Source organism: Coturnix japonica, chromosome 8 (assembly GCF_054131305.1).
Source record: "Coturnix japonica strain WE chromosome 8, WE-NBRP24, whole genome shotgun sequence".
In the NCBI taxonomy this organism is placed as follows: domain Eukaryota; kingdom Metazoa; phylum Chordata; class Aves; order Galliformes; family Phasianidae; genus Coturnix; species Coturnix japonica.
Window position 1 is genome coordinate 14,398,297 of NC_140670.1, and position 576,716 is coordinate 14,975,012.

At 40.3% G+C, this 576,716-nt stretch overlaps 5 protein-coding genes across 66 annotated transcripts; 2 read left to right on the top strand and 3 right to left on the bottom strand.

Moving 5' to 3' along the window:
* Positions 1-22,078: 22,078 nt before the first annotated feature.
* ADK (adenosine kinase) lies at positions 22,079-275,520 on the bottom strand. Of its 8 annotated transcripts, none has more exons than XM_015866530.3 (11): positions 273,703-273,843; positions 259,536-259,610; positions 245,177-245,230; positions 204,880-204,958; positions 161,634-161,806; positions 158,928-159,036; positions 96,170-96,340; positions 65,855-65,890; positions 60,070-60,184; positions 40,474-40,560; positions 22,079-23,202 (listed from the first exon to the last, which is right to left on the bottom strand). In XM_015866530.3, the coding sequence occupies exons 1-11, from the start codon at positions 273,756-273,758 to the stop codon at positions 23,078-23,080; spliced, it is 1,080 nt and encodes a 359-aa protein (XP_015722016.3). In that variant the 5' UTR covers positions 273,759-273,843; the 3' UTR covers positions 22,079-23,077. The 8 variants fall into 8 exon arrangements, 6 of the variants coding, with proteins under 6 accessions (XP_015722016.3, XP_085410412.1, XP_015722017.3 ...); XM_085554286.1 differs by lacking the exon at positions 273,703-273,843 and adding an exon at positions 270,771-270,920; XM_015866531.3 differs by lacking the exon at positions 273,703-273,843 and adding an exon at positions 264,697-265,579.
* Positions 274,113-287,803, top strand: AP3M1 (adaptor related protein complex 3 subunit mu 1). 3 transcript variants are annotated; one of them, XM_085554290.1, is made up of 9 exons: positions 274,113-274,176; positions 280,011-280,286; positions 280,963-281,134; positions 282,182-282,319; positions 283,507-283,592; positions 283,895-284,028; positions 284,700-284,907; positions 285,461-285,605; positions 286,776-287,803. In XM_085554290.1, the coding sequence occupies exons 2-9, from the start codon at positions 280,014-280,016 to the stop codon at positions 286,874-286,876; spliced, it is 1,257 nt and encodes a 418-aa protein (XP_085410416.1). In that variant the 5' UTR covers positions 274,113-274,176; positions 280,011-280,013; the 3' UTR covers positions 286,877-287,803. The 3 variants fall into 3 exon arrangements, with proteins under 3 accessions (XP_085410416.1, XP_085410418.1, XP_085410417.1); XM_085554292.1 differs by lacking the exon at positions 274,113-274,176 and adding an exon at positions 276,975-277,114; XM_085554291.1 differs by lacking the exon at positions 274,113-274,176 and adding an exon at positions 279,189-279,558.
* A 1,202-nt stretch (positions 287,804-289,005) lies between these two features.
* VCL (vinculin) lies at positions 289,006-341,540 on the bottom strand. Of its 4 annotated transcripts, XM_015866529.3 has the most exons (22): positions 341,110-341,540; positions 323,710-323,780; positions 318,318-318,468; positions 317,200-317,308; positions 315,179-315,301; positions 313,678-313,838; positions 307,738-307,828; positions 306,300-306,447; positions 305,644-305,797; positions 304,839-305,014; positions 303,494-303,684; positions 302,255-302,454; positions 301,523-301,651; positions 300,520-300,669; positions 299,814-299,922; positions 298,498-298,800; positions 297,869-297,993; positions 297,363-297,548; positions 295,243-295,449; positions 292,875-293,078; positions 292,145-292,249; positions 289,006-291,511 (listed from the first exon to the last, which is right to left on the bottom strand). In XM_015866529.3, exons 1-22 carry the CDS (start codon positions 341,275-341,277, stop codon positions 291,365-291,367), a joined length of 3,408 nt encoding a protein of 1,135 aa, XP_015722015.1. In that variant the 5' UTR covers positions 341,278-341,540; the 3' UTR covers positions 289,006-291,364. The 4 variants fall into 4 exon arrangements, with proteins under 4 accessions (XP_015722015.1, XP_015722013.1, XP_085410410.1 ...); XM_015866527.3 differs by lacking the exon at positions 295,243-295,449; XM_085554284.1 differs by lacking the exons at positions 289,006-291,511; positions 292,145-292,249; positions 292,875-293,078 and adding an exon at positions 294,423-294,907.
* A 41,289-nt stretch (positions 341,541-382,829) lies between these two features.
* On the bottom strand, positions 382,830-390,684 carry PLAU (plasminogen activator, urokinase). Its single transcript, XM_015866551.3, has 11 exons — positions 390,543-390,684; positions 389,029-389,138; positions 388,390-388,444; positions 388,124-388,228; positions 387,403-387,568; positions 386,928-387,019; positions 386,646-386,835; positions 385,919-386,073; positions 385,194-385,334; positions 384,886-385,034; positions 382,830-384,004 (listed from the first exon to the last, which is right to left on the bottom strand). Exons 2-11 carry the CDS (start codon positions 389,086-389,088, stop codon positions 383,810-383,812), a joined length of 1,308 nt encoding a protein of 435 aa, XP_015722037.2. The 5' UTR covers positions 389,089-389,138; positions 390,543-390,684; the 3' UTR covers positions 382,830-383,809.
* Positions 390,685-444,614: 53,930 nt separating this feature from the next.
* Positions 444,615-565,191, top strand: CAMK2G (calcium/calmodulin dependent protein kinase II gamma). 50 transcript variants are annotated; one of them, XM_085554293.1, is made up of 23 exons: positions 444,615-444,851; positions 458,321-458,415; positions 505,036-505,095; positions 516,866-516,920; positions 517,471-517,536; positions 519,382-519,454; positions 522,702-522,804; positions 523,695-523,778; positions 524,618-524,712; positions 527,245-527,367; positions 529,604-529,687; positions 530,335-530,377; positions 538,909-538,949; positions 546,575-546,607; positions 550,470-550,538; positions 552,123-552,167; positions 552,820-552,868; positions 554,876-554,989; positions 556,509-556,634; positions 559,057-559,132; positions 559,529-559,623; positions 560,698-560,943; positions 562,419-565,191. In XM_085554293.1, exons 1-22 carry the CDS (start codon positions 444,625-444,627, stop codon positions 560,928-560,930), a joined length of 1,989 nt encoding a protein of 662 aa, XP_085410419.1. In that variant the 5' UTR covers positions 444,615-444,624; the 3' UTR covers positions 560,931-560,943; positions 562,419-565,191. The 50 variants fall into 50 exon arrangements, with proteins under 50 accessions (XP_085410419.1, XP_085410420.1, XP_085410427.1 ...); XM_085554294.1 differs by having other exon boundaries at positions 562,774-565,191; XM_032445264.2 differs by lacking the exon at positions 444,615-444,851 and adding an exon at positions 456,242-456,596.
* The last annotated feature ends 11,525 nt before the right edge of the window (positions 565,192-576,716 follow it).

Sequence of the window (576,716 nt, forward strand, 5' to 3'; positions counted from 1 at the left end):
GGATCTTGACATTTACAGGTGCATATAATACCATGTAAAGCACATGAACTGCTTTATGGATTAATCACTCTCCAATGAAGTTAGATCTGCTGTCACTGTCAATTTTACTCTTTCCCAAGAAGCAGCAAATCTATTCCAAAAGAATTGCAACATGTGAATTTAGGGCAGTTCAGTCTGAAAAACAATTGGTGGTCTGAAACAATGTGTGTTGCACAGACAAACCATACGTGCCAGAAACACTTCAGAGCTAACCAAGAATGTCTAGTATGTTGGGCGCCCTTTGCTTTGTGATCTAGATAAGAAATATCTTTCTTTTCTTGTGTGGAAACACAATAATTCCTATTTAACACTGAAGCTGCATTGAAAGTAACCAGTGAAAAGTTATAAGCCCGTCAAGGAAGTCGGGGTAAACAATTCAATTCAAATAAGCAAATGAAGAAAATAAAACTTGAGCATGTCTACTACTGCAAAACTTTGGGGTATCTGCTCTCCCACATACTCCATAGAACTAATCAGGTACAATGACAGTTAGTGCCCCTAGACAGTAACAAGTGTCTGGATGCCTACACATCACATATACTCATCATATCTCCTAAAAAATGTCCCTATCACTAAAAATAAAAATAGATAATACTCTCTAAACTCGAGGACACCCCCATCTGCGTTTAGAAGGAAGTTCTATGGGTCAGTCCACCCTGTTCTGTTAATTTCCTTGCTTTAATTACAGCGTAAAAACCCTTAATTTTTTTTTCCCTCCCCCTTTAGAAAAATCTATTTGGTTGCACATCTGTATTGAAGTACCCACAGTAACCATATCCTTACTTTCAATTGTCCTTAGGATGTTTCCAAAGCCTCACATACAGTGGCTATTTTTGAATCACAGGAAAGCAAGAAGCGAAGGGGAGAGTGCGGTCTGAGTTAAACTCAATTCTCAAAAATCGAAATTTGAAGACTGCTGTACGTATAGCAGTGAGACTATAGTAAGACAGGCTGGAGACTTAAGTGAAGTCTAGTCATATGCAGACCAGACTCATCACTGTACAGAAAAGAAAGTGAAATAGGAGTTGGAACAGTTGTCTGAAATCGGCAAAAATATTTTTGTGCATTCAACAACTGCCATAGATAAGATTTTTTCTTCAAGGTCTTTAACCACTGGTGGAGTTCCATTACAATTGGTGAGGTTGTAGCATAGTTAGGAAAAATTGTATGGTTGTCCATGTTGGTATAGCAACAGATCTCCATGGATCTTTGGAGCTGCTAGAGAGTAAAGTCTTGACCCCCATCAAAGTCACTGGCAAAACTTTCTCTGCCTTTAACAAAGCCAGGTTGGTATTATTATTACCATTATTACCACACATACCCTCATATGTGTACACTCACCTGGAAATTGGCTTCCCTGGCACAAGAGAGAAGTGACCTCGGGGAGAAAATTCACCATAAGAGTACAGTGAGTTTCTTCTCAGCCTCTACAGCCACCCCAAGCATGTCCCTGCTGCCCTGGGTTCAGCACCTTCCATGCATCCCTGACCTTCAACTTCATGTTTGTCCTGGATTTAAACAGCTTTTCTTCTTTTTTATTTTCATTTTATTTTTTCACTTAGGCTTTTCTTTTTACAGCCCTGTGTGCTGCAACTCCATCTGAAAGATTAATCCATGTAACTAAGTCTACTCAGCTAAATACAAACGGCATGTTTCTTGGCTTCTGTATGGGGATATACATTACTGCCCACAACAGAGCACCACTGCGCTATTTAAACACTATTAATTAACCATACTATGTACCATACAAATGTATACATGCATTTAGTTATACACACATGGAGTGAATAACCTATGGGCATAATTACTGATCATTCACTGTCTCATCTATTATATTTAATAAATTTGAATAATAATATGTAATAGTTTCCTGCTGCCAACTTATTGATACGAGGGCATTTTAATTCCTCAAACTAACAGCTTATAAGGTAAATGCTACAGCAGTCTCAACTCAAGAGCTGCAATCGGTATGATACTACAATTCGGAAAGAAATGTTTGTGGTAGATCAGCTGTCATCCCACAGGGACAGAGACAGTGACTTTTTATAATAAATCCCACATGTTCTATTCTACTCTGGCAAATATTCCACGCTGTCAGATCAAAGTACTTCACAATCCTTAATTAATTAGTTCCTATAAGAGCTCTGTTAGATGAATGCATACTATTTTTTTCTGTTCTCCAATCAGGGGTGCAAAGAACAGAACACAGCCATCAAAAGGGGGTGCCAACACAAGGAATACTGTCTGCCTGGGTTCAAAAGGCCTTGTTCTAGCCACAGGAGGTCCGGTCATGGAGATAACTGTGCTAGCCCAGGAGAAGAAACTTGCTCAAAATGCACATTTGAAACTCTGTGTCTTTTTGCTGTATTAACTACTGTACAGGTTTGAAGCAACAGGACAAAGATGTAAGTACACAATGGAACAGGCTAAAAGCAAAGCAGAAAAAACAGGTTGTTCTTATAGATGACAGTATCCTGTGCAGCTATGTCTTTCATATATGCAGTATCTCACAACATATTCTATTTATACAAATAGTAAAGGATTAGTAAGTGACTAATAGCCATTTTAATAAATGGTAATGGGTTCTTATTAGCCCATTGGGTTATCAGGTTTTTCGTAACAATCATTGTCACCTGAAAACACTTCCTATCGATGCATTTAAACTCTGTAGTCTTTACTTGCTACCTCACAAATGGAATCTCAGTGTGACCCAAAACAAATTATCTGAAGAGAAAAGGATTATCACCGAGGCTGCATAGTAAAATGTTGGTTATATTCATATTGGATTTAAATTTCTCCCTTTACCACATAAAATGCACTGATATGACAGGAAGCATTTTGCTGCCATGTGCACGAGTTGTGTTTTGTAGGCTAATTGCAGGAGGAGGGCCTGGGATATTGCAGGCCTCTATTTCACTCAGCATAGCTGAACTTGGAGCAGCTTTGTGTTTTTGTACACATACATGTTAATGCTTTGTGAGGGCAGCTGATGAGATGATGGATGGAACTGAAAATAAATAAGGATCAGTTTGCTCTGAACGAGTGAAAGCTGCTGTAATCAGGGGCCGCTCATGTCCTTCTTGCTACTGTCCTGCTGCGATTAGTTAGACTAGGTGAAAGGGGAGGATGCTGCTGTTTGCAGGAACCATTTTAACACCTCAGCTTGTCTTTGTGAGCTTTAAAGTAATTAACTCTCCAATCATTATCGGTTGACTTTGTCTGCAGGTTTAGGTTTCCCTCCTGCTGTTCCCTTTGGGGATATTGGGTTGTCACTTTATAACACGGGGGGGATTCTTTGTAGAGTTCATACAAAATCCCTTTCACAGCTTTCCAACAGCTTTTTGTACTGTCCAAACTCCTGGAACATTCCCTTTCTTTTTTAATGAACATTACTTTCATAACTTTCTCCAGATCCAACTGGACAAGAAGAGGGAGGGGGGGGATTGAAACCTTTCTAGAAAACCTTGCTGAGCCCTTCAGATGAAAAGAAGGACATCCTCTGTATTTAGAAGCCAATAAAAGAGATTGCAAAGGCAGCTTTGCTAAATAAGGTTACTTTGAGCCACTGAAGGATCCTGACAGTCCTTAATGTGACTGAATGAATCCTCACAGCTTCCAACTGTGATGTGGTGTACTACATTCTAGCTCAGTTTTAGCCAGGGGAAAAATTCCAGACTTGAAGATGCTGGCAGTCCTTTAACATTGCCAAGAAACATGGAGAAAAGGCAGGAGGAGCTTGACCCCTAATCCCATCCTCATTCGGTTTCTGCTGTATTTTTGAAAATCCTAATAACAAGCTGCAGAGATTGCAATGTTACCAGCCACCTAATTTGGAGACTTTTCTGACTCTGCACAGCCCTCGGTGTATAACAGGACTAGACAAGCAGCCAGAGCAATAAGAAGTATGAGCAAAAGGCACACCCACCGCATTTCAGGCTCAAGGGATAGAGAAAGCCCTCACCTACTGCAGAGCTGCTTAGAGCACTTCCCCTTTCGGTTTCTGCTCAGCATCTCCTGGCACACCCACCTTCTCACGAAAGATGGGAGCTGGGGAAATAACCCACACGACAAACCAGCTCTCAATTTGCTGAGTCCAGGTCTAGAAAAACCATAGGTCTGTTCTGTGTCATTCGGAAGCTGAGCAGCCTCATCTGCAGCCTTCTCCTTTTGCAGCTTTTAACCAAGTGGGACCGCGTTGGTCTCAAGGGCACAATCACTGTCTCAGATGGAGTTTTAGCAAAGTCTGCATGACGCTTTCTTTACTTTCTTTGCTGGCAGCATTAGTTGTGAAATTCCCTTGCTAAATAAAGCTCTGGCCACACAAACAATTTATTTCAGTCACTTCCCATAGCTGCCAATGCCAGAGCAGCTCCACCTGTGTTAGCTACACCAGGAGCCCTGTCAGAGTCAGATGGCAAAATACCACATCATTTCAAACACCTTTCAGAAACCTTTAGCTTTGCTCAACACTGCTTTAAAAATAGCCAGTGGCTTGCTAGAGCTCCCATCTTAACTCTGGTTCTTAAATTATTGTCACTCACAGCAGGATTTTGTATTAAAAACCCTTTGGGGTGGAAAAATGAGTGAAAAGGGATTTGGGGGGGCAGGTGGGATTTGGTTTTTTTCTGCATCAGGTAACATGAGAATGCAAACTACTGAAGCATCTAGGAAGAGCTAAGGGCATAATATTTGTGGGTCCAGAGGCAGAGCTGCAAAGATGATCAGAATGCTGGAGCACCTCCCCTGTGAAGACGGGCTGACAGAGCTGGGCTTGTTCAGCCTGGAGAAGGCTGCAGGGTGTCCTCACTGCAGCTTTTCAGTACCTATAGGGAACCTATAAAAAGGAGGGGAGTCAACTCTTCGAAAGAGTAGATGATAAAAGGACACAGGGAAATGTTTTTAAGTTGAAGGAGGGGATATTTAGGTCGGATGTCAGGGTGAAGTTCTTTCCTATGAGTGGTGAGGTGCTGGAACAGCTCTCCAGAGAGGCTGTGGATGCCCCAGCATCCCTGGAGGTGTTCAAAGCCACGTTGGGTTGGGCCCTGGGCAGCCAATCTAGTATTAAATGTGGAGCTTGGTGGCCCTGCCTGTGGTGGGGGGGTCAGAGCTTCATGATTCTTGAGGTCTGTCCCAATCCAGGCCATTCTGTGATAACATATCAGTGCTGGAAACATAAAGCTTCTTCATACGCTTTGAGCTATACAAACTGTCTCCTTAGTGGTACATGGGATAGTTAGCTGGTGATTTATCAAGGTGCCAGGAAAGAAACTGCATTATCCAGCACAATGAAGCCTTTTGTTCATTTCTTGAAAACAAAACAGGAAAACAAACAAACAAAAAGCACCAACTCACAGACAGAAGTTCCACCTCTCCTCTGACGGACAGGGTCAGAATTGCTTCCCTAGCCCTGGCCAGAACCCCCCCTGTCATCCACATCTTATTCGCCTTTGTTATGCGATATCCCACAGTGCCAGCTAAGTCAGGGAGTTGTCACACTCCTGGCTGGTGCAGCAGGATACAAAATAGCTGGGGGTGGGGAGAAAGACTGGAATGGTTGGGAGGTGGAAGGGAAAAGGCCCTTTTTTTTGTGAAAACAGTAGCACCAGCTGCATCCTGCAAGTCGCTAAATTAGCCAGTCAGTTGTTTTTCTTTTAATTTTTGTGTGAATTCGAGAATAGGTTGTGGATGTCTTGGCAACTCATGAATGAGGCTCTTTATGAAAGAATTCACCTTGCAGAGGGGCTGCTGTCAGATGCACAAGCCTCTTTCCATTAATTAAGCTGCAGAACATCCCGTGTTTTTTTTTCCCCCATCCCTCTCAACGCCTGGCTAATCAGGCCCTGTGTCTTTCCATAACACCACCGCTGCCTCCCATACTCCTCACAGCATTTCACCCACTCCGTTAATTCTGGGCTGATTTTTTAATTTATTTATTTATTTTAATGTTAGCTTATTGCTGCTAAACGAGGTATCCTGCCAACTGAGCTAAGAATGTAGATGAATATTCTGCTTCACTGCAACCAGTAGCACTCCCTATGCACTATTTTCAGCTGAAGGGTGGCCTAAGAACAAAGTCGGATATTTTCAAAAGCTCAGCTGGGTGTTAATCAACTCCTATTGTCTTGCAACAGAGCTGGGTGCTTTACTTGCATCTCCAGTGAGGTACCCCCTCTGCCGTTGCTCACACGGAGCTCTGCACAGAAAGCGTGGAGAGCTTCCATATGTACTAGCAGTGATCTGCTGTTAGAAGTGCATCAACTAAACCGGACGGGCTTGGGGTGTGATTACGGGTGTAGTTCAGCCTGAACAGACAGACAGGTGTGGAACAGCAAGAACCCAGGGCAGCGAGCCCTCACCTGGCTGTGCTGCTGTCTGAACAAGGTGTGTGACTGCAGCTGAAGAGCCTTGACATTTTGAGTGGGGATGCTGAGGTGGGTATTTGCGACGTTATTCACTTGCTTCAGGGAATAATCCAACATCCTTTAGAACAAGTGAAAGGTTTCCTCTGGCTTAGGGGAGCTCGCTATTATATTACATGTGTTTACACGTTTGGGCTTATGTTTGTATTCTGAGTGGCTGGGATTTTAAATCAGCCTTACAAAGTTACAGTGTGGGGTATTAATGACAAGCTTTTAAAAACAAATCTGTTCGTTTTCCTTCCTTTTCAGGTAAAGCTGAACATTCATTTCCTGAAAACGAGGCACTAAATAATTAATCTGGACTAAATTAAAATAACTTGAAGTTAAATAAAGAGCTCATCTGTGGCCTCTGCTTTTCCTGGGAAGCAAGAGAAACAGAAAAGAACCAAAAAGAAAGCAAATATCAAATTATCTAACAGGAAAGGAATCTACAAATATGCGTAATACAAACTCCAACATTACATCATAAAAATAACTTTCTCACAAATGCTGTCACTACAAATGCCAAGACACATAGGAGATCACGGAATTAAAAGTAATAGTGAATAAGAAACTAATGAATGCTTTATAGTGGAAATATGCATTTTCTTCTTCCTGGGATTGCTGGGATTTTCTAGAGATCACCAAATTATCTGTTTATAATACAGGTTTTCCTCACAGTAACATTTAAAATATCACTTACACTGCGGAGGTAGAAACTGTCTCTATGAATTCAGGCAACACCTCCAAGAATGAGCATTCACAATAAACTCTGTGTTTTCACTACTGAACTCTGACTTTTTATCCAGTGCCATAATTTGATTAAAATGAAAACACTGAATACTTACAGATAAACAGGGAAAGTTTGGAACCGTAAGAAAAATAATTCTCTTTTCATTAGCTTCAGGGAAAATAAGCCTTACTTCTTTCTGTTGTCATCTCGTCTGAAAATCAGGCCCCAGATTCCTGTGCCTACAAATACCTGTCTCAGAAAAGACAGTAATATTGCTGAAGAGATGAAACACAGCATTAGCCAGGAGCACCTTCCAAGTGGTAAACACAGGGTGCTGTCTCTAGTCTTGCTGGAAGCTCCTTGCTACTGTTTTCCTATTTGTTCTGTAGGAATGACACCATACTGTCTTGGGGCGAAGCAGGCCCAGAGCTCAGAAATGCTCCTGTCTGTGTGAATGCTGGGCATCATCACAGATAACGCATTCAGCTTGGGAGGGTGCTTCTGGATATAGAGATAAACCCATTCAATTTCAATTGCTGCATGTTTTTTCCCCTATTATAACAATTAACCTCTTATTAAAGAATTAGCACTGAGTTTACATGTTGACTCTATAGGCACTGGATAATTGCTTTGAAAGGAAAAAAAAAAAAAAAAGAATCTCTAGAAAATTACATTTCTCCTTTTGCTTCTAAAATTACAAACTTCAGAGTTCCCAGCTGGTAATGTAAGCAATCAAAACTGGGTCTCTTGAGTGCAGTTGCATGACACACATGAACAACAATCTCATTTCATAAAGAATTAACCCACAGCCCACTGTGCTCACTGCTTCCCACTCCTGCCACCAGGGCTGCCTGATTGAAGCACTGTAGCTCCCACTTTGCACAGGCAGCAATGTCTGGGAGGGTCATAGCACCAAAGCCTCGCCATAACAACAGAAGGGCCTATTTCAGTTTGAACCTTCTCAATTTTATCTAGTTAAATTTCGCTATTTTTTATTCTTATTTTTTGTCTCCTTTTTGAGAGAAAATATAAGGACAGAAGTCATTTGTTTTGGGTTGATAGTTCAGTTCTTTAAGTGCTCCAAGCATAGGACACAGACCCACAGATTCAAATAGGGAAAAGCTGGTAAATTTTCTTCCTTCAGCAGGATCCCTCCCTACAAGGCACTCCTTAGAGCTTGGACTTAAGGATGGCCTGCAAATGAAAATCCAGAATGACCAAAGAATTCAGTTGTGAGCCTCCCTCTATGAGTTATCTCAGAGTGATCTGAGTGGAGGTTCCCTCAACACGTCCTCAGCATTTCACAGACTGAAGACCTTGGGCAACCAAGAGATTTTTTCTGAGTTGCAGGTCAGTTTAAATCCCACCTCACCAGGTTTTAAGCTACTGCGACCCCAATAACAGTCTCAAATCAGTTCTTCTCCTTTATCACTCTTTATTGCAAGTGGTTATCTAGAGTAAAGAGTTGCAATATTCCTCACCAGCAATCAATTCAGCAACCTGTAACCACTTGCTTTCTTTATTTCAAGTCTGTTTTGAAGTATTTTTAGCCTGAACATTCAAACAAGCACCACATCATCCAGTTGCGTCAGGCTGCCTTTCAGAGGGCTTTGTGCTACAGACTTCAGTCTGGAGAAAGGTTATTCACACATTCAGAAGACTGACTTTGGTGGCATATGTACATGTTTGTATTTGAAATTTCAGGACTGACAGCCCTTCAAAACCAATTGCCTTCTCTTGGGACAGGAACATGATCCTTTATTTCTCTTTGATCTGAGAACTGACACTACTGTGATCTCCATTGCAAGTCTAACAACATTCAGCATGCTGTGCTTTACAGGCAGGACTGACTGCTCGAGTGGAGGGACTCCATGCTGCCCTTGAGGGAACTGTTGCTTTTTATTCATTATTATTTTTAATATATGATCTGTATATGGACCCGAACAGCTGTTGATTTCAGCAGCATCTGACATTTTTCAAACAGTTTCACCTGTGCAGTTCAGTACAAGGCTTCTTCAGATCAGAAGATTCAACAGGCCACCAAATATACAGTGAAGAAATAAACCTATCCCCCACGTGCACCAAGAAGCACCACTACACACCAGATTCCCCTGACAAATGCATATAGTAAGAGCCCAGTAAATCAGCACTCCACACGGCACGCTTCATTCCAGAGTGGCAGCTGCTGGCCAGTGACAAAAGTCTGGCTTCTTTTCTCATGTTGAATTACAAAGGAGCACAACAGTCATTGCAAATCCAGCAAAAAGGGGGGCTGTATGCAGCGTGCAGCTCAGCTGAGGGGCATCTTTGGGCCTGAGCAAGACACAGCTGGCAGCTTCCCCAGGCTCCTGCCTTGTCCCCTGCTGCAGTGCTGGCCTGCATGTGTCCCACCAGCTGTGCTGGGTGCCAGACTCCTGGCACATGGGAGCCTTATGGCTATGCTTAAGGAGGCAGAATCATCTGTTGCTGTGAAACACATTTAAAAACCAAAAGGACTCAGGTGCTCAGAACCACATGTATAATTTTAAAATCCCAAATAAGGAAGAGCCTGAAACTTCAGAAGACTTGAGTGAAATCCAGATACTGATTCAAGTTCTTTTGACAGAGATAAATGAGTTACATCCATTCATGGAAAGAAAAACAATTTTATGATCATCCAGCAGAATTGTTTCTAATTAATTCACAATCAATATTTCATACTGCTGAAGCAAGGTCTGAGACAAGCGACAAGAAATCCTTCATCTGACACATCCCAGCAGTAGCGTGGGTGCTGAATCACCATTTCAAACCATTACTCACACGTTTTTCTGATAGCTTGTTACTCATCTCCTACATTCTTTCAGCTCCTGGACTTACATGAGATATATATCAGCACCAGGCCAGCAGCCAGTAGAGCACACAGGCTGGCAACAGGGCAGGGCAGACCCCAAAAACACAAGCAGGTTCAATCAAGATTGAAGCTCACCACAGAAGCCTATGGCAAAAAGGCAAGTCCTGAGGCCAGGCTGGGCAGCCTGATGGCTAAGAAAAGGCCTGTGGTGACGAGACAGTACCACAGGAGTGGTAAAGGGAAAAGTCCACGCATGAACTACAGCATGAATAAAACAAACCCACAGGCAGGCATAGACATAGCAGCACAACTAGCAACTAATGCTTATGCTGGATAGCCCAAGGCTGAGCTGAATTAGGGCTTATGGATGGAAGCTGCGGGGGGGAGGGAGAGCCCCAGGTGAGGCTGGCCAGGGTGATCAGTGCTTATACACCCTGACATGTAGGTGTGCTCTGTGTTTTCAAGTGGTCTTAATAAATGCCATGAAGAGTACCGTACATTTACCTAGCGCATAGCACAGAACCTTAATGTTACATAAATAATGACTGATCCTACAAAACCTTCTAAGGTGGAATGGTACAAAGATGGTAACTCATATTCAAAAAGTTATTTATAAGGAAAGACTCACCGATGTGGATGCCTTCACTGGGAAATGCTGAGACAATCTCCACCAAGGAGCAACCTCCAAGAGATGCTGCCTTAGTGGTGGTCAGCCCTTAAATAAAGTCTGGAGGAGGTGGAGTCAAGCTCCACCCCTTTCGGGAGCACAGCTAAATTACTCTCACCTGTGCTCCCACAGCTGACCGGACACTTGCCTCAGCTGATTAATCAGAGGTTCAGGCTGTGATTACCAGTTTCCCATACAATATGTTACTGAGATCTCGCTATACTGTGTGTAAGAGGATGCTGGGTGCTTGCACTGATGAGGCTATTTCACTGCAGTAAGCTGCAATAAGATGCAAACTCTCCTTTGCATCACTCAAGTATGTTTGCATATTGCACTACCAGGGAAAAGAAAACCTTCTGTGTTGCAATAATCTGCCATACACAAAAACCCCACTGCAAACATCTATGTATGCAGCTCCAATGAAGTCAGTACTCAGCAAAAGTGCTGTGTGGATGCTAGCAAAGCCAAATGGAAGGTCTTTGACTTCTGCACTTTGTTGGAGGCTCGCTGGAAAGCTCATCCATATCGTCTCAGGTCTTTCTGTGATATCTGTTGCCTTTTGACTTATAAAATTGCACATGGAAAAAGCATAGAAAATGTTATTGGCTATGAGAACTCAGTCTTTTGGAAGAATCATCATTAGACTCAGACTTAAGTCCAGCCAAATATTCTCAGCCTTTTTCATTTCAGTTCTTGATAGATGCTTTCCTGCTGAAAGGGGAGCTGGAAAAACTGTCCGTATTTCCACTTTATGCAACACTTGTTCTCCAACAGCTGCTGATTTCTGATTCTTTTATCACGTCATGTGTTCCTTAAACTGACAGACAAACCTAAACTGTATCTTATAACTACTGCATAGAACGAGAATGATATCTTAAAACTTCTCTATCAAGTCAATGCAATCTTATTCATAAAGTAAGGCAATTATTTTAGGACGGGATCCCAGAAAGGTGGCAAAAAAAAAATTAACAATCCAAGAAAACAACTTCTACATTAAGAACCAAACAACTTCACAACTGTGTGAAACTATAGGCACAAGCTCATGCATGCATGTATCATACTCTCAGTGCAGTGGCACATTATTATGGGTTTATACTTAGGCTATTAAAATAACGTAAATAAACACCAAAAAAAAAAGCAAATTACCAGAAAACCTGCAGTAACACTGTCCAGACCCAAATGATAAACTCAAACAAGCTGAGAAGAGCCGGAGCATTTATGATTTCATTCTTCTCCTACAACATTTGTTTTCACCATCTTATCTACAAAAGAGATGTGGGGGCGGGGGTGAGGTTCTGAAGTGCCAAGATTGTTTCTCCAACCAAGCTCAGGCTGGGTCTTGTTCGACTGAAGTGGAAATACACCTTTTGCAGCAAGCTCTGAGTCTGAACAAGACTTGCCATGTCCATTCAAACAGCAGCTCTGACAGAAAGACCGATCTGACTTTTGGGAAAGCCCATTAGGAGAATGACTGTAGTGGCCCAGAATTCAAGCAGAACAACCAATGGAAACTGATGGCAGTACAAGTGTTCTTCCCTCTCCTGGCTATTCTTTGAACAGAGTGAGCAGTATGGACCTCATTTGGAGAGCCATGCTGCTGCTGAGCAGGGCAGTGCTGGTGCAGAACAAAGCATTACCTTCAGGCAAGCCAGTGGGAAGGAATTGGTAAACAAAGTTACCCATAAAGTGAGAATGCAGCACTAACATAAATGAAAGTGACTGTAAACTGTGTTAATGCATGGATAATTAATGTGGTAAATACAACAGAAGAGAAGGCACACAAAACACTGCTTTGGTGAATGTTGTAGAAAAACCTGTCAGAAATAGATGTCAAATATACCCTTTGTAGCTTCGCTGAGGTATTTTGCGGTGCAACAATCAAAACAAATATGCAGATCCCAATTATGGGACAAGAATCTTCTTGCAGTCTGTGTTAGGAGTTTCCTGGCAGCTCACTTTGCAACGTGCAGCTCTTGTGATGCACTGAGATGTGCTGAGAGCTCAGGTTCCAGGCAAGACCCCAGTTCTGAGAGTTCATGTCGCTCTGAGAGCAGCAGAGCAGCTTGTGCCCTTGCAACAAAATCACTTTCCTGCTTGAACTGTGTGCATACAGAAGAGTTTTGTTTAATTCTTATTTGATTGTGATGATGTGCTTCATTTCTGGCTGCCCAGCTTCTGCAGTTTAATGTTTATGACTGCATCTTGGGCTTCCCAGGTGGACATCCATCCCACATGGTGCTTACCAGCAGGGTCCTCTCCATCCTATGTTCAGCAGTACGTCCATTAGCATCAGCAGGTGCTGAGCAGCCTCACCATTTCCTCAGACTCCACAGGGTTGGAATAAACATTTGCTGGCCTACAAGCAACAAGCAGCAGTTACACTTGGCAAATCTATATCAAGAAGGGAAGACTACAGATATTAAAGCCAACAGGGACCATTCCACATTGCATAGCAATTCTCCAACCTGCTCCACCATAGTTAAGCAAGAGCAAATGCAAGCAGACAGAGGCTGTCCAAGGGCCCTGAGAATGTCCCTCCCTCCTCCTGGGGCTGGGCTGCCTGGGCTGATGGCCAACCTAGAGGCAGTGCAGCTGGGAGCCACCCAGCTCCTTCTCTGGACACACCGACCCCAGCCGAAGCTACACTGCACCACAGCAAATGTCACAGCACCAGTAAGCATCATAAGACAAAAAAAATAACATTTGGAAAAAGTCAAAGAGTTCAGAGAAACCACCATCGACACGTCGGGATGCCTCAGTCCATTTGGCTGCAGGCTGGGGCCCGGTTCCTGAAGAAGCCTTTTTGTGCCTATGGCTGGACTCCTGCTGCAGCTGCTCAAACCTTTTGCAACCGCAGTGTTGTGACACAGTCATGATTTTAGCACAAAAGTGGCGCTGGCCTGCCGTGAACCCTGAAGAGCTCAGCCCTGGTGAGGAAGGGAGGCTGGCAGCAGCACAACCGACTGAGCCTGGTTTCCTTAGGAACCCAGCCCAGGAGAGCGAGGAAGTAAGAGCATGTGTGTTCTGGTAGGCAGTGAATAATCCATTAAAACTCTTAATTAAAAATTTAAACATGTGTTTGCTAATTACATCACCCTTCTCCTGCCCTCAAAAAGCAGCAAATGAGCATGGTTACACACCTGCCTGTGTGTTTGTTTCCTTGTGATGATGCTCACTTGTTCAGCAACCCAAATAACAGCTCAGGTAGCAGCTGCCTTTGTGAAAACATTCTGGGAAAGAGCGATGACAAATATTTTCTTTTTTCTACTGAATGGCAGGACTGTTCACAGGAATCCCGCTCACTGCTGATGCACGCTCTGAATCTGTGGACATTTTTTGTGCATCTATGCTGATGCTATTAGTTTTCATCTCTCTGATGTGGCTATTTAAAGTCAGCAGTGCACATTGTGCTGGTCAGTCCCCTCAAGATCTGTGGGGAAAAAAAGAGGCTGGCTAAATGGTTTAAAAAGTAGGCTCTAAGGATATGAAAATGAACAAGGCTATTGTCTGTAAGCTCAGAAACAGCAGAGAAAGGTCTTCTGGGGCTCTAGGCCCCTCAGAGAACCTCAGCTTTGCTGGCATAGTGTGGGGCTTGAGGTCTCACTCTCCTCTGAGGTACAGACAAGGTGGCCACCTGCTGCCACTGAGTCTCCTGAGCCACCCACTGGGGTGGGCTGACAGGCACTGAGCACACTGCCATGTTTGTTTGTTTTTTTTTAAAGGGCTGCTTGTTGAAAACAGAGGTGCAGCTAGAGAATAGGATGCCAGATGACAAGTTAGGGCCACCCGAGATCCAAAGCAAGGCCAGGTAAGCTGGCTGTGGTCAGAAACACTGGGCTCAGTGGGTTCCAGTCACTGAGGAGGGAGCTTAGATGCAAAAGTGAACGACTGCCCTGTATCTGTGGGGTGTCAGACTCCAAAACCAGCGTTTGTTCAGTTCCTGAAACCCAGAGCTCATCTCTGCTGCATCTGTCTTTTCCAAACTTGCCGGTGGGTGACACATGGCTGTTTGATCTCTGGCAGAATCCCACTGTCTCATGCTGCCTGGCCACCAGGACCAGTGGTACCAAGAAGAGAGCATCACACCTGCTCTTTGTTATGAGCTCATCTGCTCCTGTAAATGGCCACAGGTCACTTTCCTGTGTACTGTACACCACTCTGACTGAAGGGTGGGCTGAGCTTCAGCTGTTATTTCTGCCACTAGGAAGGCTGCAGTGGCTGAGCAGCTGAGGACAGGCTGGTTGGTGCACGGACCTCCTCCATACGTGCCATTCCATGTTGAGTGGCACAGGCTGAAGCACTGCAGTATGGTAGGCCAGTGCACATTTCCACAGGGTCTGGGTTCCTGTGGGTCACTGCCATCAATCTTTTACACTGAAGTGGTGGAAGAGTGATAGAACTTACAGCAGATCCATTCAGACTGGGAGTGCGAGGATGTGTCCTCAGCTGGGCTTCCCAGACAAAGCTCAATTTCTTCCATTTGTGCGAAGAATGGGTGCATTTAATGCAGAAACAATACCAACCAAAAAGTCATCTCACTAAGCAGCAAGATCATCCACAACTTGGGAGTAGCCAGAACTATTTACAAAATGTTTTCACGCTTCTGTAAGGAAGAGGCTGTGGATTTCTGACTGTGGAGCAGAAGGCAATCCTATAATAATGCCTCATCTTTACCAATCATTCCAAATTATTCACATGAAAGATCCTGTTTTCTCTCTTGGACTTTAATGAAGCTCCTGTTGAACCAATTATTCACCAGCTATTCATGTATTGTCAGAAAGGAAATCGCAGAAGCTTTGTCATTAGGAGCAAGATTTGATTGGCAAGGCACATGGCTCTGGGGTGGGTTTTCTTCTTCCCCTTTTTTGCTCTAGAGTCATAGCTTTTAGCTGGCAATTTCCACTGCTATAATCTGATGGAAAGAGATAAAATGCATCAGACTGCAGTACTCAAATGAGAAAACACTCCAGATTAGTAGGAATATAATTATGTTTTTCATGACATTGATTTTTTATTTTCTAACTGATAAAAGTAAACAACTGGGGGGGGGAGGGGAAGAGTGCTGAAAAACAACATTTAGACTTTAGTGAGATAATTAACTCAGCAATTAAACATATTTTGTATTCAGCATTTGTCCTCCGTAGCACACAGCATATGTGACGTTTGTCCTTTATTCAAATTCTTCTTGCAGTCTTCTTTGTCAGCAGGAGTGGCAGCCGGCAAAAGTCCTGTATGAGGGCCCACTTCCACGGCGCTTTACTTGAAAGATGAATATTCACAGCTATGGCTTGGAAGGGAAGAGGCAGCCAAAAGGAATCATTAAGACGAGCTAAATGAGCAGAACTGAGAGGCAAGGTATCTGTGCAGCACACATTTGTGTCTGTTTTCCTTTTGCCAGTAGTGTTTGGAGAGTAAGTAAACCTTATGATCCTTGCTGCTCTGTAAACTACTAAACTCTATCTGGTGTAATATGGGGCTGTAATGTTACATGCCCCTTGCTCTGATCCCATTCAGTATCAGCATCAGAATGGACCAGCGACAGTACATGGACAGGATCTGTCCAAGGAAAATTAAAGAACAAGGATCAAAGCCAATTAAAAAGGCTAGTCCTCTGGTAGGGCTGCCTGCTGGTTTAGCACTGAGTCAATATCTCACTACAGCATGAAACACGGAAAGAGCCATAGGTAACAACGCATCATTAAAAATCTCACTTGCCTTTTTATGAAGAAATACTTTAATTCCATTGTCAAGTCAGTGTAGAGTGAGAGAGTCCTGGCAGAATGTAAGGACAGGAATAGAGGACAAATGTCCTCCCCATTACTGCCCCATCTTCCTCTGTTTTAGAAACATGAGGTCATTAGGAAAAAGGTGCATGGTTGGGATAAATGAAACATACTACTTGTGACTTTACAGGCAGGATAAAGAGGGAGAAGCAAACACAGTCAAGGTGGAGGTAGGCAGACATATCACACAAGGGATGTTCAGCATGATACTGTACTTTAGCACGTCAACCCAAACTGCAAATCTGCAGCTGATGTTGTACAACTTAATACTCAACTACACTACAATTTATCTTTTTACTTGGAGCCAACAAGTCGTGAGGCTTCTTTTCAGGGAAGAACTCTGAGCCTCAGGGAAACCGGAATACTTTCCACCTCTGCAAGACTCTTTCTGTGGCCCAATTAAAACTGCTGCTGCTGGGGGGTAAAAATGGTAACTTCTGAGCTGGCATAGATTTCTGCAGTAAATGTACTATGACAAGTCATCCCCAATAAGTTTCTTAATTTCCCAGGCTAAATTTGCCAGGTTGTGTGCTAAAAAATCTTGTTTCTTGAGTGTGAACTTGCTTTGTCCTGAAACACTGTGGCGCATAACAAACATCAAGCCTCAAGAGGCTGTTTACTGCTAATTGTAAGCAATGAGATGCGTCACACGCGTATTCATAATACATCCAAGTCACTACGTATCTGGAGCACAACCTCCCCTAAATCCAGGGTGTTCACCCTGTGAAATCTGTGGCCATGTACAGAATGAAAAAGTTGCGCTGATGAACGCTTTTTGCTATCAGATACCAAATGTGTTTGTTTTTGTACTGACCTTGGGACATGAATAGAAAACTGCTTTGTCCTCACCCTGCGGGACAGCCAGAGCAGCTGGCTATGCTTTAGGACAGGTCAGATTAAAATAGGTCTATGCATGTGAGAGAGTCATGGAAGCACCTCAAAAACTGATGAGGCTCCTCTGGGCAATGGTCACAACACAAAGTCTGCTGAAGGTCAAGTAGCATTTGGGCAACACCCTCAGATACTGGGTTTGAATTCTGGGTGGTGCTGTGCAAAGCAACTGGAGGAAGCCTGAGAGCAGGGGCTGATGTGCTGCCAGTTATGTGATGAGAACTGCCAGCAGATACATAGGGGCAGAAGGAAATAGCCTATTCATAAGGCCTATTAACAAAAAAGCAGGTGCATTCAAAACACAGCAATTTTTAAGTACAGTGAATTACTACTTCTAGCATTACTAAGAAAAATACATAAAGAGGGGTGATTTTCAAGCTGAATCCATTCTTTGAAATACTCTTATAGGCTCTTATAATTCCACAGTAATACTTAAAGCTTTAAGTGTAACATCTTACGCCAGTGTTAACATCTCCATATCTACAGCACTGCAGATACAGAGAACATCCAAGCACAGGATTTCTCTCAAACTCAGTTCAGGAGCCCCTCCACTTTTCTATGCATTTATGCTGCATCACTGCCTCAAGATATTTGATACAGAATAGTGATAATGCTTTGCTTTTCTTCATTTCAGGCTGTACTCAATCTCCTTAAAAATACCACTGGGAAGAAACAGGGCCTGGAAAGCAGAAGGTCCAGCCAAAGCTTGCCTGTGAGTACATGGCAAAGCTCAGACTGGAAGACAGATGTACTCGAACCTTCTCTCATTTGAGAAGCAGCAGCTCAGGTCGACGCTGCTCTGAACTCAGGAGATGATCTGCCTGCTAAGCTATAGCACATTCATGATTTGTGGGTTTCTAGTCTGACTTGGCTTCATTTTTTAACTTTTCATTTTCTTTTTAGGCATCCAAACTGCTCACTGGGTTTGGCAACTGATGGCTATTAACTGTTACACTCCAATAACCTGGGGATAGTTAGAAGAGCATTAAATATTTGCACTGTGCAGCAAGGCTATACTTCATCTCAGTACACACGAATCCCATGCTCTTTTCACACTGGAAGAAAACCCACCTTATTGCTATTCAAATCTATCTGTCTGTCTCTTCCTATGCTGTCATTATGCATGCAAGGCCTGTCAGTGCCATTGACACAAAAAAAGCTTTCCCTTTATGCCAACACCAGTGACACCTGAAAAAAAAAACCACCCATAACCAAGACACATGAGAATTACTGCTTTTTACATTTTTGTTTATATGGCCCTCATTTGCTAATAATGTACCTTTTAACATCCCTCTATAAAGGTATTTCTCCCACCCTGCAAGTGTGAGCTCTTCCTGCAGGAACAGGTTATAGATAAATCTATATGAAAGTAGGTTTTGGTAACCGAAGTTTATCTCTGGTTAAACTGTGAAGCTTTGTTCTGAGCAACATTTATTCTCCCCAACATCTTAACTGCCATTTTTAGTCTAATCCTTTAGGAAATATCCTACGTAGGCACTCCTTGTGGTCTGCTTCTAAAAAGCAAAATTTATTTTGGCCTCTGCAGGAAGCATTTAAAGTGCATAATGAATAATGTTTGACACAGGAGTCAGTTAGCAGTCATTTTAGATTAACAACACTGCTCAGAAAAAACCTTGCAGGGGATTAGAGCGAGGGAAAGATGCTTAGGCAATAACCTCGGAGCCAGTTGGTTGCTGAACTATTCACAATAGACATAACTATCTCAGAAGGTCTTAAGTGTGAGAATTATCTGCAGGAAGAGAACAATGAGTTAGTGAGATATAAAACAATAGGCTCGTGCTCTAATACAAGCGGTTAGCATTGCACACGTTCACTTTTCATTTAAGCTGCAAGACTTTCAGACAGTAGCAGCTGGTGCCCAAATTAAGACTTCCTCTCTCCCTTTGATCTTATGCTAAAACTAATGAATTGTATAATCTCCAACACCTCTGAAATCCCGCTGGTTAGAGGGAAACTATCCCTACCTTTCCCATGCCTGTCTTGATTCACTAAATGGGAGCTATATTTAACAACAGGCCAATCACATGATCACTGAAAAGGAACAGCACAAGGATCTGTAATCCTAATGCTCTGGAGCTGTGATTGCTATAAATCCTTTGCAGAATGATTTCCTTTAAGTCCCAAACATGTCATTGCACTTTTAATTAACATTTCTTTATGAAAACTGTGGATAAGAACCTTTAAATTAAAGATTGCTCCTAGACTTGTCATCTTAAAACAGTGCGCATTTCTATTGTCATTTTTATGTAGCACGTTTGACAGCAAAGCTTTTGTCCTTTCCTTTTTCTCCTTTTCCTTCCCTGTCTTAACCCTCAAACAAGCATCAGCAGCCAGCACTATTTTAAGGGTAAACAAACAGACATTTGTTTACAAAAGGGAAAACTAAAAGATCAGCAGTGAGTACAGGCTGAGATGTGGCTCATACTGCCATATTTGAATTCTTGCCACTTTCATCCTGAGTTTGCCATCTTTCTGAGCTCTCCATCTTCTTTGCAGAGAGAGATTCAGAGAGGAAAGAGATCTGCCCAAAATAACAAGCGAGTCACTTGTAGAAATGGAAATATTACCTTTATTTCCTGATTCTCAGCTTTTCTTCCCAGTTCTTCAGCATGTTGCTTTGTTGTTACTAATGCTTTTTAGCATGAATAACTGGCCCACTGACCTCAGCAGCATTGCTGTCCACTTCATGTGGTATGAAAGCAAGCCTGGAACGGTGAGCATAGGAGATGCAGTCTTATTTCCAGCAAAATGGAAGAGTTTTATCTGAGTGAGGGTGATATGCTTCGGTCAGTGCTGGTGGGAAATGGGTTTCCCATCTGAAAGTATCCCAGCTCACTCAGAACTCTGGGTTTGAATGATGGCTCAAGCTCAGTGACAGACTCACTTCAATTCTCCCATCTGGGATTTGAGACGGGGGGATGTTTCAGTTGCAGACATTTCTTTCAATAACATGTTTTTCAGGAGGCCCAGTTTTCTAACATGCCTCTGTGTGGAAGATGTCAGTAGAGGACAAAAGAAAAACTATGTGAAAGAGAAGATTAAAGATGACACTATTATCCATTATATATACACACACACACACACAAAGCCTGCCTCAGTGAGAAGCAGGAGAGAAGTACAAATCCTGAAAAGAATTCTCAATGAAACCACGGGGCAATTTGACAGCACAAGTAGAAGTTATTTAGCACGATTTGGCAATACATTTCTAAATATCCATATATCACCCAAGAATATCCATTGACAGATATTGGAGAAATAATGAATGGCTAAATAGAGCAGGTCAGATTCTGATGCCCTTCCATGAAATGGGTGGTAGTTTATTCCTCAGCTGCTCCCACTAGCTTCAAATTATGCTCTGCAGCTGACACTTGGAGCCAAATGTCAGGAGCCCAGGCTCACCAAGCACGTCAGTGGAAAAGCTCAGAACAGAACCTCTGACTTGGCTCTCTTGCAACCTGAATTGAAAAGAAGAAAAGGCCTAGATAAAGGAAGAAAAAAATCCCCACATTCTACTTGACAATTCTCTTCCTTTACATATCCTCCCTTCCTCTACAGTAGCCATGTTGTTTTTAATTCCTTGGTTATGGCAAAGAACATTTACTTATTTAAATTCTATTTGAAACAAGTCATAACTACCTGGCCAGGACATGGATAAAGGTGTTATAAAGTGAATGGAATGTGTCACTGACACAGAGCAAAGGGAACAGCAGATTTAACCACTAGATTATTGGTCTTTCCTTATTGATCGGCAAATTCATACAGTAAGCATGGTGTGCTCTATGTGACTGCGAAACATCCTTCCTCAGCCCATCAGCTTTTCTTGACTAAAATACATTGCATGGATATATCAATTTAAAGAACTAAAAATCAGCAATGAGAAATTAAAAGCCCAATTCTCCCAAACCTATAAAGCCTGAAGACAACACAAACTGTAGTCTCAGGTTTGTTTGCTGTTCCATCTTCTCAACAGTATGTTAATTCCTCTCCCTCTCTCCTATGCTAGAATGTGAGAAATGTAAAACCCAAAGTTATTTGAGTGCAGTACCATGGAGAAAACAGCGAATTCTCATTTGCACAAAGCTGCTCCTGAGTAGTTCCACAGACGGATAACACCTGTTCATGCAACCTTGATTTTCAGCTGGAAGCTGTGACCCAAGCCCTTGAAGAACAGTCCATACTTTGGACACAGTGATCTGCACTTGCAGTGGTGGAGTTCCATGGACCAGTGAGGACTTTCAGAGGTGGCTGGTTTGAAGCTCCTGATGCACTTGTGGGAACCTCACCAGGTGACCTCTAGGAAGACAGAGCCTATTCTCCAATGTATAAAACCAGAGACTGGGACAAAGAAAAAAGGGAATCAGGACCATAGTCTCAATGTCTCCCCGTGATCTCTGTGGTACATCAACACTGTAACAACAAACAGTTCCTGTGTGTTCCTCGTTCAGTGCTCTGTAGTAAAATGTGAAACCTGACTGCAGTGACTTATCTTTGTACAGCAAATCCCAGCCATCAATTTTTCATCTTCCCTGTGGTATGAACACCACATTGATGTTCTTTCCTTCCTTAGCGCAGAGCTCACTCTTGAACATCCACGTGGATGCAGAAAGCCACGGTTGAAAAGCAGAGATCTAACACACACTGTGGGTTAGGCGTCTGTTTTCTGCTCTTCTTTCAGTAAGAGGAATGACACATACACAACAGTACAAAGCTGAGAGCTACTGTATGACAATTTTTTTTATTTATCAGTATCAAATTACATAGCAAAGTAATGAATGCAGTGTCAGATCACCTCTTTGAATACTGTAAATACAAACAAAATCCACCATATTTGATAATTACCCAAAGTAAATTAAAAGTTTAAAAATGTGCGTTTCAGAGATTCCATTTGGCATGTCCTGTCAATATATCCTGCATAAATATTTCTGTACCTCATTTTCACTATGTGTACCTTAATTAAAAACAGCCCCTAAAAAGCTCACACTGAGGAGATAGGATCTAGCCATATGTTATGTTCATCACCAGCTCATGCCTCTGCCTCGAAATCCCTGAAAGTACCTATCTGCATGCTCACCCGTCAGGCCAGTGTGAGGTCACGGTATAGTGACCACAGAGCACCAGACCCATAGTCACTGACATCAGCATGACCATACCCTTAAGTTCTGACGAGTAGCAATTTGCTTCCATGGTGGCTGGGCTGGATATGATGGCCAGATCTTGTATACTCAAACACTGAAGGAAATTCTTGGGATGCTCACACTGCTCTTAACGCTACTGTGACTCCACTATACAGAAAGAACTATTCCTGGTTTATGTGGTCATGTCACAAATACAGTCAGGTCTGTTTGTTTCAAGTAAGTTGAGTAGAATTCGGACACAGATAAAACTAGATAATTCATTATTTTACTGGTGTTAGTCAGCAGTGTCGTTATACGGAACTTCCTTCTAAACTGTGTCAATAGAACAATTTTTCCAGGCAGATACGAGAATAAGCTTCACTTAGCACAGTTTCCAAAAGTTAAGACTAGTGAGACACAGTAGTGGTATGGAAAGGAAAACATGACAGAAATACATATTTTGTTTAGAATGAAATGAACAGAAGTACAGAAGCGTTGATGCAGGTAATTGGAAAGGTGAGGACAAGGAAGGAGGAAAAAATTTAGGCAGCGATCCCACGGCAATATGAGAGTTACTCTTGATCCCTCCAGTTCACCAGCATCAGTGGAAGTCAGGCTTTTCTGGGAAGGTGCAACCTGAGCGCTTGATGATGACACTGGCTGCGTAGTGTCCAGCTCGGATGCACTCGGTCACCGGCCGCTCATAGACAAGCTGCGAGAGGAAGCCTAGGAATGAAGAGGGATGGAGAAAAAAAGGAGAGAATGGTTAGGTTTTGAAGTGTACCAGATTGTCATGGAGCAGGGCACTCAGATACCGGCCTGACTGTATGTACCTGGATACATATAGCACTGTGCTTATGTGAGCTGCTGAGTTAGGGTGCTGCTGCTGTCATTTCTAACTGAAGTCTCCTGTTGGTAGCTTCAAGTAAATCAGTGATCATCAAGACTGATCTTTTTAGACACCTGAAGAGGATTTACTAGAGTTCTTGCTCTTTTCCAGAGAGAATCCTGATTCCTCAAATATCATTTTAAGACACAGCAGCAGTTTTCCCTGCTGAAGAGAACTCCTTCTCTTCCTGCCAGCTTCAGCTCCAGCCCTACACCACTGTCACTGGTGCAGGCTTTTCTCAAAAGATGGGAAAAGCACATAACAAACATTATTCACAGTTAAAGAAGCTCATAGTGAAGACAGAGAACATTTTACCCATCAAAGAAAGCTAAATGACATCTGTTGCCCTTTGGCACAGGAAATTCAACCCAAGGCTTCCAAAGTAGTGGACACCTCTTGCCATGTTGAGATACCCAAACCAACAGTGACCCATAGAGAGCCAAGCATCTCTCACGATCACAGCTCTTGGTTTAGTGCTTTAGACAACAAAACCTCCAGCACCCACGGTTTTGAAAAATAGAAATCACTTGCGTTTTGAATCTTCAGTTGAATATAAGCAAATAGAGCATTAAAAAGGAGATTATTCATAGATGCTTGGTTAAGTACAAGTGGCACCAGAAGTTTTATGGATTGAGTCCCTTATCTCTGAAACATTTTTTCTTGACCACAACTTTGTTATCAAAAGCATGACTGAACTTATGGCAGAGGTGAAATGTATTTTTTAAATATAGGTTTTCAAGATGTGAATAGTGAATTCAGTTTCTTATAATTTAAAGCTCCACTCTGACATTCTAGAGGTAATATTTTATTCACTTTTATCCTGTTTTTTAATATCTTTCAGATGTGTCTCCCTTCTCCATCCTATCACTGAGGGAAAGTGAGATTTCTATAGGAAAATCTGAGCTGAAACACGTTCCTTTTAAAGCTTTCATCCACCATGTCGAGTTCCTCTGTCAGGCTCTGTCAGGTCCTGGGCTGGCACAACCCACATAGAGCCTTGAAACTAAGTAGCTCAGAAGTACCAACTTTTGACACGATGGATTTTGATTCAAAGCTATATTTTACCAGCTTTCTCTCCATAGAGTCAAGTACACTTCCTCTGCTCACCTTGTTTACTGATGGAATAAAGACTCCACATTAAACTGCGATGTTCCCCTTTAACCCATGCTCCTTTTCTAAATATTTCCTTCAGAGTGGAACATTAGGGCATATTTTTTGAATATGATAAAAATATAATACCCAAATGCAGTAATGTTGGTTCCTTGAAGATTAAAAATCATGCAAATCATGACACATAATGTTATAGATTGATCAGGGCTAAACCTGCTGAGCAACAGGTCATTTTTACAGATTACCAAGTGCTTCCATGGCTGACGTAAAAAGAAGCCAAGCTGATAACATGGTTTTCTCCAAACTGGACTGAAAGAGGGAAGAGGCTGGAGCTTTGCTTAACGCCACTAAACCTATAAATCAAATACTTTTTATCAGAATGGGACAAAGCATAGAAAATAGGTGTTTTAGTTGAAAACTAGGAAAAAAAATCTACTTTTCTGACAGTGATATTTTTTTCTAGAGAAACCTGAACCACATATAAGATGGGATTTCACAGATATTGACCAACATTAACTGGAGAAATATGACTGCTTCGCCAACAAATGTTAAGTCCGTAAACACAAGTGGAGAAGACAGCGTTATTTCAGGTTACAAAGATGAGAATCTGAAATAGGAAGAAATTGTGCTGTGAGTGCTATCACTGGCAGCAGTCAGGGGATGACAGACAACACAACTGTGGCAGGATGGTCCAGCTGTAACAGTTGGGTAACAGTTGAGAAATTCAAACAGCATGCCTGGCAGAAATCAGGACATTTCTGAATAACGAGATGAAAATGGTCTGCTCTCCATTAAATTAACATGCATTCTTAGAGGAAACTTTCTTGGATGCGCAGAGAATGTCAATCATTACATTTAAACTGCCTGGGAGGCAGTAGCTTGCCAGTGTGCTTCTGGGTGGTTAAAACTTCAGAGCAAGTTGTAACCGTATGTAAAATAAGGCTGTTAAGGCAGTCCGTTTCTGACTCAGTAAGTACAGAAGATGCACTGGGCAGGCCTCCAAAGGCAAACACGCAGCTAGGCTTTGTGCAGAGCATGAGTTCAGAGAACGGCTTACACACGACTGTCCTCTGTGCTCATAATCAAGGCATCAAACACACATGAAGATGAGGAAATACCAAGGAGCAAAGGACCGTAAAACATGAATTACTTTTCAATATCAAATAGACTGAGACTGACACCACCTCCCAGGCTCACAGCAGTATCAAGCCAGTACAAAGTTTTTGTCTTCAATGAAGCTACTACTTATTTATTCTGACCTATGAGAAAGAATCAGGTGGAAAAAAATTCTGTTCTAATTGGGGATAGAAATGAGAGATCCCTGTGATTTCAGAGTGGCAGAGAAATGACATTAAGTACGGCTGTCATATACGAGGTATGTAGAAACTGCAGTGGGGAGTTTGCCCTCAAACCATTCTCTTGTCTGTTGAGTTTCTCTTAAAAGGTATGTATTTCACAGATGAAATAGAAATAGCAGTATCTGACATGATATCGCATCAAATGACAATACAAACACACATACCACAAAAACAGTTCTACATCACATACTAAGACTAGGCAGTTGGCAAAGCAGACCCCGAGGGAGCACCCAAAAGCACTGCTGTTTGAGCAGAGAAACAAAGAGCTCTATTGGGTTGGCTGTTTCAGATGAAGAAAGCTCTTTTTAGTTAAAAGCAACATGGTCAGAATGTAATTTAGAGTTCCTCTCTTCCAGAGTATGCAGTATTCTGATGCAAACCCCCTGAATCATAGTCTCAAGGCATGGATTCAGGTCTCCCAGTTCCTGTAGTGCCCCATATGTTTTTCACCACCCTTCTGTGCTGCTAAGTGTATCCTGGCACTCTGTCCAAACGAGCCAGGTCAACTTGAACTGGTTAACAGCAGGTCTCTGCTAACCTGGCTAATTTGAACTGAGGTGGGGTAGGTGACACTCAAACAGATCTAACAGCAAGCACGGAAGTGGAGGGAAGAACAGGTGGCTGAGGGCTGCAATCTCTTCAAGGAGATGTGACCAGAAATGCAAGAAGATAAGGGAACATGGCTACAGACTCATTGCTCTCTCTTACAGGCAGAAAGGGCAGCACTGACCCTGCACCACAGGTCTGGGCTCACAGAACAAACTTCATAGCAGCTCAGCAACTATTTTAATTTATACCATGGCCTGAACTAGTTTACAGCTACCACTAGAATGGAATGCAAGAAGTAGTAATATACTTTGGCTACACAAGACAGTCTCACTTCAAATACTTGACCAAAGCAACTTCAGGAGATACCATCTACCATCTTCCAATTGCAGCTGTATGGCACCAGCATTCCCACACTGCTGGGGTTGTTCACAGTATTTCATGCATTATATACTACACTTTTCACACCTCAACACAAAGGCAAGAACCAAACTCAGGGGTTTCCCATCTTATCTGCTTCTTGCCCAGACAACCAAATTATTAATGGAGATGTAGCAGCTGCAGGATGCATAGCAGACCACTACACTGCAATTAGCCACACTGGTTCAGTTCTTGGGGCAGGCCGAGACGCCTTTTGGCTCTCACAGACAGGGACAGCCAAGTAACCACTTTGTATCTATACCTAATAAGAACTTCTGAGCCAAGTCAGCTTCAAAAGGTGCTGTTAACCCTATGGTGCTACAAAACCTTAAAACGAAATGTATCCATTCTCCCAGATGATACACGTGATTGCAAGACACCAATGGCTATTTTTGGCCCATAGTTATTTCTTTTCAGTAGAAAAGGTTTCCCCAAAATCACTTTCCTTAGAAAAGAGTGCCTGAAATAACTGAGAGTTAATCTTCATTATCTGCAGTGTCTTTGCTACATATGCTCAAAGACAATGTTTATAATTGTTAGGTCTGCAACAGAATGGGGAACAGAGAAGTCAAGTTGTTTTCTTCCTTTCAGTGCTCACCACCGAATTAACAGCTCTGCAAGCCAAGTGCCAGAAGTGGTGCTTGAGCCTCAGAATCCACACCCAAAAGAAGGCCCTTGCAGAGACCAGCTCAAATCTCTTTGGCAACATCAACACAGCTCTGAAAAGACACGGTGAAACAGTTCGCCCACTGACACAAAAGGTGCTGTCCTTACTTTGAACTTTTTAGAGAGGAGTAGCACTTTAAAATCATTAAAGAATAAACAAGTTCGTCTCCTCGCCACCAGCAAAATAGACATTTCAGGGGCAATTTCACTGAAACTTGATTTTACTGCAAGTCTTGTTTCTTGATTATGGGCAGTAACTCTGAACGAACACCCAGCATTAGTGCAGTTGGATAGAAACATAGGAGTCCAGTTTTTTTTTTAAACAGTTCTGGTCTGCTTCAGTAATGGTTTAACAACACTTAAAAACAGATCATATTGAAGCCAAATGTTTCATTTCAAATTGTACACTTGACAATTAATTTTAATGACTGTTAATTACTAATGCTGGCTGGAAATCCGTTTATAGCCTCTGACAGTCAGATTCCTCACTATTAGTCTTTCTGCAGTTTCTTCCCCAATTCCAATCTCCATAAAATGCTCAAGGAAATATTAACGTAATTTTTTAAATGAAAGAGGAAAAAAAGCAGGAAAAACACAATGATCATATGCAAGAATGATAAACAATCACAAGCTGACCCTGTTAGAGCCCATCAAAGAATGTTTGCTATGGAATGTTCCCAGATTATCCTCTCCTTCCAGGTGAAGGACCCAATACACTCCATGTTAGCCCAGCCATTCTCCTGCAGAATTGTCCCAGCCCCAGCTCATGAGCAGTGGAGCCATCTCCTCTTTCTTGTATTTAAAGTTTCTACAGCTTAATCTGCAAACGATCTTTTTAAGATGGTGTTATCCCACTGCAGAGGACAGCTGCAAGCACCTTTTTACACTCTTGTTTGTGAACAGCATTTATCACAGTCACTTGAATGTTCTTCTATTTTTAAGTGATCCCAGCAGCTTTCCAGGCCACCTGAGTGGGAGGATGCAGTTCCCAAGAAACACTGCACTGGTAATTTAAAGTCTTGTAGCTGATACAACTTGGGGCTGGTGTTTTTTGTTGTTGTTGTTTGGTGGGTTGGTTGTTTTTGGTTGGTTTTTTTGTTTTTGTTTTTTTATGTCTTTTACTGCTTTTGGAGTGGATTAATGTTGTGGAGCACCATCAGTCTGGTCAGCTGTAATTAGGTGGTTAGCGATGCTGGTGCCAAGAGCCAACCAGCCAGCCTAGATTCTGTAAAAGATGTTGGCATCAGACAATTCTGCAATGTAGTCACTGAGCGACTGTACGTCAGCACGCTGAGGTTTCTCCCTTTTTAATTTTGTGGCAGATGGTGGATATTACAGCCAAAAACTGTGGTAAGCCAGAGGCACTGCCCATTGCTATCGAACCAAATGCTGGCTAATTTAAACGGAAACGTTTTTGATTAAGGGTGGTATTTGGCTCCTCTTTTTATGTATTTTGGCATCATGGTCTGAACCTTTAGACTTATGGTATAGAAGACAAATGTAAGCATCTTCAAGTACATGATACTTCCTTAGATCTTCACACGCCTTAGTTCTCTCCTGACATAGCAGAAGATGTATCCCACATATGCACATTCATGCTATTAAATTCAAACGTATTTATGAACAAACAAGTGCACAAAGTAAAGCATCTTTCCCTCTCTTTTTAAATGAGATGGCTCTATGCTTCTACAGAGCCGTGTTGCCAGGCTAATTACAGCAGAGTGAAGAAAGGTTACCAACCCTTTCAGAAAAGCAGTCATTTAAGATGTATATCTAACAAGTGGCAACCTTGAAATCTCACTCTCGCTGAAAAGAACATTAGAAAAGCCTTCCTGAGTATACCACGGGAGGAAAGTTTTAATAAAAACTAATTAAACTACAAAAATCCCAAGTGGTTAACTGATTTTAGGGGCTAAATTTCTGGCAATTCTAATTATCCTCTTGTGGCTTCACTTAGTGTTTCACAACCATGACAGATGACAATGAAAAGCTGCAGTTAAATTCATCCTCCCTGACACCATGCTAAGCACTGGCTTCTCCCTCTCCAAGTAAAATCAATACCATGTTTGAGTAAACACGTTTACAGCTTTATTAGGATGTCTCGCTTGTTCTGTAACAGCTACTTGAAGCTGTGGTAACAAATCGACTCAACTCAGTTAAACCTAGAGAGCTGAGTAAGAGGCTCATCGATAAGGCTGTTATAAAAATAAACTACAGGGGATCAGAAAGCTGGAACAAATAGCCTGGTAAATGTCAATATTTTTACTTCCAGAGAATGACAAAACCATGAGATCACAAATGAAATGTTTTGGAAGTCTGTATCTACTCTATTTATAAAATGGTCACATGCCAAATTGGGGACGCACTTCATTGTCCGTGTACTTCACTTACACAAACTTATTTTCTAACCACTAATCACCAACATGAATATCAAAGCAAACATTCAAGAAAAGTAGCCAGTATTGCTGTTGCTGCCTCCATCCTTCTTGTTTTCTTTGTATTTACGGACATATTTTGAGTGCACTCAGTTCCTGACAGGACCACTCAGACGGATCCCTGTTTTCCTTCCTCTGAATTCACACATTCATCTACATCTACATCATCATCACGCATTCATTGGATGGCACAGCCGAAGCAGAACTTATACACAACACAGCATTTCTTCTTTGAATGCAGGTGAATCACCTAATGACCAAAAAAGCCCTGAGGAGGGGTCTGGGAGAAAAGTAGAGAAAAAGCCTGAAGCTTTGAACATCAGAGGTGTTCTTTTGCACAGGCAAACAATGCAACTTCACATTTACTTATTCACATGTGAATAAGGGAAAGCAGTCTTCTCATATCACTTTAGCAGCCATTTCAGGACTGGAGAAGAAGCACTGAGTACACAAAACAAAAAAGATCCCAGATCCTAATGTTTTAAAGCATTACATAAGGGAAAAATCAATGCAAGATTCCTGAGAAGAATGTAACAATCAAAAAATGAAATAAAACTCCACTGTATCCCTGTTACTCAATTAGGAATGAATTACTCAAGGATGAACATTTTTATTGCACTGCATATGATTGCCACTGCTGGACTTTCTGGGCAGGCTCATTGCAGGTTGTATAGTAAGGTGCAATCATCCTTCCAGGGCCTGTAAAGATGCTTGGTCCCACCAGAGACTATCAGAAGAAAAATTATTGTTTCTTTGATGTCTTTGTGCAAATACAAGTGACTGTAGCTCCACAGCAGTTTGGTCCTGAAGCCTGTGCAAAGGATGGAGAAAATTTAGATTCCTCCTTCTGAGACTGATGGAAGTTTTCCCATTGACTTCAATTTCTCAGCATACACTTTGACTGAATAATTCTGTTCTCTGTGGAAGAACAACTCATAGTCAGAGGAGAGGCTGGAGTGTTTGATACTGTGACACCCTTCACATTAACCATCCTCCATGGGCTCCAATTACAATCTGCGTTGCATATAAATTCTATTAAAAGTCCCCAGTGCATCTCATTGTCTGGGAGCAGAATCATTTAATTTTACAATATGCTCCTAGAAAGATGTGATGGTGGAAACTGATATAACAAGGTTATAACTTCTGATGGTCCTATTCTTCATTTTTAAACCCAGAAGATAAACCTTTACAAAATTCTCTTCTGGATCAGAATCTGTTGGCTTTGGGCTTGTCTCCAACAGCCAGGATCAGGGGAAAACACCTGATAAAATACTTGATAAAACAAAAAGAAAACAAAAATTCCCCTGAGCTTGGAAAGAATAATCCAAGACAGGGTGTGTGCCAAATCATAACGCAGGTATTTTCATTGGAAACGTACAATCAATCAATCTGAAGAAAACACCCAGCTTTCTAGGCTGATATTCCTCTTCTTTTCCTTTTTTTTCCTTACTTTTTCTAGAATTTTCTCCTATAAAGTTTCCTGGAAGCGTTCTTCAAAAACTAAAATCCTCCTCAGCCATTTCTGAGACGTAAGAATGAAAAGAACTTATTTTCCCCTTTTCATAAATACCTTAGGACTGATATATTTTCTGAGCTGCAGAGCAGATTCTCAGTATTGACATTGAATGGTGCAGAATACTACACCTACAGCTCAGGATAAAAGAGGAAGTTTCACTATTTCAACATAGGAGTGATGAAGTCCTAAGCATAAAAAAATGGAAATGTTAATCTCTATTTGGTTTTTAACATTGTCTGGGAGCATGGTGCTCCTGTCATGTTCATGTACAGAAATGGCTACGTGAATGTAACCTCATGGCTGAAATTCACACGCACAAAAGCTAGAAATTTTAGGCTGTGTTTGCAGAGCAATGTAAGCCAGTAAGGTTTTACTTGCTGATATACTTCCACACCATCAAACCAAGCAGTGTGAAAGAGCAACAACCAGTGCAGTGGAAATTACTTGGCAGTGAGATTTCTTGACTTTTGTGGGCTGAAAGCCTACCACAGCATCACATTCACATGCCTCCAATTCTACAGAACATCAATTAGTGGCTTCTGTCTATGTAAATATCTGTTGCAGTCCTGAATTGATACTAATAATTCACTGACCACCAATAACAGTAATGTCCTTTTAGGTACAGTGAGAGATCAGTGTTGAACAAGCCTGGATGCACAGCTACTACCATTGCTTTCATGTTTATTAACCTTCTTTTTTAATGCAAACCTGTCACATTCCCACCTCAAGTACGAGCCCATCTCAGTGTGGGGAAAGTGAACAAACTATGGGAGAAGTTACTATGCTATCAAATAATAGAAGAAGACACAGTACAAAGGAAGTGAATGAGCACATCCCTAGTCAACACACCTTGAGAATGCCTTTATGATCATTGTATCAGTCTCTATAGCATCAAACCACTTCACATCAGATGGGAAAAAGACAATGTATTGCAGTATATTTTTATAATTTTCTGTGTGTTGTGTTTCCTACAAATATAGCATCAGCTTAATCTGACACATTGTTTCTTAGGGGACTGCATCCTGTCCTGGCTCCCAGGGGAATGTTCTTGATGATCCAATCTGACTAGTGCCTCTGTCTCTACTCAGAATACATTAAAATAACACAAAAAATATTACCAACAGCCCGAGAGCAGGGCAATAATAACTCATTAAAGTAATTTCTAACCTTGCACATGAACATTTTATTTATTGTTACACGATTCTCTAACACATGACATGTTAACATGAAATTAAATGTTATGTGGATAGGGATAGTGGGCACAACAAAGTATTTTTAAAGGTGATCATTTGCTTTGAGGTGTTAAGTCAATTTGTCAAAAACTGGAACTTTATAGTTGGTTTTGAAAATCTATTTTTAATGTAGTTAACTTGTTTTGAAGATGAACACAGCCTATTCAATACTCTTATCACAAAAGCTAATCACAAAGCCTGTCCAGAACATCTCTGAATTTGTGGTGAGGGAAATTAGGCCTTTTAAAACCCCAACTATTAATTACCTTGCCACATACTGAGAATCCCTTAACACTGGTGTCATCACTGACGGGAAAAGAGACATGGCACCTAGATGGATCAGGACCTCTGCAGTCTTGTGAGAAAGTTCTGAGTGTTTTTATTTCCATTCACCGATCCTTTGAAAGGGATCTTTCCCTTCTACAGTTTACTGAGAATGAATAAATGTCAGCAAATATACTAACATTTTGCCTTACAGTAATTCTGCTACATATTTTTCTGGATTGTCTTACTATTGTATAGATAACAATGGGAATTACCACATGTCGGTTACTATATTTTGATATAAAAAGAAATGTATGTAATAAACTTATTAGGCTGAGCAGTTAGCAATCTGCAGAATGGTAGCAACTGGAGAAACCTTAAATGGATTGGATCAAAACTACACTGGGACAACATTTGTTACCAGTATCACATATAATGCCAACACAGAAGACTGTATTACTTCTGATGAAATAATCCTGAATGGAACTGGTAAAAATTAAGTAGGGAATTGAACAAAAAACAGGAATATTCCTTGTTGTTCCTAAGTGGCATTCATTTTTCTGGTTTTGCTCAAGTAGCTGCAATTCCAATTTGTGCCAGAATAAATGCTGAAAGAACCAGCAACCAGCTACAGTATTGATCAGAATAATGAAGTGCCTCTAGCTGAGACTGAACAAAGTCAGCCAGGAAAATGTAATCTGGTCATCTTCTAGTTTGCAAAGACCAGATACAGAGATAACGTGGCCACATAATAACCTAGGTTTAGATGTGACATTTGTCTGACAGAGCTAAGGATGCCATCAGATCACACAGGAGGTAAGTCATGAACATGTTGTCAAGATTTCCCCTAGCAAGCAGAGATTGATGCCCTATCCGCAGCTCGGCCATTATGCTCATATATGCTGTTTATAAAACAGGAATATTAAAGATGGGCAAAATGGGCTGTCAGTCAAATGCTGCTGACATTAGAAGGTATTTTTATTTCAAAGCTTCATATCTCATCAGCCATGATCTCTGTAACAACAGGATTGCTCAGAGGCAATTAGCCACCCATGTTGTATAAGTGAAGACTAACAGAGTGCTGATTTCTGCTAAAACATTTATCTTTACTTCAAAGAAAAGACAAAACAATTCAGAAGTATCCCCGTGTCTCTTTGCTCTTGAAGATAAATGTTATAGCAGAAATAAACCACAAGCTACATGTACATTCATATTTAATTGCTATCACACACACACACACGCAAAAAAAAAGGCCCCACTTCCAGCTGGCAAATAAAATTGCATCTTGTGGCTCTGGAGTTATCTGAAGACAGTACTTGACAGCACTGACATCCACTGCATTTCTTTCTATCAAATGTGATTAAAAGTGATGACAACTTCCTAAGGTATCTTAAACACGTACAAAAACCCCTATACAAATTAAGACCACTGTAAGTAGATTAAATAGCTTCTCATATCATCCTCCTGCTGTTCATTAAAGAACAACTCCTAGTTCCTTGAGATCCTATTACAGCCAATCTAGAACATTTTGGGAGTGCTGAGTATCAGAGGGAGGGCAGCACTTACAACAGAGATTCATACAGAGATAAAAAGACAACAAGAAAGAGGAGTATTTCATCTGCTGTGTTTCTGGTAAAATCAGATTCTTTCATAGTCTTAGATAGTCCTATAAAATCCATTAAGACCTTGCTTTTTAATACAGTCGCAAGCTTACTCATAATTCAGCATTCTGACACACCACTCCACTCACCTGTCTCTGCTGACTGCATTATCAGATCTTTTTGTCATATTTAGCACTCCTGCTATAGCCGTATAGCATCCGTGAGAATGTTTCCTATTTCTCACACACATGCACATGTCACTATCCGCACAATCCTTTACTTGTAATACATAAGAGACTTATTAAACAAAGCCATGAATGCAGCCCATCTTTGCTCTATATCAGATTTATTGTGAGAAGATGAAATTCCCACTGTATCAGCTTCATTTTTTAATTTAGTCAGCTTCTGTTCTTTAACCAACACAGCCCACAGAGGATGACTGAGGGTGGACCTTCAGAGAAGCAGGAAATGGCATCTGGGTCCTTAATGTCCTGTAGGAACATCTGGAGGTCACTGATTTCAGCCCATGGCTTAAAGTAGAGCCAGTTCAGATCACATTAAATGCTATCATGATTATTATTTTTTTTTTAATATTTTAAAAATATTCTTGGATTCCTTCCATAAATGATGGATTCTGTGGAATTACAATAGTGGATTTAATTCTCTTTCCATTCTTATCAATATTATATTTGTTTAAATGCCCTGGCTTTGGTGAAGATATTCCAAGCACTGGAGTGCTTGGAAAACAGAACCTAAGCTTTTAAAAAAAGGTTTCTTGAATCAAACTTAGAAGGAGAGCAGTAATGATAAGCTATTATTTTGTGCACTGTAGATCCTTTACAAACCTATATTTATGTTTTCTGGTACGGCGTTTTTATAAACATATGTATTTATATATTCAAAGACTGTTTTCCTTTAAGGATAACATTTTAACATTTCAGTGGTATAGAAATACGTCAAATACTACTTAACTCTGAAGTCAAAGCTGGCTGTCATTTTATAGACAATCATCAGCTTTTACCTCACAAAAAGAGACTAAAATTGGAACTATGTAAAGATCTTCAGGCAAACTCAGAGGAGTCCAAGGTCTTTATCTAATTTGTAGAGGCATTTTGATTAAGATGGACAAATATTGTTCAGAATTAACTTCACATTAAAGATGAAGGAATGTCTTTAGCCAGGAGTGATAGAAACATGAACGAAAGGAGAGGAATATCTCCACAAGGACTTCCAAAGAGAAGATGAAGACGCCATGAAGCACACTTACTAAAAAATACACACAGGAGAGAAGTCCGATTCTGTTGCTCTCCCTGCCTAATCTCAGAGTCATTTCCTGACAGCTGAAACAGAAGATGGCCATCTCATCAGAATCACACTAGGTTTCAAAACTGCCACTTCTGCATGTGCAACAGAAAAATTCTCAATGCAGCTTTCAAACCATAGATAACAGCTTTATAACATTCCTCTATACATGAAAGCTGTCAATGGGATTTTTAAATTGACAAGTGGTTTGAGCTGTTGACTCCGTGTTACTACCGACAGAAGCAAATTGTTATTGGCTTGTATTTGGCACCTTATAATGCTTGATGAAGAGCTCCTTACATCTTGGGATTTCTTCTCCTTGAGAATGGTATAGTATCTTCATAGCATGATGATAAGTAATATACACTTATGATCATTCCGTCACTGCTTCATTACACCACTTGACAATGATTTGTGGTTACACTTCATACTCTAGCAATTTTATGCAGTACAGAACTAAATCATAGTAGATTACCAAGTCAATATTTCTATTGGCAGAACCTGAAAAAACATTGATTAAAACCTTCCATTCATTTATTACGAATTCTCTATTCAATTCTTCTTAGTGGCAGAGATTTTGCAGGGAATATTGACAGTAACCATCAGAAAAGATTCTTGCTGCTTTCATTGGTTACAGGGACGATGACAAAGAGAAGACTCAAAAGAAAGCAGACCTTACTATGACTAAAGAGAGCAGGAAGGCATAAGGGAAAGCATAAGATGGTAAGACTGCCTGTATTTCAATCTGTTTGCTGCCATTAAATATGCTTTGATTAACATTGTTGCAGAGGTTCAAAATGGGGCTGACTAGCAATAAATAAATGATAATTTAATGAGTAGCAGAATGTTCCACAAACTCTACAAAATAAGGCTGTAATTCCATTAGGAGGACTCTTGTGTCATAAGCCATGGCAGCAAAGCTCAAGCGATTTGTCAATGTCCTCAGAACCCAGAGGTGGATTTGCAACTTAATTTATGGGTTCCTCAGGGATTTATAACTGAAAAAATCTGTGGCACCCCTGAAATGCACAGGAGGTGCTGAGATGCTACAAAGTAAATCACTATCTCTTAAATTTCTACAGTGTAGCAGTGTTGTTGGAAAGCAATAAAGGTAGCAGCAGTTTTAAAACCCGATTTCTCATGCATGCACTGCATCACCCTGAATGGCAAGTGACTTGACGCCTGTAGTAAAGAGGCAAGGATCTCAGAGACATTCCTGATGCCAACTTCATAAAATCATATTTCAACTGATGAATGTAGTTTGTTTTTTGTTGCTATCAGTTGGAGTGAGATCGCTCTCCTTGGAAGCCAGCAGCTTCGAGTACAAAACTGATAAATCAACTCACGAGTGCCCAGAAACTTTGCAATTTTCATGACTTAAGGTTTAATGACTGTTAGATAGCTTCTAGGGGAAAAAAACATCAAAACACATCAGATTTCTTATTTTTCACTCTCACACAGAGAATATACATGACTTGCCAAGCTGGCATAATTGTTCAGATGGAATTTCCTTATGATCTGTGAGATATGACTCTACAAGAGTGGGCCTCAGTGGAAGACCTTCCACAATACGATAAAGTCTAACAAAACTGACCTCCTAATGTAAAATAAACCCTACTTGATAGAGTTAGTTCTCATGACATTCCACATACCCCTCTCAGCCAAGATATTTTGCCCCAGCAAAACCACGGTTCATTATGTTAACATACCTGTCACATGCCATGAGACTCTTGTTCTGTACTGCTTGAATAAAGAACTAAATATCTGGGAGAGTATGGTGTAACAATCAGTGCATTTTGGAATTAAGAGATGAACTCTGAAACACTTTACTACAAGGATAACAAAATCAAAATATGATACGTACTGTTACCTTGGTAGTAACAGTTTGATAAAAACCTCAATCAAAGACAGAAAGTAGGAAAACACTGAAGAGAATATAAACTTCCCATTATAAAAGTTCTATCAGGACAATAAAATTGCATCTGGCTTGATGCTAGAATCAACAGAAGATACACACGTTAGGTAGTATTGCCCACATTATTGTGCAGGGTTTTCTTTAAAGAGACAGTAAAGAACTTTTCCTGTTGCAAGTACATACTTTGAAAACACATGAAAAGTGTAGTGTGATACAGATAAAATACAGACATTCCCCCCAAATGAAACACAGACCAAATCAAAGCCTACTCAGTTCAGTATCCCATTTCCTACATATGGGAAGGAAAATGAAATGACTCCATGAAGAAGGAGACCACAGTATGTACGACTAGAGTCAGCTGTGTATCCAGACTGTTATGACTCCCAAATCTTCCATCTGGACTAAACTCAGGAAAATCTGTTCTCTGAGGAGAATAAATGACCGATTTATTATTTATGTGGTGGCAGAGGAGAACTCAAAACCTAGTGGAAGAACTGTATTTAACTGGTTTCTGAGTCATAGCAGAATGAAATATGGTGCAAGAAGAACCTAAGCTCACACACCGATGCTCAGGTACAATTCTAACTGCAGTGATGATCCAGACATATTTGCAACTGTTGAAACAACTCCCATTCCAGAGGGAAAACTAGCTGTGGTCTTCCATAACCGGGTGAGATGAGTGGAAGAATGGAACAATGCCATGCTACACTGCGCTACATTGCATACAAAAAGCATCTGAGGCCTCAATGCTATTGTAGAGGAACTAAGGAAAAGAATATGTTCCTATAAATGGGAATAGAGAACCTCTGTCACAGTTCCTCCCTACACTGAAGGTTGCTGCTATATCCAGACACGTTATCTCATTAGACTTAGGATGGTAAAGGGAAGTTGATGTTTTAGAAGAGTTATTCTCTTTCATTTCTTCCCATTCAAATTTAGCATTATCCAAGTTGTTACCCTTCAAACTGCTGAAATCCACTGCTGGACAGCTGGTAAAGGAATCTCACAACTAAGTCAAGCCCTGCCTGACAGGATACGTCTGAACTCTTCATTCTGCTGACAGAAGGCAGCAGTTGGAATAGGTTTGCCTTATATCAGCCAGTCCATCCAGTATATTCTGAACAATTACTGAAACCAGTGTTTATAGCCCTTGTACCAGCCGTGGAAGTACTAAGTAAAAGGATATAATTTAAGGAGGAATGGTTTTGAGAGACCAGGCATTTCTTAAAGCCTAATTAGTTGTAATTCTCTTCCTGCAGCTAAATCAGGAAAGAACAAAGGTAGGCCTATTAAAAAAACATTATAGTTCTGATCTCCATACAATGCCTAAAATGTGAAGAATTGAGAATAAATACAGTCCAAGATAAATGTGGCAGACGTGAGAAGCTGCTTCCTGCTGAGGCAAAGCTTGGCTGATGTCTAGCGTATTGCTCACCTGGGCACTACCCGGCGTTATCTTATTTTCAGGAACTGAAAACAAAATGGGCAAAAGCTTTTCTATTTTTTCATGACAAGTACAGCAGCTCACCAGCACAGCTGATACACAGAGCACATATATATATAGATAAGCACTTGAAGATCTTATTCATGTTAATACTCACTGTTACTGGTTCAAATTTAGTCTTCTTTTTGTCATTTAGGAACAATAGAGAGTGATACATGTGCAATAAAAGGTGCATGAATAACATGATCCAGTGTGTTTTCTCTATTTCTGCCCTTTTTGATTCACGAAAGTACCAGGGCAAATGAGTAACAGAATTCCTATTTTCATCCCAATTTAGGTGTATACTGAAAGCTTATCATAGATAGGCTTTAAGTGATAGATTGCATAGGGATGGAAGTATTCACATGTTTAAGATTCAGCTTATTTTTGAACACTTTATTGAAGTGGGACCCATTTCTGAAGCTTCAGTTTGGGTAACACACTGCTTGTTGTCCCTGTCATAGTTACAAGACTGAGCCCTGCATTTCTGTTTATAAAGAAAAAGTAATGTTTCCAGTAAATTAGTGACTAATGGAGCTCCTTAGAGACACTATGTCCTGGACATAGAGAGCCTTCAGGACGCAATAGTGCATCACAGAACTACATGTATGAAGGGTACAACGAATGACAGAACTTTTGGATTAGATTGGTTTTTGGCTTATATTGAATCGTTTTTAAAAACAGGCATAGACATAACATCCTCTTTTTTCTTTAGAGCTCATGCCAAAAAAAATAGTAAGTTTGCAAATGGATATTAAGCAATGCCAGATATTTTCTGAGTTTGTTTTAACAAATTAACCCTTTGTGTTCTTTCCTGATGTCCAAATAATTGTATTAGAAACAGATGTTCTAACAAAATTGACATGATCAGAAGATACCACACTCATTTATTAACATACTGTTTAATATTCACTACAACCTGTTTTAAAGAACAACAATGTGTTAACATTTAAGCCAGGAGGGATTTCTGTACACTATATAGTACTTGATGCAGCTTGCTTATGCAACAGTCTGACAGATACAATTAATCTCATAAAAAGGACCAGAAAATAGCATAGCAGCATATTATGTTTAAAGAGAAGGAACATGACTTCCCCTTAAAAATCAGAATTTAATTAAATCACTTAACTTGAGGATTCAGAGAAAAGCTTTAAAAGAACAAAGTTCATTCTAAGAGACAGTGAATGTGAATAAATATAGTATTTTTTATGGAGAAAGAGGAATAGGATAATCTCCAAATAGGAGTGAAGTGAGAAATACCTCCAACAAATGCATCTCCAGCCCCATTGGTATCCACGATTTCACTCTGATCACTCACCAACACAGGGAAAGTTGTTACTCCATTTTCTGTAATGGAAAGAGAATAAAACATCAGTTACTTGCAATATGACTTAGAAAAGCAAAACAGTGAAATTAAAACAATTCAAGACTGGTGTTCTTAATGTTAGCACAATAATTTGGATAATATCAGATCTGGTTTATAATAACAATTTGCACTGCAGTATTACCAGCATAGGGGTATGGAAGTAAATTTGATCAAGCTATTTATTGTGGACAGTTTCATTAATTACTTTCAGCTCCATATCTTTTCTTTATCTCCTAATAGCAGGGATGAAAGAAAATAACTAAATCAGGAGGAACAATATAAAACACGTGGGCATATGGAAATGACTAAGAAAAGTCCATCCTGCCAGAACCAGTGCCTCTTATTAGCTGCAGAGAGGTGATGTGGCCTCCAGAATAGCCTGTCCAAGCCTTCAAAATCTCCACAGAAATGGCTGCATTGCAAAAACCAAAATACATGTGAAAGTAAAACAGTAAAATGTAGATCTAGTGTATATCCAGGTGCTCTCAAATTACACCTTTTTAGAAAACACATACATGTAAGAAGCAACTGTCCGTCTGACTGGATTTGGTTTCAAGAATTCAATTCTATTCTTTCTTACCATTTGTTTTTTAAAAAGTATTTCCATCTCTGCAGCTCCCTGCCCTCTACTGGCACCCATTAAACCTATTGCAATAGGTGGATACTCAGCATCCTCACCTCAATTCACTGCCACACCACAGTTCAACATAATTACACCACTTAGGTATGATAACTTTAGAGTTCGAGGGTTATACATTTAATATACGCCACTAATTAATCAGCTATGGCTTTCCAGGTGGTAATGTCATAATGACGTGATAAAAATATAATTACCACCTTGTCACAATACCTTGTTAAAGTGTAAATTACCCCTGTAACAGAGCCAATGGAAGTTCTGCCTCTGGTAGTCAGTATGCATTATACTGTCTCAGAGCAAACAGATTGTCCTTTGGAAGACAGCAGGAATTAAAGAAAGGGGAGGGGGAAGAAAAGCCTGTCAACCAGTGAAGATGAAAACCATCAGAGCTGTCCTCCTCTAATGTTTTGTAAAAAATACAGAAATAAAGCAGGAAATAGATCCTCCAGCAGCTAAAAGCAGGAGATGGGTAGATTCCTCACTGTCCAGCAACACAGCAGAGCGTAAAAATCACTCTCACACCGATGCATACAGTAACAAACAAGGAAACCTAGTTTGGGAAGCACATAAAGAATTCACAGTCTCAAATCAGGCAAGTCTGTGTGTGCTGCAGAGGTACCAGAAGGATCCCGGTTTCTGTGAAATGCAGTGTATCAGCTCTACTGCTCCTCACCATCTGCTACAAGCGAACCAGGCAGATATAATGATGCTGCCTCCAGAGGGAACTGTTGGCTGGCCCACCAGGAGGGGAGGGGAGAGAGCATTAGCAACAGCCATCCATGAGAGGCAAAGGAAAAAGGGTAATGGAAAACATAAACGAAATATTCCAATTAAAGAACGCCCTACTCTCCCTCTAGCCTGTTAAGAAATCTATTTAGAAACCAACTTTGATGCTGTGTTGTACTCCTAAGACAGTCTTCAAGAGTAATGATTTTAAGTAATTTTAACAGCATTCATTTGAATTGGAAATCAAGAAAGTGAGGTCTTACAATAAACTCTGCCAGAGGAGCAGAGTGTATTCATCCACTTCATAAGAAATATATGATATATATGACCTGCTCTAGATAATGCTAAAACAATGAACAAAGTGATAAATCTGTGGAAGACGCATTGTAATAAGGTAAACTGCTTGGGCACACACAGATGTTCTACATTAAATACACAGTAGACACTTGCATATGCATACAAATGTATGTGTTTGGGCACAGAGAGTGAATAATGCACAGGCATTGTATTTGGAATGCTGTAAATGGGGCTTAGCATCAAACAAGACTCTTTATTGAATGTAGCTTCCACAGATGAAAGTTTGCATCATCATTTTTTTCCTTTCTTTTCTTCTCTGTCTTAATTTCTCCCCTCTACTCCTTCTAAGCACATTCAGGTAAGAGTTGCACTGAGCTCTTATTCTGCTGTAGACATAACTGCTAAGAATTGAATTAGTCTGAAAACCCAAAACACATCAATGACTTCTGTTGATGTGAAAACTATCATTTTTTTTTTTTTTTCCTAACCTCTGTTTGCCATCTCCTTTTTCTATAATGTTACACACTTTCAAGAGTGGCAATAAACTCATAATTTGAAATACTGAAATTTCAGAAGTTTCAGAAGCAGCAGAACACAGTGCAATACAAAGACATCTAGAAACCCCGCACACATCCAATAAACTATCTTTCTTTAACCTTATGAGAACTTCTGCTAGCATAGGGTCTACTAAATTCAAAAATAGTTAGCACAGTGAAAGAGAACAAAATGATACTGGGGTTTCTTCTTTGCTTCAGAAAAAACAAAGGTATTGAGAACTAAGGCTGACATTAATTTACCCTGCAGTGTCTGTGTAACAGGACAAAGATACCTGACAGCTCTCACTGATCTGTGTCTTGCAAGTGCTAGGCACAACAGGGTGAATGAAGATGAAGCACAGGTTGCCATCCTGAATATCCTTGCTTTTGTGACTTTAATGTTACTTTAAGTTCATTTTCATATGTGATCTATTATATTGTACAACTCTCAAATCCATCACAGTGAAGACAGAGAGAGACACCTCGGCTGAGTGCACTGGTCATCAGTGGCCTTGCATCTCTAAGTCAGTTCTGATTTCATTTATCATTCTGAGAGCTTACGAAATAAAGAGTAATTACATAAGTGTTTTGAAATCCAAGTGCTGCTCCTCTGGGCATAAAATCCAGTGTTCTATTTTTAAGCAGCAAATATCTTCTGTGGTAAACACACTCAGATACAACACATTCCAGTTTGGCATCATTTGCTGGAATTGAGAATTGAGAGTGCAAACTGAAAAAAAAAGAAAAAGCTGTGTACAAAGAGGGAAGTTTTAGTGACAAGCATTAATGGCATTTTAAACCCTAGATTCAGCCCCCTTAATGGTCACCATGAAGGAGCTCAACTGCCTTAGAATGACACAGAAAGAACTGAACACAAATGTACTGATTTCATAGGCTGAAGACACAACCCACTGATAAGGAATCAGCTCATTGGTAAATGCTGTCATTGGAAATTTGTTGCATTATGTACCTAAAGATGTGAAATCTATTTTCCTCAGGCAAAAATATTCCGTAGTATATCTATCTTTAGCTATTTTTGTAGGTAAAAGTCTGGAGAGGTGACAACTGGGAACAGTATTAACTGAACATATACTGCTCCTCCCATTCTAGTTGAACACAAACCTTGTTTGTGATGTTAACTGCAATAATCGAACTCTGATCATAGCTGCAAATATTCCAGGTCTGTTTTTAAAACAAATCTGAATCACAGATTACACATCTACCCTTAGTACAGTAATAAACACCAGCAAGCAATCATTACATCCAATTAGGCTGAGTACTTTCTTTAACTGGGTCATTTACCAGTCTCTCTTGCTCTTAAAAGTAGATTAAATGTGTAAACTTACATTTAATTACCTGTAACAGAACACTTATGGGCAACATGTTAGAGTGCCCCTAATTCTGTATGAAAATAAAATAAAAGGAAGAAGGGAGTCCTAAAATATATACAAAAATGACTAGCTACTTCCTCAAATAAGCTTTTGATCTGTGGGGCTGACAGCGGTAGTACAGATGCTTACAAGATGGAGACAAATTCATTTTTCTTTTGTAAGCTTCAACTTGTAAAAAAAAAAGGAACAACTGTGAAACAGAATGCTGTCCCATCTCCTTCCCACCCCCATCCTCTCCCATTTTCTTTAGATCAGGGGCCAAAAACAGATAAAAAGAAAGGGGGGTGGGGGTGAGGGAGGGAGGTGAAAAAGACAGGAAGAACTTAACAGAACATAGAAACCTAAGCTCAAAACCTATAAATGTCTCTGGACAGCTATAAGGTAAGAAGTAATGAGAAAAGTATTTGGAACAAACCCATGTTAGTCTGGCTGATTCTGAGCTGTTACCTCTCTGCAGAAGGGGAAATCAGCAGCCTGATGGCTCTAAGCTTCTGTACCTTACTCAGCACATTAATGAATATTTAAAAATCAGCAGTATAATAACATTTCCTCCTGTTTCACCTATAGTAGGAACTACTGCTGTTTCTGTGTTTCACAAAGAGATACCACACCTGATATATATGCTGTAATTTTCCCACCTCTATCAGCACAGCACTGTTCACAGCTGCAAGGCAGCATGGGCTGGGGTGCTGGGGCACTGAGTGCCCAGTTAGAAATCCTTACCATTTCCAGTGGTGATGGATTTCAAATCTGGCAGTGTTGATTCAACCTGTCACTTCAAGGCAACAGACCGAGATCCTGCATTTTCAGGCTGGGACCTTCAGATAGCTGTACGGTATGAGCACTACAGCCCCCCGGCACTCACTGTGTGCATGTTAAGTTTGCCTAGCTTTGCATGCCAGCAGCTCCCTCTTCTCCATCTATTTCTGTGCATTGTTCCACCTCTGAAGGGCTTGTCAGAAAAATAAGGAATTTATTTGTGTAAGTCAATGGAGTTAAATAGTATAACAAGCAAGACGTAAGTCAGCCACATGCTTTCAGATTTTCTAATTAAATATTGTAATAATATACAACAAATGATGCTGTATTCTAACAAATTCAATATATAGCCAAGAAAACTTTATTACAGCGAATAGTGAAGAAGTTAAGCCTTTATACTAGTAATGAACAATGTTAGTCAAAACACGTCATAGAGTAGTCATTGTCTATAATGCATTTATATGGGTATGGTATGATAAAATTAATACAGATATGAATTTATTTCCATAATATAACACCCAAATAGAGCAATTAGGCTATAATTCTTGCAGCACGCTAGGCGAAAGTAAGTATATATAGTTATGTTGGCCAGGATGCAAAGAACTGTCCCTCACAGGCAACTTATTTACAATAGAAACAGAGAAGGAATATGATGCCAAAGGTTCTAGGGGTTCTACAGCTCTACTCGTGATCATATAGGAGTATCCAGATGAAACAACAGTGTGCAGACCCCACTTCCCCTGTCTCAGTGGAGGTAAAGTTAACCCAAGACATTAATTGAGACTTGTCTTGCTTTTACATCCCTGCCCAGACATACGCATTACCTAGCCAACAGTATTTTTATTCAGAAGCTCTATTTGTGGCATTTATGTGTGATTCGTAAAATTAGAGTTAATAAGAGAAATAAGGTTCCTCCAGAAGAACTCATACACATTAGCAATTAGAAATGATATAAAATTAAAGAATATTCTTGCACTCATTGCATAGCCAGTGCACCTAAGTGTGCCTCGGTCTGCCCTCCTGGCAGTTCAAAGCTGCTCCCCTGAAACAACTCCGGTATATGATCCTACCCAGAGTTCTCTGTCTGGTTACAACTGTTAAAGAAGTAATAGCATAACTAATGACTCACCAATAGCTTTTACAGGCCCAAATGTGTTTTGTTTACTTTATGGAAGGTGTGGGAGCCACTCAGCCTTTTTTATTGTCTGTACAATCACTGCCAATGATAGGAGCTCAAGTTCTGCTTTATTTCTCACATGGAATAATTCTGTTTGTGCAAGGAAACAAAACACTATGGCCATGTGCAAAAGATGGGGGAACAAGCGGAGGTCAACAGAAAACACCGCAGTTTTGCTTCACATGGGTGCTAATATTAAATAAATAAACGCACACTTACATATATGGAAAAACTTCCCTAAAGAACAAGCTGCTGAATTTTTCTGGCATGTGTCACAATGTTTAAAGTTTAGAATGGCAATGAACTCTGTTGAGGAAGCCTTTCCGAGCACACATGAGCATTGCCATTTGCCCGCTAGGCACTGATTTCAGAGTGAGCTGAAACTGCGCCCACTGAGCTGCCAGAAAACGCGCTCCTCTGGCTTGGCGGCTGCTGGGGACATAAGGTAGGGCTCAGAGCTGAAGTGCTTCCTGGGAGCTCCACACCAGGAGATGGGCTGAAGACTTAGGAAAGGCAAAGAGAATGAAGATATAGACACCAAAATTAAGAAAAGGTTCGCCATATAAAACACTCAGGTCAAAATATGTCCTGAAGAACGAAGAGATGGGTTACAACAAATGAAACAAGTGATGAGGAGGACTCCCCAGTAAAGTACAGTGTGGCATAAAAACATGGTGGTCTCAGATACCACCAAACATAGAGCTATGTTCCTGTCATGCAAGTCCTACAAGTTTGATCAGTGCACATAATCCTTCATCATTAAAAGTAAGAAAACCAAACCAACCCTAACCCCAAATACTACTTTGTGAGCCACATATGGCAATCAGAACACAAATAAATCTATATTTCTATCCATTAATAGGAAACTCAGGAAATGCAAGTGATGGCTGGAATTGCAATTTTCAGTGTCTAACTCAAAGAATACATCACATATGTACGCCCAAGTTACTCAACCATGTTCTAGCTCATAGGAGCTCTTTAACCTTCTGAAACTTGTCTGCTTGGGCTGTGCAAAACTGGAGTATTCTTTCAGTTAGGAAAGCAGACAGTGATACTGTTTGCCATGACACACACACTAGCAAGAAGGCACAATGACTGTCCTCAGTTCCATGCCATTCTAGAGGTAGATGTGAAACCACTGCACAGCTGGACCATCAAAACATCCCTGTGGGAGAATTTTAATACAAATAATGATCTATTATCTAGTCAAAGCAACCTCAACCCAAAGTTTATCAGGGCATTGGCTAAAACAAAAAAGGAGAAAAAACACATTATAATTTGGTTTTGAGCAAGACAACTGCTGCATTATGCCTTACATTACTTACACATTGAGCATATTGCCCTAATGCGGCAAACACACCTGTCAAAACTTGCAAGCTTTCTTAGCGATACCTCAGTTTCACAGTGGTGAACACAGAAATCACATCATTTAAATAAATGCCATGTTACATGACAGCTTTGTTTATGCTACATGATAATCTGAGAAGCACGGGTCGTCAGTAGAGGCAGAAATGGGCCCAAGGCATTTCTCTTTTACTTGAGCATCAGTAAGACTGAAAAGAGAAGGAGTGAGCATTAGGTCACCACAGAGCAGCTCTGAAGGAGCTTTTTCTTCTGGGTGAATTTATATTTAGTTTCATAAATAGAATCAGTCCATCAAAGTGAAAGAGAGTCTTCCTTAGAAACATTACTATAAATAAGATAATGTATAAACACATTTCTCCATTTTTTCTTAATGAACAAGTTGGCAGCTGGACATTGCTAAGGTAGATATGTCACAGAAATTTTAGAAATTTAAACTGCTATTAAATACTCAAATAACATGTCGGAATTTTAATTTTTCAGCCTTTTAACTCAGAGCCCAGATCTAGAATTTTTTCCAAGTTTTTTTGTTTTTTTTTTTTTTAATTATTTATTTCTCACACTGTATTTCTAAATTCTCTATTGCCTTTAATTAAGATCTCCCTAGGCTACTTATTTATTTTTGAAGAATGGAACTTGCTTACTAAATGAATTTTCTCAGTCTTTGCAGGCTTTACTTCCGTTATGAGATGCCACTGAAGTGTAGGCTGAGATTTGTTCTAATCTCAATGGGAGAACATACTGCTCTGAAAAAACATCACCAAAAAACAGAGCAACACCACTAACTTTAAGGAAGGTCATGCAATTCTAGAAAAGGAATTTTGCCCCTCCCTACAAGAGGAGTCATTTCCCTCTAAATCAGCTGCAGACCACCTCCTCACTAGCTGGATGCCCCTACATTCTGCACGTGCATGCTGCAGCCAGAGGAGTGGCGCTGTACTCTTGCAGCGCCCACCTCCTGCCCTGCCCTGCTCAGCCTCCCTCTCTGTGGCCAGCCCTAACTTGACCCCAAGGAACAGAACCCCATTTGTCTTTACCTTCAAATTGTAACATATTTTAATTTCTGTTCCACAGCTCTCATCTAACTCAGCACAGTGGCTGCCCAGGAGCTGACATGCATTTGCAGTATGAACATCTAACACGCCATGCTTTGTTTCACTAAGCATCTGTTTTGAGTGAGCACACAAAGATCACTTCATAATTTCTGCGTTCCGCCTTTCAAATCAAGCTTGATTTTTTTTTCCAAATGTTTAATCTGTCAAGATGAGCAGGAAAATTCAAACATGATACTTAGGTTTTTCATATTTATTTTTAGTCAAATACAAAAATGACACTGCAAAAGGCAGATACCTATACCCCATCATGTGCCAGAGGTTGAAAGAAAATTGTATTAGTGCTTTACTAACTATGGAGTTAACTGCTGTCATATGAATTCTCATATTTTTGTGCTAATTCACACTGTGCAATAGGCAGTACAATCTAATTCACCACAATTGCACAATTTTGGGCCAACTCGCTATTGATAAATAACGCAAGTATTAGGTTATTACATTTTTTACAATTAAGTGGCTAAGAAAGCTGTTTATTGCCTTCCGTTATGCCCTCTGTTAATAAGATCGTTGTTGCAGATGTTCATGTATGCTGCATTGATGTTTAATGGTGCATGATGCTCTAGGTGGTTCCCATAACCTTGCTTTGTCTACTATGAGCTGACTCAATTGATATGATAATAGAGAAAAGAGGTCTGAAACAAGCTGGGCTGTACTGGCACAATTTGCATAACCTTTAAATTTGCCATCACTTGGTAGCCAACTGCTCCTAAAATTCCAACTCGGTTGTCGGTACCGACAATATACTGTACAAACAGCATTCTGCAATTGGATGGGTGAGGAGGAAAGAGAGGTCACACACACTTTATTGCACTCATATTCTATCAGGAAATGTACTTATTATCAAATTTAGAAAGCCAACAATTTGAAATAGAGTTCTGCAGTTTCATTCATGATCAATTGCTGTTAGCCACAAAGCATGGCCTGGCATCTTTTCAGGTTCCCAGTACAATATCACAGTGTCAGATTACAAGGGATATAAATATTTGGTTCCACGGACTCCTCTTTGATTTAGTTTTGACTGCAGGAATCAGGATGGATTACAAGGGGCCGGGTGGGCCCAGGGTAGCAGAGCACAGCAAATAAAATCACGGGGAGTCACCTTCCAAACTCCAAATCCAGTTTCTGACAAGTGTCTGTATTCTTTTTAATGAAATGTTATTATTAAGTCACCTGGTAGGTAAAGCCAAAACTTAATAACATAAAAATCATTCAAGTTTGCTATATTTACTATATCTGCTGTCTGTATGTACTTTAAATCAGGCCTGCTTATTTTACTGGCTTTCTGTACTCATAATAAACAAAACAAGGTGGAAGTAAGCTTGAGCCTGCTTTGATTCAAACAGGACCAACTACATTACATTTATTTTTGTGGTACTGAAAGCTTATGTCTAAACTGCCACTTCATAACCCGTGTTATGCTCAGCTGTATCAAGGCCAGGTCACTGCCATATGAGTACCATTTTACTTTTCAGATGTGGGATTTAGACCATTCCCATTTCGCTCTACCTGTAAAACTTACTGTGGAAATCATTGAGCCAAACTGATCATGAAACCTCACAATTCCACTTTCACACAATTAACCATTTTAAAGAATTCCAATGTACTCACACTCTTTCTGGCCCCAGTGTAGTTCTCAATGTTTTTTTGCCTTAAACAAATCATATCCTACATCCTCAAAGTCAGGTGAGGCAGGACTCCACGAACCCTCCCCTCTGTCCATTTTTTCCACTAGCCAGTGCTCTCTCTCTCCTGGAGGTAAGAATTTGTCTTCTACTCAGGACCTATTTACCACAACTTCTATTGTCTAAGACTGAATGCTACAGCAGAGAAACTTCTAATTGAAGGGTCAGTTCCTACAGTTAATTTCCTTCCAGGGCCACCATACATACCCATATCTTACTCTCCTCCCACTCTATGCAATTATTTTGTAGTGACTATTTGAGCTGGTGAAGATTAGAGGCTTGAAAACATAAGTTCCATCATTTAAGGCAAAAGCATGCCATGGGTAGCTACAATTTAAACTTTTCTACACTGTTCATTCAACTGTAATCACAAGATGGGAAATAAAATCTCTAAATTAAAGATGATAGGCTATCAGAGTCTGCAGGGCACCTTCTGAGTGGAGATTCTGCTGCTGAAACTCCTCTGTGATGATTTGCTATGAAGTGAACTGCTGCCTAACAAAAAAAATAAAGGCGAAAACCGCCAAAACAAGAGAAAAAATATATTCTATAGAAGATATTCTGTCTAGCTGCCAGCGGTCAAAGGGTCCAGTTTTTATGCACCTCATTTGTAACAGACAGCAAAGAAGACACCTTAAGGTAAAATGTGTTATAAAATCTCTCAGCATACATACAGTTCTTTTTTTGTATAACCTCTAGGTAGACTACAAAAAATTGAATCAAGAGATTGCAGACAAGGTACAAGACACAAAAAGACACATGGATCTGTATAAACCATTTATATTCATGAGCGTTTTAAGTTCTCCATGGCCATAATCAATACCCAATGAAGTTAATGAGATCTTTCCATTGATTTCAGAAGACACCAGGCTGAGCCCCAGAGACAACAGTATCATATTCTCTGCAAGCACACCAGCTGATAGCACCTACTTTGATAAGTTACTACCTTCCCATTTGGATTTTCAGCAAAAGATAGGCTATCTCATGCTAAACTCATGTTGTAAAACGAGCAGTTTAATGTTATTAAACTCAAAATGGAGCATTTAATAACTTTAACTGAGGAGCAGTCAAGGACTTGCTAGTTACCTGTGATGTTATGGCCAATATGCGATACATAAATAAGACAACTGTTATTTGTTTATAAAGGAAATGAAAATAGCCTTAATGTATAGTCCTCCCAAAAGGTTGAGGTTTTGTTTTCTTTAGAATCCCTACAAAACACTGCTTCAAACTCTTATATCTCCTAACACATCTAAGCCCATCCAATAGATTTAATCACTGATAAGTAGAGTTATAAGTTCAAACTGGCCTTGACCTTGGGCAGTATGACATTATCTGAAAACCATTAATGGTCTGAAACCAAAGGAAAGGCTCATTAATAAAAGCAAAACTGTACAAAGGTTAAAAAAAAAAAAAGAAAAAAAAAAAGGAAGAAAAAAAGGAAGTTTTATTAAAAGTATTGATCACGACCTAGGGCATTATAGACATTGATCTTCCCACATTTCCACAGGAAAAAAAAAAAAAGCCAAGCCAACAAATTATTGATCTATTATGAAACCTGCTGAACAAGGTATACACTTAATTTCTTAGCATGAGAAAAATAATCACATCAAATCAGGGTAAAGAGAAAATATATTTCTTAAGAACTACTGACAGTTGAATGCATAGAAAAAAACAAAACCTTTCTTTTTGACTGATTAAATAAAATAGCCACTCTATTAGTATGATTTCAACCCAAGCATCAGGAGGGGAGAAGCTTTTAACTACAACCCTTTAAACCACGGGTTTCAGATTTCAGTTCATGAAACCATATGTTTTAAAGGAGAAATGGGTAGCATACGACACAGGATATTGCAGCAACACGGAATGTGTCTACAGAAAAGGAAAACTTTGAATCTGAAACACAGATGAACTTGAAAAGTTTACAGAATGATTATTCTACATGAAAGGTGATACTATAGTTCTAGGCTTTCTTAATGCTGCAGCTACAAAAACAGTGGCTGAAAAGAAGTCATCAGAGCTTCATACTCGGGGCACAGCGAGGTGCTGTTTTCAGAAAATAGGGGATAACCTCAACAAAATTGTATCCACAACATGTCCACCAAGAAGCATAAACTCTGTTTGGAAGGCTGTCATTAGCTCCAGTGCTTCCTATGTGCTGAATTCTGCAGTCTCGCCGCTCTTTTAGCATAATTCTATGGTATAGCTGCTGGTTTTCAAAATGTAAGATGCCAAAAAAAAGCATTTATTTTTTGATAATATACAGATAGATTTGTCTCTTTATTCTTTGCTTTTTGATTAGCAGACATAATTCTACCATATTACCAGCTGATGCTGAAGTAACTTTCCTTCCAGCCTGAGAACTACAGTCTTTGTTGCCAGATGGAAGTTAAAAATAAAACATGACTTGGAGTGAGGCTCCACAGTAATTGAATCTAGTATGGTTTGCAGGTACCGTAGTGTCCTCCTGCCTTGTTTCCTACCACAGTTCCTGAGCTCTGTGTATCCAAGTTGGCACCTGTATTCACTAGTACCCATGTAAGTCCTGTTTTGACGTTAACTGTACCTGCCTGCTACAGACAGCATCTCCAGGCTATGTGCAGTGCTTCCAAGAAGAGCTCTTCAGTATACTATACATCACCTTCTTGGCATACATTTAAACTCATTTATGGTAGTAAAACCATAGTAAAAAGTTGAGTGTAAATGACTGCAAAAGCATCCCACACTACTGGGCTATAAAATTATCTGTCAGTCTTTACTAAAATGGTGCACCTTTAAATACACAATGATGGGTTCTAAACCACCTATTACCACACTATAAAGAAGAAGTTACAATATGACAGCATCAGCCATAGAAGCAAATAAAATGTGAGTAACTATTATGAGAGGAATAAAGAACAAAGGAGAGAAAAAAAATCACACTACTTTGTAAACTTCTCAGTCATGTTGGACATTCTAGAGGCCCCCTCATAATGGGTATAGCAGAACTGAGAAAAAATGTAGGAAAGGTAGCAAGGGTTTCACAGTTATAGAACAAGCAAACAAAATAGGAGGAGAGCCTGGAAGAAAAGAATGGTGAAGGAGAAACATGCAAGAGTTCTGTGGAGTTTGCTGCATTTGCAATGATTACTGACTGCCCATTGCAATACAAGAAGAGGGAGATAGCCAATAATGCTTTAAGTGGTTGAATCCAAACAGTTTCTACAAGCACTCACTACTACACATGCATACACCAGGTTAGATGGACCTTTGGGCTGACTCAGTCCTGCTCCCCTTTTCTACCCCAGATTGCCCCCACAGCATCACATAAATTCCTGTTACACAACCAGTGAAGCAGTATATTAACAGTTACATCTCCTCAAATTCCTTTTAGACTTATGGCACAAAAATTGACTTTCTTGGTCTACATATCTGTATTTGACAAACAAATACAGAAATTCTTCTGTGTAAGAGACACAGTCAACAAGTCCTAAGGTGTGGGACAGGGACCTGTATTTATTACCAGCAAACAGATATTTTTCATAGCTGAAAGAGGTAACTTTTTGTTGGAATGCCAGAACGTAAATTAACTGTAGCACCTGAAAGTCAGGCTGCACTTAATGAAAGGTAAAGTTTTGCCTTGAAAATTTCTTATTGCTAATGATTATACAAGAAATGGGAACTTCCCGACTTCACTCTTAATTGCCAGGCCAAAGTGACGCGTTATTACGTTAGACTAAAAAAGACACTCTATTCTTTAAATTGATATGAAATTACTGAAAACACACATAGATATTACTTAAATATATAAATATATATTTAGTTATATGCCTATAGGCATACAGCTTTATGCACTCTTTGAGGTGCAATTACCTTTAATTCCAGTTAAGATACAGGTTTCCAGGAACATAGGTTTTAATAATGCGTTTCAGCTGTCTAATAAAATGCTCAGATCTCCTCTCCCACACAGCATGAAATCATGAGTGGTCTCAGTTACAAAAGGTATTATCAGCTTTGCTATTCATTAATCCCCATCAACAAAGGTTCATTATTAATTTAGGTTTTGTACCTGCTAAGTCACAACTAAACTAAAAATGATTCTATTGGGCTTTTTGGCTCCTTAGTTGTGCCACTAGCAGACCAAAACTTCCTTTTTTCCTAAATCCATTTTTAGTATTTAAATTTTACTTCACATTTGTGAAGATGACAGGACAGGGAATAGTGAAGCCATGAAATCATGCAAAAAAGAGAAAGCACTATAACAGAACCCAACTGCATGTCCAAGATGTGATTTTTTGTTTGTGCAAACACACAGGAAGGCTGTCTGATAAAAAGAGCTAGTCAAGATTTTTCCTGTCTGGAAGGCTGAGAATGAAAGCTAGGAGACCTAAGGGAAAAGTACTTTTTCTTGTTTCTTGCAAGCAAAGAAACAATACCAAGTAATTTACAGAAAGAGGAGCTGCAAACAGGCCCACCATAAAATGTCAGCAGTGTCAATAGTAATAAATACTTCTTTGTTTTATCGATAAGCTTACAAGTTAACATGGTGGTCTACTATTGCAGCACAACCTTACAAAGAAAACCTACTGACCTCTGTTTAGGCTGTTATATGCTTAAACATCAGTTTAAAAACTCTGCTTTTAAAATATTTAACATACCCTTGCAACAAGAAGTTTCCACATTCATAAATACAGACCCTCCATTCTTCTGTTGCTGTATTCATTTAGATCAGGTTCTGGTTCTATTCAAATGCATAGAAACTCTTAATTTGTGAATCTATGTGCATATATTACTTTCAGAATGCCTGTACTGTGTTACACCAACATCCATTTAGCTCAATACCCAGCTTCAGATAACAGGTAGAGGCAAATACCTAATATTACTCTAACATCAAAAGCTTGGTAGTAGGCTCTAAAATTTGGTAACATTGCAAGCTTTGTTGCCCTACATTAATTTGGCAATACAGCATGTACTGTGTAACTTACAGAACTGATTAAATAACACACAGTAATAACAAGTAGAAGTTCCCCAAACTACTTCAGGGTATACTTTGTATTAGGTGCATTTCAGGATTACTAAGGGAGACCCTTCTCATTCTACCACACTGTACTTCAAAGCCAGTACTTCTCCTAAAACATTCTCAGGCCATCCATCAACAAACTGAAGAAGATGTAAGCAGTGTCATTAACTCAGTAAACCCTAACTAGGGTGGTTTTAATACTCAAATCCTTAAAATTCACTTATTTACTACTGCCATTTTCTAACTAATGAGCCTATTACAAATGTGCCCTTAACAGAGGTGGTCTTGCAAACACTTGGGGTGGGGGAGGGGGGAAAGAATGGAACATTCCATGTTCAAGCCTAAACATGCCAGATTTCATCATTCATAACTTGAAAAACGCTGAAGTGATTTTCTTTAACATTTGGACTGTTTTTTTTCCCTCTATTAAAGCTATAAAACAAGCTAAGTTTAGAGTTTGTAGCTTTAGCTGTTTTTGAATTATGCAAATATTTCAATATAAAATTGTTTCTCCACTGCCAAACTGATTTTGCTCAGACTTTCCAAAGATTTCCCTTTGGGCCAAGACCAGTCACAAAATATATCTGACTTAAAGTAATTTGTTTAAAAATGTTATGAGCAACTCTGTAAAAAAGGATAGTTTTCAGAGCATTTCATTCTGACAAATGATATAGCACACAAATAGATGTGACATATATGTTGTTGTCAGAGTTTGTGATTTTTACTGTGCCTATGAAAAGCCCCAGCTGCTGAAATCTGGAGGTTGGACACGTTCATCAACCCTTCCCCATTTTCCTTGCCTCTGCATTTTCTGCGGTTACAGAAGAAAGTGTTGAAACGAAATGAACGTATCCCACAAACTCAGGAACCTAGAGTCAAATTCAGAATGGATGAACCCAGGTTATGGTAGTGGGACCAGAGTCTGATAGCCAAGCAATTCCCTTTATGGCCAAAAAGCATCCACACAAGTCATTAACTGATGTTGTTCCTCAAATAAACTTTCCTCAGAATGCAAGTTCATTGATCATATTTTCAGTTACTAGTATCTTTCCCAAACCATAATCTTCTGTATTGCAAGGTTTCATCAGAGATGCACCTCTCAGGTTACTATTTTTTTCAAGAGAGTTTTGTTGAAATTCAGCCATTTTGGGGACTGGTGTTAGAGACAGTTACAGCATTTGTGCCATTTGGTAGTTCTTAGAGTCATTAAGAAGCTTCAATGGCTTCATATTCTTTAGTAAAATAATAAAATTTGACGTCAGAGGAAAACGTACCCAAATAACAGAAACAGGTGAACTTGAGGCAATGATCACACGCTCTGAGAAGCCTGCTGACAGTCAATTTAGTCAACATTTCATCTACCACAGTGTCTGTGTGCCAATCCCAAACACTCCTTTCCTTCCCTATAAAGCACACTGATCACACTCAGCTTGAATATGAGATTGCCTTTTTCTTGCAATTATTCCTACTGACAGAGAACAGGAAGGAAGGGGAGAGGGAAGGAGCCTTGGGGCTGGAGTACTGTGACGGAGGAGATAAGAATAGACAGCAGAAAGATCCAATGTGCTCCACGATAGAGACATTTTTCCTCTGAAAACACGAATACTTCAGACAGATTAGGAATTTGGACTGATAAAGGGGAATGGTTTGCTCTGGGATGGCTGATGCAGTTATTTCCCACCATTTTCAGGTTCTGCTCCAGTTGTGTGGGCCTCTAAAGTTGCTTGTCAATCAATCAGTGCCTGAGTGGCTACAGTCCCTGGTCTTTTATAGGTGAGCCACTAGTGGTTCCAGTGGTTTAGGTGGGCATTAAAACAATGTTAGGTGAACAGCAGCAATCCACAAACTACATCCTTGCTGTAGGGCTGGGACAGATCCTTGAAGGAAGTGGGCTTTTTAGTTGTCTCAATCTATCAGATTCTATTCTCTGAACTTTTTGGCCAGACTTTTTTCTCTTTTGGTAACAAGTCTGCACACTCCTGCTTTATGCTCTACTCCTTTATTACTTACTGATACTTCTGTTCCCTGGGAACCTGCAACAATCCTCTATCTCATTTCCTATCCACCATGGAGATGCATTCCTACTCCTGTAATCCCGTCTTCAGTTTAGCCCCATGGCAGCCTTGTACAGGACAATAGGCAGAGGCTGTACCTAACTGAGGAAACAGATGTCTGGTAGGGATAGTCTTACAGCTACAACACTGTCTTTCTCACTGCATGATGCCTGGGCTGAGATGGGCAAGATGGGCTGTCTGCGTGTCTCTCCATAGAGCAGTCCAGCCTAAGGCACCTTCTTCTATTCCTAGGGCTACAGTGAAGGCAGACTCTCTATGTTGCTGCCAGAGAGCTTTCCACAGGAAAAACAGAAAAGAAATTCACCTTGGAGAATTTTACTCTTACACCTTAAAGCTCCAGCTTCATCCAGATGGCATAAACTGCAAACACTGGAACATGGGATCTACCCAACAGCTGATGAAGGATGGTTAATGGAGACAGTGGAAGGAAAGAAAGAAACAGGAGAGTAGTCCTCTACCTGCATACCAATCCCCCTATGGTTAAATAACTACTGGCGGAAATGTCTTTCAACTAATAAACATCCTGGAATCATATTCTTACTATTACTATTGATTTGGATGCAGTACAAAGCAGAATGTCCAGTAAGTTTAAATGCATAGCTCACTTACTACTTCACAAATACTTGTTCAATCAAGGCACAAGGGCACAAACTCTTTAAGAACACAGATTTTCCTCAGAAAGGCAGGATAAACAACCATACAAAGCTTGCTTTTTCAAAAACGCACTTTTATCCTGTTGTATTAGAAAGGGGAAATGAATTTTATACTGGCAACTACTCTCAAATACAGCAAGTCTTTCGAAGACCACTTAGAAACATTTTATACTTTCCACTGCAGGTTTCAAAGCACATCTAGACCTAATTGATGCTGAAATAAGCATTAACAGTATTCCATGCCATCGTGTGGTATCACCATATGCTAAATTAAGGGACACGTTTTCCTCTTTTCATTATTATTTTAATGTGAAGAGGTGGGAAAAAGATGATCCATACCAAAGGATGGAAAAGGGGGGAAAACAATAACAAATTGGTATCTCTTTTGAGAATTGCCCCACAGGCCAAACATTTTTATGTTCTTAATCATTATTAAATGACTTAACATGACACAGAGAGCCTGGCGAATGATTGCATCCTGACATGAGAACGAATTACAAATGAAATGAAAGATCAAGCTGTATTAGAGGACTGCCTCTGGGAAATGAAAATCTTTAATTCTCTTTTATTATTGACATTTATTTGGCTGCCATGAATAACAACATAGCAAAGGGATTCAGCTATGCTTGTGCACCAAATAGCTTATCCCACGGCTCAAAACTGCCTTAACATTTATCATGTTTGCTTTTGTAGCTGACATCATTGCATACACTCCCTATCCATCTTGCATTTATCATGCACATAAAGTGCATTCTCTAATTTAAGTTCATTTAATAGCAAACAAACAGCTAAGATTAGCAAGTGTCAGTCCTCAACTAAGCCCCCAGTTGTAAAAATATCAAAGAAGGGATTAATGGATTTGTTAACAACTCCAGTTTGAAGAATAAAATAAGTACATAGTGAAAATTAAATAAGAGCACAGGAGGGTTACATATAAGATTTAGGTTTACTACCACTATTACTATCTAATGTATAAAAACATTTTTACACTGCTATTTTTTCAGCCAACTGTACAATACTCCAGTGGAGTGCCTCCATATGGGCCATTCACATAATGCAGTAACATTCTGGAAGCAATGCTTTCATCATTATTCAGTGAGATACACACACACAACTCTCAGTGACTGCTTCTATTTCCTTTAAATCAGTTTGTGGCTAACAAAATACAGGAAGGAGCAAACTATTGGAGAAATCACTCTAACTGCTGCTAAGAATGATCTATACGCCAGCAACATACCTACTTAGTACCTAGCCTTGCAGCCACAGGCTGAAGCAAGTTCTGATTTCGAGGCAAATATTAGGTATGAGTAAGCACTGGTCCCTCAGGTGAAAAGCTTCCTCAACTTCACTTGATTTCCAAAGGAGGAATTCAGCCTTGACTAATGACTTACCTTGTGCAGGAATGAATGACTACAATGGCTCAACACAGCACATGTTTTTAATAGCTTTATTTAGTCTAGAAGCATAGGTGGACAAAATTAAAGAGACTGTCAAAAGGTAGGCAGTCGTGTTTATAATGCTTAAATCTGTGTGTCGTACATCATCAATTTCGACAGCACAAACTACTTGTATTCCTGCTAGAACACCTTTTTCTCACATACTCCTTTGAGAACAGAAGAGCAGACAGCTGAGAAAAGCTTGAAGTGAGCTTTCTGCTCAAAGCAAAAAAGCCTGGAAATTCACTTAGTACTGGATTTCACTTCCTCCTTTCCGCAAATGTTTAAATATACTCTACTGTTGCACAGCTGTTCTCAGCAGGCATAGCGTGTTCTTGTTTGCAGCAAAGATGGCTACACAGATAAAATCTCAAGTCATAAAATCTGAGCAAAACCAACTGGATCAATATTTTAGATCTGTGTTATACAGAAGTGCTTCACATGTTCAGAACTAAATTCTCAGGCATTTCTGTGAAATACTAACTTCTCAAATTCAGAATCTTAAAACAATTAGAAGCATAACAGAGATGAGAAACACTAAGGCAAATGCTCTGCCTGTCATTTAACAATTATAATAGGTAATACCAGAATTCATTGTTTCTTAACTACAATATTTACTGAGTGACAACAAACATATGAAAAATATACCTGTAGCCAGTACAGTGTCGTCTTTCCCCTGGGTAAAGACTACAATTCGTTGCCTTTTAGTGTTCACCTTTGGCAGGGCTTGTGTCTTCCGGGCTATCTCTTTAATGTCTTCAGTCTATTAATAGAAAGAAAAATTCTTGTAACCAGCGTATTAGTGAGAGCAGTTAGAGCAGTGAAAGACTGGAACTTTATTAGCAGATCAAAATATTTATTTTCTTATGGCTAGTATAAAATAGACTTCATTGTCAGTAGAGGAAGATTTTTAAATGAAAGAATACTTCATTCTCCTAAGGGTTTATGTCATACCAGGAGACCATTGTTTCTAATCTTGATAATGATAGTTCAGCTATTCCAATTGCTGCAAAACTGCAAAGCTAACAAAGGAATTACAGAGCATTTCCTAACGAGCAATTAGTGGGTTTGGTGGTTTTTTGTTTTTTTTTTTTTTTTTTTTTTGCTGATGACTGGATTCCAACCTCATCTACCAGAAAATTAAAAATAAAATTTGCAAGAGAATACTTCTTATAAATTCTAAGCCTGATTTTCATTCAATCCAGTCAGGTTTTATAGTACTATAATCCCTCTGATTTCAGAAGGATAACAAACACTGTTTCTTGAACTCCCCTACAGCAATTGATCCCAACATGTAAACCCACCACACCCTGCAGCACCTTCAAAGGTGTGGAGCCCAGGTGGACGTGCTGTGTGCTCACTAGCAATCTGCATCACTGAAATGCAGGGAATGAAAAGGTGGGAGCCACTCAGTGGGGCACAGAACACCCCACAATTTTCTGAAGTGAGGAAAAGCTGTAAAAAGAATCTTTGCTTTAAAGGGACATGGTACACCACAGTGCATCTAGCTAGGGACTGAGAATTTAGCATAATGAACCAAAACAGAGATCCATCCAAAGCCTCTGGCAGCAACAAGTTTAAAATGTTTTACTTGGTGCAATAAACCCAACAGCTCTTCAGCTTGTCACTAGAACATCATCCCTCCTATTCTCATAGTTCAGTTGCCATACAGTTTGAAACACAACCACTGCAACTTCTAAATTATTTAGTTTTCAATCTAATCTAAGTATTCCTGTTATTAGTAGAAGCATTAAATCCTTTTATAATGCTCCATGGAAGATTTTGATCACAAACCTCAAGTCAGTAAATTCCATAGATTAAATTTGGTATATAAAAATCTATTTCTTGCCATCACATATATATATGTATAGATTTAACAGGATGAAAGTAAGGCAGATAATTCTCTGTATTACCTGTTGAGCTGCATTTTATTCCAATGTGTGTTAAACAACACCGCACAATGTGTGCACTTATGTACATGCAACCACAGTGAAACACAGCAGACTTGGCAAGGGCCTAGTGATGAATATAATACGAAAGCATAAGTATACGTTCTGCATTTTTTAGTGATCTGTTCATTATGAAAGCCAACTCATCTTAGCACAATTACATAATTAATAGAGTTCATTTTTAAAGCTGTCCAGAGTGGTATTAAGTCATTTACCAGAGTTACAATTAATTTGTATTAATAAATTGGTTTTATTCATCCAGAATCAGCATCTAGAGTTATTTTTAAAACCAGGTACTGCATGTGCAGTTTTGACTGTGGATGCTGAGTTTCACAAATGCACTTGTTTTTCATCAGCAGCTCAGTTAAGCAGCGTAAGAACTATAATCTACACACTACCCAGTTACTTGCTGCTTTTTAGCAATCTTGTTGATCACACCACTGACAGCACTTCACCTTTACCACAGACAGAGAACAAGCCTGGGCTACGTGCTTACCGGTATCCCTTTAAGTGAAAATTATCCAGCTCTTCTGTAATAGTTCTAGCCTCTCTCTAATTTTTTTTCTCTCTGGTAGTCAGTGAGCCCATACTGATTAATACACCTTTGTTAAATGCTATAATAATTTGCCCTTACTTACTGCTTTCTTTAATTCTTTTTTGAATTCTCTCATACTTTTAATCTCCATGTACATTTAATACACTAACACAATTGTGTTATTTCATCCTTCCTCCTGCTTAGACTCTTATCATGGGCTTTCAAAAGACAAATTCTACTGTTGGAGAAGACCAAGGAACCTTGAACCCCTCAGCAGATGGAGAGCAAACAGAGTCCACCTTACCTCTAATTCTCAGAAGGCAAGAAGCACCTTAAAAATGCCAGTGAAAATAACTGCAACTGCTGTTCTTTTCAAATGTCTTTTTAAGGGGAGATTTGTGAGCAGAGGGTATCAGCTGGTGGCACAAGCTATTGGATAGGGCATGAATGGAGAATTACAGCCCTTCATCTGGTAATTTGTAGGCTTCTGAAGGCTCACCTACATTCTGACCTACTTGAGGTCTTGACAATTAAGTGGTCTGTGAAACAAAACTGCAATCATGGATACCAAGAAAAACAGGAGAGAGGAGGTTAGTTTTTGCTAAGGAGGAAGCAGCTCCTAATGACTTTATTAAGCACATTTACAGTGAAGCAAAGCAGGCAAGGAAATCAAAGAGTTTGAAGACATTTGTGTAATGTATTTACATGTACTTTAAATTTTAAGAGGAAAGTAAGGAAGCAATAATGGGAGAAAATGACAAGATCAAGAGATGATTCCTTCGGTTTAAGGAAGAACAAAGATGAATTTATATGAGGGATAGAGGGCTCTAAGGAAAAATACCAGTAAAGAATGATGGTAGAGGGTGAAACAGAGTAGACTGTAAAAGAAAGTAAAATGCATATGTGCTTTTAGGAAGAATTAAATACATAATAGGCACATAACAGTAGAAGAAAGGTATCTAGCCGAAAGAATTATTTTAAAAGGTAAGAATTTCAAAATAGGCTGGTTTGGAGACTTGTGTCTGCTTACACAGACTTCTAAAATAACTAAATGCCATCTTCTAAGAGAATTAACTTGACATTTTAAGCCAAAATCACCTTTCCATACTGAAATTTTTCAAAGGAAGAGAATAAAATAGTTTTTATAGTGAAAGAGTTGGGACTTCAGCACTCGGGAGGCTTTAACTTTTCCAGTATACATCTTTGCCTTATCACCGCGTTATATTTTGAAGGTACAACTGTTACATTTTAGAGCAGGTGAATATTTACAACTTAGGATGCAGCAGTACTGTGTTCCTCAATTTGCTGTCAGTCAAATGGTAAGAAACCCTGTCATCTCCTATTTCTGCTCAGCGTATACATAATATTGTCAAAGAGCTATAATGAATAATATTTACTTTGTATTGACTCAATACAACCTCCATCTACAGACACAGCTGGACAGTAGGTTTGTGAACTTAATGCCTCTTTAAGGTGCCACGAATTCAACAGGATACTTGTGCACATCTTAAAATACACGAGTCTGATTCTGATGGTTGGGCAGGTCTGATCCTTGTTTCTGAACAGCCATAAAAAAGCTGGGACCATCACAGCCATGAACTGAACAAGCATAAATCCACTGAAAACTGTGGACCTGTGCAGGGGATCTCACTGTTTTTAAGACTGAAATTTGTTCCAGGCTATCAAAACTCTTTGATTTGGTTCCCCAACCAATATGTACTTCATGGAGAAGCATCACCTTTAACAGGAAAAATTATTTCTATAGCAGCTTAGATACATCTGCTCCTTTCATTTCATCTCATTTAATCCACATTTATAAGATGCATTTAGTCAGATAAACTGTGAAATTAACTGCAAGACAGAAATGGAGATAAAACTATGGAAAAAAAACAAGGCTGTTCTTCAATGACAAACATTTCTGAGGAATTGATTGATTTTTTTTCTTTTTTTTTTAAAATAAAATAAAATTATTTTCATCTGTAATTCAGATTCAGGTAACAGCAACTTCTCATTACTTTTACAGTAAATATCCTCTTGGTTCTTGCTTTTGTCACTCCAATTCTTTACTTTACTTTCTCTATATAAACTACAGAATCCATTTTGCAAGATATTGTGATCTGATGGATTTTTTTTTTTTTCCTTTAGCTAAGAAAATTAATTGAAGCTATTTTAGTTTTTCCTAAGATACTTTCTTGGCAATGTGATTTTCATTTATTTATTTACTGCCTCCACGGCACAATGGGAAAACAACTGTGGACACTTACCAAATCTTTGTCAGGAAACTTGACGTGAGAGTTGTTGCCAAGCAAGGGGGTAATAAGAGATAAGATCATAATCATTGTGCACTTTACTGATACGCTGTAATCAAATGTGGCAGATTTAGGATGTTCAGAAGGAGCTGTGCTAGAATCTCTAAGCAAGCACTAATGGAAAGGTTAATATGATGGTAGTTAGCAGACACCAGCAACAGCAGTTTGTCACTAGAACTGAATTTAAACCAGGCATATTCAAAGTCTTTAGCTCAAGGGGGCAATAAAAGTATAGAATGGGTAGACTTAATACACTACTTCCTTTCCTTTTTATTGTCTAGCTACCAGAGGGTACCAATAATTTGTTATGCTTCATAATATATTTGGAGGCAGCTGAGAAATTCATTCATTTGATAGAATAAATTGAAAGTGTATTTTTATGCTAACAATAGAGATTATACAAATGAAAATTGACAGTGATAAAATGTCTGGATTTCTGCAAAGCAGCAGCGAATTTGGGAAACATAAAATGAAATGGGCCAGCCCACAGCTTTAATATCTAAAACACTGATGTACCTGCTGGTGTACGGCACTAAAGAGATCTAAATTGCAGAACAAAAGCTGCCAGTCTTTCCCTCTTTTTTTTCTATGCTGCCATCCACACACAAAGTGGCACGTTCTTAAAGTGCTGCCGTTTGAATCGCGCGGCTTCTATTATTTATGCAGAATGGGTGTTGAGCAGTCAAACTCCTATCTATTCTTCTCCATTGCAAACAAATCAATTAAGGTGGGTCTTATTCCAGTGAAAAAACATGTAACAGGATTTATGTGCATTTGGTTCCACAATTTAGATCTCAGTGAGATCGCTTACTATCTGTGAAATTAGTACAACCGTTGTCACATTAATTATAGTATTTAAAACCTGCCTATTTGAATTCAGCATTAGAGACCAATAGCTGATAGCTCTCCAGATTGAGTTATCTGAATGCAGCCAATGGGAGGGGCGACAAAAAGGCTTAGGCACTCAAATAAATACCTCAGAAAAAGGAAATCAAAAGCTCTGAGAATCGCTGTAAAATCAACAGTGTTTACTTCTAGAAAGTAGGGAATCAAGCATTTTTAGAGCACAGATGGAAAGCACCAGCTCGAATCTGTTTTGAAACAGAAATTCCACACCACCCCTTCGAAAAGCAGCGCGGTTTACATTAATCAGTACCTACCAATTTTATATACAACCTTTCTACAATTCATTTGCATAATGATAATCCGCATATGGCAGGGTTTAAGTTCTTTAAGCGGTGTTATATTTCTCTATTTAGTCTTGCCTCACCACTGCTTTAGCAGTGAATCCTTGTGGAGTGTAATGCAGCTAATGAGGTAGCTTTTTAACTGAACAAACTGACAGGTCCCATATCTGCAGAGGCAGCTTGAAACCGTGCCCAACCTCTCGGCTTCCCAAGAGGCTTTTCAAAATTCAATAAATAACATCTGTAGGCGATGTTGGGTGCAGACCTAGCAGAGTGCGTCATAACACTGAGCTGGCAGAACAAAGAAACCATGACGACTGCCAAGTTTCCATGGCAACCGCTGCGAGGCTTGGAGAGTATAATAGCACATCAATCATTGTCCAAAAGAACTTCATTATCAGCACGAAAAAAGCCTTTAGGATCTGTTTAGTGTGCAATTGTGGGTTAACTCACCTCAAAGCCTTGCTCTCTAGCAAAAGTGGCAGCTTCCTGAAATAATAAAAAAAGAACAGTTAATTATAAAGTGCTAGATAATGAAGAAATAACACATTTTGAAACTCATTCAGCCAGTTTTCCTTTTACACGATTATCTCAATATCCCCACATACAGTTGTTCAATTCTGATAGTTGCACCCAAAGCTTCCCCCTCCTTCCCGCAGCCCAACAGCAGCACAATGTCAGCACAATGCTCAAGTTCAAATAAAGAAGGTACAATATATGGTATTTTCCAGGCGAGGAAAGTTACTTCTGGACATAGGACTTTAAGTAGGAAATCACAATTTCATATCCAGGCTAATATCCTTCAGACATATTTTGAACTGAAATTACAGTGTTATCTCCATTGATGCACTTCATGGGATACGGGTTTTTAAGCCATTTAAAAAAAATCATTTGTCATCTACAGTGCATAAAAGAAAATAGGAGCACGAAATGTGTTCAAACCCTCATGGTGGAATCAGATGAGCATTTTAAAACACTCTGATGTCTTAATCACTGCTTTAGGCAATTTAACTACGTTCTTTTCTTCAAAGAACAGAGGAAACATTAGGGTATCAGAATGTCCTCATTTCTTATTTATATTAATTGGAGCAATTAAAATCTCTTTTGAAATAAAAGCAAGCAGACAGGAGACAACAGCAGTGTTTTTCCCTTATTCACTTTCTACCTCAGCATTGCAAATACTGTTGACAACGCTCAAAGTCTTTACATTTTAACTTGCAATCATCCAGATTATCTTTGCCAAGTGATATTAATAGAAGGATAAGACTTGAGCCTGAATAGAGAGCTGATCCAACCAAACAAAAATAACTACCGTACCGCACCATTTAAGGCCAGCATCCCTATGACAGCTTTAATACTGCAGAAAATACATACTCGTGGATCTGTACGATTTGCCAATTTGGGGGCAATCTAAGAATCCGAAGTGGGTACAATTGATTATAACAACAGTAACTTGAGGTTAATAAAATGCGATCAGCTGAAAAGCACAACTCCTCAGGCTGCTTCTCTGCAGAAACATAAGGCTGACCGGGTTAGCCTTAGCTGATGTTGACAGAAAAACTGAATCATGGTCCTGACAATTGGGTGCGGGCAAGGTTAGCCACTTTGACAATTTACTTACAATTGAATTCCTTCTTGTACATCACACAGTCAATGACATTTGCTAGCCTGGCTGTCAAGAAGGAGTGTAGGGTTCAAAGATATCATGCAGTGTTTTCTTAAAGCAGCATGTGATTAACAAAGCCCATGCTCATATGAAAAAAGGAGCCTGCGAGCTTCCACTATACAGTGATGCACTTACAATGAACCATAGTACAATCAAGAAAGCCTCAAATGGGACTCTGACACAGAAAAAAATCCCACAAAAAAAAAAAAAAAAAAAAAAGGAATAAGAGAGCGATAAGGGGGATAGAGAATAAGAAAATAAACTAATGATCAAGTAAGGCAGCCAAATAATTTCTGTAACCTCAGGTTTTTGGTCATGTGAGTGAAATTGGAAGTTGCACTGATCTGTCCTAAGGGACTTCTTTAATTCCCCAAGGCAGCGGGACATTAACATCTGTGTTAAACTATTGTTTGGGCAGGAAACTGGACACCACTACATTCTTACATCTGTGAAATAAAAGCTATTCCAGTTAAGTAGTACTTCCTTATGTGAGAGACTTTGAGAGAATTCATCTTAATTTTCTGTTCTGGGGCACCCATGCATAGCAGATGTGGTTTGAAAGACCTGGCTCTTCCACAAGAAAGTACAAATGGATTGCACATTTGGCGAAAAGCATCTTATCTTAGGATTTTCCTTCTGGAGCTTTGTCTTTTAGCCTGGTCTGTTGCCCAGCTACATGAGCAATGGTAGCCAGCACACAATCACAGGTTGACCCCTAATGTAAGGGGTCTGTATGTGCCAAAGAACAACAGCAATCTTAATTTTCTTCTCTCCTGTCAACCAAACCTCACAACACCTCCTGAGCAGCTTCCTCCAGGAAGGAGCCTGCAGCTCCCTGAGAATCCGCATGTTCCAGAATTAAAGGCCCTGAGAATTAAGGCCCTTCGAGAAAAAAGGAGAGAAAAGCTCAAAGCACTTCTTTAGAGGCTGTGGTTTGGTGTTTGCAAAATGGTGAGAAATGTTCGGCAGGCCCTGAATGCAGGGCCAGTTCAAAGTAAATTAACCAGATAAAAGCAATGAGGAGCTTTTAGTATCTATTCACAATAACAGTGAGAACAGGAAACAAGCAGACCCCATCTGTGCAGCCTTAGGGCACTTCATACTGAGCCTCACGTACCTAATAGAGTAGTCAGGTTAAAATCGAAGTGGCTGTAACATGTGGAGACTGCTGGGGTTTCAGCGGCCAGCCAGGGCGTTCCCTGATGCAGGTGATAATCAGTATGATAATCACTGTATTTACAGGCTTTCCATTTTATATCTGACATTGGAAATCACGGAGAAGGAGGGATTAAGGAAATAAACAACCTACACAGAAGCTTTACTGCTCCCCGGAGAATGCAGCATTTCCATTCATGCATGACATGCGACAACAGCAAAGCAAAACAGCAACAGAACTGAATTTTCTTAGGAGGCTTTATTTCATGTCAGGAGTTCTTTTGGTTCTGATAAACTTTAGGTCTTATTCATTCATTAATACAAGTCAGCATTTTCAGATCTATTTTCCTTTTGTGTCTACAGTGCATCTCACTTCATAACACTCTATCCCCCACCTCCCTTCTCTTAAAAACTAAATATATTTTAAATGCTCACAAACCTTTTGTATATAGCCTTTTTATCAACCACAAGAGCACATTTGTTTCTGTATCACCTAATGCAGAAATGGGATTTGTTAAGTTATGAAACATCATTTAGCTCCTGCCATTTTGGAAAAGAATAATCCCCAAACCTACAGTCATGCTGAAGTAAACAGCATAAGGTGCCATTTAATGGACTAGCTCAATGTCATCAAAGTCAACACACACCCTCTCTTTGCACAACAATGAGCAGTTCACACAGGAAAGCAAGATAAACAGATAACAATAAAAAAGACAACTTCCCCCAGTACTGGTCTTATTGTTACACTTGACTCTCTTCATAGCTGAAAACTAATCCCTTTTTGCACATATTTGGTTGCTGTTGGAGCCCCAGCATTTAGTAAATTGAGCCATCTATAGCCTACACTCCATCAATTGTAACAGGACTTGTTAGAATTTGGGGCCCTTTTATCATCAGCAATTGAAGCAACTTGTTCACAGGTAAACCAAAATATACCCTCTTAACAAAGGAACCATTAGCTTTGTAGGTACTGATATTTGATGATAAGCTGGCCAAATTATAGCCCAAATGCTAACAACATGCATATTGGGTTAAACTGCAATGAACATCATTGAAATTCACATATTTCTGAAAATAGATGACAGAAGACTGTTTCAAAAGCATCACCAATAGCATTATCTACAATAGCATTTTAACCTTTATAAAGAGGAAAGGAACACTGTAAACTAAATTTGCACTTCATTGCTGAAATCAACATTATCTCATAAAGAAATGATAAAACAGCAGGACAGCAATGATACCTTTGCACACTGGATGCACTTTCCGTAATTACACAAGAACACAAATGCAGGAGATGCCGGAGCTAATCGCATGCCTCCATCCTTCTTGGTAGGGGAGGCATCTTGCAGAATAACCTATAACTCACATGTTAAAGCACTGCCCTGTTCAGCTCCCTCTAATTCTCTCTTGAACTTTCTTTAACAGCCTCTCTTCCTTGCTATTCTCCCACCCTTCCAGATCACACCCCCTGCTAAAAAATATGAGAAAGGAAATGAAAGATAAGAAACAAAAAAACAGGTTCAGATGGAGTTCCCATTCCAGCAACCATTAACCTCTTAATTTACCCAAAATAAGCCCCCCAAAAGCAAGCACTGCTCATATTTCCAGGAATACAATCCCCTTTCTCTGCACAACTAATCTGTGACTCAGAGTCTTCACCCCATCCCATAAATCAACAAAATCTTAGCCACCACACACTTATACAACATGAATAACTGCAGAAGAAGATGTATGCACTAAATTAGAGGCATTAAGAAAAATGAACAAAATAACAATAACAAACAAGCAAATAACAGCAAATAAAAACCAGCAAATGACTATCTGGACGATCCATGGGCTGTTTGCATTTGCTGAAACCACTCCTACTGGTGCCAGCCATGTTTCATTAGAACCTGGATAGTACTAACCTCTATCACTACGCTTCTTTTTCTGCTGCTATCTTCTAAAAATCTATCTTAAACATTTCTTTCTTCAGCTTCAGGGTATTGCTGTTGTAAAACTGCCTTTTGAGAAGTATGAACAGTTAGTTTTCCTCTGTTTACACTGTTTCCTTTAACACATCAAAGGCAATCATATAGCCACTTAGTACTATCAAATCACCGATGAGTTCATCTCTAATCCTGGTATAACTTTTTGTCCTTTGTTTTCTCTCTGGCCTTTCTACAGCCTGTCATGTTTGCTGAAACAAAGTGTTAGCAGTTCTGCAAATCTACTCTAACATCCAGACCCTGTTATCTAAATGAAACGGTTGACAGCAAAGTAAAATAAGCAAATGAGGATCTAGGGAAGATCCATTCAAGTGATGCACACTGATATCCACAACCTAATTCTGCACAAGATTGACTCAAACAATAGAGACAGGTGCTAAAGATTTGTGTTTCCGAAATAGATGTTTTTATGTATGATTTCTTAACATAAAGTAAAGCTTTCTAAAATGACAATTGAAAAAAGAAATAAAAAATGATATTTTTCTCGCCATACTAGAGACATGAAAGTTTTCTGTTTCATTATAATAAAACTACGAACACTTCTAATTCAGCTTTCCTTAGGCAGACACATTTGTCCTACCTATTACTCTGTTACCTTGCCACTTTTACATTGTCATCTCTCTTCGTAACACAGAACTTTCTTATAAAACTCTGCTAGCTGAGCTATACTCTCTGTTTTATGAACTCCATAGGTACTGGTAATCTCTGGTCTCAGCAGTATGCTTTGTTCAGTAATTCTGAATACAGGCCTTTAAAAGTCACTTTCTTTTGTTAAACGCTCCCTCTTATTACATGAGATTAGTCATTCATCAGCCATACAGTCATGAAGAATACTAGTGTTGAGATCACCATAAGTCCTGTTTTTGGTATTTCTTTCACAAAACACTCACTAAAGTGTGGGAGCTAAGCTAGTTTTTAAGGACATGGACTAGTGAGAAGCGCCATGACATGTTTTACACTCCTCCAACTCTAGGCCAGTTTACGCTAAATATGATCCTGGAAATGGCATTTGTCTCAAGGCACAGATATGACAATGGATTTCCATTCGCTGCCTTTGGATTGCAACAAAGATGTCAGACATTCACTCACTAACATTGTGACATCACTCTTTACTGAGTATGCAACAAAAAGCCAAACTTGTGCCATTTCTTGAGACATTCAAGATCAGGCTGGGTGGGGCACCGAGCAACTCCATCTAGCTGTAGGTATCCCTGTTCACTGCAGGGGAGTTGGACTAGGTGACCTTTGAAGGTCCCTTCCAACTCAAATGATTCTATGATTCCATGAAATAAAGGTGCTGTCAAAGGTGGGGTAACAATAGTCATGACATACCTAAGGAATCAGAGGCAGACACTGTTAGACTACTTGATCAGTTGAAAACATGACTTCAACTGTTATAATTCTGTTATCTGAAGATGAACTGATAGAAAATCTATAGAATGTAGTTCCAGCTGGATCTGTAACCTTTAGTGCCAGCAGTTCACCTACTGCAGCTTGTGAGAAGTTACACACATCCCTCTTCAATTCAGTGCTGAATAGGTACCAATAGTTACTCAAAATTCTGAGATTGTCCTATGCAGCCTTGCGTGTCATTGTAATCTGATTTTAAAGTCAGATATCACTACATCTCACTGTATAAAAGCAGTACAAGCTCACATGCCTTTATTAAAAGATGGCCATTTATAAAGGTCAAGAGGTGAATGCAATTTTATTCTTTTTCCCCATCCTCCAGAAATGCCTTCTTCAATATGGGTCCTATGAGAGTTTGAGATATAGAAGTCTAAGGAACCACCCAGCATATTTTCAGAAACAAATGCATGTCTGATGAAATTTTGCCACTGCTGATAAAGTTTGAGCTATACTTGGGGATGTGTTACAGGAATAGAATGTGTGAGTATTATTTTCCTTTGATAAGCACTAATTCTTGATTTGGTCAGTAGGGTACACCTGTTCACATTTGAGAAGATCAATAAAAGCTGGTCACAGAAAGGACAAACCCTGCAGACAGCCTGGGAACCAGCACTGAGAATCAGCAGTATCTGAACGAATATCTACCCCTCACTGGGTATTACCGAAGAAAGCACAGCTGGCATCAGTTGCACGGGCAGATTATTGTAAAGGAACACCAAGTGTTTTTTTTTCCTTTCTTTACTTCCACCATGAGTAGTCCCAGATCTGAAAATTGCTTGTTTTTTTTTTTTTTCCCCCACAAAGGATAGCAAGGATTTCTTGCAAAAATATTTCTAAAAAATTTTTAGTTTGCTCGAATAATATGAAATACACTGGCAAATATAACTATACTACCTTCATGCTGTAAGTGAAAATATAAATTAATAATAGTGAAATGAATAATCAGAACAAGTAGAAATGCCATATGGGATTAAAGTTGTAATGTTCAGAGGGGGTTCTGGCATTCTACCAGAGGGTTTTGTATGAAAAAGCATAGTGTGAAAAGAATGAAGAAAGGAAATGCATTTCTTCTCCTGCTTGGGTTCACGCTGGAGCATCTGTATTACATACAATTTGTTAATATTCAAGTTATTTATTCTCCTACTTATGTTATTACCAGAACCATAGTTCCTGCTAGAATTTTCTATGGAAAAATCATCCTGAGTCGGAGTGTAATGCCATAACAAGGTCTGCCACAGCTGCAGCAGTGATATGCCTCTGAGCCATTTTGAAATTTTATGACGGATAAAAAGCTATTACTTATATCTCTACCCTACATCCTTACCTAAAGAACTGAACTGGTTCTGACTGTACATTTCTCTCTCCTCGTAGATTATAAGCATCAAATTAGTGAACTTCCTTACACCATCTCTTTGTACAAATGTGCCTATCGCTATCTTAAAAAATAAAATGCATCATGATCAGAACAGAGAGACTCCTTCTTTAATCATCACCAAAGGAATAGAACATAATAAAAATGAAAACAAACAATAAAACAAATTTAATAGCTAGAGGATAAGAGTTTTATACACATATAAAAAATAGAAGATATGTGGTATCTTCTGAAGCCCTTAATACTGCACATTACTGCACATTACATACTGCTCTTTGTACTAACCTTCTGGCTGAAGGATGACAAACAGAAATAAAAGATTGCATCATTTCCAACAAGGCCTTCCATGATTGCAACCACTCACAGTAGCCTGAAATCACTGACAAGATATTCTCATCTAGCAATTTCAGTTGAAGAGAATAATCAGATACTGTGCTAAAAGTGCTGGGATACAACAGGGCATGCCTATTCTAGCTAGAAGGTTAACACATTTTTAGCAGTAGAATTTAGCTGTTTTCTCCTCTTTGTTTTGCATGATGTCATGCACAGATATTTAGAATTATAACTAAGACTATGGCATTGGAAACTCTATAAAGAATAATCAACACATAACTCGCTTCATGCGCTAGACTTGCATTGCTTTTTAACCTTAGCAAGAAAAAACAACAACTGCTCACTGCAATCTCCAGCAATAACACTAACTTTTAAACACAATATTATGCATTAATTAAGTTTAACCCAGTTATCTTATAGCTTCTTATTAGAGTCTGTTGTGCTGTTGCACACTAATTCGATCATGCATTTACCTGTGTTCAAGATCCAGATATTCAAGTTTTCTCTTGTATTTCCAGAGGTAGGCACTGAAAAGAAAATCCTTGTTCCCAGTTTGCACTAGCTGCTCTCTCACAGCATGGTCTTTGCATGGAACTGCAACATTGCAATCTGACCACAGACAGGTCACTGTACTTCCAAAAGAACATGAGCTCTAATTCCTGATGTGACTAAGGCACTTTTAGTCAGAACGATTGCTAATTTCTTGAACCATTAAAAAAAAAATTATAATAGTTACAGTCAGTATTAGTATTTGTCTGCTTCTGATCTATAACTGCTTGAGGACAAGTGCCTTTTTGGTATGTTTGTCCCACTTCTTAAAGAAACCAAGCCACAATATTTCGAAGAATTATTACAGAATCCCAAGTTGAGACTGGAAAGGGCCCTTGAAGCTCATTAGTACAACCACTCTCTCACACAAGGTCAGCTAAAGCAGGTTGGCCAGACTGTTCTGAGTATCTCCAAGGACAGACTCTCCAGTGCTCCTCCAAGAAACTTCTTTCAACATCTGACTACCCTCACAGTAGTGACTTTTTCGTCATTCCTAAGGAGAGTTGCCTATACTTCAGTTTATGCTCACTGTCTCTTGTTCTGTCACTGAGTATCCCTGTGAAGAGCCTGGATCCATCTTGATTATCACCTCTCATTAGGTATTTACATGTTAATAAGATTCCTCTGAACCTCTACTTGAGGACCTCCAGCTTCTCCTCACCTACTTGGTCTCCAGCCTTTCTTGATGCATGAGTCTATTTTTTCCCCAGGCAGAGTACTTTCCAATTTCATCTGTTGAACTTTATGAGATTCCTGCCAGACCATTTCTCCATTCTGTCAAAATCTGACATTAAAAACTTGACGTTATATTTTGCTTTAAGATAGCAGCTACTGACTGGAAGTACAGGATAATATCCATGCTGGGTATAGGTAGATGGGGAAGGACTATGTCAAAGACTTTATTGATGAATAAAGGGAAGTTATGAGATTGTTAGGATGGAAAATGATACAACTAAAGAAATCAAGCAACTAACTACAGTCACACAGCAGGACTCTATGAGTGAAACAGAGTAAGCTGCTAAAACAAATAATCAGAATCCGTCAGAGACTACGAAGAACCTTCTTCCCAGCTTCTGCTGTCCAAAGGGCTAATGGCATTCAAAAGGAAACCAAGGCTGAAGAAAACATGCAAGTCTACTAATGTCTGGACTACTGAACTTTGCCTAAATATTTACCTCACATGGATTTTAAGAAACTTGGCTTGATTTGGGCTGCATATATTCAAGTGATCTATAACCAATTTCTTCACACATTCAAATCACTCTTCCTCCACTATAATTGCTTTTTCCTTTAAAAATTAGATCATGGTTGCCCTACTCGTTGGTTTTGTCACCATGTCTTCCAAGATTAAAGTGAAATATTTTCAAGAAGTGAGGTTCAAAGTTCCTCTGCCAGAAAGCAACTATATGTTTTCTTACCATTTCTTTCTACTTTTAAGAAATCACACTCTCATTGAAAATAAGAAAAAATATAAAGAATAAAAAATGATGAATATTTATGATGTGCTATATAAAAAAAATTCAAAATTAAATAATGTGTGAAAAACTGCATTCCTGCATCGTCTTTCAACTATGTGAGAACTTATTCATTAAAAGTGTCATTTTCACAATGCATTATAACACAGATGACTGTATACAAACCTCTCCCTTTCAAAGATCATAGCACTAGATATATAGAAGATATAGTAACAAGAAACTCAATCCACTGCAGTTTTGCCTGTTGGGTATTTGCCTTCCCTGTTAAATTAACTTTATGTGCATATATATATGTGCTTATGTATATACATACACACACACACATATATATATTATAGGAGAAAAAAAAATCCACTATGGAATCACAGCAACTTAACTACCAAAACTTACTGGCTCTTTGAAATCTTCTGAGTGCCTGAAGGTTATGAAGATCCCCAACTATTGTTTCATATATGCTAGTTACATCAGCATTCATGTTTAATAGCACTGATGTGTCTTTTTATTACTATGAAATAATTTCACCTTAGTAATGTGTAGTAGAAATTAATTAGTATCTGTTCTCTCTTAAAGATATCATTTAATACATTAACTAGTTGTAAAACATTTATGTGCAAATAGATTTTTCTTGCAGTGTTATGACTGAGAATATGATCTACCTACTATGAACTATTGATCTCCAGTTTATAGATTCACACAGTTAACTTAAGTGAAAAGTAAAATTTCATCTTGGTTCACATGAAAGGGAAATGTAAGATTTGAACAAGAGAAACCTTTCAGTTTTGACTGTTCTCTTTTCCCATACAGCAGTTCTCTAAATCTCTGCTAAGCAAGGACAATCTCCTGATGGCATCAGCTGTATATTCTATAGGATCATAAAGGTATGTCACAGTTTTCAATCAGTAATGCTTTCAAAGATTTCTACATTCTCTATATAGTTCAAGAGTCAAAGAACATTTTTTAATCCTCACCTTTACTTCAGGACAGTCACTACTTACAACTCCAATTCCATACCTTTAAAACTCTACATTTATTTTAGGATTTGTCTAATGAACATTTTTTAATTACTGAAATAACAGCTTGACATTATATTTTAATATACAGTTATATTTTTACTTAATATATGTCGGTGTATTGTAAATGAACCTGAAATTGTACCGGATCCATTTCTTATTTTATTACATGATAAATCTAAAGACTGCAAGTTATTCTGAAGCTGAAATTAGTGGTGGTAGTAATGGTAGTAGCAGTAATTCAGTTTTGGACAGGTTATTTTTAGCTGCATTCTTGCTCTAGCCCATCACTACAGATTTCTCACACCTCCTGAGTGCTTAAAAGTGTAAATAATCTTTTTCTTTCCTTCTGCCTGTAGCATTATATTTGTGTTTAAATATAACAGAAGCTATCGCAATCTAGTTTGCCTCATACTTTCCAACACAAGAAAAGAAATACTTGCAATTTTTTCCATGATGCTGCATCTCTTTTATTTTATGCAAAACTTGAAAAGAGCTCTGGGGTCAGAGCAGTACTGCTCTTCTACTCAGACTGCATCTCGATTTGGGCGCTTGAAAATTTATTACTTTCGCTAATATGAGTAATAAATACTTGTCTAAATACCATACAACAAATGACTGGGAGCATTTTAAAACACTGCTATTGAGCTGACAGAGCAAAAGTGGCTGAAATAACAGAACAACACACACTAAATTCGAAGCTTTTTTAAAAGACAAATATTTAGGGACTTGAAAATGAAGCCAGGACTTCTGAAAAGTGGCAGCAATTTGTTGAATCTCCTTCTTTTGATATTGTTTTTCCTAAATGAGTTTGGAGCACTCATATAACATAATAAAATGTAATCAAGTTAGAAACAATAAGCTAGAACATATTCAGCACCAGCAGACATACATATCTCCCTAATTTCTTTTCTCCTGTCAGATTTTTGCATCACACTCTCCTCTTTCAGTCCAGTTTATCGTCTCACTCTAAATTATGTTTCAAAAAGTCACATGCTATGTTTTGAAAATTGCCATGCTCTAAAAGGCATTTTGATCTTAGCTTTATACCATGAAAACAAACAATTTATTTAGTGTCTGCCTGGCTCACATGGTGCGCAGTGAACAGTTTGCGGAGGATACTGTGCTAAAAGTGTCACTTTTAAAAAATAATATTGAAGCAGTTCTTTACAAACATGGCAATTGTCCAAAGCACATATGGAACATTAAATATAACCGTAAAATTTTATGCACCAGATTTGACCAAGGTCTTGAGCTCTAATTTATATTTTCTCCATTTTGCTGGAAGACTAGCTGCATTTGATAAAGCTACTTCATAAGGACTCTGTTCTCCTAACATTTACACATCACACATCTGGACTTGGAAAGGGAGTTTGAGTAATAGAGCCAACTAATGCAGATCTTGTTTACGTTATATGCAATTACTCTTGTGTCATGAATCTCCCTGGGATATCAGAATGTGCTGAAGGCACCCAAAGAATATGTACGTCAAATAAGAGTGCATAAACCTGGGCATCTATCCATGAGTTCCTTATACGTGGTCATGTAAGAAAACCAATGGCATTTGTGATTCCTAATAATGTTTCAATTCATTTTCATTAATTATTTGTATGTAATTAGAGCTGCCCTTGGTGCCTGAAGATCTCTGTTTGGATTGCTTTTCTCTCACAACTTGCTCACTGCAGCCAAGGGAACTAAGTGATGGCAGTTGCAACACTCAATTCAGTTACATAAACACATCATCCCTGCCAGATTCCCCTGCGGTGTTCCCATTTCATGAAATAAGTCTCTGGCATTTAGTAACGTACTGTACCAACAAGTTTCTTTTCATGTGACAAAAAATTAGGTCCTCTGCTCCTGGCAGCAGAGAGGCATGTGTGTGAACATGTCCCTGGAATCCACCCCAGCCCATGTGGCTGCACCAGCACAAGGTCAGAAAAAATAACACTTGAGTAGCTGCAGAACAGGAGTTGGTCGCCAGACTTCAAGAGGAAAAAGGCAGCCTTAATCCAGAAGATGAGGAAGGCTTACTCCTATGTGTGTTGCAGAGGCAGCACACGTGAATGCACATTATATCTTCACCATATACAACAGGAATGTTCTTTCCTATTGAGAGTATTGCCAATGATGATTAAAAAGAAAAATCTGGCTGGCTTATTTCTATTGGTGTAAAACATCACAGCTGAAACAAACACTCTTGACTAAGAAAGCAGTTTGTGGTGAAGAGAATTGGACAGAGTGACCAGCCTAATCAACTGCACATCTGATCAGCTTCAATGAGAGGGGGCTTTGTGGATACTTTCCCCCCACATCTGCCTAACAGGATGAAGTTGTGTGGTCATACTGCACTGACATACTGGAGCTTCCCCTTACCACGGCTAGGTTCAAGACTATCTGGTAAATTACACTGGAACTATAGAGGGAGTAGTAGTTGCATGTCTGTCAAAGACAACGCAAATCTTTGGACACATTTATATCAGGCAGTGATATCAAAAACTCCAGACTGCTTCTCTTTGAATATCCATGTTCACAACTGCTACATGCATTCAAGTTTTCCCACACTGTCTACACATGAGAAAACACAACTCAGATATAAGAGGGAGAAGTCTAAATCCCTGGGGAAGAAAGACAAAAATTGGTGGTTAATGGTAATTTCAGAAATCTCATTTTTGGCTTTTCTCTTTTCTGTTGGTGTTAGCAAGCGGCAATCCAAGATATGTAAAAATGCTACCTAAATTCTTTACAATTTTACCATTAAATAAATAACAGACCATTTCTACAACAGAACCCACAGTTCTATATTATGGTATTTTATATGGCACCAACAAGATAATAAATAGCCAAGATTTTGTTTTGTTTCTGAATTTAAACTTAAAATGAAGGCAAATATTTTCTTGAACATCAAATATTATTTTCCTGTAACACTTAAGTAGGTACCAACATCCCAAACAAGATTAAAGGTTAACTGTATACTAGAAGAGTCTTTGCTGATATGAACCAGTAAACTTTTATCTCAGTGGTAAAGGATTTACAATACCAGGGATGTTAGTAACGAGAGATTCACTTGCACCAATTGCTTTTAACCATAAAATGTTTTATAAACCAATGTCTTACTGTTTGTTTAGAAAAGCGTGTAACACTCTCAACATCTACTTTCAGTACTTGTGCAGGAAATAATCATGGTTCAAGTAGTACATGGGCAGTATGTATTCCTAGCGAAGAAATCTGGTGACATTGTCATTGCTATGGTAACTATACTTCTGTAGTGAACATTGAAGTAAACAGGTACATAAAACATGTATAAGTTGTCACTATATAAGTTACTGCTGCCCTGGAGCTGCAGTAATTTGCTTCCTTTAAAATAGTTAAATCTTGCTCTAACTGCCTGTTATCTTGCAGTGTCCTATTATTTCAAGAAGATGACAAGGCTCTTCTTAGATAATACAGTGCAAACATACAAGCAGATTGATTTATCAAGAAAAGAACTTTCTGAAGAAGTAATTCATTGGCCTGTAATCAGCAATGTATGAACAACCTTCTAGCTTGATGAGGGAAACCACTCCCAGGCTCTTATGAACCAAAGCAAAGCTAATCCATTGTGCATACTTTGAAACAGGAAGGATATTTCTCCACTTCTGGCAAATACAGAGCCATTTTTGCATAGAGAGCTCTGTCTCAAGTTCATCTGTTATTCTTTTGTCTCCTCTCCCCACATAACCATAGCTGAGATGTGCAATTAAGAAAAACCCAGGCTGGACACAGTCCCTGTTTAAGTTAACAAAAATAATACGTACAAAAATTTTGCTCTCCTGTCTTTCATCATATGCAATTTTTTGGTGGAGAGAAGTTCTCCTTTTGTCCCCAGCTGAGCAATATAGCACATTTTTTGGACTTTTCATTCACAAACTAATTTTGAAACAGTTAACAGCAAGTTGCCTTCTAATACACTGTGATGTTGAACTGACATTCAGGGAAAAGGAAGTACAGTTGTCTTCCAATTTAGACCACAATTGCAATGTTGACCAATTAAAGCAGTCTATCCATGGCACAAAATAAAGGCAGGCACATACGACATTCTTTGGATCCTTTGGGACTGTTTCCTTGGGTTAGATTACATATATAGCTTCAAAGTCTTATGTTTCTGAAAGAAGATGAATAGTGTTTTGTGACAGCTGAATTATATCATCATATCAAATGGATTAGGATAGTCACAGAGACTTGGAAGACCTAGACAACTCTCACTGATAAAGCAGGTAAAGCTGAATAAGTCTTTCATAGAACATACACCAGTGCACGACCAGTGACAGAACAGACATCTCAGAATCCAGATGATTATCGATCAAATTATCGATGATTACCTAAATCTAGCAGAACTACAGTTGGGCAGTTAACTCTAATATGAGATTACTAAGATGTCAGACAAAATAGTCACCTGCCAGTTTTCACTAAGGGTTTTACAAATCGTAAAAAATTATCAGTGAGAAAGAAAGTCAAGCATCGTGTTTTGGTTTCTTACTCTGTCATTAACTCTCAGAAATAAAATCTCTGTTCTAAAACATATGGTCACACCTCCTTAGGCCTGTTCTGTAAAATGTGCAGAGGGAACTTGAAACTGAAGATACAATTCAGACCAAGCAGTAAGGTTTCCTTCTCTCTGTGGCAGTAAATTCTTAAATCAACTCAGGCTGTAATGTGCAACTTTGAATGAATATAACTCTGCAAATCACTACCATAAGGGTCTGATTTATCAGTAATACTCTCATTTCATTATGTTGCTCTCTTGATAGAAAAGGTACACAAGCATAAGTTAACAAATTGGTGCACTGTGGCTGTTTTTCTAATGCTCTTTTATATCTGTAAATCTGTTCTTAAGAGTCAGCATCAACACAAAATGATTTAAGGTTGATACTACTCAAAAGAGACAGAATTTTTGCATGGCCATGTGCTCCCTAGGTTTTTTGAGTCCATCTACCATACACACAAATTAAAACAAACAAGGGGTCCCTGGGTTTGCACAGCCCAGAGCAGAGGAGCTGAGGGGAGCCCTCATGGCTGCTGCAGCTCCTCACAGGGAGCGTAGGGGCAGTGTTGAGCTCTGCTCTGTGTGACAGCAACAGGACCACAGGGCAGGGGCTGGGACATCCCAGGGCTTGGGACAACACTCTCAGACATAGGGTTTGAATTTTGGATGATCCTGTGTGGAGTCAGGAAGTTTTTTTAATGAGATTTTACTCCTCCTGTACTTCATCCTTGAAAATGGTTGTTCACAAATATACATACTGCCAAAAAGTGATGACATGAATAAGGTGTGATGGTGAATTGAGGGACATTTTTCTCTTGTAAGATAGTTCTTACAGAAGTCTATAAAGAGACATGATCAAATTTTTCTTTGAGTTGAATATCTGATTGCAACTCTATAAATTTCATTTGTAAATTCACAGGTAACTTATTGATGCCCTCCACCTTGGGATATTCAGTGATTCTACAATACCCCAGGTCAACAGAAAGCTAAATTCAGGGTATGACCCCATAATTTCAGCATTAAGAATTGCGAGTATGTTGCAAAAATTCTGAAATCTGTATGTATAAACTCAGCATTAATCTCATACTGAAAAAAAAATCATCTCACTAAGACAAAAAATAGACAAGCAAGTTATTCATACAGTAACTCCAACCAGCTGCAAACTAAAACATACATGAACAAAGTCTGACATGTCCTTCAGGTCAAGTTCTCAACTAATGTAGTACCACAAACTAAAAGAAAAAAAAAATTAAAAAAAAAAATCAAGGTTGTTATGCATTTTTACTGTATACTCCTATTATTACTGCTATTAATAGAAGGAGCATAAGGACACGTACCCAAGACACAGCTTGTTAATGGCTCTTCTGTGCTGATAGAACACCAAGTCAAAATCAACCTACTTCTCACAAATCTTGCAACACAAGTGCTAAAGTGACAGTACAGGCAAGCCAAACCTCCCCTTCCTTTGCTGTTTTGCACAAGACTTAGACAAGACTCATTCTCAACAGTTAAGAATGAGTATGCATTCTTAGCACTATCTTTTACTCTCTTCTACTAGAATTCACATTGTTTTAGAACACAGAGACTACTATTAAAAGTTGCTGAAAGTATTCATGCAGAAAGCTGAAAAGAGATTGACAGTGAATTTTACTTATATAGCAAAGACTAATTTGTATTTTACGCTGTTTCAGCAGTCTTTGACTGTTTTCTTCAAAATCACTGGCTCAGTGGCACCATATGGAGCATGTTGAACTTAAGATACCAAGAATGTGTCCAAGATATATCTCACTCCAGTGTGTTAAAACATTCCACCCTGCAGCTGTCATTATAGGAATATAATTCATACCCTAAAGTTTAAAGAAAAACAGTGTAGCTTACTATGCTTACAAAAACACAAGACTTTTCTGGTTCCAAGTAACAGTCAGTAAATGGAGAGCAGTTAATCTTCCATACTGCTTTCTTAAATATTCAGAATTGTAACTGATCATGTACTACTTTAATTCTGCATGATATTTAAGACTGAAAAACAAAACTAAATGTGCAAAAGAATTACTAAAAAAAACAAAACAATCCATAATAAAGGGAATTGTACATCCAGATTTAGCGCAGCCCATCATTACCTTTTCCTTTTACGTTGATTGCGTTTCTTTTAGAAATGGATGTATGAAACTACAGAGTAAGAACCCCAGTTACTTATTTAGGAAATGGCACTGATGAAGCGTATAATCATTTTTATGACATCTCATCTCTCTAGCCATTTCTTTGATCTTTTCCTCTTTTTACCTCTACTTAAAATGCAAGTTTCTTAGGACAATAGCTACCACTTACTCTGATTTTTACAGTGTGTAGTACTAAAAACACCTTCTAGAAAGTTAACTGTTTTAACAATAAAGGTAAATAATCAAGAAATAAAAATACATGATAGTTTCTTAGAAAAGCTGTCTTGGGATGTACTCATTACTCAAATGGTCACTTTGCTGCCAAGTAATGCAAGATGTCTTAAAAGTGAATCTACAAAATAATCTTACCATGTAAATCTATGACATATTCTGTATATGGCATATTTCAATGGAAAACTACTTTAGAAATATATTGGGGAATTTTTTCACATGCCTTTGTCTGTAAATGCCGGAATTTGTAAAGGACTCAGAGGAAAATATTTTGGAAACCTTCTAAGGTTATCTAATAGTAGCTTATTAATAAATGGTAAGCTCATATGTAAGGTTTAATATTCTGGAGGCCTTCAAGAGCAGGCAGTAAGTTCTCTGTGTCTTGCTGACAAGCTGTGGATCTCCCCTGTCCAATATTGTCTGCCTTCCATTTACAGCCATCCAAGGACCAAAGATGTTGATGTGGGCTTAAACACTGCATGTCTTAAGTCTCTAGTCAGTATAATATTAGGGAAGCATTTCATATTTGCAAGGATATTATAGGGAGCAAGAAAATTGAAAGGCTTTTCGAGAGACTGTTTACAACAGAAAGATGGCTAATTTGGGTAGTTCACAGCACATAAGCTGGATGTGTTGAAACAGAATAGTAACTATGCTCAGAAATAGGTACTACTGAAGACCTTGTTAAACTTTCCTTACAGGTGAGATAAGTGACATAAGATCCAGGGAAGTGCTTGTAAAATGTGGAACTAAAACAGGAAAACACTGCATAGTTATATAAAATTTGCTTCTCAGGTTGTTGTTTGGTTTGAAGTGTTTGACTCCATAAAAACCAAATGCAAGAAATAAATAAAAGCAAAAGATACACAGTTAAGGAAACGTTAGAAAAAGGTGAGCACTGTAACTAATGTAAATCAAGATCATAACATGTTAAGTGGATTGGGCAGATTAGTATAGACAGAATTAGCTACATTTGAAACAGTTTGCAAGGCAAATTGGATATATTACAAATTTACTCTTGGGAATTTTATTTACGTGAAGTATAATTTTTCTTATTCATTATCCTGAAGAATTTATTGCAAGAGGTCTTATTAACAGATGAGGAAAACTGTAGCACTGAAAACAGTTGTTCAATTCTAATTTTAAAAGAAGTCATTAGAAAATTTTCCACATGCAGCATAAATTGTAAAATGACAAGAGTTCTAATTATCTCGCTAATCTTTTCTCAACTGCAGTATCTTTGCTTAAGGACCACTGGAGTGGCCACAAGTAATCACAGCATCTATCTGGGACTGGGACCCTGCCCTTTGAAAAAAATATCAGCTTCTGTTATAAAGAAAGCTGAAAGGAACCCTATAATGAGATGTTTACAGAAAAGTTATTATTATTTTTTTTTAAACTTTCATTAAGAAGTTGGCTTTTACTCAGAAAAGTAAAAGGATATTAAGTGTGAACAGCCATGTTGTCTAATTATCCTACTCTTTGCATTCAACTAACACTGTAAATCATTAATATAGAATGGAATGTATAGAATTAAAACAAGAAAAAATAGGAGGCAAGCTTTGTGTTTCATTGCATAAGATACTATTCTAAAGATCATAACCCCAAATAACAGCCAAAAGAAAAATGTCTCCGTAACTTACTCCTAAATTAAGCATCTTCCTGGTCTGATAACATTACTAGCCTGTTAGATACACTCCAGTCACTTCAGATCTGTCCAAATGCCTTCTGAACTACCACATATTCTGTTAATATATATTGTAGCATTCTACACAATGTATTTTTAAGTTCCAAATGATGAAGCAGATAAACTCATACTTAAGAATAGTAGCATTGATGGTTGATCAGAAAGAGATAACTGATACTTCCTACTAAAAAACCTCCAGTGCAGTAGGTGCAAAATGAACAAGTATGCTTAGAATCAAGCCTGATACAAGAAGGAAAAAAACATACCTTATGCTACTTAATATCATTTCATTAGATCAAAAGATAACTTTGGGATGACTTACCTTGTCACTTCCATGTCATGGTGCACTCTAAATAATAGGCCCACCTCCCACCAGTGCTACCTTTCAGAATACTTATACATCTGTCCACCCACCTCTCAGATAATGCACATTCAGAGACAGGCTACAATTGGCCAGCATGAGGCTATGTCCTTTTTCAGCTCTTTTCACTAAATTAGATTCCAAGAGAAATGAATTTGGTTCCAGACGATGAGTGTTCTTTTTTGAGCTGTTAGATTCAGTACTTTGACTCATTATCGTAATTCATTTATACCAAGAAGCAGCTCTACCCAAATCTGGCAGTTCCTTTGATGTTCAAATCTAATGCATAGTGTTTGGCAACTGTATGTACAGAATTTAACTAGTCTGATCCATTTATCTGAAACTGGTATGAGTCCAAAACTACTCTCAGATGAGTCTACTGGTCCAGTATAAATTGCAGTGGGAGGAAAAAGACATATTAATCACAACTGTCTCAAAATGGCATTTATAATGAATGCTGTGAGTAAGGGCTATCTGACTATCCAGCCACAAAGGTCATACATGATCCCAGAAAATCTAAAGCCTTCAGGTACGCTGATGGTGGAATATGTTTGTGATTCTCCGCAACTTCAGAAATTTCTCTAGTTGCAGAAAGCTCATTTCCTCACTTTTTGGATAACATTTTGAAAAATTAACTAGAAATCAATACAATATTTTTGTAATCTTTACATATATTTATGACTGATTGAATATGCTCCTTTGTATAGTGCACATTCAGCTTTCCTTTTAATCACATAAATCGGATTGACAAATTCGTGTTTCAACTGAAAAATAAGTAAATTTAAATAATAAAATAATGCTCAGTATTAGCAACTCCAGTATCTTCATTCTAAATTCAAAATTAAAACATAGACTTTACTAAATAAAGTTTAGAGGAAGTCAGTTTTAAATACCTTCAATGTACTCATCAACGGATAAAGGAAAATTATGTTTACACTGTTTACTTGCACATAACATCTCCTCAGTAGTCTTAATGAAACATCTATGATTTACATTTCTTCCTATCAAATTCTTAAACAGTTGGAATCTTAGTAACAGAAGATTATACAGCTGGATAGAAATTAGCAAAGGAGGATTTAAGCGCCTAGTTTCACCCTTCTTATGAAGAAAGTCAGAAAAATGTAACTACTGTATAGCTGTGTAATCAGATGAGAAACTGTCTTGACAGAATAAAAACAGTATTTGAGCTATATAAACAACTTGAAGGAAGGTGTTGATAGAGAAAGATAACGTAAGAAAAGAAACAAGGTTTAAACTGTAGTTTTTAAATAAGTTCTGTGTAACAGTATGGAAATATATATTAACGTCATAAAGATATTGCCAGTTCTATTCCTAAACATTCAGAGTATGTTTTCAGTATTATTTCCTAATATAAGTTTTATAAAAAAAATAAAATAATCAAAACTGTTCTAATCCGGTCTGAACACAGTTTTGTACAATGACACCTGCATGTTTTATACCCTTTTTCTAAAGCAGCTTCAGTATTAAAATTATTACATGAAACATTTACTCTCACACAGTCTGGAAAACACAGCTACTTTTATTCTCTGTGTATATAACATTATTGCATATTTTCTTGAAAAATTCAGTAGTGTAAGTACTTGCTCTCTCATCCAGTTATAAAATATCTCTCCCCACAGGACTGTCAAACTAGCTGTGTATACAGTTCCAAAATGCTGGATAGGCAACAGATGTTCAATGATGGCTAATCATGGGAGTAATACTGTGAGTGATATTAAATAGTTCTCCAAGGAACACTTCAGGCAGCAAGAAGGTGCCACAGTGGAGACTCTACCTGTGACACCAGAGGACAGAGAGATGCATAAAAACCATGGGAACAGCAGAGACACAACACAGCTCATGTGAGAAGAATGGGGAAGGCTGCAACATCAAGCACATAAAGCAAGCAAACACCAGAAAAAAAAAAAGCCTGTGCAATGTTAAAGTGATCTCATTTTGAATTTTTTAAGATAAAAGTGTAATTACATGAGTTCATGTTATTTTTATAGGCATCTAACTCCTTGGTTTGTATGCACACTACTGAGATCTGTTGAGCTATATACTGTACTCTAGCCATCCAGCATACTACCATTCACTGAAAATAATATTTTTCAAAGGATCTCATAGATATTTCTGCAATACTCACTGCTCAATTATGATTAACTTTGTAACTCAGTGAGGTATGATGCCGTTCTCACTGTGTTTTGGGGGAAGGGAGGCAAAAGGAGATAAAATTTAAGTAGTTGAAAAGATGAAAACATTTTGAAAACCCGAGGATCAGCTTTTGGGAATACTCAGATAATTTTATATATAATTAGTTAAAGTCTCACTATATTACAATGCTAAAAATTTGGTACAATAAATTTCACTCTGTATATTCTGCAAACAAGAAATATAAGATCATTGGCGATCTTGACTGTTTTGGCTTAAAAAAGTGCTTCAGTCTTCACTAGAAGTTTGTAAAAAAGAAGGATTCAGTTCTATAGAGAATTTCTATCTAAGAGAATTTCTATAACTAGTTTGTAAAACCAAAGTGGTTTTAACTTCTTCAGCTAATGAGACAGAAGCCAATTATGTAAGTATCATTCACAGCAAAATCTCAATAGGAGTCTTGAGAACTGAATGAGACCCATTTCCTACAACTGCATTACCGAATACTCATGCCTCTGGGGTTTCTATGCAATTACTTTCATTGAAGACTAAGTTAAGTCAAAGCATTTTGTATTTGCCAACATAGCCACTTGTTACCTCAGGGCACTTAGTGGTCTGAACTTGCTGTAATGGTTCCTGCAGTCAAACAAACGAACACAAACAGAAAATGGAAAAGACAGGAAAGTGCTGGATTGTCACCGTTATCTTTGAATAGTTCAGAAGTGATAAAGCGAGATTACTTATTAGTTCTCTTCTGAGCCTGAGAGAACTGGCTTAGTTTGATGGGACAGCAAAAACTCAGGTTGTATAGGAAGGGGATGAGCTGTCTTCGGCCTCAAAAATGATCAACCAGTAAAGCAATGAAGCTATGGGATCCCCTTCAGTGATTTCCAAGAACAGTCTGGATAATTATCTGTTGGGACAATCTAAATCTATCTGTGGTAGGTGTTGAAATAGGCCCCAACACTCATTCTTCCTATGTACACTTTATGTTCTTCTTCCTCACCTTCCTTCCATGCAAAAAACCATGGAAACAAACTTACAAAGACCAATATCTCCCTTCCACTCCCCCTTCAAAAACAAACAAACAAAACCACCGAAGTCCTCTGCACTACCAGATATTGCCCTCCCATCTAGTCAGATTTGGTTTGTTAAGGGAGAGAGTAAGAGCAAGTGAGAGAGATCAACCCTTTCTTGTCTACTTACACTGAGATGGGATCAAGAATATATCACAGAATGGCACCTTAAATACAGCGCTATAACCCACAGTAGGGACAGCATCAGGAGAGAATCCTCAAGACATCTGAATGACTCTGACAATGTAAGAGTTTTCAGGTCTGACTGTGTTCTGAATCACAAACTGGATACACCTGCCTCAAAAGGGGCTTGAGATGTCTGGTTGCACAACAGACTTCAAATGGATTGGAAAAGGAAATTCAACATTTTGTATTAAAATTTTTAAAAATCTAAATACTTTTTTTTTTTTTTAACAAAATCCAAAATATTTTACCTGCAAATAACCCCATGAACCTGAACTGTTCTGAATGTAGGCTGATTTAAAAAGTTTATATGGAAGTTTCCATTCTACTTTTTACAAATTATATTCTATTTTTCCTATCCTTATTTATGCAGTTTTTCTACAGCATATTTGCTCTTTGCACTCACATTTTTGTTACTGAAAATGCATGAATTTCACCTTGAAAATTCTTTCTAAGATGTATGTTATTTGCCTGCTGAAAACTGAAAGCCAAACTCTGCAGGCCTTTTCCTCCGGACGGGTGAGTTTTGTCCCAGCCATATTCATCAACTCACAACATTTCAGGACACTATCAGAAGAAAAAAAGCTAGAACTCAGTTGTGCTTGTTCCTGGCTCTGCTGTATGACCTTGGACAAGTAACCTCTCAATTGTCCACCTGTTAAACAGAGACAAGACTACACACCCACCTTCTTGGTTTATTCTGAGCTTTAATGTTTATGAAGTGCTATGAAACACTCTGGGAAGTGCTACAAAGTGAAAAGGGTTATCTGTCATCGTCAGTGAAACACAAGCTGCTGAAATGCAGTGAAATCTGCCTTCTCATGGGACGTGTTCGATCTTGAGCTGCATTCTGTACAGTATTCGTCATCTTAAAAGTATCTCAATGCTGTGTAGCATAAGAAAGGATAAATATCCCTAAGCATTCCAAGACAGTACTGGAAAATATTTCTGGTTTGAAGATGTGAAGCCTGTTGTAAAGTATGTGTTTCTTTTCTAAATACCTAGCTGTCTTCCATAAAAAGAGAAAAGCCATTTCTGAGATAGGATTCCTAAATTACTTAAATAGCTAGACATTAACTGAAAGCAGCACTAAATATCAATTTAAATACTTGGCTCTCAATTTTCATTTCATTCATAATGTACTAGGTAAAATATACTAAAATAATTACTTGGTTATTACTCATGAATTTCAAAGCAGCAGCTGAGACAATGTAGATAAATAAGATGATCAATTGAAACAGAATGAATCACAACAAAATATGTTGTTGTATAAGGTATGATTAACTCCACAGTGATTCATATCATTTCAAGTAACAGGGCTTTTATCAATGACGGCTACAAGGTTGGGAAATGATTTAAAAGCATTTCATCTTAGAGAGCCACTGCAGTTCATAAGGTAGATGGGGAGAGAGGAAAGAGGAAGAAGCAGATTCAGCGTCTGCAGCTGAAATAGCCAAAGGCATCCATCCCACAGCACATCTTTACAGCATGCCACTGACATTATCAACCTCCCTTGTGCCAGAGATCCTCTCATTTTCCACTTGGCCACAATTTATTAGATTTTCAAATACTGCGAAAGTTAATTCTGTGAATTAAGCAGCAATATTTAAATGCCACAGCTTTCCTATAATTGAACATGCATTATTTACACCAGGAAATAAGCGTCAAGATCCTACAAAGACACCAAAGGAAAATAACATTTATTTTTCCTCCACTCAAAATAATAATTCTTAATTCCCAGGCTCCTTCCAAAGCCTTTGCAGCAGTGTTAAATATAAAGACTTATAAGAAGAAATTGCCATCTGTTTACAGCAGTTTAGAAAAGCAAACGCAAGCAGCAGCTGACCTTAAAAACCTCTACCTGCTAAAAAGAAGACAAGCTGTCCCCTAACAATTTTTTTCCCCATGTGTATTTAATAAACTGGGTCAGAATACCTGACTATGGTTTTTAACGTAACTGCAAGCTCCCTGTAAGGGAACACGCAAGTCTCACTTTCACACTCAGCCTACGAAATGAAGATAATCACCCTCACCAGTGGGGAAAGTTTCTGAAAACCTTTGGAAAATGAAAAATACTGACATATAAATCGGAATGTAAAACACTGGCATCCAACTTAATTCATTTAAGACAATATTTCTGAAAATTTAAATCAGAATGAAAAAAAAGATTTAGAAAGTGAATGTAAAGGTGGAATTTCTAAGGAAGTTATCTTCCAAGTAATGAAAATAATCCCTCATTATCCATGAGTTCCTATAAGTTAAAGAGTAAGAATTAATGTATCTTGAAGCACTTTACATGCAAGCAAGTTAACTGTGCAACAAAATGCGCCTCCTCAAGACACTCACTTTCAATCCAAACACAATTTACTGTTTGTCCTCTACTGATAATTTCAAATATTCAGAAGTGATTTTGAATGCTTACCTGAAATTAATTTCATAAACAACTCTGTTAGATTCATGGCATGACCAGCCATCATTTGCTATATCCCTATTCTTCTTGAAGTACAGATTGAAACGTTTGCCTCCCTTTCCTCATTCATCAGAAGTCAAACTTTCTCCACACATCAAATTATACCTGACATCTGATTTTCTCCTGTCTCTTACCTCTTAATCATTTCCTTGGAAACAGACAATTCACCAGTGTGAAAAGGCATGCAGTAAGGGTGGGAAATGATCTGAGAGGTGTATGAACAGAAGCAATTAGGCTGGCGTAAATTCAGATCAATTCAATTACACCATTATGAATGTACATCACTTTACAGAGAATCACCATGTGGCTTGTTCACCTTACAAAGGCTATTAAATCTTGCCCTTGAAAGCTGTGGGCAGATTCCTAAACCAATCTGGTCTTTGGTGATAACCCAGCCAAGTTTCTATGCCCGACTGTGGTTTGTCCAAGTGTCATATCTTAATGTTATATACCCAAGTATGTGCAGTGAAAGGTGTTTGCAAACGTGTTATAGATTACAGGAAAGGAATAGACAAATTTGCTTGGAAACTGTGATTTAGGTGTAAACTCAAGTGCACTGAAGACCATTTTATGCAAGAAAATTGCATTCCCTCCTACAGTTAAGATAAGCACAAAAGTACAGACTGATTGCAAGATCAAAATCAAGAGAGCATTTATCATTGTTACAAGTTTAAAACTTTAAGGAAGCTTATCAGATTTAATGACTATTATCAGCCATTAAAGAGATTCCATGTCACTAAGGAGATGCGTCTTTATAAAGACTCATAAAAGTTCATAAAGACTGTATTTAAATGACATGTATTAGTGGGAATGTTTATATTAGTATTTAATACACCACTTGAAAGCATTTTAAATTGAGACCTAAAAAAAGTACAATTTCACTATAATTGTGAGATGAAATGATGACAAGACCTGCTTGATACCTTATTATATACAAGGCATACACCTTATTAAAGCAGAGGATTCACAACTCCAGAGCCATTACTAAAGCTACTGTCACAGCTTGTCAAAGTATGAAGTCTTGCACCCAACTTCATCTCTTTTCATCACGCTTGCTGTTGCACCAGCATCAATTTCCTGAAAGACCTACCAGAAGCATCTGTCTTGGCAGAACTTCAGTTCAGAGTCTTGAAACTGATTTGTTCAGTGTGTCTTTAGAAGCTGCAGTATATTATACATCAGAAAGGAAGATCTTATTTCCAAGATTTGTTCTATTAGTTTATTATACCACTGCTTAAAGAAAAAGTATATTATTTTTGTCCTACATACCTTCCTTAGCTTTTACTGATTGTTGCACAGTATACAGCGCAAGCTATATTGTCGACTATGGTTTTTACTGTGAACCAATAGATGAGGAGCTCAGCATGTCTATAATTCTGAAGTTTCTAATTTTAAAATTTTCTCAGTGATGTCCTGCGTATGTGAAGGAAGAGAACCCAGAAGAATTTTACCACATCAGTACCTTAATAAAACACTCTTCTCTGAGTCATGAATGACTGTCATATGTAGGGATGAATCATAAAAGCTTTGTAGAATCCCTTGAATTCTGAAGACCTCCCTCCACAGAAAAGATACTGCGATCCAGCTGCGTGTTCTAAAACTTAGGCCTTTCCCCATAGGAGCAGTTTGTTTGCTGAGGAGATGCCATTCTCATCTTTGGGGTAGACAATAAGTTTGGAGTTCACCTTCCCCTTCTTTGGGCTCTCAACTGCAAATAAGGTAGGACAGCAGTGATGCCTCCTGAGCTGACACTGTTGAAAGTGCAACAAAGACAGCAAGTTGTGGCCCAAAGTGGAAAGTGGTCTAAGAAAGAAATAAATGTGAATTTTGGCTCCTTAACTGGTAATTGCTGCATATGAAATATTGCACAGCTTTGTGTATGGATGTAATATTAAAAGCTTTCACTCCTTGGAACATTCTGCTGCAGAAAGTTACCTTCAGTTGTAAAATATGTATTGTAAGGTGAGCCTCTACAGAGGAATTAAGCAGCAACTTGTGACAAAGCAGTTACCATCAGGAGATAATTGACCTTATTCGTGAGTTAAGCATCCTGAGGCAAAGTAGAGTGTGCTTAATCCTGGCAGGTTAATTATCCAGTGATTATGGTAGCTTGGAAGGTATTATTGCTAAGAATCATTTACAAAATGACACTATTAAAAAAACCCTTAATTTAATAAAAGTTAAAAGCAACGACAATAATCAAGTTCTCCAGTCATGTATTGCTAGACTACGACTGCAGAATGGCCTTAATTGGTTAGCAGCAATGAACATGTAATTATTCCTATTCTGAATGTTCTGTACTAAATTTGTTACATGAAGTACAGTTAATAATATAAAAAATCCAAGGCAAGATGTTTGGCCAGCTATAAAAGGGATTTAAAACAGTGATCAAAACACCAGTGGTCACTGAGCTGGTGCTGGAGCTGGGAAATGTACTGAGTTCCTACCACTGCGCTCACTGTCTCGACTGCAGATAAGGGTATGTTGGCATTTACATTGTAAACTAGGACATTTATTTCAAGGGGTTTATATCTTGCCCATTTTAATTACCATCTGGCTGAAACTTGAAATAACCAATCTCCATTCAGATGTAAATTTTTAAGTAGAAGATATAATTTAAAATCACTTTGCCAATTGTTTTTAGTTTAGGAATAGCAGCAATTTGGAATCTTGCTGTTCTCGGATGTTTTTTGTATTACTCTAAGAAAAAAGAAAAGTAAACAGCTCAGTGCTTAACAATCAAATTGCATTGGTCTATAATGTAGTGTGAGGATAAACACAGAGAGGAATAAAAATCATGTCTGGGACTATTGTTGTACTAATCAAATAACAACCACACCACTTAGGTGTATTACTTGTATGTTAACCTACATGCTTCAAGTATTTAACTAAACTAGCATAACTGATGGAAAACTTGGCAAAAAGCAAAAGGAATCATAGTAAATGAGCAAAATCTTGGTGTTGGTTAGCTGAAGAGGCTCTTTGCCCATCAAGGCATACATAAAGACAAAAAAGTTCTGAATGTACTTGCAAATTAAATGAATATAGAAACAATAAACAAAGCAGGAAGCTACCAGAAGGCAGAACATGTCAGAGTTAGCTTTTCTTCAGTTTTGCAACCTCTCTTTACCACAAACCATATGCAAAGAGTAGAAAGAATGACAATTACAAGATACAGCAGCTACTATAAACTGGATGTATACCATGCCAAGGGTGTGGTTTCAAGTTATACAGAAAGACAAGAGAATAAACCACTGTGAATACAATTTCAACAACCCAAAAGCAGCAATGACCGGTTTATATAGTCAAAAGCAGAGTCTAAAAGATGACCAGGATTTTCAAATGATTACAAAGTTCAAGAACACTGTGTGCAAAAAGGAACATAAAAGACTTGTACTCTGACGTATTTACATGTAAGTCTAAAGATGATCACTTCAGTTTAAATTGCATCTTTTATCTGAAAGGCATTAAAATGCTTCAAAAAATGTAAGGAATATTTGATGCTTTAATACACGCAACATTGCTACATAATATTTTTATGACAGAAGGTGAAAAATACCATAGCAAACTGAAATGGCAGGGGAAATTAAGGTAGTCTGAATATAATTTCCAAAATTGGAATGCTGCCATTGTAGGCTATTGCTTATTAAGTATGCAAATATACAAATAGTACCAATCAACATTTTATCTACTGAAAAACAGCACCTTATGAACTCCTGTGATACAAATTTAATGAGGTAATGTTTATACAGAAGACCAAACATATTTAGTCCCAGAAGTTTCTCTGAAGCTCTGCCACCCAAGTATTGACTAAATATGATCTACCTAATTTGTGAAATCTGATTTTTTCTTAAAATTTCTAATATACCATTATTAAATCAGAACGCTCAGTATCGTCCTTGTGAGGATTGTACTGCAAAGAATAGAATAAAGCAAAAATTGGCAACAACAGCAAACTGTCAAGAAAATACTGGTTGTTTTGTTACCTACAGTTTGAGAAAGATTTCCTATTCTACTGCACTTAAAAACACCACAATTTCCTTCATTTTAAAAGTACTTATTTAGGTATTGTATCTGTAACATTGTTAGGCCCTGATCTGTACACAGCAGTAGCAGAAAAACTGATTTGTGTTGGTGTAACTCCCTGAGTCACAAAGAGGAATAATCACTGACTGGGATAAGTCGTTTCTCCATAATTTTCCAGTACTGACATAGTTATCTTTGACAAGCCAACACTTTAATTAGGCATGTCACACCTTCCAAGATACACTTATCTATTAAACCATTTTGTGCCAAGAAAACCAAAATTTAAGAGCACTTTCTGAAACAGAAAAAAAAATCTAAATTGATATCACTACAATGAGTGAAATCTGAATTCAGTTTGCCTATTACCATCGACTTCCAGGCAAGATTTCACGCAAAAGGTTTCCCAAACACTGCATGGCAAAAATAACCCTTCCTTAGACAGACTACCACTCTATTCACCACAAAAATCAGTGAGAGACTTCTAAACCAACTGACTGGCTTTTAGCTTTCTCTTATGACTTCTCCCCAGAGAGTCTATTTCAACACAAAAATATTATCAAGAAAAAGCATGTGAGTATGAAAATGAGTAGCAGCACTTCAATGACAGCCCTTTGTATGGTTTTCCCCACACAAATTTAACTGAAGAGCTGGTGCATCATGCATATGGGTATTTATTAGGAAGCAGCTAACATGCTGGAGATTTCCTCTTTTAATCTGGAGTAATTTCTTCAAGTCTCCAGATTAAAACAAGCAAGTTGCAAATCTGACAGGTCAAGTTACATATTTGGTATCAACTGACATTTCACAATCCTGTGACTATGGATTTCATTCTCCAGTGCTATCTTAGATGGTCACAAACTTTCTGTATAATGGAGGACTGGAAAACAGGCTGACAGACACAAACAAGTATGTGCAAGAGACACAAATACTTTCATAAAACTCACCGTCTCATTTCCAAAAAGGACATCCACGTAAGGCATGACTTTCATCATAGGCTCTTTGTAGAACTGGCTAATAAACGGTGCAGAAAGATTCAAGCTGAAGATCTTGTTGTTTGCAGAAGCCTGAGTAGCCACTTTTAATACTGCTTCTGGTGACACCGTCAGGAAGAATCCCTGCAAGCATCCAAACAGAACAGAGATTTTTATTTCCTTCAAATTAGGAACTGCATCACAATCCCACCTTTCTGCCACACACACAGACTACAAACAAAACCACACAACTGTGGAAAAAACATTGCCTTTACATTAACATATTAGGGAGGTGACAAAGAATCTGCGTATGCTGAGAAAGAAAAACATTCCCAAGATAAATATAACCCACTACTCTATTTTCTATGCAGTACACTTTCTCATGGCAGTCAAGACTAGAATTTGTATTTTAAAAGGTACTACATTATAATTTTAAATGGCCCTCTTTGGAACAAGAGTCAATCAGACTGCACTGCTTAATTCCAGAGTCCAACAAGATGGCTTACTCACAACTAAGAGAGTAATGAAATCCTTTGCCTGAAAGATTACTACCTCGCTTTTAATAAATATGCTGAGTATGGTGTAATTGTTCTACAGGAGAAACCTACAGCTTTTCACATTTCCGCCCAGTATTTTCATTTCTCTACAACCACCATGAAGGGATCCAGGCTTCTGCAGGAAGAGAAGCTGGGATGCTCTCAGCACTGTGCTGACCTGTGCTCCTGCCCCCAGTCCACACAGTCTCACTGGGACATTCAGCTACAACCACAATGCTCAGTCTCTTAAAAATGGCACAATGCAGTTTATAATTCCCAGTAAAAGTACCTACCTTCGTTCTTTAATAGTAATATTTGAAGCCTGTGTTGTTCATATTCCTTTCCCCTACCATTACTTTCCATCCTAAACACTATATCTGTGCTGTAGACACTAGTTAAATTCTTTTTCTTTTTTTTTGTGATTACGCAGCTTTCACATCCATCTGCCTGCAGTATTTATGCTAATAGAAGTAGATGGGAGTATAATACTTAATGTAACTTGATATCTGGGAATAACTTGGCTTAATACGGAAGGAACTGATCCTCTAACCTACTTGTAACCTACAGTGGGGAACCTGCTCTAGCAGGGGGGTTGGAGCAGATCTCCAGAGGTCCCTTCCAACTCCTACGGTTCTGTGATTCTGTGAACTGTTTTCAAAGCTCAGTGAATAATAGTAATTTTCAAGTAAAAGCAGCAATTGTTAAATTTAAGGCCAGAGATAATGTCTGAGGCACAGAAATAAAGGGGGGGAGGTTTTCAGATAAATAAAACCCCATATCAGTTCTATCTTACACTGTGACTGTGAAATGCTAAAAGGTACAACAGTGAAACAATCTTATTTTCCATTTTTTATACATACTATTCTTTCTTTGAATTACAGAATATACATGTTTTTCTCCTATGTACTTCAACTAACAGATCATCTTAAGTATTGTACTTGCTGAGTGAAGAATATAATGAAAAGTCTATAGATTAAAGACTACTTAGAAAGTCTTATATTTCTTTTTCCCCGCTCCATGCTTTCCGGGCTAGGAAATGCACAACTGCTTTCAAAATCTGGGCCTGACTTGCTACATGACAATAGAAGTCCAAAGGGCATAAGAATGCTTTGTTTCTTGTGGAGTTACTCAGTACCTTGAACGACTGGAAGCCTGTAAACATCCAAGCTTCCTTGCTTTTTTTACATTCTGAAGAGTTAAAACGAACAGTTTTTATAACATCTTGTCTCTATAGCAATTTCTACCATCTTTTATTTTTTCATTTAATGAACAGAGTTGGATTTTTAAAAAACTGTTCCAAACACCAAACAAAGCCTTTCAAGGTTCACGTGTTGCCAGCTGTGGATAAATCACAGATTGCTATACAGTGGTCTGTGTAAATAGTAACCTGGTCAAATAATTAGGCTTCTTACCAATTTTCAGATGAAAACTGTGTCTGAACTAAAATACATCTGATTGTAATTTAAGGTACAGAACACTATCCCCGTGAGATCTAACTCAGGCCTGCATCCAACTCCTTTTTCCCTTGGAAAGGCAACATAAAAGTACTGAAATGCAGATAGTAGAGCTTGCTTTTCAGATCCTGCAAAGCAAAGGGATAGAATTCTCTAAAAGCTACAGCTCGGTCATCTGGGTTTCCTAAAGCTCAATTCTGCCATTTAATTTTGTTCTTCCAAGAACTTTTTTCTTTTACATTTTTATTTAAGTATTAACCAATATTAAAATATGTAGAAATTTAGAATTATGTGCATGAGAACTCTTGTTACAACTTTGCCAAGTATAACAGTTCTTTGCAAATAAGAGTTGTAAAAACAAACAAAGTTGCTGCAGAATAATTCACACAGTGGAATTTATAAAGTAGGAAGGAAATGTATAAAATCTGAACTGATCTGGGTTTAAAGAAAGCTAGTAAGATACTCCTCTCATCACCTGTAAGTATTTAAATGGAGCACGACTATTTTCAGGGGAAAGCCAATTACAGCTATGGCCACTACTGTCACTAAACCTCAGCAGGATAAGCCACAGAACACTTGTGCAGCATGCTACAGTTTTGAATAGGAAGGAACTCCTTTGAGATTCACAACAAGCAAACTGCTGGGCAGTACATGTGCTCTCATCTCACAATAACACTTACGGATTCTTTACTGATAGTTCTAAGTCTACCAAAATAAATGATAAAGACCACTAGGGTAGACGACTTAGTATTGCACTAATATGAAGTTCTATTCCCATCAACAAGTAGATTAAGAGGATGCTCAAAAACCACACTGTATCCATCTACACAATCTACTACTTAGAGTTTTGGGAACCTTTTTACCCTCAAAACTGTTTTGAAACAGTTATAACAGAAATGTTTGCAAGCGAAAGATTAGTCACTTAATTAATACACAGAAATTCCAATAGCCATGGTAGCTATGAAGTTCTCGGATTCATGGTAGAAATAAAATTTTTGTGCATGTGTTTATGTTTGCAAAAGAATGCAGTACATACAATGACATATGATAATGAGACAGTGCAATCAAAAGGAAGTAAAAGGGAGCAATATCGGACTACAAAAAACTATTAAACATTAAAGGCTATCAGACATACTTGAAGCATCGCGTTTCTTTGGCAAGCACTGACTGAGGCTGAGTACACCAGATGCTGCTGGTTCATGATGTGCCACTATTTTCTGATTCTCAAAATGCACTGAGCTTTTTTTCTGTGCTTGGAGAAAGGTACCATAGTACCACAAGTCAGAAAGCAATGCCAAACTAATATACATAGCAGGAAAATAAGGTGATATACTGAATTATTTACATGCATGTTTGTATCTATACAAACACAAAACACAAATGTGCTTTTGTCCCCCACTGAAGGCAGAACTTCTGTTTAAATACAGTTCTTCAGTGGAGAAAAATGTTTTCTTTGTGGGAAGAAGACAAACAAAAAGGAAAAAAATAAGAAAAACATCTATGAGCTGCAGACATATGGCCATGAGAGATACAGTAGCTTGTTTATAACTTAAGAGATTTTAAAATGCAGTATTAAGATGTGCATGACAGCAGTAGACAAAGTCAGGAGAGAATATGAAATTATCATGCTTTTGCAATATTCTACAATTCTTTGATGCACCTTTTATAATATGTCCAGATACTTTGTGTATGGGACGGTTCTTCATGATCAAGTGGCGTTTTTCCACAGTTAGAAGTGTATAAAGAATTTGGTGAGTTTGCACACAGGCAACATCCTCGTATCTCTCTCATTTTTATCACACGCAAACCTAACTGTTTCTTCTGACCTACAGTGTGCTCATTTAGCACTAGCAATAGCAGGCACGAGTGCAGCAAATCAGAGCGTTGAAGTATTGCACATGAAGCCAGCACTACCCTGGCTTTGGCAAAAGTATTTCAGAATAATGTGTTCTGTCCAAACAGAGCAGCCTTGCCATCATTTGTTCTTGCACTTGCTCTGAATTCATCTGGATTAGGTACACGTAATATTTGCACAATGAGGATTAATTGTTTCTTTAATCAATGAGTTCTTTCTTTAAGTTTCTGTACGTTTAGACAAATCCAGACTGAGATGCTAACAAAAGTTTTGCATTTCTGGATTTGTTATTAATACCACAGAAACAACATTTGCACAAGTTCAAATAGAGATAATAAAAAACGAGATCGCTCTCAAACCTACCACACACTAAAATGCTTCCATTTGCCCACTGTTCTTCATAGCTCTTACTGTCTCCTTGCCACCCCCATTTTCAGAGCAGTTTATAAGAAATGACTTTATGAGTGACTAGACTTTGAACCATGGTATTCTGAACTGGTATTTTGAAATACCATTTGGTAACAATGTAAAATCAATAAATCCTAAGTGTGAATCAAAATATTTAGGTTTCAGATATATATACAACAGTCTGTTGCCATTAAGGGTGAATTATATTCTGGCAACACGAAAAGAACACATCATTTAATCCAAAATTATTTTAGGACTTACATAAAAATGCAGTTATGATGACATCACATGCTCATCCATTTAAAGGGAGGAATTTTTCAGGCAGTGATATTTTGACAGTTCTGCAGTGACAGTCCTGATAAATACCATGATTCAGTAAAGCCCTGCAGAAGCCATCTAGCTTCAAGCATGCTGGCACTTCCAGGAAAATCAGTGAGACTGCTCATGTGCCAGAAGAGCGTGCTCTGCTAAACTGAAAACATAACCACAGCAGAGCTTTGGACTTGGCTAAGTTTCGCATATTCTGTACACAAGGAGAACTTGAAGGCACACACTTGTGCACAAGAGATTTTTCCTCTGCTCCGCCACCAGTTTGTCTGCTGCAGCCCAGCAGATCCATCAGGGCTTAGAAGGAGCGAAGATCTTGGGACGGGGAATAAACCTTGGGGTAAATGCTCCAGACAGAATGACTTACACAAGGTTTCCATGTGCCCTTGCAACCAGAGGAGACGACAAGATCCATACCTTCTGAGCTGCATGAAGCCCAGATTGGATGCAGTCCACATCCTCCTCATTGTGAGACAAGACAATGAGACTAACCTCCCTTCAGAATAGGAAACTAAAGTCCCAAAACTCTTTATCGTAGTATCTCCATGAGTTTAAATGAGTAGAGAACAATACATACAACTGCATCTAACACTGAACTATTTGGCCACAGCACTCTCAAATCAGCTGGCTTACTGACTCCTTTTTTTCTGACTTTTGAGCATTTATACATGCAACTGCTTGAAATCATTACTTTTCTTCCTGAGATCTGACAGAAGAATATCAAATGATAAAAATACTCAAATATTACTGATGCTAAAAAACTCCAGAAATAGTAATAATAAAACACCCATACAAACCAAACACCACACACTTTCCTTATGGAGGTGTTTGTGCTTTAATTAATTTTTTACTCCCTCTAAGAAAATCAAAGCCACTATATAAGTTGGGTAACGTTCAGTCTGTAAATTAGTTAGATATATAGAAGTTATTTTCATCGATGTAACTCGTCTTCATGTAATAGGCTACTTAGGATCTTAGTAAGTACCTGCATGGTACCAATAACATTTTCAAACTGTATTTTATCTTGGTCAGCAAGTAGTTACTCAGTGAAACAAAATCCACTGCTCTTCATCTAGTTTGTACTGGAGATGGTTCTTGGAAATCAGAAAGCTCGGATGGCAAGAATGCAACAATTTCTCTGAGTAATTGTTTTGCCTCGTTCCTGTATGCATTGTTTATTTTCATTAAAGTATTGCTTTATAACTGGAAAATGACTAAGCTGTAAACTATCATTTTATCATTCTGAGTGGTCAAAGTTTCTGTTTTTGATAAAAGCCAAGTTTCAAACAGTTTCAGTAACAGGAAAAAACCTAACTGTCAGTAAATGTGCTTATATTGACTGTGACATTTTCCTCTATGATGGTGCCAACGTGTCAGAAGGAGAGGATTGCTTTCAGAATTGAACAGCTTCTTTGTTGCTGAAGTGAACTCTGATTGCTGCCATATTAGTATCTATCAGATTACAACAGTAGCAGAAAAACTCCAATATTTGGCAGTGCATATTAAAGAAAATAATTATTTCACATTTACACCAGCGATTTCTTTTACATTTTCAACAATTTGGAAATGTTTTTCCATTCTGATTACTATCAATTAAATCAAGCATTCTCTAGAAAGTTCTTCCAAACCATGCTTAGAATACAATAATTGTGTGACCTTACTATGAGAAAAGTAATTGCAGAACATATGGACGAGAACATAAACATCAAGGTGTTGATACATGCATGCATGAGAGAGCAGTAATATACCTAGCTTTGGTATAGGACAAATATTTATCCCAAATAAAAAATCCTCACATTTCCCTGGAAACTGGAAAGTTACTTAAACTCATTTTAGAAAGATGAATTAAGATCTTACAATGATGGTCCTCAGATATAGCTCCCTGAAATCTGCCTCTCTGTGAGGAAACAAAAAATCTCTATATTCTCCCCACATACCAGCACAGTTTTATGTGAATTTATCAAGCTCAGGGAGTGATGTGCATTGTTATACATGCTTAATTTATGGCATATTTTGGGAGGAAAACTTAATGAAACATCATCTGAGAAACAGGAGTCTGGATTTTTTTTATATTCTCTTCAGTAAGTAACTCAACCTTTTTTGTCTTTGTTTACCCTCTTACAAAATAGTTATAATGATAAATACACCTCCATTGGCAGAACCAGTGGGAGGTTTAATTACTTAACATTACCAAAATGATTGAAATTCTATGTTGAAAGGTATTATAAAGTACAGGGTATTAACATCAATAAAATATAAGCTGCAAATCAAACAAGCTATGATCAAGAATAAGCCACTTTTCTTCTTTTCTTCCAGTATTCTCAAAACACTTTGCTGCACTTTTTCTTCATTGAAAAACAATTGAACCCTCACTGAGAAAACACCGTGTTGCCAAATATTTGGTAATTCTTGGCTAATGAGAGGAATTGTTTCTTTCACCTTCCCTCCTTCTAAAACAACTGTATTAAAACTAGCAACACTTAATTCATCTATAAACAAAATGCTAATGTGTTTAGACTAAAAATTTGGATCAAACATACTAATTATTGTTTAATGAAAAAAATAACAAGTCTTAATGCTGACATTTATATTATTCATAATGTTCGGAAGAAAGAAGTAATTGATTTTTCAATCCCAATTTCCACAATTTTGTGCACAATTCAGAGTCCCCATCCTGACAAACAGACATTTCAGGAAGTAAAGAAAAGGTGTGGCAAATTTCAGCTCTTGGTGACTGTGCATCATGTGCTTCTATGTGTATGGCTTGTCATATTAATGTAATTTGGCATCTCATTAATTATGTAAACATTAACCATATGTTGAATTCATTCAAGTTTGGTGTGTACATAATATTTACAGTATATTAGTAAATTGAGAGAATCTATGTAAGTACAAATGCATAGAGTTTCTAATTCTCTAGACAGTTAATCCTCAGTTTCAGAGCTCTGTAAGCAAACATACAGAGCAACCTATTTCTGGCTTATTCAAATAATCTTGAATGAGAAAACATATGAGTATTTTTTAAATTAAACATGCTTATAGCAGCACAATGGTTTATATAACAACAGGTAAAACCGTCAGACTGGAGCAATGACCAGTCACGACTGCATTAGCAGATAATCGCTATCAGCTGACTGGGTATTTAAGGGACCTGTAAAAATGCAAAAAGTATTGTGGAGAGCATTCCAACGTGGTGCAATAGTACTGCTTCCATCAGAATTTTGTTCATAATGTTCCACGCTCTGAAAACCATGAAAATACTTCTCCTGTGTACGTGCAAGAGATATTTTTGTTCTGTGAGTCTGCACACCAATACTGTGACTCGTGGAGTGGAGGGGGAAACTGATTTGGGCTTGCTCTGCTGTATTTATAAATCCTAGCTCCCCTGCTAACAAGAAGAGGAAAAAACCCCTCAGCCACTTCCTGCTCCACACCAGCACACACTGCTGTATCTGTGCCCTCTGCATTCACATTCCCAGATGATTCAGAGGAATGATGACTGTTATGCAATATAAACAAATACAGCAACGAGTCAAATGCCACGAAAAATAAGCCAATGCCAGCACAACTTCTATACCATATGAATCTCCTTGTCAAGAACACGGCCATGCTATGAAAGGTTTTACCCAAAATCAGGTTAGAAAAAAGATACAAGATGTAAAAAAAACATAGGCGTGTTTTTCCCTAAGCACTCTCATACTGAAACACTTAGGCAGAACCCTTTCTTCCCTCCCCCCAGCTACCTTTGAGATCTTGTAAATTATAAGAACATAGCAGCACAGGGATTAAATATTAATCAAAGTCATTACCATTATCGTTAGAACATATTTCAAGAGCCCCAAAGAAAGAGCATATTATTTCACTAATAAAGATCACACCACCAGACAGACTACACTGATACTGTTGCACGGTCTGTAGGAAGAAGGGAAAAAATAAATGATTAAGAGGTAACTAAAGATTTAGGATGCTTATTGCACTACTGCAAGGCTACATCATCCGCTAACTGAGTCTGTTTAAACAAAGCAGCCTCACAACTGGCAAAGCAGAACTCTATACAGAACCACAGATGTATATAATGCAGTTATAAAACCTAAATTTGCTGGGGAAAACAATGAAAAACAATACAACTGATGTTCCAAACTCCATAAAATCTATCTGTGAAAATAAAGAATGACTCTAATGCTCTGGGGCAGATCTGAATTCATTCTGTGTGTGATGTGTGTACCCCAGCTACCACCACTAGACTTGGAACTACTGTCTCTTGCAGGGAGACTAACTCTCCATGAAAATAATGGTATGCTTTATGGAACAACAGGGCTTTTGCTATTTCCAAATTAAGGTGTAAACGATTAATAAAACTAAAAACCTTTGGTTCCCAAAGGTATTTGCTAGCTGGCTTTAACAGCCTGTGTACCTTCATGACATATTTAATTTGATGTATAAGCAATTGTATGGCAAAAAATTAAGGAAACATATTGTAAAATAAAATGTTCTTAAGAACTGAAAAAACAATTATTCAAGTAATAAAGGATCCCTTAATTTTTTTTACGTAGCAAATTTAAAAACAAGTGCACAAACATTTCTTTTTAACTATCGCTCCTTTCCCAAGTCTTGCCTCAGAATCAGGATTCCAAAAAAGCTACTTTCATTGTAAATATAATATTTACTATGAACACACGATTAGGTCCTAATCACTTGGATTAATTACCACATCAGGGTTTACAATAAAACATTTATTGCTCACACTTCCACACATTAAAATTAATTATTTAAAAGAACATTAATGTTATTACTTGGGCTTTTAATTTTCATTATGAAAAGACTGCCGCATGGCTTTGTTTCTGAACACACAAATAAATGAAGGTCATGAACTAGGTTAATTCAAATAATTATGAAATACGATATAAGGACTGTTGCTAAACCCTAAACAATGGTATTTTCACTTAATTTGGGTAATAACAGTCTACAGAACACTTTGAACATAAAGAGCCACGTAAATGCTTAGCATTAATTATTACAGTCCGAATGAGTACTTCCTTAAAAGGTGGGAGGAATATCCCTAATTATTAGCTTTTCACAGCCTAATAATAACTATATTAAGTTTCTGTTTCTGATGAACCTGTGAGCTCACACCCCAGAAATCAGTGGGACTGGTGGGACCTCTACCACAGCCACAGAAGCAGTGGTAGTCTTCTACTTCCAGGACTTACAGCCTGGGGGGAGGTGGAGGGGGGCGGAACTCTTCAACAAAGCCATGTTTTGCAACACTGTGTTACTGTGGGAGAAGTGTGTTTCAGTAGGGGCTTCAATTTATGCTACTATTCAAAATACTTGAATATTCTAAGTTTTCATTTTCTCTTGAGTGTTTTCTCAACTTCTCTCCTTGAAAATGACTGTGTTCTTGTCACTTTCTTTGGTGTCTTTCATGGAAAATCAGACTACAAATACAGGAAATGTACTGAAGAGTTTTTTTCCCCGACTTAATTTGTATAATTGTTCTAAAAACAATTTTTGATCCACAAAAGATCAAGCTAGGTGGTCAAACGATGGCAGAGAACCAAACTTTCTTGATGCAAAACATCACTGACTTTTCAAGTATAATAATTTTGAGATCAGGAAACCTCAAAAACCCAGTAAGCAAACGCCCATTTGCTCTCTAAGAATATATGTGGCCAATGCCAATATCCCTTTAGCCACCTTAGAAACTAATAAACACATGCAGCTTTACAATCATCATAATTAGGTACAACTAAATGGTTGTATACCATACAGTTTCTGAAAGGAACACTTGCAAGCCATAGATACTCCAATGAAAACACAAATGTGTCTGGCAAAATGGAATTCTTCAAATACTGAACAAGATGTACACATCACACACATACAAATATATATCACAAATGTACATACAGACATCATACTGCAAATTTCTGACAGTAGGAACACATGCTGCTGAGTTTAAAAATACTCTGTATTATATCTTTTTTTCTGCAACCATAGAAACATGTGGGCAGTATTTTCCGCTTAACATATGACAGACAAACGGATTTCATAAACTGTCACACAGATTAGAATATATAGTTCCAAATCAATTCACAGATTAAATACCACACATCGGAATACAAATAACAATTCAGAAAATCTCTGGTTAATCGCTGACTTTTTAAAATTTACTTAAGCTTCCAAAACTGTTATTTTTTGGAAGCAAGGATACATCCAAAGGCAACATGACAGTTCTGGTTTTGGAAGATCATGATAACCCTTTGAACCAATACCTCTTCTCTTTGTGAGTCTTAAAAATAATGTGTCTGTTTTAATTCAGTTTGCTCACTCCTCAAATGCTGAAGTGTGCAGGAAGAAATTAAGAGATTTATAAGAGTTAGCATAGTCTTAAAAATTTGTATTTGAAATTACTTGAATCTAATAGTTTCTAACACTGAGGTGAGCTTTGCAGCATTCAAAGAAGTTTTACACAGGAAAAAGAATTTTCACTGTAGAGAGTAAAACAATAGAATTTCCTTATAAAGGATAAAGGGTTTCCTCTTTATTTTTTTCCATGCAGTGCCTCCCTATCAACATTTACGGCTTGACCCTGTCCGTAACCTAATAATAAACCAAACACTAGGCACAGTGGTACCAAGCACTTCCACAAAGCCAGAAGAGAAAGTAACAGTGGTAGCTTCAACCCAGAGTTCAAAAGCCATAAATAAATAATTCACATTTCTTCAACTTTCTGATACTTTTCACATTTTTTTTCAGAGAGCAGAAGAGAAATGTCAGCTTTTGTCACAAAACTTTGTCTCAGGAGTGACAAAATATAGATATATGATGCTACTTAGAACATCATCTTCAGAGCAGAATTAACCTTAAGAAGCTGCCTTCTGAAATTTCTATCTTAAGAAGCCTAATTTATCCATTGTAATAATTGTTGCTAATCAAAGAGTTAAGCAGTTGGTAACGACATGAACAACAACAAAAAAAATTACTTGACAAGATTCCACCCTCATTCGAATCTCTACCAAAGCGTCAAATGTAATTATAAATTTTCACCAAAGATGTCAGATTCTTATGTTAATCTTTGCACAATGTGACATTGCCATTCTTCAATTTTTACAGATGTGAACAGTTATCACTTTGTTTGTATGTCACCACAGACAACATAATCAATAGTTTTCATATCTCACAGTTCATTCTTTTTGTTCAAAATGAATTTTGTTAGTGCTGCTTACTTTTGTTCCACTGAGAAACTTGTTACTGCTTGAATAGAGAGTACTTAATCTCAACAATAAACATTATAATGTATGACAAAGCAGTCAGGAAAAAAAAAGGTTCAACATTTTTTTCAGTTCCCATTTTAACATAGTCTGTCCTTATCAAATTATATCTAACAACAGTCACACGAAAGCAACACAATGGATGGCTTTGTTCACTTCAGATATATTAATTTAAAGTGCAACTGCCTTTTACTCCTCTTCTAATCTCTATCTTTCTGTAGCAGGGAAATTCTAGATACAATAAATAAATAAATATAGCTGGAAATAACTGTTTTAAAGAACATTGCCTGTCCTAAACAATAGCTTAACCAGGATCCATAAACAAACAGATAATTTCTTTATTGTTTCCATACCCAATAGGCTTCCAGTCAGCCTAAAGATGTGTTCCACCTATCACTCAGGTGAAAATAGCCCTTGTGCACATTCAAATGTGACACATTTGTTGAAAAGGTATTTACTGTAGGACAGTGGCTCTCGTGAAGGCAGCCTTGATCATTAATGTGCCTATCCATACACCTGTTCTCCACTGGTCGATAAATCAGCAACACTTATGACCACTTCTTAAAAATATGATTAGTCACTAGAATGTAGAAATTAATTGTGAAGAGAGTAATAATCTCTTGCTGGCTGAGGCTTTATGTTAGCATTTGCAAATCTGTACCATTGTGCTAGCAGTGAAACAGGTCCTCCTTATTTTCTAATGCTTGCTGAACTTATGTTTAGAACTTGATTTTCTTGACATGCATGCAGGTGGGAAAGCTTCCCATTTTGACTCAAAACTGTTCCAGAAGAAAGGCTTTACTCAGAATAGGATGATTTAAGATAGTTTTTAGGTTCTAGCTTGACCAAGTACTTAAGTAAGCACTTTGGACAAACCCAATGCAGAGTCAGTATTATCTACTGCCAGTAAACAGAGGACTTCTTCCAGTTTTAACTAGAACCAGATGAGAGTCTACTTCAACCAATCTTCCTGGCTGGAAATTGATTTAATAATAAGAGAATAAGGATATGCCACTTAACTGCTTGGATTTAACAATAAGTATTACCAGTTATTAAAAACTATAGACCTGGCCTTGTATGGAAAGGGAGACGTTATGTGACTCCTTGAATGAAGGCCTCAGACCTGTGAAGCCAGTATAGCTTTTACAGATACATGATTTCAGTGAACAGGTTGCAGTATAACGGCATGTCAGCATTCATGGCTGAAGCTAGACTTAGAGGTCTCTTCTGACCCTATTTACTCCTCACAAATTGCATTCAGATGCGTGGGAGACACAGAGTCTCCCCGTTGAAGTTGCTTTTCTGGCAACCACACTCCACAGGAATGATTGCTTATATCTCACGTACCCTACTGCAACCCTGTCCACTTTAATCGCACAGCAAAGGAATTTCAGAATTCTCACTGTGAATAATAGTCCTTGGAAAATATTCCATAACTTCAAGACTTTATGATACATTTTAGAATTTAGATATTTAACAGCACTGATGACTAGCAATTTTCTACAATTACCATCATAATCATCCCATGTTCTGAGAAGAGGATACAGATGACAAGGAGCTGTTTGAAAAATTAAACTTTTATAAAACATCTGAATGTCTGGCATTTTGATATTGTAGCACTTTGCTTTTCCGAATGCCTGTCACCAATTTATATTTGCTTTTGGATATGGATATGGCAAAGGAGTTTGCTTCTAAGCAGTTCTGTACCTTAGATTTACTACAGTTAATTGCATATCTACCCAGAGATCATGCTCTCCCAAATGAACATCCAAGCTTATTAAAATAGCTTGCCAACACACTCTGAAGATCTGGGAAATGGCACACCCTCACAAATGCCAGATGTAATTCTGCCCACAAGAAAAGTCAGATGGATTCCTCCAATAAATTCCTACTTCTTTTGTCTGCCTCTTGGTTGATATATGATACTACCGCAGATGTATCCAATTTTATTAAAATTTGTCCCATCAGCTACATTCTGAAAGGAAAATTTTCAAATTTATCCTGAGTTTGTGCACATTCTATGATAAGTTGTTCTTAAGTGGAAGCCCACGCCTTCAGTTTTGCTTCATTTAGTTCAGCAAGCTATGTATCTGGTCAGACAATCTTCTATGTTTGTGAATATAAGAGAGAGCTGTATTTCAATAAAACTGCTTGCATATCTGGGCTCCCATGTCAGTAATTTTTTTCTGCCAGCTCTGAAGCTGGAATCATTATGTCCAGTTTGGCTGAGTTTGAAAAGCACCATAACCAGCAGTAGAGTTCAAACTCCAACCCTCCCATGGGACCACTACATGCAAGACGCACAGATTTCATAGCAGCTAGCGCTTCAGATCCTGGCAGAAGAGTTGCTGAAGAACTGCACTGCAAGAATAAGATTCTTTAATGCTTATAACTTGATAAGAGATAAATGCTTTCCCTAAGTTAGTTGCTATTAATGGACTTCAAAATGTGCAGATATTGGAAAACCTGTTCTTTCAGATGTCACTTAATTTCTCCACTCAAAGGACAATCTTAAAAAGCATACAGAGAACTCACATAATTGAAAGTCAAACCCCAATTGTCTATGGTCCCTGATAAACTTGATATTAATAACATTCTTAACTATTTTACTGAGAACTTTGTGCCCTAAAAATCATGACATAGCAGAAATGTATCTACTAGAACATTTGAAAAATGGAAGTGCTACTTTTTCAAGTTAGTTTTTAAAGACTAGTTTAGGCATGATAATTTACAGGTACACACACACACAATGAGAGAACAACTGCAATTGCTATACATTAAAGATTTTTCTATGGGGAGGCAAAGTAAATTTTACTGTGGATGCTAAGTAATTTTTTTTTTTAACTGGGAAGTATTAAGACCTGACATTAAGCTGCTACTGAATCATCCTGCACTATAAAAATACTGAATTACTCATACTTCTAGAGGCCGATTAAGTAACATTATATAAATAAAGCTACAAAATGGAATAGAGGTATACAAACATGCTGTTTGTTCTATACTTCATGTTTGTTCTACTGCTTCATGTAAAGAAACCAAGCTTCTAACTCAGCTTGTGTTTGTGTGCTGTCACAATTTGTAGAAAAGAAGGTGCCAGAAATGACATTTCTGCATTTTGCCGGAATTACTTATGATTCTAAAAATATTATTTAACAGCCATCTTCCTAATCATTTATTTCACTTCTAGTATTTGCAAAGACTGATGATGTAGATGTCCTTTGCAGTAAGTTTTTGTATTCCACTTACTTTCTTACCATGTGAGTATACAGTTTGATTCTACTCACACTTCAGAGAGCACAGAGTGCAAAAGTCAGTGCTGCTCACTGAGAGATACTTTTCTTCTTGGAGATACAGAAGGAAAAAAACATTGTGTGAGAAACATGGAGATGAATTCCAACACAAGTGCGAAAACAAAAGGGAGTGACTGTTTTTGCCACTGTGGTGTCACAGCTGGCCCTGCGATAGATGAGTCTAAGTCTGCATGCAAAATGAATATACACTAAAAACTGAATTAATAAGAAATACTAATTACTTCGAGATGATCTAAATCAGATGCTCAAGAACGCACTGGTGGTAGCTAAGTGTTATTATATGACTGTATTTCTCACATGAGAAAAATACAGTAAAAGTTCTACACATTTCAATTCTTGCTCAAAACTATCCAAAATCATATTGGGGCTGTCCATAGAAACAGAAAACCTTTAAAAGGGGCCTTTAGAGTTGGCAAAATCAGCAAATTTAATCTATCCACTTTCTTTTGACCTTTAAACCTGACCTGAAAAAAGTGTTCAGCAACATAAATTTGATCTCTAAAGGCCTGCTGCAGATCTCATTTTCTGCTGTTTTTCCATTAGGCATTTATGGGACTTGCTGGTGTTACAGGGGACTAGTAAAATGTTGAAGTAATCCTGCAGTTCCTGTGTATGAATTCAGCTTTTCCCTGTGAGATGATAACATTTTTTTTTTCTGGCAAGACTTTTTCAGATACTGGAGTATAAGACTAATACCATAGGTGTGATGTTATTTTTTTTTCATTTGGTAACATTAACCAGATCTAGCAGTTCAAGTGTTGAAACAAAAGAATTCTTTTCTGAGCCAATAAGGTGGCTTGGTGCACATCTGCACTAATTGAAATCACAGCATGGCTTTTCAGGATAGGAATTGTATCCAAAGCATACAGAGGATTTGAAGATCTCAGTTGTGTGTTTGTGCATTCTCTTAAGTGCAGAGGAAACCAGCTGCTTCTATTTATGAACTGTGCTGATACATGTGCCTCAATGAACCAGTGACATAATGTACGACTTAGCAAGCTAAAGTTTTACCAACTGTTGTAACAAGGAAAAGGAAAGAATGGGTATAGGAAGAAAGACAACAGAGAAGCATTTGTAGTAATGATTGCTAATTTTTAAGTAGCACATTCTATAATTAGTGCTATAATTCACCAGGATTAGAGACACACAATAAAAACAACAGGTAGTCACATCATCCTGCTCTTTCATCCACTGATAATAGCCCTCTACTCTTTCCAAATTCCCCTCTCCTATCTTTTGCGTATTACCCTGCTTTTTTCCATAAATGGCCACCAAACTTCAACCCAAATTCAATTTATCCTCCTTTTATGCTATACGAAATCTTTGATGAAAACTGCATTATCAGGATTATTCAATCAAAGTCTTTAAAAAAATTTGTCCCAGCTCTGAAAAATCAAGTACCTCACCAAGTTGCTAAATGAAGAGAAAATCTTCATTAATCAACTTCTAGAAGACTTTGCCACGTTCTTATTTCTGAAATCCTCATTTTATCTCAACTTTCATCACTTTTACCTTTTATAATGCTCTTAACCCTCTTATAGCTCCCCAGAACATCTTCTGGAAGATCTTAAACAATGTTACTGATCACAGATCCACAGAGTTGGTTTAAGAAGCCTTCAGAACATCTCAAGCTCCAGCCTACTTGCAGATAATCTTATTACCAAAGGCACACTTAAGCTGTTCAGGGACTCTCCTTCTGTCTCTGTTGAAGTCCTGACTTATTCCGCACAAGATAAGACCCACACTTTCAATCCACATTTTCAATTCAGATCTTGTTTTTTAGGACTTAATTCTCCCAGTAGTTTCTACTCAACATTTTCTTTTAAATTTGTAACATAGCTTAAACTCTGTGGACATCACCTTATTCCAGCTGGCCTTGAAGAAGAAATACAGGATGTATCTAATAAGATCACTTTCCATTCATCTCCTTCCTAACTGCATCGAGAGTAGCTACATGTCTCCTCTTCCAAGGTTTTCATACCCACCTTAAAATAGATTATCTCTGATATTCACCACTTGCTATAACCCTTCTGAGACAAGTACTAATCTGCTCCTATCCCATTCCGTCCCACAAGCAGATGAAGTGCTTTCCACAAGCACACACAAAAGCCTCTTTTTTTCTAGAGCCATAAAACTTCCAGCATTGGAAATTGGACAAATCAGACCAACATCACTGTTTTGATCTTATTTCTCTGTGTGTTCCCTAACGTACTCTTTACAATGGGAAATGTTTCTTTGGGTAGTACCTCAATAGTGTTTGGACTTGTCGTTAAGGCTCCAAGACACTACAATAATAGGAGAAAAATCCAAAAAGCTGAGTTTGCATGATAGGCTATGGAGAAGGCTCCAGGGAGAGAGAGGAAAGAAAGAAGAGCGCTGACCATGATCGTACTTCATATGTGCTCACACAATACTGACCGAAATCAGTTCTGTCCACACTCTTCAATTGCAGAAAAACAAGAAAAGAAATGGAGGATGAGAGGGTATAATTATTTGCATTCTTTTGCAACAAAGTAAAAAATAAGAATAACCATTACTGATTGATAAGTTGATTCTGGGAAATCATAAATGCATTTCCATTCAAGAATTACTATATGGAAAAGGAATGTATAACTTCAAAACAATTAGGACCACATCATTTTCACCAGGTAAGTAAAATTTCTTTCAATCAATAGCTGAATTTTAGAATCAACACAAGAATATTAATACTGAGGTCACATATGACCACAAGCATTCCTTTGAAAATTTTTCATATAATTAAAGGTGAGAGTATTCACATCAAATTCCATTTTGGATGTGGTCAAATTCCAGCTTGGTTAAGTGTTTCCTGTCTATTTAATTTCATCTTGCAGACCCAGCTGCACCTAGTTATTACACACTTCCTGTCCTAAACTAGCACATAGTGCTGTTGTGAGTCATTGAATTGCTTCATTTTTTTAAATTCCTTCTATGATCATCAATTATATCATCTAGAAAGTGCTTCTAGACCCAGAATCACCAAAGAGGCCAGGCTGCATCCCCAACAAATAACAAGTAGTGTAGATTTCAAAACTGACCAAACAATCTTTAACAGTTAGCGTGAATCAACTAAGAATTGGTAGATTTTCACCAATTCTGCAGTGTCCATTAAAAAACAAACAAAGAAAAAAAAATTCAACACAAATGGAATTTAACTCCAGAGCACAGTTTTCTGAAAAGTTACTTCAATTTCCTCATAAATAGGTTGCAGTTTCTATGGCATTGCTAGAAAAATAAAAATACATTACAAGGAGATGTAGAAATAGTCATACAAAACTAACAAGCCTGTACATTTTTCTCTACTTCCTCTCTTTCACTTCCTTGCATTGCATTGAAGATGAGATGACACAATCACAAGCATGTCCTGTCAATCACCCAGTAGTACTCCAGCACTCTGCAAGCTCACAAAGGAACAGAGAAATTGACTCCACAAATAACACCTGGTCTAAAAGCCTTAAAAGCATTTAGAAAACACTGATCAATATATAAAACCGAACAATATATAATCCCAAAAGGGAGCCAAGTCACTTTCATTTTACACTAAGAGGTAGAAATAGAAGTCCTTGACTGTCAAAGGACCTCTTGTCAGCTCTGACAGACCTAGAAAACCCTGACTGTTGCTATTTGAATTTTTAAAGTTAGGATTCCCCAATCACAATTGTTCATATTATTTTCCTATTCTATTTGGAAGTCATGACAAATAAGGCTTCAGCAAACTGAACCAAAGAGCAAGGTTTCTTAGGCAGTTAGTATGGCATAATCCATCCTTTAAAATCCGTTACATGCAAAAAGAAGAAAAAAGAAATCATTCACTGGGCACAAACAGGTAGCGCTTGAGACCGCAACCAGAACTACTGGTATTTCTAGGTATTTTTGCTGGGGGTCCCCAGCAGGCAGTACCTCCCTGTTCATAAGAACCAAGTCTATATACGAAACAAGAAAAACTTTTTTGGAAAAAGAGAACATATCAATGTGGGCAAAGAAAGACATAATATATCTAAGCCAAAGATGAATCAAATGCTCTTTCACAGCCTCTTTGTGAACAGCCCAGTAACTCCTCCATCATCCAAGGTCTGAATAACCAATAGGGAAAGTTACTTGAAGACGGAACCACCTTTTCTTACTTTATGTCTGAACACTAGGCACCTGTTGGGAGCTACTGTTTTCCCATGTAAAGGAACAGATGTGAGAAGTCACCCTCTTCCTCTAATCCCAACCTACAAACCTTACAAAAAGTCCATGTATGCAGCGTAACTGCTATTACAGGAAAACTGATTATAATGATGTTTTCCTTGCTTCCTCATTCTTAAGAAAGCTAGATTTCATTATTCAATTGGTTTTGAAACTAATTTATGCTCTTGAACAAGTGTTCAATGGGTCTCAGAAACAAGACAAACATAGAACATAAATGTTGCCTACACTACCATGTTTCACAAAGCATCAAAGAGACTGACCCATTTTCTATCAATACGAGGAACAAGAAAGCAGTAGCACAGATTACATTTGTGTTATAGAGGATTATAAATCTATGTTGCAGAGGATTATAATTCCTTCACCATGTTTGATACTAAAGTCCTACAATGGCAAAAGAGCTACTCGTTCTACAGTGCAGCTCAGGGCTCAAATACATTGAACAGGTTCCCTCTACTTAGTAAATTACAAGTTACCCTGGGAAAATGGTAACAATAATGTAAGTGAACATCGCTTCTCTTTCATTCACTCTTCTGTAGTTCACAGTACTTTGATACCAAGAATTTTTCTCTGCTCTTGAGTGAGGTGAGAGAACTCAATTGACATCAGAAGTTGCAAACGTAAATACATGCAAATAAATGCACACATTTAAAAACCCTAAAACACAAACCCACAACTGGACACAGACACAGACAGGCAAACACCAAGTTAAGCTATTTTCATATTCAACCTCAAATTACTTATAGTATAACATAAATGTAATCCCTTAGACAGATGTGATTTAAGAAAGATCAGTGTAACTTGAAATATAGTTTACTTTATACTCTCTAAATGTATTTGCTGATGTAGGGAAACACAACCAAAGAATGAGTCTCCATTTAATAGTGGAAACACAAATGATATTTGATTTTTTATTAAAATAACATGTGAGAGATGTATTACAGATTGAACTTCCTTTTGGAAACTTTAGCTGTCCTGGGAGACAACACAGCCTATAATATTTCTTGCTAAGAATATCCATAATAGTTTTGGAAAGGTCTTAAAAATAAAATCTAAAATATGCATGAAATATGTTTTTCATGATTTTTTCCCATCTTTTCCTCATGAGCTATAAAATGCCAATTTTAATGTTTAATATTTAATTCAATTCAGTTAGACTTTTCACCCTTTGCCTTTTAGAACATACTAGAGAAAAGTTGAAAAGTTAAAGAAGGGGGGAATTTATCTAATTAAAATGAAATCTTTTAATGATGTTATGAAACCACTCAAAGCAATGTTTTAGATTTGCTCCTGCTGTTGTTTGAAGCTGTGGTGTTAAAAATGCCCTGGTTAGAGTTACAGACTGTTCTAAAAAACTGTGAGGAATTTATGTAGGATTTAAAACAGACACACGCTTTTAAAGTCGAGAACCTTCAAATACTACAGCTAATCCACACAATAATTCAACAACCAACCCATGCTCAAATTCCTAACAGATGCCATATGCAACCTGTAATAAAAACTGCATCAAGGTATTCCAAGCAATGGGATAATTTCATTCTCCACTTAAGAGCCCTATTTACTTTTAATTAACAAACTATTATAAAGTGCGCGAAAATTATTCCTCCATTTTGCATGCAAAGCTTATACTGAAATGGGTCCTAAAGATATTTTAGTATGAAAAGAATTTGGGCTATCATTTAAAAGCACTATGATAAAATTTATTATTTATCCAAAAAATACTTGATAATCTCACTCCACAATGATACATTCTCTATTTAGCCTTTATCTTTCCTGTAACCACAAAATCAAGAGAGACAGTATAAAATTACTCATCTGGGTCAGAAGTAGCATGGGTGTAACTTAAAAAGAAAGAATAAAAGGAATGTCCAGAGTTCAATGTCGCGGTGCTTTGACATGGAAACAAGACCTAAAGACAAACTGAATTTAGTAATTTAGGCTTCATATTTTTTCATTCCAATTCTCATTCCACTGTCCCCTTTCTCAGTCTCTTTCTCTTCTCTGGAGGATTAGTGTCCTCTGGATTTGGTCTTTTTCACAAAAATAATTGTGGCAATGAAGTTGGACACAAAATCTTGTTGCAGTAAAAAAAAAAAAAAAAAAAAAAAATACTGCACAAATAACAGGATGAAATTCCTCACTTGATAATATCCCTTTGCTTAAACAACATATTTAGTTGCCTAAATAATTAGGCCATTGCTAAATGAGAAGATTTTTCAAATGTAAGTTTCATTAGCCTAGGAAAAGGAGGTATTTCAAGGAATTTATTTATTTATTTTTGCCTTCAAGGATAAGATTCAGTCAAATAGCGTCATCTTATTAACACTGCTTGTCTGGTGTGAGTCCTGAATGTTTTACTCTTGTACTCTGTTCCAAATCATAGGTTCAGTACCTCCTGAATACTAGCAAATTTTACCAAGATTCTCAGGACAGACATTAAAACGCTTTATAGTCAAATAGCTAAGTTCTGATGGTGTTAATAGTAATAAAAAGGATTCTAAATCATCGTATTGTGTCAAATGAAAAACTTCTTCAGACAAACTGTCAAAAACCACAGTGCTCTGGATTCAGCTTCAAATCAAATCAATGTAGTCCTTAAATGGCTGACTGCCAAAAGTTATCAGAAGAAAGACTCTCCCTTCCAATGTTTACTTAAATATTTAATATCTACTATTGTCAGGCATAGATTATTTGGTTAGGTGGATTTTTAGTCCTGAGCTACTAAGAAAAATTTTAGTTTGAAATTATGAACAGTAGGAAACATTTTAACACATCCTTGGGCACAGTAGCCTCTTAGTGAACAACAAATTAATTGTAATACAGTATAGCATACCTAACCAGTGAAGAGAACACACAATAAATGAAGTATCTAAACTCTTCCACAAAACACCAAGCACTTGGTAAATTCTAAGGAGAAGATAACAAGATGACAATACGGCTCCAGGTAACAAAAATTAATGCATGTCCATCTAAGGCAATCCTACTATTTTCCAACAACATACATTCCCACTAATGAGAGCGCAAGGCATAAAAGTAAGGAAATAAATTGAGTATATAAACCATATGAGTGAAAAAAAAAAATTCCAATTAAAATCATTCAATTCCCTGGTATGAATTTTGAGTGTGCGCTACTTCTGACTTTGCTGCATTTAACTTACAAAGCTTTTTGGGACGGCAAAATATTATCTTCCATGTACTAACACTTCCATAAACTTCATGAACTTGTCAGTGCTCACTGAGAGGAAGCATGATCAGTTCACCTTGAAAAGTCTGGTATTCATATCTAGCATGTCTTAAACAATTTAGCACATTTTTATTTTATTTATTTAGCACATAATGCTGTACTTCACCCGTTCCTTCCCTTTCCAATGAGTTTTCTGCTTTCACATTTGCATGAATCCATTCTGCAATGGTGAATGTAATGATCAGCAAGAAAGCATTGTACACTTTCAGAAATGGCTATGAACATACTACAGTTAAATTGATTCATTTAGTCTTTTAGTATTTTCATTAGTCTTTTATAAGCAGATGCAAGTTTATGATTTGGACCAACTGGCAGCAATCACTGTCCAAAATCAAGGGTTGGATAAATTATGCCAGTGCAGTGCTGAGCCTGAGTTAGTAAGTGCATCTGAGCAACAAGGTACATTAGTCAGACTCATCTTGCATATGATATGGCTATATGACCTTTGGACACATTGGAACATGACATAATAAATTTGCATCTACTTGGAGTACAAGACTGAACATGTGTCTGCTTACTCAGGCAGATGCTCCTTTTGTTTACTGCAGATTATGGATACTAAGCAGTAGTTCTATACTGTGCATTTTTCATCCCTCACTATTCTGCACTGAGTCTCCCACCACTTAGCACCCTTGACAATCAAAGAATCCTCCTCAAGTTAAAAAACACTACACTTCAGAGATTAAAAAAACTGCAGTAAAGACCATCTCAAATAAGATTCTCTTTTTTTCATATTCAATATTATTATTATCACCGCCATCAGAGCTTTATCATTTTTTCACACAAAGACATGAAAATTTAGTTCCTAAGATCACTACCTAATTTAGTGCAGAAAATCAAGCACTAAATTCGGTGTGCAGTTTATGTCATGGTTTTTTTGGTTTAAAATTCAAATATTTGTTTTCCCTAATTTCAAACATCATCAACTATAGTTTCTTTATTTTTCAAAATGTCATTGCTCCCCTTTGAAAACACCAGGATCCCTTAGTATTCTATCACCTCTTGGCAAGGTGAAGTTGCCTGAAATCACAGCATATGTGCATCTTTTGGCAACCAAAACTCCACCAGGTTTTGACCCCAGATACCATTAAGGTAGTTGAGGAATTATTTGACATATTTTCACCGCAGAAATCAACCTTTACTTTGCATCTCATAGACAATGTATTTATCTGTGTTCCATTTATAAGAAAATCAAAAGTAAATATCCACAGATGTTTTACTCCAAAATGACAAAGCACATCTCTCCCTGTTTTCCACAAACAAATGTTCAGATTCCATGCATCTGTGACCATTTCTTTCTCCCCACAAATTCCATTTTCTTCCTAAGGAAATTAGAGTTTTTACTTAGACGCCAAAGGACGGTCAATAAACCACACTAACACTGAATTCCCCTGTTATTTTATACGATACAAATGTGCTTAAGAAGTTTTCATAACTTGTTACAGTTCATCAAGTTTCATTATCATTGTATTGAGGGAAAGAGAATTCAAAATTGAATTTTAAAAAAAATCTTACTTTTATAAATGAAACACTCCAATTAAAGTATTTTTAAATTGTTGCTCAATTCTGTGTTTGAAAGCTGTGTTTGTGACTATATAAACTACTCAATAAACTGGTGCTTTGTCTTTCTTCTGGAGTTGTTTTATGAACAAATGAAGCAAAAATGATCATAAAACGATGAAGTAATTTCTAAAAGCAAAATTATTGAACAACCAATAATAACGCCAACTGAAATGGTTTCTAAAGGCTTTTAATTGCCCTAAATTTGTGAAAAACTACCCAGGAGATCAACAAATTCATATCAATGAACTGCATTATACTACTGAGAGAACCCTTGGCCTCAAGCCAGGGAGAACAAATAGAAAGGACCATTTTCACTTGGCTGCAAATTATCAAAAAGCTAAGAGAAAGCTATGGAGTTAAAGTGACATGTTTGTATGGTGGGAAAAAGATCAAATATTGATCGTCCAAGCTGAGGTAATTAGAGCGGTTGTCAAGGAGATGGGATGCATGTCGTTAGCCCTACAGAAATGCATCTTTGTTTTATATGGAGTGAATTAGCTGTTCAGCAGTTGGCAGTGATTTTTTCTTTTCTTTCTTTAAAAGGCTATCTATACGCTATTCAGTAGTAACATATTCCTGTAATTCATTTTATTTTTTTTCAAATAAACAGACACAAATACACTTTAAAAGCCTATTCTAAACACTGAAAGTTTTTCAACATAGAATGCCATAAAAGATGCATCTTCATATGCTTCAAGCTTTACATCAGTGTAAAACGCTAGACTATAAAGAGTGAGAGACACATGGTGTGGAACTGAGAGGCTGCTGTTTTATTAAAACTCTTCAGTCTCACCCTAGGTAGTAAGTCCTTGCAGATTAATGCTAGTCCACTGGGGATTGTAAGCTTGCACCACTGTGGACACCGCAGAAACCCATCTGTTGGAGCTAGTGCCTTTCATTCAGCAGTGAACTGCTGCTGCTCCTTAGAGCGCAGCCTGCACCACTGAGACCTCACAGCCGGCCTGCCTCCCTCCAGGAACCAGAGCTGAGAGAGCCGCAGGCTGACCGCAGCATCTTCTGCTGTGGCTTCTGCTCTGTCAGCAGCCTACCGGGGACACTAAGCAAAAGAACATCAGAAAACAGCACGTTCTAGAAACACGTGGCTAGGCAGTGTTAGCAGATTCCCCAGGAAGACACAAACCCAACTGCTAGCAGTTTCATCCCTGCAAATTGGATATATATTTCAGTCATAAAATCTACATCAACATAGCAAGTAAAATCAGTACTGATCAGGTATGTTATCTTCAAGACAACTAGGAATGCAGGGACTGTGTGTGTCACATCCAGTCTCCTTAATAAACATTTATAGGAAACATAATTTATTTGTATATTTTTACCTGTTAGGCCAGTAGCCAAATAAAATCACACAAAATCCCCAAATCAGTTCCCTAAATGATAAAGGTGAAATGCAAAATACCTTATTCAACAACTGTAACATCTACCCAGGAGAAAAGCGTAGCTACTTTCTGTGTACAGATGCTTGCAACATGGTAAGGAATTCATCAGATGAAATTTCAGCTGTCATTGGAACATCACCACAGCCAAGACAACCAAAGAAGGGAGAAAGATCTTGCTAATCCTTATGATTCTGAACCTTTTAACAAAGAGTTCAGCAATGAGTGGATGAGCAAAATACACTATCAGATCACAAGCTTTTCCACAACTGGGAGAAATGTTGTCACACTCAGCTCTCCATCAGATACGGTCACTGTGACCAATCTCCAGCATTTTAGAGCCAGATGGAAGGAACCACAACAGCTGAGCAAAGGGAAAAGATGCTCCTCTTTGCCCTGCAAGCAACCAGAACAAACAGTCAAACAATAATAATCTAGTCCTTACATCTCCTTTGGTGATAACAAGCCATCTGATACCTCAGGAATTCCCCTTCAGTGTCACAGAAATACTTAATGTTTTCATACTTCCAGATTGTCCTCAGTTGTCCACAACTTTGTCAGACTTTCCATTCAGGCCAAAATGTGTTTGTGCTAAGATAGTAATCTTTCCAGGAAATTTAGAGCAGAGAAAATCTACTTATCTGGAGTACTGTGTCCAAGCCTGGGGCCCCCAGTACAGGAAGGCTGCAGAGCTACTGGACTCAGTCCAAAGGAGGGCCACAAAGACAATCAGTGCTGGAGCATCTCTCCTATGAAGAAAGTTTGAGAGAGCTAGAGAGACCTCACTGTGGCCTTCCAGTACTTGAGTGGATCTTATAAACAGGAGGGAGACTTTTTATACGCTCCGATAGTGATAGGCCAAGGGGGAATGGCTTTAAACTAAGATGGGAGATTTAGGTTAAATGTTAGGTAGAAATTCTTTACTCAGAAAATGGTGAGGAACTGGACCAGGTTGCCTGGAAAGGTTGTGGATGCATGATCCCTGCAGGCATTCAAGGCCAGATTAGATGGGGCCCTGGGCAGCCTAATCTAGTGAGTGGCAAACCTACCCACAGCAGAGGGTTGGAACTCAATGATCTTAAAGGTTTTTTCCAAGCTAAGACATTCTGATTCTATGAAAATGAAAGGAAGATATGCTCTAATTCTAGCTTGAATTCAGTTCTCTATCAGATGACAAACATGGGAGGACTATGCTTTATCCTAATGTGCTGGTAAACAAACACACACAAAAGCCCAACTGATGCAAAAATAAACATCAGCATATTAAAATACGTAATGCAGTAACCTGCCTTTACTGCTGCTTTGTACTGACTTTATTCCAGGTAATTCAACTTGAAGAACTACCTACAAAAGAAGGCAGGCCAGGTATTGGAGTTGATTTTTTTCCACAAGTCTCCATTCCTTTAAGAAAAATTTGGCATCCATGCTGATGCTTTGCTTTCTTTGGAAATTTACTCTTCCCTACACACAAGTTGATTCCTGAAATCCCCATCTGCTGGAATAGGAACTCACTGCAACCACTCTGTTCGAATAGTACCCTTCTTATGAAAGACAATAAAGAAAAATCCTGAGCCAGGTGCAATATTCCATCAATCTAGATGTCAAAGGGATCCACAAATGGCAATGCCCTACAAAGACCTACAAGATCATAAGACGTGAGACTGAGGGAGTAATAGCCATCAGGCTGTGTATTCTCTCTGAAATACTTCAATATCTGTTTCACATTTGCATTCCCATCACATGCAAGCTGAAAAAAATTCTTTCACTTTTTCTGCCACTAAAACTCAGTAAAAAACACAACAATATCCAAGTAAAAAAATAACCTTCAGAACATGAAAATTCCCCAGAAGAATGCGTTCTTGTTCAAATCATTATAGGACATTATTTTCAGGCTTTATTCACTTTCTGCATATAAAAAGATGCATTTGTCATTTGTCATTAGAGTAACATTTCTCTAGTTCCTCTTAACTGAGCCCAAAATTTGATGCACCACTGAAACTGAAAGAAAAACAACCCAAAAGACCAAACTACGAACCATAAAACCACTGAGCACAGCTCTGATATTCCAGCAATATCATGTACTTTGCCAAGAATCATGGCACTCTCAGTCCTCTTCTGCTCAGACATTTTTATGCAACAGAATATAATGCGATAGATACTAAAAGAAAAAGTCAAGAATATCTAGCAGGTTCCAAGCAGCTTTAAAACATATCTCATAGAAGACTCTATGGATATTACCTAAATTTTCAAAAATGTTTAATTTTTAATGAAAGCAACTAGATATTTCATATATTGCAATCTTGATCAGTAATTACACTATAGTTGTCGCAAAGCACTGATAAGATACATGATTTGAAAAATCTTCACTTAGCATGTTTGTTTATTCGCTGAATCCAAAACCTGGTCATATTTACTTATTAGCGCAGCTATGAGTTTCAGTTGCACAGTAAATACCACACGTTGTGCTTGGCATAACCAGGCCCTTTAGATCTGCATAGTGTTTCTGTTTCAGTACCAATACAGAAATTATGATTCCTCTAACAACACAAGCCAATTTTTGGCCAACAAAAAATGTTGTTTCAATAACAAGCAGCTCTTTTACTTACTATGGGCACATGGCAGTTGGCTTCTGAATAGGAACAAGACCAGGATGGTATAAGGATTTCCCCCTTCATATCCTGCTCACAGTAGGAGACCTTCAGTCTTATGCGCTAAAAAATGTATCAAGTTCACACAAATCTCCTCAAAAAGAAAGCTCAACAATAGACTCTGTCTGAATGCACTTAATAGCAAAGAGAGTTCAACAGCTGCAGAAGAAAAATCATAAGATGGCATGCACTGCCCTTTAGTGGTTGTAGAAATCCTCACCTGTGAAGTACACAACTGCTAGTTTATCTCAAACGGGAGTACACCTTACTTTGCTCTTTTGAAAAAATCCCAATGGATTTTCCCCAAAGCTGAAATAACACCAGCCTACATATTTCAACAGCACAAAAACCATTAGTCTCATTTCAACATAACAAGTACTTCAACAGAAAAGGAGTTTTTTTGGGATATGGCGTCTAACTGTGCCATGGTTTCTCACTGATAAGGCTACATAGCATAGTTAGAAAAGAGCAAGCTTAAGAAGGCAACAGAAGAGAAGAACGCATGGCTTGGTTTGTCCCTGGAACACCAGATGTGTCCCTAAGGATTATCAAAATAGAACCTTTGCAGGGCTTGCATGTAGCAAGCAATCCCCTTCTGTTTACAGGCCAATGGTAAAAAATAATAAATAAATGGAATGTATTGAGAAACCAGTTGCAAGTGAAGAAGATGGTAGGTCTGCTATTGCAAAGTCATGTCTTTCCAGAGAAAAACATTTGAGCAGCCACATAATAAAAAAGCCTTTAAGTATGTCTTGCATGCTGTCTATGATGGGAAGATGATGTTTAATTCTTTTTTAATATTTCTTTTTAAATAAATCTGTTCTAAACCCAAGTTGCCACATCACCATTTCAAGGTACCTAAAACATGCTACCAAAATGCAAGGCAGCTTTATGGTATTTTTCTCAAAACATACATCTCTCATATTAAAAAAATATATAGATTTTTAATGAACTCCAATTAACTCTCCTTCCACCCTGTAAAATAAAAAACTTCTGGATATTACAGAGAGGAATTGAGACTTTATTCACAGCGCAACCCTTTTCAAAGATGGAATGGAGTTGGTTGCTTTTTCCACTTCTAACATCTTCAAAAAAGATAATTAGGAGCAGGAGCACAGTGGGAAGTGGAACAATCCTCATGCATTAACAGGCCATTGACCTGAAGATAAGGTAAGGAGATAAAATGGCACGGCTAATTAGTCTTTAAAATGCACATCTTGAAAACCATTATTACTTAAAATAGATGTTTGCACTTTAAAAGGCCGTTACACATTCTGTTATTTTGACTATTATTCAAAGGTGGCATAGCAAGGCTGGACTGATTCTGTTTGAACTATACAAAACCACTCTCTATTCACTACATCCTACTGGATAAGGCACTTATGAAACAGAGGCAGTCAGCTGGGAATACTAGGCAGAAGGTCTTTGGCAGAACTTGGTTAATGAATCTGGGCCATGAAGTCCAGTGGAGAACTTGGAGCATCTAAAGAATACCGAGGAGTTAAAATTTTATAAGCTTTAAGTTACTATGGGCTGCTTTCCAAAGTGAATGATTTCCAATACTTGAGTATGCAAGCCAGATTTCATTTCTGGCTCTATCTCACAATGCTGTAATAGTTTAATTTCATTGAACTAGAGATTCCCATCTGCTATTAAAAACAAGAGCTAGAACAATAGAAGTGTTTTATAAACTGCAGCAAAATTAATTTGCAATTGATGAGAGATAGTAAAATCAATAGTGTCCCACAGAATCTCTTTATCTTTGTTGGCTTCTTTCAAGTTATGTTGGTTGCTGGGAAAGAAAAAAAAAAAAAAAGAACAACAAAAAATCTGCACTGATAAAAGATGTGTGGTTTTGGTTTGTTATTATTCTTTAAATAACACATAGTACATGACTATGATTTTTTATTATCTAAAAAATGAGTTAAGACTAATTGTGCGACCAGGAAATGAAGCTTGCATTGCCTTTTCAAAAAATAGCTTAAAGCCTGGGAATACCAAGTCCAGCTTCCAGAGATAAAAAGGTATATTATTTGCCATACATTAAAAAATAAATAAATAAAAAATAAGATTTTAATGAATGAAGCCCCATTTCTATTGTAACAAATAAACTATTTTTTTTAACCACTGGAAAAAAAATGTTAACTATATAAGATATATAGGCTTATATCACTATATATATATATATACACTATAGTGTGTTATGTATATAACTATATAAGCCTAGCATCTTTTGAAAAAATAGACTTCATAGCATGCCAGCCAAAACACAGAAAAAGATATGTGCATGTGCATGCATATAGTACCACAAAATTCTTGCTTATACAGCTAATGTCACCTGAATAAGACACCTATCATACAATTATTTCTTCTTTAAGCACTGTTCCATGAGCAGTCTTGGTGTTGGGACAACAAAGCAAAGTTTCAATTCTTAATTTCTTTCCACATAATTTGATTAATAGAGAACACATTGTTGGCAGACACTCCTAATTCCTTCAGACATACAATTCATAGTGTCCTTTCTGAGCACATCACAATCATAATAGGGATAGATGGAACCCATGGGTAAATCAGATATATATCACTACTTGCGAATAATAACAGAACTACTTGCTGAAGCAGCTATCCCAGGGGTAAATAATCAAGAACAAGACAAATAATCCTAATACTTTCTGTTTATAATTTTATAATAAGTTCAGAAGATTTCACAACCGCTACTGAATTAAACCGAATAGCAATACTACAAGACAAGTTTCTGCAAAAATTCTAATAGCACAACCAGGAATGCAGGCATTTTTTACACTTCTAGACTCAGCATCTTCATCTTGAATGAACCCTTCCCATTTTTCTCTTCCCTACTCCAAATAGTCATGGATAGAAGAGCTGCATTTTGGAATTAAGAAGAAAATCACATCCTTGGTTTCCAGTTTTGTGACCCTCTTCATCTTTCACACACTCTCCAAAGATTATTTATACTCACTATAATATCACATCAGTCTCTTCTGTGAGAATAGAATTGACATTCATGTGCATTGAGAAATGCAATGGAATAATTCCTTTCGGTACAAGTAGATCCTAAACTTTACTACTAGAACTTGACAGCTGTTCTGAAGAAATGCATTTTATTTACATTTTTAGATCTCTCTTCACAAACATCATAATGGGGTTGTGCAAAATAAATTACATTTTTGTTGTTGTTGTGAGCATTCGGAAGAGGAGAGCTAATAAACTCTTCTGCTTAAATCAACATTATTCTCTCTTGAGAAGTCCAAGAGTTTACTAATAAACTAAGCTTTTCCATAATTTGAAAGAGATACAGTAGAAAAAACTGTTGATGAAAAATCTTTCCATTGTGTTTTCAGTTGTATGTCATTTTTTATGCGTATTTTATAAAATGAGACCAAAGGTATTAAGCAAAAATACCTGAAGAATATGTACTGAAAATGTGATAAACAAGAGTGAGACTGCTTGCTGTTCTTAGAAAACTGAATAGAGAAAAAGTAAAATAGAAATGACCAGTTGTTGTGCTTTTGGCTTTTTTTTAGACTAGCGAGCACTTAAGTCATCAGCCTCTGAAGGATGAAAACTCAAATTTACAGTTCTAAGAAACTGCAGCTTTTTCAATTGTGTTCTAGTAGCTTAAGCCACTAAACCAGTTCCTTATGTGCAGAACAATAATGGTCTGATTCTGCCGAAGTTAAATAAGACTTTGTCCAACTTTCAATGGGGCAGAAATACACTGTAAGGTACACTTTGTACAATCACTTAATACTAAGATAAACTCTTAGATTTTAGCTATTCTTCTAAGGAACTACATGTAAACAGACAACATCTTGCCAAACACATGCCGGGATTACTTTTCTTATTAAAAGTATTCTAAATTGCAGAAATATTATACTAACAGACTTATGTGGAAAAAAAAACAACACTATCAACCACTGCAAAATCTGTTTTACATTATCTTAATCTAAAAATATACAGGAGTATCTCAGGATAGAATTTTCTCATACAAATACATGAATAAGTAGGGAAATCTCACCCATACGTCCTCCCAGTCACAAGTTTAATTCATTCTTAGACTAAGCAAAAGGAGCAGGTCACAACAACACAGCTAACAATTCATTTTACTCAATTTAATGATAATTACTCTGCAATCATCACTTATTTACAAACATGTAAATGCTTGTTTTAGTTACAGAATTAATCACAAAACACATAAGGTATTAAATATTGTAATTAAGTATAGATTTATTAATGACACGTAACACTTGTAACTAATTAATGCACACAGTTAATCATTAAGAATCTTGCTAAGTGCTTATTAGGGTGTCTCTATCTACGGACAGCTGATTTTTTTCCTTTGTCATCTGCCTGATAACTTTACATCTCAAGAACACAAAGAACAGAGAGGAAGTAAGACCCTTGAGTAAATTATCTTCTATCTTAAGTATTCAGCTTTCCTTGTTCTACAGCTTCACAATTAGAAAACAACCCAGTAGCTCCTGTCCTGGAGTGCTTACCATCTAATAATTTAAAGCCTCAAAAGCAGGAAGTTCTGCCAGACCCAGATAACTTGTACTTGGTTCTAGAATATACTTTTTTCTTTTAAGAAGTATTTGCATACTAAAGCATTTCTTAATGAGTGAGCCTTTTATTAAGGAAATTTCCCCTACAGAGGAAATGTGCACAACCTCAAGAAAATCAAACTTTGCAACTCACCTACACTTGACATGTATAGAAGTCAGGGTGGCTGTGCATCCTGTGCAGATAGGCTGCTGTTTCTTATTGATAGAGATGTATTATTTATCCACATTGAGGTGATGTTTAAAGTCTCTGATGTGGATCAAAATAACATAGTACAGGTGAACTACAAAGACTGACTCAACTCCTATTCTAAACCACTAACTTTAGAAAAACTTGCCAGCAAGTAGGCTACAAACTACAAGCAAAGTAAGATCATCACAAACATCCTATGCATTAACTGCTATTTTTATATCCTCCCAAAATCCACTATTGCTTTTTCATTTCTCCCTCAGACACAATAAATACCTGTTAAAAATGATGCCTCTTTTTCATTTCATATTTTAGATACACATACAAGAAATGGTGTGGGGGAAAAAAAGAAACATACCGCACCAAATCAGAAAAACCCTTCAGCAGCTGCCCACAGACAGCTATGTAATTCTCACAGTGACCTTAGTGGCTCCAGCTACCTCCTACTGCTCAAAAGCAGGAGTGATAGCTAGCGTCACATCTGCTGTGCTCTGGGTTTGAAACTATGGAGTTAGCCAGCAATCACTCTATGAATTCTGAGTGCATATGTACATACACAAATACATAGCCCACACTTCTGCCTTGTCCCTGTGGGAGATGGCAATAGGCCTCAGTGCATGCTGTCCTCCTTGTGTATTATATAAAAAGGTTTATAAATCTCAGCTTAGAATATTTCCAGTGTGATTCATATTCCAAGCTTAAAACATATCCTCTTTATTGCTAACTCCTTCATCTTTACTCCTCTCCTGTCTTGTGATCTCTGTCTGCGAGAGCCCTCTTTCTGCTTTTATTAAATAATTGGCCAGTGTTAATAAAACAGCACAAACATCTGGAAGCAGAAACGAAGTTCAATGATTGGGAACAGAAAAGCACCCCAAATTACTGGATATGGATAACACGAATATTTTTTTTAAAAATAAGTGAATTATAGTAGTTATATGAAAGTAGCAAGTGCCTTATAAGCTGATTTCACTAGTTACAGGAGTCTTCATTAGTATTTTGTAAATAATGATATGGAACTGATGGATCACATACACTTTCCAACAACTGTGGCAAAACTCACAACTCTAATCTACTAAAGTGATTTTTTTCTCACGTAGGAAATGCGTACTTCTATATAAAGGTTCTAAATGTTTCAGTCACTCTAGAGAAATGCTTTATCAGAAACGTAAATGAGAAATAGCTATTTAGACAGGTAGGCTTTGTTTTTAGTTCCTAATACAGTACGTACACAGTATTTTTAAAACTTCATTGTGAAGGGGCCTTCCACTAGTGAAAATGCTGGAGTAAATCTTAGTGATATTAATGTGTAATATATATGACAGTAGCTACATGATAGATGTCCAGAGCATCTGAGATCAAAACACTGAATCACCTGTGAGCACATGCATGCCATTATCTTAAGAGAAACAGTATGCTACTTTTCCACTTCTAAAGAAATGATTCCAATTGCAAACCATCAGTGTAAAATTTTACTTGAAAATAATCAGGCTGCTTTCTCAGCGCAAGAGAAACTAACAATATGACTGTCTACCAAGAATTACTTTCTAGGATCTTTTAAAAACAAAATGAAACAAAAGGCATGAAGGCTAACAGATGGCTGAAATGATTGCATTCAAATTGTCCAGAGAAGTCTGCCTTGACCTGAGACCCTGGAGAAATAAACAAATACGTGCTCATCTCCCCCTTAGAAAATAGGACATGAATGGGTCATGAACAGTGTTCTGAACTCACAAGTGCACAAGCACTGTGTACAATAAGAAGAGCACTGTAGATTTAGACAGTTAAGAGTTTCTGACACAAACCAGTGAAGCATTAAAGACAAAAAAAAAGTAAGCTATTTTTAAAGGAAGAAATGTATACTTGTGCAACTGGTACACTGATTGCTGTCTTGCTGTCTGCAATACTGTCCCCCGCCCACATGATAGCATCAAATAGATAACAGACACTCATCCAGTCTCTTTGTCATGCCCACATGATTTGGAATCCCTGAATTGAGATAGAACAACAGATGACAGAGAATTATATGGTTGATGGTCAAAGATACTAGGACTGACAAAGTGGCAATCCCATCAAGTAACAACAGCCTCACACTTACAGAAACTACTACCAATGAAACAAACATGAAAACACATCTCACTTTCTGGGGGATGCTTTCTCACTTTGAGCTATCAGAGTATCTTCCTCTCCAGCCACTACGGGTAGATGTTCAATCGCTCTTTTTAAATTGTATTCTTGCAATTTGTTTTTTTTTTTTTTAGAGTCCAGGGTCCCCCCTAGGTAATTTTCATTCAGTAACAACTGTGGTCCAATGAAAGAAAGATGAAAGTAATTACACAGAAAAAGCAAGGTTGATTTTTAAAATTTTTTGTTAATTTTTTAAATTTTTTTATTTTTTTTTATTTTATTTTTTTGCAAAACCCACTCTAAGCTGAGTAATATGTTGCAGTTAGAATGAAACATCTGAAGTTAATTTCAGATTCCAGCTTTCTTGTGCTAAAGATTTTTCCAATCATCTTTTTTGGCAAGAGCTGATGGGCAATATATATTTTTTGAATTAGTGCTACTAATTGTACTTACTCTGCAAAAATAGATATTCCACTCTTATTGAAGCTCTGCTGCATGAAACAATGAGGCTCATAAAAGGGGCAGTTTGCAGTTCTTCATTTGTTCCTATGTAAGCTATTGGTTTTTATTTTCCCACAGCAGCTGAGCATCAGGTGTTTGTATCTATATTGTTCTGCCAGAACTTCTCCTTTCCACAGCTCTCATAAAGAACTTACAACTTTTACCTGAATCAGTGGTAAAAATGGTGGATGTAATATTAATCTATACTAACCACCAAGCAGACATTTCCATGGAAGTCATGCCCCGTGCCTTTATACAGATACAAGATTTTAGTATTATGTTATCATTACATCTTCTGTGGGAAGCTAGGACTGCTGGTCCCAAGGTGCACCACTTAGTATTTATCTACACTGAATTTAGCCTGCATTTTATTTCCAACTCATTCATTCTCATAGGGTTCTTCATCCTTGATTAACAGTGTAAGTGTCTCACCATTACCAACTAACTTGTCTCCACATTGCTCACCACCTTTTCCAAGATACTAATAAATGTGTTAAAGAGAAGAAGCTTTGCAGCAGTAAATTCCCTTAACTTTGATAAGTGGATACTTTGTCTTTTGTGGCTCCTTTCTTTTACCAATTATTTTTTCATGCCAGGACAATTCCTGGTTCCCCTTATGTCGTTTGGTCAAGGTATCCAAGAAAAACCTCTTCAAAGTTTAAATTATCTACAGGAAAACCTGCCTTCACTTTGTAATATGGATTGGGAGAGAACTCTTGAAGCAAGTTTACCTATCATTCTCATTTACTATGTTTTCCTTTACACTGAAGAACAGCACAGGGCAGGTCAAGTATTCCTCTTAGATGAAACCATACACCAAAGAGCATTCAGTTAATCTAGCCATAAAGTACTACTCCAAATGCCCTCTGCTTCCCCATACCAAGCATAACATGGGTGTCTGGTCCTCAGACTGGTTTTGCTACAGAGATTGCTCCTGTTCTGTGCCATTCCTTGCCAATTTAGATACAGCTATATTACTTGGAGAACCTTTACTCGCATGTTCATTGGATCTTTCTAACTCAACAAGTTCTGAAAGGACTGTCCTTTGCAGAAGCCACACTGACTTCTCCCCAATGCACTGTAGTTGGCCATAAAGTCTACTAAATTTGCCTTGTAAAATCCTCAAGCTTACATGCCTGTAATTCCATGGAAACCTCAGAGATTGCTTAAACAACAAGATTATCTCTAATAATCTAAAAATGAAATAAAATAAATGTTTAAATACTTGCTGGGAAAAATATTAATTTAGAGATTCCTCTGCGTATGACTGGAACGCTCTGACAATTTTAAAAAACTCATTTATTTTTTAAGAGAAACATACGCCTCTCTTCAAGGAAAAGAAATGATAAACATGTTTTTGTCTTAGATAAAGTGGTAATGGATACAGTTGCCAATCACCTTATTTTCCTTTGAAGCTTTCTGCTTCTCAAAAGTACTTTTTTTTTTTTTTTAAATTAACTACGCTTATGACTAAATAAATATAAACATGCACTACAGATGGGAACAGAGTCACATCAGCTTCTTCCATATCAGCATTCAAGAAGGGAACAATTTACTTCTGTTCTTCAGCTACAACGCTACATACTGAGCTTGTGCTTTCTGGCAGGATGAAATACAATTGCATCACCTCTCAGTGCCACAAAGCTGCAGCCTGAAGGCATGTGGTATTTATTAAATGCAGTCAAAACTACTGAGAAAGTCGGAAGCAAATGTACCTGACCAGGATAACATTTATCAATTATCATTACTTAAGGGAACAAAACCTAATGCCTTATTTAACAACAGTTCTGAAAAAATCAGTTCAGTTGATGATAGGCAGCCTTTTTCTTTCAATATTCTCTTCCTCATAAAGATGAAGTATTTGTTGCTTCTGAAATGTTTCTAATAGTTCCATGCCATTCACTATCATCCCCAGTTAAGCAGTCTGTTTAAGCCTGCTTTGGACAAAGAGCTGGCTGCATACAGGAGCCACACAGCTGTGCTAGTTTCTTGCTGCAGTGTAAGCATCTACCTGCTTCCCTATATCTAACTGAATGAGATCTTCTGTATGCAGCAACTGTTATCACAGGCCTTTTATTTCTCTTAAGTTCATGGTGGAGGCTGTCGCGGTCTGATTTTACACATGTTTTGTGTTAGCCACATTTGCAATTACCCAGGTTATCCCTACCTCCTCCTTACATTACTATAATTGAGAGTTGACTAATTGAAACCATAGGTGCAGTTTAGAGCAACACGTATTTTTGCTGTAATAATACTCAACTCCTGCTTCCTTCTTTCCAGGAAACCATAGGAAATTCACATACAGGGCTCTTCAGTAGAAAGCTTTTAAATATTGATCATATGCCACAAATCAGAGCTAGACTTAACAGCCTGATGAAGAATCATCATTTTCACCTCCTCTCTTCACCTCCATATTCCCCAAAATAACAAAAGACAAACTTAGCAACTGGACTCAAGGCACAACCTTGGGGAGGCATAATACAGGAGATACATTGGAGAAGGGACATTTACCTTTGCACCTCACCTAAATTTTCACTCTCCCAGGGGATGAATGAGAGTACTTGAACATATGCCAGAACGCTACTAATTGCTGCTTTAACACATGGCTCTTATACCTTCTTTCAACAGCTGTTCTACAGCACAGAAAATTGAGTTGAAAGTGCTCTGTCCTTCCAGGCCCAGATGCTCCCATCCCCTCCCCCAAGCAGACTTCCAGGCTGTGCTTGGGAAAAGCCATGGGGGAACCTGGCTCAAGGGACGTGTTACATGGCCTTTGAAGCTGAACAGCTACTGCAGAATATCCCACCACAAACCTGCCCTACCATACACTGTATAAATAAAGGCAATTCATGTTTCAAAAGTAATTTTATTTTTTTATCCCATTCTGCCAAACAAAAATAAAAAATAATAGGCCCATTTCTCTAAAATCTTTCAAATTTAATATTTGTGTGTGTGTACAACTTCTTACTTGGCTACTACTACAACACCATCTGCCCACACTTAAATATCAAGACTTTTATTGAAAATAAGCAGCACATTAACGCCTTGGATGTTCAAAAATAGTAACATAAGTATAATTTGGTCAACAGAAGTGGGGTCAATAAATGTGACTCTCACACATCCTTCACATGAAACAAAGAAGCAAACACACATCTTAGACTGAAATGACTCTGCTGTCCCTCTTCCCACCACAACATGACACTCACGACCCCATTCCTTCCATGACACTCCTGCTCACACAACCCGCAGCCCTGTAGGCCCAAAAACAAGGCCAGCCACCCTGGCAGCACCCAGCCCCTCACACCAGGGTAGGTCTCACCCGTGCTGGAAATGAATCCAATTTGGAATAACATTTCCCCACTGGGCTGGTTTCCTATGAGAGATTCCTTTGATCAGGAAGTCATGTGAAGTAACAATCACTAGTATATAAGTATATACAGTGGATGAAGCTTATGCTTACCACCTCTGAAGTGTCAGGAAACAAACAGGGAGATGCACGTTCTCTGGGGAGCTGACAATTAAACACAGACACTGGAACTGGAGTGGCGAAGGAGCGCACCATGAGATTTCTTTCAGTCTGAGAGATTTGTGTGTGCAGTTTGTACAGGTACACACCTGGGACACAGCCAACAGCTTAAGTTGGCAGTGATTTTTAAGAACTCCTTTATCTTCAAAACACCTCTTTTACAACATTGGTACCAACAAAATCTTAAATGCTGTAGCAGGGAGTGTTCCTAATAGACAGCCAGGTATAAAACACTACACTTCTCTACTCAGCTACAGTATCTGAGTGCTACCACATAACTCATTTTGGAATACCCTTACAAAGAGGCAGATCAGATCAACTGCATTCCCAGGCGCAACTGAAACCACATAGAAAACAGCAGCTCTAGCCAGACATCAATAACTGCTGTCTAATTTGGAAATTAGCACTCTCACATACGTATGAAATAGTTGCCTACTGTATTATTATTTTCCAACTACCTCTTCCCATTCCCCCAGGTAATGGTCACTTCCCAGATAAATTAACTCATAATATATTATAGGAACATCATTATTCCAGGTCAAAGTTTTCAATATGAACTCTTTGTCTCCATGAAGCTAAGAAATATTATAATCCATTAATATCTCTTTCAACAAAAAGGATGAAATCTTCCCCTGGTTAGGCTGATAAACACTTCGGTGTCAAAACTAAGCCTCTTTATCATGATAACCCAGAGTAATGGTCGGCTGCTCCAGGCACTTTATCTACTTTACAGATGAAAAATCAGTTCTACTTTCACGGAATTAGATTAATGCCATAACAGGAAATACTTCTGGGGCTGAACTTGCTTCGTGCCTTCAAAGCTGGCTGTAAATTTAAAATACTTCCTGAACTCAAAAGATAAGACAGGAGAGAAGGAAAAAGAAAAACAGTAGAGTGACCCTCTTTCTGGAGAAAAATATTGCTTCCTGAAAAAAAGCTGTCGAAAGCTACTTGCTAAGGGCATTGTGCTCCAGAAAGCCCAGGGCAAGTCTGGTTTATTCGAACATGAGGATTCTGGGTATATATCAGACACTTGCCATAAATCTGTTTCTTCCATAATCCTCTCTGATAAACTTTTCTTTTCTCAGTCATCTTACTTGGCAAAAGCTGAAGTAATAACTTTCTCAGCTTTTAGCAAATACAAAACAGCTTGCGATTTTATGTACAATATTTTTCAAGGATTAGGTTTGCAAACTTTGGAAATGGTGACCCCAGGCCTTAAAATTGAATTTCAATTCTGAAAATGGACAAGTGGCAAATTCACTAATGCCTTTATATATAAACAGCTTTATAACAAAAGATGCGAGGCATTCTCCAGTGCAATTCCACCTTTACAGAAACAAAACCTTCTTGAAGTAAAATACAAAACATTACTGTAAGAGAAGACTTCAGGGAATTCTTTGCAAAGTTTGCCAGAATGAGCAATGCTCTCTGAATTACCTTTTTGTATCATATCAGACGTATTTATTTACTTTTATAACACGGTAGATACTGAAATTCATGGAATGTCATGCCACACAAAAAATCAAGACTGATTATCCCAGTAAGTTGTACAAGTACTGAATATCATTTAAATAACCAGAATCTTCACTCAGAGAACCTGAGGAAGACAATATATGCAATCTCAATTCTTTTGCCTCTGAAGAATGGCTCTGAGTACATCAACGCTTGTGCCTATTTAGGCCAGACCCTCGTACAGCCTGGGTAATCCTTTTTGCCTTTTATTTAGGATGTTCCTGATGTTGGAGGAAAGACAGCACTTCTGTCTTGCTTTCCTGCTCAGACTTCACCTCTGGAACACTGCTAATGTAAAGACACATGGGTTTAAGTGCTCATTCCTGTGCTCAGGCTCTCTTCACTTGATCGTGAACAACACTTATTTTGAAACAGTAAATAGGAAAGAAAATATACTGAACAGCACAACTATAAAACCAGGACAAAGGGATGATCATCTATCTGCTTGTAAGAGTTCTTGTTCTAACTACCATGCTAAGTATCATGAGCTGCAAGATATTTCTGAATGTCAGCTTTACATTTAGGTTTCAAGAGCCTTTTTTTTTTTTTTTTTAGTGGAGTAGAGAGATCAGCTTGAAGCTGAAGCACGCACGCAACTGTTTAACTGCTGAAGGATACTGGAACAAACTAAACTCTTTTTCCTTTGCTGACAGATTTTTAGCTGAGGTTTTCACAAATTACCATGTCATGTATCTACTGGATCTGATGGAAGACTGCATGCTGAAGGGGACCTGTGCCACAGCAGTTATCTGCCACCTGGACAACAATTCCATCTTAGGAATAAGGATACTGAAGACATGGGAGTCTTCAGTCAAGCAGGCTAAACAAGATGCCAGTAAGTTGAAAAAAGATATTCATTCCTATGACTAAAGATTAAAAGTAACTACAGAATTTTTCAAAATACTTCAGACCTCAGTCAAGCTGATACCACAGCAAGTATGTTGTTTAGCCCAGAAGTAATACCTCCTATTTATTTCCATGGAAACTACAACAGATAAAAAAAACCTCAATAAAAATATTTGATAGGGTAAATTCTCAGCTACAAATCTCAGTTTTTCAACACAGTCGACACCATCAGCTATGCATTTGTGACAGCAATGAACAAGAGCCTGCATGTCATGGAAGTCATGCAGATCTTCTACCAGGAGGTAAAGAAACAGTGCTACAAGTTATTCCTTCTCTTGGGTACGGTATCATAACCATGTGTGTATATTTAAGAACAGGATTACTAACTGTCACAACAAGTGTCTATTAAATTAGTTTTCCAACTAGTGAAATAATCACTCTGTCGCTATGCTTCACTTTCTCCGCTATGCTTCACTTTCTCTATAACTGGGCTTGTTGGTTTTTTTTTTTGGGTTTTTTTTTTTTGTTTTTTTTTTGTTTGTTTTTTTACCTCTTCTTTTGTTATTAGATTACTTGGATTAGTTTAAAGTGCTTAAAAGTTTTTGTGCTTAAGAGCTTTTGATTTTCTCAGCATTTTATTTGTTGAAATGTCTCCCCATTTGTTGTTTCTTTTTTCTTCAGTCATTTCTTAGTACCATCTTGAAAGTTACCTTGAAGCATTATTAGGGTTGAGTCTTAATCCATGAAGAATTCACCAAGCTTTATTATAACTGCTTGAGAGCATACTTTAATAAGTGACTCATATACACATGCCTATGGGTGCACACATTCAGTAACACCAGCAATTCCTTGCTTTGTAACATTTACAACATCTTTCCTTCCGGCCATGAGTCTGAAGATGGTTACTTTATAATTTGCAACTTAGTTACTGGGAGAAGCAATTTTAACTTGAGGAAGTTTCTGTTAAAATAACCAAGTGTTACGTGAGCTGTATCTCAACGTGGAATGATATGGGACTTCTGGATATAGAGCAAATAACCAGAATACTACATGATGGCTTTAGGTCTTTCAAATCATTGCAATTCAATGTTTCAGCAGCCCTCTCATAACAAATGTTTTTTTAAACAGGCTATTTTTTAATTATTACTCATTTCTATTTTTTTGGAGGGAAGGATTTGTTTTGTGTTTTAACGTTAGCTTTGATATTGGATTGCAGACAAGCAGGGCTCCTACAGCACACTGTGTCAGGTTTCTACTGAATTCTCTACCAAGTCACAAGTAGCTTTGCACTGTGCTTCAACCTTCTTATATTCCCAGATGTGTGTTAGTTTTCTATTTCTTTCCCCAGCACAGAAATGGATCTTGCCGTGGGCTGAAGACAACATATGACACTACTGAGATCATACATGCCACACGGATGCACTAGAATGAATAACCATTTGGATCTTCTGTATGAAAAAACATGAATGAAAGATGTGTAAGGCTAAAAGGCACATATCAGGAATCCATTAATATGTTTTTATCAGAGTCAAAAGCATCATTAGGGAAGTATTGTGCTCTTTTGTGAAATGGATCTGTCATGCAGAAACTTCAGTGGGAGACTTGAGCCTTATCAATTATCAACATATGAGAGATTTTTTTTAATACAAATTAGCACTGCTCCTGTCAGAACGTTGCTGTACTACTCACATGTGTCTAACACAGTGTTGTCTTCTTCCACCTACACTCACTAGAAGTACAACAAACACGTCAGTCATTTTCATCAAAAAAACAACCAAACAAAAAAACTGCCGGAGAAATAATCACACTCCCTACGCTCCAAATTCTCAATTTAATAAAGAGAGCTTTACCTACTTCTTGAATCTTTCACTGGGAAGTTTATTACTTCAGTTACTGTAATATATCAAGTCTAGAGTAAGACAGGATCCATACGCAGAATGTGATCACGACAGGCACCAGCTGTAACACTCATTCATCTACTGGTGTCTGCATTGGTTACAAAAGAGGTGGAAGACTTCACTTGAGTGAGCTCAAACAATCCTTTTCTGTCCCACATGGATACCACATCGGTATTCACTTTTGTGAGAGACTAGTCTTCCAGAAAATATTTGTTTTAAAAGAAGAGAGCTGGAATACTCAATTTGTTTGGTATATTTAAAGATAAAAATCTTCAGATTATCCTCTGAGAACATATACTCCACATTCATGAAAAGAATCTTTGTACTGGGAATAAGGATTCAAAGGAAAAAAAATAATAATGAGATATCAATAGCATTATTGCTGACCATTGGCTATTTTCATGGATTTTAAAAAATCTTTATTTTATATTACAGGTCCTATTCTGTCATGCTATCAATTGTTTTATTCCTTTTGTCCTTATCCTTTCCAAATCTAGCTTTTTTCACGTCTGTAATTGCTCATTTTCCATTACTAGAAATTTATATAATTCTACCCTAGGTCTTCTATTCCCATTCGGTTGTGTAAAGAAAGTTTTTCTGTTTTAGTATTGGGCTCAAACTAGGAGAAAAGGACACGCTCCCTCATGGTTTACCTACTGACAAAAACCAATAGCTCAGCAGCTACTAAAAAGCAAAGAAAAAGCAAATATCCAGGTTAGGAAATAATTCTGAATAAATTACAAACATAAATCCTCACCTGAAATACAGTAATCAGCTCTTGGGAGCCAGGCAAGTCACCCTGACTGCAGATGGACAGTGAAAAGCAAGAATGAAGGCTGGGACTGCACTATTTAGAGTCAGGATGTCACAGAGGTGTGAAAACCAAGTTATACTGGCAAAATAAAGAACTATGATGTTTAATATACATGTAAAAACAAGGAAGGATAAAGCTACTAACAGAAACCAGAGATCTATGCACACATGCTGTATTTGAGCTTGTCTACACTGGAAGATAAATAACACAGAATGAACTCCCCAGGAATCTCAAGAAAAGCCACACTGGAGGCTTACCCATGTTTTCAGCATGAAGCACATCCTGCAGCACCTTCAGGGAGGTGGGCGTGCAGAGTGCTCATATAACGGTAGGGCAGCTACCATGCTATGAACTCTCAAGTCCCACTTGTACTCTTCCTCACTATTTCCTAGTTTATGCAGTCAAACCTGAAGACATTGTGCACATTAACATACTCCACATAATCCACTTTTAAGGACAGACATGTTTACTTACAACCTACCTGCCTAATGAGACTGACGTTGGGAGCTGCCTGGCATTCTAAATTCACATCACTGCTTATTGCGTGTTGAGCACCTCATCTACACACACCATTTCCAGAGAAAAACCCTAGCTTCTAACACAAGAAAACAGAGAACACTGTGCCTCTCATAACAGGGATCTGTGAGGCATCAACTTCCAGGCAGCAAATGAAAAAATTTATGAACAAATACATTACTTAAGTACACCTTGTTACACCAAGATGTCACAAATGTTCAGTATTTTCATAAGTTCAACAAATGATTATCCATATTTACTTGTTAAAACTAAACAACACACTAAAAAACAACAATAACAACAAATCTCAAGAACTCTCAAACCTTGACCCAAGGAAGATCTTGAGTTACAGATGACTGAAAGCTGAGAGAATGTTTTTTCCCCTCATTGCCCTACATTACAGGCAGGATCTCCAACTCACTCTCAAAATAACTGTAAAAGTTGTTCTTATTTCGTCCAATACTGCTTTATTCCTCCTGTGTATTTTTCTTTTCTCTTGTTGAAAAAAATATTTTTTGAGAAGACAACTGATGCCTAAATCCCATTTTTATGTTTAAATATCTATTCTAATGAGAGTGACACAACAGGCAGAGGTAAAAAGGAGTTTGTTTAATCAACACCATTGATTTAAAGCAAGTAGAGGAGATCAAGTTAATTCTTGGTTTTAGATTAGAAATGAAAATCAATGACAGCATCTTTGTCCAACCCATGCCTGAACGGTTGCATTAAACAGTCTCAATATAACTTTGGAGAGTACATTAAACTACCAAGATCAATCAGAATACCAAGTACTCCTAAACAAATCATTGCTAAAAGGAGCTCAACTCCCTTTCAGTCAGAAACAACTGTCAACACTCCTGCTATGTCACAGCTGGAGCAGCAAGGCCATCCCTGAAAGTAAGCTTACCCAATTGCTTTCAAACCAGTCATAAACATGTCTAAACGCCTGCAATATCAGCTGCAATGATGATAATAAATGTTGTGTATTCCACAGCAAGGTAAGTGGTTTTCTTCGTATTTCTTATGTACACCACTTCTTGGAAGAACTCACTTAAATTCACAGAAATTTCCCTAAAGCTAAGCCCATTTTGACAGAAAAGCAACAAGAAACTGTGCTTAATTTTGCAATTAACTTGCTAGTATCTGAAAACTTGTTTTCTGAAATTAAATTACCTTTTCTGTTGCTTTCTTTTGGATTAGCTTCACCAAGTCAGATGACAAGCCATCATTTTATTAGAAGAATTCAGTGTAACATATTCAAAATTCAAATAATCCTCACGAATGTGGCTGTTCAATAAATTTTAACAAAATTGTAATGACTAAGTTTACAGTATAGGCAAAATTATGCATCAAATATTAAGATCTTAACTTATAGGGTGATCTTACCAGCACAATCTCTTAAAACAACCTGTGAGGTATGTAACAAAAACGTGAGCAAAATTGGAGAAAAATTACATTTAGATTTACTGCTACATTTGAACCACCAGCCATAAGCACTGACATTAGCACAAGGCACATGAATCGCTGCTAGTCTGGGAGTCTTTCAGCCAACAGTCACTGAACTTCAACCACACACGTCTGGAGAAAATGATTTGTTTGCTTTATTGTGCTTAACCAATGCTATCCTTTCAGGAAAACCACACTGTAAACCAAATGGGGTATCCCACATCCTGACAAAGTATCGTAAGTATGTTGAATAAAAACACAAGCAGTATTAACTACAGTGCACTAAGCTCCTTCATAAAATGCTCTTTGCCCCCTCTCTCATTTAATTTCCTTCCATACTGAGAAAAAAAGTCACACCTCCTATGTACGACAACAGTTGCAGATTATACTACTACTGCTTTTTAGATGATCTATGAAGTCCATGACTCGGGTTTTAAAGGCCTAACAGCCACGTGATAGCAAGCCAGAGCCCTGCAGCAGGAGGGGTTCTGAGAGTGATGAGATCATTTTTTTTTCTATTTACATGAACTGTGTATGGCACAAGTAAATGAAACTGTAAAATAAAAAAGTATGGAGAGCATTGTCAGGAAGGTGGCTGAGGGCTACGAATATTTATTAAAAAGGATATCTGTGGACTAAACTAACAGTCTCTGCAGCCAAAGTCTTCTGCTTCCACGCATAGAAACCCAAGATTTTACAGCTAAAATGGTAGCTACTACATTAATATGACAAGTTAAAAGATGAACTCTTTTTTTTTACCCTGTGTCTTATTGCCAAAAACCAGAGTCTGGGGGGAATCTGGGGTCTGTGGTGTTCAATTATTTAAAACTTTATGCCAAACAAAGCTATACCAAACAAAATAAAGACAAATAAATTCATTGTGTGTCCTTTCATAACACATTTCAGACAAAGAAAAAGAAAACCAAATAGTTGATAATAGACATTAAAAGAAAAGGGCTTTTAGAAAATAAACAAATTATGAAATAAAAAACAGCATACTGAGAAATTTCGGAAAACAATCTTCTCATCAGAGGTTTTTATAATGAGCACACTCTGTGGCAATTACAAGGCAAAGTGACTCATTAATAATAATCCTTAACATCTGGGTAGAACTGGGGAGTTCATAATAATATGTTCTCAAACATTGCGGCTCTTCTGGCAACAACTACTGACATGGAAGATGAACACACAATGTTGCAGAGGATTTCTAAAAGCTTTTCATTCTTTTTTATCAAGAGTTTAATTTGAGAACTGCTTTTATGCCCGCTCAAACTTCTTCCTCATTTGTCATACGAGGCAAATATTAACTTCTGATTTGCACAAGGCTTATTTTTGAACCATTATCCATTTCAGGGCAATAATTATTTCTGAGCATTGCTAGGCAAACTTATCAGTGAGGGCAAACAGAACTCCAAAGCAAATACTGCTCTTGTAGAATTTATATCTAACATGCTTTATGCATTTCATGAAACCTTCCCTATTTAGCCAGAGCTCTTCAACTTGAAGGGCCTATAAACAGATTGTAGATTTAGCCCCAAATCTGTGGACAGTGGTACTGAAGATTTTGCTTAATTCATAGCTCAATTTTTAGTTGAGTGATGTCATATTAATTATTCTGTCTTACTCCAATTAAAATAACTAAGGCATACATAAACATAAAGTATTCCTACAGCAGAACTGATTTTTGCTTTTACTTAGCTGTGGGCTAGAGTTGCCCTTCTAGTTTAGATGAGTCAGTCTGCAGCACTGACTTCTTTTGCCAGCAGTTATATCAACCAATCAATGTTCTTATTACCTCAGTCTCATTTCTTGTACCAGAAGCATATTTCCATTGGACAGTTTCAACTGGAGAAAACAAGAATACGCATGCTAACTAAAGGACACACATTCAATGCTAAAAAGAACTTGTTTTTTTTTTCACTTAAGAGTCTTTCAGTTACCAATGGAAGCGCTACCTGAGAGTAGGAAAAATAGCTATGTATTTTCTCTTAAAACTAAAACCTACCATTAAATCCGTAACAACTGAAAATTTAGCTGATTTGTAACAATAGGACAATACAGTGCTCTAAAACTGATTCAGTGTAAAGTAGTATTTATTTCACAATAAAACATGTCTACTTTGTGTTACAACATATATGGTACTAATCAGAATAGAAAACAAGATTATGGCTGAATTTAGATTTTTAGAACAAACTGTTACTGGTTATAGCAATACTGCTCAAATACTGCTAGGAAAAGGAGGAGATGATGTATTGAAGCCCAACAGTTGCATGTGTACAAAGGTATCTATGTAATGAGGAGTAAGCAACAGCAAAATCCAAGGTTTCCTAGTCTCTAGTCTAAACTGACTGAAAAGAGGAAAATGGGAGGAAGTGTGAGATTGTCCTTCCTTCCAAACAATACATCACTCAGCACCAAAATATCCCCAAATGGGGAAGCAAGAATAGGCAAGAAAACTTCAATTTCAGGTTAAATAAATATTGACTGTGATTCAGTTATAACTTTTTAGTAACTATAACCATTCATGACCTTCAAATTAGAAAAATGGAATTCCACGTCCTGGGTGGCACACTGGGTGTTGCCTTCTACAAATGCAATTCTAAATCCACCCGTGAATTTTCCTCTTACACAATATACAGTCAGAATTAAAAGTTTTGCTGTCAAGGCAGGTATTAATTGTAGTGTCTTTCTAGTTAATAAAACATAGTTTAGGCATTTACTAACAAAACTGTTTTCAAATAGAAAACCAGTAGCTTGAACACTGAAAATCACAGTGAATGCTCTGCCGTGGTTCACAAGTGTTTGAGCAGAACTTTACTGTATTTGTACTTACATTATTACAGTTTTTCTGGAAATACGTAATCAAAGTATGTGTATTTTTCTTATGTAAAGCAGCTATAGACACCATGCTATTTTTGTCATGTGTGCCCTTGTTCTCACCTTTCCTTTCTCACTAGGTCAGAATCAAGGATGAGAGGAACAAGGTATGAATCTTTTAAACTTATCAGATGAAACAGTAAATTATAAGATCCAAAATTCTCAAAGTTGAGTATCTCATCCCAAAAGCAGCCACAAGAGGATGGTTAGGTAAAAGTAAAGCAGTAGAAGCAAATACAATACCCTTCCAGCTGCCAGCTCTTTTTTAGTCTAGAGAAAGCTTGTCCAACCTGCAGGCCACATGTGGCCCTGAGCAGCTAGTAATGAGGCCCCACAAGATCGTAAATGCTTAACATTATTTTAACATCATTTTCAGTGGTATTTTTCATGAGCCAATTGCATGTAGCTCTAGCGTGGATTGCATAGGCAACAATGAACACTGTGGAGTAGCGGATGCAGTGCAGTGCTAACTTCACCTCTCAGGCCCACCACATACACTCAGTAAAACCTACTCATATCACATATCACATGCACTTGTGGCACTCGATGAGTAAATCACAGTTACTACTGATAACATTTCAACTTACCTACACATATGTGTCCCTGTGAAGATAAGGTTTTTTGTTATTAACACGCAACTTTTCTTACTTAATTACTAAACTTGGGCTCATGCTATTCTGTAAAACAATATGTTAACAACTTAACTGCAGAAGAAACATCCAGAATACTCATACAGTGCTGACATATTTTCTAATTGATTACTTCTCTGATGTAAGGCGTCTAAGTTAGGAAAGAATGCTATAAAGATCTTATGATCTGTGTAATGACATCAAGTCATTTATGGAATTAAAAAGCAAATTGGGGCCAGAACTTGAAAATGAAAAATGGCTGACAGATGTAGAATTTCTGGTGCATTTGAGCAGCCATTTAAATAAGCTAACTATGTGTCTTTAAGGTGAAAATCAACTTCTCCGTGCAATGTTTAACACCATAACAGTATTAAAATGAAACTTAAACTTGGCAAGTTCAGGTTATGGCAATTAAAAATATGCAACCTCACTTTCTATTTCTATAAGGGAATTTGAGATTAAGTTTCAAGATTGCTGAATTTGTTTTTTTTGTTTTGTTTTTGGTTTTTTTTTTGTATATTTGTGACTCCATTTTCAGTTGACATAAATACGTTACCCTGTAATTTCCAAATGGAAACTATGAAGTTATAATCAGATGTAAGAATCAAAGAAAAAAAAACAAACTGATCATGCCTCTTTACTAGATTTTTATAAGACCTATCTTAACAGAGAAAAAAATTCAGTTACACCTCATTCACATCACTGTTTTTTCAAAGCACATACATTTATAAACAACTGTTTTAAAGGATAAAGTGAAGAAGATTAAAATTAGATCAAGACATCTCACATGAGCACCTTGAAAACTCACGAAGAATTGCACTCTTCCACTGAACCACACAATGATGCATGACATTTACAAGAACAAGGTCAAACATCCCATGTTTGTTTTTGTTGTCCTCTGTTTATATATATACACACATACATGTGTGTGTATATATATATATATATATAATATGTATTTATATATGTTTTAATTATAAACATTTATTGAAAAAGTTTTGTTACATGTAGGCAGTAACTATATGATGTATTTTGTATGCAGTCCATGATTCCTCTCTGCTCAGTGTGGCCCAGTCAAACTTAAAGGTTAGACACCAGCATCCTGGAACATCTCCTACAGACACCTGCAGTTGCAGGAACAATCAACCACTCTTCTCATGCTCTCTTCTCTCGGGCCAGTGCTGAAAGATTACTAGTAATACAAAAATTAGCAGAGGTGATCGGAATATTAATTGACAAACCAACCTCTAGAGTTATATCAGTCTCATGTTCCTTAGCTACATTAATTCTGCATATCATTCTAAAGTGTACCAGTATCTTCCAAACTAGGATAGCTTTTCATCAGCACAGCAGCTAGTCATCACTTATTTCAAAAACAGAACTGAAATTCACTCTTCTTAGAGATGAGATCAGTTCAGCCTAACACTCTGGTAAACAGACATCTCCAAAGACAACAGAGTGCCTGCAATTCTACATTCTACAAAACAGGAAATCAGGTTAAGATCTATGACTGAAACTTAATACAGTAGAACTAGAGAATACAATACACATTAGAGAATGTGCCTCCAATTACAGGTTGCTTTTTCTTTTTTTCCTTAAATGCCCTTTTCTGATACTTATCTAAGTTATAACATTGAATGTTTTCTGTTGTTTGTTTCACCACTCCATGGCACTTGGTAACAACTCTGCAGTCAGCCTACTTATTATATGGATGCTTTTGCACCAATCTCAATTCTTCTGACAGTTTTATGATCATACTGATAAAACTGAGAATGTATTAAATTCATATTCTGAAGGATTGGGATCTTTGTAATACAGCTCAATGCTTTCAAAACAATTAGAAACTGATGTTTTGGTTCAACACATTTACCATCTGAAAAATCAAGTAGTAGATTCTGCTGCAATAACCTCAGAGTGCTCTGCATAGAAGGCTACTCTAAAAACTTATCTTCTGTTAGTCTTCCATGAACTACATTTTACACTCCTGCTGTTACCGAGCAATGCATTAAAGGCAGGTCACATGATTTCCCTCATCATGTCAACAAATGATGGCTCAATTAGGCAGATAAGAATCTACAGCCCTCAGCAGAAACTCTCTTCAGCCCATTCTCAGCAGTATAAAGAAGCACTTAGAGACCGCACTGGGCCTGGGGAATGAATGCTTGCTCTCCTTTATATGCACTCATTGAAAATTTCCCTTTTTTTCTTCAAAGCAAAATGAATCCTTCATATAATCATACACTATTTTCCTATACTCAGCTACAGTTAAAATTCAATTGATGAATAAAATCAATACTATTAAGTCTAAATTGTCTCTCAGAAATAAAGTATCTCACTAAGTAAATGAATAAAACCCCTAACTTTTGGCTCCAGTCCTCGAAGGACAAGGGAATTGATATTTAAGGATTAAATTCAGTCTTACCTTAACATTCTGAAATCAAGTGTCTTAAGAGTTACATACACAAAGACTGCCAATGACAGTAAGCAAGGCTATGAATGTCAATATTCTGGGTGCACTCAGTGGATAATAATATTACTTCTGCATCCCCCCAATTACTCACATCATCTCGCATGGCCATTATCTACACACTATAGTTTTGCTGAATTTCTTGGATTTAACCCTGCTGTAAAACAAAATCTATGAAAAAATACTGTGACGTTTCACTTCAGGTCATGTAGAAAGAACAAGATACACAAACACACAAAAATCACTACATCCCTCCTTCCTCACATTTCCTCTATTTGTCTGTTTATGAGTTTATGACTCTTTATAATGCTTAGCCTCTACTTTTCGCAAAACACCTCATTGTTGTTCAGCACCAATTATACTCCATATGGTCCTAAAAAGACATGTTCAGAGGCATATGCTGAGGCATATTTCATGCTAAATACTGTTAACTGCTGTTCTCCACCATTTTCAAATTTGCAGGGAAGTACTGTTATATTGCATCTGGCAATTCCATAGTTGGCAAAAAATAATAATAAAAAAAAAATTAGGAAAAGAAATAGAACAGTACAACACAGCTTCAGTAACTTTGGTGTAAGAACAGATAATGAGGAAGATCTACAGATCTTCAAGGTCTATTGAAAGACTTGTGATTGACAAAGGACTTAGCAGTATCCATGGACCACAAGGTATATTTATCTTTATGGTAAATATTATAGACTAGTATTCATTAAATGATTACACCAGAATAACTGCATTCAAAAACAATGAAAAAAATTTGTTTTTTGGTGCTGGCACAACTGATCTGAGAAAATGAGAGCATTTCTCCTGCTACAGCAGCTGTTATAAAACATCACTGTATCAGGGTGCTTATGCCAGAGATAAGTCTGTAACTCCTGGATGCTTTTCCACAGCATCTGCATCATCAAAACGCTTCTTTTGTAGACAAAATCTGAATGCCCTAAGCTTTTAGTTAAGTCAGACCTCTTCAAGGATTATCAGGCCTTATCTGTTACCATGATGGTCTGAGTATGCCTTAGAAAACAACAGTATCCACCTCTACTTGCAAAACTGTTTTAGGAAGTTGTTTTGAAACACCACTTATTACTCAATTAGAGAATTTAGTATCTCCTTTATTTAAAGTAAGAAAAGAAAAAAAAGAGGGGAAAAAAAGGATCTTTGTAGCAGCGCAGCCTGAGCCATAGGTGACGCAGTGCACTGCTGACTGAGCACTGCACCAACAACTGAAAGTACTAAAGCCACACCACAAAATGTGACTGGCCCTTTCTTTATGGTTCCATTCTTTTAAAATAAACAGTCAAATGAACAAACAGAAAAACCACAACAACTCAAACACCACAAATATCTCAACAAAAGCAGATCTCCCCTGAGAAACTGGACAGGTCTTTTTCTTCTTTTGTACAAAGGTCATTCCAGGATTTATCTTAGGACCTGGAACTTCTTTCAAATGCTGGAATCAGTCAATTCCTTTTTCAAAGAAACCTGAAAACAAATGAGACTGGCTGGACTCAGCTCTCCTGCCCCTTCAAGAGCAAAAGAACCTACTACAAGGTTGTAGAAAGCCCAGCCTCAAAGTCAAGCTATTACCTTGTGCTTAACATGTAATCACTGAAAACCTGTATACCAGTGTTTTTAGGAAACACTTTTATTTCCCTCGTACACAGCTGACATGCACGATGTGGTACCTTAAAATTTACTTGATACAAATATTTAGCATATGTATAAGCTGTGCTGTAAAAATAATGTTACTTTTTAAGGTAATTGTTATTTGTAGAATCAAAAAGAGAACTTCAGGTTTCCACCCTGCTTGTGACCCTGCTATTTTAAAACCCCTTTGATCCACAATGCAGATGAAAGCCATTCTGTGTGGTTCAGTTTGTGATCTAAAAAGAGGCAATGTACGAATGAAAATATGAGAAGTACATACATATTTCACTTCAAAATGAAGAAAATACATCATGGCTTAAAACTTCAATGTAAATGATAATGGACTACTGAAAATACTGAATATTATAGATAAAATAACTGGAAATATATTGACTCTATTTCCCCCCATTTCCAGGATGTGTTTTGGTTTTCTTTCATCAAAAAACCAATAATCATAACTTCCTGCAGAAAACAGAGGTTTTGTGTTTAAACAACTTCACTATTGCTATTACACATGCAAATGCTAAATGAAACTGCAGTTCCAAGTTCAGATCAAGTAGAAGGCTACCTTGAATAGTTTCAGCTCATCTCTCAAGTTGCACATATACACACATACTGTTTTCACAAACAAGAACCATTCTCATCATCTAAAAGAACACAACTGCTGGTTTATATACAGGTGCTGTTTTTCATGTGGCAGGTGATGGCAGAGACACAAAGAACACACGATCTGGGGTTATGCAGCCTATGATGTGTTCATGTGCTGAAGTAACCAGCTCCTTTGGAAGGAAGGAGGAATCCTAGATTTCAATCAATGGTACACAGGGTGATAACAACCAACTTACTATAAATTTTGGAAGTCAGCAATCAAAGTAAGCAACAGTTGCTTACAGTTTAGTCTTTAGGACAACCTTAAATTGATTATTTTTCTTCAACTTTACCACAGAAATAATGAAAACAAGAATAATTCAAGGCAGAACCAATGCTGCATCGTTCTGGGCATCTGATTCCTAGACCTGCTGGTGCTTTGGTTTTGAGATTTTGCTGTAACAAAGCTGACATGGTAACATGCAACATTCTTGTGCTCTTATAAAGATGGTATCTAATAAAGACTGACATGCAAGAGGACCTCCAGTAAAGATGGCCCCTCAAATTGGCTCAACTCACCCCTTTGAGAATGGAGGCTTCTCTTCTACATTTACATTTAAATAGTGTGTTAAGCCTGCCCAGACTACATACACAGGAGGCTGGGTGTTCCTACAGGCAGTCACCAGGGAGCTGGCAGATCCCTGCCCACAGCAGCAGAGCTGGCACTGCTGCCCACACCACTGCACCACCCCCGCCAGGCACTGCCAACAGCTTGATTCAGTGTTTCAGCAGATTTACAAATTCTGCTAATGGAGTAAAAGCATGCCCTCCCCTTCATTTTTCCCTAAAAAGCAATATACTTTTAAAAGGCTAATGCAATCACAAGCATTATGTCAATGAAAATTACATGCTGAGTTTATCTCTGTAGGTATCTGTCAAATGCAAAGCACACACAACATCTTCAGCGTAATAATGATGTTTTATCATTTTAATTACAAACACTTTGAAAAAAAATCCCTAAAGTGTACCAATTCGGGTGGTCTGAATTAACAGTAGCTTGATAGCCCAAGGGTAGCAAAAATAGATTGAGCTACCAAATTTCATAGTAGTTATAGCAGCTGTCTTCTTGCCTCAGGGAACCTGGGTATTTAACAAAGCAGACAGCTTGGCATTGGCATCTGATTAGTACTGTGTGTATTGTTGGATGGGATACGCACGGCTCTTTTGTTTCACTGTTTGATTAGGAATTTGTAGAGCAGTGGCATTATTTAGCTTTTACAGTTCAGCTTCTGTATGTTCCCTTACAGGTTCTGCAAAAGGATATTTCCTTGTTTATCACTTGCTGCAAGTAGGGAATACTGTCTCAAAAGTGATCGATGAAACATGACAGGATTTAAATGTCAGGGTCAGTCTCCTCCCCATTTCCCTGCCTAAATTTCGTTGAACCAACTGGTTAAATATTTCTAATTGGGGAGAAAACTGAGGAAGGTGAAAAACCTGATCTTCCCTCGCCGTAAAACATATACATTATTAAGAACTAGGAATTATCTTAAAATATCATTTGTTCCACTTAAACTTCAGGTGGGAAAATTTCACAAAAGAAGCCTCACAGGGACAATCCAACCATTAGGGCTTGGGAAGAAAGGAATTGATTTTTATTTTCCTACTCCCCCAAGAGCAAGAGAAGCTCCAGTTCAAAACAGATCTGATTAATAGGAAAAAATCTTAGTTAACACGCTTTATCTAAAAATGGCTTGATCTCAGGGAATAACCTCAGCACAAATGACAATATTACTGCGAGCCTTGCGTTTCAACTTCATACAGCCCAAAAGACCCCCCACGTGGCTCTTCTCTCCTTCGTTCTTTAAGTATACATCACAAATTATTGGGGCTTGTTGGCAGAGTTCAAATCACTGAACTCATTGCAAATAGTCTACTTCAGCTAGAAGTACATTCTTTTACTCTATCAAATCCATCTGAGGTAATAAGACTTGATGTTTTATTCAACAGAGCTAAGGAAAATTGTTGCACAATAGGTTAATTCAAAATGGCAGCATAGAAAATGCATCTGTCAGTGGGGATCAAATTACAGGGCAAGCTCCTCTCAATGCTTAGAAAAACAAGTCTGCAGTTCTACAGATTATGTGCATGTGTGTGTTTAAAGGGGTGGGAAAGGAGCTAAATATCTGAACTAACCTCCAATTAAAGTCAATCATAAAAACAGCCAATTTAATGAGTACGAATTTCTTTGGGTAATTATAACACCAACCACTTTTTTTCTCCCCCTCTTTTAAATCTGTAATTCTGCCTTCTTGTTACTGCTTGCTTTGTCATTAATCGCCTCAGGAACTTGATTTCCTAGCAACAGACTCTGCCACCAAACGTTTGGCTCCTGTTCAACATTTTCTTTGTGAAAAATGGCACTGCTATTGCCGCCTGGCTGTTGCAGCGGGGCTGGCTGTGTAAGTGCTCTAATAATGCATTCTTCTAAAAAATAAAATAAAATCACTTGATAAAAGGAGCAATGACTGAGCGTCACTAATTACTGTGCTGAAGAAGTTTATCTGCAATTTAAAGGCTACTGGGGTAGGAGGAGAATGACAGGAGATGAAACATTTATTCTTCATATAAATAAATGTAATTAGTAACAGAGGTGAATATCCAGAAATAAATATTTTTACTATGTTAAACAGATTCTCATTAATTTTCTATTACACAGAAAGTACAGTCCGTCTTAAGACTTCATGATGCACAATTCTGCATGAAGTACCCGTGTCCATCTTAAAGCAATGGCATTCTGAGGAGCATAGTACGCAAAATATAAAAACCAATTTCTGAATTCAGTTTCCCTTCTAAGTTACTTGAGAAAACACTGACAAAAGCATCCATGCATGAGCAGTCACACCTGAAATAGTAGCATAAAGCACATCGTACTCTAAATACATTACAGAATGACAAACAATCACCAGCAGGGAAACAAAGGTTTTGTTTTGTTTTCATTTAGGTTAGTAACTGAAATCTGAGATTTTCTATATTTATGCAAGAGAAATCACTTTCTTCCCCGTATATGTTTTAGAAGAAAGAAAATTGCAGATTTACTTCCTGCTTACACACAGTGTTATCACTTTCTCTTTCTAAATTTGTCACATTTCATCTGTAACTCCCAGAAAACTCAGTTCCTCACAATGGTGGTTTTCAGGAAGATAATGATATCTGAGAGGCCAGTAAATGATGACCCAACTAATTTGCTAACTGCAGCTTCACCTTTATGGCAAAGCAACACACTCAGAACTGTGTCTTCCTGGCCATAAAACCTACTAATTATTGAGAGAAATAGTTTTGCATCTCAAATGACATTCTGACGTCAGAGAAATACAGCAAAATTTATCAATGGTGGGAAAGAAAAAAAAAAAAAAAAAAAAGACTTTTCAGGGGATATTTTGATTCCTGCCAGTGCCTGTCTCTCCCATTTCCCATGATGCACACACAGACCCAGCACATTTCAAAGAATAAAAACCTATCACAATCCATTGTAAATTATCATACTCATCATAGCAGTAAATTACAATAAAAATGCCTTCATTGAACGTGCCTCTGAAAGGAGGAGACAGCACAAAAGAAATTTCATTTATACTTACATTGTTGTAATAATCAGTATTTTTTCTCAAGTAGAATAGCCAAAACCCATGTAAAATACACTAAAATGTTATTTAAGCTTTGCTACACATTGCTGACATCAAGCTTATGTTTTGACAGACTCGTGTTGAAACCAGATAATTCTGCCATCAAGCCCACTACACCACCACAGTATCTCTCTGCTTAGATAAGCACTTAGGTATTAAAAGGAAATAAATATAAAAATACCACAGCATTTACTGAAACACACCAGAGTGCTTGGAGGTTTAAAAACTTATCCTCCAGCAGTGCTACATTAGTTCATTACCACATGTTGCAATACCTAGTATCCCCTACGAGATACATGGCCTAAGACCAGAATACATGGTCTTGATCAGAACCATCATTAACATCGAGTTAAACTACACTTGCCATCAACTCTGAAAATACAAAAGAGATGCTGATGGTAATTGGATGTAATTTAACTGTAGGCAAACAAATCTAACTGGTATTACAACATTTTATACTCAGTGCAGCACAATTGAAGGACATCACTATTGAGAAATTTCTATTATTTGCTACACAAAAGTAGTAAAAAACAATGGCTTAAACTTTTACGGATTGTGAAATAATAACAGCCCACACAAAGATGACTGAATGAAAGCATTGCCCTCTCTGAGCAAAATATTGCTAGACAATATGGAAAGAGAGCAATGCTAAATTCAGCTTCATAGAAATAAGTCTTAGGACTACTAAATAGTTCAATTGCTTCCCTAGTCACTACCTACAATAGCTAGGCACAGAACCTGAAGTTCTCAGGCACTGTAAATGCAAAAAGCAAAGCGAAGTAAACATAATGCAAACAATAAAGTGCAGGAACAGTCCCAAGTCCCTTTCATGAACTTGGACGAGTGTGAACGTCAGCAATACTGCAGCCATATCGAAGTGTATGTAGATGCTACCAAAAAGCCCTTTGAGACACATCACATATAAGAATATACATGAACACCAACTTTTTAGTATATAAACTATAGCCACAAAATACAAATCCAATGACAGTCTACAACCAAAATCTACTACTTTACTTTGTATTTAAAAAAAAAAAAATCACAAGTCTTTCACCAGCAAACAAACTGTTTGGTTTCCTGCAAAGACCTGACTGACTTGGGGAAGCTCCATTAAATGACCCATTCCAAGATAACACTCAAGTTACTGCATCAATCCATAGACTGGAAACCTAACTGCAGGCAGTGCTGCCACTTCATGTGTTCAGTGAAGCAAAGCATTTGAATGGGTCAGAAATAGTGAAGCAAAGAATGAGCTTTCAAGAACACACTTGTTACTTCAGCACTGTAAATAATACTATAGCAGCCAGTGGGAGTGTTTCACACAGCTAATGCCTCCACATGACACTATTAAACAAATGCAGGTTTGAGCAAAGCTAAATAACTGGGAGAAGTAAGGATGACTAATTGGAACAAGAGCAAAATACATCCGGGAAGTGCTGCATTAAGAGCAATAGGGCTCGCATACAGACGGAAAGTTAAAACTCAGCTGTCTGTATAATAAGGCAGTATCATTTGTTGCTGAGAACGTTTCACAAGGTTAAGTGCAGCTTTTAATAGAGGAAAGCATTTATGAAATGACAAGTGCCAAATTTCTTACTAACACAGAGGTGCTAATTGGAGTCAAAAGACAACAACTAAAATTCTCCTCAGTTTGTCTGCTATAGGTAACCCTAATCGAGAGATTTATTTATTCATACAAAATTCACTCAAAAAACACAACTTGAGATTATTTTTATGTCAGGCTGTGTCCCATTCACAATTTCAGAATCAGAACAATGCTCCGTGCTATCATAACCCTCGGCTTATTCTGAAACAGGGGAAATGTCTAGGATAAGATTTTCTAGGCCCAGTAGGAACTACCTAAAATGCCTAGCAGTGAATTCTAATCAGGCACCAGCAGTACAGCTAGCTGATCCACAACGAAATGAATGTGACAGACCAGAAGATAAAATGTCAATGGCAGAAATTACTGCAAGTAGATGAATAATATCTGGAGAAGGGAAAGAAATCGCATGGAGTTTGACAGTACACATAACGTATCTAAAAAGATACAACACCAAGTAATTTTAAGGGATGAAAAAACACTTTTAAAGTTTACTGTTTTTGCGTAAGCCAGGGCAGCCTTTCTGCATTTTGATTCTATCTGTGATTTACAGGGTTCTATTCTTTGCTGTCTTTCTCCAATTTGTCTGCCGGATCCGATTACCAGATGGCTAAAATAAAGGTATTGTGTTCATTCATGGTAACAGAAGTTGTCTTTAAGGGTTCTGTCATGGGTTCACTATCTTTTCCTTTGTACCTACTCCCTGTGTGAATTGATTACATTTCAGAGCTAAGTTTCATCTGAGGGCCATTCTGCTGAAAGCTGCATTGAAAAGCATATTATCTATCCTAGCAAGCACATACAGATGACCACAGGATATCGCTGACCTGTCCTAAAGCAGCAACTGGCCTACTCTGCCAAGAAAATAGGTTGTTTGATAATCTCAGAACAAGGATTTCCAGAAAAATTATCTGTCACTAAAGCATACAGCAGTGCAATCCAGGAAATAGGTGACGCCTGGATAGAGAGACGGGAATAGAAAGCGACGTAAGCACAGAGCAGAGCCAGAAGAGGTAACAAGACACAAGCGAAGACAGACACAACAGTGAGCAAATTAATGACTGAAAGAGCAGCAGGAGTGCTAATTGTTCACGATGTGGATTTGTTTAATCCCATCGACCACTACAAACCTGTGAATAAAGAAGTTAAAGGATAAAAAAAAAAAGTGCGTTCAGCTCTATGTGTTGTCTCCTTGATTTAAGCTAAGGCACATGTGCCATCTGTAATCTGAAGTGATAACACTGTCCTAGAAATCTCTTAAATGAACCCAGCCTTGAGTGCAATTGCTACTGGTGTGAAACAGGTTCTTCACCCAGCAGATATTTCCTTGCAAGCAGATGTTTTCTTAATATGAAGTCAATTTAGCAAATACTTAATATATTAGCACTTAGGTGTTCTTTACCCACTAATAGATGCACATTCTGGATTTCATCTTCCTCCTAATTCTCCCTCTCTTGGTCAAAAGGCAGGATATCACCCCCCCAAAAAAACTGAAACACTTCTAATGCATATTAAAGTCAGTAGAAAGCATTACTGAGTCAACATTAAAGGGACCAAACGGATAAAATACAGAAGACAGGCTTTGGAACTAAAATAAGATCAAAGTTGTATCTTCAGGGGAAATAAAAACAAACAAAAAAAAACAACCCAGAAACTTATTTTCACTTTCTATAATTTTTCCAACTTTTCCTAAAGCAACTCCACTAGGTTTATAATTACTTTTCTTTTTCCTAAATCATACACTGGGAATTTGAGTAGTAATTATGTAAAAACACAGCAATAAAAAATAGTAAATAAAAGCTTTGGGCAGCGCACTAATGTTTCTTCAGGTAACATTTGCTTTTGTACAATTAGCCATATTTTCAGATTTCCAGTATCTCTTACCCAGTAGCATTAATTCCTAACCACGGCATTTGGAACAGGGTGAGGAATAATTATTGAAAAATAGACATAGAACACTTCAAAACCAGAAATTAAAAATGAGCAGAGCATTAATGCTTTTTTTTTTCCCCCTTAAACTGCAGCACATATGGCAACAGCAGCAGGATGTATTTTCTTTGTATACTGAGAAGGTTATAAGTATTTTTTGACAGTTTATAAAGGGGCAGTCTTGGCCGCACACAAGAATCAATAACAACCATGTAGAGCCTACAGCAGTGCACACTAACAGGCTGTAGGAGACATTAACACTAGCTAAAAGAAATAACTGTATTTTCAATGAACTTGTTCCTCTTGGATAATCAATTTTTTACACTTCTTACCAGCTGTTCCCACATAACTCAGGTAGTGGAATGGAAGCAGCTGTCATACAGAATCCATATATTACATGCACATTATGAGGTTTTAATCTGTCATAGATGTTTTACGTTTGTTAATTTTGGTCAATCATATCAACTTGAGAGCAAAATGAAAACAAATCCACTGCCTCTGTTTATGCAAGATGTAATTTAAACAAATGCAGTAATCTGGCTTGATTCATTTTAGAATGGCAAACAAATAAATATTGTGAATTTACTAATGCCCTGTACTCAAAATCTCTTTATTTCAGGAATAAGATTTCATCATTTAAACCAGTTTACACCACTATCCAAATTCAAGAGGTTTATCACAATCATTGTTTCTGAAATATTGAGTTATAAAGGTGCCATAGTAATTGCTATGGAATAAATAGCAATTAAGATTGTTCACACAAATAAGCTCAAACTGTTTGCAGTGAATAATTATGCTAATAGTGTTTTTCTACATCATTTGTGCATCCTTCACAACAATTTACAAGAAAATGTGAAATGTAAATTTGATGCACAACTACAAAAGCTCTGAAAATATATTTAGTTCTTACAATTTTTCTCACTAATTTAAGAAAGCACATAAGTAAAAGATTCTTAAATGTTTTTACATTAAAATTTAAAGAATTTGTACTATGATGAAATTGGAGCAGACATTTTCTTTCATGTTTATGAGAAATCATCCTAAATCCATGCAATAGGCATGGTCATTGCCTAAATTTCTTAATGCCATAACTCAACTTTCATAAGCTGGAAGAAGCTGAACTTACCGCGATGTAATAAACTTTGGCTTTTTCCACCAACTTCCAGTTCTTCTCCAAATCAAGATGCTTTTCCTTCTTGTAGCAATTAGCAGCAGCAAGGTTAGCTACAAGTGACCTAAAAGAGATTAAAATCAGATCCTCCTTACTATTACTACTGCAAATTTCTCAATGATTATCAAAGATCCTCACGGGAACATAAGAGAACAACAGAAACACAATAAAATGGATATACTTGGCTGTTTCATAATAATTCCTTTAAATAATATTTAAAACATAATTTTATTAAATAATATATATTAAATCCACACACACAGTTCACATCACACTATTACAGATATCTATATTTATACATTATGTATATACACATTTGTTTACAACCAACGTTTTTCCATTTCACGATCAAGTCCTTCTGCACAGTTCAGCATCTGCAAGTTTCTGTTAATTTTTTTCCTGGTTCCTCCTAACACGCAGTTTAGAGCAGCAAACTTCTTTTGTGTTCTATAAACTGTTTTCTGTCATGAGAATTAACAAGGTCTTAAATATGTATATATCTCGCCGTTACCATTTTCCAATGAACAGTTATATTATTTTAAAAGCTGATTTTAAATTTTTCCTTGGAGCTGTGTTTTCCTCCAGCAAATGAGTAAATTACTACTTGAAAAGGAGTCAGGGCTTTAGATGCTCAATTGTAAAAATCGACCAAACAAAAAACAACAACAAAAAACCAACCCAAAGGAATAAACAACAACAACAAAAAAACCCACCTTTGGTTTAGCTGTGCCCTCCTAGAAAATTACTAAAAGCTCTTGTGAACTGAACAGATAAGGCATGTCGAAAGTAAAACAAGGAACCAGACTAAATTTCTGTATATACTAAAATACCCAGCCTAGATCCGTGTTGTTTAATTCTAGGAATATTCTAGAGCCTTCTCCCTTTAATTCTGAAGTCTAAAGCCAAAGAGAACTAATAAGGACTAATGGAAAATAAGACTAAGTATCTGTAGCAGGACAAATAATGTGGTAATAAGTTCTGTTCTTGATGAATGTTATCATCTCAATGACGATAAATCTGCAGAATTCACAGGAGAGAATCAAGCAAGTTCCAGGAAAGCATTTATAATTTTTACAATATTTTGAAAATTAAATTTATAAAGCAAATTAAGTCTCCCAGTTTAATAAAGTCTTAAATATCCAGTAAGGTCCTAGCTAGAAAAATTCTATCTACATGTGTTCCTAAGTGAAAAGAAGGTATGTTCCACAAATCTTAGCAAAGACCCTATGTTTGCTTTCACTTACCACAGGCTCCTGAAGCTGTAAGCCTAACTCTCAGTGGCTACATCTAACAGTAAACGATGCCCTGCATGTGAGGTGGAACAGAAGGTTGCTTCACTGAAGAAGCTCCGAGCTTCTCCAAATTAAAACTAGGTCTAAAAGCACTAGGTTCAACATAAGGAACACAAAGAAGGTAGATGTTTTTCAATTAAATACAGTAATTGGAGGCAGTTGGAGCACTTCAAGTCTATGACTTGGTGGAGACTCCATGCATGTGCTACTTACGAGCAGAACATCCTAACTAAAGCTGCAGATAATAACAGAGCATAGGAATGATTTTAGAGTTTAATCATGTGTTACAATTTACTTTAAAAGCTCTGGGGAAAAAAAAAAAAACAAAAACAAAGTACATAAGTATTGGTAAGCTAAAGGATTTAGAGTTATAATCATGAAATAGCTCAGTACTCTTCTGTAAAAACCTGATGGACTATGCAGAAAAACAAAATATTTGTTATCAGGTCATCTGAAACACACACAGCCACTTACTGGAAAATCCATGAGTGCTATTTACTGATTCTGAGATCTCAGAGAGACAAGAAAGCTGAATTACCTGAAGAAGGAAGTAAGCACATGCCCCATGAGGATGAGATTAACCAATAGAGCTTTCGACTGCAGCCAGTTAAAGAGATTCTTACAAATCAAGAAAAATGGTTTAAATCCAGTATGATCAGAGAGGGGAAAAAAGGCTCAGAATAAACTTGTTCTCATTAACAGAAGGGAGGCTACACAATAAAGACAGTAGTGGCAACAATCAGTCGCTATTTTCCTATTCCCTAAAGGAGAAATAAGTATCTCACTTTCCCTATACACTCTCCAGTGTGTTCTAAAACAGTGACTGAGATAAAGAAGAACCAGTGGTTAAATTTGTGGTATTTGTGAAAAGATTTGGGATCAAAAGTGTGTTATGTTAGCAAAGCAAAAATACTGCTTAGTAAGTTAAAGAATTGCTTGCAGACATATTTATGAATAAATTTACCTAAACTCTGAAATTCCACTGAGATGCACAACAAAATACGTATATATTTTTCCTGAGTTCATGATGTATATATACCTCTTGACAATCTTTACTTCATTTTACCCTTAAGTCATCTAGGAAGTGGCGATTTCTACAATGATGCATGCTTAGACGCTATGTAACTAAACAGAAAATTACAGAGCACCAGCATCTTCTTGTCTTCTCTTTGAAGAACTAAGTATGGAAGATGAAGAGGAAACTCTGCAGATATAATTAATGCCAAAATCCAGATAAACATGACTACAACAGCCCTCTGCTAAATCATGTCCATGAGCACCACATCCGGTTTGTTGTTCAAACCCAAATATTCCTAACAATTTATGCTCAATACATTCATATGTTAGGAAATTATTAATGGCCCCTGACCTGTTATCACTAGTGATGCAGGCTGCGCAGGTTCCTGTCGGTTCTTCACTTTGCTCATAGTAATGGGCATCCACATGAGCTTCCTCAGCCTTCTTCTTTAATATTTCTCCAAATTTATCTTTGCCAATGCACCCAAAGAAAGTTGCAGCTTTGTATGGGTTCTGAATCATCCACTGCAGATTGACAGAAAAAAAATACAGATAGTTAACAAGCGTGATATATCATTAATTGCTACTTTTTTCCTCTCCACTCACCTTATGTAATTCTGTGCCTACCAGAGCACTGTGACACATACCAATCCTACAGAACACTTCTGTGCCAGAAGTAAAAACACATGAAGTACATTGAGGTGGGAAAGAACGGTAACAAATGAAGAACTGACCCTTACAGATTCTGGTGAGTTATTCATAGCTAATAGAAAGTTTACTGAAATGGATGAAGTTTGTTATAAAATTAATTTGAAACACCTTGTAAAAAAACATAGCAGAAAGTTCTCTTGTTCCAAAGAAACATCCCATATTTACATTTAACCTCATAATAAGGTATTTTTAAAAGAAACTTGAAGAAAAATAAAATATCATGACTGGACATAAGGAAAACTTTATGTGATAAACATAAAAAGAAACATTTTACAACATTAAAAACACTTATACAAAAACTAATGGTGCCAAAAGTAAACATGAATCTACTAGTTAACTGTATACACAAAAGGAAATGTTTTCCACTCACATTATTGAGCCACACATGAAATTATCTATCCCTTATTTTACTAAGAGCAATACTATCACTCGAATTGTAAAGACCATAGCATGTCTAGTGTTGCTAAGGTGCTTTGTTATTTTATCAACTTTCTCTTTTATTAACACAAAATATCTTTCAACTGTTCAGTTTGCTACTAAATTAAATGATAACATTTAGAAGCAAAGAAAAAAAATCAAGTGTGAACTAAAAGATAAATGTGAAGAAACAATCACAGGCCCTACCCTGCTGGTGATGAGTCAACCAACTGAAGCCATTAAAATCCACTCTAATTATAGTCAGAAAGCTTATCCACTCAATCTATAGTATGAATTAAAGGCTACATCAATTTACTGCTACACTAAAGCCCTACTTGTAATTGTTTCCTAATCAAGATTTAAATAAACGATAATGTCTCCATTACAAATCAGCATTAGTGGTAGCTGTGGGCTGTAGAAAGGTCAAGCAACTGAGTTACAAATACATGCTTAGTCACATCTTTATTACTTCCAGCTTCCAAGGAAAAAAAGAAATCCTTTAGTCATGCAAAAGTCTTAATTAATAAGGCAAACGGACAAATGTTGCAGAGCCTCCTTCCTGCAACCATTTAAGATAAAACAATTCTGTTGTCGAATGGTGGCTTCACTCCATCTCTCATTCACTGAATGCACACTAGAAATTCTCGGCTCATCTATCTGTACCACTCCTGATTAATACATATTAAGCAAACCCCTAGCAAGGGAATTAGCTACAATATACTCTTATTTTAAATACATTACACAAATTTGCAGACTGTTCATTTAATATGTCTTAGTATGAGTAATATTTTATATTTGGAGATATAGTTAAGTAGAACTGATTATTTAGCAAGTCTAAAGATATCGTGACATACCATAAGGAAAAATGGAATTCCCATATTGATAAGTAGTTGAAGCCCTTTGTGCCATGTGGAAAAGCACACTTTACCCTCACTAACAAGAATTAACAGAGGACACTATGAAGAGCATTAATGAAAGCACCAGCTTTCCACAAACACCAGTATTTATTTAAAAAAAGATTTCTAACTATACCTTAGGCTTGTAACATCTTACCAAGTGACACAACTTTTCCATATTTTATACATAAAGTCTGACAACATTTGGAGCAGTAGCACGTAATACTTCACATACATCTTTGAAAATAAATAAATAAATAAATAAAATCCTGTTAAAATATCACAGTTTTGGCTCCTGGCAGCAGCTTAATTTGAATTTGGATGTGATACATGCAATACACGTAATTGTCACAATCCTTAATTTCAACTCAAGTAAAGCTACCCCTGACAATCAGAGCTGTGATCTGGGGTTTCTCGAGATGCACCCTTGCACATTGCGCAGACTGCAGTGGTTCTGCACATAGCCATGATAATTTGAAATATGGGGATTGTCTGGTGGGGGCATAATCCCTCCATATAGGTATTATTTTCATTTGGACATCTGAGCTAAGTAAGGCAATGCTGAGGAAGATGGAAAAACACTTCAGCAGCATTTCTGGAAAGACTCTCTTCACAGATCTCCAGAAACAACCATTCCTTCTCTACCTCACTTAAAATTCTACATATTAGCAAAGGTAAAACATGGACATGATGCCACAAACTTATCAAAACCGGACTACAGGAATACATCTGTGGCATCCTGCTAGTTGTGCCTAATGGGATGAGCCACAGAGAACACTTTCCATGTGTAACGAAAAGCAACAACATGCGACAAAACAACTTCAAGGCAGACTGTGGAATATTTTCTTTTGCATTTGACATGGGGCCGAACTCTAATTTTAAATATACTTATATGGAAAAAAACAAACTTCTGTGGACTTCTTCACACATCAGTATGATTATTCTTATTGCTCCTAACATTTGGGCTAAACACTGTAAATGGGAACAGCAGCTTAGTTACCAGAAGACAATTACTACCGTGAAATAATCATGCAGTATTACATCCAACATCAAATGAAGGCCAGTAATAAACTGCACACATTGCCAGGTATATGGTTATATAATCTGCAAATTCAATTTAGAGATTTATGTGGATAGAAGATACAATTGAATGAAAAGATTCAAGACAGAAATGGAAAATGACCCAGCTCAGCAGGCGCTAGCATAATGAGTTAATTATCAAGGGTTTGGCTAGGCAGCAAGGCAGCTATTAACTTACTGTATTGACAGTCTGGACAGGAGAGGTTGGCACCTGGCCATACCAAGAATCTTCACCATTACTAATGGGAATTTGTGGCCATTTCAGGCCTGAAGATGGAAGAGTCAAACGTAGGAGCTCATCATGAAGGAGCAAGACAGCCTTAGGTCACAAGAAAGCTAAAAATCTAGAGTGGTTTATGAAATCCAGTGTCTTTCTACATTCTAAAGTTTACTTCTGTCAGTGCAGCTTGGACATCAGGTATACACAGGGGCAAGCCTTGACCCTGTCACTTCAAATAAGCATCCCTGACAGAGGAAGGAGTAGAAGAAATAAAGTACTTTTCAGATGTTCTCTTGGGTCAAACAGATCGCTTTGTCCTTATGTTTTTGCTGTTGTACACTTGCTGGTAAAAAGCAAATAGTAACTTTTTAAAAAACCTTCTTTTTTTTTCTTGACTCCTAAGACATTACTCTGTCTTAAAATTAAGCTGATCTCATCGCCTCAAATTACCCATGCGTACCAGCACTTTATTCCTTATGTTCAAAAACTGAAGCCAACACATCTGAAAGAGCACGGTTCTTAAAGGACTCACTGGACAATGACAGAATACTTCTCTCCTTATTTTTGTGACACTGTCATGGGCGCACAGAAATAGGAGTATCTGCCTGTTCAAGTGTTTTTTCATGGACCAAATTACCAAGTAAACGTCTTGGCATGCTGAAGCTACCAGAGAAGTCTAAGAACCTTTGTGTTCCAGCAAGTGGGAGGCAATTGCATGGAACAGCAACATCTTTTCTTGCAGATGTGGAGATGCGAAGAAATCTTGGTAACAAGCAAAACTGATGAAGACTGAACCGTGACTTTGTAGAGCAGCTTGGAGTTCAGGGTGTCCCACTCCTACATCCTCAGACTCAAAGATGTGGTACATTTACTTCCCACTTTGCTTGAAAAAAATAGCTTTGGAAACAGCTCTTCCTGAGTTACAGACACACTTCTACAAGAACTAGGAGTAACTTGACTTGATCAGCTATTCAGTACTGCCCTTGGAGAACAACATTCAACATGAGCTCACCAGATTACCTGAACTGATGTCTTATATCCACAGAATCAAAAAATGCACTTTCATGGTACTTAGAAAAATATCAGTGGCTACAAAGAATTAAAAAATAGTAATAATAAAATGAAGAAATTAAAAGAAGAAGAAAGAAAACCAAATTCTTTGACTTTCATTTCCCAAGCATTCTATTTAGCTTGAGAACAGCACCTGGCACGATTCGGTATTCCATATCGTAAGAAGATTAGAATTCAAAACTTTTCACCACTGTTACTTGAAAGTTCACTAGAAATGAGGACCTATAACTGAAAGGCAAAAGCAGTAAAACTAAACATTCCACCTAATTTATTTCACCATCTCCAGTCACAAAGAGACTTCGCCTGCAAAAGGGTGCTGCTAGGTTTCAATATAGAACCTGCTAAGTCTTAAATAGAAACATCACACTGAAGAAGCTTAAGACAGCTTTATAACCTTCTGACTAAAACAAAGATCCTTCAAAAAATGATTTCATATTATTCTGCCTTCATGCTTTGCTGTAGGTACCATTGATGACTGGACAACGTCGATAATAGTAATGAGAAAGCTGACAAAACCATTTGCTATCACTCCCATGTTGCCCTCCCTCCCAACTCCTGAGCTCCTTTTTAAAGCTGCAGCCACTAGTGCATTTCCACATCTGTCAGTCATCTTAAACTATCAGTGGCAGAGCATACAAAGCTCTGCTTAGACTGACATACCTTCTGTACACAGGAACTTTCAGCTTTAGATCTGAATCCGGAATACTTAGGAACTGACAACACAACAGGAAGTATTGTGCTCTTCACAGTGAAGGATCTTCAAAACTCATTAACACTATTGAAATACAGAGATCTGAAGTGTGTTATTTGAAGCTGGACTCTTCTCCACATGATCTGTCAAATCTCATCTTGGTTTAAACTGCATAATAGCTATGACTTTACATGCCAGCCAAAATCTCAACTAAGCAATGCTAGCAAGAACTTAAGAAGCATTATTTCTAATCAACAGAAATGGCTTGTTTCCATGCAGCAGTATCTGGAGGATCTGTTTTCCTAAAGTTCAGGCTAAGTCCATTTACCTTCACTAGTCTGTTGTACTCCTAGAACATTTCCCAACATCAGCTACCTGCATAGTTCCTTAAAAAGTTCTTAGGAATACATGAATAGTAAAAGAAAACAAATGACATCTCAGTTTAGAAAAATCACAGGAAGCAAGAAAAACTGAGATCAGAACAAAAAAATCACTACATTAATCCTAAAACTGGGAAAATCTGACAATATGCAAAACAATCCTAAAAAAGACATCAAGGTCGCTGTTCCAAGAGAGTGAGCTCACATTTCTTGTCAGCAATGTGACAGATCTCATGCACAACTGGGATGCAATACTCACTTACTGTTCCACACACTGTATCGTTTCAAATCCCTGCTGTGGTGAGCTAACCCTGGACACCAGCTATACCTTCACCCAGTCACTCACTCACCACTCCCCAGAGGGAAAAAGGAGATAACTGTTAAGGGCAACAGTAAGAAAAATACATGGGTCAAGATAAATACAATTTAATAAGGAAAAGAAGAAAAAAAAAGATTATCTTTTCATTCCAACACCTTTGGAATCTTTTTTTTTTTCTTTTCTTTGATGATAAACATTTAAAGACTGCAATGGTTATTATTGCATAATGGCTATATGAGAAAAAAAATTGAAAAGGAAAAAATAGAGCTTATCTTTATGAAAGCAGACTTGCAAAAAAGAGCCCCATGTCCTGTACAGTAATTTCGCCACGATTAGCTGAAGCTGCCAAACCTTGCACGAGGAAATGATATTGTTAAAATGCATGACAACACCCTCAAGCAACTTCCAGTCAAATGAGATAAAAGCGATAATATTTTGTAAAGGAAAGACTAGCTAAATCCTCGCACTGAGACCAATACCTATACCTTATCAGGGTTTGGTTCAACATTTACTACCCAAATCCCTGCACAGGAATATCAGTTAGTCTTAGTGTTGCGCCTCAAGCTGCATTTCGCTGCAGCTTTTCAAATTAACATGTCTATCAATAGGTTAATCATGCAGGAGGATTCACTTCTACGTTTAAAAACACAAAGCTAACAGACTGCCTCTTTAGAATATCATACAAATAAGGATCTTAGCTTCTGCTGTTGCACTGTACTCCACTTCCTATTCTTCCCCTCTTGCCCTTCATCTACTTCTCCACTGCTTTATTTTTAGTTTAGTTTCTGAGCTTCTCACCATACAAGAAAATACAACCACATAAAACAAGTCAATGCCATATTTCAAATTTTCAGTATGACCAGCCAAAGATAGCTCTTTTATTCCACCCCTTAAATATCTCCAGCCTAGACAGCTATCTCTGATACTCCCTACTCTCTCACTCTCTTATCCTGTGTTTCTAATGCTACAGTTCTGCCTTGAACACCTGAAGTGCTGCAGCCTTTCCTCTGAAGTTTGATATGTGTTATTTGAGATCAAAGGCAAAAAGGTTCCTGTAACATTTTGCAAAGCACATAACAGAGACTGTGGCTGGCCTCGAGTTCTTACCCACTGCAAATCCCAGAACCTGGAGCATCACTCACCTCCTTGTTTGATCCCAGTATGAATGTGACACCTTCTCAAAATCATGTAAAAGATGATATACAAAACAAGCTTGGTTGTGCCCATTCATCACTTGCACATTTAAATGAAGGCTATCACAACAGTAAGAATCCTAGGTTTAGTGGGTCTCTTCCGTAACTGTTACACAGTACATACGACTGCTTACTAGGTCATTTGCTAACATTATAAAGCTGTGTACAAGGTTAGACCATGAGGTAAGTACCTTTATCTGTAAAAGAACTCAAAGATACTAACTTCATCATTTACCACCGAAGGAAACAGACAAGATGAAAACATAAGGATAAAAGAAGCCATTAATCTGCATGGCCAAAAACTGTGGTGTGCTAACGAGACATACTACCATGAGCAACAAAATGCACGGTCAATCTTGGGTACAATAAGACTGACTTACAGTGCAACTGCACACCACTGCTCACTGTGCCTCAGCCTACACTGCCTGGACTGAATTAGCACCCATGGAGACATGGGGAAGACTGAGACGCATTTCAGAAATGCCTTAAAACTTTATACTATAAACTGTATGTTTATTTAAGTACTAACTTGTGAATGATATTGTTGCAAAATGACATTTTAGGATACTTCACATACTATTTTGCATATGTATAAGCTTAAATCATGTCTTCCTTTCTGAAATACATGCATATGTCACTCTCACTTCCTTGCAAGATGATGAGAAGTCTCAGTGAATACACCCACACACTGAATCACAGCAAAAAAATCCACAAATGAAGAGACAACTTCTATTGTCTGGCAGCGCAGAGTTCATAAAACACAAACTGTAAACAGCTGCCTATCAGCTTCTATCAGCAACAGTATCAAAAACAGATGGCAAAGGTCAAGTCAAAGTTTATTGACAATGATGAACTCTGACAGCCTCTATTAAATTACTTCTTCCTTTAAGGTGTATATGATCAAAGCCGCAGAGAGATTTTCACTCAGTCACATAACAAGCTATTTGTTGAGATTGAAACATCTGGTCAATATCTCCTAACACTGCAATTTCATGCACAGTTAGCAATAGGGTACATTCCTTCTCTTCTTTTTTCCAGGGTTCGTAAGGGTGGCACATGTGGCTGATCATTTCATCCAGAAAGGTTTCAATTCCAGGCATTACATACAATTGTCTCTATGCTTCATAGTATTTTAAGTCTACCTACCATCGTTTTCCATCATCGCTGCTGTCTGCTCTGCTCTTCTGCCATAAAAGCCCACAAATATGACAAAGCACTTAAAGCTTAACAGCTTTGACTACTGAAGTTAGAAAGCGTTTAAGGCAAGGGAGTTTTTCAAGTGGCAGGTCTTCATCTGTCTGTTGTCAAGAATTCCCAATACGTTCAACTATTTACCAAAATGCTTGTAACACACTGTAATTTTTGTCACCACGGCAAACCCTTCATTTACGAGGCATTCCTGAGCAATTAGAGATCACCCTTTTTACTAATTTACTACCATGTTTTACAAACATAGTATATAACATACATAATATTTCACATGAATGTGCGGCAATTTTAAGAACCTGATGAATCATAATTCTATATCTTAATGTGTAATAGCAAGGAAGACAACATGTTATCTATACCAAATGCTGGAAATGCTTGCTTTTAAAATGATGTGTCTGTGTTGCCACAGCAACAAGTAGCGGGTAGTGTGAAATGCACTTCTCCCTTCCATTTCTGAATCCTGATCTTTTTTGTCCAAAGAGCTGGGAAAGGCTAATTGTGATATTGTCTACAGAAAGTATATTTCAAAGGATTTTTTGCTTACTATTAAATACCTTTCACTTTTTATTCACTTAATAGTTGGTTTACAGATCTCACTTCCAGAATGGCCAATTCCAATACTATGTGAACCTCAGAAGTTTACCTAATAGTCACAACAGGACACAGATGCCCAAGCATACGGCCTAACAGAGGGATGGGCTGGAAAGGGAGAAAGTGGATCCATTCCAGGCAAAAAGAAAAAGAAAGAAAAAGAAAAAAGCTTTAACAGAGACATCCCTGAGATGTCACTAAGCATGCCTGCACTTATCTGAAAAAAAGATTTTAGCAAAGCTTCAGCAGTGCCTCATTGTTTTGACGAAATGGGATATATAACCTAGATTAAAACAAAATAAATGAATCTGAGTTGTCCACTAGAAATTGTTGTGTCTCGCAGATATGAGCAATAAGGCTCACAGGTAACAGGAGCTTGTTTACAGATGGTAAGTAGAAGCCTAAATAAGAGCCTGTCACACCATGCCACAACAGCAAACAATCAAGTCAGGAAGACAACTAATTGGCTGCCACTTAGAGCTAACAGCACTGGTGGAGGAATTCTCAAATCAGCCAGAACCTGCTTCCTTGATAGGAGTGAGAAAGAGGAAACCTTCCAGGAGCTCTGAACAAGTTTGACTAATGGCATTAGCAATATAAAACAGCAAACTTTTAAGAAAGGAAATCAAACAAAAACCAAACAAATGAAAACTAACAAACAAACAAAAACAAAACCCAGAGGGTACAAAATCAGCTTAAATTCTGTTTCAAATGTACAGCATGGCTTACAGAACGAGTTAAAATACAATTAAAAAATCTATTATTTCCCACACTAAACCAGGGACAATCTGAATAAGGAAAATAAACCTGAGAAAGGTTATATTAGGTTTAGTATACCCACAAAGAATTAACATTTCAGGACTAGCATCCTGGGGACACTGGGCCTGGGTGCCACCATGTCTGATGCTCTTGTTTAACCACTTACGGGAGAGATGGCATATTGTTCCTCCATGGCAGTCAGCATTATCCATTCATGTGAATAAATGGTCTTTATTCTATTAACTAACAACTTAGTGGTGACAATTTCATCTTTTCCTAAGCATATAAATACCGCACTCCAATAAGACTGGTTCACAAGAACCACATCCTTTCCTTGCTGGTTTCACCCACAACACCTTTAGATTTGCTGTGGGACACAAGCAGCATCTTTGTCAAAAATCAATTCTTAAGACTGTTTCTGTTTGTCATAACCTGTAAAGATATTCTGTTCTGATTCCCAACATAACATGCAAAACAGCACAATGCAATTCATCAGTGTAACTCAGGATTATTTTTGAACTGATTTGCTCGTTTTTTTTAATGGTAATTGTTATACCTGTAAGCAACTTTAAAAAAAAAAAAACAAAAACCACAACTTTTTTAAAATGAAATGGACAAAAGAAGTCACAAATAATTACATGCAGCTGAAAGCAGCGATTGGCAATATGTGAATATCTTGGCACAAAGCTCACTGTGCGCTAAGTTCAAGTAATTTTCACAGAACAGATAATTCAGTCGGCAACTCCTGCGTACTCCTGAAAAAGGACTGCAAATTGCTCTTCAATTTGTTTTTCCTCACTTCAGCTGCAACTAAAAGACTTGACACCTGCCACGATCAGCTCAGCAGCAGCACCGGCTCCCAGACCTCATCTGGCACAAGTGGAAGGTAAGGACATTTTACATTTACTAGAAAGCAGGCTTTAATTCACAGGGAAATCGTCTTCTATCTTTGGCTTCACAAATTGCACAACAGACCCCATGAACTTAATCTTGTCATTTACACAATGAGAAATATTTCTTTCAAACTATAAATTCACAATTATCAGATATATACAATGAATACACAAAACAAAAAGGAGAAGAATGCTTTGTTGGTAACTGTACAACACTGATCCACTTAATATTCTTAGAATGTTTGTTTAAAACAGTCAACATTAGTGGGATTTTGAAGTCAAATACTTCCTTTTCCAGTTTCCTCTGAGAAGCTGGAAAGCCAAGCAGACCTGATTGTGATCACAATTAATCCAATTCTGCACTGATTTAAATTTATTCACTTCAATAGTTTCGCATGATTTACGTGGATGCAGATGAGATCAAATTGAGACCAAGTATGACCCTGTATATATTATCTTTTCATTTGGTAATTTATTTTTAATTTTACCTAAAGGAATATCTGCAAGCATGTGTGTACAGCTTCATTACTTCAACGTTAAAAATACCAACAAAGAAAATCCAGCTACCCAGTATAATCTACAGTGCATGTACAGAGTTCCTACCTCATTAAACTAAAACAGGATGAACATCACCTATGTCAAGGATTGGCATCCTGTGCAAGTCACTCCTAAGAAAGAATCACTTGCCCAGTTTAAAAAAAAATAAAGCAGTGACACACCTGCATTAAGGCTTGAGTAATGGTAAATGCTAAAGCTGGACCTGTTTATCAAGAACATGGCATATTGTGTGTTGGTTGGTTTTTTAACTGTGAAGTTAGAAAAAGAAGAATGCACTGTATATCAAATTCCTGTAAGAATAACGAACCAAGTGAAGTAGATAGATGGATAAGAAATATCTCACTATGGTTTGTTATATATACATATGTTGCTCTGAAAGTAAAGCGTCCTATTTATCTCCATGGCAGCAACAACAGATACAAAGAGCACAATAATGCTATTTCATAGAGAAAATTCTCAGCTACAAGACATCATTTTTCAACATAGTCACCAGCATTAGCTGTGCAGTTTCACCAGTGATGAAGAGCCTGCATGCCATACTCAGACATCTGCACCAATGGAGCTGGCCCACTGTTTCACAACTGCTATGATGGCATTGATGCTAGGAAAATGTTGCCCACACAGTCCACCTTTCATCAGCACAAACAGAACACACCAAATCTGGACTATAAGACAGGTGTATTAAGACAGTCCAGCCAAAGCTGGCAACATGCTCCATCATCTTCAAACTGTGAGATCACAGGCCAGCACAACAAAATAGGAGGTATTACTTTTGGAGCAGTCCTCACATATAAATATTAAACATATACAAATAAATACATACATATAATAAATGTCTTGATGAGGAGCTCCCAGATATGGTTTAGTGGTCTGCTGTAGCTACGGTAATGGGAGGACAGTTGGACTAGATGATCTTGTAGGTCCTTTCCAACCTTGTGATTCGATGATTCTATGAAATAGAGCTTCACTTTAAAAGTAGTAAAATTTAAAAAATTTACTACTAAAAGTAGTAAAAATTGCAACTATGAACTCCTGGGATACCTTCCTCGTCAGACAAGTAGAATTACACCCAAATTTTACGGATTCTTTCTGGAGTTTTTTTGTTACTGTCATTATTGCTAGCTGTTCTACTTAAGTTAATTACATCATTACATGATTTCCCATGGATAACAACTTGTAATTTCATCTATTTATTCTCTATAGAGGCAGAGGAACACAGTAGATTAGAAGGCTGCCAAGCTAAAATGACATCCAGGGCAAATTCGTATTTGTAATACAACAAGCAGGATTTGGAAATGCTGCTTAAAACAGAAGCAGGCACTGAATGTATGAAAAAGTCAAAGTTGTTAGAATATCTGAAGCAACATCAAGAAAGATCCTAAACTTCATTAAGAGCAGAATCCATACATAAATCGACTGACAGGCAAGTACAACCATTGATTTCAAAATACCATTTATATTTGGCATAACAACATTTTCCTTGATGTAAAAGCTAACAAATATATTTTAAAAGTTAACTTAACTGTTTTTAATTTTCCAGAACAAATTCTTAAGTGGTTCAGGTCATTTTAATCTAAAAGCCAGTTTTCTGCTCATACACTGGTGCAACCTGACAGATTTCAGTGGGATTATACAAGTATGGATGAAAAGAGAATTTACCACAATTATCTTGATTCTGTAAAATCGTTACACACAGTATGACAATTCTAGTTTTAATCTTCAGAATACAAATATATTGCTCCTCAGTGGGCTGTGAGGACATTCGTTAACAACTGTAGAGCAATTTGAAACTGAACAGATCAGATCATTGCAAATACTGGTATAAAATTACTGCCTGTGCACAGGATTTTAGTGTCAATCTCATTACATTTTAATCTTAAGAAAATGCAACTGCATTTCTTTTTCATCAACTTAGGTACAAAATCTACTTGAATAAAACCAAAATAATTTATATTAAGAGCAGCAAGCTGAAATTAAGTTAAATTGTTCGGGTGTCAGGTAAAATGATTGCTGCAGAAACATTATTTTAACAGTGCAGAAAGCATTTATCCCTTTATTAATGACATCACGCGCTCTTTGGAAATGCTGTCAAGACCCAATATATTTTAGCTAAGTTTTTGTTTTTGTTATTTGTTTTTGCTACAGAAACCAGAGTTTTGTTTCTTGTTTAATATTCTTGTTAATATGGCAGGCAATGTGACCAGTCCTATTTTAAAACAGACTAAAACAGGACTGAGCAACTTGCTTCAGCAGACTAAATGCTGCCCATCCCTGGCAGCTGGACACCTTTGTAGATATTCTAATGCATTTAATCCCATATTCACACATTTCCTTCCCATGTACCAACTTACAGGTGTTGCCCTATGCAAGTCCTATTGAATCATGATACTAGATGGTCAGTATGCATTCTCTCTCTCTCTGAGGTGGGATCGTTCTAAGGGGAATGCATGGACTGCGTATTGCCACCTCATTACACCGTCTGAATGGGGCTAGCTGTCATCACCACCATTGCTTCTGTTTTCATCATTTTATCTATCCACTGTTTTGTTCATTTCTAAAATTGCTATCACGTTCCATAAAATAAATAACCCTATCACAGAAGGATATCCTGATTTCTGTGAGTCTGAAATCTGTTATGTGCTAGGTTTTACACTGAAATCAATTCCACAGGATTAAAACCCTACTCATCAACTTCTCAGTAGATGTGAAAAGCATCAACAAAGGTAAAATTGAGCCTAACAAGGCTAGCATTTCTATTAATGAAATGCTACATGGTAATGAAGATTCTTCATTATGAGGCCTCTCCAGTTGTTTTTTTTTCCATGGAAGCTTTCATCTACTTATGTATCTGCTATACAGAGTCCATACAGCATTCAAGAATTTTCTTGCTACATTTTCTTTTTATGGATGACTTACAAGTCTATAACTTTATATCACTGAACACTCATAGACAAGCACTAAGCAATAGCACCCTTCAAAGGATAAATTAGAAATAAACCTGAATTCAGATACCTCTGAAGGTCAGCCTCTTCAGTAGCTGCTCCAACCCCCAAGAAATAGAATGATATAGAGCCAAACAGCACTACCTCATGTGCAATGAACCTTTCTGAGCAGACCAGTGTCACGCTTTGTGTGTGTACATGCAGATTTATCAGATTTTCAGGTTATCCCTACAAAAAGGAGAACTCACTGTCCACTGTGAGAACTGCTTCTTGATTCAGCAACAGTAAAAGTTCACTTTAGTAGCAATAATTTTGCTGAGTTGCCTCTACAGCACATCCCCAGCACCAGCACCAGCATACCTTCTGGGGCTTTTTGCACATAAGCCATAAAAAACACTTCATTTTCCAAAACACATTTGTTAAAATCCCAGTCTAAATCAGTATTTTAATATTTTGAAAAGTTTATGGCAACAAATGTAAGAAAACAATGTTGTTACAGTCATTCCTGCAATTAAATATGACTCGCATAACTGTTTCAACTTCTTTTAAAAAATAAAATAAAAGTTTTCCTCCACTAAAAGCCAAAAGTAGCATTCCTTAGTCAAGGAAACATATCTAATTTCCTTGTTAATCCATTACGCATCTTTTAACAATTGCTGAAGTCTGAACAAAATACAGCAGTATTAAAAATCAAAAAGAAACCCCTCAAAGGGTTTCAAAATCAAGCTTTAAAAAAGAAAGAAAAACCACACAAAAAAACTGAATACAACGCTTGACACAGAAGTCTAGGCTTACTCCTCAAACACTTCAGACTCCTTTAAAAGACAAACAAAAACCTTCTTGAATTGTTATTAAACTGTCAGTTCACAGCACTGCCAGTTTGTTCATACCAAAGTTAACATCAGCAGATTGTTCCTTCTCTGTGTATAGGAAAGCAAAAACAGAAGAGAAAATTCAAAGAGAACTCCACAGCACAGCAATGATTCCTGACAACTGACAGTGTGCAATGATGAATCCCACTTAGAGTGTCCTAATAACTTCTACCAAATACACAGGAATCAGTGGACTTATGAAATTCACAGTTTGACAGTGCACATGAAATTCCTGGTAACAAAAAATAAAACAAAAACAAAAAGAACCCAGTATTTCAGTAAGAGGTGAACTACTTGAAAATACCAAAGCAATTCTAACTATACTACACACAACTGAGAATTCTACACTTGTTTGATATTTTATTTCACCACTTTAGCGGCTTCAATACACCTGAAGATGTGCCTTCTTTATTGTAATAAACAGCTTTTGTATAATAGACTATATGGCAGGAGAGTGCTATTTGCTCACTTACAAGCATGTCAGCAGTAGAAAACTTAGCTGGTTTCCCCTGCAAAAACTCTGTTTTTCAGTCTGGGAGAGTACACCACCCAACAAGTCCTGTAGCTACTTGGAACGCAATCACAAATTGTTCTTCCTTGAACAGCCCATTACAGCAGGGCAAGGTCTCCTTGAACTATAGTAACTACATGGATGTACCTGGAAGAAGCCCAAGCTATTGTTATTTGTGCATGGGCAAAATTTGTTCAGTCAATCACAATAAATTATTCCAATACACGCATATAAAACCTCACTGCTTCCATCTGAATACATAAAATCATTGTTTTCAGTATATCTCCTAGAAACTGAAATAAAAGGAGGCCAGCATTGATAAAAGATTATGAAATGATTTCCAATTTGTGCATTTGAAACTGAACTCCAATGAAAGCTTAAAGCATGGTTTAACAAAGTAGCAGATAAAGCACACTTTAATATTTATTTCACCATACTATAAACATCACACAAAAAAGGAAAAACCTGCTTATTCAAAATCAGCCTCAATAATAAGCAACTGTAATAATTACTACATACACAGCCAATATTACTATTTATTATCTTCTGAACTCAATGCCTACCACAAGGCTCAGGATGGAATTACACCCATGTGTTTGGAAGATTAAATGACCTTTTCCACAGACTCAGAGTCTGAGATCTGAATCACTCAAAGAACTCATCCACATCAACAGGAGCTTCCTCTGCCTGTAGCCTTGCAAACAGTGGTGTGCTACCCGGTTTAAAACAATAAAAAGAAGCCAGAAGCCAGCCCATTTACAAAGCCAATTTTTTCAGATCATCACAGCTGCACTCATAAAGGTACACAGCATTTCAAGAGAGGGTACAAAGAAAAAAATCACATGATAGGACAAAAGTTCCAGAAGGGCGTAGTGCCGAGGAACAAATCAACAGCTCAATAGCACAGGCAGAATAACAACGTCCAGTCTTTTTGTGAATTTCTTATTTCTTTGTTCAGAGTAACGGAGCAGAGTGAAAACTGTGACATCAGATTTCTTGACTGCATTTCTTAAGTTTCCACAATAAATTAAACCTAATATATTCTTACATACTTCATAAATACTGCGATACCTATGTTCAGTTTTAAGCTACAGTTTGTATAATCTAAACCCAAGTTATTTTTAAAGCACTAAAGAGAAGACTGGATTCTTTCAGCTACAAAAGAAAAGTTTCTTTGAAAGACTGCCAAAAATACGTTTGTAGCTGATATGCAGTTGACACATTAACCTGCTAAATGTTTGTGGAAATACTAATGACTAAGCAAGGGATATCAAAGACAGTGAATAAAAGAACAAACAGCTGCCAGAACTTTGCATTCCATTCTGCTATCATAGCTAATGTGATTGGCAAAGGAAGTTACACCTACTTTATAATAATAATACTACATTTGGCAGAGACTTCTAGATGGAAGAATTCCAGCACTGGATTTTCCAAAAGGTGATTCATGATTCATTAGAAAGATCAAAATAAAATATACCACTACTACTGTAACTGCTATACTGCAAGACAGTTCTAACAATGATGCACCCAGGACTGCAGATGGCCAATAATCAGTATTATTTTCTCACTGATATACTTTTTACTGTCACTGATACTCACCACTGTCATTGAATGATGCAGATGAAAGCTTACGGTTAAGTATATGAACATTTATGACTTAGGGGCAGACATTTTATTGAAGAGTGAGTTTTCGGATTCTAAATAATCCATTCTACATGAGCAGCAATAGCAAACATTCACAATTTCAGCTGACAATTTGCTGAAAAAACAGTTTTTAAGATCCCCTGAAAGATCCCTGGTAACAAAGGTCAATATAACTTGGAACTTCTAACTGACTTTTATTATTTTTCCAGTGATCATTTAACTACATTCAGTCTAAAACTGAACTTTTTTTTTTTTAAACAAGAATATTTATAACTTAGATTTTAAAACAGTACGATAATCTTGACCATATCTTTGCTTGTGCCTTCAATAATTTAAAATATTTCAAGTACTGATTTTAAACTATAACAGTAGAGTTATAGAATAAACAGTTCATTTTATAACAGTGGTTTTGGAATATATAGAATGCTGTCAAACAGTTAATGAAAGCAACATTATTCTGATGGCAACAAGGGTCATTATCAAACTAAACAGTGTGCAAAATTGACCTTAAATCCACTGGAGTTATACAAGAGATTAAATTAATCCAAAATAACTGGTTTAAGGGATAGTGTATATATATGTGATATGAAGCAACTGAAAAATACTATTTATAGCATTCAGTTAACTATTCAAACTAGGGGTTTATTTTCTGCAAATAAAAACATGCACTAAAACCACTTACATTAAAATCCCATTTTAAAAAAAAACATTTTTTATATCTCGGAACTCCAGTTTAACACAGTCACAGCGTTCACAAAACACCAGTTCCTTAAATCTTTGTGAAAGACACAAAACAAGTAAGTATGCAGAAAACCTGTGTGCAGTATTTCTGTCTGATTTACAATATGCATAGAATCACAACATTATAAATAGGGAGATAAATGAAAAAGTAAACTAATAGGGCAAGAAAAAAATTGTTTTCACTTAGTTCACCTAGAATACCTTCCATTTTAGAAGTAGGGGCCGGTGATCCATTACCTACAAAGTACCATCTTCCTAGTGTGCTTAATTATCTCCTGATTAGGACCATGCAGGAGAGTAATAATTTTACTGAAGTGTTTACACCACACATTTTCTAGGGCAAAAAATGACAGAACAATATTTATATTCAAACACAAGTCACCAAAAGATACAGGAGACAGCCTTCCTCCTTGTCAAACCCTGACTGTCCCAAACCCCAGATAGTCAGAGTATTTCTTGAGAAGATTTCTTTGACTTTGATTTTTCTTACCATTTGTCCTAAGTGAGCCAATAGAGATTTTAAACCACACTATTGGGATTTTTTTGTTCATGCTTTGCTATTGCTTTGGAAGTGTTTGCCCCCAAAACAGATAAACAACAAGAATAAAAAGTATGTTTCGGATACAAAATTAGTAAAACAGCAGAATTCTATTAGGGAAAGCAATCATTCTCTCATTTAACGGAAACTAATTTAAGTTTACAGAATTGAAGAATTAAGGACATGGAAAATATTCACAAAAGATCATCAAATAGTACTGGAAAAATGACCACATGCCCAAGCATAATTACTTATGGAAAATGCCTACCTCAGAGACTTTGGCTTTTTGCCTGCATGTATTAATTGGCATCTATAAAAAATAGAATACAACAGACTGACTACTGACATGCCATGTACTGAGAACATGGTAAGAAATCATTCTTACATTTAAGAAAAAGGAAGACATGATACAGATAGCTGAAGATGTGCAATGTGACCACAAAATCATGCAAGATTACAGCCACTGTTCTTGAAAAGTTGTATTAAACATATGGAAATAAAAGGAAAGTGGGAAAAATGCCATGCCAGCTTCCTAAGGGTAGATTATGCCAGACAAATCTGACATTCTTCTTTAATACTTAATAGATTTGGACTTGACTGAACGATCTGATTTAATGCTTTAAAGGAAACTATTAATGAAGCCACAGAATTGGAAACTGGGAGCATGAGAATCCCAAGAAAGTAACAGGCAGTGGTGCCTGGCAAGGAGTTCTGCTGACACAGGGATCATCAGCCTTCAAGCAAGTTAATGCTGGAGCTCCTCCAAGATCAGCCCTGGGACAAATCTAACAAAACACTAATGACAAATGCCACAGAATAGTGCTAATGAGATCTACTTACAAGGAAGCTCAATAAAAAGTAAAAGCAGAAAACCTTACAGATAACTGAATGACTTTGAGAACTGTTCAAGTGTGAAAATAGAAACGGTATGAAATGCCTCAGCATGAAGCGCAAGGTCACACATTCAGAGCCAAGTAAGCGTAAGAGAACATTAAGACCTCTGTAAAAAAATTTTTTTATTACCACAACTAGAATACCTTTTGCAATCTGGTCATCTGTCTGCAGAACAGACAAATGAAAACTGAACAGAACACTGAGGTTATAAAGAGATTCTAAAACAGTTGAGCTTAGCATAGCATAATAAAAGAAAAGCTATCAAAGACTGCTTACCTTAGAAGTATACCACAGAATAGGTACACAACCAAATATTTATTGTTACAGTCTCCACCGACACAGAAAAATCTGCGACAACAGCTGTTACTAGAGAATCCTGTCCCATCTTAAACAAAATATCATCCTCAGGTAATTCAGAGTTCTCATTTAAGTAGCATGCTAAGTTGTATTTCTTTAAGTGAAATTAATCAGAAAATTTTAACTAATGAGTATTTCTAAAACAGAGAGCAAAAACACACAGTCTGTGTTTGATAGGTTGTCTCTGATGTTCACAGCAAACAACAGGATCTCAGTCTGACCCATTACAAAGGACTGGCAAGTACTGAAAACATTCAAAGTTCCAGTGAGTGGACCAAAGAAGTGCCTTAGCCCTTTAATATTTTTAAGGCAAGAAAGATTAGCTAACATACTTCTAGAAGAATTAAAACTGTTCATGATTTCTATTGGCTTAAACTGAAAACAACAAATAACAATCCAAACCCTACAGCCATATACAAACAAATACAGAATATAAAGCAAAAACGCTGCTATCTGAATGTTTTATTAGGATTTTCTAAGTGTTTGCATATGGTAAGGAGTTCTACAATTAGCAGTAAGACCCTGAAAAAAATAAGAAATATCTAAAAAAGATCTATTTCATGTTTGGGGAGTTTAGGTTTGAAGCACTAATAACAAGCTGTGTCTGTCTCTCCTTCTTCATCTCTGCTTCTGAAGATCTTCCTCCAAGAGGTCTATCTGGTATTATATATTTTAGCCCAAATTATCGTCAGCGCCCTACCAACCACAGCAGCTCATACAACTTCTGAGCAGCTGACTTCAAGCAACAGTGCACATCACTAAACAAAAATTTAATAAATACTAAATCAAAATCCAAAAACATTTCCTACTAATTATATTCACACAGTATTCCATGGAGTTACCCTGTCTTTCCCTTTGGCAATTTTAAACTGCTATACACAAGAATTATTTTTTCCCTTGTGTACTATGTGGACAGCTGATGTTTACAAATATGTATTAGTATTTTGAAATGGCAAGATATACTCACACCCGACTTAAGAGTTTCATCTTTGTTATCATACAACATATGCTATTCGCTGGATTATAGAAGTTATCATACTCGAGGCAGTGTAAACGGAACAGGATGAAATAAAGATACTTCATGATTCAAAAAAGTTAGGAAGTTAATACTTTGTTACAGTGCCCTCTCAACAAGCATTTACTATCGCCAGAACTTACACAGTGGAAACACAAAGATCCCCCATTCACAAACCTCAAGACCCTTACAGATTCACTAATAGTTAGTATACATATAGTCAATCCAGATCTGAAATGCCAGCCTATGGCATCTCCACACCTATTGCACCTGATTTGGATACTCTGATCATAGTATCATAGTATCACAGTCTCATGCAGGTTGGAAGGGACCTTAGAGATCATCGAGTCCAAACCCCAGTATTCGAGCCTCTGTGTAGCAGATGAAGCACTTCCAAGTAATGCTTAACAACCACTCATAATGCATGTTTCAAAGAATAAATGGATACTTTATTTATTCATGATGTGTTATTTGCTTCTGCTAAACCCAAGCAGTACTTCTGCCAAATACTTCAACTGATAATAACCTGTGTGGAAATATGACAAAAAAAAAAAGAAAAAAGTATAGTGTAGATATAATACAGAACATGTTAAAAATTGAGAGAAAAAAAATGGAAAAAGGAAAAACAAAACAAAACAAAACAAAAAACCCCCAAAAAACAAAACAAAAAAAAAGACCTTGGGGGGAAAAAAGATTTGCATTTTAACTGCTAGGAAGCCATGGGACAACTGTATTTCACTTTAATTGATAACATCAAAAACACCTTTTTAGACAACTCACATTTAGAAAGCATCCTTTTGCATCTAGACATCTTGCATCTCTGTAACAATTCCTTGTAGCCACATCTTTCATTCTTAAAAGAAGGAAGCAAATTTTTAAGACTGGTTTTTTTTTTGTTTTTTTTTTTAACTGCAAATGATTTCTTCAGTGCTTCAGAATGTTGAAGTCTGTATGCCTAAATTACTGAAGCTAGGCACTAAACATACCAGCTCCCATGTTCAACCCTACTAGACAACTCCAACTTCTACTGAAATTGATGAGAGAAAATATTCAATGTCTTCTGTCACAGTGAGGTACTCAGTGGCTCTGAGTGTTTGTTTCTGTGGGAAACAATCCTGTTTCTACATCTGGTATAATTAACGCTCTTGTCTGACACAGCTGAAGCTATATCAATTTCCTCTTTGTCAGCAGGCTATATGATTTAAAGATCAGGTTTCCACAAAGTTTGGTTCTTGTCTAACTACACTATGGCTCTTCCAGCTTTTCTGCTGAAGAGCTATTCTCTCCAGGCAGGATCTGGAATGAGCAGGAGTTAAGAGCTTCCCCTCACAGCCAGCGATGTACCAACCAGCTGTCAGGTACCTGCTGTGCAAGACTGCATACTGACATGAGTCCAATGGAGAGAGTCTAGAGCAGGGCCACAGAGAAGATGAGGGCCTGGAGCATCTCCCGTATGAGGAAGGGCTGAGAGACCTGGTGAAGAGTAGGTCGAGAAGGGATCTTATGAATGCCTGTAAATAACCCTGCTCGCAGGAGCTGAGAAGATGGGATCAGGTTGTTTTCAACAATGTCCAGCAACAGGACAAGGGGCAACTGGAGCGCAGGAAGTTCCATACACATATGAGAAAAAAAACTTTTTCACTTTGAGGGTGACAGAGCACTGGAACAGGCCGACAGACAGGTCATGCAGTCACCTTCTCTGGCAATATTCAAAACACACCTGAGTATTTTCCTCTACCTCCTACCCTAAGGAACCTGCTTTAGCAGGGATGATCTCTAGATGTCTCATCCAAGCCCAGCATTTCTATGAGTCTTCATACTTCGCTCCTACTCTTGGAAACACAGCAATGAAACCCCAGTGTGCCTTTCAGCAGCACCATGGGCCCTTGAATTTTTACACCTTAGTGTTTAGCACAAGGTTTACAGAGACATATGATCATAGGCTTTCTTCAGTTCCTTCTCACTGCCTATTTGTGAATAAACCACTCCTTACCATTTATTCTTTGCAATTCCATTACGAAAAACAAAAGTACTTAAAAAGACAGAATGAAGATGTTAAATCTAATGCACTCTATTCCTCTGATGTATGATATATGCCTTCACAGACCTCTTAGAAGACGGAAAATTAGACAGCTTCCCTGTACACACACACTGATATACTATTATTTTTTTAATTGAGACTTGAAAAACATTTTTGAAAAACTGAATAAGATTTACCCTGACCTGAAAGCAATACTCTCAAATAATATGCAATTTTATTGCTTTTGAAAATGTTAGTTAAAAAACAAAATTGATAAAAATCAAGTAAAAACTGCACTCCGCTGTCACAGTTTTTACTGAAGTACCAATAAACACACATACTGAGAAAAATTGGTGTTGAAAAATTACTGCCTGCTAAAATGGATTTAGCTCAAACCAGAATGCATAGTATAAAAGAAAATTGATCGCTACTTACAGAGTGCTATAAATGAACACAGTGCTTTACAGATAAACATTAACAGGGTTCCTTCCCCATAAGAGCGTATAATTGAACTCAAATGGGATACTCTGAATGACAATTAAGGTTTGTGAAAATGAGCAGAGGCATTGTTATTGCAAAGATGAATACAGAAAGAAACAACAGAGACTTGCATACTGCCAGCTTGATTTCCTGCAAAAGCTGTAATTCACACACTGCTATTGTTCTGATGGCTGTATGGATTTGTTCAAAGGAGAGATTACATACCTGTAATTTAAAAGGTGGCGATTGGCTATTAGAGCTATCAGATTTGATATTCCTTTTATTAATACAGAACACTTAGAGAAAAGATAAGAATTCTATAATTGATGTGGTTCACTGCTTAGAGTACGAAATTATTTTTCATCTGAGGATAAATGAACGTAGTTACAGTGTGTATTTTGTTCAGTTTCTTCTTGTGGCAGAACAGAACGATAGCAGTTTGATGTAGCCAAGGAAATCAATATGGATGAGATGACAAATGACCACCAACCGTGCAGAGTACAACACAAATGCAATATAGAAAAAGCAGAGGAGAAACAATATGAGATAAATGACATCAAGTAGGAACTATTTAAGTTAGGATGCATATTGTTAACTTTTTATAGTACTTTATAAGACAAATCAACTTTTTCCTCTAATATCCAAAAGGAAAGTATTGATAAATCATTAGCTGAAAACAGAAGATCTACATGTATGAAGAAAAACAACAGAAATTTATCAATGGTTACCATTGAGAGAGACTCAAATCCAAATAGTACTCAATGTTTGGCTTTTTAGATGAAAGTAATGCATGAAAGTGGTGGTGAGGGCCAGGCCAAACTTTAAGATGACAACTCCTGATTTTGCATTGTGCCTTTGTATTGGTTCTGCAAGAACAACTCAGCTCTTTCTCTAAGAGCTTTTGGTTTTGCAGCTAGAATGCAACACCAGGAGATGTTACACTAATATGCAGATGGGAATAAAAACAAACCTGCACGTTGGGACCATAACTGCATTATTGAAACATGAAACTTTTAGAGTACTAACCTTTGCAACATCCTAACGCAGCACAACATCTGAACATCAAATCTCATTGTTGTTGACTTAAGCTAATTCACCTAAAGTAGATCTCGATATAATACATAACTACAGGACAAGTTGAAGTAGTATCTTATTTTAATAGATTTTTCCAATATCTCATATTACAAATAATAGAATTTAGACAATACAAAAAGGCCTGTGAGTCCCATTATACCCTGTCCTACAATGCTTTCACTTGAAAGACAAAGGTATTTTTTGGTGTATGATTCCAGATTGTCCACTTTCACCACAGAGTTTCTAATACAACCTGAAATAATTCTGTCACTGTAATTGAAATGTACTCCTTAAAAAAAATTAAAATGTAGCCCTTATGAACAAATTCTTTTTCTCATAAAATGCAGGAGAAAGATGGGAGAAATTCATCTATTTGGGAACTTAAAATTAGCAAACACAAATGTGTTCCAGAGCTGAAAGCAACGCTGATGTCTGCTATGTTCTTATAGTCTAGCACTGTTCCTTTCTGAAAAGAAAATCTGCAATGTTTCAATGAGTTATCATTGAGTTTTACATAGAATCATTGAACAAAATGCAACACATTCATTAGAAAAAAATCACCGAGATAAAGAAGTGAATTTAAATTAACCATGGGGAATAACATATATATTTAGAGCACCATGCATTGAAAATGTCATTCCCTTACACTATTTAAAAATGTAATAAAGCAGTCTAAACACTTCAGCTTCATTCACAGAATCAGTTTTACAAGTTACACAAAGTGAATCTAAATCTCCCTCTTAATTGTAGCAGATGCGAAATTAGCGAAAGCTCATCCTTTACTTATTACAGGACTGCCCTCGTGTTCATAAATACTGGCGTCAAGTGACAGTTATATTATGCAAAAATCGCAGTTGTTAGAATCCTGATAGAAGCCTCACTGTTTTTATTGGGCAATAAAAGGCAAGTCATTCTAGTGGAACCTTTAGAGGAAATTTCTCTAATATGTCATTAACACCAGCTCATAAACCAAATTGTTGATTTGAAAAGGGTAGGAGGAAAACTCCGTGTATTTCCTGCTGGACAATTTACACCTAAGGCAGAAGAAACAAGGCTGACAGCAATGCGCTCATTGATCTCTGTTTCAGAAAGAAGCCGAATTCAAAGGCAGAATAACAGAAGCAAATATCATTCCATCACAAAAAACTTAGAAGTAATGCTAGCAAACAGATTGTTTCTAGTCCTGTGAACATACATGGGAAAAACTGAAGTATTAATACATTTATATTACAAATGTTTTTTGAGCTTCAAATATCAATTTTACAACTAATAAACAGATTATTCCCTTACTTGCAATTTTCTGCCTAGCGAGTTTTATCTTTTCTAACTCTACATTTTCTTTCCATCTTATTGTTGAATTCAGCTTTACTGTCAATGAACATTCTAGTGCACGCTGTATCTTCATCTTCTGTTTAGCTGTGATGTGTATAGTTTCAACAATGCACTTGTTTCTCCCACTATGTTTTTTTTTCTTTTTCTATTCTGTTCCAAGAACTTTTCATGTTATCTTTGAAACCGTTCACATGTAACTGGAAAGGCAATTTTGTGAAATATTACAAAGAAACTCAATAGCTTTTATATGGAATTTAAAAAAAACCCCGAACCTTCATTAAAGCTATGTAGCATACGGACAACCAGTCCTTGCACCCATCATCTTAAAGATGACCTTAAGTTACATTTAGATTACAATCTTTGTCTACCAACACTTCTCAGGTGATTTAATGAATATAAAAGCATCCACTAAATATATGGGGTTTAATGCATCATCTATTATACATATATATGTAGTGAAACATTAAAGCAGAATCTGTATTTCTGTTAGCATACAATTACTATTTTGTACTGTAGTTACTTTAGTATAACACGTTACAACAAAGAGAGTTTCGTGGCTACATCCTTTTCATAGTTGGACATCACAGACTTTTCACTTTCCTAATATGCAGTGCACTGCATAGACACTTAATTTACACTGTTAAACGTGCACTATCCTTCCCTAGCTGTCAATATTCATACTGAGTTTAATACATAGAAAAACATCCTGTGGGTAATTACTCAATTTCTGAAAACAAGCAAAAAAAAACAAACAAACAAACCACCCCAAAACATGTTCAAGATTATATATTTTGAATGGAACAACATCTCCATCCTTATGTTTCTGTGGCCTAGATTCTACCATCTCAAAATTCTTGCTAGTAATGAATTTGGTTAAAATAATTTATAATATTTCTTCATCTTGCAATTAAGAAATTATTAAGTATCAGGACACATTAATAATTCTCTCATTACCATGTCTGAAGCCATTATTGTAACCAAGCAGTGTAATGTAATGTTGGATTAATATGGTGGAAAATTGCTAATCATACAATAACATTTCCGTGTTTTTACTACATTAGCAAAATTGATTAAGAACAAAATGCAAATAATAAATAAAAGACAAACGAACAAGCAAGGAGAAAATTACGAGCTGCTGTACACAATAATATAAACATCAATTACATTGTGCTTCTGGCTAGAATCTGAAATACTTCAGAGCTGCTGATACACAGTACTTCTGAAAAATCAGACACCACCTTCTACGTCTTAAATAAAACTAAAACTTGTTACGGCCTTTTCTAATTGCAATAGAATTCACATCCAGATGGGAATTACTCGATACACGCTACAATTTAAACTTCCTCGTGGATTTTGCACTACATTTTAGTAAGAAAAGTATCAGGCAACGTGAAGTTTCAGATAGGAAATAACTGCATAATTTTAATAACCCCTCATAGCATATTTAGATATTACACTTTTGACTTGGTACGCATGAAGTGTAAAAAAAAACAACAACACAACAGTGTGTAATTCCTGTGAACATCTAAGCAGTTTTTCTGAGTACTTTCTAGCATCCGCAATGCTAATTTAAGATGTTCCCTTTGCAGGATGGGTGTTCCAAAAAACACAATGAGTGTGAGATAACAACATAGAAAAGCTCATCCCTCTTATCAGTCTTCTTTTTGCAAACTTTTATAAAAATATAAATTAATTACTATATTATCCTTGTTTTTTAAAATGTTCTGAACAGTACCTACAATTTCAAGGAGCAAATGGCATATGCACAAGTACTTCTAATTTCTTCTGATGAAGAATGAAAAACAGGCAACTGAAGGCAACTTCTATTTCTCACAGCAAGTCAACTTTGAGACAAGCAACGTGCGCTTGAACTAATCTCAGTCATAAATAACGAGTTTGATGTAAGTATAAACATGAGTAACAAATAATTATAGGTAATATCATATTAGATCTTTGTTTCATTCAATACATTTTTCAAGTGCTGAAAGGAAATAGACACTTCAAATGCTTCTTTTTCTAACAATCATTCTATGTAAACCAAAGTGAAATTTTTATATTCCTTTGCTAATGAAGTCTCTCTGCTGGATTTATATTAAATTCCAGTATTAATTAGATATGTTTGCAACTGCCATACCATATCTCACCAAGTACCTCACTCTTCAAGCCCACATAAATATTTGGCACCCAATTACTGCTACAAGTTAACTCAAGTTCCACAAAATTCATTGTATGTTGTTCCCCATTATTAAGAAAATATCTCTTTATGTTCAGTTTTAAATGGAAGAAGGAAGTGGGTCATGAATGCAGCAGATTAGGAATTTCATGTAGTTTCCACTGAACATTTCTCATTTTAAAAGTACTGTGTCTCTGAAACCAACACACAGTGCAGGAAAGGATCCCTTTCTGCCAAACTTATACCAGGGAAGATTGTGTGCGATGAAGACATGCTTTCTCATCAGAAAGACTCAAACCCAACAGCTCTGTAGCAGATCTAACAAGACAGTGGACAAATAGCAAAGCACACTCTGAATATATGTTTTCCATACTCCAGGGACTGCATGTACTACTTCAGTATTACTTGTATTGACTATTCCTTAGCCTCATGCAAGTTTCTTTTTTCTCCATGTCATATCTAGCTCTGCTCGTAACCAAAATCTCTTGAAATCTTTCAAAGTTTCATAGGAAAGAAAGAGCATTTGCTGATAAAGACATAGCTGAGAGTAGGAACAGTCACAAGGTACCAGGAAAGTGTCATTTTACAACAGCATAATACAGAAAGCTCCTACTCTGTTATTTTCTTTCACAAATCCATAGAGATAACAGTCATCCTCTAATAAATATCAACACAATGTACTTAAAAGTTGGAATATATTTATGATTCTTACACCCATGTTGGAAAACACAGTATTTTACATTGATGGAAAACTGAGAAATGCCAAGAGAGGGTCAATAGAAGAATCATAGAATCAGAAGGTTGGTAAGGACCTTTAAGATCATCTAGTCCAACCGTCCTCCCTTTATTATACCTACAGGAAACCCCTAAACCAAGAACTGTTATCCCTGATGATCTAAACCCTATACTTGCCAGTTCCCAACTTTGAAATACATTACATGCCTGTAATGTCTAATTAACAAAATAAAAATTACTTTAAATGCTGCCTAAAAATGACTTAAAAGGGCTTCTGAAATAAACTTAACTTCATTTTCCACTGCTGTTAGTAAACAGTACTCTAATTTTTATATTGTAGTCTACTTAAATATTCACCCATCCTGCATTTCAGTTTCCTCACAATGCTAGTTCAAAACTTGGATAAGAAAAAAAAGTTTCCCCATAAAAACGCTGATTGTGTCATATAGAAGACATAGTTTTCAACTTCACACACAGAAAATAAGGTACCAAAAATAACTCAGAATAAGTCTCAGAAGGTCTGAACTTACTAACAAAAGCAAAGCCAGCCAAGCTGGAAGCCTCACTTTAATTGCACAGCATTCAGGTAATGCACCACGTGCCATGGAAAATATCAGTCACGACATTGAAATGCCTAGAACACTGAGCCACAGCACAGCAAACTAAGAGGAACAAGACCACCATGAAAATCTTGTGGTCTCAAGACATTCTATTGTATTTCCAACGTTTTTGAAAAGGCCAATAACAGATTTAAATCTAATTACACAACCATCACACTCACTTACCTAAGCAATCCTATCCCAAGAGTATATGGAAGTTAAGCTACCACATTGATTAATGTTATAGAATTTAAATCAGTCAATGATTGCAGCCTACTTAATTAAGGAAAACGCTAAGCCCAAGAATGTTTTTGAGAAAATGTGCAGTGTCATGGGCCTGTCCCTCTTATGTTGTTCTCATTTCTCACTACGAAGTCACAGAAAGTGATTTTTTTTTTTAAAATATTCCAGCCCAACTGTATAGCTACATACTTGTAAAGTTATACATTATACACATATTCCCCTCAGATGTCTTCCGGTCTTGTCTGAAACTCTTACTGTGTTTATCTTTCTTTACACTTAAATTTACAGTTATTCATCATCATTGTATAATTTTACTCCATAAAAAGCAAGCAATGTAATTGACATTATCATAAATAGGTACTGAAAAGGAATCAGCGTACAAGAAAATAGAAGAGTAAAAAAAAAATCACAGAACTCTGAAATTCAAAATACCATGACAAAAAGAGCTGAATCAAATAAACACAAAAGGTATAATAACAACTGGTTATCATTTTTGCATTCTGTTTTCTCCTATTCTGCCACTATGTGTGAGAGCTAAAGAGCACACAGCTTCTTTCTTTCATTTCAGTGCTTAATAAATATCCTCCCTGCAAATTAAGCCTGAGTTAAACTGCTAGCAGTAATTAGGTAAGTAGTTATATATATTTACATATGTACGTATGTGTGTGTGTGTGTGTGTGTGTGTGTGTATGTGTGCGTACAAAACGAACCTAAGCTAGCTGAAATTCACAATCGGTGAAAGCTTTGCAATAAAAGTCTATAGTGTACACCATCAGGCTCTCTCTTTCTTCTAGATGTACCCAGAATTTCATAGAAATGTATTTCATTGAACTACATTTAAAATATTTGACTTAACAATTAATTTAGTCATTACAAAGCTCTACATAGTACACCTCCACATGAAGGCCAAAAGACAGCACTGACTGATTCAAAACAGAAAGATTACATAACGCGCCTTTGTCAAAGAAGACTGTCCATGGGTGACAGTCTCTGCTCTTAGAACAGTAATTTCTATCAGATGCTGATGCATCCCTAGGGGATTGGAAGGGAGAGGGAATCAGAAGGTATTTGTCTTGTTCTTATTTTTGATTCCATTCTGAACAAAGGCCTTAGGCAAAAGCAAGGCAAGCAACTACTTCAGACCCTGAAGACTTGTGCCAACTTGGGAAAAATCAGAGTTGCCTTCTGGCAGAGTGCTCTACATGGAAATGATTTTTCTTTTCAAGTATTTATGGTCACATGTAACTATGGTGTATCCATACAAAATAAAGCAGTCAGTACAAATCACACATTCTTCCATCCATTCTGGATTTATTGTTAGTGTCAAAAGTTTATGTGTGCTTCAGAAGGCAGAGAGATCTGAGGTCACTCATTCCCTTCAAAGAAAGTTTCCATGCAACTATCATGAAGTAAAATCTAGGCCACAATCAGAAATGATATAAAATGCTCATAAAAAATATTCCTTTTTGCACCAATTTGACTCATTTGTCCCCTGCCAGGATACGTAAGAGTTCATAACTGTAAATTGCTTCTCTATGTAAATTTGACTATTTATTTACAGATTATGCAGCTGTTACTTTTAGTAGCTCTCCTGCTTCTGTAGACAACAGTGGTTGTGAAAGAACTTCACTGCTAAAGGAGAAGCAGTCCCCTAGTTAGTGCAGACAGCAAGTGGAGGGCTTTAAAATTTAGTGCCATGCTCTGAAGCCAGTTTCAGTATGTAATGGTGATCATTTTTAGTTTGGAAATGAAGCTTTTGTGTCAATCTGAAGTTGCCATATTCTGGACAAGACAGCACTATTTCAAGCCCTGGGTATTTTCCTGCCACGTTATTGTTAGCATGCAATCCCAGAATAAAATTTGTATGTGTCAGAATAATTGCACAGACTTCTAGTCAGCAAAATGCCATTTTTGAAAGCTTTTACCTAGACTGAGAAAGATCCTAAGCTGTGCATCATATTTAACAAAGTGCAATATTTTAAGTACTAACTAACTCCTAGCAGAAGTTTCATGTTTCTACTGGTATCATTTCTACATGGAACAAATTCGGCCCCAATATATTCCTTTTGATTTAGGTTCACATTTCTTGGAAACTTTTAGGTGATTCTCTCTGCACTGACTTGAAGGAAATGTACAATTATTTCATGTCTCCATACTGGCAACATTTGATAGTGCCTTGAGGTTTCATGTAAACTCCAGCTACCAGAGAGAGGAAAAAAGAAGTTTGAAATGCCTTGTACAAGACTGACTGTGAAACTAACTTGAATTTCCATAGTATATAATTACCAAAGAAAGTTTGGTGTCACTACTACTGGGAGTAGTAACATTTGACTCTCTGAGCTCTGAGTCTACTATGCAACACAACTATGGAAAGACTCACCCAATCTTTTCTTTCACTACTCCTTCAACTAAACCCCTAATAACAGCAGCATTCAAATGAATGCTCATGAACATCCACCAAATTCATAATAACCTGGAGTAACTCCCCTCTATTTCAGAATGGGGAAAACGGGAAAAGCAACAGGAAAGCTGGATAACAAGACTTTAGATTCACAAGAGTACAGGGAACTTGTTCTAGAGACTAAACACAAAACAACTACTTGTAGAGATCTGGTGATGAAGAATGCATGGAGCTGTCTAACATCAAAATGTTTCCAGACTAGCAAGCACAAGCAATAAAAAAGACCTACAAGTAACTGAAGGGATGGCTTAATATTTTTTCAAGTTCTTTTTAAATCTGCTTCACCTGGATCATTTCAAAAGACAGCTTCAGAAACTGAGAACAGTCTGTATTTTGCATGCTCATAAAAACAAAGAAAGGTTGTGGAAAGGGAAAGAGGTCCTTTTTTGTTATGTCAGATACACTTTAAAGAGAAGTTCACCTTCAGTGGTCACACAGCATTTGAGAGCATGAGTTAGGAATATTTTTTGAATCCAGATTTTTTAGTGAATAGACCACCCATTTTTTGGTAGTCAAAACCCTGCTTTCAGCTGCCCTCAGAATAGCGTACTGAATAGAACTCATGGTGGTGCTGGTAAAATGATAAAAACATGACAGGAACACAGGGTAGATGATGGTCAAATTCCATCCTCCTTGTTCCCCAGTATTTTCTCTAACAACGAAAGAATAATTAAAAATTGCCCTGACAGGAATAACAGAATAATTCATCAATATTTTTCCAAGAAGGGATGAAAAGATTTATGAGAGAAACCAAGAACCCAAAACACCATCTCACTACATCATGTTGCAATTAAAAAAAAATTATCTGTGTTCTTGCTTGCTTGCCTTGGAACACAGTTTCTGTAACTCAATATTTTTAATAAAGCATGCGATGCCATTCGTCATTTAGTAAGTGCAGCTGCTTTGGAACTTAATTATTAATCTTTAAATTGATTCTCAAACCTACCTTGCATGCAATATTTTCCTAAACGAGGCCTGGATGTTGAATCTGTGCTGTCTCATGATTTGCTGCATTAAGCTTTCTTATAATTTTTTCCTTAAAAAAAGATGTGTACGATTGACACAGGGGTCCTTTGAGCAGGTAACTTTTTAAGATCAAGTTCCAGTTGTGTTTTGTTTCTTTTCTTTTTTTATACCTAAGCACCTCCGATCTCAAGATCTTTGCATCTTTGTATGGCATCTGCCAGAGTTAATTTTTTTTTTTTTTAAATCACCCAAAATGTGCCATCATCACAAGCTCACTGTTTTTTATTTGCATATATATTGTGCATACAGTTCATATTTTAAAACAGAAACTTGCTGTATTTTTAGCAGGGCAGCCTTGAGTCATCTCGCCTGAAGCTCTAGCACAGTTAGATTGCCACATACACAAAAAATCACACTTGGTCTACTTCACAGCAGCATCAGAAGCATGAAACTCAAATTTACATTACATATGTAAATTTAAAAACTGTCATTGCGACAGTTTTTTAAATCATGTTGGTGCTTCTGAAAAATTATCTTTGCCATACCTAAAATCCCTATCCATCCATATCAGAAACTGAAAAATCTCCCTTTCATTACTGCCTTCTTGCCCTTATTTTGTTATCTAGCAGTCCTGCATCATGCTATTGCTCTTGAACCTAGTGCACACTTGGTGGAAAAACAAGGCATACAGACTCTGAGAAGTCTATTGCAAAGCTCGATATTAAGCTCTCTCAACAATTTTTCCATCATTACTGATTAAGTTGTTCAGTTCAGAACATCCCAGACTAGCTTGTTAAAAAAAAAAAAAATTCACTGCCAAGTTATAATAACTACAGCATAACTGTATTCTTGTGGCACTAACTTTTTGGTATTTTGAGTATTTCAATTCAATTAAGTTTTTGAATAGTAGCTGAAAAAAAGCCACAATGACTTGAACAGGCAATGCTGAAGTTCTAGATTTCGTTAATCAGATGCATCACCACTTGATCTCATTTATAAAAAAACAGGGACAAGTGGCTGTTATTAGCAGCAGTACTTAGCAATTTTTCACAGCAATTTTAAAACTTAATCCATATAACAATGTTTTTAAAATACCCATATTTCACATCTGACAAATGCGAGTAAAATTAATTTGGAGAGCCACATTTTTCAACTGCTATAATCAGACCCACTGTTGTCTTCACTTGGGCATTCAGTATTTTCAGAACTGGAACAATGAGTAAAAACATTAAGCATTTCTGTCAAGACATTTCCTTCTTTACTTAATAGTAATATACTGTATTAGTTAGATAACCAATCTAGAGTTGCACAGAACCTTCTGTCATGTACAATCCCCTTCCATTCAAAATGAATGAAGATGTCAGAAAAAAAACCCAGCTCATCTCAGACTCAGACTGAACTCCATGAAGCTGTATTCAAAGAAAAAAAAAAAGACAAAAAGAAAACAGGTCAGAGAAACACACTGTCTACTGCACTGACTGGTAAGGCAGTCCTATGTGTTCCTTTGCAAGCATGCTCAAAACAAGCAATGCTACGGCACCTCCTCACAAACTGAAAAAATTAGGAGTCCTTTTCACTTTTAGTGGTCAAAATGATTACATCAACTCCCATATTAAACTTCTATTCTGACAAATCGTTATCTCCATCAAGAACATAAGAGAAATACACTAATTAACTACACGATTACAAAGCAAGGATGCAAAGTTGCATTCAGAACTCTGAAGTGCAAGCATTATTGAAAGAACTGAATGATTTTAGGCAACAAGCCCAAGAAATATCAAATAGATATGCAGGACAGTCGCACTAATAAACTTTTTCAGTAAAGCACAACGTGTCCAGGAATAGTATGCTGAAATACCTGCATAGAGTCCCTAAATAACAATAAGATTTTCAGAGTACTTTTCTGGGAAAAAACTACATTTTCAATAGAAAATATTACAGAGATGTGCAAGAAGCCCCTATAATTTGGCATTTCAAATTTCCAGGGCAATTAACTCCCCACTGTATCACATCACTTAACGTTAATTAATTGCTAAAGATGTAGTTATGTAACTTACAGAGCAGCTAAGGATAAAACAGCTCCCAAGCTTCCAAGACTTGAGTGGCATGCCAAATTAATATCTGCGATGCACAGGGATTTGCCCTCTCCTTGGAGGCTTCCAAATCAAGCAGTAGTTCTCCTTCCATGCCAAGTAATGCGAACATATCAAGTACATGACATTCAACTATTAGTAGAATCAGACTGACATGGCATGTACAGCCTCACCCTGTGAAAGGTTCTGAGGAAGTCTTCTTGTTATTCAGAGTACAAAAAGGTTGAGGGTTCCCAGAACAGCACCTCATAAGCCCAGGTCCCCTAAACATGCTTCACTGTCATGCCCTGCTTTTACTTCTTCAGGATAAATCTCTGCCAGCTGTTATGTTTGAAAACATGCCTGTTGTCAGGATAAGCATCAGTTAGGGAATATAGTAATTTATCTTATTCTCAAATATAGAATGGTTAGAGGTGCTACTGGCTCGGGAAAAAAAAAAAACCCAAAACAATTAATTTTGAGTCTACTCACTAAGCAGGGCATTAGCTTATTCATGAAGCCCAAGTTCCTTCATTCCTTTTTAGAAAAGTGAAGAAAATATACAGCTATGGTGCTACACACAGCTACACAGACACAGAAGCAGAGTAAAGAAACAGCCAACTGAACTTCATTCCCAGGATTCAACCGCAATACACCATATGTATGGCATCATCTCATTCCCATGGATGACTGATGTTTGATGACTGTGGAATATGGAAGCAGTTTTTAATCATTTAGATAATACACAACTTTGGAGGAATGAACAGAGGCCACCTGCACACTCCTAAGTTCACTCAAACACAATGAAAAAGGGAGAGCTTCAATCTCACAATGGACTTAGCAGGTTATGTGACTGTACAACTCTGTTATGACTGAAAGTGTCCTGTTTCTAAGATGTTCTTTCTATAATCCTGTTGATGTTCCTGGTCAGTGAAAAGACCTGAAGAAACGAGGTAAGTCCACATGGCCAGCAACTCAATCCCATGTCAAAATGATACTCACAGAAAATTTATCTTACAATGTTTAGCTGCCTAACAACAAAGTCTGTTGTAGACTGACAGTGGTATCCTAAACTGACTTGTCTTCAATAGCACAAACATAGAGACCTTTCACTAAGGAACATTTAAGAAAGTAAAAAACCCCAGAAAAACTGAAAAACAAACAGCAGGCTCTTAGAAACACAGCTTTCTGACTATTCTATTTGCTGAAATTACGTTCACAGCCCACAGACAAACAGAGCTGATACCTATAAGCAACCAGTATAAAAAAATATAGTTTTTAAAAAAGCCTTGCTATCATTAACGTTGAAAAGCTGGATCTCCTGTATAATCTTGCACCATTTACTCCTAATATCTGATCCAGAACCACTGAACCATTTCCATCCCAAGCCCAAGAAATCCTGAGAAATAACCAGCTTTATAACCCAGGGAAAACTTGCTTGTTACTTTACTGAGTTTGTCATAATGATAACATGGTTTTTTTTTGCTTTTAAGAACTGTTCACTGTAGCACTAAGTAAAGCTTTGAGGAAGTCTGGAGTACAGTGGAGTAAAAGATTTAGCGATTTTTCCTCATGTTTGCAAGGCAGTAGCTCACATAATTATTACAGAACCTCAGATATGTGTGCCAATCAATTGAAGCATTACAACAGAAAGCCCCAAGCCTTCCAGCATTGTAATTCTGAAGAGGACAGGCTGTTCTGTCAGAAGCACAGGCAGCGTTTGACATCAACTAATTTGTAAGTGTACATTAATGACAGAGTGCCCTTGAGAGGAAAAAAAAAAACAATTAGGAAATTGGTGTCACTGGCACAGGACACTGTCCACCATGACACTAACAATGGGACACTGTCTTTATATTAGCAGGAAGAGCCACTGTCAGATGTCCATAGAGACATACCTACCCCAGTGGCTATTTCTGACAGCACTTAGGTTTGTTTTGTTATTCCTTCACTCTTGCACTCACGCCACAGCTCTGGGGATAAATGCTTCAGAGGTTCATTCCACAGGGCACCAGCAACAATTTTAACAAATTGAAGATTTGTTAAATGAAAGGTTTAGCTGTTTTTACCCATTGTGTCAAATAGGTATGAGAAGCTGATATCTGACAGAAGCCACACTGGGTGTGCATGCCCACCACGGGACACAGCAACACCATGCTTGAGCTGGCAGGGAAGGGAATGAATGTCTCAGGGTCGTATTCTGGCTGAGAAGATGAGATATACCCTAAGCATATTAAACTACACCAAACAGAAAATGGTTGAGTGCTTTTCCTTCCTTTTTTTTTTTTTTTTTTTTTTTTTTTAAAGTTGGACTGAGCTATTTAAAATATTGAAAACACATGTTTGCTGGGGCCACCAAGCCCATTAGAGTAGGGGGATGTAATGAAGTTACTTAAGTAATAAAGAGAGTGAAGCTAAAACAAATTCCCTGAGGAATTTTAAGATTCTAACCCAAATGGTTCAGAAAGCACAGAACACACCTCACTATTCCAGAAATTGTTTTTGGAAAAAAGCAGCTGTGATGTGAGTGAATTTCAGCACACAATAAGCAGAACGGAGAATGTTTTAGCTGACAGAGGGATGGGTTCCATAAAATAATGAGGGGTCTCGTACAGTAATTTCAGCCTCAAAATTGGGAAAGAGCTAGGAATGAAGGAGCTTGGGGTGCCTCCCCTGATAACTTTTCTATTACTTCTCTGCCAGTTATGCACATCCAATGCTTCTTGAGCCCTGCTATTGAGTAAAATCTTTCCAACTGATATGCACACCTCAATCTAAAATTTACACAAGCAAGAACAGGTTGAAATTCATTACAATGATATAGAATGACAAGAAAGTTAGGAGAGTCACTAAATAGTGTAACATTGAAGAACTACAGTGCAGTGTACTTTGTAGATTACATACAGTAAGGAATGTTTAGCCAAGGGTACTACCTTGCAAATACAAGCTTCATTTAAGCAGACAAGCAGTTGCAATGAAGCTACTGGCTCTTAAGCAGGGTCTGTTGCTATAGGACAAAGGGAAATTACTTCTAACTAAAAGGGGAGATTTTAGGATGGATAGAAATAGAAAAAGACATTTTAAAACAAGGGCAGTGTAGCACTAGAGCAGGCAGCTCAGAGAAATGGTGACTGCCCTGTCTCAAAAGACATTTGGTGTCAGGCTGGATAAGGCTCCAAACAACCTGGTCAAGCTGTAGGTGCCCCTGTTCATTGAAGGCGAGTTGGGCTAGATGATCTTTAAGGGTCCCTTCCAACTCAAATGATTCTATGATTCTATCATTCACTGATGATGAATATATTTTACAATATATGTATCATTCAAGGTAGTATATATAAGATTGTTTATCTATATATTCAGATAGATAAACGTGTTGTAAAACGAAGTCTGTCTGCAAGTATTCTTCATAGGTAAATTTGTAATTTTACAGACTATTTTTGGATTAAATGTAAGATGAGCCAGAACTAATCTTCATTTACTGTAAAAATGAAGTTCGGGTAATAACTCACAAAACAACTACAAAAATATAATCTACACCTTCAGCACATATCAAGTTTTATAAATGAACTATGATCATGATTTTTCTTAGCATTATCACTTATTTGAGTAGTCATTCCCATATTCACATCATTTGGAGTAAATAAAAATATATTGTAGTTTAGAGCTATATTTATTATTATTTTTTTAAAACCAATGCATCTCTATTATTGAGGCTTTTAGTAAAAAATAAAATAAAATTGCACAACCACAAAAAAAAAAAAAATCAAAAGCTTACAATTAGGCAGTGAGAAGCAGAGAGAAAAAAAACAAAACACCAAAATCTTTATTATTTGCTGTGGTATGTATTATAAAAACATTACTGTGAAGTCCCAATGGGTACCTACATGGAAGCTTCCCCCAAAATTATGTCTTTGCCTTATCAGCCAGGTCTACAAATTTAAATTGAAACGTGTGAAGCTACATTCTTCCAAGCTCACCTGGCTTCTACAGTGATAAAATAATAGCAGCTCTCCCTAATGACTAAGTTAGATCCACAGTAACAGCAGAACCATTAGAATGAACATGAACTATTGAGAAAGTGAGTATAAACTAAGAGCACCAATTCTGAGCATGAACAATGTGACATTCTTTATATGCACTCTCAGAAAAAAAGACTGAAATCGTGCTCTGACTGTTGCCAAAGCTGTGTTGTTTAAAATCCAAGTTATAAAATGGTATCAAATTACACTTGAAATCCAGTACTCAAGCTAGAAGGATTAAAAAAAAAAAACAACTTCAAAGACCACACCATATTGCAGTTCTAACCTCGGCACACTGAAGTTGGAATAAACAATGATGAAAATCACGCAAATATGGTGTGGTCAGCAATACACGTCCTGTCCATACAAGCAAGGTATCTGTTTTAAATGATCTAAAGTAAGAAGCCCTGTGAAAAGATTCAGAGTTTTTCCTTTCCAGATCAGTGTCTGTTGCTAGACAAGCACGCAGTCTCGATTAAAATTACAGAAAGAAGCTGATGAGTAGTAAAATACTGTATTCACAAAGCTGAATTTAGTTTGTTGGCAGAACTCTAAACCAATCCATTATTTATGAACTGCATGCACTTACATGTATGCATATTTTATAGACTTAATATAATGGATCCAATCACTTGGAGGGATTGCAAGAGCTCAGATTAAAGCAAGATGTCAGATATCATATTAGATATAAAGCCAAAATTTAATGAGACAAGTAAAGGTCAGAGTAGCAGCATGTTGCAGTTTCAACTTGATATCCCCATTCCTCCCTGTTCTTAAGTATACAACAGAACTTGAACTTTAAACAGAAAGCAAAACAAAGTATGGGTATGAGAACATAATTCCAATGCAAAGATCACAATAAACAGCAAAGTTAAACATTAGTTTCTATTTCAGAAATTATTGCAATTTATTTTATTATCTGTAGTCTTAATTTCCCAAACCACTATCAAGTGATGTTCAGTGATAAATGCCTGGTTATTTCACTTCTACGACTTGAAAGTTTGAAGTTATTTTGAAGTTACTGACACACCCAAATAGTTGGCCAAGATAGAAGAAATTCCCATTGAACACGCTTAACAGTAAGAGCATCTCACAATGCATTACCTGCATTTTAAGTCCTGATCTGAATTCCTACTGCATTCATTCTGTATTGTACTACACACAGAAAAACCCTCTACCATCATCTCTCTTTCCCTCTCCCTATTCCTTACTGTCTGTCACTATTGGCACACTTTTCTACACAGTACTAAACATCTGAAAGAAAAGATATTTATTTCAATATAAATTTTCCTTAAGGCCTTAAAAGTACCCAATCCGTTCTACTTATCTTTTCCTGATGAAGTCATTTGAAATTAGTTAATTAAATTAGTTAACAGATGAAAATAAACAATAGAAATCAATGGTAAGAAAGAAATGAGGGTGGAACAGTAAACAACACACAATCAGAGCAATATTGAGTTTTTTCATAACTCTTTTCTCCTTCCTAATTGCTTATTTCCTATTCACTCAAACCATTTTGTCTTCTCCCTCACACACCTTCGTTTCCATTTTCCTCAGTTATTTCTGTCAGTATTACCCTCATCATATAAATTAATATTTCCAAGACATAATTTGCTGTTAATTCAAACTCATTAAGGATTGACTGAACTATAATCTCATTTCTTTTATCTTTTCATTTTATGCCTGTTGCTGCCATTTCTGGAACACATCAATCACTTCTTTTTCTCTCGTCCTTCCTAATGTGAGTTAGGTGAAGCCAAAATCATTTTGACTTCCTCACTCTTTACAGGATCAACACATTCAAACAACACTGACATCCCAGAAGAGTTGCACATAAGCGTCCTCTCTCCATGGCTTTATTAGTGAGATATCCAGATTTCTCATCCATTTATTTTCAATTCTCTCAATTTTTAATTTATCTTTGCCATGCGTTCGTTCTTGATTGGCTCCTTTCCTTCTAATGCGTGTTTCTCTCTGCTTCTGCATTACTTTTGCAAATCTCCACAGCACTTTATTAGAGTAGAACATCTTCCAAATCAATTTTGTTTTCCCTACCACATGCAGACCCTTTTCCTCTTTGACCCTGGCAAATTACCCAGTCCACATAATACCCAACTAGGCAGGGAACATGCAATTTTTTGATTCTCAGAGCGTAGATTCTGCAACCGTAGTTCACTCCTGCAGCAGACTACACCTTCAACTTCTGTTCTACTACAAGACAGTATTGAAAGAACATCAAGATTTCCTTTAGTACCTCACACGTCCAATTCATCCTTCAGGGCTGCACTGCAGATCTTTCCTTTCTGTCAAATTGCTAGAAGAACCTAAGTAATTCCACTCTTCACAGCCTGACTGCAATACTGGTTAATCCTTTAGATGCTTCTTCAATCTTAATTTCCACTGTAATTGCCACTTCAAAACTTTAGTTCCCAAAATCAAGTTCCATGATTTAAGTCTAATTTTCTTCCTATTTTTCTTCATAAAACAGAGTTTCTTCCTACTATCTTCTTATTATTCTTATTCCTACCATCTTCTCACCATCTCAGATCTCTTGTACATGATAAATACACTATCTCTAAGACTTCTTAAAGTTGGCCTGTGCATTTCAGGAACAGCCTTCGAGTCATCCTCACTATCCTCATTCTTTACAGACATGACAGAAAAATGTTGACTTTACAAAAATAAATAAATAAATAAAAGAATGTGTAACAGAGGTGGCAACCACCACACAGCATGTAAGCAGGATTATGGACTGTTTCACTGTTCCAATTGCAAAAGATTAAATATTCTAAGTTTGCCATTCTGCCTTTGGTAATTTTGTTTCAACACAGTGCTGCTTTTCTGACCTGAAAGCAGGAGATGACTTGAAATAACTCAGTGACCCCATTTATTACTTGCTTCTTAAATTCTTCTGTTTGTCGTTTCTTTTTAAATTCCAATCCTTTTATTAACTGCTGTCTACTTCTCCTACTACAGTCCTTAATAAAACTCTATTGCCATTCTGAAGTGAACTTTAGAAAATCAAAATAAAAAAATCAGTTGCCAGACCTTCGAGGCTGTTCACTTCCCACTATTCTGTTCAAATTCTATTTCATTGCAGTCACTTTTCCAAAGATGCATTTCTTAAACACGCCTTTAGTCTCATCAACTTATAAACTCTCAAACAAAATTTTGAGTTTGTATCTTAAGGTTCTTTTCAAGCACACTTTTACCATCATATCCCTATAGGGTATAACAAGCTGAGAAGTTAATATGAATTTTATTCTTAGGATATCACCTTGCAGAGAACCTACAATGAACTTTGAGTACAGCTGCCTCAGCATTCTGAACTTAAGATTCATTAACCCTCTGCTTCTCAACCAGCAGTAAGGCTTCTTGAATGAATCTTTGCTTTTTCATGGTACTTTGAATAAATACGTATCTAAATTATAAAGATTTAAGATGATTCACACACTTATCCCCTCTCCAATATTCCAATGAATATTGATGAAAAAATTCGGGTTTCATTTTTGGTTTACATTTCAATGTTTTTTCCTTGTCCTCACATTTCTTTTTCTGCCAGAGCTTACTGGATAACAGCTTCTTTTAAGATTTCCAGAATTCCTTTCTTTCTCTCTCCCTCTCTCTCACCCTTCTATCCATCATTTTAAAGCCTCTTAGTCATGTTATGTTATTCATGCACAACTGTTTGAAGTTTCAATCTTATTTGAAACAAAAACTAGGAGATGACAACCCTTCTGGAGACAAATTCAATTCCAGATGGCAACTGCAGTTGAATGAGGTCCCAACTCAGAGCCAAAGTAGAGAGAAAAGTTCACTGACAAAAACTTATCAGTTTAAAAATGGAGCACTGACTTAGAAGCCCCTATGTTTCACCGCTTGAATTGTCTTTTTTTATTTTTTCCCTTTCCAATTCACACTGTAATTGTTTTGCGCAGTTCATAGTGTAATAATTAAATAACATTTTGACAGCCAGACTAAAAGGCAGTAAGGTATCAAATATAGTTTAGAAATAAATTAGCTGAGGTCAAAGAAGTCACTTCAAGGAGGCATGCAAGAACAAGTCCAAGTTTTGTAATTCTGATTCTACCACGTACATTTGCTTCTAGAGCTCTGCAATCTCTATAGATAAATAGAAACTGAATTTCATGACTCTGAACTAGTTGTTGCACACAACCTAAAAGTAAACACAGAATTATATTCTTAATAGGATTGTGACTAAAGGCATGTTTCAATTATTTAAAAAAAAAAGCTAACAATATCTCAAAATCAATTCATCGTTGTTGTTCATTAGATTCAGACAGAGGAAACACCTTCATATAAAAAAGCCTTGCATTTTTTCTTTGATGGACAGGCTTCCAAGTTCTTAAAGAATAGCTGTGGTTGGCATCACAGAATGATGCAGGCTGAAAGAGACCTTATCAGGTCACAGCCCAACCCATCACTTAAAGAAGGGCCATCTCTGAGTTTAGGTCTGGTTGCTTCAGGACTCATCATGGTCACTTACAGAAATCTGCAAGCAGAGAGATTCAAAAACTTCTCTGGGCAACACATTTAACCATTTTCTTTGTGCCTCATTTTCCAAACGTTGAGATTCCTTGCTACAGTTTAGGGCCTTGTCCTTGCCATTTGCTATTACGCTATTTAATTTGTGAGAAGAACCTGGCTCATTATTTCTTACAACCCTTCCATCTCCCATTTTAGGCACATTATAGCTATTAACTGTAACAGCAAGTGTTTGAAACAAAGAGTAAAACTTCAGGACAGATAAATTCAAAAACATACCAAAAAACACTCTAGGAAACAGATTCACATGGAGACATTAAGTAGCTCTCATTAGAGGCACTGTACACAATACAAAGCATCAAGTTAATTCAAACTCAATATTCCAAACAATCAGTTATTTTTAAGAGAGAACAAACCTGGGCCACTTTGACAGAGTTTTGAGTAGAGCCACCGGCATGATATTCTACTTTGAACTTCTTCACAAGTTCTTCAAATCTGTTAAAAAAAGAAAAAGAAAATTAGGACATGATATCTGAAAATGATAAATTCAGATACTTTATCTGCCACAGAATTTAAGCTGTCTATTTAGGCTTTGTCCAAACTATGAAGAAGCATGTAACACCAAATGGAGTCCTTTACCTTAAAATTCTAACTACAGTAAATACCTGAAACACATTAATTGAAACTCAAGTATGATTGCAGTGAACTTTCAGATTGACAAAATGCATGCTTGGGCACACAAGCATCTTATAAATGAAACCATTCAGATACTCATCCTCACTCATCAACCTAGAAGGTTAGTTAAGAACAAGCACCTGGGATACGATCTATTTTCACGTGAATTACTGCATTTTGACAGGTGAAGGACTTCTGTGAACCAATCTATTACTATGCTTAAAAAAATAATAATCTCATTATGACCTTTCAAATCCTCAAGGCATGCTGCTATGAAAGCACAGAATTTTTTGCATCACCTGGTTTTTTTAGTTTTGAATATTAAAACAAAATGTATCAACTTTCTAGGCAAATATCTACCCTTGTACTTCAGAGCAACTTTAGGATTGAGACCACCCAGATAAAATTACATCAGGGACTCCTCCTTGCCAAGGATACATTTGCATCACAGAACACTGACCACAGAACTAATCTTTTCACTAGTCACGGGCTATGGAAAAGCAAAGTAAAGCAAAACAGGAAAGGAAACTGGAAGGAGAGAGGTGTGGACACTGCAGGGAGAGAAACTCAGCACAAATATCCCACCCTTCAAGTTTTAGGCACGCTTGAAAATGAGTAGATTAAATAGCAAGATTAACATCCTCAGAAGACATTAGACTCAGGAGGAAGTACTCCTCCAGGCAAGCTAAAAGGTTTAATGCAAAAATTTGCATATTTGAGGTTCAAAATGACCTTGAGGACAACCTTAATTAATAGCATGTTTGTCCTGTAAGGTCTACTAGCATTAGATGTTTACCTGTAAAAATGAAGCTTGCCCCCTCTGAAGAACTACTATATTCCAGCATATTATATTGTATTTAATTCTAGCATCTCTTTAAACAGTGACATTTTATCTCAGACACAACAAAAACGAAAACGAATGCTACTGGTCAAACTTAGTTCTCCTCCCCACAGCCCACATCTCCTTATAGCATCTGAACAGTGCCTTTTGGGACAGATTTGTTAAATAACAACTTGTTTATTTAGAAGGCTATACTTTTCAATCTCATGTTACTCATAAGATCATTATTATTTCTACAGTCATTTCCATTTAAAATATTTGAATAATGAGCTACTCACCCTAACAAACTACCAATGGGCAGGCAATTAGAAAGAACGAAGAACTAAATTACTATATATGCTTCTCACAGTTATCCACACTACTAATTATCCATCAATTCTATGTCGAGGAATTGAAACCTCAAATAGCAAGCAGTTGAAAGGGGGAAAAAATAACAAAAACCAACAAATCTCATAACAATTGCTTCTCAAGTAGAGAGACACATAAACTGCCATGAATTAAGTTAGTATCTTGGCAGTATTTTTCCTTCAATTTAACTGACCTTTTCAACCTATTGGAGTGCCTATATCACACAGCTATTTTTGCTTTTTTAATATATCAACAAGCATTCCAATTAGTATTTTAATTCCTTTACCTAACAGCATCTGATGTTTCAGTGACTTGATTACTTTGTGGCATGTTAAACCTTACATAGTATATTGTAATGGATGACATAATAGAAGCTCTAAATTTAAATGACAATGCATTTAAATAATTCGGTTTTTAGTTTGAAAGAATATTGATAGAATAAAATAGGTGGCATTTGATTTTGGAAACAAATGATGGAAAGAAATAGCTTTAAAATACCACCTTATTGTCAAGATTTCAATGCTCTATTTATATAAGAAACAACGTCAAAAAATTATTTTGCAATTATTTAACAGAATAAGACAAGCAAACAAGGACTGCTCTCATTCATTATTTCAGACTCAACATTGAAACACATAACTCCCTTTTCTGTGTATTAATGTAGTAACTCTACTCTTTTCATAGGCCACAATTTAAAAATAGAGCAAGACATCATAAAAATGCAAGGTAGGTACCATGGCTCTGTTTTCCACTGCCTATCAAATTGTGTTGTTTTAATCCACAAGAGGTTGATAAACTTTTACCAAATATGATCCCAAAATTAAGACTGCCAATAGCCTTTTATCCTAAGGAAATCAAAATCTACAAATTTTTCAAGATGTCACAAAAAATGTCATACGAAGCACGTAAAAATTGACTTTTCCATTGTCTGCTGTATGTCTGATCCATGAAGAGAAAGCTTTGTTGTTCCAACATGACTCAGAAACACGTTACCTGTTTTTTATAAAGTTCTGTAGAAACGAAGTTCAACTGTAGAAGCTCCACCAAGGCCCGTGAATACTAAACAAGAGTTTGTGTGTGTGCTTCAGGCTCTGCTGTACCCGTGACCTTTCCCTTGACCTAGCAATATACCATTACCTTAAATAACAGAATAATAAATACCACCATCAGCACCATAGAAAGGGGGCCCTATTTTTGGTACCACTAATGCGTTGACCATATTGCAGCCTGTTCTAACAAAAACAAGTTCACATTTGCAACAGCATGTGTCTTCAGCTGTGATACTCTTGATCAACTCGAGCACTGCCAAGGAGGAGGTGTTAATATTTTGCTCAATTATACTAGAGGCAATAGCACTTCTGTCACTTTTTTTTCCTCCCCTCTGTTTAAAAAGACAATTGGATCCTATTTCTATTTGATACTGAAAGATAAGACTATCCAGTAACCTCACTTTTGAGAGAGCTAGTGTCTATGAAAATAAGTGTAAGAAGGTTAACAGAAGAAACTATTACACAAAAGAAAAAAAAAAAAAAAAAGCCAAACAAGTTACACCTCTTTATGCTCCAGGAGGTGGAAGCATCTTTCTAGGAGGCACAGACTCCAGCAACAGATGCCATACCATAACCTCAGTCAAATCAATGAGCTCTTATGACTTCCCCCAGAAAGTCCTGCTGTTTTTTCACCTCCATTGCTGCCATGCTGGACATTCACCCACTGTGAGCATCACTATCCATCTCTTTGGTTCTCTTACTAAATTCATTATCCTTTCTCATATAGCCTCCTAAAATGCCCTGTTTTATTCCCTGAAGAGAAAAACTCACCTCAGTACCTCAAACTCATCTCTACTTTCAGACAACAGGAAAGACGTGGTATAGCAGCTACCACTTGGCAACACAGCTCTGCCGCTCTCTCCCTTCCCAAACCTTCCAAGCTGGAGATGCTTCTCTTCACTTCCATGGCCCTGTAGAGCATCACAGCATCAAACACACCATCCCTCATTAAGGACATTCAGACTTACAGCAGCCACAGAGCACAAAGCAGTCAACAAAAATACCTTTTCTCTGACTATCCCATGATACCACTCCATGTCCAGTTACCAGCATTTCCTATGAATATTAATAAATCTATTTCAAATCTTTCTTTAGACTATCTTTCACCAAAATGTCTACAGAAATCATCCAGAAGGTTGCATAATTTCCCAAAGCCATTCTCCAGCCTAACAACAGCTCATCTCTTCTAGCTTGCTTCACACAGAGTACAAGGTTTTTTGGAGCTCTAATCTTGTTCTGTGTCACACGGCAAGAAATAATCATGTTGGGCACATCATTACTAAATTGGTAATAAAAACAAGCACATGAAACATTTCCTACAACTGAACGCAGACTACATAAGGAAATGGACTAACAGCAAGGTAAATTAAAGTAATGAAAGTAATGCCATTAAGTTTCTGGACACCAATTATATTGGACTACAAAGGAATGCTTTCCGAAGACTAAAATGGTCATGGAATTACCAAATTTAACTGTCAGAGCTTTGGGAGAAAACTGCCTCTGATACATATGTCAGGAGCTAGTTATCTGCAAGAAGTAGAGAAATGTAACCTCATGTTTTTCACTAGGGTACGCTGCCCTGGATATCTTTTGATATATCTGCTTATTACCTAAAAAGAGCTCAGTGGCATTCATCTGCAAGAAGCTACACTTTGTGGGAAAAAAATACGTATATATCAGCTGCCAAAGCCAGCTAAAAAAGAGAAAAAATAATTCTTGCCCATTTTGCTTCTGTATGCCAGACAACCTGATCAGAAGAAAAAAAGCTGCTTATTTTGAATAATGATAATCCAGTAATTCCATCAGGTTGTACATTTTTGCCTGGTATTATAAATACATTGAAAAATATTAACATGAAAATCTCTTAAGTAATCAAGTAAAGGTTGCAAGTTGCATGTAACTGGAGGTAAGTTGGAACCACAGAGGCAAGCTTTGTTAATACCCTTAGAGAGGAAGGTAGACTAGTAGGTTATGCTTTCAAGCTATTGGATGAATTTTAATTAGATTTTAATTAAAAAATCACAATTAATGGTGATTCTGACACATTTCCCAGATATTTATTTTTAGTTGCAAGAAGAGGTCATATTAAAATATGGCTGCAACTGAAGTGTTCAGCTGTGAGGAGAACCAGACTAATATACCAACAATTAGACGTTTGATCCTTTTAATTGCTTTTTTTTTTTTTTTTAATCTACTTAAATCTTCACATTAAGTAATCTGTGACAGAATGTCGATGAAATCATTTCATAAATAAAAGATGAATTATGTGAGTGAATATCACGTTATACAAGCCTGCTTTTAGAATACCAAAAGATCAGTAAAACTACATCAGAAGTTCCAAGTATTATTGCCATTTTTTAAGGAAGTCTTCAAGGAATTAATCAACAGAAACCTAAACAATGCCAAACCTGCAATCCCACTGCCTTGGAGGGCATGGTAGTTTGCATACATCCGAACAAGCCTGTCATCTGTCACCTTCCACACTGCCTTGCAGCCTGGTCTGAGGTCTGCATTAGCCCACCACAGGCAGCCCCACTGTCAGGCCGATGGGGAAGGCATGGGGGAAAAGCAGCCTGCCCCCACTAAGCTTGCATCCAGAAGCCTTCACCACTAGATCCTAAGTGAAACTTCATTGTGATTTAAGGAAGAGGTACTCATTTATAGAACAGAACTTCGGGGCAAAAACTGTGGGTAAAAAGAAAAGCAATTCGTACTTGAAAGAACATACCTAATTTCTCTAAGTTGTACAACACAACATTCAAAGTTTGAATCCTATAAAAACAATTTTATATATGACTTACTTCATCCCTAGTCTTTTACATAAAGCTGGCTAAGATTGAGATGCAGATATAATTGGTTGTTCTGGCTTAAAATTGGTCCTGAAAGAGCCAAAGTATTGCCTTTGAGAAATGAGGTACAATCACAGAGGTACATGAGAAAACTTTGTAACAGCTGCTTGGCAATGACTGCATTTACCCAGAGCTAGCTCTTCTACTTATTAGCTTGGCACGGAATTAAAGAGTTCAGGAATGGGTAGGGGAATAAAGGGGAAGAATAAAACATGCTAAAAAGGAAGTATTGCAGACAGGTTAGCAACATGGACATATAACGCAACGGAAAGCTAAATGTGTTAGGACGGCTACAATCAAATGTAGCAGATTGTCATAATTTTTTCTTGTATTTATAAAAGTTCAGAAAACAGTGACTCTTCATGGAAGTATTTACTGTTGCAAACTAGAATTTCACATAAAGTATTTTCCGAATCACCTCATCCAAACAAACAGCAAATGAAAATAGCCAGTAATTCCAACCAGGTTAGGATTATGAGTACCAAATGTTAATATATGAAAGAAGAAAAAAATGCATAGGCAAATTGCAAGATTCATAGCTTTGAAATATTTTACCACAAATGTTAGCGAGGTTGAAAAAAATGCACTTAAATGTCAGTTTGATAAAAGCCAAAAGAACATTTTCCACATGTGTTTGCATTTAGGCATATTGAAACAAGATGGAAAAAGTAACAGTCATTCAAACGTAAGGTTAAAACATCAGCTCTTAAGGATCGTGATTTAAAGACATTTCTCAAGGTAATTTTTTTTCCCCGTTTCTCAGCAAAGTCTCAGGCAAATTTATGCAAGTGTTCGTGAAAAGTTCCTCTTATTCCAGATTATCTGGATATCTTCCCCCTCTACAATATCTGAAAAAATGTAGATGACTGCAGTCAGAAGCATCAGCCAACACAAGGCAAGCTGATATTTTGAAGCACTGTAGCAAAACAGAAAGAATAACCATAAATCTAAATTATTAAAAGATTGAATTTCCAACCATTGCTGAATGCCACAAATACATTTACACAGAACACATTCACAAACCTTAAAACATGCCTATTATGTACAATTACTATAAGAGAAGGTCAAGGGGTATTGTCAAAACTTGCTCCCTATTAAAGCTCTAATCAAAGCACTTAACGGAAAGTTTCAACCTGAAGACGGGTAATCAGAAATACTATCAGAGAATTTCCATCAATTCAATAATGATGGAAATACTCAATACAAGTTAATACTTCGCCTCTGTATAGTCTTTTTTGAAATACTTTCTAAGTAATTGGCCAAGACCAAAAGAATCTTGTCAATACACCCATGGATTCACACTGCAGTACTGTGACAGTGTGTCCAGAACCAGAAATAGCTAATTGCCCTTATATCTAAGCAGTGAGGGTCGGAAGACATTGCAGGCTAGGGAAAGCATCTACCTCCTTCATCCTTGGATGCAGTAAGTTACGTTCTGGAGCATTAAGGAACAAGTTCATTTCTCTAGTTATTTCTTGGCTCTATTAAAGAAGCGTTTATGCTTGGCCCTGATGTTCTTTATATATTTTTGAGGGATACTTCATACCTAGAATTTTTTTGTCATTTTCTCTTTGTTCCTAGAAGCGATAAGAGAATACATGCAAGAATACATGCCCTCTGAGACCTACTCTTAAATTCCTTGTGCCCAAATTTTCCTACTAACCAATGGAACAGCAAGTCAATCAAATTAGAAAGTACTATACTTCTTAATTCTTTTAGTATCAATACCTTCATGTATCCCACACAATAAATACTCAGGAAAATGAGTAGAATTGCTTTTTAAAATAAGACTACATTTACAAAATTAAAAGCAAATTAAAGAACATAATCCTAATTATGCAGTAATCACAAGAGACTGCAGTAGATGCTTTCCACTTGGCTCTGCAGAGACCAGGTGTTAACTGTCAATAAATCTTTAGTGAATGCTAATTGAAACTGCTGCTTCACAAGCATCAACTTACTCCAGTTCACATCAAAGCAAAAATTTGTTTAACTTAAAAGAATATTTGCCATGAATATTTTAATATTAAAAGCATTCAGTCATCAAACAAGAGATCTTAAACCTTATCTTTGCTACAATTTAGATTATCTAAAGCTGCTGTGCAAATCATACTAAGCTGCCTATAGAGAGCTGACAAAGAGAGAAACGTGTTCACACATGCACACTTAGCAGAAAGAAATATTTTATTGCAGTATTGCAGCAACTTTGTAATTTGTACTTTTATCTATAAATACATCAAAATGGGAAGAAAGTTAACCAAGTTGCAGGGTCTGATTCTAACTCTGAGTCAATAAAATATCAAAGTTTCGCAGACAGCACTGTTTCAAAAGCTAATTGCTTCCATACATCCATCAGATTAAGTATTTATCTGAGTAATACTGTCTTTCTACTAACACAAAGTTCAAAACAATAGTGAAAGTTGCTAACAACACTCTAAATCAATTTTATGCTTACAACATAAATGGCTCATGCCAATTAAGCTACAGTGCTAAAATATCTTTTTTCTTCACTCTGTGCGCTATTTCAAATTACTTTCAATTAGTTACTCAATCAGTATATTTAAACCAAGTAAACATTAAAAATACATAAGAACATTTCAGTAGTCCAAGACAAAAGTATATGTTCACTATAAGCTATTAGCATGCAGTGAACTATAGTGATTGTCTTCAGGAACAAGCAACACGAGTGCAGAAAACCCTACTTTCAATGCCATCAATAATGAATTCCTGAAAAGACTTCTAGTTCAATTCTCTTTGACCTTCCTGTTTCACAGTACAGCTCTGTCTAGAACACTCCTTATGACAGTCACCAACTGACAGTGAGTAATAACATGAATTTCTTTAACCCAAAACCACAGGCAATGCTTATTATCACAAGTATATACGCTCCCAAACACATTTCCTTTCTGTAAGTTTTTGATAAGCAAATAATCACATGTCCAAACCTTTATTTTCATTAGAAGGCACCAGAGAAGGAATCAGCTGTTTATTGACATCTTAAGCACTCCGCACCAGGGGAGATTTAGAAAGGAACTGAACTGTTGGAGTAGCAGTAAGGAGTAAAGTGGGAACGCGTTGCTTTCACTTTCAGAGAATACAAAAACCTCCTGGCACTCCTATAAGCAAAAAGAACTTATGCTGGTGGGATGACATCTGACAACTGGACATGTAGAACACTCTGCTACCCAGGAACACATATAAATTGCCTGCTGTGAAGGCAATTAAAGGAGCATCAGCATGTGCACTCAAAGCAGCTATAAGCAAACAAGACCAAGGTCTGGAGGCAGTCTAGCCACAGCAGCCTGGAGTTTAGAAGGGGTAACTCTTTCTACAAAAACACAGGGCACATTTTCCCCACGCTAAGTTCCACGCTGCTGCTGCAGCTGAACTCTGAAACTTCCGCCAGCTTACTTAAAGGTATCTCAAGCGTTCTTACCGCAACATTGTTGCCTACCATGCATACACATTTCTAAAATGCAAAATATTTATCTTCACTAACCCACTCCCTGGCTTGTGGGTTACTTAGTATCAACCCCAATAATATCAGAATAATTAGACTTAATTGGTTAAAGATTTTGTACAGTGATCACAGCAACATGATAAAGATGAGTTTAAAACAGTGTGGGCTGAAGGCTCAAGAGGGACTAATAACGCACAAACATTTCACTAAAAAAGATAAAAAGGTTATCTCAATAATTGATACAGTTGATAATTGAAAATAAGAAAACTCAAACAGCTAAATTATGGAAGGAGTGAAAAAAATTATTCTAATTATGGCCAACCAAACAGAAAGTTCTCTTCATACTCTAAAAAGGATGTGTAAACAAAAGAAGGCAAACACATCAGCTGTAAATAGCATTAGAGGTGCCAATAGTGATAAGACAGCATGATGCTGAAGCTGTTCTTAAAATTATTTCCTTTATGGGTTTTGTTGGTCTGTATCTTTACATAGCCCTCATTCAAATGAATCACCTGCACTACTGAATTCTGCAATTTCAAGCGTGGAAACAATAAATAAATAAATAAATAAATAAAGCATCTGAATTAATAACTTTGATCAAATGCTCTTAATTACATTAAGCTTTCTTGCTGAGTGGCACTATTTTCACCTATGAAACAAAGCCTGTGTTGTATCAACACCGAATCTTCATATTTGGAGAGAAGAGGTCATCACCAAGGGAGAGACTATAAAATGTGCAAAGGAAAAAAGCCACGTTACATATTCATCAGCAAAAAGCAAAACAAAAACACAGGATAACCCTTAGAAGTACACTGAATACGTTAGAACTACATTGAATATTGATAATTTTGGGGTTCTCTCAAATACACAAACCCTATATAAGGCATTATATAGTTAGAATAAAATTGATAATATGTTTAGATTTCAGGAAATAGTGTTCTGAACTAAAAAGCAATCGGGTACTTCCTCTCTCTCTGCAAAAGGTGACCATCTTCAATTAACCTTTTTTTCTCAAAAATGTTTTACTCTTACACCATTACTGGGCTCTTTATCAGTATTCCAGTATTTGTGATATTTATATACATCAAAATGAAATAATAATCATAATAACTGCATGCTTATTCTTATACAGGGAGGTGATACGACTCCATTTCAACATATTTTCTAGTCGAAGCCTTAGTTACTTGACAGAATATCTCCTGCAGAGATTAGCCTATTATTATTTGCTACAGACCCGCTCAGAAAGCAAGAAGCCCATTTTCTCCAGATGACTCATTAACAAGCACGACAGAATGAAGTGTTCCAGCCTGAAATGCCAACCGCTAAAAATAACTCATCCTACAGCCTATGACAATTCAGCCCAGCTCTTCACTCCATAGGCACAATCTCAGAGGGTCACCTTTTGGAGAAGAATTAGCATATGCAATGAACAGGGAAAGAAATGATAAAAATCACAAGTTACAAAAAAGCTGCAGGGGAATAGTACCACATAAAACATTTCAAAAGCAATGTTCCAAGCAGCACTAAAAGACTAACTGCACAGCAGAACAATAATTCATGGCCTGAAAGAAACAACCCAAACATTTGACCCAAATACAGCAACACAGAAAGTCTCCCTCTGATTAACCACTCATTTAACCTCCCCCGTCTGTGTATACTCTGCCACTATGAACAGTACAAAGCATATTTAGTGATACCCTGCATTAGTCTCCACGCTATTATTAAGAAGCTTGTGTTCAGTTGTTAAGTTCCACAGAACCACAGCAGCTCTCGTGGAACAACATTCCTAAAGAGGAATAGTTCAAAATAATTGTGCATGAAAGAATACATCTCCCCTCCCAAGTGGGATAGAATAAAAGGAGAAGAATTTTTTTCTTACCCCCAACCTTACAAAAACACATTACTTCATGTTTACAACGTATCAAAATATATGGAGATGGAAAAATGGGAACCCAGATGCTACAAAGCACCGAGTTTTCATATCTATGTCTGGAAAGTTACTGGAACAAAGCACCAGTGCATAAGCACCTGGCAGTTAATGATCACTCAGCAGCCATTAATCTGATGTCAATATTTTCTTTACAAATCACTGTGCATTTCCTACTTCAATGAGATCACTGATCTAGCAAACAACAGAGGAAATGTAAACATAACTCAACTTAAAATGTACTTTTGGCATTTTCTCATGTGCCATTCTCATAAGCAAATTAGAGAAACATGAAACCCAACTGCATGCTTTTAACTTGTGACACCACTAACCAAAACTATAATTTTATACATAATCAAATTAAATCTTAATCTCTCAGAAGATTACAAGTACCCAGCTGTTCAAGAAACCTGACAACTATCATGAAGTACCAAAGCCATCAAAATCATTTCTTCCAAAGGTGCTCTGCCACTGTAGATCAGTCACTTAGGTCAAGAAAAACACATTTCTCTTATACAAAAATCAAGAGCAATTAGCGAAACATTCTCAGAGAACAGTGTACTAATTCTGATGAAGATCATTTGGTCATCCCTTAGAATTGACTCATGTAGGCTATCAGTTCTTTGCAAGAATACCAAATCACTGTTTCTCTGCTTCAAGACAGGAAAAGCTGATTACAGAGATGCTTACCTTGTTGGTAATCCACCGCTTAGAAGAGAAATTATTTCCGAAACAACTGACTGTTCCTACACAGGTCTTCCCATACACATCTTCTACATCTGAGTGTTTATGTATATGTCTCTTTAAAAGGTGAAGGGGTCTTCAAAGATCTTAAAATATGAAATTTATCTTGACCTTTCTGATAAGAATTGTAGCTTTTGAATCTTTTCTAGCAGGTAGCAAAAACTAGCAGTTTCTAAACATACACGTATTCTCTTCCTCTTCTTTCTCAAACACATAAAGAGACTTCAAATGGCTTCACAATCCAATCAACAAACACAGTTGTTAATTTTTCCTGAACTGAAGGACAAATTCCCCTCAAAAGTTTTTATACAGCTTCCTCAGGTCCTTAGTGATCACAATTACCTGCAGTAACCAGGAAGATGTACAAGGCAGGGCCAATTAAATTGTATCAACCTTTATTTCCCTCTCCTGCTTTTAATCATTACATTGTGAAAGTAGCGGAAGTATAAGAAGGCCATGTAAAAAATCCTTCCAAAACTGAAGTCAAAAAAGGGGATTGCAAACCAAGCTGTTCATCCCGACATTCCAGGTAAGAACAACCGACCAGTTCTAATAAGAAAATTAAAAGTTCCAACTTTATACTTCAAATATGAGCAGTTTTTTTCTGCTGTTTCTGCTGACATCATACACCAGGTAGGAGAAATAGAAACACATTCTTTTCGTATTTGGTTTTTCTTTTTGTATGCCATGTTAATTCTTTGAGTAAGATTACAAAATTTCTACTAAGGGACATTAAGACCAACAATTAAATGCAGATTCACATTTTCTAATTCAATTCCTACAAGTCCCTAAAAATTCATTCCCTAAAAATCATTCCCTAAAATCTATGTTCTAAGTTGGCATATCATTAGAGTCACCATGAAGTGATAAATTTAATATTAGAGATTTCAGTTTTAATAAATAGTTTGATATCACAACAAACTCTTTAATTTGTTTGCTTGAACAGAGTCTTTTCTTAGTGGGTAGGAACAAAGCAGCTTTGAATTACAAACCATGTCCTGCAGTCAGTAAAACTCATGAGGTATTAATTTACAGTTTCATATGTGATCAATTAAGCTGTATGTGAAATCTTAAACATCTTTAAAAAAAATATAAAATACCAAAACACCACAAATAGCTCAATAAGATTTTTTCAACAGTGCTTTAACAAAAACCATACAAGATTAACTTCTATTGTCAAAACAGAGCCAAATGCAAGTTGTGTTTAAAGCCTACACTCTAGTACCCAAACAGCACTGAGATGTTATCCTCCGGTATTATCTAGAGGAGCTGATTCAAAGGTAATAAATACGGTCTCCAAAACAACTTCACCCCGATTTTTAACTCATTCAAGAATAATAATTTTAAAAGTACATTCAATAAAGAAGTACATTCACGACAAGCATTAGGAAAATACGTGCACGTCCATATATGTATTAAAAAGTACATGAAACAAATATTTAGGTTTTCTGCTACAGTGTATAAATCTGTATCTCTAATTCTCTATTTAACAACAGATGGCAGTTAAAATCCAGTGGAAATGGACTTGTCTAGAATCAGAGCACTAAAAGCTTACATTCCTATGTTCCTGGGTTAATAGCAATTACGTTGTGGCTTTATGCCACATTCAAAGACACAACTTCTTTCTGGAGGAGACAATTTAGCAGTAATATGTAATTGTGGTCGATTGTGTATAGTGAGAACATCTGGGATATCTATATTTCTTTTAGCACTTACATTGATAAAATGCTTTTATTTCTAGGAAGCAACTTTATATCACTTATAACTTAAGTGCTGAGGACCATCCATTTTACAAAATATTCTCTTTGTTTATGATTTTTCTTGTTCATTTCTCATTCATTATAAAGGGAGATTGTAACCTCAAGCCTTAAATACAAGTCCATTATGAAGTCCATCTATGCGGATATAAAACATGTGAGAACATAAGGAAAGTTCTCTAGTAGCATTCATAACATTAAGTAGCTAACACTCCTCAAATTACAGAAATACATACTCTGAAAATAAATGATGTAGAAGATATTAGTCCTGGAAGTAATTTAAAACTCTATGACAGTTTTCACCAAAGGTATGCTTTTTGTTTTGATTTTTCTTATGGCTTCTATATAGAACTAAGGAAGCAGACTTCTTAATACATAAGCACAAACACTAGGAAATCAGCACGGATCATGACTTAACCATCCTATTAGTATCACAAAATCACTGACAATGACTTAGGGGCTACTTTTTTCAATGACATGCAATGAGAGTTACTGGAATGCTTTACAGAATATCCTCATGCACCGTGGCACATGAAAATTAACTTCCAACACATTGCAGTACATTCATGTTTCCCATGTTTGTGAGCGTGGATTTATTACTTGAGTGGTCTACTCCAATGTGGAAACAGTCAAACCTTAAGCAAGACAAATGAAGTTATGCAATTTGAGTTTGTTCCAAAAAATAACATGTATTAAATTGTATTCATGATGCATAAAAACACTTGGCTAAAATCAGTTTGAACTTCAAAGTCAAACACACTAAAAGCTGTGAAGAGCTGGCTCATCCTTATGTATGCTACTTTCTGAGTTTCATCTCCCCTTTAGAGCTCTTGGTCCTATACCTCCTATATAAACCGCTTATGAAGACAGAACTACGTCACAAAATACTGCTGAAAAAGTTGATAATTTCTACAGTGAAGCAACTGTGTTCGAGTATAAACAAATTTTCATAAAATCCCACCAAGATAAAAGGGTATAATTATCTTCTTTCTGCAGGAGCAAAGGTAAGAAAAGCATACCCAGGAATTTGCAGTGTTCAACTCAATATGCTTAGGATCTGTTTTGCTCAATATTCAGCTTTATCTAATACTTTATTCACTCGAAATTTAACTCCCATTCAGCTCCTTACAGTTGTATGTATTGCGTAAATGATGAATACAAGTCAAACACTTGGAAAAAGCCATCTGTGAACATTACAAAATTTACATAGAAAACCGGAATACAGTTTTCCAGGGGAGTATTCAATTCTGCTGTAAAGGAACTCTGTCATCACTTTCAACTACGTCTTTCCTCATTCATCTGCACACAGTCCATCTTCCAAAGTGTATGATACCCTATAGGCAAAATCATATTTTCATTACACCACCGCAGTTCTTCTCATATTTTGGTCTGGCTGGTTCTATGAAAATATGTGTATAATCATATTGCCAAAGACCACTGACATAAACTCTAGTTACCTAAACTAAGGAATTTAAGTCAATATACCTTAATGGAGATGACAGTAACCGTGTGTACAAACTTGGCTGTTCAACTTTAATACAAATCAAGGCATATTACTTCTAATCACTTTCAGAGACAGCAATTAGGTACATGAACATGAGAAAGTTTTCCCAGAAGTAAGCTTGTGTTTAAAAAAAACGTCACAAACACACTACAATCACTGAGTTATTACATAACATTTGATGGCACATTTGTCAGCCTAACATGAAGAAACGACACGTTATTTCCAAACAATTAATTACAAAATATCACTTCATGACACATCCTGAAGACAAGAAGCTATGCACAAGATAATCAAGGCACTTTGATAACCTTTTTATTGCTCCAGTTTGATTTCCAGTAACATAATAGAGAACTTAAACTTTGACTGGCAAAGATTGTTAAGTTAAATCAAACGTTCATAAACAAGAAAGTTCTAAAATGTTGTCTAGCTGTCTCCTGGAAAGCTGCTGGTATTCCTCCGAACTATTTTCTTTCTATATAACTTCTACTTAGGACAGGGAAGTGACAGCAATGGCAGACAATCCCTACTCCATCTCATAAAAGACTTAAATGAAGATTCTGGAAGACAATCAAGTACGTTTTCAAAGCCTTCACTGAAACTATCTGCATTTAAGAATTTTTCAATATGCATTTGATCAAAAAAATCCTGAGCACGGACTGACCAAAGCAGACACACCAAGAGAAAAATTCTGATCACAATTTTTTCTATACCTAAACAAGCAGAATTTTTTATGAATCTCATGATGTGTGCCATCCAGAAGAGCGGACTTAAGTATAGTTTTACGTGTTCACTAATTTTCTGGTAAGCAATGCTCTCCAGAAGTTTCTTCACAACCTAATTGTTTTCCTGCCTTCTCCTCAGGACCAAAGAAGTCTGAAAACTTACTGTTCAAAAGGATAGCATGATACCACTTCATTTTTTACTCAACTTAGTTCCTACCTACCATCTTAATTTACAAAGCGTTTGTTGAAGTGTCTTATTTCCCTTTAACCATTTTAAGTCTTACCACCGAGAGGAATTTATCTGCAAACTTTATCTAATATTATTTGCTGCGCTGTCTCTTCATTAACAAACTAATTTCTACAAGTTTTTTTCTTCAAGCTTTCATTTTCGAAACACTATTAGTTTTCCACAGCATCTGTAGTTTTGAAGAGAGCTGCATCCTGTAACTCACAAACATAGCAGATTCTCTTAGTGAAAGACCTCAGTAAGCAGTAGACTTTGGAAAGGGAAAGGGAAAAAAGAACCTGCCGACAGCCTCTGTGAATAATCGTAGTAGCTTGAAAGAAAGCTTCTTTCCCTCGTGGCTAGCTTGACTGAAGCACTTTACTACAACATTCTGACCAATAAAGAATTTACCTTCAGAAAATAAGATGTCAGTTGCCAAATGGGCAGTTACTTCCATCTCATTCCCCAGATGCCTGTCCCTGCCCCTCACACACAAGCACATTCCCCATAATATGTCCATCCTTTTGAAAAAGAGTCCTTCAATACAGGTAGTCTGCAGTGGCACAAGCAGAACGATCAATGAGTTTACTCCTATTTTAACAGAGTTTAGGCACAACCGCATCATAAGGACTATCTTATCAGTAGATCTTCGTACCTACATTACAGTGCTGCTAAAACACCATACGCCATAAATGATGTGAAGGTGTGATTACGCCTTACTGAAGCAGTGTTTATTCTGACCTCGTTAGCAAGATGACTTGATTAAATATACAATCAATTTTCATTTTCCATTCATTTCACTTTTCATTACTTATTAATTACTGGTTTAAAGCAAGGATGGTACTGTTTAGTATCCATTAAAAATACACTCTTTTGTGACTAGACTTCATCTACATCTGGTATTCCTTAATGGCATTTGCAAAACTTCAGACATTGGTAAGATCAGCAGCAAAGCTAAAGTTGCACAAATAGTTACACAGGGGTAATACATTTGAAGCCTAAACAGAATGGCACATAGCTGACCATTAGCTTTCAGTTTTCTTACCACCAAGGGTATTGTAACTTCGGCAAATTCAATTTGCAACTAATCAGTTAAATAACATTAGAAGAGAGAACTGCACATATTAGATAATGAGGAATAGAATTTGGATTAATAACCATGAACTACTTAAATGTATTATATTATTATTATATCAGTAATTCCAGCTCTTAACAATAATCTGCTCACAAAAAAAACTACTTTCAGTTATACTTCCCCACGGAACTAATGAAATCTTTTACAATACATTACTGATAAGAAAGCATTTACGTACACACTCATTGGCAATGCAAGTTCCTTTATTTTCCTCCTATTTGAATGTACCTTATTTTTTCTAATACAGTAAATCTGATTAATGATGCACTGTATCAAGCTAAGCAGAATTAAATTAGTGTATAATTGATTAGTGTGTAATTGGAGTAGAGCTGTAGATTTACCAACTTTAATTAGGATGACTTACTACAGATGATTTACATTATAATATAGAACAGAAAATAGAAGTATTTGGTTCATTAGAAAGCTTAATGTAAGATCAGGTGGGCAACCTTACAGATTAGAGACACGTATAAACTAATGCTTTGCAAAGTTCTTTAAGACAAGTAGATCATAATAAGCTAAGTCCTCAAAGAAAGGCAAATTGCTGATTAACCTTTTACCCTGGATTTCCTAAGCAATTAGACTGTTTATACTGATGTACTATAATAGACCATCTAACAGAGGAGGATAAATCTACAATGCTGTACAATTAAACATCAAAATCCTTTTAGACAGTACACAGCATTACCAGACTTGTAACAGAAACATTATTACTGTTCTCAAAAATGAATAAAATTACCTCTAGGACTGAACACAAAGCATACACATTCACTAAAGCAGCAGAAGGAAATAAGCAGCAGCATCTCAGCTACCAGACTCAGTCCATGTTGTCTTATTACTCCTTTAGATGGTAACTCCAGTCTAGACAGAAGGAATAACTGCACATTCCCTTGAGTACCCTGCCACAGTAATTACGTTCATTATCTTGCATGCTAACAACAAAGATATAATAATCTACCAGTGAATAATTCATACATTGTCAAATCCCTCTATGATGTTCATTGCTAATGGTACTTCTTACAGTGTAAGCTAGAATGTTATTTTTTAAAGATGTATTTACCACTGAAAAAAGTCATTTCTACCTTCTTAACCATAAGCAAATGTAATCACCATTGCAAGCATCATTAAATGGTAAATCATTTAAATACATATTTTTATATTTTTGTATACTTACATAGTTTAATATTTTAATCTACCCTACTTTCATTTTATATACACAATATATTGGTAATTTTATACATTTATATAAATATAAGATAGGCCATTCATATTTAACTGTGATAGGTCATATTTTTATTATACATAATCATACATTATTTTCTTATCTACTTAAATGCACACCAAGCAGCCAGTGGGTAGCTACACAGATAACCATAAATCACAATTTTAATATGTTAATTCTTAAAAGTTTCAATAACAAATTAGTCAAAAAGCTTTAATAATGGCCTCTGGTTCATCTCCTCCCTTCCATCTCTGATTCCTTTTTGTTTTAGCTCACTATCAAGATTAAAATATTTTTGCATCACTTTGACCTAAATAATTGGTGTCTTTATCTTAGAAACATCAAATGCAAGCAAACGAGTGCATGTAGCTTACCTACCTGTCTAGTATAAGCAGTCATTTCACTGTGTTTCTATTAACACTGAACACAAAAAAAGTCTAGAATTTGCTTTCCATTTTCACCTGCTTTTTATAATTTTCTTTCATTACAGCTGCTGAATTTAGCTTGGAAAAGGTAAAATGAAAGCATCCTAATCCCATTTCAAAAATCATCACTTCAGGTTTAGAGCTGACAAAACTTGTCTAACAACCCACACATATCACTTCATTCTCTGAATCAACGCGCTTAACTTCAATATTTTTAAAATGACATAGTACAAAGCCTCTTTCATCATTCTTCCACCCTCTCCTCAAACTCCATACTGGACATTTCAGAATCCTTTAACTGGCTAACAGCTTAATGCATGTAGACATGTTTTGTACTCACACAGGTTAGCACCAGAGTTGCTCTCTGCATATATGAAGTAACGAAATGATGGTAAAATATAATAATAATAATAACAACAGATAATTATGTTTTCATTTACTTTTGGTATGCTAATTATGAGCCATTTCAGAAAGTCCATTTGCAAAAGCAAAACCAATCTTCTGTTTTAGGTAGACACAAATGCTTATCCAGTCTTATTAGCCTCTGAAACAAATTTGATTTTGGAAAAATAAAACACCATGGCAGCACTGATGGAGAAATTAACATAGAAGCTTATACATCGTAAATACCTTTAAGAATTAAGAAAATATGGAGTTCAGTGGTTATCAGCTCCCCCTCCTCTGTTTCCAGGAATATTAATAGGGCATTCTGTTCGGCGCACCTCTGGCTGGCTCAGCCCTACACAGTCTATAGTTTTAGTAAAGTGTAGTACACACAGAATGGATCGGGTTGGAAGGGATCTTCAAAACATCTCATTCCAACCACATTGCTATAGACAGGGATGTGTCCCTCTAGACAAGGCTACTCAAAGCTCCATCCAGCCTGGTCACGAATACCATCAAAGAGGGGCATCTATAACCTCTCCAGGCAAACTGTTCCAACATCTTCACTACCCTCACAGTAAATAATTTCTTCCTAATATCTGGTCTAAATTTATCCTCTCCCAGTTTAAAGCCATTTCCCCTTGTCCTGTCACTACACACCCTTCTAAAAAGTCCCTCCACAGCTTTTCTGTAGGCCCCTTTCAGGTACTATAAGGCTGCTATCAAGGACTCTTCACCAAGCTGAAGAGCCCCAACTCTCTCACAGGGAAATGCTGGAGCCCTCTGATCATCTCTGTGGCCCTCCTCTGGACCTGCTCCAACAAACCCACATCCTTGTGCTGAGGGCTCCACTCATGTTAGCATGAGTAAGAAACAGGAAATTCAACAAACGCAGGTCCATTATTCATCATTTTAAGAACCTAAGTAACAAAAAGCTCAGTACCAAGATATGCAAATTCAGTTGCACATTGAAGTATTTGAAGTTTAAGGACTCTAAATCAGATATCATAACTGAAGGGAAAAAATTAATACATTGGTTCTCACTGCTGAGTGCTCTCTGAGGAAACAGAACTGTCTGAAGCCATTGAAAATATTCTACAATGAAGCACCATGTATCAGCATCGTATGTACTTGGTCATCTGCGACTGACATCCTTTCAAGACTGCTATCCTCTACATTTGTGCAATATCACTTTCTTTGATTCAAAACACTAAGTGCAAATTCCAGCATGCATATTTCATCATGGCCTGTGTTTGCTCCAGAAAACCAGCAACAGGATTAGTTTATCCAGATCAGTATCTCTGAGCATTAAGGTTTACCAACAAAAAGAGCTCACATTTTCCTTTACACACAGCTCTCCTGACTTGCTTACTGAAGCAACTCCACGATCTGATATATTCTCAAACATCCCAGCATAATAAATCTGTGATTTTTTCTTATCTACACCAACATACCATCCCATTCATTACAACTGGAAAAGGTACTTATTTGAAGGTTTTATTAAACATACGTGAGGCTTGTTAACTAAAGCTTCAAAGGAGGCTAGAAAGGGAAAGAAATACAATTGTTAAATACATGACAGTTTGTGAATGCTTACTTTAACAAGAAATCCAGAAATCACCAGGTAAGTTAAGCTTTAATCTGGTTATAGTGGTATTATCCCAGAACAAGCAGTGAGAGTCCTGTCACTACTCCTCCAGCACCGCTGCTTCTCTGTTTTTCTGCTTTATTATAGAAGTGCTCATGCTCCAGTCAGTCTCTAAATAATTGCTTTCCCGTAACTAAGAGAAACTAGTTCCATTCTTGAATTATGAAATTTAGATCAATTTTCTGGCACTTTAAATCAGTGTAACTAATGGGATGATTTCAAATGAATTTGATGCATGTAATTTACAATAAGCACGCATGTTCTTCGTCTGAAAGGCTAACTAATACATTTTACAGTGACCTAACTATGATTACCACAGGAACTGAGACAAGTTAACAGCAACCGGCTATAACACATACTTGAAAAATGAAACCAAACAGACGAAAAACCCCTAAAACCTCCATCTTTCAAGAGACGGGGACACTGAACAAACTCCTCACGTGCAGAACATAAAAGATGGAAGTAGTGCTGCTCACCGCAGCAATCCGAACAAACCACCAATCCCTTCTGAACCACCAAAGTAGGTCACTTTTTCATGCCTGGCCCCGTGCTTGGCAATTTGATACCTTGTGGTACTTTTCCCAGAAGTTTAAGAATAGGACTGATATCTCTTCCTAATTCAACAGTGATACAACGCTCACCAGAAATTCAAGCTTACTGTTAACCAGGAGATGGCAGACACGCAAAACAAACAGAACCACTACATGCTGAGGAATTAAGCAGCTGAAAAAGTTACAAATCCTATACACTAGAGAACCAGGCTTCAGTTCCAGATGCTTACATCTAACTTCAAAACAGAAGACAAAACAAAACCCAAAGGAACAAGTTGGGATTCTATCAGGACAGGAAATCTGAAGTGGAATTAACAGGCTTCAAAGTAAACAAACAGAAAATAAAAACAAAGCCTCTGAGAAGACAATGGATGCAGCATCTAACAACTTTCCTGCTGTTACAAACACACATCACTTTCTCACATATGTCAAGAGCGAGGGCTGCAACTCCCTGCTGCTTGTTTTACTCAGAACTTGGGTGGTACCAACATGGAACTACTGCACTTCTGGCTTCTGTTATTCCTATCAACATTTTTGCCATGTTACATTGACATTTATCTCTGAACTTTGTTTTACTTAATTGGTTTTGAAGGCATCTAAGTAAATGGCATCTAAGTAATGTAATTTAAATTAAAAATACAAGCGACAAAAAACGTGCAGTGATATTAAAGTCTATACACAAACAGTTGTGCTACTGCTGTCACATTACAAGCCCCAGATCTCCACTATAAGTGTTTTTCTTAAACATCTGTCTTACAAAGGCAATTGTTTTTCAGTGACTTTAATATCATGCTGCCTTTTGTGCCAAAAATTAAAGACATCAAAACTACACTAAATAGCAAAAATGTGAAATATACAAGTGCTGCTCCAGAAGTAATACTTCCTATATTATTATGCTGTCCCATAACATCAAAGCTGGATGTTGGTGGGATGGCAGTAGAGGCTGAACCCTCCCACCAATATCCTGTTCCATGCTGCTGCTGTGTGACAGATGGCAGCAGAGGGGCAGTCTGACACAATGGCATTTAACACCAAAGTGCTGATGAGGCAAAGGTGTGGAACTGAATTCTCCCATGCAGAAAAAAAATGGCACCCACTGACATTCATCAACAGTTTCTGAACATTTATGGAGACCAAGCAGTGGACATGAGCACAGTGCGGCAGCAGGTGGCTATTTGCAGAACCAAGCAATTAGCTGTTTTTAGGAGGAAGCATGCACTGCACAGGTAGTTCAGGGCATCTACCAGACGAGCTCTTTCCTACTCCAATAGCCCGAGTTGACCAGCTGGAGCAGATAAGGTACATGCCTTCTTCTCAGTTACACCCAGAAATAATTCAGCTCATGTGCTCTGACTACAACAGAAAGTCAAGTGCAAAAGTGCAGCTAGAAGCTACAATTCAGACGTAGAAGAAAACCAAACAAGATCATTACACCTGCAGGAAGCATTTATTCAATTAGCCCAGGCAGCACCCATGTTAACCAAGAGCTTTCTCCTCCAAGGCTGCCATCCTAAGAGCACAGCAGCGTTCATTTTTCCAAATATTATCCCTGCACTACGATTCAATGAGTCAATGTAATCAAGTAACTTCCATTTGCCTATTAGCACCAATTGGCTTAGACAACCTACAGTCTAGTCAAAAACAAAGAATTTACATGAACTGAGCTGATATCCAGAGCTGCAGTAACCAAGCGTATTACAGGCAGCATTTCACGTCAGACAGTTGCAATACTTACTGCGTCCTCCCAAAAACACAGACATCACCTGAAAATACCCTGCAAAACACGCAGAGAAGATTGGGCCACAGCAGACCTCCCCCAAGGCCCATTGCTTGGAGTAAATGACTTGCATGCTCCCAGCACCAGAAAGAGACTAATAGAAGTTTGTACCCTTCAAGGGAAAGCCTATACAGCCTCATTCTAAACATACATTTGCATGATGAAAGAGCAGGAAGAAAAACCTAGTCCAGAAAATGTAAGCTCATTTCTATTAAGAGAAACGGAAACACCAAGCACAATTTGTAAAGCAGTAAATACACCCCTTGGGCTAACAAATTTGCATATGAACATATATTACACTAAAAATAGCAGCTTTAGATTGTTTAGATATATGCAGAATACTTTCTTACAAACATTTTTTCTCAAGATAAATACCATTTTGAAGTCTGCACTTAAAATGATCAAATGTTCTTCATTAGGATCAAAGTTCATTCAATTCAACAAAGTTGTTTTAAATAATGCCAACTATTCAGAGAGAAGGCATGATGTAATATGAGAAATTTACATACTGTGATCCCTCTCACTGTGGCTTTGGGTTTTTAATGTGAAATTCAACATCTGCATATGCTTTTCCTTTCCATTTTATTAAAGACTTAACAAGGAAAAATAATTTGTTTCATAATTGTCAGGATACTGCTTGCAAGATTTTCATTCCTTCAGCCAACCAGCCTGCCAATTTCAGCATGTCTCATTTTAGATCAATTTGGTTTGCCTGTCTTAAGCTCCCACTTTGGTTCCCTCTTGGTTTGCTTCTCTTTTAATATGTAGGAAAAAAAAAAACACATAAGCAAACAAAATAAAAAACACCTAATGTTACAGCTGTATAACACTCTCTGCTTCCTCCATTCTATGACACTTGTAAGGCTGTTGACAAGTTTGGGACATCTCTGACGTCGAAACTCTTACATCAGAAGATAAGAACAGCAGATGAGGAGGGAGAGCTATTTCAGGAAGAACTCCGAGATTTTCACGCTCTTCTACTTGCTCATTTCTCTCCCCACAGTGAGATGCAGAGCTTCCCAGGCAGGAGACAACCACAGAATGACCAACATGGGACAACCCCGGTGTCCCATCATCCAGAAGAAGTGGAATAACAGGTAAATAAACAAAACTCAAATGAATGATTTATATGGAGAATGCATGTAGAATCTAGGATGAAAAAAAAAAAAAGACAATATAGGTAGGAATATTAGTATTGGAAGTCATTGCTCTCCTTAAAAATGCATTATCACTCTTAAAAGACAGAACATTTTAACAGTGACAAGAGAGAGCAAAGAGTTAATATGAGGCACTGGTGCCTGAGCCTGAAATCTAGTTGTTTAATAAGGCCAAAACAAAATGAAAGCTGAAAAAGAGGGAGAAGAGGCACCCAGTAATCAGAGCAGATTCATTAACATACTCTTAAGATATTTGGCCCCAAAAAATGAGACCCAAACAGACAAGAACTTGAAAAACTCTATTTACCAAACAGAGATGGTCACTCTAGAACAGCACCTGGTTTATCAAATCCATCACAACTACTGTACATTATACATTGAAGAAAACAACAAGACACATGCTGCTACTACCTCTTAGTTGTGGAACACCCTATCTATATTCACAATTACACTGACTAAAACATGAGTTTGTGATGTGTTAAATCACTATAGTCAGAAAACGTATCTCTAGTAAGAAGAATGTGAGACAGACCTATGACACACAGAACATAAGACTTCCATGTGGGAATACATCTAGGATTTCATGCTCCTTCAAACAAGTTACAATTTTACTAAGCTTTCACATGGAAGCCAGAGGGTATGGTAACAATCACACAACAATGTGTAAATACTCTCATGTAGATCAAATAACCAAGACAACAACAACAACAACAAAAAACACCTGAAAAACTAAGGTCTTTCTGGCATCATGTACCTACCAACAGCAATTCACTGATTTTATTGTAATTTTTTCTTAACGTATAATTCATTTTCTATTATATTCTGCAACACTGAAGAAAATCTGTACAGATGCATGATGACAGGTTTTTGGCCCTTGTAAAGTTGCATATTATTTCAATAGTGACCCTAAAAAAAAGGGTGGAATCATCTATGATCAATACAATGGTAACATGATTAATCAGCCTTTACTGGTAACTCACAAGCACATGGCACGTTCCAACAAAGTACCAACAGAAGGGTCCCCACTGCCAATTACAAGAACGTAGGTTCTTCCAGATATCTAATCTTGCAGATGATCTCACTTTGCCACAGGGCAAATGGACACAAAGGGTGAGAAGCTTTTCATTTTTAATTTCTGAAACATATTAAGGCATTCTAAAGGTGAAGAAATAAAATTCATTTCGCTGAAAAGAGTCATCCAGCTTTCCTAAATTGCCTTTATATCCTACTCCATTAATACTGGTCAAGATTTTATTTTATTTAGTTTCAAGCATTTAAAATCCTTTTGAACATTAATGGATTATAACAAACTTAAATGGAGAACAGAAAATTTGGAATTGGAACTGTAGCTATCCACTTGTTTGTATCACGTGGAAAGAGTTATGATATTCTATTAAAAATATTCACACATTTCTACCAACTGCAACACATAGAATGGAATAGTAACAAGGGGTTCACCAGCTAGAAAACAGTACTGCCTTCCTTCCAGCCCACCATGCCAGAGCAATGGATCCATTCATTCGCAACTTCTTTTGGATTAGGTCTTTGACATAATTAGCCTCTTAATTTGTGTCTTTTCAACTTACACCACTCACAACACACTTAGGTGGATATCCAATCCTGTTGCAGACCCATTCCCACTAAGTCCATCCCATAACCTTCAGCTCAAACACCTCAAGTATATAATGAATACTACTCACTGCTGCTGTAAAAATACAAGGCCTCTGAACATTCTCCTTACGTCATTTTATTTTCTAAGATTTCTGTCAGAAACAGCTCCTCTGCCATTCAGAGCAGCTCACTGCAGTCCAGCTTCACAGTCCCATCCCAAACTGTACTCTTGAGCAAGACTCTGAAACAGAATTGTCTTCTCTGACAGAAGTGAAGACGTATAGCACTGTGTTGTAAGATCATACTCGCAGTTGTTACCCCAACATTTCAAGCCTCCATTGACAACTTCTCTCCCTGACAAGAGTTAATAGCTATACTAGCCAGTATGATAAGCATGATAAAAGAGTTAGCAGTTTATATGCTGAGACCAAAGGGAAAAAAATGAACATCAAGCATATTGCCCCAAAAGTAGTAGATTGAAGTCTATGCCTGTCGGAACAGAGACTTCAGAAAAGGTTTTCTAACAGCCAAGGAAATCAGTTGATAGCTTTTTTTTTTTCCCCCAAGAAAAGCACAAGAAATACAACGGACAAATCTAATGTACATTGCATTAACAAACTAAGGTCTTCCAGGTACAGAAGGAGCAAATAGCTTCTGATTCCAGTAATTGATTTTGGAGCATATCCAACAAGTTGCCTTTCAGAAGATATGGCATTAAACTACTTTTTGAACAGAGAAATAGCATAGTTTGGTTTCTTAAGAATTCATATTCCAGTAGTTCTCATCCCAACTGCCACATGCCTCTATCACATTCCTGAGCTCCTGCCACAATACTCTCTCACTTTCACGCATCTCTTCAACAGAGGTATATGAGCGGTGGAAAGGGAAGAGCTGCTGGTACTGGAATCACAGTAGCCTGGCACTTGGTCACTTCCAGTGCCTGTTCAAAATAATGGGAAAAAATTCCATCCTAGCCAACTTGCCCTCCATGGGACTCTTCTTTACCAGTCCACTAACTTGAATTAACTTACTGCACCAGACATTTTTGCTTCTCTATCAAGCATGGCTATGATACTGCCCACTGAGTTGAAGATCTATTAGAAGACACATACAGCTACAAATACATATGATAGTTTCTAGCCAAATCTCACGATTTCTTCTGAAGTCACAACTGACAGTAATAAAACTCTTTGTAGGTTCTGGGGATTTATTTTTATTCTTCCTTCCTTCTCTGATGTCTCTTTAAAAATTTACTCCAATTCCTCTGGCCACACTGAAACGTATGAGTGAATTGTGAAGGAGGAGAAAGAGCAAGTACAAAAGAAGAAATCCTTTTCAAATCATCTTATGGGAAAACTGGAACACATTTCCAACTGTTCATAGTATATTCAGAGAAGAATTTCAAAAATTTCATAAGGCATTTTAGATCTCAAATCTCTATCTATCAAACCGCAGCCTTTAAAAGAAGGTGCGCCTTTTCAAGTAGTTATTTACTTCTCAAAATGCAAATTTCTGCAAAGAATTCATTTTCACCCCCCTCAAAAAACATGAAGGGCTTTCAAAAGCTGATTTAGCTTCTCATTTTTACAAGGTAATGCAGTATATTTGCATAAAACAGTCAAAACTTTTTTTTTTTTGTAACGTAATAGGTAGCTAACTATGTAACCCCTGCCGTTTTAAAAGACAGTCCCCTTGTTAGTCAAGCGTTCAAAGTGACAATTTCAGTAACTCTGCATCTCTTTCCAGATAATTAGATGATTTATGAATATGCAGATTTCACAGAGCTGATTGGCCCAAACGTATCCCATTTCTCAAGAAAATAAAACATTATAATCCACTAAAACAAGCATTCTCATTCAAACTTGCATTAAACACTGATCTACAAAGCTGAAATAAAGGTCACAGCAAACAGACTGCACCTTGCCCACCCTTTTTGCAGATGCAGGTTATGGATGACTATTCTGCACTGGATACTGTGATCTGTATACACAGGATTTCCTTGTAGCCGATCTTAACAAATATCTTAGGGGAGTACAAGGGTGGAGACTTCATGCTGTCAACATAACCAGGGTCGGCAAGTCAAACAGCATAGCAATAGCACCATCCAGTGGCAGTACTTTCCCTTTAAAGACACCATTTACTGCCACACTCCCAGTGGAACAACTGTTCAACAGATAAGCACAAGGTATTTCCAACCACAGTTCTTTGAGCAGCTCACTTGCCAAGAATTAGGGATCAACACGGGGAATGAAGTACTAGCCAAGAGCCTGAAAAGAGCATCTGTGCGTACAAGTAATGGTGCAAAGACAATGGTGAACTTCAGATATCAAAAATAAGATCCTGCTACTTGTAACTTTTACCATATCCCTAAGCCAAATCTGTTCCCATGCTGAAATCCTACTCATATCCTCACCAAAGGCTAAAAATGCTTCTTTTCCTGAAATAGGATCATAAGGATCAGCTTATACATTTTAAGCAGAAAACCATTCAGTATCTTCTCTGCATAAACTTTTTTTTTTTTTAAATCTGTTCTCCATATATTAATAGGCCTGTTGCACTCTTGAATTATTTACTTCAGTTCATCCTCTTTCTTCTTTTTGTTTCATTGACGTCTCACTTCCTTGCAAAGAGACTGTTTTATATTTTCAATTACACGTGGTGATCTCACGGTAAGCAGCTGAGGCAAAGCCAGAAAACCTCACTGAACAAAATAAAAATAAAATGGAGGGGACCAAAAAAAAACAAACAAAAAAAAAACAAAAAAACAAAACAAACAAACAAACAAAAAAAAACCCACAAACCAAAAACAGAAACCAAAGGCTGCTTGAAGAACATATTTTTGCTCTGAACACTATCTCTCAATACAGATTTTCCAATAAAAAGGAAGACTTTGATCCTGCCTTTGGTAGGCCATTGTGAGGCCTGCACACACCCCACCAATATAAATATAGAACATGTAGGATAGGAGAATGTGTCTGTTCAATGACTGAGATGAACTACTAAGTACATGCTCTCACAATTTGTCCTGCTGTCACTCCCTTGCAGTCAGAACTGGCTACAGCAGTGAGAGACCAGGTCAGGCCAAGCTGCAGGGTGTGCTGAAGATGCTCAACTAGCACCTTGCACTCAACTCCATCACCTCCCACATACCTGGCACCAGCCTCAGTAATGCATGTAGCTGTTGTTACAGCTTCTTGGTAGAGCTTAGGCACCTTCAGCTGCCCCAGCTGACTGCTGTGATCAGAGGTAGAGCCTGAACCGCTCAGCAGCTGTACCCCACTTGTAATCACCAGGCTGGGAGCAGCAGCGTGGAGCAGCAATGTGCATGAACTGCTGTCTCTGCTGCTCGCAGAGCAAAGTCATCTGATCACACAGCCAACACAGCAGTAGGGCAGGAGCCCCTTTCCAGAGGCAGCAGACGGCTCAGTGGTCAAGGCATTCAGCTTCTGACTTTGTAGCAAGTTTCCCAAGTAGAATGGAGACAGTTACATTCCATGTTTGCTTTGGGCACAAATCCATAAAATTACAATCTTATCTATCACAAAGCTGCAAGAACAAATCAATTTAAGCGCCTAAGACACTCTTATTCAATGATTACTGAGCTATGTAAGCATGTAGATCAAAGGATTAGATATTTCCTGGCAGATCTGCAAAGCTGTTAATGATCAGTAAGAAAAACCAGCTAAAACACGCATCCCTCCTCACTTACATAAAACTACATCACCATACTGGATGCACATACTTACAATAGAGTATTCTATATATCCTGATGGAATCAGACAATGCTAAGCAATCATTTTCATCATACTAATAGAACAACTGAAGTATCAGTATTTCCTCATACAGGCTACACTCCTTCTTCCACATTATTTCTTTTGGAGGCGCGTAGGTGCACAATACCCTGTCCAAGCAAATGTAAGGCAACACTCTTTGCATATGACTTTATCCCGCCAATCCTGCACTATTTTATCACCTCAGTTTTAAACTCATCATCTTTTCCCATCCCACCCCTTTCCGTTCTGCAATCCATCCAACTTTTCCCCCAGTGTTTTTTCTCTACAGACTAGCGTACTAAGCTAAGCTCTCCACCACATCATGCTCTTACAGCAGATTCAGTGCAATGGTAAAATTATGTGAAGTACCAAAACTGTCACATTTTGTACCATTATTTCTCACAACTGGAAAGCTCACACAAAACCTACTTATAAGTACAAAAAAACTGCTCCTCATAAATAAGTGATGTACATCTTTGATCACTCCAATTTAAAAATGATTATGAGAAATTGCTTTCAACTCGTGGTCTCAGGCTTGCCAGGAAGCAATCAAGAACAACCCACCCACCCAAAAGGACATTAGCTATTCCAAAAGAGTAATTTCCAATTTCCTGAAGTTAAAAATCTGAGTCAAAAAAGCAATTTTGTGTATTTAAACATGCAACATTATTTGTTGGTGAGCTACACAGTGCATCCAGAGGGTATCAGAAATGCAGTTATCTGAACAGATTCAACTTTCTACTGCCTACCCTCCTCTCCTCAACTTACTCATTTGGGAAAAAAGATAATCATGTTTGAATATGGATTAATTGTAAGGACATTAAGTCTTAAAATTAAATAACTAAATCTAAAACTTATGAAGTGACAGCTGCTGTAAATACCATGTTTTTATTAGCCTTTCTTCATAATTAATCTCGTTGTTAATATCAAAATAATTTCTACTTCTAAATCACTGCAACCAGCACTTCCAAAGCATCAGAAAAATTATAACTTAAATATTAGTACGATTCCAAAACTGCTTCTCAGAATACTGTAATCTGCCAGCTTGTAGCTTAACGTGCTTCAATTTGATGTTACGGCTCGAAGATGACATTCCACCTTTGGTAACACTTCACCAAGAATCTGAAACTGGAAGAAGGCCAAGAAGACAGCAGAGAAATTGAGAAGCTGACATGGTAAGAGCTGCAGGAAGGGACATATCCTCCATTCTCCAGTCTAGACATGAAGAGAAAAAGGAAAAACTTGATAACACAAAAATAAAACAATAGGAAAACAATAAGCTGTTCCCTCTGTGAGAAAAGAACAGGACGTGGAACTGAGACATTCGGAAGAGACTGAAATCTAGAGCTAGTGGTTGGGAGGAGAAACCTGTTAGTGGAAATAGTTGCACGCCAATAGTGGCAGCGTGTTGAGATCACACTGCCTCCACTCAACATCTAAGTATCTCCAAAGACCTTGAGAGGAGGCTAGGCAAACATGTACCAGGAATGATAAAGATGCTTCTCTAGCTGTATTAGGAAGAATGATACTAAATGATCTCTTGAGGTCTTGTTTTTTAAGTTCTGTGAAAGGAAAGGCAATTAATGGACAGCTACTGAATTATTTTCACACAAAGGATTTAATCTGCTCTGATGGATGATCACTTGGGTTTAAAATAGCAGAAGCCACTATACTGAGCACTAATTGGTACTCTTGGGGTTAAGATTAACCCAAAAAAGACAGAATGGACAAAGACATCTATTTTTTCCACTTGCTGATAAAACTGAACAGGTTATTCTTTTTTTTTTTTAATTCAAGCAGCTTACATCTGTAAATGAGGTGACTTTTAAAGCTAAATTAGTTAAAAGAGACATTGCAATAGCAGCTTTGAAAGCAGAATACCTGATGTGATCATTGCTTTAAGAAAGAACACTTAATCGTTTAATAAGCAAGACATCCATCAACTTCCACTTCTGACAATTCACTCCAAAGCAGCCGCACTGAGTAAAAAAAATTAAACAGGAAAACTGAAGTCCCTGCTCACGATAAACCATGTTAATAATTGCAAAGAACAAAGTTCAGAGAATAATGGGCCTACATCACAATAAATCTGATTATTTGACTGTTTAGGAAAAAGTCATAGCATTACGCCCTTACCATGCAGTTATGAAGAAAATACACTGCAGTTTGTGCCTTTAAACAGAAGACGCTCCCTGGTGTACAGAGGAACTACCAAGCAGTAAGTTATATTTTGCAAACTTCAAAAAAGTCCACAAAAAAGTTTGAAACTATTCAAAAATCAGCTGTTAAGCTAAAAGTGTCTGCATTTTGAAGTTCAGTTACAGCTTATCTTCTCTTAGATAGTCTCTTTTTTCCTATTAATGTGCCAAAATACATCAAAGCTTAAGTCTTCCACCTACTCATTCAGCCACCCGAATTATGATTACTATGACTCTCTTTTCCATTCCTCAGCTTCTAGATAATGACAGTAGTAACTTATTAAAGTGATTTTAAAGCATATCACACTTCAGTGACATCATGGCAGAAACAAAAGAAATTTTCAGAGGAAGTATCTGCATGTTTTAATATTACTTAAAAAAGATAATCTGAACACTAAATATACTTGGGAACTCTTACAGAAACACACCATTTACCTGCTGTGCTTGGGTACATTTGTTGCTTCATACTCAGACAGCATATTTCTTCTGCATATTACGTGCAACAGAATGCATAATTTTTCATCACTTCCCCATAGACTTTACGCAAATAGCAAGCCTCCTTATCTCAGAAGTCATTAAATAAAGATAAAGGTGCACTGTCAATTACTTTCAAGCGGTTAAAAGATTAGATATTGTACATCCTTTCCATAGCTTTCAGTTCATTGCCATAAGCCTAGCTGCTATATCAAGCACCATCTTGTGGCAAAATCAGTACTAACAGCCATAATTTCAGTACTTGTGTTTTTTTCATTAGAAGCTGTGTAAAAACATTATTTAACATGTCAGCTGGTTTTCTGACACACTCCTCCACGTGCACAGCATTTGTGAATCTGATGACATCTCAAAATGCTCAGGTGGGTAACATTTCCACATCCAGCACCATCTCCAGAAAGATGTGAGAAAAACATAACATGTAAGAAGCATCATAAGAGAACACGAGGAAAACCCTCGTTAAGCTCAGATCTCATTATTTCTCTTCAGATACATCAAGCCACACCACACACTGCAAGAGCTGCATAAGTGAATTTCACTAACAGCAATGAACCATTCCACAGAAATATCTTTATTTACGTTCTCTTTTTATGAGATACTAAAACAGATTCTATTTTTCCAAGCTAGTAGAATGATCAATTAGTCATTTCCAAATTTCAAAACATTTCAAGTTTAGTACTACATTGCATAAAATGAAATCTAATTCTCTACAGATTTTACCCAGTTCTGCACTCATCATGTACAAAGATGCAGAAGCCTTTCCAGCTACTTCAAACTAAGAAATTGTGATCCTAGAATAATTTGAATGCTCTGCAGAATAAGGCAGCATCTTACAGTAACGCACCCCAAGCCCAACCCAAAAGAAATCAACACATTGAATGAAATATGCAACAGCACAAGGGAAGAACTAATCCACATACGCAAAACTTGGTCTTCCAATACGTCAGCACATGCTCATAGCCAAGTCACTAATATCTCAGCATCACAATCTGTATATAATTTGAGTTCTTAGAGTTAGTGCAGAATAAAGACTGCAACTTTTTTACAGAACATTTGAATATTCCATAAAATAAAAGACACAGTCAAGACAAGTATTTAGGGAAATATCATCATTGTTTTTGAACTGTCATGGGCTCACAGGCTGCTCCAAAAGCAAAGTCATCAGAGACAGATGTTAGCGGTATGGCAGTAGAGACTGAATCTTCCCACCAATATATCACTGCATTTTGTTGCTGTGCAACAGATGGCAGCAGAGGGACACTGACACAAAGGAGTCTGACATGGAAGCGTGCAAGAAGCCAAGGTGGGTCACTGAATTGTTATATGTGGAGAAAAGAAAATGGAACCCAGTGACATTCATCAACACTTCCTGTCTGGGCATTCCCATTTAATGCTGTAAACTATGTGCTAGTCTATGCTTGACATTAATTTCAACAAAATAGGCAGCAAAAGCTAAGAAGAACTGCCTTGCTTTAAGTACAGTACATAAAGTATCCAAACCAAGTAAGGGTGTCAAAATCAACCTAACTAGACCTTAATAAATTCTCAGACCATAAGAAATGGCTATCCAAGATAAACCTAACTCAACAAGCAGTGCTGGAGTTTTGAGAAGCTCTAACAATTTGACTTAGAATTGTAGTTAGGAATATTATGAAGTATCTTTCCCTCGGAGAATTTTTTAATATTTCTGCTGTACCATTTGTAATGCAATAGTGATACTGAGAGTAGAAACATACTTGAAGAATGCATCTTGATGGTAAGAAGGGGGAAAATTAATACATAAGGTTAGTGACAGCATAGAAAGGCTACAGAAGAGCAATAAACCCAACACTAGGAACATCCCTAATTTGATTTTAGCAGGTTAATCTTACTTCCTCTAGCAGATGTCTTCAGATCTTTCCCTTTTGGCTCCCGTATGTCCTATACTCACACAAAATACATCTGATTCCGTATTGGCTTTACATTCACCCTTCTGCTTCAGCCCCCCCTTATTCCTACTACCATGACAGCACTGTGTCACATGACAGTGGCAGTTAAGTAACTCATGCTACACAAGCAACTTTGCCAGAGGGCACAGGCCTTATTTTTACCTGCCAAGCATACCTATTATATGAGGAATTGAATCAACATGATTTTTCAAGAGCTGTTCAACAAGTGAGGCACATCAGAACAATCTACCAGAGTCTATACACAGTTTCGCTTTAATAAACTATATATAGAAATTAATGTAAGCAGAGGTAAAAGGCTGTACTGTAATATTGTATTGATACATTACTACAGTTCAAATTGTTGATCTACATAACACACCCTGTATAAGTAAAGTAACCCAGAGCAGCAGCATGAAATTATATGTTATATATATACATATATATATGCTTATATGCATATATGCTTATAGGCATATATATATAGCATATAATTATATTTATATATATTTAATACAACCAAACACCTTGAATTTATCATCTTCAATTGAAGCAAATGTAAAATGTTTCTCTGTCAGAAGAGGAAAAACCATTTATGCTATAATTTAGAATTGGGTTTTGGAAATTGCCTGCAGAATTTTCTGTTAGCAATAAATTCACAAGACAATTTGTACAGCACTAACTTGGATCAGCGCTGCATTCAGAACAATAGTCAGGAAGGCAGAGAGAAAAGAGGAATTTCAAAGAAATTTTGCAGCTTACTAGAAATCATTCTTTTCATACATGTGAAAGACACAGAAATAAAAAAGCAGTTCTAGGGAAATCAAACTGCAATTTAAAACAATTTCTACAGAGGGAGCCAACAACTCGAAGACCGGGATTAACAAAATGCAGTCCAGATCAGCAGAATTCTTCCCCAACAGTCGGTCTCCTTCCTTACACTTGCACGTAGAACACTGTGTTCATTCCAACCCCAGACAAGTACCAAGCACTTAAAGACAGTTTACAGTCTCTGTGCTTGGTAACACACCATAGTACAGTGTCAATACAGAAAAGAATTACTATTTGCTATGAGAAAAGGTGGCAATTTGTGAAATGGATGATTCTAAAAAGTTTTATTCATTGAAAACAGCACTATGGAAGCTTCAATTTTTAGCAGTTCTAACAACCACACAATTTTGAAAAAATAAATATCAATTCCACTGTAAACACTTAGAGTTTCCATATAAACCATTACTGCGTGTCTTTTTCCATATAACATACTAATCCACTCAGAAGTACTTATAAGTGAAGTAGATTACATAAAGTAACTCGAGAGCTTTGACAGATATGTATGAAAGGTTCACACAGTGCCACAACCACGCAAATCATCTGCGTTGTCAGCATATGTTGAGTAGGCTGACAAAAGATTTAAAGCTTAGTATTTGGTATTTTAGTACCTCTTCCCCACCTCCTCCAACATTTTTACCATCTCAGTGGTTTTTTTGCGGGGGCGGGGGGGGAAAACTGGGTGGATAAAGAAAAAAAAAAGATTAAGGGAGACAAGGTACCAACAGGACAGCAAATCCTAAAGGAATCAGATGATATTGTTCATGGTCAACTTCACCCTCTAGTGGCAGAACACAATGTCACTCGGTGATTCCAACAGCATGAGACTGAGCTACACTTTTCTGTGCCCACAGCATTTATTCTTGGTTGGTGCACAATGAACCATCAGAGATGTTCTGCTGCACAGTAAACACTCTGGGGTTTAGTCCCCCTAGCTTTCACACCTATGTTTTAGGACAGGTAGCGATTTACACACAGCAATCCTGAAATATAAGGCAACTGTACTGCAACATACCCTCCAACAGGTTCAAATCCCTTTGACGTTGTCTTTCTATTATACCAGTGCTCCTTCTAAATCCCTTCTGCAGATTTCTTTCCTCTTTTCCAAGCATCACTCAGGCCCTCTGAAACTTCCCATGCCTCCTAAATTCACCCTCCAAATACTCACTTCCCTCACACATACATCTTAGCTAAGCAAAACCAGAACACTGAAATGAATGAAAACCAAGTACTGCAGATCATTCAGAACTGCATGTTACCCAATTAGCTGTTTCCAAGCTGAGGAGTACCGTCCTCCTTTGTTAAGTTTTTCTATTTAAAAGAATTCATATAGTATGGATGCCACTAAGAATGAACTATCTAAACAAATTCTTCTGGGCAAATTTGCAGCAGGGCAACACCTCTGTTCCCCTTCTGACTGAAACACACCACATAGCAGGCAAAAGAGAAAGAAAGCCTTTGTTTCATCTTCCTCTCCTTCTCTCACTTTATTGACTTTATCTCTGCAAAAAGCTAAGTTACAAAAGCCAAGGCAATTGCAGGGCACAAAGTAGGTCCCACGTTTCCTACCTTCCCATCCAACTAACTTCCTTCCCTTCAAATACAGTGCTCAGCCATGGCAAAAATTGCTTAAACAAAACAGTCTATAAAATTGTACAATCAGTGGCCAAAGCTGTATTAAAATAACTGTCTCAAAGCATTGCTTAGCTCAGAGGTACCACCAAACTCCACACTATGTCTATAAGGCACTTTAGTCTCATAATTAATATAAGTCAGTCATGCTACCAAGATTTTTCTACAGCCCATATTATGGTAAAAATAAATAGTTTTACTTAAAAAAGACAAAACTCTCACCAACAGTACTCTACAGCAGTGAAAATGGACTCCAGATTTCTAGCCATACTGCGGATTTGATAAACAAATTCAGTATTTCTACTTTAACACAAAGACAACTTAACTTAGGTCACATCTTATTGCTTGCTGTAGGCAGCTGAAATTTATTCTCCTTAGTAACTTCTAATGTTGACAACAGCACTTGCATGCATATACTTAAAAGTCTATACTTGGTCAATATGACCTTCAGTTAAGGTCATTCTACCTGATTCTGAGAATTAAAAATAGAAGCAAGTTCCATAAGAAGAACTACACAAAGGGTTAAAGAAATCATTTCCATTTCCCTCCGTTTGTAGGTTTTTTTTGTTTTGTTTTGTGTTTTTTTTTTTTACTATTTGCAGAAGGAGAAATTATGCAGAGACTTCATCAACATAATTAAATCCAAGTTTCTTAAGTCATCTTGCATTCCTGTTTTTCCATTTCAAAATTAAATGCCATTAAATGGCTTAGGGGATATAGGAAACTGGACGTTTCTTCACCTGTGCACACTGAAGATATTACTGTTTCCTGTCTGCTCTTATTCCTGCAGAAGACTAGCAGGAAGGCAATCATTCATACCTTAAACTCTTAAAATAGAAGTTCTGTATGATGCCATGCCTGTAAACTAACCTCACTCTGTCACAGTGGCTGGCAGCTGTACTTATCTCTCTGGATTGCCAGGATTCAAGGACAACAAGATCAAGTCAATTCAGGGTGCAACTGGCCTGATTATCTTGGGAGATAAAGCATGCGTTATCAAACAACACTTAAGTTTTTATGAGGAAGGGCTACACAGAAATAATCCATATGAAACTAAATGACACCTGACAGTTAGAAAATCATCACAGAACTATTAGCTGAAGAAGTCACAGACTTCTTTACTAGGCAAGTCAGTACAAAAGCTGCCAACATACCAAAGACTGGAAGATAAAATATTTTGAGCAGATTAATTTTGGCATTAAAAATTCATTTTTGTATTTTGCTTCTAAAATATTCAGATGTACTCAGAAGAGCATTGTAGCAAAAAGGCACTGAACAGAAGAATAAGACTATAAATCTATCAGCAACAACTATCCTGAACCTCTTCCCAGGACTGGAATTTCCTTTAAATAAGAAGTATCCATCTAAATAACAGAAAAGGACAGTTAAGTATTTAACAACTAATCTGTAAGTCAAATAAGGCAACTGAAGGACTGAAAGTGCTCTGAGGTCCAACTCTGCCATCTGTTCCACACCATACAGTTAACGCGGTCCAGAAAGAGCAGCAAAGCATGTTCAAAGAGCTCCACAGGTCTGTCCTGACACGTCACGCTGACCTACTGGAGTTTTTCCCTGGTCAAGTATCCAATGACATTCAAGACGATGACAAGTTTCACAGCAAAAGCTTGTTCCAACTCTTTCATTATAATCCAGAGCACATAAACCATCTCAAGAGAAAAAGCAGTGATAACAATGAAAATCTGAAGAAAGGATCTCTTCCAGCTGACTCATGTAAAGCTGTAGCTTTACTGAATTTTCTTTATTTAATTAAAAGAGTTCAACCCTTCATTTAAAAAGATGCAGTTAAGTAACAGGCAACATACTTCAAGAGATCAGATGGGATTTCAGTATGCTTCAACTACTTCAAATGAAATATTGCACATCAAAACATTGTTTAATCAGTATCTATTGTGCAAATAAAACTTGCGTACACAGTACAACTTGTACTGTCCAAAACACAGACCTGAATGTCATTTAACTTTTGCTTAAGCCGTGAGCATTCTAGAACTTTCTACTCTTGCAGCAGGCAAAAACAGTCTAGCTTATTTAATCATGACTATTCTTTCCACCAATGCCTTATTACTAGTGTGCATAAAACCTATCTTATCTACAGATCAAAGGCAACTGCTGTTGCCTGTCTCTTGCCAGGAGCTCTAACAGATTTAACATCACAGGTACATTACCATGATGTACAAATATAAGTTAAATGTCTTTTTCTATCTGCAAAAAAAAACATGGAGATTATATTTGGTCAGTAATTCAATCACGAATGCTTTTAGCACACATTGTTTCTTTCCTCAAGGGGATTAAAAATGCATTACCAGAATGCATTTTTTACTGCCTGAAACTTATGATCTCACTGAGAAACACGCAAACTTTTAGCATGGAAAAATCTGACAGCTATAGATCCTAATTCATTCAAGATACCCAATTCACCTTATATATGGTGAAATTACTTACCATTTTTTTGAGATTACTATGAAATAATGGTAATGCAATCACAGAAATAAGCAATTCTGTGCAAGGGCTACACATTAAACAAAACAAGTAAAAATATTTTTTTATATATATCTCCATGCAAACAGAAGGGAATAAATCCCTCACTATCTTTATATCAATGGAAAGAAATGTGAAAGCAACCCTAAATAGCTCTATCTTATTCAGAAGATATAACTTTTATACAAACATGCCACTAGTCATTACAGAAAAGACACTGAATAAATAAAGTTATGTAAGGGCTGACAAGTGAAGCATTTTCTACAGTCTTTCATATGAACTATCTTAAAAAAAAGAAAGTAGTTACATAATACGGATTTAAGGGATAGCAGAGAGGAGATTCAAATAGAAAGTTCTTCAGGCAGTACAGGGAGAACACTGAGTGAAAGATGCAACAAGTCTGGGCTTCATGTACTGAGGACAGCTCTTCAGCTAGTGATAGTTACTGTTACTACTGGCATGTTACTATTTCACATCGTGAAGAATTTTAAGAGCAAGATAATTTATTTAAATTCTGAAATAGAAGACTTACCATATTGACTTATGTGTATATCTAAACAAACAGGTCACAAAGAGCAAGAATGTTCCAACCATGCCATCTTCTGCTTAGTGAATACTTAATAACGGACTCTGGCTGAACAGTTATTAAAGAGAGAGCATCAAGCTCTGATAAGTCTCCCTCCATTTCCAAGGCATATATACACCTCACAAGTTAGAAACTGAGAGGACTTCAGTTTTTGTTTTAGAATCTATCATAATGGGGTAAAGAGAAAAGTTTTCAAAATGCGGGCATAAAAACCATCACAAGTCACCCAGAATCTTGGTAATATAGACAGTAGGTACAGGGGTTTTTACTTGACATTCCCAAATATACATCTAAAATGACACAATATACAGCATCTGCTTCTAACTCACATGTGCAGATAGTACATTTTAATACACAGCATGCAAAAAATAAAAGTAAGGGTTATTTTGTCTGAACACGGAAGATGAGCAAGAATTGGAATCTGTACTCGAAGCTTCTTTGATTAGGACACCTCTTGACAAACTGCACAAAAGCAACAACTATTATCATAACTGATTCCATGCTGCAGATGAACTGGGATGAACAGAAGCAGCTAAACTGCATGTGCATCAACTGAAATTAAGAAGAGAATTTTTCATGAATGAACACATTTTTCATCTTTTTAACAAAATAATTGTCTGGTTTTCAGAAAGGTTATTTAATCTACAGCACGCAATAATGAAGATCAAAAGTTATTTCTGAAAACACAACATTTCTGCTTTAAAAATTTACATATGGATACGAGAAAGTAAATATATATAGTATGCAAATATATCACCATAAAGGGCTTACAGTTCTTTGTGCTTCTCCTCCGCCAGAATTTGGTCATTTGGTTTCAGCCCATACCTTGGGGAAACAAACAACACAAAACAGTTAATTCATTTGAAAAAGAAAACAAAAAACTTTAAAGCATAGTTTTATACTATGGTAAATAATGGAACTCCGCAATATTTGCTGATTTGGGTAGCTCAGATATGGCAAGGCAGCAAGAAAGCTTTCAGAAGAATATGTTATATCTTTATAAAATTTATCACCACACATAACTTTTGCTTTATAACTTTTGCTTTATACCCAGCTTTGAATTAGACCAGACACTGACTTCCCATGTACCAAAAACTATTACACTTGACATTGAAATCATAAATAGATCTCAAAATCTGAGTGCTTCCCCTTTTACTAAATACAAGTATTGCACCAAAGACTTTTCATAGTTAAAGAAATAATTATGTTAACAAGCCATTACGAGGACAGTTTCTGCAGCCCATATAAGAAACCTGTACTGAAAGTCAGAGCCTGAAAGCAGCCATGGTTGCTAGCTCAAGCTAGCAGGGCTGCATACACTGCAGGCTCAGGGAGCAATGAGTGCTGCTGCTCCTGCTGCTGCAGGCTGCGTTGTCATTCACTGGGGAAAACCTTTCAGAAGTGACCTTGCTGGTGCTGTGCCTCCAAACATTCTTTTGCCATCTCAAGCTATTCCACAGATCTACCTACTGTGTGCTATTGGTTTTTTTGTTTTTTTGTTTTGTTTACCTCCCCGGACAGCCCTCTGGAATGGGAGCAGCTAGAAGTAAGGAACATTTGGGGTAAATCTGCAAACAGTAACTGCTCACCCTTCAGACTCAAGGATCTCATCACTGTCACTTGGCCCCGTTTTTGTCCCTTTCTGCAGTAAGGTGCAGAACAACAGGGCACACCAAAGTAAATATTCCTGTCACTAACAACAACCAAGCTACCTCGCACATTGAATGTTCTTTCAAATAAGCAGCTAAAACATTCTGTATTCCTTCTATCATTTCCTGATAACATTCTCTGAAACTGTTTTTTTTTTTCAGCATCCATTTAAAATGCAAGCATCAACCCCAGACACATTCTCAAGCTCACCAGAGCTGCATTCAGACATACCAGACACTGGCTAACTGACCCATTTTTCCTGTTCACATTTCCAGAGACTGCTTTCCCTTATTTCCCATAGCACCATGCTGACTTACATCCACTTCTTTACCCTGTTGCTAAACCCTTTGTGGAGTCACTTCTCATCAGGATATAGCAGCTCCATCCGCCATCTTCTAAATGCAGAGTTTGCATTTAACTGAAAACACTACACTAATGCAGTTCAATAACATTTTGGGTCATTTGGTTTAACTGCAAGCCTTCTTCACAGTGTACCACTCAGTCACTCCTTACACCAACAAAAAAGCAAATATGCTGCAAGTATTGGGCAAAGGAGCTGAAGAGACAACTTGAAATTACACAGGGCAGAGGAGTTCAAACAAACTTCAGTATGTTTCAGGAACAGTTCTTCTCAGTGCTTCACTGTGTCCTTTAACAGCCATTTCTTTAACAACCATTTCAACTCCTCAGAGAGCAGCCAACATTCCAGCCACCTGCTTCTGGTGGGCAGCTGTGCAGACACAGAGGGGACAGAAGGAGCCCCAGCTGCAGCAGCTATCACCTTGCACAGCTGCCTGCTTCCCCACAACACGTCAGCTGCCCCACCAGATAGGCACAGCACAGCACAGCCTGCGATCTCTGCAGCCAGCCGTGCTCCACCTGACTGACAGCCTTACCCGCCTGAGGAAGACATCAGCTCTCCCCCAAAACTCAGTTCCATGAGGAGTTTCTGAAGCTTTGGTTTAAGTTCCACAAGTTCTCACACAAACTAATGTCACTCCAACATACCCTGTTATGATCACAGGCAGCTCGTCTGCAAATAATACAAAAAAGTACACACAAAAAACCGCCATTGATCAGCATCCCATCATCCATGTCCCAGTCTCAGTTTAAACTGCAAGTTTCACATCCTCTTACACTATCAATATTATTGATTTTCTTCTTTTTAAACAGAATTCTTTCCAACATGGTTACAAAAAAGTATGTTAATGCATTGAACTTACCAGGAAAAAGTAAAAAAAATGAGCAAACTACTCGCTCAAAATTTCATCAAGAAACACAGACCCAGCTTAGTGACCCTCTGGAACAGCATCTCCTTGCTGTTAAGAGTGCAGCAGGGGTGATCCAAGCTGCTCAAATCAACCTGCCAAGTGAGGTGACTGGAATACCTCCCATAAGTCCTCAGCAAGCAGGACATATCTCAGTGAGAGAAGCTTGAAATAACTGTATGACATTACCAAATATTTTTGCACCTTCCATAGACCAAGCTTTCCCAAATCTCCCAATATTTTTCCCCATTATCAGAATGGATTTCTAATTTTGCATGCACATGACTTTGCTGGCATTCACATGCAACATTATCATCTCAATTTCAGTTTGCACAGTAGCATTTTATTAAATGTCAGCTTTTCATTCTTTTAAAGCACTCTGGAACCTGCAAGCTCAGCAGTGCCTTTGAGCCGTGCACTTAAGAGATTCTCCTGAAATGGTAATCCTGTAACTCAACACATTTTTTTCTTTTTTTTTAAGTTTCTCCTAATACGACACAAATAGGTACTAATGCAATTGGACCATAGTCAGCAGTTTGACAAAAATGCTTTTAAATCAGCAAAAATACCCTTCAGGCACCATCCAGTTTAACATAGTCTTAACCAAATTAGAAAGAAAAACAGCCTATACTAAACATGGACAGGTAAAGAAAAAAAGCATTAAATGAACGCCAACCTCAAATCTGCTCCAAATTGCAGAGTTCAGAGTGACAAACCGGCACAGACATAAACACGGCTGCTTAGACCAGAAGAGCCAGGTGAACATCTCCATACACACACTGCCCATTAAGGAGGTACAGATACACCTATGTGAGCAGTACTCTCCTGAATATTTCCCAAAAAGCTAGAGATAAAAAGACAGCTTTGCAGCCATTTATCTGCCTTGTCTGATTAAACAAACAAACAAAAAACAGTACACAGCTCCAACCTGCCCCCCCTTGACATGAAGTTGGGCTTTGCTCTCTCATAAGCACCTTACACCCAACATGCTCTGCTGCAGTTTTCACTCTCTCCCAGATATACTAAAAACGGAAGGTACATTTCTGATGTGTTCTTTGAACTTCACAGAAATAATAATAATAATAATAATAATAATAATAATAATAATAATAATAATAATAATAATAATAATAATAATAATAATAAAAGCAAGAGTGTGATTTTTCTTGTCCAGTTAGTACCGCCAAGGCCTCCTGGGTGTACTAAGTGGACAAGATAAAGAGCTGACGCTATATTAGGCTCTGCTTCATTAATAAAAGAAGCAGCCTTTCACAGCATTGCTCCATGAAAGCATTTCTTCCTAATTTTTCAACAAAGCCATTAAGAAACCTTAAGGACTTCAGTATAGTCTTTCTGTACCTAAGATTCGTCAGAGTGCATTTCCATAACAGTGATTCAGCAGTTTGGTTACTTCAGCTTTCAAGTGATGTTAAAGCTCCTTTCACTTGTCTAAAAAAAGAAATGCAGCCCTTCTTCTGGTGTTTTTTCTTAATTATTAATCTTCTCAAACTAGGCCAGGCAGCCAACAGGACCCTGGTGCTCATGGGCCCTCCTTCAGGCCATGTGAGCACTCCTGACCAACACCACCAGCGTACCCCATGAGACCTTGTGGGTCAGAAGTGCAGCCATGTGTGAACCTGCTGCCATGACTGACCCCTGAGCACTCACACTGAGAATAGAACTGGCCCAAATTCCCAGAACATCTCTGGCTGATGTGAGCTATGGGAGGACAGGGATGGAAGGTTTGCTTGTTTCATTTCCTTCTGCAATCTTTCAAATGTATGAGCAATGATGCCCTCGCTGCTAGCTCCATTTCCTCCAATGGGAGCTACAGACATAAAAAGACAGCAAGCCAATCACTTTTTCGCAGCAGTTGAGTGCTACTTGCACCGTGGCAATATTTCTCCATTTCTGACAAGGCTGCAGTTTATTGCAAGTTTTATTACGGCCTAACAAAGTTGCTGATTACCCAAGATGTGTTTTTATGTCCACAAACTGGAAGCACAACTTTAATCTGTCGGGATCATTGCATTAAAGTTGCTAACACTGATTTTAGGGGCCATGCATTTTCTAAATAAAGCTGAAAACAAAAACCCACAACCCAGACTACGCCTTACACAGAAATTCAGCAGCCAAATGCATCACGGATCAGACAGAAACAGCTAAACCAAAATTAAAGTTCTCTGTAACTGGCACACACACCTACTCCAAATATTTGTTTTAAGACATCATTTTCCTCCATAAACCACCCCAATAATGGACTTTGATTCATATCCTCAAAGTCATCACCTCCTGCCTGACTTGTACTGTTTTTCTTTTCCCCAGCAATGCGATACATTTGCTTTTTCATTCCTTCCCTGCATATTCCCCTGTTGTTTTGCTACCCTCTCCCAGCTTCATGATCTGCAAGGCACCATGCTTCCCATTCCCCCACAGTCTCTCTCCCATTTGGCATCTCATTTTCCATCTGTGCAGTTTCTCCCACCCAGCTTTTCACATGCTCTTCCTGGCCTTAGGCTGATGCAGACCGGGCACCCCTTCAACACTGATTTCCGTCTTTAGCAACAGCTGGTCACTGTTACTCCAGGATGACCTGATGCAGGTTACACCATTTTACAAAGTATCCTGACTGAATAGACACTTGCTTTCTTGCCAAACAAAATACAAAGACCAGAATCACTTCCTTGAGAAGCAAAAAGATTAAAGAGTTTGTATGATAGCAATGCAATTCCAAAGAAAACTTGCTTCCAGAAAAACTAAGTTTGGCAATATTCCACTCACACAAACAAAAGAGAAAATGACCTAAAAGACTTTACAGACATTCCCTTAGTGAAGTACTAGGGATGAGAATGTACATCTCAGCTAACTCCAGTGTGCATTAGTGCAAGACCCAGCACCAAGGCACACACATAGGAGCAACCTGAGCTGCATGCAGTGAATGCTGACAAAATGCACAGATGACAGCAAACTGGCAGGAGTATGTGGTGACAACACACCATTCTACCAGACAGCATTAGGAACCACTCACACAGTAACTTCAAAGCACAGAGACACAGAGTCAAGTAGCTAAATAAAAATACAGGCAGGGACAAAGCGTGTCCCACAGAGCAGTAACCTGCGGGGAGGATATCAGATGCCACAATGTGCAGCCAAGTCCACATGAGCTTCCACCTTACGTCAAATATTGGATACATCAAGGAAGCAGCTTAATCGAGAAATCAGGCAGAGCAAACAGAGAAAACAACCAAGAACAAAACAGCAGGACAACATGGTGAGCGGTAAGCCTCAGTGACTGCTTACATTCTGTCCCTTTCCATTTTTAAATGCAAGATGCAGCTAAAATGTTTAAATTAGGAAGAAGAAAACTAGATGGGAGGAAAACATATGCTACTGAGAGGGGGAAAGACACACAAAAAATAGCATCAAGGGAAGATACTTCTGTCTCAAGACTGAGGGAAACAAATGCCTTTCCATCATTATGAATAGCATGGAATCAACACCAGCTACAGAAAACAGCACACAGCATTATACCGGCAGGCAAATACACTGCGTAACAGAATTAAAACACCTTCAGGATGAGTTTACGTTCAACTCAAGCCACAGATCTTGGCCATTACATTTATAAAATTTTCCAGTCTTTAATGACTGCTATTGGAATAGAAACATGAGAGCTCACAAAACAAAGCCACACCTTGGAGAAACCACGGAACAGTTCCTGGTGCTCTCATTTTTCCAACACCAGTTTTTCCCAGTTCCTGTGTACTTGCATGACTGGAGCTCTATTCAGCTGCATCACATCCTACATAAACATCTGTTTTTCAGAAAAAAAGCTTTTGGAATTTCCGGGTGAAAGAGATCCTAAAAATACTATCAGAAAGATTTTATTTCTTTGCCATGATGCTACTCAGGAAAATGAAAGATGGATTTAAATTTCAATACAATTAACTTAAAATTGCACTGCTAAACCCGAGGTGAAATACAAATAAATAAAATCACTGCACTGTAATGTAGCTACTGAGCATTTTGTTTCCCCGCTTCTTACATGGATGTGAGCACTATGTTCAACATTGAAGTTCCTACACATTTTTTCCGATGCTTTTTTGTGTTTTTTTTTCCTTCCCCCCAACCCCATCCCTTCTCTTCATCAAAAGTTTTCCTTGATAGCTGTGTCTAAATTATTCAGTGCAGTAAATTTGAGCTTCCCCTCCCCCACTGACAGTATGTTTGGAAATCAGGACTTTAATCAGCTATTAATATTGTAAGACACACTTAAAGGGCTTTTGAAATTGAAGTCAAAACAATAATAGGTTTAAATGATTAAAAGGGATTAAGAAAGTCAGGAAAGTTCAAAGCCTGTTAATCAGCAGAATGCAGAATACTGTGATCATTTAGTAGGGTCAACCCTATCAATTGGGGCTTAAGCACATAGCAGGGACCTTGTCAAAACAGTTTTCTTAACTATAAAGCGGTGAGCTAAATATTTAGGACTTCTAAACGCTTCCACTGTCTACTTCTGCAGTAATAATTTCAGAACCATCTGACCACAAGCACCTTTGCTGACTTATTCTCTCAAAGCAGTTCCTTTTCAATGGCTATCACCACACTTCATCCATTCACTTCCAAGGCTGCTGCTCTGGACGTTCAGAATACTGTAGTAGAAAGCGTATTTATTCAACATTTAATGATTCATTAAGAAATAAATTACTTTAATGTATGAAGAAGTATACGCTACTCTGTTCATAGACTGAGCTCTTCAGTGTATTCTTTTAATATTATCTTTGAGCACTAAGCCATATTTTAGCCCTGTCAGCCTTCCCCATTATTCTTGTTCTGACAATCCAGCCTGTCCAGATGGACTTTTTTCAACCAAAAATAAACAACATTTTGTAGAGGAATATTTTTTATTATAAACTCAAATTAGTTTTCACAATCTTGCATTAAAATCTTGCAAAAATCCATGAAATCTTGCAAAAATCTTCCAAAAAGCAATACACACAGCCTAAACCAGAATGATCTGAAGGGTTCCTGTTCTCTTCCAAGTTAGCCACAAGTACGCATAATCAATCACTTTAAAATGTATTGCTTGAACCAGTTTCTAACAGTTCTATAGCAGATCCTGGCAGTGCTAGGACTGAAATTCCCCAAATACCTTGCTGCTGCAGAACTCTTACTCTCACAAGGAGACCATAACAAATCATACCCTGGGTTGAAAAGGACCTCAATGATCATCTAGTTTCAACCCCTTGCTACATGCAGGGTTGCCAACCAGCAGACCAGGCTGCCCAGAGCCACTTCTAACTTAGCCTTAAATGCCTCCAGGGATGGGACATCCGCAACCTCTCTGGGCAACCTGCTCCAGTGCATCACCACCTTCTGAGTGAAATCATTAGGGGTATCATTAGGGGAAGACAGTAATACGACAGTGACAGCAGCTCTGAGACTCTCTTATGTGTATCTATACACTATTGTGATGATTTCTTCAAGATAAAAACTCATTGCACGCCCTGTATGAATACACTGCAAGCTCAAGTGAACTTTTTCACACTTGAAAATCGAACCATCTTTAAGCAATGTGCATTAAGTATTACTTTCACGTTCAACAGGCTCTACACATCTGTAGTGAAACACAGGTCAGTACTCCAAACTAACTAACAAAGGAAGTCAATGTCACACAGTTGTAAACATCAAACAACTACTTTGGGTCTCATGCAACACATTTCATACACACAAAACATTTCATAACTGAACTGCAACTTTGTGCGCCCACTAAACCTGTTGCATCTCTACTTCTAGGAGAAAAAAAAAAAAATAAAATGGAATATTCCTAAACCACGAATACTTCAGCAATTTTAGTACAAAAAGAGAAACGTCTTACCAATAAAAATCAGTAAGATGCAGAAGACAACTGCTGCCCAGTAAAAAGCTTAAATCAATAAGCCCAAGATATTGCTTTTAAGCAACAGAATTCTTCAAAAGGAGGATAATGCGAAAAGGTTGTATCAAATATTCGTTTCTGTTAAACGTTTTTTTGTCTTTAAAATACTAAGAATTCACCTTGCTTACTGCTCACAGTGACACAGCCAAAGTGGTATATCATACTTAAATATTAATAATTTCATTTAGAATCTAGAACAGTGACTCTCACATATAAGGGGTATTTCTGTATTTTATTATTCAAAGATAGATTAAGATATAATCTGTTCTTTGACTGTTACCTAATTATATGGATGTCTGTTTCTACCAGTAAGGCAAGGCAAAAGCCATTTCTTACAATTACAAATTCAATGAGCCTTTGCCCTGCCCAATAGCAAGGTCTTCTCTACGGTCTGTCTCTGCACCTGCTCACCTGATAGACGATAGTTCAGCTTACAGAAGCTTAACCACCATACAGCTGGCAGGTAGCTCACATCCTTCAATTTACCTTTTCCAAGAATTATTTTAACACTGGGGTAAATATTAAGGAACTTAGCAAGCCACTGAAAGTACAAGCTTAACTGGGGGGGAGAGGGGAAAGAAGGAAAAAAAAAAGTATATGAAAAGTGGCAGGTTTGGGGGTTGGTTTGTTTGTTTTCACTTTACTGCACCAAAAAAAATCTTCATTTCATTATAAAGGATGCAGGAGCAACACCAAAATAGAGACTAAGGGAAGATCTCAACAGAAACCCATTGGTCTGCTACCATGGGAGGATCACGGATTCCAAGAACAGCAATTACTGATTCTGGGAAGAACAGTTTCTCCCTTTAGCCTCTAGCCACCACCACAGTGCTTTGCATCTTAACTCTTTACCCACAGTGGTAGCCGCAACATCATACCCAGACATCCAAGGATCTGGTGGAGAGAAAAAAAGGACAGAGGCATGTGGACAGTTCCTGCCTGAACACACAGCCTGAAGGAACCTCCTGCCTCAGCTGCAGAACAATGTAACAGAGGGCTGGCTGCAGAAAAACGTGTTTGAACATTTCTAATTCTGTGAGTCAACAGAAATTTGAAATTCAAATTATCTTCCTAAAGTACCGGGCTGCTTTTATTATTATTTTTTACCCCAGTTTATATCTTTAAATTGAACTGACCTACTTTTGAAAACAAGACAGCTACGCCTCACATGCTCTTGGCTAAAGCAGAAACGTGTAGTCTGTGCTTTCAAACAAAAAAGCAACTTACCTCATAATTAATTCTGTATTTAAGAAGTACAAACTGCTGACACAACTCTACATGAAGTTTGCTTCAGCTCACACATATCAGACATACCCCAGCACAATAATTGCTCAAGAAGTCAGATTTTGCACAAGTTACTTTAAGAATAGCCTTTTTTCCCCCTCTTAATTAAAGAAAATATGTAACTTCAAGCTTGTCGTCTCCAGAAATAAGTGATTTCCAACAACTTGCAGTTTACTGAATTACTAAGAAATACTACAGACATTGAAACCTCACTGATAACTTAGAATATACATCCAAACACTTCACCTTACACACACCAACCAAAAGCTGCATTCTGTTCTCTATACAGCAGCACAGAATGAAATCACAAATATAATTCGAGAACTACAAAGAATTATCAAGGTTGAACAGAATGCTGGAACGCATTCTCATAAAAATGGACTTGCTGTAACCAGAAAAGAATGAGCAAATTTGGGGCAGATCTTCTGTCTCTCATTTTTTCCCCCCTCTGCATTGAAAACTCGATCAAAAAAGTTCCCAAGAGCTTCTCTAACTTCATGTGATCATCCACTTGCTACAGCTTGTCACATACTAGGCCATGGTGCTCCCCTTTACACTTTGTCATGTGCACCTCAGATTACTGCACCACTGTCACTTCAGGACAAGGGGAAAAACAAATCACTGAACAGGCTGGAAAAAAAAATCACACCAAATTCTCTGACCATAGCTGCCTAGTATATATCGACAGACATAAAACCACAAGTTCAAAGTAGAACTGGAAAACAAAGGTCATTTGCGTGTTAAAAATCAATTCATGCAGTTTGCAGAGATACAGATTTTCTTAGTTCCGACAAAAACGAAGTAAAATAAGATTCAGACAGTAGGTTTGCCCTTCTGCAGCTCTTGACTAGAGGAAAACAAGAACACCAGCAATTAAGATGCACTCAGACTGCCTCCACCCTCTCCCTCTGGCTACAGCAGAGACCACAGGCCCAGCTCTGCAGAGGAGGGCATGCCCAGAGCATCACAACAGCAGCAGCGCAAGCACCTCAGAACACAGGTTAGACTAACACTGATGTAGTATTCACACACTGCTCAGGAATGGCCTCATCAAGTATTAAGTTACTAAAAAAAGACACATTAAACACATTTAATTTCAAGGATGGATACACACACCCAGGGAAGAAAAGCTACTGAGGTTGTACGTTGTCTGAATGTAACACAATCAAACAAGTAGTAACGTGCATTAAAATTAAGAGTTTTGAGTAAATTCTAAGAAGGTTTTATTTATAGGATGGAGTGCCAACCTCTTGAAAACTGCTATCAGTAAAATAGCCCCTCCCTTTTGTGACACATCACAAATCAATTTCAGCTACACTAATTAATAATAATAAAACAAAACACCCTGATAACGACAAATAGTTGCTGATTTTTAACTACATTGTCTTATTTTTCAATTCATGAGTGATCAAACTTCCACTATGTTACTAGAATAAATAAAAGCAAGCTCTACTTTTACAACATTTTTTTGCAATATCACTTTTCTATTCTATGGGAATAGTAAACAACATTTCATTAACTCTGTAATTAAGAATGTAGTATGACTATCGGCAGTGATACTCAGAATATCAGCAGTGACTTTTATCTACTCGTGTGTCCCAAGGCCATTCTCAAGAAATCAATTAATCCAGTAACTAGATGTATTCTATTGAAACAAAAATTAGAATTGTCTGAGAAAAACTAAAAGAAATATGAAGCTACAGATAAATAAACATAACTAAAAGTGAAAACCCATGAAACCCATGAAAAAATAGAGGAGATAACAAGGGGAATATTTCATATTCATCAACATGTTATGTCCGATTTACAAGAACGCAAGGAATTACAAGTTCCTGAAAGCTCTGTAGTTACAACCTCCTCTAGAAGCACTGCCCAAGCTCAGTGTACCCTGGAAATCTCACAGTTCCTCATGCAGAATTCTCTGCACAGGTGAAGTTTTTCACACAGCCTTTTCTAAATGGAGCTTAACTAAAATCTTTCATTCATTAAAACTATGCGTCTTACCAAATGCACTAGGAAAAGTTATCAGGCTTGCAGAAAGCTCTAATTATGCTGTCAGGCAAGCTACCAAATTTACTGGCACATTAGGTCTAGAAGGGCTCTTTAAAGACAACCATCATTACCTTCAGTTTTTGTAAGCAAATGCTGAACCTTTTTCTTAATTTAACAGCAGTCGGATGATGCAATTTAGCTCAGCAGTATCAACAGCGTTTTAGGTTCAGACCTTGAGATAAGCTAAATTGGGTTCTACAGATGTAACTCAAACCACAAGGTAATAATAAAATCCTCAGCTGTTCAGCTTCTCTACCAAATGAGTCAACACCATCCAGACATTTTTAGCAGTGATATTTCACTAAGTTGACTGAAACAATGGAACATTAATATAAAACTATCTAAAAGTAAATGTTCAGGGACAATATGTTTTTCAAGTCTATCCTAGGTACTTTTTATACATTTATCATTATACAGACAGATAAGACGATAAGATTACCTCTGACTAAAAGCAATACAAAAATCTGCTAAGACATTCTGAAGGGTTGATGAAGTACCCCAAGTCAAGCTAAGCACTTGCTTAATCAAGGCAAAAAGGCTTACAGTTGTATTTTGGTTTTGTTTCTTTTCATTTAAGTCTTTAGTCTGTACATTCTGTGATCCTGTGACAGAATCACCCCTCGCTTTGCTTGGTCTTCCTTCAAGCTCACTCCAGCATGTTTTTGGGAACAGCTAAACAGACCAGCCTTCATTTCAGTGCAAGCAAGCAGATGTTTTTCTCTAAGTTGCTGTAAAAGCTTTTTACTAATTTATAAACCTAAAACTCACGCAGTTGAGAAAGCGTTCAAATAAATCCTTATTTCCACCACACCAAGTGCTGTAAGAAACAAGAAGGTTGAATTTACCAGATGCTAACATTGCTCAATTATTAAAAGGCATAAACTTAACAGATCTGTAACCATGCAGCCGTACACTACTGCATGTGAGGAAAGGCAGAATGGTCATGAATTTTGGTTTCTCCTGTGATGACCCAACCACTTCCAGTGCTGCAGACAGCTGGCAGCCCACTGCAGGAGATCCATATTGTACTTAGGAAGTTACGGATCAACAAGATTGCATTTCTTCCCTCACTGCATTGAGGGCTTCCTTTCACACATTAACTGTCACCACAGCAAAACATATGTAATTCAAAGATCCCATTCATTTTTTCTCTCTCTCCTTCAAAGATGTTTTTCAATAAACAGTAAAAATGAGCTTAAACCCATTTCTTGGTTTATGCACAGTGTTCCTTCTGTACTTACAGCCTCATCGCACACTTTCGAGCCAGAGTCCAGCTGAGCTGATGGTCCCATTAAAAAAGCTCATCTACTTGAAGAGGCAAGAGACTCCAGAAGTGACTGATGTCTCTTTGCAAAGTGCTATCCCACATGTCTAGAGACAGATGCCTTCTTTGACATGCAGAACCAGAGACCTGGCTGCTGCGGTCAACAATTTCTGTCAACTGCTTCACAGCCCTGAAATATTTACGTTCTTGTATGTCCCTGAAGTATTTGAATAACTTCATGCTAACACTTGTTCTACAGCTAGGCTTGATATTTTATGCACCCTCACAGGCTGCAGATGCACATGATCTGATTCACATTTCAGCAAGTACCACAAGAAGTAGTTATACTTGAAGTCAAAACATGCCGTGGAATAGTCTTGTCCACAGACACACAGGTCCATGGACAACACTCACAAACAGGGAGAAAAAAGGAAAAGAGTAAGAGTGTAGACAAGCTTCCCAGTTTTCAGGGTATTAGCAGAGATATCACCTTATCTGCATGCCCTCTGTAAATTGTTCCTTTAAATAATTCAACACTCCACTAAGCCATTTTGGCACTAAAGAAGTGCTCACAAAGCATATGACGTTCCAGAAGATAGTTAGACTGGTCTGACAGGACTCAAACTTGCACACATAAGACTTGTTTTAAATTCAATTAAGTTCTGCATGGCACATCAGGCCCAGTGAAAAGCACAACACGCTATTACATGTTTTCACTGCAGCAACATCGATCCCATCACCTCTTTGATAGCAATTTCTAACGATTAGTTGGTTTGGAGGAGGCAGGGTATTAGTTATGTTCAAAGAATGGTTTCCAAGTTATTTCAGTTGAAATATTAAGCCAAAGAATTACATCAGATTTTTTTTATATATATTTTTTTTTTAAGAAATCAAGTCCATGTCTTGAGAGTTCAATGTTCCAGATATTTTAGAAAATCTTGTTTCAAAATTCTTGTCTTTTGCTTCCCGGACACAACATGCAGGCTCTCACTTAAACACACCTTGAAATAAAACCCAAATGAAGAAACAAATTATTATCTTTATTACAGCTTAGTAAAAAAACAACATGGCTGGCAATACACATTCACAAATAAGAACTGTGCACCTATTCTTTATCCAGTGACGAGAAGCTTATTCTTGATTCGGTATTAAAAGAAAGATCGAAGGAAGAAATAGTATTTTGAAACAGAAAGGAAGAATGGTGAGGACTTTGAAAGATTAATCAACCAATCACTTGAAAACCAAAATATGCAAAGTATCAACAACTAGTAGAAAATAAGCTCACGAAAAAGAATTAGATAAAGCAGCTACGGTTTTTAGCTCTGGAAAAGCCCCACCTCTATAAGGTGATCCGAGAATGACTACGCTCAATGCCACCAGGAACACACAAGCAACAATTTAGTGATGTGATTCTATAGATGGCAGCACACCAACTAGGCTTAAACCAGATAACAGACTACCTGATAAGAAGTGGTTCTGTTCTTGACTGATACACTGAAATGACAGAAATGGCTCCAACAACAAATAACAATTTTAGCAGAAGGCCAAAATCGCACAAAGATCAGAGTAAACCTCACATTACACCAGCACTTAGTTCACTGCTAGTTTGTGGATGTCATGCTGGAAATAAAATTGACATTAAGAAAAAAAAAAAAGAAGAAAGAAATCAAGACTTACTTGTCAAGGAAGTCCTTGTCCACAACTGCACATATATCAAGCAGTGGATTTCCCATTCCAAACAGGACATTTTCACTGTAAGAGAGCCAATTATTTTCAAGTTAGTTTAGTATTCCTGGTACAATAAGCTCAAGACATTTTCTAAGTAAAGAATAACCATTTTTTTTTTTTTCCTTGAATATAACTAAGAAACAAAGAAATGCAAATTCTGCCCAACAGCAATCTACCTGTCATACAGACAGGGTCAAATTTGATCAGAATAATATTGTGATGTATATACAGTCTAAAAGTCATCAAATAAAGTATGTAAAAATATGTTCTGTTGCTTTAAAGAATTGCATTCAGGTTTCAATACCAGATTTTATGCACAGGGAGAACCAGACCAGGTTATTATAAGTCCAATGAACAAACTTAGTTGCTAATGGCCACAACTCACAATTTCGGAGCCTAACTGAAATTAAGAGCCTATGGATCCTGCATGGTCAGTCACCTTAAAATGTAAATTCTAGTGATTAAAAGCAGGAATGGAGGCTGCTATCAATCTGAAATTCATTATTATGACTTCCACTACATAAAAACAAGACATCAGATCATACCATCAATAACTGAATGAGCTGGTTTTCATCTTTTTCAGATTCCTTGAGAAAATATGTATTTCATTTTCCTGAATTGCACATACTTGGGTGATAATGCAGTAACACCAAAGGATTAGATGCAGGCCTGGTGTCAAGTAGGAGTGAATGCAGCTGTTTTCCAAGGCTGCCTGAATCTACATTCAAAACTGCAACATTCCTTGCTAAGCCAACACCTGCTGCCTCCAACTGGCACAGCAAGCACTTGCTCTGGCTGCCCAAGGTAGCTTTAACGTGAATGCCACCAAATGTGCCTCCATCTTTACTATGTCTCTATCAAGTACTTGCAGAGAAGGCATATTCCCAGCCTCTACATCTCCCACGTACTACTGCTGTAACACTGCAGCCTTCACCAAATGATTGCTCAAAGCTGGAGAACAGTATCGGCTAAAACTCAACATCAGTGAGTTTTCAATTGTTTTGGCCCATTCAGAGCAAAAGAAATGTTTTACAGGCTCAGCATCTGCCTACTGAGTGATGGATTTAATTAACTTCTCAGCAGGATCAGAAAAAATAACACAGAACAAGCAGAAAGGAGATGACACGGAGCAATCTCACGAACCGTGTCCAACAGAGGTTGAAAGCTCATTCATGAACTTCCTCTCACAGCTACTATAAAAGACCCTAAGCCGACAAATATTTGTCAGACTTGAAGATACTTGCCAAAAGTAAACAGTTACACTTCCTCTTCTTCTTGGGATGCCACATTAATCTCTATCTAACGTTAAATTCTGAAGTATAGAAGTGAAAAGTGGCAAACATTAACATCCTTGATATAGGGAGCAAACCACACTTTACATAGTTTGATTTCTGTTACAGTTTTAAAGACCAGCCTTATACTGCCAACTCCACGTGCAAGACTGTTCTGAAGACCAAGCCAGAAAAGCAGCTCACTCGTCAATGAAATAGGAAACATCTGCTTAGTAAAAACCTGTAAGACTCAGTAAATATTTTCGTAACTGTGAGAAGCGTTGTTTCTTCTAAATACGGAAATCATACAGAAAGCAGATCAAAATAATGTAAGTTAATCTAGGTAGGAGGAAAGAGGAAAAAAAACAGGTGACGGTTGAGGTAACATAAGGATAAAGAGGATCACACCTGGTACCCCTACACAATACACCACTTCCATTTTAAAACCAAGTATTTAATCAGTATCAAAGAATGAGCAATGATACAGTAACGTTATTGTAAGCCCCTCCTGAGTACTCAAGAGTCTATGTAGCCACGTGCCAGCTGGGGCGGAGAACTTTAAAAGCCAACACCGTAATTAGCTGTGCTAGGGATGGTACACTCAGAAATAGCATGTCACACTGACTGCACTTGGTGAAAATACCTTTTTGGACAAAGTGGGAACAGCATCAACAATCTCTGTCCAAGACATAAACCAAACATACAGCCCATTTAAGCAGACACTACAGCCATCAGCAGTTTCTAATACCAGATCTGTGAACCACAACATGAGAAGTCCAGTGTCTGTACTGTTAGACTTTGCTCTGAATCTTTGGCATGTTCACACTGATTAACCTGACGCTAACTACATTTCAGGGTAGTGCAAATCACCCATTCCCTTCAAGAGGAGCTACAAATTATCCTCTCTGTTACACTGTTCTTTTACACCGCAACAGATGAGCTACAGCTGTCACTTAGCTGCTACGTGCCCAGTAAGAAAAAGTATTAATCACATCTATGCCATAAAACCATATATTGCAAAAGCACACAGATAAACCTAACATTTAGGATCATGCAGAATAATAAATTTACAAGTGCAAGACACAGATAACAAAATGTTACCTCCACCCCAAGCTTAAGACTTTCAGCACCTCACATGAACCCTCTTGCCCTCCTTCCTGCTACTCAGTCACGGACTGACTGAACACTCAGAGACTATTTTCAACCATCTAGATGTAAAAGACAGAGAATCAGCATCAATAGTTTCCTGAGATGTGAGATTTCACAATTGGTTGGTTATCTGAGAGCTACACCTCTGCACCAGACATGGAGCAAACATTCATGTACAACACAACCTCCCCACCTCTCTCCCTTCTCTTACACCCAAGTACTGCTATCTAATCATTCCGGAAGGACATTTTTGTTTAACTCAACCAACTTATTGCAAAAGAACATTCAGCTCTTCAAGAAACAAGTGACAACTTCTCCATGTGCCACAGTTATGGGCATACATCTCACTATATGAGTACATGAGTGTGTGCATGCACAGTACATATATATAAGCAGCTGATACAAGTCTGTAACTTGTTCAGACACAGAAATATTCCATAGTAGACAAAACTGCAGGAACAACGCCAACTTACTTCACAGAAAGCTTACGTGCACTGAGCATTTGCATTCTAAATGCTTGGCAACAAGCAATGTATTTTATGAGTTTGTATTTTAATGCTGGGTTGCACCAAAAGTTAGCTTTAACATTAAGTTCAGTGCAGTCCATTAAATATCAAATCTCCACCTGCTAATTACGGCATCTTGAGAGGTTGCTAAGACCATTACTTTCTCACCAACAGCCAAAGCATTTCCCGTACTGCTCCCTTCTCACCATACTGTCAAAAAAGAATGCAATCAAACTGGTGGAATATAAAAACAAAGCAAACAAAAAGCCCGGGAGTACTGAGCTACCTTTCAAAAGGATCAACACAAGTAACCGTAACTGAAGGATCTCAAAAGCTGTGTCCAAAATCGTGGTCATACATTAGTGACTGCTCCACTGCTGCAGGCGTTTTTACAAATCAAGTCCTGCTTTGAGTTGGCTACTGAACGCTGGCAGCACTGTGTCTGCGTACCAACAACTCTGTTATCGTCTGATATCACTGTGCACTCCACTGGAACAGCAGCATCAAAATGTCAGTGGAAGCACTGGCTGCTGGTGCACAGAGAGGGGGAGAAAATGAGCTTCTGGGTACTAAATTGTTATGCTTTTAACAACAACAAATATTGAAAAGCATTTCAGATTATTTTTTTTTAATTGCTGCAGAAATATTTACATAATAATAATAAATTGTAATGAAAGCTATGTTTTCTATTTTCTATTGGTCTATGACAGCCTCATCCTGCTGTGCAGCTGTAACGCATTCAATAATAAGTTCTCATGCTAAAGACTCATCTTACAGTCAGAAAGCCTTAATAAATAGAACATGACTGAGACAAATGTGTGTCCCAACTGCACGGCATAACCACAACACACGGCAGCCGGCTGCGATCCTGAGACACTGTGCCACAAGACCTGAAATGTCAGCATACTCGTAAGGGTTTGGTCCTGCCCTTGGAGGCAAGGCCAAACAAGACACATTCCAAACATTTACCTCAGTCACAAAGGAACATAGGAAAACCTCATACAACCTAAGATTTGGATTTATCAAAGGTTACTTACAGTTTAAAAAAAAAAAAACAACAAAACAAACAGCAATAGTTCTGTATTAGCTGCATGTGAATGGTTAAAAGCTTCCTCTCATCTTCCTACCCCACACAACATAATTGTAAGTGAATGACAACCACCGTCAGCCACAGCCTACCAGGCACTAAAAGCATGTCAGAACTGCCACAGCACGACTCCAGACCATCTCGCTTGCACCACAGTCAGCCACCTCAGTGCACAGACTTCCAACACGCAAAGAGCCTGCAGGATCACTCCTGTGCTGTCATTATTTAGGCCTTAACACAGAATTTGGCAGAGGAGCTGCATGTCTACGTGCTGACCTGGAGGAGCATCTTCATCCATTATGAAACTTCCACAGTGTTCTACAGGGATACACCCACAGGATCATACAGATGTAGCCCAGAGCCGCAGCCTTGTGGCAGCAGAGCCCTCACACACAACACTGGCTCCAGTGCCACCAAGCTCCTCACACAGCTGTGCCAGCCTCAGCCACGCAGTGCTGGCCGTGCTGCTGGTCAGGGCAGCGTGAGATCTGCCCAGAGCCAGGAGGGTCCACAGCTCCATGCACTCCTTCAAGTGTCGGAGGACTGAGCAGAGCCAGCGTGTAACAAAACTTGCTGGTTCTCTTCTGAAGATCAACTCCTTTCAAAAGGAAGCATTTTGGGAAGTAAAACCGGCCACAGTGATTCACTTCACTGAACAGATCTGTCACTCCTCAGTTAACACCCCGATGCACCCAGACAGCCAGCAGACAGCCAGCAGCCCGGTGCCGTACTGTAACATTCTCCTCTCAGCCCAGATTCGGGTGGGAGCACGGCGCAGCCCTGCAGCCCGACCCAGCGGTGGGTGCCGCCCGGTCGCGGCGCTCTGCACCTGCCGCCCCCGACAACCGCCCGGGGCTGGCGGCCGGAGAGGACACAGCGGTGGCCGCGCTGACCCGCGGGCGCTCCACCGCAGCACGAACGGGCGGCATAGAGCGTGTCGGAGCCCAACTCCGCACCTACACACCGTGCGTGGAGAAAGACAGAACCGAGCGCGGGCGGAGGGAGCGGCACGCCGCCCCCGAGCACAGGAGCGCATCGCCGCCCGTTCCCCCGAGGCGCGGGGCTGGGCGCAGGAACTGCGGCGGTCCCGGCGTTACCTGAGGGTGGGCATGGCTCCCGCCCGGCCGCTAAGGAGCCCCGCTGTGCCGCCCCGCTGTGCCGCGGCGCCGTGCTCTCTCAGCCCGGTGTCCCCGGCGGTTACACGGCGCGCACCGCCTCGCTCGCCCGTCACTAAGTCGCCGGCCGCGGCCCGGCCGCCCCGCCCCGCCCCGCCCGCCCGCTCGCCCCGCCATTGGCCGGACGGGAGCCAGGGGCGGGCCCGGCCCGAGAGGGGAAAGAGCGGCACAAGGGGGTGCGGGCGGCCGGCACCGAGACCCGGTTCGGAAGCGCGGTACCGGACGGCGCTGCCCGCTCCGCGTCCAGGCCGCCATCTTTGATGCGGGTAGAAAGCGGCGCTCACCCAGCCCTGCTTTGCTGGCACGTCCCTTCCCCACGCGATGAAAGTGCGATGGCCCGTGATGATTTGAACAATGTCACGGTGGTGCCGAGTTCCCGTTACACACAGCGCTCCTGTCATGGCACCGTGAGCATCGCGGTGCTCCCCGAGGATCCCAGCCGCTCCCTGGTCCCTGCACACCGCCCTTGTGCTGCGCTGGGACAACCTGTCCAACACAGCGACGGCTCAGAACCACCGCGTGAGATTGTTCCACGCCAAACAAGACCCCACTGCGGCTCCAGACATGAGGTGATGTTCATCACAGGTTGCCACAGCAGCCGGCAGCCACCTGTGATACGCAGCATTAGTCATTTCCAACCCGCCAGAGGCCGAGTGGAGTCACTGAGATGTGCGGATTAGCTGCCACCATGTGAGAGCTTCACCAGCCAACCTGCACCATCCCCATCCGCACTGCGTCCAGAGTTGCCACAACACAAGGGAAAACCATCAGCAAAGCCAGGCGCACCACTTTCTGTCTCTGACTTCCTGCCCGCTTTTTCTCCCTTTGGCTGCCACAAGCCATCCCATGCCGATTTGGCACTTACTTTGATAAATTACCAGCACCAGATACACTGATCCATTAAACTGATGGTGGAAAAAGCTGTTTTTGCCAGAAGTGAATCCTGTGTTGTTCTGTTAAGGACAGCTGTATCATTTCCAACTAAATATGTAAACTTCACAACTTCCTAATTATGTGTTCCTTAGCCCTAGTTCCCCCTTCATCTATGCCAATACTAAGAAAAATTAAAGCCAGAATTCTCACATATTTGCTGATTTTCAGGTGTGTCACCAGAGGCGGCTCCAAAATCTGGGGTGCTCATGATGCTCATGGCATGACTTAAAGATAGCAGGGATATTTATGCCAAATACCTGAGGTCGGACAGATTTTCTGGCATCTCCGAACAGAACTCAGAACTGAACTTTCACTCACAACGTTCTGGTTATTAATCTTAAAATTCAAATTAATGGCAGTGGAAAATGCAACTCACCCCAGTTTTGCAACATGCAGTACAACAGGCCCCCAAATCCCTCAAGGAGATTCGTGAACTCTAATAGAATGTAAACACACATGGCTGTATCCTCCAGTCTGTGTTCAGCAACTGATCACACTTAGTTTAACAGTTTCAGTGCCTGACAGTCAGACCTCTGTTTTGTAACCGAAAATGAGGGCAAAAAATCCTGTCACACAGTTGACCATAATGCTAACACAGCTTGGTCTTTCTTATTCCATCACAGATAATAAATCAGGTAATAAGCAATAAAACTCATTTTAAAGTATCAAGAAGTAGATTCTCTCACAAATAACTGACTGGCTTTAACAAGCACATAAAGAATATACAAAGGAAAACAGATGCAATGTGTGCAACTGGTGCATCATGCACTGCTAGCCAGGTGAGATACAGCACTGTCCCCTCCGCTCTGTGCTGTGTGGCCTCACCTCAAGCACTGGGAACAGCTCTGGGTGCCACAACATATGGAAGAAAAAGACTATCAGGGGTCCAAAGGAGGGATAGAAAGATGGTGAAGAGCTTGGAGGGCAAGGTGTGTGAGGAGCAGCTGGGGTCCCTGCATTTGCTCAGCCCAGAGCAGAGGAGCTGAGGGGAGCCCTCATGGTGGCTGCAGCTCCTCACAGGGAGCAGAAGGGCAGCACTGAGCTCTGCTCTGTGTGACAGCGCCCAAGGAAACAGCATGGAGCTGTACCAGGAGAGGGGCAGCTGGGGGCGAGGGACAGGGTCTGCACCAGAGGGCAGTGGGCATGGAACGGGCTGCACAGGGCAACGGGCACAGTCCCAGGTGATGGAGTTCAAAGAGCATTTGGACAACGTTCTCAGACATAGGGTCTGAATTTCAGGTGGTTCTGTGTGGAGTCAGAGCTTGCACTTGGTGATTCTTGTGAGTCTCTTCCAACTTTGGACATTCTGTGATTCTATAATTATATTAATTTGCATATATAACAACTGCATTTTATGAATGTTAAGCCAGAGTCTGAATGAGTGACCATCAAATTCTTCTAGCCTCTCACCAATTCAGCAAGATAGGATGAAAAATGTATTTTTCTAGGAAATTAAACAGCCTTTTATGAATATGGGACATCACAACAGCATTCATTAATGGCACATTATAAACTTACAGGTATTCCCAAGTGTACAATGATCCTGCTTAAACCTGCAGATTCTACTGTTGCTGATGCACGGCCTACCACTAACTGCTTTTTTTTTGCTCAACTGCCACACAACTCTTAGAGATCCTGACACTTAGCTGCAGTGAAAGCATTCAAGGAATCCCTAGTAAAATGGTCACTTATCAGTTATAGTCATTCACACATTAACTTTATGATAGTTGTGCCACAAGTTTGACTTGTAGTCAGACATGAGTCAAGCAAGCCAGCGTGAGCTTGCTAAGGCCATCCACCACCTCCCATCCTCATTCAGCTTGCATGGAGCAAATGACCCTTGTCTTTACATGTATTTTGGATTCAGAAACCCAAGCAAAAATATGGAATTCACAGCTTGCACAACTAAGAATATGAGCGCTGCTCCAAAAGTAACAACTCTTATTCATTACGTTTGCCCACGACAGAAGCAGATGTTGGCACGATGGCAGCAGAGGTTGAATCTTCCTGCCATCATTCCACTGTATTTTGTTGTGGTGTGACAGATGTCAGCAGTGGGGCAGTCTGACACACACAACAGCATCTGACATGGAAACACACGTGAAGCAAAGGTGTGTCACTGAATTCCTCCATGTGGAAAATATCGTACCCATTGACATTCACTGACACTTGCTGAACATGTATATGGTCACATCCACTGAGCAAACAGAGGATGTGAGCACGGTGAGGTGGTGGGTGGTGTTTCAGCAGTGGCAACAGTGAGTAACCTTTACTGGTACAGAATTTTACAAGCTCAATATGCAATGGTAAAAACACAGAGTTAATAGTGGTGACTACACTGAAAAACAAGGTTCTGTAGCTGAGACTGTTCTATCAAGAGTGTTGTGCTCTTTGAATCTGTTGTAGTTTCCCTGGAGATAAATTAGAGGCGATACCTTCAGAGCAATCTACATACGTAACAACTGATAGGGTCTAACTACAACCTCTCCCAACTGCTTCCATGACTACACAGTAAGGAGTAGATCCTCATGAACGTGTCAATTCCTGTACATGTTATGAACTATGATACCTCAGATGATTCCACTAAAATGCTTACTTATGCATCACAGTATGAAATAAAAGTGACCTGTATCCCTACCTGATGTAACAGGCAAGCAAATAAGAACTCATAAAGCAGCACTTCACTAAAGTGATCTGGGAAGCTCTACATTTCATACATTTGTAACTCGTGTATTCCAGACATGGGCAATCCAGACCTTCGCTCCGTACCACAATATTAGGAACGAAACTGTCCAGATTAGAATGCATAACCAAAAAGTTCTCCATCAATCCTCATATTTTACACAATCCTAGAAAATATCTGTCCATGCTTCTCGCTTGCAAGACAGAAGAATGAGCTTTTACAGAACGGCCTCAGCAGACATTAAAAACTAAATAAATCAGACTAGTAACCAGAAAGTCCACTAACTCTCCTTCAGGAATAGAATGTCACAGATCTTACGTGCATCTTCTAAAAGAAAAAAATAATAATGTTTTGAAAGTATTTCTACAGAGAGAAATGAATATTTTACAACAAATGCAACACATTTTATGTTGTCTGAATCAACTGGCAAAAGATTAAAATAATTTTCATTTCAAAATTCTATAGCACAATTCAGGTTCTTTCAGAGCAGATTCACAGCCCATACAGCTGAAAAGCAAAAAGAAGCCTATAAACCTCAGGATATTGCTGTCTTCATCACACTGTAGAGAGCTACACATTTTTTCCATCTCCATTGAAATCAAACAGCCTAATCCTTTAGTTGCAATTGCTTTGTCCCTCTGAAAGTACAACAGCAAATTACAATATCTTTCACTGGAAATGAAATCCAGAAGTAGCACAAAGCCAGCAAGTTGTATTATGTTACCATATCCTTCAGGTGTGGCACTGCTTTGAGTGCAGTCAAACAACCACCGCAGAAATAATTACAGTTCAAAATGGGGGGAAAAAATATCCCTTCACTTAATTCTGAGAAATACTCTGACATCTCCCCTTCACACAAAATGCTTATTTACTGTACAAATAACCCTAATGCAAACTGGAACAATTTACGAAGAGAGTTAAGTACATAGAAAACAAAAATCCTTGAGAAAACCGACTGTTCTCATTATATCTTCAAGTTCAATTTGCTTTTTTCAATAAGATAAGATTTCCCAACATGTTAACTGCAAATACTAATTAATGACCTTTAGACAGCAACACATTCCCTGCTACCAAAACCGGCTTTGTGAAATACTCATGTTCTTTGCCTGTGTAACTGCTCAAATTCAGTATCACAACCTTGAACTACAAGCCAGAGCTGTGCTTGAAACATTTCCACTTCAAATAGACCTCGGCAACAACAGAGAAAGCCAAGGTCTTGTTCTGCAGAAAGTCCATTTTACTCTATTACAATTGACACTATATTCAATTACTTCTCTATTCATTCAAGTCTCCTTTCCAGACCCCTTCTGTGCCTGTTTAGAAGTAGCATCAGTAGATCTGATTAAACGAGTAATTCTACAGAAGCTGTTTCATTTGCTGAAAATGACAGAACTTGCAAACTTAAAATAAAAATTAAAAAAAAAAAAAATCACAGGAACTCAAAACCTCATTATGAAATAGATATATTTGCCTTGGCTCCCCTCCTACATGTAAACACGCATGTAAGTGCCTTTAAGGACAAGACCGGTCCTGCTTACTTCAGTAAAACAATACCCAAAGTCAGAGCTGTATGTTTTTGTAGGACATGAGGGTAGTACAGCTGTACTGTCAGATGGGCTGCAGGTAACGCCAGTGAAGGGAAGGAGACACCTGCCGTGCTGGTGGTTCCTGGCACAAGGAGCCTTCTCATGGCTTCCTCTTTCCTCCAGCTATGCTCTCCCTCAACAAAGCGTGGAATTTCTTTAACTGAAAGAATTAAGAATGCCAAAGTCTAGAAACTGGCGCTGTTTTGATAAATCTTGCATGATGACATCAACAACAAGGGGAGGACAGGCTTTAATCTAACTAACAACTTGAGTTACAGATCTAAACAATGGAAACAAGTGCCTCAACTGTTACACCAGCCACTGCAGGTCATTCAGGTCCTGGACATATTCCTACCAGCACAACTTTTATAGTTGCTGCTGTTATGTCCTAAATAAAACAAAATTAGAGAAGTTGCCAGCATCTTTCAAAAATATTTGCTTCCTAAAGGTGACTCCAAGAAGTCTTATGTTTTTATTATTTTAGGAGCAAATGCAGTAAGGTCCTGTCTCTCTATGTAGTGAGAGGCTATGGAGAGTACTGACATAGGGAAAGTTACCTGCGTTTGTACATGTGGGCAATTGCAAAGCGAGGAAAGTATGAGCAACAGGGACAGAAACTGAACAGAATAAAAATGGAAAATGTGGTGGAAAAAAAATAAAGGTTAGAGATGATTAGAGAGAAAGCAAAATTACTAAATTCTAACTGAAAGCTTTGTCACAGCTCACTTAAAATATTCAGAAGCTTCTTTCATTTTTAGAGAGCTGATGAAGGCACAAGTTAAATTAAAACCTACCTTATTATGGAAATTAAAAATGCATGAAATTAGCAACGTTTTTTACAGTCACCAGTAGCAAGCTGTCTAAAATCCAGTGGAACGGTAATGACAAAGGACTGCTTTTGACAACAGTTAGCACACAGTGTTTGATAATTTATTCTGAAAAGCAATTCTGTCTAGGAGTAAGAGAAGGAGAGGAATGCTGTACTTTGTACTTGCAATCAGAATTGTCAAACTCAGTGCTTACGCTGTCTTCATGTAGATCAATTTGTTCCAACAGCCGGCTACATCGTGACTATTCAATCAATACAGCAGCTGCAGAACTGCCAAAGGGCCGTCACGTAACAGAGGGGACGTTACCTTGGAGGTTTCACAAGCTGGTTCATTTTTTCCTGTGCAGACGTGCACATTTCTGCACAGAGATACACACAAAAGCTCCAACAAATCTACAGAGAACGTTCGCATTCTTTCACGAGCGTGACATTAACGAAGCTTGGCTGCAGACCTCCAAGATACGACCAGACCAAATATAAAAGGGCACAAATCCTTTTTAATACTTCTTTATATTAATCCCTCGTGACGTTTCTAGTAAGTTGATACCACTGCTCAACAACAAACTGTTTGCAGCTTTTCAAGCCCACTTTCTGTTCAAATGGCACGGTTTACACACACGGTGATGTTTTACTTCGCATAGCAGAGATGCGGTCTGAAGTCTGAAACACATAACAGGCATTCGCGGCCTTGCCTAAATCCCGTTGGTTTTAGCGGGGATTTGCACCGTCAACGAAGACAATACAAAACCTGCCACCCAGCAGAGTAATGTCAGCACCACGCACTGCTGTGCTGGGAATGCCACTTTGGGCCTCAAGCTTTGTGCTCTGCTTGTTGGGTGGCAATGCCAACAAACTTCCATTGCCTTCAAAGAATTTCCACTGAACCAGGTCAGCTCAGCCTACATTCTGAGGGAGCCACTACTGTTCTACTTTGCCTGAAAGAATCAAAAGGGACTAAAAGGATTCACCTACGAATCCTCCCTGCTACCACTTGAGGACAGAAAATAACAAATTAAAATCATAAGGGAGGAACACGTTTGTAATTGTTGACAAGATACTAATGATATTACGGAGTGAAATTTGACTTTTTAATGCCATTTCTTGATATTAAAACAGTTTTTGCAGCAGAAAGATACACATTGGTATTGTATGGTAGAATGAGAAGGGTGCAAGACCACCCCTGCACAATGCATTACACACGGTCTTCTGGAAGAGGCTGAAGAGTGAAATAAAGATGTCAAGAGCGATCAATTCCCATTTAATTCCTCGTATAACAAATACAAAGCTATCATCCCCCAAAATTCTCAGTGATGCTCACGTAGCAGCGTGTGCATTAACAACTCATCCTCATTACAAACACAGTACAGGCAAGGAACCTCTGCCACTCAGCCTGGGACCTCCTGTACCAGCCCTAAACACGGGACAGGGTCCCAAAGGTTCAACACATCCCACAGCCACATCCAAGAGCACAGACGTCCAGCAGAGCCAGCCCAGTGCTCTTCCCCACCTCACACATCCAGGCAGGGCTTACAGCACACTGACTTGGTTCCATCACCAGCTGCATGTAGCATTTATCTGCCTACAGCGCAAGACTGGAGCCTTTGTTGAAACAATCTTCAGCACAATCATAGTACACAAGGTCCAACAATGTTATTTTTTATGCTTCAGACACTGTATAACACACAAAATTATTATTCTGGGTTTTATCACTTGTTGTAAAAGCAATGCCACCATGGCCTCCCATGCCACTGCAAACATCCTTCACGCTTCTAACCCCGTACCTCAGTAATGTTTTTTTTCATTTTGTTTTGCTTTCTCTTTTCTGACATTTAGGCATCAAGCAGTACAGAGTGGTTTCCCCCAATAAGCTTCATAAACAGAAACACGCTCAGTTCCAATTCCTTGTACCTCCTCACTTTAAGGCCATGGAAATGGCTGGTGCTCATCACCCACAGCTCACACCACTGTATGCCATTTATTTACTTCCAGAGCTCAGTTACCTTTTTCCCTTTCCATTATCTATATCTGTGCTTGCTAACTATTCTTAGACTCGAAAAGCCACCTTAGTGCCAGAGAAATGCCCTGACTCGAGCAGTGTGAATATGGTCAGCTCCTCCGCTATGGGTGCCTGAACAGACGGGAGCTGAGCTCGCTCCTGCTCCCGAGTCTATTGCTTTATGCTATAGCCGAGCAGGTCGCTAGTTACCGCCGGGGCGATATTGGCATTTCGGGCCTCCTGTCATTAATCTTCATATCCTGAGCGCTTGGAAGGGGATCGTGTATCAGACAATTCTATTCGCGTCCCGATAATCCCGGGAAAACGGACCCGGAATGGCACCAACAAAGCCCCGCTGCTGCGCTCTGACCACACTCCCTCACCGAGAACCCTTTCATTTCTCTGCTACGACATTAAAACCCAACGGGTCGCTTCTGTCCGAGAGGTTCGCTCGGTGCAATCACGGAGCACTGCTGCCCGTGAGCAACAACAGCGGGCGGCACCGACACCTCGTCCTTCACTATTTCAAATGGAATTCTTTCACAGGACATCGACGTCCCGACAAAACCCGGTGTGTGCGCGGTACAGCCGGACAGATGGAGCCCACAAGGAGACGAGCCGCGGCCGCACCGCACCCCAACCCCGCGCTCCTCGTTGTCCGGCACAGCCGCACCGCCCGGCCCGGGAACGGAGCGCGGCGGAGAGCAGCGAGGGGACACGGAGAGCAGCGAGGGGACCGGGAGAGCAGCAAGAGGACCCGGAGAGCAGCGAGGGGACCCGGCGATCCGCGGCACAGCGCAGCCCGCTACACGTGTCCGGCCGGGCCCTTCGCTCGGCACGTGTGCGCTCCCCGGCTGCAGCCCAGCGCGGCTCGGCGCAGCCCGTCCCCGCGGCGCGTTACCTCAGCTGCTTCGGCTCCAGCTTCAGCTTCTTGGCTTGCGGCTCCCCCGCTGCCATCTTCGCGCTGGGCTCCGTTCCGTTCGGCTCCGTTCGGCTCGGCCCGCCTCGCTTCGCTTCGCGCGGCTCCGCCACCGGGAGGCGTGGAGCGGCCGGCCCCGAGGGCGCCTGACGGGACCGCGCCGCCCCCGCCCGGCCCTGTCCCGGGGCGACGCCGCCCCTCCCGCCCGCGTCCTCCGAGCGCCCGCGAGCGGCCCCCGTTCCCCGCCCGCCCGCCCTCGAGGCCGGGAGCTGCCGGCGGGAGCGGCAGGAAGGCCGTGCGGTGCCGCCGCCGTGTGCCCGTTATTCGCCGCTCGGCGCAGGCAGCGCCCCGGCCGCCCGTATCTCCGCCGGGGGGCGGCCCCGCGCGCCGCCGGGCCTCGCCGCCATCTTGGCCGCTGCCCCGGGAGCGGGACGCGCCGCGTCGGGGGAGGTACCGGTACGTGGGGACGGGCCGGCAGCGGGAGCGGGGCGAGCGGGGCCGGGACGGCGGATCCTTGCGGCTCCTCGCGGCCGGGGGAGCCGCTGTGCCCGCTCCGCACGGAGCTGGGCGGTGACACGGGTTGGGCGAGGGCCTGAGCTCCGTCCGCGCGGGCAGAGGGAGCGGCCCGCTGTGCAGGGCGGGAGGACGGCGGCGTGTGAGGGAGCTCGGTCCGATTCCTGTCCCTTCTTTTTGAGGAACGCCTCCATCGTCGGGCGCTCTGCACATTGCCACTGTGTGTGTGTCCGACAGCCGGGTGCGGGCTGCGGCTGCTTTGGGTTTGTTTCAGCGCTGATCTGAAGCGTCTTGTCGTGCTGAGTGCCCAGCACGTTCTGGTCCGAGCGTCGTTAATCGTGGCTGCTGTACAAACAGCCGGGGGAAAAAAAATCACGCTTGAAAAATCGTCTTTATTGAAGGCAGAGTGCAGTATGGGAGAGGGAGAGCCGCCGGGCAAGGAAAGCACAGGGCGGCTGCATTACTCGTGCAGGAGGTGAGGTGGTAGAAGCTGTCTGCTGCTAAAGAACTGACACATCACCAAGAACTGTGTGATCGCCTGGGAGCGATTCAGCCAGCAGCTGCCAGCACGTTCAAATAGTACATAGCTTCCTGTGTTAGAACAAAAGAGAAATATCAAATGCACAAAACTGTGCCTGAATGGCGTATCCCTGTAACTGGATGGGATTGGAGCTCTCATACATTGCGGGCCATCGAACTCAAAAAACAAAAGCCAACAAACCAACAAAAAAAACCAAACAAACATCTCTGGGAGAAAATGGGACAAAAGGGGCCGCTCCTGCCCTTGTCACGGTGCTGAAAATCCTTCACAGACAGCACATCAAACACAGACACCCCTCCACATCCTGCAGCGCTGATTTGCTGTCCTTCTCCAGAAACGATGTTTCCTATTGTGCAAAGCAGTTACATACCAGCTCATTCCCAGTTACTCTTTCAAACAAAGCTCTCCTTGCAAACACTAATGCATTGGGTGATCTTAAATAGAAACCTCGCCAAGGGAATTTCTGAAAGAGAATTTTCTTGGGGCTGAAAGATCTGAACAGCGATGACGAGCAGCAGCTTGTCATGGTGAGAGGAAACCAAGTTAAATCTCTTTGCACCGTAGAGTTCCTTCCTCTTATTTACTTTCAGCTGACTTAGTTCTTCCAGAACTAAAGAGCGTGGCTCTGGTTCCTCCTCACAGCAGACAGTGGTGCTGTGCCTTCTTTCTGCACTTTGTGTTCTGAATCGGTTGTGGCAGAGCACACGTGTTAACAAGAGCCATCGTTTACTTGCAGCGGGATACAGCACAACCTGTGGGCTCTCATCTATGTCCCAGCAGTGCACGGTGCTGTGTGTGTCCTTCATTGAATATCAGTTGTCTCTTAACATGGAGCCTAGGAGAGGAGCGCTAGGAAGCAGTGGATAGAGCTACAGGAAGCTGGGGAGCGAGGCAGAAAACATCCTAAGGTCTGTTGATCTTAGCTGAACTCCTGTTGGCCTTACCCTGTCAGTGCAGTCGTTTCTATCTCTTAGTTTCTCTTTCAGAAAGTGAAGTTTTAAAATGACCCATTAGTTGCCATAAATCCACTGATTTGCTTGTAAATTGTATTGGAAATGCTCAGCTTCCATGTGAAAAACATCATTTTAGCAATTCATTTCTATTTATTATTTTTTTCCCAAGCAATTCTATTGGATTTTGGCTTTTACAGTGAAACTTTCCATTCTTACATATCCCAAAGGGAACTGCAGTTACTCAGTATCGAATATTGTTTGATTATTCAGTATCTAAAATTGTTTTGTTGGCAAGAGATGGAGCAATCTTGGCAGCTCTTAGATGACTTATACTAAACTGAACCAGAGGCACCATGCAAATATTGGGTAGGAAAGCTGATCAGTCTGCAGATGAAATGCCACACAAATTACTTTGTAGGCTGGGATTTTATCTGTGTAACCACAGAGGAAGCTGGATGGCTGTAATGGGCACCAGACACTGATCCAGGACAACTTCAGAGCGTTCTCAGAGCACCACTTCCTTTCACAAACTGTTCTGGAAAGTTACTAACAATGTTTTAAATGAAAGTGAAGATAAATGTGTGTGTACACCAAAAAAATGGGGAAGTGAAGCATTTAGTCTTTAATAGGGCTGGTCTTGCTTACAGGATATACATCAGAGTGGTTGTTACACAGACACCAGCACTTGATGTTGGTAGTTACGGTTGGTTTGGCTCTGGGAGCTCTGCCTGATCACAAATAGACAGGGCAGTTCCTAAGAAGGGCTGTGAACGCATTTTTTCCTCTAATGTAGGGATGCTTTAAGCTGTGGCCATCTTATAAATGAGAAAGATTAACAACAACTTCTGCAGCAGCAGTAAGATACATTAATGATGATAGGAGCCTTCCTAAAAACCCTGAGATGACATGTTATGGGGAGATCTGAGACTCACGACTGCTCACATTGTACCAGGATTAGTCCAGCAAGCTGTGCGTTCAGATCTGTCACCCTTACTGTATTGAAAACATCACTGAAGTGTTTGATGGGACTTCATTTGTTTGCTATCTTAAGAGCCAGTGAAGCAATGAGTGTTGTCCACTCGTGGCACATCCTGGACTGGGAAAAGCTATTGGAGCTACCCACAGAGCAGTTAGGACAAAAATATCAACTTCAGAATAGAAATAGACCTGCCGACCTGAGCTCATTTGTTTCTCCACGTTGCTCTCAGCATTTGATCACTTTCCATCCTTTTAATGGCTTGTCACTAGAAGTCTGTCTCCACTGACGTGTGGATGCTGAGCCAGCCCAATGCCACTGACCCTGCGGCCTTGAGAGCAGCCCAGCCAGGTGCACTGCTCACATCCCACGTGGAGCCCTGTGCTGAACCCTTTGAAGGGCATCGCAGAGGTCAGTGATAAATTCCTCACTCCTGGTTTTCAGAGCTTTGATGGTAGCTCAGCTGAGTGTTAGGGAAAAGCAGCTGGCAGCATTTAGAGTGTTTAATTGTAGCTAAGGACGTGCACGTGCAGTCAGCATTTCTCCCATGACCACAGTCTCACCAGTGAGCTCTGCTTTTGTTTTGTGAGCCCAGATGTTTCTCAGCCGAAAGAAAGAGGGGGAAAAAAAGTGAAATAGCAAAATCCAAATTTGCTATTGCTATCCGGATTCCAGATCCAGGGATGGAAATAGCATATTTGAAGATGCCCAAGTTAAAATATTTAGCTATTCTTTGAGGACTTGGGGAGTTTTGCGGGAGTGGAAATGACCGTTCAGAGCCACGTGGGATTTTGTATGTCAGAGCTCGTAACAAGGATGGGAAGCTGACAAGAGCAAACCAGGGATTTTTCACCTTTTTTCCTTTGCAAATCTAAAATTCTGATGAGATAGAAGAAAAAAGAGAAGCAATGAGAAATCCTCTTTGTCTGTGTGTCTGAAATGAAGCCTGGCACACAAAAATAGATTCGCTGGGAAATGTTTGGTACTGGGAGCACTGTAAGGAGTTCCTGTTACATATTAGCTCCCTTAAGATATCTGAGTAGTAACACCACATCTGAGACATCCAGCATCAGCTCTGCCTTTATCTGGCCGGTTCTTATTCAGATACTGCTAAAACCTGCAAAGGGGGAAAGAATTACGTGAGGGGAACGAAGGGAAGTTCTGCTAGAAGCAAAATAACTGTGTGTCATGTGAAATACTGCAAAAACAGCTGAAGACGGGGAACGCAGCTTGGTGGGACTTGACTGCTCAGCTTGCTGTTCTCATTCACCATAGGGCCGTGCAGACTTTGGAACACAGTTGGCACATGAGTAGTTAGAGGCAGGGGTCCAGCACTGCCACTCCTTGTAGCTCTGCAGGCCCTCTCTCAACTACATATAATATCATGGTCTAGTGTCATAGGTGGAATGCATTGCAAAAGCTGTGGCCTTGCTAACAGAGGCTGGCTGCAGGACCAGCATGGTGCAACGTGGCTGTACATAGGTCACCAGTATGTTGGCATGCTGCACAGCTGTTCTAGCTCAAACTACAGAGTCACAAATGCAGCAGTTTATGATCAGTAGAACTGGTATGAAGCTGTACAGCAGGACCATTGCTAGGGCTTAGAACCACTGTGTAATGCAGTTCTGATAGACTGTCAGTATCGGGTGCTGCTGCCATCACCCAGCACGGCTCCTCTGCTGTGGGCCTGGGCAAGCCAGTCCTGCATGTGCTGGAATTGCTCTACACAGCTTAGCATACAGTGCCTGGGAGTTTGGGCCTGGAGCTGTTAACAGCAGTGCTATTGTATCCACATTAAAATGTACAGAGAACTATTCTAAACTTTATAGCTGATCATATGTTTGGGCTGCTTTGGCATGGAACAATACTGACATTCAGTGGCTGATTACATTCAGTGCTGCTGTATGGCTGTCCAGGAGATTTTGGAGGGTTTTAACTAATGAATGTTAATTCAGCACTGGCTAAATTCAGAACATGTTTAGTTAAACTGGATTAAATCGACTGTGCTGAGGTTCCTTAATAGGAATGCTGTTCTCATAGCTTTAAAACAGTCTGATTTTTATTATTATTTTTTAAACTAACTCAGGGATTGATTTGGTTCAGAGACAGGTATTGTAGTAGCGTGCTGTAACGTGATGGGAAGTGTAGCAATAACAGCAGAGCAGCAAGGTCCTGGGCTACGGCAAGTGAGGACTTGCTCAAATGCAACAGCTGCAGGCACAGAAACAAAGGAAAGAATCTACTTACCTTCAGATGGCCTCAGGTATGCAGAGATCTCCTGAGAGATCCCCTTGCCTCCACTGCCAACCCTAAGGGAGCTCTGGGTCAATCCCTGCTCCACCCCTTCTGATCACTCAGGTACATTGCGTGCACCTGAGCTGTGCTGGGCTGGCCCTGCCTTCCCACCAGTGAATCAATGGAGAAAAGAGTCAATTCACGTGATTTGAATCAGCAACCGACTTCACTGACTGTCTCACCAAGTGCTGAGAAATGCACTGTTTAGAAAAAGACTCATAAGCTTCTTTTCCCATGAATGAAGTGAAGGATCAGAGGCTGGGGTGTATTATTGGTAAACCTGGAAACATCCAAGAAAACAAATGACCTTCAGTAAGTGCAGCTGATAGTCCCCTTGTTTCATGAGTGGGTTGGTTTTCAGATGTGAAGCTATTTTAGAAGTTTTTCTTCCATGTGTATGGAGCACATCTGAGGCAGTTCTGTGAGGTGCAGTGAACATCTGGTTTTGTGTTGTTCAAAGAATTCCAGTCCTTTATCCAAGTGCGGCTCTGCATGGATCATCAGCAAAAGACTGAGCAGCTAGCAAGGAAAAAACTCTTCTCTTGTTCAACAGCTGAAAGGTAATGAGGTTTCTCCATAAGGTGCCACAGTGCTCAATTACACATGTAAATGTTAAGCAAAATCCTCTGCTACAAGAAAAAGTAGGAGACTTGATCCTGCAGATATCCTGACACACTGCGCTGGCTCAGGAGAGTCAGCCTTTCTTTAAGAAACACATTGCAAGTGCCAAATAGAGGTGGAAGCAGAAAGCAAGGCTACTGGCTTCTTGCTTACATTGTGATACATCTGAAGCATCTGAAGCCACCATCAGCTGTTTGGTGGCAGAGCCTTCCTTTAAATACAGAAAATGTAAATTAAAAAAAAAGAGCAGCTAAGCAGTATCTTTTCCTTAAACTCACAGTGCGCATTAGCAAACAATAGCCATAATAAGGAAGGGAATGTGGGAGAAGATGAAATGTCAATTGTCCTGTCCTATTGTTTGTTTTAACTTCTTCAAATGTGTTTCCAACAGAAAATGATCCACAGCCTGTTTCTTATAAACTGTTCTGGTGATATATTCTTGGAGAAGCACTGGAAGAGCGTTGTGAGCCAGTCTGTGTGCGATTATTTCTTCGAAGCTCAGGAGAAAGCAATCGATGTCGAGAATGTGCCTCCTGTCATCTCCACACCACATCACTACCTCATCAGCATCTACCGGGATAAAATCTTCTTTGTGTCTGTCATACAGACAGAAGTGCCACCACTCTTTGTGATTGAATTCCTGCACCGAGTAGCAGATACTTTTCAGGTCTGTTGCCGTTTAGTAATATTAAAACTGAAATAATTACAAAGGAATTTTGGTATAAACTTCTTCTGTAGAAAGGCAATAAATCATCCTGTCCATAGCAGTTTAAATGCTGGTTTGTTACAGTACAAAAGAAAAGGAGGATTATTTTGTGTCTTGGTTTGACTCACAGACAGCAGCACATGAGCACTAAAACCCAAATTCCAGCTTGTTGGTTTTTTTTTCTGTAAGCTTTGATTACTTTCCAGTTATGTGGATAAACTACAATGATCATGCGGGCATGGAGAAGTCAGTAGGAGCAACGAGATGTGACTTGGGGGTCAGTTTGCAGCCTGATAGACAAAATGCTGTAAACAAAGGAACCTCTGGTGGAGATTGAGCACTGCTGAAAGACAGCTCCTATATTCTGCAGCGGTGTTCTAACCAAAGACATGTTTCTTGTTCACAAGTGGAAGAACCCTTGGGATATGTATACAAAGAAAACCAGCTTATGTGAATTTCACTGTCAGCTCTAGATGCTAAATGTGACCTTAATGCATGATGCAGTTAAAGAATAGAAGTAGCAGGTCAGTTTAGGCACTAAAGTTCCTTGAGATACTAGAGAGTAAGCGAAAAGAAAATTACAAAGCATTTTAACAAGAATAAAAATCTTTCCCCTTTTAATCTCTGATTTGTTCAGGATTACTTTGGCGAATGTTCTGAGACTGCGATTAAGGACAATGTAGTTATTGTGTACGAACTGCTGGAAGAAATGTTAGACAACGGCTTCCCACTGGCAACAGAATCCAACATACTGAAGGAGCTGATTAAGCCCCCCACAATTCTGCGTTCTGTTGTCAACTCCATCACAGGTACGAAACTAAATAATTTTCAGAGGTAACTGCTTAAAAACAAAGCCCCATCACACCTCACAGCTACAAAATATTGTTGTATCGGCATGAATCTGGAAGGTGAGGCCACGGTCATTTGAGCTTGGTTAAATAAAAGCAATTCCTTTATCTGCCATTTATGTACGGCCCCTTTGGTATCCCCAGGGTGGCACTGCCTGATCCAGCCCCAGCTGCTGGAGTCCCTCAGCAACAGCCATTCCCAGCTGGGACAGCACATAGTGGAGACAGGTGCTCTGGGAGAGGCACGGAGCTATCCCAAGCCTTGAATAACTGAGAGGCACTGGAGAAGGTTTTGTACTATAAGAAATTCCTCTACAGAGCTGTTTAGTAGATATCTAATAAATCTTTGGTGCCTGGGGACAGACAGCACGAAGAGAAGCAAATAGCCTGTCCTCAGCCTCCCCCTGCCACCATCGGCATCCGTCAAGCTCAGTGCTGCTTTCAGGCTGTTGTAAACGCAGACATCTCACACTGACAGAACCACGTGCCTATCAGCTGAGCTGGTGGAATCTGCTGGGCTGGCAGGTGGGTGCAGAGGAGGTGAGCCACGGAGTGTCACCCTGGGTGAGAGACACGTGAGATGGTTGGCTGTATGTTGTGCTAGAGACAGGCAGAAGGTGAACTGTGAGGTCTTACCAGAGCTCTTCCCATCAACTAGGTCCCAATGGCAGCCTGCTAGCACTGCAGGAAGATGAGGGAAATGTGCTGTGATATCTTCAGCTGCAGCAGTGAAATCCTTTGGGGGATCTAGGCCCACATCTCCTCCTACTTAAACGTGCAGCTGACTAGAGCCTGGTATTTTGCTGTGCAAAGTATAAAATCTGAAAGCTGTAATAAGTCTGGATACATCCTTAAAGTTCATTCATGTCACCTAACAAATGAAATTTTAGTGGTTCAGATTTGGTTTGCAGTTCTAGGGGTCAGATCCTGTTTTGTTTCTTGATTGCAGCTGTTACAACATTCCTCTTGTAATTAATGACTGATGTTGAGTTCCTTTCCATTCTTAAGGCAGCAGTAATGTGGGTGACACCCTTCCCACCGGACAGCTGTCCAACATTCCTTGGCGCAGAGCGGGGGTAAAATACACAAACAACGAAGCCTACTTTGATGTCATTGAAGAAATAGATGCAATTATAGACAAATCAGGTAAGATGCCTTGCAAACTCCATTTTGGTTTTTGTTTGTTAAATGTGTTCACAGTTAGACACCGATTTTAGAGAGAAGACAGTGCAGCTGTTTGTTTGCATCTGTGTTTTTTACGCACGAATCTGTGACTAAAGTAGAAACACACAACCAAGTTAAAATAACATGCCCAAATATATCCTTCAGTTCATGGCAATATGCTCTAAGATGCTCACAGAGCACACTGTACGTCTGCCATAAATATTCTGTAATTAGCTCTAGTTGCATATTGATTCTTTCTAGACATACAAATGTTCCAAGCCCAATCAGCCCAATCTCTAAACTTCCTGCTGAGGCTCCGCTGCTGTAGTCATAGCCACTTTTTTCTGCTGTAATCCCTCAGGGTTTTTTTTTTCCTAACTAGGACTAAGAAGTAGGCATGGTGGCTCTCCAGGAATAAGGACATGATCCTGTTCGATAAGGGTTTGATTAATTGTTTCATCCAAAACAGGATCCCTTCTTTTCAGTTATTAACCCCCAGTTTCTCCCCCCTCTTGACTAGATGAGCCATAATTTTACTTACCTTCTAAAAGAACCTCTGCTTGTAGGTCTAAGTAGTCCAGAGGCCTGCTTATGACTCTTTGTCCATATAAGGCATTTAAGGAAGCTATTTTTTTCTAGGTAAGGCACTCAGTAGTTTCATTTTGATGTTTTCTTTTGGCCATAGGTCTACTTAACATCATGACAGACACGTACTCCCATTGTGAAGGAGGCCATACTTGTGAAAGCCAAGGATGGTGACATCCTGTGCTTTATCGTACTTAGATATTTGTTGTTTTGATGTGCATCAACTTCCCTGCCCCGCTGTACAACTTGTCAGAGGGCTGTAGACAGGGGTGGAAGAAAGCAAGATTCAGAGCTTGCATATTCTGAAATTCTTATCTGCACATTGCTCACAAGCACATGCAGGACGAGTTCTGCCTAACAGCTTGCACCGGTGTCCTTCTCTGATCTGGGACACGCTGTTTGCTCTGGGTCTTGTATTTTAGCAAGTTGCCCAGACCACAGGTAACTGGAATGACCTTTCTTGTCTGTGCTGGCATCGTCCTGAGTGTTGTGGAAACACCACCTGTGCCCTATGGCTGCACTTCACGGTTGTTAGGCCCTTGATAGAACATTAAGTGTGCTGTCTTTCTTTTTTCCTCCCACAGGTTCCACAGTCTTTGCAGAGATCCAAGGTGTTATTGATTCGTGTATTAAGCTCTCAGGAATGCCAGATCTTTCTCTTTCTTTCATGGTAAATTCTATACTATATTACTATAGTACTATATTTGGTAGTTTTAATTGCTTGGGGTATATTTTCTTTCAAGAACAGAGTTGGTGTAAGAGCATGACAACTACTTCATCCGTTTCACAGGCAAAATGACATATTAAGCTGTGCATTATAGTTTAAAAGTTGCTGCAGCATTCACTAGCAGAACAGCGTTTGTGCATGGAAACACGCTTAGGAGAAGTGCTGCAGTAATGGTAGTGTGCAGAAGCTCATTCAAACCCTGCTGCTTTATGACATTCTGCTCATCCTTTTGCCTCTGCTTACAGAACCCACGGCTGCTGGACGATGTCAGCTTCCATCCGTGCATCCGATTCAAACGCTGGGAGTCTGAACGAGTCCTTTCGTTTATTCCTCCAGATGGGAATTTCAGACTGATCTCCTACCGTGTCAGTTCACAGAAGTAAGTTTTGGTTTCCATGTGGTCGCTCTGTAGATACACAGTCTAATGCTTTGCATCTGAGTAGCTGCAGATTTCTCCTTGCTAAGAGGGCAGTTTACACTGTTACCAAAATCTTGTTCCCGGGTTTTGGCTGATCTGGAGCCTTGTAGGCCCTGCAGGAAGAAAGCCGTGTTTCAGCTGAACTCAGCACTCAGTTCAGCGGGATAAACCACATGTGGTAGGAACTCAGGGCTACTCTTTCCTGCTAATCGGTGTTGCTGCTCGTTGCCTGATGGGTAAGATTCTGTATAGAGGTCTCTGCTATTCATTAGCTTTTTTAAGCAGACAAGCATAGAATGCAAGTGCCTGCAAACTGAGTCTGATTTGACTGGTACCTGTTGTGAGAATTGGCTGAGTGAGATTATGTAAGAAATACTAATAATTAAAAAAAAGGAAGGATGGAGATTAAGAGAAGCAATTCAGAAGAAAATCTTCCCTCCATTCTCAACTCATAAAAACGGCTTCAGCAGTGATTGATGTTGAAGAGCTGGAAATCACTTTTCACTTTTGAAAGTAACTGGTTCTAAATGGAAAACCTGGCAAAAACGTAGGAAGCATTTATGAGAAAATTGTTTGTTTGCCCTGGCAAAGAAGCAAACAGGATGTATTCAGCTGCTGTCTTCTCTTTGCAGCTTGGTGGCAATTCCTGTATATGTGAAGCATTTGATCAGTTTTAAGGAGAACAGTTCTTCGGGCAGATTTGATGTTACCATTGGACCAAAACAGAACATGGGGAAAACGGTAGAGGGGGTTGTCATGACAGTCCACATGCCAAAAGCTGTACTTAATATGAACCTCACTGCGACACAAGGCAGCTACACATTTGATCCAGTTACTAAGGTAAGTCTTAAGGTTTTACTTACACATTTATCTTATTAGTCATAAGAGCAAGTCCCGCCTAATGCATAATGCTGGAACATTGTTCCACACATGGCAAAAACTTTCCTTCCAACACATTTAGTAATTCAGATCTCCTTAAAATTCCCTTTTTCAGACTTAGAGATGTACCAGTTGTGATTTCTGGTTATATCTCTCTCTCCTTTGCCTCCCCTTCCCTTCCTCTCTTTTGCCCTTCACTTACAGTTTCCTTAATCTTTTTCTTTCTTACCTGCAACAGCATATTGCTGCTGGTTTCAGATATGGTGCATTCTCCAGTCTGTGCCCTTTACAACACAGCTGGCTGGAATAGAGGCAGCAGATTTGGAAACAAGGAGTCAGAAAAACAGGTGGCAAGAGATCAGAAAAAAAAAAAAATCTTCCCAAAGATCTGCTTTTTTAAGACAACAGGAAGGAAAGAAAAGGACCTGAAACACCATTTGGTTTGTCTTGCCTCCCTGTTGGGGTAAGACTTCCATTTCTTAACGCTCCTGAGGCTTTCTCTCTTTCCTGACAGGTATTAACATGGGATGTTGGCAAAATTACCCCTCAAAAGCTGCCAAATCTGAAGGGCATAGTGAACCTGCAGTCTGGAGCCCCTAAGCCTGAAGAGAATCCAAGTTTAAACATCCAGTTTAAGATACAGCAGCTTGCAATTTCAGGTGAGTAGATGGGTGCTACAGGAAACTGATACTGATGGATAATTAGCAGCAGAATATGGAGTAGGAAACTTAACTGTTTAGCTGGAGGTGATGATGAGCCTTGCTTACAGATTCTCTTACTGGAATAGTGATTTGTTGGCTTTGCTCAAGCAGAACTCCGACATACACAGGGATATAGATTTTTCTTTGCTGACTTGTGTTAAAAGCAAATTTCTCCTTTTAGTGAAGGGACAATGACTGAGCGTGCTGACCTTGACTTGCACCACTAAAGCCTTCTAGTCAAACAGCTCCCATCGATTTCTAATAAATCACACCCTCCTTTTGCCTTCTGGAGCTGGTTATTTTTTTGTCTCCAAAACAATTTGTGACTAAAATCAGAACAAAATCTATATGGTGAAGGCAAAAGTACATTTAAATCAACCACTGGCTCATTCTCCAGCACTTAAATCAAGCAAGTTGCCCAGCTGTCGAATGCTTCTGTGAGCAAGCATTGCAGGATTAGGACCTCACAGAGCAGTTGATTGGAAGGATGACTGAGGCCAGCAGGCAAGAAGTGGTGGTAGCACCAGTATGCAGGTAGGTTGTCGGGCTGTGGTTCTTTTGTTTCCTAGAGTCTTGGAGTTAATAAGGATTAGTCCCTGTGTAAGAACAGTATCCTTTGCTCTGCTCTTAAGTTCACAATCCCCTGGCTTAAAAGCAGCAAAGCAGTGGCTGGATGCCCAAGGCAGTAGGTGTGTGGGAAAGTAGGAGCCACACTGAAACTACTAGCTGGTAGGTAACAAGTAGCTACTGCTGTTCCTTAATTAGTCAAAGAAAGCACTGAAGTTGTTATAATGAAGAGTGAAAACAATTCTCAAATTTGTCCTTTGCTTCATTAACGTTATTAGGAACAAGAGTTCAGGGCACACACGCACTGGAAGGTACAATTGTGTTCAGTAGCTTCTAGGGAGGTGTTGGCTCACTGAGTACAGAAGAGAGTCCTGACCCTCTCAGGGAAGCCCTGCCTAGGCAACAAGAGTGGTACCATCTGCTGTCTCAAACGGCTTGAACTTGTGAAATGGGTAGGAAGAGAACTCGTTTCCCCACATATCCTGATGCACCTCAGCAGTCCCGTCTCTTTGCCTTTCTGGTATTTTGTTTTCACACTCTTTTGTTTTTGTCTTTCACCAGGGCTGAAAGTGAATCGCCTGGACATGTATGGAGAAAAATACAAGCCTTTTAAAGGTGTCAAATACATCACAAAAGCAGGAAAATTTCAAGTCAGGACATGAGAAGATGCTCAACTTCTAAGAGGAAACTCCCCTTTAAAAACGTTCCAAATGACCTGCTTAGTGACTTCTGTTGCTATTAGGTGCCAATTAATTAATAGATACTGATTAGTTTGGGATCAAAGCAATCGTGCACAGCAGCTCTTGAAATGAAAGCGTAGCTTAGTTTTTCCTATTACGGCTTTAAAATGAGGTACCTTTTTTCTAATACACCTTCACTTTTTTTTAACTGACTTGTCGTGCTGGTGAATTGTTTGGTACAGGTGAGCCACAAAACGTCTCAAACACTACACTGCCAAATACCAAAGCCCAGAGGCCAAGCACATTATGAAGGCCAGACAGGCCATTGGGGAAGTGGTGTGGTGGCACATTCTGCTGCTGTAGCTGCCTGCAGAGAAAGCTGGGCCTTTCTCACAGCCAGCTGCCGGTTGGCATTCCACAATGCATCGTGCAGTCCCTTCAGACACAGAGCAGCAACGCAAGGGGCAGGGCAGAGCAAATGTCACTCCTAAGAAAGAGCTTCTAATGAAGACAAAATGTTTTCTTTGCTGTTTACAAGAAATCGCCTTTCTTAAGAAGTGTTTGCCTTAATCAGCTTTCATTTGTGCCATCTGCAGATGAGCTGATAAAAACAACATTCTGCATTAAATGGGGGAGGTGATTGTTGCTTCGGTGATCCACTTTCTTTCCATTTCATCTCACCACTCTCATTTTTTTTAAGAATACAGTTGCAGAGAGTAAGATCTATTTTTTATGTGAAACCTTTGCTTTGGTTGTGATGTTCCACTTTGTTTCGAGTGGATGCCACCGGATTTGTGCCGCGTGTGTATTGGAGTGTAGCTTTTTAGATAGCACAATAGAAGCGTCAAGTATATTTAATGGTTGTGTGCTTTAATGTTGTGAAATAAAGGGAACTCTGCTGCAAATACATTTTGTCTTGTGAAGCGATCACTAACACTCAGCCTCCTAACCTACCTTCAGCTGGTAGATCACCTGCCAGTTGGCCATCAGGCCTACAGTTCTGCTCCATGTTACAGGAACTGGTGTCCTCAAATTAATGTTACTGAAAAATCTTGTCTGCAGATCTGCTATGTCCCGAGGCAGAGTAGTACAGCTGCTCTCTATTACCGGTGCAACAGCAGCAAGGTCTTTCAGAAGAGACACTGTAACTGATGGAGATACAAACAACACATCAAAACCAGCTCCCTCCAGCACCACCACTTACCTTCTGTAAGGACGCAGCGCTCCTGTCTCTGTGAGCCCTTTGATCCACACTCCACAGCACAGCACCAGAAGGCTCTGTTAGCAGAGGGCCCTGAGCACCAAGATGGTGCTCCTCAGAGATGTGGTTTTCATTGTGCTGGCTCCCTCCAAACACAGGAAAGTCAACTCACAGCTTAATAGAAGGTCATTGAGGAGCACACAGTGCCAGCTCTTGCTCTGCCCTTCTGCAGCCATCCAGCTCTGGGAGTGCTGCCAAAGGTGACCATCTCACAGGTTCTCATTGTTCATCAGCCACAGACAGAGCTCTGCTAACAGAGTTCTAATCTGTCTCATCTATGGTCACGAAGTCCTGGCTGCCTTCTGGCACTGCTGGGCTCTGCTCAATCTCACAGTGCCAAGAAACGTTGGTTCTGAAGTCATTATCTGTGTCTCCTGGGAGGAATTTTGACACAGAAGCACGGAAGGTGGTAAGAAGTTCTGTGCCAGAAATAGGACTGTAATTCCATACCATTGCCTTTGCACTCCATTTTTACTTTGCCAAGTAGAATTCAGGCTGGACGAAGTGCTGGCCAGAGCTGCAGTTCTTTCTGTACTGAGCATCAGGCAAATGCAGCAGCCAATGTTGGGAGCCTCAGACAGCACGACTGGGACAGGCGGCCTCAGAGCAGCCCCTGGAACAACTCCTGCTCCCTCCCACTGGGCCACAGCTCCTGCTCAGCTCTTTCAGCTGCAGCTCCACTGTTAATCCAGACAAACACAACTGGTTTCAATCCTGTTTCAGAAACTGCACCATTTCTGCTCAGAAGGCCAATATTGTGCCATATTATTTCTGCTGCTGTACCCGTTTGCTCCTTTTGCCACTACAATACCAGCACTGTTCCATTACCATTGATACCCACAGGCTGATGTTTGTACAAATGCATTTTTATTGTTTTAACGGAACCAAAGAATAAGGTTGGAAACGTTAGACTATACATAAATGCATTCTGGTTCATAAACAACGTTTATAGTGGTAAAACATCTCTAAGTGACATTCATGGTCTTTTTCCAATTTTTTGCTGCATTTTAGGTCTGAGGACCGATAGTGTTCAAACCAAACCCCCAGTCATTGCATGAGGTGAATGAGCATCTCAGCTTCCACAGAACAAGGCCAGGACCTACAGCAAACATTCTGCAGCCATCATCTGTAACTCTCCCGCAAACGTCACTCAATAAACAAAAAGTGATCTTTGGCATAAACAATTACGTATTAAAGGCATTAATAATATTGCATTAATAGCAGTCAAGCAACTAAACACTGATGCTAAAAAAAAACAAAACCTCTTAGAGAAGCTTGAATGGGAGTAGAGGGGTGGGAGCGTGAGGAGTACTGAAACGCAGGAAGACTAGTTAGAAAATCCCTTTAAAATTACCCCTACCTATTCAGTGTTATTTACTATTAAATAGAAATTACTACATTACAATTACATTAAAGATCCGGTATAAACCGACCAAATGCAAGACATTCAGGTTAAGGCTCTGGCACCTCTTCCTTACTCTTCCTGTTCCAGGTAATGACAGGAGGAGAATACCAAGGAAAGACCCCAAGTACCAGGTGTGTCATAATACCCAGACACCACGAGCAGACTGAAGACCAGCACATGCTTTCTCTCGCTAAGGTCAGTTTGAGGCAGATGCATTAGAATCACTTTAACTTCCCTTTTTAGATAACAGTGCAGTGGAGGGGTGGGGGGAGCAAGTCCAAGTGTCGAGTGTTACAGACCAAAGAGCAGCTGACTGTTCTCTCTCTCTTCCTTTAAGCTGTGAAACATCTGCTCAGTCTGACAAGGCCACTTCAGTAAAGGTTGTGCAACAATTGCCAGCAAATAAAAGTGAACAGGGTCTCAGGAGGTCCGTGCTGATTCGGGCAGCAGTTTGCAAGTGCTCCTTGCAAAAGTACAGCGACCCATTCTAAAGCAGTAATTCCAAATGTCAAAAGAGACTATGGAGCAGTAAACAAAAAGTACATATAGAAAGGCATGTTAGATTACATAAGGATAAAAATATTTGAAGCCTATTTTATCCAGAGCGCATTTTGTCTACAGAAGATTAAGTAACAGACGGCTCAATTTACTAAGACTTTAAAAAACTTTCAAACTTCCTAACTCCAACTATGATAAAACCAATACAAATATCTGGGGACACTGAGCATTAGGAACCGCTGCTCGCTGGCAGCCATTGAGCTACCTGAGGAGCTTCCCACCTCTGTGGTACTTGGGCTTCAGAAAGCTTCAGCAATGCTATTGCACTGTTGGAAGCAAGAGCAGTGAGTCAAAACACCTTCTGAGTGTAACATCCTTCATCTTTTAATTTCCACCTTGAGTGGCTTGAATAACATGAGATGCAAAGAAGAGAAGAAAATCATGACAACGCGTGCCTTGTGCTCACTTTGCTTTCCAAAAGGAAGGAGCCAGCGTGTGATGCTTTCTGGTTCTGGACACGATTAGATTCAAAGAACCAGGATCTTTCAGTTCAATACATCACTCAATTGAGCAAGCAGGAGAGTTGCACAATTTAAGGCCTCTATCTGACAACAGTGCGCCACTGACATTCACCAGAAGCATCTCGGTACAGTACAAAAGTTCTGAAATGCTGCCTACGGGGTGACAGGAGGGTGACAGACAGCTCCAGTTTTTATTCAAGTACTTTTTCACCAAGCAGAAGAACATTAAAAAATGACGTATCAGTTCAGCAATGGGATTTTAATCTTCATTTTGCACCTACTTGCCCCCTCCCATCCTTTTTGTTCTTTCCTTTTTAATAATCCAAACCTTCTACCACTTCCGAACCATTTAAAGAAACAATTAAAAGCCTGCTGAAAAGGTTTCCCTAAATCGCTGCCAACTAACACTGTTAGCGTCCCGGACTCTCAACACAAGCTTTAAGTGAGGTCTACGTATTATGCCATTGTATGGAAACTACTGGAATATGCAGTGCATAAATGAAATGTGCTTCTGGGATTACAGACTTCAAGAAAATCTTCAAAAGATTAAAAAAAAAAAGATAAGAACTGTCTATTATTGGCAAGAATTTTGAGGTGTTTGATACCAAACAAGTTCTAAAGTAATTTTAAATGCATTCTCTTATAATTCATACCCTTAGAATGGGGTATTAGCATAAGCTAATTTTAAGCTTATGTATACAGCACCTTCTGCTGTTAATAAATCTCTTCCATTTCCAAAAAAAAGGCATTTTATCTTACAGAAGACAACGTGGCTTATGCGGTGTTTACTGATACCATGGGGTCTTTCTGACCCAGCGCAGAGTGAATCCAGCATCTGTTCGTATCTTAATGGACGCTGCTTCAGCTTCTCTCACAGTTTCCTTTACAGACTGCATGAGGTTCTGGGCATTGTGAACCAACATCTCAGTTGCCTGGAAAAAAAAAAACAAACCCATAAACATTATTAGGAAATAGCACATTCATAACAGTGGGATGGAAACCCAACGTGCACAGCCATTCCTCCAGCACAGCACTTTTAAAGCAGTCTACTCCTGAAAAGCAAATTATTCTGCTACTCAAGTGATAGTTGATTCCCATCACTACTTTCCCGCTTGTCACTAAGCACTGAAAGTCGGAATAAGAGCTCAATAATCTCTCAGAAGCCCAAAGTTGCAGGATTCCAATAGAAAAGCGAGCATTTGGGAAGCCAGCAGAACTGTGAAATAGTCGAGATGTCAGGACAGAAGTATTTTCACTACAATCCGCTGGGGGGCGTCATTACTCCGCCGGCAATAAAACCTGCTGTCATTTCAGCTGAAAGTTCTTTGCTCACTCACTCCTAGATTGGGAAACTGCTTGTATACAAATTTGAACCAGAATAACTGCTTTGCTTGGAGAGGACTAACGTTCCTTTACCCAACTGCAGCTTTTGAAACAGCAATCAATGCGTGAGGTTTTCCTTACTAAGCACCTGAGGTAAGCGTCTGAACACCGAGTTCTCAGAACCATCTGCTTTAGTGTTATTTCTTTTTGTTCCACCTCCTGTTGATTTTTACACTTCTTACCTGTTCTGATTCTTCATCACTAATGTTGGTCCTGCCCAGCATGGTAGCTTTAACCGTGGAAAGAATTTTGAGTTGTGTGCTGATGGTCGGGATCCGCTCACAGACCTAAAGAATGGGGATAAGAAATGGCTCACATTTTAAACTCCACTGAGACACTTCTTCTCTTCAGACCAATCATTTGGTTTTCCTTTACTATTTCATAAAGAATCAGCATTTGGGAGCCCCATAACTTTCAAGACTTTCAGTCAAATACAGGTAAGGCAACTGAACACCTTGTTTTAGCTGCTCTGAGCACGTCTCTGGAGAAATGCATTCTCATTTCCTCCAGATATTCCTCAGGTGTTCTACCCAGACCTGGGAACAGACGGCATTTGTCTGTCTGTCTGAGCGTGAAAAAAAAACCAACTATGCAGTGTTACATTTCTGCTGCAGTTCTTTGCCACAGTAGGAAAAAGAAGATGAAATGCAAAGCAATGCAGAAGCAGGAGAGAGCAGTGCTCCTGGCACAGTACTCTTCAAAGCCTCCGACATCAGCATCTCTCACTTTCCTGTGAACTGATCTGACCCTACAAAATATGCACCACTTTGGCATCTAAAAACCACACATGGCTTGTGAAGTCCCATCAAGTTGCAAGTGAAATCCCTTGTGTTTCACTGCAACACCTCCTCTGCTCGCAGACGCTAAGAGAAGAACCAAGTATTTTTAGGTGCTTACAAGTTAACTCATTACCTGTAAGAGGTTTGTTCTAATGCGTTTATCAGTGCATTGCTTGGCCACCTCTTTGGCCAATCGAGTGACTTCATCCGACGCCTTAGCAATATCTTTTGCACACTGAATGAGGGCACGCTTGTTTCCGCTGCCTCCTCGCACCAGGCGTGACATCTCTGCCATGAGCAGCGCCATTCGTTTAGCAGCAGCAATGATGTCATTACCCTGAAGAGAACAGCAGCAGTCAGTGTTTGTGTCAGGAAGGCAGAAGTCGCACCTGAGCAGCCTACGTTCTGGTAGCAACCCCTTCAGAAAGTCAAGGACCGAAGAACCTTTGTGAACACAGAAGAGGTTTCTTCAAGGAACAGGGAAGATCTGCCCTTATTATCTACTTATGGTAGACTTTACTTTCTAAGACTCGGGGAAAAAAGTTTGCTTCAAAACTGGAAAAAAAAAAACCAAACACGGTGATGAAGTGTTAGTTTGTCCATGGGAGTTTCTGCTCTGTTGGTTATGTTTTAAGATAAAGCGTGTTATTAGCATCTGAAATTCCAGATCTCTCAATAAGGGGAGCAAGGTAGTTACTTTCTAAGTGTGCTAAGCACCTCGTTAAACCAAACAGCACCGATCTGGTTACACGGTTGAGCATCACGTTTTCACGGGCATCTGAAACTGAAGTGGTTCATGTTTATCTGTGCTGCTACCTTGCTGTATTGCTGGCAAGTGGAAGACGACCTCTAATAAAGCTTTGCCACAGGTAGCGTGGAAATGAGATGCAATATTATTCCTGGGCTTTATCAAGTTATTTCTTGAAAACAGTTATGGCTTTTTTATTAATCCTCTCCCTTCAAAATAAAGCTTCTAGGAGAGAATAACTTGTAGTTTAAAAGATAATCTGGCATTATTAAAAATCAACTTTCTTATCTTAATTATATCAAAATAAGTCACAAAAAATACTTCCAGTATTCTCAAAGTGGGAATTAAATACCAAAAATAAACCGTAGCAAAAACATTTCTCATACACTGTTCCAGAGAGAAACCTAGTGCAAGAAAAAAAGCAGTCAGGAGTTATCGATTGTTAATGGTCTGTTAGTACATTTAGATTCACCTTCACGAGGAGTTGTTAGACAAACGTGTAACAGTGCCACGATGCATTCCTACTGTGTGGATGAAAGAGCAGCAGAGTGATTTTAAGTATTAGCACACACGTTCTCCAGTGCAGTTTCACAACGAAAGACCAATGAAGACCACAGCAAGAAGTACACAGTGAGAACCCAACTGTTTTCTCTGTCCTTTGCATGTACTTCCATGACTCACTACTCATTAACTGAAGAAGATATCTGAAACACGTCATTAAATGTGGCACAGGTACGGGTGACACAAAAAGCTGAACTGTTCATTACCGTGACCTAATATCTAATCTGTTTGCTAGTATAACCAGTTAGGATGCAAGCGACACAACACAAAGCTTTTCCATGTTTTCACGCAGGAGGATCAAGAAATTAGGACCAGTGTCATTTACGAAGCCCTCTAACAAGTTATCCAAGCATCAGAATCTGAAAGGACAAGAACATTTTAAAGCCCTTTTTATTAAAAATAGTTTTGTATATCTATACATACACATACACACACACACACCCCTAACCTTTGTTACGGAACACCAACCTTTCTTTTTGTGGCATGCTATAAAAAGTGACAAGTCTTGCAACCATTTGTGCTCAGACAGAAGAAACAGGCTACTTGTGAATGTCTGAACCCCATGTTAGATGTCCATTGGTTTCATACAAACAATCTCAATTCAGCAGATCACAGCATTCGGTGCAGCTTCTTCATAAAAGAATTCTCTCAAAAGCAGCATTTGCAACACAGCCAAGTGCAAGCCAGCAGACAGTCCTCTTCAGTAAACACTGCCATACAAAGCCATTCCTTGTTCAAGGTCTTTTAATGGACGGCACCAATGGAGGCAAAGCACAACAGACACGTTAAATGACTTCTTGAACGCTGCGTACACTGCTGAATCCGGAAGTCATTAAGAAACCATGAACGATGGCTTCCTAGGTAGCCCAAATTAATGTAGAAAGAAAGGGAGGGAGGAAAGATAAACCCTGTTTACAATTTGAGAACTGTTGTAACAAAGAAGGACAGGCAGATGCAAAGAAAGAAGAAGCCTTTTAATATTAATAAGTGACCCAAATCAAGCTTCAGTCTGGCACTGACAGTCAGATCTAGCAAACTCGTGAAGCCACTCTCAGTCCTTAAGATGAAGTGCAGGCAAATGTTTTCATTCAGAATGACGGGACCCAGCAGGGATCAAGAGTGATGCAAATGTGTCAGCGTTCCAAATGGCTGGATGCACACAGATCAGTCCCCGGGGGAGACTCAGGAGTACCTTACTAGACCACTTGGTTGCTTCCCGATGCAGAGACTGAGCAGCAGCCAGAATGGGCTGGTTAACAGGCTGATTGGTTGGCATTAACAGCAGCTCAGGCTCGTAATCATCTTCAATGTCAGAGGGGAGACTGAATTCAACATCTGCATCATCCTCCTCATCTATATCTACACCAGCCTCAGCCGCTTCATTAATCACAGTCACAGGCTTTGCAGGTGGCAGCAAGGGTGGAGAAACAGGGGACAGTTAGTACAAGAAGCAGAATTTGGTAGAAGAGCATGAACTGAGCTGTTTTAGTGACCAAAACATCCTCTTGGTCTCTCCGTATCTGATAGGACAGCTCTAGGATCAGGTCAGAGGGAGGAGGGGAAGGAATACAAGATTAGCAGAATGAAACAAACATTTCACCTGTGTATCAAAGTTACCCAAAAAAATTAAGTAACGATTCAAAGGTGCAGCAACTTTTTTCATCTCAGCATACAGCTTCTACACACAGAGGCTGATTTTCAAAACAACATTTTTCTGGCAAGACAATGGTGAAATGAATGGATTTTCTGTTTTAATGAAAGCCATTTCACTGGCTAGAAGCAGGCACAGCAGCTGATGACTGTGGCGTTTGTGCAGACAGAAAGCATGTATGAAAGCTCCATCACACAGATGTAAGTAAAAGGTAGCAGCAGGACCACAGAAAAACCACTGACACTGTGTGGCTGTCAGGGAAAATAAGGTGGAGTATTAAAAAGTGAAGTATCACGGGTAACGTGAGGATGAACAAAACCGGGTTACGAAAAGATGATACTGAATGTTATGAATGACGTTAATATTACAGTTCTTGAAAAAGAGACTGAAACAGAATTAGTAAATTAAGAGGATTATGAAGCATATGATACTGTTTTGCCACAATATGTTGTATCCTTTACCTTTTAAAATAAAGATGATCTAAGCAAATATATTCCATTAAATTAGATCACAAAGATGAGGTAACAGTAGTGGAACAGTACAAGCTTTTATAATATAGCACCATTTCAACAAAAAAGATATTCTAACACATTTACTAACTTCAATTCTTTAACTGTACTATACAAAACAACCCTTACCAAAGCCTATACATTTGCAACTGAGTTTTGCTTGAGGTCCAATTTTCTACCCAAAAACACCTGCAGCAGCAGAAACATGCAGAAGTTTTGGAAGGAACAAGTTTTAACATACACGTGTAACTGTGTATTGCCAAACTGACTCAACTTCAAAGAATGAGATTTAAGTATCAAACCACTGAAAACAGAATCTAAAGCAACAGATGGTTTTTAGTTTGTGCTCCATGAGAGGACAAGTAAACAGAAGCCTGGAATCCCCGCCATGAAAAAGGAGATTTTTGGGAAGGAGGAAAAGAAATGAACTGCACGTCTTATAGGAATGAAGAATGCTACCAGTTGCTTTTGAAGACTACCTACTTGCCGTCCCATAAGCCTGAAACATCAGTGAGCCCGTGTAAATGGACAACAAAGCAGAAGGCAGTTGACAGTCCTCTGCCATTCAGCACGAGGCAAGACACCGTGTTTCTGTCTTTCCAAGTCTAACCTACACCCCTTAGCAGCAGTGTCCATCAATCCCTCTTCTACCCAACAAGGAGGTGGCTCAAACTATAAACACAGTTTTAATCTTCTAATCTTCTGGCCCTTTACAACTACTCGTAAAAACTTGGGCTGCATGTGCCAAGTTGTTACTGACAAAGCATGCAGCTGGTGGCTGCAGAACTCATGCAGATTTCCTGAAAGCAGCTAAACAAAGTGATCAGCTTGTTAACCTAGGAAGGCACAAGCAGCAGTGACTGTCTAGCAGTACTAGCACTAAGGACCACAAACAGCTTAACACATCTGTGTTCACAGAGGTACAATAATAAGCATTATATCATTCTATGATTCACAAGTATTAGGCCAGTTGTACTAAGTTCACTCTGAATACGTAAGGTTTTCCAATTCCTCCTCCAACTGCAATGTTTTTACTACTTGATCTACCTAAGACTATTCTCTGCATTGAGGCAACTGACAATGGACCAGACTAACACACTGACCCAAAATAAATATTTTTTTGCACAGAATACACATGTAACAATTTCTTACCTTGCTAGACCATTTCCGAGCCTCATCATGCAACTGCCTAGCAGCCATCATCATGGGCTGATTAATAGCTTCTCCTGCTTTCTGCTCTGGGAACTCCTCATCTTTTTCTTCAGGGGGTGGTGGTCTGGGTGGGGGAACCTCACCTTCTGGAAGCGGTGGTTTCGGAGGAGCAAACTCATCAGTCAGCTAAGGAGGGTAAAAATCTTGTTCAGTGCAATGAAGTACAAAGATTAAGCACTGGGTATCATGACAAGACGGCATAAACTTATACTTTCTTTTGTTTTTCCAAGCGCTCCCTGTTTAAGGAAACAACATCGAGTATCTTCTTTCAAATCCTGGACTACTTGGGTTTCCTTTGTTCTTTAACACTTCTGGCTGCACACCTATGTGGCTGGCCAGTTGACATGATTTATTTCTAAGAAATAATAAATGTATTCAAGAAATTTCATCATGCAGTCCACACTTTGTCAGTGACATCAGAGTATTACAGATTTCACGGCACTTACATGAAGATGCTCAAGGTCAGGAGGAGGGGGTGGAAAATCTGGTTCCTGAGGCTGGAAGGCTTCTCTGACTTTGGCCACAGCTCCCAGAATCCTGTATCCAGAATCCAAGAAACTCTTCTGCAAACCTGAATGAAAATCCCATTCCCAGATTAACAGCATTCTCCAGCATTTAGAACTGCAACACTAGCCAAAAGTACATTTCTATACAGTACTACGAAGAGTACACAAATATATCCAAGAAATGAGCAACTTTTAAAAACTACCAAAATGCTCATGAATTTTCATGTAATATCAGTATTTTTTTTATAAAATACATAAAATCAAGCTTAGACCAATTAACAGGAACTATTAAAAATCTATGCTTGTTTATGACAAAGATCATGAAATCCTGTAATCAACTAGAATGCTGAATCCTTTTCACTTTGAACATGGCAGAGGTCTTTGATTGCATTTCAAAAGAACAGGATCCAGCAGTTAATGGTGTGATGCTGATCTCAGCAGTCTGGAATTTAAGCATACAGAATTTCCATAATAGGAGATACTTAACTGTACAAGACAAAACAAGCACTACTTCACATCATCTTTCACCAGTAAAAAACACATCTAAAATCAGTTGGCTGAATCCTTACCAGGATCAGAGATATTTCCAGCAACAGCTTTAGCATCCATTACCATTGGTGATATAGTTTTGCTCAGTTCATCAGAAGCAGCTTTAACAGCCTCCCGGAATTTAGGATCTTCTGAATTTTCAACCTCCCGTTTTGCCACAAGCAGGATGCGGTTTGCTCGTCTAGCAATGCTGGTGGCTCCAGCTACCAGCATCTGAGGCTGCATATTGGCCATTGCAACTTTACATTTATCGAGATCTTTCTTAATAGCCTCTTCTGATGCATCCAACAGAGACTTGGTATCGATGGCTTCATCCACTAGTCCTAGAATAAAAGTTGAAAACATTAATAATCCAGTTTCAACTCTGGAAGGAGATATTTGGTATTCCTAAGATCATTTACAACCAGAAAGTAACCATCTTCCAAAATGAGGAATGGGGAAGAGGAGAAGAGGGTATGAAAAAAAACAGACGAAACGTTTTGCTGCTGTTGCACTTCTGATTATATGTGGTACTTCTAGCACTGTAACTGCGGTCAGGATTGCGCCCGCTAATGACACCCTGAACTCTCGTTCATCTGTTGTAGAATGCTGCTTTTATGAACAAGTGACTTACGTAGCATACATAACAGCATTACCTTCCTTCCAAATTTCTTTATATACATTCAACAATTCTGCACTTTTCTTGTTCACACAAAAGGAAAGACTCCTCTCCTCTGGTTGTGCTTTAACTTACGGGTGATACGTAGTGACAAAGCAGTAAAGTTTTAAATTTCCAGAAGTTAATTTCAGAGATAGACAAGGATACAGCATACAGTGAGGACTATTTCACCAGCAGCACAAAACAAGAATCTACACTTCAGGACTGAAACCTTTAAGTGTCTCAGAAAGACACAGTAGATTAGGAGCCTTCTTTCATTCACTCCTTTCATCGACATATAACAACTTTGAACACACTTTCTTCCGCTTCTCCTCAATTTTCTGCCCTCATTCTACATGTCAAAAGCACACAGTAAGAAAACCCTCAGTTTGCTACAGCGATGTACCACTGCTAGAAGCTCAAAAGGTATCCTGTTTTTCCCACGTAAGAACTAAAGCCCAGCTTACTCCCCCTCACTCCTCAAAATCAACATCTATAAAGCAAGCTATTTTACTTATACTATAGCATGTTGCACACACAGATTCCTGAAGTCAGACAGCACATTTCTGCTACTCTCATGAATTTATTTTTGTTCACTGATTATTTCCATGTGCATCCTCAACCCAAACAGAATGGATAATAAGCCATGCTAGGTAGCTGAGTACAAGTATCATCTTCAACGAGAAAGCCTACTTTTACCTGTCATCTTTTCTACATTATCAATCCATTGGTTTTTCATTGTCTCAAAATGCTCATAAGCAGCTTGATTACCAGGATTTCTCAGGAGGATTCGAGCAGCTGACACTACCTGCCAATAGAAAGTGTTTTTAATTAGGAAAATATCAGCATTTAAAAGACATAATAAGTATTCCTGGAATTGCATTTGTTTCAGTACTGAATGTATAGCTCACTTGTAATTCCAGTTCATCCCTATCTGCTTAAAAATTTACAATGATTCTGAAATCTGTTTATAATACAAATACTTCTCTAGAACTTCGATTACTTGCTTATACACCAAAAAGTGTTTTCTCATTTACAACCAGCTATTGACAGCATTGAAGTACAACATTTAAGACAGACTCACTAATATATAAGCTCTGGATAGAAGCTTAACTCAGAAAGTAAAATGATGTAAAAAGCACTTTTTCTATCTATTTCATTAAGACTAGGTGTAACTATTTCAAGTTACTAACGCTTCTGCCCAAAAGTTGAAGACTGAGACACAGCACTTGGTCACCTCATCATCCCTGGCAGGATTACAAGTATTTGCCATTTGCCTTTCAGAATGTCAGCACTATGCTCTTTGCTGCCATTAAGATCTTACTCTGATAGCAGAAGCATAGGGAAAGTTCCACCCAAGTCCTTTCCAACCTTCATAAAAGCTTTTTGAGAGTTAGCAACAAACCTGTGGGGTAAGCTCCCTTGCCGATTTCACTGTTGCCTGAATGCCTTCCACAGTAGTTTTATTAGCAGTTCCAACTGCAGCTGCTTTTTCTGCTGTAGCTCCCAGCCTTGCAGCATGGTTTTCAAAATTTGCTGCTCTTTCTTCAAACACCTGGTTATCAGAAAAGAAGAATGCATTAAAGAAGCCTCACTTCCCTAACAGAATGGAATATTTCTAAAGTATCAAGTTACAAGACCTCCAAACTTGACACAACTCCTGAGAGGATGCAACAGGACACAACACAAAAGGTTTCAGACTCTCTCTCTCATCCTTCCATTAGTGGACTTCTTTCTTTATGAATTCACTTGTTTTCCCCCAGAGGCTACTATCACGTCTTACAGCTTTGAAATACAATACTAATTCCCAACTTCCATTTTTACAACTACTGAGGTGAAGTCATTTTAGCCTTTTGAAGTCATTTAGTCATTTACAGAGACTAATCTTTGAACCCAGAACAAAGAAAAAAACTGCATTTGGAAAACTATGGTTTTTTTACCTAAAAATTGAGGCTTCACAATGGAAAAAACATTCCTCATCCCACAGTTTCATTCAAGGACACAAACCATCCTGTTCCCAAGTTCAGCTCCTCATGGCATTGGGAATCATTATCATTAATCAATAATGTTATGAATCAGCTTATCTAATATTGAGATATGCAATGCAGGAACTGCCGCCAGTGATTCTGGTAAATGAATATTTAGCATGCTCAAAGTAACAGGGTATGAATATCATAGAGAGTAGTTTTTAGTATTTACTTAAGTCTGTCTCCAAGACACCAGAAACATTTCCATGCCAATCATCCCATTCAGAATCATTAAGCGTATATTACATGTTTGTGAAAATATCACTGACTTATTTTTCAAAATACTGATTCAAAACATCAGTTTGTTTTTCATAACAGCCATTCTCATAAAACAATTAATAACTCAAGTTCCACGTGGGAAAGACACTACCAAATACTTGCCTCTTCTCTATTGGGAGTATCAGAAGGAGCAGTGGCTGCTACTGCTAACAACTTAATAGGAGTTGTAGTGTCACTAAAAATATCAGACACCTCCTGCGTCATTGCTTCTTGCATCCGTGCTTTGAGATCCTTAAAAAAAAGGCAAAATTTTTTACACGTTACACAGAAACATTAAGCTCCTAAGGGTTACAGTCCTACATCATCTTCTCATGACAAACAAAATATGGGAAAAAGAAGCAGATTACACTGAAAGCCATAAAGATAAAAAAAGCTTAGAAGCGTGTTCAATAAATCACCTTTTACAGCATTCAAAATGCAAGCATACACTCTACACACTGAAAAAGGATAAGAAGCTATGAATGGGATTATTTGAGACCCTGCCCCTCAGATTTGCAATGCTAACACACTCTCTTCATTGAAAGTAAGACTTCCTTTTATTTTTAACTTCTAAATCATTCATTTGGAATTAGACCAGGGTAGTATGGTTGGACTTCTGGTTGGACTTGATGGTCTTGAAGATCTTTTCCAATCTGAGTGATTCTATAATATTTTTTATAATCTCTGTGGCATAATATCAAGGTTTTCATATTAAAGAGTGCTCTAAGTCTTCCAGGTAAACTTACATAGCTTTTTGCTCCTCCACCTACATACAAGGTCTTTATCAGAGCAGTGCAAATAATTCCACATACATGTGTTTCACAGCACAAGATTTATTTATTTATTTATTTTTACCTTCAAGGAGTCCTGAAGCTGAGCAGCAATTGCCCTGGCCTGAGGAGAATCTCCCTCCCCTCTTGCTGCAAGGTCAGCAAGCTGAGCAGCCAGCTGGTCTACACGGTCACATTTGGCAAGCAGGTCCTGACGATAAGGTCCCATCATGACATTGGCTAAACGACGACCTTCTGCAACCAAACCCCGAATTGCTGCCTGGCCTGCAGTGGAAGAAGATGCAGGACATTAACATACCAGAGAAACAGAACTTGAAAGCCCAGCTCAGCTCGAGTGTACCATGAACTAACTGATATCCTAGAATTTCTGGGTTAGGAACACATTTCCAGGTGATAAGAAGTATCTGCAGCAGCTTCCCAGTAAGCAAAAGCAGCTCAAAACTATAAAAACAATTATACTCTCACCAATTTATTTCATTTGTTACCACAAGTGAGGCCCTGAGATGAATCCCTTTAGCTAGGATGGCCTCAAGATCACCATTACAGCAGTGGGATATTCTTACATAAGTCATCTGTCGACTCCTATAGAAGTCATTTGTAAATTTCATGTACTGAAATTCATCTCCATGTGATTTCAAGCCATAAGATGAGCAGGAAGAAGGTATGAGTACAAAACCAGGTTGCAAGAAATAAAGAAAATTAAAAAAAATAAAAAATAAAAAATAAAAAAATCAGAGTATCCTCTTCAGGCCTTCCAGAAATCATGGGTTTAATAACGTGTGGTGTCCACAATTGGAGAAAAAAAAAAACAAAAAAAAAACTTATGAAGCAGGTTGATTTTTTTTTAATTGTTTAAAAACTTCCTTTTAGTTGGATAATTTCCTTCACTCAATCACAGCTTCCTGTTCTTTCATTAACAATATGCTTCTGCTCTTTCAGTAATAGGATAGTGTTCTTTTTAACGGAAGCCATCATATTCAAAACACATTAAGTCCTTTAAAGACTTACTGAAGAATCATTTTCAGCCAATACCAACATACAAGTAACTCAAGCTCATAATTAAGCTCAAAATTACTTTAAAATAAGTTGTTATAGAGCCTGACTATTCAATATTCAACTGTAATGATAAGAAAGCTCGTAAGCGTAGCAAGGTCTGTTCCTGCTACAACACCCCAAGATGACTTTCAGCCAAGTGCAGCCAAACAGGTGCATTTCGGTGTTTCAGAAGCAGTAGTTTCAATCTTAAAAATTACAAAGTTTCACCATAAAATTGTGATAGAGAAGAACGTTCTGGAACACTTACCTACTCCCCGATCATCAACTGTAGGATTATCTATCCACCTTTGAGCTTGCTCAATCTTGCCCTCCAAATGGACAGCTGCTTTCACCGGCCTAGTATTAGCTACAGCTCTGTTTGTTTTGGACTGTAAATTCTGAAGTGATGTAGCTATTTGCTTGGCCAGTGCACGGGCCTCAGGAGAGTCGCCTTTCCCACTGAGGATTTAAAGAAAAAAGTCACTTAAAGGTCATTTACAGCTAATCCCAAATTAAATTCGGTAGGAAAAAGATGACACAAGGAATGTTACTTTATCTTTTCAATAAGGTCAAACTTGAGATTTGGATCTCAGAAGAAATAATGCCTGCCATCCATAAATCCCCATTCCACTCTGTTGCTGTAGCACCTTGATATTGCTTTTGTTCAATGCAGCACTGGAGCAGAGGAAGGCATGGTATTATCATTGATGACTTTGATTTCCCATAACCACAATCACCTGCAATAACACTATGCAGATTACAAGTACAAAATTAAGCAGCAGACACTAAGCTATTCATAAACCAGAAAAGAGAATGAATTAGAACCTACAGAAGGAAATGTCAAGAAAAATCTGAAGAGTAACTTCTTAAGAAAAAGTATTACCTCCATACTGCTACTGGCCATAGATTAAAGATCACAGTATTTACAGTGATCATTTCTCACTACAGTTTTCAAGTAAACCCTTTGCAAAACTGATGCTGAAACACTACGAGCAGCTGAGCACTGAATACAATGTAGCACAATTTTCTCACATTTATACAGTTACAGGTTCCACAACACCTGGCTCAAGATCAAAATGAGTGATAATCTACCCTACCAGACAGTAATTTGCTCAGCAAAAGACACTGATATTTGTCTGTATAAACAAGCTTAAATTTCACATTATCTCACTCTTTTCAGGTGCTTTGATACTGCCAAGGCAATTACCTGCAAAATCTTTCACAGGCAGTGAAAAAAATAATAAAAATCTTATTGATACGCAACTCTGAGTAATCTCATTTGGAGGAAGTTGATGCAAAACAGGTTTTAGGATAGAAATTAAACTGAAGCATTAAAAATGATACTATATTTTGCAGATGAAATTTCTAAAGGCATGTTAAAAAATTCTGGCTCCCCCCAGCCCCCCCAAGAACTGCACAGTTATTTGATAGTTATTTGCATTCCATTTGTATTAAAAAAACTGAGAAGTAAAACATGTCTATTCCACAGTTGCTGGAGGAAAATGCTTCCCAAAATTAATCATTAATATTCTGGTTAATTACTTCACAACTTCGAACAGCAAATTAAAGCAACTCAAAATAAAAAACTATATAGTAAGACAATAAATACATACTGTCGTCGCAGATCTGATAGCTTAGCTGTCAAAGCAGAGATTTCCCCCAGGGAGCGAAGGATATCATCTCTTTCTTTAGGCTCCTCACACAGTTCTGCAACTTTCCTTGCTTCAGCCATAATCCCTCGAATGTGTTCTTCTCCTTCACTTCCGGCATTGGGATCTGCGAGCCAGTTCTTAATAGAAAGAAGTTGTAGGTGAATGAAGATGAACTGTCTTCTGTCCGTTCCTTGTCCCCTCAACATTTGCCAAAAATATTTTGAGAAGTGAAGTTTAACTAGCTGTTTTAATGACTCATGAGCTTGGAGGGTTCCGATGATTAACAACCAATACTGTTGTGCACCATGTAACACATTCCTTGCAAAGCCCTTACTAAAAAATTACATTATCAGGCTTTTCATCTGGTTACATGTATATATCTATATCTATCTATCTATCTATAAACACAAACAGTTTCACTGGTGCTGTTTTGCTGTAGATTCTATACCCTGAACTCCAAAACAGATCCCACTTATCTGTGCTGTCTGAAACTATTCTTTCCTTTTATAAGATCGGTTTACGCCCTAAGTTACAGCATTTCCTCATTGTAAATTTCTAACACTCGAGTTTTTAGCAATACTAAACAATCTACGAAGAAACAAAGCTCTAACGAAAATCTTGGCATCATGAATTTAGTATTTTCCTGACTGAAGACAAATATTTCCTACATACTCCTCCTAAAGAGAAACTGTGTTGCATTTGGATACACCTGTTTAGTGTAACACATAACAATTTCCTGAAGCATTTATTTAATCATCAGTGATACCTGAGCAGCATCAATCTTCTTCGCAATAGCCTGCTTAGAGTTTGTCATGGCCTCCAATTTCCGGGCTGCATTCTCCACTTTTGCAGTGAGCAAATCCAGGCCTTGTGACACCTGCTGCGCCTTCTGCATTGCCATTGGTGTAGCACCCTGCCCTCTGCCAAAGAGCATCACAAATTCAACTCAGAATTGAGCAAAGCCCTTCTCTAATGAAGAAGTGCCAAAAAGTAGTTAGGAGAATTCCCAGCAACTACTGCAAGAGTTACAGTATTTAATCATATTGTTTGTACCTTGAAAAGAAAAAGTAATTCAGGAGAAAATATTATACCATGAAACCATTATCTGTCCCCCTAACAGATCATCTTTAATAGCTTTCTGTGTTTCCTGCATGGGTTCTTTTTCACCTTTTTTTTTTTTATTATTATTATTTTTAGGGGCAGGGGACAGTGAGTGCCACAACAAAAACGAATTGACACTCCAACACTCCAACTTGAAGATTTACTACATTGAAGAGCAGCTGAAAAAAAACGTTTAGCACAAAGAGTCCTCCTTTCCTAAACATTAGGAAACAATGCAACAAGTAAAACTATGCAACTGTGAGTTCAGAATAGCTGTTTAAATAGCAGTGGGAAACTGTCCATTAAAAGTAATAGATTTACCGAGCTCGGAGATCAGCAAGTTGATCCGTCATCTGGCCCAAAGTTTTGCATGTTCCCAGAATCTCCCTGCGTTCTTTGCCTGCACACAATTCTCCTGCTTTTCCAGCTTCATCAAGGATCTGCCTTATTGCTTGCTCACCAGCATCCCCTAAAAGGTACAAGTCAGTTAGTAAAAATATCAAATCATACATTCCTTGGTATCTTTTAATAACCTGCTGAGATGTCCCACCACACTAATTGCACCAGGCTCAGACATCAGAACATATTTATCAAAACATACAACATACAACAAATGTGATCATTATGAGATCACGTTTCTGAAACGGCATAGCATAGTAATAATGAAGTACACCATGTACCACCTATTTCAAGAAATATAAAAATTCTGTTATCATAGTTTGATTTCTGTAAGCAGACATTCCTAAAACTTGTAATGTATTCAGGCAGAGAACAGAAAGAGCAATAAGGAAAGATTCATCCCTCTCCTTGCAGTCCATCTCCAATTCCACCCTCTCATGTTATGAGTACTGGCACCTCTGGTTTCTCAATGAAGTTACCATAGTGGAATGACTCAGAAGTCCTGCCAGAAGGACACTCAGGTGATAAAAAATATTATGCAGTTAGTTTGGAGTGACTATTGAGTAAGATCTGTCTTGAAGTAATTTTTAGAATTATTATTCCATTTCTCTCTAGCTACCAAATACTTTATGTTTCACTGCATTAATTGTCACCACAAACATCAGAAGGCTCTGAAACTAGTCATTGTTCTGGCACTGAGTGAGGCAAAAGAAACAAGATCAGAAGTGTAAGCAGCAGCTCCACAGATAACAGTCATTCACATTCAACTTTGTTTTATTTTGGATTCAGTTTCAGAGGAAACTTTTCAGATAAGGTCTTTAAAGTCCAAATGGAACAGGCCTCCACCTGCTTTTACTTGCTTAAAAGATGCAAAGTAAGGCAAAGCATTTTATATAAATCAAGGTGACTATCTTTAATGTATTTATCGCACATTTTCTGTCAAGACAAAGAATAATACTTAAATTATTATTAGATAAACCTAAAGTTATATAAACATGAAAATACAGGAGGAGGAGTTTCAAGGATTAGCCACTACTGCAGTTCAGTACTGTTAGATGCAATTTATGTGGTTTTGATTTTATGAGCAGAATACATATATACATATGCATATATACATACACACACACACTATAATGAGTATATTTAGACAATTTGAAACAGGGAAAGATCATGAGAACAATGAATACAATCTGCTCGATTTCCAGGTTATAAAGAAAACACCATGGGCTGCTTCAAAATGATTCACTACATGTAGGTTACTGATATCCGAAGGCAATTTTGCATCACACAAGTGAATTATTCACACCTTTAGAAAAAGAAATCAGAATACTGTCAGGTTTCTGCTTATTTTTATTATTACCTGGAGGTGCGTTTGGATCTCTCAGCCAACCTTTTGCCTGGTTCATCTTCGAATCTATTAGGGCTAAAGCTCTTTTCATGGCTTCAGTGTCCTTTGCAAAAGAGAAACCACCATAATGATTTTCAAAAGCTCGAAGCATGAATAGCCAACTTGATGAAAGCAGACAGAAGTCGTATAAAGCACAGCCTACTTACAGAAACATATCCATGTAAGCAGCTCAAAACCCATTTTCAAACTAGCAGATCATAGTCACTTCTTTCCAAATCAGACAGACATTTTCATTCACTCAAAATGCAGGAAATACGCATGCAGATTCAGTGATGTTTCTGTTTCTTTATTTACTAGTGTTTTACTATCTCAAGTCAGAGCTCTAATAAGCATTTATCTTAAGAGTTAGTGCCATTTTTCACCTTAGTGTATATCATAGCATGAAGATTAGAGTCAACATTTAAAAAATGGAAATCAGCCAGTGAGTTTTGCAACTTCTGTGCACAAGACTGCACATCTGCGTTTTTCACCTGTTCTGTTGTTTTATGTCAAATAACTTCTGCCTGCATTCAGTTCAACCAATAGTTAATTCCTCCAGTTCTCAATCAGGGAGTTTACTGTCTGCAGAGACTTAAAACACACATTCATCCGCAGCTGCTTCAACCTCAGAACATCTCTTCCAGGAACATTATAGAAGCTGCTTCTTTGACTGCTATGATGCTATTATTCAGCATGTCTTCACCTTGAGGAGCTAAAAGTACTCGGTCCTTATCTTTACTCTATCATACTCTATCAGTTGACTGTTCATGTTTCATCCCTCCACTAGAGGCCACAAGTTTTCTGCCCTATGCAAATGTCAAGACAATCAACAGAGCAGATCCCTTCCAACAGAACTTATTCTGTTCTATTCAACACTACATATATATTACCAGAGTAACAAGTACCTTAAGTAACAAGTTGGGAGAAAGCCAAAATAGCTTTTTACCACACATGTAATGGAAATAACTTCCAATGCATATAACATCCCATTATTAGTATACAGATGACGAAAAGAAGCCTGGCCCTGTGCTGCTGGCTGAATTGAACTACCCATGTCCAGCTGCTACAGAGAGCAGCCTGCTCCCAGAATCAAGGAGCAGTCATCTGATTTAATGTGAGGTAACCTGACAACAATTAAAAATAGAAAATAAAAAAATGACACTTTAGTGGAGCAGCTCATTCTGCATTCTTAGTCCTAGAGATACTTTCCTGTAAATGTTCTGGCCTTGAAGCCTGTTTTATTCAGGTATGTCAGTCTTTCAGCAATTCACACATTGCAACTCAGCCAGCCACTATCTCACAGGTCACCTGACACTGCTGGATATTTCTAAGGGTTGTTGAATCACTGCCCTAAAGAGGCCAACAAAGCAGAATGTTTTACAGCTGGAGGACTGGTTCTTAAATCTTGAAACAAGGCCTCGGGGCTTAGGCCAAGACCTAAAGGACAGGACACTCAGCTAGGGCTGGGAGGGGGCACAACAGTCTCCAAGTCATCTTCTATACAGCATGAGAATTGTGCATTTAATGCATGCTTATTTACTTAACTCTCATCATACAACAAACTAAAAGCTGAAATGCACATGGAAAAAACCTCACCAGCTGTGATGGGTGGTATCAGAGTTTTCTGTTGTTTTATGTATGGGCTGGAGTAACTTCAGCTTGGAATGAATAGCTACTGGAGGCCTGTCCACCCATAAATAATTTGAAACAAAAGGATTAACTGAATTTTTAATAAGGTGACAGATGTTGCTTAGTGTGTTCATGAGATGATAGGTGTGGAATGGCTGTGAAGAAAGTGTCGGATGGATGGGAGGGTGCAAAGACCCGTTCTCCTCCTTTTACTGAAGCAGGCTTTTCTGTCATCTCAGCTGTCTGCAGAAGAGCAGATACAGCAAAATGATAAAGAAGGCTCTGAATTTCTTATCAAGGGATAAATTTAAGGGCATTTCAGCTTCTACATTCACCATTACCCAAGCAATACCAGCATTCACCTGTTCTATCATACAAAGGCCACAGAACTGAATTGATCTACAATACAAATATTACTATCCTGTGTAAATCTTTGCTGAAGTTCATGTTTGCAACAACACGGTGTCCTTTTCCTATTTAAAGCAAAGATCTGGTTAAATCTCAGTGCAGCGGTTGCAAAATGTTCCAGGCAGGCTGCTTGTAAAGCTAAAGCTGCCAAGGAAGGGAATCCCTCTCAGCTTTAGCCTGACAAGGAGTTTCCATTGCAAGGAGATGAGTAATTCTTAATTAGGAAATTGGAACCCATTCTTAACCATGTTTATTGGTACTGCACATGTAATAATCTCACTTTTTTCTGCCACAATTTTGAATGGTATCAAATACTTGGCAAGTAAGGTGTAACAATCCTGGGATGTCTGGCCTGATCCTCTGATCCAGTTTAACAAGTAAGCAAAGGAGACATGCTTACTCCAGGCCTCACTGCCTGAAGGTGAGTAACATTCCTGACTCTTTGAACTGTTCTAATGCCCAAACAGTTAAATACATTGGAAATTCTACTGTTTGGGGATTTGCCAGCAGAACATCTGTACAAATAAGGAAAGAAAAACTCCTACAGATAGCCTGCTGAAAGTGTAATGACAATTACTTGTCAGCAAAAAAAAAAAAAGACAAAAAGACTGCTTTCCTCCCTTCCCCCTGTTGGGGAAAGGAGTTCCATTAAGAAAATCAACACTATTATCTAGTCAAAAGAACTAAACACCTTAAGCCAATGAAGTCAAACAACTAGGCTAGCACTGTCTGAAGGGGAAAATAACAAGCTGGCATTCTAAAATTCCACTCCCAAAGCAAAAGAGCACTTATTCACAATACATTTGTGCAAGACCTCTGCCACTATTAAGAATTTTGAGATTATTCATGGAGCAGGTGGTATTGACACTGCCTTTTAAACTGAGCACAATAAATCGTACACATCCCTTGCTGAATATAAAACACAACCTCTGACTCAATTAAGTGGTCTAGTCTAGTGATAACTGCATTTCATTACCAAAGAAGGGAATGTTGAGGAAAAAAGGCAAAGGCAGCCTTGTGGCAGAATAGATAGTTTAGTCACCAGCCAGGGTTCGACCCCACACAATACAAGACTTCTCAGCTTACAAACTTTTAACCTCTTATGGAGATGGAAGGCATATAAACTGTGTATTACTTCATGATTCTTTAAAAAATGAGAAGTATAAGAGTACTGAACCACTGTAAAAGAATGACAAAAAACTGAACAAAACTATGAATGCAATACATAAGTACAGATTTTTTTTTGTTTAAGATTTTGTCAGAGATCTTTATTTGCTCAGTGTCTAACTTTAAATCAGCACAATATCTTAAAAATATGCATTTTTTTGTGTAAGCTGAGACTGCTGTAGTGCAGTAACAGCACTGTGCCCTGCAGAGTCTGTAGCAAAACCAAAGTAGTTTATGGTAAAGCCTGCAGTTCTAGCCCTACGCATTTGTCCCTTCCATTATATCTATGAAGATTTTGTGGTGCATGTACATATAAACAATTCAAGACAGAATAACAAACAAAACAAACCAACATCACCACTAGGATGTAGTACACAAATTCAAGGCTGCATCTTGAATTTTGCTTCAGAAGAGGATGGGAAGATGATCTTTCCCTTAATTATCAGGCATGAAATGCATGCAACAGTCATCTTGAGTAGAAATAAAGAGACTTCACTCTCCCTCTCAATAAATAAACACATATATACACTCACACACAGACACAAGGAAAAGGCCAATAACATGGGGCCATTGGTGAACTAGTTCTTCATCCCACTGCTTTTCAGTCAGAACTGCTCGGTTAATGCCCAGTGACAGAGCTCCAAGTTGTCTTCATTCAAAAGCCAAAACAAATCTTAAAAGTTTTCCCAGCAGGAAATGAAACTTCAATTACACTTTATGGCATTACATACATATGCATAATAAATACTGATCAATATTGTCCACATGGAGATACTGCCAGTACACCAACTGTTCTCTTAATGAAATCCTTTATTCAACATACCTTGTTATAACTTAAGATTAAAACTGCCTTGCCAACTTTCTGCAAGTCATTTTTTTGAAAACAGGAAAGTTCCCAAATCTAACTAAAATAAAACTGCATTTGCACTTCCTAAAATATAGCAACACTTCAATTCAAAAATGAACCTGAATTTAAATACGTACATAAAAAAATCTGAAGCTTTAAGCCTAGATCCTAAGAACATGAACCATCAGAACTGTAGGAAGGCTACCGCTGAAATACTAAGGAATGGGCAATCCCTGATTTAGTAAAGCTTTCCGGGCATGCAGTAAGCTGTTTCCTGCATGACTGGACCCTTTATTAGCAACTACAAACACTAGTAACATAAACTAACACAAAAGCATTCAACAGGAATGTGCTCTAGAAACTTGGGGTAGCTCTAATCAGATTCAGGAAGACAGTTTCAATGCAGTTCAACTTGCCATTACCATTTTCTTAGTGACAGCCAATTCTACACATTTGCCTATTAAGAGTCATTTAAAACCTCAGTGTGTATATATGTAAGTATGGTGTTACAGCTGGCACACAAACAAGAAATTGCACAGCACACAGTCTGCACACAGCACAAAATCCCACATACATGCTTGTTTTGTTTTAGTACAAGGTAGAGGTGTAGGGTGTGTAAGAAAGCTTACCTTCTAAAGGTGAGAAAAGGGTAAGAAACAGAAGAACAAAAACAAAGATGTATAAAGTAGTCATAATAAAGAAGTGATAGTGACAAAATAACTCAAAAGGCAAACTAAGGGTCAAGTGCCAAACAATATAGGCCTAAGTGATTACACTGGTTAGATTTACTGCACAAGATTTTATTTGTTAATAAGCCTGGCTTCAGGTTTCAATACCTTCTTTACATTTTACCATTACTTGTTGCTTATACTATTAACCCTTTAAAAAATTTTTAAAAAATTTTTAAAAATTAAAAAATCACTTTAGCCATTTATTTCAAATTATTTAAAAAAATAAAAAAATAAAAAAAAAAATCCGAGTAGGAATCTGAATTGTGTAGGCGCATTCTTCAGTAAACCCACAATAACACTTCATAGGATTCTACCCATCAAAAAGCTTTAGGATCTGTTGCACATTTCAGTATCTTCAGTACCTGCCTGAGTCCTCCAGGTTCAGCAGTTGCAGCTACACAGCTTAATGGTGAGTCAAAAAGACCCAATACTGCCCGCTTGCCTGCTTTACAGAACGGCTCTTCAGATTAGTCCATCTTTTTTGCACTAAGCAAACACTGAAATTTTAATTCTACAACCAGGCTAAAAACAGGCAGCAGGAGGATTTAAGGGTCCAAGAAAGAACCCCAAAAATTAACTGAAGCCTCTTAACTCCAGGCCTTTTGCACAAGGAATATGGCAGCAGTCTATCTTTTGGAGTAGGAAAAGGAAGAAAAAAAATATATATATGTCACAAGTAATCTTACTTGCAAATGCCAAACAGGACCATCTTAAGGCACAGAACAATATCTTTTATACCTAATTTTCACCTGTCAAATATGATTAAATTTGCTCAATACAGCAAAAATATATATATCCTTTAAGAGAAATGCACTGTATTCCATTATTACTTAACCACACTCAACTGTGAAAAAACTAAGCCTTCTGTGGCCATTCAGCTCCAGTAACCACTGGGCCACTTTAAAGTTTCACACTCCTTTAACCTTAGCTTATAAAGAGAAAAGGCTAGTTCTGAAATCAAGACAACCATCTCCAAAGACGTTGTTCAACGTTGAAGAAATTATATAATGTGATCACAGTGTTGCAAAACTGATGGACAAATACATACTTTAACAGACTGAGATTCACAATTGTTTAAGTCTACAACACAAAAGCTGTCCATCCATATCCAAATGTAGATGTGAAACATACCTTGCTGGCCCAGGCATCTTCATCCCAGGAAGTAAGTTGCAATACACGAATTATTTCATTTATCTCAGCACTCATTTTCTCGACTGTGAAATTGCGATTTTTCAAGGCCTCTTCTATTCCCTGGCTTTTAGTGTTTTTTGTGGTTACAAAGATCTTCATAGCTGTAAAAATACCATCAATCAGGAAAAGCTACACATAGAATAAAATCAATATTGAAAATAATTCTGGATGCTCATTGCAAAATAAAATATACAATCTCTGTTTCAGTAGAAGACTATCTAAAAAGAGATTGTAGTTATAGTCAGCTGCATTGTCTACATCTGCATCTACAAAAATATTTGTAACATTACTATATGGATTTCAGAACTGAAACCAGTTAATTACACTGGCATGACAGTACTTCTCTTGCACAAACTATATTCATAATCTGCAGTTAACATTGTCAGACATAAAAATACAGGATTTGGTATGTGTTAATTCATGCCAGGTTACAGCATATCCTGCACACAGTGTCATTTTCTCCTTGCTGCTGCAGCTGGTGCTATTTGTTCAGTGCCGTAGGACCCACAAACTTGTATATTAATTTGCCATTGGTCTGTTTCTAACATATCACAACTCTATCTCTGTATACAGTTCCATATGCAGGTAAGTATCAAATGCACTCCTTTCATACCACTAATCATCACCCTTTGTGATGGCAAACGTACAGCATCAGAAGCATTAATTTAATAGTACTTCCAAACGGAGACAGAAATCGAGCTTATCCATACTCACAACACAACCATTACACTGAATAACTTTGCAGAAGAGGTGAAGGGGAGGCAACACAACACATCTGTATCAACTATTTTACGATGCACTTCCACTCAGTACTATAGCCAGGAAAATGAAGCCAAGTTCACAACCTTTGATACCCTGGCAACAGCTGGCACAGGCTTCCTCATCCAGACAAAACTGTGTTCATCCAATTTTTACTACTAAACCACAATTTACATTTGCATTGTTTGTTTCCCTCAATATCATAATGTGCCAAAAAAAAGATAAAAAAATATAGTGGAAGAATATCCTATTCAGAGTTATGAATCAGAGAAAAAAAAGTTATGCAAGAGGGGATGATTATCTCCATACATTTCACTGCTCTTTCACAGGCTGCCCTAACAAGCAAACGTCTCTCCTGCCTGCCTATACATGGCTCAGCACAGTGAGATACTGCCAGTGCCTTCACATAAAAGGAAATGGTGATGCTAGCAGGATGTTATGTCCTTGTAAAAGAACATGGTACACCAGAGCCAGGAATGCTACAACAGTCCACAGGGAAGGTTCCAAAGCATTATGCCTCTCCCCTGTTACAAATCAGCTTCTCCATTAGACCACGCGCCTTATCATCTTGTAAAAACAGTTAGGAGTATTAACACAGAGCCAGTTGGGCATATGTACTAAATAACAATTGTTCAAGTGCTTTATCAAGTAAGCTGAGATAAATATATATATATATACATACCTGAAATAAGTACTGGCAATAGTTCCTTCACAGTATTCATGGAGTTCACCAGCATAGCCCTGTGTTCCTGATGAGTTAATTCCTGTTGTCTCTCATCGATCATTTTTGCCATCTTTGTCATTCCTTAAGATTAAAGAAATTAAACATAATCGGAAGTGCAGAAATGCAATATTAAGTTTAATTTGCAACAAATGAGCTCCCTAAACAAGAACAAAGAGTAACAAGTACTGGCAATATCACTTAAAGCATTCTTTAATATTAGGATCCATTACTTAAATTGTATTCCAGATGTTACTGAACTTGATGTTACTGAAATAATGTTCTGCTTATTGGGATTTAAAACATCTTCATTTAACAAAAGTTTAAAAGAGTCATAATACCAGCACTAAAATGTAATAGAGCCTCCATACTGACAGCAGAGGTGATAAGTTGTATTGAACCACCTTTGCGTACGAAAAACATAAGTCACTAAAAAGGTTGTCATATCCTCCACTCTTCCTCCAGCCTAAAAGCTCTGAGCACTTTGTTGATCTAGTCCTGCCTTTGGCAGGAGAGGCTGGACTAATCCCTTCCAAACTATATCATTTTATGATTATATAATCTTGTTATTTATACAGTTCTCACACTGACAGTAAGATCCGGTGATAAAACTGAAAGGAACAAGGACTACTAGCAAAAAAATGGGCATGGACTGTGTTAAGTAACACGTAGTTCAGGGTCTGTTTGTAGTGTATGCCTGAAACAAGATGAACTGTTTATCCAAAGCAGGGATTGAGAAGATCATTTCTGATGAAATCACATGGTTGTCTATGTGTATATCTTCATCATATGCCCAAAACAGGAAGTCATATTTATATTATTTATATTTTAAAGACATGGAAGATAATGACCACAGAGAAACTGAAATTGAACAGTAAAAACAGAAAGTCAAAACAGATGACTGCCCTTTCTATTTGATCATTTCCTATTCAAAATGAGGCAAAAGTCAGTTTAGCTAAAGGTAATGTCTCATGGAACACAAAATTTAATGAACGCTGTACCTTCATATGCAACCTAAAGGTTCGGGTTTTTTTTACATCTAAAAATGGGGTAGAGTATACACATTAAATAAAATAGTGCCATCTTTAAGTAGATACAAACACTCTCTGTGATCTGAGTTGCTAGTCTGTTACTACCCCATTTAATTTATGATCTTCGCATTATTTATAGCTATGAGAATTCATATATAAGGTCTTGATAAGCATTCTCTAGTTCAGTGTAACTTCACTGCAACACATTCCTATATTTCGAACACAGTACCTACTTTATCCAGTATGTTTTTGTTAAACTACCTTATGCTAGCTGAAACCAAAGCATTTGAAACACTGGATGACAGAGATTGATGGTAGGTTTCCTCTATAGCAACTCAGTGCCTCACTTCCTCATCATTTATTTCCCCTATCGAAAGAGCGCAAGTTAGCACAGTGAAGTAACAAGCAGCCAAGAAACATCAAATAATGAAAGAAAAGAATTCTGGCAACAGCTGGGCTTTCACATTATACAATAAAACAGCTATATCAGCAACCTCACTGAGATGTTAATATATGACATGTGGTTCTTATTACTCTAAGAAATTCCTACCAAACCTAACCATCTCAGGCAGTACACACATATTAGCATCTTAACCAACTTTGTAGCTGCGAGTGCCTTCTCAATTTTTTGTTTTATTCTTACTAATGCATACATAATCCATTCATCTAGCAGAGTACAAAAAAGTACAGTACATACTGCCTGTATAGTACATGTCATTTACCAGTATCTTAATTACCCTGTATTCATAAGGAACGTCAACCATAAAATAGTAGTCAGTCACGCTGTCGTTCAAAACTCTTTCCAACAGACACTTTCAAATCAACTGCTTTATTATCTGAACACTCAGAGCTCGGTTAGGTGAGTAAGGCATGGGGCAGAGGGAAAAAAAATAAAGAAGGAAATAAAAGACCACACTTAGAATCTTTATAACAGAATGCAGCTTATCAAACCTGGCCCTAGATTCTTTGTATATGTCACCAAATCCTCCATAGTCTCTACCACTTCTGCCACAGTCAGGTATTCCAATATTCCTTTGCAGACACGGATAATTTTACGGACCTAAAAAAGAAATATTCCATCATTTATTTCACGAAGCAACATTACACTCAAATTAGAAATGCAAGCTTATAAATAGAACAGAACATACTAATGCTAACATTATGTACAGGCAATCAAAGATGTCTAAAATACTGCTTAAGTTACTCACAATCTTGTATCTTACAGAGTGCTGTATTTACAAAAAAAAAAAAGGGGTATTTACTCAGCATTGCTCTAATCAGAAATGCAAAAGCCTCACTATACATGAGAACTAAAGGATAGTACTGAGAAACAATCAGGAAGCGCAGATACATATGCTGGCATGCTCTACATTTTCTTCTCCAATTTCACTTATTAAAAATTTAAAATTCATTTAAAAGGGAAAGCAAAACTACAAAGGAAGCACAGTCTACATCTTCACAGGAGCTGTTATTCACTACACAGTTTCACACATGTATAAAGCATTATTCAGCACTCTGGTAGGGAAGACAGATCCAACATCTTATTCCTTTCAGGAAAATCTGTCTATGAAGACTATACTTTAGTTACCTCTGGATTTCTTCCTCAGTAACTAATTAATTTTTCTTTTAGTTCATGTTTCATTACACAGAGTTCTCCCAAGTCAGTTAACTTTATCATCTTACTTCTTGAGCCACGTAATTTTTGACAACACCACATAGAGTTCACATTGAAAAATGACTTAATTAACATTTAATTTGGAATAACCTCATGAAAAGTTCAACCCTTAGAATAGATCATCAATTAAATTAAAATTCACTTCAGATTTGTGCCAACATTAGTGTAGCTTGAAGCATAGCAGGACACAAACATGCTAAGATTCCTATTAGTCTAAAGTTGATCCCATCAAGAGTAAGCTCCTTCTGACAGAAAGGCATGCAAAATCCATCTAAGGCAATAAAAAGCACATACAACTGTTCAACAGTTTACACTAGCTCATTTGGTTAGGTAGATAATCAAAGTAATGATACTACTGTGCAGATACCAAAGTCACTTATGTTAGGATTCCTACCTCTGCTTCATCAAAAGTCAGAAGCAAGTCTGATGTTCCCGAAAGGATGCCTCTTGATCCATCAATTAGGTAGTCACGAGCTGGTACTGAATAAGGATCTGCTTGCAGCATCTGGGCTGCTCGAACGAGCTTGGTGCAGGCATTCTCTACTCTGTGGAAAGTCAGACAAAACTTGCTGATCACACTGTAAAGCAACAGACTGCAAAAATGCTGAAGGATTTGTTTGTAATTTTACTACTATTATTTCTGTCAAGCCATTAACACAATTCAAAAACCATCAAGAGTTGGAACATACAAAACATGAGGTTTTGTTTGCTTAATTACTACGTGACATCTCAAAGGAATTACAAAGCACAGACTTCAATTCCATGTTAGCTATAGTACTTATAACTGTACTTACTGAAGACACTGACCATGACTTTCCCCTATTCTCTTTCATTTCTTTAAAAGCAATGTAAATACATAGGTTTTATGCTTGATTGTCATGTGTCCATTCCAATTACATCAAGGTCCAAAAGCCAAACACTTTAAGTACAGCAAAATTATCTTTCATCTTCTTCCCCATGCTTATTAGAGACCTTTTTCCACTGACCACCTGGGCACATTCTTTTATCATACTTTCAGTAACATGCTATTGGAAAATGAGTTGTACCATCCTCTCTCCAACCCCAAAACACTCCTTACTACACAAATGACACAACTTAATGGTTTCTTTCAATGCTGGTTACACTAGAAATAAAACTTGCTACAGGAAATCATGATTTTTTTTTTTCCCCCTCAGAAAGTGAAGCTTTTAGATAATGGCTCCCTTAAGCAGATCAAATTGGGTCCGCTGACCTTTCCATAACCTGCGCTTTAGTGAGACATCTGTTCTGCACATCAGGTGGTGGGAGCTCATGACAGAGTATGAATGCACAGGAGAACTTTAAGGGAGAAATTGGGAATGGTCTGCTCATTATTATGCCATGGACTCACTCACATTATCAAAGTCAGCTGCGTGCACTAAATTACATTTCCCCACTTCTCAAATTTATTCTTTTCAAATCTGCCAAGAAAGGGATTATACAAACAACCTATTCAGCCAGCTCAGAAACACTTCATTTCCTACAGTTCAATTTCATGGTCATCTGTTTAATACTAATGATTATCCCAAAGCTGGCTTTTTCATCTGGGGGGGGGAGGGAAGGTAAGCATGCATTACCCCCAGAAGTCACCATACTTCAGTACAAAAATAAAGTTCCTAAAATTCAGAGATTCCTTTGACAGTTTTGAAGAGTGGAACCTGCACAAGGAAATCTTGAGTATGACTTGTACAATGCCTATTTTGAATAAAATTCCCAATCAATGCGTTTGGAAGATTTCAGAAGCGTGCAGCATGTACAAAAAGGCTAGGAGATTTTTCTACAACAGATGGTACTTTTAATGCATAAATGGCAGGAAACAAAAGACTGGAAAAGGGAGCAAAACTTAGATTATTTTTTTTTCCCCCATAAGCCTCAACATTCATTGCAATCAGTTCCTCATTCCTCACAAAAATTAACCATATTGCCAAGCTTTCAATAGAAGTTTATTGCTGTGGTGAATGTTCAGCCAAAAACTTCTTTAAAGCACTGCTGAGGCACAGCATCTTGGCTATTTTATGACTTTGTACTTTATGAGTAGAAACCACACCTCAAGTTTACACAGCCAGAGAGAAGAAAACTTCAGATATACACATACTTATATAGGAATTTTAAGACACAAACATTTCAAGTTTATTTTTTTTAAATGCAGAGGTGAGTTAATTAATGCTAATGATTTCTGTGAGCTGCCACCATCACCTATTCCTTGATACATTCAGAACATGACAACAGAAATTATTTCTAGTTTGAGAAGGGAAACAGGGATGCTCAAAAAACATCAGAGCTGGAGGTCTTCCAGTACCAGAAGACCAGAATACTAAATCATAAAGAAGCTCACACCTGCTATAATATTATGTAAATTAGACACTAGTACAGCAGGAATACTTGAATTCATTTTGATATATTGATAAATAAAAAATCTAAACGCAAGAAAGAAAACAGCCAAATAATTGCTAGACACGTAAACAAAACTGTACTCAACATCAGACAACACCTCATTTAAATGCTAAGTTCACTAAGTAAGATGCATTTTGATGCTTGGTTTTTTAGATATACGCATATAATTTAACTTAATTTTCTTGTATAGGTCAAAATGCCTATATACTTTCAGTAGCCATTAAAACCTGTTCTTAACATTCTTCACAAAAGCTCAGTTGCTAAAATACACCATGAAAGCATCTCCCATTTTACTTTTTGCTCTGCTTCCTTTTGAGTAGTACTTTGTTTTGATCTTGATAACACTGAGAACACCACTTTTGGAACAGCTTCTCAGCAAATCAAACAGAATGAGCCATTTGGCAGTTTTAGCATAACAACATTTTACTATTTTTGTTTAGCATTACACAGTACTGCTTGGAGTGTCAGGGGTGTGCTTAAAAGTAAATAACAGCTAAAAGACAGACTAAGCCTTTCTCTGTAAGGACTTCTGGCAAGAAGCTTCAGCCAATCAAACATTTCAGATTAACTGCTCATGTGAACTACTAGCCAGTAGTAGGTGGGACATCTCCTCACTGGCAAAGAAGTCTACCGATTCACAGGGTAGGGACAGTCAGCTGAACATCTGGAATAATGCAAGACCAATATATGATCTAACTTAGTATAACTCACCTCCACCTTTCTATAAATCACCCCTATGATCTCACTGTGTTCACTTTACTCAACACACTGAAAGTTAGACTTTGGCACACATACACTGCAGCATAACCTGCACTGAAGACTTAAGCATAAGTAAAGACAGAGAAATTGTGCCAGTTAGACTTGCATGTAAATGCAGTTATTTTTAAGTCACCTGATACTCTTTAAATATTCAGTTCAAGGATGTATGTGAAAAAGCATCCAGTTTTTCTAAAACTGTTCCCCCATTAAGAACAGGAAAACACACTCCTCACTTTCTTTCTTTCAATTTACACCCCCAGCTGCAGAGGATTTAACATTTGCACATACGTCAAACAGATAACGATGTGCATTTTCTCAGTTTTACAGCCAATCCAACCTAATCCCTGTATAATATTACAACTTTTTTTTTTTTTTTTTTTTTTTTAATGAAACTATTTTAAGTGTATTTATTTTAGAGGATTAATTACAATAGAATTCTGTTAACACCAGCCAAGTTCTGTATGGAGCTGACTAACATAGGTCATGCTACTTCTACCCACACTATTTTCAATAGTCAATCAGCTTCATTCTTGATATTGTCATCTTTGTAATACTGAAGCAAAAAATAACATAAAATCAGGTTATGCTGAACTACCTTTGTTGGTTTTATTTTTTAGGTTTTAGCACTGAAATGCTAAATGAAATGATGACTGCTCAAATGGTCAGCAATGCCTTTGATGTTTGAATAATGTTTGGTGATGACTCAAGTCACAGTGAGTAAGCTCACCACAATTCAGATCACTCACAGTTTAGAACTATTTCAGATTTGCTTTTTTTATTTAGATTAACACTGAATTCTTAATATAGTAGACCAGCAACGCAGCTCCAACTCAAACAGAAATCATACTGGTATAGAAAAGCATTTCTGCTCAATTAATGTAATGAGTCTGAATGCTCAAGTTAAATACAGACAGTTTTTTATTATGACCAGCCAGGTGTGTCACACTGTTCTTCATCTTGTGAAAATTTTAATGTAAAGATGGAAAAAGCCGCAGGCACAAGTAACAAAAATACACTGCAAAACATCTGATAAAAATTACAGGCATTACTCATACTCCCTGAGGACTAAAAGAACTGAGATAAAGAACAGCATTTTTTAACTCTAAGTCAGTAGTTCCAATGTGGTTTATGTCAGTGGCAAGCAAAGGGATGCATGACAGCCTCTCAGCAGCCAACAAATAGTTCTGCTGCAATCACACTCATACTGGAAAACCTGACATATAACCAACATACATACTCATTAGAAACCCTCAGTGTCAATCTCAAGCAAGACAAAACCTGAGTTACTAACAAGACTCAACGGATCATCATCGAAGACAGGTTTCCTCCAGTCTGGTGTTAATTTAGAGTGGGAAAAATATGCACAGAGACTGTAGCACGAGTGCATGCAGACTGCTCCTTATCCCATAGGCAAGTGCTAGTGCAAGTTCTTAGAGAGGACTGCGACTTTCTGAATCAGCACTTCAGGAAAAAAAAAACCACCCTGCCCCTCAAAAGAAAAATAACCCTTTTCTGTTTCACTTCCTTAATACAGAAACAGGTGCAATTCCCTTGGCAGCTCACTCATAACTGTTGATTGTTCCTACAGCACTACAACTAGAATGCTCTACAGCACTAGCAAGGAACTGTTAACAGAAACAAACTCATTTTGATATGAGCTTCACATTAACAAAACCACAAATGCAACAGGTAGTTATTTATAAAGGCCATCGGTCATTCACAATTCATGTTACTGCGTTTAGGATATTGAGTATAACATACAGTGTATTTCATTACTGTGGCACAGCTTTTTATCCCACTTTTTATGGTTATATTACAGTCCAAGCAGTCATGAATTGCTGGAGAATGTCTTTGCTTTCAGTATGACATGGTACTATTCAGCTGCACTTGTATCTCATTTTTTACAGTAACTGAGCTATGTAAGTCTCCAGGATCTGATACATGTTGATCAAAGACTGATTGCAGTGTAGCAATTGAGAAGACTTTTCTTCCTTAATCCCTTACTTCAGTGAACAAGAAGCTGGAAATGAACTAAAAACTCAACACATCATAGAAAAGATCTACACATCCTAGAAAGCAAGGTTACACGTTCATACACAACTCACCAAGCAGCAAGAAGAAATGTTCTGAATCTATTAACTCCCCTTCTCAGAAGAGATCATTTGCTTCAAAGCTATGTTTGACTTACAAACCTCATTCCCCAGATTCCCCTGGGAAGCTTTAGAAGACATAGCAATGCCTTGACAAATATTCTGGGTATAGAACCACTTTAACATGCCTACCAAATTAACACAAAACATTTGAAAATACCATATTGCCTCTAAAACTGTTAAGCGAAGTATAAACAGCATATAATTAAGTGTAGCTATTAATCCGAAATCTCTTACTTGTAAAAGAAGATAAACCCTAGATTCTGTTTTTGAGGATACATATCTAACAGGAAAAGTCATTGTGGAAAAAGCAATCCCAGGAAAAGGTCAGCCTCAAGTCTCCAAAGAGAACTATTTAAACAAGAGTATTTTCTAATCTGTGCAGCAGAAGTGAGTAACATTGACTCATCATTGGAACAGGTTTCCTGTACAAACAGCAGAAGCTTTACAATAAAATGAGATTACTTGATGAACGCTGGTGGCATATCCCTTTTCAAGATCTGGTCTTCTGTTGTCTGCACAGTCTCTTTTCCAACCTGCAGGAAAAAGAAGTTATATTTAAGATTGAGAATGTCAGCAAAAAGCCCAGATGAAAACAAAGAGCAACAAGAACAACCAAAAAAATAGTAGTTGTACTTCATGACAGTCAGGCTACTTGCTGTTGCATCTTGTTTTGACACCATTACACACCAAATTAGTACACTGCCTTAGAAATTCCTATGTCCTCTCCCTCCAGCACCTCCACTGACAGGACACACACACACCCTTCTTCATTCTCCACAGAAACAACACTATGTTTGCTGCATTTAGTTGCATTGGGGAAGAAAGAAAATTTAGACAAACAAACAAATATCCATTATCTCCGCAGCTTTTGCTCCCTCCAAACCCACCAGTCAGAAACCAAGTTCCAAGTTAAAAGAAAACCCTATTTAGCTAATGAACCTGCCCGCTCTATTAGAAAAATGTAGTTAATTACTGAGAACATGCTTCACATTTACACCACCCTGAGACAGAAATAATTACACAGAAGCTAATCAAGTGATAGATCTGGGCTTTTCTATATACTAACTCATGTGTTATACAGTAGAAGTCTTTATAATTGCTAGCTGGCTCTCTAGACTGTGAGATCACCAACTTGACAAAATATTTCCAGCTCCTTTGTTCACTGTATTTTCCAGCTGAATAAGCCATTCAGAAAGGCACCACAAAGCAGAAGGCCATTAACCCAGACACTAGCATGCGTTAAGAGCTGCCAGGCCTGCTCAAGCTAGACAAGATACCACTAAAAAACCTCCATCAGCTGGTACTCAAGGCTTTGCTGGATTTTTTTTAACAGAACTTGCAGTGTGCCAGCATACATAACACTTGCCAATTGAAACACTGCACAGCTCTCCAGAAGCATCATTTAGCCACACACTCACTCCATTTGCCAAAATTGCTGGGCCCATTCTTTGGTCTCCCTTTTCCCTCTTTCAGAGGGGTTTTACACACATACACTTGCCCCAAAACTCTATCTGGTTCAAATTCCGATCTAATCTAGCCTACAGTTCTTAAATTAACTAGAGCTACATTTGCAAGTACTATTGAGGATACTTCCAAGTAATGAAGGAAAGTGCTGAGACATTAACAGCCTTCAGTTTTACAAAGGTTTTCCATTTCTGTGCTCCCTGTAGCCCAGTAAGTCATACTTTGCGCACACAGCACTGCAGCATTACCACGACTCCTAGACTTCACAGTAGTGCCTCAAGAGTACATTTACAGATGCAACTCAAGCTCCATTTCTTGGGGCACGGTTACATGAGCCAGGGACAGTACACCAGTTTTGTTGGAGTTATTTCCATTGTACTTTATTGTACTGTGCACATGCATGATGAAGACACAGGGAAAAGGAACCTTTGCATAAAGCCTGAACTCTGTGGAGTCACACTGGATAGACAGGAGGAGGCAACATACTGGAAACTAGTCCAAACCTGCGTACAGTTCAATTCCTTTCAATAGAATATTTTTTGAGGATATATATTTGTTAAAGAATGTAGGAAAGCTTATTTGCAACTATGGGAAGAAGGCTCTTTGAAGGGCTTTCTAAAAATGGGCATTCAGCTTGCTATGTTATATTGAACAGAGGGACATGAGCAACCAAGAGACAACTTCTGTTTTAATTACAGCACAGTTCATATAAGTTACTGCTAGCTTAATAGCCTATACAAAAATACCTCTTCATTCAGTCTGAAAAGTCTCTTCAGAAGATAGACTTAAGTTCATTACCTACTAGTTATAGATACACTGACATCTTATAACACGTATGCATTATCTCGACAGGGGTATTCCTTAATATGCCTACCTAGAACCCTCAGCCTTCCAGTTAAAGTAACGCGCAGGATGAACCCACTTCCATTTTTAATTTTTGTGAGGAGATTTAATCTCAGAACTTCTCAAACAGAAACTGCCTTTACTCTAAATGCTCAAATCAGTCCATTTCTCATCCAGTTAATCACAAAAGCATTCCTGTCGAATCCTTAGCACTACAAATCCCATAGACAAGACAAAATTTGGGGGTAGTTCCCATGAGGTCTCAGTTACAAAGACTGTTTAAACATAAAACCTTGTGACTCAATTGAAAGTACTCCATATTTACATAACTCTGCATTAACGTCTCTCTGAATTTTTCTTTCCATTTGTAATCAAGGTGTAGAGACAAGAAAACAACACGCACCATGCACCATTTAATAGATTAATTCTCAAAATATGAAGCCATATCTGTAACTAAAAATACACAATCCCAAAAATACTTGTGTGTTTTCCCTTTTAGCTTTTTGGTTAAGCATTTCCGTGAGATTTCTGGTGGTGTTGTTCCTTGTTTTAACAGAAAACCATTCCTTCAGACTGAACTTTATATGGACATATGGCAGTACAACACAAGATCGAGATTCATTCTACCTTAACAATACTCCATTGCCAAGGGAATTGGGAGGGGATTATTATTAGGATGTAATATCTATGCATCCCCTATTTTAGGTAGGCAGGCTTGAAGAGCTTCATGCTAGTAAGGAACAGTTACCATGGGAACCTCTGTTTTATTTCTATCCAACAGTATAAGTGTAGAAAAAACAGGATTACAACTGTTGCTTCAGATACACTTCTCACCTACATTAATCTTCCCCTAACTAACTGGGAGGGAACAGTTTCCATGAAATTAATATTACTGCTTATTAATAATAATTAATTGGCTTCTACCCACTGCTCCAAAGTAACTCTTCACCAGTTAACACAGTAACCAGATCTTCACTTCTTTAAGATTTTATCAGCCCAGAACTGCAGAGGGGAAAAGAAACATTACTAAGACAGTTTCACTGTACCAACTTTAAAACATCCATATTCATCTCCATTCTCTTTGCTGGAGGTAGTGACTTGAATTAAAGGCACTTGTCTTGCATCAAGATAAAGAAAGAATGAGCTACTTCCTCCCTACTTAACAACAGGGAACATGAGACTGAAAGACTAGAAATTTTATGGAAACAGGACACACTCAGCAGAGGGCATATCTGACCACTGGAAAGGCTTCTAAGCTGGAAAAAGGCTTCCAGCTAGAAGGACCGATACAAGATGGAGAGTTCCTGCAGCCTGCAGATTTCAACCTTATTTGTAGAATCTACACACTCTTATTTTCCACTCATCACTAGCCAGTCAACATGCTCCCAGTTTCCTGCTGCAGCTTATTTTCTCCATGGCAAAGAAAGAAGAAAACTTCCTGATCAGGTTCAGTTTTGTCGTATCCGTTTCTGCCACAGAAAAAACAAGTAGACTTTCAAAGGTCCCTCTTGTATCTTCTCAGCCTGCTGGATACAGATAAGCACAGTCTTCCAGCAAGAAGAGGAAACAGTTTCAGCTTCTGTAACTTTAGGAGTTTGTGGTATCCTGCTGTGGTTTGAGCAAACATCTCATTGCATCTTAGTCTTCCCACTCCTCCTACAAACAAGCACCCGCTGCTAGTATCACAGCACATTTAACATGGGAGTCCAAAGTTGATTGCTTGGGTTTTGGTGATGCTGCTTCTTTTTCAGAGTGAGGGTGTTTTGGTTGGTTTTCTTTTTGTGGGCGGAATGTGTAATGCTACAATGGGATAGAAAGTAAAGCCATAATAGCAAGGTGGCAAAGTCTTTGGCTACAGCAAATGAGAATTAGCCCAAACATAGCACCTGCAGATGCAAAGATGAAGGAAAAGAGCTGCTTACCTTTGGAAGGCCTCAGGTACACAGGGACCTCCAGCAAGTGATGCCCTTACCTCCACCACCAACCCTTAAGTGAGGTTTGTGAGGGAGTGGATGCCTCCACTGCGTGCACCTGAGCATCCCTGGGTTGGCCCTGCCTTCCCACCAGGTGCTCAATCACTATTTCAGGCAGTGACCCAGCATTTCCACTACAGAGGGGCACAAAATATAAGTATTCTTCTTAATGTCTCTACTGACATTAACAAGGACTCAAACACTGTAGATAAAGATTATTTTCCCTAGTTAAAAAGTAAGAAAAATTAGCTTCTGCAGCATTCCTAAAGATCTATTTTATCTAGAAGCCCAAGAACAGTCCTGTGTCAAAATCCAGTGAACACTTACAGCCCTGGTTCTAACATCAACTGAGCTTGAAGTTTCTCTCAAAGAATAAACTACAGTAAAACTCCTGCTTGACAAATTCAGAGTACTTGTGAAATAAAGTCATCTAGTCTGTATGCCATATAAGGAACTTTATCACAAGTCACACCTAGTTGACATGTTATGCATCCTTCCATGTAATGCTAGCCTCCAGGAAGGACAGTAACACTTCCATTGTTACATCTCACATCAGAAATCTGTTCTAAATCAATTCAGCTTCATGAATTTCTCTGCAACATCTGAAATCCTAAGACGAGCTATAACATCTTAAGTAACTTTGAAATAGGGTTGGCTGGTCCTTTTCTCTCTTTGCTTTTCCAGGACGTAACATGGACCTAGATGTCAAGAACATAAATAACCCATTAAACAGCAATAGAAGCCAGCCAAAATTATGCCAAATTTGTGCCTACTCCTTTCTGGAGAACGTTTTTGAGGCCAGATCAAAAAATAAATAATAAAGAGTAGAGATTACAAAATCTCCTTGTGAAAGCACTTTCAATTCACTTACAGTCTCAGGGGATTACACATAATAGTTTAAATCAAGTGATGACTGAAGTTAATGGCATCCATACCTTTCATAGAGTTCATCCATCCCCACAAGGCTTTGACCCCCGAAGGCCGACAAAGTCAGTTCTTTGTCTTAAACTGAGTTCAGGGACAGTTTGTCTCAGTGGGCTCAATAACCATCTCACAATTGTTGAGTTTCCCCTTTGTGAAACCAGCCATTTGAGCTAAATTAACAAGGAGAACTTCTGAGAAGGGGCAAAGGGCCCCGGCAGGAAAAGAGAAACAAAGGGTACTCAGTGCTCTGTTTTCTTTCACTGTTGTAGGCCATAGTATTTGTATTGCACTCCAGATTCTTGTTCTTATTTACAGTATTGAGCAGATCCAGTTGTTGATATTCCATGCTATTACACTAGGATCTTTTTAAGACAGCTGCTCAAGTGAATATTGTTTTAACATGCATTAAACTAAGTTATTTTTCTTACCTGTAGTAGAATAAGCCAGTGCAATAAAAGGTTGAAATACAAATCTAAAGAAACAATTCAATTGTCTTCTGGCTTCCAGGTTATGTCAAAGAAACAATGCACATAGTTGAGCAGTCAATAGGACAACTTCTTTTTCCCTTTAAGCTAGACAAAAACAAAGATTGCTGAATCACAGTCCAGCCCCTTGACTCTCAGTCAAAATGGATGCTCTACACTGGCTCCCAGTTTTCTCATGATCACCCTGTGGACTACATTCCAAGCATAGCAAGGCATAGTTTCAAAGTCCTCTGGCAATAAGTCAAGTAAATTAGAACACTCCAGCCATCTGGTCCCTAATAGCAGCAAGCTGACCTACCTGTCTGCACTGGAGATTAAGACAAATTCAGTTGGCTTGAGGCAAAGGAAATCCTGCTGTCCAAGTAAAATACATAAGTATGAAGGAAAAACCATATGGCAAACTGAAAATATAGATACCAAAACATTTTTTTAGTCATGCTGCTAACGTCTACTAATTCTGTACTGATAACAAGGCTGAGGTTTGAATGCTTTACGTAGTTCCAAGATACATAACTTGACATAAAGAAAACAAAAGCATCTACTGAGCTGAAGTATGTGAGACTTCACAGAATTATTCCCATTTCTGAATTAAAAACTCCTCTAAGACAAATTATAACTCCACTTCAACATAATAAGACAGTCAGCTCTGACCTTTGGGTACATCCAAAACGCATCTGGAGGAATAAGATACTAATTGTCCTCCAGAAACAACATTCATTCACAGCTGAATTAGCTACTTTTACCTTAGAAGGAAGCCTAAGAAAGGTTCCTCATACCAAACAGCAGAGACTTGAAAAGCACATCCAGTTCCTTCCCACACACCCAGACCTGTGAATCATAACAAGTCTCACAGCATCCCTTATAAATCCTGCTGCTGAAGTACAAATAGATTAATCACTACTGCCCTAGAAAGATAACTAATGATACCAGAGAGCTAAATTGTCTCCTTATTCAGGTGCCTAACTTAACAGCAAGCAACCACCATGCACAATTAAGCTGTTGGTACATTTGCATGTTCTTTGACAATCTGATACTACCAAAACATTACCCAACTCACAGACAAGGAATTTGCCCCCTCCACATAACTAAAATGTACAAATCCGGTCCTCCATGCCTTCCATGTGTTTAGTCAAACAAACCAAAAGATTTCTTATTACCATCAACAGAGACAAAAAACTTCCCCACAGAATGTTCATAGGTCAGTTCAAGGGTAAGAAAAGCATTTTCAAGGCAGAGTAGAGTGATCTCTAAGAATATGTACTTCTAATATAGAACACATAGAACTGGACAGAGAGACGATCCCTAAACTTCATGTAGGTAATAATGGACTTTCTGCCCTGGCTGCTTTTTCTTCATTAGAATGACAATTGTAGGTGGCCTTCATAAAAACTTATTTATTTATTTATTTATTTACAAACACAGGCATAAGTTAAATACTTCAAAATATATGATTATTTTCCATGTTAATTTTGACCATTTTTACCAGCTCCACAAATAACACAGCAGGAATGTGAGCCACTTCCATGGGAATAACCACAGATAAATTGCCAGCAGTAACAAAGCATCTTTCATCAGAAGAAAACTGTTAAGCACACGATAGTATATAACTGCTACCACTTAAAGCAGTAGGTGGTAAGGTGGTAGCCATTCACATCTTTTTAGAAGCTTACTTTTCCCCAACACATTGGTTCTTTTGGAGGAAGTTGGTCTGAATTTACAAGCAACTGAACTAAATGAACTCTTTGGAACAACCATCACACTGAAAACAAAACACAATAAATGTAAGATTTCAGGCCAGCTTGAAAACTGACTAAAAAGTAAAAGCTAGATCCCTCAAGCTTACAAAACCTCTCATTTTACTTCCTCTAATGCTATACTCTTAGATGGTTAATTATCAGCATCATCAGTATTTTCAAGCAAAAGTCATTCACAGGGAAGTTCTATGTTTTTTCCTCTTGCAGAGAACTATCCAAGAGTCTTTCACAACAATGGCCAAGCTGTGGCTCCTCAAACAAGTCACTGAACTGCTTCAGGGCTTCAATACTCAAGAACAGTCAGACAATCTACCTACCCACATTAAAAATTGCAGGACCACAAGTCAGCTTGCAATTGAGAGATGAAACATCTAATATTCTATAGTTCAGTGCTGAAAAAAAAAACCACAAAACTCTACAAAGCAGAGGGCAGAGGAAGAAGGGAATCAGATCAACAGAGATACATTCCTTCCTGCTGCATGGGGGGTGGGCTGGGCTGACAGCCCAAGTGCCAGTGCAGTCAGCTAAGGGAGTTCAGGTATGCAGGTTTTCTCCAGTATTAATAGAAGTAAATGAAGTGCTATGCTTACTGAAATTACCTTTTCAGAGAAAGATTCAAGTCAAATTGAAACCAGACAAAAATTTAGTGAAGTTCCCAACCTTACCCCTTGATTTTCTGAGAGAGGAGGGAAAAAAGCTTTTTTTTTATTTTTAATTAAGTATGGCCAAGATTTAAGTAGTACTTCAGCTGCTACAGCCAACTTGGTGGTTTAGCAGTTATTGGCCCTTCACAACCCTCTTTTTTTTTTTTTCGCTCGTCACTTTAGTCACATCACACTAAATAAAATCTGACCTTTTTACTGTTGTTCTGGTGAACTTTGAGGAACTGCATTTGTTTAACCTCTCTGTTATTCAACACAAGCATTATGCTGTACAAGCTAAAAAGCCAGCTAGGCTTTCGAAAGTTAAGTTCAGCATAGTCCAATAAATACAGGTTTACTACCTTGTCCTCTCATCTGAAGTTTTGAAAGTTACACAGAAATTAATATTTTCTTATACTTGATACTAAAAATTATCCCCGTGTAGGTTGTGTGACCTTCCTAATAGAAAAAAAGAAATCAGCTCTGCAGACCCAGCTGAAGGATATTTAAATCCATCCACAAATACTGAAAGCCTGAAATGGAAAACTCAGAAGAAATTCACAAAAAAAAAAAAAAAAAAAAAAAAAAAAGGGTTTAAAATTTAAAAGCAAGTTGACACCCCATGAAGAACAGCAGCAGCGAGTCATCTTTCCAGTATCCTCTAATTGGATATTTAAAGTAGCATCTTTATACTGATAGCATTTAAGATAAATATTCAGTACCACATACATGTTAACATTAGCAACTTTAAGTGCATTCAAATGACTCCAAAGAGATACGTTGCAAGCGACAAGGTATCCATGGAGTTTTAATGGAGAGGTTTGAAGTGCTAACTTGTAGGTAGCTAAAACTTGGCAATAATTGTTTGATTCAATTATATACTACTATATTTCATTAACAGATTAACCATTCATTGCCTATGAGTAAACATTTAACTCTTAAATGAACAGACCAATTGTTCAAAACAACCAAATCTGTGGTCACCAGGAACCAAACCAACCCAACCACTCCTGACAATCCCTATGAGATATCTGGCTCTCACACATATTAAGAGCCAGTGTGGTTCAATTCTCAGTTTCTGCACCTGCTGAAGAAATAATTATGCAGGCAAACAAAACAAGGCCCAAATAAGAATAAAGTTCTATTAATGCTTCCCTCCTCAAATTGTGTTGCAATACGCCGCCTCCTCCAGACACAGAAAAGCCATGAAGGCAGTACAAGAAGTAATGCTACTAGAACAATTAATGTTCCAGATGACAGCTTCTGACAGCATCCCTTCTTGACAGAAGGAGCACGCAGACTCTTCTGCCACTTAAGAGCTAATGCCTAGGAAGTGGATTAAGATTAGAAATAGTCAAGAAAGTTCATGTGGACGTTCTGGCTTCGCCTTCAACAAGTTTACCACCTCTGTGCACCTGCTCCTTACGTTGCAGAAGAACTATTCAATGAAAATTGCAAGAAGAAATACAGAAGTACTTTAAAGGCAGAAGAGAACCTGTCACTGTTTGCCATCACACAGTGACTTAGGGCAGTACCCACAATTTACCCAGTACAGGCCAAAGTGGCCCCCAACAATTTGAGGTTACAGAAATAAGAACCTTCTCTCTCATGCTGTGGTTTTATTTTACGCACTCATCAGCACTTAAGGTGAGAGTGGTCAGAGTCAAGAATTGAGGTCAAGACCTTACCAACAATTCTTAAGGTGAGAATGGTCCACCTTAAAGATGGCAGAAGGCCTTAGGGAAAAAACACACCACTCCTGACTAAACTCCAGATTGACAAGAAAGCATCCAAGAAGCAGAAAAACAGAGAGGTGACTCAGGAGAAACAGAGATACTACTTGAATACAAAGCAATGCAGTCAACCCTAAAGGCCGTGTAGTGTTAAATTTTGTGAGGAACACAATGGGCAACAATAACACAAACACTTCTGTACATACACCAGCAGCAAAATGTAGATCCAGGAAAATGTGTGTCCACTGCTGAACAGCTGATGACAAAACCAAGAAGGTGAAGTACTCAATGTCCTCTTCACAAAAGGACTTCACCAAAAAGACTTCACTCTCAGCAGCCCAAGTTCCCTGAGACTCTGGAGCAAAGGAAACATATTTTAAGTGCTAAGTGTTACGTTTACTGTGATGTGGGTGTAACAACTGACAGAACACAAAATGCCATTTTATTAATGTGGGGCTCTTTGTAAGGATGCTAAACCAACAGTAACAAGGCATACAAGTTTACTACAGTAATAGTTCATTTCTGTCTTCCGTTCTTTCCTTGAGAACCCTGACATAACCACCAGTTTCCCACCCAATCTATGAAGTAACGGTACTGGGAAACTGCTCTAACATCTTCTCTCAGTGAGGAGAGCTCTCAAGAACATCACCAAACAGTCAACACAAGCTGGCAATTTCAGTTATTAAGGTTTTGGGATTTACAGTGGTCGTTTTTCCCCTCCCGCTCCCTCATCCTCCCCATTCACCAGCCAGTATTGCTATTCACAGATCATTACTCAGAATCAAAGTAATTATTCTGAAGCATCAGCATATTGTTTAATTCAGAATACAGTTTTCTTTCCAAGTGGAAGAAAACTGTTCAGTGTTTCCACAAAAAGCCTTCCGGTCTCAAGACATAACCAAGAGTAAGTCATATCTCAGCAGACCTGAATAATCAGGCAAAGCAAAGAAAGCCAAGTTTTACCCCATGGACTGATTCTCCATTCAGTCCTCAAACACACTTCAAAATGCACTACGTTCTCAACTTACTGCAGGGACAAGCTGGACCTATTTCCAAATATTACACATGAAGAATCATCCCAATTAAAATTTGAGTCTACTAGTGAAACATTTGTTACTGAATGGAAAATCCAGCCTATTCTTGATCATTTCCATGACACTTAGTCATCTTATAAGCACAGTGTCTTCTGAAACGCAAACACCTGCAACATCCACCCCTTTGTGTTGCATTTCCACTCGTCTACACAAACTCTAGACTTCAGTTCTCTCTTGATGGATGTCATAAAAAATAAGCAAGAAATTATACAATAAAGCATTAACTGCTGTATATGCATGCACTAAATTAACTGCATACCGTCAGAGCAGATTTTAATATCCAAATTCACTCATGTCAATGCTATTTAGTATGAATTCCTATTGTTATGTTAAAACATTAATGCCAGCAATGTTAACATTTTACAAGAATAAAAAACCACGGCTACAGAGGCAGGCTCTGCAACAAGCATTCCTCTGCTTTTGACTGACAAAATGAAGGAACAGAATTTGCTACTAAAGGAAAAGGCCAACCTCCTATAGCAATGTTCAGAGTTTTACAATCTCATTTGCCAGTCTGATTTGCTTTATAGAGGTAGAAATAGCAGTAGTAGCTGCCTTTGTATTTTTTTTTCCTCAAATGCAATGTCAGAAAGACTCAAAAAGCCATTCAGACAAGGGCTTTGGAATTACAAGTTCAAACTGTACAATACTGAAATGGGGACTTAAAATTAGTCTTTAACTCTAGGTGAGGCCATTGCTGAAGTTAAACAGCACTCAAGGCAGTGCCAAACCAGTCCATTCCGTCCTTTGGAAAAGTAATGGGCAGAAGTGTCATTTGTTTTAAGAGTTCTAGCAGATGTGCAACTGAAGAAACATAACTTAGCATTTGCACCAACAACCACTTAGCTTTCTCAGGCACTTACCATAACTAGCATTAACACCCACATTTGCTTAACAGCTCTTTAAAAGTACTACTTGCTTTTTCTTCCTAAATCTTCTTGAATATTTGTTTTATCAGTCCAGATGACAGCTATACTGGGAAGGTGAAAGACAAGCAAATTACCCTCCTGATGTTCTGAAGCTACACATTTCTATGTTCTGTGTAAAACATAGCTCACTATGTTTTATTTGGTTCATTCCTTTCATAAAACTGTAGAGGAATTCATGCCTACGGGCTGACAGAACCATGAGGAGAAGAAACACCCTCCAGTTTCAGAGCACAAAGAAGAAACATAACCCAAAAGTGGCAAGAAGTCAGGAACAAGAAGAAACACCTTAGCCTTGACTCTTGGACTTAACAGCTGAAATACACTCACAGCAAAAAGCCAGCATTGAGTGTTCCAGAGCGTATTCCAGGAGTAGTACACACCATATTGTTGGCATATGGAACTTTTTAGTCCAGCCAACCACTTTAAGGTTATCTATCCACAACTGAATAATACTCTGTTTTTATGCCCAAGAGCAAGCTGCATGTAATTACTAATGAAGGCATTCACTATCTCAATGCACATTTAAAGAAACAGAACAAAAGATTCCTTTTAGAGAAAAGACTGGTATAAATTAAGTCTCCGAATGCATAACAGAACAAAGAGATTTTTCTATTCAAATTAGAAACTGATTTATCACTTGTGTAAAGATGACTCCTAACAGATAAAAGCAAGAAAGAAGTTATTACAAGGTTGCCTTATTTCTGATTCAACACACTTTCTTTAGCCCACCTCCATGCACACATCCTCACTGGTTTCATCCAATAAGAACATATGGCCACTGTTCCCATGGGCTGAAAAAAAAAAAAAAAAAAAAAAAACAAATAACAAAAAAAAAAAACCAAAAAAAAACCAACCCAAAGTCCTAAAGATACCCCAAAGTAGGATGAAGTTCTTTCAAAGGTCAGCAAATACATATTGTATGCATTAAAAAAATAAATAACACCCAACAGTAATCACATTTTTCCACTATATGTACACGCAGCATAGAAATACACAGTGAAAGGGTCAATTCTCTCATGAGATCTTCAGGGCACTTCTAGCATTCCTACCAACTTGCCATTTGGCAAAACGTTTGGGCACAGTACAGCTCAGATGAGCTGCTCGAACAAGCCACTTTATCAGTATGGCAGGAAGCAAGGAAGGAAAAGACAAGACCAAAAAAACCTCTGAATGTTACTGCAGACTTTAAAGGGAAGGAGAAAGAAAAAAAAGAAAAAAAAAGAAAAAAACCACAACATTTTGTTTTCTTCTTTCTATTCTCCTCAATGAGGCTCTAAAAAACAGTACAGCATGCTAATGTCTTTCCCAAATAATCACCTCACTAAGCTCTCCCCAACAGCTCGCTCCTCTCATGCACCCTGAGATACAGGTAAGTCAGCTCCGCCAGGAGAAAGCCTGGGGACAAGGAAACTGTTTTCCCAATCCATTCTCTGCACCATTTCTCCACATTAGCTATGCTTAGCAATTTATTTGAATTTTACTGCTGCAATTACAACAAGGGTTTCAAGGCAGGTTGCATCTTCCACAAATTCATTTGAGCGACTTCCAGGCCAATGGGCATCAGCCATTGACAGGTAACTCGCAGACTGTCCACAGAAAATACACAGTTCTTTCTGCACAGCCCCGTGAGCCTTTGTCACTTCCTGCACTTGCGAAAGGCCTATGGATATACCCAGAATACACTGACTACTAGAGACAATAACTTTCTCATTCACAAGGATGAGATAGGACAGCTGATATGCATACACTGAAAACAAAAATGTGGGAGAGGTGCATACTCGTTTTTTAAGCACTGGTTCTGAGGCAGCCATGTCAAGCTTATGGTGAGGTAGTGCTTGGGCATGTAGGACTTAAGGGAAACATCTGATGCAGCACAACTAAGACTAAATACTCAGAACCTAAGAGACCTTTGGTCACTGCTGACCTGACACAGTACCTGTTGTTGATGCAGAAAGACACTGGTATAGTTTCATGAGCTTCCAAATCTCAGTAAGTGAACAGAGGCTCATCACAGCATCCAGAGTGCATTTCTAAGCAATGCAATACTTAACCATTCAGTAAACAGTAAAACAACTTTTCTCCATGAGAGTTCATGTAATAAAAATTGGATGCATGCAAACGTTATACAATTCATAACTTAAAATGCAAACGAACAGCATGTGTAACACAGAGGATTGAAAAACACCAGCTGGAACATCAATTAAAGGAAATGACGACCTTTCCAAGCAGCCCTCTTCACCAAACCATCTCAGACACTTCATTTGTGAACACAAATTTACTTACAACCAGTTTATGAACTAAACTCACTCAAGGTGAAAAACAGCAACACTGGTTAATGGTCCAACATTTGGTCTCAAGTAAGAAGTCAAATCTTTTAGAATATTGACCTGGTAAGACAACTCAGCCCTGAAAAAAAAGTCAGCACCATCTTGAGCCACTGATACCACTTCTGCACTTAAGTTACGTGTACTTAAGCCTCCTCACATATTCACCTCTACTAACCTATCATGCACATAATTTATTCCCCATCTGACAAGCTCAGCTTGATGGGACTATGTCTATGTCTAATCCTATGGGACTGCTAATGTTTGCCAGAGCAGCAGGGCTCTGCTGTGAAGTAGCTCAGTCTGAAATACTAGAGACAAGTGACAAGTGTAGTCTTCCTTAAACAGGAGAAAATCAGAATTTATACAAGGCAGTAAGTGAATGGAGCTTAAAATGGCAAAGCAAAATATGCTTCCTCTGTTTTGCAGCATTATACCATTACTCTGAAGATAGAACTGTTCAGTAACTACTAGAACATAGAGTTACTTTTCCCCTCCACAAAACTGGGATGTTATTTATACAGGTTATGAAAGGTTTAAGTTCACTTCGTGGCCATTAGTCATCTTCAACAGAAGTACCTCCTAAAAAAAAGATAAATCTGATTAATGCTTTATTAAAGAAATTAGAAAACCATTGAAGTACCGTAATGTTCATTTCCTTCAAGTGAAGCTTGATCGCTCAAGATTTCATTTTACTGCCCACTAAACTTGGAGTATATTTGGCAAGCTCCAAATTACTCCCTGCCTATTGAACTTGACTAATTTTTTTCCTCCAAACAATCCTGTCATTTTTGTGGTACATCTTTAGCTACAAGAAATACCAAGCCAAACCCCAACCCTCCGTTAAGAGGCACACATCCATTCCAAACACCAGCCAATAAAAGCATTAAGATCTTCAGTTTAAAAAATAATAATAATAAAATAAAATAAAAAATTAAAAGAAAAAGCTGATTTAGAATATTACAGAAGACCTATCAAATTCCACTCCAACCTGGATACAGTACACTGCCACATCTGTAACTCAAGAACATCAACAAAATGAACTCCAGAGAAAAAAAAGTGATTGCATGGGGCTCCATCTTTGAAGGAGACATCTTATTTCTTAGCCCATTTTTCAACACAGCACATCTCCGAGGCATTGCACAAGTGAAGATCTCAGCTCTTCAAACACTGCTACCCAGCAGTTACTTACTAATGCAATAGTCAGAGGGATTCAGTTTTGCACCCTCTGAACTATGGAGTCTGTACTGCGCATAGTAAGGCCAGTGAGCTGGAGAACGGTGTTGCCGTGTGTGACACATTTCCACTGATAAACCAACCTCTGCTGGTCAGTGCTCACCATCCTATAGTCTTCGAGATACTCACACTACATGAAGGAGCCTGGGCAGACAGTAAAGAACAAAGAAAGCTACCAGCCACATTACCATCTTGGTTGCACTGGCCTTTTCTTCTTTGCCGTCTGCTGTGAAGCCACTAGAAAACTAGCAAAAAATAAAACACCACAAGTATTTCTGCTTCTGTGAAGCTGCAGTTTCACTGATTATCTTCACACTTAGGAATGATGCACTGAAAGCACAGCTTTGGATGGGAAACAGAACTTCACTTCTGTGTTTCTCTTACTGTAGTCAAAGCTGTATTCTACCAAACGAGGACATCTTTCTTTTAAGCACCACCTCGGATTACGCATCTACTGGCCCTCTGTGAATTAACACACTAATTGTATTCAACAGCCTTTCTTCTTATTTAGCTGGCAGGCAAGGAAAGAAAAATCAGAGGCTTCCAACACAATGGCCTCAAATGAAAGACAATCTGGCATTAGGAGGCTGCAGAAAGAAACTGATTCTATTTCTGGATTCCAGAAATAAGTCCTACTTTTTGAGACTGAGCTTCCTTATGGCGGGGCATAAGAAAAATGAACAAAATCATACAACTCAGTGCGACAGACTAAGCACAGAAGCAAAGTTACATCTGAAGCCTTCATTTAAAGGAAAAGCATTTCATACGTCATAGCTGAACACCCATACAACCAGAGCACCTACCACAGCAGTTCAGTGCTGCAGGCAGGGCACTTCATCAGAATGCAGGAGTTTCAGCTGAAGCTGCAACTGTTCTGGAACGAATCCCATAGAACTCACAGAGTCACGGGACCAGAAGCAACAGTTGCACTACAGAACCTCAAAGTGGGGAGCTACTACTGCATTGAAAGTACTGCAGACTGAAATCTAATGAAGACATCATTTATTACTCATCTTGACAGCTCCTTATCCCTGCAAGCCTCATGATTTCCATGTGTTAATGAATGTATCAGTTAACAGTGATGCAGTATTTTAACCATATACAAGTATTACAGCCCAACTTAAAACTTTTTTGCTATGAGATAATGCTTCCTACGAACAGCTTAGGATTTTTACAGGATTAATAGTGAGCATGAAGTGTGTTATGTTTCAAAAAGAATCCAGAAGAGTCCATAAATGAACCTAATAGAAGCACAAGTATTACTTTAAAGGAACTGAAGACTACAGTATTCCATTGCTCTTCACATCAAACAAGACACTTTTGCTTTGCAAGAGTTTGCTAGTCTTCTGATGCAGTAAGTCACAAAAGGATACATAGAAAACATCTCAAACATGTTAGTCATGCGCTTCCAGACTAAAGTGTCTATACTGCAGATACCTGTACCTTGAGAAGTTACACTATGTTTAGCCGTCCTCAAGAATCCTAGATTCTGTTTGATTTTGACCCACCATCTCTGCCTGCGGGAAGTGAGTGGCTTTCATTCAAGGCTGTGCAGAAATGGCAAGCAGCAGCTCCCGGCTTTGCCCTCTGGCCATAGCTCCGGGCTGCTCTGCTCAGTGCTGAGCATGGACAGCTGGCCTCTGTCCACACACCTCACTGTCACAACCTTGCTTCCCCCACCCCCAACCCCCTTTCCTTCCTCTCCAGGAGAGAATTAGAAGTAATTATAAGTAAATTAAGTACTTTGCCTGTTACAGCAGACACATTTAGAATCGTGGAATTATTAGAATTAGAAAAGACCATCTTGCCCATCCATCAGCCCATCGCCGCTGTGCCCACTAACCACGTCCCTCAGTACCATATCTGTCCTTAACACTTCCAGGGCCGGTGACTCCACCACCTCCGTGGGCAGCCTGTGCCAACGTATCGCTACTCCTTCACAGAGTAAGTTTTCCAACCTGAACTCCCCTGGCACAGCTCGAGGCCAACCCCCTCCTCTCCACAAGCTCCTTTCAGAGAGTTGTAGGGAGCAACAAGGCGCCCCCTGAGCCTCCCCTTCTACAGACTGAACGACCCACCCCAGCTCCCTCAGCGACTCCTCATAAGACCAGTTCTTCAAAACAGGAGTTTCGAAGACAGAAAAAAAAAAAAGAAAAAAAAAAAAAGAAAAAAAAAGAAAGAAAGAAAAGAAACGAATCACACCAGACACATAAGACATCTGTGAGGCACTTCAGCGAGCACGAAGCGGCCGGTATAAATAGCAATAACCGCGGCGTTTCAGCGCGGTGCCGCAGCTGAGGAGCGGAGCCGCCCCAGCCCCGCAGGCCCCACACGATCCCCGTTCCGGACGCGCTCCCAGCCCCGCTCCGCCCGGCCGGATCCCGGCGGGGGCAGCCGCGCAGCCACAGCCCCGAGGGGCGCTGCCCCGCCAGGAGAGGCGGGGACGGGCCGGCCGCACTTACCCGCACCAGGTTGCTGACAGCGGCCTGCACGGCCGACACGGGGGCGGTGAGGTCCGGGATGGCTTTGCCGTCCACCTCCCCCTCCTCGTGCATGATGACCAGGTGGGAGATCTGCTGGGCCACGGGCTCCAAGATGCTCTCGATAGTGCGCGTGTGGAAGACGGGCATGGCGGCGGCGGGGCGGGGGGGGCCGGAGCCCGAAGTCCGCACAAACTCCTGGAAAACTCTGTTCCCGCGGGCTGGAGCCCCACGGAGATCAGCCCCGGCCTCGGCCGAGAGAAAAAAACGAGAAAGAAATAAGGAAACAACGCCGCCCCGATCTCCTCGCTCCTCAGCGGGCTGCGGCGGCACGGAGCGCCGGTTCCCGGTGCGGCCGGGACTCGAACCCGCTGCTCTCCCGCCTTCCTCCGGCGGCACCACACGGCACTGGCGCCGCTCCGCAGCCAGGCGGCGGCTTTTCAGGCGCTACAACCAACCCCCTCCGCTCCCGCCCCCGCCGCCAACCCGGCCCAATGGCCGCGCTGCCGCCGCCGCTCCCAGTGGTGCGAGCCCGCGTCCGTCAGCACTGAGCACCCAGCGCTCAGCATTCAGCGCTCAGCACTCAGCATTCCAGCGCCTCCCGCCCGCCCCCGCCTCCAAGCCGGGCTGCGCGGTGGCTGGTTTCCCAGCGCTGAGGTGACGTCAGACATTCTGCTGTCCATATAAGGAGACGATTAAAGCCTCGGCGCTGGAATAGCGGCGGGGGGCGGCGGGATTCCTGTGCCCGGCGCTCCCTCCCCTTCCTACCCCCACGCCGGTGCGAGTTGGGGCCGTTGTGCCGAGGGGAGGCGGCTCTCCAGGCACCTCACGGCTCTTTAGTGAAGTCTCCGAGCTCGGAGCGCTGCCCTGCGCCGTGCCCGTGGGTACAGGGTGGTACAGGGTGCCCGTGGGTACAGGGTGCGGCTCGGCCCGGGCGCGGCCCCAACCGCTTCCGCAGCGCTGAGGAGAAGCGCCCGGCAGCGCCTCTCACACTCACTGTCTCATTTGTTCTCTCACATGCGTTGAATCTAAAAGTCTTGCTGGCGGGTTTCTGTGTTGCACTATCCGGATTTCTTTGGGAAGAGAATTCTTGTAGTGTAGATAACAGATAATGAAATTACACGCTGGCATTCAAAACACGCTTAAAATATCAAGCTCTCAGCAGCACAGAGCACGTTAACACACTTGAACTCTGCACCCTCAGAGCGTGCTGTGCGCTGACTGTGTAACACTGCAGCCACAGTTAGTCCGTGTGCACCTCTGTAACAAGCAATGGATCTGGGAAAATGAACACACAGACAAATACTTCTGGCCTGCAAGAAATCTGCAGCAGCTAGAAACTACAAAGATGAATTACAGCATGTTATGGGCAGATAATGTGCTTAAACCCACCTCATGTAAGTGTGCAAACCTAATAAACATCTTACTTCATTGTTTGACTTGCATGTGGGCTCTAAGTTCTCTGGTAAAAATAGAGTATTTCACATCTTGGACCCTTTGTGCTGAGTCGTGTCTGAACTAGGCACACAGTCTTGGAGGATCTAATAGGTATGATTACTGCAGGCCTAACAAAATATAAAGAGCAGATGGACACTTCTGGCAGCCTTCTGAAACTTCACTCACCTACAGGGCCAGAATACACTTATGCATTTGAGGATTGCTCATTCCCGCCTTTGATTCACGTTGGTGTAATTTCTACCCAGAAAAGCCAGCTTCTGTTGTCTGTAACGTATGACTGCATTGCTGGTACATCACTGACATTCCCTGCCTCCTCTTACAGTTGTTATTTAATTTTCAAAGCCACATCTAGCAGAACTGCATGCTATTAACAGCAATACATATAACACTTTTTCTCAATACCTTATTTACAGTGCTGTTTCTTTTCTCTTTGCAGAATTCTGTTGCACTGACATCATATGAACAGCATCACAGCAGGTACTGTTTTGTGGTGAGGGTTTTGTTATTGTTGTTTAAAACACTGTTTAGCCCTTTGCACTGTATCTGTAATTACACATTATGTTGGTTTGGTGAGGTTTCTTCTCCAGTTTATATAGTTTCATTAATTCTCAAGATCCTAATAGATTGATAGAAAATAAGAGTAGATTTGGTCACAATACTTGCAGTTTCTTGAGCCTAATATGGCAATGTTGGAATTCTTTTATTTTTCCTATATTCGATATGTTGTTACACATGCAACACATGGGAAAAAAAAGCATGCCAAACCTCCTTGCCACATACTCAGCATTTCAGTATTGTTAATAAGTTGTGTCTATCATTAGCAGTACAGGAGTGACTAGCATCCAAAATGTGATAAAATAGTTATACTGAAAGAATTAGCTTTGAAGATGCTCTCCAAACCCATTGCAATTCCACAAGAACTCAGGTGAGTCCAGTTAAACCCATTCCTGCAACAATTTCTATGTCAGAAGGCTTTTTGCTAACAAAAATCTCCATTGAATTTAAGGCCATAATACATCTCTGACTGCTCTAGCTTCTAGCTTTTCTGAGTAACACCTGATCAGCTGCACTGTAAAGTTACAGAAATGGCTTATTCGCATATTGCATAAAATGGCTCTGTCCTGATCCCATGAAGGCTTAAACATATTTGGAAATGTAAGGATCAGAATCTGTTTTTGTCAGCTTCTGGAGAATCTGAAGCTATTATTGATCAGTGGCCATAAAATGCATTCTGCAGTTCTCTTATCAAGCCATTGACTTTAGGTAATTTAAGAAGTAAGCTTTGGATTATCATCAAAATATTCTTTAAAAAATAATAATAATTAAAAAAACTTCATGTGGTAAAGCCCACCTTAATGACACTTTAAGATTGGTATAGGTTTATCATAGAATTATTATATTGATATCTCTAGTTTATTGATGGCTGGAACAATGAGTACATCTCACACCTATGAAATGACAGCAAAGGGAAGAGTGAGCAGGCAGGAAATGTTGAAGTTGTACCGCCATATGATACTGTTAATATGTCTTGCCTTCACGAAGATGACTTCTACCGTGAGACTAGGTTAGGTTCTGTTTTGGCCTGGGTCTTGGCTGGCTGCATGGTAGGAAGTGCAGCAAGACCAATCTTATATGATTTTTTTTATTTTTACATTCATATCACTAAATGATAGATGCTCATTCTAGAAATTGCTAACGAGGAATGACAATCAAAGAACACGTTTTCCTACTTCTCAAAAGTAGGAACAACTTCATCCTACTTCAAGGAATGAGTGGATGTTGTTTTGAGGGGGGACATGGTTTAGTGGGAGCTATTGGTAATAGGTGGATGGTTGGACTGGATGATCTTTTAGGTCTTTTCCCAACCTCAGTGATTCTGTGAGAAGACAATTGGTAATTTTAAAGAGTTTGATTAGCAGTACTCACCTAAAAGAAAAATGAGTTGGAGCAAAAAAGTTATTCCTATGTCTTCCACCAAGTATTGTACTTTGTCAGTGCTCTTTTAAATACAATTTCTAGGTAATGAGAGAAGTATATTTTTGTTCTGAGTTTGCCAGAGTCTTGCTTATAAATAGTCCTAGTGCTTCATTCACAGTAAGTGGCTATTTTTATAGTTATTTTACCACTAGTAATTTTAGTAAATATTTATGGTCACATCTACACATTCACACAGGAAAATTGATGGAAATCAGCCAAAGATATTGAGCCTGTTTAAGTTAAAAATATTAAATCTTGCGTGGGTGCTGTCATTCAACTTTAAATGGCACTTGCTGCACCACAATTATTTTCTAAGAGCTTTTTGGTAGCAGTCAGACTCTCACGATCAGTCAATTTACAGAGATGTTACATCTGCTAACTGATACGTGGTAACCAACTCCTCACATGCTCTTTGTGTATTTCCTTGAAGTCTGGAGATTGGCTTAAATCGCTCTCACCATTAGTGAGAGTTTCCCTCTTTTACTTAACACTGGAATTAACAGATGCCTCAGCTGAAATGCATGCAATAAGTTGTGAAATTTTATCTTCCTTGCAAGAAGATATTTGAATGCTCGTGTTTTTGTACTTAATTATATTTACATCAATTTCAAGGACCTCTTTATCCACACCAGCCCATACAGCTGATCTACTAGATGCTTGGATTTGAGGGCTGCACATTCATCTGTCTGATTCAGCTTAACAGTTTTTTTCTTCACTTCTGTAATATTATGTGCTTGCATGAACCAACTCCTCTTCCAGGAGTTCTTCATGTTAGGTTTGACTCAAAGTGTTAAACTATGTAAATGTTGTTTAGTGTAAGATTAGTATAAAATTTGAAGTGTTCTGCTGGTTTGGAGTCTTGTGAGTTATTTATATCTACATTGCAGAATGAACAGGCTCCATTTTGCGTTCATTCTAATTCACCACAAAGCCAATGTCTTTAGGCTGACCAGGACCTCAGGAGAAAACCACCAACAGAAGTGAAATAACACTAAAGTTGGGAGTAATAAACTCTGAGTATACATGTATATAATAAGGTTTTTTTGTCTACATGAGTAATCTTGAAGTAATGTAACTCTTTTATAGACTTCTTGTGTCTTAAATAATTGCTGTATTGGGAACGCATCTACAAATTTGTGACTTTGTGTTACTGGAATAGGAGTCCAAAGCCATCAACAAATATTAAATGGTTGAGTAACACAACACTTAAAGAGATCTTGCTAGAGAGCACCACATTCCTGTGTATGCATATAAACTCCCTCCATGTACAGTGAAGACAAATCCAAATAATACATTGATGTACATCTGAGTATCTTATACACACCATATCCATTAATTCATTGACTAAAATTCTTGCGGCATCTCAGACAAAGGAGCTTCAGTAATGATGATAAAACAAGAAAATTAACCAATAATATGAAAAAATCCTTCCTCCTACCCTAAGCTGCTGAACCTGCAATTATTTTAATGTGATTGGATCTTAAAATCTCCTATAATTAAGTAGGACTCACTGTTAGATCGCTCTATGAACGTATATATTTTGTTCTTCATTCCACTTTAAAAAGCAGTACTGTCATAGAAAAAACAGTGTATATTCAACAGTATACCATTCTTTGGTTTAGAGAGCTTTAGGGCTGTAGTGAGGCAGAACTCAGAATTACATTAATCTGTATAATATTTCTGGGCTGAAAAAAGACTTCCCGACATTTTATGTCCAAGAGAATTCATTTAAAATTTTGTTGAAGTGTACTGAAATCATGCTCATTTTCCTCTTAGCCTCCCTGTTATATTCATGGCTAATAAGAATTAAGTTGTGCATATCATACAAGTACAGAAGATCCCTGTACTTTACCTTACTTTCATCTTGAGGAAAAATATTAGTGGAATAGATTTTTACCTGTAGCAATTGGATAGATAGGAAAGGCATTAAAGCAGAAATATGGTGCTGGAAGGACCAGTATTATAGAAAAGCACTATAAAGGAAATAAGATTGCTCACCCATAATATCAGAAGAGTCCAGGTTTGCAGGGCAAAGCTTCACCAAAAAAGGACCTCCAGGAAAAAGATCCTTCCCCTGTGGCAGTGAGGCCTTAAATGAGGTCTAACAGAGGTGCAGCCAGGCTGAAACCCTTCCAATCACACAGCTGAATTGCCTTCACCTGTGCTCCCAGGGCTGACCAGGTCCTTTCCCCAGGTGCTCAATCAGTGGTTCAGGCCCTGACCAAGCAGTTCCCTTATAGGCTCCATTACACAAATGACATTACCCACATGAGTATTCAGAGACCGAAATGAAAGGTTGGTTAACCTCTTCTTTAAGGAGCTTGGTATGAAACATAAGTACTAGTAAAATACTTAAAAGTTCCTATTTAAGATATGGCGTTCAATATCTTGTATTCAATCCACTGACAAAGAAGAAAACATGATTATTAAAAAATTTAACACCTTTTGAAACTAGTGGATATTTGAATTCTGTTGTCTGCTAGAAGATAATAAGTAAAAATTAAGGGCTACCAAGTCTTGCTGCAGATTCCCTTCTACATATAGAAAAATGCCCCTAGTGCCAGACAACAATATTTCCCATCAGTACGTGTAACTCTTCACTGTCACGTACTGTGTTAGAATTGCCAATTAAATATAGTACTCAGTGGTAAAGTGTGTGAAAACTGCTGCCAAATGAGTGTCAATAGACAGCAATGTCATGCTGTGCAAAGCATGCTGTGCTTGCTTTCTCCACTGACACAAATTTTCTGCATTAATTACAGCGTCTCTTGCAAAACAGATAGCCAAGGCTAGACTTGTATTTTTCACTTGTACTGTATTCGATTTACATCAGTCGAAGGAAACGGTAATGTGCAACAGTGACTCTGGAATTTAAACAGAAACCCACAGGGGATGTCCATACGGCAGGCCAACTTCCAAATATGGGAGAAGAGAAACCACCCGCAGTACGGCAAGGGGAAAGTAGCTGGGAATATGAGAGCCTCTTTGGAGTTTGTTCAGAAAGGTAACTGCTACAGTGCTTTAGGCAGAATAAGGAAATGAAACAGAAGTAGTGCGATAGCAGGAGGAATATTAACTGTCTGGGGTCTGATTAACAGAAATGCAGCTATTATTTTTTATTCTTCTTTTCAGTATGTAGTAGTGCACCTACCCAAATTTAAACCCATAGCAATCTGTCAGCTTGGAGATTTATCATGAAGATATGCATAAAGAATGTCTGTGAGATCGATGGAACTTACTACCAGGTCTAGATAAACAGACTCTGAACAGAATTAGAAACACCAATATTTGAGCATCTACAAAACTCTATTCAAAGGCTTAACAAGAGTCCTTAATATACATCAATGGAAGGAGGAACCTGGGGAAAAACAAACAAACAAACAAAAAGAAAGTACCCAATGTGCAGTTTATAGGTGATAGTTTCACTTGTATTTGGCTGTTGAGGTTTTGAAGGCTTCTGTAAATAGCAGTACACATGTCAGACATGCACATGGAGAAGCAGCAGCCTACAGACCAAAGGAATACAGAGCCAAACCAGGAAGGGCAAGGCTGTCAGAGAAGAGGCCAGCAAATTGATTTTCATTTCTAGTGAGCCACTGTAGATAGAAGACATTGTAAGTGGTACCTAATTGCTGTGTTATAGACAGGGTTTATGAGCTTTTGATAGAATGAGGATAAATCCAAATTCTAGAAACAAACTGAGAAAATGAAACCAATGTTTAATAAATTAAAATATCATTATTAGAGACCTGGTATTGGGGTGGGCTTTTTATGGAGGAAAACAAATTGTAGGCCACTTTCCCATTTGCCATGAAAGAACGATCAATTTTCTAGAAAAAGAGTTCTGGCAAGAACTGCTGTGGATGAGATATGGATGCTTATTTTCCTGGGAGACTGCACTGAGATGAAAGTGGAGTAAAAGACTTTTGTAACTGCCTGTGTTCTTTTAGCAAAGGAGATTTAATGGTACCGTGTTTCTTCTGAAATGTGCTGCGCTGTCTGAACAACTGAATATGAATTTCTCACTCTTAAGGGTGGCACTTATGAGTGAATTATTACATATCATTAGGCAAAAGCATCAACATTTCTCTCTGCAGATTATAAATATCCTCGTGTGCATTCTTGCCCCTCTTTTACCACTGTCACCAAAATGATACTGTGTGAAAGTGGTAATGGGAAGGACTCCTAATTTTAAGTCACAACACTCAAATTAGGATTGTATTGTTAAAGTTGAGTCATAGTGATTCAGCTAACACGCTGCCAGTGAAAGATTTAGTAGAAGTGGTACTAAATTACACCATTAGCTTTCAGAGCTGTCCTAAATAGGAAATGTTGCAACTTTGATAAAGTCATTTCTGTCTAACTGCAGAAATTTTACACTTCATTCTGTAACACAGCATCTCTGGCTACTGTTTGGAAGTTGTATTTTACCTCCTCAAAATCTTAAAATATTACTGCCTGATTTGGTTCCTCTTTTCACCTTTCATCCTTCACGTGATCACAGAGTCTAAAAATCAGTTTGCAAAGGTGTAAATGACTCTCCCTTGCAGTATGTTCCTTAATTGGTCAGTCCTTTCTTCGACAGTTATAAAGTGGATATATACATCCATAGCTGTAAGTAACAAAATAAGGGTTTCTGAATATACTTATAATACTTATAACTTCACTAGAGTTATATTTTTTTTACAGTTTCCAAAAAACACACTGCTAATTCCAAAAGTTTATATGGAACAAAGTTCAAAAGACTAAAATCTAGTTGAAAAAATTGATGACAGAAAATACCATCAGGTCTAGTAAACACAGAGGCACTATTTCTGTCTAAAGAAGAACCTCAGTGATAGGCAGCTGAACATAATGTACTTTGGGAATTGTTGTCTACTTTCCTGCTTTAGTTTTTTTCGGTCATCTACTGTTGGCTACTCTCAGAGCTGTGACAACGTGCTAGATGACACCCATGGTCTGACTCTGTCTTTAGGCTGTTCTCATAAAATGATTCTGCTCTAACACCTCAAATCAAGAAAGAAGGACTAAAAATGATATCGGGATTACAAAAAACTTTACATGAAGATATGAGAATAACTTATCTTCTATTGCTATTTGATCTTTTCTGTGTGACAGGGCTTTTCTTTTACTAGAGTTGACTTGTCTCAGCAAGGATACATATTCTGTAAATAGAGTACTGTTTCTATTTCAAAATTAGCAGTAAGATGAGAGAAAACATTCTGCATCATCATGTCCTGACCCTATGAACAACCCCAGACACAGTGATCCCAGAGGCACAGCTGTGGGTCGGGTCACATGGTGGGATTGCAGCTGGTTACAGGGCAGAGGCTGCCTGTTGAGCAAACCTCTAACTGCCACACAGCACTCCAGTTGTAAAAGAAACTGCATCCCATAATGACTTTTAGTGTACCACATGTATATTATAGGTGCTCTTTCACGTACTCCTGTGCACCTTATTTACACGCTTATGATACTCTGTGAGATATAAGCTCATGTGTTTTCCTTTGTGTAAGCTGGGAGAGATCTTGTGGCATTTGTCTTCCAAAAAGAAGCCTGGAAACACGCAAACATTTTATTTCCAGTTTCTAACCACCTCTAACACAGCCTAAAAATTCCATGTGTATTTAATTAAGTTTCCATTTCTCTTGGAGACTGGGAGAGAGGGCAAAGAGAAAATAATGCAATAGAAACCCAGGAAAATTAGATCTGGAGATGAGGTAAAGGAAGCAGACAGTGAACAAGTAATGGGGATGGGGAAGAATATTTATTTGGGGGAAATCATAGGAGCATTCTGCTAACTGTGCTGTTTAGAGTCTGAGCACTTTTATGAAGCAAGATAATATTTTATCCATGAAATAAGCGTGAACAAAATAAACTTGTCTCCTGTATATTAAATTTGAAGTAAATAATAGAGGAAGAATATGTGTTTAAACAGCACCAAAATATTTTGAGGCCCTGCCAGTCAGTGTTGTTACAGTTTTTGCACCCACAGAACAAAACTGCTGGGAGTTCAGTTTCCTGCAGCTCCCGTAAGGAAACCCAGACTTCTGTAGTTTTCAGGAAGAGTTAAAAATAATATCACTAAGTGTATTTCCACATGTCATTATCAGCAGCAAAGGCCCTATGCTACACTCGCTGATGTCAGTAAAGCTCTGCACAGGCTGTGTTCTTCTGAGAGCTAGTTGTGGTATTTGATGGCTACCAAGTGCATCACCTTAGTCCAACAATTTTCCAGACCTTTTGATTGCACATCAAATGAGATACAAATGTTAGTCACTGCATGTTATAATAAAAGGTAAACCTCCCAGTGTAAGAACAGATGGTGGACTTTCCTTATGTGAAATGTGAGAGGCATGATTACATCCAGCAAGCTGATCAACCCTCGAACACAGCAGACAGTAGAGTCTTTGAATTTGTGGATAGTGGATTATTCACTTAACAAAGTTTATGTCCCATTCAACACCTTCAACGCCAGAGAACAAGCGAAGATGGGAGAAATGAATGAGAAGACAACAACGCCCATTTGGCAAGAACTGTTTAAGAAAGATTTTGCTTTGTGACAAGTTCAAACAAAAGAAAGCATGCATGCTAAGGAAAGAACCGGTCAGTATGATAAAACTAGTGGGTTTTGCTTATTTGTTTTACTGAGAGCAAAACAATTGAAAAATACATCCAAACAAACTGATTTACGTTTAAAGTGATTATTATGGATTACAATCAGCTTTGGGCTTGCAATAAAACACATTCTGTGCTCTTAAGTTACATCTTACTTTCAGTACATTTAAATGTATGGATGTTGCGGAAGGACTCCAGGGAATGAGACATGCAGTTGAGAGCGCTGCAGACTGGAAATCTGTGAGTCTTCCCTCCAGACTTTGTGTGAGGCTCTCCCACTCTGCTCAGAATCCAAAGAGTCCACCTCTTCCTACTGCTCTGTTTCCTCTTTTACTCTGTGGACTAGTCTTCAAAATTAAAGAGATGGCAGCTGGCACCTTAGAAATGTATATCCTTGCAGTTGCCTTGGTCAGACTATTGCCTTTAGGAAGATGTAATCTGGCACCACTGTTACACTGTGACTGCTGCTTCAAACATTTCTATATTCACAGAATGCTCCAGGGCTTCATGAAAATTTCCAGTCTATTTCTCTTAATTTATTCTGAACCAGAACCCTACAGCCACACTGCATTAAGACATTGTTATTCCAGAACCAGACAATGGTACTTTTATTCCATACAAGAAATAGAAAACACTTGCTAGTTACGGGATAAAAAATAGGCAGACGTGTTAAAGAATCTAGTACTTGTATGCAGATCAGACCACTGATCTTCTAAGTCTAATCAGATTATGGCCAGTCCTAACACCTTCAGAGGAAGGTTTTAAAAACCCTACTGAAGAATTTTCATCCAACAGAGACAGAAAACGAGGCTCAACATTTTCTCTTCCAGAACTTGTAACACAGCAGTTAATTTCTCCAGTTGTCTTGCAGCTGAAAGCCAGAACAAGCTCCTGTCTGCTGTGAAAGGACACACTGGCTCAGGCATTAGATGTATTCATTCCATTACATATGAAAATCTGACTATCATTGTCTTTTTCTACAGGCTGCATGATTCACATACTGACAAAATGTCATTCAGAAGTAGCTGGACTTGCGAAACTTCTGAGCTTGCAAAATTCCCACTGTAGTCTATAAGAAATACAGATTCTAAAACAGAGGCTTCAAACACACAATGAGTTAATGTTGTCAGCAATAAAACTCACATTTTTGCTTCCAGAAACTATTATTGTTAAGTAACTGAATGTATTGTTTAGCAGTAATAATAATATTGATCCATCTGAGGATACATTCACCTTTCCATTTATGGATGTTCTGTTTTCTCTGGAAGTAACAATATTACAATACATATTGTATTTTTCTTAGGATGGCTTAGATATTAACTAACGTCTAGCATTCTCTTCTGAGTTTGGCATGGAATAATTCCTTATTTTAGAGGAGAAAGAAGTGAGACAATTTTAAAAATAAACACTTTTTCATTCTTTAATCATGCCTAGAAATCGCTAAGTAACAATTTTAGGCTTAGCCTGCAGACAACTCTTAGAGCTACTTGAAATGCCTATTTCTGTCTTATCACTTTGCATGATTTGGCACTAACATAGCAATTATGCAACTGAACATTGATTGCCTTAGTATTAATGTATTCAGATGTGAATTCAGAGGTGGTCACAGAGTTAGCTTCCCAGTTTAAGGCTACTCTGGCTTTTATTAGGCAACAGTCAGTGGTCTGGGATATAACACTGAGATGGAACTTGAGTACACAGCTGATTCTATTCTGTTGATTTTAGGTGACCTGGTCTGATCCTCTAACTTCTCTGACTCCATGATATATACAGCCAAGAGCCCATTCTCCTGAATTCTCAGCTTTAGATATTAGATTCTAAATAGAGATACTGTGATTTTACGCCTTGATTTCTTTTCCTCCATGCTCCTATTATTGAAGTGTCAACATACTTATAACTTACATCAAAATGGTTTATTTGCTCTCTTGTAATTAATAATAGTAAATTATACTATTATGAGGCTTCTGCATGTCTTTCAAATACTTATAGTAATTTTTGAACATGTAGAATAATTCCTAATATTAGTTACCAGTTGTACATTTATACAACAAACAGGTAGACAAGAAGCAGATCTTATACCACAGTCTTTTCTACTTTTTCTTACAAGTGTATGATTTGACCCAAATTTCTTAAGCACTTACCCAAATTTGCCAAATCATATCCTGGTCCTAAGTATAAGGAAATATCTTTGCTGAAGCCCTGATCTTACTGAATTAAGTAACAAAACTCACATATATTGATTGAACAAGGAATTTACCCCTGAACTTCAAAGTACTTACGTGACCTGAAAGAAATCCACCAACTTGTTTCCCATTTGAGCATCACCAGAGCTTCACAGATTGAAGCACCTCACAGAATTCACGGAAAAGAATTGTGTTTATGTTCATACACATTACACTAAATGTATTCAGTCTAGACTTAGATTCTCGACAATCCAGAGATGCCCCTGGATATCGCTGTGGAATCTGTGAAACAAAGCAGGAGCTGGCCTTGGCTTGTGTACGTAAACACTCTGAACGTTACTTAATCTGTTCAAATACATCTTCTTTCAAAAAATAAATTGTTCCTGTTGCATTAGTTCTAGGTACCAGCTCAGCTAGAGCTGGTAGTCAATAGTGTTTGCAGCATTAATAGCAATACAGTAAAATACAGCATATGGTCATTGCCAGCTTTATGTTCTTGTAGTGAAGTAACTACAGAGAGACTGAATGACACAGTATACCTCTGCAACAAGCCACAAAGAAATAAACAGTCTCTGGGAGGCTTTATAACTATGATAGAAGTGAGGGTGTGTAGTAGAAGTGCTGAGCAGTGATTGAGCACCTGGTGGGAAGGCAGGACCAGCCCAGGGGAGCTCAGGTGCAAGCAAATGCTCCTGAGTGATGGGGAGGGGTGGAGCCAGGATCCACCCCTTACAGACCTCATATAAGGGTTGGCAGTAAAGGTGAGTGTTTTTACTGGGGTTCTCTGTTTACCTGCTGCCTTCTAAAGGTAAGCTTTTTTTTTTTTTTTTTCTTTCTTTATTCCATCATTTTTTGCTGTATTTGGATTCATCCTTATTTATTGTAGCCAAGCACCTTGATATCCTGTTATTATTGCTGAATTATCTTTTACCTCATAATGTTACAGGGAGTACCCATTCAGTCAATGAGAGTGATAGACTAGTAGATGATGAACAGCTTATTTGTGCTTCTGAGACAGAATCGTTATGGTCTTTTGATATTCTAATATGTGTTTTTGTCTCAGCAGTCTGAAGTGCTGTTAACTCTTGAGAGGTGAGCATATGTCTTTGGTAATGTTTGAGCTACTCAGAGGTAGATCTTCAACTGCAACTGGGGTAGAACTGCCCATTTGTGACACTTTACCGTGTTGTCAGAGTGTACAGACTAGAACTGTAAACTCCTTGCAGATCACTTGTACCCCTCCTATAGTAACTTTAGGATTTGTTTATTTGTTTGAAGCTAGGAAGCTAAACTCTACATTTCAATTAATGCTGTGCTTGCAAAGTGCTGATGAAGTTTGAAAACAATAGAAGCCAACATTTTCAAAGGATGGCTTCAGTAGGTGGGATGAAACTTTCTGTTTGCTGAAGAACTGAATTCCAAGAAGGCTGACAGAAAGGCAACTATTTGTTGCAGTTGTATGCAGTTACCAAGAAAAAATCAGTCAAGCAATATAAGCTATGGAGTTACTTGTATGTTATCTGCGAAGACACAAAATATTTGTCTTTGTTTAATATTAGCTGTGCAGGCACTGATGTGCAGGGAATGGTACAGCCCCCATTCTAAATGAGAAAGGTAGCAAAGTTGTGCTTCTCTGTCTTGTGATCTTGGCTCATAGTATTTTGTGTTCTTTTTTTCCTGTGAGTTGTCTTTTGTAGGATCACAAAAGGATGTAACTGTGGTTACTTCCACCTATATGACTAGAACAGACTAGGTAATGCCATAGACTTTAGATGAATTGCAGCATTGCAGGAAGACAGTAGACTATGCCCTTAAATTGTTTTAAATAGCAAGCTCCTGCAGTGTGCGACTTTATGAATATGAAGTCCTGCTATTAGAGTATTTAATCAAGTGAACCAAGTATTGGCTTGTTACTAAATGATAGTCTAAAATAAATTCTTTACCCACATCTGTAGCTCTTAGGCTATAGTTTTCTCCTGATCCTGACATGATGCTGTGAAAGAGACTTTAAAACTGAATGCTAATACAGACAACCTGTCTCGACATGCCCACAAGCTCTGGTATCAGCCAGCTAAGTTTTCAAAGAGTTCCCTTGTGACTTCAGTGTTTTCAGACACTCAGTAGTGCTTCTTGTTTGAAGTCTGAGTGTTGTTAGTCGTTCTTTTTGAGAGGTAGTTTTGTCTGATTGTTATCTGATGAACCAAACTGCTTTCATGATGCTGGTTTAAGTATTTTCTTAATCCCTACTAACTCAATGTTCAGAGTTACTATCTAAATTTTGTTTTCTTCTTAGTCTTATTGTTGCTACTAATAATTGAGATTTCTAATTAGTTGATGCCCTATATGCCCTTAAATGAAAATATCCAATATGTTTTTTCAAGGACATAACTATTTCCTGCTATTTCCTTTAAATTTGTTAGTATACTAGTGTATTTGGTTTACATCGGGCTCATATTTACAAGTGGCAAAAATATATGCCTAGGAAGAGATTCAGAATGTTCCTCTTTCCAATGTCAAATATCTCTGTACTGTAGATAGTGTCTGTAAATCTGTTGCAAAGGAGTCATTGCTACTGTGATTGCTTCTGAGGCTTAATAATCTCAGAGATCATGACTCATAGGAAATGTCCCATTTAGTCTTGTTTTGGGCCTTGAAATTTATACTGTGCTACCATTGCTGAGAACTACCAAAGAAGATATATCACCTTTCATTTCTAATTTAAAGCTGTGTGATGGTGGAAAGCTAATAGCTAAACCACTACAGAAACTATCAATCACTTTAATTATGGTTTTTGTAAGTGTTTCTTCAAAGTCTTGGGTTGTTTGTATGTTTAAGACAGTACATACTTTTGAAAGTACTGTTTTAAAGTGCACTTTGACTCTGGAAAGGGATTTTAAAGGGGATTTCAATGTGTTTGTACCTTAGTAACTATCTTAAATCCTTTATGTTTTATTTATAAAATGCTAATTTTGATGGCTACTGCTGCAAGTTCTCTTTAGAATGTGAAAGCTAAGGAGAGTTTTTCTTCTATTCATTAATACCTGCCAGGAAACCGATCAGGTGTTATATCATGTGTACCTTTGTGAAGATTGTATATTTGAAGCCTTGGAAGCTATTCAGAGGCCCTAATAAAAGTCAGTTTACTTTTATAGTGTGCCATGCAATGTGTTGATGCTGTAGGAGTGAAAGCAGAAGATGCCAACTTTTCTTGCCAGTGCTAATACAGTTTGAGATGAGGGGAGGGGCTTTTAACTGGCACTTTCAAGAATAATGAAACTCTTAATATTGAAAGAATCAGGTGTCTTTTGCATTAGAAATTTGCTGTGCTGTATTCAAACAGGAATTTTGCGCATTTGAAGTTATCTACAACTGAGCACCAGCAACGAGGAGGCCATTGTAATTTAGATTTCATAGAACACGGAGTCATTATACAGATTACTACAGTTGTTTGAGCAGCCATTTATTCTAGCGTGTGTGGACAATTCACCAAATCTGTGCTCCAGATTTCTTGTACAATGAAGGGCATGCTTCCTGCAAGTTTCCTCTTCAAGACAACTGTTGTAACAATACTGGCAGCTGTAATGTGTCATGTTGTATATCCCTGAGCTGTATGAATCCACACTTCCTAGCAGTCATGGAGGAGGACTCACAGGAGAAGGACTCTAGAGTACTAAGTCTGATAAAGATTGCTGTAAAACTAAATCAAAACCACTTTAACATCAATTAAAGCTTTGGGGTTTTGAACATCACGTGGGCTTGACTTTGGGGGTGGAAGGGAACAAGATCTTGTAGGTCAAATATTCAATCCTTGCTGCACAGAGTGATCTGTGAAAATATTTTCCATGAACTAAAATAAGACATGCGGACCGGAAACATAAACTGCAGTATTTCTGTGGGAAACCAGAGGAAGATTTAGTTTCTTTTATCAGATTTTTGCAGTGTTTGTTTGAAAAGACAGGGATTTCTGTTGCTTTGTTTAAGTCGTGCATGAAGAAAACTTATTTAAGTTTGATAACTGCATGGGGAGGAAGCTGTCTTAACCCTCCATTTCACTCAGCCATCACTGGCTACGTAACTGGCATATGCACAGCTGAGCTCTTCTGTCCTTGAGAAAAGAGCTGTGGAGGAGTGGCTGCTGGAGATGTTACAGTTTGTTCCCATTTTCCTTTATCTGTTGACAGAAATCTGATGCTTACGTCTCTCTCAGGCTAATGTATGAAAGAAGGTTCCCCAGGGTATTTTGTTGTGCTGATGTGCTCCGTCAAGGCATTGCCCTATGAAAGAGTATATATTAGTATGGAATTCTTTGTGAAGTGTGATTTGCTTGTTTACTCTTGCTACATTATAAACCTTTTCAGGGTCAGGAATGGTCTGTCAGAGAGCAGAGGCAGAATAGCCTGAAGTCCCGTTTGGAGAGCTCTGCTCTTTGATACTAGTGTCTTAGCCAGAATGTTACAGGCTGGAGCTGTTGTGTCTTATCAGTCATAGCTGCTGTCTGCCAGAGTGCTTGTATTTCATTTTTTGTTTGGGGGAAGAAAGTAATAGTGGGGAAATAGGCATCTGTTCCTAGCTGCTACTTGAGTATGCCTGCATTGGTGCTGGGATCAGAGCTTTTGAGGTTAACTCAGAATCTGACTCAAATTCACAAGACTTGGCACTATACCAATATATATACCAATTGGCCATAGGTCTTATATGGTGCTGAGACCTCATACTGGCTCTGTTCAAGTGATGAATATCAGCACCCTTGCTGTGCATCAAGCTGAGCAGCCACTGATGTGGACACATTGCTTCTAAATGCAGAATACTGAATGAGGGACATAAGTAAATGTATCAGGGTAATCTCTACTTTGTTGTACTGTAGCTTCTGAGTTTTTAGCTGTCAAAACTGCTCTCTCCCTAGCTTTGTTTTCCGCACTGAATGGTATGCAGCTGGAATATGCTCTGTTTAATGATTTTTCTTGACTTTTGGTGTTGAACACTGATAGGAAATTTTCCTGAGCTACCATGTTCCTAATTTACATAAATCCTCCTTTCCACCCTCCAGCCTTACCCTCTCTTTTATATCCTGTCTTCTGAGTCAAAACAAAAACGTTTTCAATTAGCTTTCATCTAAGATCTCATTAAATGAAAGATTATGTATTGCTGTGGTTCTCTATTTGGATGCATGCATTTTAATTTACCTGCAGTGCACTCGGGGCTGGGCAAGACTACGTGATATGCTTATGTATCACAGAAAGTAACTCTTGCAGTGACCATTGCTATTGTCTTGTGACCAGCAGTGGTGAGAAGCATGGCATCAGTATCACTGCAGTGTCTCAGAGTGATGTGGATATTTTCCTGTCTTCTAGAAAGCAGAGCCTGCTGCTCCTATTCAGTAATGTTTTCCCCATAGTGACTGATTTCTTGAGTGTGCTCACTATCACAGTGCTAGCATTTCTTGCAGGTAGACTAAAAATCTCAGAGACCAGTTTTTTGCTGTCTGTTTTCAGCTGTGCCACAGATGTCTATTATAAGACAAGTCCAAGCCTCTATAGCTGAAGCAGGTTTAATATTTACGCTTCTCAAAGCAATGAGTCACATCTTGGTTCTGTCCAATAAAGTACACAGAGCTCATCATGAAATACAGAGTTATTTCCAGACAGGGCCCCTCTCTGAAAAATGTTAACAGGTGGAAACCCAAGTAGATAAATGAATGTCTGCTCTTCAAGAGAGGGTTATTTTTAGGATATTTTACAGAAAGCATTTATAGCTAGAGTGATCTGGACCTGTCCCTCCCCCATGGTTAAAGCATAACAGTCCAACAGTCTGATACTAAATGTCTTTATATTCATAATGGACATCTTAGGTGACTATTGGAATTTTGGGCACAATATTAACTTGATCAAGTAGAGAAGGAAAAAAAAAATAAAAATGCAGGAATATTACTAAAAAAATTTTCTCTTATTCATGGATTGCTTTGCATATCTACATCCAAACTGAAGGAGGCTGTGCTCCCCATGTTGTTCTAGCTGTTGCATTTTGGTCGTGTTCCAGAAAGGCCACAAATCTTGCATACTCTAAGAGAACTGCTCTGTGTATTTTCACTTCTTGGTCTTTTCTGAACACCCAGTCCGAATGCCAAATAGAGGCATGTTTTTGATGAGTATCTTTTCTTTAGAAACTGGGCTGAGAGCCACAAACCTCCTTCCAGTGAACTACCAAAGCTTCTTTTAATTTGATGACCTAAGTTGCTGTTGAATTTGGATGAACTTAGACAAGTTTATATGTGGAAGCGTCTTTCACTGCTAATCCTTTGAGCTATTCAGTCCTGTTAAATCCTCTTCTTTTCAGGCTTAAAAAGGCTACATCTCTATCCAGACACTTTCAATGTTGCTTTCAGGACCTAAGAGCATTTTGAGGCTCTTCCTGCATTTGAGATGGCTTTGATAACAACTAAGAAGTGCTTTTAGGAAAGATATTCACAACATCAGCCTGCAGACACTATTCTTTCTATTGAGGCTTAATTATACCTGGTTAACTAAAATGTGTTTCTTACATATTTGAAAATGGTAAATTCTAGGAAAATATTTATGAAGTTTGGAGTCAGTTTGTCTGAGGTTGTGCTTTAAAGTATCACAAAAATCTTCTTTCAAGAACGGAGTCAGGTTGCATCATGATTCTCCAGATAACTTAATTACAAATTGCTATATGGGAAGACAGCAAAGAAATGGAATAACCTGCCTGAATTCAGAGCAGTCAGTGCTTCATAGAAATAGAAAATTTCATGTCCTGACCACTCAGAGCACTTTGACACTGCAGCCATCTGTCCAGTCCCAGGCCATGGCGGGGTAACAGCTCTTGTGATAGCACACAGTTACCCCTGACTGTGCCACGGGATGTTCTGAAGTTTCTAAACTTCTGAAAAAATAACTTACTCATTTAAGAAAAATAACAAAGTAAAAATCCATTTTCAGTTTTTATTTAGTATCAAGTTGAAACCAAAACCATTGCTGTTATTCAACAGCTGAAAAAAGTATAAGGTAAAAGGTATAAGAATGGAATCAATAACACAGTGGTCATTGCACCTGTGTGTTGTACAGAGCTTCAGAAATACTTTGTATCTTCTGACAGAACACCCCAACCCTTTTCTGTGGCAGGAATTCTCACCTGAATTGTAAATTTGACTTGACTCGAGGTGGTGATCATTAACTCAGGTGAATTTTAAGAAAGATAGGGATTATTTATTTTTCTTGTTTTTAGTTTAGCTCAAACATGTTACAGAGCACTGTACGTGTATCCATCAAATTTTCAACAGAGGAAATCACTGTCTTTTCCTGAACAAATTACAACTTGTAACTACTTGGAAGTTGTTCTCAGAATGTTCTTTTAAGGTCATGGAGAGTCAAATGTAATTAATAATCTTGGGAAATGGAGCTGTGCAAACCAAGAGAATCTGAAATTGTCTCAACTTGTCTGTGCAGGGAACTGTGCTTGTTTATTGTGAAATAAAATGTCCACAGGCACTGTGAACAGGAGATGGGAAATATTTATTTTTCTGCTCTTTGGAAAGGTTTTAACAGGTATTTGTGTAATAGTCCTTACCATTTATCTGCTGTGGATGCATAGAATAGTGTGCTTTTAATCTACTGTTAAGCTACTGGGCCAACCTACTCTTATCTCCTACTGTCTATTAAAAAGAAATTGGGAACTCAGAACTTGAGAGAGAATTTAGTGAACAGAGTTTTACATTTTTTCTGTGGCAAAAGCTGAAAATTTCAAGAAATCGCCCTTAATCTCTTGGTGACTGCAGGAGGCGCTATGCCGAATTGTGGTCTTGCTTCAGAATTAGCGCTCTCTGCTGACAACTGCCCCTCCAGTTCCAGTAAGTAAAGTCTATTGCTTACCATTCCCAAGGGGTGTACTATGCTCTGCATCCTGAAGAAGTCATCTGTGCAATCTATTGACTCTCTAATGGAGGCTAATGCTAAGAATCTTGACACGTTCCTCACTGTGGAAATAAATATTTTAAATAAAAGAGGAAAGCTCAGTTTAAGGCATGCTGACAGATGAAAATGAGTGCCTGTTGTTCCTTCCTGTGCCTTACACCAGGAACTAGCAGACTGTTTCTACTTACCGCAATGCCTCTGTTGTGCAGAGGAGGGAGAGCCCCACTCTCTGTGCCTGGGGGCTCCCCAGGGCAGTGCTGGGAGCACCACACAGAGCACAGTGCTGGAGCAGAAGATGGGATTCATTCCAGGCGCTCTCTGGCTGTGAGCATGCGGCAGGACTCACTTGCCAGGAATGTTCTCCTTGGCAGGCAGCTCCCTCCTGGCACTGGGGCTGAGTGATATCAGCTGTAATTGTTGCTATTTATGATTTTTTTTTTCTTCTTGTTTATATGAATCATTGCTAAAACAGCCAGGTTATCCCAGATCTCCAAACAGTGCCTGCAGTTGGAAGGCTGACAGTTCGGGGAGGATAATAATGCAAGTTATTTTGAATCATCTTCTTCATTTTGTCTGAGAGATGAGCATATTCTGCCTGAGTTTGGAGTTTCAAATCAAAGAACTGACTCCTAGGTCTCCCACACTGGAACTTGCAGTGTGTCCTGGAATAAGTTTATTTCATGTATCTTTTTTGGCTTTCTTTTACTTAAGTTTTCCTCAATTTTCTATTGATGCTCTTTTTGTTTGCTGGTTGTGAAGCTCATGTAAGCAAAGAGGTCCACATGTAAACAAGTACCCCAGCACTTAGAATAATATCTTTGGTACATGGTGGGTCTGGCTGCGCATTCAGCCCTGGGTTTCTTTGTGTGTTGATGAAATACATAAGTAGAAGTGTCAAGTCTGGTTTTGGCCTAAACTAACAAGTAGAAGCACAGCAGTTTGTTTCATTTTTCCAAGTAAGCAAAATACAGATATGCCGTAGAATGTAGGAAATTCCTGAACTGATCTCTGCTATAAGTGCCCAGCAGCTCCAGCCTATGTTTGCACTTGCAGAAGCCCTGGGCATGCTCACAGGCCCTGACAGTTTAGAAAGTGATGAGTAGAACAGCAGTGCTTACACAGTAATTCTGGCACACCCTGAAAGCAGGCGATCTTACTCTGCTGTGGATGCAGAGTGTGAATGCAGGCAACTTTGACCAGAAAATCTCAGGCAGAAATACGTTTATCCCTTCTTGCATGTCACCACTAAATACAGAGGAAAAAAAGAGCCTGGAAAAGATAAAAGAGGACATTGTATGAGGGGTGTTCCTTCAAGGGGTTTCTGGAAGTCCACTGTAGCAGTGTAGACAAATAAATCTCTTGGGTGCAGAAAAGCCTTTTGTGGCAGAGAATTGTCATTTGAGACCTCTGTGGGAATGCTTTAAGTTCTGAACAAGGAGGTTGTGAGTGTTTTCCCCCTCCTCTTGTGATTGACTGCAGGGTAAAACAGCGAGCACCTCTTCCATTGTTTGTGCAGTACGCTTAGTGCCTCTGTGGTTATATTACATAAATAACATTCCTCATTTCAGCTTACTTGAGTATGAATACAACTGACTTCTGCATTGCTTTCAACTGCTATGCTATGTGTTTAATTTTAAACATAATTCTAAGTGTAAAGTACATCATGCTTCATGTTGCATATGAGTAGTACCTATTGCATATCACCCTTTATGGTGACAAATTTACAAAATGTACTGCTAGAAATCTAAAATATTAAGTTTGGGGCCTGTGTGGTCAAAAGAGTAAATTCAAATGTAGGCACAAAATGCAACTGCTGCTAGCCCACATTACATATGTTTTCATCAGGTCACCAAGAATTGCATTGTCAGTCAGCTAGCAGAAACACTGCAGATGTTAAACATCTGGGGACTTGAAAGGAAGGCACTACAGTGATGTTATGCCACCAGAGATGATTCAGCTTGTCCAGAAATAGGAGGGTTAGTGACTTGGAAACAAAAGACAGAATGTTTGAGCTGATTAGGAGTATTCTGCCAATGCCAGTGCCTTCTGTTGCCTTCAGGCTGGTGCTGTGTCAGGGCAGACACAGTGCTTATCTTCCAGAGAACAGCAGGGTGTTACTTAGTACTAGGCATGGGGAGAAGTAAAAAAGATTTTGAGATGCACTGTCAGTGACTTGTTCAAAGGGAAAGATAGAGTATGTTTTTCAGTGTCTCTCAGCCCAGAAAGCCAACCATATCCTGGACTGCATCAAAAGAAATGTGGCCAACAGGGAGAGAGAGATGATCCTGCCCCTCTGCTCTGCACTGATGGGGTCTCAACTGGAGTACTGCATCCAGATGAGGAGTCCTCAGCATAGGAGACATGGACCTGTTGGAGCATTTCCAGATATGGTCCAAGGGATGGAACATGTCTCCTATTAGTGCAGACTGAGAGCTGTGGCTATTCAGTCTGGAGAAGAGAAGGCTGCAATGTGACCTGATAGAAGACTTTCACTTTCAGTATGTAATGGGAGCTACAGGAAAGAAGACAGACTCTTTACTAGGATCTGTGGCTGAGGAATGGCTTCAAGCTTAAAGGGAGTAGATTTAGGTTGGATATAAGGCAAAAGTATTTTCTTGTGAGGGAACATTACCTAGGGATGTGGTTGATGCCCCATCCCTGGACACTTCCAAGGTGAGACTGGATCAGACCCTGGGCAACCTGATCAAGCTGTACATGTTCCCATTCATTGCAGGGGAGCTGTTTTGGATGGCCTTTAAAGGTCTCTTCCAAATCTAACAATTCTATGAAATACAAGACTGAACTAAGATGCTGAATGCATGCACTGAGGCAGCGAGCAACCTGTCTGTATCAGCTACAATGAATGCATAACTGCATCCTCATTTCTGAATCAAAGCTTTGAGCTCAGACTACAAAAGATTTACAGTCTCATTTGTTTGCTGTGTTGACATAGTAATTTCAAGTCACAAAATTATTGACGTACCTTCTCTGCTTTATTGCAAACTCGAGTTGGTGCAGAACTTGAAAAGAAGAACAAGGGGAAAAATGAGGTGCTTCATTATGATGCAGTTACTGAGCCAAGAATCAAAAGGCTGTGGTGTAATCTTACCTTGAAAGTGTTGCAGTACAGCTGGGGAATTGTTTCTTGTCAGTGGAAGCTGGAAGAGAAGAACTGGTGTGTTTAGTAAACATGAGATACGGAAATGGGAACTGATCTAAAATACAAACTTGCTTGTAGTTGTTCAGTTCCTCTTTCTTTACTCTCTTACTTGTAGTTCTTAGAAAGTAGGATATATCTGAGGGAAGGAATGTGGGGGAAGTAGTGGGTCCTTCAGTAAATATCATACCTACACAGACTTGAGGTGTTCTCTTTTGTGTTCTCTGCTAATGACTGTAATGGTTTTGTCAAACCAGAAGGGTGGAGACCAGGGGAATAACTTTGCTTTACCAGTGTATTTCTCAAAAGCATTCTAAATGCCTTAGTGCTGGGTGGCTTTCAAATACTAAAGCTTCTAAACTCGCAGTTAAAGAGCTGTCAGAGGAAGGGAGACCCTCAATCTTAGAAAGCCCAAGCTAGCCACAAACAAGATGTTGGTGCCTTGCACTTCCTTTCTTCTTACTCTTGCAAATTCCTAGTGAACAGACTGTAACAGAACATACAGTTCTTAATTATCCTTTTTTATTTTTCATTTTCCTGAAGCTTGTCTGTTCCTTATAAAACTGTCCATATCCTCTTTCTAAACTTTGTGTGTGTTGTTTCTCTGCACACTGTCTCACAAAGTCAAAACTGAAGTCAGCAAAATTGTCAAATCCAGAGATTATTGGTACCAGTGAGGGATTCAAATTGTGTAGGGAAACATGCAATTTAGAGCACAGCTGGAAAGCAACCAAAGAATTCAAAATTACTAAATGTCTTCTTGACTTGTATGCAGCTACTCTCATTTTACTATAGAAATACTTGCATCAGAAAGGCAAGTCTAGCATTAGTTACTGTTGCAGGCTGCAGTATTGCCGCTGGGGGAATGGTTTTAAACTGTGGTTGGGGTTAGGAATTAGGAGGAAGTTCTTCACACAGAGGGTGGTGATCTGGAACAGGTTGCAGAGAGGTTGTGGATGCTCCATCCATGGGGCATTCAAGACCAGGCTGGATGTGGCTCTGGGCAGCCTGGTCTGTTGGTTGACAATGCTATCCATTGCAGGGGGGTTGAACTAGATGAACTTTGAGGTCCTTTTCAACCCAGATCATGCTATGATTCTATGGCTTCATCTCAGGATCAATAAAACAGAAGAGGGAACCTGCAGGGTACAGATTAGCCTCATTTTTTAAGCCTCTCTTTTAAAGCCATACCCAGGAACTTTATTTTGACAAGCACTGCTGAAGTCAGGTGTGTTTACTGCAGTTTCATTCTGTTGCACTTGCTTGTCAGAAGTCGTAGCTTTTCCTAATCTGATGTCCTTGTTCTAGCAGTGATAATGCCACTGAGCTGTAGGGGACACTTGGTAAAGATCATTTGTTCCAGGAATCTCCACAAACAGTGGGAGCACGCATGTCTTTATGATCAGTCATTACAGCATGAGGCAGTTTTTAGCAAGTTCTCTGACTAAGTTTTGCTCATCAGGGCTTTATTTTTAAGTAGCAGTAAGTGATATCTTTTTTTGCTCTTGATGGTTTGGGAGCTTTCTACACTTCAAACTTTTGAAATACAGTCAAGCAGGTAGAAACAGCACAAAATACAGAATTTTTACAGTGTGGATTACAAGGCTCAGAATTCCAGCCTGGAACAGCTGGCTGTTAAATTACAGCACATGTTAATCACCATATCATGGTGAGGGATTCACATGGATGACAGCAAATGCCATCTAATTATAAAGTGAATGCATCACTATTTCTGTCTTTTAGACCAGAGCACTAACTGTAATTTGCTTCTGCTCCCACTAAGCTGCAATTTCCTGTTCATCTGGAGGAAGATACAATTACTAACATGTAATGAGATTCTGGGGGAGAGATCTGTGTGTGCCTGGACACTGTAAGGGCATATAATTACCTGGATCAGGAGACTTTTTTTTTTATTTGTGAAATGGTACAGTAGTAACATCTAAGAAATAACCTTGTCTTCCACATCCTCAGAATCCTCTGCACAGACACTTGCTGTTTGTAGGAGAACCTCTACTTCCATTTTGAACAGGTAGTGAAACTTCAAGCAGTGTGTGTGCTGACATACAAATATGGGAGATATGAATGTAAACAGATGTCAAAGTGGTTGGATAATGACAGGAAAGAAAACTAATAAAAAGTAATTTGCAGTGAAAGAGGGCTGTAGTTTGTGGTTTGCATCATTTTTATTGTTCACTAATGGCTAAATATTTCTTGCTGTGTGAGATATTAACTGTTGCAAAAGAGGGTCACCTCTCTAGTTGTTGGATGTTCTCAGGATACTGGTGTGTCTTTTCACCTGTAGAATGTACGTGGGTCTCTCCAAAAGTAATGCCTTCTATTTATTTATGTGGAAACTGCAGCAGATACAAAAATTACAATAACACTGTGTGCTAAAGCAACTCTCAGCTACAAAACAGTTTATCAACCCAGTCATTGCTGTTAGCTATACATTTTCAGCAGTGCTGATCAAGACCTGCATGCCATGCTAGTAAACATCTGCACCAGTGGATGTGACCCACTGTCACTACTGCTGAAACTCACCACCCACTGCCTCACTGTGCTCACATCTACTGTTTGGTCACCATCAATGTTCAGCAAATGTCATTTAATGTTGGTGTTGGGTAATGGGCCATTGTGTTCCTTAGCCACTCAGCAGTATAGCACTAATGCTGGATGACTGATGAGCACTGCTAGCTCATTTAGCTCAGTTTACAATGCCTTTATGCTGAGCCTCGCACTGCTGGAGCTTTCTAGGCACGGGTGGAAGTCTTTTTTCTGTTGCTGTCATGTGTACATGCTGCTAGGCAGCAGCAGCGCCCAACTTCAGCTCCAGAGCTGTGCTGATCAGATTGCTAAAGAAGAGGAAGTCTGAGGAGAGTAATTCAGCTTCTGAGAGACTTTTACTGTTTCCTTATATGGTCTATTAGTTGTAATTGTGTTTACATTTGTTCTGAACACTTCCACATAAGCTTGTGTTCTGCGGCTCTATACTGTTGCTGAGGCGTAAAGTTGTGAGGAAATGACTAAGCCATACTGTGCCTGGTTGTTTGTTGTGGTTAAGAACAGTACTGGGTGGTTTTGAATTTACAAACATTGTGTGTTGCTGAGACCATTGCGGCTGGGTTTCCCCTGTCAAGTAGTTCAGCATGGGTTAATTTGCTGAAGGAAACACAATGAAGGGGTATCCAGGAGATATACTTCCAAAACAGAATTGTATTTGACATTTCATTTGTCTGATCTTGCTTTCCCTTGCCTTCAGTTTGAACTCATTCTGTTACAGTGGAGACTCCCAGTGAAGTCCACTCCCTGAATGTTAGCTCAGGTGCATGTTTTTTTAGAATTTGTTATTGACTTATGCTGTCTTCAGCCTGGATCCATGAGCAATAGCTACACAAAAGCACAGGAGGAAAGGGAACAAATCTACTTGAGTAGCTAAAAGCACTGACTTCTTACTACTCAAAATTATGAGAACTTTCTTATTTATGGGATGAGCTGTACCACACTGACACAAGTTCATTTCAGTGATTCAGGTGCTATGGTGTCTGATTTTGAGTATGAATCTGTTGCAATGCCTAATTTGGAGGGAAAAAAGGATAACACTTGCTTATGAACAACTACCTACACATAAGCTAATGATACTATGAAGCCTGATTTGAGCTTTCAGAAGTGACCTCTGAATTTAAGGACTACAGATGTTTGCTAGTATAATAAAATGTCTGGCAAGCATAAATGGAGATGAGATAAAGGAGAGCTATAGATTGTACTTTGATACAGCATTCTGCCTCTGAGTTTCTGCCTGGACTCTCCTAAAAGGTAAGTCCAGGGCACCATGTCATGTCTAAAAGCGATCATCAGCAACCCCAGGAGACTGCATCAGGGTTAGCTGAAGAATTCTCTTGCATTATTTTACCAATGACTCATTTGTAACCATCTGCCAGTCCTCTTCCTTGACTAAATATTGGCAAATGTTGCTCCAAAAACAACAGTTAGCTCTGCATCGCAGCTTTCTCAGATACTGGCACAATGGCTGTGCCAGAGTAAGGCAAAGAGCTTATCTGGAAGCTGTGAAAACCTTATGAGACTTGCTTAAATAATGCTAGAATAACCCTAAATGTATTCCATCTGATGATAAGAAAATCAGGACTCAGCTCAGGAAACAACAGAGATCCATCACTCCATTCCAGTTGTGCCAGAGGACCTGGTCTATTTGCTCCTTGTCTGAAAAGTGTCTTCTGACTTGAGAAATGCAAAGACTCTGTGAAATCTATTTGGGTTTTCATACCTGGGAGAAGCTTTTGATTGCAGATGATGTCTAGTGTTCTTGCTTTCTTCAGTGAGATTAGGAAGGAGACTAAATTTAACTTCCATATTGTGACATACGGTTCTATGTGTTTTCCGTGCTTTCACCTTCTCCTTCATCTTCATTATAAAACTGTGTAATCCACTGTGTTGTGATGTTATGCTTTTAAAATATAGTGTCATCTTGATGTATAGCAGCAAACAGTCCATGTTTTCTGCTTCCATGAGTAATTTTGTTTCTTAAAAAAAGAAAGAGTAACTTTGCTGCATTCTTATTTAGAAACCAGTGATCCAAAATTATTGCTTCATTGATCTGGCACTTAGTAGATTTCCCATAAGACATAAGAACCTTTATGACTGTGCTTTTGAGGCTTGGTAGTAGATGGCTTCTGTTTGTTTTCAAGGTAACCTTTCATGTTTATTACATTTTCAGATCACTTTGAATACATGCCAAAAACCACCAAAGACATTCATCCTGCCACATCTAACTTCAAAGGCTATTTCTGTCACTTTCTTCTGAACAACTGAAGTTTCAAGATGGTAGTTTAAGTGTCTTTCTCCCCTCTGCTCTGGATAGAGACTGAGCAATGCAGTGTGAAGGTAGCCCATTAAGTCTGAGCTATTTAGTATGTGCACATGGGTAGGCAGTGTGCAGTGTCTTCACATATGCAAAAATTCTGAGCGTCATACTAGTCATGCTGGATGGAGTGTCAATAGAGTAAATTGTTGCCTGGACAATAAAAGGAAAGAGTACATTATTCTTGTATTTTGATGAATCATTCTGGCAATGTCTGATTTCTGATGACATGTATTGTAACCAGTGCTGTCACCATGCTCTGCCTGATTCAGAGGCACATGGGATGAAAATCCATAGTGAATATCTGCAAACCATATTCGTATATCAGGGCAGGAATTTGTATCAGATTAACCCAGACCCTCCAGTTATTAAAAAAAATATTGAAAGATTTTGCTTGCAAAAGAAAAATACCACAGACTTGAGAGACTTGAAAGGATCTGCAGGGCTGAACTGAGATATGCCATCTCAGTTCTGTGTTCTTGTCATTGTAGTAGGATCATAGAATCACAACGTTGGAAAGGACGTACAAGTTGTCAGCTGGATTTAACCCCATCAACCACTACCTGTTGGGCATGGCCCTCTAGCCAGTTCCTTACCCAAAGGAGGGTGTACCTGTCCAGGTCACGGGCAGCCAGTTTCCCCAGAAACTTTGGAAAATGCGGTATAATGTGTGAGAGTGAAATGTAAATGTCTGAAAATTATAACCACTCAGATATTCCTTCTGTTTGCCTTGGCTTCCCCCGGATTATCTTTCAATCGTAAACAGGGTTATACAAAGTCCAAGTGTATGAATACTTTGTAGACTACTTTATCCCATCTCTTCTTTCTCTTTTCCCATCCTCCTGTAACAGCATGGAGTTTTTTCACTTCTTTGTGTAAGGAAGAATCTGAGTCATTGTTTACTTTCCTTTCTCAACCACGAGGAGTACTATTTTTCTTTTGAATAAGAGCTTAAATCCTCTCGCTTTAGGAGCACAGCTTCTAAGCACAACACCAGTGATCTCAACAGTTATAAGTTCCTGTAGTTTCATTAATCCCACTTTAGGATGAATGTCATATATATATATATATATATATTTTAAACTAAAAGTGCTGCTAAATACTAGTGTTGATTGATTCCTTTGAGGTTAGAAACACAAAGAAAGCTATTTAGCTTTTTTTGTACTATGGGAGTCTTGTTGACAAGGCTGCTAGGTTTAAACTACCTGCAAATGTGAGAGATGCTGAGGTGAGGGAAGACAGGAAAGTTGCGGACTGAAGCCTCATATCTTTGCATTCAATGAATGGTAAGTGGAAAAGAATGTTAAATTCAAAGTTATTTTCTATGCTTGACACAACAGCCTCAGCTGAGAAAACAAGATGACAGTTGATTTTACTTCGGTGTCATGATCTTTCCCAGTTCTATAATAAATGTTTATCCCTCTGTGATTTTATTTGTCAGTATAAAGGAAGTAGAAGCACCTTATGGACTCCTCATATATAGATAATAGAAGAAAATTTTACTGCCACATTTTCTGATGTTGGTGCTTACCTGTTCTGTCAGAATGTGGGGCTTGTATCACAGCTGTTTCTCAAGGCTGTCCTTATCCTTTATCGAATCAACTGCCATCAGAGTCACTTGAAGAGCTGAAGGTAGCTTTCACAGTGGGGAATTGTTTTGATTCTTGAAATTTGTGAATAGTCATCAATCAGTGTACTGAAACTTGTAGTCCCGCATGGGAACGAACACAAGATTTGATTCCTCATTCCTTTTAGTTTATTTAGCTTTCACCAGTATTTCTCAAAATTAAATATCAAGCTAATGAGCAACTCAGAGTGTCTTTATATGAACATCTGTCTTAATGACCAACATACCATTTTTTATTGTTAACTACCTCTACTGATGCCTAACAGAGACTCATCTCCATGCCCATTTCCTTTCTGTTGGCATTACCTATTTTAATTAGTCTCAGCGCCTGAAGGCTTTGTCTTCATTTGTTGCTAAGCTTATTATCCTTCCAGACATAGAAGCAGCCATTTCAGTGCTGTATTAGTGTTGTCCCCCTGGCTCGGTACTGCTGCTTTTACAGCAAATTCAATTAAGGCATCAACTTTATGCTGTGCTGCTGATAATAAATTTTCTATGTAATAGAATATATATTTTGCTGGTTTTTCTCATGTCATTTAAATTAATCCATATAAATGATAAGGAAAGAAAGTAGTGGTCTGGGCTGGTAATAACAATAACAAGTTTGGCTTTGTCAGTATTTGCAGGACTGGCACTGCAAGAACACGTGTCTTGGAAGCACAGTTGGTGCTGTGAGCTCTGTACCATGGAATGCCCACCTGTAATAGGGAAAAGCTGCACTTGGCTTGGTGACTAGTTTATAGTCCATATACAAGTGTTGGCTGTTTGTTTCTTGAAGGTTTCACTGGACTACAAGCAGTAAAACTAGATGTGGAGACATCGGTTGAATTTGCTCCCTCAGTGTGTGCTCGGAGCTTAAATCTTTTAACAGGTATTAATGCTTAATCATGGGACTGCAGCTGAAGAGGCAGAGTTGTGCACCTGGTGTGGTCAAGGATGCATCATGAATTCATGTCTGTGGGAAAGTGCTGAGCTGCCAGGCAGCAGCCCAGAGCATGCCTTGCTGCCACACCTGCTGCTTCTGAAACCTCATGAGTAAGGCGAACAAAGAGCCAGAGGGAAACTGTGGTGAAAGTGGGAAAGTGCACAAGCTGAGGTCTGAGTGAGTTGTATGCTCTGAGCAATGAGACATGGCAGGCCTAAGTCAGGAAAGCCCCAGAGGGGCTCTTCAGAGGCAGAGAACTGTTGCTAGAACAGCTCAGTTCGCCATCAGCCTCTTGTGAGTGCTGCAGCCCAGCCTTGAAACTATGACTTGTAAATGTTTGAACAATGTAACCTGCATAGGAAGCTCATACTTGTGCATTTTGTAGTGTCGTGATGGTCTTAAATGGAAATAGCTTTTGCAGACGTTGCTCCTCATTGAAGTATGCCTCCATTTTATGATAATCTGGACTTTATGGTGATAAAGCTGCTAGATTCTGCCTCTGGAATGTACATATGGTGTCAGATTCAGTGGGAGCTGCTGGCACTGGAAAGGACAGGACTGAACATTTGAGGCTGGTCCTGAAGGAAAGTTTTAGCTCTGTTTATTACGAGACCATAATCTAGACTAACAAGATGTGCATAGGATTTTTTTTAATGTGAGACTCCTTACCATGTGATTTAATTTGATAAAATAGATGTTTGACTGTGCAGTGTCATGTGCAACATAAATACTATTTTTGGATTTGGGTCCAGCTGTGGGCAGATATATGCAGAGGAGGTGGAAAAAACACATGGTGAGGAAGCTGACCTTAACTCCCCTGCTGGATGCGCACTCCTTGAGAGGCACATAAGATGTTTTTTACATTTAAGCCACCCCAGGTATCACCCATGTGTCTGAGTCAGTACATTTAGCCACTTCTTCCTGAGAAACTGGTGTCACAGTTTGTTCCCCAAAACCCTGCCCTTAAAGCAATCGCATGTGAATCTGTGTTGCACTACACCCACCTGAGTTTTGTCTGTCCTGAGCAGTCAAGCAGGCCCTACAGCTCAGTTTGATCCCTCTTCTTTCACAAGGTCAGAGAAATAACCCTGTTGCTGTGGTCTTGTTCAGTGATGAAATTTGTCTTGCTCCTCAGTATAACAAATGAGCCTGTTTTCCTGAACTGACACATTCTGTCTTCTGTCTCCTATATGTTTTAAGGAAGACTGCTGATTGAGTGATCAAACCTATCCAGCAAAGTAAAGTATGTTTCCAACATTTTATTATCTTTCTTTTAGCTAAGGAATATTCCAAGCAGCATTCTTTATTATTCAAAACCCTGTAGCCTGTGGAATTTTCTACCTGTGGAAAAGAGTGAAAAAATAAAGACCATGTGCTTTGATGGCTCTGTGTTCAGGAGGCTGCCTTTTAAGCTGCAGCCACTGCACACACTGTAGCCTGTGTCTGTATCATTCGGTGCTGACATTTGCATTATGATGAGGGCAATTATTCAAAGCCAAATTACTATTCAGAGTGGTAGCGTGAAACAATGAAAATGAGATTGCTAGAGGGGAAAATGTATGCAACAGTTTGTATAGTTAGGAAAGAAAATCAGCTTCTTTACTGAAGCATTTCTTTTCTCCTTAGCCAAGTTTAACCCCTTTTACAACAGCTAAAATAAGACTGTGATATGGCTGAACTTCACAGCACTGTAGCACCCTTTGTTCCAGTGGCTCTTAGAATTAGGAAATCTATGTATATTTGCATGGCGTACATTTTGTATGTAAAGGCAGGATCTTTATCCAGTGAATAGTGAGATGGTGCAATTGTTAAACCTATTTTTAGAGCTGGACAAACACTAAAGAAAGGGATGGGCCCACAGCTTGGTGTAGGTTCTTTGCAGAGGAGGTTGAAATACATCCAGAGCACAGGAAATGCATTTCTGGCCCTCAAATCTCAATGATGAGATTCCCTGATGTGGTGCAAATATTTCAAGCAAATGTTAAAATGTTTGGGTTTTTTTTGCCTTGTCAGACAGTCATTTATGTCAGAAATTGATTCTAAAATTGTCCTTTCAGGTATTTGGGGAATATATATATATATATATATATATATATATAAATGCAAGGCTTGTGGGCATTTTGAAGAAAAGGTACTTAAAAAGAAAAAAAACCCTCAAATATTGTGCAATATATTGTATGGTTTTTATCACAGTTCCCCTTCAGGAAGCGTTTGGTGGGTCTATCAGTAAAGTGTGGGTCTGTGGTAACTGTCATGTGAGGTCCGAGGATGACTGTGGTCATCCATCAGCAGGATCCAGGTCTGAGCTGTTGCCAGAGCAGGGTGTGTTGAGGCCACACCACTTGTGTCCAGACAGAGCCCCCAGCAGGACACAGCTTGGGCTGTCCTCAATATACTTATGTGGGGGAAAATCATGTTCCTCCTTGTCCCCATCTCGCTGTCACCTGCTGCCAGCAGTTGAGCTCTCCAGGCAGTGTATGTGTTCTCTGTGCAGGCACAGAGGGCAGTGCCTCACCTGGCAGCACGCTGTGCCAGTTGCTCTTCAATCCCTGGCTGCTTAGTGGGAGACATTTTTTCTCACACAATGCCATCTTGGGTTTATGTGGCATACACTAATACGTCAGATGCATCTTGTTGTGAAAGGTAATTATTTGCTGCTGACTTCCATTTCATCTGCAACTCAGCGCTCTAGAAAGATTCTTCTGTATTGAATTGTCTTCACATTATCAGTCAGATTTAACCCTTTGGGGAAAAAAAAACCAAAACAAACAACTATTGACTTTACCCTTTGCATCTGAACCACCAGATTTAGCAACTGATATCAATAGTAGGAATCATTTTGAGAATGGCTGTGTAGCAGAAATGCTGCTTGAAGCAGTGATTGAGCGGGAAGGCAGGGCCGACTCAGGGGAGCTCAGGTGCGTATGTGCAATGCTCCTGAGTGACCAGAATGGAGCCAGGTTTGACCCCTTACAAACCTCATTTCAGGGTTGGCAGTGGAGGCAAAGGGATCTCACTGGAGATCTCTGCCTAATGAAGGCTTTCCAAAGGTAGGCGGTTTCTCTTCCTTTGTTTCTGTGTCCATGGCTGTTGTGTCTGGGCTTGTTCTTGTTTGCTGCAGCGTAGGATTGTGCCCATCTGCTATTATTGTTGTACTTTTCATTGCATTATAGCATTCTAAGCTGAAAAGTGTGATAATTCTGTATTTCACCCCCTGTAACTTCTGGCTCAGGGTCTATTTCCACAGTCCAGCACCACTGTTTTCACAACACATTGTGTTGGGTACCTGTGGCAACACATTGTGTTGGGTACTTCTGCCTATGAAGGGTGGTTTGGTCTCATTTCAGACCATAGCTGATCTGTCATGAAGTTCAGCAGCAACAGAAAGTGGGTAGCTTTGTGTGCTCTGCTCTGCAGTTGTTTGGAGGGTATGCAGCGTAACTCCCACAATTCACAAGGCCAGTTTCTAACGTGGGAGGGATAAGGGAGGTCTCAGGCACTGTCTGATGTGTTTGATACCTGCTGGCTGTGAGAACGTGTTTGGGTCTGATCCAGAGGAGTGTTCTGTCTGTAGGTCAGGGATAAAAATCTGTAAGCTGCTTCTTAGTGCAATCACAAACTGGGGTTGTTTATCTTTGCCTCATATTTCACATTTTTTCTTATGGAAATATACTCCGAAAAATACAGGAAATGATCAATTAGAGCACGAGGAAAAAAAAAAAAGCCTCTTGACCTTCCCACTGACTCCTTCCAGTCATTAGCGTTTTAACAGCCTCCCAGCTCCCATGCCCGGGCTGATAGCGGTTCCCGGCAGCGGCTTCGCTGCCTCCGTGACCGGGGCTGGATGGGGCGCGGGCGTCACCCGGTGGGAGCTGCGGGCGCTGCGCTCGGTGCTGCCTTGGTGCTGTGCTGTGCTGCGCCCTCTGCCTGCGGCCCTGCTGTTCTGTTGCATACAGAAATACCTGCAGGAATAACCTGGTTGCATTCGTTTCACCACTGAGCGTGGCAGCTGTTACTCTAAAGCAAGCTGTCTATCCTTACACTCTTATATGACCATGATGAGTTATGCTGTTCTATATCATCTGTGATTGTGAATATTTCCATGTTTACAAAATACTTTTGTTCCATTCACATGTTGATCCAAGTTATTTAAACAGGGAGGGTTTCATAGCCAAATCCAACATACGCACACAAAAAAAGACTAAAATTACTGTTTGATGAAGCACAATGTAAGAGGACAGTGAAGGTTCTCCAGAAATCAGACAGAACTGTTACCGAGCTTAGGAGCTGAAAAGGTCATTGTGCCACTTGAGTGATGAAGCTTGAATTATTTTGCTGATTTAGGTCTGATAGCTTTTCTCATTTTCTTTTCTGGAAATTTGCTGGTCACAGTCACCTTTTAGACAAGTGGGTTCATTTTGAACATCAGCTCCTTAAGGCTGCTCACTGCTCTACAGTGGTGGCCCAGGTTCTGGGGGCACTTTCTAGAGCAAAGTACAATGGGAACAGACAGAGCTACCTCTGAAGGCAGTTCTTTGTGTGGTTGTGCTGCTATTGCCACAGCATGAGTGTGTGTTTAAAAATCAGGAAGTTAAACAATCACACCAGTTTGCAGTGTGGCAGACTTTGCAGGTGCATTTGAAGGTGAAGGAAGCAGAGCAATTGTTAAGATTTTGCAACACGTGTCCTGATGTGGTGTGGTAATTCTGAGCGTGTGCTGCAATCTTTGTGGAACAGCTGCATTCCCAGTGGCTGTAGTGATACTCAACAGCTGCAGAGATGTTCAGATTTATGTCATTTGGGGGTGTTTTGTTTTAATTTGGCAACATTTTGTGCCACAGCACAAGAATATTTAAGGAAGAATTAGGAAGTGATGTTTCTTATTTACTGCTGCTTGAAGCTACTCATATACTACGTACAGAAAATCAGTGCTGCAATCACCTGAGATGCTTTGGCTGCAGTGTTTATTTGTAAACATGTCCATCTGTTTTTCTGGAATTACACCACGTCAAAGAGGTGTCTGATCTTAAAGTCCATCTGCCTGTGACTGGCGCTGTCTGGTGGCTGCCTGTGATTTTTGGATTGTTTTCTGATTGCCTCCTTATGATAACGTTATTTGTGAGGTTAATGTCACACCCAGAGGCCTTTGGCTTGGAACTTGCTGAGGTGACTCATGCTTATGATGCCACATCATAACATTACGTACAAGACACTTTCCAGCTATTCAGCAGAGAAATTACATTTCCATTATAATATTCATTTTAGTCTCTTGCCATTTGCACATGTAATTCATTGAAAATACATCTCACATGGGACATGAAAGCAGTTAATTTAATTCTAGTTTTGTCTAGAATCAAGACATTAAGAATCATAGGAGCATTTGCTCAGTATTTTCTTTTTGTTATTAGTCTACCCTTGGGAGATTTCCGATCAATAGTTAATTCAGAAATCCACACCACTGTACCTCACAGGAGCTACATCTTACAGCCACTTTTTAACAATTCATTTCAATTCACTGCTGTGTAATGCTATTTCTTAACTCTGTTGTGTCTGTATTTTCATGGAGTCATCTCAGTCACCAAGCACTGTTTGTTTCATAATAGAGCATGGAATCTGAGATGAGATGATTTCCACAGTCTCTTCCAAATTCATGGCAGTATCCCAAACCAGTATCAGACTTATCTCTATTTCACCAGTATGTTTATGGTTTTTAACTCGGTGCTGTCAATTTAAATCCTCCCTGTGGTTTGCTGTGCCTTCTGGATCTGCTTTCATATCAGTCATCTCTCACCTGCATCTGTTTGATTATTCCCAATTGTCTTCAACTTTCATCTTGTCTGCTTCCAGTAAATCTGGTTTGCTAAGTTAATGCTGAATTCTGTTTAGACACTGGCATACTTGCATCCTTCTAAGCTTCAAACATCGCTGGCATGTGCTACCAGAGAGAGGCAGCCTAAGTCTGACTGAATCCGTGTGTTGGCTGATGCAGGAGTTGGTCATGCTGCTTGTATGACTCTGCCTGTACATTCACACTTGCTTGTGGATGTACATTTCATTTTACTGTTCAAGAGGCACATTATACTTGTTCCATAAGTCACTTGTATTTTCACTTCTTAAGGTTCCACTGGACAAAAAGTTAAACATTGCAGTTCTGCTCAAATTGCCCATTTGAAAACTGCATGTGGTGAAATGAATTTGGAAGGGGGTATGTCAAGTGTGAACCCATTTTTGCTCATTAATGACTGTGCATGCTTTCAAGTACATCACATTTTCCTTAGAGGTGAAGGTACTTAGAATGACATAGTACGAGTCTGATGAATGCAAAGATGTTTGATTCTCTTTCCTGTGGAAAGCTCTTTTCTCATTTGCTCCAAAGCAAGCAGTGTGGTTAAGGGTCAGATATGCGACCAAAACTTGGTGACAAAGGAGTCCTGCTGCTCTGTATTAGTGCAGGTTTCAGTATGGCCAAAGTCCTCCCTCACATGCAATTTCATATGCAACAAGTAGATGACTTTGCATGATGTTTCATTGTAACTTGGGTTATTTAAAACATTTTATTTGTAAGTGTTTTGAGTCACGTTTTAGTTCCTACTTCCATTAAGAAAGCTTCAGCTATATAAGGCAAAGTGGTCTGTTCATTCAGAATGCATCATTTCCATTTAAGAGATGACAGATTTAACCATCTTCCCATTTCTGGGAGACATTAGCCACAACTTTCTATCTTAACACACTTATTTTGTGGAAGTTTTGATGATAAACAGAGACCTGGGTTCTTACTATTCGTGCTCAAAATGTTCCTGAGTTTGATCTCTTCCCTTGGGCTAGTGCTCGTTTCTGAGTAGTTTCTGAATGCTTATCTATCTCTTATTGTTTCCACTGCCTGCCACATAACTAAAGTCAAAGAATCACTTCCTTAAGAGCAGACTTTATGGTATCAGGTTTTGTCCTACATGTATGTTAGCGCATAGAAGATATCCCAAATCTTCCAACAAGGTTGTCTCTCTAGTATTTCTGTTTCCATTCTGCACTGATGTTTGCCACTCTCCAGGCACAGCTCTCAAGTCTGTTTCTATCGCTCATCCCCAGTGCCATAACCTTGATCATCTGTTCACTTTATAGAAAGAGGAAATATTTTCTGGGGCCTCTGTTGCAGGAAAAGAAGCTTTTGCAAAATTTTACTCTCATCTTCTGCCCTTCTTTTTCCCAGGCTCTTATAAGTAGCCAGCCAAACAATGTTGCAGTTGTGGGGCCAAAGTCACACATGAAATATTGAAAGTACAGAACTCAGGGGAAAGTGCAACAAGACAGCAGAGCAGCAAGGCTGCAGGTTGCAGTGAGTAAGGATCTACTCAGATGTGACCGCAGTAGGTGCTAGATGATATCACCTTAAATGAAGTCTGGGAAGAGGTGGAGCCGGGATTCACCCCTTCCAGTCACTCAGGTGTATTGCATGCACCTGAGTTCCCCTGGGTTGGTCCTTTCCTACCAGGTGCTCAATCACTGGTTCAAATTATGATTCAGCATTTTGATTACGAATGGTATATGAAGCTTGATAGCAGCCAAGGCAGAGGTTTGTATGCTGTGTATTTAAGTCTTTCATTTTTGCTGGGAAATTTTATCTAACATATGCTAAAGAACAAATATGATTGCACACGTGAGCAGCCATCAGTCAGAGCTTTAAAATCTGAGGCTTGTACCTGGGAGTGTATTGCCCAGAAAAAAATCACCTACATTTCTTCTGCTCTTAAGGCTCTTCCTGTATTTGTGCTTTCTCGAGAGCTTCCTACATTTCAGAATGGAAGAGACTTAAATGCAATTTTTGTTCGCGCTTTTATTATTTGTATTCATAATGATAGGAGACATTTTGAAATTTGTATTTTACTGACCTGGCTTTATTTGTACACAAAGCTCACAGACATTGATTAGAAGTACACACTTTGTTATGGTGATAATAATATGCTATGTTGCAAGACTTTTGACAGTTATGCTTTGAGTGCTTAAATGAAGGAAGTACTGAAGTGAGAAATGGTTACCATCCCGAAGGATATGACTAAAATGTAGGTTTTTGTGTAGAACTGCATTCCTGTTGCTTACTTGCTTAGCTGCTCTTCTAGCTGGTTTTCTAGACAGTAGCTATGAGCACCTTCCTTTTCTTTGTGGACAGCCTCTGTACTCTGTGTTGTACAGGAGATCTCCACCCAATGCAGTTCTCCCCGCACAAACTTTAATTGGTATTCCACAAACTGTGTGTTCACCGAACAACTCTGCCATGAACACTGTTGACCTCTAAGAAAACTGTTTGCAGATCCCAGTCACAGATTGTACTGCTGAAGAGTTCAGAGCCCAGTATTGTTGCTTACCTTTGTGTTTTAAGTGGTGATTGCTGTGTATGCTGTGGTGCTGGCAAATTACTTGCAAGGCTCTCTCTCCCTCCACCAAGAGAAATCAAAACAGATCTGTGGGAGAAAGGAAATACTGGCCCACATGCTTTATAGATAGGAAACTGAAGTATAAAGAAATTGTGACCTAACAATGCTGGAAGTAGTCCAGGTGTCACATGCTTCAGGCTTGACTCTAAAGGACAAGGTTTCATTAAGATTCCTACTCCTAAATTCCATCACAAATATGCAAACTTTGTGTACCCAAACTAAAATAAGCTGCAAGATGTAGTACACATCTCACAAATAAGTGTGCTTATTGGATGGAGGGAGTCCTGCTGTTACTTTTTCTGTTGATATTTTTAGAAGACTGCTAGAGTTGAGTTTGTATCTGAGTGGTTCTGAATTCATTTTTCTTGCTATGAAATGAAGATGTTGATCAATCTAATAATGAGTTTATCTACCTCATCTTCATTTGAGCAAGATAAAAGAAAGTATTTGTCTTTTTTTCTTAATACTCTTTGATATCTATAGCATGACAAAAAAGAATTTGACCAAAATAGTCTTTTGGGTGCTTTTTAGGAGTCCATCCATTTCCAGGTTCTGCTCATCTCTAGTCAGGGTACTGCTTTTGTGTCACAATGAATTGCTTGATAAATATTGCTCCAAAATGTTTTCAAAATCTGGAGTCATTCATAATTAAGTTGTGATTGAGATCAAAATGTTTGTGTAGGAGCCACACAAGGAATGATTGCACATAAACACTGAGGTTTTTTTCTTACATACCTGTAGCAAGCAAGTAAATGTTGTTATCAACTGATATACAAAAATCAGTGAATGTTTTGACCTCATTGCAATTGAAATTTTGCATTTATGAGGGGAGATGAAAAAGTAGCTAGTACTCAAAACAAAGTATTTGGGTAGGAACTGTTCTTGAAAATAGGATAAAAATGACAAATCAAGTTGCTGGCCTGTGATCTTTTCACCAGTAACAACTGGAGTCTTGCTGGCCTGCTGTGTTGTTTTTTTAGGATGGATAGGTTTGATAACTTAATTAGCCTGCTCATTTGTTCCATCATGGCCATTTCAACATGGAAAGTCATTTTTCACATTCTTAAATGCTTGGCAAGGTATTATGTTGCAAGTGCAAGCCTTTTGCTTTAACATTTAAAACCATCATACATGGTACATACATATCTGATGCTGTGATACAGATTCTTACCTGTTGTAGCAGAAATACCTAAGTGAGGGCTTGAAGCAGTGATTGATCACCTGGTGGGAAGGCAGAGCCAGCCCAGGGGAGCTCAGATGCATGTAGTGCTCCCGAGTGACCAGAAGGGATGGAGCCAGGATCCACCCCTTACAAACCTTATTTCAAGGTTGGCAGTGGAGGCAAGGGGATCTTGCTGGAGATCCCTATCTAATAGAGGCCTTCCAAGGGTAAGCAGATTTTCATTTGTTTCTGTGTCTACAGCTGCTGCATTTGGGCTTATTCTCATTTGCTGTAGCCTAGGAATTTGCTACCCTGTTATCATTGCCCTGTTTTCCATCCTGTTATAGTGTTACACCTGTAAATTTGCTATGAATGCTGCTTGTAGCAGTGCCCCCAGTGTATTCATTTCTCTTAGCTACTTTCAAAGAAGCAAAACCACAGCAAAGCATTCTCCTTCAGGTGTCAAAGTGATTCTAGAATTGAACTGTGCTCCCCTCAAAGGGGAAGACTTTGTACATATTTTTCAGTCTTTGATGTTTGCCCAAACAACAGAACATATCTTCAGCAAGGATGTACTTTGTGTTAATGATTATAATATTTTGTCCAGAATTGGCAATGTAGTTGGCTTTAATTATTAGATTGTTCTTACCACTCTCTGTTACAAATTCTTTTCTGACTGAACTTCTTTCTTAAGTGTACGTGGGGGAATAAGTGAACTGAAGTGTAAGTGAAGCTGTTGCTTGGTGTGCAGTTTATATTAATGAAGATATTACTTAGAAGAGCTTAGTATCAATGTTAAATGAAGTATTTTCTGAAATTTCTACTTGTGACAAATTACTGAGGAAAGCAAAACCTATTACTTTCCTTTTATCACCTATGATATGATATTGCAGCATTAGGTTGGTAAGGGGAGCATTCTAAGCTCTTACACCTGCACTCACACCTTGTAAAAGGTAGGGGATGAACTTTTGAAACCAAGTTCCTGATTTTACAACTTCCTCCACCAAGTGATTGGGAACTCAGTGTAGGAAATCATGGAACACGTGAACTGTATTTCTTTAAGGTGAAACCAAAATGATGTAGTTTGCTTTAGGAATTCAAACCAAATGTGCTGCAGTTACTTGGGAGCATCTAGTTTATACAAAATCCTGCAACATATATTGTATGGATCTTGGTTATTATTTATTGCATGCTGTATCACTATCTACTGTACTTACTTTAGTACCGTCTACCAGAGCTGAAGATATTAATTAAAGATGCATGAAAGGAAGTTTGGACATCCCCATTTTACCAAATGAAACAGTGACTGACATTAGAACTTCAAAACATAGTCTTCCCCTTTCAAAAGAAGGAACAGCTATGTAAGAATAATAGTTTTATTGATAGTTTTACATATATAATACAAATAATAAGTTAAACATAGTAAAAATTAAATAAGATGAGGTTCCAGCCCTCATGCAAATAATTCCATCTATAAAAAAAGAAAAAAAAAAAAAAAAACAAGTTTAAAAATAAAATCAGTGAAAGTCTTGGGGGGGGGGGGGAAGCAGTTCCCATATCATATCAGTTAGATGAATGGAAATAAGGTTCTGGCTTTCAACACTCAGTGTGTGCTGAATCCTTAGCTCTTCTCTGTGTTGCATAGGTAATATAGAAAAGTGGTACCATCAGACTTCTAAGGGAACCCAGGCTCCTTTGGATGGGACCTGGAAGTGTAGTCACATTATTTGTTTTCCCTCTTTAGTGCAGTTCTTTGGTGGAGTACCACAAGAGTTTTTAATTCTAACACAGCTGTAGTTGCCATCACAAAGATTTTAGTATTCTTTGGGTCTACGGGAACAAGTCCTGTATACCAAGTTCTGCTTCAGTCCTTCTTCACACATTAATGATAATCAACACTGATGCAGTTTCTTGCACATTCTGAGGCAAAGCCTGTTCACATTCCCAGTACTGGTCTTCACAGGTCAGGTTTCTATCATTCCACGTTGTTTGGAGTGATGGGAAAAGATGTTAGATGCTGTATGCAAAATGCACAAGTAAAATAACTTAAAGCTTCACCAAAAGCTCCAGAACAAATGCCAGTTTGTAAATGAAGTGGACAGTTAACTTGATGTGTACAGTATTGTGCATGGGAATACTCATTTAAATGTTAAATATTTTAGTTTCCCATTGAGTGGTTTTCAGTAATTAAGAGTAGTGAGATAGTATCAACTTCTGCATCAGAAACACTGTAGTGGCAATCTATGTGATCAGTTAAAAGCAAGAACTCTGACGTTCAGGGCTTTGGTGCCCTGGCATCACCACAGTCTTACTGTCATTTAAGTCCAGAAGTACACAAACAGTCACTTTGGTTCAGGGAAAGAGCGACTTTTGGTAACCACTGCATTCATATTTGAGTTGATCCAGTTAAGGTAGCGAGTAACTCTGGTGTAAACGCCAGGCTTGTTTTTCTTCGCACAGCCATCTCCCCAGCTGACAATCCCATAAAGTGTCATCCTGCCATTGTGCTCACAGACCATGGGGCCGCCAGAATCTCCCTGACAATGGAAAAAGAACATATTAGGATGTTTTCTGTAGATGGAACTTTGATAACAGGGAGCCTGTGATTACTGTTTTTCTGAATTGAAACAAACAGTAGATAAAAGCTAAAATTCTGGGTGTGTGTGTGTATATATATATATTTACATATATATATATTTAGAGTACTGTATAAATGGAAGAGAATGTTCAGCTCCTGTTTCAACTACAGCACAGTCAAGAGTTCTCTAGTCCCCTTAGCTTGCCCAGGTGGAACAATTACTTTGTTACAGCTCATAATCATAGCTGTTAAGGTGGTTGAACAAGGTCAAAGCAAACATGCCCTATTCTGCATCACGTCATTAATCGTCCCCCAGCCCACCAGCACACTTAAGGCTAACTCTGTTTTTTCTTAAGAGATGTATTGGTCAGGCTGCCCAGTGAAGGTGGAGGGAAGCAAATCCAGTTTTGAGGAATCTGCATAAGGCCTCAGTATCTTCCTGTTATCCATCTCTTTTAGCCATCCATTATCCCACTGCAGAATTGTAGTTATGATTAAGTAAGTGTAGCTGAGACCGCCTCTGATGTGTTTATCTACCAGCCACTGCCAGAACAAATTGTAACATCTCCAAGAGCAGCAACGATTAAGGCATTGCAGCTGCTGCTCTGTGAGAGGCTGACCTGGAGGGGTTTACACCAAACTCCATGTTCTTACTTGCTTCCCTGTCTTCAGCCACCCTGAGTCAACTCTACTAGCTATAGTGAATTCCCTCTACTCAAAGACTCTCTTAAGTAGCAGAATTACAAGATGCTGCTATGCTATAGTTGATCCATTCAGTATGCTTCATTTAAAGTCATTTATATGAACAACAAAGATTTATTATTACTATTATTTTTTTACCTTGCATGCATCTGTTTCCCACGCCGGGTCTCCAGCACAGACCATGTTGTCAGTAACTCTGATACTGTCATAGTATTTATATTTGCAAGCGTCCTGTGATATCAAGTTTACAGTGGCTGACATCAGCCTTTGAGCATAGTAAATATCGTCTAGGAAAAAGGGGAAAAAAGGTCATCCTTGAGAGTTGAATGAGGTACATGGAGTAGTAGCAGTGAGTCTCTGGGTCTTGTGAAGGTCATGGTCTTTAAAAAAGTCAACCATTTCCAACAGAGTCTAAGTAACAGTTTGGAAAGAATTTGTTCACTTACAAGAATTCTGTTTTCCATAGCCAGCTATTTCACACCGGGTATTGTCATGCAGGTTGAGGTTCTTCTCTGGCAAGCAGACTGTTCTGACATAGTTGGTTTCTACTGCACACTGTCCAGAAGCTGTTCTTATTCTTACCAAAGCTAACAACAACAAAACAAAACATAAGATTACTTAAATTTGTAAAGGAAGTTCTCATTATATGGTTCATCTCATTGCTTTTGGAATTATAAGGATCGTTATTTAGTGACAATAATTTTGCATCATTGAGTAACAGAATTCAGAAGGTCATAGGCAAGGGTTCAGTGTCAAGTGCAAGGGTGGCAAGTCCGTTCTGTGCATGTTACAAAAACCTATCTGAATTCATTTGTTTAGGGAGAGGTTTGTAAAGCAGGGAGAGACTTCAGGAAATAAGGCTTATTTCAGGGGAACTTTTAGTTAATATGCTACCTAATATGCTAGCTGATATGGCATTCCCTTGCCAAATAATGTAACCTACTGTGCATGCACTGTGTCTCAGTCTACAGTATTTTACTATATGTCAGGTGACACATTTTGCGTCTGTGTGTCTGTCTACCTTGTGGCACATGACATGGAATGATCTTGCTCACCACTGACCCAGTTCTTAGAACTACTTGGCTCCTGTTCCCTTCATCTCTGCTCTAGTTGTACTTTTATTTGACAAATTCCTCAGTGTTTGAAAGGTTCATATTAAGATGACACTTACCAATATCATTATCATTGCCTCCTGTGTAATCTGTAAAGTCAGGATGAGAGATTATTTCATCCACCATGAACTCTTGCTCATGTCCATCAGTAGCATTCAGTACAGACTTTCCAAGCAAGACTTTGTAGACTGACTTATTTGGTTGCCTTTTTGTCCTGTTAAAGTAAAAAGATTCATGAAGGCTGCTATTTCTGAGAGTAGGGTTAACAACTTAAAATCAAGTACCAGTTTGGTTTCATGTTTACTTAAATGCAGACAAGAAAAAGCAACAAGAGTGTTGATCAAGTATGCTACAGGAAGGTCTGCTGATTCACCACTTGAGGTGAATAAGCTAGATGTTCATGCACTATGAGAGGCACACCTGGCTAGCTGCTACTCATGTCTGGTATCAGCAGTGAAACTCCCTGGCAGAATGCAAGGAGGATCAGCTTTCCACAAGAAAAAAAAAAAAATGCACTGAATGTACATCAAGACAATGTTTAGGTTTTAGGAATAGCTAAGCTAAAGAGAAATCCCGGCTCCAATTCAAGCTAAAATTGTTTCAGCTGCATAATCCACCAAGATGTTTGTATTTTGCTAGGCATGGACTTTCAGAGGCTTAAAGTTCATGGCTGCTCCTCTTTGTCTGCTTAAGGTTTGCTCATTCAGAGTGAGGGGAAGATAAAGAAAATCTATCAAAGGAAACTGCAGATAGGAAGGATGCAGAAATTCAGTACTTTACACTTACGGATCATAGAAGCAGTGTGCTGCTGTAAGCACCCAGCAAGGGTCAATGAGGCTGCCACCGCACAGAAACTGGTCCGTGCCCATCATGTTTTGGAAGATGCCAGCTATCCAAGGCTGAGTCTCAACATCAGCCTGGCTTCCACCAACAATCTTGAAGTACTTGCTGAAGCTTCTTTGGCCACATGTGTGCCCTATGGAAGAGAGTTTTGTACAGATGTTCACATGGCTGGCAAGCATCAACTTTGTGCTAGAAATCCATTGTCTTGAAACCAGTGTCACTTACCACACTTCTCTATAGTGTTGCAAGGTGTTTCTCGAATGGAGTATCCGTATCTTTTGGTGTAGCACCAGGGCCTGCTCCTTCCATTTGGGTTTCTGGAAAATAAAGGAAATGTTCTTTTTTTATAAACCCAGTTCTTTAAAAAAGGATAGTATTTTAGAATTCTAACTGGAAAAGCCAAAGGTGTCTTTCTTGTAAGATATGCTGGAGAAACCAATTAATTTTTTGAATACGGAACTGGCAGTTTGTTTTGTCATAAGTGAAACTTCCCTTTGGAGTTGTTAATGTGATACGATGGCTCTGTGAAATTCCCAGCTGTTTCAGTAAGCAGTAAGAACTCCAGGCACTTCAGAGAGTCCCGTTCCAAATATTTTTAAATTCAAGTTGATCTCTGAAATATTCTGCTATCCCTTTGGACTTGTAGTATCACTCAAAGCTCTGCTGGTATTGTCACAGGAAGAATGATGCATCATCTTACCTGCAGTAGTTGTGTTTGCCCAGTCCAAGATCCAGAGCATTCTTCAAATCAGCATGGTAGTCGCCCATCCTGATTACTGAAGGAAGGTCCCAATATAGACAACCTGGATCTGCTGCCATTCCTCTGTATGTCTCCCCATTCCCACTGTAGCACATGCTGTCAGTGTCTGAGAAAACAAACATTCGTTAGCAGCATGTTCTGTTTTATAATTGTTCTGAAACAGAAGTAATCTGTGTGGATCACTTTAGTGATAAAGCATGCATGTGTTATATGATAAAAAAGGATGATACAAAACCTGAATTGATTACCTATTCTTATTGGATTTGTTCTCTGAATTTTATGCATGAAATAACATGCTTTAATCCATGCATATTGCTTTTGGTGGTTTGTTTTGTGTGTGTGTGTTTTTGTTTTGTTTTCTTTTTTTAAAGCAATTTCAGTGTACTTCATGCTATAATTATTTGTTTTGCTTCTGGACACTCCTAAACAAGTTTACAAGCTACAACATTCATGAGGAGTGCAAGAACACTTGTAAGGAAGCAGGGACAAGAAAATGCAAGACTCCAATTTTGCTTTGATATTTGGCTGTTTCTCCTCTTCTTGATTATTATTAAAAATTGATGAAGGATATTAAAACTTTCACTTGAGAATCCTTATTTGTGATTTGCTTACATTTCCTGTTCAGTCAGTTAGTTAGTATTAAGGAAACTGGATACTCTACCTATTTCACAGTGAAGCCCACTGTATCCTTCTGGGCACAGGCAACGTTTAATTTGGCTGAAGAAGCGATAGGTAATGCAGGTTCCACCATTCAGACAGTGGCATTCTGCAAATAAAAGACATCATTAGTAAGAGGTGAAACACTTGAGTGGTTGAGTGAAATGCAGTTGCAAACTAAGTTTTAGCTGTATATCATTGAAAGTCATCTCTCTTTGATGCAGATGTAATTGCTGGTTCTTTTTATGTTTAATTAGAACAGATACTTACCTCTATGTTGGGATCTGTGTTTATGTGGTAACTTGTAGTACTGCCTGAGGTAAACCTAAGCAAGATAGAAAGGAAAAAAAATATTGAAGGAGGCAGTTCCTTTGACATGTTTCTATTACAACTTCTCCCTCCCTGACTCTCAGGTACTGAGCAGTCCAGCAAAGGTGGAACGTGCTCCAGCTGCCTGTCATTGGTGACTTTGGTGCTTCATGCTTGTGTATGATAGTCAAAATATTCAAAATTGGGTCCATGTCTCCTTTTTCTGCTTTGTATTCAGGAGGGCGAAGACAAATTTAGTGGAGGACCAATACCCTCCTACGTAAAAAGCACCACTGAGTTCTTGATACTCTGTGGTCTGAGTTGCTTTATGAAAAGATAAGTGCTGGATTTCTTGGATACTGTGTGATGTCCTCACTATTTTAACTCTAGAAGACATCTCAGGGAAGAAAGGAATCGGAAGAAACAAAGGGTTCAAATACGCATTTTTCCAGAGGTATATGTGCAGCAGATGTAAATGTAAAGGCAGCAGAAAGAAGAATTCGAGTCAGAAGCCCAGCACCCTGTCCAAAGCAGAAGTATAATTGAAAAACAGAAGTGGATCTAAGTAAAAAAAACCTCCTCACTTATTTCAAAACTTACTGAATCTAGTCCCATGACCAGTGTGCAGAGAGTTACTGTGAGAAAGATGAGTAACTTCATGTTGACAGTTAAGTTCTCACTTTGTTCCTCGTGTTAGTTTTCGTTCGATTCTGAAAATAAAAGAGGAATTCAGTGACACGTTGTAGCTTGCAGCATCAGCTTTCTCATTGCTGTTGTTTTACCTGGTTTGAATAACAATACAGTGGGCAGAAGAATTAAGACCTGACTTATCAGTGGAATGTCTGCATATTATTTCCATAAATCAGCTTAGAGGGTATGATTTTATCACTTAAAGCTATTCTGTGCATTTTGAAACACAGCCAGATTTTGCAGAGTTCACATGAGGCAGAGATGGGAGAAATCCATACTCTGGGTAACTGCAGTGTGGACTAGCAGTCAGAAAGCAGCAGATTTATTTAGCTGCAGTCCAGCTCTTTGTGCTTGCTTAACTGATTATTACTGCCTTGCAGCAAGACTTCTAAATGGTCTGAACATGCATGTTGATGCGTGGGAAGGAACACTCAGCTCTCAGTGCCTCCTGAGCTGCTGAGCCCTTGCGTAAGCCCAGGCACCTCGCTGAGCACTGCAAAGTCCTGAAAGTCTGGTCCCGCGGTTACTGCCTGTATGGTATTAGACAGGCTTAAACCTCTTCTGTCCTGATTTGATGCGTGCAGCTGCCTCCTGCAGCCGAGCACACAAAGCAATCAGCCCAAGAGTGAGCATTACAAATCAGCCTGTAAAAAGGGTAGGGGGGAAGAGATACTGAGTACTAATTTGCTTAAAAAACCAACAAATATAAAAATGTGCAGTGCAAGTCATGGGAATAAATGCCAGATTATTATTTATGAAACGGAAAAGAATCTTCTAAAAAAAAATGAGTGAAATTTAAAAGCCACAGACTTGTACGACACTAGTGAGCAACGCACTGCAGAGCAGGTGCTGGAGTGCAGCTCCGTGCTTTCAGAGGTTTTGCCATCAGACCAATTTTAGATCAGTCTCAAAAACGGAATGACTACAGACAATAGGAATACATCCCTTAAGTTTAACGATGGAGAGGTACAGTGCCTGGACTTTAAGACCCAGGTATGTGAGAGGGACAGTGGGTTTATTTCAAGAAAGACATGGCTCAAAGTGAGCTGCTAATGCAGCAGCAGCCTCTGCTCAGAGGCAGGCTTCATAACGTGGGAAAGCAGACTGTGCTTCTCCAATGCAGCTGGGATTGCAGCAGATGTACGTTCTCTTGAGTGTTATTAACACTAAAGCAGCAATTTTTAATCCCCCGGCAGGTATGCAAGAAATTTGCTGTCCGTTACCGTGATTCTGTTCCCAGGCCCACCCCACAGCATCCAGCAGCAGCGCTGCCCATTTCTGCTCGAATCCCGCTGCCAGTTGGCAGCGTGCAGAGCAAAGCCCTGCCGTTACCGCCGCTACACGCAATCTATGTTCTCACGTCTCTGATTTCAAGAGCGATCTCTGAAGCCTGCCGCAACGCTGTCCGCGGACGCAGCACTTACCGATTGAAGCGGCTGAGCCGAGCACGGTGCAGCTGCAGCAGCGGTGCGGGACGGGCTCTATAAAGGCCCGGCCGGGGCGGTTCCTCAGCCGCTGCCCGCCCGCCCCCAGGCGTTCCGCAGCGCCGCCCCCGGGCAGGGCCACGCCGCCCCCTCGGGCCGGGCTGCCCCCCGGGGCTGCGGGAGCATCGCTGTTGTCTGTGTGCGCAGCGGGGCCGGCTCGGGGAATTGGGGCTGCTGCTGGTTTTGGGGCGGGGGAGCGCGAGCAGCCTGAAGGGGGCGCGGGGCTCCTCCTCGCCTTCGTGGGGCGGCCAGCGATGTGCAATTAGGCGTGTTAAAACAAAAGAGAAACCTGAGAGGCAGCTACGAAAAGAATGGCTTGTGTTGAAGTGTGCCTGGAGGAGCAAACAAGCGTGGGGTATTTAAATTTCAGACTTGTGGCGCCGTCCGTGAAGAATGAAGCCTAAATGCCTTTATGGTTAAGAGAATTAACTCCACTCAGGTGTGGGTGAGGACAGAACACACCTGTACTGAAGCTCTGGGCCTTAGGGTCTCCTTTGTCTCAAAGCCATTGCTCGGTGAGCACTGAGCTGCAGTGTCCATAGCCTGAGGTCCTGCGCTCCTCCAAGAGGTGCCGTGTCTTTGCTGTGATAGTTTCTGCTTTCCAAAGAGCTATTTGAAGGGCAACCATTTTATGACTGGGGACATCCTGTCTCCTACTGCAGGCCCCGGGAAACAGTCTCCTCTACTCCCAGTCAAGTGTGATTTCTCACATTGGGCTGTGACACTGCAGCAGTGCAGTGAATAACAAAACCCACGCATGGAATTTGCAGGCATAGTGGCAGCATTCAGCCTCAGGTACTGGGGTGACTAAGTTGAGGCAGGTCTCCCACAGCTGGGTAGCTGATGAAAGGCAGTTTCTTCAGGTGCTGCTTCAGAACAGAGGCTGACATGAATTTCCTTTGGAAGGAATGCTTTTCATAATCGGGCTGTCCAGATCTTAAGAAGATCACCCTTCTGTGTTTGACATCTAACTTTGGCAAGAGAATGGTTGAGTTTTCTTCTTCCCTCTACATCTTCTCTTTATGTCGAGTCTTTGTTGTAAAAGCACCCTTACTGAGGAACTATATGCTTATTTGTTCTATTCCTTTTTGTTGTGTTTCAGCTCCTCAGGCTTATGTTGGAACAGGCTTCTCCACAGAAAGTGTATTGAGTGCACATTCACTGGATAACAGAAACTGAGACAAGAAAAATGGATCAAGATGAAAGTCCAGAAATGGACACAGGTAAGGAAGGAATCTTCCTGCATTTCAGGAGAGTGATTTTTTCCTATCTCTCTGTGATGTCTGAATATTGCAAGCAAGTGGATCCCCTAAGAAATAGTGAAGATAACATTAAAGTAGGATCCCTGTTGCTCTTTTTTCAATCTAGAGGACTTTCTGTGATGTAAACTTATTCTAGAGATTAAATTCAGTGAAAAATAATCCAGATTTTAAAAGCAGTCTGCAACTTTTACTCTCTGAATGAGTTTTACTACACTGGCCTTACAAAGTAAGTAAAGATCCGGTCATATTTTGATTCAGCGAGGGAGTGGAAGAAGCTTCCAGGAAGAGAAGGGGCTCCTCCGGGTCTGGACAGCTCTTCTCTTTCCTCCTCCACCCCTCCCACGGAAGAGGTGCCAGACCTTGGCAGTTTCCTCAAGCTTTCTGGAGAAAAGAGTCAATGCTAGAGCATCAGGATTTCCCCTTCACACTTTTTCCCTAAGGAGTACTGTAAAAGTGAGTAATGACCTTCTCCCTGAACTCCTGACCAAGCAGTGTAGATGTCACCTGTTCCTCTTCTTTCCCCTAAAACATGAAGATTCATTCTTGTTTCAGAGGCTGAAGAGCCAAAAATGTTTGTGTTTTCACTCTGGCTCAAAATTTGACAAGAGCCAAAATTCCTTTTCTCTACTGTTTGGCACATAGGTTTTACTGAAATTCTGTGTTACTTTATCCTCAATGACAAGTGGCCTGGTCTGTGATGTTACTTTGTTTCAATCACATGGGGAAGATATTGATAAGAAACAGTCTGCCAGGTTTGTATTGCCTCATTGGTGTTAATTCCTTTGCCTTGAATAATCGCACCAGGGGGAGAATAAGTGATAACTAAACCGTTGTGAACTAAAAATACTGTTTAGCAGAGTGAGACCCAAGCAAGCTGTAGGTGAGTTTGCTTTGGTACTGTAGGCAGCCTCAGAGCAAATGAGGCCACATGATCTCCATAAGAATTGAATGACTGCTAGGGAAGCAGAAATGGCTGAGATAATTTGCAGTACTTGAATTCCCAGAGCTAACTGGCTGATGGCTGCTACATTAAGATCTGAAGTGAGGCTGCAACTGAAATAAACTCTTGGGCCTGTAAATGACCTGTCTTCTGGCACAGGCCTTGGAAAATATGTAGTTTGGCAGTTATGGCAATACTTTATGTCAAGATCTTGCCTGCACAGATAGGAAATTCACCTCTGCTACTCTTTGGGTAGGTGTAACAGGACTCGTTCTGCTACACAGAGATTTTTTCTGATAGCTTCAGGGGCAGGATTTTTTCATTATTGCATGTCTCAAGAGGGTAGAAGAGCCCTGCTGAAAGTCTTTACTTTGCCAGCCACTTCTACTGTTTAATTCTTCTTCCTTTGTCATGTCTATGGTTTCAACGCTTTGGTCTATTATCTGAATTCAGGAGAGGTGTGGGCAAGGTGGTAGGAGAAGACACCTGGAGAAAACAAAGGTGCTACAAGGGTGTGGCAGGATTGATGTTATGGAGGGCAATTTATCCTCCTGTACAGGGGTATAACATCTGATGAAAAAAATACCATTCACAAAATTTGAAGTCATTCTCTTACTTCCATGCTCGAAGCTGTTAATACGTTTGTTTGTTTGTTTGTCTGTACATGGATAATAGCACATAGTGAAGAAAATATATATAAATGCCAATTATGAGCTGCTCATTTCATCCAAGTGTAAATTCCTTGGGATCATTTAGTACCTCTTTCCAATAGAGTTCAAATGTAGTGGATTCAACCCTGAAGAGCTACCATAATTAGGAATGCAGACAGACAATTCTTGCTTTCCTGCAATTCAGTTACTGATAAAAATCTTGCTGATTCTTTTAATTTATAGTTGAAATAACTTGAATGTTTCAGATTAGTCTGCCAGCTTGACCTAGCAAATATCAAAAAGATAACATTTCATTCCAGCTAGATGAGGACACTGACCCTTCTAATGAAACACAGATTTTCTTATCTTACAGTGGTGAGCTGAAAGAGATTATGAAGTCTGCATTGTTTTGTGGCTGTCACTGGGCTAGAGGTATTATTAGTTCCTGTATTCTTTTTCACAGCTGGTGATAAAATATTAAAACTAGGGCAAAATTTTCTGGCAGTCCATCCAAGTTGTTACTTGTGAGGAGTACGTTCTGGTTTGTACCACATATAAGTAACACAGTTCTGTTTCTAGTGATTTTCTGCCTTGACAACACAGCTTCCTGTGCAAAAATCCTTTTTGTGTCCTCTCTGCTCATGGTACATCATGAATGGAGAAGTCTAAATTTGCACATGAGCAGGTATGTGTACCCGAGCCTCTGTCACCTTGCATAAAAGAGCAGAGTTAAACCTCACATTCAGTATTTGCGTTAAAGTGTGTATAAGCCAGTACAACACCTGGATTCTTTTGACATGGTTTGTCATCTCTGTAATGGTCATGGTTTTTTTTTTAAAGTAGGCAACTTGCCTCCTGCTGTGTGTATGGGGATATAAAGAATATGGCAATCTTTACATCTGCTCCATGTATTAGAATGGTGCTTCAGAGTTAAACGGTACTGGGTTACGGTAAATATTTGGATTATGGTAGAAAGAATTTCAAAGCAGCAGTAAAATGTTTTATGAGCTTAAGGGATATTTTCTCCTATAAAGTTGTTTTCAGTATTCTAGCTTCAGTGTCCAAATACTGGGTGCTATTCCAACAAAATATTTTATCAGCCAAGTTCATTTTTACAGCCAGTTTGCTACTAACTCTTGAGCTAATAGCAGATTGGATTGAATAAACCAATAGATTTCAGACGTTATACTATCAGTGTAACGTAAAGAAATAATAATAGTTTTAAAACAAGACAAAATATAAAACAACAAGAATGAGTTCTTTCTTTAATCTTATTTTCTTAAATTAGAGCTTGTATGAGTCCCAGGAATTTCCAGATTAGCTGATTTTGAAGTTGAACGTGATTCATAAAAATTCTTGTCCTTTAATGACTCTTGATTACTTGTCAGTTGTTTGTGGTTGGAAGCAAACGGTGATCTCATTTCCTTTAGGTATAATTCAGCTACTCAGGTTTCTTTGTTTATTTAAAATTTTGTTCCTTTTCCTTGCTGCCCACTGTATTTCTTTTATCTTCATTGGCTGTGTGGGTAGAAGTAGCAGTGCTTATCAGCTGAAGGGCACCAGGCTCTCTGCAGAATCGTGTATTCCTTGTTGCTCTGCTTGCAGCGGGAGTAGTCGGCCTTATCTCTGGACTGAGCCAGGGTAATCACAACATAGAAAGTTACTTCAGTCACAAGAAACCAGCTGCTGTTAGCTCAGCTATTTTGTTACACTAGGAGAGAATGTGGTTGAGGCTTTAAAGCAATAAAGCCTTTCTCCAGCATAGTTTCGTTGGAGGCTGCGGCTGCACTTTCCAAAGGGGCGGACTGTGCTGCAAGTTGACTGCTAAATAACAAGTAGAGATGGAGCACCTGTGAAATCCCCTGTCATTGGATCCGCACACTCACGGGAAGAGTAGAAAGCATTTGTTTGATGAATAGCCTTTGTGGTATGTGGTGCTCTGCTGTTTCAGTGAGCTGTGCCATACTGGTATCTGTTATTATTATTTGAACAGGAGTGCTCCTGTCTGATGATTTCTTCATCAGCTTTAAGCGCACCTGTTTGTAAGCTAGGCTTAGTGTACATTGCATCTCGCTCAGCAGTAGTAAAAATCCATAGATCACAGAAATTGCCAAACTCTGAGATTTGTTAAAACTGCTCATTTGAGACAGATAATGTCTAAAGCAAACATTAGTCTGAACTGCTGGTGTTTGTTCCAGATCCTAATAGCTTAACACTGTTTGCATTTGAGTCCAGGCCAGCCTTTAGTTGCTAGTTAGCTGGTAACACTGGGGAAAATCCAAAACAGAAGCTTTTGAGTCTGAACCTAGAAGGTAGAAAGCAACAGCAGAGTTAGGGATTAAGCTGAGCTTTCAATGATCATCTTAAGTTCTGAAAAAGGATATATTTTGTAAAGGAATTCTACCTATATATTCCCATATACTGATCTAAAATGACACATTAAAATCTAACACTGGAAATTACAGAAACAGATGGCTTTGGCTATTATTTATGAAGTGCATTAGTCAATCAGATTCACATTCCAGAGGAAAACCAACAAACTGAGAGCAGTCCAGTTGGCAGGATTCTGGAGGAAGCTTGCTAAAAACTGGCAAGAAAGCAAATTTTGTGTAACACAGCCCAGGTGAGAAACTTGGCCCTGCTCATCTCAGCAAGAGTCTTGCTTGGGAAGCTCCTCTGGGATTACGCTCCTTCCTTTTCTCTTTGAGGCATTTCTGCTAGTGAAGGAAAATAAATACCTTCTATAGACATGTTCCTACCTACTGAGAAAGAAGCTGTTCTCTCAGGCAGCACTAAAACCTTAACAGGTTTCTCTGTAGGGTATAACACTGCCTACCCTTATCAGTTTGGCCTCCTAGAGGGGAAAAATGCATATTGTATAGGTCCCACTCTTCTTAGGTAGATTCCAGGGGTGCAGGATCTGAACACTCAGAACTTGGCAGTGGGGTTTGGTGTATCTGCTCCTGCTCACTTAAGATGCAGACTGCAGGCAGCCATGGCAGATCATTGCACCACAATATTTTAAGCACTGTTATTTTGATTGTAAATATCCAGGTACAATAATGGTGGATTACAGCTTGAATTTCTAAAGCACTAAATATTTAAGCCCTAAGTTAAAGAGGGACAACTCTGTAATAGTAATATTAATGACAATAGTAGTGGACAGTGTTCTGTAAAACAGAACAAAAGCACTGAAGGAAAAAGGACAGTCTTAGAAGTTCAGAGCTGAAGGAAAAAGGGATACCAAATGCAGGAAGATGGCAGCACAGACAGAGCCCATAGGGCAGTACTGCCCAGTGTTTCAGGCAGGGTCTCAATATACTTGCAAGTGAGTAGCTGTTGAATAACTCAGAGATAAGAGTTTAAAGGAGAACATTTTTTTCTGGGTGCTGCTGAAAAACAGCGTTCCAGTATTCCCCCTGTGTAAGCTCCTAAAGGCATTGTGCTGAGAAGAAAAGGGAAACAATTAACCCAAGTACTCTAATAATAATGCAGGTCTTGGGCATTCTAATTATAGTTGATATCTCCTTCCCCTCCCACTCCTTCAGATGTTTTGGCTGCAGTCTTTCATTTTCTTTCAGATAAGCTTCCTGTAACTTATTTCTAGTACAGCCACTCTGCAGCTTTTGCTGATCTTTATTTGCAGATTATTTCAGGTTTATAGAGTCAAAATAAATACATTTTTAAAGAAAGCTTTGCTTGCTGTCATGCAGATACTTTAGCACCTATCTTGTGTAGGGCAATATCAGCTTTCATTGATAGACAAGGAAGACAAAATAAGAGAGATTGCAGAGCCTTCCTGTTTATGATAAATACACCAGAGAAAACCTTTCAAAACCACAGTAATCTGCAAAATAGGCATTTTCTTTGTCTTTCATAGTGCTCTAGGGGCAATCCTGGGGTAGTGAGATTTATCATCAATACCATCAAGGGTATTCCTGCCAGTAAGGGGAATGCCTGCTTTGGCTCCTATCCCTGTGACCTTTTCATGGCAATACTGACTGCTTGGGGCATTCGCTGGTTTTGGTTACAACTGCTGACGATGTCAACACTTAATTTATTCTGCAGTGTATGTATTTTTTGAGCAAAATATCTCAACTTGACATTTAATGGTCAATTTGAGTTGATTATCAATTGAACTGGAATGCATCTCATGCACCGTTATGCACCAAGCGCTGTCAGATATATGCTTCCTTGTCTTTTGAGACTAAGCAATGAGTGAGGTGGAAATTTAAAGGGATGATGGAGAAGGCAAGGAAGGTGCGAAAGCAAGTTTATCAAAGTTTCTGACAGGCAGAAAAGTGGCACTGCTTTCAGTAACAGAGAAGGAAGGTGGAGGACAGTGGTGTAAGGAGCAGGAAATCTGGAGTCTGGTTATAAATTAATTGAATTTGATCTTATGAAAGGTCTTAGAACAAAAGCAATACCAGAAAAATATAGTTTGATTCTAATGGAGTAAAGAGGGAGATAGAGATATACAGTAGAGATGTGATGTTGTCTGTATGGAAACTCAAACCAAATTGCTGTTTCCATCTGAGATTCAAAACGGGGAGGAAAAAGAAGAAACTGCCATTTCAAGACAAATTGCATTAAGTTGGAAGGATCAGTGGTGAAGAGAGATGTGGAGCATGGTTGGTAGTATATAAAATGAGTTCTCAAGCCCAAAATAATGAGGACAGAGTGCTGGCTCTGAACTGTTCCAGTGAGGGGAGTTTCCATTCCATGCACAGGCCAGACTGGATAAATCCTAAACTGGAGTTGGAGCTAAACTCTGCTCTTAAGTTTGTATTTGTTGAATTCAGGACTGATCTGTCTAACAGAACTTGCAGTGATCTCATAAAGAGTGGGATGTTGTTAAGGTAGAACAAACTGCAGGAAATAATTGGATTTTCCCTCTCCACACCTGGTGAACATTTGTCTGTAGACCAGTAGGAAAGCTTGTGCCAGCCTTTGTAAATCCCCTTGAGATAAATGGAAATTTATAATATACCCAGTGTAACTTAATTCCTTAAATGGAACTACTCCCATGAATAAGCATTACTCAGTGGTAGTAAGAAATGTCAGGACAGATCTCAGGTTGAAATATTATGCTGCATTGGCTATTACTTAAAAGACAACTAGCTTAGGGAGATCCTTGTCTTCCATTCATTTCAATTGAATAAGCCTGGGTACTAAAACACCAGCTAAACCAGAGATCCAGATTCTCTTTTAAAACCTGCACCTATAAGCTCAGTTACTCCATAATGTGTTCATACTGTTGTAACAGAGTTCAGCAGCTCGCTCATCACTTATAAGTCTGTTTTCTTTAGTACATATACTCAAAATTAGATTAAAAAGCCCACCATAGAACATATGTTCCTATGGAATGGCTTTTCCTGGAAAGCTGCCTGGTTATTCATTGTCTCTTGGGCCTCACAGATCTTCCATGTTTTTCTCTGCAAGCCCTTTCAACAGAAAAAGGCAGAGAATGACTCCTGCCCTAGGCCACCCACTTTACTGTAAAAGTTATTAGCTGATCTCTTAAGCAAAAAAGAGCCTGGAATGCCAGGTTTTTGTTTTGTTTTGTTTTGTTTTGTTTTTTCTATTAGGGTTACATCCAGAAAGTGAGTGCTGCTTCTGCTGCCTCTTTTGTCAAACTCCTGCTCTTAGAATATGTTTTAAGTCAGATTTTGATACCTTTTGAAATTAGGCTCATAAGTTACAATTTTTAAGCTGAATTCCAATTAATGCAATGTAGGTTACTATGTCACTCACTTGCTTCAGATATTTTTAGGTGATTAATGCTCTGTGTGTCTTTTGTTCTTCCCACTGTGTGATTCATATTAAAAAATGAATTTCTCTTGTCTTTTGCATTCTGGCAGTTCCCCAGTGCTATTCAGTGCCAGGCAGAGGTGTTTGTTTTAGTTCTCAAACATGTCACTGCATTAACATGAGAATTCCTGAAAGCAAGGTACGCTGTGTCATTGCTGTACAGTTATAGTTCCACAGCTTTCAGCTCTAGACCAAGATCATCTGGCATGCTGGGGCCTCTTTTCTGCTGTGTTGCCTTCCATAGGCATGTCTGACATTTTTTCTCCAGCCATGCTCTGGGAAGTCTCGATTCCTCAAAAAAAAAAAAAAAAAATGAAAAAGAAAAGAAAAAAGAAAAAAAAAAGAGAGGAAATGTAAAAAGAGGAAAGACAACACCATTTAAGGAACATAAGGAAACCACAGTTCTGGCATGTGACATTCGGATCTGTGTGAGCATACATGAAGAATTACAACTGAAACTGTGAGGTAACTTGAAACTAGAAAAACAAGCTAACTTGGCCTTAGATATCCTCAAAAACCTGTAAGAAAACATAAGGATTCTGTGAAACTCTGTCTACTACATATCAGTGTAGTACCAACAATTCTGAAAGCAAAAGAAATGTTACAAGATGCTTTGGTTACTACTAAGTGACATGAACATTTTCCAGCAAGTTAATAAAAGTGAGAATAAGAATGGATACCTGAATATCTGGTGCAACTTTAATGTTATGAGAAGATTTCTTCTGATGTTGGATAGAATGATTCTATTAGAGCTGGGACTGTTCGGAGAGCTACAATTTGTCAGGAGCTCTGAGGCACTTTTGGTGTGACAGGTGGTGCTCTGAACCCAGGCAGGAGATTTACTTTGTGAAGCAATAGTAACATTAGTTTTGAAAACATTCTAGGAAGTAAAGGAGTGAAGATGTGTGGTTTGGAATCAACATCATATTTTCTTTTTTCCTATTGACAAAGCAAGAGTATTGCTTATAGACACTGCTAAAGGCAGGTGTTTAACAATAGGAGTGTGTCCTTTTCTGACCCTTCATCCCATATCCTTGGGAGGATAGATTGGAGAAGTGTATGAAGGCATAGCAAATGTTTTGTGTGGACTAGTATGACTTGCTCAGAAGAGTAATAGGGCCTTTTCTTATGGAATGACCTGAGGTGACAGGAAACTCCTGGGTGATTGTTTTTTTACAGTGTAATTGCTGGCTCAGCTCTACTAACATCTGTACTCTACAGCAAGGTGATCTTCTCTAGCACTGTGGTAGGTGGTGAAGATTCTTGCACGACAACGCTGTAGATGTGGGAAGTTCCATGATAACCTCATTAAAAGCAGAAGTTTGGGGTGTGTGTAGGAGGACTGTGAATCCTGTGGATCTACTTGGACTGCACGCATAAGCCAGAAGTGCAATCTAGATCTTGTTGCCTGACAGGAGGCAGCCTGCCTTGTCTGTCACCTGCCAATTTCTGATTTGAATTTTGAAGCTTGCCAGTAATTCTTGCCTGCATCATCAGTGGTCTTTATCTGCCATAACACCATGTCCTAGTTCCTTGTGCACTAAGTTTAAGAAGAAACTTTGAATGTATTAGCAGCCAAAGGATAGGCCTATAGTATCATCCTTACATATCTCTATTCCCCTTTTGGAACAATCTTCCTCAGAAACTTGGTCAGTTGAGCCTGCAGACTACTAAAGTCTTTGGTCACTCTTAGAATGAAAAGTGACTCAGTGCTGCCAGTTAGAGCAGCTAATGCATGTGAAATATTAGCTTTTTGGAAGATGTGCAAGTGGTCAAACTTATTGTAAGAAAATCTTTCAAATGAGAATAGTTATATCTGGACTGGCAATGAGAAATATAAATGGAAGCATCCATTACTTCTGTTTACAACTTATGTATGCATGTTCCTAGTACTCAACAAATCTTCTTATAAACATAACTTACCAGAATGTTTGCTGATAAAAATCATAGCAGGAAAGTCACGAGACAGCAGGAGAGTTTGTAGACTTGTCTGGGTTGCAGAAACAGCTCTGATGTTCCACTTACAGTTGAAATGGGACAGCATGTGAGCACGACCGCTTGATAAACTTTCTTATTCTCACTAAGAATTAACCATCTTAACTGCTTGCAGCCAAGAGTTTGTCACTGAGAGAGTGGTGTTTTTCTTTTGCATAAAACAGGTGCATTTACAGGCATTATTGACCAGAGTCAATAAAATCTATGAGCTGAGGTGGTTATGTGTGTGCGTATTAAATCACCCTTGTAATTTCTTAAACTAGTACTGGATAAAATTCCCCCACTAGTATTTTGTTTTTAGAATGTGTAATATTGCAGTGATCTAAGAGGTGTTTGTTTAGTTTCTGTTTCTAAAAGTGTTGTACAGCTTAAGAAATAGAAAAAATCCAACTCTTAAAGTTTTAACTAGCCTTACTTCCTGATATGGCAAAAATTATCCTCTTCAATAAGTTCTTCATTCTCTTTTAAAGGGGTTCTTTACAATGCCATTGAAGGACACAGTGTTAGAGAAGTAGAGAAGTAAACCTTGGTTTGTTTTCCTCAGAAAAATGAATGTTTTATAACACACGCAAGGCATTACTGCATTTGCATTATCTCATTCAAAGTTTTTGTGATGAAATAGTATATTTCAATCAAACAATGTTCCTTTATCTGTACAAACCATGTATGCTCTGCTGTTCTGTCAACTAAGTTGTGTGGTTGATTCTCAGCTAACCAACCTAGCACTCCTTCAAAATCCTACAAGCAGAAACAGCGCAGCAGGAAGTGGTATTTGTGATTCAGTGAATAGCACCTTGCCCACTGAGTCAGAGTTGAGCCAATGTCCAAAAGTGTTGCTAGAGTGTTGAGTGTAAAATCCAAGTCTTGGCCACGTGTAGCCATTGAGAAACTCGATGAACTATTGACGAGAACAGGGATATTAACCACAACATCCCAGATCCCAGACAGGGATAATTGCAACTTTATCTCTCTTACTACAGTGGAAGAATTACTCTCTCCTTCCTTCTGTGCTTGTATGGTTTCCCTGCATTTATGTAGGCATTGTCCTTCAGGCGTGTTAGCAGGCATCACAGTCTCAGTCAAAGCAGGATGAGTGCCACAGCATTTTCTGTGGGAACTGCTGGAAGTGCCAGGCTTTGCACCCACAGTTTTGCAGTCCCAAGACTTATCTCACTTGGATATTGGCAGAATATTGGAGAGAAGCCATCACCATAACCTTCCTGAACTTTTCAACTAGTTCAAGTTAGCAACAGACGGGATGCGCTGAGGCATTTGTAGTACATTTCCTGTCAGGACTCGTAACTAGTAGATGTGCAGGGTGACTCAGAACAACCTTCTCTAAACAAAGTTTTCATTTATGGATAGGACTTGAACAAACCTCAGCAAAGGTTACACTGAAGATGCTCTCCGTGTATGGTCTTTCCTGCTGGCTTTGTTACCAGTTGTCCAGTACAGAATGTTCTCTGCACAGTAGGTTTTGTTTCTTATATTTCATCATTATATATAAGAAAACACTTTAAACTTTACTATTCAAGGAAAACAAGTTCTCAGAACAGATGTCTTATCTCTTTCATCTAAACAATAGTTGATGCAAAGGTCTGTGGCACCCGGACTTATAAAATAATGCTAGAAGCTGCTGTGAGAGATCATGGCTTCAAATTCTAAATCGTCCACAAGTGGTGCACGTGTTGTGATCCCGTGTGTAGTTGAAGAAGTGCTTTGAAGTTTGAATCTTTCATGTTTAAGTGTTTGCAGATATCCTTATATTTTCTCCTGACTTTTTTTTTTTTTTTTTTTGTAATTATGGAACACCTGCCTGCATTTAACTTAAGAGAAATTTTGTTAAGACATTTGTTAAAGCTTGTTTGAGACCTGATGTTATTGTTACAGTCATGACTGGCTACAGATAAATGGTTTGAATTTTGTAGCAGGAAGACATGTTTTGGATCATTTAATTAACCACAATCATCTGAATATAATGCCTAACCAGATTCTGGAGTTATGGAACATAGTATTTCAGGTAGCTCAATTAGCAGGTGGATGGAGGTGTAGTTTGTCAACAAGTGTGTTTCTGCATTGATGTTTATGAAGAAGATCTGTACACATTATACATATTATCTTAGCAAGACAGTTTGTATGGGAGATGCTATCTGTAGTAGAGAAAGGGACATGAAGTGTAAAATTCAGTTCCCTGGGCACAGTAGCACTGACTGAACATCTGCTGGAACTGGGCTTGCAGGTTCAAACCCCTTTATTGTTCAAGGAGTAAATCATTCCATCTGAATGAGGAATAGGATATTACTCAATATGAGGAACAGTGGCAAGGTTTCACTGTGAAATGTGATCCTCGTGATCTAGAAGTTCTCATGGTATCAAAGAATGTACTGATCATGTGCAGCGCATAAGTTCATCCTGGTCTCTCATCTTCCCCTTCCTTTATCTTTCCTCCACCCTCCAAGACAAAGTTTTCCCCTGGTCATGAAGGAAGTGAGGGAGCCTGGATGTTACCTCAGGAGAGAAAACTAGAGGAAGGGCTGGGTCTCTTAGTCAAGAAAGGGAGGAGAAGGAAATGGTCATTGAAAAATAAAGTTCTAAATACAGGACCTTGGGCTAAAAATAGATTGAAGGACTTGTAAAGAAATGAGGAAAGGAATGAATATAGGCAAAGCAATTAAATCACGTGTGATTGGTTATAGCTTTTCAAAGTCCCTGCCCTGTGTGAGACCAACTACCAGCATTGTAATGTAGAGCATCAGTTCTCTCTGCATACTGAACCACTACAAAATTACTTGTATACCTTCTTCCTGCAGTCTGCCCTTATAGAAGCCCTGCAGCCCACCTATGGGGCTTACTGTTTGACTGTAATTCCATGTTGATCTGAATCCTTACTGATGCCTTCATATGTCATATCCTGGCTATTGCAGCACATCTCTTGTGGCTTTTCTCTCTTCCTCAGATACGATGATTTATGCTGTCTTACATTCTAACTGTTAAAAAAACAAAAAAACCCATAAAAAATGAAGAAGTGGATTGGGTCATATCCAGTTATGATATCGATGTACATTGTATCTGCAGGACAATTAAACAAAAAAACAAGTAGTTGTTGGTCATTGTATTGAGCAAACAAGCTAATGTATTTCATTTCAGTCCATTGCAAATTGAGCAGTTTTTCATTCTATGTTTTAAATTTTGCTTGTTTTAATTATTGCTTTTTGAATGTTTTTCATCTGCTGCCTGCAGTTTCATGAGCGACTGTAGAAACCATACAATCCATTTGTGAGCATTTTAGTACTTTGCTTCCCATTTTTAATGCAGAAATTCAAAAGCTGTTCAGTCAGAAATTCTGATATTTCATACCCATATCATAATAGTATCTTATGTCATGGAGTTCATGTTGAGCAAGCTGGAAAAAGCTGGAAAGAGCTTCATGGGTAGTGTAATCCTCTAGGAAGCACTCTGGCTTCCTGTTAAATTCTGGTCTTTCGAACTGGAAGAAGAAAACTGGGAAGAAAAAAAAAAAAAAAAGAAAAAGGCACAACCAACAACTTTGCTGTTCTGAGGCTTTTTAAGCAGAATTTAGCCTCCCTAGACTTTGAAGAACTTCAGAGATACAGATAACATGCTGAAACAGTTAACTCATTTCTAGTTGTGAATTAGTAGTTCAAGGCCTCACTGAAAGGTCTTATGTTTAAATCTCTTCTAATATTAGCTTCGGGAAAATCTCCTAAAGGGAATCAGTTTTTGTTTTGTTTGTTTGTTTGCTTTTTACAAAGTACCAGTGAAAAATCAAAGAGCATTGCCTCTTCCTGTACTAAATCTGGTTTATGACTGGGAGTTTTCAGTACTTACTGCACACTCCTATGTCTGAACCTCATGGGATGGTGAACAGGCAAAACTGTTGTGTCCCTGGCTAAGAATTAAAAGGGTTATTATAGGCTTATTTCACCCTCTGTTTGGAAGTGCAGGTTGACGATAAAGAGTCTAAAACTTTTTTATTTTTTTATTTTTTATTTTTTCCAGTGGAAAATAAAGTTTTGTAAGGTCAGAAGTAGTCAGGATGGGGAGCAGAACAGAGACCTGATTCTTCCTCCAGTGCATGAGTTTTCAGCCAGTGGTTTCCCAAACTGGTGCCTGAAGAGGTCTGGGTTAAAACATAGTGCAGGGTTCTCATTCTGTTACTTCCAGCTGTCTCAGATTGAGATCCTTTGATGCCCAGCAGTGTGAAAGCATATGGGGCAGCTAAAATAAAATAAAAATAGAAAAGCTCAGCCATCTCCCTCCACATCTTCCTCGGTCTTCAGGGGAAAAGAGAATTTTCACTCCATGCTACATTTGTTAGAAATCAACAGGATTACCTCAGATAGCAAAACCAGAAACACTGATTTTCTAGAAGATGATGGTAAGAACCATATCTATAGAAGTACAGATACAGTTCATGTAACATGGTGCACTTGTCAACTACTTTCTTGCTGTAGATTGCTATGGAGGTCTTGAATGTGAATGAGAAGTAGGCATATGATTGCAGCTGGGAAAGAAAGGAAGGGTAAGTTAAGCTCCCTGTTGAAGTGAGGCTCACTTGATCAGTACATTTCTGAGGAGTTTATTATCCTTTGATTGCCTGATATGAAAAGTCAGATAATTTAGAAGAGATTCTTTGTTCTTGTTTCAAAATAAAATGTTTTGACTCTTTCTTCAGCTTTGCAGGATTGGGCTCTGTGTCCAGGTTCCATTTCTGATGTTTATGAACATGCAAATTCAAAACATGAGTGAAAGATTTGGTATTTTTGAACTTAAAAGTAATGGAATGTGCCAGACGTCATCAATTCTGTTTGGTTTTACAGGTGAGCAGGCAGCAGTGAGCTTCCACATTGCAGGATTTTAGTTCACTCCAATTCTTTCTCCTAGTAAGGCAAAATACTGTGCCTACACAATAAGTACCTTTGATTACTTTCAAGAAGAAAACTACTTTTTTTCACAGAAAGTATTTCAAGAACACCTTCTAAAAAACACAATGATTTCTATGTATCTGTTTGCCTTGAAAAGTGGCAGAATGCTCCCAACAGTGTTATTCCACCACACTTGGGAAAAATGTAACGAGGAACAGATCCATTAAAGTAGGTTAGGGCTCTTTCCTTTGTTGCACTGGAATGGCAGGAACTAAACCTGTTGCCAGAGCAATCTCTTGGAAGTATTCTACAGTATTATTACTATTATTATTACTATAAAGAAAATATCCTCATTAATGGGTGTTCTGTTAAAAAGGGAAAGTATGGAAGGTGTTTTATTATTCTATTAGGAAAACTTTGTTCTAACTCTTCAAAATGACCCACAACTTGTAAAGGAATGGATTTCAGGGAATTGTAACAGTATGATCTATCAGTAAAATAGCCTGCGTGTTCTCACTGCCACTCCGTAACATCTCAGAAATGACAGTGCATCCTGCTGCATGACAAGTACAGGCATTTGGTTACATCAAATTTGTACCTTCTGTGTGTAAACATGGAGGCAGAAGGCTGTTTAGTTTTGTTTAGCTTTTAAAGATTTTTAAGTTATGATAAGCGTTCCCCAGCGAGCTGGGAAGAATTCCCCATGGAATTCAAAGTCATAGTTGGCGTATCATGTGGTGCAAAACTGCAACAAATGGTTCAAATGTAAACACAGCTGAAATTAATTAAGAATCTTAGTTTAAAAAAGGAATAATGTTTGATCTGACTTATATTTTTCAAAATAGATTAAAAATTATAATTGAGTATCTATATAACTGAAGTGACAGTTCAAACGAGGAAATATTGATGTAGGAGACTTCTACATTTGTGTTAAAAATGTTAAAACAAGCAGGATTAAGAGGCAAGATATGTTGCTTTTGTGCACCATATTCAGTTCTTGCTAGCTTTGTCTTACACTGGGAAATGTTAGCTCTTGATCTGTGGTTGTCTAGTACACTTCTTATCTCAAGACTGGCAAACACATGCTCTGAGCAGCGCTACCCTACTGCCTAGTACAGTGCCCGCCCAATGGTGCTGTAATCCTGCACCGTCATAAAGGTAGTTGAATGAGCCAAATGATCTAAAGCATGTGTTGCTTTGTCCTATATAGCTTTCGTATCTCTGTCCTGAAATTAGTCAGGCTGTCCCTGCCTTTGCCATCCTGTGTGCTGAGATGCATGTAGTACTGTAGATATGTCATAACGTTGCCTGTTGACATTGTATTGCAGGAAGCTGTTCATTGAATCAGTCACTTGGAAGCAGAAAAGCAAAAAGAATGAAAAAAGTAGCTGACTGATGGAGGACTATGAATTAGTCATATTTACTATAGGATGTCATATTTACAATAGGACTTATTCCTAAGATAGGTGTTTGTGGTGCTATTCTGTAAACTGTGTGAAAGGTGCTGATGACTTGCTCATTTCCTCCCTCCTCCTATCCTATTGTCAGTTGTCTTGTGATTCTCAGCTGTTTTCTCCAGTTGTCTTGTTATGATCGATCTTTTTGAACAGCCTACAATATTTGCCCTCAAAATATCATTGTACTGTCGGAGGCATACCTGGAAAACACTGTTAACCCATCGACTTTCCTTTCATCAATGCCTCTACCTTTTGTGATTTATTTTGCCTGCTCTCCTCCTCTCTTAAGGGTATTCTGCTAATTGTTGCAATCATGTGGTTGTTCATATGTTTTTCTGGTCATATAGATTAGGGAGCGTTGAATGTCATGTTCTATCACTCTGCAAGAATGGGGCAAAAATGAAGGGTATCCTTTGCTTCTTTCACAGCCGTGAGCCATTAATTTTGCAGTAGAGACTGTCTACAAGACTGAGAGGATCAAAAATTGCAAGCTTTCTTTGTAAGGCCAAGATATTCTCCTATACCAAACTGTAGAAGAACTGAAGTTTTAAAAGGTTAGGAATGTTCAAGATTTCCTGTGCATCTTTATTTCCATCTAATAAATTTGGCACTTTTATTTAATAAAAATACTGGAACCAAAAAGTGTAGTTCTACAAAATACATAAAACAGCAGTAAGAATCCTTGCTATATAACAGCTGAATAGCTCAGGAATGACAGAAATGGCTCGCATTGCCAGCTGGGCTGAAAATTAAGGGACACCAATGTTTTTGCAGCAGTGCCCAGGCAGTGTACTTCATCTCAGAAACCAATATGCACAGATGGATTGAAGAAACTGTCATGTCATTCAGTCTTGAGTTAATGAATAAAATCAACCAAAACTGTGATTAGAAGTATGCAGGCTGCTTACCTCTTTAACTTTCAGGTATTTAAAAAACAATTCCAGCAGCTATGGCTGCAAGTTCCTGTTTATTGTTTCCTGTGGGCAGAAGGCATAACCCAGGGCTCTGCAATCTTAACAGTTAACACTAATTTGGAAACAATCTATGCTCTTGCCAGATATTGTGCTTGTTGCACTATGTTTTAAAAGTAAACTATTGAGTGTGTTATAGGAAGAGGCCAGTGTTTCCTTTTTGTTACAAACATAGGAATAACATTGAAATAATTTGAAGAATTTCTAGAAATATGGTAAACGCTTGCTACTATTACGTGGTAGCTCAGTATCTGATTGGTCATTAGATCAATCTGGTCATTACAAATAGTGAGTCAAAATTTGTCCCTCGCTACACCCGCACAGATCCACTGACGTCACAATTTGTGACCTTCGAACACCCATATTTATAGCTACAAGTGAGGCAAGTTGGAAATGTAAAGATGGTGGGATTGTATCCCTCACAGAATCATTAACTGTACTAGTAAGGGCTCATGTTAGAAGAATACAATTAGCAGGAGGAAGCAGCAGTAACACCTTGCCTCTGCAAGTATGTTTCTGTTTTGCTTTTGGTTGACAGGAGCTTCATTTTCAGTCAATTCAAGGTTTTCAGTCTTTTGAGATTTACTGGAAAGAGGGGACCTCTTGATTTCCAGCCGACTGAAAAACTGTTCTTCAAGTGGCATTTTTGGTCTTTCTCCTTAAACACAAATTGTTTACATGGTTCCTAGGTGGCACATCAGGTCTAGTTTTGCTGTTCTGAGGGCAAGATGAAAAATGCATCCCGTGTCTATAATACTGGTAGGTACAGTTAAAACTGAGGGAGAAACCAGCTTGCTGCTTTTGCTACTCCCAGCAGGTTTATGTGTGAGATGGAAAGAAAGCCAATGGCGAGCACTCATGTAGCTAAAGGGATGTCCTTCCCTTGCTATCAGCTGTAGATGTCATCTTACACACCCCAATCCTTCCTTTGGAGGCAGCCACAAAAGCACTCACATCTGATTATCTGCATCTCTGGCTGTGATTCATTTCCAGCTGTACCCAAGACATCAGCTGCTGTTGTCACAACTGACCTCACTGAGAAATATAAGGAAGGTCTCCAGGCAAAGTCTTAGAAATTCTCCTTAGTAGTCTTAAAATAAGATCATCTTTCAAGTAATCTAGACTAAAACATCACAACAAACATATTGCTGTTTATGTAGGATACCTGATGAATATTATTTATGGCTTTAGCAATCTTGTATGATGTTGCTATCATGTATGTGTACTGATCTAATCACCTGTATGGCACCACTGTGATTTAGAGCTGGGGTGGGTGTGTGAGGCAGTAAGCAGCTCAGGATGTTTTAGGCTGATATTCCCTTGCAAGTTCCTACCACCTTTGTTAGTGGTACTGCCTGTATTCTTTATGTATGAATGGTATGGATGAATAACTTAACTGCAGCAGGAGGCACCAAAAGTTTCACTTATTACTGCTTACAGGTCAGTGGGAAAACAGGATATAAATTGCAACTATTCTGAGTTCTGTTCCAGTGCTTTCCTTACAGGCACCTTCACAAGAGCATTAAAATGCCTGGAGGGCAGTGTCTGTTACTATTCATGTCATATTAAACCTGTTTGGTTTAATCATTTCTGTTTTTAATGGTTGCACAGGGATAAGACTTCTCAACCTTTAGTTTCTTTCAGAGAATATGAAGAACAGTAGCTTCCTGTGCTACGTACTACAGAGTGGTTTTGGAAAAAGATATTATTTGGAAAAAGATATACAATAAACTCTTCAATTTTTGGATGGTTTTATTTCTCTGCATTCCTTATCAGCCTTATCTTGGAGTCTTCCTTCTTGAGATTTAATGGAAATGATAAGTACTCGTGTTATTGTTGTTGCATACTTTGCATTCTTACACTAAATTTGTGTTTGTTTTGTAAATACAAGCTGCTGCAGGAATGCTTAATACTTATTAGTTGGTGAAATGTTTGTTTTCTCATGCAGTTTAAAATAAATTGGCTTGTCAGTCCAAAGTATACAGTTCTACAGCTCTGGGGACATTTCATTCCCTTGCATGCCTGCGGTTTCTAATGGAGTGGAAGGAGTTCTGGGTCATTCATGGTAAATTAGTTTAGTTTGAGTGTAGAATATAATTTTTAGGATTATATAAGGGACCTCAATATTTGTGATCTACATTTTAGAGTAAAGAAGTCAGTGAAACTCATGGGTCGTACTAACAGGGGATTGAAGCCTGTGTTGTGTATGGAATTGACTTGAGCGTATTACAGGTGTGTGGTTGTTGTTGTTTTAATCCTGGGTTCACTCCTTGATTCTTGATTCACACTCAAGTTTGGTGGAAAGTTTAACTTGCAGTATCTTAAGCTGACCACCCAAATACATAGCATATCAATCAGCTTATTTTTGAAAACTGATGTGATTGATGCATGTTTTCTGGTTTGGGTCCTTTAAATAACCACTGTAGAGTAGGATTTTGTTGTTTAAGCATTTAAAAATGCATTGAAAAAATGCTTTTTACAAAATTACAGTTCAATTAATACACAGTTATCATAGCAACATGTTCTAGCTACAGTGAACATTGTAGAGGAGTTCCTGTTCATTGTAGAGGATTTGGACTACATGGCCTTTAAAGGTCACTTCCATCTCAAACAACTATGTGATTCCATGATTTAGTGGGAGAGCAAATGAGAAACTGAGGCATGGAAAGTTTCTTTGGCTGGAGTATGGCCATAAAACCAAAATCTGGAAAGTCATCTGTGGAAATACCAGGAAGACTTCCCAAATGACATCCTTGCCATATGGATAGGTCAGCTGCAAACTCTACTCCCAAATATCTCTGCTCTCTTGATACGAGTATTGCTCATATGAACCTCTGCCCATTTAATAGATTTCAGATTTATACTGACATACTAATAGCAATCTCCAGCCTTGAAGATTCTGTGTCTAGCAGAAGTAGTTTTTTCCATGGTATGGCGTGGTGGAGTTTAGGAGTTTGTATTTGATTATCTAATGTATTAATTCAGTTTCACCATCTGAGATTTTAGAGTAAATTAGAAGATATTTACTTTCCACTGATTCGTGGCTTTGGTTCTCTAGCTGGAATATTTACTGGCTGCCAAAGGTAAATTCATATGCTAGTTGCTGGAGAGCACAATACCTGAGAAATGAAGCTTCATGCTTCAAAACAAAACAAAACACAATTAGCAATATCATTACTTCCCGCTGCTTCCCAGATTTAGCAGTAATAGCTGCCTTTATCTGTCAGTTCCTGTGATTAATATGTCTGCCAGATTAAAAAGCTGGAGCAATGTCATTTGAACTTGCATCTGTCAGTATTTATCCCTGTCAGATGTTTTGCAGCCCCTACATCTCTCAAGGAGAAAGTAATCCAATTTAATTTAAGATACTAAGGAAGAAAAAAAACAAAACCGAAACAAAAGCAACAACAGAAAAAATACCTTCCTGTGTGGAAGGCAAAGCTCAGCAGCTGGTAATATAACATTGCATCTATCTAATTACTGTGGAAAAATGAATGTAATCTGTAATTTTAACTGTTCAGAGTAAAGACTGCCAAAGAAAACAGATATTATAGTAACTCAGGCACATTCTGGTTTATGACAGTAGATGTGATTCAGCAAAAAAGAAAAAAGAAAAAAAGAAAACAAACGTGTCTTCAGGAATTGGTGTTCCTGAGCTGGAAAATGTGTGAAGAACTTCTTCCTGCACAGGAATTGCTTTCATTACACCCATGAACCTTTACAGAGTTAGTGTAGCAAAAATATCTCACACTCGATGTATCCAAAAAGATGACAGAAATTCAATAATTCTGCCATCAGTCCCTTCTTTGCATTTTGTTATTTCTTACAAGGGAGAGAGAAAAATGGATGGATTTGCTGTTCTTTATCTTGCCCTCGAAGTGTAGACTTTGACCCAAACTCACTTCACTTCAGTTGGCTGAAGGCTGTTTTTGCAGGCCTTAGGGATAAAGTTAGTTTGAGTGCTAATAAAGTACAATAATGTGCTAATCATATACAATAATCTCTAGCTTTGCTGTGAGGGAAGAAAAAAACAGGTACCTAACCAGGATAGTCCAGAGATGGTTAGGAGATATTGAGCAAGTAGTATTCCTCTGCTCTACCAGCACAAAGACTCCTTGAAGTCAGGGAGTAAAAGGGGCGTGTTGGAGGCAGGGAGATATTGCAACCTGCTGCTTCAAGTGAAGGTACAGCATGGATGTCTGTTTCTAGCACATGCTAGAAAGAGTAAGGAGGTATGTTTGGGGCATGTTAGGAAGAAGAGCAGGTCAATTTTGGTTTCTGTAAGCCATTACTTTTTTTCACTGATGAAAGCAGTGCTTGCTCCCCTTCCACCAAGAATTTCTTGGAACTGCATTCCCATCTGGTTCTGTATTTTCTGCCCCTGTTTAGTGAGGGGGCAGCAGGAATAGAAGCAGTGCACTGGCACGCTTCATGTCCATTGTACTGCAATGAAGTCCTGAGCTTACTCACCTGGAGAATTACATTCATCCCTATGAAGATGAAAAGTAGATGTGATACTTCTTGTATCACTGCTCTCAGTAGAAATTCTGAATCAGGTTTCCACTTCTCTGGAGATGTTAATTTTAATAAGGAAGATGAAAGAACAGGATCTTGTTTGCTGTTTTGCTGATACAGATAACCCTTTCTATAACAGTGATAAGGATTTGCTTCCTATGATTAATATCTTTAAAGATGAGAAGTCAGACTAAATGTTCTTTGAAGTAGGATCAGTCAGTGCTCAAAAGTTTATATTTTTCCATCAGATATTTCAGATTCCACATATTTCAAGCAAAAGACTTGAACATCTGTGTCAATTATACAGCTAAGCAGTTCAGGAGGTAAAGTTGTCACACTTCATGCGTTAATCTTTTATGATTATGTCACATGAGCTCGTGAATGAGCTGGAAATCAGTGAGATCTATCATATAGTTTTCTCATTTCTTAAGTAATTTTTGCCTCTGTCCTAGTTCACTATGGGAATTTTGACTTGGGATGCTTTGCAGATGGAACACGTGGTAGTTCTGTCAGCAAAATGAAATATCTTCTTAACTTTCTTCTGTGTTAGCATTGTAGTACCAGCACAAAGCCTCTATACTACAATAGAAATGTCATAAAAAATTCCTAATTGCTGTGTATGTTCCTGAGACTTACCAAAACAAACTGAACATTTTTTTTTCATCTAAAATTTTGGAAATTGAAGATCTGTAAATTGTAGGGATACTTTCCTGGGTTACACACGATACTGATTCTCTTGCGGCTCATAGTGACAAGTTGTGAATAGCAGCTATTAACCTGGCATTTCACCAGCTTTTCTTCACTGAGAACAACTAAAGATGTATATATATTAAAAATCTTGTTTTCTGAGAATCACAGATGTTCATTAAACTAATAACATTTCTTTAGCACCCCAGGCAGGGTCTTATCAACAGTTAATCGTCATGTTTCCCTCTTGCTTAGAGCTCTGTGTTCAGCCCATGCAACAGACCTCTCTTTTCTTTAACGATATTGAAAGCCTGCATGCTTCACTGTCCTTGTCAGGTGCTAATCTGTAAGCTTATTTTGTTGCTGACATGCACAAATAGGTTCTGACATGTAGACACTCAGCTATGTGAGGTTAACTACTCAAAAACTCCCAAGGAGCAGATGTTTTTTCTTAAGTACATGCTTTAGGAGCTTTATTTCAATTTTAATAAATTATAATTATAAAGAAGATGCAGAGTTAAGTTCTGAAGTTCAGTGATATAAATGAGAGGAAGAAGGAAAGTCTTTAGTGATGTGTTTGCATGAATTTCATTTGCTTATTCACAGATGTTTAAGAGTATAGCAAAGGTCTGTTGTATGGTGTGTTTTTAGTAGCAATGTTGCTATCGATGTCAGGAGTTATGTGCACTGGATCTTAAAGTGCAATTAATTTATAAATAGCCTTCATGACATGTCGTATCTGGATAAGAAAATTGGATATAATATAATGTAAGTAAAGCTTAATAAGTGATCCTGTCCTTTGCTCCTGGGCCCAGTGGCAATAAAAAATAAAGTGCATTGAGGTGTGTCTCTTGTCATAGTACAGATGTCAGAGAAAAGACTGACTGGCAGTTTTTAGTCTAATTCTTAAAGAATTTAAAAAAACAAACAAACAATATTTTACACACACTAAATATTATTGAGTGGAATATTAATTGATTTAATTGTACCAGACTCAGGATCTGAAGAGTAAGATTCTCCTTCATCGTGCTTGTGGACATTTCAAATATGTATGAAACAACACAGCTCTCCTGAAGCATGCTAACTTACCTCCTTAGAAGAGCATGCCATATTGCCTCTTCTGAGGTGTCACCTTATCTCAGCTTGGATCTACAGAAGAGCATAGTTCGGATGCTTGCAATCCTATTAGCTGTCTCATTAGCCATATGACTCATTCCTCAGATTTAACATAGAAAACACTTGTTTGTATAATCAGTATTTTTGATTGCAAGGAACAATTTTTAGGCATCTGTGTCCCTGCGCAAGTTTACTGATTGCCACAGCAAGTAAATGATTGCAGAAGTGTGAGTGAGAGGACTGCCTAACCTCAGTCAGGTTTACAATGTTTTTTTTCACACTACTTCCTTTATTTACGCTATTGTAAATAAATTTATGCAATCGTGACTTGACGCCAAGTCTCTCAGCTTTACATAACTGCAGGGTGCATTTCCAAATGAAGTCAGATGTGACTTCAGAAGCTTTTAAGACTGAGTATGACTGTCGACCTTGTAGGGTCGTCTTTATTCATTTCCTCTGCATAGATACTGCATACTCTATGTCATAGGTCTCCCTTCTCTTATTTGCAGTTCAGTAATGACTGTTAACACTGCTAGCCAATTCCATTTTGTCTTTTCTTTGAATTTACACTTCTGCTTCTGTCTTGCATTTCCATGCCCATTCATGGACTTTAGGATTTTGTTTCATTTTCTTCAAATCTGCCTGCTTCTTTAGTTACTCGCTTCTATGGCACTGAAGCTTGGTTTATTTTACACCTGTGCTGTTTCAAAGTACTGTTGTTTTGATATGACAGGGAGGGATTTGATCCTTTATCTGTACTTTCTCAACTTTAATTAAGTTCTTTCCAAAGGAATCGGGTTAATAGCTTAAATCTGCTGAAGTTTCAAAAACATTTGTCTCATGCCATTCCAGAGAATAATTTTGGTTACATGGCAAGGTTTGAAAAACCACTGAAGCCACAAATAATTCCTTGATAAATAAAATCACTGAAATGGAATATAAATTACTACTGGCATTAAAATGAAAGTGTTCATTTACAGATGATTCAGAAGAATTGCTAGCATTGTAAAATCCAGCAGCACAGTTATGTGCTATCTTAGGCTTATTGGAAAAGGCTAGACTGAGGCAGACTTGGTTAGCCTATTGGATCATAAGATATTGGAAAACAAGGAAGTTAGACAACTGCCATGATTGCAAACTAACCCTCTATGTCAATCTTTTGTACTAATTTTGGAGAGAGATCTGTCTTGGACCTCATTTCTCCCTGTAATATATATGAAAAATGAGTTATCATAAAGACTGGTGCTGGAACAAACTTAGCTGTTCAGGACAAAGGGGGTTGTGAGAAGGTGAGCAGCATCTGAAACATAGAGATGTTAAAGATGGTATTTTTTTCCTCAAGTGAAATTGCTGTTGCTGAAGAGAATCAGAATGAGTAATTATTGTTCCTGTGTTGAAAAATATTCTAAGGTTAACACGAAGTGCTGGATGCAAAAAAAAAAAAAAAAAAAGCCTTACCTCTATTCCCAAGAATTATTTTGAGCTGCAGCTGGAAGTTGTAAGACAGAAGACTGGGAGATGGTGCTCTGAGGGCATCAAAGAACACAGGGTTTTTCTGCAAGAGAAAATCTTACTTAGCTGAGAATTCCTTGAGCGTATTACTAGAGCAAGAGATGAATATGAGCCAGATGATGTAGCTTAATTTGTTACAGTTCTGATTAATGTGTCTAATGAAGTTAAATAATCGTGAGGTAAGAGCCAAGATACATTTGGAATTAAATACATCAATAACTATTTGGATTCCCTGTCAGTCTTCCTCCGTGCTGGCATTTTTACAGACACTGATGTGGAACTAAATGTGGTACTGGTTATTCTGTCATTGAACTAGTCTTCAACTCAGATTTGGCTTCAGTTGTATTTTCTTTTAATTGTTCAGGGAATTTGTGGCAAAGTGAAGCAGTGTATTTTATGGTCATTTTTGAAGATGACCTAACCAAGTAAAGGAAATAATTCTCCCATAATTATGAGTATATGGTGAAGGCTGTAAAGTTTTCTTTTTTTCTGGTCTTGAAAGGTCAGTATTGACTGTACAGCTCTTTCTTTTCTATGTATTAGGTATAATGTGATAATTAGAAGCATGCTGAGAGTGGTCCTGATATTGTTTAATATAAATTTATGATTATAGCAATTTGAATGCAAGAGAAAAATGTTTTGAAGAGGACAAATGGAGTTTATTGAAGAGGGACTGACACTGCAAGAGCTTTAACTAATGGAAGCATAATTGCTTGCAAGATTACACTGAGATAATTCACATGTATTTGTGAAAGTAATGTGATATGTTGTGTGACTACATTTGAAGAAATCAGAATTGACTTGTAAAGTATATGTAAACCAAAAAAGCCTTCTGTGTAATCGTTACAGAAAGACCTAGGTTCAGCACAGTCCCTTTCTAAGTGAGCAGCAATAGATTTCTTGCCTTTGTCAAATGAACTTGGGTTAAAGTGAATCTCTAGAGGCACAAAATGCCAAAAAACCTACAGTGCTGAAGCTAGCAAGCTTACAAGCTGTGAGCTGCCTTCAGCTTATTTCATGCAGGTTAGCCAGTAGGGTCTTCTGTTCCCTAAACTCTGTTCAGATTTTGTAAGGGAGCCCAAGAATATGTTAAATGAGGTTCATAAAAGAAGAGAAAAATCTCTGAGTCTGGCTTTTCTCCAGACACAATGCAGATGTGCAGTAGTTTACTCTGCAATTTAAACAGCTCTCTCTGAGTCAGTGTCCCCAGTGTTGTTCTTGGCACCATTTTCTGAACTGAGGTTTCTGGGCCCATCCTGTGCAACCATCTCTGTTTCTCTGTGTTTTATTACTTTAGAGACCTTGTTTAGAAAGCCAGTCCTGTTCAGCATTTGTTTTTGCAATGTCCTTATGCTTAGGAGCATAGCGTCTATTTAAAATTTCTTATATATTCACAAGCTTCAATTGGACTAACAGGCAAAAAGGAAAGTTTGTTCGGAGTGGGTATTTCAGATGCAGAAAAGCATGCAAGTTGTTATGTTACCATATCAGCATTTCAACAATCTTCATTCAATTGAATGGCTGATAACTGTCCTTTCAGACAGATGTTTCTAGGTGGTAGGAAACCCATCTATGCCAGCAGCCTCTTTCACGCAGCCCCATGTGCCTGAGAGCACCACAGCTGCAGGATTCCAGCCCATTCTTCCTGTCTGAATCCCAGTTCTCCCATTCGTTGCAATGCTTGACCTGCATGCAGCTGGGTGCTTAGCAGTGTGAGTGCCTTTGCTTCCTTCTGTTCTGCAGATTGCTCTTTGCAGAACTAGAACTGGTATAAGGTTCAACCTCTCCATGCAGAATCCTGAGTCTGGTTGAGATTTTTCTGTGATTTGTTGTTTTTTTCTCTTTTGAATTCTCAGTCAGGATAAAGACAATCCAGTAAGCAGCCTCATAATACTAATACTTCCAGTGCTGGGGATGGTTATTCAGTTACAAATATGCTGGTGCAGTGTATTTGTAGAAACTAAATACCTTTCTCACTTTACCCAAGTCACTAAAGTTCTTTTAGCAATGATAGCTCCTACTTTTACTGAAAGAGCAAAAGTGAGGAGTGGTGCTTATCCTGGCTTTCAGACCCTTTTGTGAGATTATGTAACTAGTGGAACTGTCTTAAAAAACAAACAAAAAAAACAAAAAACAAAAAACAAAAAAAAAAAAAACAAAAAAAAACCGAACAACATATATTTATGTATTATAAAATATAATATATTTTACATATATTATATATGTGTGTGTGTGTGTGTGTGTGTATGGTATTATTAATTTTAAAAGCTGTGTCTATTAGGAGTAGTGCCATGCATTCTGGCCAATACATCAGTTAACCCATTCGCTGCTATTTGATGTATTGTCAAGTATACTTCTCTTTGGTGGTTGTGACTTTAACCTTGCAGTGTTCCCAGGATTGAGGCATGGGGAAAGAGATAAACCTGTGCATTCACAGCACATTAAGAAGATGAACTATTTCTGTGGGTGGTGTGCATTGTAGAACCTGCAGGCTGCATAATGGATGAGCATAGTAGGCAAAGATTTTATTTCTGGAAGGAGTAGTGTATCTTAGAGAGATTTGCAGTTAATGTGCCAAACATTTCTGTGTTCCCATAAAAGGCAAAAAGCAGAGAAATTTGGTTTTGTTGGTAGACAGGAGAAGCGTGTGTCAAAGATTAAAAAAGAAAAAAAAAAGGAAAAAAAAAAAAAAAGGAAGGAGGTGATTTCTTTGAGGTTTCTTTTTCTTTGTTAATATGCTTATGTTTCTGCATATCATAACAAAAATCAACAACATTCACATCCGCATGGTCTTGTGAGAAGGAAGTTGCCTGAGAGGCAGAGGGCTGCGTAACACCCATCTTGATTTTCTGTCTTTCATGGTGTTCTTGAATTCAGGGCTGATCCATCTCAAATACAAAGGCCTCAGATACTTTCTTTCATTAAAATATAAACCAAATCATACTCAACAGAACTGGAGATTCCTCCACCTGTCTGAAGACAAGATCACTCCAACTGACATTTTCTTTTTCTTAAAGAAACAAAACAAAACAAAACACAAAAAAAAAAAGTCACAAAGACCAACAGTGTTCATGATGGAGAGTGTGTGCCCCTCATCAGTTCATTCTGATGATAACTCATAGTGCAAATGCTGCAGCTGAAGTCCATGACTGCTTGCATTTTTATCAGATTGGTTTTCAGTTTGCCAAAACTTCTGGATTTCTTAGCTTAAATCTTCACCAGTACTGGGGTCCTGAATGTGAAATAATGATAATTTCTGTTCCACTGTTCTTGTTTTTTTGAAAATATGGAACAGTCTGAGGTAAAAGAAAAAAATAGCTTCACAAAGCAATTGGTGTCTTGTGCTGGCAAAGGCAGCCTTGCATTCCCATAATCCCTTCAACACTGTGGGATTACTTAGAGCTGCTGTCATAACAGTCCCATGGCTCAGCTGGTGTCTTACTAATATTAAGTCTTAACGTTTAATGTATGGTGTATAAAAAGGACGAGGAAGCTGGGAATTTCCCAGAGTTTCAGGAGTGGATCTCAGTTTGGTTGGTGCGCAGGGCTGTGTACACTGAGGGAAGAAGAAAAGCTGCTTAAAGAGGAGAATTTAATCTCTCATGTACTATGTTCTCTCCTGCTTCTTTCTAGCCTATCTGCCTCAGTTGGATCAAGTCATAATTGTGTACTTATATTTTCCTGTATGACTGAAAAGAGCTCAGAAATGTGAAAATGAAAGGGAACGTGAGAGGTCATGCACTCTGCAGAGGTAGCATTAATTATAAACAAGTATAAACAGTTATAAATTCCAGAGACGCTTTTGTGGTCAAACATTTTATCCATTCGGTAGCATCATTTTGTATAGCAGAGGCCTTTTACCTTTGTGTTTCCTCACATTCTGTCATAGTTCTCTTCTGGACTGTATCATTCCAATTCCTTCAAACTTTCCTTTTCTAGAAAGCCTTGCCCTTCTCTGGACTCTCTTCAGGTTGCTGTACATTTGTTTCTTTAAAGCAGCAACACACTCCATTTCATCAGCACCCAGAAGTGCTGGATTTTCACTGCCTTTTTCAAAGCCACAACAAAACTGATAATTCGGTACAGGTTGATGTCCTGAAGCCATCGCCTTGGTGATTCGGTATGTGCACATTACACCCAAATGCTCCTCTGACCTTTTGCTAGTAAGCAACTATTCTTCATTTTCAGTTTGTGTGGTTTTGTTCTCAGGAGTGCTGGTTTGTTCTTCTCCTTGAATTTCATCTTTCTGCTTTGAACTTTTTCTTTACCTAATCAAAATCCTTTTAAAGTGTTGTCTTCCATAGAGAGACTGCAATTCCTCCCAGCTTTGTGCTGTGACAGACACTGTAGCTGTAACATCCACTGTTTGATCCAAATTGTTAACAAAAACATTGGTTAGTTCCAGGCCTGTGGGAAATGACTTAAATGTGTTCTGCACTTGCCAAGCAAAGCACAGCTGACTGCTATATGTATCTATATGTATACCTTTTCATGTAGTTGGACTACCTGCTGTTCCATCTCAACTGCAGTCTGCTATTTTCCCCAGAAAAATACCATATGAGGGTATACCAGAAGCAAATCTATTACCTCTCCTTTTTGAGGCCAGTAGCTCTCCTGCACCAGGGAGTAAAGACAGCTTCATGCAGGTTGGTTTGACAACACTGTGTTGGTTCTTGATTTTTTGTTTCTGCTCTTGCAAAATTAAGCGTCACCATAACTTCAGGATTGCCTTATAAATGCTCTGAGTAATTAAACTGCAAATAGTTCTTGTTCAAGAAATCACACCATTTCAGACCTGCCTGAAATTTAAGGAAATTGTCATGTGTTGAAAGTAAAGAATCTGCTTGACAAAGTGCTTAAAACATTTAATTTATTGTGATTGTGGAAAAAAAAGAACTGCAAGCTGCAGTGATTATACTTCATTGTGGTACCATGAAACCATGGCAGTTTTAACAAATTTTCCTCAAATTCTTGTTTATCACCTTCTGAACATGTGAAGGTATAAAGAATTTGTTTATTTTTAGCAGCTTGTCCACAGAGTGAGAAACATATGCAATGCAGAGCATTTGAAGGTAGGGAAATTTCTGTTCCCTTCCTCTATGTTTGCTGTCAGTCATGACAGCTAACCAGAAACAGGAGGTGAGATAATAATGAGGGATGGATAAGATTTAAGTCAGTCTTATATTCATATCTGTTTTGCTTTCTTTTTAATTCATAACTGCTGACCGAATACCCGCTGGTTGCTTTTCAGCCACGCTTCCTTTTGAGAACAGACATTGGATCATCGCTGACTTGTTTCCATGTGTTGCCCCAGCACCTTTTCGCAATGGTGGTTCCCTGTTTCTTGCTATTACCATGGTGTGATTGATCTCCTTAGTCACTGACTTTCATTGCTTTCCACAGAAATGGGAGGAAGGAGGTGATTTACACTTGAGCCCCCTCCCCATCCCCTGAGAACCTTTTTTAAGAAAGAGCTGGCAATATTGTGGAGTTTTTAAAATTCTTCTCTATGGCTTGAATCAGACCTTGGCTAAGATAACCCAGCCAGAAAGCTATTGTAATAGAAATGCAGCTGTCAGATGTGATGTTAGACCATGAGCTGTACTCTAGGTGGTGGCTGGACATCTAAGTAATTGCTTTATTATTTCACTGCTAGTAAATAGCTTTGGGCTAAGGTTTGGAGAATGCACTCTTTAAGCGACTGTGTCTCTTCCCATATATAAGTCTGTTATGTTTACCAAGAGGATGTATCCAATTTGCTTGATCTAAGTTTTGTCATCAAAACCATCATCCAGGCACTCCTGGTCGTTAGCTCTGGCATCAGCCTGTTACTGAGATGTATCCATGTTCTGCAGAACTGTTGCATAGATGTGGTAATGATGGACATTGTCTCCTTAATATCAGTGCAGTGGAGGACATGCAGCAAGAATCTGCTTCTGGCTAGTGCAACTGAGTTCTGTGTAGCTCCAAAGGAACACAGAGATACAGGTCACAATTTAATTATTTTGAGGGCTTTTTGTTCGTTCTGCAAGTAAATATTACAGTGATGGACTTGTCTTGGAGCTGATTCTCTATAGTGGGAAGGAGATGCGCTGGTCAAATCAGAACATAGCAGAGCACTAAGTGCAAGAGCTCTCACAGTAAGTGTTCCTTCCTGCAGTCTGCTACAGTTGGCTCACCATGCTCCCCCCGCACATGTCTTTCAGAGTCAATTTCCTGTTGTTAATAAGTGGAAGTGGTCTGCAGAGGAAGTGATGTGTCCATCACAAGTTTGACTAGTGGAGTTTGAGGGTGGCAGTCAGGACTGCAGCTGGCAGATGAGAACAGTTTTTCCTGGTAGTGTTTGGTTTTTGCCCAGGAAGGTTGTGGATGCCCCATCCCTGGAGGCATTCAAGGCCAGGAGGGATATGGCTCTGGACAGCCTGGTCTAGTGGATGGTGACTGTGAACATAGCAGGAGAATTGGAATCAGATGATCATTGTGTTCCTTTTCAACCCAGGCCATTCTATGATTCTATACTTCTAACCACCAGGTTGCTCATAGATAGACTTTTCTTTGTCTTCTGAACCTGTTACAGGTCTTACTTAAATAAGAAGGTAAGAGGTGCAGGTGTTCTCTGACACACCATTTGAGCACGTGCTCACTTTTCCTGAAGATGCAGATGATTTTCTTTGTGGCCTTAGCTGAAGCCCAAAAGAAATCTTTCAGTTTCTGCTTCCAAACCCTTTTACAAGGCACTGTACACTTGGGAGTGATTCTGATGTAATTAAATCTGTCATAACCATGTAATGCAAGCCATTCATTTCTCCAGAGGCTGAGCGCACGGCATTGTAAGAATTCCTCAAATTAACTGCCCAGCAGTTCTACCCCCACTCCATCCCAGCAGCACGGACCTGGGGAATGACAGAAAGGAGGACAAAAATAATGTCAGAAATTATGAAAATATTAAAATGAAGAAAGGAGATAAAAAGAACAAGAAGCTAGAGCTCGTGGTTGCTTAAAGGCCCCAAATCTGGTCATTTTTAATAAAATCATGGGAAAAAAATTGAATTGACATGTGGATAGCATGTCACTAATTGGGCCCAAAGGAGTCTGTGTAGTAACTCAACCTCTCTTGGCTGGACACTGCGGTGAGCTAACTATGACAGTGTGGAAAGACACCCTTCAGTTTGTCAGTATTGCCATATTTCACAACCTGATGGGAAGAGTTTGAGGTTGATGTATTACTTCAAGGTTTTTTGGTGTTTAGGACCAGTGGAGAATCTCAGTTACAATTTTTCTTACCTTACTGGAAAAATGCTTGAAGTGTTCAGATAGGAAATCATAGGACTCATAGAAAATTGTGTTTTTAAAATGTCATTATGCAAGACCTTTTTTTAAGCTTTTGAGGTGAGAATTCTGCTCCCTTTGGTCATTATAGAGCCTCTGATTGATGCAGTTTGTGTTATGTTACAGCAGTGTGATGCCACACCGTGATAAAGTAATGATGCAATCTCTAGACAGCTGAAGATTGCAACCTTGCACTCTTAACTTGTCTTTCTCTCTTACGCATTGGTCAGTACAGACAGAGAATGAAGGTGCTTTACCATGAATTTAGGTTGATTTTTTTGTAAACCCAAATTCAATTTTGAATCCTTCAACTTTTGCATAAACCTGTTTCCTAAAGACCTGGACTCTACAGCAATGTTTCTGAAGAATCAACAGACACCACAGTGAGTCACCAGTATGATTCATTGACATAGTTGCAGTGCACGGGACTGTAAAAACAGGGTCAGGTTTTCCTTTGCCAGTACACAGGGAAAGCCGGCCATCAGCTTCACTACACCAAAATGAGGGTTGCAGCCCTGGATAGTGGGCAGTGGTAGGAACACACAGCCTTGTCTTTGCAAGCTGCTCCACAGGCTGAAATTAAATGATGCACCACATGAACTTGAAAAACTAAATGTGAACAGTTCCCATTATACTAACCAGTGCTATACCACTGCAAACAGTAGTCAGTTATCTGTACATTTTCGAAGGTAAGGACAGTTACTGACACAGCCAGATGGGGCTGTCAGGCAGGTTTTACTGCTATAAGTCAACCAGCTGTATGGTGATGGAGGGAGCATCCTAGGCCAGCTACTTAAATGGCAGATGTGTCCAAGAAGATCTTTATCCCAGATCTTTATCTAGATCTGTTTCCCCTTTACTTACTATTTCTTCTTGTAAACATTTCTAAAATGATGCAAAAATATTGTTTCCTATGCAAAAGTATGTTTGGACTTAGCAGTTTTATGTAAACTAGGAGGTTGACCTGAAGAGTTTGTTACATTTGTTTACTCATCTCCAAGCACACATCCCCCTAGGAACTGGATAAATCATGTTTCACAGGCACTGTTCTCAGTGCTGTGGTTTTTGTTTCTTTTCGATTGCATGTTTTTATGGAGCTATGTGAAAATGTATAGTGAAAATATGTGCATTGAACAGACAGTGTACCAGAGGCTGCACGGCACTTTTGTATAAGAGACAGTAAAAAGAGATGAGTCCATCCACTAGAAGGAGGAAGCTTAGAACATAGAAGAGGCAGTAGAAAAGAAGCAGCTTAGCTGCAAAAAAAGCTGAAGGGTGAATGTTATGGTGTGATGCCCATTCACACACTGGTTGCTCAGAACTTTACCACCAAATTGTTAGACAGTGAACTCAGTGTATCACATAGATTGGAGCAACCAGATGTCATAATAATTGTACAGTAATTGAAAACAGGATAGAGGCAGCAGTTTCTTCTTTACAGCAACATCACCTTTTGATGGAAAATCTTCAGTTTGTTTAGTTCTAAGTAACACCAAATGATCAAAGTCTGCTAAACAAAACATATCATTTCTAGTTTTGGGACAGGTTTTGCTATGAGACACAATTGTGGTGTTTCTGTACTTCAGGACTAGTGCAGCTACCATAGTTCTAAAATATCCTTGTGGAAGTATGTGTCCTTGGGTAAGGTGGGACCTGTACACAGGCATACAACTGCCCATTATGAAGCAATAGTTACAACTCCTCTTTAAGAAAGTGCTTTGAAAATGTATAAAGAAGTTCTAAGAAATTTGCCTTAGAAATGCACTGCTCCTTTTTTGTCGGTTCTAAATTATTGTTTGGTGTTGTTACAGTCGAGGTAACTCCACTTTTTTTTTTTTTTTTTTTTTTTTTCTGCTTTTTTCTTATTTAAAAGTGAGATTTTGACCTGCACATTGGGGATTGAAATATCCAAATTGCATTCCAATGCCTTGTGGCAGAACACTTCACTCCTGTAAAAATAATTGCCTCTCTTAATGTCTCCTACATTTGTAAGATCCAAAATGCAGCTTCTCATCCTATTCTAGTTCTCATTTTATCTTGAAGATGTTAGAAAGAAGAAGCCCAAGTTTGTGCTTGTTGAAACACACTGCAGTGTGTGAGAAATGCTGAATCTTACATTTTTTCTAGAAGAGCCTTTTCCTAACGTACTGTCAGTAGAGTAGCACTGAAGTCATAGGATGTGTAAGAGAGACAACTAGATAAGATTTCAATGTAGTTAATTGTAGGTTAAAAAATTGTTCATTAAAGACAACACAGAGTTATTCAAAATTCCAGTCTTTTGCTCTGTCCAGAAGCTTAAATGGAAACACCATACGTTTGTTTTGCTGTTCTTCTGTTTGTCAAAAGAAGGTGAGGAATGAAACAAAGAATTAAGACGTTCACTTCATTGGAAAATTTGTTTAATTGTGAAGTTATTTTATTTTTTCCCAGTACAGTTGATACTTGGTACCGTGCAAAAAAACAACAAAAAAGAAAGAAATCTAGTGTGTAAGATCTTTCGTTCAATAACAACTTGTCTTCTATAGTTCAGCATTTGTAAGCAATGCCAGAATAGCAAACCTGTGCAAACAACCCAGATCTCTTCTGAGAAACTTTGAAGTAAAAAGCTATTTTGTACAGAACTCAGCACTTTGTAACCATTCAGACAACGGCAAACCAATGTTCACAGCTCAGCACTTGCCTGCTATTCTGCAGTAATAAGCTGGTGTGAATGTATAGCAGAAGAAAAACACTTGGATAAAGATTTCATTTCCAAGTTCAGCAGGGGTGAGTAGAAACAGATTTTATCACTTACGAATATATTTTCTTATATGCAGAATAATGTGTGAAAGGTCATACATGGGCATCTGGTGTGCTGCAATACTTGGTAGTACGGGAAATGTGATTTTCATCTTTTCAATTTCCTTGCCAGAACCCTGAAGCCACGTGGAACAAGAAGGGCTGAGGCAGGCTGGGATAACTGACAGGCAGTGATTAAGGGCCTGCTCTTTTTTAAGTTTGGGAATGTCACTTTGCTCTTCACCAAAGTGCAGTCAGGGTGCCTTCCTGGCTTTTAGATGGCTGGAGTACCTGTGTGCTGCAGGAAGCTGTTTCAGCTTGTGCTGCTTGTGTAGTAGTGTGACGGGGACGCTGGACTGTCTGCAGAACTGTGCTCCTTCCCTGTCCTTTTCCTGCGCTGAAACATGACTCTCCTTTTCCCATATTCTCTCTCCCCATTTCTGACTCATTTTCTGCTTCTTTTTATACACAGAAAGAAGTGGTTCCAGTGCAGGAGAGGTCAGAGCTCCTTCTGCAGCTTTGTGCTGCTCATATCCCTTCCACAAAGGCAGCATCTAGATGCCTCTCATTTACATAGCGCTACGTAGATGTATGGGACCAAAGTATCCAGCCAATTGTTTGCCTACAATATTCTGCTCCTCTATTCTCATCTCTTCCTGCTGACACTGGGGGAGGGAAGGCCGTGTCCAAAGGGAGAGGCCAGCTGGATTGGCATCTGTCATGTGGCAGCAAAAATAGAAAATCACTAGTATGATTTTAAGCTGTAAAACTGTTACATAACCCCGAGTTATACAGAGTTCAAGTATTTTTTTGCCGTGCTCATGAAAATGACCTTTAATAACTGTTTTCTGGTCCAAAATACACAATTTATTTTTTTTTTTTGGGGGGGGGGGGGAAAGGAAAGTCCAGTTACGCACTGGATGTTCTCAGTGCTGACGTGGAGCTGGGAATTCAGCTAAGACATCATTGGTGATGAACCATCATAGTCAGAAGGTGTTTTACAGACCCAAGTTAGCTTATAGAGTATTTGTCAGGAGTTTAACTGGAAACATACTGGAAATTTGTCTGGAACACTAACAGGCTTTGACCAGCAAACACCGAGCATAGGCTTCCGGGCAATTTCTTTGGCTGGGTTGACTTACCAAGTAAACTATGCAGAGTGCTTTCTTCTGGATCTGAAAATCTGGATGAAATTAACTGGTTTCTTTTACAGGTGCACTGGACACAAGTGCATCAAGGCAAGATTAAAATCTCAGTCTTAGGAACTGTGTTTTAGTTCAGTGAAGTTCAGGGCCTTTAAAACAGAGGGGAACTCTGACTATGAGTTACCAGCAGAACTGCTGGTGGTCATCACCAGGTGGTTTCAGAACACCTCGGATACCAGTGAAGTCATATTTTCATGACTGTGAACAAGTAAACAGCAGGAATGCTGTCTTTGTCAGTTGGGCCAGTGATGAGTCTACCTGCAAACTTTAGAATTTGATGTGAATAGAGATTTGCCTCATCCTCTTGAAAACATGCACTAATGTCCCATCATACATAGCATAGCTCTTTGTGATATGATAATGCAGAAAGTGCTGAAGTGTGCTAGTAGACAGGGAAACAAAACTGAAGTCAGGCACTCAGGGTCTTTTAGTTCCAGTCTCCTGATAGGGGATGTTAAGTGAGCTAGAGAATGCTTCCGTGTAAGGCTGTATCAAATAACTCAGGAATACATAGCACACTTCCACAAAGGTTGCATAACTCAAAGTATATGGTCTATGAAAAATAGGGCTTCAGAGAGTCCTGTAATGATGTAAGCAATAAATTATGGTTTAGATGTCCTTCAACAATGAGTCAATTCAGGCACTCAGAATGCTGTAAGTGTGTGTGTCCTGTAGTGAGCTATAGCTCCTTTGCAGTCAGAGAAAAGAACACTTTTATTGGGAAAAATAATGTAATTCTCTGTGTGGCTTTTAGAAGTTTCCAAGGCAATGCAAATGTGAATAGAGCTGCATTCCCTTTTCTGAAATATCTAGTGCTGTTACCTCCAGTTTACTCTTAGACATCAGTTTTGTCTGAAGGTATCGTGTGGAGCCTTCATGAAAGTAAGCATTAGAGTACAATATGCAAATATTTGGCAAATGGTTGGTACCGCTTTTTTCTGGCTTGGCCAAAACCCCAATTCTGTTTTAACCCAATTTGCTGCATTGAGTTTGTAGTGGTTGCTATTCTACAATAGAGACTTCTTCACTAGCAACTGCACTGTCCTGTTCTGAAAGTATCTTGCATATTTAATTTTTTAGCCCAGTGCTTTACAGAATTATTAATTATTAATTGTTATTATTATTATTAATTGGAATTTCTCATATTACTCATGTGGAAATTGACAGAAGGGGTAGCACTTCTCAAAGCTGCAAACAAGATCAGTGGTAGAACCAGAATGAGCTCCTAGTGATCTGCGTGTCTGATCATGCATTTTAGTCAAGAATCCAGGGCAGCGTTGCAGATCACAATGGGCACAGGACTGCTCTTCCCCAGAACTGCTGTCATGAGAACATTCTCCTGCACCAAACTCTCTTGGAAGCTGAAAAAAAAAAACAGACTGTCTGATTTTCTGTGCTTTGAGATCTGCAACCCAACTGACTGACAGAGCTGCTTTCTTACAGCTGGCTAATAAACCACAGAATTACAGGAACCCATACATTGTCTGTTAGTAGGACGGGCAATTGATGGGATTAATTCTGTAGCTTATCTGTGGCTTTTTAGATTCATTACAATTTTTTGTTAGAGAGAGACATGATGATACAGATGTTACAGTGCACGCTTTCCTTCAGGGAAAAGAAAATCCAGTAGAAGAGTGGACTTGAAAACATCTTTGTTAAAATGTTACTGACAAAGGAGGTAACTAAAAACAGCAACAAGAAGGACGGAAACAAAAGCTGGTCCATGTCAGCCTGCAGAGGCTGTCTTGGTAAGTCTACAAGCTAGGGAATAAACCAGAACCTTCTCACTCCACTCTGTGCAGGTGGTTCTGTGATTGCCACAGATCTGCCTGCTGCTGCTTTTGGAACTGGGCAACACCCTGTTGCTGTTCAGTGATGCTCTGACTTGCCTGGGCTTATGTCTTGTTCTGCAACAAGTACTCTGTGAGTACACAGCTCACTGCCCCAACTTACTTCCCCTCAGTTCCTTTTCGTACTGCCAGTGGTGGCTCAGAGTGGCAGAGCTGAAGTCAATGAGACTGTCTAAGGAAGGAACTGGTCATGTCTGTCTTTCCTGTTGAGCTTTTTCCCTTTTACAGTTGTGGCAGAGCTATTTACACATGAGAGAAAACTGAAGAGTAGTTAGGTCTTACAGAGCAGTTGCGCACACTGTGCTAGAGATGTTTCCCAACACCCCCGCCAGGCAGACAGTGATTGTGAAAGCATGCCTTACTCTTATAAGGGGATTTTTGCCTGTTTGAGCATCATACGTCAGTCAGCATCAAGGTAGACAGGGAAAGGTGATGCTAAAGCTTTTAGAAACTCTTTTGAAAGTTATGAGCACAACAGGAAAGGACATAATAAAATGAACACATATTAATGCAGATGTGCCCAACATTCAGGAGAGAGGAGTTAACCATTAGGTAACCAGTGAGAGCTCTGAGGAAGGACTCCTTGGGAGGCTGTGTGTGCTGCAGAGGCCTGTGAGTCTGGAGACATCCCCAGAACTCGAGCAAAGGAGGGTGCAAATCATCATTTGCTCCTGGGACTGAGGGAGACAGAGAGCTCCTTGGAAAGGGAAAAAGTGGGCTTTGATGAAAGCAGAACTCACTGAAGCATGTATTAAATGAGGCAGTGATTTGTGGAAAGCTGTTCTATCTGGGTTTTGCAAAGCTCGCTTTGGATATAGGTGCATCAGAAAATTTCCTGCAGAAATAGGTTGCAGGAGATCTTGGTCCACGAAGGAGGGAAATGGTCTTACCCTTGATTTTGGTCCACTAGTGTTTTACTACATTTCTCCATTCTACTGCATCTCATATACCCTGCCTTTTGTGAAGTCGCTCTGTCTCAGTTACACAAACAGGTAAAGTATGCTGGAAGAAAAAGAGACAAATGGGATGGGATCCACATCCAGGAGAGAGGAAGTCCACTCTCCTGTACTTCCATGTGAAGTCTTACTCTTCGATCTTCATGCTTTTGTTTCTTACTGACTGTTAGCTGTTCCCCAAAGGCAGCTGCCCTTACACAGACTTTACATAGATTCCGACATTGCTTGGTCTATTTAACCAAGCTGATGTTGTATCCTGGCAATATGCAAACTCCAGTATCATGGAAAACTGCACTTCCAAGACCATAGAATCATAGAATGGCCTGGGTTGAAAAGGACCACAATGATCATCTAGTTTCAACGCCCTGCCATGGGCACGGTCACCAACCACTAGATCAGGCTGCCCAGAGCCACATCCAGCCTGGCCTTGAATGCCTGCAGGGATGGGGCATCCACAGCCTCTCTGGGCAAAATAAATTTCTCACCGTTTTCATGGGTGTGTCTTTGAAGAGAACTGAGATTACAGGGATGTGGGGAAAGAAATCAGCGGTAACATGATGAAAAATAGAAATTCCTTCTCCTCTCTTGACATATCTCAGCAACCTATTAAGATTGCAGCTCTTCTTCCAGCTCTGGCTGTTTGTGAAAGGAACCATAGCAATGCAAAGTTAATTCTGTGTTTTATGTCCTGTGTCCTGAGATCTAGCAAAAGGAAACACTTCATGATCCACTCCCTCTGTGCAATGTAGAATGCTGCAGCTCTGTGTGGGAACATCTGCTCCTTTTTTCTGATCATTGGAATCTTATTGGCTGCTTGGTTGAAAACATTTCAAACAAGCAGGTATGCTAAGGGGTATGTGTGGATGTCTCATCTAATGCATGGATATTAAATGTGTATTATCACGCTTCTTCTTGGTGTGTGAAATAGAAGATGCCAGGTGTGATTCATGGGTTTGACAGGGGAGTTAGTAAGTTTACCTGAGGACATTCTGAAACATCATGAGGTGTGTTGTAGCTAAATATAAAGCAAGGCAATCTGTGCCAATCTGGGAAACAGAACTAATGGTGTGGTGCAGATATAGCAGAGACTGCCAGGAGAAGGCAGACAAATGCTCCCACTGACTTCTTGCAAGCTGTAAAGGCGGTCAGACTTACCCACAGATGCAGGGCTGTGACTGGAACTAATATTCAGTATTTGTAGGAGGCTGGGGTGGAGTGGAAGGATGATAAGAAGATGCAAGAATTCGAACAAAAAGGGGGACAAGTTGTTGAAAGCTGAAGAGGGATTCCAGAGTACTTAGGGCTTTCCATTATGCATCCAAGATAATCGTAACTTGGAATCAACATAAATCAAAGTGGCCAGAAAATAAAATTCTGCTGGTCTCCTTTTGGCCTGGCTAATGATTTGAATAGCCAGCTCCTAGCAACAGTTCTGTAACACACATGAGGCTGAATGCTTTGTGACAGTACAATGGTGCTCAGCAGAGCCTAAGGAGGAAAGATGCAGGGTGTCCTCCAAGAAAGGTGGGACAGTGCCTTGCAAGGGATATGGTTTAATGCATGTGGAGGGAATTAGCCAGCCAAAATATTTGCTGTGTGGAATAATCCAGTCTCAACAGCACAGAGCTACTGCTGAAGATGGCTACAGTATTAAACTCCTGGTAGTCACAGGCAAAAGAGGTCTTTTCTGATTTTAACCTGCCTCAGGTCTGGCCTCCAGTTGTGAACATAGAAGAATTATGTTTTGGAACTTGACACTACCCACAGGTAACTCTCTTTCATTGAGAAGTTCAATGATTTAGTCCAGCTACCTCTAAAATAATCTCACTGTGCATGTGCACCTCTTTAGTGCTCTGATTTTAATTTCTCTTCAGCTTGACTCTCATCTATCCAATTGAGCTACTGTTGTTTCCTTTTACCTACTATTTTCTTTATTATTTTTTCCTATTTAGGAAATTTTGTGGGGTTTACATACACTTGACTATGGCAAAGCACTTTATCTTCTCATTAATTCTTTCTGAGCTTAGGGAAAGAAACAGAAATGTGCAGCAACAGAAACATGTATAGAGGTATGATACCTCATCATCAGTCATGCAACAAGGCTTGTTCTGTCAGTAGTCCCAGAAAAGGCCATGACTATCATGGCTTGCAGGTGAGACTGTCACCAGAAGTGACTAAGAATTAATTTGTGCCTGATATTTCTAGTGCCTGATCACTGAGCTGCATAAATAAGTTACGAAAATAATCTTCTATAGTGAAAGACATTGTGTGCTCATCTCCTAAGTCTGAAAAGACTTGGGTTTTTATCATCTTTCAGTCCAGACTTGAACTAGAGGAGATATCTTGAACTAGAAATTAAAGAACAACAACAAAAATAACCAAGTATCTGGGTATCACATAACATCTGTTACCAGAGGGTGGGGAGGCTCCCATAGAGACTGCATGAAAGTTAGAATATTCAAATGCAGCACCCACAGAATGTCCATCTCCCTGTAGAAATTGGTTTTGCTGATACAAGCACGTTCATGTGTAGATCATTATCTGCTTAGTAATTCTTGGTTCCTCGTACATGAGAGGATATGCCTTATCTGTTTTGAAGGTGGACGGCGAAGAATTTGAAGGCTTTATTTACATGCATGGACTTAAAAATAATGTGATAGTTTCATAGAACTGTTTGAATAGGAAGGGACCTTTAAAGATCATCTGGTCCAACTCCTCCGCAATGAATAGGGACACCTGCAGCTTGAACACATTGCTCAGAGCCCTGTCCATCCTTGGATGTCTCCAAGGACAGGACATCCACCACCTCTCTGAGCAACCTGTTCCAGTGCCTCACTACCCTTACTGTTAAAGACTTTTTTTCTTATATGCAGCCTAAATATCCCCTCTTCTAGTTTGAAACTATTTCCCCCTGTCCTATCACAACATATGTGATAATGAGCTAATGTCTGTCCACTTCTTTCTTACAGCTGCCTTTAAATGGTGAAAGGAAATATAACAGTTTTATTTTTAATTGGAACACCAATGGATTTTATGTACATTGTCTTATACCAGATTCACTCTAGCTGCTCATTCTGGCATTAGAAGAAGCAATATTACAGTTAAAGATGATAAAATGATATTCTTCTGTGCGACAAACATGTATTTTAGGACAGCTGATACTCAGGACTGGCCATTTATTAGATTCTTTCTTGTGTGCCTCTCCAGATCTGTTTCAATGACAGTCTGCCAGTTGTCCCTGGGTACAACCCATGAGTCTTCAGTCACCTTTAGTTCCATCTGCCACTGAGGCAGGGAGCTGTGATTTTTTTATAATACTAGGACACAAGAAAAAAAGAAAGAAATAGGAAGTATAATTTACTAAGACCTAGAAAAGTAATTACTTGTGTATATAGAGTCATAGAAGGAAAAAATAATATAAGACCAGCATGTTTATTGCTTTTAGTGCTTAGCATCTTCTTTTGAACTTAAGTGAGCTCAAGTGTCCAGAGAAACAAAATTTCAGCTCTTCCTCTCCTATTCTGTTCTGTAGGACAGATGTTTAAGAGTTCTGTTACCAGCTGTGTAACTTGTCTCACTGGAGATGGTCTTGATCAGAAGCCTGTGACACCTGCTGTACTCTCAGCTATCTAATATATATATATGTATATATATATATATATATATTTTTTTTTTTTTTTTTTCTGTGTGTATATGAAACTGCCATCACTAGAAATCACTGTGAGAGAAACATATTTCCTGGGAATGCCATGAGTCTGAGCCCTGTGCCTTTCTTACCCTATCTCCTTTATAGGTCAGACAGATAAGGAGTAGTAAGTGGCACGAATGTTAAGTAAGCCTGGTCAGTATGGGCATTTATTATTAGGAAAACCCCTCAAAATTGCAGATACAGTGGATATGGAAAATTGCATCCAGCTCAAAATGTCAAAGTTACTGTTTCATTTCAATTCCCATAAGAATGATTATTCTACCAATGTTTTCAACTAAAACTGGATTGGGTTTTGCTGTGTTAAGTTTTTTTGTTTGTCTTTAATCTTCTGCTGAAGGGAAAATCTCACATGGAACATCACACAGTTTATTTCCTATGTGTGAGAAGAGGCAGGATTTTTCGCTGGGGAATTCATGATGTGTGAAAAACAAATCATGTTGCCGAAACCTACATTGAATATACTTCCTTAAGAAAAACAGGTTAAATTACATCAGGCCTCAAGGGGTTTTAGTCACTGTAGTAAAATCAGTCTGTAGTTTCTACTCTACCAGCAGGTTGTAATGCCTGTACTTGTTCAGAATATTCCCTTTATATTATAGTGCATTGGAAGTTTTACTTTATATGATAGAATATGACTATGACATGTATTTCCTTTATTTTGTGGAGATTTGGGGGTGACCCACATGAAATCCATTTAGACAATAATTCATCTTTCTGTCTGCATATATCAAAATCTATTTTAGAAAACATCTATCCACAAAGGGAACAGGTAGTGATGAACAAGAAAACTGCAAAAGACTGAAATCTTCTCAAGTGTTTCTCATGTCTTTGCTACATACATTGCTGGGGAGGAAGCATGCAATGGTACTTCAACAAAACGCTGGGCATCTGAAGGTGACCTGTGTTTGTCACTCAAGTTGTTTAAAATTTGTAGCAGTTCTCTAGACGCCTGTTTTACAGGAGAGAGTTCCCATCCTTGCAGATACTATGTACAGTGCACTCACTAAATGCTGTCACTACTACAGCAGAAGAATTGTGTTTGCTTCTGCAAACGTCTGTATGTGTCATCCTGTCATTTAGCGTGTATTTTCATGAAGGACTCACATAACAGAAATTGATAGTCAGCTTTTAATTCTTGAACATATTTTACAACGTCTGCATGATTTTTGAGAGTGAAAATTGCTCTGTAAAGGTAGAAGTACAAAGAAATCATCAGCAGTGAAATGTGGCCATGGCAATTTTTATTATTTGAGTGCTGACAGATGGTTTCCCCTTTGCCTCTTCCATAGAGTGTAATGTTATCACCAGTCAGCACCAAACGTTTGGCTTGTCAGCAGAAGAGCAGGGAAATCACACAGCAAGCAGGGAAAGCTTCTTTGTTTCTTTCCCAGGGAAATCCATGGCAGGAAACAAAGGAAGAAGTTATAAATGATGATCGAACAAGATCACATCATCCACTCAGGAATTTCATTCTCTTTTCAATGAGAGATGAGAACAAAAGGCTCAGTGTTCAGCTGCTCTGTTCTTGAAAGTGCCAAGTCTCGAGGCTGAGTCCTCGGACTCTGATAGTGACTAAAAGCAAATTTAGAGAATTGTTGTTTTCCAAGGGGCAGGCAAATGGGAGACGTTAATGGACTACGGCCTCAAAAAGTATGAAGTAAAAGAATCTGTCTTTGCAGATCAAGGTTTGGATAGAAATCACCCTTTTTTTTCTTGATTTGTTTCAGTCAGATCTAAGAAACGAGGTGCACCACTTCAAATACGTAGCAATGTCACTGGACCTCAATAAAGCCCTTAATTATACAGTGGTTAGGGAATTACAGCACTGCTAGCAGTGTGGAGTGCTCAGTAATATCCCACAGCTGTTTGAAGAAACCTTTGTGCTGCTGCCAAATAGTCTGTGGGGACATTAAAACAAGCTGCAAATTCTCAGCAAAAAAATTAGTCTGAGAGCTGTCACTTTTAAAGAGCAGCAATGTTTCTGGGCTTCAGATGTGAGCAGTCCTTGTCCTCCTACCCACTAAGACAGAAGAGCTCTAAATCTCTTTTTTTTTTTTTTTTCTGACCTGGCTTCTGAGTGGATGCAGATCTGACACCTCTTTGACCTCTGCTTTATAATAGCTCAGACTCCAGGCTGTGATCCTGTCTGCTAGGAATACAGTGTATCTTGGCCATTTCTCTCTTCTCCCTTTTAAATACAGTCAGCAAACCTGAGTCCTTCTGTAGACTGATGTCAAGAGTTGGAGCGTGAACTCCAGGGGAAGTGCTAAGATATTAAATGCAAGAAACATATCCTGGCTGGATGTGAGTTTTGAAGTTTAATTTAAAGCATGAAACTAATGGAGGCAGAACCTTGTGATGAGCAGACAGCTTTTTGAAACATAGCAGTTTGATTTTTTTTTTTAATGGCAAGAAGCCTGTGATTTCCCTGTGCAGGATGGGCAGTTCCCATGCATGTGGAATGAAAGGATTTGGTTTTGGAGACAAAGTTGAAAAGTTCTGCTAGTTAACCAAAGAGAGTCACCTGCAGCAAAACAGGAAAATATTATCAAGCAGATCCCAATTGTTTGCCACCATTTTGCTTTAGGTAAACTAGAAATTTTTGATTTCTCATTGCTCATATCCATTTAGCGGGCATACAAGTAGATAAAGCTTAGTTATCACCTGGGTGTGCTGTGTAGGCTGACTAATGACTGTTAAGAGCATGCAGCTGCCTAAGACTCAGGATGTTTTAGTTTTACACAGCCAAAGGTGTTTTTAAGAGAAGAGAGCCCGAGCTTCTCTGTTTTTAAGGCTTGTTTTTGTTCCTTTGTTAAATCCTTTCGACAACACCTGGGGAGGTTCTCAGTTCAGCCATTTTCTGAAACAATTCAGAAGTTACCAACTCAGGAAGCAAGTAAGGGGCCACATTTTTGGAAGTAACTCAATGATCTTTTTAAACAGCATTGTCAGTCGTAGAGCAGTAGCAGCAGGAAGTCAAACAGTGTTTCCTCCAGGCTCCTGCTGCACAGAATTTAAGAAAGCTCTGCAAGGCAGAACTGATGTATCAAACCGGCCTTTGATTATATGCCTGTATTCCATTTGGGCTCTGTACTGTCATTTTCAGGCCTGCCACTCCTCGCTGACACATCATCAGGTCACCACCGTTTCCGTGCTTCTGCTGCGTTTTTCCCAGGCAGGCCAGGCCAACCGCCTGAGCTTTTTAGTCAAGTGGCATTCAGGGAGCTGAAGGAGGTGTCCTCTGCAAACAGGAACGGTTCTTTAGGCCATATAGAAATCTACTATAATGGCTGGATATTTTTAGCTGATTTTAAGGGTCACCCATTCATATCCTTTCATACAACAATACATACGGCTGCATGTGAGTCAAAATGCATGTGAGTCAAAATGAATTTTCTTGGCAGCCAGCAACATTCAGGAGGTGAATTTGCCAAACCCTAAGTTACGCAGTGTCCATCCCTTCCTGAGGCTTTCAAACCTCTGCAACCACAAGGCTCTTAAACAAAGCGTTATGGTGGGCAGAATTGTCATTGAACAGCAAGAAGGTAGCAGGAAGCAAGAAGCTTTTCTCAAGCCAACACTCAGTTTGTTTCTTGCACACTTCTCTGGCACCTCTCACAAAGGTAACAGGTAGAACTGGCCATATCTTGCTTGAATATGTTTCTGCTGTCTGTTGCATAAGTACTTATGGCATGAGCTGGGGAAAAAAAGCCCACCAGCATGCAAGTGCATCTTTGGGAATTCTTTCAGGGCTTTTCAAATATCTTCCTTTGTCTTCAGTTTGGTTCCTAACAAGTTTTTGTATAATTTCACTAGAAAAGAATAGGAGCTGATCTCACTTTATAACATGACTGATACTACCCTTCATGGGAATGAATAGTATGGTGAGTGTGTGGTTTGCAGAGGAAATGGTTCCACGTTTCCTTTCACACTGTTTTCAACAGGATGATCTTCCTTTCTTTATTGCTGATTAAAGGCTTCCTTTATAGGATGACTTATCTCCTTCCTCCCCTAAATAGTATTTAACCCTTAAGGAGCTAGTTTGCTGCAGATGGGAAGACAGGCATATTTCAAGTACATCTGTGGGAGGGCTTCATGAATGTAGAGATGGCACTGGGTGATAATTTACTGAACACTTGGTAACATGCCAGCTATATTTGTTCCTTGAATAGAAACCAACCAGAAGACCAGGTCTGCTCTCATTCCTTCTCTGCTGGAAAGCAAGTTGGTGGTGCAGGTAATCTCACCCAAATCTATTCCTCACAGCTGCTGTTAATGGAATTGTAAGAAAATGAGAGTCAGGCATGTCAACACTTTGCGCTTTGTTTCTGAAATTGAGATTTGGGCCTGAATGTTACAGAGGAAGATTATCTCTAAACAGAAAACCAATGGATGATTCCTTTCTGCAGAAACCAAGAAACTCTGGCTGCAGGCTAGCACCTTTGTGCTGTCAGTGTGAAGGTGAATGTGTGTGTGCTGATTCACTTGCTATGTGATATTGCATTCCAGTTTCATTACTGACAGTGGCTTGAGTAAGTGATGAGAGAAACCACAATCTCTGTGCTCAACTGATCAGCTACTTACTATTTTATTTACTTAACTAACTTATCCTTACACCTGTTCTCAGTCCTTGTATTTGTGGAGAGCATTAGAATCTTCCTTTAGAACCAGTAAAAGGTTGTGGGCTGCTAAAACATGAGCTGCATTCAGAAGCCACAATAGTGTAAGTAATTTTTCTTACCATATTTGCCTTTGAGAAGGAATACCAACAACCGTGCTATTTGATGTGCAACCCTTAAAGTTAGTGAGTCACTAATATTTTAGAACATGTTATGAAATATGAGGGTATTTTTCAACTCTTTCATTCTTTTCCTAATGCAGAAGGTGCCTTTAGAGGTGGATAAGCAAAGAACCTATTTAGTATATTCCATCATTTTACACTTCATCATAGGATATCTATATTGGAGAAGATGGGTAAGCAGGGAGACATGACTAGTTTAGCTAAATGCTGAACCTGTTTAGTGAAGCTGCTACAACTTCAAGTGTAAGAGCATGCAGTCATCTTAAATCTGGTTTGCAGAACCTGTAAGTGAGAATATAACACAGTTAGACAAAACAAGGGGACACAGATCCTATTCAGATACAAGAAGTGAGCATTACAATTACTGTCACCATATTCCTGTTTGAATTTACTCCTTGGTTATTTTTTGCCTGATGACTGGAAAAGCAAGGCAATGCACATCTCTAAGTAGTGCTGCAGGAAGGACCTTGCAAAAAGCGATAAGACAGAGTATGCTCATTCCTTTCTTCTCATTCTTTTCCCAATTCATTAAGCAATGCTGTGCTTTTTGTGGTGCCATTTTCATGCTCTCTTATGTGTCATTGGGCTTTCCTTTTTCCTTCAAGTTAAGACAGGAATGAGGGAACACTGAGGAGCTAATAGGAAAAAAAAAAACCCTGCTTTTGATCAACTGGGAAATTAACAAATAACTAGCTATATGTGTCACAGCTACTTGAGTTTACCAGGTAATGAAAGGTCTTGCCTCTTAGGGAATCTGTTAAGGCAACTCTATATATTCTACATGCCTTCAGGAACATAATTATAGGTGATAGTATTTGATCCATCCAGTTCAGCATCCTGCTTTTTGACCTGGCTGGTAACAGAAAGATGATCCCATCTCTTCTCTAACCATGAGAACACACACAAACTATTTTACTACTTTGGAAGCCAGATTTATGCCTTGATGAGACACTTGACTAATGAGTTTTAAAGCTAAATTGTACTGCTGTCTCTGCCCTAACTCAAATGCTGACTGTTGGCACCTTTATTACTGTCAGATTATTTAAAATGCCCCTCCAAGTAATTTAATGTTTGCCTAAAGGTACTTACAATGTTTTAGAGAAATATTGTTTTCAGTGACAACAAAATTTATTCAAATTAACTTCCTGAATAATCATCTTTTAATTGGACCTTTTAATGCAGGTAAATGAAAATTCAGTTAACAGTCAGAAACTTTAGCAACAACTTCCCGTTTTCCTCAGGTTCAATAAGTATCAGTCAGTTGAGCTGGAATTCTCTTCCCCAGCTGAATTCTATTCCTGCACTATACTATCTGCAGACTCCTGCAGGGGAGGAAGCTGGAGGCCCAACACATATCTAATGGCTGCAAGGAGACTTTCTTCCATTAAACACAGCTGGTAAATCTGCCTATGCAGTATGGAGGACAACAGCCTTCTCAGGAAAAATGATAAAAATACATGCAGAGATGAGACCAGGAAGATACTCGGAAATAAGAATAGTAAAGGAGGGTACGCATAGATGAGTTTCTATGGTGTTAAGCGCTGAGGGAGTAGGTGGTAAACTGCTGTTTGAAGAGATTTGAAGAAGCGTTTTAGGACACAGAGATGAGTGGATGGAAAAAATGTACCTGGTTAACTGACATTTGCATGGTTGATGCTCTTTATGTAGAAAGTGTCACTTAGGACAACCCCTGGAACAGCTTGTACAGACTGTTTCAGCTGGTTGTAAGTGTGTTTGGGCTGGAAGGGAAAAGCATTCTATGCCAATCACAGCTAATGGTCTGGACCACCTTTCCAAATGATGAAATGAAAAGCACATTGCTTTTTCAAGAGTGGAAATTAACCACTTTTAGAAACAGGACTTTATGAAGTGGCTTTCTTTAGTAGCCATGGACAAAATCTGAGGTGCATACTGCCCCTTTAAGTTGATAATGTTATCAAGGGTCGGTATGCACCTCAGATTTTGTTCACTAACAAATTAAAGCATTACTTTATTTACGAGGATCCTTACACTGAACTTCCCGTATGCCTGCTTTTGAGCATCTGTGTTTGGATAATTTAATCTTTGTTTTCATCTCTGTCACTGAATGTCTTCAAAGAAACCAAAATATTTTGTAGTAAGAAAAACAGTGCTATCAGGCACCAGCTAAAGACATAGTGGAAATAACCACATGCAGTGTAATCCATATTTAGTTGGTCACATCATTCAACTGTGACTAGATAGAAGACAGTGGAAAAAAATGTTTTTCTCACTAAGACCAAAGAGTGTTAAAAAAGTATAAATATAGAGAGTGAGTAAATCAGAGTAAAACTAATGATATGAAAAATCTAAGAAATTGATGTGCATTAGCTGAAAATAGTTTATTACAGTTACACATGGGCCTGAAATAAAATACATTTTGCTTAGGGTTACACCATTCATATTGTCAAGTTTTGTTTCTGGACTACTGTATTTTTAACCAAAAGGAAGATAAACTCTTTCTAAGTTCATCTACTTGCTAAAATGAAGGTCCTCTTAGATCATTCTCCCTTTGAACATGGTAACTTGTGTGATTTATTTAGTTTGCACTTGTGCTGAACGTGGATCTTGTAAGAGCACTTGGTTAGGTGCTCTTAGGGTAGCAAGCACAGCCCGAGTGCTGGAGTTCAAGGTACGTTTAGATAGTGCTCTCAGACACAGGGTTTACGTTTTGGGTTGTTCCGTGTGGCTGTGGGGAGTTGGATTCCATGTTCCTTGTGGTTCCCTTCCAACTTGGGACTTTTTGTGATACTGCAACAGCTTGGGCAAGGAGTGAGGTTTAGGGCAAAAGCAGGCAGGCCGTGGCTCCTCAGCTGCTTCTCCCAGCAGGTTCCTGCAGAGCTGCATCAGCTCAGGCCTTGCACAGAAGCAGCTACACCCTGGGGCAGGGAGGTGCTCAGGGCGCTGGCAGACAGGGCTCACCAACAGTCCCTTGCTTCACAGGCAGCTGGGACTGGGCGGTGGAGTGTGCTGGCGTGGACTTGTCTGTGTTTGCTCAGAGCTGTGTGTAGTTGTTTATGCAAAGGAATCCAGAATGCCATTTTATTAACAGATAACGCTCACGTTAGTAAGACTATGGCTTCGGCTGTAATTACTGCAAGGTGTGTACCTGCAAGTGTTTGGGTTTGTGGTTGGTTCCTTTTTTTCCCAGTACAATCATTCTCTCCTGAAAGCAGTTTAAAAGCCAAAATCTTTAAAACTTAAAGATTTGCCTGCTCCTGATTTGTGAGAACATCAGCAATTAATTGTGTATAGTATCTGCATATTATTATTCAGCCAAATTACAGGGAAGGATATCATTATTTACATAATTCAGAGGAGGAAAACAGGTCTCACAGAGGTCAAAGGAGAAGTGAGCCAGCACATGTGAGTGAGGCAGTCATCTAGGAATAAATATTTGGCATGTGAAAGCAGGCTGATTTTTCAGTATTTTCTCCCAGGATACTGATCCACTTGGAAATCACCAGCAACTCCAGCATTTCTGAAAACCAGTCCACTTGTGGCCCACTCATGCTTACCAGTAAATGTGTAACTTCAGGTTCTCAGAACTAAGCACCTTGCATACAAAGAAATCACACCTAGTTGTCATGGAAAAGTAGAAACTGGGACCTGTGATTGAATATCCTATTTGCATCTACTTTTACTGTAAAGTGTCTGGTTATCTGGGAGTGACAGGATGACAGCAGAAGCTTCGCTCCAGCTATTCTGTTTGAATCTGCCAGTTTCCACTAGTTGCCTTTGCTGACGTCTTGTCTGATTTTATTGCTAAGTTAGCTCACAGCTGCAAGAAAAAAGGAAAAAAAAAAAAAAAGCTTTCCATGGGGTCTGAAGAGTACAGCTTTGTGGAGGCAATGTGCCCTGAGCCGCTGACAAGTCATTCTTATTTGTCTCATCTCTTTTTAGTAAGAAATCCCCATATTTGGGGATGCTGTTCCGTGCAAGTCCCAGGATGAAGCCTACGCACTTCAACTGCAGGGGATGGATGAAGTGAATTGCACCACTTCCCATCACTCAAGACCACCCATCTGTAAACAACACTCTCACTGCACCTTCAACCCACATATAGGTGAGTCAAAATCCCAGTACGTTTTCCCAGTAGATGGAAGTAATGAATTGGCTTCATACATCACCAGCTGGAACCGGGGTCTAAAACCTTTTGGGAAAAGCGTAATGATAGACATTAGTCTGAAACTGAGCATTCGCAAAGGTCTGAGAAACCCTACTGAGTCTTCTGCATACACTGATGTGTTGCTGGCTCCCCATCCCTGCAGCAAGTAGTACAACACTAATTCCCAAGGTGGCTCTCACTTGGACCATGTAACTTCTGCAAAAACTGATGTTCAGTGTTGCTTTGGCTCAAAACAAGGTTAATGTAGCAGCTCTGTAGCTCTGCAGTTAACACTAGCTACTTTTACTGTAGGATCTTATAAGAAAGGGCATAGGCCTTTGTTGATACTTCTCCAAATAAATTGTTAATCTGTCTTCTTTGGCTGGGTAGATCACGTCTGAGATCCATCCTCTCCCTTCCAGCTCCCCAAGGAGCTGGCAAAGTTTAGTAGAGAAGCTTGCATGGCCCAGTGTGAGCTAAATCTGCTTCAAAGCAGAGCTTATTAGTGCAGCTCACCCATTTCCTCCAAATATCACAGTTATCTTCACGTTCTGAAAAGCAATTAAAGCACATAATACATCACAGCTGTAGCAAACATTTCTCTTGGCTGTGGCAAACTGCCTTGGGGATTCTAAACAGCAGACAGCAGCCCCTCCTTCTGTTTGCAATGAGGATATGCACACTTCAGTTCAACACAGAAAGTAATTTTCTCACTTTTTTCTTTTATTTTATTTGTCCTTTGCAAGCCACCTTGGGGAGCCACAACATTTGGAGCGTGGAAGTTAGAAAAGTGAAGGCACCTGAGCAACCTGGGGTTTCTACTCTAGTAGAATCAGATGTTAATAATGGATTGCACAGAATGATTCACACCCTACATAGTATTCGTTTCTCACTGGCTACAGGTTTGTCAGGTTAATCCCACACACTGATATTTATTGCCTAAATGAATACACCCGCAGCACAATCAGAACCAGTCTGCAGGAGACGTTAGCTGGCATAACTTCACGGACTGTTAACATCTTCATTCTTTATGAAGCAGGTGTCAGTCACAGCTCTGTATATGATTTATAGGAGAGATAAATGCTTTCAACATCTTCCAGTAGACAGAATCAAGAAGTATCTGAGGCTGCGGCAAAGCCAACGACAATGTCTGACAGTTGCAAACCTGTGTTTACAGATCTGAATTGCCCAATGGCATTGCTCTTGTTTTACCACTAACAACTCTTGCAAAGTGTAAACTCTTGTTTTAGTTCACAAACAGCTCTTTCATGTGAAAAAAGCTGATCAAGAATGATGAGCTCTGTGTTACGTCTGAGCTGGACGCTGTCACAGACGTGTCTCACATTGTACATCATCTGTTTGCTCTTTGATCGATCCCTCTTTCTCAGTTGAATTTGCAATAAAGAGTCTCGCAGGAGACTCCCAGATGTGTTGGGATGCTTTGCCACTTGCTGGGCACCGTGTTCATGGTGCTGCGGGACGCTGCTGTGTGGTGCCGGTACCTCAATGCAGGGCAGCCCGCAGCCACGAGCGGGTGTCCGCCCCGGCGCCATTTGCAGAGCGCGGCGGGGGCTCCCCCTGGCGGCCGCTGCTGCCCGGCCCCGCAGCTCCGCGCTCATCATCTCTGCCGTTCAGTCCCTGCCAGCGCTGCCGTTCCGCCCCTCGCAAACCAAGGCCTGCTGTCCGGTACCAGGTGGGTTTCGCTCCGGGTTCTTCCAGATGTGCGGTGTTTGGGTGCCGTTGGACTTGCCGGGCTCTGCGCCGCTCTGTACCACAGAGCTCACACAGCCGGCATCCCCCTGGACTCCCCTTTACTCTTCCCACAGCACCGCTTGTGCTGTCACTGTGGGTGTCTGGAAGCACTGAGGTCTGCTTATGGCAAAGTGGCTCTTGGGAGCAGTATTTAAAATGTTAAGCCTGTTAGGAATTGGCAAAGGGAGTTGCATTAGTGTAGGCTTGTGTGTTCCGCAGAATGAAAGGTTGGAAAAGGTTTTAAAGGTCTTCTCGGGTTTCAGAGGAAAAGAATGTGTCTGTAACTATAAGCCAAGTGAGAAGGTTGTGCAGAAAACTGCTGTGTAGGCAGCAGCCAGGTGTGTATCCTGTGTTTCTGAGGGGCTGCTCTGTACAGGCCCTGCTGAGCACAGGGGAACAGTCCGGAGCCCTGCTGCGATGCTGCCATCAGCCAGCTGCTCAGCAAGGCCCAGCTCAGCTCTGCCCTGTCCACACCACTGTTGCATCCCGAGGCTCAGCCTGGTGGGCTGCCTGCTGAGATCTAGGGTCCCTGGTAGCCTGGTACCCATGTAGAGAGTGTAAAGCTGTCTGGGTTTCTGAATTCTGTGCGAAAACACTAGGGGTAGCTTCATAATGGAAAGTATATGCTTATGGCATTTATCACCATTCCCTTCTTTCTTTTTTTTCGAGTCCACTTGCAATTTTGTATCCAAGTGTCACATCGCCTTTCTCTCCTTTCCAGTCTCAGGAGTCCCAGCTCACTAAGCCTTCTCTTCTCCTTACCTTTGACTATCCTTGCTGCCCTTCTTGCTTGTAAACACTGATGGTCAGCTCAGACTCCCTCCCTTTATATGTGAAGATGGGATTATTTTCCTGTTGAGCATTGCTTGATCCACAATAACAGTGCAGGCAGATGAGTCTGATGGAACAAAGGAACCGTGAGAGTGGCAGCGTGTGGGATGCTGCCATGAGGGGGCAGTGTGCGCTTGTGCAATTGGGATGTCAAGCTTTATTTCTCAAGCGCAGACCATGAGCTTGTTTCACGGATTCTTCTTATACAGGAGCTGTCTGCCGTATCTCTTCTGGTTCCTTGCACCTCCTGTACATATTAACAGTGGAGCCATTACTTGAGGCAATTGTGTCAATGCTTCTCTCACCACCTCTTCTTTGGTGTCTTTTTTGACTTCTTTGGAGTCTTTTTTTTCTCTCTCTTTTTCTTTTCTTTCTTTTTTTTTTTTTTTTTTTCCTCTCCATATATAGGCATGTTTATTTTCCCCTTATTACCTCACCCTAATAGAGAGCTATTTGAAGACACCCTAGAGAGAAAATCTTAGTGGAGGTTGAGCTGTCAGCAAAGGTTGTCTCTGCAAACTTTTACAGCAGTGATCTCAAGTTGCTGTTATTCATCGGGACATGAATTCTTGTAGCCTATGCACATAAGTAGCCCATCTCTAAAGAGTCTGTTGACCTAAGAGAAGGTACAATAAGAGATCAGTAGAGAAGGCAGGGATGTCTGCTTCAAGCTCCGCTTCCAAGGTTAGATCTTAACAAGGGCAAGTGAGCACAAAGAGGGTTTTTACAAGCAGAGGGGATAAATACGGAATTTTTAGTGTCAGGAGTAGAACACATACACAGCTGAGGCTATTGGAAAGGAACGCAGTTTTTCAATGTGGGTAATTTATAACCCCTTAAAGTGGAGGCGTGTGCTTAGCTAATTAAACCCCGCAGTTACATATACTAAAATAGTCGCTGCGGTTGCGGTTTGAATCCTCTGGCAGCTGGGCTCTGTACACCTGGGGCTCATTTATGTGCGCAGGTAGCCGGCCTGAGCCCGAGCCGCACGTGAGGTCACTTGTGCAGCGCTCGCCCACAGGCGCTGCCTTTGAAGCCGTTCTGCTGCGAGGGCTGCTGCTGCCGCTAGGTGACTCTCGGCAACGCGCTCTTGAGCGCTGCTGAACATCTCAGGTGCTCGGCTGGTGATCAAAGCGCTGTCAGTGCAGTACGTGCCTTAGCGGCGGCGCTGCTTTGTACCGAGGCTTTTTGAATGATTTTTTTCTTTTTTCCTTGACACAAGGAACAGAGCCGAAGCAATGTGGTTTGGGCCATCTTACATGATTTCATGTGCTGTGATCTGGTGGTCCATTTCCACTGCTTTCTGTAGGAATTGAGGGCTGATTTTCTAGATGGTAAATTGCATCGCCAATGAATTGCTGTTCTTCTTCTCCCATAGTGGCCTCTTATTTTGCACTGGTGGTTAGAGGGCAGCTCTTGTACCCACTGACACCTTCCACTCCAACGTCACCAGTTTTAGTGGTACATAGATTGTATATATTCTAAGGCTATTTCTTAAATTATTGCTGTTGCAAAACTTCCTGTACAGACTAGAGATCTTCACAAACTAAGTACTCAGCAGTGAGTGCTTTTCCTCCTTCTTGCTTGTGCTAGACTTGCATTAGTGTGCTGGGTCCCAACAAGATCCTTCCCAAATACATGTGCTTCCAATAGTGTTCAACACCTCGTGTGAGTCCTGAAGGCTGCTTGTCCTCCATTCCTGCCCCGAAACAGTTCTGGAAGCAACTTATGGGGATAGGCTGGATGGAGCACAAGTCCATTATGTGCAGGATGTTGTTGGCTGTCAGCCTGTGCTGGTGTTTAAAGAAGCTATGCTGAAAACTCAAATTCTGCATGTTGTTGCTGAGCCCTATGCTTTTACTGATGTAATCGTTTGTCCAAAGCCAGAGAAACCATGTGGTTAAATGTTGAGTAGTGCTAGACTCCTGGAAACAAGAAGCCATGGGGAGTAAGGATCCTTTTCACTTCACATCTCACTTGCCATTGTACCAGCTATAAACTTTGTAGCCAACAGAGCTTTGGCTGGGAGGAAGGTGTTAGAAACAGGGAAGGCCAGATCCTCATCTCTGGCAGTCAGGGAACTTCTGGCAAGGTCTGCCCTGCTAGCAGATAAACAAAGAAACGGGTATGGATAACTTTGGTGTGCAAAGTGTGCATGGTGTCTATAAGAAGGCTGTATTTCTAAATCAGTCCTGTCTCCAAACTTTGTCAGTGTTTCATATACAGAAGGTACAGGTGTTACTAGCGGTGCAGCAGGTCGGTGTTATCAGACAGTCATGTGTGCCCACAAAGCATCCCCTCTTCATGTGAGCATATAATATTGCTTTGCCACTCCTCTCACCCACCCATTAGCCTACCCTTGCTATAGGGAGCTCACTCTGTGTCAGTTCCTCCCCACAGTCTCTGAATCCTTACCCTTTACACACTCTGATTTTTATTTTATTTTATTTTTTATTTTATTTTATTTTATTTTATTTTATTTTGTCTTAGTGTGTATATATATGTATATATATATACATATATATATATATGTATATATATATAAAGATGACTTTCATCTGTGCTTGCACAGTTCCCACTATCTCTTTGCTTGGGGTGGCAGCAATGGGACTGTAATACATACACATACCCAGACCACGTGCCATCCAGCTGCATGTACACATGCACACGTCAAGCACGAGTCACATTCTCCACATCTGCAAGGCTAGAAAGGCAGTTCTGCCTCACATTCACACGCACTTCTGTGACTTGTAAGTACTCAAGAAACAAACAGCCATGAGCTAGAATCTCATTCTGCTGCCGTGATAGATTGTATGTTGTTTGTATACTTGTATGCTTGTATGTTTGGAACGTAATATAAGGACGTTAAACTTGGAAGTAAGACCCTCCTCTGCAGTATAAAAATTACTTTTTTTTTTTTGTTTTGAGAACTTTTTAATGTGCAAATATTTGTGTTTCAGCAAAGTCAGGTGTATTTGCTGTCTGCCCTTCAAAAGCAGGAAGTCCGTGTCACTGCAGCCTAACAGTGGTGGATTCTTAATGGGGATCCCAACCCAAACTGACAGATTGTGGATGTAATTTTTTTTACCTGTCAAGAACCATCTTTTTTCTTTTGCATGTTACTTTTATTAACAAGATACAAAGAGTGAAGTACACTCGGAAGGAGAAGCAGTAAAATTTGTAGCCACTGCACTTAAGTGTCCTACCAGCATAACAAAGGTTTAGTGAGCGTTTAATTGTAAATGGCACTCTGTAGGGAAGGTGTAGTTTGGGGGAGAAGTCTGGGGAGAGCTGCACATTTAATTCATAACGGTGCCACTATGTTGGCTTCACCCCGAGTCAGCATCGGTGGGGAAGTGCCTGTGTCAGTCTGTGCTGGAGGAGCAAGTTGGGTTCTGCCATCCCAGCTGCTGCACACCCGTGGGGTCATGATGTGCTGTCCTTCTCTGCCTCATTTCTGTCACTGTGAGATGGGATTTACTTCACTTATTCCTACAGGTTTTGTGGCTGTTAATGGAGAGGGCGTAAATCATCACTGTTACTCTGCCTGGGAGATCGGGCCACTCTTTCTCACTACATGCTTTCTCATGCACAGGGAGATCTGAATCCTGGAGTGAATGGAGAGTCCAGCTACAGGGTGGAGGCTTTGCTGTGGTTCCCAAATACTGTTTTCTGCATCTGTTGGCTTGGGCTGTGTTTGTAAACACCATAGGCCCTCTCTTTTGGATTGTTCTTTGGAGCCAGATTTTCTTTTGATGTTAAACAGGATGTGTGTGTTAATTAATTTACGTTACTCAGGGTAGGAAATTGCTGCCAGTGTTCTTTGAAGAGTCCTGTGAGCCATCTGTGCCCTGAAATAAACATTCAGGCAATTTTGGTTAAAGTGTTTATTTTTCTGAACTGTGCATAAATGTTAATCTGGCTGTTTTATGGTAGAGAGGCTTTACAGCTCCTTTAAAAATGTCAAGGTCATGTTTAAACAGTTAGTTAGGAAGTTAGTAAGGAAATGAAGCAAGAGGATTCAGAAATAATATTTAAAAAATGACATCTGGTATTTGATGTTAACAGGTGTTACTTGAGAGTTTAGTGCTGGCGAAAGTGATGGTGAAACACTTTGGAGACTGACCACTTTTGCATCTATTCATGTGTCCTTCTACTGCAGACCCTGGTAGTGACAATACACCCTTCCTTCATCCTAAATTAAAAGAACTTCTACCTGGTGGTGGCAGGAAAAGCATGGACTGTAAATCTTGGCTTCCTGAGACTGACAGGAGGGGCCAGTTTGTGCCAATTGCAGAGATGACTGTGATGTGGACGTGTGCCGCTTTGTGTTTCCCAGTGGTCAAAGAGGCTGTGATGATCCACAGCCATTTATATCCAGACCTACATGAGAATTTCATGGAAAAAGTTTCGTATCTCCCCAAAGAGTGTGCCGTAAATATAACTGAGATGTCAAGAGGAAGGAGTTACAAGATTGATAGTATGAGATATATGCAGTTTAACTTTGAGTTTAATTTAATTGGCTAGTAATGGCCCAACGTTATGATGACTTCAGTGGTGAGAGTTAATTTGGAAGTATTCTCAGGGTTCTACTCTCCATTTTAAAAAGCAAAGAAATGAAATTTGTTGTAGCTGGCATTAAATTAAACTCTTTTGAGCAGTAGCAGTAGATGGCAATGATGGGCTGATCCACAGAAACCACACTGCTCATTTCTCATTCCTCTTGGTTATGGGTGACCCACAGCAATGAGGGAGCTGCTGTGCATATTCTTCCCGCTGCTGCAAAAGGCATCTCAGCAGGAATGTCAGTCCATCATCTTTTCAGCAGTATTATTGTTCCCCTGGACAGAGAAAAAAAGAGGGAGACCCCTGCCCCAGAACATAGCATTAGTAGCCACTATTCATACATCTGGTAATCGGTGCCATTCGGTACGGGATGTGGATAATCTCATGCAGTATTTTAAGTTGAAGGAGATATCTGGGATATAGGGAGAATCTGTGTTCATCCTTTACGTAACAGTCACGCAATCCTGTTTAAACAAACAGCACGTATCTTAAAATAGACCCTGGACATTCCATGGTGATGGCCATATTCAAATGAATGTTCAAGATGTTTCCCCAGTATTATATCCCAGCATAGTAACCCTTTAGTGACAGCAGAGCTTTCTAGACAGTATGAAGATGCACTCTGCAAAGGAAATACACATCTGTTCATTTGCTGTCATGTAACAGGACAAACTGCTTCTCCGTTGTCCACTCACCAAGGGAGACAGCAGACATTAAACTTGTTGAATTGAAGGCCATCTGAGGGTGACGTTAACTGTTATTGTTACTGGATAATTATTAGAAGAATTTGTAGAATATGGTCTTGTTTCTGACTAGATGGTGGAAGATCCTGCTCTTCACACGATTAACAGCTGACATTGGCCATTTTAAGATGAGAAGTAGAATACCTCTTGTCTCAGTGGCTTGCAAATATCCCAGGGAAGTAAAGGCAGGAGCCCCCAGGAGTCACCAGCAGAGGTGGGGAAGCAGAGGCAGATGAGTAGCATGCACATGCAGCCTGCTGGAGGGCACCCAGATGCAGAGACCCAGATGCCAGGCCAGGCCACTGCTGCCCCTCCCTTTGCCCGAGCCCCCCAGCACAGAGGCCCGTGGCACTGAAAAGCACAGGACACCATGGTTCTTTGGACATGCTACTGACCCAGCCTCGTAACAGTAGGGAGTTCTCTGTGACATTAAAATAGAGCCAATTTGCAATGATATCAGGTTATATGTTTTATAAGCCACATAATTAACGTGCAACACTCAGTGCCATGGGATATTACTGACTTAAATAGCTTAGTAAGAATCAAAAAGGATTAGGCATTGACATGAAACAGAATGTCATATGCACTGACACAAGCTAGGATCAAAATTACAGGGGCTACCAATCCTTGTGCTTCAGGGCATATTTTGATCATCAGCCTGGGGTCAGGAGGAAAGCCACTAATCAAGCTGTGTGCAGTATGCAGGTGGGTGGTACACATCTCTGCATTGGTTTATTCTGATTCCTTTCCTTTCTTCTCCTCTGTCTTCCTCTCATCCCCTCCTGTTCCCCCTCCCTCACATCTATCATCTGCAATAGGTCACTACTGAAGACAAGACACTAAACTAGATGGATGGCTGAATAGTCTGCGCTAATAGGGTAATTTAATGTTTGTATCTTTCCAGAACTCCAGAATCTGTTTATTTCAAATATAAATTTTATATTAACTCACCCAAAGTTCCTTTTTGCATCCTTCCTTCTATGCATGCTACTTTTTACTTTTGTCAGCTACACCTACAAATCCACTTAGACTCATCTGAGTCGTGATTTTCTAGAAGAACCAAGTGAACATCCATTTAAAGGAAGGAGCAGAACAACTGCGCATTAAAGGAACCTGATTTTTCTGGTAGATACTCAGCAAACACTTGCTTTTTATTTGTTATTGCTTTTTTTAGAGATCTTGTGTTGTATAGCAAACATGAACAATCACCTATGAAAACAAGTTGATTTCTTTCTGTATACATGTCTGTGAGTACATTGCCAGTCATGGTAACACATTTCATGTGTAACACTGCGTACTCTGGAGTCAGAAGCAAAGTAGTTGCTAAGAATTTTAACACGTTACTCCTTTCTGGCCACCAAAATATTCCTCCTTTTAAGATGACACCGTATTTCATCAAATTCAGGAAGCCTCAGTGCTTTGTTTTATAGTTGTTAGCAGTTGTTTAGTTGTTTTGGTAGCACCAGGAGGCCCCATGTAAGGGCAGGGCAGGTTGAATTTTATGTCCTGTAAGTGCCCTGTGTGAGATAAGAGTACCCTGGAACTGCTCACTCTGAACAGACAAGTTGGACAGCAGAGGCACAGAGAGGAAAAATGACTTGATTCCTTGAAGGACCCTCTGCTAATAAGAAGAAAACAGAGCAAGTGTATTTAATGAGTGTATTTACTCATTGCATTTTTTGCTTTTTTTCTTCTTTTACATCTTGCCTCCCAAAACTACTTTCTAACTCCACCCATTCTTCTCAGGTCCTTTATTTTTGGTAACACCCTCTCTTTGTATCTGGCACCAGTCAGCACCGCTCTGCTCAGCACACTAATACATGCTGCCCTTTAGCTCATTTAACCTTGCTGGGAAGGCTGTCGTGCAGCTTCTGCAGTGGTTAAATGCTGTACTTCCCGTTTTCCACTGCAGGTTGAATTCCAGTTAGTTTCTGTGAACTCATTTTGTAGTCTTCACTCCGCTTCCCTGAAGACCAATGCTTTTGTGTTGCTGCCTTCCCACGGACATTCTTCAACATGCCAAAGCTGACCTTAGGCTCCATGAACAGATGGGGCCTGATCCAAAATCCATTAACATCAGAGGAAATGTCCATTTATGCCCATGGGCTTTGCATTAAATCCTTTGTATTTTACTTACTTTCTTTAGTGCCTCTTACTCAGCTCCGGTTATTAAAATCAGATTAATCTCTTACAGATCCCTGACAGTTCAGTGTACTGTATAAGCAAACCAGTGCTACTTCAAAAGATAGAGACCAAAACCGCTGTTCCGCTAATGTGAAATATGAAGCTGGTCCGCTAAAAGCAAGGCACTACTTCCAGATTTCATCCCTGCGTAACTGAGGTCAGAATCTCTCTTGCTATTCATTAGTTGAATCTCCATTACTGCTGCAGAGGCTGTCTCAAGAACATTACTTGCTGTTCAAACATATATTTTCCAGTCTCTGTGAGATAATTCTGCTCAGGCATAATTCAAGATTCACTCGTTTGCAGTTTTATTCTCAGTTTGAATAGACTGCTATGTCAGCCAGAGCATCAATATTTCTTTCTGTTGACATAATACTCTCTCATCCATATTGCCACCCCCCTCCTGCTTCATTTTGTCTACATTCCTTTTGAAAACTCAGCTCCCATAACTTACTCTCCCACTCAGTATTTGGTTTAATCAAGTCTGTCACTCAATTCGTATCCCACTTCTCGCTTCACACAAGTTTCTCAGTTAGCAATCTGTTCTTACAGCTCTTGCTGTGCGTAACACACGGTGAGCTTTTCTTTCCACTCGTGCTTCTCTTCCCTTTCTTATTGCCAGACCTCACTTTTACTCATAACGCTTCAAGATAAGAAACTTCCTCTCCAGTCTTCCTCTTTTTACTATTCATATGTTATGAGACCCCCGCAACTGGGGATTCTTAAATATCATGGGGTACTTTTTCCCCAGAGCAGACTTTGGGTCCAGTTGAGCCATTTTCAACACTTTAAAACCAAAATCCTACCCAGGGAGTCCTCTATGGCAGGAGCTGCCTTTACTTGAGTGTCTGGTAAAGTGCATAGATAATAACTTGGTCAGACTTGAGTGTATGCAGTAAAACACATTTTGAAGCAAGATAAACATCCAGCACTTCCATATTTCTATATTTCTGCATGCTACTCTTGGAGTGGTTTTTCTTTTCTGTTACACATTACACATCCTTTCTGCACTCCTACTGTAACTATCTCATCTGATATTTGTTTAACAAGGTCCCAGTTAAATCCTAAGAATTACAAATCCCCCTGCTCCCATGCATCTCTTTCATCATGAGTAAAACAAGAAAGGTGCAGCCTTTTCTGGGAGCAAACTTCTTCCTCCCTGCCTATGACCTGCACCATCGCGTGTGCTCCGACTGACAGAATCTCACTCACAATTACACATAGCTTTAGGTAAGTCTCTCTTAGTGCTGTATTTCTTTGCGTGCCTCCTGTCTGTTTCCATCTTCATCATCTTACCCCAGTCTGCAAGAGTACAGGCCAAATGCACGAAAGCTTACATTCTCTCCCTCTGGCCATTCACTGTGCTAAAATCTGGTCTCAAACGCCCATCTCCCAACTTTTGCATTGAGGAACAGTCAAGAGTAGAATAGGGTCCTGTGTCAGTGCACCCATACATTTTTTACATGGGAGACTGGATTGTGCATCTCTTGACTACCACACAGCAACCACAGCACAAGCATAAGAGCTGCCTCTCCTGCACAACCAGCAGATAGTGTCATTCTGGACAGTGGAAGCACACTGCAGGATGCCTATCAGCAGTGTTGGCTACTGCCGCACCAAGGATCTCCCACCTGGGCTCTGTATATTCTTCTCTGCTGGTCCCTCCCGTGGGGAGGGGAGTGTGAATCAGGCAGGCAGCTTTCCTCATCTACAGCTCTTCTGCTGGTGTAACGGGTGGGCTGCAGGGGGCTGCCTGAGCAGCTTCAGCTCAGCACTAGCTCTACTCGCTGAGCGGCACCTGTTGGTTGGATCATTTGTTCCTTCTCTGAATTATTCTGCTGGGTCAGCAAGTTTCAGTGCTGGCACGGTGCAAGATGCAGAATGCTGTTGTTTCATAATCGCCTTCTAGAAGTATTGCTTTGTTGTAACATTACTGTTGTATTGTCCTACTTTCTCTCTCTACTTTCTGCATAGGCAGGTTGAATCTTTCCCCGCTGCATCGCTCAGGCACAGACTTTGCAGCACCAGGCTGGCTGCTCTGACCTGGGGCTGGGGAGGATGCTGCCAGCTGCCGTCACCGCTTTCCACGTGATTGAATAACATGACGATTTCCGAGTCCAGTTATAGAGCGCTAATGCGGGGTACTTACACGGTACTTTTCATTTTCAGACCAGTTTAATGCTGCTTCTGGCTTATGGTACGTTCATCTGTCTCTGTTCCCGACAGAGTCTGCGCTGTGGGGCACGCGGGAGGCCGAAGCAGCCTTTCCCTCTGCCTGATCGGCGGCTGCCCTATATAAACGTGCATATTAAGCAGATTTGGCAAGTGTTCAGGCTGAGACGGACTCACTTAAATAAGAGGTGAAAATAAACTTGCTTATAAAGGCGCTGCAGCCGACGCTCACCACTGGCACGTTAGTAGAGACAGAACAGCGCCTGGTTTGTTTGCCTTTGCAGCCGAGGGCTGATGATTTCTGTCCGCCTTCCGCGGCCGCGTCCCATCAGCACAACGCCCGGCACGCACGTGTGAGCGCCGCCGCCGCACCCGCCCCACGCGCAGCGCCCCGACCGCCGCTTTCTCTCGTCTCTCTGGACACCTCGGGCCCGACTTGGCGGCACCGCGCCCCGCCGTTCCGCTTCCCCCTCCCGCCGGGGACGCGGCCGCCCCGCTCGGCGCCTTCCTCCTCGCTATCTGCTCCCCTTCCTCCACCCCGCGGGGAGGCCGCCTCCCGGCCCTCCCCTCCCGTCGCACGCAGGAAGTCGCTCCGGCCGCAGCCCTTCTCGCTCCGGTACAGAGCCCCGCGTGGTGCCGCCGGGACGGGACCGGACCGGACCGGGCTCCTCTTCCGGCCTCGCGGCGCAGCCCGGCGCCGGGGGTACCGCCGCAGTCCGTCCGCCCTCGACGCGGGGCGGCAGCGCCGACTGCAGTGCCCTGCACCCCCCGGGGGGGGCGGCCGCACCCCGCCCGCAGTCCCCGTGCGCCGTCGCCGCTGCGGGGCCCCGGGAGCGCCCCCGGCGGCCACACCCCGCGGCGGGCCGGGGCCGGCGGAGGGGCGGAGGGAGGGGGCCGGCGCGGGGTGTCTCCGAGCCAGTTCTCGCGGTGCTGGCCAGGCTCTGCCTCCTTCCCCTCCCCGGCGAGCGGTGACTGTGCACGGCTGAGCGGGGAGCGCCGAGCCGGGCGCGGGGGGAGCCCGCGCCGCCCCGCCGAGCCCGGAGGGAGGCCGCCCGGCCGCGCGTCCCGGCCCGTCCCGGTCGCCCGCCCCATGCCCCAGCGGCGCTGAACCTCCGCAGCCCGAACATGGCCACCACGGCAACGTGCACCCGCTTCACCGACGAGTACCAGCTCTACGAGGAGCTTGGCAAGTACGGAGCCCGCCGCGCGCCCTGCCGCCCTCCCGCCCGCCGCTGTCGCTGCCGGCGCGGCCCGGAGTCGCTTTTCGGCTCCTCGCGAGGAACAGGAGGAGGGTGATTAGTCGCCGTAATCCTCCTCCTCTCCGAGCCCCGCTCCCCCGGCAGAACCGCCGCGGGTCCCCGCCGCCTGCCTCGGGCTGCGCGCTCCTGTTGCACCCCGGCACTTCCTCTGTTTCCCCCCTCGCCCTGTCCCCGGCCCGGTGCTGCTCCCCGCCGCACGCTGCCGCTCCCTCCGGGCGTTCTGCGCCGGGACGCGGCGCCGTCCCCGCCGTTGGGCGATGCTTTCGTCCCCACTTCCTTGTCCCTGAGAAAGGACCAGGTGCTGCTGCACGGCGCTTCGCCCTTCCTCCTCCCTCCGCACTCGCGTCCGCATTGGCAGACCTGCCGCTGCACCCTAACGCGGGGCTTTGCGGGGGACCTGGAGGGGCAGGGAGGCAGCGCGGGGGCAGCCGGGGCGGGATCGCGGGGACGTTGCTTCCCGGTGCCGCTGCTCCCCGCTCCCTCCCTTCCTGCACCAGCTGCCGGGCTCTGCTGCGGTTCTCCCTGTCCCCGTCCCTCCCCGCGCCGCTGCGGCTGTGTGTCACCGAGCCCGGGCCCCGCGCTCCCACTGCTGCGTGCTGCCTTGTAGGTAGAGGTTGAGGAAGGGGAAGCGGGGACAGGACTGCAGTGTCGGGAGGATTCGAGCCATGTCAGCCCGGCTGTAGGGCTGCGTGGGGCCGCTGCTCAGTTCCTGATCCCATTTCTTATAGCTACATATGTCCATTTGTCCGTGAACGTGGGGTTATATTCCTGTTCTAAAAGAACTTGGAATTATCTCCCCGCTTTCTCTTATTTGTCCTTTTCTCCTTTCCAAACCTTTCTTGTTAAGCCAGTTGTTATTCTTTTCCCACCCTGTTTTTTTCTTTTTTTTTTTTTAAATTTTGTTTTGTTTTTCTTTTTCTTTTTAAAGAAGGGACAGCACTGACAGCTCATCTGTGTAGTCCTGCAGACTTTGAGTCCCTGTCTTTTCACCTTGGTCTCTGTTGTATTATCTCTTTTTTCCTCACAGAAATCCTTCTTCCCTCTCTCTCAGACCTCTTCTCCGAGTGGCTCTTTGGAGTAGTTGTAATAATATCAATAGTTCCAGCTTGAGAAAATGTACGAAGCCTCGTAGCTTCCTACTCACTCCATTCATAGGTACATGCTTATCCCCTTTTCAGGTGGGTAGACAGATGGAAGGGAGCCAGTACCTCCTGCCAGGTGGTGCAGGGATTTGTGACCGAGCACTCAATCGTGGGCAGAGTGTGTCCCGGTTGTCTGATATAGCTGCTGGGGCCACTGTCTTTGGGAGATGGGCTCACGGCTGCTGTTTGCCACATCATTCCGGGCTGCTTGTCTTCCACTCATCAGTCCCCGCGTGCTCTGTCCCTGTGCCTGTGTGCTCTCCCTCCCCAGTGTCACTGTTCTGTTTGTGAGGGGGCTTGAGGCATCTTCAGGCGGGCGCTAGAGTGCCGTATGTACCAGGTTTGATTTGCTCAGCAGGCAGCATGCACTGTCCATTGGATTCCCGTGTGTTGTTTCCCTCCTCTGTGTCTAATGTACCGTCCTCAATCTAGTTCACTCTGGGGATAGAAGTTGCTGCTGTTTTGTTCCTATTTTCTGTTTCATAGCACCTGCCCTCTTCGTTTCTTTTCCAGGGGAGCCTTCTCCGTGGTCCGCAGATGTGTCAAGAAAAGTTCATCACAGGAATATGCTGCAAAAATCATCAATACCAAAAAGTTGTCAGCCAGAGGTTAGTGCTCAGATCTCCTCTTGGTCCTTCCACGAACAGAAAATATTTTACCGCCCTTGAAGCAGGTCTGGAGTTGTTTGTCTGGGTCACTATGCGTCTGTTACAAAGTAATTGAGTTATGTAGCAAAGAGGAGATTAAAAGGAGGTTAGCATGGAATGATTGAACATCTTTTTTTTATCTGGAAATAGATACTTTGTGATGTTGGTTTGTTTTTTTTTCTTTGGGGGATCTCTCCCCTGTGAGCCAAACCAACGTGAGGTGAGTTTATAGAGAATTTACCTTCGTCCGTGTGCTCTGATCTACTCCCAGTAAAGGGAATTGTCGCAGACTGATTCTGCTGAATGCGCTTTCTAACAGGAGATCTGTCCTTCCAGAACACATGTGGGTTTGTTTGTTGGTTTGCTTGAAGGAAGAATGTGACATACCTTGCTCCTGTCGTATGGCAGTTACATGTAGAGGGTTTGGGTGCTCACAGGTTTACCTCCTAAGGCAGAAATAGGCTGCATGGTGCAATCCAATGAATTTGACTTCTTGATGAATTAGAACAAATGTTGCTTGCATTCTTCAGCTCCAGGGTTTCCAAAAAGCTGAAGCCAGGCTGCTGTTTTAAGGAGAAACAACCTTATCTTTTCTCCTAAGCTGTTGGTTTCCCAATTCCCAGAGGTATGTGTACATGCAGAAAGAGGTGTATTTCCTTGTGCAGGGAGTGTGGTCTTGTAACGCACAGGGAATCCTTTGCAGGGTTGAAGTTCTTTCCATACGGTTCTCCTTCTCCAAAAGGACAGGAGCAATGGAGTTGTAGTAGAGGATGCTGAAAGCAGAGTGCAACAAGTTGGGATGCCAGATGAGAATGTTTCCAGAAGATCTCAGCCCTTAGAGGCCATTCAGATTTGACAAAATGGATGTGTTCAGCCCTTGTCTGTCCTGCCAGCTGAATAGATGGATTAGCAGCAGGGTGGACTCAGGGGGAAGGCATAAGGAAGAGACAAGGATTTTTTTTTTTAATAAATGATTTGTAAGTGAAATGTTTTTTGCCTGATCCCTAAAAAAAGAGATGAAAAAGGATATCCGTTCTCTCTTGCACCAGAATATCAACTGTGATGGTAAGAGTGTAAGATGGCTTGAAGAACGGCAAAGAATTTTCATTTACTGTAGTCACAGAGAGAAGTAGTATCAGAAGCAGAGTGCCAGGGTAAGAAGGCTGATTGCCTCACACCCGTGCCTTGTACACATGATGATTTGTTGTTTCAGTATCTAACCTGAATGAAGTCATTTTGGGAACCAGCTGATGTGGCTGTGTGTTGTTTGGGTGGTGGCAGCAGATCCTGAGTGACTTGGTGTCCCTTCCATGGTCACATGATTGTTGCCACTGGGGAAGGTGAAATATCCAATCTCCTGAGCTCAGTATGTGAAAGGTTTGGAAGGTGTCTCTGCCTTGCTAATGGCTGTGAATGCTGTGCTTTCTTAGCTATATTCCCTCAGCATCCTGTAGTGAGGATGAGAAGTAGAATTTCAGGAGAGACATCTTCTCAGTGTGAGTGGCCACAAGCCAGAAAGGAGTTGGCTTACAAAACTGATTGCAAAGGAAAAGTTGTTTCTGTGCAGAGGAGATGATATTGAAATTAACACTGTAGATAAGAGAATGGCAAAAAACTGCAGGGTGATAGCATTGAAACTAAATTCATAAACATACCAGTACAAGCCCAGAAGTAGCAGATCTGATAGAGACATTTTTAAGTGTTTAGGCACCTAATGAGTTACAGAGGGAGCAATATATAGATCCTAATTGTTTTTTGTGTTATACTGATGACAGTTTTATGATCCAGCGAGTAGGAGATGTGTGGGTGATTACAGCCACGTTTTGAATTAACTTCTAATTTTCGTAACTTCCCGTCAGTGAAATAGATTGAGGATACTAACCTGGTCCTCAGCTGACTGACGTGCTGCAGCTGGCAGTGGTTTCTTTAGGAAGGTACTGGTTAGTTAGAGCACAGTTGTGAGGAAAGCCAAGAAATGAAATGGATTTCTGCTAATGTAGAAGAATGGCAGAAACAAGAAGCAACTGATCTTGTCTCCTTGAAGTCTTGCTGAGGGCTATAGAACCTGTGTTCGCCATGAGAAGTGGATGCTAAGTTCAGCTGAATATATGGGCTCCTCAGTTACACAGCTGTGTTTGCTGATAGCTCGAGAGGTTAACACAAGAAGGAACTAAATGCTTTGATAGGAACTTAGTGAGTTCACCTTGGAATAGGGCTTAAAGCACTGAAGGAAAACGCATGCTGTTTGGATACTGCAGCTGTAAATCAGTGATCAGAGAGATTCGATTCAGCAGCCTGAAAATGAAAGTCTTGGGGAAAGGCATTTTATAGAGCTGTCTGCACAGGAGGAGAATTACGGCGTTAATTCTGCAGTGCCCTGGCTATATGTTGCCTGATGCTTCCTTTCCCAGAGCTGGCACTTCTCCCTGGGGAGGCCACATCTCTGCCTGGCAGGATGCACACCCAGGGCTCTGTGGCACACCCGGCTGCATGCCTGCCTGCTGGTGGGCCCACTACCCTTCAGACCCGAGTCCTGCACGGGGGTCACAGCAACAGAATGTCCCCTGGGCAGGGATGTGCTTCCCCTCTCCAGCTTAAATGTGGCTAAATCTGATGTTTTGTGCCGTCTTCAGCAGAATTTGAACTATCTAACATAGTCACTGCTGCTTCCAGAGCCAGCACCGTGCTGCTGGTGAAGAGTGCAGCCCATTGCGGCTGCATGGAAGTTTTGCTTTTCCAGTGCTTCCATTGGTTATGTCCAGGGAAGTGGTAATAAAGCCTCACTCTCCTTTTGCTGTACTTTGTGCTACCTTTGATTTTCAAGAGTCCTGATGAAGGAATAATAGAGAGATGACTAGAAAATGTTTGGTAGTTTGATGCAGGTAGGTGGGAAGGAGGAAGAGGAACACTCAAGGGTAAATGGTGCGTGTTTAAGGGATTCTCCATTACTTGCTCGTTTGTAAAACTGTTCTCTCAGAGCAGTAAAGAGATGTGGTGCTGTTGTGGGGTTTCTCTGAAGACAAGGAGGGTGAATGGTGCTGCAATTGCTTCCAGTGCTGTGAAGAGAACAACCCTGGTCTTGTAAGCTTCGTCTTCTGTAAAATACAAGATCTGACGTTGAGAGTCTCTTGTTTCTTTTTGGTCTGTGGTTTTCAGATGTCTGTTCTCTCTTTTATTAAATCCTGTTAATCAGAGCTGGTCTAGATTAAAATTCATACTTGGGCTATAATGAAGTATTTGTTATTATTCATATTGTGTTGATGCTTAAGACTGCCTGGTGAGGAGTATGCCAAGAACTTTAATATTAATTAGGGGCCAAACGTCTGTGGAAAAGGAGAGGAAGCAGACTTTACCTTAGTCAGCATTCAGCTGATGTATATAAGAGCAGTGGTTATTGCACATGGGGAAATACAGTGCCTCAGACATCCAAAATTCCTACGGGACTGAACGCCCAGGCTCCTATGAGAGGGCTCTTACGAGAGCTATGGGCAGATGGAAGTAATAGCTGTGATTTGTTTTGGAAGCTATCTTGTGGGTGTCACCAGAGTACTAGTTTCAATGTAAAAACTCCTAGCAAGTAAAGTGCAGTTCCTGGGCAGCAATTCAGATTGTTTGCAGTGGCCAAAATGATCGAGAGAGAAGAAGAGGCTATAGTGGCAGCAGGGAAATGTCCAGGTTCTGACTGACCTGTGTTGGTGTTTTGGGTGAAGGAGTTTTCTGGGGCTGGCAGTGGAGAAGCCCAGTTGTCACTTGTTTTCAGAGCATGCATCCAGAATGTATTTAAAGAAATAGCCGTGCTCTGGAAGGAGGTAGGCACAGCTCTATCCTGCAATAATGTTTAGCATGTTGTTTATACCAAACCATATGTAGTGACCTAACCAGCACGTGCAGAGGGACAGCATCATTGGCCTCTTTTTTTGGTCTATGTAGGGATGCTTTATGTGTATTACCTCAATTGTTAATATTTCTCTGCTGCTGAAAATCTGTATCTTTCAACTCCTGCAAGTGACAGCTTTTGAAATACAAGTGCAAAGCGGCTATTTGGAAAGTAAGGCTTCTTTGCTGCTTTCTCCCTGCTGTGCCTTTGCTGTCGCCTGTGGAATATAGAGATGGAATTTCTGCCCTGCTTTCCATCTTTCCAAATTTGTAAATTAGAAGAAAATTTGCAGTCTACCCAGTTATTTTGTTGTTGCTGCAGGAGATTATGTGGATTGTGGGAGGAGTAGGGAATTACTTCTGTGTATCAAATCTCACCAGGAAAAAGCACCCGTGATGGTTCTAATTCAGTTATTTGTTTGTTTTTAAGCAGCTCTCTTGTCCTGGGCTTTCAGTTCCAGAGTGGTTGTTGATTTCAGCTTTCTGGAGATGTCCGTAGCAGTTCTCCTGGCTGCTCAAACATTGAGCTTGCGTGCTACAAAGGAAGTTTAGCAGCATCACTCACCACCCTCTGCTTTGGTATGCTTTGCAACTGCTCTCTGCCTGCCCTTGGGTCAGGGCTCTGGGGCTGCCCTCCAGCCCCAAGGAATCCAGTGTGGTGGTTCTTGGCTCTGTGCATAGAACTGCACTGTACCCCACTGCAAGTGTGTCTGGCTGCACGGGAAGCCCAGTGTGCTGGTCACGTACGGCTGAGGCACAGGTCTGAGCTCGTGTGGGAATGTCTTGAGATAGGTGTCCTCTGCCTGCATGTTTTGATGGGCTGGTGGCAAGCGTCCTTTCTTGCAGAGGACAGCAGATCAAGCTGTGGCTGTCCTGCCATGTTTTCTGAGCTGCCAAATCAGGTCTGGTCACTTGGAGTGAGATAGGAGCTGCCTTTTTACCACAGGTCTTTAAGCACTCACAAAGTGCTATGCTGTGTCTCATGCTTCTCCTCCTGTCTCCTGTCTGTGAGCAGGCTGAGGGATGCTCTGCCTGGGGAGCACAGAGATGAGCTGCAGTGATGGGCATCAGGGTGGAGCTGAGGAGGCAGTTGTGTGCTGGGATCGTAAATTCCCCAGCAGTCTGCAACACCATTAGGAGGGGGCTCAGCAAGTGCGTGTCACTGGAAGTTGTGTCCCTTAGAGAGGTGCTCAGAGAGTGAGGGATGTGTATGAGGAGAGACCTTTGCCAAGGGTAGTGGTGGGGCTGGAAGTGAGACAGGAGTGGGAAAATGCAGGGGGTCAGCCTGGCTTCTCACTTGCCGTGGTGTGATGAAGCACCTGGGGTGGCTTTGGCAAGGGAGGTGGTGGGCTGGGAAGTAGAGAGAGTGGGAGCACAACTCATCCTGCAGCCACGAGCTGGCTTCCTCCCACTGTGGATTTCAGTGATGGCCAGGGTTACCCCAGGTTGCCTCTCAGTTTACACTGTATATTTTATAAAGGATCTGGAACAGAGCAGACAGGATTTCAGCTCGTGTCTGCCTTTTCTGTGGTCACACTGAGTATTAAATTTCCTGCTGTAACAATGTGGGGGGGGAAGTGGGCACCCAGATTGGGCAGGAGCTCCCAGAGCCACAGTGTGAGCATGGGGAAAGGGGCTTGGCAGGAGCTGGGTTTCTCATTCACATGGTGTATCCTGGATTTGCGTGGGGCAGAGTAGTGATGAGGGTAATTCCTGTGTGTGTCCAGAAGCCCTCAGCTCTAGAGCATTTGCCCTGATCAGCAAATGGTAGAAATATTTCCAGGTGTCCCTCAAGTGAGGGATGGGATGCTGAAATCCCTGGGAATGTTTGGGGCAGGCGGAGCTGCCAGAATTCCTACTAAGGAGGGCCCAGTGCAAGAGCTGGTGGCGGCTGTTGTTACTCCTTCTGGAGCGTAGCATGGAAACTTCTCAGTCTTAAAATTGAGTTTTCCTCTGGGTGGTACTAAAGCCATCACCACCAGGGAGAACTCATCCATGGGTCATGAAGAAATTTCTGGAGATTGTGTATATCTGTATATTTGACATGTTGGGTTATTAACACAACTGTTTTCAAGAGAGGTCACTGGTGACTTTGTCCCCTTCACTTCCCTGAACAATTTTATTTTTTCTGATCCCGTAAACTGGATGAATACGATTCTTAAGAGGAGAGCAGGCTAATGGAAAATGAAATCTCTCTCCACTTGGCCATCCTTGAGCACCATCTGTGTGCCACGTGACCCTTAAAACCAAGGTGTCTTCCCCCTTCTGTTAATTCCTGCCTGTCACCTGCTCTAGAATTTCAGGTGTGGTGGCTTTTTCCCTGTTGTTGTTTTTTTCCCCCTCTTTTCCTCTGCAGCGCTATGACTGCAGGTTCCTTTCTTACCTTCTTAGATCGACTATCTACTTAAATATCGCTGCGTACTGCTCTTGTGGCTGCTCAAGCATTCTAGTGTGGCTGCCTGCATGATTTCTGGAGAACAGTGGTAGAACACTTCTGAGGAAACGGCCTGGCAGCATCTTGGAAAAGAGCGTGTTCAGCACTGAGAGTTGCTGAAGAGCAATGAGGCATAGATTGAACCTTCTGGGGAAACTGAGTCTTTAGCTGTAAGATTTGGTTTCCTTATAGCTTTTTCTATTTGTTCTCCCCTGTTCACTTTTTCTGTTTTCATTTTTGAGCTTACTTTGAATGTTCAGTTTTCTGACATGTGTCAATTAATAGTAATTCTAGACATCTGTAATGCTTTTACTGCAAGTGTAACTTTTGTGATACTGCTTTATCCTCCTTCCCTCCCAGCTGGTATTGCAGAATCCTTGTTGCTCTCACCTTTTGGGTGAGTAGATGAGAGAAGCTGGTGGTTGTGCAAGTGGTGAATTCCTGACAACCCTGAGAATAGTTGAGGGATGCCGGCAGAGCTGGTTAATGTTTGTTGCTTGTCAGGAAAGGAGGAGATAACCATGGCTCTGCTGTGTGTGTCAGACCCCAATTTGCCAAATTCTGGCCAGAGGCAAAGGGGAGGATTCCCCATCTCTGAGGTGAGTAAACATGATGACCTTTCAGAGAATGTATGTATGCATATAGACGTGATACTGAACTCTCAGCACTTTTGTGTTATGTTCTTGAGGGTGTGAGTTAAACATCTCTCAGCACCAGTGAGCTGTTCTGGTACTTCCATTCAGTTTTCCTGTTCTGAGCTCACCATGCTCTGGGCTGTTCTGTTCTTATGGCTGGGGTTTTCTTAACAGTGACACTGGGATAAGGCTGGGCTCCTGTCCTGCTGCTGAGAAAGGTGCTGGCCGACCTTTCCTCTCTGCTGGAAGCCAGAGCTAGTTAGCTTTAAACAAAAGCTCCTTTTCCCTAGGGTAACCAAGGTACCATCTCTTGAAGTGCTGTTAATGTACTTCTGTCAGAGTCCCAGAAGCTGAGCTGAGAGCTGTGCTGGAGAAGAGAGTAGCCATTGTGGGAATGAAGACCAAGTTAGTATAAAAGAAAAACATACCCAATGCCAGCATCTCTCTGGGTGGAGAAAGGTGCGTACAGGGATGAGGCTGGGAGCAAGTATAGCTCTGGCAGGCCAGCGGGACCACATGGAATGGCGGCAGGACCCGGGAGCTGCTGCGCTTGCCAGGCAGTACTGCTGCCTTATCTCTGGGTGCTGTTGCCATGATGACTGTGGCAAACAGGGACTGAAAAATTTACCAGATGCGTGTGAGCCAAAGGATTAAACTTTCTCATAGGCGGGAAGGGAGGGAGGATGGCGGGTGATGATGTATTAACGAAGGACAGCATCCTGGTGAGAAATACCAGGCTCACTATCCATTAGCCACCGGAATGGCTGCAGGGTGAGGACGGACATTCCTTCTGCCCATGAGTGTCCAGACTCAGCACTGTGTACTGCTGGAGGGGGGTGAATGCATCCTGCTTTTACTGGTAGGATTTGCATTAGTTGGGTAGCTGAAAAATAAGAAGTGAGATGAGTCTCTGTTTCTTATATCAGTCTCTTCTTTTGTTCCTTATACCCACAAATAGCTCCAGTTTTCTAACTTGTGCTTGGAGATTTTCCATGTTGGAGCTGGTGCACATCATTGAGTTTTGTTGCTACCTGCAGATTTCAGGCTGTTGAACGTGAACCCATCCAGCCTGCTTGGGTAGTATTGGTAGTGCAAGGCTGCTGTCATTGAAAGTGGCTGATGAAAAATCGTGTCAGCACCATTAGTGGTCGTGCTGGTCTTGACCCTGTGTGGTGCTGTTGTCTGTGCTGGTTGGCTGCTATATGGACTGACCCAGAGGGGCTGGCAGCTGGCTGGGGAGGATGGGAGTGTCTGCACCCAGTGCCCACACCTCAGTGCTCCTTCACTCAGAACGTGGTGTCGCATGGCATTGCTATGAGCTTGCAGGGTGCCATTCTGCAGTTTGCTCTGGGAGAGACAAACCTCATCTTGCCCAGCAAAATTCTGTCCAAGAGTACACACATTAGCCTGAAATGTTTGAGTATGGACTTAACAAGATAGAATTATAGTAATTAAAACTAGTCCCTCTCTAGTATGGCTTCTTCAACTTACCTAAAAATGTTTATTTATGGAATGAGAAATTAATATATATGGAAATTAGATGTATGTGTCTTTCCCACCAGCCCAGCTGCCAAGTGGACTTTTCAGTTCCCGTAAGGGCTGCAAATGAGAACAAGGATGTTAAGGCACCTAATCCAGGTCCTGAACCTTTGTGGAAAGGGTTCTTTTCCCTCCCCTCACTTCCTGCTCTCTTGTAGGCAATTAGCTGGGGTAGGCTGCAGCTTGTCTGCTGGAGTAGCAGCATCTGGAGGTGCTTTATCTTCTGCTCTGCAGTGTCACTTGCAGTCACCAGCTGATGTGGACTAGCAAGGAGGGTTTTTTTTTTTCAATGCCAGGGAAGCACTGAGAAAAGTGGTCTGACACTGCAGCCCAAAATCTGAGGTGAAAAAGAGGAAGAAGAGATAGCAATCTTTAAAGACAACTTTCTTTCCTTTCCTTGAGCCTCAGGTAGCTCAGCAGGCAAGTTTTATCACGAGGTTATTTTCTGAAGCTGTTGCTTTGCTCCAGATGTGCCCTAAGTTCCAGAGGGTCTTGCAGTTGGGCTCGCTTCTGGGTAAGATTCTCCCTACTTGTGCAGCGGAATGTAGCTGGTGTGTGAAGCTCTTGCTTCTCCAGGATGCGTGTGTTGAGCACGCAGGTGTACTTGCTGCTAGAAGCCGACTTTCAGGGACCTGCCTTGAGATTTGACTTGAGAGGGAAATAGTTCAGTGCTTTCTCTGGGCCACACTCAGAAGATGCACATTTCAAATAGCATGAGTGCCCTGGAAGCTTTTGCAGGGAAAACAGCTCGTTATATCTCTTCTTGTATTGGTCTCCAGTGCTTGCCAAATACACTTAGCATTTCTACTGTAGTGGAGCAGCTGTCATTCTGAAAATGCGTATCTTGTTTTTTCCACTCCCCTTGTATCAGAGCATATAACATTTCATGGGTGATGGGCCAAGAAATCACCCATGATGGCCGAAGAAAAAAATAGATGTGGAAGAAGGAAGTTGAGTGCTGCCCGTAGCTCATCTGTGCGGTGCCCAGAGGGGTGGTATGGTGTTAAGTTTAGGTTTGCCTGCCTCGGGCCTCTCCATGTAAGCTTTGGATATCAAATGTCCTCTGTTGAGATTGTGTCGGAGAGATTAGAAGTGTTAAAGTTGTGCAGCTTTGGTTTATAAGCAGTGCCAATGCAGGGACAAAGCTGGTGCATGATGGATGTGCTTCTTTAGTGCAAGTCAAAGCAGTGATTCATAGATCTCGTGTTACTTTAAATATTCCTGATTTTTGGACTGCAGGCTTGAGAAGTGGCTTCCAGCTCTGCCCATTTTGGTCTGATTTGAATGTCATCTGGGCTAGAATCTGCCAGCTCTGCAGATTAGGTTATTGTGTTGTGCCTACTGCTTGTTAGGAAGCCGTCCGGCTGAAAATTTTCGGTGTTGCCTGATCAGTGCTGAGCAATGATCCACTGTCATCTCTGTCTGTGTCTGAATTAGCCCTGCACTAGCGTGGATGGTGCAGAGGAGCAAAGAGCTGGCTAGCTTGTCCTCTGTGTGAAAGCACTTGGACAGCAGCAGACAGGGATCTTTGCAGCGTGCCTCTCTTCTGCAGACAGTGAAGCTCAGCATCAGAGATGTGAAAAAAGAGGAGCAAGGTGGTTTGCTTTCTTGATAACCATTATCAAATATTGCTGACAAGTGCAGGTGGCTCTGGCTGCTGCTAGCAGTTGCTGCAGCGCTGGTTACCCAGCTTTAAGGAAGCACATTATGCCGAGTTAACTCCTTGTGGCTGTGCGTGCTCTGCATCTTCACGGTTCTGAGGCTGAGCTGCCAAAGCTTTCCCTGCCACCACCTCACAAATGGTCAACAAGTTCTTTGGCTCTCACAGGCTTTTCAGCCTGCTCATCTCCCTGATGAACTGTGAACCATTAACTGTGGAGGCTTTTCTTATGTGAAAAATGGTAAAAACTCCTTCCTTGTGTTGAAAACGCATCTCAGATCTCACCTATCAAGTTAGCTTATCTGGAGGGGCAGTGAGGAATGAAATGGGAACAGTGAGGTCTCCAGCTCCATTGAGCCAGAGGAATTTATGTTCTTCCTTCCGCATCTCTGGATTCCTGGATCCTGCAGTGCAGTGAATTGGCACTGCTAAGGACCTCCCTGCCGCATGCTCACCTTGCCTGTTCACCAGCTGCTCTATCTGAACCCACTGGCACCTGCTGGGAGCAGCAATGGGGAGAAGGAAGGAGCTCCTACCCGGGGCTGAGCTCCCTCGGTGGGATTCTTCTGTGCCCAGCTGTGTATTTCAGGATCCTCTGTATGCAGGTGGATTGAGGTGGGGAGGCTGGAGCTCTTCCTGGGGTCAGTCACCATCCGTGTGCTGGAGAGGCTGTCTATGTGGCCACAGCACTTTGGAGCGGCTCTGTGCCCTCCTGCCTCTCTCAATTCATGTCCACTTTAAGAGGGTTCATCTGCAATGCAGCTGTTAGCAGGGAAGTTCTGTAAATCAGGAGGGAGTGAGTGCGAGCCAGCCCTCTGCCTGCAGTCGTGGCTGGGTCCTCAGCTCAGCCTGGGCGGACTTGCTCACAAAGGCTTCTGCAGGAGAAGGAAGGGGCAGCAGCAGGGTGCAGATGGTCATTGCTTTTTCCCCCGTCCCCCCTCGCGTGTCTGTGCCTGCACCGGGTGCTCAGCAGCTGGAAAAGCACAATGGGCAGCAACCTTGGAACTGGAAAATCCTGTCGTGCTTTTCCCTTCCTTGCTTCTCTGTGACAGTCTCACTAGGTGTTTGCTTAGGGCTGTTCCTGTCAGGACGCCTTCATTGCTCATTTCTTACACAGGATGTCCTGTTACAATTCAGAGCCAGTGAGCTTCTGCACATGACTCAGTCGCAGAGGCCTTGTCAGCCACGGCTGTGTGGCTGTTTAATGCCTCACTGCCTGGCATCACAGCCCTGCTCACTGGAGGAGTAGGAAGAGCAGGGAAAGGTTGCTTGTGGACCTGTTGTGCCTGGGACCTTTTGTGGGATGGCTTGTGGCTCCTGGTTGTACGTTTCTGAGGATGTTCTGGTGGAGAAAAACCTTCTGGTTTCTGCAGCAGGGTAACTGGGAAGCAGGAAATCCTCACGGGGACCTGCAGGGCTGGAGCTGGGAGCAGCACCCATATCCTTCTGCAAAGACAGCAGCTGGGAAGGGCCCTGCTGCTCCTGCTAGTGCTGAACAGGCAAGATTGCCTCCCTTACTGCATGTTCAAGTAACCTGGGCAGGCTGCTATGTCGTTCAATCTCAATTTCTTGATTACAGCTTTGGAAAGTCATCGATGATGCAGGAGAAATAGTTGTGTAATTCACCACCTGCTTTTTCTCCTCTGTTTTCCTTCTCTCCTGTTTGTCTGGGCGTTCGTTGTCCCTCTTGCAATAACTGAATTGTGTGAACCATGTATAAGCAGTGTTCCCTCCCCTTTTGCCGAGGGACTGGATGACTTGTTGTAAGAAGTTATTTTTAGGGTTTGCTTCCTGGGATATTCTACCCGTGGCCAGTTATGGTGATGAAAATGTCACTGCGACGTTTAAAGGACTCCCAACTCATTGCTAGCGTGTCTGGTCTCTCTGTTATAATGGTGCTCATGGGAGATGAGAATCCCTTCCCACTGCATCACCTGTGATTAGGGAGACAGTCACAATGACTCTGCAGCATGACTCCTTGTGAAAAGAGCACTGAGCTTCCGCCCTAAGTGTTGTGTTGAAACTGAATTGGCCCAGGAGGGGAGAAAAAAGAGAGAAAAGGGGGGGAAAAGATAGAAGGAGAGAGGAAATAAAGGCTTATCTTGAGTGCGCTGGAGTTTTTCTGCCTTATCCTTTCTATGTGGGGATGTCAGTGCTGCAGAGCTGTTTGTCACTGCACAGAGCTGTCCCTAGCAGGCCATTTGCTCCTTGTACTGGATAGATTGGATTGCACTGTGTTGCTGCCAAAAACCTCGGCAGACCAGAGCAGGAGGTGTGTGCTTTTCTTTTTACATGCCTCTGCTACCTCCCACCCAGATTTGCTGCCTGAGCACCTGAGAGCAGTTGATCTTTATGGCAACTATCTCCAGCTTGCACAGCATGAGCACAGTATGGGAACCTTGCAGAGCTGAACGAGGCCACAGGCTGGCAATGCATGTTCACTGGTGCCAGTATTGGTTTAAGGAGCACCTGCCTCTTTTTCTTGGGCTGTTGTTCCCTTCTTGATATCATAGTTGGCCACTTTCCTTGCCCTGGTGGTTGTGCTGTGTTGGGGCCATGCAAGGCCCTGCCAACTGTAGCGAGGGGAAAGTGGCTGTAGGAGGGTTGGGGGACACTGCCCCCACTAGATAGTGTCCTCAGGACTAGCAGCGCTTACAGACCACTCTGTGTGTGGCTTTTTAAGTGATCCTTATATTCAAACTTGCTTTACTCAATGCTGACTTTTTCTGTTAAAGTCATTTTGCTAGTCTGTTTCTAGGCAATAGCTTAACGTACTTGTGCATGGTACATGTAGGATCAAGTTTTTAGACAGGCTGCTGTAGTGTCTTTTTGTTTCCCTCTTCTCCATGTTCTCTGTTGAATGGACTTACTGACATGTGGTGCACATTGCCCTTCCGTAGAGAAGTGTTTTGGTGGTTCTGCTATATGATGTTGGATGGGGCACATCTGCATTTCAAGTATTCTCTCTGTGAGGTTTCTTGGTAGCTCTGTATTTACAGTTTTCACTGCTTAGTTTAAAGTTATCCCGGTATTGCAAAGGGAACTTGTTCTTAAAATAGATGGCTTGGCCTTTTTTTCCTTCTTAATTATTCTAATCCCCTGAAACTTGGTTTTTCATCTCATTGTCAGGAGAGCCTATTTTGACAGGTTTTTATCTCTTAGAGAGGAGTCGTTCAGCACTTGGGTGCGGAACCATTCATTTATGCACCCAAGAAGATACTGTGTTTAGTTGGCTCCTGGAGTACCTGATAGCACAGTCAAGGCAGAGTTCCCAGTGGTCCTCCCTCTCTCAACTGGTTGGAAAAGTGGTGAATGCTGACACATTGTGTGGACCCAGGTCCTACCAGCACATCTTGTGCAGTGAAGAAAGGCTTTTTGCTTAATTTGAGTGTTAGGAACACGTGGAAATTCTGTGCTTTTGTTTCCTTCCCAAGCTTCATTATTTGGGTTCAAACTACATTTTCTCGACTTACTCAAGAGAAATCCACCTGTTTGATGAGCAGTGATAACTATAGCATTTTATTCAAGAGTCACACTGTGTTGTCACATAGTGATGGAAGACTGGGGGCTGGATGCTGTAGCTTTCCAGTCTTGGACATCCTTGAACAAGAACTTCTGAATGTTCATGTGTCAAGGTTGCATGAGAAGGAACTTGTACAGCTCTTTCTGCATGGAATCCTTATGGATTCAGTTCTTGCCTTGTTAAAGGTGGAGGTGTAATGCATGGAACTTCTTCTAGGTGTGGTTTTCCCGAGTTTTTGTCAGGGATTTGCTCACTTTTGGAAAGGAATGGATATTTAGTCTTGTCCTCGAGCGGACTGATTTCCACTTCTGCCTCCACTGTGCTCCCAGTATTCTTTTTTCCCCGCTATGAAAGAAGGCTGATCACAGTGTTTTGCTGCTCTGGACCACAAGACCACCATGTGTACACTGGGACCACTAGGAAAGCAGTGTTTGTTTTGTTTTTTATTTTAGCCCCATACTTGCTATGCTGTTTCCCTCACCATCTACTTAACAAATCAATAGCCTTTATTCTTTCATTGAACAATTTGGCATCTGATGTGCTCTGTCTTCCCAGTCCCACTATTGGGCAGGTAAATGCTAGCACTGTTTTACACGCAGAGAAACCAAAAGAGATGCAAATTTTAAGGTGCTTACCAGTGCACTTGGGCTCTTTTCCTAACTTATTAAGAATTATTGCTAAGTCTTATTGTTTGCAGTAACAGTAATGTGGAGAGTATAGGTAGAAAAAGGGCTGTGGGAATTTCAGGGGAAATAATGTGAGCTAAAACGTATAGTGTTGAGTCCTCTAGTTCAATGGGCATCGTAATAAGATTTTTGCATGTTCCCCGTACTGTTTTTTGTTTGGTTTGCTTATTTCTTATGAAGTACAGTGCTGAAATACACCACGTTTGGCATGCTTTGTCTGTGAGCTTGGACTCGCTACTGTTCTGTTATTTTTCCAAGTGATAAGAGGGATTTTGAAGACTAGAGGTAAGAGCAGTTTGTACAGGAGGCTTTTTTATAGGTGACAGTGAACAGGATGCATTTGTTAAGACTAATCATAACAAGTGAAAGGAATCACCTGGATAGAAAACGTTAGTGGTGAGTGTTGGTCACAGCTGCAGGAACTGGGGCGGTAACAGCTGCAGTGAGTTGCTCTCTGGAAGGGGTGAAAATGAGATAGCAAAAATGAGAACTTGGATCTCAAAGATCTAAAGGAGCTGCACTGCCAAGAAATGGATAATTTGTAACTAAAATCAGCAGCTTCACTTGAGAGTGAAAATAAAAGCAATCTTAGGATGAAAATTCAGATAAATTCTAAAATTGGCTTCATTTAAGGATCTAAGTAATTGGGCCAGTTGTGAAAATTTAGATCATGAGATGCTGTCAGGAAACAGCTTCCTTTCCCCGCTTTCTGTGTCTCTAGCTAAACTGACCTGCATGTTAGTACCATGGCTTCCTACCTCCTGGAGAACTTGGAAACATTGGCCTTAACGTATGGTTAAGCCTTTCCAAAAGAAACAGCTGTAGATGTACAAGGTACACTGCTGCAAGCCCTCTTGATCAGATGATAGTATCGAGCTAGTATGAAGTCTTCAAGAATGTAACATCCTTTGCCACCAAGGGAGTGGATGGGTTTAAGAAGATTACTGTTAGCTTGTCAGAAGGAATAATTAGAAGTTATGGGACAGAGCTGAAGAGCTGTCATTAATTGAATACTGGTTCTGAGTAGGGAATAAAAAGTGGGAGGGAATGTCCTGAAATCTATTCTGTACTTAATAATGTATGTGCCAGGGATACTGCACCTGTGTGAACCAGCGGGATTGAAGCTGTCTTTAGTGGGCATTTAGAAAGCATGCTGCCAGGCTGTGGAAAGGAGTATGTGTGCGGGGGAGCTGAGGGAAAAGGAAAATCCTAGGGAGGGGTGGAGTGTGATAAAGGTTAATTAAAGTGTGCTGCGGAAACTTGTTAGATGTTCTTGTGTGCCCTTTCTGTAATAAGAGACAAATTTGGTTATGCAACAAATTGAAAATTTATCTTTTCAATAATTCATTCCAAACTTACTGCCTTGAGACACATATCACAGATTGAAAAAAGGGATGAGGAACTCGTGTGTAATTAAAGTCAGCATATGTGAAAAAGGAATTCTTTTTAGAAAGTGAGGGCTTATGGTCTTATTTCTTCAGGTTATTTTTGTTTGACGCTGGGAGATTAATCCCTTTTCTCCTTTATATGAGGTGACTGGGGCAGTCCTGAAACAAACACAGGTTGCTGTCTCCTGTATTTGCAATTGCTCTGTCCTCCATTTCAGGGAAGAATACAAGATTTCCCCTGCCTCATGCTTCCCTCTGGAGACAGAGCCTTTCCTAGCACCACAGCCAGAGAGTGGAAGATGAGGAAAGGGATGGAGGTTGGGCTCCAGCATCGACAGTGATCTCTGCTATGGCTTGGTAGGAAAAAAAATAAATGTCTAAGAAGGACATTCAGTCAGGAACCTTTTTCGGTTGGTCTTTTCTGCCATCTGGCAGTCCTAATGTTCCAGCATGTTGTAAGTTGAATTGATTCTGTAGTACCTGAATTAGTGGGTTTCAGCCACTGTTGGTTAGGGAATGCGAGACAAAATGAATTAGTGGTCTGGCAATGAGGTGTATTTAATTTAACAGCTCTGAGAACTGACCACTGTGGCTTGACTTTCCTTGCTTTTGGAAATTGTGTCCATCTTCACTTTAATTTTAGCTTTTCCTTTGTCTTTAGTTTGAGTGGGTGATTGAACTAGATATCACTAGAGGTTCCTTCCCATCTCGATCATTCTGGGATTCCATGAAAATATAATGCTGTTGAGGACTAATGCTGGCATGTAGACCTATGCTTGGAAACAACTTCTTACACTGGAGCTCCAAACGTTGTTCCACTTCTCTCTGGGGTGTTATGCTGGCTGTGCCCAAACAAACAGGGCTTCTGCTCAGGGCCAGAAGTTCAGGTTGATGTAAGTGTTTGAACTGAAAGCATGAAGAGTGCAATTTCACATCTGTTCTGTGGCAAACATTATTACAAGTTATTAGCGAATTCAGTGCATAAGTCTTAGGAAAGTAAATGTGTACATAACTGAAAGCCCCGGCGGTTCTGCAGTTTTTGTGGAAACATGGGAGCAAATCAGGCAAGGGCTTCTCCCAGAGTGGGTTTGAACTGCTGTCCAGGCTGACTGTGCCAGGAAGAAGCGTGCCAGCTTCTGCGCTCAGTGGCACTGCAGCTTTGTAGAAGTGAGAGGCATGTCCAGCCGTCCTTTGACACCTTCAGGAGCACACACCGTGCCAGGCTGTCGGCTGGAAGGAGTTGGCTGGAGGGAGTTTGCACTCCAGAGTCTGGCTGCCTGGGGGAAGGGGAATGTTTGTTTGCTTGCTCCTTGGAGTCGCCTGTGTGCCTCTAATTTAAGGATGTGATTGCATATTGAACGTAACTATAAAATCCATGATGTGATTGCTGACCCTCTAAAAGCTCTGAAAGTTTGTCTCAAGCGAAAAAGAAGAGGTTTTTGGTTTCCTAATACTGTGTTTTAAAAACAAGTATTTATTTTCAAGGCTTGAAGTATATCTTATTTGCAAACTGGGGATCTTAAAGCCATCCTTCTCTTAAATGGTTGGTTCATTTGGAATAACTGTGAACCCAAACGAAGGGCAAATAGCACTTGGTTGTGAATTATCAGTGTTTATGGAAAGGCAAACTCTGTTTCCTTCCCTCCTGCCCTTGCCACAGCGAGAACATTGCTTTTGTGCAACGTAAACTGCATTTAGGAATGGTCTTGTGCTTAGGAGCTTTTTATTAATGAGGCCTATTAACAATAATGAAAAATGGCAGCCTGAAAGTGCAGAGCTAGCCAGAAAAATGATTGTCCCAGAATGACAGGATGGCTGCGTACTCTTTCTTGGCTTATTTGATTTGGAGCAGGGGGAGGAGTGTAGGCTTGGCCCTGAAGGGAACTGTTTTCCTGCAGATGTGCCTGTGGGGCCCAGCTTGTGCTGGGGACTAGTGGGGCTGGGGCTCCCCATGCCACAGCTTCCCAGGCGGAGTCCCACCGATCCCATGACAGGTCTTTGCTTTCCCAAGGCTCAGCAGGGCGAGCAGCAGCAGGACCCAGCTTCATATCTGCTAGAAGGAGCAGCTCTGACTCAGCAGCACAGAGCAGTTGTGTAGAGTAGGAAAGGAACTTCTTCACGTAATTATTCATCTGGCTTTGTTTGTGTTGCAGTGTGTTGCCACCTCCGCATCATGTGCTGTTTTAGTTGGGAAGGTTATGTGTTGCTTTTCATTGTATGAATAATTCTGCTTAAGGAAAGGGGATCCTTGGCAGTGACTGTATTGGATTAAAAATATGAAAAAATGTTCCCACTGCATTCCTGCTTAGGAGATGACACAAGAAGACTGCACTGATGTTGCCTATTCACATGAATAAACAGCCAGGCATTACAGGGACAGTCTGCAGAAGTGGAAGCTCACTTTATCTCCCAGCCTTTGCATCCTCCAACTCCGTGCTATATCCACTTGTTCACATTAGTAATTTCCTTTTGAGACAGAGCAGCCTGCCGTGGCACACCACAGGCTTGGAATAGCTTCCTCTGATATGGGACCAGCTTTGCCTGTCCTCACTGAAAAGGATTTCTCTGCTTCTTCTCTTACTTCTGTTTGTTCTGTGTTCTTCTGAAGAAATGGGGGTTTCAGGAGTTATAGGAATTCTTGTGCCTTGGGATGATTTTTGTGGTGTGGCAGGGTTTTAGGGCCAACAGGAGATCATTTCATATCAAGGTGATGACTCTTCTCTTCTGGAGGCAGTATTGTTTGCTGGAGAAGACTGGAAGGAGATGATTTCTTGGCTCTGTACCATGAGTGTCCAACCTCTTGGCTTTCCTGGACCTCACTGAGTGAAGGAGAATAGGGCTACAGGTTGGATGTGCCTGCTCTAGACAATGGCTGCTACCTCAAACTGAGGTATCAGACCCTTCAGTATTTTAAATGGATTTTACCTTCCCGATAAGCCACCTCTTAACTATTCAGTGACAGGACCCAGTGCTTGGAGCTCAGTAGGCTTGTCTGGCCAGCATGGTGGTGTCTCATCTGTGGTGATGAGGAGAAGGTGCACCATCTGCTCCTGAAATATATTCTGTACTGAAGAGAAGGCATTTCAAGCCACTTTACCCTTGGCTCTAGCTGCTCCTTTTTCACATGGAGGTAGCTCACCTACCCTTCGCACAAGATGGGGTCCACATATTTGCAGCCCAGCCCTACTGTGGGGACAGCTAAGCACTCTGTAGGAGCATGCAGCTGCTTGAAGGGTGCCTGGGCATGTGGCTGAGCTGGTTGTGTGGGGAGTTTGGAAACTAATAGATGCGGAAGACATGCGGGAGCATTGGTTGCAGGCTCGGTTAAAGCAGAGATGAGACTGATGTTTCACACGAAGCTGCCATGTCCTTGGTGGAGTTTGGAGCAGGCTGCCCGTGGCACTGTCAGTGCTGCAGCAGGGTGAGAGGAGAAATCAGCTGCTGGTGCAACACATTTTGTAGTCTGGCTGCCAAAAGCACTGAACAATGCCAGGTTTGTGCATGTGCCGTTTGGCTGGATTTTATTTTCCAGGTCTTGCTTTCCTCTGTACATTGCCACAAGGCCAAGATTGGTGAGTTGGACCCAGAAGTGCAGGGAGTGTTTTGTTTGCTTCACCTGCTGTATTTGAAAAGATTGGCCTTTCTTTACTAAAAATTCATATTGCAAAGTCTCCCCTAAGCTATAATATTAACAAAGGGAGGAAAAAGCAATTTCAGACCCAAATGTGGTAATGCGGGTGCTAAAACTCAAACCTGATAATTGCCACTTGCTCTCTTCAGTTCCTCTTTTCACAGGTGGATGCACTGAGCATCCGTGCTCCTTCTGAGTGTAATTTGTCTGGCATACACAGAAAAGTCAAGCTTATGGATATCCTTTGGAATCAGATATTTTGTTCCATGTTCTGTAGTCACGTCTATGATGTGTCACTGCCACTTTACATATACATTAATTTTGCTGGTTTTTAAATTTCCAAGTTTTTTGTAAAGGTTTTTTCTTTTTGGAGGGGGGGAGAGGGGAGGGTGCAGAATTTAAGTCTTATTGCTTTTTAGATTTTATTTTTAATGTGTATGAAATGTCTTCTTTCCTTTGCCTCTTTACTGACTTGGTCATTCAGCACTGCAGCCCAGAATTCTTTTAGTCTCACCACTGGTTGGCTGTGTTGGCATGAAGCAAGTAAACGTGTTCAGGTGTTTTTTACCTTTGGTGTTAAATTTGGACAGAGATCCCCAATGCCTTCTTATTTCTTCTTTTTTTTTTTCCCATTTTGTCTGTCTCCATTCCCTGATCAGGAGTAGCTGAAGGCTGATCAAAGCACATCAAGACTGTTGGGTGGGCAGTGTCTGTGAGAAGACAAAGAGTAATATTGGGCCTCAACCTCTTTAAGAGCAGACCATCTTGAGCTTTCACTTGTGCTTCTGCAAAGCAGGCTACTCCCCTTATCTTGTTACTGGTTCTGTTAAAGCACATGGAAATCCAGTGCTATAAGATGTCATAGGAAATGTGGTGTGTTCTTTTGGAGCTTGTACTAAGAATCTGGATCTGTATTTTATTTGAAGGACATTTCAGATTGTTCTTTTTGATGCTTAGTCATGACTTGTCTATGTGCTGTCAGGCACTTTCCATTTGATAAATAGTAGACTTCAACAATTTATTTGGTGACTAGAAGGTTCTTTTCTATTACATACATGTGAAATATTTGCCAACAAGCTATCGTGTTTTGGGTCATTCTGGTCTTTACTGAGGTAGATTAGAAATGGCTTAATGATTCCCTCAGAGCTTTACTACACAGAACCTCATGAACTACAGGAGGAGCAAATATTTTATTTATGTAATAAGATCTGCTGAGACATCTCAAGGTACATTACCAGCTGATTTAGTTAACAGGACTGCTGAAATGTGCTCACAGGGTGGAATCACAGAACAAGGGTGTTTCTCAAATTGGGGTTGAACCTGCGGCATACTGTTCACTTCCTTGGACATGAAGAAGGCTGTTAACGTGTTAGGAATATGATGCTTCAGCATCTGCCTTTTGGGGGTTTTGTTGCTCTGTTAGTAGTGTGAAAAACATAGGGAAACAGCTAGGTTTAACTTATGCTGATGAACATAGGAAGATGTAGAATAAATATCTATACTTCTGCCTGAATATGACTCATTGTTTCTTTTGCCCAAATTATATTCTTGAGAGTATCTGTTCACTGCAGAGGTGCAAACTGAGTTTGCCCTGTGGCTAAGACTCAAGGATACATCTTAGTATGATAAAGGCAAGTCATTGAAGAAATTCTCTCTCAGAATAGCTGCCTTGGACAGAGTGAGATAGATTTAAACTTGACAGCAAACAGACAACACTGGAAAAACACCATAGAGCTGCAGGTATTTGGTTTTCTGAGATACTCTGACCTCTGCCTCTTCAGACTGCCTAGGGTGATCTCTCCCAGCTTCTCCTACGCAAGGACCTCGGTTGTTTAATGAAACAGAGCAGCCCTCTCAGAACCCTGTTTGACAGTCTTTCCCTAATAACCTGTGTATTCTTCTCTGGGTTGAATGCTTGCAATATCTTTACTGTGCAGCAGATTAGAGAGGACAAAGCTGGTTTATCTTGGTCCAGGACAGTGCACATTGCCTTTGGCATGATGCTGATGCAGTGCTTCCTGCCAGCCTCATTTCTTGCTGTTGTCTCCTGGTTCTTGTTTCTGAAACTCTTGCCTCCCAGATCTACTGTGACAGTTTGATCATTGGTTTCCCCAGACCTCCCTTCACCTTCTTTGTTCCTCTGGTGCAATCCCTACAATTTATTTTTCTTTGTGTGTGGAGATATATATATGTGATAATAAAAGTTTCTCCCTTAAGCAGGCAGTGATGAGTTTTTCTAGATCTGCTACTCACTACATGGTTTTGCACTGAAATCTTCCATTTCTCTAGTCACAGATTTAAGTTTGCTGTTATTTTGATACTTGAGTAATTCTTGATGTGCATTCTCCATTTCATCCTTGTAGAGTAATTTGGGAGCTTTAACAGTCTCTGCTTTTAACTTCAGATCACAAAAATGTGTCTGTGTTTGTTGGCTTCCTCGCCAGCTAGGACAAGAGAGAATTACTCTGCGTGATCATAGGAGACGCTACTTGCAGTGTCCAGAAACAGGGGTACTATGGTTTTGTCTACATCTGTTAAAAGAGGAGTAGATGGCCTGACAGGTATCAGACACTGTCTGTTTTCCTCATTGGGGATGTCTTTGGTTCTGCTTGTCAGTAGCCAGCAGCATAAATTCTTTTTGGGAAATTGGTGTGTACCACTAGCTGCTGAACAGCCTGTCTCTAAAGCAAGGCTGTCCCAATAGCACGGCCATACTTGCATTACTCTAATCCAGATCTCCTGTGATCTTTCGGTATTACGTTATTGGGTTTTGATTCTTCCTTCTAGGTGCAGAATCTATGGCTGCCCAAGTTGCAGCCCTGACTGTACTGCTGACTCCTTGGGATTTTCAGATAAATTGCTTTATTCTCATTCTTCTTTTAATCTGAAAAATGGAATGTTTTCCTTCAATATGTGATGAGAGGATGGTAAAGATTGATCTTTATTCTGTTCTTGTAAAAATGATTACTTCTAAGATGAGTGCCAGGAGATATGACGAAAAAAAGCTGAAGGAGCTCTGATGAACAGTTCTCTCTTGTACTGAATCAGAAATTAGGGGTAGGCTAATTCAGTCAGAAGAACATTTTATGGGCTGACGTGAAACTCCTGGGGCACTAATTCTCAGAGTATTGTAGCAAAGGACAGTGAAATCACACTGTATAGCTGGGTGAGCAGTTGCAGCCAGCGTGAGCTGTGTTCTGCTGCTGAAGGAGGCAGCCTTTCTCCTGACCATTTGTTCCCTCCTTGCACTAGCACAAATTCTTTATATAGTTACACAGTGAACCAGGTTAATGATGGATCAGTTCAGCTCTCCAGTTCAGTACGCTGCAGCACAAATGCTTGCGCCAGCATCAGAAGCAAAGAGGATGCAGGACTGTTAGGAAACAGGGTAGAAGAAGGATAGTAGGAACGCAGTGACAAGGTGGTGTTATAGCACAGGAACCTCCTGAGCCTGCTGTTGGACAACGGTGCACCAATGTAATGACAGAGGAGCGTTTTCTTTATTCCTAGACATATATAAAAAAAATTTGGCTTTATCTTAGCTGTGGCCTTTGGGGAAAAGGGTGAGGTGAATCAGTGTTGCAGAAGGGTTTTGAGCTCATACAATTGTAGTGCTGGGATCCTCATTTCCAGTAGCCTGGCTAGGGAATTGGAGATTCCACTGCATTTCTGTATGGCGAAGTTGCTAAAGTATGATATTAAGGGTAGAATGGCTTTTTAGAGGAAGCGAGGGGTTCTTCAGTTGAGATAGTATCTTGCTGTGGTTCTGCCTTTCCTAGTGTGCATTTCTTTGCGCAAAGAGCTCTTGTAACAAAAAATGCAGGAATTACTGTGCCTGTGAGGCGTTCTTGCAGAGAAGCATGATCTGGACAGAAATCAGGACTGGCAGCAGTTAGCATCACCTCTTGCAGGGAACATTCTTGTTCTGGAAATTGGGACTTGATCTGATGGCATTGTCTAACCCTTCTCATGCAAGCCTCAGTTTCTTTCTGAGGCATGGGTGCTTACCTGAAATTTGGGTCTGAGTCTGCCTGGATTGTCTATCTAATGCCATTGCATGTTCAAAGAGGTTTTCTCCCAGCCTTAGTATCACCCAAATGAAGAGATCTCAATGGTCTGTCTCCCTTGTTTTGTCTCTCTGGGAAAGTCATTTCCCACCATTAACAGCTAAGCTCCAGGAGTGGGAACGGGTTTCTCTGTGATCCCTCACGGTGTCATTGCCCACACGGTGAGTCACTGGTAATGCCCAAGTTCTTATTTTTAGTTCTGTTGCTGCCATCAGACTGAAACCATTGGCCAGTAAGAGACTTAAGCGAGGAGATAAACATGTTAATCTCTCTAAGGCCTTCCCCCTCAGCTGCTGCCTCTGTGCCTTTGTACATCTCGAGATATAGCTTTCCCTGGTCCATCAGGCAGGACAGTGTCCCCTGTGCACCCTGGCAGGATGTCATTCAAACTTATTTGCTATGGAGGGCTGGAGCTGAGAGGAAAGCCTCTGCGTGCACGTGGGTTTGCGTGCGCAGACAGGCAGCATGCTTTCCCTGCAACAAAGGCAAGCTGGGCATGCTGTTACTTCCTACCCTGGCAGCTTTGCCTTCAGAGCTTTTCACAGAGCGTTTATTCCTTTCCCAGGTCTTAGCTGCTTTCCACTCTATTTCCTCAGGAAGAGTCCTGAAAAAAACAAGAGGATTGTTTTCTGTAAGCTTTCTGTCCCAGCTGAGAAATTCTGTCTCCTTTGAGCTTTTCAGATATCCTCTTCCATTCACGGGCAGGGTCATTGGTCTTCCGCAATGATATTGCTGGACATTTTGTATATTCATTCTTACACTTTCTTTTATTACTTGCTTTCTTGGTATGACAAAGGAGTAACTGTGGAAGTAAGATCAAACTCCTCTGCCTGGTAGTGAGCTGGTGTTTGTGCAGATGGAGCATAAGGTTTTCTTCTGTTCTTTCCTCCTCACATCCTCTTTCCCAGCTACCTCAAGTCCTGCAAGTAAACTAATTTGCTGATCCCAGGTATCCAACTCTTTGCAACTCTGTCTTAGCATGTGCACCTACACTTTTACGGAGACTTCTGCTTAGATTTACATGATCTGAATTTGAAGGGAAAAAAGGATTGTGTTCAGCATTTCTTGTTACAAGGCAGATTATTTTAAAATTATCTATTTTGAAGGCTTTGTTTGTGAAAGAGAAGTGAAGGAAAGACTGATCACCTGAGGGGTGATGGGATTTGCGTTTCTTCCAGCAGCACAACACCCGAGTCTTTGCAGACCTTGTTTTTCCTCCTGTTGTGGCTGTTCTGCTTCTCCATTTCTGTGGCTCTGTGGCGTCAGGTAGCCAGCTACAGCCCCGACTTCTGGCTTGCATCTTAGCATGCCTCCTGGCAGCATGCTGTAGGTCCAGCAAGCGCAGGCTTAGTTCAGACAATGTTCAGTCCCATTGATTATAGCTGAGTTGGGGTCATTCTCCTGACCTTCCTTGTTCAAAGCCTTTTTCGGTTCTGTGAACTCATTCTTACTCCCACACATCTTTCAGGGTGGCCCAATCTTCAGAAAACTCAGAGGTGGATTTTTGTAAACCTCTTCTCTTTCTGATACCTTCTATATGGAGGGGAAAAGAAAGTCCTGAGTGCCTGAGGCCTCTCATTTTTCTTGGCCATCTCTGCTAGTATAATTTGAAAGCCTTATGATAGAGCCTTATGATACAGAACACTAACTGTGCCTAGGGGAGGGCTGAGGCATAAGCTGAAGAAGGTAACTGCTGCCCTTGTCCCATCTGCCAGGTGACAGGAGGTGAAACTGCAGCTGGAAGGAGTGACTGCAGCTCAGTGTGGCTGTCAGAGTGTGGAGGTGGGGGCCAGTCCCTAGGAACAGTTTGTCCCGTCTGTGACTGAGCTTTCCCAGCTTGCTCTTCAGCATGGTGCCTGTGAAGCTGATGGTGAGCTCCCTCCTGTTTTCCTCTGCTGATGCAGGGAGATGGGGGAAATTGGGCACCTGGAGGCACCCACCGTCATGTCCAGAACCAGCTGCAATGGGGAGATGCTGAGTGCATGTTCATACATCTTTGCACTCACAGTACTGGGGTGGGGACTTGGCACTGCTTGCTCCTGCAGTGCAGGCAGTGGAGCTGTGATCTGAAGTGCTGTGGGTGCCAGGAGCTGCTCTTCGTATGGCTTTCCTCTTCTTGTACGTCTTTTCATTTATTTGTGTTTTGACTGTGGAACTTGTTTCTGTATGTGTTACTGTTTGTGTGGAGAAACGCACAGTGCTGTACAAACTGTCATTAGAAGCATTCCATTGTGTGTGTCTTCTTCTTCACCCTCTTCTTCTCACTTCCAACCCACCTCTCCCAGTCTGCATGGGCACATTTAATACCTAGAGCTGATGCACAGAGCTTGGTGTCTCTGCTGACAGTGCAGCAGGAGGTGTGATGGCTGCACCAGGGATGCAACTCACTTTTTTCTCAGTACAGTGGAGATAATAGCATTGAAGTCAGTGCTGTGGTTTCAGGGTGGGTAGCATCTCAGGCACATGTGCAGGTCCCCAGCAGGTCTGCACTGTTTATATAGAAGTCCCTGAATCCTGCTGATACCTCTCCTGCTAGCGAGTGCAGAGCTAACATGGATATATCTGTTCGTGTTGTGATTAAACCTTTGATTGCAGAGTAGACATCTCCATAAAGCTGTGAGGCTCTTTTGCAAGGACAGAAGGTGCCCAGCAGGAACAATACCAGAAGCTGGGTGTCTGTCTCCTGTTTGCAAGTGCCAGTTCCAGAAGTAATGGTTAGGCAGCTTGCTTATCACTTCAGTTTTATTCCAGCTCTCAATCTGCTGCTGTGCTTTTAAAGGGGAGGTCTTGGCTTCCCAGATAACAGCTGCTTGTGGTGTCCCCTTGCACAGGGTCTTGTTCACTAAAGCCCGACCTCCTGGAACTTTTCCAGTTCCAGGCCAGTAACCCTATGGAGAAAAACGAGTGTGACCGCTCAAGTTGGTACAGGCAGCAGCTTGTTTGCAGTGCTGGATGCATCAGCATTGGACCATGGGAACGGGTGATTTCTGTCCCCTTTCTTTGTACAGGCAAAGAGACAAGTGGGCCAAGGATGCGGTGAGAGCTGCACATCTGTTCCTTTGGTACAGGGCAGCAAATAGGGGATAGTGGAAAGTCTGTGATTTCAGTGGCACATGCCTTTGTCATCTTGCCGTGCATTAGGGATGCTGGTGTTCCTAATACCCTGGCAGTCAAGCAAGTCAGAGCTGTGGTGGTGTAGTGCATGGTGAATTGCCGTGACTTTCACAGCTTCTGCAGTGTGGAAAAAAAAAGGACCTAAAATCTGTGCAAGTGACCAAAAAGTCCACAACTTGTATGCACAGCAGCATGCTTTGCTCGTCCATGCACATTTACTGCCAAGTGAGTGGAAATGCAGCTGCGGCAGGTATATAGCTAACCACAGCTACACGCCACAGAAAATCCTGGCAGCTATTAGCAAAGCTAGTTTACAAGTCCTAGCAGCTGGATTGTGGTTTGTTTGGGGGATTTAGGCCTGAAGATGTTCTGACTTTACAAAGCTCCAGAGAAAATTGTTCTTGAGCAGGTGACTGCTCTGCCCTGCAGATGGTCTGCCCTGCTGTTCCGTGGGGCTGGTGCTTTGGGTGCTGAAAAAGGTAGAAAAGGACCATGGGGACAGTAGAGCTGAGTTTGATTCTTGGAATGCAAGTAACAGATACCTGCTGCTTCACAGCATATTCTGGGTGATGGGGGACAGGTGTTGATAGCTGCATTTTGCTGGTTATTTGGGTCTTGACACCAGGCTCACTAGAAGAAGTCGGCTACAGCAATGGGCTGTGCAGAAGTCCCTGCCAGAAACTTTTGCCTGCCACCTCATTGGCACCTCCAGCTTTCTCAAGGCTCTTTCCTTCTGCTCTATCAGAGCATCCCCATCTGTAGGTCTGAGGTATTCCAGCAGCTGACCTCAGTGTCCCAAGGAATCCTTGCCTGATGATTGGCTGCTGAGTTGCCCTGAGTTGTAAGGGTGTTTGTTTCTTTGCTCTGGCCATCCCCATGGCTTTATATGGGCTGCTCATAGCATCTCTGTTTTAAGGCTCTCTCAGGCTAGATGGTTGGATGAGGAAAAAGTCATTTATCCTCTCTGTGGATGTGATTTCCTTGTGCCCACAGTGTGGCCAAGCGATGACAGTGAAAAACCTCACTGATCTGTTTTGTAGGGCTTGTGCAGCTTATCTCTCTGGCTTAGAGAGAAATTTGCATGCAGCAATTGGGAGCAGCCTGTATGCAAACTGAAGGCTCAGCCACCTCCTCTGCTTTCCCAGCTGTAGTGTCAGCTCCACTGGAGCTGCTGCTTATGCTGGATCCTGACGCTCGTGGTGCAGGTCCCTCTTCCCCTCCTTCTGCATGGCTGTACATCCACAGATACTCTGCTTTCCCTGCTGTTGGCCTTCTTTCTGAGCATTCATTGGTGTTTCTGCCCATACTGTCCTCCTTTCCATTTGGGGCTTATAACTGAGATATCTGTTCTGGGCCTGGCTCCCCACTCCTGCAGGGAAGCTGCACCTGTGAAGCTGTGTGGCAGGAGATGAAAATTACCACCTGGTTTCTGAATGAAGCTGAGCCAGAAGGGAGTTAGCCTCTGACGTATGGATGATGGGACAGCAAACACACGACATCACAGGCAGACACGTGGGCACAGGTTAAGAAGGTCAGGATGGCAAGGCAACATCTGCGTAATCCTTTTGCTGTTTTGCGTGAAGATGAATGAGTGGCTGCGGGGGTGGGGAGATGCAGCAGAATCACTGGAGGCAGGGCAAGCATGTGCGTGCTTATAGGTTTGATCTCATTTGATTTTATTTTTAAGAGGAATAAATAGAATAGATTTGTGTGATGGTAGCAGTAAAACTTACATTAAGTTGGCAGCCCTTGGGGATTCAAGGATTGCCTGGAGTTTTCCAGGTGGGCAGAACACAGCTTCAATTTAAGGACACAGTAATTTAAGCATGAGAGGGGACAGCACAGCAGTGACTGACAAGCTGGTGTTTCCCAGTCTGCCTGCTCCCTGCCTCCCTGGTGTGTGAACCTCTCTGCAGGTGCTGCAATGAAGCCACTATTTTCTCCATGCTTTCCCCAAGAATTTGTTGTTTTGGGGATGGCTGTAGCCTGCCCATGAGGAAAGTGTGCTGGAGGTAAGGTATGTTCAGCTGGAGCACACAATATAAGCTATACTGTGCACAAATAAGGTGTAGTCCAGATACATCAAAATCTGCGTAGGGTAGAGTTTCCATGTGTTTTAGGCTTTCTGTGGCATCCTATGACATCAGGGAAGACAAAGGAGCAGCACTTTGTGCAGCACCTCTGAACTGCTTGCTTTGCAGTCCTACCACCCTTTGTGGATGAGGTCTCTTGTTGGCAGTGACAGCCGCTAGCGAAGCAGCAGCTTGTGTTTCCTTGCACCCTCCTTCCTGCAGAGCTGTGTTGCAGTCAGCAGGCCAGCTCTGAGAGGCTGTGCAGGCTTGCACAAAGCGGGGGACCTGTGCTCATCCTGTGCCCCTCAGGTCATCCCATCAGGGAGCAAGAGGCAGCCTGGGCTGCTTAAGAAGGAGTCTACGTCTTGGCCTGGCACTGTCTGAAACAGTGCGTGCAGGAGCGGTGGCTGTGCTTCTGGGCACATAGGCCTTGTCTCCTGCGGAAGCTGAGAAGGCAGGGCCCTGCTCTGATCCCTCTGGAACAAAACCAGTGGATGACTAATGCACTCTTTGTAAATACAACTTATCCTATCAGTGACTAATGAAAGCTTTTTTCCCTCCTCCCTCCTGTCTTGCTAAAATAAAAGCTGTGCTCAGAGCAAGGCTGGGGATGGAATCTCTTTCCTCTCATTTTATTTCACTCATAGCTGTGCTTGTTTTCCTGATGTGAAAGATAATTTCAGATGATCATTTGTGTATTTGTTTTGTTGGGGTCTTGGTGCACTCTTGAAGCAGTCTCTGTTTTATATGTTATTCTTTTTTTTTTTTTTCTCAGATTGGAACTGAAGTTACTTCTGCAAATCTAGGTGCTGTAGGACAACCAAACCTTACTTAAACTATTTCTTTTGGATATTGACGTAGGAAGAACTTCTGACACCATGCTAATAATCTTGTACATTTGGATTGTACTTAGGATGCTCATACTTGGTTGTGCTTGGCCATTGTGGAGGGGGTGTCCTTTTTGCATCCTATTTTCACCCTGGTGCAACAGCAGACGGCTTCCTGCCTGCAGCTGGAAAAGCCTGTGGGTTTTCTAAAAGTTCCTTTGGAAAGCTCTTTATTTCTAGGGCTGTGCTGGGCCGCCTGTCCCAAAGCACAGTGTGTTAATGGGCTCCCCAAAAGAACCTGACAGTGTTTGCTCGGACCTGTGCGGAGATGCTGCTGGCTTCGTTAAGGGTGTAATTAATAGGGAGGACTTGCAACTAAATTGAAAGTGGAGTTCTTGGTAAAAATTGTGTATCAAATAGAGGAACTGCACCACAGAAGTTCCCTGTACCTTGCTCTATGAATTGCTTCCTTAGTCCTTACTTTAAACATCATTTGGGACAGACACATAGCGGGCTTGAGAATGACTGCTCTTGAGCACTGCCTTGGATGCAGCAAGCAGATTCCCTGAAAGCTCGTCTGAGCTTGTCACATTTACTGAAAAGAAATCTGGAATACTGCTTGTATGTATAAGTTTGGTCTTTAGTTTTGCCCCACATATGTATTGCTGTTCTCAGGACAACAAGGACAAGACAGGGTCATACTGCTGTCAGGCACTGTCCCCGCAGCTCTGTCGTGTGGAACCCCTGAAGGGAGCAAAGAAAGCAGTGCTTGGCTTGCGTGTCCTATTCAGTGTCATCCGCCGTCCCTCTCTGCATAAACTGACCTCATCTCATTCATCTGGCATTTCTATGGCTGCTGTAGCAGTAGTTTACATGTCGTTACAATGTTACAAAAGGCATTTTTCAAGAAATTGTACTCTTATTATTTTTTATTATCCAGGTCCTTTGTCTGACAGGAGTGTGCCTCAGTGTGTCTCTCGCTCTGCATCTTCCTACCCTGCCTTTTTCCTGGCCGCACAGTGACCTGGTCCTTTCAGTCATGCTCTCTGCTTGTCCTGATGTGACACCAGCCCTTCCCTGCAGCCTCCCCCCTGCCCATATATCCAGCTTAGGGCTGCCCTTAGCTGTTACCCGTGTGACTGCCTACTCCTGCCTGTGCTTGCACTCAGGTCTCGGGTGCACAGAAGTGCAGTTAGCCCAGCCCAGTGTCATGTGTCCACCTGGCTTCTGCAGCTCATCTGCAGTGACCCTCAGCTGTCTTTTGAATCCCTTCTGAATTCAGACGTATGTGGAGTTATGTGCTGGCTTTATTATAAACAGACAATATATGTATTTTATTCTGTAGGCTTTTTCAGCTAGTTGTATCTGCTTCAAAATTGTTTTTATTTGGAAACACAGTATCCGTTAGCCAAAACGTGAAGCAAGAAACATCTCCATTAGTAGAGATGGGAGGATTGTGAAAGGGAAACAAAGTTTCAGTAAGAAATCTATGCTGGAATCAGACATTAAATCAAAGTCTGATCACAATAAGCACATATTTGCCCTTTAAAACCTAGCATAAATTATTCGTAGTGGAACAGCATCAAGTTTTTTCTCCAAAAGAAATACCCAGACTTTCAAAGCTGTCTTTTTCAAAGAGCATAGACCTGTGCTTTGCACCCTACAGGATCAGCAATCAGTGACTTTGCCTCCCAGAGCTTTTCTGGTTGTGAGACCTTGGGCTTCCAGTCAGCTCAATAAGGAATTCCTTGTCCTAGGTCCCAGAGTTTGGCTAAAGAAATGCCACTTTGAAATATGACAAATAGTGATGGATTGCCCTGCAGGACCAGAGCCAGTTGATATAAATCTGCCTAACACAGATGTATAAACACTGGGGCATGTGACGTATGTTCTGTGCTCAGGAGCCAGATGCTCAGGGAAGAGCAGAGATTAAGCAGAGATTACACTGGAGTGGTACTGGATCGAACAAATTGACTGATCAATGGAAATTAAGAAGCTTTCCCAGGTCTCTAAGTCCAGTCCATTGCTATGTTTCCCCATGGTATTTTTGAAAAAAGTAGAACTTTGGGGCTTTTCTCCTCTGGTTCTTCATAGTTCATGTGGTCCCCAGGCCATGGTTCACTGCATTTTGCAATACGTTTGCCAGTGTTGAGTAGGGGACAGTCCTTTGTAAGGTTGGAACTTGCTTGCATTGGCTTTTTAGGACATGTCAGAGGTCTTACAGATACATTTCATGTCTCTGGCTGGCCTGGTCTTTGGCAGTGGGCATTGCTAGCCAGATGGGACTTTGGGAAGAGGTTGTCTTGCTCTGTTCTGTGGTGTGAGCTGTGTTGATCTGAAGCCTGCAGAAATGCTCATGTCTTTCCTCTTTGCTTATGATAAACAGATTCAGATGCCTGTTTTGGCTGCAGTTTCTTTAGGGAAACCTGGTGTCAATGCACTGAAGCATTGCCTGTTGCTGATGGTTCTTGCTATTGAGTATACCAGTGACTCTTTGCTGCACATCTGTGTGCTTGGTAGGATTTGCTGTTACTGTTCTTTTGTCTGAGAAAGTTGCCCTATGCAGCACCTTAGTCTGCCTTGTGCAGTTCTTTATGTATTCCATACGACAACATGTTGCAATCCACCTATCTCACATCTTAAAAAGCATAGACTGGAAAGCTTTATGATTGCATCTTGAATGACAGTGGTGTATTGGTGTTTGTTTTTTGTGGGAAGTAGGAAAAACACTGTAAGGTCTGTCTTCAAACCAAAAAAGCCCTAGAAAAAAATGGTAGATGAGGCAAATGAAAAGCTGTTTGTTGTTTTTTTTTTATATTATTTCTTTGCATTCCCTGAAATACTTATGGTATAGTTTGGAGAAGTTGGAGCAATCTCAGGCAGTTGTAACTGATTGTGAGCAATGCTGTGCTTCACCCTGCGTATTGACGCTTCAGGACCAAGATAATGAGTGAGGGAAATCTTCAGTGTGTGCGGTGCAGAAGACAGGCTTTGCAAATCGCAACATGAAGTGTCAGTAGCCTGAAATTTAGAGTGTGGCTTGAGCCCTTCTTCTTACCATGAGTGTCCATACAGGCAGTCTGTGCTGAAACCCTCAGCATGCAGCGTGTGTGCCAGGGATGCAGCTGCAGAAAATGGTGCATCTTCCTGTTCCTCAAAGGTTCTTTCCCTTCTCTCTCCCCTGTTCCTCCTGGAGTGTTTATGCACTGGTGAAATGGAGGGAATGAAATCTGTCAGTTACTCAACAGGTAAGGACAGTTAAAACTTTGGAGGCTTTTAGGATTGCATGATGTACTTAATTAAAACCCTCAATTCTTAAAATGACTAAATGATTTTACTGTAGGATTTGCAGCTGTGGTGTGTCACCATTACACCACTTTTGTGTTGTAGAGATCTCAGTGGCTGGAGTGTTTGTTCCAAACCAGTTCGCTGTCATTGGAGTATCTGTAAGGCAGGTGCTGATTTGGAGTTGATATGATTTGCTCTGAACTGCAGTGCGTTTTCTGCTTTGAGGTAGCTAGCAGGCTTGCTGCTGTCTTCTTCCTGAAGCTCTGTCCAGCAGTTCTGGTGTGATCCACCAGAACTCATTGCTAAGGTGGTGCAAGCAGACAGCAAGCACTGGAAACAAACTAATGTCAGTATAGGGATGAGCAGCAACTTCTATGCAGTGTCTTCATCACTGTGTTTATTTTTATTATGCTTTTACCTTTTTTTCAACCTTCTTCTCTTTTAAGAGGGAGCTTATATTCCTCCTTATCTGCCAGAGACCCCTGGCCTTGAAGGGGACTTGTGAAAGCAGGCAAAAGGACAAGAAGGGACATACAAAGGAACCTCGGACACCTCATGGCTTCTGTGGTCACCTCTCCTGCTCACAGAGCTGCAGAGATTGTGGTGCTCTGTGTGGGCTGTGTGCATGCCAGGAGATGAGCAGCAGGGATGCTGTGGGCTTAAGAGTTGGTTTGCAGCACCCATCGTCGGCTGGCAGTGGTGTTTATCTAGGCCAGCAGGGATGCAGGGAGCGAGTGACTCACCCAAGGATTCATGCGCACTCCCCCCTCCTCCCCCTGTCACAGCTGTGCCTTGGTCATCAGCCATTTAGGAACTAGCAGCTTTATTTGGTTGCTGTTTGCAGTGGGCAGTTTCTGTTATGCTGTTGATTTTATCAACTGCCTTGGAAGCTCAACAGACTTCAGAGAAAACTTTGCCTTTTCTGCCTCTTTTTTCTCTGTTTTACTCTCAGGGCTGACACCCAGGAAGCTGATCTGTAGTAGATTCAGCTGAGAAGGTGAGAACAAGCAGATGGGCTGGAGACAGAAACTTTCTTGGCTGCTTAACCAATGCCACAGTCCTGCTTTTGGTACTGACAGTGTCAAGCTGAATTGCCCTCTCTTGGCTCCCCTCAGCCGTGATGGCAGGTGGTTTGATGGCTTTGCCCCAGTCAAATGGAGAGAGATGCGTTTCATTGCATGGGGAAAATGCAAAGTACAGGAATTCCTTTAAACAGTGGTAAAGAGGAAAACCAATTGCCCTTTGTGACAACAACAGGGACTACCAGACTGACTTTCTGTAGAGCTGCTGGGTGACATGGTCAGCAATGCTTTGGGCTGCTGCTAGGGTTTATGGCCCGTGAAGGAGCACAGCCTCCCCTGGGCACTGCTGTGTTGTTCTCTGTTCCCTTGCACTGAGGCCTGCTGAGCTGAGCTTTCTCCTCCCATGTAATCCTGTTTTCCTTACACTGCTCTCTCCTTCTCATGCTCTGTTCTTTTTGTTGTGGCTTCCGTCTAGATGCTTCTTGAGTCACCCTCATCTCCTGCTCGTGTTCCTGGCTGAGGATGCTCTTTATGTTTGTCTTGAGAAGCACATTTCATGCTAGTATTTCCTAGTGCCCAGAGGACATGCTTTCTAGGCCTCCCTGCCCTTCAGTTGCTGTCTCATCAGATTCTGCCCGGTGTTGGATGTAAGCAGCTCAAGAGATGCTGTTTCTGTGCTAGGGTTGCTGCAGTCAGGCTTTAGCTGTCTGCCAGCCTTACCTAAAAACTGTAGTGTTGAGGTATGCTGCAGGGGAACCAAAGGGGGGAGAAGTTGCAAGAGGGAGATAGTGGCGGGATGAACAGGTCCCAAGTTGTCTCTGGCAGGACCAGCTGTCCACAAAGAGATGGCAAAAAGGAGCATGTGAAGAAGGACATACCTTGCTGCTTTCTGGGAGCGGTGGCTGCTGGAGAGCCTTTTATAAGAGGGTGTGCTGCAGGCTGGATCCTAGCTCTGTGCAGCATGTGTGGGGCTGTGGAAGGCTTCTGGGGCTCTACTTGTAGGAGATCATGCTCTCTTTAATAGTTTTGAATTGAAATTCAACCTCTGCATGTCAGAGTTGCATCCTGAGTGCGGCTCAAGTACTCCTTTAGATCGGGGCTGAGATGGTCTGCTGGGTGGTGTGGGAGCGGCTTTCTCTGCCTCTATTCCTCCCGTGTGTGTTCTGTAGAAGAGGAGGCTTTTGTATTCAAACTTCAAACTTCTCCCCCTCCTGCCTCCCGCCTTCCTTAAAACTCAGTCTCGACAGAGGAAGTTGCTTTGTAGTACCAGTGTCCGTGCTTTAATAATTGCTTCATGGTATTTTTTTCCTGACACACCTTCCTTTTCCTCTCTTGTTTTTTTTTTTTTTTTTCTTGGGATATGCAGCAACTTAAGCTCCACATGCTTTGAGGTCACACAGGAGCTGTGGTTCTGTCTCTCAGATCTCAGCCAGCTTTTGTTTGCTGGGTGGTGGCTGTGTGGGACCTCATCAGTAAGCACTGCTGTTCTGGGTTGGTTGCTCTGTCTGTCACAGTGTTTGTCCTGTGGCAGATCTGTTATCCCTTGTATTACCTGGCCTGTCATCTCTCAAGGTTTGTCAAGAGTCAGACTTGTTGATCTGGTGCTGTGGATTCAATGCCAAAGTGCACCATGTAATTTAGATCGAAACAACAGCCAAAGACTGTTTTCGTTGGGGTGGTGGAGTGGGAGGCAGAAAGCAGTGGGTGGCCTTAAAATTAGTATTGCAGTAAAGCATCAGCACTGAATGGCCTCAGACAAACAAGATCTAAACTGATCTAGCCCAAAGCATTAAACATTCATCAAAACAAGAGATGAACTTAGCCAGGAAATAAATCAAAACTGGAGCACAGCAGCTGCTTTTTTGGATCAGAGATGAGTCAAGCACCTTTTTCCCAGGAAATGCAGAAGCAGGCACAGGGGTGGCCAGGTGACAACTCGGCTCCATGTGGCAACTCTGCCCAAACAAGGTAAATGCTGGAATTTGTTTGCTTAGTTGGCACCTTTACTGAACATCAAACTTGTAAGAACACTTGGTTAGGTGCTGGTGTGGTAGTAATGTAAGATTTTATGCTTCCCGGTGTGAGAGAAGATGAGGTATCACAGCAGTGGTATTGCTGCTCCTTTCACTTCTTGCTCTTCTTCCTTTGACAAAGCGTTACAAATCCATTAGACGTGAACTGCGCTGTGTCTGCCTTTGTTTTTTCTGGGGTAGGGTAAAAATCAGGTAGTGAGGGATCGGAACTCTGCAGGTCTGAGTTTGTTCACAGATTTGTTACTGACATGGTCTCTGGCTTCTGTACCTCTGCCGTTGTTGACAGTGAGTTGGATGTGAACCAGCAGTGTGCCCTAGCAGTCATAGGATCCTGCACCCCGGGGTGCACCAGGCCCAGGAAAATTTGTTTGTTTCCTAAGATAATTTTTTATCCATGTAAGTACATTTCTTGTAGAACTTCAACATTTCAATTTTTCCCAAATCTCCCTCTGTGGTCTGTAGGACTAGGGGCAATTCAAGGGAGATCTGCAAAGGACAGTCAAGAAAAGCATTGCCTGGCTCTGTGCAAGGTGAGATCATAGAGTCATAGAATTACTCAGGTTGGAAAAGACCTTAAAAGTCATCAAGTCCAACTGCATAGTACCCTGCAAGTCCAGCCATAGGACCCTAACAACCCTCTGCTAAATCTTATCTCTGAGCACCACATCCAAATGGCTCTTAAACACATCCAGGGATGGTGACTCAACCACCTCCTTACGGAGCCTATTCTAGTGCCTAACAACCCTTTCTGTAAAGAAGTGTTTCCTAAAAGATGCTGCCATGTCTGTTGCTCTGACCATCTCATTACAAAAAATGCATGGAATCCCTTGAAAACACACTCTGTGCTTATTCAAAAAATCAATTTTCCCATAATTTTCCCTTCTTAAACTTTAAAAAAAAAAAAAAAAAAAAAAAAAAAAAAAAAAAGAAAGAAATCTGTTGAGTTGTTGTTACTTACTTTAATGTTCTACAGCCAGCCGGTTTGATCTCAAGTGTGTTCCTGCTGCTTTCTAACCAGAAAGCATTGCTCAGTGTGTGTGCAGGTCAGCATTGTGACTCTTTCATCCCTCAGCCCAAAGTCTCTACCTCTTGAGTATGGTGCTGCAGCATGGTGACAAGCTGCCCCAGCCCACTGCTCCAAGGTGTGGATGTTGTCCCACGGGGCTGTGGCAAGGTGGGAGATGTGGTTTGAGCTGCAGCATTTCTTGGCACCTTCAGCTTCCTGGATCTGTGGGGGAGCAGAGCACATTCCTCCCCTCTGCTCTTCCTTTAGTACTGGATTTTTGAATTTTTCCCATTGCCAGGCAAGAGCATCTGGAGGAGGTGTATGGGGGCAGATTCTGCTCTTCCTCTCAGTGAAGCCACTGTCACGTGAAACAAAAAGTACATCAGCTCCCCTCCCCCATGCAGTGGTGTGTTTCTTGGCTCTACCCCCAAACTAGCAGGTGAACACATGACTTTATTGTAAAATGTGGCTTAAAAATGGTGCCACTGCAGATGAGGAATCAGAGATGGGAGGGCTCAGCTGGGGCTGCCTTGCATGCAGCGGGGGTAGGAGGAGACATCTCTCCGTGGGGTTAGGGGAAGCTGGGGCTTCTCATGGGTTTGGGGAATGTGTGCTGCAGGATGTAGGGCCTCAGAAGAAAGTGTGAGAGGCAGGAGGCAAAACGCAGGGGAACATGGTAAGCTGTAGTACCACAAGGGTGAGTGGGGTGAGGGGAAAGGGGGGTAGAGGGAGAAAGGGGAGGGCTCTGGTGCAGTCAGCATGGGGGGGAGCATCTTTTGAGGATTAGGCCAGGCACATTTTCTACAGGGTGCAAGGAAGACATCTTATGGGATGCATGCTCGGAGATGACCACAACAGAGGTATGCATTAGTTGTTGCACCTTCTGGTTTGGAAACTTTATTTCTTTTTCTGATTGTGCTTGTATCCCATGGGTCTTGGATTTTCTGGGATGCACAGTCTCTTCATCTTTTGAAACTGTACTGGACAAACACACTTGAGCAGAGGTAAAATGCCCAAAGCCTGCTGTGGCCCTTGGAGCAGAGGCCCAGCCATGCTGGACAGTGGGCAGTTCTGCTGTTTTTGGTGAACATACAGTTACGTTGTGCTGCTTCTGTGTCATGGCTGTGACTGCTGCAGTTGACGCCTTCTGGCTGCAACAGATAAAGTGAGAACTGAATTCCTGCCCTTTGCTGTGCTTCTGCCTGCCTGTTTGTGCCTGTGGCTGCTATTCTATCTCCCCAAGTCAAGAGGAAGGTGACTGCATGCTTGCTATAGAGAGCTGGTGCAAGCATTGCTACAGGATGGCTCCCACAGCCTCCCTCCTTCTGCAGCACAGGCGTTCCTCTTGCCCTGAGAAGGGAGAAGGCTGGCAGAAGCAAGAACCAGCTCTTTGCAGCAGCCAGTGGAGCAGGTGGGGATGATAAACAAAGGAGGAGTTTTAGTGATAAAAGAGTAGAATTCTTGGTTACAGCAGCAAGCTGTAGGTACTGACATCTGGAACCATAGCTGTTAACTCAGCGCAGGAGGATAACCTCAGTTGTGAAATGTTTGAAACCAGAATCCTTCTGTGGGTGTCACAGTAAGCTCTGGAGGAGCTTCCTTGCCTGGATTGCTTTGTTCTCAGATGATCTCAAAGCCAAACCTAAAGTGGGTGTTTGCCCCATCCATTTCCATATGCTGGTGCATGCCTTTGCATCGCTGGCCTTAGTCATGCCACGACATCTGCCGCAGGCAAGATCTTTAGCTGAATGTTGGGAGTTAGAGCTTGTCAGGGAGTTCTCCCTCTGTTGCTGTCTTTAACCACTCCTCAGTGTGTCTCATTTACAGAGAAATGTAGGTATTATCAGGTGAAGGTCCTCTCTGCCACCTGAAACCTGAAGGCTGTTGGTAGCAGCTGTTCCTGGTACCTTGGTGCACAGCGGGTGCTGCTGAGTCATGAAATCCGGCTGTCCCATGTGTACGGACAGCTGTGGGCCTGCTGGGAGGAGCTGCTTGGTGGCACTGTGTTGGAGGAGCTGGGGTCATCAGTCTGCAGACCTGGTTGGGCCGGAATGCCTTCAAGCTCTCAGAAACCATTGGTTAGAGCATGTGTGAGGAATCAACCAACAAAATCATTAAAAGAGACAAATTACATAAATTGGACTGTAATGTGAGAGGCGAAATACCCAGAGTGGCTTTATCTGTGCCTTGGTAGCAAGGAGAGGCCTCGTAGGCATGAACGCAACCTCAGTGCGCTCACATTGTGAACTGTGGTTCAGTAATCTGACCTCCTGTGGCTCTTGAAGTTCCTGGAAAGTTGCTGTGTGTGTGAGCTGAGCTCCCCGCTTCCTCTTGCTGCACCCATCAGGCTGCTTTTCCTTTGCTTTATAATGTGTGCAGTCAGTCGTATGAAGGGTGAGTAATCCTGAAAACCAGAGGACAGGGATTCTCCTCTGCCCACCGAGTTCACCTGCTGGATAAGCCACAGGCGTATTTAGGATGAGTTTTGCTGATGAATGGAAAAACATGCATACGAAAAGACAGCTTTGTCTGACAACAGATAGAAATTGCAATAGCAAAGATGCGGGCAATGACTTTTTTTTTTAAGATCCATCTATTTTAAGTATTTGTTATCTTCTTTCCTTTTGCCACTGTTGCAAATATGTTCATGTCTGCCTTCAGTCAGATTCTTTGTGAAGTGCAACATAAAGAAATGCGAAAGAAGAGAATAAATGCACCTGGCCCACTCTTCATGGCACAGCCAGGGATATGTGTGTGATTACTTGACCCATCTTGTCTTCTGCTGTGTGGCACTGGTAAATCTGCACAATCTGTACTTCTGCATTACTTGGACAAAAAAGGGGATGCAGTTCTAAGCTTGTGCGGTTTGTTCCCCTTATTTAATTAGTTGTGTTTTCCCAGGGCAGTAAGACCAGGGAGTTTCTAGTTGCTAATGTGTGGAAAAGCAGCTTATTTCAAATTGCAGGAGCTTTCTGGCTCCTTCTAAGGTCTATGTGCATATGTACTTTTAGGGCTAGTGTTACACTTCTGTGTGTGGAGTTGTTTATTTCTGGGAGGTCAGGAGAGCGTGGGAAAATGCTATTACAAGGTAGTAATATTCATGGTTTTGCTGGAGGAAACTCTTTGTCACAAAAGCATGTCTGCCAGCGTTATGTGAAAGAAGTCCTGTGTTTGTTTATTGTGTCCTGTTGGCGCTCAAGCCTCCTCCTTTGTCAGTAGCTGAAGGCGAATGATGAGGATTTCACCATCACCGCTGTCTAGTTTCTCCAACTTTCCCTGGGTGAGAAAAAGCAACTTCCCCTTCCATCTTTGCTTGCTGGCCCCAGCAGAGCCTTCTCCTTGTGACTTGGTGAGGTTCCAGCAGCAGAGATGTTTCTGGTGGCAGTGGGGGTGTGATGGGTGCCCCCTGCCCTTGGGACCTGGTACTGCTGGGATTGTACTATTTGGGGAGGCTGAAGAACAGAATTTGGCTTTCAGAGATGTCATCTGGATGCAGGGCAGGGTGCCGTTACAGAGGTATTAGCAATAGCTGATCTTTGAGATGGGGATGCAGCAGTACCAAAAAGGAAATGTGCAAGTTCTGAACTGCAAAGAGCTGGAGGGAGGGTGAACATTTCAGTGTTCTTTTGTGCTCTCCTTAATGTTCTTCTTCAGGCATCTGCTGTTAGCAATTGTCAGAAAGAATATATTGAATCTCCGTGGGCCTCTGGTCATTGTTAAGGGCTAACATCATCTCATTTTTCAGAACTTCTGTGGAAGGGCAAATGGTGGTGATTTGAGACTTGCTGATCTTCAAGGCATAGCACGCTGCCTTTTGCCAGCTCACCTCAAGGGCTGAGTCATATGCACTTTCAGTAACATGGCAATGGGAAAATAGGGAAGTACAGGGAGAAGTTGATGGCATGGAGTCCAGGAAGAGGGAGCTTGCTCATTCTTCTGGGAATGTCGCAGAGAGAAAGTTTAAACTGAAACAAGCAACAAAAAGCATGAAGGAACCTGAAGGCTGAGGCCAGCCTGGTGCTATTTGATGCAAATTCAATTTCTGCCTCGAAGTGACTCAAAAGATATTTTAGCAGCTGGCACCAATTGACTGTCTCCCGGAATTGGCATGATGACAGCAATCAAACTGAATTTATTGCTTTGGGTTTGATTCCTCTTCCGGACTCTTCCCATTCTCAGAAATGTAATCTAGAGTGTGTTCCCACAGGAATGATGACTTCAAGCCTCCTTTAGCAGCAGTGATAAAGCATGGTCCTAGTGCAGGATGGAGAAGACAGGTGGACTGTGTTACCAAGCAGCCCAAGTAATATATACACCAGCTGAGAGCAGCAAGATTGTATATTGGTAGAGAGAGAAACAAGGTTTTTTTCTTCATAGCACAGGCTTTTATCAAACAAAGCGATTCACAGCTAAGCATGAGTTGTGTTTCTTTTTTATTGTACTTAAGAAAGAATCTGCTCTCCCATTGGGGTGGATAAACTTGTAGGCAGCTACTGAACCTCCCTTTCTGTATCTTCTTTTTTTGGAGGCAAGTGCACTAAGTAAAGAGTGAGCTTTAGCTACACAACCTCAGTACAGCTGCAGTTTGGTAAAGTGAGCAAACAAACACAGCAGTGGGTGTGCTGCTCTGTGTGTGGAATCAGTTCAAAGCCACGCTGTTTTTCTAGTGAGGGCTGAAGGAAGTGTGGCAGAGCTCACTTTTTCCACCTTGTTTGCTGGTAGGTGTGAGGTTAATCGCTTTCTCTGGTAGATTTTGTTTTGCTTTATTTAAGTACCTGTCTTGTCCACTCTTTAATTTTCTTTTCAGTGCTGTCTGCTGCTTGTCAGAAGGAGCTATCAGGCGGGCGTGATTTTGCTGATGTTTCTTTCTGGAACAGTAAGCTTTGGTGCTCTGGGGACAGGTGGAACGACCAGGGTGCCAAGGGCACGGCTCCTTTAACTTCCCTGCTCACAGCTTCTTTGGGCAGCTTATAGCAAGACCTTGGCTGGGCGGCTGCCTATGGCTGAAATGCAGCCCCACTCTACACTGCCTGTGAGCTGCAGTCCAGGCACTGAAGCCAGGACACTGTTACATCACTGTCTTCCCCAGCTTGCACTCAGCCTTTGTTCCACCTGCTTGGGGTCAGTTCCTTCCTGGCTTTGTTGCAGGTATCCTTCTCCAACTCTGCCATTCACATGCACTTGCAGCCTTTGGGGTTTTTTTTTGGCAACGTTATGTAAATGCTCTCACCTGATACCTCTATACTGCTGTGATTTGCAGAGGTCCTGTGCCCAGTCTGTGTGTCTGAGAATGCTCATCTTTGGGGCTCTGATACCCTGGGAGGGGAAAGAACTGACATGGAAGTAAACCTGCAAAGCAGCTGTGCTTGTAGTGGCTGGAGCAGGATACTGGTATCCGGTTCTGTCCAGAACAGAGCCCAGGAGGTGGGTCTGTCCTTCTCCATCCATCTCTTCCACAGCATCTTTGAGGAAAGAGGCAGAGGTGGTCATACATGGAAAGGATTTTCTTGCAGAAGAGTGAGAAGTACATTTCATTATAAACTCGTCAAATTCCTTGCCCTGCGGGAGGCTGTCAGTTTGTCATGAAGGAAAGCTGCATTTTGCTTTTTATTTCCTTTCAGTGCACCTATCTTACATCACATTGTCCTGTTTTTCTGATGAAGTCAGATGAATTTACAACATACAAGCTGAATTATCATGAGTTTGGTCAGTTGTCTTCTATGCTCAGGCTGGGTTGTTCTGGTTTAGCCAGCTCAGCAGCTGTTACAGCTGTGACATTACGAATTGTGCACTGCCTCTGCTGTCCATCCATTGTGCACAAGCAGACCTGTTTGGTGAAGGGGCTGTTTGTATCAAGAGCTGTGCTTTCACTTTTTCAGGCCTGTAACTTCCACAAAAAATGCTAACCCAATTATTCTTGTTTTCTTTTCACTTGCCTAGGGATTTGCTTTAAAAGCCAAAGTAAGCCCAGTTCTCCAAACAGCCCATTTCTTATCAGGTGTGTTCTGAAGAGATGTGATATTAGCTTTACTGGAACGGCACTTAGAGCAGTGTTTGCTGAGCAGTGATGCAAAAGATATTTTGGCAAAATGTAGGCCCAGTTGTTAAAATCAAATGCAGAAATCTTATCTGTATAAAAGCCTGGCAACTAGAAATAAATATTCACATCTTAGTTCATGTGTCAAACGTGAGAAAGTTTTGTCCCGCTGCTTTTGAGCACCATCCCCTTAAGCGTTTACTTTTCAGTGTTGCTACAGTCTACGTAAACTGCACTTCTGTGTCAGTGTAGATAGACACTGCTGCACACTGTAGGTAGAAGTACTGTCCAAATAGCAAGTCTTCTTTTTGGCTGGAAAACATGAGATGAATATTAGATGAGTGTTGGTAATATCCTGTACTTAAGTTTTAAGCATCAGCTATTGTTCAGGGCTAGACAGCTCTGTTATTTAGCAGGAAGGGAACTTAATGAAATCCAATATTTGGAAACGCGAGATAGATGAATTCAGACTTGGAATGGCTGTATCAAGTTTTGACAGGAAGAGTAACTAACATTTGGAGTAACTTCTCTGGGTATATGGATTTATTATCCTAAAGGATACATGGTGTTTAAGGCAAGGTATGGAAATTGCTGGTGGAAGTTGAGCAGTTTGGGAATGGTGGGAGATGGGCCCAATGTTCTGGGGTGAATCTGGCTCTGGGTGAGCTGGGCTTCTACCTCTCCTCTGCACGTGGCCTGTAAAAATCAGAGTGATCTGGGGGAAGGGAGGAGAAATGATTTTCTTTGCAAGCTCTTGGTGAAGCAGGGATCAAAGCCTGGATTTCTTTACATCATTCTCCTACTGCAGTTAAGGTCCATTGGATTTTTAGGCTTCTGTGAGCCCCCGCATAAAGTGTCTTCAAGCCCAACCTTCATCTGCTCTATTGGACATGCAAAATTTTGTTTGTTTCCTGCTGGGAATAACTGTTGTTAGATCAGAGAGAGAGGGAAACAAAAATTGCAACTCTGTTTATTGCTGAAATGTTTAGATACTGAGTTGTTTGCCCCAAGTGTTAAATTGACTGTATCACTGATGCCTGGAACAGGAGTGGAATATATGTGCTGTGCCAAAGACTACCAATCAGTGAAGACCAAAAAGGGGATCTTTGCAGGGCTGGAGCTTTTTTTCAGGTCACAAGATGGGCTATGATCTGATGCTGTCCAGGATGGGATGGGAGCTCCTGCAGGGCATGCAGAGGAGCCCAGCCCAGCCTGACCTTTCTCTGCTCCATAGCGGAGCTGCGGGGCTGGGGTTGCCGCCTGGAGCAGCCGCACAGGGAGCACACTTTCTGCCCGCAAGCTGTGCTTGAGTTTGCCTGTTTTGTTGCCCTGGAGACAGAACAGTGCAGTATGCTTCACCCTGACCAGAAATAGTTTGCTGTACCTTGTGACCGGAGTGCTGTACTCCTTCTCTGGTCTCTGGCCAGGCTGCACGGTGCTGGAGGGACGGGCTGTGGGGTGATGACCTCTTGTCACAAGTTCTGCTGTGTCTGCTGCCCTGCCCGCTCCCCTCCCTCTGCAAGAGGGTGTAGGATTGCAGGAGAGCAATTGCTCTTGATTTACATCTCCCATGGCATTTTGATGGTTATGTCATTCTGTTTGAGCCTCGCTCCTGTCAGCTGTCTGTCCTGGCTGTCATGGCCCAGTGGCTGAGCAGCACGTGGTAGGTCTTACCTCTCCTTCCCCTTTGCTCAGCTGTTTTTGCTGTCTGCTTCCCCGTGTCCTTGTGCTCAGGAACAGATTCCCAGCAAGTGTAATTGCACATGAGGGCAATGTGATCTGGGCGAGGGAAGGATCCCCTTCTGTAGGGGTTCCAAGTAGAGCTGGGAGGGTAAGCAGGGGATTTGCAAGACCCAGGCATGCGAGAGGGTTGTGGATGGTTTATCTTAAACTGTGAGAATGCTGTGAGAACCTGGCCTGGGTGCAGAGTGTGCAGCCCGGTCTCTTACCTTGCAACTACTTTGTAAAACTTCATTTGCAAGATGCTGCAAAAAGAGGAGCCAAGGCACCCCCGGCAATGCAGGCGAGAAAGCGCTTGCACTGCACCAGGGCCTTGGGAGCGTGGATTCTCTCCAGGCTTTCCTGCTGCCTGCTACTTTATTGGAGTGGCTCTGGCATGGCGCTGTGAAATATATGCAACAACAACAATAATTTCCAGGACTGAGGAGGGAGGGATGAAAAGAGTCATTTACTTTCCCCCTTGCTAGAACAGTAGTGGATGAGGATGTAAGCACATCTCAGCCCATATAAAATATTAATTGGGACATTTTCTACAGTTTAGCAGTGGGAAAGAAGATAGAAATCCTGCAGTGCCCTGAGCTGCTATTCCCAGTCTGGGAGAGAAGTGTTCTGAGCTGAGATATCTGCCTTGGTCTCCCTCTTCTGCTCATGGTGGGGAGAACAGTTGCCCAAAGCTTTTCTGTGCAAAGGAGAAGGAGGACCATGCAGAGACTGTGGAGCTTGTGGGCTGTTCTCAGAGCAGCGCAGTGTGTCTTTGTTTATGTGGATCTCTAGTACGATTCCTGTAAATCAGAGGATGTAGCAGTCATCTGCTGAGCAGCCCAACCAGCCAAGTGTCTTGCTTACTCCCATGGAAGGAAAAACTTGTGCCCCACAGGGAATGCAGAGAAGGTGCGTTTTCAATTCTGTTTGCTGAAGACCCGCTGGGGGAGAAATGTCAAGAGAGGGCAGGGATGGCTGCTCTCTTTTGGTGGCTGGAAAGGGGAAGGGCAGTTAGTCTTCTTTCTCTTTCTGCACATATCTGCATCCCCAAAGATTGAGAGCTCAGTAGCTTCTGGGGCTGCCCTGGAGATTTGGCTCCCTCAGCTCCTTTCAGTGAAGCTGTGCTAATCTGATATGTGCTTCATTTGAAAGAATGGGGCTTTGAACTGAAAGCCAGGACTCGATCATTCCTGAAATGAAAAATCTGTCTGAGCCTCAGCAGCTGAAGATCCCCTGCTTCTAGGGTAAGATGAGCAGAGTTACCCTAGCTCTCTCTCCTTTCCTTGCGTTCACGCATGTTACATTTCTGGGGAGGAGAAACCATTTTCCGCTCTCTCTGACATGTTACTCTTTAATCCAGATGATGGTCCTGCTGAAACCAATGTTGCCTTTGGGCTGGAATTAGCATACTTAGCATTTGGGCAGGACTTCTTGCCTGGAGATCTGGAAGTGCTTGATCAGCATTTCATCAGTGACTCCATCCATGGGTACTGAAGTATGGTTACCTTTCGGTTCATCGGAGCTGGCAACATTCCCTACATCGTGTGTTGGCTGTGTGCAGCAGAACCTGTATAATTTCTCCCTCCTGCTCTTTCTTTCTTCCCTGATGTTTCTCTGGGCTGGCAGCAGGTCCTTTTCCATTTTCTGTGAGCTATTTCTTCAGAGGCTGTTCTCCAGCTTTGGGGAATGGGGATAAGTCTCAAAAGCCCTGGAACTGGCTTTGTGTGTTTGTGCAGTTGATGGAAGAGTGGTGTCTTTGTGTTGCTGTTACTATTCACTTGGAATCCAAGCAGGGAATATCTCTTTAGCACTAATTTTTTACTGGAAGCAGAGGTCCTCTGCAGCCTCATCTACAGGCACCTGCATGGCTCTCTGTTGTAGGTGGTTGTGTTCCAGCAATTCCCAGTCTTATCCAGGTTTCTGGGCATCAGCTGGGTCACTGTGTTCCTTTCTTTGTTGTACATGAGCAAGAGCCTCGTTCAGAGTTGTGGAGCTGAATACATTGTTTCTTTCTCTTTCAGATCACCAGAAACTGGAACGTGAAGCACGAATCTGCCGACTTCTAAAGCATCCAAATATTGGTAAGCATCCAAAAATTCTCCATGCACTGGTATCTGTGGGCTGTTCTGTATATGATGAAGAAGCAATTCCCACTAGCTCAGGATGTCACAAAATGCAAAGTAGCAGCTTTCCAGCTGAAAGAACTTTGTTGGATCTGAGTGCAATTGTAGAGGCAGGGCATGAGGAGGAGTGGTAACCACCTACAGTGATTTGCAGTGATGAATATACTAGCCAGTACCTTTACTGCTTGAAAATAGTCAGGATGACCAAAACTTATGTTACTAGCCGAGTTATTGGGATTCATTTGCCCTGCAAAGCTTATTGCACTTAGTTTAGTAGGTGATGTCAATTTTTATTTGGGACTTAAATTCACTTTCATCAGCTTTATTTTTGTCTGTACTTAAATCTTCTTGTCAGACCTCTCACAAATTAAATGTCGTGCCCAAGAGGATATCCTCTTTTGTAAGTAAACCCCACTGAAAACAGAAACATGTCACTTTCCTGCTTGGGTCCTACAGCTGGTTCTCCGTTTGTAATAAGTAACAATGTGACTGCTCTGTTGTGGTTTGGAAAAGAGTCTGGGAGAATGTCAGTGGTTCCTGCATCTTCTGCACAGCATTTTTTATTTTTTATTATTATTATTATTATTTTGTCTTCCTAGAAAGAATTTTTTTTTTTTTTGTCTTTATTTTAAGATATAAGAGTCTATTCATTCTGAACTCAGTGGGTGGATGTAAATGGAAATAAAGGAATTAAGGAAATAGAAATAAGGGATAAAGGAATTATTTTGTGCCTACAGCAAAGAGTTGAAATGTGTTGAAAAAGAAAAGAGAAGGTTGTAGCATCCATTCAGCAGTTATTTGAAAGACTTACCTGGTTAATGCTAGGCTTGTTTGCTCTTAAAAAGCTAGAATAATTCCATAGCCTCTAGTGGTAATCTTTCAAATATTTAGTTCTTCTATTAGACTTCAGAAAAAACATGCTTTGCTACTGTTGTTTCTATTTCTATCCAGTGTATACGTAGAAAGTAGTTTTTCTTTCGTCTAACTATCTTACATATTTGAAGACTGTTATCATGTCTCTTTTTAGCCTTCTTTTTCTTCAGACTAAACAAACCCAGTTCTTTCAGTCTTTTCTCATACGTCATATTTTCTAGACCTCTAGTCTTTTTTTCTTTTCTTTTTCCCTCTCTCCCTTGGACTCTGTCCACTGACTTCATATCTATCTTGAAATGTGTTGCCTGAAACAAGACATCAGAACCCGACTAAGACCATGTCCGTTTTGACTGTAGGGGGAAGAACTGCTTTACCTGTCACACCAAAATTATTCTTCTTTGGGCAGATGTCATTGGTTGATGGGAGTTTAAGGATGGCATTGATGCACATTTGCTTTCTGACATGTTATTGTATCAGACTACTTTCTGTGGGATCGGGCAAGCAAATAGTTTTTCCATTTTGTATAAATGAGGATTCCTATTGAAGTGGCTATTTCATTCATCCCAATTAAAATAAATATTAAGAAATCTACTGTGTGGGTCCTCTTCAGGTTTGCCAAGACCATTTTGATTTACTTTCTGATATTATATGTTTGCAATTCATACAATGTATTTAATAAACATGCCATATATTGCATGATATAGATAATTAATGAAACTGCTGAATACTGTTGGGCTCTGAACAAACTCTTAAAGGTGTTGATATGTTTTTCCAATTTGACAGTAGCAATTCTGGGTATCTCTTCTCAGTGACTTCTATACACATTCTAAGCTAGACCTGGATACGCTATTTTTTAGAACTGCTTACAGAAATAGCATATTAGATGCTGTCAGAAACCTTTCTTAAGTTCAGATACTACATGTGTTGTTGCTTCCATATTCCTTGGACTTTTTATGCTGTCATAGATCTGACTCAGTGGTAGATTTTTCTTGACGCGTGTTGGCAGTTAGTAGTCACCTGTTTACTGCGTTTCCCTGTTGTAACCTCTTCTGGATGTTTTCTGGGTTGTTGCTGTGTTTCCTCAGTGTGAGCTATGCTTAACAATACTGCACCAATCCAGAACTTAGCAGATTTTGTACTCCCTTTGGTGGGCAAATGAAGTTGTGTTGTTATTATTTCTGTTGGAAGCTGAATTGCAGCATGCCCTGCTGTTTTGCTGTGACACAAACCTCTAGTGAGTCTAGCGCAGAGGACTGCGAGGCACAGCCCTGTGAGCTGGGGTGCTTTTCTCTCCTGCCTGCATGCAGAATATAAAGCAAACCTGTTGAATTTGTTTGCTGCCAGACAGTTGACTCTGGTGTGATGGTTCCAGACTGTAACACCCCTACACTGATAAAATAAATGTTTGTCTGGGCATGAGGTAATGGTGATATTTCTGTTTGTTGTTACTCTTTGTGAAGTGACCACTTTCTAAGCTGTGCTTGCACACCTTCATTGAACTTCATCCCTAATTATAGGCTCTTGCTCTGTAACTGGGTGTTTTCTTGTCTTTAGATGCGTATTACGGCCAAGGTAATCACAGAGGAGTAATCCTTCAAAGAGCTTAGTGTTGCAGTGCGGTTATTCCTTGATCCAGAAAGCATGTTCATTTATAGACAGAAGAAAGTTGTCCTGAGGCAATTTTCTAGTTTCCAAAGCCATGTTTGTTGTACATACCACGTTCTCATTGGGATCCATGCATTTGAAATTACCATTACAAATGGTCATGTCGTACTTTATTTCAGTAGAGGAAGGACTTAATTCCTTAGATTTCAACTCGTGTTTTTGATTCTTTCTGGAGTATTTATTGTCCAGAGAAACCCTGTACCAGCCACTCACCAAATACAGCCAAGTTGGTTCAACATCAATCAACCTTCTGTTCTAAAAGGAATATGGATGCATCCATTATTCAGAATATGAGAGTGTCAGAAAGAGGCAGAAAGCAGCGCTGTTAAAACCTTGCTGTCTGTAAGCAGATAAAATGCTTGTGGAAGCTGGCAAGAGCCATGACTCCATGGGGAATTCCACTTCTCCTTGAACAACATACTATTTCAGTGATTCACATATCTATAAATCTTGTGGGCATTTGACACGAATGTATTTGGGCACATGTAGAAGAGTAAGTGAATGATCTGTTGCTCTCTTCCCTTGGTCCCTGCTTTGCTGGAAAGAAGCAGGTTTCTCCAGACACGCTTGCAGTTCTGCCCTCCAGTTGCAGATGTTTTCCTGTTTGTGCCCCTGAAACTTGTGCATTTAAGATAAAGTAGGCTTCACCATTGCCTTCTTTTTGTGTAGAGTGAAATTTGTGGTGTTTTGAATGTCACCACTTTCTTATTGGAGCAGCTCTTTTGGTCTCTTAGTTTTAAACTTAATTTCAGTTAGCTGGTGTATTTGATTTTTAAGTCCTCAAATTCAGCTGCTGTCCATGGATTCTCCCATGGATAATTCAGGTTTTTGCATTTTGCTACACAGCACCTACCAGAGTAATCACACAGCTGGGAGCCCCAGTGTCTTCCAGCAGTCTTGTTCCACATAGATGGGAAGTGCTAGATTCTGAATGTGACCTTTCCTGCACTAGAACTCTCAAAGCAACGATGCAGAATTTGATATTACTTACTCATAGGTCTGAAAACTGTTCTCTAGCATTCCTGTGTTTGTCCATCCTGCTGTTAGATGTTCCCCTCCTACTTTTAAATTTTCTTAGCTATTCCAGCCTAAATATGTCCCTCCTCTTTGGACCTGTCATCAGATGAGCTGTACTCTTTCTTAGATGTTTTTAAATCAACCATACAAAAGTAGTTCTCGAATATCTTTTGTTTATAGCTCAAACTGAGCACTTTGTTATTTTTACTTTCTTTGTGTCAGTTATTGTATCCTAGCTCATGGCAGCCTTTGCTGTGAAGAATTGCATGCACTTAGCTCTGGAATAACAAAAATACGTATTTTAAGAGAGGCTGATAGTGCCAAATGACGAAGCCAAATTCTTCTTCTGATTTCTGCCTCTGTATCCTTTTCTGAACTGCTTCAGAGTTAACTTCCTTGAAGGAATTTATAGCTGTAGTGAAGTGCTGTCCTCAGCATCTCCTGAAATTACTGCTTTTTCAGGTTTTTCCTACTTCTGATTTTTTTTTCTCTCCAAAATATACTTGCAGTTCAGTGATTAAAATTTTTCCTTCTATCTTCTGGCTTCTTTAAGAATAAACCATGGTTCTGGACAATTCCTTATTTAACATATGGAGAACATGGCACAGAAATCTCCCGTGGATTAGCAGAATTTGTATTGACCTGGTTCAGTTTTATTTCATTTGGAAATGATCTTTCCTGTTACCTCTGTCTTGTAGGAGTGATTTTCATGGATGTTTATTTAACAGCACACAGTTCATCTGTGCTTAAGTAAGGATGATGATCAAGGTGTGAGTCACTTCAAGAAGGCTTCTGTGCTTCTTTGTGCAGCCCATTGTAGAATATCACAATGCTCATAACTAGCTGGAGTAGGAAATGGGGTGTGTTGATCATGCAGACCCAGTGTTGGAGTTGTCTCAGCTCCTACTGAAGTTCACTCGTGCTTCACCTTGAGTATCTCTTGTTGAGCAGTCCCTAACTTCCACCATCCCCTGCTGCTTGGGGTGCGTGCCTAGCACCTTTTCTTAACAGGAGATCTGAATTGCTTCCTTAGTGAACAAGAAAATGCTGTAGGCTGTGTTTTGCTGTAAACAGCAGATTTCCCTGTTTTCATTTGGCTGCAGACATCCAGGCTGCTCCCCTATGGAAGCATGGTGGTTTCCACTTGGGATAACAGTTCTGGATGGTCATGATTGCGCCATTATCAGGAGAGTAGGAAATATTCCTGTTAACGAACGCTTTTGGCTCACATAATGTTTGAGTAAGACATAGTAAGTGTTATGTATCGTGCACTGAACTTCAGCCTTCCAGTACAGACATTGCAAAATGAAAGAAAAAACACCTTTACTTGGCACTGAAATGTTTAAAAAAATACTTTGTGTGTTTTTGTTATTACTTTTACATTTTACCTCTGCAGAAGGACCAGTTTCTCAATAGGAAAGATACTGTTTTCTATGCAGCTTCTTCCTAGGCTGTGGATTGCTGTACACCCACAAGAAGGGCACTGTCCTGACCTTACACTTTTTAGGGTCTGAGTGTTTTTTGAGAACATTTAGAAGAAAAAATAAATCCCATGTAGTGTTTTGTGCTCTTGAAGACTGTCCCTTGTCTTTCCTTCAGAGCCTGCACTAGCCTGCTTCTACCTGAACAGAGCTGTGTTAACAAGCCCTTCTTCTTCTCTTCTTTTTTCCAAAGCTTTAAAACTGCGATTAGTGTGAAATGCTGTGGGCCTGAGGAGCTGGCAAGCTGGTATTTGTCCGGCATCCTGTAACCTCCCTGTGTCAGATTTGGAGGCAGAAGGAAGGAAAGAATCCCTGATCCTGATGGACTGGTTAACACCAGCACACGATGTCCTGTTAGCTAACTGTCCTGCTGCTGTTAGTTACTGCTCTAACAAAGCTGGTCATTAGCTGCTGGAACAGATGATTTCTAGGGGATTATTTGCATTACACAATTTAATGCTCTTTAATAGCAAATTTTTAATTAAAAGGAGAGTCCTTTTGGAAGCAGCCTGAGCAGCTGCAGCTGAATTCTGCGTGTTTAATGTAATTAGAGAAACAGCTGGGGTGGGAGCTGAGCACCCAGCTCCCAGGCAGTCACAGGCTTGTGGTGGCTCCTTGTGGGACAGGCGTCCTGGGAGCTGTGAACCATGCAGGGAGCATCCTGGCATGCAGCCAGGCTGGGAGGCAGTGGGACGATTCCCGAGCAGGCTCTCAGGCTGGTGAGCAGCTGGGGAAGTGGGCTGTGGGTGGGAGCCATCTGTGTCAGCTCACTTGTCGCTTGTGCTGCCACAGACGATGGTGCTCAGTTTGCAGTCTGCTGGGCCGTGTGTATTTGTATCTGTAGTTTCAGCATCCCCTGGCACATTGGAGAGGGCACCAGGCAAGGCATCTTTGTAAGAGGGCTTCAGCAGGTTTTATCCTCCTGTATCATTTTGCTTCTTCTGGCATACGCTTTTTGAAATATGCCCCTTGTGGCATCTCTTTCCTCCTCCCTTTCTGTGTGGTACAGGCAAATATTTGGCTGGGAAATACTGAGAAGTGAAGCTTGGCTGCTTCTAGTGAGTGGCTGACTGTCTAATAGCATTGTTCAGTCCAGGAGATCCTAGAGCACTTTCGAGTTTGCAACACTAAGACTGCATGAAAGAGTTAGAGCATTGCAATTACCATGACCCAGGAGACAACCAGAAGCCTTGGTTTCCTTGTGTTGGCTCTGCTGCATGTACTGCAACAAAGGCAACTTAATTTGAGAATTCCAAGTGTTGTATAATCACAGTACATGATATCTATTGGTGCAGGGTGGGCAATAGTATGTTATATTTTCCCATTAAATCTAAATGTTTTAAACTCTGGGTTCAGCAGTGAATTTAGATTTATCATACAAGCTGACCCTTTCCTCTAGCTGAGCCCTGTCACTAAGGGCAGGCAGGGACCGTTGGTGTATAGGAGTGAGCATGTTTCAGCTCATGTTAAATTTTCCTAAGCAGAGATGAATAATTGTGAAGATAGAAGGAATGATCCCATGAAATTATTCTTCTGCTTGTATATTTCTTTGCCTTGTGCTGCGACTTCAGTAACTGTTCTGTTTGCAGAGCAAACCTTGCAGCACTTTGATGGATACCATCCTGCCTTATAGAGGAGGCTCATCCTGGGCTTGCATGGCAGATGTGAATGCTCTGGGCATTGAAATAAGAGCAAAACAATGATAAAATTGGGCACACAGGGCAGAGCAAAGGGAAGATGTAGATCAAGTCAGCTAGCTCTCATCTGTGCTTGTCATTTGGCTATCAGTTTGCTTTCTAAATGTGACCCTTTAACAATAAGATGCCTGATGTTGCCCTTCCTTGTCTTTTTATATTTCTGTTTTATAGGTGAACTTTCATAAAACTGAAAGATTCTTCTGATTCCTTTGTGGTTCACTTCAACTTCTGTATTTACAGTCTTGCTTTGTGTGATGCAGCAGCAAGTGCCATTGGTCATTAGGCTGATACAGTCTGTTTTGTTTGAGATTTTCATATTATGATCAGTTGCTTTGTACTATGCTTAGGCCTCAGGGAGCTGCAGCTGCCCATACAGGGTCATATAATTCAGGAAGAGATGGAAAGGGAATGAAGACATGATTTTTTGGGGAAGATGGGTAGTTTGCTGTCACTGCTTTTGTGTTGTCAATTATTTTTATAAGTCTCCTAGCAAGCTCTATGGATGGTGCTTCCTATACTGGTAATGGCAGCTTATGTAGGACGGGAGCTGTAGTTCGATGGGTTAAGACTTGAGAAGAAATAGGAAAGGGAAAGATGCTTAAACCAGTAAGTGAGGTTGTGCCTTGTATGTAGGTGGTGGCAAACAGCAGCTCTTTAACAGTGCAGTGTTACAGGTGTGCATTTGCATTTAAAATTGAAGGGACAGTGGTAGCAATCTCCTTCTGCCAGGTGGAGTACTCCTCTGGTACCAGCTTCCGGACCATATATGAAGAAAGCTTGGCTGTTTTTTTGTCCTGATTTAAAAACAAACATGAAAAAACAGCCCCCCCAAAACAGTAACAGATTCTGCTTTTTTTGTTAGCAGTTGTCCTGACATTGCTTGCTGGTGCTGTGGTTTATTTTCGTTATTGCTGAAGTTATCTGTAAGACTTCAGTCTTACAAAACTAATGTGCCTGTGCACTGTACGAGCCTTTTGCTTGATGTGAATGGGACTTTTTTTCTGTGCTCTGACTAAAACCTTGGGTGAAGTCTTTCACCATATCCTGTAACTGACTTAGAGCCTTGTTGTCTGACTTGCTTCTGTTTTCTTTCTCACTCCCCTCTCCTTGTCTGTGCTTGCTAACCTTCGCAGTAATTGTTCTTTCATCCATCAAAGACCTTTGACGTGGGAATAGTCATAAGGTGACCATGAATGTGCATGGTGTTGGCAGGGACTGATTTTCTACATCTGCAAGAATTCCTGTGGTAAGAGTGTTTGGCCTGGAGGAAAATATGTTTTGGATTTCTGCTTCTGGGTGACAAAATCAGCTCATGGAAATCATCTACATTGTATTCTGGTGAATAGAGCAAGGTCATGTTCCTTTGGTCTCCTGTATAGTTTGTTCATCTTTTGGGAGACCCTGTGTTTCTATTGTGCAATTTCCTTGTTGCTGTGACTTGCAGCTCTATGTGGTGTGTGCATCTGTCTAGCCAGCTGTGCTGGGCATGGACATCCCTGTTCCCATGGTGGGAGAAAGAAAAGGGGTCTATGAGGAAAAGAATTGCTGGATTAGTTCTTTCATTAATTCTTATTTTTTCTTGTTGTTGATTGTCAATTTTCATTACTCCTTTTTACCCTCTTCTAGCATCTACATATGATTTCATTTTTCACCCTGTCATGTCAATAGGTTACACAGGTATGAGCAGGCCATGTGGACTCTGCTCAGCTGGTTGAAGCTGAACTTAAGCTAATAATGAAGACATTAAACATATCCTTGCATGGTAGGAAGGCCAGCAGTGGGTCTGCAGGTGTGGTGGCCACTGAGTTAACATATAGAGGTGCACTGGGTGCTTTCTCACTTCCACCCCTGGGCATTGCTTTCACCTCTTCCTTTCAGTGTCAATGTGAAGCAGGTATGGGCTAGAATTGAAAGTCATGAGAGTTTTGGCATATTCAGACTTGTCTTTCTCAGCCCACCTCATCATCACTCTCTTTCACAGTTAAAGTCTGAAGTTTTAAGCTGTTGCTTATTATTTCTCTGCAGGGTGCTGGTGCCCAGTGCCCTCTCTCCTATTGCTTCTCTGATGTTCCAGCGTTACCTGTGAGCTTTGCTACCTAGGCAGATTAAATCCTGTGCAAGTTTTGTTCAGCGTTTCTCTGGGTGGCTGCGAGGAAGCAGCTCCCTTGTTAAGTTAATGGGCTGCATCCTGCCTCCATGGTCTGCTCTATTTTGCTGTGCAGCCTTAGGGTGATGTATGGCACTGGTATTTATGAGCCAATAAATACAGTTCTCTGTTCTCCTGTCGTGGTTCCGCACCTAAGTACACAAACAGTGTTTTACTGTCCTTGAAGGCTCTTTCTGCTACCTCTGCCAGTCTTTGCCAGTTGAATTGCTGCTTCCTTCCTCTTTCAAAAGGCATCTGACAAAATCACTTTTCTCAGGACAAAAAAAAAAAAGTTACCAAAAAGCTCCTTCGTATTTTATATTTGGTTGCAGTTTGCTTTCTGCATCTTTGTGTCAGAGTTCAGATTTCACTGTGTTTTTCTTCTACCTGCAGGCATGTGCTGCTCCTGGCTGCAGCTTGGCCCACTGGTGGCTGTCCTCCTCCACTGTTGGGATCTCATTTGTGCTGCCTCCCTCTAATCTGCTGCTTCTGGCAGCACTTCGCTGACCTTTCAGGTGCCAGAGGGTGGAGAATGCTTTCTGGCACACTGAGTGTTACCTGACATGACCTTATTAGCACGTTCAGCTTTCCTTGAAGTTTCACCATCTGTTCCTTCTTCCCTTTTTATAAGGTTTCTGCACGGGCTTTTGCCTGTGTTCTGGGCGTTAGCTCTCGCTTGTGTAGTTGCCTTTTGTGTATACATCAAACAATCCTGTACGTTGCAGTGAAAATCTCATGGCATTGGAGTGAAAATTTGCCCTCCACTGGGAATCCAAGTATTTGCTTCAGTCACTTTATGTCTTGTTCCCAGTCGTGAATGGAGATGTTTTCTCCTAGGAGATACCTTTTTCTGTATTTTTTGAAATGTCACCTCTGCTGAATTCTGCCAGGTGCTCAGGGAGCAAGTCCTTGTATAAACACAAAGTTGTATTGCAGTGAAGTTAATACAAAGCTGACTAAAGCTTGGAAGATATTTCTATTTTAGTTATTTATTTTACTGCGTATTATTTCAGATATTTAATTCTTAAATGTGCTACATCTCTGTTTTCAGCAGAGGAAACAGTTTTACGTCAAATACCCGCATTATTGTACCTCTGACTGTACTTGCTGGTTTGCTGTCTTACGCCTTGTGGAGTGCTGCTCCCAAACCTCTTCCATTAAAAGAGATACTGAAGAGAGGAAGTTGGTCAAAGGACCAACCTGGACAGCTTGCAAATTATGGCAGGGAAAAAATGCTGGAGCATGCAGGAAGGAAGAATGCAGTTCTTTTAGGAAAGGTATAGGAAGCGGTCTGTACACTTCTATACTACTCTTAATTTTGTGTTTGTGGGTGTTTGCACGCACATGATGCAAGAAGAATAAGAATAAAGCATTGAGAAAATGTGTGGTTGTTCCCTATGAGATGGGAGCATGTGCCAAGAGCTGGTTTGAAACATTTCCAAGATGATGATGGTAACTGACGTCATGGGCCAATAAGAGGTGCAAACTGACCTCCTGATGCTGACAGAGAGATAATTGTTGTGTTGGGAAAAGCCAAGACAGGTTGCTTGTGTTTTACATGGAAAAGAGTGGAAGACAGGGAAGGGATGCAAAGTTGTGGAGAGGGATGCTGTAGTGATGGAGAAAGATAACTTGATTTGTAGAGATGAGAACAGTAATGTTACTTCAGTCAATACTCAATTACAAGATGTTGCAGTGGCTGAGACTCACTCGAGGCCCATCTAGTTGTGTAAATCAATAGGGAAATCCTGTAGATGGAATCAGTAAATAAGGTAACCAACCTATCCTAGTCTGGGTGTGACAGTTTAAGGACTGAGTCAAGTAGCACTGCTAGTTAGTGACTCTGATTGGTGAGGAAAAGAGTGAAGTTTTTCAACAGGAGAGTAAAGCTAAGAGAAGGATGTGGAGATCTGAGAAACCGAGCTCTTCATTTTGTATTGCTCTTAAGTTAGAATTCATCCATGGAGCATAAAAGAAAGTGAGGCTTTGATTCAGATAGGAGGAAATGGCACTGGAAGTGAAATTCATTTCTGTTGTCTGTGTGGATGTAATCATCATCACTATTTTTCTCTTGTAACACGGGGAAGGATAACAGGGCCCCAGAGATCTCACAAAGTATCTGGGGCAGCCCATTGTAGGTACAACCCTGGTGGTGAAGAATATGAGAAAAGGCAGAAGTTATTTTAGGCAACAGGAGAGGATATGTGAGGAAGTTGAGAGAGGATTAAATTTTGAGGACAGTTGTGGTCATTTATGTCTTTAGTAACAAATAGATTAGAAAAAATGAAACAAAAGAGTCTGAATTTCAGGTAATGATTGGGGAGGTGTAAGTTGGAATGAAATGAGGAAAAGGAAGTAAAAGGAAGAGAGAAGTTTCATTGAGCTTTACAGGTAAAAGGTAGAAGGGAGATGGGTAGCACCAATGTACAGGTGGGCTTGCATACGGATTTTGGTGCTTTTTACATGTATTATTTTTGATTGGAAATTCTGAGAAGGGCTTGGTGAAAATAAGAATGAGTGGGGAAAGACTGCAAAAAGTGAGCATGGAAGAAAGAGTGGGTAGATATGAAAGGAGAGTGCTGAAGTTCTAGAAGAGGAGAATGAATGGTCAAAGACATTCAGAGTTTGTTTTGGCGCTGGGGTGAGTTGGGCGTATGTGAAGGACACCCATCTGTTCCTTTGAGATAAGAAAAGGAAATAGGTCACTAACTGAGCACACAAAGTGAAGGGCATGGGGAATTAATGGGCTGAGTTGAGGGGGAGCTTGTCTGTGTGGCTAGGCTTGATTTGTGAAGTGTCATATTTGCTACAAGCCCTGTAAATCTCCATTTCTTGATTGTGTTTTGCAGTGCGGCTCCATGACAGTATTTCAGAAGAAGGTTTCCATTACCTCGTCTTTGATCTGTAAGTGTCTTTCTTTGGCTTTGATGCTTCATCAGCGGTACAGACATGTGGATGCTTGAGTAAGAGCAGAATAAAAACCACCTGAATTCTCTCTTTCTCTTCCAAGACCTGTACAAAACTAGTTCACTTCATAAAAAAACACTGACTGTGTGGTAGGGGATAGACCAGGAAAGCTCCTGGCAGCAAGTACAAGTGTGGGTTGGTAAACATGGGCTACCTGTGACTTTTGTCCCTGAGACAGTTTGCCAGGATCAAAGGAAGGCTTGGCTGCCCAAATGTAGTATTTGCTGAGCCCTGTGGATGCATGAGTGTTTTTGCTCAGTGCATTGAGAGTGTTCTGAAAGCTGCCAATGCTGGTGCTGTGTTTGTGGAGCTGCCCTCGTCCTTCCGTACCACAGATCCCTGCAGAGGCTGCTGAACGTGGACTGCAGTGGGGTTGTTGAGAAGGGATGTAAGCATAGAGGCAGCACAGGCCCCATGCAGCCTTTTGGCTAGGCTTGGTCAGCTGGGCTTGGACAGGCTCTGTAACAAGCTTAATTTTATACTCCAGGGTTACTGGTGGGGAGCTGTTTGAAGATATTGTTGCCAGAGAGTACTACAGTGAAGCAGATGCCAGGTAAGACTGTTTCCAGACCCTTCTGTGTGTGCCATGTGTGTTGGCAAGCGGGATGAATTTCCTGACTGATGTTCTGTGCATGGTTTTGTTCTGCAACTCTTGCTCCCTATCTGGAAAAAGCAATCTTTCTTTCTGCCATTAGAATAAACTATTGTCACCAACCAGCCTGACTCACCATAGCACTAGCTCTTGCTGCCTGCAGACGCTGCTGTTGTCGTGTGTTCTTTGCTGGGAGCTCTGTTGCTAGCAGCTTTGTCCGCCTGACCTTCCTGGTGACGGGGTGTCCTTAGTGAGTAACACAGGGGAGAGCTGTCCTCTGGCTGTGGGAAAGCTCTGCCTGCTTGGCCTCTGCCTTCCTGTAGCAAGGCTTCCAGTTGATCATCATCTTCCTCACTGCCCCTCATGCCAGTGCCTGTTCTCTGAAGTGATGAAGAGCTGACTGTGACTGACACTGCTCAGGAAAATACTGCCTGTGCTGGGGGAGAGGGAGAAGCTACGTGAGCCTTTCTGGAGGTGCTCAGACTTCTGACTTTAGGCTGGGCAAGACTCACAGTGCCCATAAGATGACGGAATGAAACTCCTCCTCCCTTTCTCCCCCCATGCTGTGCTGAATTCCAGAGCAGGCTGGGAGAGCGAGGGAGCGAGGTCTGTGCCAATCTGCCGCACTTGGCTCGCCTGGGACACCTCACACTTTTGCCATTTTTGGCCAGAAAATCTCTCTCACTCAGACTCAGCTCTGTTCTAATTATACATTTTTGTTTTGGGAGCAAGGAGATATTCATGGACTCCAACCCTGAGGCTTGTGCTGCCAGCTCTGGAGAGGCAGGGGTAACATACACAGTGCTTCATCTCTCCTCTTCCTTTTCTCGATCTCTTCCCATCTTTTAATGTAGACGATTTCCTTTCAGTGAAGTATTTTTAATTTGTTCCCCTGAGATGCGCAGAATTCAGTGAGCGGACAGTGAGCTCACAGGCACAACCCATTGGAGTTACCCACATGCTGACTGCCAAAATGCCCGTGTCTTTCTAAGAGCTGAGTAGATTTGTGACAGAATTGATCATTTCAACCAGAAATCTCTTCCATGGTTGTGTTGCACTGTTCTAACGTGTCAGGTGTAAAGGTGGGGTTGCTTTTTTTTTCTCTGTGATTACGACAAGGAGAGTGACAGAGGCATTGGTTTTCTGTAAGCTGGGGCAGTGCAGCACACTGTGTTCAACACAGGCTGTCTGCTTTTCAAATTGCTAACCTCTTAAGTGGGATCTGTACTTAAAAGGCACCCAGTAAGCGGGTGTGTACACACGCACATTGTGTATGTAAAGTGCTTGAGATGCTGCTTTTAAAGCTTTGCAAATTGGCAAGCACCCAGGAGTCTTCATCCTGAACTTACTGCAGGAGTTTGCTGCTTTCTAAAGTTTACTCTATGCTTGGAGTAGCCTCGTTCAGTGTTTCCTGAAGTGCTGGGCCTTGCGTGCCCAGTCTCAGCTGCTGTTCTCAGCTACCCGTGTGTCTCAGTTCCCTGTGCAGGGTGGGCATTACTGGCTAGGGGAACTAGTGGGATGCTTTAGTGCAGTGGAAAGGAAAGGAAGGGGACAATGACAGATAGGCAAGAAGCTCTGTGGTCCTAATGTAGCTAAGATGTCTAGCATCCTATTGCTGAATGGATGGGAGTGTTAAATGGTGACAGCACTGAGCTGGGCATCCTGTGGGCACAACCAAGGGATTCAGCCTGGGGCCCTCAGCTCTCCATAGTACAAATATAAAAGCTGGGAAAATGCTCTGGGATGAGGTGCCAAATATATGTATATGCATGTGTAACTCGGTGTCTCTCTCCCTTTATTTTGCAGCCACTGTATTCATCAGATACTGGAGAGTGTGAATCACATTCACCAGCATGATATCGTGCACAGGGATTTGAAGGTAATATTTCCTCTGTGCCACAGAGGCTGAGGAGCAGCCAGGGCATCATTGGAAGAGGCAAGACAGGAATTACTTTGCCAGCTAGCAGGGCCTTGTCTTTTGTATCTTCTTTATTTGTTTGTTTTCATTTTGTTTCCCTTCACTACAGCTGGGCACAGTTGTTCCTGAAGCACAAATTCACTATATTTTTCTAGAGAGTGTACTGAGTTCCCAAGGAAGTTATCGTTCCTCATGAACTTTGTCAGTGCTCAGCATCTCTGAGGGAGCTCCTGGACTGTGTAGTTGTGATATCAGACAGCAGTGGACTTTCAGAGAAATTTGGGTAGGATTCATTATAATGAAGGACGCTTTCTGGTCTGCTGTTGAAGAGATCTCTAGAGACCTGGGGCACTCTCTGTTCAATCTGCCAGGATGAGTTTGTCTAAATAGAACATGTATATTTTTATTCTTCACTGTTGCCAAACGCATGCCATTGGGCTAGGACAGAGATGCACAACAAGAATTTTTCATGTTATTTCTTTCTTTACTCATCAGTAGAAGCTTTGGATCAAAATACAAAGCTGCTGGCTAGTAGAACAACGAGTAAATCAGCCGTCTGCCACTTTGACACATTTATAGACACAGAGCCCCCACAATGGTCTTACTTAAAACTCCCTTCATGTGTGGTGCTGGCTGTACTGGGAGCTGGGCGGGCTCCGGAACGAAGAGGCTTGTGCAAGAAGGTCTACCTGCCCTGCAGCCTTCTCTGTCTAAAATGGGGTTGGTGATGACCACCTGTGGTCCAGTGAAATTTAATGCAGGATGACACCTGCTACTAGTGTTGGTTCTAGATTGTTATACAGCACATAACAGGTAGAAAAATATTTTGATAGAGTTGCAGAATGATTGAGGTTGGAAGGGACTACTTGGGATCATCTAGTCCAACTCGACTGCTTCAAGCAGGGATACCTAGAGCATGTTGCAAAGAAGTAAAAAATGTGTTGCAAACTCAGTGGCAGTGTTCTGCCACATCCTGTATTAAGTGGAAGGTGTTCCTGCCTACAGCAGGGAGACTGGAAGTAGGTCTTTATGGTGTCTTTCAACCCAAACCAATTTCATCTATTGGGCGGATAGTAGCTCTTAGTATTTCTGGCAGACTCCCATGCAACACTCTTGGCTTTCTGATTCAGAGCACTGTGGACAGTGATCTAGTGTGGAATGGCTGCTCAGAGTTTAGAGCTGATACCTGCCCATGAGAAGGGCAACTTCCAAGAGGCACTACTTCCCAAAATTAGGGCTTCTGTGAAAATAGGTAGTGTTTTCTAGTGCAAGATGATGCCAGTTTTCTTTTGTATCCTGTGTTTCTACATCACCTATTTTGCTTCCCAAGTTTCGTTTGTGTTAGTTGTTAACTTGTTTAAAACTAGACACTCCCCACAGTACTTAATATATTTCTTGTGTTGCTTCCTCCAATTCACTGAAACATTCCAGGCCTGAGGATTATCCATTCCTTTTAGAAATAATAGATCTCATGCTCCTTATTTAATGTCATAGCTCTTTGCCAAAAGCTTGGCCTTTCAGAATCAGTGTACAATAACTGCAGAACTTGCTTCATGTGAAGTTGTCTCTTGCACCTTTTGTAAACTGGCCTTCTGGCTCTTGTTCTCTAAAAGAACTTAGAATATCAAACTACCCACAGGGACAAAACAGTAAGAAACTGAGGAATGCATTCATTCCTTACGAAAAGTGCGTGTAGGCAAACATGCATGGATGATAAACACAGCCTTGCAGTGTTTGTAGTTTAGAAGGAAATGATGCTTAGCTGGCATAAGCTTGACCTAAATTTCAGTGTTTCAGGCCAAGCCTAAGAGTGACCTGAAGTTCAGAGGGATTTTCAGAATACTTCACTGGTCAACTGCTTTAAAGACTTGTTTATACTGGTGAATTTTCATAGCTTAATTAACACAGGCTTTTCCACATAGGGAAAAAATGGTGCCATCAAAGTTTATTGAGAACCATTCCCCCTTATTTTCATGTCATTTATGGCAAGGGCTGTGATGGGCAAAGTTTTCCTCCTTTCTTTCAGAGCAAAAGCAAGGAATGTGTCCAGTACTTTTAAGGCATGTGAATGAGCATAGCATCTCGTTCCTGTTAGGCAGAACAGGGGTGGAGTGTTTCAGGGGGGTGAAAGTGGCAATCAGGATGCAAAAACACAGCTTCATTAGATTTGTGAAAAAGAGATGAAGTCTCATTTCTGTATTTCCAGGCTTCCATCTGTCTGGGTTAAAAACTCAAGTTGATATGAATTGCACAAATGATCAGAAAGGAGTAAGATGTGAAATGACATTTGTCGTTCCTTGTCTCTGTTGTGTTTCCTGCTGATCTGTAATAGCCACCACCTGAAAGCCTTTGAGGTTTCAATTAGTCTGTTGTAACTAGCTGCTGTGGTGCTACAGAGGAAGCTGCTGACTGTCTTGGTACAATTCTTGGAGCTGTACTGAGGCTTCTGCTGAAGTCTTCTACTGGAACACAACAGAATTATGACTCAAGTAAGATTCACATGATGGGAAGGAGTAGTCTGTCTCCCATGCCTGGCACCTGGAGCAAGTGACATGGTTGCACATAGTACAGGTGATAATGGCAGTAGCATGACACCATATTTACTACTGTGTGTAAGGATTTGCAGCATGAAAACAATAGCATACGAGAGCACTCAGTGTTGTTGCCAATTTGAGGTTGAGGCTTTTTCTGTAAGGGATGAAAGCTACTGCCTATCTAGATGATGCCATCCCACATTACAGCTCTGTATTTGGCAGACCCTATTAACATCATATTTACTTTTCCAGTGCCTTGAGGACTATGTAATGTTCATGGGGAGAAACATCACTGTAGATTTTATCTGCTGCATCCCATTCTCTTCCCTTGCTCCACATTACTTTCTGCGGGGATGACAAAAACAAATTTTGGGTTCTGTGCTTCAGGAACTGTACTGTCAGTGCCCTCTGGTGTCAGCTTGTAATGTATGGGCTGGACTGGGTGAGGCTCCAGCTCCTATAGAGGATTTGTATTAGATTTGAAGATTTTCTGCCACTCTAGGTCAAGGCCATTTGTTGTTGTTGCTCTGCTTTCATCTGAACAGCTTAAGTGCGTGCCTGCTGTCAGCAGATTGAATTTAATGATGTGAATGCAAAGATAGAAGGTTTTAATGAGGATATCAATCTTTCATTCTTACCCCCACCCTTTTTTTCTTTTCCTTTCTTCTCCCCAGCCTGAGAATTTGCTACTGGCAAGTAAATGTAAAGGTGCTGCTGTCAAACTGGCTGACTTTGGACTGGCTATTGAAGTGCAGGGAGAGCAGCAGGCCTGGTTTGGTAAGAATGTTTGAGGTTTCTCACTTCTGCTCACCCCTTTACTGATTGAGTTGTACCCATCCTAGGCATTCTCTCTCAGCTCTTCCAGCATTTTTGCGTGCATTTAGTACAGCTACTTCCACCATCCCAGCCTCTGTGTCCTCAGATATGAGCCTCTGCACAGAATGACAGAAAAAAATGTCCATGTATTCCTCCATTTTTCTGTTATTGTTTAGTAGATTCTAGCGTCAGAGGTGAATGCAATTGCTAAGTTTAGACCCTGATCCAAACTTTCCTATGACTTAGGAGTGCAGAGATCTGGAATTTTGTTTGGTCATTTTACAGAAATGCACTTGAACCGGCCTTCTCAGGCACATTTGGATCTTTACTGTACCTTTGTTTAGGTAAAACATAATTAGAAATGAGATCTTCTCAGGCTTAACATCAGCTCTGAGACTCCGCAGTGCTGTGGAGATTCTGGAGAGACAGCTACATCTCCTGATCTGCCCACACTGTTTGGTAATGGGATATGTCCCATCTATATCTAGCCTTCTCCAACTCCAAACCATTACACGTAACTCTGATGTGAAGCATATGGGATATACAGTGTACGAGTTTGTACCCAGCTAGTTGCCATGCTCCCTCCTTCTTTTCTGTTTTTCTGTTCTTCCTGCAATACACAGATGTTCAGCCTCGTGTGGTTTTCTTTCTTTCTCTCTCTCTTTTATTTATTTATTTATTTATTTATTTATTTATTTTTTGTCTCATTCTGTTGGTCTGCCTACAGAGAGCCTTGTCAAACATGGGGTTGGGGATACTAGGTTTTGAAAGTTATGGATAGTGGATTTTATGATATGATAATATCCTGTTCTGCTTGAGAACTGTACTTCATGTCATTCATTTCCTGGCAGGGTTTGCTGGCACTCCAGGCTACCTCTCCCCTGAAGTCTTAAGAAAAGATCCTTATGGAAAACCAGTCGATATATGGGCATGTGGTAAGATTCTGTCCAAATATTTTATACTTTATGCAACCTTTTCAAATATAGGAGCAATTCCTTACAGCCTATTGCTGGGAGGGTGCACAATGCTCCTTGTTGGGTGGAGAGATGAAGACACTTGAGAATAAGCACCTTGTGTAGCTGGAGTTACTGTTAGAGCCTAAACTCCTTTGATTCTGGCTCCTAATTCTTTCTTCAGGCCATCCATCAGATGCATGAAACTTGAGATAGGGCTGTTCTGTGCTTTGCAGAGTCAGTTGTTTTTAGGCCACTGCAGCAATTTCCTATCACACTAACTGTAGAAAATGGAATACTGAACAGAGGTGTAAATATATCTGAGACTGATAAGTTTAGAGACATGTGATATCTGTGTTGCCTGATGTGGACTGTACAGTTCTCTGCAGGCCAGGAGTGATAGTTTTATCAATGACATTTTTGTCCCAAGACCGTGCACAGCAAGCATCTAAAAACTGATTCCTTCCTAAAAAGTCCCCTGCTGCGCAGCAACCCCAGGGGATGTGACTTCATTTATCATGAAAGCAGCTGGGAGTTGTGGCTCACCAGCCAAGATAATGGGGGAGGAGGGTAAAGGACATCATGCACCTGTTCTAGCTCCTGATGGCTGGGGTTAAGAACTGAACATGAAGTGCCAAGATGAGATTCAAAAGAGGAGAAGTCTGTACTGTCTTTTAGTATCTTGGAGAACTAAATATGATGACAAGTGAAGATCTAGAGTAGTCATTGTCTTGGGGACTGTCAAGAGGGAAGGTAGATGGGCTGAAGGAGTAATTGGCATATTAGCCTAACCAGAGTGTATCTGTGTCTCTCCCTCCCAGGAGTGATTCTGTACATATTACTAGTGGGGTACCCTCCCTTTTGGGATGAAGATCAGCACAAACTCTATCAGCAGATCAAAGCCGGAGCCTATGACGTAAGGGCACTTTCTTGCTGAGTACCTGCATGGGTGTAGAAGCCATCCAAAACATGGCATTATCTTGGCGTCCAGCAGCAGGCCCCAAGCTACTGTGCAAAATGATGTTTGGCGTGTTCATACATCTCGTCTTCTCTGCCTGGGATACAGTCCTGTTTGGGGCTACTGAGAGGATATGTGGACAGCATCGCAGAGGGCATCGAGACATTATTGGTCATTAGGGAAATGCAGAGCTGGAAATGGAGATGGTGGACAATGGTGTTTTCTACTGTGTTTGCCACAGAGTGCTGAACATGTAGGCAATGTTAACGCTCTAAGGGGAGCAAAAGGAAGGTAGACTGAAGAAGCTGGTCTTAATCAAGGTCTAGTTAAAAGTGTTGGGAACTGTTCTGGAGAATAATAGCTTACATTAGGACCGCCTATCTTCTCTGTGGTGCAGTGGAATTTACTCCAGCAGTGGACTGTGTGGAGCCCAGTGAGAAGACTTGGCTGGCAAGAGCTTTTGGAGGAGTGTTTTTGTGGAGGGATCAGCATGTTGGGTTGGAGTATGTAGTGAAAACCAGGCACTTCTGGAATAGTTCTCAGAGAATGCCAAACCTTGAGGTGCAGGAGGCGCCTGAAGGAAAGGAGTAGGAAAGAGATTAGCATTGGGGAGCAAAGATTATGTAAAATATGGTCTGGACATGACAAGTTGAATGTTTGAATTAAATTTTTCCGCATGAAGAGAGGCCTGGGAGGAGAAAAGGAATTCCTAGAAATACTAGCCTGCAGAATTGAGTACTAAGAGGCAGTTGGGGAGTTCATTTTGTTGGGCTACATTGGGGCTTAGATGGGGGGAGGGAGCTGAGGTTCTGATGGACCTCATCTGCCTCTCAGATTCGGGGCCTGAGTCCATGAGAGCTGCTATACTGGTGAGAACAAAGATCTGCCTTACCCTGTGTCTTGGCTCAGTGGCTTCCTGAGAGAGAAGTGATGTATTCATATTTGATAGCTTTAAATGGATGTGTGTTTGTCTCTTGCCTTCCTGCCCCTTTTGTTGCTGTGTTCTTTCTGTGTTGCTTGTTCTCATTTGAAGTGATTTTGTACTAATTATGTAGATGGGGATTTTCAAAGCACTTCAGGGATTAAGTAGCCAACACTTTCTGTAGATCATGAGGAGTGAATTGTCTGATCCCTGTGCCTCCAATACTTTGTCAACTTGTTTTTGAATTCTTGTCTAGAAGAAGAGATTACAGTAGATTCTTCCCCTTATCTGTGTGGCAGAAAATAGCTCAGGTTTTACTAGCGCATACTCCCTGATGTCCTTATCCCCCAGCACTGGACTTCTATCTGCTACCTGTAGAGGCAGTGACAATTGTAAACTGGACCTTGTGCTATTGGAGAGGGGTTTTGCAAGACATTGTTATGAATATTTCAGTGTTGGAGTGTGTGGGAAGTGTCTTGGTTGAGAGCTATTATCATTTTTGAGTAGCCTCCTTCAATGTTTTCCGAGCAAATTGTGTAATGTGTTGCTGATGTCTGAGAATGCAGAAGTTGATAAATCAGATAAGAGTGCATTTTCATGATCCAACAGAGCAACGTACAAGATGCAGGAGAAAAGAAATGGGATAAACTTTTTCTTAATGTTGTAGTATGTAAGAAAGTTGTCTTGGGATAGATCAATCTTCTCTTCCCTGCTTCTTTAAAGTCAGGGAACATGTAACCCAACAGCAATTATCTTTGAGGACTCAAGTTCACCCGTGTTTGAATGGTAGATGCATAAGAGTGAAACTTACCACATTTCGTATTAGCATGCTGTCATCTGTACAACATGCAAGAATCTGGAGGATGGTGTAAACATCTCATCTGGAATCATAGGTGAGAGGAGTTACCCTCTCCTCCATGACCGGCAGCTAAAACTGAGATTATTTTCTTTGTTTCCATGCTTCTGTGTTCCCCTCCTCTATAGCGCTTCTTTTGCTCCCTGAGTAATGTTTTATTGTATGATAGATGCTTGCAAACAACTTGCCAATGCATTGCTAGGCCTAAGTGACTGGGATTGTTCCAGTATGTTGTGCTTTATGGTAGGGAAGATATACGTGATAGGATTTTTGTGTCAGTGGTTATTGCTTTCATGAAGCTTTGGTGCAGTTATGTTTGTGACTTTTGTATATGCTGTTGCAGCTTCTTTGTGTGTTGGAGAAAGAGCAAGGTAGGATAAAAGAACCTAGTGCTTGTCTTTATGTCAGAACTCTGTCAAAAAGACCTATGACTTTACTTTAACTGTTGAGTATGTAAGAAGTTCAGAGGTACGAGTGATGAGACACCTGCCTGTGTCTGATGAATGGTACAGGTATGTCCTACTGTCTGGTATATTTCATTTGCTGGATTCATTCAGCATGACGTTTTCCAAAATTTATGGTTTTCTGCAAATATATAGCCCTGGTATTAAAAGGGCAAAAGCTGGAGTTCAGTTGTTTAGAAGAGAGAATCTCTTTTGCTAGTAGGAAAGGATATTTTCAGTTCATCATCTCTCCTTTCTTCCTCTTTCAGTTCCCATCACCTGAGTGGGACACTGTGACTCCTGAAGCAAAGAATTTGATCAACCAGATGCTGACAATAAACCCAGCAAAGCGCATCACAGCTGACCAGGCTCTCAAACATCCATGGGTCTGCGTAAGTGTTTTTCTCTGCTACACTTTGACTTGTAGTTTACCCTGAACTGACACATCAAGAAGACTTAGCTGCAGAGGAGCTCAGAATACTATAAATCTATCAGACTGTGATTTTTGGAGGCTGACCTTCAACAAGCCAACTTCGTCATACTGTGGTGCTTTTATTGCCATTGTAGGAAAAAATGAATGCCTCTTTCTTTTACAAGTCTTGTGAATGTCAATAGTTTCTGTTTTTCTCCACATCTCCAATCCCAGTACATATCATCCTAAGATGTCAGATGCAACAGGCAAAATATTTTAGGATTATTTTGTTCTTCATCTTAAGCTTCAATTTATTGCACTGTATCTTTGCAATGCTGGAACATTTCTGCTGTGTTTCAGCTTGACTGGTTGTAAATTTCAAAGCAGTGTAAGGTCTTTTGTGGCCTTCCTATGTAGTTATTTTTTGCACTGCCGGATTCTACACATGGGTGTTTTTCATCTTTTGCAAAGTGGACAAGGAAATCCTAGAATGTAGCTGTGAGTGGGCACAGGGAAGGGCAGCAGTGGCACACTTTTTTTTTTAATCTCTGAAGATTATTTCCAGCTAAGTCTAAGCAGATGCTGTTGTAATACCGTAATGTACTTCTGCTTTCTATGCATCTGATGTGTTTCTTAACTCATTTGTTCTTCAGAAATTGTAGTTTTTCCTTCCTCCACAAACCAACAAATTAGCTATTTAACCTTATTTATGTGAACATCTGTGTAACAGTAGAGTGAGCTGTCAAGCAATGAGTTACTTGGAAGTCAAGATTTTACACTAGCTGAGACTTTATGCATCTCTGAGGGCTTTTTTCACTCTGTGCATGTTTGTCATCAATAGCAGCTCCTGTATATTTAACATTTGTTCCAGTGCCTGTAACTAAAACTGTATATACTACAGCTCACTCCCCATGATGATGTAATATAAAATGGTGAAAGAAAGGATTTTATTCTCTGAGTTATGAGGAGTTTGGTTTCACTTCATAGCCATTTGTGGTCTACATAGACACAACATAGGCCTTCATACTGGAGATATGTTTTCTCTGAAGCAGATGTGAGAAAAAGTCTCACTGTTTTATCTGAATCACTGAATTTTAGCATCTCTAAACTTTGGAAGTACATCCTGATTTTCTTAAGGCAGAGATGAACAAGTGGACATCAATGTCACTTCACAGGAGGCTGGTTAAGTAGTGATTATCCAAGTTGTTGTGGAATTCAGCTTATTTACTTTCTCCTTCCATACCCTGATGCATAGTGCAGCAGATGACTAGTTCAAAGTCAGGATGAAAGCAGAGATTTCCTATGGAACTAGATGAATCTGAGTGTGGTTTATAGTTCTCTTGGGCATTGCATATTTTCTTCCAAGCAGAAGAAAGGTAATGGCTGGTCTGTACAGTCTGATCTGCCAAGTTAGTCGTTCTCCCACTGTCCTTGTAAAGGGAATACAGGCTTGCAGCTCTGTGCATGAGCGACAGCTACTTTGGCATTAGTCTCTGGTTTCCTCATGTGCTCTAAATGCCTGGCAGCATCAGTCTCTGTTTTCCTCATGTGCTCTGAATGACTGTCAGCACTTCTGGGAAGTCCTCTTTTTGCAGCTGATGGGATCCCAGTCTACTGTGGGTGACAGGTGTGCATCACTGGCTAGAGATTACGCCCTGGTTTTTGTACTGATGTAATGTATGTATATTATTATTTCTCTTAGACACTGAAAATCTATTTTTGCAAAACTGATGAAAAGATGTTGAGGTCTCTGTTAGTCAGGCACTTAGGTGCAAGGAGTTACCAGGATGGCTGCCACTCTCTAATATTTACTTACTGCTTGGAATTTTCCATTGGAGGCTGTTCATAATGCAATCTGTATATTTTCTGTAGTGTCTCCAAGTCAGACCTTCATGGGTGTTCTTGTTAGTTTGACTTTGCCTTATTAGTATTTTGACCCATGATGTGTGTGGGAGACATAGAGCGTTGATACTCACTTGTACTTGGGCCACATTTTTCTTAGGCACAGTCCTGTAACGGTCCCCTGACTAGACATTTTCTGCTAGTTTGGGAAGTTTGTAAGCTATGAAATGGCCGCAGTGTTTTGCAGCCATTCAGTGATGAGAGGTTCAGCCATGTTGGTTTTCATATTATGATGATGTGATAGTGAGGAGAGCTCCCCAAGATGATTTAGTGAGACTAAGTTGCTGGTTTATTTTTCTGTTCCTGTTTTTCAGCAACGATCTACTGTTGCTTCAATGATGCACAGGCAGGAGACTGTGGAATGCTTGAGAAAGTTCAATGCTAGAAGGAAGCTGAAGGTAAGTATATCATAACTGATGGGTAGGTTGTTGTTGTTAACATTCTGAAGTTGAGGTTAATGCTTTGCTGGCAAAATATTTGTTATGATTAGATCAATTGTGTTAGTGAAGTACCTTGACTCCAGTACAAGGTGCTAAAAAATTGTATTGAGGAGCCGTGTAGTTTCTTTCTCCAAAACTGCAAGCTTCCTTTGTTGCTGTGCTGTATAATTGTGTCTTTTACTTCTCTGCATAAAAGTAGAAGTAAAACAGCTAATTTTCAAATTCTGAGGTTTTTAGTTGTGATCACTCTCCACCTCTTAGTAGTAGTATATCGGGTGCCTTGTAGCTAAGGAAAGCCTCTGGATTTTGTGCGGAGCAGCTACTTGCAAGCTAGGAGGCAAGTGAGTGTTTAAACACCGTACTTGGTGCCATTTTAGATCTCCAAGGCTATATCCTCCTCAGCCTCTAGCAGCTGCTCTAGAAAGGCAAGACTGAACGGTCTCATGCCAAGTCCAGCAGCCACATACTGGAGATCCTAGGGCTTTCAAGAGTAGCACTAGTATGCCTCTGTGTTTTGGTATCTAATTCACTCTGTTCTCCATGGGTAAAGTCCCTTCCTGAGGTGAGTGACACTGTCTGTTATCCCTGCTTTTTCTCCCTCACAGGGTGCAATCCTCACAACGATGCTTGTGTCTCGGAATTTTTCAGGTAAACTTTCACTGTTTCAATTCCTTCTCTCATTTTGATTTGTGTGAGTTGTGGGATGTTTAAACCTTTCTGTGGTTGGGTAGGGTGGGAGGAAACATGCTCAAAGCTCATCCTGATGCAAGAGAGGTCACGTTGCCTTGGCTGGTGATCAGTGTGAGAAAAGGAATGATTTGTTTGAGGAGGAGCGCTTGAAGCTGTATTCTGGTACAAGACAGGCAAAGTCAGCTGCAACAATCCCCTAATGCTATTTTGTAATTTTGGGAAGTTTTAGCTGGCATTTATCAGTTTTATTGTCTGAAACCAATAAGAGTCAGGAATACTTGCTCATTAGCAGTGATTGTTTTAGATTTGTGGCAGGGACATAGAGCAAATGATGTTATTGGTGAGAATGGGAGCAGGAGCTATTTGAGTATTGTATTACTTTGACTCAACAAAAAGGAGTCTGGAGCATCTAACTATTAGAGCTGTTCTTTTTGGAGTCTCAGAAGTGGTTTTCATCCTTTCAAGCTTAATAACTGGTAGTCTGGCTCCCACTCAACTGCATTACGTAGTGCACTTAGTGGAGACGCAAATCTCAGCATGCAAATCAGTACTTTTTGCAAGATGATTGTCCTGGCTCAGCGCGTTTATGTGGTGCACTCTTACCTTATGTGTTCACTTCCATTTGGGTGGAGAACATCTATCTGCAAGTGCTTTTGTTTGTAGAATCATTTGCTTTCTTTGTCCTCACCACCATTTCTTCTCTCTTAAAAAGGGTGATCATTTAATTAATGAGTCAGATTTTTATTCCACCTGACTCCAGTTACTTTCAGGCAAAAGTCTGCTGTATGCATTATAAGTGATGAAGAATGAAAAGGAGGTGTGTTAATTTCATCTTGCCACTTACCAATGGCAGAAACCAATACTTACACTCTGTGTGATGTTGTAGTAAGCATTTAAGTAGAGTGAAAACCTCTGTGAAATGATGTAGGTGATGACAGAGCCTTTATTTGAGAAATAGGCGCTATAGGAAAAGATCAAAGAGAAATTACCTCACCCCTCCCAGTAACAGTTTGGAGAAAGGGGCCAGCTGAGGAATGCAGCCTTCTTCCATTTGTACTCGCCCCGCAGGAGAGGAGGGCTGGGAGGAAAGGGAACCTGCACAGACTCAGATTGCACACACGCTCCCAGAATCATCAGTGAGACTGAAGGGGTGTCTATAGCTCCTGCCCTGCTCCAGGCAGTCACGTGCTCACATATTGGTTCAGGCTGTGACCTTGGAATTCCACTACAAATGATCATCCCAGCGTTCAGACTGTACATCTGAATATAATCTTTTGTGAAATCAAGGCAGCATTTTTAACATCCTGTTTGGATTCAGGTGATTTCAGTGGTGCTTTTCAAATGAAGTCAGAAAGTGTGAAATCAAGCCCTTTACCAGCTTCAGAATTGTTTTTCCTTGATTCTTGCTTTAAAGTGAACCTGTGCCAGTATGTCAGGACTGAGCAAAAAGTAAGTGTGACTACGTCAGTTTCCCTTGAATTTCTGTTTATTTTGCAGAATCACTTTCTCCATTCATTTGTCTCAGGTTGTGTTATGACAGGACTTGATACTTTTCAGAGTATCATTTTAAAATAACCATTGGAAAAGTGATAGCGCAACTACAGGGCTTCAGCACAGCTGCACAGAACATTCTTTTGGGTTTTCTTGTTGCTATGATCTGTCTTTGATCTATTCAAACTGCTGGTTTATATTTCACTTGATGATCCTCTATTAGTTTATGTTTTTAAACAGCAGTTTCAGATTCTTTTTTAGTCTATAAATGTTGTCACTTCTAATGAAGCTGCAGAAGTACTTGGGTAATAAAATCTCCTGTGGCACAGATTTTGATTAAGTGGAATGCCTGAGAGAAGGGTTCTCCTTAATGGTGTGTGACCTAGGCATCCACTTATTCCCTGAACTAATATCAAGGAGGAAAAGGCTTGCTCTGCTCATTCTTCTGTCTCAAGGGCTGGAGCTGCTGGATCCTTTTCAGTTAACAGCTTAAGAGAAGGAAATCCTAGGTGGCCTTGTTGCGAGTTCGGAGTTCACTGAGTTCTGCTTTGAATATAAGCTCTGATCTCAGGTAATGAGATGCTCTGAAAAACTGTCCAAAAGGAAATGTTGTGAATTGAAGTACAAGCTTCTATGGGTAGTAGGTGTTCTTAATATCTTAATGCCTTTTGCAAGTGAAGAGATCAGCTACTCTTGTTTTCTCTGCATCACTGTGTATTAACATGAGCTTGATCTAATTTTTTTAAAAATTATTTTTAATTTGCTTGGATTTCTTAGTTGGTGCAGCTGAAATACATAAATCTGGTTGATCTGAAGAATAATGGCACAGACTCAAAGGAAAAAGGTAGAAAGTCCATGTGGGAACTTTGGGTTGAGCTCAGGCTTTTCCGGTCATGTCAGGTCATTTAATTGCACTTGAAAAGTCCTGAAACAATACTTGTTTCTTTCCCTTTAAGGCACTGGGGGTTGTTGTCTTCCCCAATTGGGTGACACTGTTTTGTGGGCCTCTGAAAGTTGCATTCCCAGCATGCAGGGATCTAGATTTATGAGGAGAGAAGCTTCTTTCCTGTTTGGGAATGAGATCTTCTAAAGCATTCTTCCACAGATATTCTGAACTAAGAGGAAAATGAAGGCTCATGTGCCCCTGGTATCAATTAATTAGGTGAGAGAGTACTATCTGCAGGAAATATGAGAAACCCTCTTTAATGCTGTTGTCATTACTGTCACCTCTGTGAAACATTTTATACCATACAGTGTATGTATTTGACTGTGTGGTTTTAACTTGTGATAAATTTTCTGATTAAAGGGTGTGTAGCTGTACTTTTTTTTTCTGCCAAAATCTTCCTTTTACAGAACAGAAAAGAAAAGTTGTTGTGAGCAATCTGTCACTTGCTGGATTCCCGTTGTCGGGTCAAGTCCTAAAGATTAAAAAAAAAAAAAAAAAGAAAAAAAAAAAAAGTAATCTGGCTCCTTTCCCCACTTATGGCGTATTCAACAATTAATATTGGCTGTTTGTGGTTCTTTTCAAATGGCCGTATCTCATGTCAGCAGATAAAGTTTCATTGCTTTCACTATAAGTCAGGAAGTTGAGATCTGGTTCTAATAAGGTTTATAATTACTGTTGGCTCTATGGTAGGTATTTCCTCCACTAAGAGAGAGCATTGTTGTATGAACATTGATTATGGATCTTTGGAGTCACACCAGGGTACAGCCATGGTGATGTAGGTGATCGCTTGTGACTTTGATGTTCAGGCAATTGAAGCAAGTGCTGATGTGACCTGATATAACCTGATGCGTTTGCTTATGGAATACAGAAGTGCAGTCAGATAGATCAATTGATTTGTTCATATGTGAGAAACTCCTAAATCACCTCCTGAGAAATAAATGTCAATTTATTACTAAGAGAAAGCTGGCAAGGGTTTTGGAGATTCCTAATACTTGTAGACTTTGGGGTGCCTGGGCTCATTTATGTCACTAAAATTCTTTAAGAGCCTGCTGCAGACTGGACATGGTTGGACAAATTTGCTTTCTATCTTAGAAACACACATCTTCACAATGTGGCTTTTCTCCATAAGGCTTATAAACAGATTGGGAAATAGTGCTAAGAATTTCATGCAAACTGTATTGGAACTTCTAATTGAGAGAAGAGTTGTTGTCTAAACTTTCACACTCTGAAATGCTCTTCTGTCAAATGTGCCCACACAAGACAACAGTCCTGCTGTGTTCAAAATAAATCCTAAAGGCAGACATTAATGGTAATTAAGCCTTATGCCTGAAACCTCTAACTGATGCTGAGGGATTTTTTGGGGGAATTGTCACTGCTTGCTCAAGATAATTTTCTGAGGGAGTTAGTGTAACAGCTTGTGACAATAACTGGAATTCATTACTTGTTCCTGCAGATCCTTATTGACTCTGTGATGTAAGGTTTTGGTTTTTTAACTAGTTAGATGAGGTTGGAAATAAATTCAGGGAGCAGTTTGTTGAAAATGTGTTATCCTTCATCAGTGATGTAACTGAAGTGATCTTAAACAATTTAATTACCTTACAACTTAACAAACTTCTTGTTGTACTTGACCTTCGCCTGTTCATCATAGCCTGTGAACTGATGTTTTTGAACTGATTAAAGATTAAGAAGGAAATAATACAAATAATGAAGTGACAATGAAATATCTCACTATCCTGTCATACCAAAATGGCTTGTAAGACTTAGTTTTTTGTTCTTTTGTGTATATGTGTACGCATGTGTATTTATACTCACACTAGAGTTTGTTCTCTTTATTGTAGAACAGCTTAGATGGGAGGGAACCTTAAAATCACTCAGTTCCAACCCCCTGCCATGTTTCGAACTTGTTGTTGGACTCAGTTCCAGCCCCATGCCTCCAGATCAGGCTGCCCAAGGCCCCATCCAACCAGGGCTTGAATGTCTCCAGGCATGTGGGACATCCACGGCTTTTCTGGGGTAATCTGTTGCCTCACCACTCTCTGAGTAAAGAAGTGTCTAAACTAAATTTCTTTCTATTTTATTTTAAACCTATTCCCTCTTGTGCTGTTGCTGTCTGCCCATGTGCCAAGTCCATCCTCTTCCTGCTCATAAGCTTCACTCGAGTACTTGAAGTCAACAATTAGGTCTCTGCAGAGCCTTCTCTTCTCCAAGATAAAACAAGCCCAGTTCTTTTAGCCTTCTTCATAGAAGTGCTCCAGCCCTTGGAGCATCTTTATGTACCTCCTCTGGATCAGTTGCAGCAGTTCCACATCTTTCTTGTGCTGGTCAAAGTATAGTTAAAATTGTGCAAATAATGTATTTGAAATTTCTGCTGTGTTGTTTTAATTACGGAGATAAGCTTTCAGGACCAGAAATTGGTATCACTGGCCTGATACAAACCCTAAACTTTTGATGTGAATTCGAAGGGTGAAAATATGGAGGAACAGATTTGTCAAGAAGTTTCTATAGAAGTTTTGAATAAATGAGTATGACAGTAATGGGAACTACATTTCTCAAGCAGAAAACGGAGTAATATTTAATGAAAAGTTATTTTAAGTGATTTTCTCTGTATCTGTTAATTTGCTTAAATAATCAGGGATTTCAGAATTACTTCTGAAGTAATATACTTCCATAAGTAAACTTCCATCTTGCAGCTTCCTAGAATTGCATGGATTTTGTGACAGAATATCAGTGTTTATCATTTATGGCCTGAGAGTGTATTTTGTCATCAAAAAGGGATTTAAGTGTTTCCCTTTGCTTTTATCCTCCTCTCCCCGAAGTTCAAGAGAGCTCTGTGAATGCCTTTTCTTGCATTGTTTGCCTTTCATCTCTTCATTTATTGGCTTGTGAGGAAACTGAGTTTTTGTAATACTAAAAGGATGATGTTCTTGCATTTTTATCAGCTCTTAAATTTCAGATGGCCTGTAACATCAGTCTCTGAGATCGGTGCTCAGATAGTCTTGATCCTCTTAGGCTCTGCACTCTGTGTGTGTAGACACTTGCATGGTGGCCATCTTTCAGGATGTGAAATTTCTGCAGTAGGTGGGCAGATGTGTGAAAACATCACAAATGATAAGGCTGGGTTTTGGCTTTTTGTAAATCCTCCTCTTGGAGAATGCTTTAGTTTTCTGAGGCTGGTAGAGGAAGAAATCCTGAAGGAAGGCAACACACACAATTTCTCCGTTATTCATTAGTTGGAAAACTGGGAGCTCTTTAGCTCCTGCCAAGAGGATACCACTGGGTTGTGTATTTCAGGCTCTAGTATTAATGAATGCTTGTTACCTCCATTAATCTTTCTTTGAGAACCATTTGGGTTTTGATGGGAGATCAAAGTGTTCCTCCAGACCTTTGAGACTTTCCCAAAGCATTGCAAGTACCTTCACTATGCTATTGACATGTACAGTGCCTGGTGATAGGAACTGTGTAGAAAGGAAGGTTTGTGCTATGTCTAGAGATCCTGTGGGTCCAGACCATGTAAAGATTTGTGTTGCCTGAATGTTTGGGAGGTTTTATCTGCCTTTCCATCTGGTTATAGTTTTTCTTTTCTTGTTTAAAAAAGTGTTTTGGAGTGACTGGTCTTCACAAAACTTCCTTTATTCTATTGTAGAGTCATTACAGAATGACTGTAGTCTTGGTGGGGAATAAATGCCAGAGCATAATGTTCCCATGCAATTGCCAGGCACTGCTGCTGTTCCAGCAAATTTCTTTAACAACTCAGTGGAGAATCTAAGAGGAATGGGATTGCCAAGAAACCGAAATGGGGATAGGAAACATAGGGCAGCAACTCCCTGCTTTTCAGGGAAATCATCCTGCTGTGTTTAAACGGACACTACTGACTTGCACCTGAAAAGCCATCGTGGCAGTGTTAAGCTGGCTGCTTTGCTGATGGAAGCAGTAGCCACTATTGGGTAGTTTTATACTTCTCCTTTAGAGATGGTGCTAGCTGGCAGAGAAGAGTTTCTCTGAATTTATTATTCTCTTACAGGAAGAAATGTGGTTTGATGGGCTTTCTCATGATATTTAGATATGGGCAGTAGTTGCTAAATAATGCCTTTAATTGTAGATACTTTCTTAAACATGGTCAACAGCTGTTTTATAGGTTATCTATGCTCCTTGATAGAAGGATATAAGGCTGCTTAGTCTGGAGCAGTTAATTTCTCTTACTTGCTCCCTGTTGTTGCCCTCTGTACCAGAAAAGCCTGTGAAAGCAGAGTGTAGTTTGTTTTTGCCTGGAATTAGAAATAGAAATTAGAATACACAGATTTTGGGTTTTTTTTTCTCACTTTGAGGATGTACCATCCTTTACTCTTTCTGAAGTGTTGTAAAGTCATAATGGTTTACATGCTTTCAGCAGCTGTTGTGTGAGGTGCTTTGATACATGTGTGTGTTAAATGCTGGACCTGTTTTGACCTCAGTGCCACCTTGTTCTCCTTCTCATTACCGTGTGGAATTGAGCTGATATCCTTCATCTGAAGGTGGCAAGAGCTCATCTGTTGAATTTCTTGCAGTATTTCTGTAGCTGTACAGTCTGGAAAGAGACTTGCAGTGCAGATGAGTTGCTTGGGACAATTTGCCCACCTTTACATGTGCTCATTGGAGCACTGTGTTCTGACAAATCAGTTTCAGAGAATGTCTGCCTGAGCCTTTTTTCTGGTGTTCTGGGATGGTTTGAGGGCCAGGATGAAGGCAGGTAACTGGGTTTGTATCTGCATTATGTTGTAGAACTAAGAGGAGGAAAATTTGCACCAGCTCTATTGATACCATGTAGCCGATCCATATCTGTAGGGTTGTGTGGCAGGAAAGTCAGGGTGGGAAGCGCTTTGACAGAAAATTTCTGCAATTGCTTGAATGCTGCAAAAGGAACTTTTGTTGATGCTGCTGGTTCTGGAGAGAGGCTGAACACTTTGCATGGGTTGGTCATTCCTGGTGAGTGAAGTATTTCAGCAGTCATGTGAACGTTGTTTTACTACTTGCCTTCCCTTTTAGGCTTTAGAACTGCATGGGCAAAAATTCAGGTCAAGTCCCTGAATGCATATATTTCCTGGCAGCTGCTTAGTAGAGGTGTCAGTGTGTTGGTCCAGCAGGTCTCTAGCAAGCTGTTTAGTGTGCAGTAGGAATTAAAACAACTACGTGATCTTCATAAGTAGGGAAACTACACACACACACACACACACACACACACACACACACACACACACACACACATATATACACATATATTTTTTAATAGCTGAGCTTTATAGATGGGGTCTCACTGTTGACAGAGTCAATGCCAACATCTCACTTTCATGTAATAGATGGAGCAATTCCTTCTTCAGTTCCAAGTATGCCCTCAGCCAGGCATTTGCTGTTCCCTGTCTATGCTTATCATACTCTCATGACTAATGCCAGTTGTTTGGGTTGAGCACAGCAGAGCGTATTTATCTTAACATGAAGAACTTCAGCCTAGTTCCTGTCTCTTTTCTCTTTCTTTTTTAACAGTTGTCAGACTCTGCCTTTTGCACTTCTCCAGTCTTCCATTTCTGATAACCCAGACATTCCCCCAGTGTTGTTGTGTATGGTGGTGATTAGGAGGCCTCTGCATTATCAGTGTCCCCTTTGTAAGCAATATCTTATGTAAATAGCTGTACTAGAGGGTAAGGTTTGTCCCTCTTGCAGAGATCTGGTAGATTTTTCTAGCTTTCCCCCCTGTAACTGCTGGCACTCCTGGATTCAGAGTCACAGTGTGCCAGTAGAGAATTGAAGCAGAGGAGCTCTAAAGTCTCTTTTCAGAGTTGGTGTTGCTGAAATTCTAATAGCAGAAGGATTTTTGCCCAGTAAAGATGCACAGTGAATGGAATGGTGTCTTTCTGCTACCAGGATGATGGCTGACTGGGCCTGATTTCCAGTGCTGTTGCTGTTAGGGGGAGATTAGCAGGATGACCATCCTTCTGAAGTCTTGTGCAGTTTTGAGGGAAGTGAGGAGAGAGACAAGTTTAAAAATCAAAAACTGACCTACTTCTGCTTCTGTCCACAGCTGCCAAAAGCCTGCTGAACAAGAAATCAGATGGAGTGAAGGTAAGTTCTTGCTTTCCCATTTCACTGTCTCTCCCACTACCTGAACAGAAGGCAGCCACTTTCTCCATTCCTTTACAGGGTAAAACCACAGCCCTGTCTTGTGGCTTGGGTTGATATGATCACTGTATAGTAATGGAGCCCTGGGTGGGATGTTCCTTACATGCACCATAGATGTCACACAACAAGCTAGGTGCAAAATATCTTTTTCCCCTTTCTCTGAAGTATGGCAAACTTGACAAGGTAATGACTTAAAAGACCAAAGATCTGCTCAAGTGTGACACACACCTCTGACTCAGTGCAGAATGCACTGGGTATAGTATTCGCACACAGCAACTATCAGTTGCTGATGATATCCACCAAATCCTATGGAAATCTTTGTCTCCCTCCTTTGGCAGATACTGAAGGTTTGGGAAGGGAGGGAAAAGTCTTCAGATATTCCTGTTTGGACAGAGTGGAACCTGAAATTTGTGTCAGAGTTCAGCTACCATCCCTGAAGTCTAGGCTCTCTCTTACTCCCTTTGGAGGAGAATTACTTTTTCCTCATTTCAGTTTCACTGTTTGTGTGCATAATCATCCTTTTGTAGTTGATCTGTTAGTGGAGTGGACATTGGCCCAAGCAGCATCTTCTATTAAGAGTTCTAAAGAATAACTGTCTTCCTCATGAAAAGAATGTGTTTGTTTTATTTGCTTGTGATTCCATTTGAAGCTGAAACCTTTCTTCGCAACTGTTAAGCAGAAAATACCTCACCTGGTTTTGCGCTGTGGACAGTCTTCATTATGCCCCTGCTTTGGGGATTGACATGTACGCTGCAGGACCAGCACGCTTATCTCCCATTCTCTTAGCCCTTTTCCATTTTAATGAGGCTCCATTTCCAGAGGACTCACAGTTAAAAGGAGACTACTGGAAAAATGGCTTCAGAGGAGTGACATTTATTTTGAGGACTGTTCTAATGTAATCTTCGTTCTTGCAGTTCTGCTATGGTCTGTCCCAACAGCATTGCCCAAGCCATTGGGATTTTTTGCCCCAAAACTAATGTGGATTTTGCTCTAACATACTCATATTTTGAAATGTGCCTACAAGGATGAATTCTTGTGCCTTTACACGTCTTCCTCTTTTGTAGAGACATGTATCAAACACATGCACATTAATACAGCAAGTATGTCACATCTGTAGATAAGGAAAACATTACGATAAAGACAAGGAGACCTTTACAATTGGAAGATGCTTCCTGTTCGTAAAAAGTGTGTGTTGTGCTATTTGCTTAGAACACAACATCTTCCTCTTTTGAATGAAGTAAAACTGGATTTACTTTTCCAGATGATTTGAAGTATTCTTCAGCTCTTCTCAAGGCATGTGGTAGTATCACAGTAGTAATAACGTGGCAGCTGGGTTTGAAGGCATAGCATTTTCCATACACACTGAGTGGAGTTGTTGTCTTCTCGTGGGGGTGAGAGACCTGCAGTCAAGTGTTTATGTGCAGTTTCCTTGCTCCTAACTGTTAGAGAAATCCTGTTCTGCAGTATGACCCCGAGTGGTGCCAAAGGGAAACGTCACCTGGTGCCACATGTTTCTGCCTCAGCTGAGGGCTTTGTGAAGAGTTAAGCTTCCAGCTTTCCCCAAATAGTATCTAAATTCAGGTGAGGCTTTTGAGTCCTTGTTTTTATTGAGTTTTATAGCTCAGAGATACGCTGTATATTTCTGTCTAAAAATTATGCTTTAGAACCGTCTTACTTGAAAACGAAGGCATGTTAAAGTACAGGTCACTGCCCTGCCGTGTTCAAGTTGGGCAGGGCAGAGTGGGAGTAGGCCTCTGTGTAGATATATTGTAGTTACAATAGTATACATTGTATACCTTCATTGAAGGACACATGTAATCACAGAAGTATCCTTTTCCTCTAAGTTACTTTCCACCTGTAAGCTCTTGTTTCCCAGTAGTCACCTCATGGAAATGTAGCCTTTTTTCCCCTTGTATTTGCTTCTCTGAGTTGGCACTGGTATATTTGACTTCTGTGGAGCAGTCTCTGTGCCAGTCACTTTGCTTGGTGGCCTCACTGCTGTGAGGTGTTTTGTGTGTTGTTCCATATGCAGGAAACATGTCATCTTAGCCACATTTTTCTCAATCTAATTAACTAAAACTTGTGCCCAGAGATGGGTTTTGTTAGTGAGCATCTGGTCCTGCATTGCCTGTAGTGGACTATTCTATGTTTTTCTGTTTGCAGTAGTGCAGAATGACTTGAGCACCAAATGCACTTTCATCTTTGTGGTGTCTTTATTACTCCCACTTCCTGCATAAGATTTTACATCAGATGTAGATTTAGATCAAGTGTACGCTGAATATTCAGCTGTAGTTTTCTGCTGACCACATGTTATGTGGCTGTTTCTTGCGTTCGTACTGGATATCAAGACTTCTGCTTTTTTTCCTTGCTCTTCCTTTAATTATTTTTTTAATATTTTAGAAATTAATTCATCGTAGATATCTGTAAGAAAATATTTTAGTTTCTCCCTTGGTTTTTCTTGATAAGGAAAAAACTGTTGTGACAGAGCTCCTGTGTTCCACAAAAGCACTGTCAGATTTATACGCAGTAGGTGAAATGAACACAGCATTTCTGCTGTGAACTGATGATACACTACTGTAAAAACTATTGGCTCCAAACCTTTTGAGAGGAAGGTATAATCAGTTTTCATAATTTGCTTTCTGTTCATGGCATTTTTTCCTATCTTCATCTGGTACTCAGAGGTATTTATGCTAGAGCCCTATATAGAGCCCCAACACAAATAGAGTTGAAATTTATACCACATGGTATTAGGCAAGTTTAAGTGAGGCTTATATGCCTTTCCTGTGCAGTATTCACAAGAGTTCCCCGCATATATCTGTTAGTGAATATATGATGCGAAGTGAAGAAGGTTGCTGCTGATTTAGGATAAATGATGAGAGAGATGCACTGTAGCCATATGTCGTGACAAGGGCACAGTGCTCATATAGTATGCCAGCTGGAAGAAATGAACACAGGTTTTATTTGTTTCTGTGAAACTGACTTGTTAGCTGAAGCAAGTGTAACATGCTGGATCAGTGAGGATGCACACATTTACTTGCATCAGACATTTTTGAACAGGGGAAAAAAGAGCTTAAATCAGAAGGAGAGGACAGAAAGGAAACATTTTTATTCCAATATAAGTGTGTCCACAGTTGTTGACATTTGATGAATTTCATTTTGATTAATTCCTTTGTGGATGACCCTCTCCTCTAGCAAGTTCATTGTGTGCCTACTTGAAGCATTCCTGGTTTTTGTTCTGCACTGCTGCTTCTATTTAAAGTACTAATTCTGCTAATTGGCAGATATTTCATCAGCTTGGCACTTGAGAACTTTTCCGTTATCTTAAATAATGAATGATTTAAACTGCCTTGAATCTTAAATTGTTCCTGCTCATCAAACCTTTGTTGGTAGTGCTGCCCTTACTTTCTTCAGGCATAATTTGGATCCAAGCTGATGGAGCAGCAACAAGGAAGGTCCAGGTTTGATACTAAAGGAATATGCTTTTCTGCTTTCAAATCCAGAAAGCGAGGCTATAGAAGATACTGACGAATTACAGAGCCATGTAACATACCAGATATCTTGTGGGCCAGCACTGTAGGTTCCAGGTATTTTTTATGATTCTGCATTTATGAGCAACATTTGTGCAGCTGCCATTCTTAACTTTATTTTGCATCGTTTCATGTCAAGTCTACTTTCTATCTTGTTCCTATTTCTGCCTGTAATCTGGATTTACTGTCCAGTGAAGGTGAGGGAGGGGTTAAGGAATGAGCAGGGGCAGACAACTGGATGAAGATTAAGGACACTTTCTGTTGAATGTCTGTTCTCTGACCTTGTCAGAATCTCCCTGTAGTCGTGTCATAGTCCTGCTGTTGGTTTTGTCTCTGGGCAGCACTTCAAACAACCATGCTCTTTTTTCTTCCAAAGGGGAATTTCCCTTTCTTCCGGTGTGAGAGAATGCATTTGTTTCCAGTCATTGGAGAGCTTCTCAGAGCCATCTTTGTAATCAGAATATGCTAATGCACAAATTGCTATTTTTAGTTAAGGATATAATTGTAATTATTTCAAAATTAGATCTTCTCTAAGCTCATTGTCAGATTCATTTTCTTTTCATGTTGTTTTTTTACTGAACAATTAGGTCTGAGAATACAAAATGATACTAATAATATTTTTCAGGCCCAGTTTTATATGAATAGAAACGTGTGTGGAATTCTGTGGGATATAAAAAGGTTCAACAGCATTCACTTGCAGTGCTCTGCCAAAATTGTTTACTATTTACCTTGTCTTTCTACTGCATGCACAGTCTTCTTTGGCAGGAAATGCTGACTAGCAGCATGGCTGAAAAGAGAACTCAACTGGAGGAGTAAAAAAAACCAAAACATTTTATTGTAACAAGGTTAATTTTGTAATATTGTAAAGCCTTCCCTTAGTCTTACATAACTGCAGAGAGGCACCATACACCATTTGTTTTGCTGTTTGTAAGGCATATTGCAATAAGTGTACATTTCATGCCTAGTGGATACTTCCTTGCACTTTGCTCAATAGAAAAGTGTGTGGGGAAGACAGGAGCGCTCTGTAAGCTGTCCTTGCTTCTGAGAAACCAGTTAGTGATAAAAAGCCTTGGATGAAAAGCACAGCAGCACAATGAACTAACAGGGAGTCCTCAAAAATTATCTATCTTCAAATCTGTGAGGGTCAAGTAACATCCATGCAGTGATCAACACGAGTTAATGCTCCTAATTCTGTCTGTGTATTGTACATGATCTTGAAACCATATTGTGTAAATTAGATTGTTATGCTGAAGCTAAATGAGGAGAACCCGGGTTCACCTGAACACCAGTTTTATGCTGAATAGCATTATGCAGAATGCTCAGAGTGAGCACTTCAGGTCTGTTTTAAGTGCTGACATCCAATAAGGCATTTTACGCACCTTTGATGCATTCACTCTTTGCACTGTATTGTTGTAATGTCTAGAAACTCCAGCTGAGATCAAGGGTCCAATGTGCTTAATACTGTATTGATGCCTAAGCAGAAAATCCCTGCCTCTTAGCTTACAATTTAAATAGACAAGCTGACAAAGGGCAGGAGAAAAAATGGATTTACAGAGACAAAATGATTCACTCAGCATCACACAGAAGGACAAAAGTGAAGGTGGAAATAGGCCTCCACAGCTGCTAGTTCAGGCTGCCTCTCACCAACTGACTTTGAGTTTAACTTATTTTTTTCCTACACTGAGTCCTGAGTGGAATCTTTACTGCAGTCACTCCCCTTAGGATCTTCTAGTATTCATTGTGTTTTCTGTAGGTGCTCAGAAGAGTTTATGCTTCTTCTTTCTAGTATTGCAGATATGCTGAAGAGACGGGGATTATTCAGGTTATGTTCTGTCATCTGCTGACTTGAGCTTATTGTTACCTGAAGTGAGATTCTTTAAATTTAACTGTAGAGAAACTGCTCCTCTTTTATGAGGAGATCACCTGAATTTAACACAAATAGAATATTGATACCTGAGTCTGAGAGGAAAACTTAATGCATAGTAATTTGGGAGAATGTTTTGTTGTTTAGATTCAGGGAAATCTTTCAAGTCATCAGTGAAGTACTTTACTGTAAGGTAGATCTTCTTTAGCAGTTTTTTCCTGCTCCTTACAATGTCCCTGTATTGCCTAAAAACACTTGGAGAGGTAGCTGTCATGGAGAGAGAGAGAGACCTATTAGTAAGCAAGCTTCTGTTACCTTATTTTCTTCATAAGTTGCAGTCACACTGCAAGAAGAAAAGTAAGTTTTACTCATCTGGTCTTGGAAAGATGACCCAGCTGGCTCTTACAGAGGGAACTGTGAGACTGGTTTGCTGTTAGAAACTTTCATTTGTTTATTTTAACTTAACTAGGTTTTGGTGCTTTAACACTTAATGTCAGTGCCTGTTGTTGGTGTTGTCTGGCCTGTCCTGAGTTGTAATAGCACTCGCATACTCTGGTCTCCTCACTCACCGCCTAGCCAGAAATGATGTGCTTTCTGGGATTTCCACAGACTGTGATATCATGTTAATAGACCAAAGCTGCTTTAAGTTTAGGTTGTACTTTAATTAAAATCTGCTCTGCAGAGATTTCCGTTTCAAGCTGTGTCAGTGTTATTTTTGCCTTTAGCTCCAAAGGAGAGAAATAGGAGGGTGATTGTTTTCTGTATGGATTGGTTGATTCTCCCTCTGTGAAGAACTTTAGGTTCTCTCAGCATTTTCCACTTTTTCTTGTTTCTGTAACTCATTGAAAATCTACTGAAACATCAATTGTTGCTTTCCTCCTTACAGAAAAGTATCCCTGCAGTGTCTCTGTCTGCTACAACTTATAGGATACATTAAAAATAACTTGAGTTTTGAAGCAGTTTCTCACTTGGTGTGAATTTCATCTTTTCCCAGTCATGAATTCCCTGTTGTGACTGGAAACAAGGATTCCTCTGAGTTGGGGGTAGTCTGAGCTTTGTATTCACGTGCTGGTGGTACATCCCATCTTAGCTCTAGCTTGAGGGAACACTGTGGAGAAGTTAAAATGGACTTAAAAGGAAATGGAATCAATCAGAAGGCTGTAGGGCAGGTGATGAATGGCAAGCTCTGTGTTTCCTCCATGAAGTGGAAGATCAATCAACAAATCAGTGGGCTTGAAAGCTTACGTAGCACAGAAAGAGAGCAGCAGGTAGAAAGTTTATGCAGAGTTGATAGGGGCGAGAAACTGTAATGCTGAGAGACCTGCTGGATGCGGTGTGGACAGAGTGAGACACTGGGAGTGTCATGAATGAGCAGAGAAAAGCTGCTGAGCCTGGTTTCTTGGAAAGTGATGTTTGGTGTGAAGGTGTCATTGAAGATGACTGAAGATGTCTTTGGAGCAAGAATAAATTCCTGGAAAGCTGGGTAGTGCTTGAGCGTTGCTCACTGTTTGTTCTCCCAGTATCTGAGAGTGCAAGGTGTTCTGGCTGTTGAGTGCCTTGTTGCCTTTCTTGCTTTTCCTCTGTGTCTGAGCATGGGTGCATCCTGCCTCTCCAGTGAGCCCTAATTTCTTTGTAAGGGATCCTTTCTGCTGCTATGCACAAAAGTTTCCCTTTTCCTGAAGCCCTTGAGGACACCTCTCCCACTGTGGTCTCCTTCCCACCCCGAGTCTACTTGCAAACACACTCTTGCTTCTTATACAATGTGAATGACTGGAATTTTACTGCTCACTTTTTCAGTGTTGATGAACAAGCTGCACGGTTTTCTGAAGTGGGAAAGCACATATAGACTCCGCTTGCATCCCAGTGTCTTGTACATTTATTCCTCCCTCTTCTCTCCTTTTATTATCAGTGTATGGGGCACCTGCGCTTTGACTTCAGTGTTTGAGTGAATGGGACTCTTCCTCCCTGCCCTTTCCCCTGGTGTGTAGCAGTGCTCTTCAACTTCTGACTGCTCCTTGCTGTGTGTCTGTGCCTTTCTGCCGCTGCTTATACCTGCCCTAGGGGAGCGTTATTGGCAGGGGGGCCCTCGCTGGCACACTAATGTGTGAACAGTTTCTGTGCTTTTCTTCTCATCTCCTTTCTTCCCTTCTCTTTCCCTCTCTCAATGGTGTGTCCAGAAAAGGAAGTCGAGCTCCAGTGTGCATTTGATGGTGAGCACCTCCCGTAAGCTGCCTGCGATTCGTGCGTCCGCCATTCTCATGCCATGCACGCTCGGCTTGTGCTCATCACCCTACATAGCATGTCTGTGCAGGGGGGTGGTGGCGGGGAGTCATTGTGCACTGAAAGGTCCATGTCCTCACTAAAAGGGCCCTGTGATCATCTGGCCCCCGGCCAGACACACAGTTCCCATTTTGTGTGGAAAATCCGCTGATGGAAATGCAGTTTGACCTTGCCTGCTGTCAGTGTCTGATCGGAGCGTGAAATAAAAAAGGCAGTTGTTCTCCTGGGCTCAGTGGGGCAGGTGTGTGCCTGGCCTGGGCGTGGGGCTTTGTCATTCTGATGCAGAGTTGCCAAAAAGAGGAGCAGGTGCTTTGCCTGGTATCGGTGCAGTCATCGTTGTTAGGAGCCCTGCATTGTAGAACAAAATGGGAGTCGCTCCAAATGTGGCAGAGAGCGATGGGGCTCTGCTGTACAGATGAAATGTGTGAGCACAGCACTGCTGGGCAGCTCAGAGCTGTCGGTCACTCCTTTTTTTTTTTTAGCATTCTTATTGGAAAGGTTTGTCAGAGCCCTTATCCAAAACTTCCTTTTGTTTTGATCTCATTTATGTTTCCCAGCATGACCAAATACCCAATAACTACCTCCTGTCTTATTCATTTTGTTTTTCATCCATCCAGATGTTTGACATCTTTAGAATATGTTAGAAAAGTAGTCAAATCTATTCTGAAAGGAGCAAGGAGAAAATTGCCCAGTGCCATATTATAAAGGCTCATATACAGCCTATTAGGTAACACCTGTGTCTGTACACTGGGGTACGAACAGTAACTGAAGTACAAAATTAGTGATGGTGTTGTCTCCTTTAGACAGGAAAAGAACAGAAAATGTTTCTCACTACTGCAGATGGGAACAGGAATGTTGTAGTACTGAGAAGACAGAATGATTTCTGTGTTACTGTCTGGAAGATATTTCCCTTCTTCCTCCTTCAGTGATAGCTAAACATGGTGTAAACACAAAATGTAATCCCTAAGTACTGCTTGGAACATCTGATGCTTGGGTCACGCTTTTCACCAGCCCTGCCTTTATGAGTTATCAGGGCAAGAGTTCTTTGTGCTCTTCTAGCCTTGCCTATCTGCCCACTGCCAACAGGACTCAGATTCCCTCTGTGTGTTGTTTTAAAGCAGTTGAGATATAGAAACGGTGCAAATGTCAGCTGTAGAAAACATAGAAGCAGTGCAGGCGGCTAAATAACCAGAGACAGCCCACGTGTCGGTACTTACATTCTGTGGTTTGCCAGAAGTGTGTGTCCCTAGCAATATGATCAATGGTCTGTTTTCTTTCTCTTGCACCCTGTGTTGTTTGTGCCTGTCTGTCTGTCTCTTGTCTAGCTCAGGAAACATTGCCAAATGCTGTGCCAAAACTAATAGTGTTACATGGATCTTCAGAAGGGCCTGGCACCTTTTTGGGTGAATTGGCCTCTTTTAACCTGAGCTATGCTGCTGTGAGTTACCAAGGATCACAGCCTGCCCAGTGACGCAGATGTTGGCTGGGAGCAGGAGGGGAAAGAGGTGTAAGAGCTGTTTGTTTACCCTGGGCTTGGGATCAGGCACACCAGTCTTTTCCATTGAAGGGTAGTTGGCTAGAAAGCCAGAAGACAGAAGTACGTGTGAGAAGCTCTGTACATCAGATAACATCAAATACCTCCATTCAGATAAAGAACTATGAAGTGTGTTTAGCCTTTTACCTCTTACCTCTTGGAACTCTGTCATGGAGTAGAATACTATGTGAATGGCAGATGTACTACTTGACTGGCAAGTATGATGCTCTTTTTCTGTCACTGGTCAGGGAGGAGCATGATGGATGAACTGAGTGCTCAGTGCAGCTTGGAGGGCAGGCTGCATGTTCTGGGTGTGTGTGGGTTTGTGCTTTGTAAGGTGACATCCCACACCATAAAGCTGCTATTAACTTTTTTCTTCAGAATAGTGGCTTTCTAGATGTTTTTTCCTATTTGATCTCATGTATAAAGCCTTCCAAGACATCAAAAGCATTTTTGTATACCTTCTTTTGTGTAAACTTTGTCTTCTCATCCCAGCGAACTAAAAAAAAAATGAGTTGTGCTTTGCCTCGCTGTGAGTGGTTTGGAAGTTAGTTCTCTGCATTAGGATCACTGGTTTTGAAGACATACAGGAACCTCAGTGCTGTGTGGATGTAGTAGCTTGGGGTTCATTTTTTCAGGTCCATCTGCTTCCTTGTTCCCACAGCAGCCTGTCATCTCTTGTGCCATCAGGCTGGGAATAAGATGCAGAAAGCAAAGCTCTTGGAAGGCCAAGGTCTTAGGATAATGTGAGATTGTATAGAAAGAGGCAATAAATAATTTGAGAAGTTTCTCCTTTTTTAGTTTTGGGGAATGAGCATGTCACATGTTCTTTTTATTTCCCCATTAACTTTTAAAGCATTCATTACTGTCTCTCCCTCTCACTTATCCCTCTTTCCACCTGCCTCATCATCCTTTTCTTTGCCCTCTCTCCCCTTTCTAAAGAGGTAGCTAAGCCAAAGCATGCTGCTTGCAAAGGAAAACAGAAGTATTAGTGGTCTGCGAAATTTTCAACCTCAAAGGCTCTTTCTCTGGTTGATTTAATTAAACTTTTGGCAGATGTTTTCCATCTCAACATTTGACTCGTGCATTCTTTGTGCTATTGACTGGGTGATGGTGGCAGTTGTGCAGTGCGAGTTGCACTCCTCAAGAACGGTGGAATAAAGAGCAACTGCAATAAGGTCACCTTGCTGTGTGAGCTCAGCTCCAGTCACCCTCACTCCTTGACCAAGGAGTTTGAGCGAGTCTCTTGTACTGTGTGTTTTGACATTGTTGCTGGTATCTGTCAGCATGAGTGCTACACAGCTGGTGTAGGGGTTATGCTGCAGTGTAAACTGTGGGCTTACATCCCCTAAAAATGACTGGATTTCTTGGCCAGGAAACATGTAGTAGCGGGCATACGTTTTTCTTCCTTGAGGCAAAGTTTGTTCATTCCCAACTGAACTGACATACATTATAGTGGGACATTTCTTTGCAACAAGCTGGTGACTACCTCACTGTTGTGCTGTGTGAATGCAGGGAACAGAAACCCTATTCTTAACCACGACTACAAGAAACAGAAGAGGGAAAAGATGGAAAAACTACAGGGCGCCATCCAGAGAACTCTCTGCTGGGGAATTGCAAAGACCTTTCCTCGCAGGCATTCCCCTTCATTTTTCCATATTTTGGCCCTATAAGTTTTTATAATTCAAAACACAGCAGGGACATAATGCACAATACCTCACCTTTTCTCTGCCTTTTCTGCAGGCCTGACCATGTGTTTTCTTACATAAGTAGATTCACTGGGAGTTTCAACATCATCTCATATTTAGGACTGTTTCTGGGCACTCTGGTACTTCTCAGTCACAACTCCCATTTGTCCTTTGTTTGAGGCAGCACCTTGGGAGTTGTGCCTCTGTCACTTTCGTAGTCTTTCTCTTGGGACTGATGTCATTTCCCATTCTTCTTCACCAAATACTTTTGTTAGTGCTGCTTCCAAGATTTCCCCCATCCCTTTAGGCTGCTACCTTTTCCCCTTCCATTTTCCGTCCTTATAGCAGTCCATGCACATTTGGGGTTTGGTACTTCCCTTGCAACATCTGTTGCCTCTGAGGTAAGGATGATGTCCAACAGCCTGGGCAGCACTCCTCCTTCCTCCCTCTTCTTGTCTGAGATGGTGGGGAGGGGTGGGTGTGAGGACGTGGTTGGAGTTGAAGAAATGCTGTTTTTTTCTTGCTGTCCTTGCCCAGCAGGAGAACTAAAAACATGTTTTTCTGTCTCAGCCACAGAGCAACAACAAAACCAGTATAGTAAGCACTGCAAAAGAAACACCCCCAGTGCAGACGTCCATGGTATCTTCCCCAACCGCTTTTTTTTTTTTTTCAACTGTTTGGTTTAATTTTGACTCTGTCCTCTCCCCTTCTCTCCTTCCCCCCACCCCGAGTGCTGCTTGTGCTGCTTTTTTAGCTTGTGTTTTGGCTTTGTTCTGTCTGTGTCCCTGTGCTGCTGTGGGTACTGGTCACAGCTTCACAGGCTTTGGGGTCGGGGGGTGCTAAGCAGAGCTGCGGTGGGATGTGAGGATTGCAGCTTGCCTGGACTTCCCCTTGTGCCATTCCTGTATAGTTTTGTGTCCCATTCAGCTGGTCCTGCTGGCTTTGGGGAGGCTGGTTTGGAAGAAGAGTGGCCCAGCTCTATCCACTCTCCAACATTTAGAGAGTTGAGGATGGACTTCAGGACACCACTGAAGAAAAGGGCAGGCAAAGGGTATTCAGAGGAGGCCTTAGACAGTCTATTTGGCCTACTCAGTTGTGTGCTTGATCCTCTGTAGCTAGCTGGCTTGCTGGGCTAGCATTTTCTGTTTGACGGGCAGTGTAGAGCAGAATTCATGGGGTGCCCTTTGCATAGTGCAGTTTATAGTGCAGCACAGTGTGTTCTCCTCAGCACACTGGGAGATCAAGCAGCAGTGAAATGACTGACAGAGGAGTGTGGGTGAGTGTACATCACTGCACCAACACAGTCCTGGTGCCCTTGCTGAGCCACCCTGCCAGAGGGATGGCAGCTGAAGGAAATGGTCCTGGTCCTGGTAATGAAGGGATGAGCAGGAGCTGGTTAGCACCTATAGGCCTGTATCTGCTCTTTGTTGTGTGTCACTGGAGAGTTGAATTTGGCAATTTTTTGGAGGGTGGAATGGTGGGATTTTGATGTTCTCATTGTTTGTTATAGGGCAAAGGGCTCTTGGGACACTTCATAATTTTCTGCTCTCCCTTCACTGGCTTTGTTCATTATGGTTTTGATACTGAAGGAACCTTTCTAAATTATTTATTATTATGATTATTGAAATTGGATCCCACCTTAGAGACCTGTAGACAAACAAGCCTTTTTTTTTCTTCAGCCCAGTTCCCTTAGCAACTCCTGATGAAAGGCATTGATGTGGTCTGGCTTATCCTTGTTTGATAAGGAAATTATGAATGTCCCTTTTTAAGGACAGGATACCCGGCATAGTTTCCCAAAACCTAGGAGACAAAGGCCCCAGCCCCGTATTACCCTTTCCTACTTTCATCCACCTTCTGAATCATTTTCCAGTGAAGACATTGCTGAAGAGTCATTACCTGATGGACAGCCATAGAGGGCTGGCTGTTGTGCTGCTCTCTGGCACTTGTGCCGGTCTTCTTCTCTGGAGGCAAATTGGGGATTTGGGGTAATTGCAGGGAATGCTGGGGGCTTTGTCTCCTTGTGACTGTAGCTTTTAGTACAGTGTCTCTCTTCTGGAAACCTGTGCAGGAAGTTTGTGTGCGTGCACGCGAGCACATGTGTGCTGTTTGGAATTTGTGGTTTGATTTTTGTGTCAGTCACCTTTTCTCCACTTGCTGGGGAGTGAAAGCAAATGAGAGAAGGCACGGGAGCTGGAGTTTAATGATTCTTCCATCCTTTCCTAGGAGCCTCAAACAACTGTTGTCCATAATGCTACAGATGGCATAAAGGTAAGGGATGGGAGTGTTGCCAGAGAAACTTCTCTCCGACATTCTCACCTTTGTGTGTCTGAGTTCAGTTTCTGCCTTTCTGGTGTTTGGTTTGTAGCATGTTCCTGAATACAGCTGGCAGTAGACTGGAAAGGTGGTGTCATGTGGATGTAGATCTCTAGAAGAGCCTGAGTAGGGACAACAGTTCAAATATCATCATCTCTTTTCTACAGTGGTGTGTAACCACCACTTTTAGGTGGAGTGGATGAGAAGATACAGGTGCTCATCCATTTATTTCTTTGGGAAAAGGAGAACTGTTCCTTTGAGAAAAGCTAAGGAAGGGCTCCTAAGCTCTTGTGGCTATTCTTCTTCCAAAAAGAAGCAACTCCCATTTGATCTCACTTGATAGAGTTTGGTTACTTCTGTTCTTATAAAAATTCTACGTGGATGGCTTGAACTTGCTTCTACGTGCAGACATTTAGCAGTGATGCTATCGAGTTTGGCTTAATATTTGGCCGGCTTTCATCCAAATCTTCGCTGTGTCATCCTGGCCCTGCCACCTTTGCCTATGTGTTTATGCTTTCCCTGCCTTCCTTTACAAAACAATCAGAAATCAAATTATTTACTAACTCCTGACTGCTGATGCCTGGTAATGCTCTGTTCTGCCGTGCAGGGTTCTACAGAGAGCTGTAACACCACAACTGAAGATGAGGATCTGAAAGGTAGGTGTTTTGCCTGTGACTTCCAGTGCTGTTAAGTGCAGGCAGGGGTTCCTGGAGATTTGATCATTGCAATGAATTATCTTCCCATATTTCTGTACGTGACTTAGTTCATAAATTTGCAATGACATTGCCATTTCTGTCACAGTAGGGCAGTATGCTGGGGAACCAGTTTACTTGGCCTCTGTGAAATACAAACCCTTTTTGTCCTGAGCTAATTCATTTTTGTCTCAGATTTAGAGCTCTTTGCTTGCAAATTTCATAATCTGTTCATCTCCAGTCCATTTCTAGGCATGGAAAATCTCTGCTAGTCTCTCAACATTTGGAGTCTGTGCTTTTTATGATTCCCTGCAGGTTACAGGGAGTTGAAACCTCTCTGTTGCTCACTTGAGAAAGAAGCAGCCTCCCCTTCTTGCCTCTTTCTGGGAATCTTTTTAGTGATGTGCGCACACCTTTCTGTCCCCTGCCCCTCCTCTTTGGGTCTGTCTATTTTTGCTTCAAAGACAAAGATGATAGCCTGTTGTCTGAACCGAAGTGATTTCTCATGTCCTTGATGGAGATGCTGGTAGAGGGAGAGACTAAGAAGAGATTTCATGCCTTTCAGTGACCACATCATAAATATTCTGTACTTGTAAAACTCTCTAGGTGAAGGAGCTCTGGGTTCCTTATCTGCTAGTGTTGTTTTAGCAGCTGCCCTTATCCTGGCCTACATAAAGAGGGAAGAGGGGAAAGTAGTTTTCCTGAATGAGCAGGTTTAGGATGGATGAATGAAATTGGCAGATATGGTATTAGTTTGCATTTTAAGGCGGAGGCATCCTTGTTCTCCCTGCAGTCAATCAGAGTTGCACATCCAGGGAAGAATCAACGCTGGCCCTGCACAATGTCACCTCAGTCGGCTGGGCTTGTTCCAGCTGCTTTTCCTGCAGCTTGTCACAAGGTGCTGTCTTCTCTTCTGAGGAGTCGTAGGGAGCAGAAATGTGTGCTGGTGTCTGAATGAGCTGTACAACACCAGTTGTTTCAAATGGGACCTGACTTCATAATAGCACAGTGTCCTGCTTCTCACCTTTTTGCCAAGGAGTAGTCTGTGGTTTAAGAATCCAGCTTTAAGGGAAGAGATCTGGATGGTTTTTGTAGCATGGTGTTGAAACTGGTTTACCTAATCTCTGCTGCATATCTGCCCAGAACAGATACTTGTCCAGAACCTCCTCTCCTTTGGCAGCCTGCATTCAGGAGAGTTTCCATACTGGAGCCATCTGAGCCAGTGGGGGGTGTCCTACAAGACAGGAATACGAATGCTGTGAAGAGAGGGGAGGGTAGGTGGGGGAGCGAGGGCAGCTGGCCAGGACTAAATCTATGAAGAATTATATAGGACTGCATTGCTCCAAACCAAAACAGATTTGGCAGAGGTTAGAATATATTATGATCTTATTAGAAGGGAATATTCAAAAGGTAGTTGGGTGGGTACAAACTTGCACAGTAATGTTTTGTGCTATGGTCAGCTCTATCTGGTAATTTTAGTGCTTCACTTTATAGTAGTATTCCTTGTCCACTCCTGTCCCTCCTCATTTTAAGCAAAGCAAGCACTCAAGTAAGATTAAATAGACCAAAAGCTTTGAGGTGTTGGAGCTCAGCGTTCTGCATAGCCGTGAATCTGGGAGCAGGGAAGAGCTCATGCAACTCCGCTTCTGACCTCTTATTTTCAATAGACACAGGTTATGCAGATCTATTCTGTGTGTAGGAGACACTGTGATACATCAGTGACCATTGCCTCAGGGCTGTGCTGTTCCCACTGTGGTGGGGCTGAAAGGAGCAGCCCCCCGTGTCTCTATAAATTGCACAGCAGTTCCATGTTGTAAAGCTGTCTTCTTGGCTTTGCCCTGAAGGATACTCCTGCATGTTTTGTGCCAGCATTGTGGTTTCTTTAATGTTCTCCTATTTCCTTTCTCTTTTTTTATTTACTGAACTTGCGTGTTTTGTTTGTGTTTGTGTTTTAATTCCCTGCCATGCTAGCTCCCCCTCTCTCCACCGGGGACGGCAGCTCAGTGCTTGAAGGACGGAGGCACAGTGAGAGCAAAACACAGACTGAGTCCATGCAGTCCCAGCTTTCTCTCTGTTTCTCAGCCAGTAAGTCCAGGGGTGCAGTGCTCCACAGCATCTTTTTCCCACTCCTCCCCTCCTACCTTTCCCGTTTTTCCTTCCCCAAGAATTTACCTTTCCTCGACTTCCTTCCAGAATGTTGGTTTTTTGGTTTGTTTTTTTTTTTTCATTTCCAGTACTCTAGAATAAAAAGAAATCATCTCCCTTCCTGCAAAATACCCTCTTTCACACTCTGAAAACTTCCAAGCCCTTCCCTTCCCTTTTGAAAAGACAGAACCTCATCTTGGCCAATTCCATTCCCTTGTTTCCATCTAGGTGAGATGTGGACTTCTCAGGAGATATGCTGCCTCTTGGGGTCTCCTCGGGGGAGTCCCTGCACATCTGAGTTTCCTATTCTGTAGGTGGGGCCAGCAGGGCCGTTTTGCTACAGGGCACATGAGGCTGAGTTCAGTCTCTCTTGGCACGAGCTTGGGAGCGATGCTCAGGAAGCACAGCATGAGTGAATATCAGTTGTTGGTGCCTGCATCAGTGGTGTTCTGGAAGAGATGTGGCCGCTGGAAGAGCCTCTGGCATTTCTGAACCCACTATCAGGTGCTCAGAATGAAAATGTGTTGATAGTGTTGGCTCTGAGGGACATCTCTCTGCGGTGCTTTACATTGCACTGTGGTGCTCAGTTGCTGGTGCCATGGTTGGTCTGTCAGCTGTGGTGCCTTCTGCCTGGTCCCTCCTGAACCAGGTGCCTCTGTGAGAGGGGCCTGTGGCTGAAAAGCTCTGCACACGAGGTGTGCGCAAGCTGGCAGGCTGAGGAAGGACACGGGTGGTGTTCCCAGCCTGCACACACGCCTTTCTTGTTGCCTGTTTAATGCTGAGGTTGGAGGGTCTTTGCTGTGAGTTGTGAACCTCGGGACTGTTTGGTTCTGCTCAGGTCAGTCTGGGGAGGGAGGACCAGGAGTTGCTCTTCTGTCTCCTCCTGCCATCCTTCCATGGCTTCCTGCACACAGCACCCGTGTCTCATGTGGTGCAGCAGTTAGAGCCTCTCTGTAGATTATTTCTGACGTATCTATAAGAATGTCACACTGCTGGTTTGTGAGGCACAGTGGGAAGGAAAGGTGTTTTGCCTAGCCAGAATGGAAGGGAAATGATCTCTTCTAGATTCCTTTTTGCTGTGAAGTGCCCCTTGCTATGTCCTTATGACCGCTCCTCCTGTCCACAGGCCCTGCTCGGTGCCCTGGGGAGCACCATCTCCCTGCTCGCCCCCCTCCCCGAGTGAGATTTGCAGTGATGGGGTGCTCTGCTGCCTTTCCCTTTGCTCGCATCTCCTACTCTCACCCTGGTGCTGCTCTGTCCCACCCGGTGCTCCCACTCACCTCAGCCCGGTGCCCGCTGCGCTCCCGGGGCTCTCCTGCCCGCAGCGGAGCAGGCTGGGCTGTGTGAGTTTGCGTGCCCTCGGGCTGGGGCTGTGTGTGCGTTTGTACTTCTTCGTTGGTTTTGCTTTCTGGTTTACGTTTGTTTGTTTATTATTGTAATGCTTACGTTTGTTTTGCAGCTACACAGTCTTGTGAAGAGAAGCTTCTTGCCTGGGACAGCCCAGGGCAGACATTGGAGTTAGAGCGTGCTCGGTCGGAGCCCTTGCTAACTCCAGTAGTTCCCTTTGTACTTAACAGTGCACCGTGTAAGTTAGCAGCCGGGTAGCAGTAGTGGAGTAGTGCAACTAACGCTAGTCACCTCCGTTGTGAAGTTCTCCTCCCCCCCCCACCTCGGGGCCCCTCGGGGCAGGGTCGGCTGCTGGGAGCCGGCGAGAGGCACGGCCGCTCGCGACGGGCGGGGAAGGGGCCGGGCCGGGCCGGGCTCTCCGGGCAGGGCTCGCTCCGCTCACGGCCGCCCGCAGGCGGCGCTCCCGCCCGCCGCACCCGGCGCTGTAGGGAGCGGCAGCGGCCGCAGGGGGGCACCGCGGGGCCGGGGCTCTCCGGCCGCCCCGATGGGAGCCCGCTGCGCTTCGTGCTGGGGCCTCGGCGCACTGAGAAGTGCTGCTGTGTCCGACCCTCCTGTGAGGCTGCCCAGCAGAGCGAGAGGCTGCCCCCTGACACTCCTTCCTGCTGGTGTGTGCTTGCTTGCTTCTGTGCCCTGCTGCTGTGTGAGTTAGGAGGCCCCAGGACTCATCGCAAGCAGCAGGTGTGAATGCCTTCCTGCCTGAAAGCCTGGGGGGCCGTTCCCTTGAAAGCGTGGCTCAGCCTCTGTGTGTCAGCGCCAGCTCGGGACATGTAGTGAGAGCAAGCTGATGAGCACAGTCTGATGGCATGGTTTGCTTGAAGGGTAGGGCTGGTGCAGCTGCAGGGCGAGGGTGCCAATCTCTCTGGGATGCGGAGCACACGGGGGCTGTGGTCTGTGGGTTTTGTCCCTTGTTCCCACGTGGAACCTTTCCATGGGTCCAGTCTTCCGGCACTGCACACATCTGGGTGTGCTCTGCGTGGGAAGGGCTGCGGTGTGCAGGCCTGCTTCATGTGGAAATGGTTCCAGATGAGAGGCTTTGTCAAAACGTTTTTCCCAATAGACATAGCTCACTGCATTTTAATCCATTCCTTATGTGTCATTTTTGGTGTGCAAATGTGTACAGTCCAAGTGGCAAAGCTAGGTCCTTAGCAGCATCAACAAGCTGTCACCTAACCGTGGTGTTTCTGTGTCTAATTAATTAGTATGGTCTTCTTAGTGGATACCCAGAGTAGATGCAGACAGTTTTTGTAGTCAATGTGATTGCTGTCTTGTTGCTCTTCTGCTGCACTTCTGGGTGCTGAAGTGATTAACACATGTGGGTAAAGTTTCAGGGTAGGGGGAATTGAGCCTAGCATCTAGCAACTAGAGTGAAATTCAGCTGCCCTGACTTGGACATCTAAAGATGGCAGGTTGGACTCTTAACACCATTCTTCTGCTGGTAGGTGTCTGAGATACGTCAGGTGAGACTTCCAAAGGTGCTTATTTCTTTAAGGGCCGGCAGGAGGGAAGTCAAGTGACTAGTCCTGTGTCAGACACCTGCAGTTTAGATGCCTGAAGGCATTCTGCTTTTGATGGTAGGAATTGTACATTATTTGGTAACAGCAAACATAATGATAGAGCTTTTTTTTTAAGTGCTTGTACAGTGCCCAGTATATACTACCTCATGGGAAACTGTGGGGAAGTCTGAAGAGCTGTTGGATGTGCGTCCAGTCATAGAACTCAAGTTCTGTTATGTAGCAAAGCCAAGCCAAGCTTTGTAGCATTAAGGACTTGTGGTATAGGAGGGAAATGGAAAAACTCAAAGAGAATGGGGCCTCCTCTCAGCTGTAGGAGACCAAGAGAAGAGAGTGCAGAGGTGTTGATCAGGGGGAGCTTGAATCAGCAGAAGGCAGCTAGCCACATGTCTTCACTTGCCCAGTGTGCTGGGATGGGTTAATGGCAGTGCCATCCTCATGCTGAAAAGACCTCTGCCATAGCGATCTGCCTGAGGAGCAGAGTGTATATTAGTGTATGTCTAGGATCTGTTTGTCCAACCCATCCATCCTGCTGCGGTTGTCTTTCTAGCTTGTGGAAATCATCCCTACATGTCCCAATTGCTTGTTTGCAGCATTCATAGTAGCTGAGGTATTGGTGATGGTGATGGGCAGGTTGCTGGGAGACTTTTTCCAATTGGTCTCGTCTGCCTGGTGGCCATTTTTATATGGCTGCTATGGTGACGGATTTCCACATCTTAAGCTGCCAAACAGATGGTTCACATTGGCAGGTTTACTAGTCAGAATCCCTGGAAGCACATAGAGCTGTCATTCAGGAGACACCTGAATGGAGGGACAAGACAAGCCTTTCTAGAAGAATTTGAACATTACATCTTTATTTCCTTTCTCCCTGCATTATGGGATCACCATTCCCTTATCATACCACTGCCCCCCTACACTCATATGGGTGGCTGTTGTTACTGCATATCTCCAGAATGCAGGGAGCAGCCTATGACCTATGAGATCTAGACTAATGGTGCTCTGCAAATAGCTTGTAAGAAGCACCCACTTGCCTCATATTCCCATTTAAGTCTTCTGTGCAGTTAAATTGCTCTTTCTTCTTGTTCACAGTGCGTAAACAAGAAATTATTAAGATAACAGAGCAGCTGATAGAAGCCATCAACAATGGAGACTTTGATGCTTATACGTAAGTACTGAGTAGTTTGTGCGTAGATGCTTTGACAGGTGGTGTGCAAGTTATGTTTCAACTCCTGGATATGAGTAAGGAGTCACACAGGGACAGTAAGAAGTGTTGTGTATTGTAGCCTTTATCATTTGTAGTTAGGATATAGTAGAGTTGTCTTGAGAATAAAATATGAGTTTGTGTACCTGAAACATAGATGCTTGTTTTGTGTGAAGTGCTGACTAGCACCAACCCTGTATTGCTATAGTAGTACCTCATCATCCGGGCACTTACTCCTCAGAGAAAAGAAATTGTGATGTGTGCACAGGGTACAACTCATGTGCCATACTAATACTTTACTGTGTAAATAGCCTTTGGGCACAAACGGAGGCTGTAAGGCTGTGCTGCTTTTCTTTGCAGAAAAATCTGTGATCCTGGTTTGACCTCATTTGAACCCGAAGCCCTGGGGAACCTGGTTGAAGGAATGGATTTCCATAAGTTTTACTTTGAGAATTGTGAGTGGGTAGATTTGGTAACACTATCAGTCTTATCTCTAATCTTCCTTTATTTCACTTTCTGGGGAAAATCATTCTTGTTTATTCTGACTACCAGAACCAGCAAGCACTTGGTTGTGTGTGGACTGTGATGCATTTAGAAGAGATAGCATGCTTTCCCTCAAAGCGTTTTTCAGCGACAATTTCTATGCTGACTCCCAGATCCCTTCACTGTAGGCATATGATTTGCCTGGTGCAAATTATTTGTAAGCATGGGCAGCAGGAGCATTAAAAGTCTGTGGCACCAGATTTGCTACTAATCTGAAACGGAAAAGAATGAACATATTTTCAAAGTAAAAAACTCTATATGTTTGAGATAGGTAGACCGAATAGTCAAACATGGAAATAAGCATGCACAAATGACTGATGTGTTGACTTGGAGCGTTCCCTAGGCAGTTTCTGATCTATAATACCTAATGAACCCCTTAAATAGATAGAAGGGTAACCTTGCCAGCCTGGGACAGTAAAAGAGTGGATTTTCCTCCCTTTCTGAGTGTCTCCACAAGATGAGGAGTGAAATGGAATTTGTTTTAGTTTGATAAGTGAATCAAGGTCTTCAGTATATGAAATTCTGAGAGCTCCAAGTGTGCAGAGGCTTTGTCTCTTTCAGAAGCCTGTACTGGAGCAAGTTTTACATTTTTCTGGGACCTGTTTGTATTTACTGCAGGCCTAGCTTATAGATTTCCTGATCATTTACTCTCTTGCAACAATTTTCTGATAATTAAAACATCATTTCCTGTAACTGAAGGAGCAGCAGCTTTAATATTGAGAGTAACAAGTATCCTTTACAGAAGTGAGAGCAAGGAGAATGGGGGATTCTAGGCAATAGTAAGGGCTCAGTTCCAAAGGAGGAGGATTGGTGCTAGGAAAAAGGATTGGAGAGGCTTGGATGTTTGCCTGGAAAATGATGAGCAATTTTTGTTGTATCCCCAAACCAAGCTGGAGGTGAGTAGACTACAAAAAATGGTGGATGGGTGGGAAGCTGTTCCTCTCTCAGTGGTAAAATAAAGCTGATGATTTTGCGCGTTCCGCCAGTGCTGTCGAAGAACAGCAAGCCGATACACACCACCATCCTGAACCCCCACGTCCATGTCATCGGTGAAGATGCTGCTTGCATCGCATATATCCGCCTGACTCAGTACATTGACGGCCAAGGCCGGCCCCGCACCACGCAGTCCGAAGAGACGCGCGTCTGGCACCGCCGTGATGGCAAGTGGCTGAACGTCCACTACCACTGCTCTGGAGCCCCTGCAGCACCTCTCCAGTGAGCATCATACACAGGTATGGACTATCAGGGAGAAAGATTATCTTGCACAAGCCAAGGGCTTCTCTATGTGGGAATTCACCGTCGTGCATCTAGACTATTCAGTGATATTTAGCTGACTTAGAGAGAACCATTTTCAGTTGTCTGTAGGCTAAAAACTTGCTCCGTGAAAGCCCTGTCCTCTGTACTTGGGAGAGGGTTATCTGCCACTCCTGACAAACTGGAGACATGTGCTCCTGAGCATAGCTAGCACTGTACCTGTAGTGCTTCCTCAGCTCTGTGCTCGGACCACAGTTAACGATCCTGCTCTGCAGACCAGAGAGGAAGAGTATCAGAAGGTGCACAGGGATTTGCTGTTTCCCAGCTATCAGGGGTCTGCTTTCTGTACTACAGAGAGGTCTCTTGTTTGGTTGCTGTGGCACAGTAGTTTCTCTTATTTAGATGTATGTAATCTTTCTGCCTTCTTTCACTGTATGCTGAAGTGTATGTCACATTCATTTTTAAACACCTAAGTTTCCTGATCTTAGCAACTTTTTACTAATGTTTTTCTACTTAAGAGCAAAAGGGGAAAAATCCCAAACAAACAAAAAACCAACTTCCATACTTGGTAAGGAAGCTTTTCTACATGTGGTCATTTAAGAATGAAGCACGCTGGTGTAGTTTGGGCTTCTTGTGTACTGCCAAGAGCAGTATTTATTCTCACGTGTTGTGAGGGACTGAACCCTACTGATGGCAGTGGAAAGAATGTGGACCATCACAAGCAAATTGTAGAGATCACAGATGGAATTTAGAAAGAGACAGCCAGTCTGGATGCACTGCAAGCAGGGAAGCTTTCAAGAGATCCGAATGGTCAGCTGACTTTTCAGGGAGTCAGACAATTAGAAGTCTAAAGCCTTTGGAAGGAGAAAAAAATTACTTACTTACATCACTTTGCATCGCAGAAATGTTGAGTAAGGCTTCTGTCATAGACTTAGTCTACTGCGAAGTATCAAAACAGATTCAGAACAAATCAGGAAATAAAAGACATTGCATTGTAGACATTAAAAATGTTAAAGGATGTAAGTATTGTAGACTTAAAAATAATAATTACTGTAGTTCTTCTATTCAAGGCAAAAGCCAATTGGAAATGAAGCAGGAACTGTTCCTTAGGAGCAGACTTTTTGATCACTCCTTTGGGGAGACTTCTTCAACTTCTGCCACACGTTGCTATGAGATAGCAGGCCCAGATCTGCTCCAGTCAAGCAATTGATTTTAGCAAGCAGCTATTCTGTGAGCATACCGAGGAATCTGGAAAGGAAAATATGTTCCCTTCATAGCTCTCCTGATGAGCCCCGATCTGTTTTAGGAAGAATTTCTCCCTGCACCAAGTAATTAGCCTACAGAAAAACTTGTTTAGTGAATTGTGTGCAGCTAACATTTGACTTTCTTTCCTTTCATCTGTCCTGTTCTCCCCTCTCCTTTCTGGTTGGATGCTACCTCTTCATGACTGCAGCAACTTGCGGAGATACTCAGCTGGAGGGCAATATCTTCTTAGCAAGCAGCTCTGGAGTGCCTGAGTGACAGCAATGGTCATGTCTGTTTTGACATTAATTAATAAATAAATAAAAATTACAAACAGGCAGCAGCCAAATGCACGAAACCCTGCATGCATCTGATGCTCCAGGCGCTGCCTTTCTGTTGTTTTCCATGGATCCATCGTGTCTGTTTCTGCTGTACGAAGGTGTTTTTAAATCTTAAAAAAAAAAAAAAAAAAAGAAAAAAAAAGACATGTTGTTTGTATAAAATAATTAAAAAACAGGAGTAATGCTAATTAAATGACAGATTATCCAACATGCCCCCTCCCCCAGGGCTAAGAAAATGGCAGCAGCTGGAACACCTATCTGAAATGAAGTGAGGGGGAAAGCAAAAGTGAAGGAGAGAGAGAGAGGGAGAGGAAAAAAAGAAGGCGGCTTGAGCAGCGGATGGCTGAACTGTGTTCTACAAAGCCCAGTGGAAGTTAACATCGCGTTCAGGCTGAACTGTGACTTCAGTCAGTGAGCGGTGGCGTGGAGACCCCAGAGGAGCCAGTGTGAAGGCTGGGGCTCGTGAGCGAGGAGGCGCTTCTCTTCGTATTGCCCAGCAGACTGACTTCAGCCTGAGTTTCTCCTTACATTTCTGCACAGCAAGAACACCGTGGAATGCTGGTTGCTCGACTGCTGGATCCCAAAACAGACTTTTTTTTTTTTTTAAAGAAATAAACAAAACAGGATGTTGATTTAAAACTAATGCTGTAAGCAGGGATTAAAGAAAATAGATTTAAGTGAATATAACTTAGATAGAAGCTTGCTCTTCAGAGATATAAGTTCTAGGAACAGCCGCTACCTGGCTAGATGTGGAGAATTGAAGCCAGCTTATTTAATTAACAACAACAAAGAAAAGGAAAAGGGGGAAAAAAATGCATTGCGTTAGGAGCAGAGATTTCAGAGGAAAGAGGGTGTATGTCTGGGATTTTCTATTCTTTGTTTTTTCCTTTCTAGTAGCATAGTTGGGATCCACAGTGCTGCAGAACACGTGTTCCTTAGGAAGCAGACAAGAAACTTAGTGTTACGTTCTTCATGAAGACTTGCACATACACTCCTATATGAGGCATAAATAGCGTGTGTTTTTTATACTGAAATATATGCACCCATAGAATTAAAGGGGTTATCTGGCCTCCTGTTTGATTTGTTTGATCTCCGATGAAAATAGCAGTGGGAGCCAGCAGCCCCAGCCAGGTGCTTCTCCCCACCACTATAACCCATCTGATGTTTGTAAGTGTCATGTTTCCTAGTGTTTATTTGGATAATTTTTCTATTTTTTACAGTGATGTTGTAACACAGAAAACTATCAGATCAGAACCTCAAACCGTAGCTGTAGGACTCCGGGCCGCCTCCTGGTGCTGCCTCTGGGTGTTAGAGGATACCTCATGAAGCAGAGGGGAAAGGGAATTAGCACATGTGATCTGATGTTTGTCCTTTGGGCCAAGTCATCTTCCTTTCTTTTCTTTGCTGGAAAGGGAGTCCGTTTCCTTTATTCATTGCGTAGGGAATGTGGAATTGTTTCGTTGATCTTCCCAAGAACTGATCCAAGCCCCAAGAAGTAAACTGTCTTTCTGGTGGACCCTTTCAGTAACAGAGTTTGTCTTGACCCAGGGGAAGGACAGGCTTATTCATTATTTACAGAATCTGGGATGGGCTTTTACCTGAATTTCTGTCTACCCTTAATTGTTTTCTGGATCCTTGAAGGAAATTAACGTGATTGCATTGACAGCTTATGAAATGTGAGGCAACCTCAGTACAGACTACGGGACAGAAGAAAGCTAATTTGGAATTTTAATCCTATGTAACAGAATGCAGAAAATAAGAGCTGTTGCACAGTGGGGCTGTCTCCCCCAGGTAGCTGTCTGCTCCCTATTTCGGAGAGGTGCTGTCCCGCACTAGGATTGGATCAGCCAACCTGTCAGGCAGGAAAAGACCACGTGCATCTCTCAGGTTTGTCTGAGTAAATGCTCTTCTCTTCCTCCCTCCACCACCCCAGGGAGGACTGCAGGGCTTGAACACAGAGGGGGCAAACACTAGGTGTTAATATTTCCAAACCTTTTAAAGACAGCACTAAGCCAGTGAGTGAAGTGGGAAAAAATGAAAAGCCTTGGTATTTTATTCAGGTTGATTTTTGTTGGTTTTTTATTTTAAGTCATGAGAGCGCAAATAGGAGATTACAATTATGCCATTTAAAAGGATAAATACAAAACATTATGCATGCCTTCTTTAGGTCTGATCTTCCTTGTCTCTTTACCTGATGATTATTAATAAGAAAAAGAAAACCCTCTGTATTAAGTATCTGCATCTTTCAGAGAAAATTTAAGAAGAAAAGAACTCTTGGGTTTTTTGGTTTTGCACAGTCTTGGAGACAAACTCTCTTTTGTTTTCTTTTTGTTTGTTTTGTTTCCTTTTAAGTTAATGAGAACCCTAGCTTGGTATGGCCATTATCAAACACAGCTGTACACCTTTAGCATTCTTAATGTTCTCTTATGGGGCTAATATAAGCATCTATATAATATATATTATAAATATCACATTTTAAACAGGAAATGGAAGGCATTTGATGCAGAATTTTTGCATGATATAGAAATAACTAAAGTTAGCTAGTGTTTGTTTGTTTGGTCTGAATGTTGGTAGAACCTTCATAGCTTTGTTACAATGAAACCTTGAACTGAAGATATTTAATAAAATAACATTTAAACAGTGCACAGTTTTTCAGTGTCACATTTTTATGTTTTAACCACGGGACTTCTGGTGTAAAAATCATTTTTAAAAAGAGCTGTTTTGTGTGTCAGTAAATAATGTGATCAGAAACTATCCTATTTAAAAAGGAAAAGGTAAGTGATACTGCAACTGAAAGGAAAAGGTGGTGGCATTATTTGAAACAGAGGGCCAGGAGAGCCCGTGCAAATAAACTTTAGGATATTTCCCTGATAGACCAGGGAATAATAGAGTAGTGTTTCTTCTGATCCTGATCGCCTTGCTGTGCTGTTACCTTCTTTCTTGGTCTGTGTTTTCCTCGCTGGTGTTTCAGCCTTTCTGTGGGAGAAATGTCTCTCCTTTGGGTCTGCTGGATGTAGATGTGCTGACACAAGCTGCTCGGCAGCCCTAGGTCTGCAAGCTGCCCTATTTATTTCATCTCCTACAATGGACACTCCTGTGGAGGCCCAGACCCAACCACTGGCCCCTGCAGAGCCACCTACTCCAGCAAAATGCAAGGGGTTTGCAGAGCAGACGTCATTTGGGTTTCAGCTGCTGGCTTTGCTCCTCTCAGCCCTTCACTGCCTTGGCCTTTTCCTTTAGTTTACAACCTCAGGCTGCTTGTGCAAGAGCAGCCAGGTGGCTTCTGCCTACAGCTGCCCTGTTAGTGCCAGGTACTGCCACAGCTGCCTCTTCCTACCCTGCAAGTGCCAGGGCTGAACTGCCTGCTCAGATGCAGGCTGCTCTGAGGACAGGTGGCAGCTGCAGGCCTGGCCCTAGAGGTTGTGCTGGTGAACCACTGTGGTGGGCAGGGGCTGCCTGGCCTGTCAGGAAGGAAGCTTTGTTCCTTGAAACCCCTAAAGTGCTGCAGGTACCTGGTAAGTCAGTTGGTACTGCTTGAGGAGATGATTGCTTTTCCTGCCTGAAGAAACAGGAGGAAAATTGTCCCTAGTTTGAAGGGAGGTGAGACTTTGCAGCCTGCTTGAGTGGGATGAGGCCATCTGCTCGTGGCCAGCAGGTAAGCTCCTGCTGTCACAGTTAATTTTATCTAGGTGATCTCAGAAGAGGTGTTTCAGTACAATTCGATATGCAGTAAGAAAAGATATAATAAAGTTAGTGATGAATTCCCATGCTTTTTGTAGCTCTTTTAACGAGGACGAGTCATTTACACACTGCTACTGGAAAGCAGTGCAACAGGAGGGCTGGTTTTAGGTCCTGCTGCAGCCTAGATTTGGGTTTGGTGATCCTTGTGGGTCCCTTCCAACTCCGGATGTTCTGTGATTCTGTCAGGAATATTCATGTAGCATATGCTGAGCTTTTCACAGAGGGTTCCTCTGTGTATTCATGAGACATATTTATTAATAAGGATTATAGTGTTTAAGTTGCACTGTATATGCCTTCACCTCTTGCAATTGCTCTATTAGTTGTCTTGGATGAGGGCTCAAAAAACGTGCCAACTTGATAAATTCTGTTCAGAAAGGGTTCTTGTGTTGCTTTCATTTGTCTTCCATTTGTTACAGCGGGGATTGCGAATGGCTCAGATCTGCAGCTTCACACCTCTTGCATTAGAGCCTGAGGCTGCAGTTCTCACAGACCCGTTTTCCAGTATGCCACGACTGGTTGGAGTCTATTCATCCTCTTGGGTAGTATCCGCCATCTTCCTAGCTAAGAGAAGCACGTGAGCACCGTTTCCCCAGCTCCCCTTTTTCACAGACTTGTAATTAACACATGGACTGATTATGCTGGGGAAGACTGATAATCAGTGGTAGCTTTTACTTGTGCTTAAACCAGATGTCCCTGTAAGCCGGGACTGGCCTGCTGTCGCTTGCTGGGCTGGTGGAATGTGTTTTGTCAGGATGCTGTTGTGCTGTGCTATGCCTGAGAGGGCGAGAGAAGCACAAGCAGAACTAGACCTCAGATGTGCGTAACCTTTCAGCTTTATGATGAAAACCTTTTCCTCACGTGTAACTGGTAATCTGTACAAATGGATGGAGCATTTGATTAGCAAGCAGGAGGCCCGTGATCTGTTTCTCGTTTTGCTGCGGCTCTGCAGGGAGACTGCAGAGAACCTTGCTATGTGCTCCAGCATTCCTATGTGCTGATAACAAGGCTGACCCCTTCAGAAAGCCAAATCACCGAGGAGCAGTGATGGAGAGCAGCTGGGTGGTATTGCTGCTACACTTCACAGGCTGCATTTTTCTTTCCCACTAAGACTGTGAAAGGTTTAGGACTGCAGGGTAATGCACCTGGAATGACTGTTTATTTGAGTTTGGAACGGATTTATTTTAGAGCTGGGAAAGGTGGTCCTTAGGGGCGCTTAAAGTGGCTTGAGTGGGGGATTATGAATCTTTCCCTGGAGATGTGAGCACCTGAGAATGCCTCACCTGCACCGCCCTGCCTGCCAGGAAGGAGCAGGAATTTACTGGTGTGTAGCATCTCAGAACTGTAAGTGATTTCCTATATGCTTAATTTGTGGAGAAAAAAACAAGTCACAGAATCACAGAATCACAGAATTACCCAGGTTGGAAGGGACCTCAAGGATCATGTAGTTCCAACCCCCTGCCTAGTAGGGCCACCAAACATATGCCTTTACTAGATCAGGTTGCCCAGGGCCCCGTCCAACCTGGTCTTGAACACCTCCAAGGACGGGGCATCCACAACCTCACTGGGCAGCCTGTTCCAGGACCTAACCACTCTTCTAGTAAAGAACTTCCCCCTAACATCCAACCTAAATCTTCCTTCCTTCAACTTAAAACCATTTCCCCGTGTCCTGCTATTATCAGCCCTTTCGAAGAGTTTACTCCCTTCCTGGGAGTAAGTTCCCTTCAAGTATTGAAAGGCTGCAATGAGGTCACCTCGCAACCTTCTCTTCTCCAGGCTGAACAAACCCAACTCCCTCAGCCTGTCCTCATAGGGGAGGTGCTCCAGCCCCCTGATCATCTTTGTGGCCCTCCTCTGGACCCTTTCCAAAATCTCCATATCTTTTTTGTACTGAGGGCTCCACACCTGGACACAGTACTCCAGATGGGGCCTCACAAGAGCAGAGTAGAGAGGGACGATCACCTCCCTATCCCTGCTGACCACCCCTCTCCTGATGGAGCCCAGGATCCCATTTGCTTTCCAGGCTGCCAGAGCGCACTGCTGGCTCATGTTAAGTTTCTCATCTATCAGGACCCCTAGGTCTTTTTCAAAGTCACGTTGTTGTGGTTTTTACAGCAATCTGGCCATTGCAGAAGGATGCAGAAAATTAGGTGAATACAATGTCAATCGATACAACTTCCTTATGGCACAGTGGGGTACCCTGAAGAGCTCAGCATTACTTACCTCTCCCCCATGTTTCTGTGGAGAAGGGCAGTGTTTGTACCATGCAGGGTACAAGCTGTGTGAGGGGCTTGGCTTGCACAGCCAGCGCTGCTGCTGCTCCAGGGGACACTTGTTGGTTTGTCACTGCACGTTTACAAGTTTAAACAAAAAAAACTACCACTGTACAAATATGTTCTACATGTACCCCATTGGAAATTCATCTCCTTGGATTTACTGTATCTTTCTTGTATTCATGTCCTTGGATTTCTTTCTTTCTTGCAATGTGTAAGGGAAACTGTTGATCACAGCCTGAACCTCTGATTAACCATCAGAGGCAAGCGACGAGTCAGCTGTGGGAGCACAGGTGAAGGTAGTTCAGCTGCGCTCCCAGCAGGGCTGGAGCTTGACTCTACCTCTCCTAGATCCCATTTAAGGGCTGAACACCACTAAGGTAGCAACTCTTTCTGGAGATCACTCCTTCATGGAGTTCTTGTGGTAAGCCTCAACATTGGCGAGCATTCATCTTGACTCTGAGCCTCAGCACTGGTGAGTCTTTTCTTGGATACTCTCTGGCTGTCCATTTACTCTGTAATTACAACTATATGCTTGTATTATTCCAACTATACACAATGAAATGAAGAATGAGGTCAATCTGAAGAGATGGGTGGCAAACAATGGGCAGAACACATCCTCCTTGTGAAGGTGGCCTGAACTGTGAGATAGTCCCAGTGTTCTTAAGAATCTTAAGGAGATTCTACCCTTGTTCATCGTATGATAGTATTAATGCTGATGTTATTTAAATTATCGTAAGGCAGCAAATGTGAACACCTGGTTTGCTGTGGGTGTATAATGCCCATAAAAGAATCTCATACCGATACTTGGGGAGCTCTTCAGTGTCTAGTGTGCTGTTATTTGTTTCTTTTATGCTTTGGCCTTCCCCTTTGAAAGAAATGGGTTTCCTGACCCATTGTCATGTAAATAGAAGTGGGCAAGTTGGAGATACTGACTGAAGGAAAAGAAAAAGAGTATGCAGGGAAGCCTGTGTGCAGGTGTGTTTAGTTGATGTTTGCGTTATTTGAAATCGTAAGCTTTTTGTATCTTTAGTAGGGCCAGGGATGTCAAGAACCTGAAGGGCTTCTTTTCTAACTGGTGTATGGGAAGGAAATGAGGGAGCATGTGGGGCAGGGTGCTGGCGCCAGAGGGCATGGGGAAGGTAGAGCTGCTGAATGCTGTCTTTGCTTCAGTGTTCGCTGCCATTGCCTGCACGCAGGTACCCTGACCCAGGAGGTGTGGAAGCCTGGAGGTAGGAGGGCTTGGCCTGGGGATCACGTAGGCAAATATGGCATCGAAACCTCTGTAGACCCCAGTGGGGCGTTGTGGATGTTAAAGCTGGGCTGCTCCCTATCCGGGTTATTTTTATATCGAATTGCAGTTTGAAACGTTAAATCCAATTTCACAGAACGTGGTTCTGGGTCATAACTTAGTGTTGTGTGTGATGGCTTCCCTCTGCGGGGCTGGATGCGAGCAGCTGTTGGGAAGCAAAGCTGCCGCACCGGGCCAGGTGCAGCCTGTTGCTGCTGGGACAGCGGCGGGCAGGGAGGCGGTGTTCAATCTGCTGTGAACCCTCCGGCACCCGCGTGGGTTCATTCGACCACCTGCCGCCACGTGCTCGTATCCCGCAGCGGGGGGCGCTCAGCGGGGAGAGCCGGGCACAGCTGCCTCCTCGCCCCCCGGCTGCAGCAGCTGTGCCGAGGGCGCGGGCGGCCGCGAGCCGGTAAGTGAAGCCCGGCGCGAGGTGCGGGCTGTGAGCTGTGCGCTCCGAGCGCCTCGTGCCGACGGGAGCGCGGCTGCCGTGCCGCTCCTTGCATCGCTTGTGCTTCCTGCTGCAATTTTCCCCGTGTTTCTGCGTGGGCAGCTACACGGTGCTATTTCCACACGAAAGCTGCCGCCCGCCTCGCCGCCTTCACCCTGCAATTGGCGGCCGCGGTCCCAAACCGCACGGTCCCTCCGCTCTCGCTCCGGGCGCTGCCCTCATCGCCGCTGCCGCCCCCGGCTCCGCTCCTCCCGCGGCCGGGCCGGGGCTGGGGGCGACGGCGAGGCGTGGCCTGGCGCTCCTCCCCGCGCGGAACATGGCGGCCGGGCGGCGCGGCGGCGGCTCCCCCAGCGGCAGGAGGGACGCCCAGCGGCCGGGAGGCGGCGGGCCGCGGCCGGCCTGAGCGCTCCGAGCCGCGCCGGGGGACTCAGCCCGCCGCAGCCGCCGGTCCGCACGGAGCGGCCTCCCCGCGGCAGGTGAGGAACAGGAGGGACGGCGGCGGGGGCCCGGGGAGCGGCGGGGGAGGGAGCGGAGGCGCTGCCGCCCCCGAGCGGGGAAGTTGTGTCCCGGCCGGGCGCCGCCGGGGGGAGGTGAGAGAGGGAGGTGAGAGAGCGGCCTCGAGGGGGGATCGGGGATGGACACGGTGCTCCCCCATCCGTGCCGGGCGGCGCCGCCGCGGCCACCACCTGTACGGGCCGGGAGCGGCCCTGGGGCTGCCCGGCTCCTGCCGCGCGTGGCCGGCGCTGCGGCGACCGCGGCTCTCAGCCGTACGGAGCGGCCCGGCGCTGTGCTGCGGGGGCTGCTGTGCCCGCTCCGCTCCGTGCGCTTTGCTTCGGTGCTCGGGGTGCTGCGGTTCCTCTTCCCCCGGTCCTGTCGCGTGTGTGCGGCGTAAATAAAGCACGAGGCGCCCCTGCTCGTCTTTGAGTGAATCAGCGCTGTGTTGCCCGAATTAGAAGCGGGCAAACGTCGTGTATCTGGATTTAACCGTGGGCTCCGCGGCCGCACACTGGGATTCTTTGTGACAAATGGCGCCAGAAAAACATCCCGGGCTGTTAATTGTAGCGCGCTGCTCGTTAGGAAGCGTGGCCTTCCCGGGGTGGCACGGAGCTGAGCTGGGCTGGGACGAACCCACATGATGTTCGGGCACCCGCTGTAACCGGGCTGGGAAGCGCGGGGCGGCTGAAGCTCCGGGCAGTGGCCGTGCGTTGGGATGCTGTGTGTGCAGCTCCGCACGGGCCAGAGGGAAGCACCGGCGCAGCACAGGCTGCTGTCCCACGCTCGGGGCAGGGCTGTGGGTGGTGCAGGTGCTGCCGCGGTGCCTGTCCTGCCATCGGCTGCGGTGGTTCTGCGCCGTGCTCTGCAGTGCTGCTGCTGCCATCGCACCGCGCCCGACGGGTCGGACCCAGCAGGGCTTCAGCACGTGCTTTGTGCTGCACGGAGCTACGTGCCGCGTTGGGTCCTGACACACCGAACTGTGCTGGTCTGAGCCAGTGGAAAAAACTCCCGACTGGAGCTTGGCAGCAGCGTGAAGTGCTCTGAAACTTTTCCACTGTCAGCAGCTGTGAACATGGACATGCCTCTCAGGGTTATTGTTTGATGCGCTCCTTGCTTGCTTTTCAAAAGGTCCTTCCTCATCCCAAATTGCTCTTGTTCTCATTTCTCTTAGTTTTTCTCTTTCCCCAGGTACACAGTGTTATCTCCCTCGCTGCTCATTTCCTAACAGAGTTCTTAACGTGTCTTTCCTTCCTCTGTTTGGATGTTTCCAGTGCCTGTAAAGCTGTTTTTCTTTGTATATGTGTGGTTTTGAATGATGAACTACTGAAAAAATTGACAATCACAAAGGGAAGCTGCGGAACCTGGAGGCAGAGCACAGGCTGTGCTGTGTCTGCCCATGTACCCTTCCACCTTGGTGTAAAACTGGTGTGGCCTGTGCCTGCTGCACGGTGCTGTGTGGGACGTGTCATCTGCCTGACCCTGCCCTGCATCCCAGCTCACAGCTGTGTCCTGCTTTCCTATTGGCATTTTGTGGTTTCTCTAAATTCAGTGAATGGAGGTATCTGGTTGCAGGTGGTCCCAGTGGGGCCTGCAGCCCTTCTGTCCTGCTGTCGTGCCTGTTAGTGAGCTCTGATGCCTACCTTGGGATCCCGGTGGTGTGCCTGAAGCACACAGCGGTTCCACGAGCTGAGCTGGGTGGATGGGATAATCTGCTCTGTTTTAATTGGCAGAGTTGTTTACACATGATCTCTCACTGGTTTCCCTCTTTTAGAGGAATGCATCTCTGTCCCTGATTACAGTTCAGGTCAAAATCCCTCAGTACTTGCAGCAAATCTCTTCTAATTGGTCTAATTTGCCTTTCATAAGACTGTATCTTAGTTCTCCTTCTTACAGGATCCCTTCTCCTGCTCTGCAGCATAGTTGATTGCAGGGCACAGCCCTCTCCATGTGCGGTGTTCCCAGCTCAGCAGGAGGTAGGGCTGCAGCATGTGTATGGTCAGACCTGTCCCTGAGACCTCAGTTACTGAGTGAGTGCTCCCATGCACTGACTGTGCTCTGCTCAACCAGCACTGCTTGTGTGGGAGTCTTATGAGTTCGGGTTTCCCCGTCTTGCCATTCTGGTCTCTGTGATAGTGAATGCTGCGGGGTTGCTACTGCTGCCTGCAGGGCCAGGTCTGGAGCAGCTCAGGCTGGCAGGAGCTGAGTGCTGGGAGCTTATTTTTAGGAGGCCCAGAGTACCGTTTGGCTGTGAAGTGTGCTGTGATTTCCCCAAGTACAGCTGCATTGGTTAACTGGACGTCACACAGAGCTCATAAAGCTTGTGCCTGGGCTCAGGTGCTTCTCCCTGGCCTGTGGCTGCACGCTGTGCAGGCAGTGCCTGCTCCCAGCACTCCCATATCAGCCGGGTGTGGGGCTGTGCTGACTCTGCAGTGGGCTCAGGGGAACCAGAACGTTTCTTCTGTATAGATCAGTATCCAGAAAAGAAGTGATACGGATCACTAGGCTCCATCCATTTGTGCCCTGTTAAAAATACAGTAGAATCCTTTAGAGCTGAACTGCGAATTAACCTTCTGCACCACGAAGATTCCCTCTGACGTGGGCTGCTCTGATGCCTTTGGCCAGTGAAGGCGATCGGCCATAGGGCTGTGAGATGCGGTTCTTGTCTGAGTGCCTTTGGCTTAGTAACGTCACAAGGTCTGATTTCACAGAAGCAAGAACTGGTGTTTGCTTGTGCTTTAAAGCTGTCAAACACCGCAAACAAGGAGAAGGTGGCCACAGCCTGTCTCAGCCTGCTTTTGAATTTGCCAAGAGAAATGAATGATACAGAATGAGTAGGAACAGCATCATTCAGCACCTGCCCGTGTGCTCCCACCCCCATGGTGAGGCTCAGAAACACCTTTGTACGTGTAGCTGTGTGCCATGAGGCTGCTCTGCATCCATGGAAACAACAGTTCTGGGTATCCCTGTTAAAGCAGCAGGGGCTGTTCTCTTCCTGTGATGAGACGTGGGCTCCTTGGAGGGGGAGGCTCTGCACCGGAGGGGAGAGAGTGGGACGTGCCACGGGTGTGATAAATGGCATGGCAGGGGTCACAGCCCTCGGGCCTGGAGCCACCGCTGCTGTCATTTATTGACCTGTGGTTGTCTGCCGTGGCTACAGAGTCCCAGGGGAGCTGGGCTGGCATTGCTTGTACAAGAAGGAGGGAGGAAAGAGGGACGGGGAGATGACAGTTTTATCCCTCCTTCCCTCATCCCTGCAGTTCTAGTCTGCCATCTGGTCTTCCGCCTCTGTTTCTCTGGTCTCACACATTCTCCATCTCTGCACCAGGAACTTCCCAGGAATATGGTGTTCCTCTGAGTGGGTCCTGTCGGGGGTTGTGTCAGCACTGCTGGGTTATGAGCAGGGCAGCTTCTCTTCCTGTAGTCATTTTTAGTCTGATAATTCCAGATGATTCCCTTAGCCAATATTTATTAGTTTTTCAGCATGTCTCTAATTAATGCTGATGTGCTTGGCAGTACTTCTGAAGTAATCAAAGTTTACGTGTGGATTTCTTTGAGCTCTTCATCACACACAGGCTCTTAAATGTTTGGTCGCTTTGCTCTGAGTTCTTCAAGGAAGCGGTGGTGGGAGAGGCCCGCACTAAACCCAGGTAACAGAGATCAACTTGGAAAAGTTCAGGCTTGCTTCACAAAGGGTATGGAGAACCTGAGCTGCCTGCTGTGTTCCCTTCATGTTGGGGGTGCATCTCAGCTCATCCTAAAGCAGAGGAGGCCACACCTGGCCAGACCAGTCGCATTCCCAAAGTTCTTGTCTTTCTGCTGAATGTAATTGAAACTGAGGGTGCTTCACTGCACACTCAGTGCAGATGCAGAAAGTGTCAGCAGAAGCTCCTGACAGGAGATGGGTTGAGCACCTCCCAGAGTGGCACTAACGTGCTTCTAATCCTGGACTCCTTCCAATGCAGCACTCTAATATCTTCACTGATAATTGATTTATGTAAATACAACTCTTCTGAACTCAACTCTCTTTTCCCATCTTCTTTGCAGTGCTTTTTTCTCTGGTTTTCTTCTTTTTTTTCTTTTCTTTTTTTAAATTTTGGTTGATACTGGTGTAGTGATTCTGTGCCACTTGCACTTGATTCTGAAAGCTTTTGTAAATACGGAATGTTATAGCACACTCTGCCATGTTGATCATCTCTTTGCTGTCACCTCACAGGCAGGATCCCCCCCCTGGCTGGTACCAGGACCTTGCTGTATCCCAGCCTGAGATTCTGCTTGGCTCTGGGAATAAGCTGAATGACAAAGTGATCTCTCATGTCCTATGTGATTTTTTTTTTTTGTCCAGCTTCTCTCATGCCCAGGCTGGGAATTGCGCAGCTAGAAGCTCTGTCTATCAATGACTGACAAGTTCAGGCTTGAAATGGACCAGCATAGTGGTGCGTTATGTCCATAATGTTGCTTGAAAAGCATAGAACAATTTCACAGCAAGTTGAATAACTCTTAATGTTAGATGGTCTGAGGTGAATGAGGAGCGGGTGTGCTGGCTGACTCCTTAAAGTGTCTTCTTGCATCTGTCATGGCCTGTACCTTGTTTGTTTCTCTTCTGGGGGATCATCTGTGTGCCTGTCTGCTCTGTGTGCAGGGCCATCTCAGATGTGGTGTCACTGTGTCACCTGAGCAGTTGAGGAGCTGAATTCCTCAGCACCTCATTGTTGGTGAATCCCGTGTTCTTGAGTTATCAAAGGCTGTGGAGGTAATAATAAAGTAGGCAGAGACTCCAAAAGGCACTACATCAGTCAGCACTGAGCGGCCTCGTGTGAGGTTTGCTAGAGCTCAGTTTCATCAGCTTTTTGAATCTGCTTTAAGGAGACTGATATGAGCTGTCACAGCATCAAATCTGTCTTGTTAGTGGGATAAAATGGGGTCTTAGGCTGGTCCAGAGGCAAATTCATTTCAGCACTGAAGCCTGGAGAATTGTTAGTCTCTGTGTCCGTGTTATTGTCCAGAACTCTTCTTAAGTATCAAGCCTTCCCTTCTCCATTTCAGTTACAGTTGGCATATTTTGATTTGTTACTTCTAATTTCCTTGGTTTTCTCTGCCTTAAATGTTCTGGAATCAGTCAGTGATTCTGCAGTTCAGTCTGAATGTGCTTTCCTTTTGGCTGAGTCATAATCATCTTCCTTGTAAGCAGAGATCCATCACTGTCTCCTGATTTAGTTTTGTCCACAGACTTTCAGCTGTATCCTCCTTCTCTGTTCCTGTTTCAGTTCTGGCCACTTACTTGTATCAAAGCCTGATGTGATAAGTCGAGGTTACTGTTTATGTGTGCTGTGTGTGCTAGTGCCTGTAGGTTTGTGTCATGTCGCAGCGCAGGAGCAAGGTGGGTGAGTTTCCTTGGCCCAAGTCTGTATAAACACATAAGCACAGAGCCTGCTGCAAGGGAAGCTTGCTTTGCCTCAGATGAAATATTGGTGTTTGCCTTTCCCAGCATTGCTTCTGAGCACAGATTCCTTGCTGACCGCACATGATGGTGCTGTGCTGGTGGCAGTGGGCAGAGCCAGGAGGTCCCTCTTAGTATTGTTGTGTTTGTGGGCAAGTTAAGGACCAGCCAAAGGGTTGTCCTAATTGCAGCTGGTGCTCAGTGTAGTGTTTCTGCAAGGCTGGGACAGTTAATTTTTCTGCATGTTGTGGGGCTGTTGCATTATTACCACACTTGCATGTTCCTTCTAGCTTTTCCCCACTGCTAGATGCAAATAGGGTGAAGATGCCCTTTGAACATCCTCCCCTTTGTTTGCACTAATGCTGATGCTTCTGCTGAGAAGAGCAGTCCTGTCCTCTATTGACCCCGCTCAGCATTGGATGAGCACTCAGCAAGCAGGATCAGGAAGCTAATGTGGAAATTAAGATAAACAGAACAAAACAA

Bases quoted from the DNA above. Each gene is read 5' to 3' on its own strand.
- ADK (XM_015866531.3), bottom strand. From the start codon at position 265,175: ATGACAGGAGCGCTGTGTGTAACGGGAACTCGGCACCACCGTGACATT. The intron at 65,891-96,169 runs GTGAGTTTTATG...TTATTATTTCAG, and splicing joins TCCTTTTTGGAAATGAGACG to GAAGCTGCCACTTTTGCTAG. The intron at 23,203-40,473 runs GTATTTCTCACT...CTTCATTCCTAG, and splicing joins TGGAGATGCATTTGTTGGAG to GCTTCCTCTCGCAGCTTGTC.
- AP3M1 (XM_085554290.1), top strand. From the start codon at position 280,014: ATGATCCACAGCCTGTTTCTTATAAACTGTTCTGGTGATATATTCTTG. The intron at 281,135-282,181 runs GTACGAAACTAA...TCCATTCTTAAG, and splicing joins TGTTGTCAACTCCATCACAG to GCAGCAGTAATGTGGGTGAC. The intron at 285,606-286,775 runs GTGAGTAGATGG...GTCTTTCACCAG, and splicing joins ACAGCAGCTTGCAATTTCAG to GGCTGAAAGTGAATCGCCTG.
- VCL (XM_015866529.3), bottom strand. From the start codon at position 341,277: ATGCCCGTCTTCCACACGCGCACTATCGAGAGCATCTTGGAGCCCGTG. The intron at 318,469-323,709 runs GTAATCTCATTT...GACTTTCCACAG, and splicing joins ATGCCACCAGCGTTCATCAA to AGTAGAGAATGCCTGCACCA. The intron at 293,079-295,242 runs GTACTCCTGAGT...TGTTCTCTTCAG, and splicing joins CAACCAAGTGGTCTAGTAAG to GGTAATGACATCATTGCTGC.
- PLAU (XM_015866551.3), bottom strand. From the start codon at position 389,088: ATGAAGTTACTCATCTTTCTCACAGTAACTCTCTGCACACTGGTCATG. The intron at 386,074-386,645 runs GTAAGTGTAAAG...TTACTTTAACAG, and splicing joins GCACACTGCTTCTATGATCC to GACAAAAAGGCAACCAAATA. The intron at 385,035-385,193 runs GTAAGTGAACAA...CCTTTTTCCTAG, and splicing joins CTATGGAAAACAGAATTCTT to ACGATATTTACTATGCTCAA.
- CAMK2G (XM_085554293.1), top strand. From the start codon at position 444,625: ATGGTGCTGCGGGACGCTGCTGTGTGGTGCCGGTACCTCAATGCAGGG. The intron at 505,096-516,865 runs GTAAGCATCCAA...TGTGTTTTGCAG, and splicing joins TCTAAAGCATCCAAATATTG to TGCGGCTCCATGACAGTATT. The intron at 538,950-546,574 runs GTAAGTTCTTGC...TGGTGTGTCCAG, and splicing joins AGAAATCAGATGGAGTGAAG to AAAAGGAAGTCGAGCTCCAG.